The 576716-nt window shown below is 45.4% G+C and overlaps 2 protein-coding genes across 6 annotated transcripts; one reads left to right on the top strand and one right to left on the bottom strand.

The window, feature by feature from the left end:
* Positions 1-52291: 52291 nt before the first annotated feature.
* On the top strand, positions 52292-163813 carry LMNTD2 (lamin tail domain containing 2). 3 transcript variants are annotated; one of them, XM_069223067.1, is made up of 11 exons: positions 52292-52451; positions 71036-71129; positions 72685-72819; positions 84649-84761; positions 93218-93404; positions 99371-99490; positions 113716-113894; positions 114893-115044; positions 126986-127074; positions 148335-148392; positions 162996-163813. In XM_069223067.1, the coding sequence occupies exons 1-11, from the start codon at positions 52315-52317 to the stop codon at positions 163013-163015; spliced, it is 1284 nt and encodes a 427-aa protein (XP_069079168.1). In that variant the 5' UTR covers positions 52292-52314; the 3' UTR covers positions 163016-163813. The 3 variants fall into 3 exon arrangements, with proteins under 3 accessions (XP_069079168.1, XP_069079167.1, XP_069079169.1); XM_069223066.1 differs by lacking the exon at positions 148335-148392; XM_069223068.1 differs by lacking the exons at positions 113716-113894; positions 114893-115044.
* Positions 163814-259878: 96065 nt separating this feature from the next.
* On the bottom strand, positions 259879-560854 carry HRAS (HRas proto-oncogene, GTPase). 3 transcript variants are annotated; one of them, XM_069223063.1, is made up of 6 exons: positions 560719-560854; positions 373092-373228; positions 309768-309946; positions 308690-308849; positions 307263-307387; positions 259879-265793 (listed from the first exon to the last, which is right to left on the bottom strand). In XM_069223063.1, exons 2-5 carry the CDS (start codon positions 373200-373202, stop codon positions 307268-307270), a joined length of 570 nt encoding a protein of 189 aa, XP_069079164.1. In that variant the 5' UTR covers positions 373203-373228; positions 560719-560854; the 3' UTR covers positions 259879-265793; positions 307263-307267. The 3 variants fall into 3 exon arrangements, with proteins under 3 accessions (XP_069079164.1, XP_069079165.1, XP_069079166.1); XM_069223064.1 differs by lacking the exon at positions 560719-560854 and adding an exon at positions 471602-471641; XM_069223065.1 differs by lacking the exons at positions 373092-373228; positions 560719-560854 and adding an exon at positions 319452-319581.
* Positions 560855-576716: the final 15862 nt, after the last annotated feature.

The raw sequence follows: 576716 nt of genomic DNA, 5'->3' as shown, positions 1-576716 counted from the left end.
TCACAATTTCCCCTCTTCCCCTCTGCAGTGCCCAACCCCCGGGAAAGCTTGTTACTTGCAGTGGATATGGTCAGTGAACCGCGTTTCTCTCTGTATTATTTCACAGAAGACTGACAAGCTCACAATGTTGAAACGACTTTATTTGCCCTACTTTCATTAACAAAAGGTCATGTTGTATAAAGGACGTTTCCACATTTACCTATCTATGAGTGTTCTTACGTGCAACATGGAGTCCTAAGGATTAGAATGGGTTTGGATTGCAACTAGGAGGTTTTTAAGATCAAGTTGAGACTTTATAAAAGATTCAGTAATAAATGTTGTGACCACGTCCGTAGGCTCAGTTGTTAAAAATATTGGAAAAACGTGAAAGCCATTGTGCAAACACAGACCCAGTTTACTGCTGCTAGCAGGTCTCCCTCTCCCTATAGTAATGGAAATCCTCCTCACAACGCGAAGGAAGATTATGGTTATGCAGTTCAATGTCCATCTAATTCTTTCAAACACAATTTTAAAAAAAGGCTTGTAAATCCAAACATCTAGACTCAGCAGGATCCCTTGTTAAACTATTTCCAAAGAAGCTGGCCTAAGAAATTGAGGTGGTTCCCCCCTCATATGATGTAGGCTGTAAGCCTAACAAGAAGACCTCTGGTGATGAGACAAACATGTCTTTGAGTCCTCAGGGTTATAGAGATGATAATTTAGACATACCTATTTATTCTCTAGACTCAGATTCTGATGGAGATGATGGAAGTGATCTAAACTGACGCGGTTCCAAAAAACATAGAATTAAACATTTATGTGAATTTATAAATGAAAAATCCAACTCCATCCATATTTTAGATTTATCTGGAGAGACACTTCTTGATCTCAATTTATTGCACCGTTCAAATTCCTCTGAGTGGTCAACAGTACCTCATGTGGCCAAAGACATCAGGATAGACGTTAGATTTCTACTAGAGCAGCTGATCAGGAATGAATTAAAGTCAGAATGCCCTCAACCAGTTGTCCCTGACTAGGTATTATTAACTTCTGTTATAGAACCTAAACTGTTAGCCTTCATATATCTAAGTATGGAAAAGGCAGAGCGGAAGAGACTGAACATGCTTAGTCTTCATGCAACAGTAAGTTATTGGATTCCATTTTTGAGATGAGCAAAATGGCTAAGAATTGCAAAGGTATCATTGATCTCAGTTATCTTTGTAACTAGAATCAAAGAGTAATCTGTTATATCGACATGCCAACTATCTTGAAAGATGCAAAGGTGTATTACTTAAAATAGACCCCAGATATCAGAATGAGCTTCAACAGGGCCAGGTCCTTCTGCCTGGGGTCTGCTCTTTCAGGACCGATTTATCAAAGAAATCTCTAAATATGTAAATGGCTTTAGAACCATCAACAAGGCTCAGTTATCCTTACGTAAAGTATTCAGACAACAGTTTTTTGCAGGACCGGCAAAGAGGGGGCTGCTTCTAGCAATTCGAAACTAGGTCTTAATTCTATATTTCCAGAGGAGTTTTCAATTCACCTTTCAACAGACTGATCATCTATCCCCAAAGCCAGAGCAGCTGTCTCCAGTAGACATAATTCAACCAAACTATTACTATATGGGGTGCACAGCTTTTTTCATACACAATTGGTGTCATATTTTGTCAGACTTTTGGTTTCTTCAAACTGTCTGAAGTTATCAAATAGAATTTTTCAGTCAGCATGTTAAATGATATTCCCAAAGCCTTTCCACCTCTCTCGGCTGGATGTAAAACTGAATGAATGGAGGAATTAGTAAACAAGGGAGCGATAGAAACAACTTAAATATATTCTGGAGGCTTTCTAAGCAACACCATCCAAATGAAGAAGAAAAACAACAACATTATTTCCTGGAAGTGCACAGAAGCCGGAGCAGCTGCAAATCACGCAGTACACAGGTTTGCTGCCTGGCATGGGGAGGCAAGGACTTACCTCCACCAAATTTGGACAGAAGGGCCAATGGACTGTGGGAGACACTTGGACCCAGCTCCTGTGTTCCAGGGATCACGCTCGTCAGGATGAGAGGGGACCCAGAGGACCGGTGATGCAGAAGTTTGGTGCCTGAGTTGGCTGGGGAAGATTCCGTCGACCCACAGGAGATTTCTTCTTGGCTTCCAGTGCAGGGTGAAGGCAGACAGCCCTCAGAGCATGCACCACCAGTAAACAGTTGAGAAAGCCGGCAGGATGAGGCGCTACAATGTTGCTGGTAGTCGACTTGCTACTTTGTTTCGGTTTTGCAGGCGTCCTGGAGCAGTCAGCGGTCGATCCTTGGCAGAAGTCGAAGAGGGAAGTGCAGAGGAACTCTGGTGAGCTCTTGCACTCGTTATCTGAGGAATAGCCCAGCGGAGAGACCCTAAATAGCCAGAAAAGGAGGTTTGGCTACTAAGAAAGGAGGTTTGGCTACCAAGAGAGGTAAGCACCTATCAGGAGGGGTCTCTGACATCACCTGCTGGCACTGGCCACTCAGAGCAGTCCAGTGTGCCCCCAACACCTCTGAATCCAAGATGGCAGAGGTCTGGGACACACTGGAGGAGCTCTGGGCACCTCCCCTGGGAGGTACTGGTCAGGGGAGTGGTCACTCCCCTTTCCTTTGTCCAGTTTCGCGCCAGAGCAGGGCTGGGGGATCCCTGAACTGGTGTAGACTGGCTTATGCTGAGATGGGCACCATCTGTGCCCAGCAAAGCATTTCCAGAGGCTGGGGGAGGCTACTCCTCCCCAGCCCTTCACACCTATTTCAAAAGGGAAAGGGTGTAACACCCTCTCTCAGAGGAAATCCTTTGTTATGCCTTCCTGGGCCTTGGCTGCCCAGACCCTAGGGGGGCAGAAACCTATCTGAGGGGTTGGCAGCAGCAGCTGCAGTGGAAACCCCGGAAAGGCAGTTTGGCAGTACTCGGGTTCTGTGCTAGAGACCCGGGGGACCAGAATGGTATTGGGGTGACAATTTCATGATCTTAGACATGTTACATGGCCATGTTCAGAGTTACCATTGTGACGCTACACATAGGTAGTCACCTATGTGCAGTGCACGAGTGTAATGGTGTCCCCGCACTCACAAAGTCCGGGGAATTTGCCATGAACAATGTGGGAGCACCTTGGCTAGTGCCAGGGTTACCACGCACTAAGTAACTTGGTGCCTAACCTTCACCAAGTTACTTATCTGCAGTGAAAAATGGCTGTGAAATAACATGGACGTTATTTCACTCAGGCTAAAGTGGCAGTCCTGTGTAAGAATTGTTAGAGCTCCCTATGGGTGGCAAAAGAAATGCTGCAGCCCATAGGGATCTCCTGGAACCCCAATACCCTGGGTACCTAAGTACCATATACAAGGGAATTATATGGGTGTACCAGTGTGCCAATGAGAATTGGTAAAATTAGTCACTAGCCTGCAGTGACAATTTTAGAAAGCAGAGAGAGCATAAACACTGAGGTTCTGGTTAGCAGAGCCTCAGTGACACAGTTAGGCACCACACAGGGAACAAATACAGGGCATACATTATGAGCACTGGGGTCCTGCCTAGCAGGATCCCAGTGACACATGGGCAAAAACTAACATACATACAGTGAAAATGGGGGTAACATGCCAGGCAAGATGGTACTTTCCTACACAACCCCACCCCCAAACGAAGGACAATAAGGCTAACCTTGCCCAGATGAGTCTTCATTGTCTAAGTGGAAATATCTGGAGAGTCCATCTGCATTGGAGTGGGTACTCCCAGGTCTATGTTCCACTGTATAGTCCATTCCCTATAGAGATATGGACCACCTCAACAATGTAGGGTTTTCACCTTTCATTTGTTTAAGCCAAAGTAGAGGTTTGTTGTCTGTCTGAACAATAAAGTGAGTACCAAACAGGTATGGTCTCAACTTTTTCAGTGCCCAGACCACAGCAAAGGCCTCCCTCTCTATGGCAGACCAACGCTTTTCTCTAGGGGTCAACCTTCTGCTGATAAAAGCAACCAGTTGATCCTGGCCCTCAGAATTCAGTTGTGATAGTACTGCCCCTACCCCTAATTCAGATGCATCAGTTTGAACAATGAATTTCTTGGAGTAACAAGGGCTTTTTAGGACATGTGCAGAGCACATGGCCTGTTTGTGCTCCTCAAAAGCTTTCTGACAGCTGGCTGTCCATAATACCTTCTTAGGCATATTCCTGCTAATGAGATCATTAAGAGGGGCTGCCATGGAGCCATAATTCTTTATGAATCTCCTATAGCACCCTGTGAGGCCTAAAAACGCTCTCACCTGGGTCTGAGTTGTAGGGGGAACCCAATCTATGATAGTTTGGATTTTCCCCTGTAGTGGTGCAATCTGTTCTCCACCAACCAGGTGGCCCAGATAAACCACTTTTCCCTGCCCTATCTGGCACTTTGAGGCCTTGATAGTGAGGCCTGCCTTTTGCAGGGCCTCCAAAACTTTCCATAGGTGGACCAGGTGATCATCCCAGGTTGAGCTAAAGACAGCAATATCATCTAGATATGCTGCACTGAAAGCTTCCAACCCTTGCAGGACTGTGTTCACCAACCTCTGAAAAGTGGCAGGTGCATTTTTTCAAACCAAAGGGCATTACTGTGAATTGGTAGTGCCCTCCAATGGTAGAAAATGCAGTCTTGGGTTTAGCATCTTCTGATAATCTAATCTGCCAATACCCTGCAGTCAGATCAAAAGTGCTCAGATACTTGGCAGAAGCCAGTGTATCAATGAGCTCATCAGGCCTGGGTATAGGGTGAGCATCAGTTTTGCTTACCTGATTGAGCCCTCTATAATCTACACAAAACCTCATCCCTCTCTTTCCATCTTTGGTGTGAGGTTTTGGTACAAGCACAACTGGGCTAGCCCAGGGGCTTTCAGAAGGTTCAATCACCCCTAAATCCAACATTTTCTGCACCTCTTCTTTGATGCAGTCTCTGACATGGTCAGGCTGCGTATACATTTTACTTTTGACAGGCAGGCTGTCTCCAGTGTCAATTGTGTGTTCACACCAGGAAGTTGTACCTGGTACAAGTTAAAAGAGGTCTGAAAACTGACTTTAGAGATTGATGCAGTTGTCTTTCTGTTCTGCAGTAAGACAGTCTGCTAAGACTACTCCCTCCACTAAACCATAAGTTTCAGTGGTGAAGAGATCAGGGAGAGGGTCACTCTCGTCTTCCTGTCCCTCATCTGTTGCCATGAGCAGGGTGAGATCAGCCCTGTCATAGTAGGGTTTCAGGCGGTTGACATGAATCACCCTAAGGGGACTCCTGGCAGTGCCTAGGTCTACCAAATAGGTAACCTCACCCTTCTTTTCAATAATTAGATGTGGTCCACTCCATTTGTCCTGGAGTGCTCTTGGGGCCACAGGCTCCAATACCCACACCTTCTGGTGGTACTGAGTCAGGACAGCCTTCTGGTCATGCCATTGCTCCTGGCTGGCCTGAAGGTTTTTATTGGCCTTTTTCATATACTCGGCCATTCTGGATCTTAGGCCAAGTACATAGTCTACTATGTCCTGGTTAGGAGCTTTTAAAGGTTGTTCCCAACTCTCCTTCACAAGAGCAAGTGGACCTCTTACAGGGTGCCCAAAGAGGAGTTAAAAGGGGCTGAAGCCCACTCCTTTTTGGGGTACCTCCCCCCTAAGCAAAAAGGAGGCAAGGTAACAGGACGTCCCATCTCCTTCTGAATGTTTCAGGGAGTCCCATTATCATACCTTTGAGAGTTTTATTAAACCTCTCAACCAGGCCATTTGTTTGTGGATGGTAAGGGGTGGTGAACTTGTAGGTTACACCACACTCCTTCCACATTGCTTATAGGTATGCAGACATGAAGTTGCTACCTCTGTCTGACACCACTTCCTTAGGAAAACCCACCCTGGAAAAGATTCACAGGAGGGCCTTTGCCACTGCAGGAGCTGTAGTGGTCCTTAAGGGGATGGCTTCAGGATATCTTGTGGCATGGTCAACTACCACCAAGATAAATCTATTGCCTGAAACTGTTGGAGGGTCAAGGGGGCCAACTATGTCAACCCCTACCCTTTCAAAGGGCACCCCAACCACTGGAAGTGGAATTAGAGGGGCCTTTGGAGTGCCACCAGTCTTGCCACTGGCTTGGCAGGTCACACAAGATTTACAAAAGTCTTTTGTGTCCTCTGACATATGAGGCCAGTGAAACAAGGGGACAAGTCTTTCCCAAGTTTTCGTCTGGCCAAAATTCCCAGCCGAAGGAATGTCATGAGCCAGGGTGAGAAGAAACTCTCTGTACTGCAAGGGAATGACCAATCTCCTGGCAGCTCCAGGTTTAGGGTCCCTTGACTCTGTGTACAAGAGGTTGTCTTCCCAGTACACCCTATGGCTATCACTGACATCCCCATTCTGCTGTTTGACAGCTTGCTGTCTTAAACCCTCTAATGTGGGACAGGTTTGCTGTGCCACACTCAGCTCTTCCCTGGCAGGCCCCCGTGCACCCAAAAGCTCAGCAGTGTCTGTTGCCAGCTCCTCTGTTGTATGTTCTGCACAGGGAGAGGATTCCTCTTCCTCAAAAGGGGAATCATCTGTAGAGGGAGGGATAATGGGCAGGGATTTATCCTTTATACCCCTAGTTTTTGGGAGCACTTGGTCCATTGTTCCAAGGTCCAAGTTTCCCTGTCTTTTTTGCTTCTTGGCCTGAGCCCTTGTCAAAGCAAAAATATGCACAGGAATGCCCAGCATTGCTGCATGAGCCTCCAACTCCACTTCTGCCCAAGCTGATGTATCCAAATTGTTCCCTAGTAGGCAATCTACAGGTAATTCAGTGGCTACCAAAACTTTCTTTGGACCAGTAACCCCCCCAGTTGAGATTCACAACAGCCATGGGGTGGCTAAGAGTGTTGTTATGAGCATCAGTCACTTGGTACTGCTGACCAAGTAGGTGTTGATCAGGGTGGACCAGTTTTTTATCACCATAGTTACACTGGCTCCTGTGTCCCTGTAGGCCTCAACCTCAACACCATTGATTAGGGGTAGTTGCTTGTACTTACCCATATTAAGGGGACAAGCAACCAAGGTGGCAAAGTCAATGCCACCACCAGAGACTAAAATAGCCTCTGTGGTCTCCCTAGCAAGACCAACCCCAACTACATTGCCAATAGTGAGCCCAACTACACCCTTGGATTGGCTATTTGTAGTAGATTTCCCACCACCACTGCTATTACTAGGGGCACTAGAGGTTGCGGTAGGGGTTGTGGTGGTGGGAGGTTTGGTGTTTTTCTTTGGACAAGTGGAATCACTTGCCCAATGGCCTTTGACTTTACACAAATAACACCACGGCTTTTTCTGATTGTTTGAAGAGGATTTGGACCCACCACCCCCAGAGGATTTTTGTGGGCCTGATGAAGACTCAGCATGTTTACTTTTGTCCCCACCCTTCTCAGAAGACTTACCATCCTTCTTCTTGCCATCCTTGTCACCCCCTGTATGAACTTTTCTGTTCACCCTTGTTCTGACCCATTTGTCTGCCTTCTTTCTCAATTCTTGGGGAGAGGTCAGATCAGAGTCCACTAGGTATTGGTGCAACAAGTCAGACACACAATTGTTAAGAATATTCTCTCTCAGAATAAGATTATACAGGCTTTCATAGTCAGAAACGTTACTGCCATGCAACCAACCTTCCAAGGCCTTCACTGAACAGTCCACAAAATCTGTCCAGTCTTGAGAGGACTCTTTTCTGGTGTCTCTGAACTTAATCCTGTATTGTTCAGTGGTTGAGCCAAATCCATCCAAGAGTGCGTCTTTCAAAACTTTGTAATTATTGGCATCACTTTCTCTGACAGTAAGGAGCCTATTCCTACCCTTTCCAGTGAAAGATAGCCACAAGATAGCAGCCCACTGCCTTTGAGGGACCAACTGTACCATACAGGCCCTCTCAAGTGCAGCAAACCACTTGTTAATGTCATCCCCCTCCTTGTAAGAGGGGACTATCTTATGCAGATTCCTGGAATCTTGCTGTCTAACAGGATTGCTATCAGAAATATTGCTGCTGCCACCATGGGGAACTAACCTCAATCTCTGTCTTTCCCTCTCTATGTCTAGGGATTCCCTGTCTAAGGCCAGCTGCTGCTGTTTAAGCTTCAGTCTGGTCTCTTCCAACCTCAGCTTTCTGAGTTCCCTTTCCATTAAGTTATCCTCAGGGTGGGAGGGTTGGGAATGTTTGGACACAGAGGAAATGTGGGTATTTTCAGAGAGAGACCTGTCCCTAACTGGCTGGACCCTAGTAACCTGGCCTCTAGGAGTGAAAGATGTCCTACTAATGTGTGACCCTCTAACACTACCAGTGTCATTAGGTGGCCTGCTGGGGAGCAGGACTTTGTAATAACCCTCCTCAGCACCTTCAGGGAACTCCTCTGAGTCTGACTGGGAAGCCTCCCCTTTTTATACCCTTTCCTGAGATGGGCCAGACTGGTTCTGGTCATCCTGTAAGAGCCGGTTAAAGAGAAACTCTTTTGTTGGATTCTTACCTATGCTTAAACCTTTATCCAGGCAGAGACCCCTCAAACTCTTGTAGTTTAAACTTTCATAAGTTGCCTGATCAACCTTGGAAGTAGCCTTTACTGTAGACATAATAGAAAAAGGTTTAAGACAGAGAGAGAAAAAGTTTCAGGACTTTTAAAAGTACAGAGAAAAAACGTTTCCAAACTTTTAGAAAACTTTCAAAACTAGAGTAGAAAAGTAAACTGTTTTGGTTAAGTGTACATATACTGAACTATTTGGTATATGATTTTCTTATGAAAAGCAGCAAATGACAAAGTGGTAAAGCAGTTACAAGTACTTATCCCACCGCTGTACCACCAATGTAGGAGGCTGGCCTGGCTTATAGTGGGTACCTTGTGGTACTTACACCCTGTGCCAGGTGGTCCAGTTATCCCTTATTAGTAGAATATAGGTGTTTCTAGCAGCTTAGGCTGATATAAGGTAGCTATGGCAAAGCAGCTTAGGTTGAATAGGAGACATGCAAAGCTCCTACTATACCACTTATATCATATAGCACTATATCACAAGAAAACACAATACTCAGAGTTACTAAAAATAAAGGTACTTTATTTTAGTGACAATATGCCAAAAGTATCTCAGAGGATACCCTCACTTTGGAGGTAAGTAATATACACAAATTATACGTACACAAACCCAAAACAGGTAAGTAACACTAAGAAAAGTAGTGCAAACAATGTAGAATCACAATAGGATGCAATAGGTAAACACAGGTCTAGGGGCAACACAAACCATATACTCCAAAAGTGGAATGTGAATCACAAATGGACCCCAGACCTATGGGAGATTGTAGAGGGTCGCTGGGACTGTAAGAAAACAGTAAGGGTGTCCAAAATACCCCACCCCAAGACCCTGAAAAGTAGGAGTAAAGTTACCCTTCTACCCCAGAAAGACAAAAGAGTCGTGATAGGGGATTCTGCAAGAACCACAAGCACCAGCAAAACACTGAAGATGGAGTTCTGGACCTGAGGACCTGTAAAGGAAGGGGACCAAGTCCAACAGTCGCGATAGTGTCCAGGGTGGGCAGGAGCCCAGGAAACCCCGGATGAAGGTGCAAAAGGGCTGCCTCTGGGTGGAAGAAGCTGAACATTCTGTAACAACGAAAAGGGCTAGGAACTTCTCCTTTGGATGGAAGATGTCCCACGGCGTGCTGGATGTTGCAAAAGTATTTCCAGGCAGAAATACCACACACAAGCCTTGCTAGCTGCAAGGGTTGCGGTGGAGGTTTTTGGATGCTGCTGGGGACCAAGAAGGACCAGGATGTCGTCCTTTGGAGGAGGAGACAGAGGGGGCGCTCAGCAACTCAGAGAGTCCCCACAGAAGCAGGCAGCACCCACAGAAGTACCGGAACAGGCACTTAGAAGATCTGTGAACTCAGAGTCACAAAAGGAGGGTCCCACAACGTCGGAGTCCAACTCAGCGGGTTGAGCACTGCAGGACGAAGTGCTGGGGACCCTGGCTAGGCTGTGCACAAAGGAATCCTTGGAGAAGTGCACAGCTGCAAATCACGCAGTACAAAGGTTTGCTGCCTGGCGTGGGGAGGAAAGGACTTACCTCCACCAAATGTGGACAGAAGGGCCACTGGAATGTGGGAGACACTTGGACCCAGCTCCTGTTCCAGGGACCACGCTCGTCAGGATGAGAGGGGACCCAGAGAACCGGTGATGCAGAAGTTTGGTGCCTGCGTTGGCAGGTGGAAGATTCCGTCAACCCACGGGAGAGTTCTTCTTGGCTTCCAGTGCAGGGTGAAGGCAGACAGCCCTCAGAGCATGCACCACCAGGAAACAGTCGAGAAAGCCCCCAACACCTCTGAATCCAAGATGGCAGGGATCTAGGACACACTGGAGGAGCTCTGGGCACCTCCCCTGGGAGGTTCTGGTCAGGGGAGTGGTCACTCCCCTTTCCTTTGTCCAGTTTCACACCAGAGCAGGGCTGGGGGATCCCTGAACCTGTGTAGACTGGTTTATGCAGAGATGGGCACCATCTGTGCCCATCAAAGCATTTCCAGAGGCTGGGAGAGGCTACTCCTCCACAGCCCTTCAAACCTATTTCCAAAGGGAGAGGGTTCTGCCTTCCTGGTCCTGGGCTGCCCAGACCCCAGTGGGGCAGAAACCTGTCTGAGAGGTTGGCAGCAGCAGCAGCTGCAGTGGAAACCCCGCAAAGGCAGTTTGGCAGTAGCCGGGTTCTGTGCTAGAGACCCGGGAGATCATGGAATTGTCACCCCAATACCAGAATGGTATTGGGGTGACAATTCCATGATCTTAGACATGTTACATGGCCATGTTCGGAGTTACCATTGTGACGCTACACATAGGTAGTGACCTATGTGCAGTGCACACATGTAATGGTGTCCCTGCACTCACAAAGTTCGGGGAATTTGCCATGAACAATGTGGGAGCACCTTGGCTCGTGCCAGTGTGCCCACACACTAAGTAACTTGGCACCTAACCTTCACCAAGTGAGGGTTAGACATATAGGTGACTTATAAGTTACTTATGTGCAGTGAAAAATGGCTGTGAAATAACGTGGACGTTATTTCACTCAGGCTGCAGTGGCAGGCCTGTGTAAGAATTGTCAGAGCTTCCTATGGATGGCACAAGAAATGCTGCAGCCCATAGGGATCTCCTGGAACCCCAATACCCTGGGTACCTAAGTACCATATACAAGGGAATTATTTGGGTGCACCAGTGTGTCAATGAGAATTGGTAACATTAGTCACTAGCCTGCAGTGACTATTTTAGAAAGCAGCGAGAGCATAAACACTGAGGTTCTGGTTAGCAGAGCCTCAGTGATACAGTTAGGCACCACACAGGGAACACATGCAGGGCATACATTATGAGCACTGGGGTCCCGCCTGACAGGATCCCAGTGACACATGGGCAAAAACAAACATACATACAGGGAAAATGGAGGTAACATGCCAGGCAAGATGGTACTTTCCTACAACTACACCGAAATGTTGTGCAGTTCACACAGCAGGATGAAGTGTATCAATTTTCCACACTTCCCTTTAGTCTGTCTTAAGTGTGTTGATGTTTCAACAAGTTATTGAAATCTGTTAGGTCACAATTCCCTATTTTATTTGATTGACATATTTATAATGGCTAATGACTGATATGCAGTTCTATCTCACCATGAAATCACTATTACTCTTTTGGAGAGTTTGGGATTTGCAATAAACAAGGGAACATCAATCATATTACCTATCCAACCCATACTGTTTCTTGGATTCATAGTAAATTCTTCTACCAGTACTCTACATTTACCACAATCCAGGAGTTCAACAATAAAAAAGAATTGACACAGTTCAAAATCTTATGTCGTATTTCTCTTTACCATCTAGCGAGAATGGTAGATCTTTTGTCATTGTTCATTTAAGCTGTGTTTCAGTCACCCTTCACTACTGAGCTCTCCAGCAATTAAAAATAAAACAGTTCAGAAGTAGCTACAACAGCTCAGGCCCTGGAATGGAAAAACAATTTGAAATGTTGCCCCACATCTTCTATTAGAAATTGATACAAGTTTCTCTGGGTTAGGGGCTCAATGTGGCCAGTTCTCAACAGGCAGCACATGGGCCACAAAGAAGTCTCCTGTGATACAGATCTATCTGTAGTTTGTCCTCTGCACAATTACAAATGTTTTCATTAAACTTCACACCCTAGTTTGTTCCTCAACTCTAGCTAAATGAGCAAAATGAGTTATGTCCCAAGCTAGAATTGATTTTTCTTGTTTTGGAGCTCATGCCTCTAGGAGTGCCAGAGCTTCTAAAGCCTTTTATTTAGGAGGAAAAACTGGAAGACATTTAAAGCAGCAGACTAGTCTTTCTCTTGTAAATTTAAACCTTTTTTTTAATTGCAAACTGATCTCTCATGAATCATTTCCTGTTGTAAGTACACTTTAAACTTGTATAATAGGAGCCTTTATTTTTGGCATAAACTGTGGATTTTCCAAGTGTTGATGAAAGAAAGTCAAAATGTTATTAAAGACACTAAAGTGAGTATTATCCAACTGGGTAAATTATATAGAAAGGAAAAGCAAACTATGTGGGGTAGTGTGACACTTTGGGGGTCATTCTGAGTCTGGCGGGCGGCGGAGGCCGCCCGCCAGACTTCCCCCCTCCAAAATACCGCTCCGCGGTCGAAAGACCGCTGAGGGCATTTTGGCTTTTGCACTGGGCTGGCGGGCGACCGCCAAAAGGCCGCCCGCCAGCCCAGTGCAAAAGAGCCTTCCCACGAGGACGCCGGCTCAGAATTGAGCCGGCGGAGTGGGAAGGTGCGACGGGTGCAGTGGCACCTGTCGCGTATTTCAGTGTCTGCAATGGAGACACTGAAATACAATGTGGGGCCCTCTTACGGGGGCCCCACGACAACCCATACCGCCATCCTGTTCCTGGCGGGAGAACCGCCAGGAACAGGATGGCGGTATGGGCTGTCAGAATCCCCCATGGCGGCGCAGCAAGCTGCGCCGCCATGGGGGATTCCCAGGGCAGCGGAAAACCGGCGGGAGACCGCCGGTTTTCCACTTCTGACCGCGGCAAAACCGCTGCGGTCAGAATGCCCTGCGGGGCACCGCCAGCCTGTTGGCGGTGCTCCCGCCGACCCTGGCCCCGGCGGTAAGGAACCGCTGGGGTCAGAATCAGGCCCTTTATGTGGTAGTATTACTTCATTATTTTAAATTTTTACACTTGTTAACACTGCCTGGGAACTGATTGCACCTTATTAGTACCAGTCTAACACCCAAACATAGTAGTAAGCAAGAGAAAGGTGACCAGTCAGCCTTTGCAAAGAGCCTTCCACTGCACAACAACATATGTTGCTGTGTTTTTATTAACTTTAAAACCGTTTGAGCTAGTGAGCTAAAAACAATTTATTTGTTAAAATCTGCAGTTTATACAGCATATGATGGATTATGTGACAAATGCGACAAATCTACAATTATGAGAAAAACAGTGCATCCGCTCAGTTGTATAATTCCAGTGTTTCTGATATAGAACATATTTATTATTTATCATTTTTCACCTACCTTATTTTAACCTTAATATTGAGGAAAATTCAGTTTTCTTTCTTCTTTTTCTAAACACTTGGTCTATCGGCCATAAACATCATTGTGCTGCTTCGGAAAATAAAGACTGGATAGCGTCTTTCCTGTTTTCAGCCATTTTCTTTAACTTCGTATTTTTTTGATATATAAACAAATTAACTGGCTACTGTATCACGAAGAAGTAAGGACTAACAGAGGAATATAATTTTTAAGGAGCTCTTTTAGATTTTACTGTCGTTTGTTATTCAAAGCCTGCTGGGGTTGTAGTTTTTTATTATGCTACTGAGTTTTGAAAATTCTGCATTATAATCAATTTGGTCATGTTTTGCGGAGTCTTTTATAGATTAATTCGGTTTACATTTTCATTTTCTCACTCCATATGGTTATTCCAAGAGTGGCGTCTAGTTTCAAGTTGTTTTCACATATGAAATTCACTTGTAATCTAGTGCTAAAGTTTGAACTCATATCCGTTTCATTTACATTTGTCACTTTGAAAGCAGTCCTCTAGATCTTTCTGTAGTAGATATTTCTGAATTGAATTCTCCATTTTACAAAAGGTATTGGAGTTTGGTTCTTGCTGATATATTCTTGTTTACCATAGATATTTTCTCAGGATCTCAGATTTATTGTATATTATCCTTGTATAGGTACAAGTTAGGAGCATATTACTTTTATGTGTTCGATCTACTGTTTTTTTTGGTTTCCGTGCCATAGGCTATTCTTGTGAGTTTGTTTGTCCCCAACAATTAATTAGGGTGGCCTTGTCTGTATAGGGTAACATCAACTATATATGGGCTCTGAGTTGAATCCTATTTAGATACCCTCAACTTCTCAGAAGGTATAATTTATGGAGATTTTAGTTATTTAAGCCAGCTTGTTTATGGTGGACGTAATTACTGTGTCATGATGTTGGACTTTGCCTTTTGGGGCGTCATAGCCCTCTGTCACAGCTGCCACTGCTTTTCTTGGCACTCACCAAAGCAGTCGTGACCAAAGACGGGTCTGTTGCATAGGACGCAGTCTAGTCTTTTCAACCGCTTCTTGTGCACTGGATGGCCGTGCCTATCCAGGAAGACCACACACTTCGCAGTTTTGGCATTTGGGCACAGCAGGGATAAAAGCTGCACCTAGAGGCCAGCACTCTGCCTGCTATACACCAATACTTACCAGTTTTACTTACCTTGATGATGGCTGCCTGCCGAATCCCGTCTTTTTGACCAGCTGTCCAGCTATCAGCCTGACCTGCACCTTGGGTGCTTGATTGAAGTCCATAACCTACCTATCTCCTGCATCTTGAAGAGCCCTGGGGCTCATTCATTTCTTCATGGTGCATTACCACTTCTTAGAAGGAACCTGGAAACCTGCAAAAGAATGTAACAGCACTTTACCAACAGAAGACTGTTGCTAAAAAGTAGTAAAGTGCATGCACAAAAGTAATAAGGAGAAGAACTTACTCTAATGCAGTGGTTCCCAACCTTTTGACTTCTGTGCACCCTCATTTAATCAATACTGGAGCCCTGGGACCCCCACTGAATCATTATTGGAATCCGGGGACCCCCACTGAGTCATTAGTGATAGCTGGAACCTAATATTGTTACATTTTCTAAGCAGTCGCGGACCCCCTGAGGAGGCTTCGCAGACTCCCAGGGGTCCCCGGCCCACAGGTTGGGAACCACTGTTCTAATGGATGTCTCTTCTTGAAAATCTCCACTTCTGGATTTGTTCTGACGTTGCTAAAAATAAGAAAAGGCTCTATTTGAGCAACAGAAAACTCTTTTTTGTTGTTTTGCAAATACTATGGTCCTAAAGTTTAGTGCGGGACATTTGGAATTCTAATACAATTTCCAGCATGGATACTACTTCGAAGTAATGGGGGCATGAGTTGATAATTCCCTAGACGTTTCTAGAATTGTACTGGTCCTCCCTGTGTGGTTAAATAGTTGTGGGAGGGTTTCAATAGGGAATCCACGTATGTTATTACATTCTATTAGAATCATTTAGAAATGGTATTATTTGTGTTTTTCAAGGGATCATAACACACATGTACTGTTTGCCATAAAGACCAAAAAATCTAACATTTAAGAGGGAAGTTTCTTAGTAAACTGCATCCAAGGGAGGTGAACAGAATTATTTTTTAGACTTTGTAGCAAGTACATGTACTAATTTCATTTACTTTTGTTAGTCACGTACAGACATTTCATAAGGACCTAAAAAAACAGTAAGAAATACCTAAGAACAGAAGAAGCAGACTAGGACAGGACGTTATTACTCAATTTCCCCTTTCTTATGAGTAATGGCACCATTCAGGCCTTCTATCAGGCCTCGGTTGGAGTCAGTGGTTGGGTTGCATAGGGAACTAGCTTCTGGGATCACATCTCGGTCCTACAGGATTGCACAGCCTGCAGAGGAAACGTAAGAGCAGGTTAGGGCCAAGTGTAACACCCTTATATGTGAAATCCTGGTCATGCACTGTGGCTGTGTGCTTGCTTCTCTACTTCAGCATGAGTAATGATCTCCAGAAGGTATCAGGGTAGCAATGCTTCCTCCTCTGTTATTCATCTAATCAGAGGGCCCGGCATTTGTTTTGAAAAGTAAACTTATGATCTGACACTGTCTTCTGCACCAGTGAATACCTTCTATATAGTTTTTGTTGCTTTCTCTAACAGATTCACATCCTGTGGTCCCTGAAGTCTCATCAGAGAGTTCCTTCATTACCTTTTTGGTAGTCTCATGTGCATTCTTTCTAATAGGTCCCTGCCATACCTGATTCTTGGCTTTTCTGTTATTAGGGTCGAGCCTGCGTCGCATGCGCTTGCGCATGCGTTTTCGCTAAGTGAGACGCTTTAGTAATTAAAAAGGGCTCGGAGCCCTGTCCAAGTTACGTCAGTGTTTGTCATTGGCTTGTGGGCTTGCCTATTAGAATCTGCTTGATTTCATTAGTGGAAGGCATGCATACATCAAGCCTTTTCCGGTGGATAGCCCTCCTCGAGCGCATCGACCAAGTACAGAAAACATGCGAGGCTCGCTGTTTTCTGTCCGGCTCGTGGACTACTTTTTCTCTATTTTCCCAGCGCGATCTCGCTTGGCAGAAGTCGAGCGCTTTACATAATATGGACCCTGATACACAGTTAATTGCACTTTTTCCGGTTAGTACATAAATGCACTTTTGCCGATAGGTTTCATTACCATTGAAAAGTCGGGTTAGGAGTTTACAACGCTATCAGCTCTAACACGAGCAAACGCGAGACCCATTGCATTGCAAATGCTGGTTTGGGTTGGAGTGTCTAAGATGTTGAGTCTGGATACATCCTTTCCATGCTGTGTGCAGACATTTTATATTACATTAGTGGTCAAATGATTTTGTTGTTTAGTTTGTCCTGTACTTTCTTTTCAGGAGTGTGCTCTGAACTTTGGATCCCAATGGCATGTGCTTTTCTATAAGCTTTGCCAGTTACTTAGGACACTTGTGTCCCCACTGTCTGTTTTTAGGGACACTCTGTATTCAGAGTTGAGTTCCTGTTATTTTCTCACTTTTTGGTCAGACTCTATGCTTTGTTTTTGGTCTAGAGAGGTAATTGAAGTAGTAGTCCTCTTTTTGTTTTATTGTTCTTTTTCCTATCTGCAGGGTCCTTTACACCAAAATGTGTGTAGAGGAGTTCTGTTACATACTTGTATTCTTTATCAATCAGAGTCAAGGTCTTCCTCATCACAGTCCTTTATTCCCTTTGCCCCTGAAAACTGTACTAGTCCCGACCACTGCGGCTGCATTGGGGTCCATTGGTACTCACTAGAAAGAGGAAGGGGTGCAATTACCTTTCATAGAGGAACAGGAAGGAGAGGAAACACATATTGGTGTGTGCTATGGAGAGACAGGCATTTTAAGGCTAAGTTAAGGGCATCCTGCCTTGTGGACAAGACAAAACTAATTTCGTTAGGTCTGTGACAAGCAAGGCATGGGCTCAGTGTAGTGAATATTACTGGTAAGTAATTGTGACTTAAATACTGGGATTCCACCAACATTTTACCATATGGAAAGAAACATGGAGCCCAGGGTCCAATATTGAGACCAGAGACATTTGGCCTTATTTAGAGTTTGGTGGAAGGAACACTCCATCACGAATATGGCATAAGTAACAGCTTATGTTTTACATGTGAATGATTGCAAAATGGCACTTGCAATATGGCAGACAGGCTACACTCCACATTTTGACAGATTATCCCATCTGCCAAACTAAATACGGCCCTTAGTCCTGATGATAGAGAATTGCATGCATGGAGACAGAGGGACATATGCAAAGGGAAGGGAAAACATGAACAGTAGGAGAGGGAGACATGTACACTGGAACATAGCAGTCTATACGTTGGGTCCAGAATTTCCATAAACTCAAGGGATATTTTCACTTTTACAGTTATTTTGTAGCACAGTTTCAGTACAACCCTTTTTAATCTGAATCTATTTAGTTTGCTTCACCATTGTCTCAACAAACAGCAAATAAAATAAAATATAAGAAACCAAAGCTTTCTGAAAACGAGCTAATTATTCAAAGCAAAACATGCAGAGGTGAGAATTTATTTGTATGCAACAAAATGAGATATGAACTTTCAGAACAGAGGTCCATTCCAATAAATGAAGACCATGTAACTCATTGGGCTGTTTCACAAAGGCAAGTTTACATGAGTAAATCTATTGACGTGAAGAACTACCTTTACCCCTAGGTGTAAATCTCAAATTATTTGGTACTCACCAGTTCCAAGTGGAGATTTACCTCTAGGTGTATAATTAATAATAACTTTACCCTCAAATGAGGGGGTGGAGTCTCTCTTTTAAACAATCTTATAAATGTAATATTACTATTAGTAACTTTCCAGCTTGTGGAGGTCTCAACACCTAGATGGGGGTCTCCATCTAAGAAACACAGGGTACATGATTAAAGTTTATTATTTTAAAGAAATTAAATTACATTATTTTCATATAAAATATAAATGCACACTGTACCAGACACACAAAACACAGCAATCACACTGACATGGATTTAGATGCAACTTGCAAACCCTCACAGCCTTAAAAAAACAAACAACCCACATATCCCACAGATACCAGAGAACATATATGTAGAGAACACTAAGCTGCACAAGAGCACACATTCAACTCATTTGATGAAACCACTGTAGTCAATCTGAAATGTCTCACGGAATCCTGCTCTAATGACCACCCACCCTAAGCACCTAGCAGAGTTCATGCATCTTCTGTACACCCTTCCCGTTCCAGATGCTCAGTGTAATAAATGCCTCCCACAGCCCGACCTTCCAGCCCTGGAGTGGGGGGGCGGCGAGGGGAGGAGGGGGGTGGACGCAGGTGCAAGTACTGAATGGACACCGAGGAAGTGGGTAGACACATTGCGCTTCAGGACAGCTGTGAGGACAGATAAGCCTGTCCGTCTGCAGATTGTTCTCCAAATGTTAGAAACTGCCCGTTTATTGATCTCATGCAGCAGCTTCAATCCAGTTCAAGGCTGAACATCACTTGGGCAATGTCCAGCCAAACCACCCCCCAGTTCACACTGCACCAGTGGTGATGTTCTGGGGCCAGCAGAGGGACCGAGAAGCATTAGAGTCTGCGTAGTCAATACCCGGGCCCTCCCTGTCTAGGGCACCTACCGCCCGTCACAGTCACCCTAGAGACACAGTGAGTCAAGGACACCCATCCAGGGCACCTAGGCCGAAACGCATCCACATTCTGTCGAGGGGGCCTGTTTTATTTATGTTATTTTTATATGCAGATTTTTGTAAAACACTACGCTACAAGGCCTGGATTTAATTAAAAACTAGACAGCGCAGATAGGTGAAGCTCGCCAAGGGTACTTAAGGTGTAACTGGTACCATACGCTGGTCAGTCTTAGAGGCAGTAGCACCAGTAATAGTGTACAATGATGGCGGTAATCACAATGCCAGTAACTATGATAGGCAGAGTTGGGTTGAGTCATTCGCCACATTCAGTAATGGTGGTGGTATTAGTGCCTTATTAGTGGCAGTACTCTAAGACAGCTGGCTGAGTAATTGGCTGAAATGGTGGTAGCAGAGTATGTCCAGTTAGAAAGGTAAGGTAAATTAGGCTCATCTCCAAAATAACACCACTTTTATAATGTTTCAGGGTATAGTATCTACACATATTTCTTGATATGATATGATATAACAGGGTTGGACTAGTAATGCTGCAAACATGTAAACCAATCAATATTTTAGTAAACTTGATATTTCTAGCAACACCTACTTCCTAATGCATTTCCCTGGTTAGGGTTTGCATAATTATGATGAATTTACATTTTGTGTAACAGAGCAATACAATGATTTGTTCAGATAAAGAATACCATACACAGGACATCGGCAGGCAACATTGGACGGGTACAAAAGAAAGGATCACCCTGAGCATAGCTTCATTGACAGAACATAAATACTACATTGTATGCCTGTAGTCACCACAGTTGAGGCTTCATTTGGCATGATTTTTATGGAATGAAAAAACACACAAGGAGGAGAGAGAGAGAGAGAGAGAGAGAGAGAGAGAGAGAGAGAGAGAGAGAGAGAGAGAGAGAGAGAGAGAGAGAGAGAGAGAGAGAGAGAGAGAGAGAGAGAGAGAGAGAGTTTTGCACGCATGAATAGCTGTCAATGCAAGCTGACTGCAGTCTAGGCATGCTAATGGAAACACGTTTAAATTAGACATTATTTACTAACGTGCAAAAACGTGCCTACAGTAACATACTGGCAACGTGTGTGAGCTCTATAGCTATACATTTAACTGTTTGCACACATTCAGATTAATTGGTAAAATTGAAAATGCGATGCAGCAGGCTACTGGACTGCTCTTCAGAGGGTTTCTGGAAAGGATAGGCGGGAGGTCGCAGAGGTGTGCCCCTGCCTTTTATTTCTTTTTCAGACTTTGTGTGCTGTGCATACAGTGCTATAAGCAAGGAGAGATAAAGGGGACATGAAGAGGTGACCAGAAGGAGGGGGTGAGCGGTAAAACATTCATGGAGCTATGGCTCACATTCCATGGAATTCTAGACATTAAATATTACATTCACTAATGCTCTCTCCAAGTCTGCTTAGATCCAAATAGTCTATTCATTCTATTTTCATCATAGACCCCCCAGCTTTATTTTTAGTAAGTAAACGCAGATGTTCTCCTGTGTCTCAGCTCCTTCGAGTCTGAGCACTAATTCTTACTCGTTCTTTACTCACGGACTCCACATGCGCTTTCAGCTTGTTTTCTGTCTGCTGTAAGTCTCCGACTGCCCCCGTAGGCCACTTCGTTTTTTTGTCTCCCCTGTTGGTCCTCTTGGCCAAGTACTCCTCTGACTCTGTGGGCCTCCCGCCCCTGTTAGGCTATAATGCTCAGCTGCTGCAGGTTACTGGCCCCTCAACATCAGACCTTGATGCCAGTGAGAGAAATGTCACTAGCTCGCCTTACTTACCTTCCAGAGGCGCCACCAGACTCTGCTTGGCACGTGATGGAGTCTGCACCACCACAAGGGTTTGACTTCCTAACATTTCCTGCCGTCCCCAAAGGCCTTTCAGTGTAACCAGCCTATTAATCTCTCACAACTGGGTCTGCTTCATCTTTTCTGGTGTCTCAGTTGCATCATCTTGTCTGCCTGTCATACTGATGGACACAGAGGCTTAGGAGGGTCACTTTACAGAGATGATTTAATCTGTGATAAATCAAAAAAATGTGTTGTATGCATGTTTTGCTTGTTTATGGTAAATAAAAACATATTTTTCTTTTTAGGGATGTATTGAAAGAGGTGGCAGCTTATTTCAAGTGCTGTGCATTTGTGTAGTATTCAGATTCCAGTCTTGACCAAGCAAGGGTCACCGTTCATTTAAAAGGATTTTGTTGTAGTCAAGACTTACTCTTATGTAGTTCTGACTGGAATATGGGGGCTATGGAGAATTCTGTCTGTCAGTGCTCAATGGAAGATGTTGCCTGCTATGTATGTGGGGTGCAAGATGGGCAGTGATCCTCTCACTTCTTTATTATAGCTAGATGACCCCAAGCTTACTTATTTTTTTACTTTATGTTTGCTGGTATTAGGACTATGCACCTTACCATTGATCACCAGTGCTAAAGTGCTTATGCTCTCTCCCATGAACATGGTAATATTGATTTATCCCCAATTGGCATACTTAATTTACTTATAAATTCTTAGTAAAGTGCACTATATGTGCCTAGGTATTGTAAATGAAATGCTAATTATGGGCCTGCAGCACTGTTTTTGCCACCCACTTAAGTAACCTTTCAACCATGTCTCAGGCCTGCCATTGCAGAGCCTGTGTGCAGTTTTACACTGCCATGTCGACCTGGCAAAATAACCCTTTTGCCAGGCCCAACCCTTCCCTTTTTAAAGATCTAAGTCACCCCTAAGGAAGGCACTGGACAATCCAGAAGGCAGGGTGCAATGTATTTAAAAGGCTGGACATGTACTTTTAAGTTTTGCATGTCCTGGTAGCGAAAAACTCCAAAAGTCGTTTTCCAATACAACAGGGCACATCTCTCATAGGAGTACATTGGGATTACCTTATTACATCTTATAACTGTAATTCACAATTTTGAAGAGATAAACTTTTTGAGTTTGGTGTCTCTGGAATCACAATTTAAAACCACAACTTATGGTGAAGTCAGATTTAAACTTTTAGAAAGTTGTAATTTTCTTACTTTAGCCATTTGGTGCCTGCTGCTTATCTCTGATCACCTCTGGGGTAGGTGACAGATGACCTTTGTGTATTCTCCCAGGACAGCCACACACAATGGGAGTTTAGGAGTGATTTGATAAGCCATCATGGCAGGATGGCAGGGAGGTGCTGGACCCAGCTTCACGTACACCTAAATAGGCTGTGCCCTGTCCCTACACAAAGGGCTGCATACCTCCCCATAGTGAGTCTGGAGCCAGAGCAGGAAGGGCAGGACCTCTGTGCACTTCAACTGCCTGTCTTTTAAGTATCCCCCCACTTCAAAGGCTCAATTGGTTATGTGTATTGGACCGCTGACCCCTCAACTTCCGTACACTTCTGGACCTGTGGATACTCTGCCAGGAAGAAGGACTGCTGTGCTGCTGAAGGACTGCCACTCTGCTGGACTGCGCTCTGTTGGATTTCTGCTTTGCTGTGCTGACCTTCTGCCTGCTACCCTTTACCTGAGTAAGAAGGACTGGACCTGCCTAGGTGATTCCAAAGGCTAGTTGGCTGGCCTCCTGATCTGAAGTGTCAGGGGCATAAAAGACTTCCTACCACCCTGCTTCTGCACCTGGATTCTGCCATCTGTGAGCCTACTCTGCCAAGTGGAGCCACTGCAGTCTTGGATGCTTGGAGGTGGGCCTAAGGTGCTTTCTCAGTGGAACCAACGCACCCTTTGCTGGTCGATGCATACCCAAGCAGAACTGATGCATCTCCTCGGCTGAGCGGCACATCTTCGAGCAGAACTGACGCAGCTTCGCTGTTGCATGTAATAGATCCGTCACAAAAGACTTGCCTTGCCGCAGCTTCCGTTATCTTTCGATGCATCGCCTTTTGAACTGCCACTGTGCGAGGCTTTTCCCGGTGCAAGCTCCTTGCATCTCCCATCAACGGCAGTCTCAATGTCTCAGCCATAACTCTTCATTGCACCTTCCCTGCTCATCAGAAGTGATGCATTGACTCAATGGCACAACGCATCCTCAACACCGGCTTTTGCATTGCAAGCCTTGTTGACAGGATCCGCAACATTGACGCAACATGACCATCGCAGCCTCACCGTATCTCCAAGCCTACGCATCGCCTCGGCTACTTGACACATCTTCAACACAGATCTACGCAACACTCTGCAACCAGGATTAAGTTACTTTGGTTCATTGGGCTAACTGGGTCCCTGTAACCATCCCATGCTCCATCACAGTCAGGCTGAACTTTTGACTTTGTCCCTGTCCTGACTGACCAGATATCTCCAATAGGGCTTCTTGCTTCTTGGCGCTATTCTTATTTAAAACTTCAATATCTCCAGTTCCACGTATTGGATTTTTGTCATTGTGATCTTGTTCTAGGTATTAAACTCAGATGTATTTTCCTAACCTGGTGTGTAATCATTGTGTGTGGTGTTTTTCATGTTTTACAGTTTGAAGTGTTGCACAAATATTTTACACATTGTCTCTAAGTTAAGCCTGATTGCTCTGTGCCAAGCTGCCAGAGGGTGAGCATAGATTAATTTAGGGTTTGCTGTGCCTTATCCGGACTAGGACTGTGGTTGCTACTTGACCAAGACTTACACCCCGGTCCACCAACAACACAATTTCTAACTAATCTTAGGACAGCCACTTGATGCAATGAATCATCTTCGACAGAATAATTGCTATGGCAAAAGCTTTTTGGCAGCAGTTGAAAAGTAGAGTGAAATGCAGGTAATTCTGTGAGTTGGAGGAACAACATGAACCCGATTCGTTGAATTCACATCAACAGATAACAGGCTACTTTCTCCACAGAGAATAGGCCCAACTGCCAAATGACACTGGATGTCCACATGACTGCCTCTGCCCACACACATAAGGAGCATTAAGTTTTCTTCAACATTTTTTTACATTATGCAAAGCAGATTATTTTGGATAATGTTTGCATTACAAGAGTTAAACTGTTTTGTTTTACCTTGCACTAATGTGCCGCTGAGAGTGTCACATGTACGCATTCAAATGGCACACATAAGAACACAGAGACCATGGAAATATCACACATAAACACACTGATACTTGGCAGCTATGAAAAAGTTAACCACAACCATTAGATTATATTGACTTATATTAAGTTTTATTAGGTGTTAATTCAACTTTCAAATTACTTCAATACAACTGTTTTGACTTTAGTGTATTCCCCAAAGACACCCCCATATGTAGTCAAGTGTTGGTGGGAGGATTAGTCAGGAGTCTCCTGTGTGAGTTTTGTAAAGCCTACAACCACCATCTGTGTCCATAAAGTCCCCTTTTACTTAATGTCAGCCCTCTGGACATATATAGGCTATCCATGGTGCTGAAAATCCACAGGATTCTATTGGCCCATTGTTGGGAATGTGAGATTCTCCATCTGGGTGGAGGCAGGCTGAACTAGATAGTGAACCATAAACCAGAATCAGAGCAAGTATGGAACTACGAGAGGCCATACCTTTGTAAGGGTTAATGTTAGAGTCAGCAGCTTTTCAGTCTGTATTTTAATTTGTACTGTTGGACTGTGTTAAAGGCTTCATGAAGAGTTTTTTTTCTTGTTAAGTACCAACTATGACTGGACATCTATCATTATTGTGGTTGTGATTCATGAATTAAAGTGTGTCTGATTTCAACATTCAGGCCCAACTTTCCATTGCACACTTAGAATCTTAGTGTTAGGTGTTAGACCCTGTTCAAGGAGCCACAGGGCAGACATAAGCTGTTGACCCCAACTGTGGTGATTGAGGTTGTTAGCCATTAGTGTCCTTGGGTCTATCCTAGTATGGCTCTGCAAACTGAGGCAAGTACAACCCTTTCCTCACTTGTCTCTAAGTGTAGCGAAGATGAGCATTAACAGGCTTCTAAAGGAGTTAATGTAGGGTGCTAAAGCTCCTAACTCAACAGTCAACCAGCAGACACAATAATTTAATGCACAGCTCAGAGCTTAACTTTTATGGAACAAAGTATTTATATATCAGAGCTTGATTCTACAGAATCTGATGGACATGACATACAGGGTTGTACTAAGCTGCATTCTAACAGTGAGGCACTAAACTTCCCACCACTTCCTTGATAGTCTCAGTCACTCCCGTTAAGGTTAAGATACTGTTATTACCATCCACAACCATCTCTGGGCTCAGGCATCATTAAGTTCAGGTGGAGAGAGGACGTGGCTATTATGGCGGCCACATTGGACGCACCCTAGAGAGCTCAGTGGCTGGCCCAAATAAAATCCTGCTACTATCCTCCCCATCCAGCCGCTTTTGTTATGTGTGACCACTGGGCTTATTCCCGCCCTGGAGGACTACTGACTCTACGTTTGGCGAATAAGGGCCACCATAAAGTGATCGACCGGAGGGCCTGTGGAGGAGATCCGCGGCAAGGCCTTTCAGGATGCAGCTCTGGAGCCATGCAGGGTCCACACTAGGCGACCACCACAGACAGGGCAGAGAGGAGTTTCCGTCTGTCACTGCTGCCTGTGTGCCTCCCCCCACCCCAGGGGACTGCTCGCTGCCTGCATGGGTGAAGGAGCAGCTGTTTGCTGCAGTCTGGACCCTGAGAGGCTTTATATTGCCGCGTTAGACCCAGCAGATGACCAGTGGAGAAAATGGGGGTGTGCTGGGGCTATGCCGACAGACTCCACTGAAGGGGCCCTCCCAGAAAATCTTGTTCTCCCTTTCCTACCTACAGTGACCCGTGCCCTAGTAGGCGCAGCTGGGAGGCACTCCATTCACCAGATGCTCTTGGCCAGACTCACCGTATCCTGCCTTGACCTTGTTGCCACAAGTCACAGGAGCACCGACACGCCATCTCGGCGCCCTCAGACGGACACTGACTGCAGAAGGGCATGCGCAGTGATATCGCTTCACTGAAGCAGCTCTGCAGCGCCCACAAACCTGAAACCCTAATGACCTGCAAGCCAATGGGAAAAAAGAGGCTGCGCTCATCGCTGGTGCGCATTGCTAAAGACTTTGGGGTGAATTTATACTACTAGTGGCTGCTATATCAGGGCCTCCTGCCCTGGCACCTTGAGGCCTAAACCTCAAGTGTTCCGATGCCTGGCCTGAGGTGCCCCCATCTAACCTGGGCCCAAGTGGGGAAAAGTGAATTTTGATTTCCCATACCTGGGGGCCCCAAGAGCCTATAGTGCAGCACATTGTAAACACAGACAGTGTAAGGGACATTAATTGCAGCGGCTTCTCCAAATGTGGCAATGCTCGTGGAATGGCCCCGTTCCTAACCATGACTCACCACCATTAATTTACACATATCCCTTGAATTTTGCTAACTGGAGCGGTAGCACTGAACTTTAAACATGCGGACTACTTGCTCGCGACAGTGGGGACACGCAACACATTGTGACTCAGTCAATATATTGCACCCAGGTTGTGCAACCAGCTCACAGCACGCGAGCTCACCTCACCCTTGTTACCTTGACCTACTCACCAGCACCTTGCTTGTGGTCCTTGGTACTAAGAAGTGTTCTACGAACCTTGTGCATCACGCTCCCTGCCCGGGGATTCAGGAGTCCTGGCGTGAAAGGGGAAACTACCAGCTTTGACCGCACCTGATGACACTTAAGACATTCATATTGGCGAGTTCACAAGGTGCACCATAACCTGCTCTCACCTCACAGACCTGTGAACCTGTATCTCAGGCAATCCTGGTGGCTGACTGCCATTGCCACCCTTTCCGCATTACCTCTGGGGCCATTTTGTAAGGTCATAATAATTGGGAGACTAAAGGTCACCAAACTACTGCCTCACAGTAATGGTGAATTGATGGCATCCTCTGCTCCCATGGACCGGACCCTGGGCACTTTGAACCACCTTGAGGCTACCCTCTGAACCCACTCGACCCAGTTTGACAAAGTGTTGCAGGCTGTTTTAGACACTGAAACCTCTCTGGAGGCTCAGATTGACATTGTCTCATTGGATTTGAATTTACTGAGGTTTGACCACCGCAAGCTGGCCCGACTTGGTGGATGAAACAGCGTCCACCCTGACGATGATGAGACCCACAGTACAGGAGCAGCAAGCTCAGCTGAAGACCATGGGAGAAGAGGGGGCCAACCTACACCGCAGAGCAGAAGATGCAGAGGGGAATTCTAGGTGCAACAACATCCCCCTACTGGGATTCCACGAATGGTCGAAGGACCCAGCGTAGAGCTGTTTCTCAAAAACTGGCTGAAGATGACGGTACTTGCAGATAAGGTGATGACATTCTTTTTCATAGAAAGGGCGTATTGGCTACCGGGCAGACCACCCCCAGGGTGCCCCACCGCATCCCATCATAGCTCGACTTCTTAATTACTGGGACCTTGACTTGCTGCTATCGCAGTTAAATGCTAACAGCCCTTGGCAATAGAAAAATGCAGTGATCATGGCGTACCCTGACTTTATGATGGAAGTGCATCGACTCCGTAGCTCCTACTCAAAGGTTAAACAATGCCTCTGCGAAACAACTTTTAAATATGCACTTCTTTTCCATGCGAAACTCAGAGTGATTCATGGCAAGAAAACCCACATCTTCCCTTCTCCCAAAGATGTGTGGACCAGGCTGCATGTAAAAGGAATGGTACAGGGCCTACCTGTGGAGTTGAAGGTTGGGAAATGACTGGTCCCTATACCTCAGCGATGAAAGTGGAGATCCATCAGCACAAAACCATCCTGGGATCAGGTAGTGGCAGAGCAGGCTCTGCCAGAGACCTCGCAACACAGCACAGACTCCTTTGCTATTCTACGCTCTGAGCACACGTCGGAGTCTGGATCAGACTCAAGTGGCTCTGTGTCATCAACAGTTCGCATCTACCAGGGCCCAAAGGTCACCCCACGGTCTGCATATGACTTGTAGCACAAGTATAACAGGTACCTGCCAGAGCAAACTTGTGCACCCTGAGTGCTGCTGTGCCTGGGCACTCCGAAGGTAAAATGCAAAACCTGAGAAGGCTGGAAGCTGATTCCTCCGTATCAGGCCTAACCCATTAAGAAGGCAGACACTTCCACGCTCCACAGAGAGGCTCCAAAGTGGACATGTTTTGCTCATTTCCCACCTTCTTCACCTTCTGGTTTCTGTTAAGGGGCGTTAAGCCAGGGACTCAAATTTTATCTGACCTGGGGAAGAGGAACACAATTGTTGTGTTATGTTTGTTGTTTTTGGTTTGTTTATATGAAACCATTGTCCACATATAGGCCCTCATTATAACATTGGCGGTAATGACCGCCTACCGCCGTGGCAACAGCCACCAAAACACCGTTGCCGCAGCTACCTACAGTCTGCCATATTATGAATTCTGGCCAGAAGGCTGGCGGAATTCCGACTGCGGTCATGGCGGCGGACGGCAGTAAGGCGGCGCAGCTACCAGCAGCAGCGCCACACCAGTAGACGGCCGCAGACTGTATCATGACACATGATACAGCCTGGCGGTGTTCTGCTGGTGGATGCTGCTGCTTGCAGCAGCGCCATGTCCCAGCTCCTGTTGGAGGACCCCCTGCAAGCAGGTAAGTCGGTTGCTCCAACAGGGGAGGGGGGTGGGGGGTGTTGTGTGTGTATGTGTGGGGGTGTATGATTGTGTGTCCGTGCTTGCGGGTGTGTGGAATGCGTGTGTGCATGAATGGGTGTGAGTGTACGTGTATATTGTGTGGTGTGAATGCATGTGTGCTAGAATGTATGTCAGTGTGTGTTGATGTGAGTGTGTGAGTGTGTGTATGCGTGTGTTTGTTGGTGCGTGAATGTGCGTTTATGTCGGGGGTTTGGAAGGGGCAGGGTGAGGTAGGAGTCAGGGGAGGGGGCAGGGGAGACCCCTATCAGTGTCAGGGAAGGACTTCCCTGGCACTGATAGTGCCTACCACCACGAAAACCATGGCGGTAGGCGGGGTCATTATCCCGTGGGTGGGACAGTGACAGTGGGTGGGACAGTGACAGTGACGGCCGGAGTGGTACATTGGCAGTTGGGCTTGAGCCAAACCGCCAATGTCATATTTTGGGGAAAGGTACCGCCGGCCTGTTGGCAGTACCTTTCTCCAAAATACCGTCGTCCGCCAGGGTCATAATGACCCCCATAATCTCATGAGGGGTGTGCATGGAGGAAGGGAGTAATGCATTACCTCTTTGCAAGCTATTGCAAGCGTGGGCTACGAATTATGCTCAGCACACGACCTGGCACACACACTACAGGAACGCACAATGGGGACACGCACTGACAATCTTACCTCACAGTATAATGTGGTAACGTGAAATGTGCGCGGAATGGCGACCTCAGCTAAATGTTAGAAAATGCATGCATACCTAAAGCGCAGGTGCAATTACATTGCTATGCTGCAGGAAATGCATCTCACAGCCACCAAACTTGAGAAGGTCCGTGCTGAATGGAGAGGGCAGTCGGTGTTCGCAAGTGGAGTGCAAATATGGATCACACCTGGGGTCCCAAACATAGTGGAACGTCAGAGCGTGTATGCGGGGGGTAGACACGTGGCATTGGAGGGCCACGTAGATGGGGTGCATCTGACACTTCTGAGGATTTACACACTAAATTCCAGTCAAACAGCCTTCTTTGATGCTGGTACTCTTGCGCTTTTTCGTAATCCAGCAGCACTGGGCCTCTGGGGTGGGGACTTAAACTGTGTGCTGGACGTAATCTGGGACCACTCCACTCCCCCTCTCGTTGCTTGGATTACTGAGCACTTCTAAACTTGGCTAGCGCAGAGACGCCTACACAATATGTGGCAACTGGGTCATCCGTTAACCATGAATATTTATTCTATTCTCCGAATTCTAACTTCCATGCCAGACTCGATCTGAGTCTCTGCATAAGACCAACTGGGTCCACTAGTTACCTGGTAGAATAACTGGTCTTCAATCTTTTGGTGCATTGCCTACTGCAAGTGGTCTTGCAGTGGGGCAGACTCTGCACGCCTGTTCCTATCTGGCATCTGCAAACTGAAGCATTGTTAACCCCCCCTCAACAAAGGCCTCTCAACATGCATCGCTCACAACTCTGACCTTAACAAGGGATTCAACCCTCTCACGGCCACAGATTGGGACGCACACAAATTCTGGATTCATACTTGGATGTAGTACTTCCCTCAATATATGCTGGCTTCTACGGATTAGACATGATACTCCCCCAGAGGCATATGATAGGGTTGAGGTGTGTCTCGACATTGAGAAAGCCTTCGATACCATGAATTAGGAATTTTTACTAACAATGCTGCAACATATGGGATTTGGGTCAGGGTTTATGGGATGAATTCGTACATTGTACTCGAACTTGACGGCTAGAGTATGAATGGGTCAATTGATATCAGACAGCTTCCCAATTCCGAGAGGCACTAGGAAAGGGTGCCCGCTGTCACCATTGCTCTTTGCAATTGCCATGAAGCCACTTGTCTGCCACCTGTGACTGCGGGCACAGGACTGGGGAATTCAGGAGCTAAACATCCATCACATAATATCCCTCTACATGAATGATGCACTAGTTGACATGAGCGACTTAGGAGCTTCTCTGCCAGGTTTGATGCGCTTACTGGACGACTTCAGGACTGTCTTGGGCCTCAGAGTAAACTGGTGCAAATCTTGCTTGTTCCCTCTCACTCCATCTCCTGAACCCCACAGAGACGCTTATCCGGAACACCGACTCAAATGGTGTTATGACACGTTTAAATATCTGGGTGCCCAGATATAACACAGCAATAGGCCACTCAAAGAAGGCACTGTGGATCAAGTAGTACGATCGTCATATGGACCCTCCCTTTCTGGTGCTTCCTACCCCTGTCCCCAGGGAGACCAGAGCCAAGATGCCAGTGTTTTCTAGATTGTTGTATTTTTTTTGCTGCACTGCCTATAGTGCTCGCTACATGCTTTTTCAAAGAAATAAATGGCCTTCTTTTGGCTTTGATATGGGGAGCGGGACACTGATGTGTGGCTCTAGCCATAGCCCAATGCCCCTACTTAAGGAGGGGATGCTATGGCCCTTGCGCTGGCTGGATGTGATTTTGGGTGCCAAGTGGGTGGCTGGGCACTCCAGGCTTGGAGAGCTTAGTGTCTACACCTTGCTAACAGACAAAACTTGTCTTCCTCAATTGAACTTGATGATGACAGCGTGGACGTGCTGGCATCAGTTTGTGCACTGACGAAATCCCATCATGCCCTACTCACTGTTAATCACCTTGGATCAACTGCCAGGCATGTGAGTGTTGCCTGACCAACATGCCCTGACACCATGGAAAACTGCAGGGATTGACAACTTGGGGATCTCTTCCATGAGGGTTCCCTAATGTCCTTCATGACCATAATAGATACATAAAACATGGCAGCAGGGCACTTCCTAACTTACCATGCTATCAGTATATGGTGAGAATTACACAGGGAGCTGGAGAGGTGGAACCGCCTCAGTCGATCATCCTATACACACTCCTCACATGGCAGAATACGCTGTGCCATCTTCATACTATTGCCCTCATTATGACCCTGGTGGTCCAAGGACTGCCAAGGCCGCTGTGGCGGTCTTACTGCCGTGGGACCAGTGCTGCAGACCGCCATATTACAACTGCGGCGGTTTGGCTAAACCGCTGTATCCCCGCCCGTCCCGTTGTTTTACCGTGACCCGCCGGGCTGGAGGTTTCCACCTGCAGCCTGGCGGGAGTTGGATAACCACTGAGGTTATTCCAACTCGGGACAATGCCGGCATTTTCCTGGCAGTCTTATTGCCACAAAATGCTGGCGGTAAGGTATACTGACGACAGGAACTTGCGTTCCTGGCGCCTGGATACCCCCAAACACCTCCGCACACATGCATGCATGCACCCACATATACACAATCACACAGAGACACACCCCCACTCACACACGCACTCACAACATTCACCTCCATAGACACACATACAAACCCATACACATCACACACGTATGCACATACCCTCACCATCCCCCACCCCCTCCCTTCAACTACATACATACATGCACCTGCATGCACTCACTCACACCCCTTTACCCCTTACATATTCACGCATGCACAAACCCGCACCCCCTCCACATGCATACACATGCATCATCACATTTACACAGACACACATGCATGCACGCACAATCACTCCTCCTCCCTCCCCCCACATTCATGACACGCATATATACACCCATTCACATCCCCCCATCCCCCTCCCCTTGTGGATGGCACTTGCCTCATCCGACGAGGTGCTCCTCTGTTAGGGGACGTGACCCGGCACTCCCACCTCTGGCACTGCCACACCACCAGAAGACCACCACACAGAATTACTGGTTGTAATTCTGTGGGCGGTCTTTTTCTGGCGTGCGTGCCAGCAGTGGAACCGCCTAAGCGCTGCCGACCGCTGTGATGAATGCCCCCGGATATCCGACCTCCAGCAGTGTGGATTTCCGGTGGCAGTCTTCTGGCAAAAGACCGCCGCAGTCATAATGAGGGCCTATATGTGGCATTGATGACTATGTGGGGACGGCACTGACTCGGTGAAATGAAGTCCTTCCTCAACCATTGATAGATAAGGCCTGAACACAAGCTTTTCAACGGAGTCCCAGATTCCGATTTACACAATTTCCCCCAACGTATCATGCACATACTGTATACCCTACATCCACACCCGAATGTCCAAGATGCAAGCTTATAGAAGCCAGATGTACACAAATGCAGTTGACGTAGGTGGAAATCATGACTACCACAGCAGATTTAGCAGGTCACGCACTGACTCCCACCCCAGAATCCTGCCACCTCGGCCTCCATCCCAAAGCCAAAGGAGATAAACATCTATATTGGTTTATAGGTCTGGCATTTGTTCTTTTCAACTGGCAGATTGCAATGCAGTGGAAAGCACCCATGGCCTCAAAGACTGATAAATGGCTGGCTACAGTACTGCAATAGGCAAGTGCAGAATTGAGCATGGTGTGCTTCCTGCGTACTCAAGGAATGTCAAGAGTGGGGGTGAAAATTGGGACACCTACATTGTAAATATTGAAGCCAAGAATGACATGTGCCCCCCTTGAAGGGAACACCCTGTGATTACACAACTAACACTGTAACAGGGTGACATGATTGTCCCATAGGCTTCCCACGCTGTTGCAGTTCAATGGGCGAGGGACCCTAGATGTAAACATCGGACCTTGCAACTCATGATCATTGATGCCTGGCTTTATACTCACAGTTTGTTTATGTACTCCGGGCCCACCATATTATCCAATGGCGACTCCCTCACTCCCTCTCCCCCCACAGGCACCATTATAATGGAGATATCATGGGAACTGCACCTATTATATTACTGTATGCACTTTGAAAGTAGTTATTGAAATGACTGTGTACAGTACACCTACAGATATGTGATGTATGTTATTTAACTGGCTTCACTTGATGTTGTTGTGATAAAATAAAGACAGATTTAAAAACAAAAGTTCAAATGGGGATACCTCAAAGAGTTCCTACTGCCTGTATGAGCAACTCTGCTCAATGTTTTTTTGGTTCATATTGCAAACTGTCCCAAATGTGTATGTTGGGATCACTGATGCACCTCTGTGTCTTGTCCCAGGTACAGGTCATGAACTCAGGTTTACCTGCTCATTACTTGTTGTAGTCCAGGTTGTGCAGTAGACGTCTGATGCACTACTGCCATCGTGACTTGACTCTTCTTTTGAAGGCAAGCTGTGGTGGGGGCTCACTCAGAAGAAGGTGTGCAGGACAGTCTCAGGGAGGCAGCTCTGCAGCAGCACCCGACTCTAGCAGCAGCGTCCCTCCTGGTCGGCTGCACTGAGTCTTTCAGCAGTTTTGCTGGCTCCAGTGTGAGGAAGAATTCCAACAGAAGCACTGAGCTGTGGGCATTATTAGCCCCTGTCACTTTAATCAATGTACCTAGCTTGTTTTCTAATTCTACCATTATTAAAAGTTGTGAGCTCAGGGGAGTAGTTAACTCCTTGCATTTGGAATAATGTACTGAGCTTGTTTTTGGCTTGTATTACCATTCACAATTGGGTAATGTAGGCCTGTAATTGAGTTCAGATAGAGGTGCATCCTTCTTACCCAGACAAAGACCCCATGTCTAATTAAACAGAGGGTTGAAACATTCTGAACTTTGGTCTGGTCTAAAAATGAACTTTATAAAAACACGCATGGTGAGCTAATAGACCTCTTCCCGGGCTAATGTGATACTGTACCAGCCAATTTTCTCTACAGTTTTCGAGTTAGTTCACACTTTGATTTTCCTTACTGCCACAACACACATGCAGTGTGCTTTTTTTCCACTGGCAGTACCTTATTTTCTTACTCAACGGTTCTTGGCCATATAAATATTTAATATAAACGACTTTGTCTTACTTATTACTGTGAATGTTGATGTTGTTGTGATTAGTTCTTGTGGGAGAGCATTCATGAACCCTAAATGGCAGAACCAATATGAAAGAAACCATAAGAAATGTTGTTTTATGTTGCTGAGTATTAAACTTTGGGTTCATTGGTTTAAGGGTTACCCCTTGATTTTTGTTGTCAGACATTCAGCAGTGTCAGATGCGTTCTCCAGGCCAAGTTCCTCACTGTGATGTTTTAGGGCAGTTGCAGCCTCCAGCCTCATCAAGGTTTGCTGTATCACTGACCCCACAGTTTTCCTCTCCTTGTTAGCAGCACCAGTCTTTCAAGCCTGTGGCGGTCAGCCAGTTTTCTCAGGTCTACACACTGTGGAACAATCTTGATACAGCTACTTTGTCTGAATAGACCAGGGTAACTCCTTCAGTTGTGGATTGTTCTCTTGGGTTGTGAGCATTCTCTGTTTATCCTAAGAATGGAAACACACTTGGCAACCCTTCCTGGACAGTCTCTCCGCCTGTAGGGCCAGGCACACTCCTTTCTTCTCTCAGCAGGCAGGCTTTTAGGATCTTTAGACCGACCCTAAGGTCCTCCAGCAGAAAGTGATTTTAGATTATATCCCTCCTCTCTAGGAGACTGGCTGTCAGGCAGGCAGCAGCCCTGAATGCACAGCAGCTGTTTAACCCCACGGGTGCCCGGTAGGAGCTGGTCTCGTCCTGCACCACGGTCGCCATGTGCCGAGGACGAGACCAGCTCGTCCTGCACACGGCTCATGGAGGGAGCGCTAGCTGAGCTTCCAGCGCGACCTGGAGGAGAAATGCAAAGCATTTCTTTTACGAATGGGAGGTGGGGCAGGCAGAGGCATAAAAGGAAAGGAAAGGGATTTCCTTTCCTTTCATGTCTCTGTAAGCATTTCTGCAGCCCGACCGTGAAGCGATCAGGCTGCAAAAATGCCCACTAGACACGAGGGAGTTTATGTTTTTTTATATTTATGAATAAGGGGAGCGGCTCCTTGGGCAACGGTCGCTTCCTAGGGGGGCAATTTTTTTATGCCATTTTCTGCCCCCACCTGGGTGCAGATCAGCCTACTGTTATTGAGTCAATCTGCCCTCGGGGGCAGAAACCATTAGACACCAGGGATTGTTTAATTTTTTTTTGTTTTTTTTTCCAGGAGGGGAGCAACCCCTTAGACAAGGGTCGCGCCCCTGGGGGCAAATTATTTTTAGGCCATTTCTGCCCCCCCCCCCCCCTTGGGGACAGATCAGCCTATTTTTTTAGGCCAATCTGCCCCCAAGGGGGGCAGACACCATTAGGCACCAGGGATTTTTTTTTTTTTACAGATGGGGAGCGACCCCTTAGGCACGGATTGCTCATCAAGGGGGGCAATTTTATTTTAGGCCATTTCTGCCCCCCTTGGGGGCAGATCTGCCTATTTTTCTTAGGCCAATCTGCCCCCAAGGGGGGGCAGAAACCACTAAACACCAGGGATTTTTTTCTGCACCAATTTCACACAAGGGGAGCGACCCCTTAGTCAAGGGATGCTCCCCTGGGGGGGCAAATTTATTTTAGGCCATTTCTGCCCCCCTTGGAGCCAGATCAGCCTATTTTAATTAATCCGATCTGACCACTAGGCACCAGGGATTATTTATTTTTTTTAAAGGGGCGCTCCCCTAGGGGGGGAATTTATTTTAGGTCATTTCTGCCCCACTTGGGGGCAGATCGGCCTACTTCTATTAGGCCGATCTGCCCACGGGTGGCAGAAACCACTTTAGGCACCAGGAATTGATGTGTGTGTTGTTTGGGGAGACAGTCCGTTGAGCAAGGGTTGCTCCCCATGGGGGCACATTACTGTTGGCCATTTCTCCCCACCCTGGGGGCAGATCGGCCTATTTTTGGAAGGCCCTTCTGCACCCAAGGGGGGGCAGAAAGCTCAGCAGAGACTGGGGAAGAATTACTTTTTTTTTTTAAAGAGGGTGGGTGTATGGCGATAACTCCACCCCAAATAAATGGGGACAAAGGGCCACTTGTACGAAAGCTTTTTCCCATAGACACAGAATGGGTAAAATCCTTTGGTACATCTGGCCCAAAGTTATTCTGCCCACTGGTGGGCAGATGGGGAAATTACCCCCGATTCACTCCCCGGGTGGCAGAAAACCTACAAGATGCCAGAGAATTTGAAAAAATTAAAACAATACTGGGGTGGTGGCTACCAACCAGTATGGGCATGGTTATGCCCCCATCCCAACTGAAGGGGGTAACAGTCTTTCAGCTCTCCCCCCGCACACTGAAATATCTTATCCTACAGCAAGCAAGAGGACATTTGATTATTTTGGGTTTTGGTTTTACATTTGGGCCATGAGAGCTTGTCTAACTCTCAAAATCATCCCATTTGGAATGGTGAGGGCTACACGTTTTGGAATTTGGGACACTGCCATGTAGAAAAATCTACGAGACCTAGACACATCTGAAAACTAAACATCTGGGAGGGTACGGGGTGGTGTGCTTCACATGCACGCCGCACCATTTTCTTTCCCACAATGCCGTGCAAACCTCCAACTTCGCTGGAAATCACACATTTTTCCCAACGTTTTTTGATGGAACCTTCCAGAATCTGCAGGAATCAACATCCTAGCATTGTCGCATCTATACCAATAAAGATTCTGCCCCACGTGTCTACCAAAAAACGTTTTTTTTTCAAACTGCCCTTTTGGGGAAAAGGCCTGGCAGAGAAGGGGTTAAGTACTCTGCGGAGTACTCCCATCCTTGATCATGAAGAACTTGGAACTGGATTCTGGTTTTATATACATCTTCTGGACAGGGCATGTGGATCCTGTCTCAGAGTTTCAGAACCAGTTTGGATTGGGTATCTTTTAAATGCCATTTTTTGACTTCTCTCGAGATGTAGTGTTTTTACAAAGTGATGGCTCTCACAGAAGGTATTAGTGGGGCTAGTCCCAAGCAGATTAGCTAAAACATGGGCACAAAGAAGCGTGCAGTCTCTGTACCTGACTGTCATCACCCTTCCTGAGGCAGTAATCAGAGACAGACAAAAGGGCATGTCTCCCTAGAAACATTCACCTGAAACAACAGAAATGATAGTCCTAACCTTCACGCCTTCTATCTATCAAATGGCCGTGCTCAGGAATAACTAGTCAGCTGTCATTTGCTTTTGAGGCCCTCATGAAATTTCTAAAGGGAGCCCTGTCTTTATCGTCTTAATTTCAATGTCTGAAACTCCAGCCGTCAGCCATAGGAATGCACACAGCACACTTCCACTGTCCAAGTAAGGCTGTCTTCATCTCCTATCTTGTGCCATGTTAAACCAGGGGCTTCAAAAATGGATCCTACTAGCGCCTGTACCCAGACTCATAACACAAAGTCCTTCTACCATACATATGCTATGTATGCACCACACACACATGCACACAATCATTCAACATGCACACAGGCTATCAGCACCAGGTTGTGGGTTTCACATCACAGCAAACGTAACACTAGTGGTGTCAGTAGACCACATTCACACTAACACCAAAAAAAAGCTGATTATACTATAGATTCAAAAACATGATACACTGTCACCACGACTTAATGTGATACACCCATGGCATGGAGAATAGTTCACACTATGCTATGAGGGCATGCTTGGTTCATCCCTCCAACTGGCAAGACATGTCCTGGATCTCACTTTGTCCGAGACAGGCCTCTGTGCACATGCAGTGAGGATACTAATTTCAGTGGCAGTCTGGAACTTGGAGCAGCAGTACACTCAAATTTACCAAGCAGGTGAAATTCCCGTCCCAGCAGCACGTAACACATATATTCTCACCATTGATTCTACTAGGTATTTTCTAATTATTCAAAGAACTGGGGAAAGCACTGATTGCCGGAGGAGACAGTGCTTAATTTGTAAGATAATACATGCTGGGCCCAAAGTTTTACCCAGAAGCTACTGAATGTCAGCAAATACCAAGGCTGCATAGTCTTGATTCAATCTTAAGCCTCTTTTATTGATAACCAGACACTTCCTGTCTCTATATCTCTCTCTTGTGGTTCTTGCTTTCTCCCTTTATCAAAATGTTCTCTTCTTCCCCTTGTGTGTTTTGCCCTCTCTTGCTCAGGGTCAAAGTCCGATGATGAAATATAAGTGCCAGTCCTGAAAAATTAGTGCCGATGAGTTCCTCCGACAAACACCAGCTCAAGTTAGGCAATGGGCGGACATAATGAATTTGAAGAAAGTGGCAGCAAAATGGAAAGGGGCTTGCCTAAATTACTCCTTGTTATAACTCAAACATGTATATACAAATATATACACACACCCCACATCCTCAAAAACACAAGCAGCTACACAAGATTTGACCCAAAAAAGTCTGCTGTTGGATCACAGCCACCATCCCACCCACCGTCACTTCCTTCCCAGGCCCTTAAATTGAAACACTAAGGTCCACTCTACTGCAATAGAACATTCCCTGTTGGTATAATCAGTGCTTTGCACACTCTGCTGGGCAAACACAAACAGCAGTAAGCAAAGCATATAGTGTGTCCCCGAACATAACAAGACCTTTGTGTTTGACTGCAGAGTCGAGAAGAATGACCTAATTCCAAAGGGCTGCTGCACCGCATGATATCATGGGACAGTCACTTATAAAAGCTGCCTTGCCCAATCCCTTCTCCACATTTTGCCAAATTCGTATAATTGTATAAGATTTTTCTATAAGTTAAAGTTGCCGCTTCATTTACTGAACACATACCAATTAAATAGTAGTAATATTTCAAGTATCATACACGACACTGAAGATGCATTCTTTCCCAGTGTTTATGCTCCTCTGGATCAAGCTACAAGCAGAACATATTGGTATGCACATTTTTAAGTAGCTGCTGCTCATAGAACTTGTACTTGCAGATTGATAAGTGGTGATGAGTAGTTGCCAATAGACTAGACCATGGACGTTATTTAGGTGTTACCAGAGGTCGCAGTTGCGATCCTTGGCTTCCCCCTTGAGACTCGAAGCTGGCAAAAGCAATGCCTGAAACAAAGGGGCAGCTCCTACTAATGAATGTAGTTCCGTGGTTTTCTGTCAGTTCTATTACACACAAAGTGAATAATATTATTCACTGTTGGTTTAATTAAAAATGGAGTAAAAGTTTCCTGGATATACGGTGTGTCTTTATGTGAGAATGTGTGAATGTGTGTATGTGTAAGCATTAGTGTGTGAGTGAGTCAAAGTAAAGGACAAAAGGCGTGTGATGTCATTTCCGCTACCCCTGACATTTTGGTGAATTGACTCCCATGGACAAGAAGCGAAATAATTGCGTCGAATGCTTCAGTTCTACTTAGAACGGGTATTGTTTCCATCTTTGTTAGCATTGTAATAAACGTATTTAGAATACGCAAAACGCATTTATATCTAAGCGTGTTCCCATTTCATTCTTGGTACATTCGTACATTAGTAAATGTGTGTTGTTGTAAATCCAGTACGCATTTCTACCAGTTCTGTGAGCTACAGCGCGGCTCCCTCTTTTAAAGCCGCGGACACCTGTGGGATAAATTAACGCCAGAGACTTCACAGAGGAGCGTCTGCTGAGGCGGCCAGCTGCACAGCGCCCGACTGCAGGGAGGCCAATAACATGAAACCCGTACCTTTTCTGCACTGGTCATGAAAACAACATGGCGCTTAAAATCAATATGGCGCTCTAAACTGCGCTTAAGCCGGGAGCCGTCCTTCTCAAGCTGTAGGATATGGCCTGCGTGTAAGGGAAGCATCAGTTCCTGAGTCCTGGGGCTGACTGGAACCCCAGCTCTTCTACCGCTGGTTCAGACCGGTAGCAGGGTAGTGAAGCCCGGTAGTTGTGGCTGATATCTTTCTGGGAAGAGATGGTCCGACTTTCCTGAAGTAGTGCACCCTTCATGGGCACCTTCAAGAAAGAAAAGACAAGATCCAGTCAGACCTCAGCAGTCATTATAGCTGTTGGATAATGGAATGTGTGGTCATGTTGTTGCCTAGTGATGTGGGGAAGAAGCTAGAATGTTGAGGCGGCCTAGTGTCAGTTGAGACTAGAGAACCGCCAGGGTTGGTTGTAATATTGAAGCTTAAATAAGCTTATACGTTGGCAACATAGAAAACGACGTTGGAGCATCTTTTCAGTGGCGACGAGGATGGGATACCATGTGTGAACGGTGGACCAACCCTGGCGGTGTGATGAGGTCGTTAAAGTGATGTGAAGTCGTTGGTGAGGACTCTGGGGGTTATTACAACTTTGGAGGAGGTGTTAATCCGTCCCAAAAGTGACGGTAAAGTGACGGATATACCACCAGCCGTATTACGAGTCCATTATATCCTATGGAACTCGTAATACGGCTGGTGGTATATCCGTCACATTTGGGACAGATTAACACCTCCTCCAAAGTTGTAATAACCCTCTCTGTGTATTTACCCAAGCTGCGTTTTTGTTCGCCTTGTGCCAACTCGTGCTACGACTTTTGAAGGAATGTAAACGAAGCGACGCAACGCTGTGGTGTCGCAGGAGTGTTTGGATACATTTACAGAGGCGTGTAAATCAAGCGTAAAAGCACTGAGGCACCGAAGAGGAGAGCGAGTACATTTGGGCATGAAAAACCGTACCCGGTGTACATATCGGCATGTGTGCAGGAGAAAAATACGGTTAAGTAAAAGTTTATACCTTATTTTTCCTTCTACGTCAACCAACGACCGTTTGGTCGCGCGGACGTGCTGTGTGCCTGCGCGTGGAGGGCGTCGGTAGAGTACGGCACGCGGATATCCGGCTTTGTGTGTCTCCCGAGCAACGCGGATACGGAACTGGGAACTGGGAGCGAGTTGCGCAAGGATCCATGCGTCAGCATGCACAGACGCACGCACGAACGTTACCAGAGGAAGTGAATTGGTAAATGCGGTCTGAGGAATAGATTAACGCTACGCGCCGGTGGCTTCGGAGTGGAAAATAAAAATAAAAAAGAACAAGTGAGTGACTTTGGACAATATCCATACTGAACAAAGTATTTTGGCTTATAGTCTCTTGTGTAAACATCTACAGGACAATGGTATTAAGGGAACTGGCGAAAAATTGAAGAAAAAAAAGGGGTAGAGGAAAAAAAAAGGGGGAATACAAGTATTCTATAACTTTCCTGTGACGGAAACAAGAAACATGCAATCGATAATACCGCCTCCAGTATTTTTGTGTATGCCAGGTGAACCGACTTTGCCTTGGGAGGATTGGCGTGAGGCATTTGAGACTTACCTGGAAGCGTTAGGTGGGGCTATTTTCACGGCAAAAAGAAAATTGGCTTTGCTCAAACACAATTTGGGTGTTGAAGAGAGGAAAGTATTAAAAACACTACCCGGTATCGAGGAATTAGAAGTTAATAGGGATGGGTCGGACGAAGAAGATGATAACAACGATACATATATGAGAACTATGACAGCTCTGGAAGAACACTATTTTAGAAAATTTAGTATTGTTGTGGAACAACATAAAGTTTTTTCTAGAGTTCAATCACCAAGCGAATCTGTAGATCAGTATGTGTGTGCATTAAGATCGTTAGCCAATATGTGTAAATTTAAAGATTTACATGAAGAAATAATACGCGATCAATTGATATGCCATACCAAAGACAAGAAAATACAAGAAAAATTGTTATCACTCAGGGACCCATCGCTAGATGAAGCTTTGTCAACAGCAAGGCGCATTGAAGCAACATCCAAATATATCAAGGAATTAGGGAGAAATAATAGTGTGGATGAAAATGATATGCCTATCCGGGAAGTGGATAAGATTAAGGGTGAAGGTGATAAGTTGAGGGTTGAAAAAAAATGTTATAGGTGTGGTAGTGTGAAACATTTAGCATTCTCGATGAATTGCCCGGCTAAGAACAGTAAATGTTTCAAATGTAATAGAATAGGCCATTTTTCTAAAGTTTGTACCCAGAAGAAAGTGGGAAACAAGAAAAATGTGAACTATTTAGGTGATGAAAGTTCCTTGGGAGTTGATGAGTGTTGTGAACAAGTAGAGGTACTAATGCTGCAAGATTCGGAAAAATTATCTGACTCGTCTGAATTTTGTGATGTGTGGATGATAGGGAACGACTATTATAAACCACCAAAATGTGTGGTGGAATTAAATGGAAGACCAGTGAGGATGTGGGCGGATTCATGTTCCCCGCATACTTTGGTTGATAAAAAGACATGGGCGAATTTGGGTGAGGTGCAATTACTTAAACCCAAAGTAAATCTGATAGGTTATGGAGGAAATAGAATACCTGTATTAGGTTGTTTCAGAGGAGAAATTGAGTTAAAAAAAAAAAAAATCTCCAGTGATATTTATGTGGTGGAGAGTGGAAGATGTTTATTAGGTTGGGGTGAACAGAGAACTTTAGGAATTATACTGAACCCTAACATGGAAGAACAAGTGTTGGTTGTGGAGGGTGAGGACAAGAAATCAGTTAGGTGGGAATTGGAATTTCCGAAGGTATTTAACAAGAAACTGGGGTGCTTGAAAGGATTCCAGCATAAAATCATTTTGAAGGAAGGAGCTGTACCTAAGGTACACAAGGTGAGGGGCGTTCCAGTTGTGCTGAAAGAAGCCTTAAAAAGTGAGCTGAGAAGATTGTTGGAGATGGGGGTGATAGAGGAAGTAGAATCCTCGGAATGGCTAAGTCCAGTAGTTTTGGCACGTAAACCTAATGGAAAAATTCCCATGTGTGTGGATTTGAGGGATTTAAATGAGAACATCTGGATAGATAGGCACCCGATACCAAATATAAACGAGCTGTTGACAAGTATTCAAGGTGGTGAGATTTTTTCTACCATTGATTTGTCAAATGCATATCACCAGGTTATGTTGCACCCTGAGTCAAAACATCTAACATCTTTTATAACTCCGGAGGGGGCGTTTAGGTATTTACGCATGCCTTTTGGTTTGGCATCTGCTTCGGCAGTGTTCCAAAGAGTCATGCAAGGTTTGTTGGGTGAGGTCAGAAATGTAAAATTCTTCCAGGATGATGTGTTAATATGGGCAAAAGATGTAAAGGAACATGATATGTTAATGAGGAAGGTATGTTCCATATTAGAGAAAGCTGGACTGACTGTGGAAATGAAAAAGTGTAAATTTGAATGCAAAACTGTTGAATATTTGGGCCATACAGTATCAGGGGAAGGTATAAAGCCGAAAAGGAACTTACTGGAAGCGATTGAAAAAGCACCTATTCCTTCGAATAAAGACCAACTAAGATCGTTTTTGGGTCTAGCAGAATATTACGCAAAATTTGTGAAGAATTTTGCTGATGTGGCCCAACCGTTGCACTCTATAATGAAAAAGAATCAAAAATTCAAATGGTCTAAGGAGTGCCAGCGAGTGTATGTTACCTTGAAACAGTACATTATTGACGCGGTGGAACTAAAACCTTTTGCAGCAGAAGATTATACCATTGTGTCTACCGATGCAAGTATGCATGGCCTTGGAGCAGTGCTAATGCAGTCACGCAAAGGAAAGGAACGAGTGATAGCGTTTGCTTCTAGAACATTGGAGGGAGCAGAAGCAACATATTCCGCCATCGAGAAAGAGGCTCTTGCTTGTTGGTGGGGTGTCAAGTACTTTAAAAACTATGTCTGGGGACGGAAGTTTGAACTGCGAACAGACCATAAACCATTAATCGATATGTTTACAACAAAGGGTGCAAATCGAGCATCTTCTAGATTAGCAAAGTGGATGTATAGTTTACAGGAGTATGATTTTGTCATAAGATATGTACCAGGAGTAAAGAACGTGAATGCAGATTGCCTATCAAGACTGCCAATTGAGAATCAAGTAGATGAGGAGGAAGAAGAGTGGATGGTTGCAAGTGTCCAGGATGTGGGGACCGATGCTATTAGTGAGGAACTTTGGCGGGAGTCTGTAGATGGAGATGAGGAATTACAATTGCTGAAGAAATATGTGGGAGTGCATTGGTCCAAATTGGGGGAGCGTGTGAGTCATGTGACAAATTTTAAGAATGTATGGTCGGAATTGTCCAATCAAGATGGTTTGTTGAGACGTGGTGGCAGGTTGGTTGTTCCTTATAAATTGAGAGGGAGGTTATTGGAAGTGTTACATGAGGGTCATGGAGGTATGTCGGGAATGAAGAGGAAGGTGAGAGAAGATTTTTGGTGGCCGGGGATGGACCGTGATGTGGAAAGGTTTGTAAGGGACTGTGTGGAGTGTGCATGTAGCGATAAATCCCATGTGGGGGTGAAGAGACCGGTTATTCCATTCCCGTTTCCAGATAAACCTTGGCAGAAGGTAGGGATGGATATATGTGGTCCTTTTTTATTGGACACTTTTGACAAAGGTTTTGTCGTAGTAATGATAGATTATCATTCCAAATGGCCTGAGGTGAGTGTAATGAGAGATGTCAGATCAAGTGCTATGATTGAATTTATGGAGGAGAGAAGGTTATCCTGAGGCGGTAGTAACGGACAATGGTCCACAATTTACATCTGAGGAGTTTGGCGATTATATGAAAAGATGTGGGGTAAGACACATTAGAACTGCTGTAGCCCATCCTAGGGAAAATGGACTAGTAGAGAGGTTCAACAGAGTGATAAGTGAAAATATACAATTGTCAGTGCAGAATGGTCTGAACTGGAAAAAAGAGATAAAGAATCTTTTGTGGAATTATCGCACTACTCCACATTCTCTCACGCTGGAGACCCCATTTGTATTGTTGAAGGGTAGAAAGCCGTGTACCAAGGCTGTACCTGGATGGATGGGCAAAGCAGGAAGAGAGAAGGTGAATGAGGAGGAAGTGTTGAAACGAATAAGGGAAGGTCAAGAAGCGTATGACGGAAGAAATAAAGAGAGTTGGAAGAAGTTGGGAAGTTTAAAGATTGGGGATTGGGTGATAACTAGGGTGTTGAATAAAAAAAAGGTGTATCTAAGTGGTCAATGCCTAGTCAAGTGGTGAATGTAAAAGAATATAGTGTGGAGCTGGAGGATGGCAAGAGATGGAATGTGAGCGACATAACGAAGTGTAATGAAGCAGAGCTGCGAAAGTGGAAGAGTATGAGGGGTGATGGCAAGTGGAGTGAGGTGGACAAAGAGGTATGTAGGGGAAGGAGATTGGTGAAGAGACCTGTGTATGTAAAAGACTATGTGACGTAGGGATGTTTTTTTTTTATACATTAGATAAGGTGGTATTAATTTTGTTATAAATGGGTTTTGCAGGTTGTTATTTAGTGCAAAAGTATGCTATTTATGAATAAGGTTAGAATATATTTATTTATACGTGTTCTAGCTATAAACATTTTTTTTTTTAGTAAAGGGGGAGATGTGTTGGATAATGGAATGTGTTGTCATGTTGTAGCCTAGTGATGTGGGAAAGAAGCTAGAATGTTGAGGCGGCCTAGTGTCAGTTGAGACTAGAGAACTGCCAGGGTTGGTTGTAATATTGAAGCTTAAATAAACTTAGACGTTGGCAACATAGAAAACGACGTTGGAGCATCTTTTCAATAGCCAATCCTAGCAGTCAATATAGTGAATCCTATTCTCTTCACAGATAACTTACCTGAGGCAACTGATGATAATCCCGGACCTTTCTTCCACTTAATGAATCACAAAATTGACACGTAGGCATATTATAAGAACTAAACCAAACCAGAGTCAATGACTGCATCAATTCTAGACTTAATTAAGAAGCAGTATAGGGTCGGCGTCAAGATGAAGGTCTTTGAGCAACAGAACAGACCAATGTGACGTTTACAACAAGAAAAACAGAGTCCTCAATGAAACATATTTGAACAGACTTTTTCCGGAAATAAAAAAGTCCCTGGACATTGGGGTCTTGTGGGGGCAGCCCCCCGGGGGGGGAGGTCTGCCCCATGGGTACATTTGGGGAATGATGCAGACCGGCCATTAAGGTGAGTTTTTTTTCCGTACATTGGCCTATGTTGGGCTGTTATGATACATATACAGCCATTTTAGATTGCCAGACACCATTTTATAAGTGGTAACACAGTGGCTCGCATTTAGACAGAGAGGCTTTCTGGTAGTGTTTTGCGCTTGTCAGCAGCAGGAGGCAATTGACTTGAGGTTCGGGCAACCCGTATGAAGTCGAAGCGGTGGGTGGTGGTGGTGAGATAGGTGTCACACCCTTCCCCATGAATTGGACCTAAAATGTCCAAAGCAACGTCTTCCCAAGGTTGCATATGACAAACTCTTATCTTCATGAGTTGTACCTTGGGTTTAACAGCTTTTTCACTCATTACTCACTGCATACATTCCTTGACAGTCCTTTCCACTTTATTATCTATACCCGGCCACCAGTATGTCAATCTTAACCTCTCTTTAGTTTTTAACATTCCCCGATGACCAGCAAGAGCAAAGGAAATCAATGCCTCCCTCAAAGCTGAAGGAGGACCCAGCCTTGGTATGATCCATCATGATATGATGTTTATATTTGAATTGATGAGACGTTGAGATAATGCAAGGATTAAAATGAAATATAAAAAAGGACTCACGTCTCATGTAGCAATGTCCTCCGCACTCCCAATATCCACTTATTCAATATATCTCTTTCAACAATGTCTTGTGAAATAAGGTAGTTATCAAGTCCTAAACTTATATTTCTGATTCGTCTTTTGACACACACACAGCTTTTCCACATTTTTGAAGCGTAAATCCAGCGCTCTTCCCGTCGCTGTACATGCAGGCCAAAGAAAAATGAAAACACATAGGAAAAAGATGTCACTCCAAAAATCTGTCTCGTTAGCGTTTGGGCCTTCAGCTTCTACTCACTCCTGTCCTGTTGCGCCATGGCATCCCATCCTCGTCGCCAGTGTAACACGGTGGTCATCCGATAAATCCAGACACCAGGGAAGATAGCAGGAGCAGGTTTACTCAGAAAAGAATGTCCATCCACTCCACTCAGCGGACTCTACTCTTCCCTCCTCTCCATCCCACGTGACTTCATCACATTCCATGTGGAACACAATAGTGATAGCTGCACTGATACACAGGATAACATAGAATACGACACACTGACTATTGACAACAGGGATGTGTTCTACTAAGAAACCGCCTCACAGTCAGCAAGAGTGCAGGGTATTGTTTTGCTCTAGTTCAGGTCTTACATTTAGGGGCTAAGGTCCTTGTATTCGTCTAAGGGGCCAGACCGCCTCATTCTGGACTGGGAATGAAGCCTTTGTATTTGTGTTAAGCTCTGTGGAATAGACGGTTTCTCTTTGGGACAAGTGTGACAGCAAATCTTTAAAAATTAGTTCATGTTTTCGATGCTGTGAAGTCGCAGGAGTGAATGACAGGGTTTTGGAAATGTTAGTAACGGCTGTCTGCGGGAGTCGTACAGTCAGGTTTGAGAACTGAAATCATGAGGGGTTGGGAGAGTTCCCTCTGGTCATTTCCAGTTCAGCACCCTGGAGGAACACAGACTCCGTGAACAAACCCGGAGACACGCCAGGAGCGCTGTCAGCCCCCGTCAGCATGACTTTTATTTCCCTCGTCTGAGTCTCCTCCTTGTCTTTACAGGTCTGAAGTGCCCGGGCCTCTGTTACCATGGACACATCAAACAAAAAGAGCGGACTCTCAGTCGCAGTGTGTGGCCTGCACCTCTGAGCAGCTGCGGGGTCAGGCTGCAGCCTCTGAAGCGTGGACGAGGAGTGAGGGGTGTCACTACCCGCACCCAGAGCCCACGGCCCTCTCACGAGACCTCACAGGAAGCCCAAAAACACCCAAGAAAGACTTTCAAACTGATATGGGCTTGAGACAGGGAGCCCTGGAGGAAGATGGAGTCTCCCTCCCGCCAGAACCCAGGTAAGGAATCGGAGGCAAAAATGTCAGTGGGAGTAGGGAAGTCAGTTGGATGAACGCCTATATGACTATATGGTCATTTTGGGTGAGTCAGTCTCAAAGTGCCAGAAAGCTATGCAGTCTGCGATGTGGCACTATGCAAAGAAAGAAACAACTTGATTTTTTTCATATGTATCGCTTTCTGTCACATTCATGCAGTGTCTACCACTGTAATAGCGCTTACTTCTCCAGTGTCGTGGTACTCTACTAAATAGAAACACGAAAGAAGAAGTTATCAGAACAACAAAGATTTGAATATGCGACGTTCAAGTTGTAAATAACATTTATCACATACTGTACAAACACATTCTCTTTATTTGCCCCAAGTTTGAATCTCTTAATTTTCCTTGATTTTGTTTTATTTATGGTAAAGGGATATGCCATGTTCTGAAGTGTCTAAAATAATATCAATATACATATTAATATTTTTGAGGAAGAGGTACATAGATTTACCATACTTTACTCCACATCTGAACATCTTCAAGATGCATACGTAGGTGTGGAATAAAAATAGTAACTAAACACTTAACAATCTATACCTCCATTTTTTATATTGTGGTAAATGATATTTTTGTAGAATTACATTTAAAACTCAATATTCGGGTAGTACACTGACATGGTGGTAGGTATGATACAATCATCCAAATTTTTATTAAACTGATAGCTTGATGCTAAAACCACAAGGTCTCTTGACCTCTCACCCACAATCCTTCCTGATAAATTGCATGAGAGTGACTACATCTTGTGTTGTGCAAAAAATATGAAAATGCATGCGGTCAGTGGGTTAATGATTTTTCTGATGGATTTCAGACATTAAATTCACAAAGGTCAGTTTTCTGTGTCAGTGACTTTAATCTTCCATTCACTTTGGAAAATTATTGCAACACCTTCCTTTTATACATTGTACTCTAGGGTGTAGACTACTATACTGGCGAATCCATTTGCACAGCACCTCCTGATTCTGTGAACTCTACACACTATTTTGACAAATATATTGGGCTAAAAAAATATCATAGTAAAAACATCGACCACTGGAACATTGTGACAGTAAGTATGTCTATAAATGTACACACTTACTATACTTCATTCTAAATACAAGTATCTTGACAATATATATCTTCAAGGTATGTAGATGTGTAACTACAAATATAAAATCTTCATTTGCCTGTTAATAATTACCTTGACAATATTGTGGTAGCCAATATATTGGCTATTTTTTTAAATTATAATATTTTTGTCCACAATATTCTGGCATACAACGAGCACAACATCTATGTGTTCCCAACTATGCACCCTCGTTTGACAGTATCTGCAGTCGTGCTCAGCGAAGGTGCCACTAGAGCTGGGATGTCTCTGGGCTGGGAAGATAGAAGAAGGTGTTACTGATATTTTCTGATTAGAAGTATATAATGTTGTATTATAAAAAGCCCTGGTTTCGGGCTCTTTGTCATACTTCATGGAGCCTCTAGGGACGCTGCCTTTGTTTTCTGTTCATTTGCTGCACACACTGGTCGTAGACTGTTTTTCAGACTTTGCTCATGCTGCATCTATTTTAAATGCTAAGAGCCTTCGTGGCATGATTTTTTAGCCGTATAACTCATTCATTGAGTCTAACTGTATTTTGCCTTGTGTATTGCACCTTAATATTTTTAATAGACCTTCCTGGTATTCTAATTTACTGATTGTGATTAAGTCAGTTCTGATTTACTGACTGGTATAGAAACACAGTTTTGAAATATATCTTTTGGGACCCCTTTCCTCATCTATTATTGAGGATTACACTGTACCGATCCTGCATTTGGGCGCTTCTTCACTATGATGCAGATTACTTGAGAGGTAGCACCTACAGCGCCTTCCGATTGCTTCCACCTCTCACATCTGTATCATTTACAATGCTGAGATCAGTGATAAGAGTAAACAGGACAGTAAATTTATTCGGAAACACTTGCAGACTCCACCCATATTTCCCGACTGCACAACTTCTTGCAATTCCAGCATAAAATGCAATATTTAATCACTTTAGGTGAGGAAAAAACTGAGGGAAGAAGGAAATGCAGAAGAAAGAAATGAGGGTGAGGAGTGAAGCTGGCAAGCGAGGGTTGGACAATGAATTAGAGATGTTTGGATGACATAAGGAGATTATACAGTTTTGTGGAAAAGTGGTTGTGGCATAATGTTTATACCAACCTTTGGCTACTTCAAAGTGCAGAGAGGAAGCAGTATTTGCCCTGCATTAACCAATCAAAATGTGTGTTTATTTCCTAACTGAATGGAAATTATGTTAATGTCTTGGGAGGAGTGAGGGACCAAGTCGTCTTGCCCTCACTTGAAGTTCGCCCAGGCTTCAATCTGTGTGCTGTATTACCGAGGGAAAGACAGGGGATCTCGCTAGTCTGCTCTCCTCTGTGCACCCACTAGCCATGAATGGTCTATGTGCTTTCAATAATGTTGTTACTATTGAAAATGTTGTTCCTCGAAAAAGGAGGTTTGAAGGCCAGGGCCAGGCACTAAATAACATTGCGGTCTTTGTCTTCTGCAGCTCATTCAGCAAGTCGAGGTTCAGTTTCCCCTGCTGATAAAAGATTTACACTACCTTCTACGCAAATTCTACATAACCACATCATCCACCATTCCCCATATTTCAGGCAGTAGTACCTTGCAACAGAAGCAAGGGGCGCCAGCTGACTGCCCTCAAAGCAATCCAGAGATGCACAGAGAGGCAGTCTCTCCTTTCAGGTCCATTAAGTGACAAGCGTGTGAGGGCTATTTGTAGCCCTAGGAGAAAGTATCTGAGCTCATCGTTCTAAAAGAGCGGCTAGTCTCCATAGGTTTCAAAGGGACTGCGTCACATCGCTACATCTTTTACTTGGAGAACTGATTTCAATCTTTCACTCTCTTCCACATTTTCTTCTACAGATTCTCAGTAACTGTGGTCTCCACAAGTATCCTTTCTAGATTCCACCCTAATTAATATTTACATCTGTTTTCTCTTTCTACCTTCTCACCTAACTAACAGTTGCACATATCCACCGCTCCCAAGAACATCTTCCCTTAACAAATCCGCTTCAATTAATGCATCCCTATTCAAAACATAGAGCAAATAAATAAGATCTCAAGACCACAAACTAAACACAGCTAATCCTACAAGGAAAATGAAGCAAGAAAAGGAAGTAACCTACAACCTATTTACCTCTAACTTTGCGTTCTAGGGTAGCATGCTACTCGCCGCAAAGTGCCTGAACGACTTGCCACAGGTAGCGCTAAATTCATTCAGTTTACAATTATAATTACAATGACATGCGTCCTCTTGCCGCGCTGATTGGATAGCTCCTCTGTAATTCTCTTAAGCTGATGACACCGTCTGAGTGTTCAGCGGGACCGGAGCTCCATCAGCGCGGCCTCGGCTCCAGTGAATGCCTATTGTCCATCAAGCAGTGGGTGAGTCACCGCGTATTGAGATTGAACTCTGGAGAAACCGCGGTGTTGATAGTCGGATTTCTTTTCCCCTTGAGGGCGCACCCAGGGAATACAGTATACAAAGCTCCTAAGTTATTACGAATTCTGAGTATTTGCTTCTGGTTTAAAGGGTTAGTTACCACCTCAGGTTGAAGAAAGCAGCATGTATCACATGCCAGTGCCATATCTCATTGGAACGGCCTCTTTCCACAATAAGTGTCTAATGTTAAGCAGTACCAGTAATGTCGAACCAGTTAAGGGTGTTCATTTTGAGCTCTATGGGGAGCCGTTTTGTTTTCCGAAAGAGCGGCGCTGTCCTGAAAAGAACAGGCCCTAGAAGGCAAGGGCGCATGCGCAGATGAGCTGGCTTTCTGCTGAAGAACCTGGAGTGTGCGCCCTCGGCACCCTTGGCATGAGACGCCTCACTGAGTCTGTAAAGTACGTTTACATCATACTGCGCGGGCTGTCACAGGCTTGCAAGCCGAGGAGCTGCACTGTGCACAGAAGAGGCGGGATAATAACCACACTCTATTGGTACGCCTTGACAGAGTAAGTGAGCCTTGCAAATTGCGCAGTACAGAACCCAGCGAGCTGGCTTTGTGAACTCAGCATTGTTTATTAATAATTCTTTAGACGAACAAGTGCTTGCTCCTAGATTTTATAGAGCTCTTTGTGCCCCATATGTTATTCCTTCATCTCTGCAAGTTTTCCTTCTTTATCCTGCGTTGTAATCACCCTTAGGCTTGTAATGCGTCCTATTCAGATAGCTAACTGTTTATCAAACATGGACTGAAACGGTATTTCATGCTGACTCAGTCTCTGCAGAGAGCAGTAAAGTCAGGTAATCCGTAAATCCCAGACACCTGATGATAACTCTGCCAGGATCCAGCCCAGCTGTGTTGTCTCCTCTGACTGCACCTGCAGCGCTTACCTCCATTACTCCAGCAGAATGCCGTAATCCACTCCCCGCTTCGTGCACACCGATATCAACGCAGGCGCCTGCGCCAGGTCTCAGATTCTGCTAATGCAAAGGTTTTGTGAGAATCAGACTGAAATGTTGGGCATTAGCGTCAGGGATTGTGATATGGGGTGATAAGTGGATTCCCTGGGGATGGCGAGGGTCTGCCTGTGCTATCATAAACTGGATTCTGTTAAGGTCTTAAAAGCAGTGGAGTTATCTTGTTTTCAAAGTGATAGAGGGTTGATGAACAGTGCGTCGTGGAAGCGAGGTATTAGACGCAAGGCCCTGGAAAGAACTAGGGGGCACACGCACGTACCATTTTTCCTGTCGCAAACGGCCTGATTTGAGGAACCGGAACGTTTGCGACAGGAAAAAAACATTTTGGTTTGTACAGAGCCTATTTTACGATTTGGTAATCTATTTACTGAATCGCAAAATAGGTTTGCGAGTCGCAATTAGGAAGGGGCGTTCCCTTCCTAATTGCGAGTCGCAGTGCGATGTAGCATTGTTTTGTGACCGTGAATGCGGTCACAAAACAATAACAGTTAGCACCTGTTTCAAACTGGTGCTAACCCACTCGCAAATGGGAAGGGGTCCCCACAGGACCCCTTTCACTTTGTGAATGACAGCAAAAATATTTTTTCAGAGCAGGCAGTGTTCCCACGTACCACTGCCTGCTCTGAAAAAATGAAAAGAAAACTTTTCATTTTTGTTTTTGAAATGCATCTTGTTTTCCCTTAAGGAAAACGGGCTGCATTTAAAAAAAAACTGCTTTATTTAAAAGCAGTCACAGTCATGGTGGTCTGCTGTCTCCAGCAGGCCACCATCCCTGTGAGGGCGGCCATTCCCAATTGGGAATCCCAAACAGTGTAAAATACACTGTTGTACATCCAGTTTTGCGACTCGCATTTTGCGAGTCGCAAAATCGGATCTTTGTACATGTGGCCCTAGATGTTCAGAGACCAGCCACAGCACAGGTGGGCAATGATGGGCCTTAGGGAGAATTACAGGTGGCTTTGGTAGAAAATACTGTTCAAGGTTTACATCATTGGATACTATTGAGAATCAGGCAAAGAGGGTTCTCATTTGTCATGTTGTAACCCAGAATATTTTAACAACCACAATTTTATATCAGTCTCCTACAGCATCTTGCTGATTTTGTAAATTTAAAGAGGTTTTATTTCCCTGATGTTGTATATGGCTGTTTGTTGGGATGAAAACATCATCTGCATGGTAAACAAATGTGTACCCTGTCCTAAGTGTCCAACTCTACTGTTGTCTGACTCCTTAATGCTGATTTCTTTGTCATGTGCAAACCCAGATCATGCACCATAACACAGGCCTGTCTCATCAACTGCAGTCTTCTTGGACAGAGAGGGGCACCCAAAATGCTATCCTCATAGTGGTGGAACGCTACTGCCTTCACCAGAGTTAAGCAGTACAAGTGCAGTGACGGAGACCTGCATCTTTCACTCAAGTCAAACGTATTGCTCACTCCAATTTAAATACTTTACATAACAGAACTACCCAGTGACACCTACCCCTGCTCAAGCTGCTAAAGGAGGAGGTTCATGACACTCCTAGTGTTTTTTTTAGAGATTTTAAATGCCAAGACCAGCCCCAGCCCCAATTAATGTCTATGTTGGTAGTTCCATCTAACAATCGGTGTCTTTATCTCTTTTCCTGCCCAAGTGGTATAAAATGGATCAGCCCCACTCATGTTTGCTAGTCCACATCAGCTGCAGTCAAGAGAATAGTACCAAGGGGATCTAGGGGTGGTGACCATGTGGATCAAAAGAACACAAAGGGATGGAGGGAGAGGGGATAAAGAGAAGGATGAATGATGGATGTATAGAAGGATGTGAGGAGGGAAGTATGGATAGACTGAAGGAAGAGAGCTAGGTAGAATGAAAGATGGATAGGAGGAGAGATGGATGATGGGTAGCTGGAGATGAGGTTGGAAGAATTGATGGAAAGAAGGGACTTATGGGAAGAGAAAAGTATGGATGGATGAGCGAGTGGATGGATGCACAGATGAGTTGAGATACGGAGATAAGGATGGCTGGATGAGAGAAGGAGAGAAGGACAGACAAATGGATAAATGGAGAACAGGATGGAGAGAAAATGGGTGGATATATTGTACAATCAATAGGGGCTGTGCTCAAAGGTTCGCACTTCCTTAACTTCCAAGCTTAGTCATATGTAATGCTCAAATGTCACGAGAGTGCCAAGCGGTACCACACCCAACCACTTCAGGTGCATAAATATTGGTTGAAAGACAACCCAATTTCATAACAAAGATTTACCACGGCATACCCAAAAAGTCCATAAGGTAAGTCCTTTGTATAGTTGTAAAGAAGCGTATGGCACAGCAATGTAGTTCATCAAGAAGACACTACTTGCTTGTTCTTTATGGCCCGTAATCTTCCCGAACATCCTTCCCCACACTAGAAACAGATTTCTCTTTTTCTCTGTCCTAGCGTAGAAGATTCATGAATATTCCCCAATCTCCAATTGGAAAGGAAGCCTAAAATAGTGCTAAGTAAAGGGGGGCAGCCCTTAGATCGCTTCCACCAGTGTGAAAAACTGCCCTCATCCACTTATTGTGGCATGCTTCATCATTGGGCTGCTGCTAACACACTCCTACGTAAACACACGTTGGACTGGAGCAGTAAGGGTGTGGAACAAAAAATGTTACGTAACAACACAAAACACAAACAGGGACCAGAACAAACAACAGAACATAAAACTGTCTCAGGAACGGACCCTTCCTTAATTTTATTATGGGACCACCTGGACAGGATTAAAATTGGACCCCTGGTGGTGCTCTCAGGATACCATTACCTGTTCACCCCAGTACCTGTTCATTAGTCAACACGTTTCAGCAGTTTCCTGCTGCCCCTTAGGGTCAATCGGCCTTCATCAGGACCTCCACGGAACCCCGTTATTACTCTCCCCTACCTGTCATAGATCAGGGCTTATATCACTCTGTGTATCCGGGAACATTTCTCCCTGGTCGTATACACACTTGGGGTTATGAAGTTTCCATTAAATCACTTTGCATCCCGGCGCCAGGTGGGAGCACCACCCTGTAGTCACACATTCATCAAAGGACCAGTGCCTCCTAGTACGCCGCTGCCCGGCTCCGTGTATATAGTGCGTAAAATACAGCAACACAGAGGTGAGCTGAAAAGACCAACATATAGAATTATCATCAAGGCAAAGTCTCCCCTTAAACAAACCTCCAAAGTTCAACACAGCCAACTGTGTGATGGAAACATCTTGAAGGATTGCACTGTCAGACTTCAGCAACACAGGCAAGTGATCTGCTAAGAATGAAGATGGTTCAGAGTCCTTACCTCTGGCCTACTGTAGAGGCTGAATCAGAAAGGACAGATGCTGGGTATGGTAAGATGAAGAAGGGAAGTAAGAGCTGTAAGAACAAAGAAGAAGTTGTGCTTTGCTACAAGGTCGTCGATGATGACAATACTTAAGGAGCACGCGCTCATTATAAATGGGGTCCTGGCTTATGAAGAGGAGCTGTGGCAGAACAGTAAATAGCAAGTGATGGGCCATGTTTTTAGTGACTTAGAAAACGAAACATGATTTTCTAGAGGGTGCACATGGCAAGACAAGGTGCTCCAGCGTTTGGTTGCTGAAAGCGAGAATGTGCGGTTTTCGATTCAAGAAATTGAAGTACAAATAGAAACTGTGCTGAGACTGATTTCAAGGCTTATGAAGGAATGTAAGGATGAAATAGAGCTTGGAGAAACCAAGGACCCTTTAAATGAATAGCTTGGTGGACAACACAGAGGCTCTTGAAAATAGGCATTTTCTTGTTTGGGAGCCAGTGACAGGAAAACAAATGAGATGCAATATGAGAATGGTGTAACAGGCATAAATAACACAAACTACTTTGTGTACTTTCTTCAACCTGAAGTGTAGGCAAGCAGAAAGGATATTGCCTCGCTTGATGAGAAGCGAGATTTAAAAAATGAATGATCTTGTATAAGGTGCGAATATGAGCTCATACATTTCTAATTCAGCAATCTGACTGTGCCAGGAACAAGAAAACGGGCAGAATGGGAACAGTATGGCGCACCTTGAACAGGCCACCCGCAAACGATGTCACAATACATTAAAAGCCCAAGCAGACATAATCAAACAAAGGAACATTCAGCGATGCCGATGGCTGGTTATTGATAGCGATGCGTGATTACGGAAAAAGAACTGGTGTTTTTCTGTTTACACTGGTGGTCCTTTTTTAAGACGCAACACTTCGCCTCTGCGAGGGAGCAGGCGCCTCCTGACTCCCTCTCTATGCGCTGAAGATGTAGGGACCTAGGCTGTGGTCCCAGGCTCTTCCATCAAACTTGCACACAATGAAGCATCGATGGATTAGAATCTATTATATTTAGTGCTCAGTTTGTGAGTGTGTGCCGGATCCGGAAGCTCTGCTCAGAAGCCCGCGGCCAGTGCAGTTATACATCGGCTCTCAGACTACCAAGGCTACCGGGTACTACACCCACCTCACTGCGCTCCAGGTTCCTTCGTTCTCCCTTTGCGAAGGGTTTCAGTCTTTCCTTCCTTCATCTTTCATCATGTTTTCTGATTCATGCTCTTGGTAATTATCTGGTGCGGATAAATAGCTACCAGGCTCTAAAAATAAATGCTGGTGGCCCCCACTGGCTCAAATTAACCACTAGTTATATACATAAACAGCTATTATTTCAGTGGAACTCTTATCCAAAGCGCTTTACACATAATATTTTCTATATAGCAGCAATCAAATTTGGTACTAATTTTACCGAGCACAGAAGCATGAAAGGCTGAGCAGACCGTCTAGGATTTGAATCTATGAGCTTGCTGGGCTCCCTCTGTAAGGAACATTTTATGGCGCACAGCCAGGCTGTGTGACTTCCGGGTGCTGTTTTCCAAATAAGGTGACGGGGGGTGGGTGAGGAAATGCACATTTTTGATTCTTGGAAGCAGGAACATTTGTGCAATCACAGTCACTGCAGGCGCCACGTAGCTACGCAGATACCGAAAGGCGTCACGACGCAGCCTGAAATAGCATTTCAGCTGCTTGGTTATCACATAATTATATGTGTTTTTGAAGGGGAGGAAGGCCGTGCAGAATGAGGGGAATGAACAGCAGACAAGCTACTGCAAAGCTCATTTTGTCTCGGGTTTTAGATAAAATAGGTGCAAGACCCACGTATTGTATGTGCTGCTGTGGCGGGTCCCGTGTCGCTATGGACGGTGCACATAATTTCACCAGTGCATGTTTTGCAACGTAGCAGACGAAGGGATCCTAGTTTTATGCACAAAATGCAAAACCTGCACAAGAAACAAAAGAAAGCATTAGGAATACCTTTTTGCAGGCAAGGTCTAGCGAGATAGGATGCTTGAGAGCACGTGGGGGGACCTTTACAGTTCCACTTATTTGTAGTCTGACTCCATCAAGTTGTTCTGATTACTTACCGGTAATCTTCATTACTCCAAGTCCTTGTCTTTCTCATCCCAGTCATTACGTATGTGAGGCCAGCCTCCCTCGGTTTATTCCCTAAGTTAATAGTTGGAAAGAAGTTCAGCTCACACTGTTTTCCCAAAAGTAACCAGGGGCGCCTCCTCCGCATTGGCAGAGGAGCGTCCAAACCCTCCTCCCCCCACCGCCAGCAGCCAGAGCTGAAAAAGATAATAAACAATGTTTATTATCGTTTTATTTTTAGAGGGGTGGGGCCATGAGGGTGACGAGCACTGAGGGAAGTGCACAGAGCACTCCCCTCAGTGCGCATGTATGTTTGGCCGGCTAGCCAAACACACATTCGCACAAGGGCTCTCCAACCTGGCACTGTGTTGCTGAGTTGGAGAGAGCCGTCCCAGGCTCCCAGTCTGCGTTGGAGCACCCGGCCAGGGCTCTCCAGCCAATCATAACGCTGCTTTGAGCAGCGTCATGATTGGCCGGAGGGCAGGCTGGGTGCCTGGAGAGCGGCAGTGCGGCAGCAAGGTTCAGGTAAGTTTAAAATATATATATATATATTTTTGTTTTATTTCCCCCTCCCCTCCACTTTTCCCAGTCGCGACTGAAAGGAACCCGTATTTCCTGTCTATTTTCTTAGCCCTGCCTCTTCCTTATCAACCCGACGACTCATCCAACTACACCTGAAAACCAAGTCAGTGGAAAATGAACAAGAGGTGAAGGGTGGTGAGCGGGAGGGAGAAAAATTAAATGGACGAGAAAGAGTAGGACTTTGAGTAACAATTTATTATATCAAGGAATAAGTGGCAGCTCTGCAGCTCTCAGCCGAGAGAACACCACATGCCATCCCTAAGACGTCACAATATCCCTGATGGACCTACCTTTGGTGCCCCCCAGAAAGAGATAGACCTATGTATTCATAAGCTAAGGAACTGGCAATGACTTGGAGTGGTAGAGGAGATTTTGTTTCCTTTTCTGGCACCTCCAAAAGAACAGAACAGAAAAGGGACTCGAAGCAACAAAAGTCTTTAGTTCTCTCTAGATCACTGCTTACAAACCTTTTAGAACCACACCTCACGTTTTAGTACGACAAACTTGCGCAATCCACTTAGCTTTAATTGGCATAAAGCATTGTGTGGTAGTGCATAGTCATATACAGAGAGCATCTTTTCTATTCAAATGTTCACTAAATTTGCACAGCTATACACTTTTACTGATAAAACTATATTGCTCACAAATGATGATAATGTGTGGGAATTGGGTTTCAGTGAATATGTATTATTTGTGCATTACCAAGTAAAGTGATTTAATTTGCTCCGACTCTAATAAAATGCTTGTTTCCATCACAATCCAGTGCTTCATTTTTTCTTTCCTAACAGCTGAATGTGTATAGTTATTTATAAGTATTTACATTTTGTTCTGTTACAAAAAATTACTTCCCACAGCTTTTCCTTTCACATTTTATGTATCCCAGCAATATTGTTAATTCACTTTACTTTTCTTTCTCTGACTGTAAAATGAAAGGAGTTTGTAAATACTGGTCTCCACATAAGCCGCAGAAGGCATAGACTGACATTTGACTTCTGCCTTTGAAGCACCGCAACTGTGACAAGATTAACACCAAATTTAAATGCATCTGTATTTGTTGCTTGGACTTTTGCGACCTACCCACAATTGTCTCTGTGACCAGTTTGTGAAACACTGATCTAGATAAATGAGGAATGCTTGACATATGTACGGTTTCTGAAAGTAATGCAACAAAATTAGAAAAAAAAACCTTTCTGTACCACCAGCTGTGGCCCATCCTTTAGGGCGGAGGGGCCAACCCTCCACCACCACTACCACCCCCCCCCCACCTTTTGCCACTCATGAAGGGTGTCCATGCGTGTGTGAATGAATGAGTGTGTGTGAGTGTGCTTCCCGCCCGCCCCCCTCCCTCCTAAAATTACCGTCCGCCACTGTCTACCACATTTAGCTTCTTAAAGTAAGATCATGACAAGGCTGTGATGGTCACACATGTGTATATGCAACCTTTGAGACATTATGGCATCTATGTTTTGTGCCTGTACCCCAATACTGAGTTGCCATTCCAAACAGTGCTTAATTTGAGCCGGTAGTTGGAGGTGGCGGGCACCAGCCCTCATTGCTGGAGATCTAGATTTATTTTTCATGGTCAGACTTTGACTCAGAGCAAGAGAGAGAGAGAGAAAGGCATACAAGGGAGAAACCTAGAGGAGGGAAAAGACAGAAACAGTGAAAAGGGGAGTAATCAGTGATGAAAAATAACATGTAAGAGTGAGACAAAGAGACCAGAAGTGTAGGGTGGTGCAAGAAAGAGTCATGAGGCGGAAGTAAGACTAGGCATCCTTGGTATATGGCAGCCAAGGTGGAAGGCTCCAAAGGAAAACTTTGGGCTCATGCACCTATTTTATTTATGTATTTATTTATTTATTTAGTTTACAACTAAGCTCTCAGTACATACATACATGAGTGATTACAGATGTGTTCCAAAGGTCAGAAACTGGAATCAATGTTGCCAAGTAGAAGCTTGCATTTAAGGGTACGTAGACGTATTTAAAGAGTGTGACCCTGAGTGAAATGCAGCGTAACACTGAACAATGAGGCAAGGAGGATTGCCTTCAATAGCTTTCTGCTCCCTTGTGCAAGGGAAATAGTGGGAAAACAGGTTATAAACTCCCCATGAATTCAAATCCCCTACCTGGAACCATGCCCTCTGTTGCTACGTGCGGAGCTGAGCCGCTCACAAGCTGTCCAACTTGTAAATACTGGAGATTATAGCAGATCCTTCAATACAAACTCCCCAATTAGCGGCACAAAAAGCAGTTTGGAGGATAAATAATACACCTGAAATACATGGGTGGCTTCTCCGCTAAGGCAGAGGAGCATCGCCCCACTGTATTGTGGGGAAAGGAAAACTAAAATGATAATAATGCAATGTTATTATCCTTTTATTTTTCCTGAGAGTAAGGGGCTGGACTGGAGGGAGGGGGCCTGAGGACGGCTGTAGGAGGGGTTTTGTAGCACAAAACCCAGCCGGCTAAACAGACATGCGCACTTTTCATGTTCTGTACCTGGCTGTATAGCACAGCCGAGTGGAGAACATGCACAGGCTCCCACTTCCAGTCTGAGCGGCGAAGCAGGCCACTCAGACCAATTACGACGCTGCTGTCATGCTGGTGACAGAAGCGTCGTGATTGGCTGGGAGCTTGTGTGCAGCCGGGACGAGGACGGAGGGGAGAGAAACACGTCTCCCCCAAAGGTAAGAGTTTTAAAAACTTTTTAATATTTTTTTCAACCAACACGCTCCATCCTGCTCGCCATCCCCGGTGAGTGGCAGCCGCCACTGCTGATAGACCAGATATTGTGGCTAGCCAACAAAGAAAAGCTGGCTTCATACTTGCATGCCTGGTCAGGCGTAAGTAACAACACCAAACTGGGATCACATCCGATCACCAACATCTGCATCTCATTACAGGATACAGAAACTTATTTGAGGAGGACTGCCGACCCTTGACTCTATACCAGCATCGAACCTTGACTCTATACCAGCACCACAACGTGAAAGTGTAAACACCATATGTAGGCTTTCTCAATCCTACAGTGAACTAATTGTGCACATCATCTCTATCTGCCCCGCCTTGTTACAAGAAAGGAAAGTCCTCTTGAAACGTCGGTTCCAGGCTCTGGGCATGCAGAGCCGCCATCATCGCCTGGCTCCCCGCAGAACATTCTGCCTTGTGAAGTCCATGCAGGCCCTTGAGAAGGCATTCAACAACACAGTCCGTCGTGATTGACACACTCACCAGGCACTCACCGAGTTAACACCTCTTTGCTGAGGCCTGTGCCTGGGTAAGCACGCCTCTAACTGGCTGCGATCAGTTTCATGCACGGATCCACCATCTGCAATAGCTCAAGTTGTGTTAACCGATGCAATGAGATGTGCCCGGGATCTGCAGTGTAGTAGCCTAGAAGGCGCTTCAGTTAATTCATGCACTTTGGGGGGTTCAATATCCTTTTAGTGAGTGATCTGCAATGTAGCAGTTGAGATAGCACTTTATTCACTTCCTGCACTTTGGGGCTTTAACACCTTTGGGGGACCTTCTGCCCCTTTGTAGCGAGGCACGCACCCGAACACGTATGTATCTTGTATTTTTCAGTGTGCTTGAGATTAGTGACTATTTTTAAACACTCGTATAAGATGTATACAACGATCTTCGAGGAAGAGGTAGATGTTTTGGTATGTATATTTTTGTCAGTCCCTACGTGTAGCTCTCAAGGGACATGCACTTTGATATACATTTGTAAACAGCGCCATGGCTCCTTTTAATGTTTTTGTCTTGTGGAATTAGTGAATTTTGTAATGGTTTTTATTACTCACACAAATAAAGAATAACAAAAAAAATACACCTGAAATAACTCCCAAAAGACGGTGGGTTCCCTGCCCTGCTGACACCATGCTCTGGTCTAAGACATGTGTCTTGGTATCTGTACATGTGGGAATTGATATCCTAACACAACACCAGCATAAAGTAGTAAAAGCTGCACATGTGTTGGGCCCAGCTCTTGAATCAAAAACAATTCACGAATCCTTTAACTCATCCAAGCTGGTACCATGTGAAAATGAGGCCAGTGAACTCCACAATTACTCTTCGCTTTGGAGTGGCATCAGGACACCCCACTATAGAGTTTAGTTTACACCATCTTTGAAAGCAACACAGTGGGCCATTTCCACTGACCTGCAATGGGGAAAGTATACGTTTTTGCTACCCGGGGAAAGTGTTGATTTGTACGATAAAGGGAGACTATCGTCTACAATAACAGACTCCTTTCCAAGAATGGAAACATTGGCTATTCCTTGCTAATACTTTATTAGTACTATCTAAAGCAGGTGTCTCCAACGAGTAGCTCATGAGCTACCAGTAGCTCTTGAGCTACCTGTGAGTAGCTCACCTGTGCTCAGTCCACTCTACAAATACAGAAGCTTTTGGCTGGTGGAATTATTATTTGTATACCAAAATTAAAAAGCATGTATTTTGAGATGAAACTGTGTTTATTTTCAAAATTAAAAAGCTGATGTTTGGAGAAAAATAGTTACATTTTCAAAATGAATTTACATCTATCACTTTTGTGGAGAGTTTTATTACACAAATTATTACATTGGTACCAGAAGAATAGCAGCTGTGGCTGATATGTATTACCAATGTTACTGCATTCCAATTTGATATTGCTTTATTAGTGCATTAGTTAGGTTGAGTGTGCAAACGCTCAGACATATTGTAATCTTTCTGTGGGCTTTTTACCATGCCCACCACACGCCTATCACTCGTTCGTGGGTTTGCCTTTGAAAATCCTTTGTTATCATTGGTAAATGCTTTACATTTGTCTCTCGGTGGGGCAGTTTTGTTACCGCCTTGAACATTGACCCTGTTAGATGGATAATTGCACATTTGCCAAAACATTCGACTGCAAGCAAACTTCTTTTTTACTTTTGTGTCTGTCCTTCGCGCTCACGGCGGCCCTGGCACTTTGAATTGGCTTGCTTATGTCAACTGTTTTACTTTTTATTTTCAATTTATGTGGCAAGAAAAATCCACTTAGGAATTTACAAAGCTAATAGCTCTAACTCGGGCAAACGCGAGACCCATTGCATCTCAAATGCTTGTTCTCTTCTGCTAGAATCCCTGCCATTATGCAGTGATTTGATCACTGCCAACCATCTTGATGGGGTGATCACTATCACGTAACTAATGTTAGTAGCTTGCAATGATTTTCATTGAACATAAGTAGCTCTTATTACAGAAAAGGTTGGAGACACCTGGTCTAAAGAAAGAGCCTTCTTTTCATCCCATCCTAGATAAATCAGTGATCCCAGTGCTTTGCACTACCAGGAGTGCATCTTTACACATTTCAGTGGTGGGTGCTGCCTGAATGTTCAAGTTGGCTTAAACTGTAGGATACAGGCCAATCCAGAACTGGCAGGCATTGCATTCATGCATATCCACATCTATACTCGCACTTTTTTCTAACGCCCATACGTAGCTGCACCTGCACACCTCCAGCATCATGTTTTGAGCAATCTATGCCATACATGCAAAGCACCAAAGCAATCCCTGTATAGGCCACATGCGACCTACACACTTCCTAACCATCCAAATGCTACTACCTCTGATTCCTTACTATTCAGATTCAAGCATAAGAGCAGCAACAAAACACAGTAAGTGCAAAACTTTGGTCCTCATGCACAAAACACTGCCAGTGTAGGCAACATGCCAAACTCACACCCTTCAATCCATAGCACTCCCGCTGCTAAAAGAATTCCCATCAAGTATGGTGATGTAAAGTGAACCTGTGGGACATGAGAACACCTCTATTCCTCATGAGTGGTAGGATGGCATCTTGAATTGTCTGTGGGAGGTTTTAGATTCCGCCTGGGCTCAAAGAAGATATCACACACGGTCACTAACATATTGTGCAGTATCAGTCTTCAAAACAACTACATTGTTTCATCTGTCATGCAACAAAAATGCTAAGACTGCTCCATGACACATGAAAACTATGTGAGTTTTAAAAATAAATCACACCAAGGTGGGAAGACAGGACTCTATTTACAAACTAACCATAACACATGAATTATATAATGAAAAGAACACATTACAACACAACCAAAATGGCAACTCTCCTTCTGTGTAGGAATTTCCTAGGACTGGTCCAGGAAGCAGACAGAGTTCAGAGTAGACTGAGATCTCTATCTTAGTATACCAGCTGTCAGTCCGGTATGTTGCGGCTGTTGTCTCTCGCCCAGGCCCTGAAATTAATTCCTAAGTCAGCAGCAGCAACTACCAGCTAACCCCACCTTTGCCTCAGATTTGAATTCTACCTTTCTTCCCCTGTCTGGTGGTCACCAGTACTCGCTCCCTCGATTCCGTATGGTTTCCTCTCTTATCATCATAACACAGATCTGCAATCCACTCTCTGGACTCCTCTGGAGAAGTAGACATTTAACATAATAAAGTTCGTACGTCCCATGTTGAGTCAGAGGTTTCTTGTCATGCTCCAAACTTTTCTAGTAGACTGCCATTCGCACTGTGATGGGCTCTTTCTTTGTTAATTATAAACCTCACCAGTTGGCAAAAAGACCTTGTCAGCTTACAGTGGTCTTGGAGCCCGCCCATTGCTTAACATTAAATTGGCTTTATTTCAACTCTAATTTGCTTATTCGTCAGCTTGTGTAGGCATTTTTTCCTCTTTTTGTGTTTGTCCCTCTCCTGGAGAATGGATGCATTACTGGTGTCCATCCATTGCTCACTTTTAAAGCACTACCTTTTTCTTTATCTCTAAGCACTCCACAAGAGTGCATGTTTTCCAGCTGTCTCCTTGTGTACTGCTCTTCCCCCTCCTCTGTTCTCTATGTTCCTCTCTCTCACCTCTGTGCTTCTTCCACACCTCTCATTGTTGTGCTCGTTTTTAACTTTTTCTCTCCCCACATTGCTTTTTCACCCGTGTGCTTCACCCCTCTACCACACTCCATTGCACTCCACGTTCCTCTCTCTCTCCTGTGTAGCTTCCCCCGGCACGCAGTATTTTATCCATCAGTAGCACCCTCTGAATTGTTCCCGAGCATGCCGGGCAGGATTTGGACAAAAAATAGGCATGTGCACCAAAGTAAAAGTGGCCCCCCATTAGCCTATTAGATCTCTATAAAAGTGGCCCACATGTGTAAATGGGCAGTTTTAGACTTGTATAAAAACATAATGCAGATGTTTTGCACGGTTTGCATGCATTTGTGCTTGCTGCAGGCAATATGTGTGTACGCTTTTGCACTAGTTTTTTATATTTTTTAGATGTTTTACTGTGCAGATAACAACCCTCCTGCACTTTAAAGAGGGGGAGGGATGTCCTTGCAGGCGAGTCCAGCAAGTGACTGTACCCGCCTGCAAAGGGATGTCTGAGGAGTTCCACAAGCCCCCTTTCTCCCCACCAGAAATCTGCCACCAGGGGCGCACTGACAGACGTAAAACTGTAAACCACTCACTCACTCTGAGCTGATCAATAAATGTCAAATTAAACACAATGCACCCAATATGGCATTCTGAATCCCACCTATATAGCCTTTGGGCCTGCAGTTTACTCCTGTGCAAACTAGCAGGATTACTGAACCTCTCGGAATGAGGGCTGAAATGTTTAAACAACAGGCATTTTGTAATACTTGGAGTTAAATAGTGAAGGAAGCAGGCGTTCAGTATCCGCATTTTATAAGCTACCCTGAAATTAGTCAACTAATGTGACTAACACACCCGCAGGATAGCATTCCTCAATTCAGATGTGGAAATTTGAAGAAGTTGGAACTAGAGAGAAAGACACATTCTCGTTTGATAATCCACATGACACTTATATTATAAAAACTGTTGAACTACTGTTTACCAAATGCATCCGTCTTTCAAAGTTTGCTCCATTCCGCCCTTCTTCCCAAAACGGTGGGGCTGGGGACACCATTTTTTAATTTAAACAAATTATGAAAGACAACTATTGATGCCACTTTCACTGTATAGGTATTTACAAAGAACATGCTGAGGCGGAAATGAAAAAGTGTTTTTTAATTGAGTCTCCAAACATCAGACATGTTATGGGCATGTTGTGAAGAATCCAGTTACCGTCTGGTTACAATGAACATAGTGGCATGTGATTTGATGTGTTCTCTCAGCTGATGGAACAGTGGGCCTTTTACAGTCAGTTAAGCAGAAATTAGGTGGCTGACACAGGCAATGAGATCAATACAAATGATCTTGTCCAGCATAGCAAGGATTACCTGCGGTAAAGGATGCTTTAATCAGAGTGTACCCACCCTGGCAGTATTCAAACATTAACGAATGAACGTTGAGGGCTGTTCAATTAGGGAATATAGCAATAAAGAAGTCCGGCCAGTCGCTCATAATTGGGACATTTGGTTTTGAGCAGGCTAGTTGCTTGCACTTGGAAAATTGGTTCATGAACCTTTCAACACCTTTCAACATTTTATGACTTTACAGGTCCAAACGACACACATACAGACACACACATACCCACTCACCCCAAAGTCTGGATAGTGCAGTGAATTAGAGGAGGACTCTGACTTGCACTATATATAGGGTGCTGCCTGCTACCTTCTTCCACTTGAGGTGGACCCACGAAAAGACCAACTCACCATGAGAGGAAATGGTACAACATTTGGATGGGTTGCTGGGATGGGGATTGAGCGCAATACTGAAACAAGCATTTGCAATGCAATGGGTCTCGCATGTCTCCGAGTTAGAGCTATTAGCAGTTGTAAACTCCCAAACCTGACTTTTCTTGCCTCATTAAATGGGAACAAAATGAGCGCGATCACGCTGCCAAACCAGTGAGATCGCACTGCAAAAAAAGAGAAAAAGTAGTCCACAAACCGGATGGAAAACAGCGAGCCTCGTATGTTTTCAGTACTTGGTCGCTGCGCTCGAGGAGGGCTAACCTCCGGAAAAGGCATGACGTATGCATGCCTTCCACTAATGAAAGCAAGCAGATTTTAAAAGGCAAGCCGACAAACCAATGAAAGACACTGAAGAGACATGGGCGGGGCTCCAAGCCCTTTTCTAACTACTACAGCGTCTCGCAAGCGATACGCATGCGCAAGCACATGTTACGCAGGCTCGACCCTAAAAAGGACATTGTCTAAGAATAATATTGACATTTAGACCCTGGGTCCAGTTCAGCAAGACATAGAATGGCTATGAGATGGAAGGCTGCTGTCTCTTGCTGAAGATGATTGACTCAGGTACTTGAGGGAGTTGCATAAGAAAGAACTGAACCCTGAAGACTAGGAGTGCAAGTGGTCATGAAGGACCCTTTTCCACGAATTGTGATGACTATCATAACTCTCTACAGAAAGATTTCAATCTGATACTGGCATGAGCCCACAACCTGCATGAAAGAGGAGGCATGCTGGAAATTGACAAATGGATTTGATCAGTGTGCAGTAGTTAGTGGGGTAAAATAAAGGCACCATTGACTGTGCCCTCAATCAGCACAATATTTAGCATAATAACGCAGTAGTTCCCTTGATTCAGGGATTGTGTAATCTGACGTACTACCATAAAGAATTGGTTTTATATACATATATATATATATAGTTTAAAAATAAATATGTTCAAAAATAAACAATGGATTTTGTCTGTGAAAAACTGGACTTTGGTACAATAAGTTGATACAAGGTTCATTTGTTCACTGAATTTTTAAAGTTGGTTTCTGTATTTTTCAAGCCAGATAAAAAACTATCATGCAGCTGCCATTTGCAAAGGTCATAGTGCCTGGCTTGCACTCGATCATACACAGTGGCGGCTCCTCCACTATGGTGGAGGAGCATCGCCCCGCCATCAGCAACCGCTGCAAATCCTTCAACAACGAGGTTTATTATCCTTTTGTGGTTAAAGGGATGGGGCATTGTGGATGGCGGGGACGAGGGGAGTGCACTGTACACTCCCCTCAGTGTGCATGTGTGTTTTGCCAGCCGTCTCGGGCCGGCCAAACACACATGCGCACTGTGCTCTCTCCAGCCCTGCACTGTGTTGCGGGCTGGAGAGAGCAGGCACAGGCTCCCAGTCTGTCTGGGAGCGCCCTGGCTCGGCGCTCCCAGCCAATCCTAATGCTGCTCTGAGCAGCGTCAGGATTGGCCGCAGGGCAGGCTGGAAGCCTGTGCCTACAGAGGAGACTAAAGATTGGCGGCACGGAGGTCCTTTTTTAATTTAATTTTTTAATATTGCCCTGACACGCCACCCCTTGTAGCCCCTGCGAGCCGTGACTGATCATACATTTTAATAAAGTTAATATTTTACAATACTAGAGACACTTTTTACATTGTCTGAAAGCAGTGCATACTTCAACATGTGAAGTGGGGGCCTTGTAATGGGAGTAAATTAATATTGCTGCATTTTGTAAGCGACAGGTGACCAAAGACTTCTCCTTAGGGGATCCAAATATTTCACACGTTCTGGCGGACACTGATGCCAAAGCATATGAAATTATTTTCTAACATTATAAATGGTCAGCAGAAGCTGACCAGGTGGACCATGTACATACGTTTATTGAGATCACATAAGCATGTTCAGATCTGCAACAGACAGGAAAAGTAGACCTATATCTCTAGGTTTTTCCAGGTTCTTTTAGCGGATGCAGACCTCGTCTATGGATGTAATTCCTGATCTGCAGATGAAGTTAGTGGTCACCCAGGACTATAGAGGATGTGAGATTCACTGTGGTCCACATAGTAGTATACTGGGCCACAAAGGAGGTCCTGTGGCTGAGTCAGTGCACTGGGATTCATGTAGCTACAATCCGGTCCGAAAAGCCAGACCAGTGTCCAGGTACATGGACTGGAGCCTGCCTAGGGAAACCATTTTCAGGTAAATGGAATGAGGTTCACTGGCATTGACCTCAATCTATGTAGGAACATCCCAGTCTTTGATAGTGGACCAAAGTCTGATTTTGTGTATCTGTGTTCATATAGGCAGGCCACAGACTCGAGCATATATAAGAAAACTGTGGTCCATATTGATGTATCCTTATTTACTTAAAGGGAATCATTCTCACATCGGTGGACTGGGAAGTTACCTGGGAGCAAATTTGAGTAAAATGATTTGGGTAAGATTAGGCCTTTGTATTTAGAACCAGGTGAGCTTACATTTGCACAGGCCTGCTGAAAGCCAGTGGTGGAAGGTAATTTTTGGAGGGAGGGGGCGGGGGAAGCACGCTCACACTCATTCGTTCACACACACACACGCACATCCATTCACAACACTCATCAACATTCAAACATACACACACGGACCAAACTTTCATTTAAAAAATACACACACACTTACCTTCAGCTCGGGGGTCCCGGGATGTTTGGGACTGCTGCCACCTTAGGTCAGCCAATGAGGGAAGGCAGCAGTCCCAACTTCGTCACAGAGTGGGATGGGGTCAGTGAGACTTCTGACCCCACCCCACTCTGTGACGAGGTGTTACTGATTGACACTCGCCCTGGGCGCTTCAGGGCTTAAACCTGAAGCGCCCAGGTTGGAGTCAATGGGTGACGCTTCCCCTCGTTACCAAGGAGGAAGGCCTCGAGGTACCTTTGCTGAGCCAAGAAGGTAACGCCCACAGGAGCAGTGATCTCTTCCGCCCAGCAAAGTCAGCTCAGGCAGCCAGGAGTCTGCGCAAATCACACTTGTCTGCTCCTGGCTGCCTGACCTGAACATGAAGAGTGTCTGTCAGGCTGACCTTTTCTCAGCCTGATCGGCACTCTTCATGAGGGGCAAAAGGTGGGGGAGGGTGGCCCCCTGGCCCCCCCCGCCCTAAAGGACTGGCCACGGATGATGAATTCCATGTAGAAGAGGACCGGGATCTGTGGAAGTGGGCCTGGTCAGTGTTTGTTTGCAGAGACAGAACCTGCTCCTCATTGGCTTGCACAATTCCCAGGAAGGCATAACTGAAAGTGAGCTGTCACTCAAAAAGTATGTGATTAGTATATGATTACAACCCACATGTCTAGTTCAAGCACTGTGCAACATTAATAAAACAAAAACACTGAAAATCCCGAAAAGAACCGAATCCATTGCTCAGGGTATTGTGCACGAAATCCCAAATTGCAGCCTCAGTTAATTTTTTTCTCTTTTTTAGGTGTGAAACAGAAGTAGCACAGCAAAGTCTTCTCCAAAAGCAGATGGATCGCCTGGGTCTTCAACAACAAACGCTACAGGCTCTCCACGCCAAGGTAGTCAAAGCTAGCACGTCAATGCCTCCGAACGGCTGCAAGGCCTTTTCCCATTTCTGACAATCAAGAGTAGACTGATATTAAGGGGTAGCTAAAGAGACGTAGATTTTTCTTAAAATCAGGGATAAGCCAATATGCCAAGTTGTATCAGCAACATGTGGACGTTCTCTGAGTGCTAAAAATCGAAGGTAAGCCAAAAGTCAAAGGTTTTGGAGTAGCTTATAGATATTCTCGGTTATTTAAATTTGATGATAAGCCAACATACAAGGCATGACCGAAAGACATTGTTGTATGTCTGAAAATGAGGTGAAAGCAAACACATGTTGCTCTGAGAATAGCTTAGAAAACGTCTCAGATCTGAAAATCACAGAGAAGCAAGTGTGTCCTGCTCTGCAAGCAGCATATGGAAAATCTCACATCTCTGAAAATGGAGCATAAGCAAACACCCAAAGCTCAGAAAATGACTGAAAGAAGCCCTCTGACCTCTGAAAATTAGGAGTAAGAAAGATACAATAGCTGTGCAGCGGTAGGTAGAGATTGGCAGATCTCTGAAAATTAAAGATAAGTAGTCTTTCCAAGTTTTAGGAGTGACTTACATAGATTTTTAGATTTTCAGATTTCCAAAAATCGATGCTGTGCCAGCATACTTACCTCTGGAAATAGCTCATTAAAGTTCTAAGAAGAGAAGGAAGATATACAGAAGAGAAAGATAGTTAGGGCTTTATTTAGAGTTTGGTAGAGCAGCTTGGTGCCAAAAAGTGGCAACTGGTAGAGTGTCATTGACATCATCCATGCATTCTTCATTTGGCAGACAAGGTATCTACCAGTTTTTGCTGATGTCTTACATCCACTAATATCCAAATCAGGCTTTGGTATGTTTTAGCAGTTAAGTGTGTCACTAAACAGTAAGGGAATAATTTATATTTTTAGGTGGGAAGCCCGCTGGGTCAGTGGACTTCCTCGTCTATCTACCTCCAGCAACAGACCACACACTCTCTCTAGAGATCTCTGCCAGCCTGGCAAGGTTCTCTGACAGAAAATAATGTGCCAGTTTGGCTGATGCGCCTTCGTCCTGGCTGAGCAGGCTGCCATGTTGATATGACGAAATCAGAATTCAGTTTTGCTTTTCAGATACAAACCTCTAAAGTATGACTTAATTTTGAAAAAAAAATCATAATTGCCATGGTGCATAGAGAGTTTTGTGTCTGTTTGTAGGTTGCATTGTTAGTTTTCCCTGCCTAGGTCAGCAATGGCTCAGACAAAGAAAGTATGCCGCTGGTGGTCCTACCCACATAATGGGACACACCAATACATGGTGGCCAATGATGCACAGTTTGCGTCTTGGATCGACATCTGATCCACCAGCAGTCCATCAGCAGTTTCCCCATCTCTGAAGTGGGGGGGATCTGTGTTTGGAGATTTATGTTGATTCTCTCATGGCACCAAACATTAGATGACCCCCAGAATACCTTTGATTGTGCCACTAGGGTGTTCACCAGTGTTTTGTGCCCTTCCCATAGACACTACTTCTTACAAAGCTTTATTCTTTCCAAAGGAGTTGCACATGCTGAAGGAAAGAGTGGCTAGATCAGAGAGGCTGCTCCTTCTACTCAGCGAAGAAGTTGAACGCTTGGATAGTCCCGGCTGCGAAGATGTGGCACAGAGCTCCGTGGATATGAAGAAACTAGAGGTAAGGGGGCTCCAGTGCAATGTGTAGGGTGAAGACAGAAAACAGCACTGGCAGAGTGGGATAGATTAGAAAACAGATGTACCAAATGCAAGATCAGGTGCATTAATGAGGTTTTCAGGTCTTCTTTTTGACTTTGACAGAGAACTGAGGAAGAGGGAAGTAAAGTGATGGACCCAGGATAACACAATTTAGGCAGATGGGGAGGGCATGATTGAAACTTAACCCTCAACTGTGTGCAGACGTCATACCTGCTGGGCCCCGTTACTGGGCGCTCTTTAACTGTGTTGTTTTGTCAACCACTTGTGTATAATCTGAAGTCACACAATTTATCGCGATACTGCACTGCATGTCAATGTGCAAGATGCCTTTCTATGTTACTAATATGTTGCATTAAAAGTTGAATGTCTTTTTTATTTGTGAAAATCTTCAATAAAAAGATCCCTAGCAAAAAAAAACTTGAGTCTCATACTAGACCCATCTCCTCACACCTCCAGCGCGGATTAAACCTTGTGGAGGACCCTAGGCAGTCGAAATTTCGGGGGCCCCCTCACAAATTATTTCCTAATACCTTTCTAGTTTTACCAACCCACAATTTTAATAAACTAATTCTATTACACAAAACTAAACCTTACACGTACCTAGTTTGCACTGATTTGTTTTTTTACAAACTGACAGCTGACAGAAGATGAACTTTGAAGAGATAAATTTATGTGAATCTGATGTGTATGGTTTATGTACTTTAAATTGTTAATGGGTACATTACATTAATACAGTATTATCTCTATAGAGTCTTTAATGTAACGTTTTCGTTTCTTTGAGTTGCTTATTTATTTTCTATCTTTTGGAAACAATTTAAGAAAGCTTGATTGTAATTTTCTCTAAAGATCCAATCAATATTGTTTTGATCCGTTGTCAAAAGGCCCCTAAAAGTAGAGGGACCCATTTAGAGAAGAATATGAAGGTGGGGGGTAGGGGCGGGGGGCACACAAGAGAGCGATAAACATATGAAAGTGACAGAAACACAGGGAGCGCGGCAGAAGAACATGAGGGCCAGAACAACATGATTGCAGAAGTCGGGGGAAGAAGTGCATGAGGGCAAAAATACAGGCTGCGAGTAGGTGGGCAATTGGGAGGAGTACACGAGGAGAGAAGGACTAAGCTAGAAAATGCAAGCCCTCTTATAGAGTAGTTAAACAAAAAGGAACAAATTACCCTAAACGTCATCAGTGGAAGTATAGAAGCCAGCCAATGAGGGAAGTTACGGAGGCTGTGCTCCTAAGAAGGGACCGACACAAGATGGAGAACTGGCTAGCAAATGAGATTAACAATAAAGCCAACCAGTGGTAAACAATGGGTGGGCTGAAAGCTCCAGTTAGTGTTCAGCCTCACAATGGGTCTTTCGTTTGATCTAAAAAATAACATAAAGCTAGCTAAGACCTGCACTCCATGACAGAAGTCCTGGGACACGTGCACCAGGCCACTTAAACTCGCCTACACCAAAATAGAGTTTTAGAGTGTGACCTTTATTGCTAATTTTAAAGTGAAAACCACGCACGTGCACAGTCAACGAGTAAAAGAGGCCGAAGTTCGGGGTCTTACCACACTTGGACCAGTTCACACACACTGTGGGGGTGGGAGCCGGTGTTAGTTCTTTGACTCACATTCACCTAGTGGTATGGCTCGTAAGGTGTTGGTGAAGAAAGAAAGATGCGGTCACAAACCGTGTAACGAGTAGTGCAAAGTTGTTCCCTCCTGCAGCAAACCCCTTCTGGATGAACTCCGCTCCACAGGCGGAGCCGGCTTCAGCCTGGCACCTGTGAGAGTTTGTTTACAAAACACCCAAGGGTGGAGGAGGGAAGCGTTCCCAAAACAAATCTGTAAGGAAACACCACGTCGCCCCAGGAAAGAACAAGTCCCCTTCTGCTAAATTTCAAAGCTATTCTGCATCTTGGCAGTCGAAAGGAGAGCGTCATTGAACAAGCAGCCCCTGTGAAAATGGTATTTATTTACACGTGCTCACTCTCCGTGGCCTAGCTGCGGAGAGCACGGAGTCAGGGGCAGGCTGCAACCTGCTCTGACAGACGGTGCCTGGCGTTCGCCGCGTGCACTACGCACAGCACGCGCCAGTCTGGCAGCCACTGCTTGTGGGCTGCCCACCACAACAGGAGCCCTGTCTCCAAGCAGCGCCACACGGCAGGCGAATTTTAAGGCGACAGTACCGCTATCATACAGGAACAGAGCTTGTTACTTTTCTGTTAATTTTCTTCTCGTGTCTTGGAGTTTGGGGCTTTTCTTTTAAGGTTATGGACTTTTTAAGTAGGTTGATTGGAGCGAGTGAGCTTTTTCTTGCCTAGAAAAGCGGAGTGGCTTCTTGACACTTTTGGTTTAGTTTTCGTGAATGGCATACGTTATCCGGGGCCTCTGTGGCAGGGCGAGCTGCACACGTTTTATATCCATGTACGCAGAGCTCCTCACAGGACCGCTGCTGTGCACCTTACCCCTCACATTTTCTGCCCGTGTGCCCTCTGCTTCCTACACTTTCTTTGTGCCACAAGCTAGCTACACATATTTTCTTTCTACACACCCCAAGCCTGCCTGCCCGCATGTTTCAAGCTCCTCGCCCAGTAAATGTGTGCCCACGTCTCACACCCTAGCTCCCAAAACTCCCCGCAGTCTGTCCATCCGCTCCAGTCTCCGTCCATGTGCCTACAGTTCCTTTCGCTGTGTGCCCATGTGCCTTGAGTTCCTCGCCAACGGTGTAGTGAAGCACCCACACAGTGGCTGCGCTGCAATAAAGAAGACACCATGGCAAAGCTGTGGGGGACAGCTAAGGAAGAGGGCAAAAGAGCCAAACGTGACAGACAGAATGAGAAGTGAAGACAGTGCCAAGAAAAACATAAATGAAAGGCAAGTGGGGTGAGCAAGCTTGAAATAAGGAAAAACAAAAATGCAAAGAAGGAAATGAAAGGAGGCAGGATGGTAAGCAGGCATAAAGACCCTAATGTCAGTGAGGTAACTGCACTTTTGACTGCCAGTTTAGTTGTAAGATATAGCAATAATAAGTGTTTATTGGAGTGCCAAGTTCTTTTGTTCCCGGTTCCACTGCACTCAATGCACCATTGAAATGATGACCCTAGTGCCTGCAATTTAACCACTTGTGACAGCCTGCTTAGTACTAAAATATTGCAATATTTGGTGTTTAGCGGCGCTCTGACAACTTTTGGCCCTGGTGCCACTGCACCTGCAACACCATTCAAACCATGACCCTAATGCATGCAAGGTAACTGCACTTGTGACTGCCTGTTTAGTACTAAAATATTGCAATATTTGGTGCTTAGAGGAGTTATGACAACTTTTGGCTCCTGTGCCACTGCAGCTGCTGCACCATTCAACTCATGACCCTATTGCCCTCAAGGCAACTGCAGTTGTGACTGCCTGTTTAGTAGTAAAATATAGCAATATTTAGTGTTTGGAGAGGTTCTGAGATCCTTTGGCTTCAGTGTCACTGCACCTGCTACACCACTAAAATCATGACCCTCATGCCTGCAAGGTAACTGCACTTCTGAGTGCCTGTTTAGTAGGAAAATATAGCAATATTTGGTGTTTAGAGGAGTTATGACAACTTTTGGGCCCGATGCCACTGCACCTGCTGCAGCATTCAAATCATGGCCCTACTGCCTGCATGATAACTGCAGGAGTTATGACAATTTTTGGTTCCGGTGTCACCGCACCTGCTGCACCATTCAACTCATGACCCTATTGCCTGCAAGTTAACTGCCTGTGTGACTGCTGGTTAGCAGTAAAATATAGCAGTATTTGGTGTTTAGAAGGCTTCCTAGAGCTTTTGGCCCCAGTGCCACAACACCTGCTACTCCATTCATACCATGACCCTAGTGCCTGAAAGATAACTGCACTTGTCACTGCCAGTTTAGTTGTAAGATATAGCAAAAATAAGTGTTTAGTGGGCTGCCTAAAGCCTTTGTTCCCGGTTCCATTGCACTTATGCACCATTGAAATGATGACCCTAGTGCCTGCTATATAACCACTTTTGACAGCCTGTTTAGTAGTAAACATCAGCAATAATATGTGTTTAGAGGGGTTCTGACACTCTGTGGCCCCAGTGCCACTGCACCTGCTGCACCATTCAAATCATGACCCTAATGCCTGAAATGTAACATAACACTGGACCTCCTGTTTCGTAGTGAAATATAGCAAGATCTGGTGTTTAGAGGAGCTCTGACAACGTTTGGCCCTGGTGCCACTGCCCTTGCTGCATCATTCAAATCATTACCCTAGTGCTCGCAACATAACTGCACTTGTGACTGCCTTTTAATAAGTCAGAGATAGAATAACAATTGGAAATAAAACGTCGTCCAATTATACAAATGACTTACTTAAAAAAGACTGAGTGGTAATTTAAAAAAGGAGCACACAAATGTTAGTATTCACATCTGTAATTCATCAGAAATGTAATTATTAAATAATGAAAAACACAACATAATGGGCCCACTTGCTGCTTGCTTTACATCTGCACTCAGTCCTCCATTGCAAGATGGCTACCATTTTGATAGGGAAAAAAGAAGGAAAAAACAATGGGAGGAAGAAATGAAACATGAAAAAAAGAATAATAGTGAGATAAGAACAAAAAGAAGGGGAGATGAAAGAAAAAAGGACAGAAGGAAAAAAAGATGGGAAGAAGAAAACAAGGTTGCTTACCCTTCTTTTGGCAAGCAGGTAAAGCACCTCTTCTGAAAGCTCGTGGGTGGCAACAATAAACATGTCACTGAAATGCAGTAGGATATCTGCCTTTGTCAGGCTGCTGTGTCTTCTTGCAGTGACAGCTCTTCAGCAGCGGGCAGTTTGTCTGCTCGTCTTTGCTCTGGCACTGCCCCCTTTCACTGCCAGAGACTGCGTTTGTTTCTGCTTTGTCCTAGGACTGTGGCTTGTCTTTGCTAGACCCTTATCAGATGTCACTATATTTATCCTTGCGCTAGTTTTGTGCTCTCCATGCTGCCGAAGGTTCATAGTTGTGTCATTGTCGTGGTGCTTTGCCCTTCCGATTCCACATCACTAGCAGATCTTTGCCTGCGTCTGCCCTTCTAGCTCAGTGCATTTCCGTTTCATTGGTTTATGGTCTTCATCAGGTCACATGCCCCTGCCCCCCCCGTCTTGGTCCTGTCAGTAACTGGCAGGGTTTCATCAGATGACAGTGACTGGAACTGTCCTAACGCTGTGCCCCGTTGTTTGGCATCGTTCAAAAGGGGAATGCATGTGTTTGCTGTCCTGTGTGATTGGCAGTTTTCACCATTGCCAGTATCTGTATCTGGCAGTGCCCAAGGGCTATGCCATGACAGTAGCAGGTGTTTACCGGGGGCAGAGTCTGATTGCACCTTTCTTCAGGGGGTTGTGGGGTGTTATTTGCAGGCATTCAGCTGGAGACAACGCCTGTACCTGCCACTCTTCTGGTGTTGTCTTGTGTCACTGTCAGGTGTTCACCAGGGGACAGAGCCTGAATTTACCGTTGTTCTGGTGCGGTGCCACATTATTGACAGGTGTTCACCAGGGGACAGTCTGCAACTACCATTGTTCTGGTGCTGTGCCATCGTATTGACAGGTGTTCACCGGGGGACAGAGCCTGAATCTGCCACCATCAGGGGGCTGTGCCATATTACTGACAGGTGTTCTCGGGGGGCAGTCGGAATCTGCCACTGTCCCGGTCCTTGGCTATGCCACAGGTAGGTGTTTACCTGGGGTAGAGCCTGAATCTACCATTGCTCTGGTGCTGTGCCACATTATTGGCAGGTGTTCACCCGGGTCAGCCTGGATCTGCCACTGTCCTAGTGCTGGGCATGCCGCGGGTAGGCGTTTATATGGGGTGGAGCCTGGAACTGCCATTGTGCTGGTGCTGTGCTCCGTTGTTGGCAGGCAATCAAAGGGGGCTCTGTTTCTATTGGCTAATGGTCTGCTGCTGCCCCGTGCCACTGGCAGGGGTTCACAGGTATGCCGTGCCTGGATCTGCCACTGCCCTGGTGCTGGGCCCTGTCATTGGCACGCGTTGCCCAGGGTGCAGTCTGCTTGCACCTTTGTAATGATGCTGGGCCGTGTTATTGGAAGGCATTCAACGGGGGGCACGATCTGTATAGGCTACTGCCCCGGTAGTGTGTCATGTTATTGTCAGGTGTGCACCAGGGGCCACTGTCCCGGTACCGTGCCGTGTCATTGTCAGGTGTGGTCCAGGGGCCACTGTCCCGGTACCGTGCCCCGGTACCGTGCTGTGTCATTGTCAGGTGTGGTCCAGGGGCCACTGTCCCGGTACCGTGCCGTGTCATTGTCAGGTGTGGTCCAGGGGCCACTGTCCCGGTACCGTGCCGTGTTATTGTCAGGTGTGGTCCAGGGGCCACTGTTCCGGTACCGTGCCGTGTCATTGTCAGGTGTGGTCCAGGGGCCACCGTCCCGGTACCGTGCCGTGTTATTGTCAGGTGTGGTCCAGGGGCCACCGTCCCGGTACCGTGCCGTGTCATTGTCAGGTGTGGTCCAGGGGCCCCTGCCCCGGTACCGTGCCGTGTCATTGTCAGGTGTGGTCCAGGGGCCACTGTCCCGGTACCGTGCCGTGTCATTGTCAGGTGTGGTCCAGGGGTCACTGTCCCGGTACCGTGCCCTGTACCTGCCGTGTCATTGTCAGGTGTGGTCCAGGGGCCACTGTCCAGGGGCCACTGTCCCGGTACCGTGCCGTGTCATTGTCAGGTGTGGTCCAGGGGCCACTGTCCCGGTACCGTGCCGTGTTATTGTCAGGTGTGGTCCAGGGGCCACTGTCCCGGTACCGTGCCGTGTCATTGTCAGGTGTGGTCCAGGGGCCACCGTCCCGGTACCGTGCCGTGTCATTGTCAGGTGTGGTCCAGGGGCCACCGTCCCGGTACCGTGCCGTGTCATTGTCAGGTGTGGTCCAGGGGCCACTGTCCCGGTACCGTGCCCCGGTACCGTGCCGTGTCATTGTCAGGTGTGGTCCAGGGGCCACTGTCCCGGTACCGTGCCGTGTCATTGTCAGGTGTGGTCCAGGGGCCACTGTCCCGGTACCGTGCCCCGGTACCGTGCCGTGTCATTGTCAGGTGTGGTCCAGGGGCCACCGTCCCGGTACCGTGCCGTGTCATTGTCAGGTGTTCGCCAGAGGGCAGAGTCTGAATCTGCCAGTGTCCTGTGCTGGGCTATGTTACTGGCGGTGTTCACAAAAGGGCAACATCTGAGTGTGTCACTGCCCTGGTGCTGTGCCAGTATACTGCCAGCTGTTCCTAAGCGGACAGAGTCCGTATCTGCCACTGTCCTGGAGCCGTGCTCAGTGGCACTGTAAAACATGGGTAAAGTGGGCAATTGCCCAGGACCCCACCCTTTCAAGGGGGCTCTTGGAAAAGTGAAGCGGCGCGTTAAAAAAACATTTGCACAAAACACGGATGCCTTGACTTTTGCCAAGTAGCTCCTATTGCATTACAGCTGCGCTGCCAACTGCTCCGCTTTTGACTGAAAGCACAAGGTCGAAGGTGGGGCAGGGGGTGTTGCGCAGCCCAACTTGTTGGTTTCGCGCACACACGCCGCGAGCTGACCACTGCCGGCACTGTGAGAAGCCTCAGGAGGCGGAAGCCACGCTCGACATTCACTGATGCACATTCCCTCTCGGACACATCTATCATTATTTCTACTCGATGCTGGGTGGGATGAGTAGCTGCAGAAAAAGGGTGAGAGTGAGGCATCTCTGCTGACGACATGGAGGGCGCAGAAGAGAGATGGAGGGGAGAACAAAATATGCAAGAAATGTGTTCATGGGCTCTCTGTGTCATAGCGATGCACTAGTTGGGTAATGATATTCATCGGTCATCTATATGTTCTCTATTGCAATGTATAATGGTTGCTTTAGAATCAGAGCATGGTTGGGCGATGACCTGTGGGCCCTTTGCTTGTATCTTGATCAGCTGCTTTGTACAATAAATCCCCATCTTTCACGGGAAGGCTGAGAGGCAACGTGAGGAAGAGATAAGAGAGAGAATGATAGAGCGACAACAGAGAAGGTGACTTAGAGACAAGAGAAAGTAAAGAGGAGAGAGGAGGTAGGGGAGAGTGCTCATTATACTTTGAGAGAGGGATACACGTGCTGAGACATTCCAGTAAGTGACAGGAAAGAAATGAAAGTCTGTCGCGCTGACTGCAGAGACATTACAGTATGAAGGGACACATAAACCCGGAGGTAACGAAGACACAGCATGAATACATAGACAGTCACGAGGCGCGCCAAATAGACAGCCCGCCTTCCTTAACACTTGTGAGGCAGCCAAGTGTTCTTAGGACTCCAAAGAGATATTTGGATTTCATACAAGGTCTGTCACTTTACCTAAGAGATTGCATACAATCCATGTGACAGTCTGTGAACCCCCAAGGTAAGAGGCAGTGCACTGACCCAAGCGTCGCATCTCACACAGTACGCAGGGTACCGTGTGTTCGACGAGAAGACAGCCTTGAGGCTTCCAGAGAGACAGGAGCATATTGTAGACAGGGTCATCGGAACAGGCCCCACGCACACTTAGCATACCCACAGGAGCCAGCCAGATATCTAAAAGAGACAGGCAGCCAGCTAGAAGAGAGTGGTGAAACAGCCCAAAGAGACACCGAAACCCCAGAAAGAGACAGTCAACACAGATCGAAGAGACTATTACGTAATCTAAGGAGTGCCAGGCGTCCGAGTGTGGCTAATATACACCAGAGCAGGAGGGCCTTATATCACTCACAGAACCCTCGGATAGAGCAGTGAGACGTCAGATATAGTCTAAGGAGACGGGCCATGTGCATAGCAGGTGTAAGAGCAATGGGGAAGTAGTTCCCGTCCCCTACCCCATGCCCTCAGCACACTCCCCCTTTCCTGGGCTCCACTCCCACCTGTGCCCTCTGGCTCTGTCCTGTGGTCCCTGATCCATACCCTGTGCCCCCCTTGTCCCTCCCCTATGGTCCCACTGCCACCACCCTCAGCCCCCCACTGTCCCTTCAGTATGTTCCGCTGCCCCATCTCTGTGTTCCATTCGGACCCTTTCCTGACGCCCCCTCCCCTATGATGGGAGCGGTCTCTGGGTTCACCTCTATTCCCAGCGGATGGGCTCCCTTGTCACAGCAACTCATAGGATGTGCAGCGGGTATCACTTACCAAACTCAGCAGCAAAGTCAACAACCACTCAGAAGGTAACGCCCCAGAAAACACCCTCCCCAGCTGCCCAGCAAGGAGCAGCCTCATCCAGCATACTCACATACTGTCCGAAGCATACTCACATACTGTCCGAAGGGGGGCGCCCCTTCCCAGCATACTCACATACTGTCCGAAGCATACTCACATACTGTCCGAAGGGGGGCGCCCCTTCCCAGCATACTCACATACTGTCCGAAGCATACTCACATACTGTCCGAAGGGGAGCCCCCCTTCCCAGCAGCCTCACATACTGTCCGAAGCATACTCACATACTGTCCGAAGGGGGGCGCCCCTTCCCAGCAGCCTCACATACTGTCCGAAGCATACTCACATACTGTCCGAAGGGGAGCCCCCCTTCCCAGCAGCCTCACATACTGTCCGAAGCATACTCACATACTGTCCGAAGGGGGGCGCCCCTTCCCAGCAGCCTCAGCAGCTGCCCAGCAAACTGCATCCCTGGTGACACCTTTCCAGCCGCACACTAAGTAACAGCCCAGACAGGCTCCTCGCTTGCTGCCTAGCAGGGTGTGTGAGGTACAGGCAGTGCCACAAAATGAACGGGATCTTGAGAAGAGCAGCTGGTAGACAGTTCTTTATTGTTGTGAGAAGAGCAGGTAGCGAACCCATGACCAGAGAGCAGCCAGTCGGCTCCCAGAACCCAGGGCGAGTGACCCACGGAGCTCCAAGAACCAGACCAATGTTCTAAAGGACAGAGTGACGTAACAGGTGCACGAGCATCAGCAACGTAATACAACAGTGTGCATTTTCATAAATGTAAACTACTCCGTATTACAGTGAGCCTCTAGTAATCTCATCACCAGTTGCCCAGCAGGTCCTAGCAGCAGTGGCCCCTTTAGTACCAGTGATCTAGCTAGCAGGAAACACCCCTTGCCCTGCTTCCTCGTCAGCTTTCCGTCACAACCACCCCTGCTAACACGATCACCAGCTGGCCAGACTCAACATAGTGCGTCCTCCATGCCAGCCCGGGGTGGTGCTGGCCGCAGGTGTTGGGTCCCCCGCACCCACCTGTCACAGCCTGGTCGGACGACGTTTGGCTCACATAATACACGATTTCTCCACTGGTTGCCAGACCAGGGCCTTTCACCCCTTAAGTCGTGAAAGCTGAAGGGAGCCCCTTTTTCTCTGATCAGTTCTCCATTGCCGGAAGCGTCAGCTACAGTGTCGGCCTGCATGGATCACTGCACCAAACGCCTGCGGCCTCTACTTCATAGTAAGGAAACAACCACTTGCACAGTGTGCACCATATTTTCTGTGAACACAGAGTAGTGCTGTTGATTTAAAAAAATGCAAATAATCATATCATTGCATTTAATATATTTCTAAAGTATTTAAAAAGATGAAGGTTTTACTACGGCTGGTCATTAAATCGGGCTACGCCTAGACCCTTTTCCCTCTACAGCGTATTTGATTGTTAAAGTCTTAAATTGTCCATTCTGTTGTAAGCAAAGTTTTGATTCTAAATTTGTGAATTAGTGGCCGTCATTTCATGTTTTTTCACCCATATCACTCTTCTAGGTCCTTGGAAAACCTCCTGGGTATAGCCAGGGCCACTGGAATTATGCGGCAGGACATGGTCAAATTATGCAGAAGGATTGAGTAAATTATGCAGCAAAAATGCAAATTATGCTGCACAATAGTTGTAATTGTATGATTTCATTATTTTGTCATTTTTAATCTTGTTAACACTATGTGCATTGGTTGCACCTCATTAGTACCAGGTTAACACCCAAATATAGCAATAAGCAACAGAAGTGTGACCAGTCCAGCTTTGCAAAGGGCCTTCCACTGTGCAACATGTTTTCTTCCATTTTTATTAACTTGTGACCTGTTTGAGCTAGAATTTGTTTTTGGGTTAAAATCTGCAGATTATGCAGCAGATGATGGATTATGTGGTAAATACGTCACATCTATAATTATGCAGAAATCACTACTGGCGCACAATCACATAATTCCAGTGGTCCTGAGTGTGGCATAGGGCTTGTTGAGGGACTAGTTACCATGGGATTGGAAAAAGCGGTGTGATGGGCTGAAGGGAAGTAGCCAATACTAAAAGGGCTATAGGCAGGAAAGTGGGTAGGGCACTTGCCCTAACAGGGAAATGGGTAGATTATTAGGCACCCAGAGTGGACGGAGAGCTAGAAAATGAGTTGTGTGAATGTTAAGAAGACCCAAAGAGACTGGGATGTCACTGGAGATGGTTCCCGAGCACAACCAGATGATGTCAGAGACACTCCAACATTTCTTTGCCAGTGCTGTGTATTAAACACGTATAATAACTGCACAATGTAATGTAGGTATTTGCATATCTTTTCTCTTCATTATTTTACCGTGTCTGAAAGTTGAATGTATAATTCAGTTTTGATTAGCATCATGAGAGTCTGAATGAGCTGAAAACAGCTAATAAATTGAAAGGTATTTCAAAAAGGAAGGCACAAAATAAAGGAGGGCCCGAAGTATGTCTTGCCGAAGCCGCCATTAATCCTTAAAATGGGACTGGCCGTGCTCTGCTACCTTAAGAATAACTGGCACTTATTCTTGTTCCATAGGAGCACGTAAATACTCACACAAAGGTTTCTGTCTTGCGCTAGGTTTTGGAACGTGATCAGCGTGTAGCTGGCCCTGCACCCCTCGGAGAGCCCCCCGCGTTCCACGAGGAAGGACACACACTGAGGAAAACGCCGGCCCGAGTTTCAGAGTACAGGTAGACGACAGTGGTCCTCGCCAAGGCCCTTACCATTTGATTTACGCGCTATTCTCCAAGGTGGTGAATGCTACAGCACGTCAATTCGTGGGAAACCAACATTTGGAAAAATCTACCCATTGATCTGCTCTCAAGGGGGTGGGGCGAGTATCACACTCGAAGACATATTTTTGCTTTGGAGGAGCTCTTAAAATCACTGTTAGCCTGTTTTAAATGCCCCGAATTGTCAACTTGTGGACACTGAAGCCAAGAGGCATAAAATGCTTTGCCGGCGTTTACACAATTTGATCAAGTGTTGAGGATGGCTTTAGAGCTCCAGCTACTACTTAGATCTCAATTATGAGTGACCCAGGAGTTGGGAGATAATTTTCACATCGGATAAAATCCACGAGGTTATCAATTTTATCTGGTCTAATACTCACCTTCAGTTATACCACGAGGTTCTAAATTTTATCTGCTCTAAAAATCACCTGCAATTATGAGTATCGCCTGATTAAATGAGGAATCATACCACGATTTTGGTTATTTTCTACACCAAAATCTGCATGTCTCTCTGTTTAGCCAGTGTTTTCGTCTATCAAATATTGGCAGGTTTGACATGCCAAAATTTAATCCAGGAGGGCAGACTTATTGCACCCAGGTTTAGTAACCTGGGCACCACTTGTAATTGTGATCCCTTGCATGCACATCGGTCCCCTGGCTAAAAAAGGGCATCTTCTTCATGAAGATGAACTTATAGTAGGGCTGGCAGTACAGTGAGTCAACAAGGTCCTCCTACCTACAGTGCCATGAGAAATAGGGTGAAAAACTACCCCAGTGTGTCATATGGCCCTACTACTCTCCAAATCTAGATGATGGGCCAGCCACATGTTTTTGACAATTTGCCTACGCACAAAATGTTGCACCAGCCCAGATGTTTGAAACACACGAGTCAACATCCCCGCCCTTCACTTGTAAGAGAAGAATCTCACTCCCCGTTCCTCCATGAGGACCCAGGGTCCCCAATCCCAAGGACAGTGTATTTTAAATAAGGAGAGAAGGGCATGCCCCCTTCCTTGTGCTGTAAATCAGCCCAGAGGACTCCATACTCAGGGACCAGATCCAAGTAGTGTCCTGGGGACCTCACCCCCCCAGGACACTGCTGTATTATGTCCAGAAGAGTGTGGGCATGCTCTTCCCGCATTCTCTCAGGCAGAAAACACACTGATGCTCCCACCGGGGCAGGAGCAGTGAAATGAGCTGCTCCCAGTGGGGCAGGAACAAAGGGGAGTGGTGCTGGCACCTGTCAGGACCACAATAAGTGCCGGCTCAGCCACGGGGGACTTGGGGCTCCACAGTGGCCCACAACAACACCTGCATTGTGGGTGTCCTGGGCAGGCATCAGGACTCCCATTTACAAAAACAAGTTGCTGGATCCTTTCAGCACCACAAGGGTATGGTTGCTGGTGGGGAAACATCAGGGGCCGCGGGTGCCTTAGGACTTCTGCCGCAGCGCTCAAAATGGAAACAGGGATGGGGAGGTTGACCTGGGTGGGCACAAGGGCATCCACAAAAGTTTAAAAAGTTTGAAAAGTTCAAACAGTTTGAAAAAAAATAAAAGGAATAATAAAAGAGTAGCAGAAGCTACTGAGTGGAGTGCAGAGCCCCTTTGTGGTCGGTTCCGTGGCTTCATTTTGTAGGTTGAAAATTGTTAAAAAACACTCAAAGACATTGATTTTTTAAATAAAACTTTATGAAAAATGTTTTTAAGACAACCACTTTTATGAAACATTTCACTGTGTGAATGAATGAAAGATACATTTGATTATAATTATTGGTGATTCTTTGTCAAAAACAATAGGTGTGCTTTATTCCTGTTGATATACTGACTCCTTCATAAAGCCAATAGCCCCACTTTTTATATTTTGGTGTTCTGACCCTTTGACAAAGTCAGTAGTCGGTCTACCTTACTTAAGACAGCGCCATTAAAAATTTAACATCACATAAGTCAGCCATGCACACACGTGGGGGTGTAGGTGCGAGGTCCTGCAGCCAACCCCACGCTGAGGACGGCCTAGGGAAATGCACGGCATGGGGTTGGCTGCCTTCGGGGGTTGGTCGCAGGGTGTTACCACACTGCACTAGGCCAAAGGCATTTAAAAAAATCTCGAAAGTTCATTGAAAAAAAAAACAAAGGTCCAAGTGATGATATAGTTAGGTGTTGCAATGACAGAAAAACGAAATCCCCAGTTATAGTTTACTGAGCTAACTATAACTTGCATCCCTGCCATGCACTGCTTATGACCTCACATACCACATTGCTTTTGACATGGCATCATTAATGGCATCACAACTGCCAATCCCAATGCACTCCTAATTCACATTTTATATATTTTTGTTTTTTGGCCTCCCGACCACCCTTAGGCAGACAACCCCCGTGCTGTATAAGGTCTTCAGCCCTGCAAAGCAGGGGGTTGGCTGCAGGTCCTTGCCTCAGGCCAGGCCCTGCACCCAAACCCAGCAAGTGAGCAATCTTCTATGGAAGCCAGTCCACCAGTGGACACCTATCACACACTTTACACGTTTATTTATTTAATTTTTGTTGAGGTATCACAGGCATCCAACTCCAGCTGTGCACAGCTTTTGGCAATGCATAGCAGAGTGTTGGCTGCAAGTCTTAGCCAGAGGCCAGGCCCTGCCCCAACCCCCAGTAGTCAGCCAGTCCCTCCACGGACTCCCACACCATATTTTACATATGTTTTTTGCAGTATACTTGTACTCCTGCAATGCTGCCACTCAAGCTCCACCCCTATGGTACTGCAGAATCGTGCAAGCTTCACCCAATGAAGGTTGCACAGTCCCGCAGGTGAAACTTGAGCAGCAGTGCCGCAAGAGTATCCGGTTCCTCATGGGAGGGCCGTGCTGTGTCCTACAAGAGTATCATGGTACCTGCTGCACAGTGTATTTTTATTTTTATTCCAAGGGGGAGGTCCCACTGGAACCACCATCCTCATCCCAACAAGTGCAAGGGGGTTACGCGATCCGTAGCCTTCCCCATAATGCCTCTTGTTTTTACTTCAGTCCTGTAATGGCACTGACTATGTGTGTGTCTTCAAGTTGCGGCCAGACAAACAGATCTCTTGCCTGCGGTACCACGGGCTGTGGTACTGAAAAGGCCAACAGACAAAAAAAGGTCCCTCGACCAATCAGAGACTCCCGTGTTTTTTCGATACTGTCATATTATCAGCTGCATAATTTTCAGATTTCACCAAAAAATGTATTTCTAGAATTCTTTGGCAATTGAAAACAGGCTATCAAAATACTGTTTAAAACACATAATGAAATCTTTGCTGTTTGACCTAGATCTACCTTAATGTCATGTATCTCTTCCCACTGTCACTGCCTCTTCACCTTAAGTACTCCCTTGCTTGTCACCTCGTCTCTTTTTATTCCCTCTCCCAGACCCCTTCTTCACAAGTTGTTCTTTCTCCTCTACTCACCCATGTACAAATATACTTTCCCTTAAGTATGCTCCTCTCCTCTTCACTTCCCTGGCATCCAGAGACTTTTCTAACGTCAGCTCTCAGTGACTAAACCAGTCCTTCTCTACCCAATCTCTTCTAAACACATCTGGATCTCCTCAACCCTTTCTCCCCCTGATCTCTCCTTTTCAATTCACCTCTCTAGCATCTTGGCCTCTTTCAGTAACTACTCACATGTGTATTGCTTGCTGTAACGCTTCTCTTCTTTTTCCACGTTCCATGTAATGTTGCAGCACTTAGACGTCACCTGATGGTGTGTTCAGTGCACTGATACTCTCGGGTTTGTGTGCGCTTTCTAAGAATGCATGGATAAGCACATACATGTGTAGAGTGCTATTGAGTTGTACGGTTACCGTGGCTGCGCAACTCTTCCGACAAGAGCTACTCCCCTCTGAAGCAACTGGTGATGGTTTCTGGGTCAGTGGTGGGCACCCGAGATCTCCTGGGTTTGCACTCATAGTGGGCAACTGTTGCAGGCGTGGCAATCTTTGTCTGACCTCTTCTGAAATATGACACAAGCCTCCCCCTTCCGGAGGAGCTTCTGATGGTTGCGAGCCAGTGGTCTGCACATGCATATCAATAGATGACTATAAATATGCTATGGATCTAAAATATTCCTCCCCAGAAAGACTTCTCCTTTGCGACCTGTTTCGAAGTACGAAAGATGCCTGTTTTTAGGGATATTCAGGGCTGGCCAACGAATACTATGAAAAACGGAAGAAGCTGACTGTTTTAGAGGCCTACGTCCCGCCAGTGTGTGACTCTTCTGTTGCGAGTTCATAGAAACAACTCCCTTCCTTGAGTTGCTGGAGATGGTTGTGTGAGCTGGTGGGCTGTACCTGGCTGCTGTGGGTCATTTGAACATAGGAAATAAAGTAGCAAGTCATACATCTCCACACATGCTGTTTCCATCAGAGGGATATTCGGGACTAGCTGTGCTTAAACAAATCAGTGAATACCATGAAAATACGAGTAAAAAGTCTGTGCTGCACTACAGCTACCATGATGCACTTTTGAAAGATTGCTTCAGGTTTGCCAATTGGTGTGGACTTACCTCTTGCTTTATTTAATCAACTGTAAAGTGCAAGATTCAGTACGTACATATAACAAGTTATTATAAAGTGTGATGCATTCTATTATTGATCTGACACACGATTGAAAACAATGACATAGAATAAAATACACTAAATGTTAATTGGTACCTGCAACAACCAATACATACTGTCTCCGTATATGCATCCGGGATGTAGCTAAAGAGTGTTGTTATACTGCATCCATTTGGACCAAATCCACTGGTGTTTACCCGGCCAACCTCTAGCTTTATACACTGCCTCCTCTGCCAGGGCACATCTATTCATGAACCATGCCATTCACCAAAAGATTGGGTGTAGGACTCTGCCATCTCCTTGCAGTGTCAGGGTTGGCAGTTAAATAGCCCGTTCCACAAGTAGGCATCCATCCATCCATAATCAACATCAAAAAGGCTTTAGGGTGCAGAGAAAAGCTGTGAACAACACTAACTCCAGATAGGTGAATATTCTGGTCCAAATGGCAATAACTGGGCATCCCCAGATGGAGCCTAAGAACGCGCCCTTTGTGTTAATGCATCTCTAGCATGCGACTGATGGTGCTCTATCCATCTGCCACAGCCTGGAAGGATGATATTGTGGCTTGGTGCTGGTATTAAAATTGTATTAGTCTGAGTCTGGCTGAAATAGCCACCACCTTGGGGGCCCTCCTCTCCTCAAGCCGCTCATTGTCATCCAAGATACCAAGGTCACCATTCCACTTTTACCCAAGATCCAGGAAAGGATGTGAGGCATTTATAATATGGGATCAGTAGACTTCCGATATTCCCTGCGTTTCTAATTGCTCCATTGTTGGTTTAGCCTCCAAAGAGTGGGACTCAGGTCCTGTGTTCAGTTCAGCCACATAGCTGTCTTAAGGCATGCCTGAGCTACAGGTACCTGAAGAACTGGCTCCCTTGAATATCGAAATCAACTATTGATCTCTCAAAGATTTGATGGCAGTCTAAGGCATGCCTGAGCTGAAGATACCTGAAGAACTGGATCCTGTGAAGATCGAAATCAGCTATCAAGTGCTCAGAGAATTTCATGTGATCTTTGGTCCAGACGTCTCCAATTTTGGAGACACCAATGAGATCCCAGGAATGGGAACTCTACAGAGTGCACAAACGTTTAAGCAGTGTGCCGTGCCATAGTGGAATCTCTGTGGTTATCTTACCATACCAACCTTTGTGTTTAATTGCCATTTCTGGGACTCAAGTGGGATTTTTACTAAGTGCTGGTACTTCATGGGAAACCGTGGCACCATATCTCAGGGAGTACAAATCATGAGACTGTAGGAAGAGTAACTCTATTTGTATTGCACTGTCTCCCCGGAATAAGTTGAGAAGCCCAGTAATAGAATTGAAGTTTTGGGGTCCCTAAACCACTATCTAGCATGGCTAGTGTGCATTTGGCAAAGGACAGACGTGGGGTTCCACCTACCCGCAAAAACCTTGTCATTTAATTATGCAGTCTGAAAAAAATGCTGTGGTAATGAATATTGGTAATTCTGGACAATATAGAGGAAACTGTGCAGGGCAATGATTTTAAAAAGGGCGGCCTGCTCCATTATGTTAATTGGGAGCTTGGCCCAGTTGCTGAGGTCCCATGGGATCCCACTTTGCGAAGGAGCTACATTGAGGTTCCAACACAAACTAGGTTCAGCTGTAATCTTCATGCTGCAATATTTTTGGTGATTGGGAGCTATGGTTAGCTTCTCAGCATATGGGTTATGTCAAAAGCTGCCGACCAGCGGCATATTTGTTGATTTTCTCCAGTATACCCCCAGGGCTGTGGTGTCTCTGTACACTTGTAAAATATAAAAACTTCTCAGAACGGAGACCTCGGGCACTGCAGTAGAATATCATCTGCATATAGAGAGTCCTTATCCTCAAGACCCTCAGGCCACTGAAATCCCCAGAGACCGCATTACGCCTTATCCGTTCCGCAAGATATTCAACAACAAGTGCAAAAATGAGAGGAGAGAGTGAACACCTTTGGGGTGTATCGCAGCATTTCCAACAAGGGGTTCAAAAGAGCTCCATTTACATGGGCCTGGGCCCACGGGAGGAGTAAGGGACCATTACGTACCAGAAACGGAATCTTAGGAACAGCTGTCCATCTGCATACATATAAACTGATTGATCGTTGTACGCCCACTTTCCAGAGGAGCGCTATGTTACTACATTTTTAGGAAAGAGGACGTTTTTTGGGAGGGTTGTGGTGGGTGGAATGGACAAGAGACTATGGAGACAACATAGAAAATAATTCTAGGTAGCCTCCTATTTAAAGATGTCAAGCAAGAGAGGAGTGAAGACTAAGGCTCTATGAGCTATTTTGGATGTTGATGTATTACACCTAGAGAGAGACAAGGACAGTTATAACCACCATACTACCTCCCAGAATCAAAAGCTATATACACAAAAGGTATGGGGGGATCTAGTGAACAGCCCCGCAGGGCCTGTTCAACTTGTTATGGGATCACTCTTTTCTGTGATTTAGTCAAAAATAAAGTATGATTGTGGTAACTGTGTGTTGGGGACCTATTTGAAGGGTTCCTCCTTACAAAATAGGTGGTCTGACACACATTATAGTGTCATGCTTCATCATTTCGCCACCTATCCCCAACCAGGTAGGATAATACCACCTGGGTGGACTCAACCTTATGGTTAAATGAACCCCAAGGGAGTGCCAAAATGATATTTCTCTGGATAATATAGGGATCCAGTTATTCAAATATAATAACCATCAGATCACCAGTGTAGCTCACACCTTTTAATAATGGGGTCTGTTGGTAAAATAAAAACAAAGTCGGGACACTATTGAGTATAATGACTCATAATGTCGCTCTAATCCTACAGGCCAACATGTTTCTGCCTACACATCTAGCCTTTATTGGTCTGTGGCGTTCATCAGGGCCTGGGATCCTTCCTAAATATTGTGATCACAAGCAGCTGGGGAAGGGCCCTAATAGTTGCAACAATAGATCGCTCCTTTTGACAAATGTGTGACTATAAGGGGCATCACCCTCAGACCAGGGGCCAGCTGCCCTCAATGTTTAGGGCCTCCCAGTTTTGAGTGAAATACTCAGGTAGGCCTGAGTGTTTTATATATGAGCCTCTCACCGCTTATTTGGGAGAGGCATCCTCTTCACACTATATTTAGGAGGGATCCCAGGCCCTGATGAATGCGCTAGACCAGTAAAGGCTAGACGTGTGGGCAGAAACATGTTGACAATGTAGGATTAGAGCGACATTATGAGTCATTATTCTCAATAGTGTCCCAACTTTGTTTTTATTTTACCAACAGAAACCATTATTAAAAGGTGTGAGCTACACTGGTGATCTACTAGGTAATTTTATTTGTATAATTGGATCCCTATATTATCCAGAGAAATATCATTTTGGCATTCCCTTAGGATTCGTTTAACCACAAGGTTGAGTCCACCCAGGTGGTATTATCCTACTTGGGTGGAAATATGTGGCCAAATGATGAAGCATGACACTATAATGTGTGCGAGACCACCTATTCTGTAAGGAGAAACCCCTCAAATAGGTCCTCAAAAAACGGTTATCACAATCATACTTTATTTTTGACTAGATGATGGAAAAGAGTGATCCCATAACAAGTTGAACAGGCCTCTGTTCACTAGATCTCCCCCATACCTTTTGTGTATATGTCTATTTTGGATGCTGATACCTATCTAGAACTAACAAAATAGCATGTGACCTCAAAACTGTTATCAATGTACTTTGGACTTTTCCATTAAATCGCACACTATAGCTAAATTACTTTGAATACTCTTGCTGCTATTCTATTTTTATGTACTTTCTTCAACTTGTCTCCCTCTTTTCTCACTCTATTACAGACCCACTGGGTTCCTTAAGATTTCAGAAGTGAATCCTTCAGGGAGATATATTCGGATCTTCAACTCCTCACATGTGGAGAAGGCTGACCTGAGTGGCTGTGTCATTCAGCAGTGGATTGGAGGACACCCAGTGGCTCTCTTTCGCTTTCCACTCAATACAGGGTTACCGCCTCAGCAGTGTGTCACGGTAGGAAAAAAGGATCAAATGCATTTATTAATAATCTATTTGCAGTGAAGTTGAAGACTACACCACCTTCTTAACAGCGGAGATGCCCCATCAAGCCCTGCCAAATGTCACACATTAAGGGTTAGACCAACACATTTTAAGGATTTATCATGCAAGTCAGTTGTGCTCAAAGCAGCAGCATCTGACAGAGCGGGCTTAAAACTGGAATATCCCAAGTCTCTAGTACAAAAGTGGATGCTGTGTCCTGCCCCTTACGCTGTCTTGCACTCATCCCTGAGTAGCCTGTCAGATGTGATCTGAGGCCCATATTTATGCTTTTTTAGCGTCACATTTGCGTAGTTTTTTTTCGCAAAATCACACAAACTTACAAAATACAATTGTATTTTGAAAGTTTGCGCTGCTTTTGCGTCAAAAAATGACGCAGATGCGGCACTAAAAAAGTATAAATGTGGGCCTGAGTGTCTATAAAAGGCCAGGGCCCCACCCCATCAGTGCCAATATTGTAGAAAATGGACTGTTGACGCTGAATTGATTGAATCAGCTGCAGTCAAAGTTTTGGGGCATGTGGCCCTGTGCAACCAGCCACTGTCTCTGAGAGCTCTTAAGGGAAGTGCTGGTGAGGGGGAAAAACACCAGCACCTGTGCCTGCAGAAAGCAAAGAAGAGCAGAGGCAGAGGGGAGCTGGAGAAGGCAATGGGACAGTAAAAGGTGAACCAGGCATGACAGAGAATGGGTGAGGAGTACAGAGGGAAAAAGAAGTGAAGAGAAAGGAGAGTGAGTGCTTACATCACCTGGCTCTGGACCTTGAGTGGAGAGTTAGCTCTTTAGTAGGTCATATAGTGGTATTATACCCAAATCCAGTAGTGGCTTGGGGCCTTATGCACATGGCATCTTTCTGGTCCACAACGGCCTGAATTACAGAATCAGGCTATTTGCAAGCGCAAAAAAGATTTTTTAAATCTACAAAAGCCCAAATTGGGATTCGGTAACATGTTACTGAATCGCAATTTTTGCGATAAATTCAATAATTGGAAGGGGCGTGTTTAGGGCATCTCTTCTAAAAATTAATTGCACTGGTATGTACTCATGTTTTGCAAGCAAGTTCTGTTCACAAACATTAATATTTTACTGACTCCTCCAAGGAAGTGGTAACCCATTCGCAAATTGGAGGGAGTTACCAAGGCATTCCTTCCTCTTTCAGAATAAAAAAATAAAAAAAATAACAGCAGGCAGTAGTCCCACAGACCACTCCATACTCTTAAAAAATAAAACTTCAAAGTTTACGTTTTTTTCTTTTTAAACATATCCCATTTCCCTTTAAGGAAAACACACTGCATTAAAAAAAATAGTTTGCTTTATTAAAAAGCTATCACAGACATGGTGGTGTGTTGACCTCAGCAGGCCACCATTCTTGTGATGGCTGCAATTCCTAATGAGTGGCAAACTGTGTCCTACCTCATTAATGTTCATAAGGGATGTCGGTTTGCAAACCCATTAGGAATCGCTGTTTTATTTATACTTATTTTGTACATTAGAAAATGCGATTTCCCAATTGTGATTTGGAAAGAAATCACAATCCCTACATTTTGTACATGGGTGGGAAGGAGTGGAGGAGGAATGAGATAGAGAAAGCGAATATGAGTGAGCCAGGCAATTGAAGATTTATTTAGATTTTACTGCACACCCATTTTTGGATACACAAGCACTACAGCCAACGTGCAGTGTGCCACCTGGTGCCTCTTAGTAAAATAAGAGCCGCAGGACATAGTGTAATTCCTGGACAATTAATGGTAAAATGTATATTGATACTTCAAATTAAGGGTTGACACTTTCAAGAGAGGTATGGTGGCAGATCTTAAAACCATTCTCTGAAAAGAGCTTTTCATTTGTCTTAGTTTCACTGTACAAAAGCCCGGTCAATCGCTGTCTTATAACTTATTTTGCTCCAATATGAACGCTGCAAGACAGATCCAGTGATTGTTTCAAATTGATTTTTAATGATGATTTATTGGTCAGTTAATCCCTGAATAAGGTGTGTCCCACTTGAGTTTAGGTGCATTATTTATGTTGAGGTTTTGTCCTAAAATCTCAGGAGTGTAATATTCGTGGTCATTAATTACTAGTGCGCAAATGCTGTATGTACTGATCGCTGAAAAGGGTTAGGATACATGTACTGTTAGCAGCCGGCCAGGCATGTGAGTACTGGGAGGGACCAATGAGGCATGTACTGCGAGCGGCGAGGCCAGGCATGTGTTTACTGGGAGGGACCAATGAGGCATGTACTGTTAGTGGCCAGCCAGGCATGTGTTTACTGGTAGGGACCAATGATGCATGTACGGTGAGCGACCGCCCAGGTATGTGTGTACTGAGAGGGACCACTGAAGCATCTATGGCAAGTGACCACTGATGCAGGTCATTGGTGGGACCAGTGATGAAGTAGGGTCTGGAAGGATGCTTATCATTCCCTGGGGCACATACTACCGTTGATCACTGAAACCCATCATGCACTGCCTGCATGCTGTGACTCGCTGGCAGCTCAGATGAGAATTGGGCTGCACATCTGAGTCCCAAAGTGGCCCAGACCATAACAGTGGTGCACAGAGTTTAATCTGCATCATCTCTTTTGCATTTACTACAAAAGCTGGCAATTTTACTTTAGGTAATTGTCAGCAGACAGAGCACAAATTGCTCACTCTGGGAAGGCCCGACCACGGTCGGGCTTTACGCTGTTCTGAATAAAGACACTATTAGGGACGGCCTGCGCACAGCACAGGAATTCCACATTAAGGCCCATATTTATACTTTTTTAGCGCCGCATTTGCGCCACTTTTTGATGCAAAAGCAGCGAAAACTTACAAAATACCATTGGGACTGATTTATACTTTTTTAGCGCCGAATTTGCGTCATTTTTTGACGTAAAAGCGGCACAAACTTACAAAATTCAATTATAGTTTGTACGTTTGCACCGCTTTTGTGTCGAAAAATGAAGCAAATGCGGCGCTAAAAATGTATAAATATGGGCCTTAATGGGTAGAGAAGAGACTGCAGAGCAGCGCCCTCAAGAGCCTGAATCAAACCTCACATAGCAAAGCTCACGGAGGAAGTGAGGGATCCAGAAGCATCTGGCCTGCCCTTTTGTCTCTTCTCAACTAGGTGGCGTTGTAAATAAAGAAAGCATTTCAGGGTGAACAAGTCCCTTTCTTCCCCAAGAGTCCAGTGTAGTAAAAAGTACAACATTGTATTAAGACGGCCAGCCATCCTTCCTCTTGGCTGGTGATCCTGGTGCTCAGTCGGTGGTACACCAGAGAGTTTCTGTGCAATAGTTACACAAACTTTAGAAGTACGAGGCAATGTGCACTGTGCCGGGACATGCCACAGGCCCAGCCTCCTAGGCTGCTACCACTTCCCAAGGACTGCTTGGTTGGTTTTCTCTCCATCTACTCCGATAATACGCCCACACCAGAAAGCGTGGATAGGGCTCTCTAGAGGAAGGAATGTTGGCCAGTTCTCCTGCCGCAGCTGAGATTGCTCCCCTTGCAAGCTGTGGCCACCTCAGAAAAACATCTAGTAAAAATACTGCCAACAAGTTGGCGCTCTCAGGAAATGTCATCTTAGTGAGACCCATTAAACCTCCTTTCCTGAGCAGATTGATGTTAAAGCTCCGCTAACCAGGGCAATGTTAAGGAACCAAACACACGAGGCTGATCCATCAGCAACTAACACAGGGCCACAAGCTGGTGGAGCAGGCTTCTGCGTAATGAGGCGTGTGTGACGAAACTTCATGCAACAGCGGGCAGCAAAGGCGCACGAGGGATGGGTCCTGGCGGTCCTCATCCGCCCTTGCCTGATTTTCATTGGTAAATGAACTCTGAAAGCTTATGGCTCTAGCCAGTCAATGATAATTGCGGAGACCCTCAGAGGCAGGTCATACACCATATGGAGGCAGGGTATAAAGGGAGGCAGGAATGTGACGACTCGATTGGCCATGACTCCTGGCCCTCTATCAAATCCTGTTCCTGCGGTGCACAGTATACACTGGAATCTACTTACCACAGAGACTGAAGAAGCCCTTTATGTAGCTATTTATGCCCGTGATAAATGGGTTAAACACTAGCGTTTGTATAGAATTTACAGTGGAGGAATTTGATTCGTTTCTTTTACATGCATAATGTTAATTTCGTCTAATTTGTTTCTGTAGTGAGTTAACAACAAAGTGACAATGGACAGGGGCAGATAATCAGCAGCCCAGAGGAAGGGGCCATTCTGTCAACACAGTCAGATGAAGGCAGTTACTGGGTCACTGGAGAGATGGTCCTCATTAGGAGGCTGAGTCGTCTCTGTAAATGTACCTGTTGTTCTCTAGATATCACAGTACACACATCCTAGTGAGGGAGGGGATTAGTGTTACTGTCTCCTAGCAACGGGAGGTAGGTAGGGATGAGATGAGAGCCTGACTGGTGCACACAGGGCGTGTATGAGTGGCCAGGTGGATGGTTGGGTGCACCTGGGCTGGGACGTCCTGGTGTGAGAGGGGGCTGAAGCGGAGTATCTGAGGGACAGGTTGGATATTGAACAGAGTGCGATGGGCAAGCTTAGGAAGGGGCCTTCTCTGGCCACAGCAGAACCTCAGGGTCGCCGAAGAGCAAACACAGATCCACCTAAAGTCCCAGCCCAGCTTTGCCCTTGGGCAGCCCGGGCCTTTACCACTCAGATGAATGACGTGTGCGGGTTCCGGGTGGCAAGATAGCACAGAAAAGGCCCGAGGGGGACATTAAATGGGTAAGTATGTGGCAAGGCAGTAATATGGTCATCAACCCTGTTGAGAGTCTGGGCACAGAACAGCATCCTGCCCTGTCCAGGCTGCAGTACGGCTGGCAGGAAGCCTAGGCAGGGGCCTGCACAGCTGATATGGCCGTCTGTTATTTAGTTGCTGCCATCAATATAGATCCGCAGGTCATATATCGTCCTGTTGATGATGCTGCCATCATCCCTCTGTAATGGGAAGAGCCTGCTAGGACCAGAGGCAGGTTATCACCAGTATGCTGGAGTGAGACTAGCTGGCTTCGAGACCCAGAGGTTAGGGCCAAGGCTCCTGTCTGTGACATGCTGCTTGCGGGGCCACTGGGACCCGGTGTGAGTGCAGTCTCTGAATGAGTACCTGTCTGTGCATTATACAGAAGGATTCTGAATCTGGGTGATTCCCATCCCTCCAACCTCATGCCTCCATTCCCCCAGGTAGGTGCAGCACCCGTCCCTTTCAAGGACATCATTGAAGGGACGGACCCCTGCATTGCTGTGTCTAGAGAAGGTTGCAGCCAGTGCTGAATTTGTAATAAAAAAAAATAAAAAAAAGAATCAAGTGCCAGGGCTCAAGGTAATTCTCACTGGTCCCTGCAGCTGCAGGTACTCATACGCCACTTCAAACTGTAGGTTTTAAGTTCCAGTTTAATCATGTTTTAAAATATATTAAATAGTTCAAATTCTCCTCTAATGAACTCTTAAAAAAATACACACATTACCAACGAATTATGGATGCTTATAAAAATGAGCAGGTGTTTACAAATGAGTGCAGGGGCTCAGCACCAGCAAACACTTGCACAAGTTAAGCACTGGTTGTAGCAGTTCCTGGACTCGCCATATCATGCTGGAGGCACTGGCCGTGCGTGCTTTTGTGTGAATGGGATAGCCCACATATCACCGTACCGTACGTCGCGCATGCGCAGGAGAGCCGCTGCTGCTGGTCCGTACAGGTTGTGCCTCCGTGTGGCCCCGCTGGGACAGGGAGCAGTGCGGTTATACCCTCTAATATGAGTGAGTCATGCAGTGACATTTTAGCCGGAATGTCTTAAACCAGGAGACGGTGTTCTACCCAGGCAGGTAGATAAACAGGAGTTAGGAAGCCAGCTCTGCCTGCCCCTGGCACCGGTGACGGCTGTATTTACATCCGTGTTTACTTTGGATTTCAGATCTGGGCCTCGGCCGCCGACATCCCCTGTGAGTCACCCAGCGAGCTGCACTGGAGGGAGCAGCTGCACTTCAAGACCGGCCCAGACTGCACCACCTTGCTGACCAGGCCTGGCGGACAGGTGAGTGTCCAGAGGGGGCAAGTCTCCAAACCTATGCGGAGATAGCCTGAATGATAAACCCGTGGGCGTGGCCAGAGTTATTGATATGTCAGGCATGCAGTGCATACTATTGGCTCTGAGCCAGCCGTACTGGATGAGTCAGCGGTGTGACTTCACCATCGCTCACTTCACTCTAACTTGTGTCTGACTTTAGTCCGCCCTTATCCACGCTTGGCATCTGAGAGGCACAGGTGGGCAGTCAGAGATTTCACGGGGAGAGAAGATTCATGGGTTCAGGTTCACTGTAAGAGCAAATGAGCAAGCCGGGCTAGCAAAATAAAGTCACAATAAACCCTTAAAACATTTTTGGGGAAACCACAAAAAAAACAAAAGTTGTGCTGAATAGTTTTACAAAGATGCAACGCTGCTTAAAGTGAACAGAATGCTATAAATATGCATACTGGGATTTTCAATCCCCCACGCAACGTTAAAGACAAAACTACAAGTCCCAGAATGCAAAGCTCGGTTTGTTAAAAGCCAGATGCACATATGGCATGGTTACACTTGGTTGCTTTTACTCAATAAGCATTAGCCTTTCTTTTCAGACCTGAATATGCCATTGAAAATATTCAAATTAAATGAAGTTGTAAAGGCTGCAGCTATGGTTTGAGTGAGCAAACAAAAAGTTAATTGCTTGTTGGTCACTTTGCCTAATGCTCTAGGCACCAAAAGTCCCATTCCTTTCTTAGCTATTTCCTGCGGTGAGAGGGCGGGAAGAATCCAGTTTGCCTCCACTCTGGATACACTAGCATCTTTGCACTACAGCGCTTTGGGCTCTCTGCTGAGTTCAGCAACGAGTGGGCCCCTGTCTCACTCCCTTTGGTCACTGTTCATCAGGGGGCATTACATCTGTCAAGGCCATAAATAAACGCGTTTAGCGCCAGGAGGCAACTTTGCTTGATGCAAAAACAGCTTGGGTTGATTACGTCACCACCCCAGCAAGGATCTGTACCAGATCATAAATATGAATCTGGCAATGCAGTTTATTTATCTTAGGAAATTTAGCAAGGCACTCAGGGGCCTCACATGTACATAACAAGCATTAGCAAAGCCAAATGAGTCTCACCTTTGAGACCTGTTGGCTCTGTCAATGCTTTTTATTCTTGCTGTTAGCACGAACAAAAGTCCTGATGCAGTTCAGCATAAATAAAAGGGGGAAAAAAGGCGGCCACGTCATTTTGTAGATGCCTTCATGCTTTATGACGTATGCGTGTGACGTGGGTCCCTTGTTTTCATTATTTACCCATCCGAGATGGACTGGTAATTACAAAAATATGAAAATTGAGTACCGCAAAAACACTGTTATGTCTAAAACAGAAGAGCCTGCAGCAATCTGCAGCCTGGCCGCCTAAAAACAAATAAAAAGCTAAAATAAAAAATAGGTCCTCAGAGCATTTGTGGTGGGAGAGAAGTAACAGAGTATTTCGTAGTAGTGGTAGGGAGAAAGAAGGGAAAAAAACACAAGCCAGAGGGAACCACAAGGAGGGCAGGAAAGACACATAAGTGGGAGAGAACAACACAGCAGTGAATCGAGAAGCACACAGGGGAGAGCAACACAGACCGCGGAGGTGAGAAGCACACAGGTTAAAGACAGCAACCCAGCGCGGGCGGAGAGAAACAGACCAGAGAGAGCAACATGTGGTGTGGGGGAGGGAGCGAAGCACAATAGATATACAGCTGGAAAATGCATGCAGTCTCGTGGAGTGCTTAAAGAAGAAGAAAAAAATAGTTCTCTGAAAGTAAACAGTGGAAGGACACAAGTAAAGATACTATGCGCCCAAAGAAAGTCAAACAGAGGACAGAGAAGGCAAGCCCTCAAATTAGAAGCAAGTACATTAAATTTCCAATAAAGCCAACCAATGGTAGGGAAAGGACGAGCTTTAAGCCCTCTGTACGTTTTTGGTAAGCTGACAATAGGTCTTCTGTAACCATAAGCTTGCACTGTCTGGAAAGCTCAACCTAAAAAAGAAACACACTTGTATACCACACAAAGTGCTATCGATATTTAGAGCGTGATTACATGACTATTCTTGTAGTGCATTTCGATCTGTATGTACCTTTTTTCTAACCCGACACTGGAAGAAACTGTTAAAGGTAGCAACCAAATATTTGAATGCTATTGTTTGCTTTGTCCAACGCAAGGAACCTTATAGCAGCACGCTACCAGCCACCTAATTGTGAAATTAACTTAGGTGTTAAAGTTTTCTGGGTCACAACATACTCTATCTGAAACACCTCACACTGATTTGTTGCACTTGCCCTCTGAACGGTATTCATTTAACTTCATGCACTCGCCTACTTAGGGACGCTTAACACTGCAAGAGGCAAAGCTGTTGGTGCAGACTGTCCTCCTGATAATGCATTACTGATAAAGGGCATTATTTCAAGAGGTACAGTAAGTAATGGGATTTGTCTTTCCTTAAGGACTAGTTCCTGGAAACGGCACCCATCGCTAGTAGTGTGAATCAGAACTCAGAGGCGTAAGTTGGAGCAATTATCGACCTAATACTTCTGCTTCCAGGAAGCCCAATGGGCTTTAGGCCCATCCCGGCTGAGCTGAAGTTGTCAAAAAGACAATCACAGCACTGACACCCTGCTGTCCTAGCCAGGTAAATGGAGATGCTCCTGCGAAGATCCAGAGGACGAAGAGCATGTTCCTTATCACAAAAAGGCTTAGAGAAGAAAGAAGGAACAGTCATCTTTTCCTGTAATTCCTATCTAGAGGTTGACCTTCCAAATGAAACAGAGACCCAGCAGGAATAATACTTTGTCAGAAACACCCTAACATCTAAATTCACCTAACCTTTTAACAGAGATAACAACATGAAGAAGAGAAGCTAGCGGGAAATACTTCTTGAAGAAACCACCCCAGTGGTTATAATGAAGGATGTCGTAGAGCCCAGGAACCAGTGGGAGATTCCAAGGGAGAACCAGAGGTCTGGAGAATGGCTCCTTACTAACCAACACACAGAACCATAAGGCATAAGGCCCCCGATTGTTGAAACAGCCCGAATGTTGTTGAAATGACTTATGAAACGTAAGAGTAGAAACAGCTGTATCTTTGGAAAGGCATCTCGGGGACAGTATAAAACCAATGCTTCTTCACAATGTCAGACCATAACTCTCGGGACCTACACCAATGCCTAAAAGTACAATGCTGGGCATAAGCTTTTTGGGTTGAATCTTTAAGGTTGAAATTCCGGAACACTGCACTTGAAAACCCCATATGTTGAAGACCTAACCTCTCAACAGCCACGCTGTCAAAACGGAGCTTCTAGAGAGTGGCAAGCAGATGACGAGGAGCCCTCAGCAGAGGTGAAAATATCAGGAGATTCTGTTGCACTCCACCAACAGTTGCCAAAGTTGCTGAAACCAAAAAATCCTTGGGTGAAAAGGAGAGATCACCAACTCCAAAGTCTTTGAGAGATCTGCTCCAGAAGTGTCAAGATCAGGTGGAGTGGCAAACATGCCTGTGAGCCGCTATACTATTACTAAGGAAAGAGAGCAACGTAGGGTCTTTCCCCTCAAATTAAGAAATTGTGATTTGCCAGTACTGATGCATGCAGATTACCTTATCCTCCTGGCCCTCACCCCTTCACTCTTCAGCAGAAACATATTCAGTTATCTAATTATGCCAGGGAAACCAACTAATAATTAAAATCACCAAAAATTTGATAATTCACTTTTTTAATGGTCAGGCGAAGGCCAAGTTGAGGTGGCGTCTACACAAGTTACAACTGGAGATTGTTAATTAATACAAATATTTGGGGTAGACATACTCCAGTAATTTATCTTGGGCAGCCTAATTCCAGAAACAAATTGGAGCATTAACATCCTTCGGAAAAGGCATGCTCACTGCATTCCTCTGTGAGACATAGAAGCACCCATGCACTATGAAAGATCAATGAAGCAAACGTTTTCCTGATGGCTTTATTTGGAATTGAACGCATATCCTGAGTGTTAGCTGCTGCTTAACACATTAGAGGGGAAATTATGGAAGAGATTTCTATCCATACAACAGGTTATGTCTAGGGAAGGCATTCACCCTTAAATAAGCATGCTTGGGATTACCAATAAAGGGTGCACACACACCCTTGGCTCCTTCTTTCAGATGTCCATGGGCCAGGGTGTATATTTACATAATTTGATAATCAAAGAGCAGTAAGGAAAAAAAGACAAACATTTTCAACTTAACCTCCAATCTTTCTACAACTCGGTTGAATCTAAACCTCTCTTGACCGGAGTTATTGTGTTGTAAGGCATCAGGTTGCCTGAGAAATGTTTGAAAGTAGGCACCATGGAGCAGAGTTCCTAGTGTTATCTGGCACACTGTATGGAGCTTGTTAGAAATAGGGTTTCTGGTTGGCTAGGGTATGCACCTCACTCAGGGAGAACCCACCACTCTAGTCAGGATGAGTCAGTTACACACCAAAGATAACCTGTGCTCACCCCCCTGGTAGCTTGGCACGGAGCAGTCAGGCTTATCTCCAGAGGTCGTGTGTAAAGCGTTTGCACACACCCTCCCACCATTGACACAATAAATACACCACAAAAATGACTCCACACAGGTATATATAAAAATATATAGTATATTGTACTTTTTACATGGACCCACGTGGCACAATCATAAATACTGCACAACTTAGGCAAACACTGAGGTAGTACTCATTATACTGACCAAGCAAGAACCAAAACAACACACATTATGGCATCTGGACATAAAATACGACAGGCAAATGGGTGAACCATCATTTATCATACGTACTGTGCATACCCTGCTGACAGTATTCGTAATTCTGGTCAGTCTAAGGCATAAGAACGATAGACCCCAATACCAGGGCATGATATGCAACATATAATAATGAATGAAACCCCTAATCACCAGCTGTGTTTAGCACACATATGCAGCTGGGATCGCCTAAGTTCTCCTACGGGCAACCACCGCAACCACTTACTATAGGAGGTCACATGGAGCCCTGGGGTCTTCATGCTCCTATACGGTACAAAATGCAGCCAAATGTCGGGGAGGTGAGTCCTCCTATGGGGTTCCCTGGGGGTACAATAAAAGAAAGCAGGCCACTCGCTAGTGAGCTTGAGACAGCCGTACAACTCCCTCAGAGCTTCTGGCAAGCTGAAACAGGGCCCGCTCACGGTTTCACCGCTGTGAGGTGGGAGGAGCACCAACCCTCGTTGGGGCTAGTGGAGAGACCTCGCTGGGTCCCCAGCATAGGGAGTTCTACAGCAAGGGAGAAGGGTCACCGCCTGTGTCTTCCTTGTCAGAACGGTGGCCCCAAAGACAGTACCTGTCCTTCTGTGGCCTCAGTCCCTGGGGCGTGGAAACAGCCTTTGATCCTCAGGTGCAGGGTCTTGGGTGACATAGCCTCAGTATGTCCTGGTTGGAAGGCCACGCGGGGCAGCATTGAATCTCTGAGGGGGGTTCTGACGTACACTTGAGAGGCACCGCACTCACTGTTTTGTCAACACTCCTAGAGGCACGGAGGTGTCTTCTGGTTCTGGGGCCTCTCTCAGGTTCCAGATGGGCTGGGCTTCCCCCTTGGTGCAGCAGCACCAGCAAGGGGAGAATTGTCGAGCTGCGATCGGTCCCCAACATACGTCTCACTTCTGGCCCAGTGCAGCGCCTGACCACCAGTCACTGCCACCAGCAGCAGTAACCATGCTCTATTACGAAGCGCTCTCCTCGAGTTGAACCAGCAACCCAGGCACCATAAGCAGTGCTCCCCAGGTTCTAGGTTAAGTAACAAAAATGAAAACGCTCCTCAAACACTAAAAGGAGGATACAGCAGAAGATGCAAAAGAGCTGGAAAGGGGTAGGCAGGCCAGCACAATAAAGCAAGTGGCTATTTGTCGGTTCCTCCTGGCAACCCAACAGTGTTGAATAAACCCCAAGGTCAGGGAGCAGCTGGCAGCAGGGCAACATGTAGAATGGGCAGTCCAGCAGTCCTTCTGATAGAGGTTCAGTCCCAGTTCCAAAAGTGCTGTGAAATCATGGGGCAAGAACCCGTCTACTTATACTCAAAAATGCCTTTGTTCAGGGGGTAAGTTTAAAGGACCCTTTCAAGTGAAGCAGAACACCCTTTCAACCTAGCACTGTCTCCAGACATCAGTAGGGAGTAATCAGTCCATTGTGTGAGGGCAGGACACAGCCTATTGACATGTAAGATGTGAACAACCTTCCCTCTGCCCAGCCCAGGATGACTATCAGTATGCAGATGCCTCTTCTGTCACACCCAGTCCTTCCTGTAGTATGCCTGTCTGGAATGTATGTACCAAGTGGAGCTGTCACTCTGCCCCAAACGTGGATTGGAGTCAGGCTGCAAAGCACTGGAGTTATAAGCACAGACAAATGCCCACCTTCTAAAAGTGGCATTTCTAAAATAGTAATGATAATCCACCAACACCAGTAAGCATGATTTTTCACTACCATTCCAAACATACCAAACCTGCCCACACTACCCCTCACAGATAAGAAATTACCACTTAGACATACATAAGGCAATTCCCAACGCAAACCTATGAAAGGATGAACACTCCCAGTAGTGAAAAACAAAATAGACTGTTTGTCACTACTAGGACATGTAACACATAAAAATATATGTCCTACCTTTTACATACATGGCACCCTGCCCATAGGACTGTCTAGGGCCTACTTTAGGGGTGACTCTTGTGTAGTAAAAAGTGAGCTCAGGACTTGGAACGTAATTTGACTTGCCAAATCACTGTGGCAGTGAACCGCACACCCAGGAAACTGCAGTGCCAGGCCTGTGACAAGTTTGAAAGGCTACTACTGGGGGTGGCGCAATCTGCACTGCAGACCCACAAGTATTTCTTTTATAGGCCCTGGGTATGTGGTATACCACTTTACAAGGGACTTACAAGTAAATTAAATAAGACAAACAAGCCACTTATACCAAGTTTTAGGGGAGAGAGCACATGCACTTTAGCGCTGTTTAGCAGTGGTAATGTGCCCAGAGTCTTGAAGCCAACAAAAAGAGGGTCAGAAAATTAGGAGGAGAAAGGCAAAAAGTTTGGGGATAATCCTGCAGAAAGGACCATTCCCAACAGAGATGAATTGGCTACAGCCTATTTATCAGACTTCTGTAATGGACTCTTCCACATTTTATCTGAAAGACTATTCATAGGCAAAACTTGGGCATTTCTAATTGCATCTAAATTTAAGAAGTTTCCATTAGCCTGAGGACAGAGAGATGTTGAGGGGGCAGGAAGCTAATAAAATACTATGTCCACTTTGTAAACAAGGTATAATGGATCTCCATCATGTCCTATTTGCTCAACATTGTACTCATCAAAACTATAAAAGACCATTGCTTTTAGAGGAATGCATAAGAACAGCACATGTAGTGATGTTTTTTCAACAGTAAATCTTGGATACCAGTTATTCAGATTCCCTCATATGTTTTAGCAGTCCAACTGATTGGTTCTAATTATGGTATGATGATAAAGATTTGTGTAATATTCTAAGTACTGTAATAAAATATATCTAAGAATGCTGAATCAAACACACACATTCCCTTGTTTTGGACTGTCCTATGTAGAGCTACCGGCTGTATTTTTAAATGTTTACTTGTTTAAAATATGTATAACAATTTACTACCAAGCTAATTGTGGAAACGTATACAGAAGCATTCTGGACAAGGACAGGACAGATAACCCACTGCACAAGCCTTTGCTTCCAGACAATAGGAGCAGTAATGAAGAATGAAGGCATTGTGCTGGGAAGCAAAGGCAGGACAACCGAACCTCGTGCATAACCCAGAGATGATCTTAGGAGACAAACAGAAATTCAAAGATGAGGAGAAAGTGATGTCTGAGGCCATCTGCTTATTTGTCTAGACCTCTGATGTACACAGCCAAAACAGCAGTGACAAAGACCATCCAGCTACTGACCAAGGAAATAAGATAAACAAAACCCCTTGATCTGGTGCTGCTCTTTTGAGTGTTGTATGCCTTAGTGGTCATGTTGCTAGCTAGACAAGAACGGGGGAGCTCAAGAGATGGGGCTGAACTGTGTACAGAGATTGAAACACCACTTGCAGTTTCCTTCAGTAGGAACATTAATGAGCATCCCACTAAGAACATTGTCCCTCTCTAGATTAAGGTGGGACTGTCGAACCAGACTGCAGCAGTCATATTACCTTGATGTCTGAATCACCAAAAAGTAGGGCCACTGAACAGTTGGCGATCCGTGTTAGATTAAGTATGAACTTGTGTACTTTGTCAAAAGAAAGAAACACTCAGCCCAGAACAACCCAGAACCTGGCTGCAGTGGACTTCAAGCACTGCACAGGTCTGAAAGGGGACTTCTTCCAGTTTTGCAGGAATTCATGGTCCTGAAGCAAGCTGCACACACGAGCCACATCTTGTTTCATAAATTCCTTCAAAAGTGCATGAGACAACCAGTCGTCTAGGTGTGGGTAGGACATTCTCCATTTGACATACAGAATCTTCATCAAAAGGGTCTACACCTTCCTAAAAACCATGCAGGTTGATTTGACACCAAAAGGCAAGGACCAGAAAGTGATACTAGCAAGAATGGAACGCAAAATGAAGGAATATTTGGACTTCCTAGTGCTTTGGAATTTGAATAAGCAGATCTTTGAGTTAAAGCAAAGCCAAGATATCACCAGACAACACCATTGGCAGGACCAACCTTTGAGTATTCATCTTAAAATGAATCATGAATATTAAGCATATCAAACATACCAAGCCTTACCACCACTCTTCCTATGATACAGGAACCCACATCCTTTTGTCAAACAGCTTCTGGATTTGGAAACAATTTGCATCCTCCCTTTGGAAGGCCCAGAAGAAATAGAGTCATCAGAACGTATGTGTCAGTGGGCGGCAAGAAGAACTTGATCTTTTAACCTCTGTTAATATCCAGTACCCAGTGGATGACATAATTAAGCAAAGTGTCCTACAAATGAGTAAGCCACCCAGCATCTGAAAGGAGCTGAAGAACCTGACCCTTAGCACTGTCAAGACCTAGCAACCTTGGGAGTGAAAAAGCAGAAGTCTTAAAGAAACCCGAAGGAGGTGCTGGGAACCTGGAGTCCTACTGAGATGCTCAAAATGTAATGAAAATTGAGACAATTGTTTTTTGGCTTCTCTGCCACTGGTTGATGTTTGTGATCCTTGAAAGCTTAGAAGACCAACTCTTCCACCTGAGCACCAAACAGGAGGTGTTTAGAAAAAGGCAATTTGAATAAGGACGATATCAATTTCTCTTCTTCCTTCCGATTTGTCCTTAACAGCTGTTGATGACCAGCAATCATGACCTCAGAAGCCAGTGCAGATGCTTTGAGGCTATCAAAGGACACACCTGAGAGAAATTTCACCTGCATCTCGAAAGCAGCCAGAATGCCAGCAAATGCTTCACCCTTTTGAATGACCAAAGATAGTTTTAAAACCCTGTCACAAGAGATTGTGAGGTATAACTGGCACAGATCGCTGCATGCTCGGCAAAGTACAAGCCCACAGAGGTGTTCTTCAAAAATTCATCCATCTGGTACTCCACAGGCTCCAAAGCAGTGGCATCTCCTCTCAAAACTGACATTTTGCCAGCTAGATTAGTTACCAGTGAATACACCTTTACAGCCTGCAGCATTTACCAATTTGCAACCTATTAATAGTAAAGGTTTGAAACAAAGTGCAGGATCATCCCCTTATGCAGATCTTTCCAATCTCTCCTGATAAGAGTCTAAGTCAGCTTATGATCCTTATGGACCTGCCAAAATAGACCTCCACCGGTACTCTGAGCAGACGCCACCTCACAAATTCTCCCTAGATAACTCTAGATCTCACCAATGTGTTCTCTATGAAAGTATTTACTAGTGAAGCCTTTCAGAGTAGATTCTCCCTGACCACAGGAGGAGGATGAAGGAGAATAATCACAGTGTCTCTTATGGTTTTTATTTCAACTCTGAGAATAAGAGACAAGTTCTTTAAGGGTCTCCTTTATGGAGGCCTTGAGATCCGCCTCACACAAACTCCCTCCCGGGACAGCAAAGGCAGCCCGTTCACCTGCAGGAACCAGAAGAGATGGAACTAAGGGAGCGCCAGGAATAGCTTTAGAATTAGCTCTCGCCTTGAGGAAGCCCTATACTTTCTCGTGTGTATGCTTGTCTGCAGTCACAGAACAACAGTAAACCAAAACATAAGATTTCTGAAATACAGGTATTTAAATAAGAAAAAGCATCCTCACAGAGTACACCCCAAAATACCAGGCCAAATAAATGTGCCCAGTTAGTTAATACCCTGAAAACAAAGCATCAAGGTGAGAAAGTAAAAAGGAGAGCTTTTGTACTCTGGAAAGGCAAGCCCCGGGAACAGGATCAGAAAAGATAATAAAAAGACATCTAAAAACACAGGCAAGATAAAGACACTCTCCATGGAACCAGAGGAAAGAGGCCCCGCCCCCCTTGGTCCCAGTAAAGTAGAACAAAGCAGGATCTGCCTTCTCTAATGAAGAAGACCCTCAAGAACGCAACCTCTTTCGTGCCAGCCCACAGCAGACTAAGCTTGTCGGTCTGGTCCATTGAACGGGAAGAGTGTAGCCAAGGGTTACTGCTTTACCCCGCAGCCCCCCAGGAGCTGCTTGTCCAACTTACCACGGTGGAGAGGTCCATATTCAGCCATTCTCCCTCTGTACTCTTGCCCAATACTTAGCTCCGGTGTGGAGGTGGTGCGAACAAGGCCGGCTTTAGCATTGGTGGGACCAGGTGCAACAATCTTTTTTTGCCCCCCGACCCCCATAACCTTCTCCCCGGACTCCCTCACTACTATCTGGTAAAAGAGACCGTCACCTCTCCAGATCCGTCTCTCCCACATGCATTGCAGTTGTATTAAAGCACTGGCAAAGGCTGGATTTACTAATCCACCCAGCAAACCACATAAAATACAGATCTGTTCTTTGCAGGCACATTAACCCTCTGTACTATGTTATCGAGAGTTAAAACTGCCACTAGACAAAACTTCGATCTTTCTCTCGCTAGCACAAACATTAATCACAGACGTTATCCTGACATTTAGCTCCCTGAAAGCTGGAGGCGCAAGGAACTCTGTAGCAGGTGCTTTTAAATAATAAGTTATTGCTCATCACAGCGCCTCCCGGGGATCAGTGCCCCCCTTCCGGGTCAGTGCCCCCATTCCAGGTCAGCGCCCAGTGCGGCCGCACCGGTCGCACTGCCCTAAAGCCGGCCCTGTGTGCGCAGACCTGGCGCTAATGAAGCAGAAACACTGGAATGGATTCGGGAGTAGATCTCTTTCATGGCCTCTTCCGAGACTCAAGGGAAGGTGTGTTTAGGTCACGTTTCTGTTGAAAAAAAATCTTAAGAGGGTCTGTATTTGAGGAACATAAACTCATATTGTAAGAAAGAGTGAGAACGGGGCCACAAGAGGTCATGTGGAATTCCCATCTTTTGTCCCTTAAGTCATTCTCTGCCCTATTTAAAATCGCATTTCTCTTTTAAAACTCATCTCTCATTTGAGCATATCACGCTTGGATTTTGACTTTTGCCCTAGCGCCTAGAACCTATTCGGTGTTTCACAGTTATCAAATAAACATTTAGGTTAACAAATTACAGTGTGGGAGTCCTGATGGACTTTCTCATCGATGCATATCCCTTATCATCCAAGTAAGGTGCAAACTCCTCAATGAAATACTTATTAATTTCTCTTCAGATTTTCTAGCCATGGACTATGGATGAAAGGTTTAGAGTGTGCTCCATATATCTGAATTAGAGAGTGGCTTTCACCACACCCTAAATACATGGGAATAATTAAAACACTTGCAAACCTAACAATTAGAGTTTGGAAATCATGGGAACGCTATACTTTCAGGTACATTTCACAACAAGCTAAATACCTATATGTATTAGATTACAAACACTTGCATATGTAATAAATATAGTAAGGATGGTATGATTTTGGGTGTGGCTTGGCAGCACAGCTTTCTGGGAGATTGCTTTGGCTCCACCCACATGAATATTTTCTCTCGCCTCATGCTATTGGTTATTTGACGTATCATTCTTCCTCCTATGGAGTGCTTGTGTTGCAGTGCATGACACACAAAAGCACAAGGGCGCACCACTGAGCTGCTTAAAACAAAACGGGTATTGACAAAGCCAATAGATCTAGCTTTAATGTGGTAACCCACTGAGACACGAAGATGCAGACTGCATACATTACTACATTAAAGCCATAATTGTGGCTTTGCCATTGCTCGTTTCAATATAGATTGCACACGGTGTGGTTTTTCTTCATTTTATTTATGCTTTATATGTCCGATGCCAAACTCTCTAACCATGACACTAGCATTTCCTGGCCTTCGGTGTAGGCCTCTGCCAGGAAAGGATCCTTTGTGTAACCTGCAGGCTTTAAGAGAGGAAGATATCGAGACAGACACTGTGTTCACGGAGCTACGAATTCAGCTTTCGAAAACGTCACAAGAGCAAAGTTACTGAATATTGTGCAAGAATGCAGTTGAACATTACTATATCTAGATTTCTTCCGTGAGTCAAGTTCACACCTGAGTCATCCACGAAATTTCAAACAGCAAAATAATTGCTGCCGATCACTGCGAGCGCAGAGAAGCCCTCTGTGGAACGCTACGCATCCTACCCTGAGAGGGTCATCAGACGATCTATGTTAAACAACTGTTCAGGGCTAGTGGGTGCGACAAAAGGAGGCTCGATAGCAGGGTGGCCTCAATGGGCTGTAACTGCTTTTGTTCTGTGATCTATTTGTGCCTCGTTCATGTACACCAGGGCCGGCTCTAGGGCGGTGCGACCGGTGCCACCGCACCCGATGCTGACTTCGGGTGGGGGAGCCGTGTTTGCAAGTATATTTTGAAAGCACCCGCTTAAGAGTTCCTTGCCTCCAGCAATTTTAAGGCACCAATGAAAATGTCACGATAACTCTGTTGATTAATGTTCCTCTGCCTGGGGAGAGGTCGGAGTTTTGCCGGGCACTGTTAATGAGTGGTAGCGAGGCAGTCCGTGGCGGAGGTGGTAATTGGGGTGGGGGAGGGTCGCCACCAGCACTAAGGCCGGCCCTGATGTACATTAAAGCGCGTTGAAATTACTCAAAGGCAATGTTGAGCGTTTTAGGACACACTTATTTAATCTGATATTGCATTAAAGCGGAGGAAATTTTTAGCGTAAGAAAGTTCAAATAAATCCTCTTTTTGTTAAAAAACAAAAAACGGGTGACTCCTGCCTAACTCGCGCGTGCTGGCATTGTGTGCTTAAAGAAGTAAGTTGGAAATGGAGGAATGCGTTTAGCTCTGTCTTTATTCTTAGACTATAAATTATGTGGCTACCTTTGAAAATCATTATTTTGCGTATCATAAAATATCTATTGGCACAAAACTTAACGAGCCAAACGCCCACATTTTTCTGGGGTTACACATCTTTAATATCTGTTTGTAAATAGGTTACCTTGCAGAGACACACCCCTGCACAAATAAAACAATAAACGCTTCCTCGTGCTTCCTATTAAAACGCTGTTTCTTTATAAACATGTGCAGGAATACTGTCTTTGTCAGGGCCTATTTTACTTGTTACATTTGTAGCGACTGGGTCACTCATTCCGTAGCCACCGAGGTGACCTGCTAGATTTAAGGTACACCTAATAAGAGGAAGAACGCCCTTTTTATTTGCTTGTACTTTGCTGCCATCTGGTGTCTTGATTAGGAAAGTGTGAGAACTGCTTCGAATTTTAGCTTTCTTTAACCTGATCTTCTAAATCCAGTTTCTTTTCCATCTTTTTTCTAACAGGGGATGCTTTACTCTTCACTTCTACGTACTCTGTGTAATCTGTTATCATATATGTTTTTAATGCAAACATTTTTGACACTGACCTGAACAATCTTTCACTTGCTAATATTGTGTTCCATAAAAGCCTGCACTTTGGTGGATGGTTTTTAGGAAAAACAGTCTGTACTTCTTAATCTTTGATTAGCTTACATTTGGAATAATGTTTGCATACAGAGTAGACAGTTTGAGATGCTGATAGGAATCCCCTCAGAGACATCAGAGGTCTTTGCAAAGAAGGTTTGGTGGGAAACATGCTTTTACTTGCCTTCATCTACATTGTGGCACCGCTGGCCTGCAGCCCCCTCAGTGTTGTCTTCTTTCTTCCTTCAGCCCATTGACTGGTACCGAGCATCTCACAGAGCCTCTCCTATATCGCATCATAAGGAGAACGTTTCAGAGCACCCCCCAACCCAGCATCAGGAGCCAACACATGCTGGAGAGCCCGTCACCCTCAGTCCGCCAACAGGAGTGGCCACAACAAAAGAACTGTCAGAGTCACCACCACTGAGGTACAAGTACCTTCGAAACACAGAGGCGAGAGGAGATCAAGTGCAAGTGTTTTTTTTTTTTTCTGAGGCAGCATTTAATTATGTCTCCTTACTATCAGAAGTGTTGTCCAACCTTAAACAAGAAAATCTCAGGGAAACAACATGAACTTAGACAGAGTTCAACTACCACTACTAACTTCCTTTCACTGTCCCATTGGTCTGAAGTTTCCCATCAATGGTCCACCTCAACTCCCCCTGAAGATCCTAATATTTCTCACCTACAAACACTTGTTCACATGGTGTAATGGCAATATCCCTCTGTGAACAATATGTATATGTCACATCCCTAGCCATCCTGAAGAAGTCTGTTTCCAGTCCCTGATGTAAATAATGTCAGCCATTCTGGATGAGAGTTATTATATTTTGCCAGGCCCCCTATTTTTGTCACTTCTGAATCTCTGCATAGTTTCCACTGGTCCCTCTGGGAAAGGAGTGTGCAGCGATGGGACCAAGGAGGTTGGCAGGGTAGAGTCCCTGAACCTACAGAGTGAAGCCTGTCAGTTGTGTCTCCAGACACGGCCTCCCTCCCTTATGCCACCTGGCTCCTAACCTCCTATCATGTTTGATGCCCCTACGTAACTATGAGTCGGGTAAGAACGAACAGAGCTGAGACCCTGGATAGTGCTGGTGCACAGGTGCACTTGGAAATGGTCTTGGTCTTTAACAATTAGGCTGCAACATTCACCACTGCAATGATGTGAAATCTCAACAGCGGAAAACTTTCTTCTTTGAGGGAGCTTAAATTAGCCTGTTTCTAATTGTTGCCAATATTTTGTGTTGACAAGACTGTTTTTTGATGATGTTTGGAAGATACAATGAAGTAAGCACTAGAATTCAGATATTTAAGTTCTGCAGTCAGAACCTTTACCACTATATATTACGCCACCAATAGACAGGGATGTTTCCACGGATTGACATTTTACGCATACCCTTTGTCCTTCCCACCCTCTTCGGAACAGGACATGCCCTTCTTCTGCACCACCAACCCTCAGGAGAAGAGCATGGAATGGTCCAGCCAGCGAGAAGATAAATCCCAGGATCCACTCCAGGAGCACAGCCAGAGGGTGCAGCTGGGACTGCTTCCCGGCCGAAAACCTCGGCACTGCTACAGGTACCCATTTATGCTTCAAGTTTTCCGACTATGCGCAATCACTTGTTGGCACCATTGAAAGCTTAAGTCCTTCCCTACTCAATGCAACTCTAAAATAGACAGCCCACTCAGAAAATGCAGATCCTTTATGAATGCATAAGATTTCTAAACACACAAATATAAGTAAAAGGTTGGTAGTTTATGTTGTAGTGGGCAGCAATACAGAGGAAAGAGTGTCCATCATATGACCCTCCTCCTTGCACATTAGATAGGACACCGGAGGATTCCTGATCTTCAGACGGAAAGGAAAGATTCAGATGGGAATCATTTCAATACATTCCAGTTAATAATGTTGTCAGAGGCAGTCACACCCACACAACAACACAGAGTGCTGGAGAAGGAGTCGATGAGGTAAAGACTAAAGATCAAAGAAGCCAGGTTTTATTCAATGACGAAGCAGTACCAGCACTTATGGAGATGGCATCCAGGCTGACGTATCTCTAGCAGAGGGCTCGCACACGTAACGTGTAGTGTTCAAGTATGCGTGTTCTTCCGCGTGCCTGGTGCAGCGTGCTTCAGCGCCTACGTAGAACCTCCATCTGAGCCCCAAGTGGCACAACGATTAATAAGTAAGGCTCCCAGTTTTCCGTTTTTACAGATTTTTATAGATAAATGCCGACAAAAAACAATGTGTTTCCTGTCTGTATTTATTGTTAAATGCATAAAAATACAGAAAATTGTGCTTCTGGTGAGTGACTTTTCATGCTGCCTTTCATAAATTCCAGGACAACACCTGAGCAAATAAACAGCATTTAAAAAACAGGTTAACATTTACTAAAATATATGCAAATAAAAATATTTTTTAACATATATTTGTAGTGAAATGCTAAAATATACCTGAAGATGTAACAATTTGCCATATTTGTCAGCTTAATTTGTGAAAACATGACAGGCATCAAAGTAGTAGTGCATGCTTATCAGTTAAAATCATCTGAAAATATACCATTTTACGACCCCATTCATCCACAAAACACAAACTAAATATGGATAAATACCAATAATATGGCCCAAAAATAAATACTGATAAATACAGACAGGAATGTTAAAAAAATAAATACCTTAAAACCGGGAACATCCATAAAATGGCAACTGGGCAGAAGAGGTAAGAGTTAGTGGAGTGAAGGAGGAGCCTAGTGAACAGGATTCACGGAGTCATGGACTGCCAAGGAAGGTGGGAGCTGCCGTTGTGTGCACCCACATTGTGCAGATCCATCTCCACCTTAGTGACGAACACACAGCATCCACACACAATGTGGTAAATGTCTCTCCCTTCCATGAGGACTATCCTAATACTCCCACTAGCAAAATCCAGCCACCAGCTCACTAAAAGCTGTCTTTTGCCACTGATAATGGGAGCTACCACAGGTACTGTAAAGCAAAGCCCAGAAAAGCCAGATTTTGCTAGGTGGTAAAATAGGAATCTCTGCAGCTATCACATGGGAGAAAGAGGACAGTTAGAGCTGGTGCAAGAGGAGAGGAGACTGGAACAGGGGAGAAAAGCGTAGAAGAAGGACAGCATTGTAACAGCAAAGAGCATACCATCTAGGCAAGTCCTGGATCCCCCCCCCCCTGCTGTACTTGCAGCTACCTTTTGGGATACACCTGCATCTGCTGCCCTTGAGCATGGTGCAGCAGTGCCCAACAGGCTGCCCATGCTTGCATCATCCTTCTAGGGAGACCCACGCCAAGGTATGCTCTCAAGGTCCATTTACCTCCCAGGCACGGAGGTGACAAAGAAAATGGGAGACATTTTGAGGGATATGCTGGGTGGATGGAGGGGGCACATGACAGACACCTGGTAAAAATCCTGAACTCAGTTTAGGAAAATATGTTAAAGTTGAACGTGTGAGACCACAATCTGGTGCGAGTCATAGAATCCTATGCACAGATGGAACGTGAATGAAGATAGGGTTAGAAGCTTGTTGTGACCAATAATTTTAGCCAACAAATTGCACCTGCATGAGGCAAAAATACCTTGAGGCCCACTCCAACCACCATGAGATTGGGTGTCTCAGTAGTGGGATCTCATACATACGCACAAGGTGAACAAGCGAGACAAGACGGCTAAGGTGCTCTCATATGTATCTGAATTCATTGTCAAAAAAAAACAAACAGCTATTAGAGGTTCCTTTAGGGAGTTATGGGCTCATACAGCCCTAACCAAGGCAACAATAAAAATCAGCCTTCAAGTAGAGAATAAGCACCCAGCAAAGACATCCTCCTATGAGACAAGGGTTGGCACACACAAAACATTTTGGCTCTCACTGGGGAAAATCTAGTAGTGCATCGGATAACCAGGAACATTGTCCAGTCAAATTATAATGCTGCATGCATTGTCAGTTTTCCAGGCCAGCGGCATTGAAAAGGAGTCAGGCACATCAACTCGCCTTTATGAGTTGCATGCACCCCATGATCTGTACCAACTCAAGACAATGAAAGAGACTTATTGCGCTCTCTCAGCCTTAACAACTCTGATCAGTAATTACTTGCCCCAGCCAGAAAGTACTGAATTTGAAACCTGATTTGAAAAGATAAATTAGCTAAAGCCAGCACCAGGACTGATAAACAGAAGATTAGGTGTTTACTAGCAGCTATGTGCTAAGTAAATCTGGAGGAAAAGAAGCATCAAAGACATCAACCCTATCAGCTGAACCGAAAGTGGGGAACAGACAGAGTCAGCTGGGGTGGAACAGAAGCTTGCATGGCTGAAAGCACTGAGAACCATTTATATTTCAGTGCCCAAGATTTCCATAAAAATATTCAAGGCACTTCAACTGCTACAAACTCCAGGATTTCTGACAAATGGAACATCACACAGGTTACCTGGCATAATATTCTTCAGGTTTAACCTACAGCCAGTCCCACACCACATCTCAAATAACAAACATGAAACTGATGCGATTGTATGTTTTGTTTACTGTGACTGAAGGAACATTCTGCATTGAGGAAACAGGAACCATGAAACAAGCATATGCAAAATGCAACCTAACAAGTTTATAGTTATGATGCAAGCGTTGAAGCACCAGTGGGAGACTGGCTGTCTATATAATGTACATAAATGACGTGCACTGTGCAGAGTCTACAAAATCCCACCTTGGTTTACAGGAGTAAAAACTAGACCACCCGATGCTCTAATTTTTATGGTAGCAGTTAGGCCAATCTTAGAGAAGTACAAAGCATTTACTGTGTTCACAGTATCAATAAAATGGACACACACTCAAAGAAATAACTCAAGACCAACTTACAAAACAAAATACTTCAGATTTTTATAAATTTTTTAAGACCAAGATCATTCAAATCGGGTAAGTACTTTTTACGTTATGGTTTTTTAAAGTTTAGAAAATGTCTTGTTTTTGTGCGTAATTATCCACCATAGGAACCAATTGGAGAAAACTTTAAAAATACATGTAAAATCAGGCAATGCTTTTACCAGTGGCTCTTTTTGTTTTTTGGTCGAGGGTGTCAAGAGTTCCTGTGGACCAGCTGGGGAATTTCAGGCGATTCCTGATTTTGGCAGGAGTCGTGCTGGAAAGTCCTTGGAGCTGGTGCAGGACCACTGGGGGGACCACTTGGAAAAGCAATGCACAAGCAAATTGCAAGGTGAGTTTGTTGGGTCCCCCTGGAGTGTAGAGTTCGCAATGGGTGGGGCACCCTTGCAGCACTGCTGGTTCTCCAGTGCAGGGCCCAGGGAGGCCAGGTGCAGAGAAGATAGTTGAGCCAAGAGCTGTGCGTAAAGGTGCCCTTGGAAGCAGAAGGCAGGTCACTTTGAGGGTGGATTGCAGGTCAGAAGAGCCACTTTGGGGGGTGGTTCTTATGTGTCCTGAAATCCCTCAACTGGGACTTGCTCCTGGCCCTTTGGGAGTCTGGAGTGCACTTTTCTTCTGGGTGCCCGATGTTGCAGGTCCAGTAACTTTGGCCATTGCATGGTTCAGCCACTCGAGCTGACAGTGTCACCAAACTTAGCACACTTCCAGGATTTGTCCTCCGGGTCCATTGGGTAAAATTTGGTCTGGCTGCTGTGTCCGGTTCCTGAGTCAGCAGCCGGTCAGTGAAGTGGACTTCACTGGTCTTTGCTCCTTTGTTGCAGGGAGTAATGCCTTCACTCTGGAGGGAGACCTTTGGCAATTTTCAGAAGAGTGGACGTTCTCTGGGGTTTTGTAGAGTCCGTCTATGTCCCTGCAACCCCTCAGCAGCGATTATCGAGTCCTGGGAGCAGCAGGCAGGGCTTGGCACCTTTTTCTTGGTGCATCAGGAATACAGTTGTCAAGCCTTAGGTCTTCATTGTTGCAGGCCTTTTTGTGTCCTTGGAATCTGATCTGCAGGTGTAGGGGTGCCCAATAAATACTGCATTAGTGGGCTTTTAGGGGAGTACCTAGTAGCGACCAATGGGTCATCTACCTTAGGGTTGCTACAACCACTATGTGACCACTTCCTGTGGGCAGAGGTCACTCCCCTATCCCTGATAGGCTATTTTCCTGCCGTGCAAGATGGAGGAAAATGAAATGGAGAAGTCATCTTCCATGCAACACCTTAGGAGGGGGGGGCGCAAGTTAGGGATGGCCACTCCTCTTGTCCTTTGTGCATTTTCCTGCCATTGCTTCCACCCAAAGTGGGGGTTTCCAATAAGGGCAGCCATCTGCTGGGGTTCGACTTTCAAGGTTGGTAAGCCCTTTGGCAGGGTTGTCCACATTTCTGGGGTAAGAGATGTAACACCTCTGCCCAGGAAGGGCTTTGTTCTCTGGAACCCGAGAGCACAAGCTCTCACCCCAGGGTTCCAGAATCTTGTCTGGCGGTGGCAGGCTGGTTGTACCGGCCAGCAACAATGCCAGGGTTAGTTAGCTTTTGCAGGGGATCACCTCTAAGGTGGCCCCTGGGTACATTTTGCAATAAATCCAATACTGGTACCAGTTTGGATTTATTTTCCTGAGTTGTTTGATACCAAATAACCCAGGGTTCAGTGTGGCCACCATGTAGCTGCAAAACCCGTACTGACCAGTGTCCAGCACATGCAATTAAAATGGCTGCCCTGTTCACTTACTATGTCCCAGGTTTGACAAGAACACAGTTAGGGCATATTGCTCATGCATCCATGCCCACACATGCAGTATAGTGCACCCTGTCTTAGGGCTGAAAGACCTGCTAGAGAGGTGACTTACCCATATTGCATGCAGTGTGTAGTGGACAGGTCATACGCTGTGTGCCATATAAGGTTTGCATTCTAGGATTACACCAGGACACTCAGCCTGCAATGGCAGAGCTGTATGCACTTGGATGCATGGTCATTGAGGGTGGCACAATCTATGCTGCTGCCCTCAGGGTCCTACCCTTAGTACCCCATGCCCAAGATCTTGGAGTTTGCGTCATTTTTTAGCGTGGACACCTACCTTGCGTTAATGATATGCAAGGTAGGCGTTCCCGTCTAAAAAATGACTCCAAGGCATGTGCGCCTTATTTAAACTCCCGTGCAAAAATGACGCACGGGAGTGGGCGGGTCAAAAAAAATGACGTCCAGCCGCTTTTGCGTCATTTTTTAACGCCTGGTCAGGGCAGGCTTTAAGGGACCTGTGGGCTCGGAAGGAGCCCAGAGGTGTCCTCCCATGCCCCCAGGGACACCCCCTGCCACCCTTGCCCACCCCAGGAGGACGCCCAAGGATGGAGGGACCCATCCCAGGGAACTTAAGGTAAGTTCAGGTAAGTATTTTTTTTATTTATTTTTTTGTGGCATAAGGGGGCCTGATTTGTGCCCCCCTACATGCCACTATGCCCAATGGCCATGCCCAGGGGACATAAGTCCCCTGGGCATGGCCATTGGGCAAGGGGGCATGACTCCTGTCTGTGCTAAGACAGGAGTCATTTCAATGGGGGTTGGGATTTAAAAAAATGGCGCAAATCGGGTTGAGGCCAATATTTTGCCTCAGACCTGACTTGCCCCATTTTTTGACGCCCAAGATCCATTTTCCCCTACGCCGGCGCAGCCTGGTGTGGGTCATTTTTTTTGACGCACACCAGTCAGCTGCGCCGGCTAACGTCATTCCATAAATAAGGCGCCCGCATGGCGCTTTGGAATGGCGTTAGCCGGCGTTAACATTTTTGACGCACAACTGCGTTGGCGCAGTTGTGCGTCAAAAAGTATAAATATGGCCCGTAGTTCTAAAGGGAGCTTTGGCACTGTCTCCTATGGCAAGTGGTGTGGTACCAGAATATCAGTGTCAGATATTATTCGACATAAATATTGGGTCCTATATATAAATTACAAAAATATTACCCAATTTGATTCAATAATAGAAAATCTACACCGATGTGACAATATTTTTGTCAACAATATTTATGACAAGATATTTATGCCAGATGATATTTCTGTAAACAACATTCTGGTATACAACCCCTCAATTACAACTATAAATGCCTGTACACATTCCCAGGGGGTCCGCAGGCCTGGGCTTCTGGACAGAAATACTTGCATGCTTTTATATTTAAGACTTCATTTGTGCAGCAGTTTTTAAAGCACTGCAAAGTTCCCTGTAAAACCGGCAGCTTTAGGACAAAAATAAAAACGTCAAGATAACTCTGGTGGTTGATGTTCCTGCTGGAGAGAGATAGTTTTGTCTAGTGGCAGTTTTGGCTCATTTAAGGTATCGCAGGTGGTTATTGTGCCTGCTGCAAAGAACATGTATCATGCAAGAAAAGTATTTTATGTGCATAGCACAGTGGGTTACTACTTTTGTCACAGAGAATCTTGTGTTACTGTGCAGTTTATAAGTTACAATGGTAATTTTATGAACTGTTATCAGAGTTGCATCCAAACTGCGGGGCACAAATTAGAAAGTTTGTTTTTTCTCAGTCTTTCATTAACATTATGCTGCTAAACATGGTTTGCTTGTGTAGAAATACATTCTTATTATTAAAAACAATGCTAACCAATGTGATATATTCTGAATCTAGAGTTTGTGCTTCTCCAGGCCAAGCACTCTTAGAAAATGCCTACCAGTGTTGATCACATATGAATCCTACACCTTTTAGTCCCCTGTAAAGTGCTCCGACACCCTACACTGGTATGCGAGGTGCTATAAAACAAATCAATTACATTTGACAGAGAGGCTGTGGAGATATGAGGGCCTTACGATTTTATTTCCTTTCCTCACCAAATATTTATGTGAAAAAGCTTTCTCAGATATTATGTACCTAAAAAATAAAAACAGAAATTGCTTGGGAAATGTAGAATCTAACCTGAATAGTCAGGTTTCCTAAATACAACCAAACATTGAAAAGTTACTGGCCAAGATGCGGCGCCAACCTTCCCATTAAAATTCTATCGATTTTTGCATATTTTGTAAATATAAAATAATTATATCTTTAGTAATTCAGGTATTTGTTTGGTGTGTACTTTTTTGTGTATTTTGTGTGAATTACTGTTTTAATGTTTGAAATTTAAATTGTACAAATTGCTTGGGGGTCCCCGGCATCCAGTATTGATTCAGTGGGGGAACCACTGCTTTAGATGGCTAAAGATATCGTTCACAATCAGGGTGCTCCCTATTTCACACGCTAGGAACAATCTGCATCATGCGGCTACAAATATAGACTGAGGAAACATTAAGAAATTACCACATGTCCGTTTTATTTTTTTACTGAAGAACTATTAAGGATGACTACAGCATAATATTGTATTTAAGAAGAGGCAGCACATGTCAGAGAAGAAAAGGGACAAGCAAGGGCCCATTCTTTGCAATAGATGCATCATCCCACCACACTGCAAGAAATTGTGTCCTGTCAATAGCTATGAGCCAAGTGCCAATTTCCAATTACTGCCCACCTCCAGGAACACAGTCATGTGTTTGTTGCTGTTGGACAAACCTCTTCCAATAATCTCATTTATATCGCAGGATTCTCAAGCAAATATAAATCCAGAAACAAATATATTTTGATGGTAGAAAATGTTGTAATAATATTGCAGGAAGCATGGTCAAGCAAGCTCTAGGAGCTAGAGTCTTACATGCCTTTCATAAGATTACCCACCTCTAGTATAATATGCAGAGGAGTAAAGGGAACTCAAGTCCTAGAGGGATGTGCTAAATTTATGAGGAGTCCAGTCAGCACAGCTTCAAAGATGCTGACATTTTAACTGTCACAATCACTATAGTACAGAAGTTTGAAATCCCAACAGTTAACCCTTACCAAAGGCCAAGGGAATTACCGCTGCTCAAAGCATCTGTGGAAATCATGCACGTAACCCCTGACAACCGGAGATGATGACATTTACGAATCTTGCTTTTGGAAGCAGCTGACTCTAACGCCAAATTAGGTAAACAGGGCACAGCATTGAAGCACTTGAAAAACGAAATGCATGCAGCACAACAAGTGCCCCCATGGTTTCCCACCAAAGAACGAGAGGCCCTCTTCAACACCATTGAGATACATTGCCTAGTTGCAGCAGTGATTGCATCAGAGGACTATGCTAGAAACATCATTACTTTCAGCTCGAATGCAGGAAACATGATGGTTGTACTTTCTCCTTCTCACTCAGAATGGCAAGATCGCAGAGAAGAGAGAGCACGCACAATGTCTTACAGAGCACGCTAAATGCTTCTGCTGGAAAGGTCCGGGGAGATGGATGTTCAGATGAACTAATCAATATGGCGATCAGGACCAAAACTACATTCATTTGGTCCAAAAGTAGATACGAGAAAAGAAAGAACAACTTCTGCTATCGTTGGGAACTCACCTGTACCTGGAAAAAAATTGAAAAGTAAATGCATGAAACAGAAAAATGTCATCAACATGAAAAAATAATCCATTCAAGCACAGAAATGATAGGATAGCGCCAAAGAGAACATTTTCTTGGTATTCTTTAATTTCTCCCAAGTTTTGGATTTAGCCAACATAGTTACACTTTGAACCTAGAATGAAATGACAGGGTGATGTTGGTAGAGATAATTAAGCCCATCTTAGCAACATATGTCTCCCCAGCTGAGGCTTCGCCTGATTCGGGACATTTCCAGGAGATTGCGGTCCAATGGAGGGTTAAAGCGAGGTTGATTTTAGTCCCACCTTGAGCAGTCTATTTCCAATTACATCAGTGACACAGTCAAAGCAGTAATGGTGACTTCTCCAACATTGACATCTCTTGTTCATATAGAGTGATAGGCGAATCAGTCTGAAGCACGTAAACCAGCACAGCACCAGAGAAACAAATGGATGTCGGTAAAGTGCAAGGTTAATAATGTGGAATTGAACTGAAGAAAATCAAAAATTAGAAAATTAGGAAGAGCTCCCAAACGAAACTCAGTATAAATGGAGTCAAATGCCCACAAAATGTGTCCATAAGGCAAGGGTGGTGGAGCATAATGTAGAGTCTCAGCAGGATACAAAGGGATTTACCTCATTAGAAGTTTGTGAAAGTAGCAGTACATACCTGGTCATATTTATTCAGACCCATTGGTTTCCTAACTGCACATTTCCGAAGAAGCAAATGGAGAGGATGTGAGTTACGGCCACAGCTGCTAATTTGTGAACCAGGTTTGAGTTTTGGCGTGGAGTCAACATTCAGCGATTCTGGGCAAATCACTTAATCTCCCTGTGCCTAAAAATGAATGAAACCTTGTGTAATGTTACTGGTGTTTATGTACTTCGGGTCGGGTTTCCGCTATATACAACTGGAAAAAAATGTGGCATGGAGAAGATGGAGTTCAGAGGTCCAACTATAAAGCATTACAATAGTTTAAATGTGACAACACTAACACAGAAATTGCCCTAGCATGGACAACTTTGGGCATAAAGGAAAGGATCAACCTGCATGAAAGGAAATAACGGTGCCAAAGGCATCACATGACAAGTTTCACAAACCTAAGGTATAACCGTCTACATAACAGTCTTAATACGGCAGGTCAACTCTTTAATCTGTTACACAAATTTATGCTGTTCTGGATGTCCCATACTTTACCTTTGATATTGTTTGTATTGTTTGTTGTTATACTGTATGTTTATGGCTTAGTTGACTAATAAATGAATATCACCAGTTATAATACTTTCATTAAAAAAAAAACTCGGTATGTGGCTCTGTAGCTTACGAAAGCTGGGGCTGGTCCAAAAAGCATTATTCCGTTGAACCCTGCAAAAGGACCACCTACCAGAGAATTCAGGCAAATACCCTAAACTTACACTTGGCACTTAGAAACCCAGGGAAGAATAAATAGAACTGTTTTGTCACTAAAGTAGTTTTACTGCAAGAGCATTACCACAAGCACCTAATCTCACCTACACTCACTTCCAACAGCAATTCAAATATTACCTTGGAAGGCATGTTGTGCACTTTCAAATATCTTGGCCCTGGTATCGTCGTCTTAAATATATTATTCCCCGTTTGTCTATTCACCAATATCAGAATTAGTCACAGGCTTTTCAGTTTAATAAAATGGCCAGAGCATGACTCTATATGACATACATCTCTGAATGCATGGTTTTTAAATTACCTAAAATAATGGCATACAATGGTTTGGTGATTCTGCAACTGGGAGGCTACCTGATGCTATGCTATACATCCTAGAGTCTATACATTTCAGCCAAAGGGGGTTCTGTTTCCAACATATACTTTATTCAGTGCATCATGGCACCAGTGGCAGGCCCAGAGTTACTCCGATGCTGAAACAGTGCGTACATCCAAGGTACATCCTTTCACATACTCCACACATTACTTCATAGACGAACACAGTTACTGGGTCCATTGTTGAATATTAACCTGGTTTCTGATAAAACTCTTTCATATCATTTGAATGAGCGTGGCAGACTTTGAGTGGAATTAGACTCCTCTGATAAACTCTTCCCTTACTCACGGATTTCAAAATGACATAATGAGTCTTTGTAAGGTTAGATTCAAGAGCAGAAAGATAAACCTTTTCAAACAAAAACAGTTTCCGGGTGAGAGTCTGATGCATGGATTTCTTCTCGGCGAGGGTTATCATCTACTTCCTAATGTTTTAGCACCCTTTTGGTAGAGCAGCCCTTAATCTTTGTTACTCATGCTGAACTTCACAAAGCACCATGTAGTGATCTATTGTCACCTATTGCAAGTTCTCCTGTTTGGAGAGACAATGGGTAAAGCTGGTCTTACAAATCTAGGCAGGCAATGTGTCCTTGCCTGGCACGCTCCGATGAAGGGCTCCTCGAAGGGCTGGTCGCTGCTTGTGTTTCATCCATCCTATCTCTGTATCAGAGAAGATCCTGGTCATTAACGTCAGGTCACCGGATTGGTTAGCACACAGTATTGACATCATCTGATTGAGGAGACATGCTTCCTTCTTTGTACTAAGAGCACACTAGGAAGTCATCATGAGGAGGAGCTCTCATGTGCTTCATGATGTCAGAAAGCACCCTGCATGATGGTTCTGTCTCCAGAGTACACGATTGATCCAATAAAGTGTTTTGAAATATTCTGCTTGGCACTAAGCAGCATTTCCATAAGCATTAATTATTTTCTAAAGCATCTATCAACAAACAACCGTTTTGTATAGGACGTATTTGTTTTTTTTTCAGGCTTGGCATTAGCCCCTTAGTCGAAAATGGTTCTGGTGAGTACACGGTGTGTTTACACACAGACTTCTTTCTAGATATAGGGTCTGATTACAACTTTGGAGGACGGTGTTAATCCGTCCCAAATGTGACGGATATCCTGCCCACCGTATTACGAGTTCCATAGGATATAATGGACTCGTAATACGGTAGGTGGTATATCCGTCACATTTGGGACGGATTAACACCGTCCTCCAAAGTTGTAATCAGGCCCATAGTCTTTTGCTGCATATAGTTGAAAGTTTGGGCCAAATGGGTAAAAGGTGCAAGAAATAGATGTAGAGGAAGAGGTCCGTGAAAGCACTGATAACAATGAACTTTTAACGTCTCTTTTCAGCGGTACCTTCTACGGCATATTCTCTTTCCTTCATCGATGGCCTTTCAGCTTCGAGTTCGGTCCTCCCCACTTCATTCGATCAGACCATGGTAAGGACGCAGCACGCACACTTGCAGACGGTAGGCTATGTACGCCATGATACAGCACACACCTTTTCTACCTGGTGCCGAAGAGCTTGTGATTCTGCCCAAAATAAGCGCGATGATAACCGGATGGTTGAGGTACCTCACACCAGCTAGTCCCAATCCTCTCTCCTACACACAGGAATAGCCATAGTGAAAGACAACTGATTAAGTCATTCAAAACTATGATGTCTGGGGATCTCAAAGTTATTTTAGCAGCTTGTGAAGTTGCTTTGTTGGGCTGCTTTCCATACAACGTAGTAGCAAGTGCAGATCAGGAGACTCTGGGTTTGGCATTGAAGCGCTGTCATAGGTCGACTGACTAATGTAATGTTTTCTTGTGGTCAGTTATTGTGACGTTTGAGTATGTGAAATGCTCAAAATATAACTAGTTAAGGTACACCTAAGCACGCTTGTAAATGTGAAAGATGATAACATTGATATTTATAACGTGTTCCTTCGTAAGGTATTCTGAAGTCAGAAACAATGCAATTAACTTCTTAGCAATACCTGGTTTTGTACTTTTTCTGCAAGCATTTCTCAAACCTAGTCTGTGCTTCATTCAGTGAGCTGCCTTCAAGCTTTGAAGTGGAATCGGATGTGAATAGTAAGTGCAGCCTGTAGATCTATTGCAACAGCAAAGGTCTGAGTAAAATGTTGTATATTTTATTTTTCATGAATATGAAATGCACTTTGAGTTCTGTGTTTAATTTACTGACTGCATGTACCAGTGGTGGCTGGTGACATTTCAAAGTGGTAGGCCGCAAAAGTTAGGTACGACTTTTATGTAGAGGACAAAGCAAGCAATCATAAAGGACAAACATTGGGTCTGTGGAATTCTCCTCCCGAGAAAAAAAAAAAAAAAAAAAAGATTAGCAAGTGGTGCATTTTAAAGCAAATTAATTTTGTCAGAAAGCAAGTCATAGTCTTGAAATATTAAACACATTAAAAACTGTCCCATAACTTATTGCAATAATATGCATTAATATGTTCAACAGTTACGCTAATGTGCAAATTGTACAGCACAACAATGTCAGGCCCATTAACATGTGTGCTTGCCGATTGTCTTACATTGCATGCAAGTCTTTAAGCGGTTTGAAAAAAATAGGGGCTCTCTAAAAGGGAGGCTGTAAAATACATTTCTGTGATTCCCATAGTTTGCCACCCGACCAGTATTTTGGCTTCTCTCTGAGATATTAATGCATCCAGATATATCACACAATAACTGACTTACACCTAAAACCTGCCAATACTATTGGCTTTGTCAGTGGTTGTTAGCTGTTTAAGATAAATGAGTAAAAACAATGATTTGTTATAAATAAACAACATTTGGATTCTCAGATTGTGGGACTGTGATTTAAATATTGTTGAGGACTGTGGGAAGAGTAGATATAATAGTGTTTTAGACTCTTTTTTTTATTTTTTTTATTGGCAATGTGCATTTCAAGAAGTCAATTTTAATAGTGATTGCTTTGCTGTTTTCTTCCTAAAGAGATAGGCGCTTTGATAATTTTATAAGCATATACGAACTTCTGCACCAGATTACCAAATCCTCGTGGTCCAGTTACACAAATGTTAAATTATAAATTAGAATATTTGTAAAACAAATGTGCCACTCAATGAGGTATTATTTGATCCTCTGTCTTGTTTGCATAGGCCTTTTCATTGGAAGCACATTGTGCAAAGCAATTTCATGTAAAATGAGATGGCATGCCAGGCTGGGAAGAACTTTCTGACCCATGCTCCAAAGGTACACAGCAGGGTTTGGCTTTCAACCACCAAGCATGAGGACGGTATTTAAATCGCTAAAACGTTTGGATGGAAAAGGACTCGTGCAAGCCTCTCACAGCACTTAGAAGCGGTCAAATTAAAGGCCAGCACAAAATACTCATGAATCCAAAAGATAAACCTTGAAAAGTGAAAAAGAAAGCTGTATCGTTATTTTAACCACCAATGAAAAACAGATAATAACTCCCTCTCACCAAAATACAAACAGCCACAGTGTGATTTATAGTGAAAAACGATAAGCATACTTACACACATTGCAAGCTGACTGCTCGTCTGTGCCCGAGCTTGAGGCTTCCTGTGTGCCAAAAAGCCCATGCTGACGTGCTCTTATGATATTTACTATGTTAAATACCATAAGAGCTACACCAGGATTGGGTGGGCAAGGCAACACAGCGCCCCACTGAAGAGACAAAGTGCAATGTTAACTGGCCCAGCCCCTGCCTTCTAGGCATAGTGGCTTTTAACTGAAAAGCCTCATGTGCGCATGTCATGCTAGCCTAGTCAAGAGACTCGGCCAATCTGTCATGCGCACTTCCAAGTACACAGAGAGCCTGCAGCTCTCCATGGGAACAGTCACGTCCCCTCCCTTCCCAAGGGTACAGGACGAGGAAGTGCAGCCCAGCCTGCCTCAAAAGTCACCAAACTGTATGCAGTGATTTTAATATGCACCAACACAACCAAACAAACATCAGAATTCACATTGGAATGGATAAAATCAGTGGGTCAACGCCCTTCCGCTCCTTACGAGGAGCCGCTGCTGGCACGTACCCTCTTGTTTTCCACTTTTCTCCTAGTTTAGGAACTTGAGCTAGTCACAAAATAGAAAACAGCTTAAAGAAAAAAAAAATGGTAACAAAAAAGTTTAACATTTTATTAATGGATTGCATTTTTGGGTGTGAATTCATGGAGAAGAATGTAAAGGTTAATAGCACAGAACGATATGGTCAGAAACCTGGTTTGTACAATTCTTAAGTGAAGGAAGAGAAGAGACAGGGCAGAGGCATGTAAACACCCAAAGAGTGTAAGTGCTATTAAAGGGGAAAGGACAGCTACAGCTAAGAGAGTTACATGCTCCAAATCTATAAATACCATAGAGGAGCGAGAGGGACATATGGTGGATACATTTATGTACTTCGAGGGTATAAGTACTGTATGATGGTGAAAGGGCAGACAGAGTAGAGGTATTTAGGTACTTTACGGAGTGAATGGGCAGGCTTGGTAGAGACATTTAATCACCTTAAAGTATAAATCTGATTTGGTTGCCATCTTAAGCCAGGCACCCTTGTGCGCAAAGGCCTGCTCACCTCGTGCTCCACGCCTTCCATAGACTTCAAACAGTGTGAGCTATTTTTGGTGGATTTTGGTGTTGCTGACTACTGTTCCATTTCGATCATTTGTTTCTAGGTGCTTTGGATGAACGCCTGATAATTAGTAGCCCCACCGTACCATTTAGTTAAGTGAAAGCATGGAAATCCTCCCTGGAAAAACAAGCGTGGTTTATATGATGACAAAGTGAACTGGCAAACAACTGTATTTCCAACTTCCATAAAGTTCATATTCATTTGAAAAAGTTACCAAGCTGGAGACTACAGACATGTATTTCATAGAGAGATGGCGGTATTCAGTCTACATTTGCAGAGTGGTAATAGAGCACTACACGGTACACCTTCACACACGACCCAGTTCTAAGCTCAATGTCCAAAATACCAAAAGAGGAAGCAGCCCCTTTGACTGTCTTGAAATATCAAGATGTAAGAGGCTGATATGTGCCCACTGGCCAACAGCCTTCTTGAATGAAAGGGTGGAAACTTTGGACTGTGAGGAGGAGGACCAGGACTCAGAGAAATGAATATTCTCCAGTATTGGGGTACCTTTCATAGATTCACATGCTTAAATCATTCCCCGTCATTGAAGTGGAAGTCCCACGGTACATAGAAAGCAGTAAGAAAGAAATTGTCTTTTTTCTCTTTTTTTTTTTTTTTTTTTAGTCAATGGCAAAAATACACCCACTTTCCTAGCTTATTAGCTTCATTGGGAAAGGCCCAAAGTTCAGCCAATTAGGCGAGACCACCCCTTTAGAACACTCAGCACAGAGGCTCAGTCTCTCAGATTTTCTACCGCACGTCGTGTGTAAGGGAGTCTCCCTGAGCTCTGCTCAGTTTATTTTCTCTTCAGGAGATATATTCAGCTTTCACTCTTAGCCTGGCTGTAGTTCTTTCTTCATCATGTCTACAGCTAGGAAATGTTTATTTAGACCTTGTGGTACCTGTGGGAAATTAAGACTTAATTGTGAAGACCCTCACAAGGACTGTATCTACTGTCTCCATCCTGAACATAAAGTCAAGGATTGCAAGATCTGCAGAATATTTCCTAGTAAGACTCTCAGAGACAGAGAAGCCAGGCTCCTGCTTTGGCTACAAAAGCGGAAGTCCAGAGACACTTTGTCTGAGGAGGAGGACAGTGATGCTTCAGTGGCCTCAAAGAAAAGGAAGAGGTCTGTGGAGAGTTCCTCCCCCAAAACCAGTAAGTCAGCCAAAAAGCTGCATGTGTTCAAGGACAGAGCTGAGGAACATCCATCAACTTCCAGGGAACATAGGGGTAAGGTTCGTTCTGAGCCATCTACTCCAGCTACCACATCAAAGAAGTTCAAGAAATCCTCAAGTTCCCTACCACGTCGACTTCCAAGATTTCCACACCGTCGACGGCACCGTCGACGACCGCATCGTCGATGACAGGCTTTGCTTCATTGACGACTACAGCAACTGCCACATTTACAGCTCTGTCGTCGGCAATGATTATGACTTCTTCCGCATTGTCAACGTCTACAATAATGTCGGTGAGTTTAAAATACGGTCCCTCATCTGCTCAGATCATCAAAATCTTTAAGAGCCCGTCGACAAGGAAGAAGATGAGGTCTCTATCGTCGACGCACACCACGTCGACATCAACAAGTAAGATGCGAAGCTCTTTGTCAATGATTCCACTGATGGCCGCAGTGACGACGGCGCGAACATATGCCATCGATGGCATCGCCGATGACACCAGCTCCGTCAACGACAGCTCCGTCGACGATGGCTCCGTCAACGACATCACCATTGACAGCAGCTTTGTCGACGCCCGCACCGTTGACGACAACACCATCGACGACCGCACCGTCGACAACAGCCCTGTCGACGGCTCAATTTTCTGAGTCTTCAACCAAACAATATGGAGGATCTCCTTTCTTGCCTCAAAGGATTCTGCCAATAAGGAGTAAATCTACTCACCTGTTGCCTTCTCACACATCACCTAGTAAGGTGTCGCCAGCACCCCCACAACATCTGTTTGCTGATGATGAGGAAGGGGACGATATATATTCAGATGACGGCCTTTTCCTGGTGGCGCGTAGTCCTTCAGAACTGCGCATTAAATGTCAGGAGGAAGATGATGAAGAGGAGAATGATCAACTCTATTTACAACAACAGGCACAGAGTCACACAGAACCTCAGGAGTTGCAACAGGAACAAACTATCCAGATGCCTGTCTCCTTGATTGCCAACCTTCAGCAGATGATGCAAGATTATTACACTAGATTTCCTCGACCTAGCTCCACTACTTCGGTCCAACCTCCACCCACACCGCTGACCACTCCCATTCAGCCATCGGATTTCAGGGGATCTATCCCAGTCCCATCATCTGCCCAGGATATTGATCCACCTTCGTCAGATCACGAACAGGAGGAAGGTGAGATACAGGACTCTGACGCGCTAATTCAGGAATGGGATGACTATCAGATTCAGATGCCATCCCCTACTACACCACCGCCGGTCGACTCTCTACCGCAAGACATTGGTGGTTTCCACAGTGTAATGGAGGGAGCAGCAAAAAAGATTTAAACTGCCCATAACATCCAAGCAATCAGACTGTTTCCTCTATGATTTCAAGGAAGACACTAGAAAGTCAGTAAGAGCAATACCTATTGTCGACTTTATTTGGGAAGAAGGGCTTAAGGTCATGCAGAGCCCGTCTTCAATACCAGCGGTGCTACCAAGGGTCGAAAAGAAGTACAAGCCACCAGATAATTCACCAGCTTGCTTGGGTAGTCACCCTAAGCCAGACTCCGTGATGTCCCACGCAGCTCAGCGAAGGTCCAGGAATCCGTCTTCTCCTTTAACTGCGCCCCCGGATAGGGAAGGGCAACGGTTAGATTCAATTGGCAAGAAATTCTCGACTATGGCGCCACCATGGTCAGAGCAGCGAATTCCCCGGCAATCCTGGGAAGATACGACCGTCAAATGTGGTCAGACATATCACCGTTTATAGACCTGCTGCCTGAGCACAGTAGAGCGGAGGCGTGTAAGATATTACAGGAGGGTGAGAAGATCTCGGCTGAGATGATAGATTGTGCCATCGATGTCTCGTCTACGGGGTTCCGCCAGTTAGCTGGGGCGGCTGTACTCAGACGTCAGGGGTGGCTGAAGGCCACATCGTTTCGCCCAGAGGTGCAGTTAAAGATCTTAGACATGCCCTATGATGGTGAACTGTTATTCAGTAAGCATACTGATGATGCTTTGCAATCCATTAAAACAGACACCGAAACAGCCAGATCCCTGGGTACAGTTCAGAAGACAGCCCTTTCGAGGAGCGAGAGGAAGAGGGCTCTATTCTTACAGAGGTGGCTCACACCAGTACCGCCAATATTCATCCTACCAAGGCCAATTTCGCTCCACCATTGGTCAACAGCAGCCGCATACTTATCGGCAACCACCATCTACACACTTCCAGCAAACCTCAAGAGGAAAATCTGCTTACAAGGCCAAAGAAACAGCAAGAAAACACTGACCTTCATCAGTTGCCTGCACCTAACCCCTATTCCAACTCTCTGATAGGGGGCAGAATTTCCGATTTCCTTCACCAGTGGTCCCAGATTACATCCGACAGATGGGTCCTCGATATTGTCAGCAAGGGACACACACTAGAATTAAAACAGCCTCCCCCTCACGTACCACCCAGGGGACCCCCACCTACCCATCTAAAGGAACTCCTAGTGCAGATTGCCATCTTGATGGACAAGGAAGAAATAGAGATCATACCAAGGAATCAGAGGGGAGCAGGTTTCTACTCTTGCTTCTTCCTGATACGGAAAAAGATAGGAGACTGAATACCTATTTTAGACCTTCGTTCTCTGAACAAATTCCTCAAGAAGCAATCATTTTGCATGATCTCCCTTCAAGATGACCTACGCTTACTCAACCAAGGAGATTTCATGGCGTCCTTGTACCTCCAGGACGCGTATTTCCACGTCCCCATTCATCCCAGTCGCAGGAAATTCTTACGGTTCAAGGTTGCAGGCACCCTTTATCAGTTCAGAGTGTTACCTTTTGGCCTCAGATTGGCCCCAAGAGTTTTCACCAAAGTCCTGGCACCAGTTGCAGTCTACCTCAGGCAGCGAGTGATTCAGGTGTTCCCGTACTTAGACGACTGGCTAATAAAAGCGAGAACGGCTCTAAAAGCGGCCAGGGATACAAGAACATGCTTATCTTTCTTCAAGACATTATGCTTAACAGTAAATTATCCAAAGTCTCACCTAGACCCTTCACAGAGCATCACCTTTCTAGGAGCCGTCTTGGACACGGAGCAAGCGAGAGCTTTTCCTTCGCGTGACACACAGAAAAGACATCAAGCTCTAGTGACCCGTCTCAGCAGAAGAAAGTCCGCTTCTGTTCGGACTTACAAGTCTTTTCTGGGGATGCTTTCTTCATGCATTCCATTGATAGCAAACTGTCGTCTCCACATGAGGACACTTCAGCAAAAATTGGATATTCAATGGAGGCAAATAGAAGGATCTTTCGATGATGTAGTTCAAATAACTCCACCAGCGAGGCAAGCTCTAAAGTGGTGGAAGGACACCCCTCTCATCCCCGAGGGTCTTTCCTTCCTGAAAGACAAACCAGTGCACATTATAACAACGGATGCGTCCTTGAAGGGATGGGGCACACATTTGCAAGACCTATCAGTAAGAGGAAGATGGTCTACACAGGAATCAGCTCTCCACATAAACAGATTAGAATTAAAAGCAGTTTCCTTGGCGCTCAAAGCCTTCCTCACCAAGATCAAAGGTTCCTCGGTGTTGATCAAGACCGACAACACCACAGTCATGCATTACCTCAACAAGCGGGGGGGGGTACAAGATCACAGGCGCTGTCTCTGCAGACACAGGAACTATGGCATTGGGTGCTTCGGCATCAGATATCAATCAGAGCGGAACATCTTCCGGGCATTTCCAATACTTGGGCGGATGCCTTAAGCAGAAACCGACCCTCCTGTCACGAATGGGTAGCTCAATCAGATAATTCTCGACTGTCTCTTTCGTCGTTGGGGCAAACCCAGTCTGGATCTGTTTGCGACAACAGAGAACAAAAAATGCCAACACTTCGCAAGCTGGCAACCGCAGAGAGGGTCAAAGGGGAATGCGTTTTTGATAAAATGGTTAGGGATTTATGCCTACGCTTTTCCCCCGCTCCTGCTCATTCCGAGACTTCTGCAGAAGATGAAGAGGGAACCATGTCGGCTTCTATTGATCGCTCCCAAATAGCCGCGCCAGTTTTGGTTCACAGAGCTTCTACTACTCTCGGAACAGCTTCACATGCGGCTGAGACCAACACCAGACTTGCTAACGATGAATCAGGGGCAGGTCCGTCATCCCAACCCGACTTTTCTTCGATTATCGGCCTAGCTCCTGAATTCAATGAGTTTGACAGCTTAGATATCCCTGCAGACTGTCGAGAAGTGCTTGCCTGTGCCAGAGCCCAGTCTACAAATAAGACGTACAAACTAAAGTGGAAAAGGTTCTGCATATGGTGCAAAACTTCTAATGTTCATCCTCTGAAGTCTTCTCCAGAACAGATCCTTCCATACCTGTTACACTTAGCGAACTCAGGTCTCTCTCATTCGTCTAGCAAGGTGCACCTAGCTGCCATATCTCATTTCCACCGGACGGCAGTACTACCATCTTTATGGTCATCCAGAATAACAAAACAATTTCTAAAAGGCTTGTTCAGGATGTTTCCTCTGATTCAACGTCCTCCACCTTCCTGGCATTTGAATATTGTGCTGTCCCAATTGATGAAGCATCCATTTGAGCCTATTCACAAAGCAGACCTGAAATACATCTCTTGGAAAACGGCTCTCCTTCTGGCCCTAACTTCCGCGAAGAGGGTTAGCAACATCCAAGCATTCACAATCTCACCATCCTTCCTGCAATTTAAATCAGATATGGTAATTCTGAGAACTAACCCAAAATTCATTCCCAAGGTACCTTCGAACTTTCATTTGAATGAACCATTGATTTTGAAGACATTTTTTCCGGATCCTCGAACTCCAGCAGAGTGAACATTACATTCCCTAGACATTAAACGATGTCTGAAATTCTACATACATAAGGACTAGCAGCTTTCGTAAAGCTGAACAGCTGTTTATTAGCTATGGCCAAGTCACTAGCGGCAATGCTGTTTCCAAACAAACCATAGCACGCAGGATCTCTCCTGCCATACAATTCTGCCACCAGCTAGCGGGAAGACCGCTATCATCCAATGTCAAGGCACATTCCACTAGAGCAGTGTCTACGTCAGCAGCTCTATTTGTAGGAGTGCCACTGAACCAGATATGCAGAGCGGCGACGTGGACGCGTGCCCACACCTTTACTCAACACTACTGCCTGGATGCTACTGACAGGATGGATGCCGCGGTAGGACAAGCAGTGTTACGCAATTTATTTGCATAAGGTGAGCCAATAATCTTCTTTACCCACCATCCTTGAATGTTAATTCCACACTGATATTTATCTTATATATATAGATAAAGTAGATGTACGTGTATGTCTTTAGATATTGTTAAGGATATCTAGCTACCTATATAACTTAATATATAAAGAAATGTAAAGAAAGATGTTTTCTGATAATTGCAGAACTCAAACATCTTCTTGTACTGCTGACTATTCTGATTCAAGCATGTGAAACTATGCAAGATACCCCAATACTGGAGAAGAAAATAAGTTACTTACATGTAACTGTGGTTCTCCAGTATTGGTATCTTTCATAGATTCACATGCGACCCACCCTCCTCCCCATGGGGGCTCACCTCTGTTTGACTCTTGAAGTCACTAGTGTGGGAAAAATCTGAGAGACTGAGCCTCTGTGCTGAGAGTTCTAAAGGGGTGGTCTCGCCTGTTTGGCTGAACTTTCGCCTTTCCTAATGAGGCTAATAAGCTAGGAAAGTGGATGTAATTTTGCCATTGATTACAAAAAAAAGAAGCGAAAAAAGACAATTTCTTTTTTACTGCTTTCTATGTACTGTGGGACTCCCACTTCGACGACGGGGAATGATTCAAGCATGTGAATCTATGAAAGATACCAATACTGGAGAACCACAGTTACAGGTAAGTAACTTTTTTTCTTAGATGTTAGAAACCAGGTCAAGACCTCCTTGTCCTGCTTTCTTGTCCTACTCTGTGCTTTGAGACAGTACCACAGCAGACAATACAGTGCGACCCATGGGGCCATAAAAATATAAATAAAGTACACAGCAACACAGAGTGAACTTTATTCTAATATTGACAACTTAGGAAACAGCACTCTCAGGTGGCAGAACACTTGATCCAAAATCGGAAGGAAAAATCCCCACCTGAATATAACCTGTAATAAATCATGAACGTATGAGGTACTGATCAGCTGAAGTATAAGAAAGAGATAAGACAAGGCGAAGCCACTGACAAACAGTTGAAGTAGATCCTTGCCGAAACACAAAGGTTACAAACAAGGAATACGCCATTTTAAAGAAGCTTTATAGAGCAGGGAAATAGAGTTCTATGAAGACTTACCTCTTCCGCCAAGGAAGAAAATGGATAAAAAGCAGATAAAAGAAGATCTTGAGAGCTGTCATCCCTCAGATGAAATTGTAGGTAAAAATGATGGTCTGGGGTGAACAACTTCTTTAGCAAGCAAATTTTTTTTTTCTCTAATGGAGAATTACTGTGTCCCCCAATAAACCTCCATGAACATATCACCTCCAAAAGCAAAACATAGCAGAAACATAGCTCGAAAGCAGGATCTTGGAAATTCAGTAAAACTAAAAGAAGGTTCCAAGGGGCCACTGAACAGTGAACTACTCACCACTGTGTTAAACGGTTCCTACGAGGTTAGTACGACTGTATTATATCAACAAGTACTTAAGAATATAGAGACTTAGGGGGTCATTCCGACCCTGGCGGTAAAATCCGCCAGGGCCGTGAACGACGGAAAGCACCGCCAACAGGCTGGCGGTGCTTTCCTGCCCATTCTGACCGCGGCGGTAAAGCCACGGTCAGATTTCCCCTGTCTGGGCTGAATCTCCATGGCGGCGATGCAAGCAGCGCCGCCATGGAGATTCCGACCCCCTTCCCGCCATCCTGTTCCTGGCGGTTTTTACCGCCAGGAACAGGATGGCGGGAACGGGTGTTGTGGGGCCCCTGGGGGCCCCTGCACTGCCATGCCACTGGCATGGGCAGTGCAGGGGCCCCTTAACAGGGCCCCAGCATGATTTTCACTGTCTGCTTAGCAGACAGTGAAAATCGCGACGGGTGCAACTGCACCCGTCGCACCCCTGCAACACCGCCGGCTCCATTCGGAGCCGGCTTCTATGTTGCAGGGACTTTCCCGCTGGGCTGGCGGGCGCTCCTTTGGCGGGCGCCCGCCGGCCCAGCAGGAAAGCCAGAATGGCCTCCGCGGTCTTTTGACCGCGGAGCGGCCAAATGGCGGTGACCGCATGGCGGGCGGCTACTGCTGCCCGCCGCGGTCAGAATGACCGCCTTAGTCTTCTTATATCGTCAGTAATGTTGGTTTGTTTTGTTAGGCTAGCTCAAAGTATCACATCTAAACCCCTAACCTGACCAGGGTAATAGATGTTATTGCTAACCTCGGGCATGATAACTCTGATTCTCAAGGAATTTGTGGAAACAGCTCTAACTCTTTTGTTTGTTACTCTTGCATATCCAAGATATAAACAAGAAAGATATGGAAATGCATTTTAAAAAACATTTATTGAAATGACTGTATTCTTGCAAAGAAAACATGAGCTGCGATAATCAAGCCAATAAGACAGATAGTTGTAATAAGCATTATTAGAATGGCGAACAATATAAACAATTGAACCATGTTAATGTTACTAATGTAACCTTACTCCTATCTGTTATTAATACTATAATAAAGAGAGCATAGCAGGAGTACCCTCTGCCAGATTTATTGGGATAGTTTAACCTCCATACCTTAGTCTTATGTGTTAGGAAGCTGGTCTTTGTGTGCGGGCTACTTCCCTTCGCAGGATGAATGTCGGAGCCAGCTAGGCTGCATCTCAGTCACAGTTCAGAGCGGTTCCATGATAATCTCAGCATGAAGTGCTCCTCTTACCAAACTCAGCATGGATGATGTTTATATAATAAAACACTGTCCTTATTGCAGTGCGGCAGAGGTGCAGAACAGCTTCTTTGGTTTATCTAAAATAAACGGGTTGTCTCCAGCAAGAACCGAAAAAGAAAACCAGGGCATTGCATTCTTATTGTACGACCCTGGAACTAAGGCCCTGATTTATACTTTTTGGTGCAAAACTGCACCAACTCAGTTTTGCACTAGAAAGTTTAGCACCGGCTTGCACCATTTCTGTGCACCAGCTGAGCACCATATTTATGGAATGGTGCAAGCCGGTGCAAAAGGTAGGCTAGCGGCACAAAAAATGACTTTAGTTGGGTTGGGTTGGGCTGGCAATATGGGAGAAGGGTTTTTTGCACCAAAACATGACGTTAGGCAGGTTAGAGTAAAAAAAAATGACTCTAACCTGCCTAGAGTCATTTTCTGATGCAAAACCATCCATACCAAATGACTCCTGTCTTTGAAAAGACAGGAGTCATGCCCACCACCCCAATGGCCAGCACAAGGGACCAGGGTCCCCTGGGCATGGCCAATGCACCCAGTGCCATGTAGGGGGGCCCATTTCAGGGCCCCCAATGGCACTTTAAAAAAGAAAATACTTATGCGTACTTACCTAGGATGGGGTCCCCCATCCTCCGCTGTCCCTCTGGTGTGGGTGGGGGTGTCCCTGGGGCCTGGGAAGGGCACCTGTGGGCTTATTGCATGGTGTTCCACCATGGAAATAGGCCCACAGGTCCCCTAACACCTGCCCTGACCCAGGCTTTAAAAAATGGGGCAACGCAAGCCTTGCACCATTTTTTGACCCCTCCTCCCGCCTGTGCACCATTTATGCACTGGAGTCTAAATATGGCTTTAAGGCCATAGAGGCATTTTTTGCATGGGAACGCCTACCTTGCATCTTATTAAGGCAAGATAGGTTTCCAATTCCAGTAAATGACTTTAACTCCATAAATTTGGCACAAGACGGGTCTAGCACCAAAGTATATATATGGAGTTAGTTTTGCACCGAATTAGAGTTTAAAAAAATGACGCTAATTCGGTGCAAACAGAGTATAAATATGGCCCTAAATGTGCAGACTACAGAGCAACAGTGCCTACCAAGAATAAATGCGTATGTAGCACATCCTCGTTTTGGAGAAAAATATGTAAAAAGACACAGTTAAAAAAGATGTCAATCTAAAAGAGTAATCTAAAATGGAGACTAAGTACATGCCCTACAACAATTGAATATAAAAGAAAGATTGAAGAAAGAAAGATGCCAATCCTGAAACCACCTCTACTTCAGACCCCCTCAATTCTTGACTGGCTGGTATTTGACTGTGTTAAACCTAGGAGAAACCTGTTCCTTAAAAACGTCAATAATCTGTGGTGGCACAAGAATAAGTTCTTATTTCTTTAAGCAAACACCAGCTCTCAAAATGATACCAATGACGGACAAACTTAATAGCAACCTCCACTGAACAACCCTGAGCTTTAAGATGTAGCCTTTCAAGTGCAGTCTGCCAGCTGGAGACAATTGTGGGAGGATCCTGGAAGGGAAAGAATTCTGAGCAGTGAAGAAACAGGTGGAAAACTCTAGTGGGGCTGATAAGACAGCTGTGGAAACAGAGGATAGCAATGCCACTGAGACCAACATGGGACAATCAGCAGCACCTCTACATAATCATTTGGATCTTTTGGAGAACCTTGGGGATCAGAGTGAAGGTAGGGAGTGCATACAGATGACAGGGACTAGGTGAGAGCGAAAGAGAGCATTGCCCCCATATATATTCAGACTGGAAGCCAGACTGCAAAGGTTTGAAAGTAGAGTATTGTCTGCCAAGAAAAATAGCTCTAACCACGGTTGACTGAAGAGATCACGTATCTTCTCAAACAAACTGAAACTGAGCTAAAGAGTTACAGAGGAAGGAGAACATGGGTCAGCCCATTGCCCTTCCAGGAGGAAAGACTGCAGAGAGAGAGGAGATGTGTCTCTGGCCACAAACAAATATTCTAAGCCAGAAGAGACAAACCCAGAAGAATTGCCACTCCCTGATGGTTAGTATAAGACTGCACCACCTGATTTATCATCCTGATTCATATGACATATTCTCAAGAAGGGGAGACAAATGTAAGTGTGCTCCTGAGCAACAGCTAGTTTAATCCAATCCAATGGTTCTCTTCTAAACTCCAATAAAAGGACTTGAAAGAACTCCTAATATTGCTAGCCACTCCCCTTGCTAGCATATGTTGTGATCATCAGAGAAGGAGAAAGGGTCCTTATGGCCTGAAATGCAGTCAGACTTGTGACTAACTTTTGTTTCCTGGCTACCAGAAGAAATGCTTGACCCAAGCCTGTGTGAAACAAAGTCCTTCTAAATTGCAAATAATGAGAAGGAGTGGACTGGAACTTATTTATATTGAGACGGAAACCATCATCATGCACACCTGTTGCATCTCTTGTCATCCATTAGAAAAAGGAGAAGCAGCAATTAGCCAGTAAGCCAAGAAAGGACATGCTTGGATTTCCTGGGAATGAACCGTACACACCAGAGGTGCTAAGATCTTTGTGAAAATCTGTGGCACTGACACCAGGCCAAATAGGCGCACTTTGAAAGGCACTACGAAGCCCATCTATTACTGCAAACACAAGTAACAAATGCACTGAAAACTTGTCCGCTTTCTAATGGACAAATAATACGGAACTTCTAACTACCTAAATGTTTAATATAACCTAAAGAGGGATATGCGAGAAAAGGAAATCCGCATGGTTAAGCTAATTTTGTCTATCTGAGCATCCATTCTCCACATCAGCTCTTCAAAGTCAGCATTGTATACTTCATGCCAGCAGCAGTGCAGGACGACGTGGGAGATGGCAAGCAACAAAGCAGCAGGGCGCCACAGCGTTAGTGAAAAAATAATAATTCGAAAAAAAAACCTCTATCAAGCAGCCAGCGCTAATGCTGCAGCACAGTTGATTGCAGATGTGCATTTTAATTAAATGGCCTTCAGCATGCCAAGCTCCTATGGATATTTGGAGTGTACTGACAATTAAGAGTGCAAACCTACATTACCTGTCGATATGAAATTTGACAGCAAGCAACTTTTTACACTACTTACTTTTACCTTGCAGGAAATTAAGTGCAGTCAATTAAATTCCCTTTGTGTGCCCTAGCGTACCATGGGAGGAAATACCGAATCTTGCTCAGACTCTGTCGTTACCACCAGGAGGTAAAAGGTGTGTGATAGAAAAACAACCTTTTCTTTCCCAGTGCCCACAAGATTGTCACATGAATCTTCTCACTTTGAAGTCAGAGAAAGAAAAGTAAACACCAACCTTCCTCGGAAGACAGAGCCTGACATTTGAACTGTCTTTGAATGCACACCAAATGTGACAAGATAACAACAGGATTTAAAGGCCTGTTTACAGAAATTCAGTACTGGGGGAAGAATACAGTAAACATGCTTTGAGCTAAGAAAGGGACGAACTCAAACTGGACAGCCTAAAACAAATAAAGCCAGCACATAGAAAGCAAGCAAATGTAAGTCACAAACCACTTTCTGAATGTCCCTAAAATCTTGTTAGCAAACCAGACAGGTGCAGCTATGTGCTGGGCTTCACCCTAAAAAGGACACCAATAATTAGGACCCCCAAATGTCAGACAGGTTCTCTTTCAGCCAGTTACTGATGAAACAAAATATCTGATATATACTTCTACCTGCTGATTCTTCATCCGTAGATTCATTGCCTGTAGAGTAATCCCATGTGCCAGACAGGATCTGGAAACTTCAAAACTCTTCAAGTTGCTGGTAGAAGGCGCTGACTTCGTATCAGAAACAAATGTGATATCGGCAGACGTCATCAAAGCCATATATTCCCCACCCAGATGTAACACCGTCAGTTCCTATTTTTTCCAGTCAAGACAGTCTGGGAAAAGCCCATCTCAGCACCAGCAGTCAACAGATTAGTGGCAAGGCACTACCACCCTGCACCAGAGAATCCATCCTTCCTCTCTGCACACCTATCACCAGAGCAGTTAATCATTCAAGCTACCTGCCCTTCAGGACAAGTAGGGGGTACCTTCCCTTCTATCCCTTCAGACAGGAAATCTAAATAGTTGAAAGCATGGGGAAAGAAGATGTTTTCAACAAGCAGTATGGTACTAAAATCACTTAATACTACCTGTCGTCTAGCACGATATTCACATATGATATGGGACAGGGTTCACCTGGTCCCTCCATATGTTCCGGAGCACACGAGGTCACATTTTCAAAAGGTCATCAGAGATGGCCAGACACATCATGACACATCATCAGTTCTGCATTGGACACTGCTATTTCCCTGGTGCACAATATGGGGACTTCCTTCTCTCTGCAGGGCCACACCTAGCATCGGACCTCAGGTTTTACTTCCAATGTACAAGCCTAGTTTATCGACCTGCCCTTCGATGGAGCATGCCTTTTTGAGGACAAAGCTGGCTCATCGTTAGAGCAGTTTAAGGCTAGCACATCCACAGCCCAGTCTTTGGGACTCCCAACAGCCAGATCCTCTCTGGGACTACTGTCAGTTTTGATGCTTCCGTGGATTTTCCAGAAGGTTCTTCTTTTGCCAGTGTTGGTTCTTCCAGCCCCAACCTCAATAACCCCCAAATCCCTTGGTCAACCAATACAAGGGTATTGCCAGAGGTAAGGACCATGGATCCCACCAACAAACCTTCTCCTCCTCTTCCTCCCACCCATCTCCAGGGAGATCTAGTTTGCTCCTCCACTTCCACACCGAGCATGTGTGTGTGTGGGACAGGGGTTGTCTTCCTTTCAATGAGTCTGGAAGGCCATTACTTCAGACCAGTGGGTTCTTCATATAATAGAAAGGGGGTATACCCAACCCTTTTGTCTGGCTTCAACCCTTCTCCCCCCCCCTATTTTTCCTTTCTGCCAGACCATCTTACCTTTCTGCACGAGGAAGCTTCTCCTGAAAGGAGCAATGGAATTAATGCCAGAGCAGGAGAATGGGCAAGTATGTAACTGCACATATGTTCGTATTCTAAAGAAGGCAGTGGTCTGTGTCCAATCCTAGACCTTAGGGACTTGAATTTTTTCATGAGGAAAGAGAAGTTCAAGATGCTAGCTTAGATCTTGTTTGGATTGGAAGCGGAAGACTGGATGATGTCTCGACATGCAGGACACCTATTTCAATGTTCTTGACATACTTGCACTTTGTGATGGGCTCTATGCATTTCCAGTTTGCAGTACTCCAGTTTGGGTTGACATCTGCACCTCAAGTCTTCACCAAGGTTATGTTGGTAGTTGCGGCCCATCTCAGGAATTCAGGAATTCCCACTGCACCCTGACAACTAGGTGATCAAAGCCAGATCATCAGAGATGGTGACCCATCATTATCAATTGACATTCTTGTTACTGTTCGACCTGGGCCTTTCAATTAACAGGCCCAACTCTCACTTGAAGCCCTCCTAGAGCCTCTTGTTCATAGGGTCAGTTATGGACACTATGCTTCTCATCCTTCTCAAAGAATTCACAACATCCAAGAGATGGTTCTATCTTCCCTGAAAGGCGCACAAGTGCCAGTTCAGAAGGTCTTGCACCTGTTAGGTCTGTTAACTCTCTACATTCTTCTGGCCATGCATGCCTCACCAGGCAGTGGTACCAACATGAAAGAGACCTGTCGGACTCCATTGTAGTTTCCCCGAGTACTGCTGCAAATGTGGGTTGGTCGGGGAACAAGGTAAACCCACATCGTGGAAAGGCCTTCAAGTCCCCTCTGCCAGTGGCTACTATTAGGACAGATTTCTCACTCTAGTGAGGGGGGCTCATCTGGAGGATCTGGGGATCAGAGGGCTTTGGTCTCTAGAAGAGTAGGTACTTCACATCAACTGCTGGAACTACAGACAGTTTGACTGGCACTCAATGCCTTCATCCCCTCCATCCGAGGTCGGTTCGTCTAGATTTTGATGGACGATACGACAGCAATGTGGTAACTGAACAAACAAGGTGGAGTGAGATCTCAACTCTTTTGCCTCTTTGAAGCTGTAGTCTTGGGCACATCGTCAAGGTGTCTGGTTAGCAGCCAATCACCTAGGAAGCTCTCTAAATGTAAGAGACGAAAGTCTATGTTGGCATTATCTTGCCATTCATGAGTGGAGTCTCCTGCCAGAGGTAGTTCAGGACATCTGCACTCCTAAGGTGTTCTCTTGTTCATTTCCTTTTAAGGTGCCGAGTGCCAACAGTTCTGTAGCCTCCACTATCCATTGAGGGGAGCCATGGGAGATACGTTTCTGTTACAACTGAACTTTCATCAGCACTACGCATTTTCTTCCACATCCTAGGTTCCTCGATATCTGAAAGAAAACTAGGCCTTAGTGATTCTGATTGCCGTTGGTTAGCCAAGTAGGGTATGGTATGCAGACCTTTGGTCCTTTACCCTGCTTAAGCTGCCATTCAGACCAGAACTTCTCTCCCAGTCAGAGATGAATATTCCTGTACCTCTATCTCTAATGCCTTTACGTTGATGCCTGGAGATTGAGCAGAGACATTTAAGCTTCTTTCAGCTGCGTCCAGAGGTGGTAAACATCATTCTGTCAGCTCACTGCCCTTCCATGAATCCATGAAATCAATTTACTCTGGGAGATGGAACAGTTTTGTTTGTGGTACACAGGCAATAGTGTGGACTATTTAAAGGCCTGTTTGTCCCAGATTCTGCAATTCGTACTCTCCCCATCCCAATGGGGTTCTCCAGTAGGTTATTATAAATGTGTATCTGTTGTGTTGTTGACCATCCTCTGTCTCCCAGATCAGCCTTCCATTTTTTTAATCCCCTTTCTGATGCAATGTCTGAAGGGGATGACTAATCTGTATCTGCCAAACACTTTTGTTAGGCCCCAGTAGTGGAACCTTAACCTTGTTTTGAAATTGTTTGATGGGGTTTCCGTTATACTCCTACACAGTTGTGTTTTTGGTGGCAAGCACCTAGGTGAGATGGGTTAGTGAGTTGCAGGTCCTGAACTCCCACCTGCTGTTCACATCTTTTTCAGTGCTTAATTTGTAAATAAAAGCGTACCGGTGCCCAAAGCTCTCCTCTTAAACATGTGGCTGCTGCAATTAAATGTGCGAACACAGAATACTGAGGCAGCGTAATCCTGATGTCATCTCGGGCCTCAATCCATTTAAAGCCATTCCCTGTACCTTCAGCTCACTCTTTCAGATTTTCTGCTTTCTCCCTTTGTGATGCTTTTTCGTTTTTCTCTTTCTCCATCTTTCCCATATGTGTCTTTTGCTTGCAGTAAATGCTTGAAGCAGAAAAATAAGTGCTGGTGCTCTGCACCAGAATCAACAAGCACAAATTAAGCACTGATCTTTTTTCCCCTCACAAAATAGTGTTGCAAACTAGGTCTAACTTTTTTTCCTAAGGTGGTGACTTCCTTTCATTGAGGCCAGTCCACCACCTTCTATCACCCACCCCATCTTACAAAGGAGGAAGAGCAGCGTCATCATCAGGATACTAGGGGAGTGATCAGCTTCTACCACATGAGCGATATACGGATGGATGACCCGCTGTTTATCGGGTACCAATGGATCAACTTTTGCATTAAAACCTGTTATGCTCTGGCCAAGAAAGGACCTTCAGAAGGAATCAGGGTTCTTGCCACGAGAACCAAATCAACTTCTTCCCTTGCCAGTGAGTTCCGATCAGCATTACTGTGTGGATTCCAAAGTATGTAGTGATGACAAACTTTGCCAGATGTTGCAAGACTTCCTCATTTGACCATCCATCAACCCTCCTCCAAAGAAGGGTAATGTTTAGGAATGTATTCTACAGGTGAGAATTATCCATCAAAAGGGAAAGTTAGGTGCCTGCAGAAATGATGTTTCTGGTGGCTACTCATCTACCTGCAAACTCCTCACTGATCCAGTCTGCCTCCTTTTTTGATGGATATCTTTTAGGGATAGATTAATAAGATTCCAATTACCAGGTTGAACCTGTATTACTCATTGTCGATGCCAATCCAGCCGATCACCTTGAAGGCTAGGAAAAAATGGATGGAGACTGACGCTATTACACAGGGGCAGGCACTATTGTGTTTCAGTGACATCTCCCAACATCACGTCTGGCCCAGTCTGATGCCTGGGATTAGCCTACAGGTAAGAAATCTGCAGGTGGAGTGTCACTGGAAAGATCATTACCAAAGGTAATATTTTCATTGTGTTCACCTGAAAGACTTTAGAGATGCTGCCATGCTAGAATCAGGAAGAGGCAAAGGATCCAGACCTCAGAAGGAAATAGCAAAAATATCAACTTCTTGTGGAATGTTCAAGGGGGGTGGGTTGTTGTAAATTCTGAATGCTAAAGCAGGTTCTTGCTGCTACATGAAGCATGAAATTAGCTTACCAACTGGCCAGGTAAAGCACTGCTCATAATAGCTGTAAAGGCAGCAGCAGGAGCTCAGTATAAGAAATAAGTAACTAGGCTTGATGTACATTTTGTTTTGCGACTCGCAATTTGCGATCCGTTTGGGAATTGCAAACTGTGAGTCGCAAAACAAAATGTACAACAGTGTTAAGTACACTGTGATTGCCAATAGGGTCACAAGTGACCTATTTCATCAATATTCATAAGGTAGGTAGCAATTTTCGACCCCATTGGGAATCGCCACACTCACAAGGATGGTGGCCTGCTGGGGACAGCAGACCACCCTGTCTGTGACTGCTATTTAAATAAAGCAGTTTTTTTTTAATACAGCTCGTTTTCCTTCAAGAAAAACTGGATGCATTTCAAAAAGAAAAGAGAAAAGTTTTCTTTTATTTTTTTCAGAGTAGGTAGTGGTCTGTAGGACCACTGCCTGCTCTGAAAATCTTTTTTCACTACGATTCATATAGCGTCTGTGTGACACTTCAAATGTTTTAGCATACTTATGTGTGGTATGTCATTCCAAAATCTATGACAATTTCAGTGATGCTGCCTTGCGAGTAAACTCAAGCAGTGAAATACTTCCTCCTTTTGCGCAGCTTACACGCTCTGGTGAAACATCCTTCAAACAGCTGCTGTACCCCACACCTGCTTATGGTAGGTCACTAACCTATTTCTCCTCTCCTACGACCTGCACTAACCTATAAGTCTCTTTCTCCTCACAAGAAACCCTGAACATATGTTCCTTCGCGTAGTGGTTTACAGAGTTTTCTGTGCATACAACACTAAACATCCAATGGCTAAAGTGTTCGTGAAAAAAAAAAAAAATACATTAGCAATGCTCTGTTCGGTCCTCTGCTGCCACCACTGTGCCACATGGAAGTACTGCAGCATCGTGATAACAGCAAGTCTCGTTTAGCTATTTTCATTTTATTTTGTGTCAATCGCACCTCTTCAAACATTTTTGTGAATATGAGCACCTGAATCAACAACGTAATATCGGCGAGAGGGTTCCTGTAAACTAAAGGGAGATAATCACAACAGAACAATATATTTTTTTGTATCAAGAAGACCGATATCGGTGTTAACCAGTGCCCATCTCCACTACAGAAACAAAACAAAAAACAAGCATTGGCAAAGCTAACAGCTCAACCTGTTCACTGCCAATGCCCACCTATTGGCTTTGCCAGTGCTTTTTGCCAGTGCTCACACCAGCGTGGACAAAATAGAGAAAAACATTTTTTTTAAAACATGATTACTGTTTTCAATGCGTGACCATATTTTCAGAACGAAAAACCGGGACAATCACAGACATACATATTCTCCTCGGCTCTGTGTTTTCATTAAGATAATGGGAGCCTGACCCGCCCACCTCCACTGAAGAGAAAAGGTATTGAGTTTTCACCCAAATCAAAATTGCAGCGGAAACGGGCAAGGGATACGAGAGGGGGTGTTGGTATTCCCTCGTGTTGATTCAAGGTGCACGAACATGGAGTATTGTTGCAAGACGACTACATGCGTGGCAGAGACACTATAAAATGTATTTGAACAGAATGATGAAACTATATGACTGCGATGTTTACATTTATAAATAATGAACAGCAAATTGTATATTGCACTGCAGTGTAATGATGAGATACTTTTGATGGTTTCAATGTGGGGTTGACAATGTCTATAAAACACGTGGTCACTTTAAAAAATGGAGCGATCATTTACCTGTGAACAAGGCTCATTATGCGAGTCGGAACGTGTCAGGAAGAAAAAGAAATCTGCAGCCAATTATTGTTTGTTTGAATAAAGCATCTGGAAGCACTTTGCATGGTGTACGTCTTTGAAAGGAAGTGTGAGGTTATATATATATATATATATATATATATATATATATATATATATATATATATATATATATATATATATATATATATATATATGTGTCTCCAAGGACTCCTGCCCCAGTACACAACCTTCACCTCCGGGCGAATCCAGAAAAACGGCACAATCCGGTACACAAACTTGCTATTAAAATGGTTTTCTTTATTCCATAATTATAAAGTGCGAGGTGCCACATAAAGAGACCTGACCTACGCGTTTCGGCAAAAGCCTTTGACTGGGACATCCCATGGTGCAGTGCAAAACAGCAATTTAAAGGAACATACTAGATTTTTTTCAGTTTTTTACCTTTTCTAGTTTACCCACACCATTAAATAACAGTGCACACACACAGAACGTATAACAGCAAATATTCACTTCTTTGCTTCATGCAGTTTTTCTCTCTTGGTCAATCTCTTCCCTATACAGGAGAAAGGGAAGTTTATTTTTCTTTTGATCTCAATAATCGTGTAGTCCCTCCAGTTCACATTCCTATAATACAGTGTACTTGATCATATCATCTTCCTCAGGGCTGTCTTAATTTCCATGTCTTAGCAATTAAAATCCATGATATATATCTGATGGTTAGATTTAAGTCACTTCCCTTTACCCTTTCATTCTTTGAAAAATGCTTTTTTGCCCAGAGGGGGACCCACTGGGACACCAGCACCAGAGCTAAGGGGTCAAGGTGTCCATAACCTCGCCCCTTTTCTTATTTGTTACTTTTTTTTCAGGGACTTGGCTGAAGCTGATTCCCAACATGGCTGCAAACACTTCCATGTTGAAGGGTTGTCAGTCAATCAGATCTCAGCACGAGATCGGGAGGGTTCGCATAGCCATCACATCCCTATATATACAAATATGTTTTTTCTTTAATATTTCGAAAACTACTGAATGGATTTACACCAATTAACAAAAAGGGTGCTTCCTGGAACAACCTTTCTGCCAAATTTAGTTTAATTCCATCAAGTGGTTCGGGCGCTATTACTGTTCAAAATCCCTATGTAAAAACGCATTTGAAAAAAGCGTTTTGGAATCCCCCTTTTTTCTTGGCCCCCGCTTTACGGGTCACTGCTAAACTTTCCAGACAGACGCTGAATTGAGTGTCATATTTGTTTAGAAAATTTTGTGAAGATTCATCAAACGGCAACAAAGTTATTAGCAAAACAAAAAACACTTTTTCCTTAGAACTAGGTCCTAAATATAATTATCTAGTGGCGACTTCCATTAGGTAACACAGGCAAGGCAAAACTAGTGAACTTCTGTTCCTGGTTTCTGTGAGAGGGTCGGTTGAAATGTGAGCATACACAACTCTGATTTTTGTTAAAAACCGGGACATGTTTTTGCTTTAGATTAAAGTGTTGTGACACTAGGACAGACATGGACGCCATTTAGTGGTTGCTGGGGGTCGCAACTGCAACCCCTGGTTTGCCCCATGCGAACTGGTTTGCCACTGGAACTGCCTTTGCGACACCTGGCCTCAGAGGTGGCAAAATCAGTGCCAGGAACACAGTGGCAGCTCATCATTATAGATGTTGGTTATGGTTCCACTTGCTTTGTTTTCTCTCAGTTTTTTTTTATTCCACAAATAGTGAATAATGCTTCATTATTAAATATTCATGTAATAAGAAATGGAGTACAATTAGCTGGAATATGATTTCCTCAGGCAGTTGAGGTAAGCAAAAGAAAATCTTTTAGATGTGTTTTGTGTGTGTGTTTACAAGAGTTTGTGTGTTGTATTTGTATATGTAAGCATGTGTGTTTGAGGTAAGGAACAAACATAAGAAGAGGAAGGAGAGCTAGCGAATAAGCAAACAAGCAAATGAGATGGGCAAAAAGGCAATCAAATGGTAAGGAATGAGCTATCCCCACTAGGCCTTCCACAGCAGACTTCTAAAAACTCTCTGCAGGTGACACTTAAAACAGGCCTTAGCCTCAATGGTAGAGATAGTTCTGAGGCTAATGTGCACACTCCTGTGACCTGCGACCTATCCACCCCCAGGAAGCGGCTTACTCCATCTTTCGACCTTCTGAGTGCAGCAGTATGAGCATCATTGTCAGGGGCATCAGTGGCCCAGTTTACATTTGTTGTCATGGAGCTCCAGGCACTTAGGCCTGATTAGGGAGAGCGTAAGTGTATGACCTCTTGTATACTTTAGTATAATCCTACTGTGGCCTTAAATCCATTTCATTTGTTTTTTTCAGTGTCATTTAAAAATCCCTGCTTACTAGTGGTCAGTCATGCCTCTTTGTCCCTTCTTTTTCTCTTTGGGAGCAGGGACTAGCTACTGTATTATTAATCTTTGTTATGTTTATCAGTTCTTTGGGGGACTTTTTTTCCCTTGGTTTCCTGCTCGTGTTTGGAGAAGTTTCTCTTTTCATTTGCAGAGCATTCTTGCTCTCACCTTAGCTTCGCTGTTAAGCTGTTTCTACAAACAAGCTGTAAATCAGGCTGTACCAAATGCCCTCATCGCTGCTCCCACTTCTGTTTCTGTTAACAGGCTATAGTTTTTATCTCCTCACATTTGCTGTGCATTCAAAGCTGTTCTCCGCTCCCCCCAGATTGCCTGTTTACTTTTATTTCTGTAACTTCAAAGTGAGAGAACCATAATTAGTAGATCAATAATGGCTGCGCTCTCGCCCCTGGCTGCTACCACTGCTGTATGCCGGCTGCCCCGCCCTTTACCTCCCACCTCCACGGCTGTGATTCGTACACTCAGTTCCATGTGCCCCTGCTACCTCACCACTTCATGACCCGCTTCTTGAAAATGTATTTAATTATAACGTGTCAGCCTGAGTCTAAGTTCACTGCTCTACTCAGGAGCTGGTTCGGCGGCGGGCATATCTCAGTCCGTTCAGTTTGTACTAAAACCATGTATTACACTCTCTTTTAATTTCCTACTGTTCACCCTCAATGCCACCTCAGCAATTTCCGGCCGAGTCTCGGTCAGAATGTGGTAAACAAGTGCTGCAGAGACATCAATCACACAAGAATGAAGCAGGAGAGGACTGGCCTAAACCGGTGAGAGCAGATCCAGGGCTGCAGACAGCACTGCCTCATATGCAAAGCATGTGCCTGGACACACAGCCTAGCCTACTTGCCACCATGCACCGGCCCTATACCACTACTTCCAGAAAAGCCGTACAGTCTGAAACCTACCTGATGGCGGAGCAGCTATTGAATGGTGCCCATTCTAGGACCAGGCATAAACAATGCCACTAATGAGCCTATGCCGTTAAAGAATTAGCACCTTATGGTTGGGGGGTATGCATAAAACCGTTAAGGCATATCACTCCTTGTGATTGTATATGTTTACTGTTTAATGGCAAATGTGACTCCACAGTTCACTTAGAATCAAAACATCCTCGGGATCATTCCAGAAGCCGCCTAAACAGACAGAACCTGGACAATGGTGATTCTATTAATAGCAGCTATGCACTCATTCCTCTGATGGTTTAAGAAAACCTGTCCACTTCGGGCTCGGCAACACCTTCAGCCATTGAGAACATTTCAACATCACCTTGGCAAAGCACCTAACAAATGTGCTCCACCAATCCACAGGAAGAAAGGGACAGAGAGCGAGTGGTGAGAGCAAGGCGAACGTAGTGTGAGAAGTAGTGATGTTGAAATAAAACCCTGCGTTGCTGTGGCCTGACCCTTTAGTGCCTACTTGAAGAGGGGATTCAATGTATAAGCGTTTTAGGCATGTAATTACACGAGGCACACAATTCCACAATAAATAATTCCAAAACAAACAACATAATTCCACTCCACACTCATTGCCTACACTCAAAACCAAAACACATAAATAAAAGACATTGGGGGTCATTAAGACCCCGGAGGTAAAAACCACCTACCGTCGTGGCAACGGCCGCCAAAGACCGTCGCTGCAGCTACCAGCTGTCTGCCGGATTATGACCACAGCTGGATTTCCACCAGAAGGATGGCGGAAATAATCACAATTCTTGCGAAATCAACTGGCTTTTCTCTTCACGTGACTAATGTTTACGCTTCAATAGTGCGAAGAACCGGTTGTGTTAGACTTTGGGGACTAAAAATTGAAAAGATAGAACAAGCAATAATAATAATAGGGATAGCAATTAAAATAATAATAATGTATAGATTTATAGATGAGTAGCTATAAATTACGGGGCTTTTTTTCCCCCTCAGGGCTTCTGAGTGACGTTATAGACAAAGAGAGAAAAGCTCGAGGTGTCTTTGGCACTCAGACCCCAAGCTGGAAAACATCCCTGTATACCCAGCTATGATTTTGTGTTATATGTACTTCTGATACCCTTCACTATCATGAACTGCTTTCTGTGTGCCCCTTTTTTAATAGCCGAGGATATGTGCGTTTGAAAATCATTTTTCCTTAAATGATGGAATACCTTATTTTATATAACATTCATAAATAAACAGCTTCTTTGGTGCCTTCTACTCTGTTACGTACTTTATATGTTGCAGTTTTGCAAAGTAAGAAATTGGTACCCCTTCTATTTGTGTCTTTTCCGAGTAAAATGCACTTCGCTAATTAAATGATTTCCTCTTGTTTTACATCTTTCCTGAGAAGTGTGTCCTATTTTCATGTTGCAATAATCTGTGTATGTTTGAGGCACAACTATAGATCTGCTGCTTCCCATCTGTCACTCTCCAGGAAGTGCTGCGAGGCTAAATGATGTGCGCTTTACAGAGGAATCCGATTACGTGAAGACATTTCAACTGTGCTTAGAAACTGGACTATTGTGTCTTCCATTTTCAGTGCTGAAGAGCTTACGGAGGGCAGGGCTTGTTTGCAAGCCAGTTATCAAAAAATAATGCCAAAAAGTCACTTATAATTATGAAATTTACATTAAAAACCGGAAAACTCTCTTGTTCATCCTGCAATCAGTCAGGCAGCTAGCTTCCAATCACAGTGTAAAAGCAATAGTGAAAAGTAAATCTTGTTTAAAAATTGTAACGGTACAGTAAGTAATCTCTTGTGAGCCCCCAATATACTTCAAATAGCCCATGAGCCTGGGAAGTAGGGATGGCTATTACCCATCTACTAGGCAGGCCTGCAGTATTGTTCTGAGCACCGAACATACTCTTGATTTCCTTGTAAAAAGCCCATGTAAGTGGAGAGTTTGACTAATGCATGTAGGTGATATCAGATGCACAGTAAACGGTCTGCGCATGGAACCGGAAATTCATTTATTAGCATTTCTTCCGAAAGTCTTTCTTGTTGCTAAAATCTAAAAATCTTGACATCTAGGTAATAATATGTTTTGACATTAGGTGCACAAGCCGACTTTTACAACAAAAGACTGCTGGAAAAACTATAAACGAGGCCCTGGAATTATACGACAGGAGAGGGCCAAATTATGCAGCAGGTCTCATGGAGTGCAAATAAACAAGCATTTGCAATGCAACGGGTCTCGCGTTTTCTCGCGTTAGAGGTATTAGCGTTGTAAACTCCTAATCTGACTTTTCTTGCCACATAAACTAATAATGAAAAGTAAAACAGTTTCACATATGCGAGCTGATGGTCGCCCTGAGTGTAAGGAGACACAGAAAAGGAAACAGAAGTTCGCTCACAGTAAAACTTATCTGCAAAAGTTCAATTATCCATGTTACCAGCAAAAGTTCAGTTATCCATTGTAGGAAAGTACCATCTTGCCTGGCATGTTACCCCCATATTTCACTGTATATATGTTGTTTTAGTCTGTGTCACTGGGACCCTGCCAGGCAGGGCCCCAGTGCTCATAAGTATGTGCCCTGTATGTGTTCCCTGTGTGATACCTAACTGTCTCACTGAGGCTCTGCTAACCAGAACCTCAGTGGTTATGCTCTCTCTGCTTTCCAAATTTGTCACTAACAGGCTAGTGACTAAATTTACCAATTCACATTGGCATACTGGTACACCCATATAATTCCCTAGTATATGGTACTGAGGTACCCAGGGTATTGGGGTTCCAGGAGAGCCCTATGGGCTGCAGCATTTCTTTTGCCACCCATAGGGAGCTCTGACAATTCTTACACAGGCCTGCCAGTGCAGCCTGCGTGAAATAATGTCCACGTTATTTCACAGCCATTTACGACTGCACTTAAGTAACTTATAAGTCACCTATATGTCTAACCTTCACCTGGTGAAGGTTGGGTGCAAAGTTACTTAGTGTGTGGGCACCCTGGCACTAGCCAAGGTGCCCCCACATCATTCAGGGCAAATTCCCCGGACTTTGTGAGTGCGGGGACACCATTACACACATGCACTATACATAGGTCACTACCTATGTATAGCGTCACAATGGTAACTCTGAACATGGCCATGTAACATGTCTAAGATCATGGAATTGTCACCCCAATACCATTCTGGCATTGGGGGGACAATTCCATGATCCCCCGGGTCTTTAGCGCAGTACACGGGTACTGCCAAACTGCCTTTCCGGGGTCTCCACTACAGCTGCTGCTGCTGCCAACCCCTCAGACAGGTTTCTGCCCTCCTGGGGTCCAGGCAGCCCTGGCCCAGGAAGGCAGAACAAAGGACTTCCGCTGAGAGAGGGTGTAACACCCTCTCCCTTTGGAAATAGGTGTGAGGGCTGGGGAGGAGTAGCCTCCCCCAGCCTCTGGAAATGCTTTGATGGGCACAGATGGTGCCCATCTCTGCATAAGACAGTCTACACCAGTTCAGGGATCCCCCAGCCCTGCTCTGGCGCGAAACTGGACAAAGGAAAGGGGAGTGACCACTCCCCTGACCTGCACCTCCCAGGGGAGGTGCCCAGAGCTCCTCCAGTGTGTCCCAGACCTCTGCCATCTTGGAAACAGAGGTGTTGGGGGCACACTGGACTGCTCTGAGTGGCCAGTGCCAGCAGATGACGTCAGAGGTTCCTTCTGATAGGCTCTTACCTCTCTTGGTAGCCAATCCTCCTTCCTAGGTAGCCAAACCTCCTTTTCTGGCTATTTAGGGCCTCTGCTTTGGGGATTTCACCAGATAACGAATGCAAGAGCTCATCAGAGTTCCTCTGCATCTCCCTCTTCACCTTCTACCAAAGGATCGACCGCTGACTGCTCAGGACGCCTGCGAAACCGCAACAAAGTAGCAAGACGACTACTAGCAACCTTGTATCGCCTCATCCTGCCGGCTTTCACGACTGTTTCCAGGTGGTGCATGCTCTGGGGGTAGCCTCCCTCCTCCCTGTACCAGGAGCTCTGAAGAAATCTCCTGTGGGTCGACGGAATCTTCCCCCTGCTAACGCAGGCACCAAAAGACTGCATCACTGGTCCTCTGGGTCACCTCTCATCCTGACGAGCGTGGTCCCTGGAACTCAGCAACTCTGTCCAAGTGACTCCCACAGTCCAGTGACTCTTCAGTCCAAGTTTGGTGGAGGTAAGTCCTTGCCTCCCCTGCATTGCTGGGTACCGCGTGATTTGCAGCTGCTCCGGCTCCTGTGCACTCTTCCAGGATTTCCTTCGTGCACAGCCAAGCCTGGGTCCCCAACACTCCTTCCTGCAGTGCACAACCTTCTGAGTTGTCCTCCGGCGTCATGGGACTCCCTTTTGTGACTTCGCGTGGACTCCAGTTCACTCTTCTTCCAAGTTCCTGTTCAGGTACTTCTGCGGGTGCTGCCTGCTTCTGTGAGGGCTCCCTGAGTTGCTGGGCGCCCCCTCTGTCTCCTCCTCCAAGTGGCGACATCCTGGTCCCTCCTGGGCCACAGCAGCACCCTAAAACCTCTACCGCAACCCTTGCAGCTAGCAAGGCCTGTTTGCGGTCTTTCTACATGGGAACACCTCTGCAAGCTTCATCGCGACGTGGGACAGCCGTCTTCCAAAGGAGAAGTCCCTAGCTCTCTTCCTTCTTGCAGAACTCCAAGCTTCTTCCATCCAGTGGCAGCTTCCTTGCACCCTCAGCTGGCATTTCCTGGGCTCCTGCCCACTCTCAACACTGTCGCGACTATTGGACTTGGTCCCCTTGTCTTACAGGTACTCAGGTCCGGAAATCCACTGTTGTTGCATTGCTGGTGTTTGTTCTTCCTGCAGAATCCCCCTATCACGACTTCTGTGCTCTCTGGGGGCAGTAGGTGCACTTTACACCTACTTTTCAGGATCTTGGGGTGGGCTATTTTTCTAACCCTCAATGTTTTCTTACAGTCCCAGCGACCCTCTACGAGCTCACATAGGTTTGGGGTCCATTCGTGGTTCGCATTCCACTTTTGGAGTATATGGTTTGTGTTGCCCCTATACCTATGTGCTCCTATTGCAATCTACTGTAATTCTACACTGCTTGCATTACTTTTCTTGCTATTACTTGCCTAATTTTGGTTTGTGTACATATATCTTGTGTATATAACTTATCCTCATACTGAGGGTACTCACTGATATACTTCTGGCATATTGTCATCAAAATAAAGTACCTTTATTTTTAGTAATTCTGTGTATTGTGTTTTCTTATGATATTGTGCATATGACACCAGTGGTATAGTAGGAGCTTTACATGTCTCCTAGTTCAGCCTAAGCTGCTTTGCCATAGCTACCTTCTATCAGTCTAAGCTGCTAGAAACACCTCTTCTACACTAATAAGAGATAACTGGACCTGGCACAAGGTGTAAGTACCTCTGGTACCCACTACAAGCCAGGCCAGCCTCCTACATCCATGTAACAAGCAAAAGTGCAATTATCCATGTAACCAGCAAAAGTGCAATTATCCATGTAACAGGGTCGATGTCATTCAAAGTGCTCGACTTCTCCCTAGCGAGATCGCGCTGCACAGGAAATGAAAAGATAAAGTAGTCCAGAAACCAGCTGAAAACATGGAGCCTCGTATGTTTTCAGTAGTTTACCGGTGCGCTGGAGGAGGGCGAAACACCGGAAAAGGTATGACATATGCATGCCTTTCACAAATGAATCAATCGATTTTTAAAAGGCAAGCACACAAACTAATGAAAGTAACGGGTATGACATGGGCGTGGTTAGAAGCCCACAGAGAGATTACAACATGGTCCAGAGCGCTTGCGCGCGCGCTCGACCCTAAAATAGAGTTCTCTGGACATGAGCAGTAGAAGGGATAAGTGAGGCAATCAAAAGCATGATAAAGCAGCTATGCTACAGGGGATGGACAATCAGAAGAAGAAGAAGAAGAAAAAGGAAAGCCAGCAAATAAGAAGCTAGCATACGTGAATGACAGGAAAGGTAATCAATGGTAAGCAACCTGCCATGTGAAAGGATTTAATTTCCAGGTCACTATGAAGTACGGCTCAAGAGCATGGCTATCAGTTTCTTATTAAAAAATTCAAAGTAGAAGTGTCTGAGTGGGTCCCCTTGCGAACGAGAGACAAGGGTCCTGTAAACTGAAGGGCCCAAATGTATTTGTTATGGCCCTGCTCCTTAGCAATGCACAGCTATGGTGAACATCGACTCTAGAGCTGACGTCTGTCTCGTGATTGCAGGTGCGGCACAGGTTATATGGCTGTTTTGTAGATCACTTGAAGGGAAAGATGCCTTCAAAAGGCCGCTGGTTCTGCCATGGTTCTGAAAATTACACAATATGTAATCAAATTGGCCAGAGAGGCATTAGGGTCTGCTTTACATAGAGTAAGGTCTGTGATAGGTAACATCTAGATAGACCTGGAAGGCTCCTGCAAATCTTAGAATCTATGTGATTGAGGGGCCACTCAGCTACACAAGGTTAGCGTGTCATATGGCTCTTCAGCAGGAACAGTCCACATCTCGCTAAATTGGAAAACCGATTCATATTAACACGAACAGTCTCTAATGTCACTAGTTTACCTTTACTGTATGCCATAGGAACAACACATTAGAGTCACCAGATTAACCACTAGATGCCAAGATAAACAAAAGGCTTATGAGCCAAAACAGCACAAACAGAAGTCAAATCACAATCTGGTTGAGGGTTATCTAACCTGATACAAGAAGCTGTGTCTATCAAAGTGTTGTTTAGTACTTTATTGTAGAAGGAGATTGTTTCTCAGTCGGAATTCCCATAAAAGCAAATAATTGCCACCAAACTGGAATAGAAAATCGAATCAGTGCCAGGCCATGCAATACAAGATCTGTCAGAAGCAGGCTAAACGTTAGATCAGTACCCAGAGGCCACTGCAGACTAAATAGGCTCTAACCTAAGAAGCATAGATGGCCTCTGGTCATGGCTTTGGGTGCTCTGTGCTGAGGCGCACTGGCTGATAGGAGGGTCTGATAGTTGAGCCCAAGGACATTTAATAATGTTTCACACTTAACATTGAAGCTAACCCTTGAATGAGGCTTAAGGCGAGACCCCCCCACACTGACAACACAAAGACACTAGAATACAATACTTACTATCACAATACATGTAACACCTCTAATGGCCCCTTTATATTTTGACATGGATTCATGACCCTTGACAGGTCTTCTTGTGTACACATAGAGAGAATTATCAAGACACTGATAGTAGCATGACATTGTATGACTAAGCACTTTGAGGTCTGTGTATTGTTGGTTGACCTCTTACAATCTGGTCTGCAGACTTCAAGTTCTTTCATCGCTATTAGACCTTATGAGATTCCATTACCCAATATTTTTGTTCTTGGCCATGGCTTACCTACTCACCTGTGTTCTGGACCTAATGTTGGAACTATATATTGGCCAACAGAACACAGACATGTTCACTGTTACCTGCGAAAAGCATGAAAATCTCTTATTTCCTGGACATATATCTACCCATCAGGGTACTAGTTACCTCTGTGTTTAAAGTCCTGTCCATCCATTGAGCCAACATAGACCTAATTCAGATGCCCTTATTGCCTTGAAAAAGCCCTTGACCTGCCCACCCTCACAGGGCAAAACACGTGGTCGCTGAGTCCTTGTTTCTACACACAAGTAGATTTCTCTATGTAAGCAAGCATGAACACGGAATACGAGTTATAAAACGTCAGTGTTTAATAACTTTTGCTTACATTTTGGAATTTCGAGATTTTGTTTGATGACGTTTGCCTATTATTTTTTTAATGTGGCAAATGCACTGTTTAATTATACAGCAAACTTACTTGTAAGGGGTTTTACCTAGATGAGTGCATATTTCAGCCACTAAATGAACTTTTTTGTAAATAAAAGACTGGGTATTTTAGAACATAAGGATATAGCCAATAGCTCTTTCCCCTTCTTTGACAATACGAACAAAGCTGTGTCGCCTGACAGAAGATACTAGTAAAAAACCTCAATACTTTTCACAGCCACTGGAACATCTCGGAATGACCTTGCACTATCCCAAAGGCACACTGGCCCTTTCGGAAGGAAGCCATTTTAGTTATACTCTAGGTAAGATGAGATGACCACGGTAGTGTAAGTTCCATGCCCGCTTTCGGTTGCATCTGAGTATCCCTGTCGTTCAGTTAATTTCTATACTAAACTTTGAATTCTGATAAACCACAGTCCTGGAGACAATTGAGTCTCACCCAGGCAGAGGGATATTCCCCCCTTGAAACAAAAAGGCATGTTTCAAACTATCACGATTATTGTTCACTACATATGGTGATAATCTCCAGATCCTTGTGGTGCAATACAGGGAGTGCAGAATTATTAGGCAAATGAGTATTTTGACCACATCATCCTCTTTATGCATGTTGTCTTACTCCAAGCTGTATAGGCTCGAAAGCCTACTACCAATTAAGCATATTAGGTGATGTGCATCTCTGTAATGAGAAGGGGTGTGGTCTAATGACATCAACACCCTATATCAGGTGTGCATAATTATTAGGCAACTTCCTTTCCTTTGGCAAAATGGGTCAAAAGAAGGACTTGACAGGCTCAGAAAAGTCAAAAATAGTGAGATATCTTGCAGAGGGATGCAGCACTCTTAAAATTGCAAAGCTTCTGAAGCGTGATCATCGAACAATCAAGCGTTTCATTCAAAATAGTCAACAGGGTCGCAAGAAGCGTGTGGAAAAACCAAGGCGCAAAATAACTGCCCATGAACTGAGAAAAGTCAAGCGTGCAGCTGCCACGATGCCACTTGCCACCAGTTTGGCCATATTTCAGAGCTGCAACATCACTGGAGTGCCCAAAAGCACAAGGTGTGCAATACTCAGAGACATGGCCAAGGTAAGAAAGGCTGAAAGACGACCACCACTGAACAAGACACACAAGCTGAAACGTCAAGACTGGGCCAAGAAATATCTCAAGACTGATTTTTCTAAGGTTTTATGGACTGATGAAATGAGAGTGAGTCTTGATGGGCCAGATGGATGGGCCCGTGGCTGGATTGGTAAAGGGCAGAGAGCTCCAGTCCGACTCAGACGCTAGCAAGGTGGAGGTGGAGTACTGGTTTGGGCTGGTATCATCAAAGATGAGCTTGTGGGGCCTTTTCGGGTTGAGGATGGAGTCAAGTTCAACTCCCAGTCCTACTGCCAGTTCCTGGAAGACACCTTCTTCAAGCAGTGGTACAGGAAGAAGCCTGCATCCTTCAAGAAAAACATGATTTTCATGCAGGGCAATGCTCCATCACACGCGTCCAAGTACTCCACAGCGTGGCTGGCAAGAAAGGGTATAAAAGAAGGAAATCTAATGACATGGCCTCCTTGTTCACCTGATCTGAACCCCATTGAGAACCTGTGGTCCATCATCAAATGTGAGATTTACAAGGAGGGAAAACAGTACACCTCTCTGAACAGTGTCTGGGAGGCTGTGGTTGCTGCTGCACGCAATGTTGATGGTGAACAGATCAAAACACTGACAGAATCCATGGATGGCAGGCTTTTGAGTGTCCTTGCAAAGAAAGGTGGCTATATTGGTCACTGATTTGTTTTTGTTTTGTTTTTGAATGTCAGAAATGTATATTTGTGAATGTTGAGATGTTATATTGGTTTCACTGGTAATAATATATAATTGAAATGGGTATATATTTGTTTTTTGTTAAGTTGCCTAATAATTATGCACAGTAATAGTCACCTGCACACACAGATATCCCCCTAACATAGCTAAAACTAAAAACAAACTAAAAACTACTTCCAAAAATATTCAGCTTTGATATTAATGAGTTTTTTGGGTTCATTGAGAACATGGTTGTTGTTCAATAATAAAATTAATCCTCAAAAATACAACTTGCCTAATAATTCTGCACTCCCTGTAGTAACGCTGTACAACTTATAAAATTCTTCTAAATTCAGGACAAGCTCTAGGGTGCAAATCACACTAATATTCAAGTTAATTCTCTTTGGATGCAAACGTGGGTATTTATGGACATACAGTAACTAATGACTTCTTTACCCAAGTGTAAGGCTAGAATTGCAAATTAAGAGGGCATGCTAATTGTGCTTGCTTAAACCTTCGTAATGTGATCATGCCATCTGCTGAGTCTCTCTTAAAACTGATAATAACTCTTCGACGTTCAAACAATTCCTCAAATTTAATTATTTTTTTCCAGGCCTTCCAGACAAGACTTAACACTAGGAGTCCTGTGGTAGCCCTCCTGACCCAGAAGAGTGCCCGGTCCAAATACGGGTTCAAATATTTGAGTTACCCACCTTTCACTGTGGACGTCCATGTGATTCGCAGGTAGGAGGCTGCAATTCTACGAACCTTGGCAGATCTTGACCACCTGAAGGATCTATTGGGACAAGGTGGAAGATAGACAGGGGTGAGGAACAACCAACTTGCATCTGCAGACATGGATGGCAACTCAATCTAAGACAGCAACAAACCAGTTTGCTGTATTAATGGTGCAGGCAATTCATATGGCAATCACATGAGAAGGAGTTGGTAACGCACATCTATTAATGAAGCCCTGACATTTGATGAAGCAGTAAATGTTACCACAATGAAGTGTGGATATAGCATACTCGTGTACAACCTGCAAAGAAGTCTCATGCTAAGATACAGGATACCAGAAATATCATGCCATCTCATGAGTGATAGCAGCCAAAACAATGTCACAGCACAGGCATACTTTCTATTCTAATTGGAGATGTGATGCAAATCAATTAATTAAACACTACCAGGAGGTAGCATGTGGGAAAGGTCCACTTTTTAAGCATACTACATAGAATCCAATGAGAAAAGGAAAACCATGAACATCGAAATGTGGTTCTGTGCCAAAGTTTACATAATAGACGTCATATGTTTCACATGCTTCTCTTTCCTGATGTAACATCTTCTGTGATCCTGCCCCCTCGTACCTTTGTTCCACAAAAGCAGCAAGAGGTGCCAAGAAAATCTCCAATAAATACATTAAATATGTCGCTACATTTGCAGTGTCTCTGTTTAATTTTTAGAATAAACCTATCTTCACCCAGTCATCTGAAAGGCCTACTTTCACCAGGTGGTGCCCGCTTTCATGACCCACAGTATTTTGTAAGGTATGACCTCACCAACTGATGTTGATGAACTGCTTTCCAAATGGAATGGAAGTGCCTGTTCATCAATGGAAGGGTAATGCCTACTCTTCCAAGCATGCTGGCTTTGAAGTGTTTGCTGTCACCATATGATGTGAAGCATTTCTTTTCAGCAAGTGATATAGGGTGCGATGAACAAAGTGTTTCAATGGTTGCATGCCCTCACATTCAATTAATCTGAGGGTTTGCGACTGTTAAAACACTTTTTATAATGAATCAAACCCAATAAATGATTCGTAAAAGGTTTTCTGAATCGTTAAACACTAAGTAAATCTTAAGGAAGGGTTCTTATAAAGGGGTGTTTTAAGAACATTCATTCCAAATAACAATTCCTTAAGGTATGTATTTATGTTCTGCAACCAAAACCAGGCCACAAAGTATTGATATTTTACCACCAATTCAAAATTGATGGTAAACTATTCTCACAAGGGAAGGGGTCCCCAGGGAACTCCTTCCCCTTTGAAATGGGCTGCATTTAAAATAAAAATGCTTTATATGAAAGCAGTCACAGGCATACTGGTCTGCTGACCCCAGCAAGCCACGAGGCCTGGGGCTCTACACAGTGATAGTGGGTCACTATTTGTGATGTGCCTCATGAATATTAATGAGGTAGGTAGATTGCAATCCACTACAACTCAGAATTTTGTGAACCAATTTATTAGCAGAGGTCAAAATGGGCAAAACCGTAAAGGTACTACATGCCCATACTTTAATTTGTCAAAAATAGTTCCCCTACTTTATGTTAAAAGACAACTGTCCTGGGACAGTTAATTCCGACATTTGAGATGCCTCACTTGAAGTGGAAGGGAGAGAGTCCCCAATGCTGTGAAGCTGACTGACAGACTACTAAACAAGAAACAAGCCTTCTTGCCAGGGTGCCTGTGGCCTGACAGAAATGTAAATGTGTGCAATTGATTAATCAGCCAATGTAAAGCTTAATTCGAAGCAAGCATTGGCCTAAATTGATGGAGACACTTGAAAGTACAGGATGATAAAGATTTATTGTTTTTGAAAAGTATTGTAAGATGACTAGCTGAATTATAGTATGCTATAGTATGTGTGCTTTTAAATGACAGGTTTAAATTTTTTTTTGCACTAAGTAAAGTCTGCATATTACTGAGAGCTGTATGTTAGAAGCACTTTTTTAACCTTAAACCTATATCACTTTGTGGCATTCTGTCTTGCACTGTGTCTAATGCAAGTTTAAAATAATGACCTACATAGTCACAGTGCTTTATGCCACAGACGGGGACCTCCTAGCACTAACAATACACAAGTCATTATTCACCCACTGCACCAACCAGAACTAAATTCTGTGGCTCTCTGTAGTGATTGCATTAACCAACAGAGGTTTTATCATGTAAATTAGTGCCTCTCTTACTGATTAGATTAACCTGTATTTATTTTTCATTTAAGGTGTGTGTTAGTTTATATACACTTACCTAAAGGTGAAAGACCAACAAAATAGTTACAGAATATTTTATTCTTTCAAGCCACACCTTTGATCCCGCCCCATGCTCACTGACTCCACCCCCTTTGCACTTGGGATCACAGTTCCCATACTTTCTTTAATGCACTTTGACAACTGCTAATTAGTACTTAGGTCAGTTTGCAAAATTCCTTTCCATTCGCAAAAGTTGGTATGCAATTGCCCACCACTTTTTTTAAAAAGAGAAAAAATGCTGCTAGGTTATCACTAGGAAGTAGGTTTCCCCCACATCCTGGACAGATGGTTCCTTTTCTGGTTGTTAGGACATTGTTTTTGGAAGGTGAGAAGTCCTTCCTACCTCTCCTTTCTTTCCCCTCCCTTTTTATTTAGGATATTGATGAGGTAGGTCAGATTGTGAACCACTCCAACTTTGCGAACCAACTTATTAGTGCATAGGTCAGTTAACAAAATTTGTTTCCATTAACAAAAGTCAGTGAGCAGTTTGTGATCACTTTTTGTGACTTAAAAGTTTGTACATGAGGCGGTAGACTATTTTTCATGAATGGCATGTATTTTGTTTACTTTATTTGGGTGTGGATTTTGTAAAGCACCCCTACTGTGGCCCCAGAACACTCTGGACTATAGGTTCATATAAGAGAGCGTAGCGAGCTGCACTGCATTACAATTGAAAGAACCAGAAGGGGATAACTAAGCATACGTCTAGAAGCGATGGAACTTGCTGATGGACACCCACTGCAAAACATGTTTCAAACTTCTTGGTCAAGTGGTGTGGAGTGTCTTGATTTTTGCAAAGTGAAGCAGAGTAACTGCCTTCAATTAACAATGTGTTTCTTTTTAGGTTTTAGGAGTAGAAATTCTTCATGCTAGTGTGTCCTTCCTTCATTATTGCATCTCTTTTTAAGATTATTTTGCAAATAGCATTTCCCCAAATTTTCTAGTGCTTAGTCATTTGATTATTCTGGGTGACTTGGATAGAGTCCCTATTGGCATCACTGGTGGTTAACCCAGCCTGGGGACAGTACACGTTGAGCGTGCGTAAGATGACCAGTTTCCATATCACTGGATAATGGGATGGAGGAGTTAGTGCTGTTGGGGAGGGGGGGGTCCACGAAGAAATTAGACCAGTGGCAAGCTGCCAGCTGCAGAGCTCAAGGTCCCCTTTTTAACTTAATAAAAAGTCCCAGAAAGGAATGGATATTACACAAAATGTTGTACACAAGCTTCTCACTAATACTCCTGGTCCCCATAGCCCTTCTCCCTACAGCTCTGCAAAAGAAATGCAAAGGCTCAAGCCTATTACACCATTTCTCTATTATAGAAGTGCAGTGCTTCATTAGGGATTTATCTGGACCACCACCACTGTGAAAAGGCAAACTCGTCTCTACACTCAGGGAAGTGCCTGAAATGAATACCAGGTCAAGTGAATCCTTATCCTAGGTCTATCCTCTGAAGTGCTCAAGAGCAAAATATTTCCCATAAGAGACAACTCCCATTCATGCTATGACTAAGCCCACACCCCTGTATCACATCCTAATACTACCCTATTAGGGTCGTTTTAGCACTGGACCTAATCGCCACACAATGTAGAAGACCAATGATACACAGATAGGCAGGAAGTAGTTCCTGTTGCACATGGATCCAGTTTAATTACGGCTGTAGGGTTATTAGGGCCATTTTTTCCTGCGGGACACTGTACTTCACGCTGCCAACTTCATAATTAAGCTGAGCACATTGTATACGCTCACAGTTAAAAATCTTGTGACCAGTGCCCTGTTTCATGGTAAAAAGTGACAGCCAGTGGTACCGCGCTGAAGAAGATGGACCGCACCAATGAAAATATTCCACATGGAGCCTGGATGCGCTGGACATACTCCGGAGGCTGGTTGTGGCAAAAGTGCAGCATCCAGGAGAAGTGAGAGCCTAGGGAAACAAGCGAGAGAAAGAAAGTCTGGGTGTTTCTTCTGCACACTCCACCCTCCACCCCCTAACAAAATTGCAGAATATTGGACCAGCCTGGGTCCTTTGGTGTGGTAATCGTTGGAAGGGGGCTGAGCGGATCATGTGTCACCAGGGAACGGGTTTCTCGTTGTGGGGCAAGTCTAGATACAACAAGGAAAAGGAACGACACGCAAGAAATACGAAAGGAGCTGCAGTAGGGACACGCTGAACAGGTTCGAAGCAGTGTCACTATAGATGGTTGGATTTCATGGCCACCTAGACCTTTCAGAGTGAATCGTGTTACTGCGTTGCCATTCCTGTCAGTAACAGGAACATATTGGATATGAATGAACTCAAATGCACGAGTTTCTTGTCATGTGTATCTATGTGGAATATAAGTGATCGAAAGAGAAACGCCTTGTAACAAGATCAGATGAAGGGTCAGCAGGACTCCCTTCCCCCCTGGACCTCTTCCAGGGTGGAAAGCTGTATAGATCCAGTACAAAGAGTTAGAATCAATACCTTCGAACCTGAGGATCTTCTCAAGTCGTTGGTTTCTCTGCCTGGTACTGGAGAAGATCCACGCCCACTTGACCTCGTTTCTCTACCTCCTACTGGTGCCCTCTGATGGAGGGCTCTATTCACAATACATAACTCTCAACGCTTGCCTATTTGTCTAGGATACAGTATAGATGACCCCTCGGGGTGCAGCAGTGCCTGCAGAAAATGTGCATGGGATGCAGCTGTTCAAGCCACTCATCTTCTGTCTCAAAGCCCTCGGCAAGCCCAGTACACAGTTTTATTGTATTCTCTACGGTGTAAGAAGCAATCTAAAAAATCATCATAACAAAATGGAAATAATGTATTTACGTACAATGGGTAGGTATGAATGGCTGTCACGTCACGAATATGCAAACGATATATTCCCTTTTCAGTTCACTGGCAATATTTTCACTGCGATTGAATTTCAGGTAACTAGTACTTTTGTTTAACAATTATCTAATGAGCGCATGCTAATTATCTGTGTTTTTAATAAAATGCATGTATTTTGCAATTCGTATTCACATTCCTCGGAAAAAAAAACTGATACAAAACTTTCTAGATGTCACAGTTGGTATTTTTGGCATTTTATATTCATTTTTAAAGGGTACTATCATTCTTATGTCTGTTTCAACTGAAAAATTCATAGTCCCTCCTATTCGCTTGACCGAAACTGGCCTGGCTACTGTGAATAGTGGTTGGAAGAACAAGATTGCGGGCTAAAAAATGGGAAGGTGCTTCACAATTGGTTCTCTTGCACAGTAGAACATTGCCTCTGTGAACATTCGCCCTAATCAAGCACTTCAAAGGACACTCTTCCATACATACTTTACCTCTGTGGCTGTAGCCTCCTCCACTGATGGCCTTCTATGAGGTCAACTGTAAGCTGCTTGACCTGATCCAAAAACGAGCCCATGGAGTCGCCCACAGCCCCCTTTTTCGAACGGATGCACAAGTGCACCCCCAATAATCACTGCAAATGACCATTTGAAATAAGGAGGCAGAATAAGCAGTTCTGTTTGGTCCAATTGAAGTATCACAAGCAGCACAAGATGATCATCCACTATTCATACTGACAGAGATGAGCCACAGAACTATAGAGATGAGCCACAGAACTATAGAGATGAGCCACAGAACTACTAGTGCGTAAGGGGTCACTCATTAGAACACAATAGGTAACACGTACATATTATTACAGGTGGATATTGTTGTTGACAAAAATTTATGAGAGCTGGAATTGACAAGGTCTTGCAATCTATACTTACTACATGGAAGACATACACATTTGGCTGTCAGTAGAATATGAGAAACTGGAAGATGACTATGAAGGAAATATTAGGGATACCTAAGAGATTAGTAGCATGATGCTGATGGTTGATAATCTCCCAAAATACAGCTATAACAATATTGGATGTAATGAACAATGTTTAAGATCCACTCTCTAGCCCATACATTTGATATTACACGAGAGATAGTGGTGCTAATGTTCAAGGGTAATATCATGACAGCTATACATACTAATAAAAGAAATGTTTGTATAATTCTACTTCTTAGAGACTGTATGATTACGCCCAAACAAGGGCGAGATTACACCAAGTTGCGAAATGATGCACTAGAAAAAATAAAACCAGAGCTTAAATTGTTACAATTTCAAACAAGGTTGTGGGAATATTTTCAATAGCCCCAGGGCAGACAGGGGTAAGGGAGCTCAGACTGTAACAGTCAAAGACTTCTACCACTGGTACCAGGGCACGTGTTATGTATACGCCACACTTTCCCTGTTTGCACCATCGAGCACCTTTCAAAAGGTTTGCCGGGTGCACACAGGGACAGTGCACCAAGTTAGAAGGAATGCGCTGCCCACAGAGTAGCCGCAAACTCGTGCTTTCAAGTGAAATATGGAGCGGCTGTACAAAGCAGATCCCTGTTTCACAGTACAGGCAGTAATCTGCCAGCACTTTAAAGAGCACAGAGAGATCCCCTTGCCGGCGCGTGCAGTGAGCGACTGCTCTCAAGCTCTAATACTGGCCCTCTACTGCTTCATCATTGCCAGTGGAAAAGACAGGTTCTCCTCCTACCCCTCGTCATCCCAATCATTTAGAAAGGAGTTGTTGCGTGTAGTAAGCTGTCTCTTTAGATAGTGGACCAAAACAAGGTACACTGTGTAAAGAGTCCAAGCAAACCCCAGAGGAACTATAGAGGCACAAATGGCACTCCAAATGCTCTCTTTTGTGGGAGTCTGGGTGAGCAGTTAGGAATATAAGAGGATAGCGCTAAGCACGTATTGCACACACAAAGACAGTAAGTGAGACACATTCAATAAAGAAAATCCAACACCAATTTATAAACATAACACATACGTTTATATACATTTTTATACCAGGATCATCGGAATCGGGTGAGTACTTTTCAAGTTATGATTTACTTTTCTGTTTTTTCAAGTTGACAGTGCAATTTTTGGAGCTGTAACGTTATCCTATGGGGGAAAACATATATTGCATACGGGTACTTAGCAGCGACTTCCAGGACCCATCTTCTGGAGGTAAGTTAAGTATAGGACAAAGTCCCCGGCAGCACCAACAGGTCACTTCAGGAGGCACCGGGGTGTCCCGGTGCCGAGGTGCTTTTCAGCATCTGGTGCCCTAACGTTTTCCTATGGATAAAGAAACATATACTGCATTCTGGCACTTAGCAACAACTTACAGGACTGTTCTTCTGGAGTTAAGGCAAGTATGGGGCAAGGTCCAAAGCAGCACTAACATGTCACTTTGGGAGGCACTGAGGTATCTAGGTGCAGAGATGTTTTTCAGCGTTGAGTGCCCTAAAGTTATCCTATAGTAAGGAAACAGACACTGCATACGGATACTTAGCAACAACTTACAGGACTGTTCTTCTGGACTTTAGGTGAATATGGGCAAGTTCTATGGGAGGCTGTGGGGCATCTGTGTGTAGAGGTGAGTTACAGCGCCAGGTGTCCCATTCACTTCACAGAGATCGGTCTGTGCAGAAAGAGGCTGTGAGCAGGGACTACCGGGCCAGTCCGGGGCAACCCTCAGGGAGTGCTCAACCACTGAGATCCTCGGGCAAGTGGGGACCCCATTGACCACCTTTTCCTGGGGTTGTGGGGCTCAGGTGCAGTGTTGTCTTTTGGTGTTGGGTTTCAAGGCAGGGTATACTCGCAGTTGGTGGGGGCCTGCAGAAAGAGGCTGTAAGCTGCATCGGGAAGTCCACTGCTGGCAAACCCAAGATGGGTTTTGGCTCTGGAGGGCTGGGGACCACACTGGCACCATTGGCGCACTTCAGCTCAGGCTAAGGGGCACGGGTGCAGTGGTGCTGTCCGATGCCGGGTTTTGTCAGTCTGAAGTCCTCAGGAGTCTCTTTGGTGCCTGCAGGGTGGAAGGAAGCAGCTCCTCTACTCCACGGGAGATCCTGGTTACTTCTTGAAGTGCTGGCAGTTCTCCCAGGCTTTTGGAGGCAAAAAAGCTGCAGGAAAGAGTCACCTTTCGCACAAATGTTAAGTAAAGCAGCCAGGCCGGCAGGGTTGGGGCCAAGTCAGTTACTGCGATCCAGATCTTGCTTTTCACAGCTCTTCGGGTCCTTCTTCTGTAGTGCAGCAAATCTGAGGTCCTGGTATCAGGGGGTCCCCTAAATACTCAATTTAGGGGCATTAAGGGAATTGAAGGGTAATAGCCAATGGGCTACATACCCCTGGGGTCACTACGCCCCCTTCCTTTGGGGAGTGGATATCACCCTGTCCCAGAATTCCTAATTCCACCACACACAAAATGGTGGAATTCCTAAGGCTGTGTTAATTTCAAGCTGGTCACCCTAGAGGTATATCCAGCCTGCAAATGCAACACTCCTCCTACTTAGCTAATTTTCCCACCTCTCCAGGTGCCAAATGGGCCCTGCAGTAGGGGGTCGGCACCTCCCTTCTGAGGTAAGCCAGATCTGCATACTAAGGGCAGTGGGCTTCTTTGAAGCTCCTCAGCCTTGGGATGCAGATTTTCAGGTCATCCTTTTGGCAGAGATGTGTTAACATCCCTGCCAGAGCGAACTTTATTCATGACTGCTCAAGAGCAAAGGCTCTTGGGGGAAGGGGGTCAGAAACTCCTCTGTTGGTGGCAGACTGATGGAAACCAGTCAGTCAGCGCGCCAGCAGTTGGTAGGTAGGTTTGCAGGGGGTACCTCTAAGGTGCCCTCTGATTCCAGTGATGGATTTATTAATACATGAACCCAGTGAGGGTTTAGTAATTCAAGATGTTTGATACCAACTTCCTTTTTTTCAGTAAAGCCATCATGTAGCTGGGGAACTTGCATTGACCAGTGTCCAGTACATGTATTTAAAATGGCTTCCCTGTTCGCTTACTATGTCTAAGAATTGACAAAGGCATAGTAGGGGCATATTTGCTCATTCAGATATGCCCTCATCTGTAATCTAATGCACCCTGCCTTAGGGCTGTAAGGCCTGCTGTAGGGGTGACTTACAAGTATTACATGCAGTGTTAGGTGACCTGCCACACAAGTGTGTGCCATGTTGTGTTTTCACTTGTTGGAGCACCTTGTCAAGCAGCTTTCAGTGGCAGTCTGTAGGAGTTTGGTGCTGGGTCCCCTACAGTGGCACAAGCTGTGCTGCAGCTCCTGGGTGATCCTTTTTAGTACCATTGCCCTAGGTACCAGAGACACCATTTACTAGGGACTTACAGGGATGCTAAAGGGCCTGTCCACTTGATGTTTTGAGAAAGGAACACTGGCACTGGGGACCTGCTTAGCAGAAACCCAGTGCACTTCAGTCAAAGTTGCATCAAAACCAGGTGAAAAATGGGGGGCTTCTGCAACCAGAACCCCGTTTCCTACACTGTGATACTTTCCAGAGGGCGCAGCTGAGATAAAGGGATGGCCCAAACCCTTTCTAATGCATTTGTTCCTGGTATACTGTTCCTATAAATAAAGGAGGACTGTGCATTAACTCAACATAAACATCAGGAACTCACTCTGCATATACCATCAGGAATTGTGACACAGTTCTTAGCTAGCTCACAGTGCCCCACCTGAACCCTTAAACACCAGGGTGACAGATGGGTTTCACAACCTCAAACGTGACTGCTCAGATTCCCAAGGAAAATGTGGAAACAGATCTACCATTCATTGTCACTCAGAGTACCTAAGATTAGACACAAGAAAGAAAATAAAAATGTTGTTTAGAACATTTATTGCAATAGTCTTATTCTTGCATAAAAACATGAGCTGTGATTATTATGCAAACAAGACAGAGCATGATAACCAGCAAGATGGTGAAAAAGGTAAACAGTTCAAACATGGTTCTGTGATGGTATTGGTAAACTCCTATCTGTAGCTAACTATACTGCTGAGAGGACTATTGAAGCACTCTGTGCTAGGTCTACTGGGAAAACCATACCCCCATACCTGGGTAAGATGTACCAGGATACCAGGAAGCCCTTATGGAGTGCGGCTATTGGTGTGGTGAAAGGTAGAGGTCGGATTCAGAATCGGCATCATAGTCGGCCCAGCTACATCTCAAGCATTGTGTGCATGCAAAATTGCAGGATAAGCCCAGAGGAAGTGCTTCTCCAGTGCATATGGTGCAGAGCCCGTTTTTATAATCCATGCACTTTCCATGTCGCACTGCGTCAGAGATGCAAGCTCAGTGCTGTGATGTGTCTATAACTGCGGAGCTGTCTCTGAAGACAATCAAAATGTTCATGCATTGTGTTCTGTGTGCTCAGCCTTTGACAGAGTGTACAGATTAGATGGCTTACTAGGAAGGAACATGTCCAATGATTTCTCACTATATAATCACATAAACTAGAAGCCATCAAAAAAGAAATGCTAAGTTGAAAACGTAAAAGCGTGCATTTAAAAAGAGTCTCCTAGCAGCCCTGATATGCCTTCGCTACACCTCCCTCTTGTCCGTGAGAGACTTGCCTAAGCTGAAATAGGAATCTAAAGCTATACTTTAACCTATTAGAAACATTATACATGTCAAATAAAAATGCACTTCGATAATAAAATCAAATGAAAGCCATAAGTCTAAAACAATATGCCAATAAAAAGTCAAGTAAGCCAATAAAAAAATGCCATTAAAAAAACAAAAGGGCCAAATCATAATCTAGGAGGTTTCCAACACATTTCCAAAGTCCAAAGTCATTGTAATCCAAGACAGAACCCAGAAATGCAGATGACAGATCCACCGAGGCAGGAGTAGCAATTTCCAAAGAACAGGAAGTGGCAGAATCCAGCCAAATCAGCCAGTGCTGAAGGCAAGACAGCCAACTGTGTAGCCGCATTGATAGAGCCAAATTCCAGGAATCAAGGAGCCGAAGCATCCATATCAACCGGAAAAGAAGGCTCATAATGTATTTCCAGCAGAAAAGGCATCTGTGAGAGCCACTGAAACATCACCACAAAGAGATGTGCAGCAGTAAATAGGTTTATTCAGAAGCATCCTTGCCACAGCTCAATCGCTCAGATTTTGATCAGCAATTGCTGTTTCTCCCTAATAATGTACATTCTAGAACATCATCTCAGGGTGGTTCTAAGCAGATCTCAGAGATCAGGGGTGGAAGGACGATACCACAATTGAATAGAAGATACCACACAGCTACCCTTCTTTTCAAATTGAATATAAACAAGAAACTTTATGTCTTTGTTAAGTCAGAATGTTACAATTACAGATTCAGAATTTGTACAATAAAAATGAACAGATGTGTACACATTAATTAGAAAATTCAATGATGTCAAACAAACAATTAAGAAGATTATATGGTTATTCTGTTTTTCCAAACTAATATACATGGGATTAGAAATACAAGTAATAGCGACAACTATCAGCATTAAACAAATCTATAAATAGAGACTATTATAACTTTCTCTACAGAATACAAAATTATAAAGGTTTCTGGGATAATAATTTGACCAAGAATGGATATTATAGAAGTCACGTTTGACTGTAATCATTCAAATACGTCAGAGGTCTCCTAATGCGGGTACTTGTCCTGCTTAATGTATTGTTAAGATATGTTTTATTTAGTCTTTCATTTGACCATCTTATGTTACCTTTATGTTGGTGACTACTACCTTCCCAACCATCATTGTCCATATTTTCATAAGTAACTGATAGAGACTAGCCCAGGGTAAAGTGGAAGGAATTTTCTAATAGATGGTGTGGAGGGGAGAGAGGTAAAGTGTTTTGGGGAATTTATGCCAATTATTTACTGAATTTTATCGGACACTTGTCTGTCTACTTTTAATATTTTAGTGGTCTGGGCCCGTGTTCAGTGGCCAGCCAGTTCCAATTTATATTTTTACACCCACGGGGCCTCCCCGGTCCTCCATTTTTTCCCCTAACTGGTGGCACGTTTTTTAGACCGCCATTTTGTGAGGGGGTGGGTCCAGTTGTTCAGCATCGGGATTTTCATATTGCCGGATGCTGCGGTCGTTCAGCGGACGCGCCGTCAGCGCGCCTACGGCAGCCCATCTGCGCCAGCCCGGGCCCATGGGCCACCCCCCTAATTCTCCAAGGAATATGGTCGCTTCTTATACCTTGGAGAAGTTGAAGGATCTCAGAACAGGCTTGACTGACACCTGCCAGGTATGTCCAGACTTAGGGGACATTTTATGGGCCTGTCCTTCATGTAAATGGACCCCACAGGACTTAGGATCTTTGGGTACTATGCACTCCAAACCTCATTTGGACTTTCAGCTGGTAAATTGTCATTCTTTACCGGCACATAAGCTTGATATAAATCTCCTATTAAGCGATGCAGCCCGCCGTCCTTTTTCTCACTGAGACGTGGTTACACGATGGGTCGGGTCCTGACGTAGCCCTAGCCCTTCCCACAGGGTATGCTATAACAAGGTTAGACAGAGCTACTTCAAGAGGAGGTGGAATTGCGGTGATTTACAAACAGGAACTTCCGTTTAGCTCATGTCCGCTTCAGTGGCCGGGATGTGAGGGTATGTGTTGTTCTTTAACTCTGAATCCCACCTTTACATTTACGGGAGTATTGCTTTATCGGCCGCCTGGGCCTCATGATGATTTTCTCAATACTTTTCCAGACCATGTAGCTGATTTAATTTGCAATAAACCCAACCTAACAGTGTTAGGCAATTTTAATATTCAAATAGACAATTTAGACCATCTAGCATCCAAACGCCTGTTGACCGATCTGCAAGCTCTTGGATTAAAACAGTTAGTCAAAGGGTCTACGCATGAGAGGGGCCATACTATTGATTTCGTTTTTAGTAATTTAACCTCACTCAGTACCATGTCCCCTTTCCCGTTGGCATGGTCTGATCACTTCTTAATCCCATTAAAACTAGAGATTTCCCAGGAGACAGGCCCTCCGCCGGCTACGGTCTGGCATGTTAGGAGGTGGCATTGCCTCAACCCAGATGAGCGGATTAAGCTTTTAGATAACCGAAAGGAGTCTTTTCTGAAAGGCAACCACATAGGCACGGCACCTTTTAATGACTGGATCACTGACTGTCTCAACACCCTACTTCCCCATAAGATTCTGTCAGGGCACTTGAGAAGAGCCAAAGCCCAGTGGTTTACTCCGCACTTGGCAACTCTGAAGAGGAAGTGTAGATGTGTAGAGAGGAAATGGAGGAATTCCCTAAAATCTGTAGCTAGGGAAGAGTATAGACATTCGATTAGGCACTATCATGCGGAAATAAGGCGAGCCCAGTCCTTATACTAAGCTGACAGGATAGAACAGGCAGCGGGGTCCCCCAAGGAGATTTTTTGGGTGCTGAAGGAAGTACTCCATTCTCCCACAACCCCAGACCCCACGGAAGCTTCGGAAGAGCATAGCAATAATTTGGCTAGGTTCTTCCTACAGAAGATTGACTCTGTTTATCTAAATCTCCCTGAGGCTGAGAATGGTTTTCAAGACCAGGCCATACCTGGCACCATGAATATATTATCTTGCTTCTCCCTTATTTCACAGGAACTTACTTTATCTCTCCTCTGCAAGCTTAAATCAGGATCCCCTTTGGACTCCGCTTCACCACACGTACTAGCCCTGGGTGCCCCTGTTACGGTACCTGTCATAATGGAACTCTTAAACTCTTCCTTGCAAAGTGGCTGTGTTCCTGAACAATGGAAGCACGCAGTAGTCAAGCCCCTGTTGAAATACCCAAATTAGATGCCAGAGAGTTTAAGAACCACAGGCCCATATCCTTACTCCCGGTCATGGCTAAAATTCTGGACAAATATGTCAATTCCCAAATCTCTACATTCTTGGAAGAGAACAACATTCTTCACCCCACTCAGATGGGCTTTTGACCTTCTCACAGTACGGAATCGGCTATGATAGCAGTCACAGAAGAGGCCAGAAAACGTATGGATCAGGGCCAGGTGACAGCAATTATAATGCTGGATTTAAGTGCCGCCTTTGACACTGTGGATCATGGCCTCTTAATCCAAAGAATGGGGACAGCAGGAATTAAGGGGCATATTTATACTCCGTTTGCGCCGGAATTGCGTCGTTTTTTTTTACGCAATTCCGACGCAAAACTAACTCCATATTTATACTTTGGCGTTAGATGCGTCTAGCGCCAAAGTCCATGGAGTTTGCGTCATTTTTTAGCGTGGACACCTACTTTGCGTTAATTATATGCAAGGTAGGCGTTCCCGTCTAAAAAATCGACTCCGAGGCATGTGCGTCGGATTTATACTCCCGGGCGGGTCCAAAAAAATGACGTACGGCCGCTTTTGCACCGTTTTTTAGCGCCTGCAAAAGGCAGGCGTTAAGGGACCTGTGGGCTCTGAAGGAGCCCAGAGGTGCCCTCCCATGCCCCCAGAGACCCCCCCTGTCACCCTTGCCCACCCCAGGAGGACACCCAAGGCTGGAGGGACCCATCCCAGGGACATTAAGGTAAGTTCAGGTAAGTTTAAAAAAAAAAAAAAAAATTTGTGGCATAGGGGGGCCTGATTTGTGCCCCCCTACATGCCACTATGCCCAATGACCATGCCCAGGGGACAGAAGTCCCCTGGGCATGGCCATTGGGCAAGGGGGCATGACTCCTGTCTTTGCTAAGACAGGAGTCATTTCTATGGGGGTTGGGAGTGAAAAAAAAATGGCGCAAATCGGGTTGAGGCGAAAAAATTGCCTCAACCTGACTTGCCCCATTTCTTGACGCCCAAGCACCATATCCCCCTACGCCGGCGCTGCCTGGTGTACGTCGTTTTCTTTAACGCACACCAGACGGCGCCGGCGGCTAACGCCGGCTAACGTCATTCAATAAATACGGCACCCGCATGGCGCTTCAGAATGGCGTTAGCCGGCGCTAATTTTTTTGACGCAAAACTGCGTTAGCGCAGTTTTGCGTCAAAAAGTATAAATATGGGCCTAAAGGTTTAGCACTTAGATGGATGACCTCATTTCTTCAAAACAGAACCTTCCAGTTTCTGGATCGTTCCTTTCTCTCAGAACAGTATAAGCTGCAATGTGGGGTCCCACAGGGCTCATCATTGAGCCCAACTCTCTTTAATATATATATGGCCCCGTTGGCATACCTAGTGGAGCCTTTTGGTTTATCCCTGGTTTCGTATGCTGATGATACGCAGCTGGTGGTATCCTTTTCTACGACGGAGGGGTCAGATAGCTCGGTACTGCTGTTATGTTTACAGCCAGTCTTGAGCTGGATTACTAATAGTAGGCTCCAGCTGAATGGAGAAAAGACAGAAATAATGATTCTGGGAAACCAATCCAATCTTGTTAATAAATTTCTGCCTGTGCTCCCCTTGGAGTCTCTGCCACCACCGATGGACTATATTAAGAGCCTAGGAATTTGGTTAGATACTAACCTGAATCTAGGATACCAGGCCAGGAGGGTCTTGGCAACCTGTTTTGGTTTACTAAGACTCCTAAGAAAGGTATTTGGTCTACTTCCACCTTTGGCAAGAAGGCTGATGGTACAAGCACTAATTTTGGCCAGACTCGACTACGGCAATAGTCTTTTCTTAGGTTCACCCAAATACGTTGTCAATAAACTACAGACAGTACAGAACGCGGCCGCTCGCCTTCTGCTTAATATTCCTAGGTACACATCTGCCAAGCGGGCGCTGGTTACTCTGCATTGGCTCCTGGTAGAACAGCAAATGAAGTTTAAATCCCTATGTATCATTCACCGAGCCTTACATAACAGGAGCCCACACTAGTTGAAAACGCTGGCATCTTTCTATGAGCCGCCTAGAGCCCTTAGATTGGCTTCCAACGCCTTAGTAGCTCTCCCTAGAGTTAAGAAAGCGAGATGGGGTGGCAACATGTTGAGGTATCAGGGAGCTAAACTTTGGAGTTCTCTTCCACACTACATTCGGTCTATCAGTCAGGAGTGCAAATTTCGGAAAGCTATTAAAACCTGGCTTTTCTAATATCTCATTACTCGGCTCTGGCTTGTTTGTCTCTGGGTGGTATGTCCTTGTCAGCGCTACAAGGCCTCCGGGTAGTTGTCGCTCTATAAAACATAACATTAAAATTGTTACTAACGTCAGGTTGCTTGACTATTCTACTTATATTCCAAATGTTCCCATCCTGGGTCTTTACAGCATTCTTGAATAAATGTATTACTGTCATGGGTTTGGTGAATTTAGACCACATTTCACATTCAGTGGGGGTCTTAACTTTCATATAGTCACCTATTTACACTGCTCTCTGTGTTGTGTGATGATCAATGTCATATTTTACTTTGGTTGCCTCTAGTAGCCTCAGTTCTTTCTGTCTTGAGGACTGTCTGGTGCTAACATCGACCAACGCTTTCTGCCAATTCATCCAACCAGGGACTAGTTTGGTGTTTGGTTTCCTTCCTTTCAGTAACTCAGATAGAGTGCGTTCAGTTGTTTGAAGAGATGCAATATGAAACACTAGCATTCTTACGATTATGTCTTCCTTCAAATTTATACCATTAGCTTTGGCTAACTGAAATCCTTCCTTTTATGTTCATTACACCTTTCTATCACCCCATTGATATCTGGGTAGTGTAGGGCACCTAGGCGGTGCTTGATATCATTACTTTTTTAAGTACTTTTGCTTCTCCTTGGAACAAAATTGCATCCTATTATCAGATAACATGGAGGTTAGTAACCCTTCTCTTCTAAAAATTGTATTATAGTTTTTGAGCTAATATCAGAGGTACATTTCTTTTCTGGCAATCTAGAGTAGAGGTCAATTAAAACTATTATGAAAGGGGAATTTAACTCACCACTTAAAGGTCCTATGATGTCTATAGCTAGATCTGTCCATGGTCCTTCGGGACGTTTGCAAGAGTACAGGGGAGGCTTTCTGGTGACTAAGACCTTGTCACTGTTGCATTGTGAGGAACATTCTCTTAGAATTCGTTCTACTTGTAAATCCATCCCCGGCCACCAAAAATCTTATCTTATTGTCTCTTTCGTTTCACAGATACCAAAATGTCTTTCATGTGCAATTGTTATTAATTTATCTCTTAGAGTCACAGGTCGAACCAATTTGTGTCCACGAAACAAACAGCCATCTCCTACAGCCAATTCATGCTTAATCATTCAGTAAGGTCTAATGCAGTGGTTCTAATCGTTTGATTTCTGTGGACCCCCACTTTATCATTACTGGAACCCAGGGACCCCCACTGAACCAGTGTTGGAATCCAGGGACCCCAGCCTAAACATTGTTGATGATTTGAAACGCAAAACAACACACAAAAAATACAGAAACAAGCATTCATCAAACACATACACAAATGATAACAAATTTTATTTAATTTGCAAACAAATATAAAAAAATAATTTTAATAGGAAGGTTGAAGCTTCTCTAAATTCAATTGAAGACCCACATCGTCCATACTATATTCTGTTTGATGCACCAGCACTGCTCCCACGAAACAATCTGAGGATACAAATTACATTTTTAGCTTCCAATTTCAACCTCCTTGGCATTTACAGTATGTTTTAAACTTTTCATTGTACATTAAGCCATTCTATTTTTTTTAAAACAAGTTTTAATTGGTTATTTACAAACCAACAATTGAATATCGACAAGATGGGAGCCACATATCATAGTTCAACTGGACTATTTACCAATCAAAAATCCCAATATCCTGTCCCTGTGTACCCTTCCTCCCCTCCTTCTGATTTGGTGTGCCAGCCCCATTTGATTATAGCGTCATCAGATAAATAGAGTCCCTGCAGTTGCAAGATCCCTCTGGGAGCCATCTGTAATGAATGTGCGAGGGAGGGGTAGGTCAGTTCTCCAGGTGGAGATCACATGTACCTAAAGGATGATTTTCAGATATTGTTGAAACGAGAGGGCACTCTGCTGGGGAAGGTCATTGGTGTTGTCCCTTGGGAGGGCAGATCGGGGTTCCTTAAACTATTCACCACTGTTCCCCATGCCTGGGCAGGTTCCATCTTGCTAATCCCTCTCTGTGCTTCCTGCAACAATAGTGTTCCCTCACAGTCCACCCACTTCTACAACTCCTTGCGCCACACCAAGAGACTCAGACCCTCTGAGTACTTCCAATGGTGGGTGAGTTAACGTTTGGCCAGTAGGCAATAACCTGTTTTTTGCCAATTTACCTTCAGCCCAGACTGTATACCAAAGTTTTCCAGTAGGGCTCTAGCCCCCATAATGTGGTCCTCAGTGTTGTGGAGAAATAGGAACAGATTGTCAGCATATAGTGCTATCTTCTGCGTGCTCGCTCCCACTTGAATGCGGCTTTAGTGGATCCCCATGCAGGCTAAGCTCGCAAGGGGTTCCATTGGTATTGCAAATAGTAGGGGCAAGAAAGGGCAGCCCTGTCATGTACCCCGTACAAAGGTGTAACTATCAGAGATGGTGTGTCCTGTACGTACCCAGGCGGTGGGGTTAGTGTAGAGTAGGCGGGTCCAAATCACAAAGCCTAAACCCAGCCCCATGTGGTTCATGATGCAGTGTAAGAAGTTCCACTTCTTACTGAATGATTAATGTCATTCACTGGTTTCCTGGGTTTTGGAAGGGGGACAACCAACGCTTCCCTGGTTGTCAGAGGTAGGCCTCCAGTGACCCTAGTAGCGGCGGCTCCTCAGCTATGGTGGAGGTGCGTCACCCCGCGCCAGCAGCAGCAGCAGCAAACCTTTTACAAATAAAACTATAATGAACTATGTTTATTATGCTTTTATCGTAAAAGGGGCGGGGCCACGGACAATGACAGGCATGGAGGGAGAGTGCACAGCACTCCCCCTCAGTGCGCATGTATGTTTGGTCAGCCATCTTGGGCTGGCCAAACACACATGCTCACTGTGCTCTCTCCAACCTGGCACTGTGTTGCCGCGTTGGAGAAAGCAGGCAGAGGCTCCCACTCTGCCTCGGAGCGCCCTGGCTGGGCGCTCCCTCCAATCCAAACACTGCGTTTGTGCTGCCAGCAGCATGAAAGCAGAGTTAGGACTGGCTGCAGGGAAGGGTGGAAGCCTTCGCCTGGTGAGAACAACGGAGCGGCGTGGCGCGGCAAGTCGAGTGGAGGAAGGTAAGCTTTTTAAAATTATATTTTATTTTTATTTTTTGTCACCTCACCCCCACGCTGCCCTGTTATTTTGCCCCCCGCGAGCCGCGACTGGACCCTAGTGGCTCTGTATAGCTTCATCAGTTTGGGAGCAAGCTCTATGGAATAAGTAATGTAAAACTCTGCCAGCAGACCATCAGATCCTGGCGTTTTACCTCTCACAAGGCACTTGATCGCCCCGAGGATCTCTGGGAGGGTGATGTCAGCTCCCAGCCCATCTGCCTCTTCGCCCTAAGGCGCGGAAGGGCATTCAAGCCAAGGAAAATATTTAGTCCCATGTCATCGAGTAGCGTTTGACTTATGTATAGGTCTCAGTAGTACGACATGAAGCAGTCATTAATGTTGGTTTGCAAGTGTAGGGAGTCTCCTGCAGGGGAGGCTAGTTCCACTATAGTTGTTCCTCTTCTAGCCAGGTTGGCTGTCCATGCCAATAAGTGACCAGTGCGGTCACATTCAGTGTGGTATCTCTCTAAGTAGGGTCTGCAGTCAAAGGAGCGGATCAGCTCGGTATGTGTTGCCACTTGTTCCTTGGAGTCTATCAGTTGTTGCTGCAATTCTGGTTGCCCTTGGCGACACATTTCTGCATCCTTGAGTAGTTTCTCAGCAGCAGCGATTTCCTGAAGTAATGTGGACTGGACTGCCTATCGATTCAGCTATACAGTAACCACAGAGTACAGTCTTGAATGCATCCCTCTACACCTGGGGGGTGAAGGCTGTGCCAGTGTTGTCAATGAGGTAAGTGCCTGTCTTCCCTGCAATGACCTTGCTCAACAGCGGGTACTCCAATGATTCAGGGTTGGGTATCTTAGAGGGCAGCCTATAGCAGTCCAGGTGGATTAAGACTGGGTTATGATTTATGATGGTGCGGGAGAGGTATTCCACCTCCTGAATGTGGGTGTGTATTTCATGCAAGCAGAGAAAAGTGCCAAGGTGCACATGCAATTCGTAAAGTGGGGAGAAAAAGGAATAGTCACAAGTACGGGGGTTGTTACAACGTCAGGCATCCAGGAGACTCCACTTCTCCTGCAGCTTCCAAATGCGTGGGCTGCACAATGGACTAGGCAATCGCGCAGTGGAGGATGGGAGCAGTCAAGCTCAGGGTCCGCTATGCAGTTAAAATCTCCACTTACTATGGTATTTTGAGTTAAGAAGGGCGTTAATTGTGCTGAGAGTCATGCTAGGAATGCACTTTGATCTACATTGGTGCCATAGATACTTATGATATGAATGTCCCTCCCATTCAGCCTTCCCCCTACTGCTACATATCTGCCCTGTGGATCAACTATAGATTTAACAAGCTGGAATGGGAGCACAGCTCTGAAACAGATTAGGACCCCCTCTAGCAAAAGCAGAGTAAGTAGTATAGTAGGCCTATCTCCTCCATCTGCACTGAAGCGCTGGATCTTTAGCTGTTAAATGTGTTTCCTGCAGTAGAGCTATGTGGACTGCCCCCTCCCCCATCTCTTTAAACAGGAGAATACCTGGTAGCGCTTAGACATTGTGAGCATTCCCTGTACATTCCAGGATATTATCTTGTAGGCTGCTGTGTGCACCATGGCCATGTGATAGTTGGCCCTCTGCGAGTATTCTCCCTTAATATGGACCATGCTGTCTCAGGGGTTCATGTGCATTTGCAAGGAGAATTGAAACACTAACAGTTTCGGACTCAGAGGGATTCCCACTATGCAAGTAAAACAATCTAAGAAAACAAATCCCAACCCCCACACCAAAGGACAGGAAGTAGAAACCCTCCCATCCAAACTTTACATCAACACTCAACACACATGGAAGTTCCCGGGGAGAGTAGTACAGCCATACACAAGGCCGGTCACCTAGGCATCCTTCCGACCAATGAATATAGATCAAATAACCTATTATGGATAAGCACCGTGGTAGTGCATATAGTATCCCCCTCACGAGGCTTCAAGCTGGAGTGCAATTTTTAAATGAGTTAATCCGCTGTTTTGGGGGTAATAATTGGTAAGATGATACTGGAGAGTTCGGAGTTGGAGGAGTAGTGCTCTCAGTGCGATCAACCCCTGTCAGTCTCCTGGGGCAGCAAGGGCGGTCCAGAGCCAGAGCCACTTAGGGACACCAGCGCTGTCACCACCCTGTTGCTCCCACTGTGCCTCCTTCTCCGTGGGGGGTCATTGAGCTGCCCAAGTTTCTTCATCAGCATGAGTATGGACTGCGCACTCTGTGTCACCCGGGGAAACCCACTCAGCCCAGCCCAAGGCCATTGATTGAACCATACCCATGCTTGTGGTGAGTGGAAGAACTGAGTTCGCTCAGGAGTAACCACTCTCAGACAAGTGGGGAATTGCTTTCAGTAGGAGATCCTAAGTTCACGCAGCTTTTTCTTTGCTTCCACAAAGGCGCTGCACTTCTCTAGAGAAATCCAAGAAAATCATCACTCTGCTTTTCTCAACAGTGAGGGTACCTCTCCGTCCAGCTTGCCGCAGAATGTGGTCTTGGAGATACAGTAAGCGTGACACCACTGGCCTCATAGGGGCCCCCGGAGGGAGGGGCTTTGTTGGTACCCTATGTGCGCAAGGGCATAAAATTCGGAGAGGCCCTCCAGAGCCACCTCAGTTCGAAGCCATTTCTCTAGATATGCCTCCATGTCCCTCCCTTCAATCTCCTCAGGTAGTCCCACAATCCTGATATTATTGCGGCGCAATCTATTTTCTGTGTCATTTGCCCTGCTTTCTAGTGTTTTCAAGCAGGATTCCATAGTTGCATGTTGACTATAGTCATTGTGGGGACATGTCCATAAGGTCCCTCTCCACAATGGTGACCCATTCAGTGAGACATCTATGGTCATCCCACAAGAGACCAAAATCAGTGTCAAGGGCTGATTTTGGTTTCTATGACCTCCCGAGAGGCTGTGATGGCTTGTAATATAACCTGTAGTGTGTGAGTTAAGGTGGAGCTCCGAGGGTCAGGGTAGATGGTGTCACTAGCCTGGTCTTGTCTCATTCATGGCCTTGGGGCTTCCTCCACACCCGGGTCTCGCTTGCAAGTGCTCTTGCCCATCATGGCAACATGTGCCGTACAGCAGATACACAAAAGGGACAGGTGGCAGATCACTATGAGGAGTGGGTGAGGTTCCGTTTACAACTTTAGAGAGGTCAGTCACAGAGGGTAGACCCAATCTCCCAGAGTTGTTGGTAGCTGAGTAACTTACTTGATTGTTGGAAGGCCCAAGTCATTGGCAGGAAACCAGGTCGTGGAAGTGCCTAAGGTCTACAAGTGATGGGATGGGTGCAGTGCTGCAAGCAATCTGCAATGTCATCTAGACTACTCCCGCAAACAACCTGCAATGCCTACTAGTTGCAGTACCCCAATCCTCGAGCAAGGCGAAGGCAAATATCTGTTTTAGCCAGCACAGAACAGGAGTGCAGAGTAGTTATGGGAATGCAGAAGTGCCATCAGAGTTAGGCACAGAGCAGTATCAGGAGAGCCCTCACATCTATCTACCAATACAGAGGGGCTGTTGCAGCGATGTAAACCTAACTCTACACAAATTACAGGGAATGGCGCTCCCCGTAGGCCCTCAGTTAGTCAGATCGTGTCACACCTGGGCCTCTCCTGGTGCACTGAGGGTGGGCAGCTTTTCCCCTGACTTTAGCTGCTTATCTGCTGTGACAATTCCTGTCATCTCTTAAAGGGAAGGATTGCCCTCTTCCGCATTGACATCAATGCCTAACTCCATGGGCAACCTGTGTAGAAGTCACAGATCCACCAGCGGTGGAAACCCTACCACTAATCGCGTCCCATTGGCCCACCGCTGCCCAGTTTCTCCTCAGCCTCACAGTAATCTTGGGGGGAGCACAGGATGTAGCAATTCCCCTCCAGCCAGCTTGTCACCTTCCACCAGGAGTGTTACCAGCCGGGCACCAACCTGTCAGCAGCAATCATTATGGGGGTCGCAGGGGCAGCAGCAGTGGGCACCCGACTACCAGCCGCAGACCATGGGCCCACCGCTGATAAATACAGCCCCAGCTTGGCTGCCTCTAGAAACAGGAGACTTGCCTCCCTTCGCCTCCTTCTCACCTTCAACTGTCTCTCCATCAGGGCTCCAGCAGCCTCACGTGTTGTAACGGCGGGCTCCGCACCGCTGTTGTCCAGGTCTCCTCCATCATGCCAGCAAGTGTGAGTGGCCAAGCAGAGTGGGTTCCTGCCTATTCCGCGCCTGTAGGCCCCCCCACTGCTCAAGGGGCTCCTCTCCTGTGGGACCAGTGGGGCAGAGGAGAGGAGATTCGCTTCACAGGATGAGGTCTCCCTCTGCCATGGGTTCACTTCTCTCCTGCACAGCCCTGTCACCAGGCCGCACCATAGGTCTAGCGTCCCCGGCGAAGGCCATATTAGTTCCCACTGTAGTGGGGGAAGCAGGGATGCGGTGAGGATGCCTTTGCCCACACCACTCTCCCTATGGCCAGGGGTCCAGAGGGGCTCACTAACAGCCGTTTCATCAGCAAGCTGAGGTGCGGTCGCCATCTTGATTCCCTCATAGCTGTAGACCTGTATAATTTTAATGTGCAGTGCTCCCCTACTTCTGTGTCCCCAGTCTCATTGGTGCCCTCAGCGTGCTCCAGGGGATCAGGGAGACCGAGATGTGCCATTGGTGACTTTAGCCATGTTCAGGATGGGGTCGGATGGGCCCTGGCGCACCAGAGCTCTCTGGATTCCCCCCCTACTCCATGCACTGCTAGCCACTCCCATCCTTAAGCCATTTTATTTATGTACACTTCATTAATCTGTTAATTTTCTTTTATTTTCTAAGCAGTCACAGACCTGCTGAGGAGGCTTTGTTGACCCCCAGTGGTCCCCGTACCACAGGTTGGCAACCACTTGTTATCTCAGTCATCTCCTCCCTGTTTAAAGCATAACCTTTACTTTATTTAGCACTTTATCATTATCCATTTCACTTTTCTATGTTTTCTCTGTCACAATCCCACCTGTTATTACACACACATTCTCACTGGGCATCTCCTCATCCTCTTCTATCCCTTCCTTCTTTTCTTGTGTTAGTGTGTCTACTAATGCAGAGAAACAGTCCAGTGCTCCGTTTTTTAAACTAGGTAAGTATTCAACATGAATGTGAGCTTTTGTGGGTTAATGACCCACCTTCCGATACAGCTAGATATGTAGTCTAGTCCTTTTTTTCACAAATACTTCTTTATGAGGTTTGTGATCGGTGCGTAATTTAAACATTTTTCCCCTAGAGATTTTTTTTTTTTAACTTTGGTACCGCCTGATAAACTGCCAATACCTCTTTCTCAATAGTGGGATTCTGCTCCTCCTAATGATCTTGAAGCAAAAGCTATACTCTTTCTTCCACTATTGTCTTCCTGAGTTAGTGAAGCTCTCAGTCCCCTAGAGCTGGCATCAGTGGTGACAACTACTTTTTTCCAGGTACGTATGATCCTAATTCAGGAGCATTTATTAGTCTTTTTTTATATCTTGAAATTCACCTTCGCATGCTGTACTCTATTCAAAAGACACTTTGTGGTTCATCAAATTCCTCATTTTGAATGTTCTGCTGGCTAGATTTTTGATGAACTCACTATAAATTCTATCATGCTAGAAAAACTCCTAATTCATCTGATCTTTGAGGTGGCACCATTTTCTTTGGGTTCTAATCCTAAGGCACTTACTCCATGTCCCAAGTTTGTAATTTCTTCACATCCAAATTTAAATTGTTTGATTTTTACAGTAAGACCATACTTTTGGAATTTCTCCAAAACCATTCTCACTTGCTGGGATTTGTTTTCTCCACATATTAATACATTATCTTGATAACAGAATACACCTGGAATGGATTGTAACATGGATGATACAGCCCCTTGAAATAAGGATGCTGCAGATACCAGCCCAAAGGGCATTCATTTTAATCTATATGCCCCTACAGATGTGGTAGGATCTTGCAAATCATGATGTAAGTGGACTTGATTGTAGGCTGAGGTTAGATCGAAAGTGGTGAAGAATTTTGCTCCTGACAACTTTGTTAGCATTTCTGTGAGGTTAGGTAAGCAGAATCTATCAACCATCAAATCAAATCAAATCAAATCATTAACATTTATAAAGCGCGCTACTCACCCGTGCGGGTCTCAAGGCGCTAGGGGGGAAAGGGGGGGTTATCGCTGCTCGAACAGCCAAGTCTTTAGGAGTCTCCGGAAAGCGGAGTGGTCCTGGGTGGTCCTGAGGCTGGTGGGGAGGGAGTTCCAGGTCTTGGCCGCCAGGAAGGAGAAAGATCTCCCACCCGCCGTGGAGCGGCGGGTGCGAGGGACGGCAGCAAGTGCGAGGCCAGCGGAGCGGAGGGGGCGGGTGGGGACGTAGAAGCTGAGGCGTCTGTTGAGGTATTCCGGTCCCTTGTTGTGGAGGGCTTAGTGTGCGTGGGTGAGGAGACAGAAGGTGATCCTTTTGCTGACTGGGAGCCAATGCAGGTGTCTCAGGTGTGCGGAGATGTGGCTGTTGCGGGGTACGTCGAGGATGAGGCGGGCCGAGGCGTTTTGGATGCGTTGCAGGCGGTTTTGGAGTTTGGCTGTGGTCCCGGCGTAGAGGGTGTTGCCGTAGTCCAGGCGGCTCGTGACGAGGGTGTGGGTCACGGTTTTTCTGGTGTCGGCGGGGATCCAGCGGAAGATCTTACGGAGCATGCGGAGAGTGAGGAAGCAGGCGGAGGACACGGCGTTGACTTGCTTGGTCATGGTGAGAAGAGGGTCCAAGATGAAGCCGAGGTTGCGGGCGTGGTCTGCGGGGGTCGGTGCGGTGCCGAGGGCCGTGGGCCACCAGGAGTCGTCCCAGGCGGACGGGGTGTTGCCGAGGATGAGGACTTCCGTTTTTTCAGAGTTCAGCTTTAGGCGGCTCAGCCTCATCCAATCTGCGACGTGCTTCATACCCTCTTGTAGGTTGGTCTTGGCGCTGGCGGGGTCCTTGGTGAGGGAGAGTACAAGTTGGGTGTCGTCGGCGTAGGAGGTGATGATGATGTCGTGCTTGCGTACGATGTCGGCGAGGGGGCTCATGTAGACATTGAAGAGTGTCGGGCTGAGCGATGAGCCTTGAGGTACGCCGCAGATGATCTTGGTGGGTTCTGAGCGAAACGGAGGGAGGTAAACTCTTTGGGAGCGGTTAGCGAGGAAGGAGGCGATCCAGTCCAGGGCCTGGCCTTGGATCCCGGTGGAGCGTAGGCGGGTGATTAGGGTGCGGTGACAGACGGTGTCAAAGGCAGCCGAGAGGTCGAGGAGAATGAGGGCGACTGTTTCACCGTTGTCCATCAGGGTTCTGATGTCGTCTGTGACTGAGATGAGGGCGGTTTCCGTGCTGTGGTTGGTTCGGAATCCGGTTTGTGAAGGGTCGAGCAGGTTGTTGTCTTCCAGGAAGGTGGTCAGCTGTTTGTTGACGGTCTTTTCTATTACCTTGGCTGGGAAAGGTAGAAGAGAGATGGGGCGGAAGTTTTTCAGGTCGCTTGGGTCAGCAGTAGGTTTCTTTAGTAGGGCGTTGACTTCAGCGTGCTTCAGCATTCGGGGAAGGTAGCAGAAGAAAAAGAAGAGTTGATGACGGTCTGGAGGTGCGGGGCGATGATGTCGTCGGCTTTGTTAAAGATGAAGTGCGGGCAGGGGTCCGAAGGGGCGCCGGAGTGGATAGAGTTCATGATGGATTTGGTTTCTTCCGTGTTGATGTGGGTCCAGTTGTTGAGGGTGATGTCCGGGGAAGCGGGTTCAGTGGTGTATGGTTGGGTCTGGTGTCCGAAGCTGTCGTGGAGGTCGCTGATCTTGCGATGGAAGAAAGTGGCGAGGGATTCGCACAAATCCTGTGAGGGCGTGACGGCGTTGGCGCTGGCGCTGGGGTTGGAGAACTCTTTGACGATGCTGAAGAGTTCTCTGCTGTTGTGGCTGTTTTTGTCTAGTCTGTCGGTGAAAAAGTTCCTTTTGGCAGTGCGGATCAGGTGGTGGTGTTCTCGTGTAGCGTTCTTGAGGGCGGTCATGTTGACAGCGGTGTGGTCCTTGCGCCAGGCCTTCTCAAGGGCACGACAAGTTTTCTTTGATTCTTTGAGGGTGTCGGAGAACCAGAGAGGTTTTTTGGTGTTGGTCTGTCGATGCGTGCGTTTGAGGGGAGCAAGGTTGTCAGCGCAGTTGGAGATCCAGTTTGTGAGGTTGAGAGCTGCGTCGTTGGGGTCGGTGGTGAGGGTGGGTTGGTTGGCGGCGAGAGCGGAGAAGAGTTGCTCTTCAGGGATCTTGTTCCACTGTCGATGAGGGATGGGTTGAGTGCGGAGGTGGGAGGTCTCGCGTCGGAATGTGAAGTGGACGCAGCTGTGGTCGGTCCAGTGTAGGGCAGAGGTGTGGCTGAAGAAGACGTGTTTGCTGGCGGAGAAGATAGGGTCGAGCGTGTGTCCGGCGATGTGGGTGGCGGTGTTCACCAGTTGTTTGAGGCCGAGGTTGGCGAGGTTGTCGAGCAGGGTGGTGGTGTTGGGGTCGTTGTTTTGTTCCAGATGGAAGTTGAGGTCGCCTAGGAGGATGTAGTCCGGTGAGGCGAGGGCGTGCGGGGAGATGAAGTCGGCGATGGCGTCGCTGAAAGAGGCGCGAGGTCCGGGAGGACGGTAGACGAGGGATCCTCTGAGGGTGGTCCTTGGGTCGGTGCGAATCTGAAAATGCAGGTGTTCAGCGGCGAGGGGGGGGTCTTCGGTGGAGGTGGTGACGCTGATGGAGTCTTTGAAGATGATGGCGACACCTCCTCCTACTTGGTTGGTGCGGTCTTTTCTGGAGATCTTGTAGCCTTCGGGGATGGCGGGTAGCGATGTCTGGAGCAGAGGAGGCGTTCATCCATGTCTCCGTGATGAAGGCGACGTCCGGGGCTGTGGAGTCCAGGAGGTCCCAAAGTTCAACGAAGTGCTTGTGGACGGAACGAGCGTTGATCAGGATGCACTTGAGGTGGTTGATGGCGCGTGGGCTTGTGGTCGTGGTAGTTGCGTGGTGGAAAATGCGTTTGCAGGAGTTGCAGGCGAAGGGTCCATGGGTGCGTTTGGGGTGAGCTAGGAAGCAGGTTTTGGAGCGCCCTGGGTTGAGGGCGTGGAGGGTGGTGGGGTCGTAGCGGATCAGCGGGGTTTGGGGGAGCTGGGGACCAGGGGTCGTGGCGCTGGGCGCGGGCCAGGCGCGGACGGGCGCCATAAGAGGTAGGAGGGGGGGGGGGAGGGGTCAGCTGGGGGCGAATGGGAGCTGGGGGGCGGGGGCGTGCAGGAGGTCGCGCGGGAAAGCGCGAGGGAGGGGGGGGGGACAGGTAGAGTGAGAGGAGCTGGGGGAGGGGGTTTAGGGTGGAGGAGGGTGAGTGTTAGGAGGTTTGGAGATTAGGGAGAGAGATAGGAGTAGGGTTGTGAAGATAGGGGAGGGGGGGTTGTAGAGATGGGTGAGGGAGAGAGGTAGAGTGAGAGGATAGGGAGATAGGTAGTAGAGGGGGTGGCGGGAGGGGGGGAGAGATAGAGAAATAGATAGAGAAAATAGATAGAGAAGTCGATAGATAGGGAAATAGATAGATAGACAGATAGGTAGGTAGGAGGAGGTGGAGAGTGGGGGAGTTAGATAGTGAGATAGGGAGCTAGAGAGATAGGAAGATAGGAGGAGTGAGGGAGGTAGATAGCGAACGGGTTAGCTAGGGGTGAGAGAGGGGGAGGCGAGTGAGGGAGGGGGATGAGGAAGGAGCAGGAGGGCAGGCTCGGGGGACGAAGACGGAGGAGGTAGAAGAGCCGAAGACAGGAGAACAGAAGACAGAAGAGCAGAAGACAGAAGAACAGAAGACCGGAAGAGCAGAAGACAGAAGAACAGAAGATCGGAAGAGGAGAAGAACAGAGAAGAACAGAGAAGAACACAGAAGAACACAGAAGAACCGAGAAGAAGAACACAGAAGCACCGAGAAGAACAGAGAAGAGGAACACAGAAGACCGGAAGAACACAGAAGAACAGAAGGGAAGAACAGAAGAACAGAAGAGAAGAACAGAAGAACACAGAAGAAGATTGCAGAGGGGGAGCGAGGAGGAAGAGACAGAGAGGAGGAAAAGAAGCAGGAGCAGGAGAGAAGGTGAGTGGCGCGGGGCAGGGCGAGGGGCTGGGAGGAGGGGGGTACTTACAGTTAGGTGGGTCTCAGGAACACAGGAACTCGGGAACTTGGAGGAGCTGCAGCGGCAGGGGGAGCGACCTACCCTTGGGTGAAGGGTCGCTACCACTGTCGCGCAGCGGGCGCCATAAGAGGTAGGAGGGGGGGGAGGGGTCAGCTGGGGGCGAATGGGAGCTGGGGGGCGGGGGCGTGCAGGAGGTCGCGGCGGGAAAGCGCGAGGGAGGGGGGGGACAGGTAGAGTGAGAGGAGCTGGGGGAGGGGGTTTAGGGTGGAGGAGGGTGAGTGTTAGGAGGTTTGGAGATTAGGGAGAGAGATAGGAGTAGGGTTGTGAAGACAGGGGAGGGGGGGTTGTAGAGATGGGTGAGGGAGAGAGGTAGAGTGAGGGGATAGGGAGATAGGTAGTAGAGGGGGTGGCGGGAGGGGGGAGAGATAGAGAAATAGATAGAGAAAATAGATAGAGAAGTCGATAGATAGGGAAATAGATAGATAGACAGATAGGTAGGTAGGAGGAGGTGGAGAGTGGGGGAGTTAGATAGTGAGATAGGGAGCTAGAGAGATAGGAAGATAGGAGGAGTGAGGGAGAACCATCACATCTTTATTGAGGGCTGTCAAGTCAACACATAGCCATATCTTATTATCAGGTTTGCTGGCCATTACATTGGGTGCTAGCCACTCTGTAACTTTCACCGGTTTTATGATATCAAGTTTAGACAATTTTTCTCTTTCTTCTTTTACTACATCAGTCATACACTACAGGTAATTTTCAGGCCTTTGAAACTACTGGAACAGCTCCCTCTTTCATTTTTATTTTATGCACATATTTTTAAACACCCTAGCCTCTCATTAAATACTTCTGGAAACTCTTTCTCAAAACATGTGGGACTCTATATGCTCTGTACCTGAATTTGAGAGTTATCATTAGGGTCCATGTATACTCTTAGATCTTTCTGTATAGGCCACCCCACGATGTTGTCCCTCCTTTTAGATACATACATTTTTGAGAAAGCAATCTTATCTTTGTACACAATAGTTCCTTCAAAATACCCTCTCATTTTTATGGGTTGACCATCATAACCTCCAGGTCTTATGTCCATTTTTTTGCATTTTCTTAGTCTGTAGAAAAATGTATTATATACTTTTTAGAAAGATAATGGCAAGTCTGGAGCATGAGTCAAACAGTGTTTCAACAGTTGTGTAATTAAAGTTTATCATATCCTTAAGGTTACCGATATCTGAATCACTCACTTGTAAGACACTTTCATCACATACTTCCTTAACACTAGGACTGCTATTCTTTCTTATGGGTCTGTAGCTCCTACAACACACCAAATAATGCCCTCTCTTTCCACATTTATTACATACTTCTTTTAGTGCAGGGCATTCTTTCCAACTAGCCATGTGACTTTGTTGGCCACAGCAATAACACTGACCTTTGAAGGAAAATTAATTTCCTTTGTAAATTCCTTTCTTTTAATCCTTGATCACATTCCGTACTTCGTTATGTTCACTTATGTTACTAGTTTCTTTTTTTTTTTCTTTTACAAACATCAGCATATGCTTGACCTATTTGGCAACTATTAATACCTCGTTCAATGGTGGATCATCTTTCAACCTTAATTCCTCCCTTACTCTATGTTGCAGTTACATACAAACTGGTATCTAATGCATTCATCAGTGGCAGCTCCAACGTTACATGTTGCAGCTAATTTTTTCAATGGTGAGACAAAATCTTCAACTGTTTCACCATCTTTTTGTGATCTCACACCAAAACTGTATCTTTCTAAAATTGTGCTTATGAGTGGTAGAAAATGAATATCTAGTTATTTAATGCAAATCGCAAGTGCATTTAGGCCTCTTGACTCCTCTGCACTCAATTAAGGTAAGAGCTCTAAGATTTCATGCCCTTCTGCCCCCAAACAATGCTGCGAGAGTGCTACTTTCCTTTTCATAGTTGAGTCACATACAGCTACATAATTGTGAAACTGGTTCCACATCTAAGGGGGTTCACCAGAACTGGACATAGAAAATGGTGGTGGATTTATATTTTGCATTTTTCTAGCTCGTATTTAAGTGTAGGAGTTAAAAAGTGTTCTATCAGTATGTTTATATTTTTATCACCCTTTATGATGCATATAAACATGAAATAACAATATGCACACCAGAAACTCAGTATGTCTTTGAGAGTGATAAACATTATTGAAGAGTGTATGGAATTATACAGCTCTTGTGTACGAGAGAAAGCTTAGTGGAGTTCAAAGATATAGTGTGTGGATCACTGGAACATCCCACAAATTGTATATGTTCTAGTAAAAACAACTAATAAAGCACATAAATTTACTAGCAGTTGCAAGGATTGACAGGAAATGAGTGAATCACTGTTAAGCTATTTTTGTAAAGAAAAACCCTCTCTTGAACTGATATTCTTAGAGGTAGAGTGTGGATCACGGATGAAGATCCACCAAATATGTTTAGTTCATGAATAGCAGCTTAGAAGCTATCCTGTCAGTATATTCCTATTATTGTCTGTAGGTGGCACCGTGTTGCTAACTTGTAAACCTTTTCTTCAAATCATAGCGTTGAAACCTCTTTGCTTCTGTGAAGCGTCTGACATATTTCTTTCAGGTATGAGTATGTTCTATCCTTAAAAAACTGTATAAACAAATCCTTCCTTTGTTATGAAGCAAAAGTTGAGTAGGTTCTGTTTTATAACTAGAGAGTTTTGTTCTTGACGAGAATGGAGCTTTTACACTGGTGCTTCAAAAATGACTCCAGCGTTAAGTATGTGAGTGAGGCTGACACAGTGGGTGGTCGGGTTTCTCTGTCGATACTAGTGCCAGGAGAATTTCACTCTATTCATGGAAGGTGCAGCTTGAATAGATGATTTTTCTGGCAGCACCGGTGAACGACAGAGAGGCTTCTCTAAAGCAGTATACACTTGTATACATTTTAAACTCTGTGTCCCATGTATTCATGTGAGACTCATGCTGAGAGATGAAGCAAGCGCTCAGACCGGAAGAGGCAATTTCTAAATACCAAGGCCAGTATTTTAAATGTTAAATGAAAGCAGGGGTTCTTAATTATAATTTTCCACTCATTGCCAAGCCCCGTTTCAGTTTTTACCACATAGCAAGGTTCCTTATATACTAACTCTTCATTAATCACTGTAGGGATAATTAAGAGCTTTTGTCCGTGAAATTAACTTTCTTAATTCTGCAGCAAACGCTGTTTCATTGCACCCAGTATTTTTTCTGTTATATTGAAGAAATGTGTCAAAATAGATCTTCCTACTCACGCCGAATCAGCAAATTGAATCCTTCAATGTTCCAGGGTGTTGAGGTGTTCATAGTCAATACCCTAAATACCTAATACACTAGCTGTTTAAGGATTGCTTTAAGTCACGGTTCTTCCTCTCTACTATCGAAGTTGCCTCAGGATGATAAGGAGAAGACTAATGCACAACACCACCCAGGTTTCCCATGTTATCTCTGTAAGCTTTAGAGGCAAACGCAGGACCTTGGTCCAAGTAGAATGCCGCTACTGCATATGTCCCCCACAAAGACTTGCTGTAATAACAGTTCAAGCGGGTATATACACTGGAGGGGTTTATTGGAAAATAAGAGGAGTGTCCGTGGTGGGCATGCAGTGGTTGAACTTTTAATTTGCTGGCAAATGTCACAGCTAAGGACATACTGTTTTATACAGGCCATGCCACCAGTAGCGCTTCTGAGGTAAAGAAACTGTTGCTGCTACACCAGCACGTGCCGGCACCAAACCCTGATTACCTCCTCAACCCTATTTCCCATCCCAATACTTACACAAATGAGGTGTTCCACCTCTGCTCAGACGCACGTGTTCTAGCCGTACCCAATCAAAAGATCTTTTTGCAAGCCACACCCTCCCTCCCCACATCCCCCCTCCAATCACCCTTTCCCATATTTGAGTATAGAAGGGCCATGGAGCCCAGAAGACATCCTGTTTTGTTTCCTCTGCTACACATGCTGCATAGCTCTCTAGTCATAAGTTAAGCCCTGGGAGGCTGGGCCTCCTGGGGTTGGCTGTTTTACTGTTTGTTTGCTTTTTTACCCCTTGCTGTGCTGAGCACTGTACCTGGGTTTGTGGTTCTCACCAGTAGCGGGTTGGTTGGGCCTTCCTGGGGTGTACTGTAGACGCATCTTGCCTCGTGGGCAGATGTCACAGATCCTCCCTGTCGGGGACTTTGGGGCTGTAGCAGTTTCTTTTTTCCACCACGTGCAGCAGGCATGCTGTCAGGTTCCTTCCTGCACTGGCATTGCCTCGGCTGGCTGGCTCTCACCTGCAGTTGACAGCTGGTGCCCGGTGATGACTGAGCGACTGCACTATCCTTTGCCTCACACCCAGGCACGGGCTTTTCTCACGGCAGGCCCCTTGTGCAGGAGTCTCCCGCGGTCCTGCTGCTTCTGCCAGTGCGAGCTTCCTGCTTCTTTCTATGTTCGCCCATTGTTCATGTGGGCAGCAGTTGATGTTTGGCTTCCTCACGTGGCTTTTCCATTATTCCAGTGGTCTTTTTAGTTCTGTGCAAATAGGCTGGGATTTGGTCATTTATTTGTGTTTGCTGCGTATTCATATATATATATACATATATATATGGAAAGTGTCACTTACCTAGTGTACATCTGTTTGTGGCCTGTAGTGCTGCAGATTCACATGGTGTGCATAGTCTGCCAACTAGTGTAGGGCTCGGAGTGTTACAAGATGTTTTTCTTCGAAGAAGTCTTTTTTCGAGTTGCTGATCGAGTGACTCCTCCTCTTGGTGATAGTGCGCATGCGCATCGACTCCTTTGTTAGATTGTTTTCCCGCAGAAGGGTGAAGTAAGGAGTGAAAGATTGTGTATGTACAACTATAGATATATAAGAAGTAAATAAGATGTCCATGAAAATATATATATACGAGTGAGTACTAAAACGACTACAGGCTCCCAGGGAGGAGGGAGGGCGCATGTGAATTTGCAGCACTACATGCCAAGAACAGATGTACACTAGGTAAGTGACATTTTCTGTTCGATGGCATGTGTAGCTGCAGATACACATGCTGTGCATGGACTAAAAAGCATTTCTCCTCCCAAATAAGCGGTGGTTAGCCTGGAGGAGTTGAAGTGATTTGAAATAGTGTTTTTAGCACTGCTTGTCCAACATTGGCTTGTTGTCTAGACAAGACATCCACACAATAATGCTTTGTGAATGTATGTGGTGTGGACCATGTGGCAGCTTTGCATATATCTGCCATTGGTATATTTCCTAAGAATGCCATGGAGGCACCCTTTTTTTCAAGTGGAATGTGCTTTTGGAGTTATTAATAGTTGCCTTTTTGCTATAAGGTAGTTTTGGATATGGCCCTTTTTGTAGGGTTATCCTCAAACTTTTTGCCTTCTTCCTCCTATTTTTTTTAGGTCTGTTTTTGCTGGTTTATTGTCTCTGCGCACTTTACCACTGCTAATCAGTGCTAAAGTGCAAGTGCTCCCTATAGAAATTGTACTGTTGATTGGTTTATCCATGATTGGCATATTTGATTTACTAGTAAAGTGCACTAGAGGTGCCCAGGGCCTGTAAATCAAATGCTACTAGTGGGCCTGCAGCACTGGTTATGCCACCCACATTAGTAGCCCTATAAACATGGCTCAGACCTGCCACTGCAGTGTCTGTGTGTGCAGTTTTAAACTGCCAATTCGACTTGGCAAGTGTACCCACTTGCCAGTCCTCAACCTTCCCTTTTACTACATGTAAGGCACCCCTAAGTTAGGCCCTAGGTAGCCCCATGGGCAGGGTGCAGTGTATGTTTAAGGTAGGACATATACTAGTGTGTTTTATATGTCCTAAAGTGAAATACTGCCAAATTTGTTTTTCACTGTGAAAGGCCTATCTCTCTCATGGGTTAACATGGGGGCTGCCTTTAAATATCCTTAAAGCGCAGATTCCCTTTGAGAGTAGATAAAAATGTGGAGTTTAGGGTCTTGTGACCTCAAGGGCTCGACGACTCCTGCACTGACTCCGGTACAGACACCGCGACATGAGTGACACCGCTCTCCGTTACTTACCGCGAGGATCACGACGCCCTTCAAATCCAAGATACTGTTTGCGGGTCTTCCCGACACTGCAGCTGGCCCGCAATGCCGCGGCCGGCCTGAACTGTTGGTTTTGTTGATCACAATGCTGTGATAGCCCCAGGTGAAGCTATTGACTTCAGAGGGAACTGTAGTTTTGAGTAAATCTTGCAGAATTCATATTTTTTCTTACTGTATGTTGGATTTTTATCGTATTTGGTCTTGTTTTATATAGATAAATATTGGCTATTTTTCTAAAACTGGTGTGGTGTCCTTTTGTGGTGTTTTCACTTATTACTATGTGTTATGTGCAAATGCTTTACACATTGCTTCTGAGATAAGCCTGACTGCTCGTGCCAAGCTACCAAGGGGGTGAGCAGGGGTTATCTGGCCGGGTATCTCCCTTATCCTGACTAGAGTGAGGGTCCCTACTTAGACAGGGTGCACACTGACTGCCAACTAGAGACCCCATTTCTAACATTGGTTGTCAGCAGTGAGGATAGGACTTGCATTTGCTCTTGACCTACAGTGATTGGTGTACACTACTACCATATTGCAGACCATTCCGTGCCACATACAGTTTTTTTGTTTCAATTTTTTTCTCTTTTACCTATTTTTGATCTTGAGTTCAAGTGAACCCCAATGACATCATGTCTCAATCAAGAGCATCTTCAGTTGCATCCCAGGATTTGGTTTTTGAGGAGGATAGGTTGGAAACCTATTGCATGAAGGAACTGAAGGCAGTTTCTAAAAACCTAAGTTCAGATCAGAGGCCTCACCAAAAAGGAGGAGCTACAGAAGGCGCTGAGGGACTGGGTAGCAGCCAGAGCTGCCAGTGGGCAGTCTGAGGATCCAAATGGAGAGTCTGCTGACACAAATTCTAGGGAAGATGTACTGAGGGTGCAGGAGCTGCCAGGGGAGAGGTCCCCCCTGTGCCAAGCAGCAGTGGTGGATCAAAAGCACTGACTCCAGAGGAGCTGGTGGACAGGAGAGGAGCCAGGAGGCACCAGATTGAGTTGGAGAGATTAGAAATTGAGGCTCAGAGGGAGCAGCGAGCCATGGAGGAAAGAAAGATGCTTTTGGACCATGAGCTTAAAGTAAAAGAGCTGGATGTGAGGAGCAGGTCCAGCCAGGATGGTGGCAGCAATTCCTCAGTGCAGTCAGACAGAATTGTGCACATTCCTAAAAAGGTAGGGAGAGAGTACAAGAAGGGAGATGACATACAGAGGTGGTTTCAGGGATATGAGGCGTCCATCCACATGAATGGGGTCCCTGAGAAGAATTGGGGAGCAGGATTGTGGAAACACTTCACAGAGGAGAGAGGGACACTTTGCTAGCTTTGGGTAAGGGGTATAACCTCACCTATGCTGACATGAAGGAGGCCCTTCTCACTCAGTATGTTCTCACTCCTGACAATTACAGGGATCAGTTTAGGCAGAGTAAGAAAACTGAGTTCCAGACCTGGTCAGAGTGTGTAGATTCATTTTGCAGAGCACTGGATGGTTGGGTGAAGGGCAGTAATGTGACAGATTTTCAGCGGCTGTACCACTTAATTGCGTGGGAGCACTTGTCTAGTCTGTGTTTTGCAGAGCTGCGCCAGCACTTGACTGATAGTAAGCTGACTGTCCCCAGGAAGCTTGCTATGGAGACGGACCGCTGGGTGAGTACAAGGGTCCACAAGAAGGTTTATGGGGGAGACCCCACCAAAGGTAGGCAGGGTTCCCAGAAGAAGGAGAGGGAAGTCAAGGGAGACGCAGGCAGGTCCCAGGATAAGGAGGGAGAAAAAGAGTTCCCGGCCCCTTCTGACAGGAATGTTCTGGTAGGTGGCGGCCCAGGGCATTGCATTTTCAACCCCAGTGCTTTGAGTGTTCCCAGTTAGGACACATGAAAGGGCACTCTGTCTGTCCTAAGACAACACACATTGGTGTCCCCTCTACCGAGGTGGCTAATGTGGCCTTAAGGGGGAGGTAGCCCCCAGGAGCAGGTCATAGACCGTGCCATGATATCCCTTAGTTGGAAGGTTGACTCAGAGGGTGAGTTGGTGATCCCTATAGGTGGGAGTCGTCACTTCCACCGGGTAACAGTGAATGGGGTCCCAGTCACTGCTCTGAGGGACAGTGGGGCTAGCCATACAATGATGGTGGAAAGGCTTGTCTCCCCAGAACAGTACACCGGCCAGGTGTATAGGGTGACACCAGTCCATGGGCAGGACTTCCGTCCTATGGCCCTCGTATCCCTAGAGTGGGGTGTGGAGGTGACCCAGAGGTCATAGTCAGTCCCCAGATGCCCATAGACTGCCTTCTGGGGAATGAGTTGCCTCAGGTGTCAGGGGAACTGGGAGGGGTGGCCCCCAGAGGCACCCTCACAGTTCAGTTGTCTGGGGGTACCACTCCAAGGCGTAAGGTACCGGATCCCAGCCCCCAGGACAGGAGGAGGGAGAGCCCACCCCTGTAAGGCACACTCACAGTTCAGTTGTCTGGGGGTACCACTCCAAGGCGTAAGGTACCGGATCCCAGCCCGCAGGACAGGAGGAGGGAGAGCCCACCCCTGTCCCCTGCTCAGCCTGAGGGTTTAGACCCAAGGGTGAGTGACCAGTCTCAGGACACCACTTCTGAACTGGTGGGAAGGGAAGTGGAAAAAGGGTGCAAGTCACCTGGGGTTACTGCCCCCACTTTTTAAAACCACAGAGGCTAGAGACCCTAGCATGGCCTGGGTCCTGGCTCTTGACACTGACAGTGGCCTCTGTTGGTTGTTATCCTTGTAGTCAGAGTTTTCCCTGGGAGGGGGACTGAAGTCAGACCCCAGAGGTGGAATGGGCGACATCACACTGTTGGCCCTGGTGGTACTGTCTGCCTACTGGGATGCATCTGTGAACAAGGTAAGGTTAGGTGCTGCACAGATGGAGTTCTCAGATCAGGAGAAGAGGTCCCCCAGGGTTAGTTCAGTGGTCCCTGAGAGTGTTGACCGAGGGATCAACCTGGGTTCAGAGAGGTGTAGAACTGGCAGAGCTCCTGCAGTAGTGGGCCATTGTCCAGATTCTATCGCCCTGAGCAGGGAAGTCCAGCAAGATATTGATTGGCCTACCCTGGCTTTAGGCTGGGAGGTGGTTGTGTTGGAAATGGCCCTTTTTGCAGGGTTATCCTCAAACGTATTGCCTTCTTCCTCCTATTTTTTTTAGGTCTGTTTTTGCTGGTTTATTGTCTCTGCACACTTTACCACTGCTAATCAGTGCTAAAGTGCAAGTGCTCCCTATAGAAATTGTACTGTTGATTGGTTTATCCATGATTGGCATATTTGATTTACTAGTAAAGTGCACTAGAGGTGCCCAGGGTCTGTAAATCAAATGCTACTAGTGGGCATGCAGCACTGGTTATGCCACCCACATTAGTAGCCCTATAAACATGGCTCAGACCTGCCACTGCAGTGTCTGTGTGTGCAGTTTTAAACTGCCAATTCGACTTGGCAAGTGTACCCACTTGCCAGTCCTCAACCTTCCCTTTTACTACATGTAAGGCACTCCTAGGTTAGGCCCTAAGTAGCCCCATGGGCAGGGTGCAGTGTATGTTTAAGGTAGGACATAAACTAGTGTGTGTTTTATGTCCTAACAGTGAAATACCGCCAAATTCAGTTTTCACTGTGCAAGGCCTATCTCTCTCATAGGTTAACATGGGGCTGCCTTTAAATATCCTTAAAGCGCAGATTCCCTTTGAGAGTAGATAACAATGTGGAGTTGAGGGTCTCTGAACTCACAATTTAAAGATACATCTTTTAGTGAAGTTAGTTTTTAAATTGTCTGTTTGAAAATACCACTTTTATAAAGTAGGCATTGTCTTGCTTATACCATTCTGTGACTCTGCCTGTTTGTGGATTGTCTGTCTGGGTCAGTTTGACAGTTAGGCTGTTTTGCACCTCTTTAGACAGTGACACAAAAGGGGGCGGGGTGAAGCCTGCATATCGTGATGAGCCATTTGAGCTAGAGAGGAGGGAGGAGTGGTCGTTCACACGAACAATATAAAAGGAAACACTCACAATAGGCACACAACACACATAAGCAGACATGGAGAGAGAGTTGCAAATAATGCCAGTACTGCTCCTTGCCATATACCTTCACAACCGTGACCGCTGATGGTAAGTACCGCAACCTAGTACACATGGGAAGAAAGGGCACAGTTACACACCCACCAAGCAACCCACTCCAAACCCCTCCCGCCATCCCACACCATACACACCAAATTAAGATGTACTTACCTCACACAAGGCAACAAAGACCTGCACCAAAGTACACACATGTGCACACCACACCCCTACAGTGAAACGATGAACAACGTCACCATATTGTGCCAACAACACCACTGGGCACTCAAACTTTAATAACAGATAAACAAAAGTAATGTCCAAATAATGCCTTTGGCCAGTCCATACTGAAAACCCTGAAGGGCCTAAATAGGCCGGACTTGACTCCCACATGTGCACAGGGTACTCCACTGTAAAGGGACATCAATGGGGCAGCCAGGCACCTCAGGGAACAGAGGCAGGTGGCGGGGTGGGGACTTACATCTGGAAGGGGGGTGCTTGGGCTTATATTTGGAAGGTGGAGGGGGGTTTGGGCTTACCCTTGGAAGGTGGGGGAGTGGGCTTCGACCGGGGGTGGCAGAGGGACCTGGGGCAACACGGGGCTTCTTCCTCCCTGGGGAAGGGGCACGGGAATGGGAAGGGTGGACTTGGGCATGGAAGGAGTGGACTGGGCAAGGAGATGGGCACCTTTAGGGATGAGACGGGGTGGCCCAGTAGGTTCAAACAGGTCAACACAGGAGAGGAAAAGTTTCTTAGGGGCAATTGGGGTGGATTTGGAGGAAGGTGTGGGAGTGGAGGTAGAGGGAGTGCTTGTACCAGGTATATGTGTGCTGGACGTGGATGCAGGTGCCTGTACAGTATGCTGATGTGTGGTGGATGTGTGTTGAGTGGGTGTCTGTGAACGTTTGAGTGTCTTGGGAGGGGGGGTGGAAACAGTGGGACAAGACATGCTGCCAGTGTACATGGATCTTGTCTGGGTGTCTGCAGGTCTGGTGAGTGTGCTGCATGTGTTAGTCAATGTAGTTGTGGTGAGTGCAGGTGTGGTTTCTGGCTGGATGACTGGATGTGGATGTTGAGGCCTGGGTGTGGATGTGGTCCTGGTGGTATTTGGAGGGGTAGGGTGGTACATGCATTACAGGTGTGATGGATATGAAGTAATTGTAGTTGACTTACCAGAGTCCAGTCCTCCAGTGAGTCCAGTGAGGCCCTCCGGGGATAGCCAGTACCTTCTCATCCCAGTCGGTATAGTCGGGGGTGTAGGTGGGGGTCCTCCACCAGTCTTCTGTACCGCAATGTTGTGCCTGGATGCCATAGACCTCACCTTCCCACGCAGGTCGTTCCATCTCTTGCAAATGTTGTCCCTTGTGCGTGGATAGTTTCCCACTGCGTTGACCTTGTTGACAACCGTCTGCCATAACGCCATCTTCCTGGCAATGGTTGTCTGCTGCACCTGTGCCCCGAAAAGTTGTGGCCCGACCTTCAGTATTTCATCCACCATGGTTCTTAGCTCCCTATCTGTGAAGCATGGGTGCTTTGGGGGTGCCATGGTGTGTGTTATGGGTGTATTGGTGAGGGTGCTTTTGTGTATTTGTGTGTGTGACTTAAGTTATGTTGTGTTCAGTGCATGCGTGTAGTGTTGCCAGTCTCATTCGTGCTATTGGCGATGAAAGGATTGTTGGGGTGTGTATGTGAGTGTTTTATAGTGTTGTGGATGTATATCAGGTGTGTGGGTTTAAAATTTGCCAATGTGTGCATTTCTTGCTGTTGGGTCCCATTGCTGGCAATGGCAGTCCATACCGCCAATGGTCGTTCGACATCCACTATTCGCCACAGTGATTTGTGTATCATTATTTGGTGGGCGGGGGATTTTTCTGCTTGGCAGTGGCGGGGTGAGGTGTACAGCCTTTCCGCCATCATGGGCCCTGGCGGTGGCTGGAGGTTGCAGGATTTTTGGAGGTTTTTGATTTTGGCATCACAATACAGCGGTGTGCTGTTCACCACCACTGGCGGTCTTCTGTTCACCATCGCCACGGCAGTCGGCGGTGATTGCCACCATGTTCATAATGAGGGCCTAGATCCTTTCACTGACCCTGTGCCTGAGACTATTGTTGGAGAGACACTGTTACAGTGGTCTCGTGTCTAGTCTTGGATTTGGTACTATTGCTATACATGATGCCATCATTTCCAATAGTTTCATGACAAATCTTACTGTGTAAGTTTGGTTGACCTGCATTTGTGCTATGAGGTATTGAAAAGCTTGTATCCGTTGTGGATTTGGGTATGCTAATGCTGTTTGGGTATTGAGAATGCACCTAGATAAGGTTCAATTTGCGCTGTTTGAAGATGAGATTTTTGGTAATTGATTGTGAACTCTAGTGTGTGCTAATGTGTATTGTGTGTTGTTGGCATTGTAGAATGGTGCTGGATTTTATTACCCAATCGTCTAGATAAGGGAAGACATGTATGTGGTGTCTTCTGAGGTGTGCTACTACAGCTAGACATTTTGTGAACACTCTTGGTGCTGTTGTTATTCGAAAGGGTAGTACTTTGATTTGGTAGTGGCTGCCTGATATGACAAATCTTAGGTACTTGCGGTGAGCTGGATGTATGAGAATGTGGAAGTATGCGTCTTTTAGCTCTAACGCGGTCATGTAATCTTGTTTTTGTAACAGGGGAATGACATCCTGTACAGGGACCATGTGAAAATATTTTGGTAGGATATATAGATTTAGACGTCTGAGATCTAAAATGGGTCTGAGAGTACCATCCTTTTTTGATATAACGAAGTATAACGAATATACTCCAGTCCCTTGCTGTGAGATGGGAACCATTTCTATTGCTCCCTTGAGTAACAGAGATTGTACCTCTTTTTGTAGTAGAACAGTGTGTTCTGGAGAGAGTCTGTGAGAACGAGGGGTAATGTTTGGTAGAGTAGAGTTGAGTTCTAGGCAATAACCATTGCGGATAATTGAAAGTACCCACTGATCTGTGGTGATGTTCTGCCAGTGAGAATGGAATTGTTGCAGTCTTCCTCCCACCGGAGACATATGGGACTGTGGGATGTTTGGGAAGTCATTGTTTAGTGGGAGTGAAAGCACCCTTTGAGGCTGTAAATTTTTCTCTGGCTCTGAGATTGTGTCCTCTGTAAGAGCCTCTAAATGAACCTCTTGAATAGTACTGCTGTGGTTGTTTTGGTTGGGAGGTGGAAGCTTCTGCAGTTTGGGATTTAAAACCTCCCCTAAACTGTGGTTTCCGAAAGGAACCCCAAAAAGGTGTGGTATAAAGGGCTCCAATGGCTTTTGCAGTATCAGAGTCTTTTCTGAGTTTCTCATTGGTAGTGTCTACCTCAGGTCCGAAGAGATGCTGTTTATCGAATGGCATATTAAGCACTGCCTGTTGTATTTCAGGTTTAAAGCCTGAGGACCTCAACCATGCTTGTCGTCTGATTGTGTTGCTAGTATTAATTCCTCTAGCTACAGTGTCAGCTGCATCTAGAGCAGACCTAATCTGATTATTTGTAATAGCCTGACCCTATTCTACTGTTGCCATCCTTTTTCCTGCAGCATCAAATTTTCTACTTTCTTTGTCAGGGGGTGGGGTATCCCCTGAAGATTGGCTATTAGCATGCTTCCTGGTGGCACTGACCACAATAGAATCTGGTGGTAGTTGTTGTGTAATATAGATTGGGTCTGTTGGTGCAAGCTTGTATTTTTTGTCAATTCTTGGAGTTAGAACCCTAGCTTTAACAGGTTCTTCCAATATGTCCTCTGCGTGTCTAAGCATACCAGGAAGCATTGGTAAGCACTGGTATTGTTCACGGGTTGAGGATAGTGTATTAAAAAGAAAATCCTCTTCTAAATGTTCTGCATGCATTTGGACTCAATGGTACGCAGCTGCCCTAGATATAACTTGTTATAAACAGTGCTATCCTCTGGTGGGGATGATTTAGTAGGGTAGAGATCTGGATCATTAGATGGAATAGGATCCGAAGCACACATGTCCCATGGGTCTACCGTGTCTCCCTGTCAATAAGTATGGGAGTGTGATGGTGACGGTAGTGGTGGTGGAGTGACAGGTTGTGGTGAGAAAGAAAGCTGCAGTGAATGTCGTGGAGAAAACTGAAGAGGTTTTCGGCTTTTCCTTCTGCTTGAAAAGTTTTGCCGGTGGTGGGGCAGTATCAAGAGTCTCTTGAAATGCTAGCTTTCTTTTAGTCTGTGGAGGTGGAGAAGTAATAATTTTCCCAGTCTCTTTGTGGATTTGTATTCTTCTCTGCTTGCTGTCCACTCTAGATTTGCTCACCTCAAAAGTCTGTTTATCTAGCAAAGTTTTTAAGCATTGGATCAGCACAGTGCTATCCACGCCGAGCTAGATAGTGACAAAGTCTTTTGCCATTTATACAGCAAAGTCTTTAAGCATAGGTTTGACTTATACTGGGTGCTCCCTTTTGTCTGGACGAAGCTAAACCTCTCTGATGAGCTCTAATGAGAGCGAAACCCGTGTCAGGGGTTGCTTTTACTCATTCCAGGTTGGCTTGGACGGTATTTTAGCAGTCCAAAGCTGTAATACTGTGCCTGGAGTGGTAAATGGCTTTTGTCATTTTACAGCTTGGCAAGGTTGACACTGTCAAACCTATGCTTAAAGACTTTGCTGTATAAATGGCAAAAGACTTTGTCACTATCTAGCTCGGCGTGGATAGCACTGTGCTAATCCAATGCTTAAAAACTTTGCTAGATAAACAGACTTTTGAGGTGAGCAAATCTAGAGTGTTGCAGAGTGCTCCTTACTAGAGCTGCTCTCCACCTAAACTTGGGAACTACCCAGAGTTCTCTATTCTTTTTTTGCATATATATATATATATATATATATATATATATATATATATATATAAAATTGTTTATTTAATACTTGAGCTTTGTTCAGCCATTATTTTGAATTAGTAAAGGGTCCTGTTTCCCTTTATTTGAGTGACCGGCTGCTTCTGAGTTGGCAGTTCATCATGGATCACAGGAAGCTTACAGCTAAGTGCCATCATTGCTAAAGTGCCTCTCAGGATGGGAGTAAAAGCCACCAGTCTACAGATTCTTTACTGGCTTTTCCCAGGGTATCGGGATTTCAAAGGAACAATTCCAGGTGTTGCTCTCTTCCTTCTTTCAGGCATTTGTGCAGTCCAAAGACTTGGGTGGCTCTTGCTATTCTCCCTCTTTACCTACTTCCTCTGTTTCTTCACCTTCTTATACCTCTTCCTCGCCTTCTCCTGAGTATGATGAGGACATTGTATCACCGGTGGCGGATGCTGTGCCCAGGTCCAAGTTCTTTCAAAGGTCTGACCTATTATCATTGTTCAGGTATCTTGGGGAGAACCTCATTATCCCTATGAAGGATGATGTTCCTGGTCCTAACTCAGGCCTTTTTCAGCAGTTGCATTCCCGTCCTACGACTTGTTTGGCTGTCAACAGAGAAGTGTTGGATCTTCTCCATCGTGAATGGCGGGATCTTGAGAAGGCTGACCTCCCTAAGTTTTTGTTGTGATTTTATCCTCTGGCCAAGGGCGATCTAGAGCTCCCTTCCTCCCTGAAAATGTATCCCCTGCTGTCTCTCCTGGCTGGCCATCCTTCTATTATGTCAGAGGAGGTCCCCCTGTCTGATATTGTTGATCATAGAGTGGAGGCCTCTTTGAGGAAGTGTTTTTCCGGATTGAACCTTGCCCTTTGGGCTGCTATTTATGGTGTTTATGCCTCTCAGTCCGTGGTTAAGGATTTCCATTCTTTGACAGAGGCTATCCATAAGAGGGTTGAATGCTCATCCCTTTTTTCCATGGAGATGCAGGCTAAATTCCTGGCAGATGTTTCCTGTGATTTGTTGATGAGAAACATACCGGCACTCCTGTCAGAAGGGCTAATGTCATAAGAGGTGTAGAGTGTATCAACTTCAAGGAAGACAGCAGCCTGGGTGCCCATGATGCTGAAGATGAAGTTGCAGCTCCATGACGTCCATTGACACAAGGAAGAATTGTGCTCCAAGGTGGATCAGAGAGATTTCAAAAGACATCTATGGTTAAAAGTGCTCTTCTGTCTGGCAAACTCAATATCCCTCCCTCGGCAGAGCCATACATCTCAAACCTTTGAGGAGTGGATAGTCACTGGAACCACTTTGGGATTTTCATTGTTAATTTTAGTTCTCATATGCATGTCCTAATTAAAAAATACAAACATCACGTTCATGGTTGTTTCATTTCAGGTTCATGGCTGTTTCAATTCAAGTCTTAGCAGAAAATGACTTACAAATGTCACAGTCGTCGATCTCTTGGTCAAGTTACAATACAGGGGCCTTGTGAACCCCCTGCTTTAGCAGCTTCAGCAGGGTGGGGTTCTTTGTGGGCCTCTTCTGTTTGCAACTCAGAAAGCAGAAGCTCATAATTAATGCTATAAAAGAATACCAACATTAAAAAGAGAGCAAGCGGAATCAAGGAATAACAAAACATGAGCAGAGTAAAGAGAAGGAAGAAATATTGAATGAAAGGAAGGGTAAAAGAAAGGTAGCCTTGGAGATTGGGTGGATGGGTGATTGGGCAAAAGGGTGAGTGGATGTATAAGTGGACGACAAGTGAAAGGTTGGCAGAGTAATGGTAAACCAGAGCGTATGGAAGGACGGACGGATGGATGGATGAATGGGCCAGGTGATGGAATGGGAAAAGACTGAATAATGGGTGAAATAATGAATGGATGACATACTATAAAAGTGAAATATTGGATATCGGTGGGTGGAAAGGTGAAAGGGTGAATGGCCAGATGTCTGAATGGAAGAGACAAGGGAGCTCTTCTGGAGACGTTACGGCTCACTTTCTTTGCTTGCTGGATGCCATCAGAGCTTTGATTCAAAGTGGTGGGCATTTTAATTTTCTGGCAACTCCCTTGATATAATATCATGGTCAATTAGTACACACAATGCTTTTGAGCACCTTTGTCAGAAATGTTGCTATGCCTGCATTGGGGGCAACTTTTAAACAGCCATAAGCACTAATAGTGGCCACCGCACGCCACGGCGCTGGAATAGTGAAAAGCTTTGGGAACTGAAACATCTATCGCGCTAAGCATCAGGAGGCAGACTACAGATCCCAGACTGTCCTTGGCCCCAGGAGGCGGCCATTTTCAAGCCCAGCTGCTTGTACTTGGCACACCAACGAGTGATATAAAGTGCCAGGGAATCCACTGCACCGTGGGATGCGCTAAGCATCAGGAGGGGGACTACATGTCCCAGACTGCCCTTGGCCCCAAGAGGCGGCCATTTTCAAGCCCAATTGCTCGCACTTGCCACACTGAGGGCCGTATTTATACTCCGTTTGCGCCGAATTTGCGTCGTTTTTTTCGACGCAAATTCGACGCTAAACTAACGCCAACTAACGCCATATTTATACTATGGCGTTAGAGGCGTATAGCGCCAAAGTTCCCGGAATGTGCGTCATTTTTTAGCGTGAACCCCTTCCTTGCGTTAATGATATGCAAGGGAGGCGTTCCCGTCTAAAAAATGACTCCCAGGCCTTTACGTGGTATTTATACTCCCGGGCAAAAGAGACGCCCGGGAGTGGGCGTGGCTAAAAACGGCGCATTTGCGCCGCTTTTTAACGCCTGGGTCAGGCATGGCGTTAAGGGACAAGTGGGCTCAAAATGAGCCCAGAGTGCCCTCCCCTGCCCCCAGGGACCCCCCCTGCCACCCTTGCCCACCCCAGGAGGACACCCAAGGACGGAGGGACCCATCCCATGGACATGAAGGTAAGTTCAGGTAAGTATTTTTTTTTTTTTTTTTTTTGTGGCATAGGGGGGCCTGATTTGTGCCCCCCTACATGCCACTATGCCCAATGACCATGCCCAGGGGACAGAAGTCCCCTGGGCATGGCCATTGGGCAAGGGGGCATGACTCCTATCTTTACAATGATAGGAGTCATGTTGATGGGGGATGGGCGTCGAAAATAAATGGCGCAAGTCGGGTTACGATGATTTTTTCGACGTAACCTGACTTGCCCCATTTTAAGACGCCCATGCGCCATTTTCCCCCTACGCCGGCGCTGCCTGGTGTACGTGGTTTTTCTCGCGCACACCAGGCAGCGCCGGTCTGCTTGCGCCGGCTAACGCCATTCAATAAATACGGCGCCCGCATGGCGCTTCAGAATGGCGTTAGCCGGCGCAAAACTTTTTGACGCTAAACTGCGTTAGCGCAGTTTAGCGTCAAAAAGTATAAATATGGGCCCGAGTGCTATAAAGCGCCAGGGAATCAACTGCAGCGCGGGATGTGCTAAGCATCAGGAGGGGGAACTACATATTCCAGACTGCTTTTGGCCCCAGGAGGCGGACATTTTCAAGCCCAGCTTGCCACACCAATGAGCGCTATAAAGTGCCAGGGAATCCACAGCAGCACAGAACGTGCGCGGGCGAAGCATGGGCCCAGGGCTGACCCCTCCACGCCCAAAGGAGGCTGGGCTGGGCCACCCCATTAACATTTACTATCAAGTAGACTTTGTTGGCTCCTCTCTACTGTTGTGGCCTATTTTGGGTAATTCGATTGACTCATTTGACCATTAAGGACCTATCTATATATTAGACATAGCACTATTGATGGGCAAAAGGAAAGCGACTGAGGCCGGGGCTGTGATGGTACACAAGAAAAAACACAAAAGGCAGAAGCATGCAGCAAATAATTGTTTAATGGAAAGGATTGATAATCGTTTGGTTGAACTTGAGGAAATTTTAACTTCTTCCCCGGATAATGTCTCTAAAGGCACCCAGAGCGAGCGCTCCACAGCTAGGCTGGGAGCATTTAACAACAAAATCCCAAATATATTTTTTTAATGTGGGATACAGGTTTAAGCTCCTACAGGGCAGGGGGAAGAGAGAAATGCTCTTACCTACATTCCCTTAGTATTGACGAATGAGTTATCACCTGCTGAAAGTGATTCTCTTCAATATAGCAATCGTTTCAGCCCTCTAATCGATACTTCAGACCTACACAACAATCCTGACTCAAGTACTACGGTGGGTGTGACAGTAGATACAAAAGTAAACCCAGATTTGTCTAAAGCTCAGTACATCTCATGCATACAAGATCTAAAGAGCGAGGTGTCTGAGCTCAAATCTATGGTTAATTCTTTAATTTCAATGGTGAAACAGTTAATGCTTTTAGATGCGATGACCATTATGGATCGTACTCATAGCTCCACAATCAATCCCTTAGGCCCCTCACTGATGTTGCCCAAATTGCCCTTGACATCTTGTAGTAAGAATCATATTTGTGCTTCCTGCCCTGCCGCCGGTTTGGTCCTTTGTGCTGGCCATCTTCCAGTAGGTGTTAGGACTGGGAACTCTTGTCAGGGTTCCTTACATAATTTTTAGGCTTGTGCAAGGAACCAAGACTCTGTCAACCTTCTAAACCTATGGATGATAATGTCCTGAATTGTACTGCACAGCCTGTTGCTGACTGGTTCAAATCTAACAACACTGTCCTAATAGTTAATGTGCCTAAATTACATCCATCGGCCCAAAGGGAAGGGGGAGAATCTGTCAGAAACAAGGCAATTCATTGGATCCGTCATGTGAGAGACTGTTACACTGTGATACGTGAGGATAGAAGGCCTGATCCTGATACATGCTATGATATGATTGAGTTGACACTTAGGGACAGGAGTATGGTGGTTAACTTGGTGGCCCTAGACGCTAGGACAACTGCCCCTGGGTACTCTTGTATTCAGTTTAAACACCCCAGGCTCCCCTCGTATCATAGGGCCCGGTTTACCCACCATTCGATGGGTAGCTCATCTGCTCTAAACTAGAACGATTGACTTGGAGTGCCATCTGAAACCCTTGCTGATTTACCATTCCGGGCTCCCTCCTCACACAACAAAACTAGCCCTGGTATGGTTGTTTCTTCTACCGCTAATTCTAAAAGTACTTATTCTCCTCTTTTGGTTAGACTTCACCAGTCGACTCAGGACCAGCTGGTCAATTGTGACAATATTTCACCCTCTTCCCCCCACCAATCTCATCTGACAACTCAGGATCAGGTAGCCAATTGTACGAACATTACATCTATGGTCAGCGCAGCTCCTCAAAGTGTTGTGGTGCAATAGGTTTCCCAGAATGTGGCATGTTTAAGATCTGTTCTCCCCCTTCCAGCTTTTACTTATTTTATTGAGGAACACGACCTATGTCTCCTTCAGGAAACATGGTCCATCAATCCACTCTTTCGGTCTGGTTATTTTAATTTTTACATTCCAGCTATCTCCAGTAGTAGAGGAAGACCTTCTGGTGGCTTAACTATATGGGCCAGAACATCATTAAACTGCTGTATTTCTCAGCTATCCATTGATTCCCCTGACATATTAAGCATCCAGCTATCACTTGAGGTAAATGCAGATGTGATTATCCTTAACATCTATGCAAGAGGGGATGGGGGAGGGGGGAAGACGGGTCGGGCTTCTGAAACCCTTTGTGTTTTGGAGACATTACTGCAGAAATGTCACCAGCATTATAAAATCATTGTGGCAGGTGATTTCAATGTCACGTTTGAATCTCTTGACTGGGATGATCTTAGGTTTACTAATGAGGACTGGGTATGGTCTGTCCCTGCCTTGGACATTTCACCCATTAAAAGGTGGTTCCAAGTTGCCGTCCAGGCAAAAACCTGGACTATTGAATTTGGGCTCAGAACACTCAATGGCAGGACAAAATCTGATGCACAGGGCTGTCATACTAACAATAATGTCAACCATACAAGCAGAATTGATTATTGCTTAGTTGAGATAAGACTTTGGCCTTTAGTTATTGACATGACGGTTACTGAGAGAACAGAGCGATCATAATCCACTCTCAGTCCACATGGTTGCCCTGTGTAACCAAATGTTCATGATCAACACCCCAGCTATATCATCTTTGGGAATTAGTTTGGCCAATGATAAACGCCACTTACAGTGGAACATGGTATTGGCCCGACCAGATATCATTAGTGCTGCCAATGGTATTTTGAAGACCTCATTTATGCATTTAGAGGTTGGCTCCATAACGTCCAGTGAGCAAACAAGTTTATCTCATGCTTTATGCTTCCAGGGTATTGCAGCCCATTTTACAGCAGGGATTGACTCTGGTGGTGGAAGGCCCAAGGGTTTAATAAGGAATGTCGAACATCAAACAAACTTTTAATCCAAGCTATTAAATCTAAGGATGTAGTTGCTATTCGTTCAGCTAGGAAGTCTTATAAATTAGCGGTCTGTAAAGCTAAACATGGGCAAGATAATAAGTGGTGGGCTGCACTCAATGATGCTTCGTGTGAGAAGTACAGGGAGTGCAGAATTATTAGGCAAGTTGTATTTTTGAGGATTAACTTTATTATTGAACAACAACCATGTTCTCAATGAACCCAAAAAACTCATTAATATCAAAGCTGAATATTTTTGGAAGTAGTTTTTAGTTTGTTTTTAGTTTTAGCTATGTTAGGGGGATATCTGTGTGTGCAGGTGACTATTACTGTGCATAATTATTAGGCAACTTAACAAAAAAAAATATATACCCATTTCAATTATTTATTATTACCAGTGAAACCAATATAACATCTCAACATTCACAAATATACATTTCTGACATTCAAAAACAAAACAAAAACAAATCAGTGACCAATATAGCCACCTTTCTTTGCAAGGACACTCAAAAGCCTGCCATCCATGGATTCTGTCAGTGTTTTGATCTGTTCACCATCAACATTGCGTGCAGCAGCAACCACAGCCTCCCAGACACTGTTCAGAGAGGTGTACTGTTTTCCCTCCTTGTAAATCTCACATTTGATGATGGACCACAGGTTCTCAATGGGCTTCAGATCAGGTGAACAAGGAGGCCATGTCATTAGATTTCCTTCTTTTATACCCTTTCTTGCCAGCCACGCTGTGGAGTACTTGGACGCGTGTGATGGAGCATTGTCCTGCATGACAATCATGTTTTTCTTGAAGGATGCAGACTTCTTCCTGTACCACTGCTTGAAGAAGGTGTCTTCCAGGAACTGGCAGTAGGACTGGGAGTTGAGCTTGACTCCATCCTCAACCCGAAAAGGCCCCACAAGCTCATCTTTGATGATACCAGCCCAAACCAGTACTCCACCTCCACCTTGCTGGCGTCTGAGTCGGACTGGAGCTCTCTGCCCTTTACCAATCCAGCCACGGGCCCATCCATCTGGCCCATCAAGACTCACTCTCATTTCATCAGTCCATAAACCTTAGAAAAATCAGTCTTGAGATATTTCTTGGCCCAGTCTTGACGTTTCAGCTTGTGTGTCTTGTTCAGTGGTGGTCGTCTTTCAGCCTTTCTTACCTTGGCCATGTCTCTGAGTATTGCACACCTTGTGCTTTTGGGCACTCCAGTGATGTTGCAGCTCTGACATATGGCCAAACTGGTGGCAATTGGCATCGTGGCAGCTGCACGCTTGACTTTTCTCAGTTCATGGGCAGTTATTTTGCACCTTGGTTTTTCCACACGCTTCTTGCGACCCTGTTGACTATTTTGAATGAAACGCTTGATTGTTCGATGATCACGCTTCAGAAGCTTTGCAATTTTAAGAGTGCTGCATCCCTCTGCAAGATATCTCACTATTTTTGACTTTTCTGAGCCTGTCAAGTCCTTCTTTTGACCCATTTTGCCAAAGGAAAGGAAGTTACCTAATAATTATGCACACCTGATATAGGGTGTTGATGTCATTAGACCACACCCCTTCTCATTACAGAGATGCACATCACCTAATATGCTTAATTGGTAGTAGGCTTCCGAGCCTATACAGCTTGGAGTAAGACAACATGCATAAAGAGGATGATGTGGTCAAAATACTCATTCGCCTAATAATTCTGCACTCCCTGTATTGTATCAAATGTTGGTCTTTGGCAGGGCGTGGCCCTGTGAGCAGTGCATTGAACATTACAATGAACATTGCTCCAGTGGAGTGGGTAGACCACTTTAGTCGAATGTACTCTGCTGATCATCTTAGTATGGTATGCGAACATAAGGATTTTTGTACCATTATCGGCCTAACTCCTAGCCCTCCACTGATGCAATTGTTTATTCTTTCAGATGTAGTGCACTCATTAGTTACTTTAAAGCGTGGGAGGGCGTCTGGTCCGGAAGGAGTTTGGCAGACCTGTTTCTAACTGATATTGAAGTATTGTTTGAGATACATTACTATCATATCAAATGCAATAGTAGCAGGGGCACCAATCCCTGAGTCATGGAAGGGTGCCATTGTAGTCCCAATTTTCAAAAAGGGCAATAGAGCCCTACCTTGTAATTGTAGGCCAATTTGCCGATTGGACTGTGTCCAGAAAGTCTTCTGCCACTGTCTTTTGTGGAAGATTCAAGAATGGTTGTCTGAGTGTGATATACTTAGTTCACTACAGGCTGGTTTTCTCAAGAAAAGTTCCACTATTGAACAAGCCTTCAGGTTTCTGCTGTTATATTGGAAGACAGTTTTTATTGCTAAGGGGAATGTGTATGTTGCCTTTGTTGATTTGAATTCTGTGTTCGACCTAGTGTCTCGCAACAAGCTCTGGGAAGTTCTTTCAGGGATGGCATTCCCTGCACACATTCTTGCACTAATAACACGGCTTCATGAGGGCAACTATGCACATGTTAGGTGGGGCGACATGGGGCAGCTCACTGACAAAATTCCAGTGTCAAGGGAGTACGGCAAGGGTGTGTCCTTGTCCAACGTTGTTTTCTTTATATATTAATGATAGTGTTTCCTTTTTACTCAGGGTGGAGGCAGACGCACCATCATTAGGCGCACATAAAATTACGGCCTTGCTATTTAAGGACAATACCCTTTTGATATCCAAGACCCCAAGCGGCTTACGGACACTCCTTAGGTGTTTTGAGGAATTCTGTTCTGCACGGGGTCTGGAAAGGAAAACTTCCAAAACTAAATTGATGATGTTCAAGCCTCATAAATACTTTAAAGGGAAGTTTATGCTTGGAGATACTCTACTTGAGAAGGTGAACACATTTAGCTCTCTTGGTTTAATGTTAACAGAGAATATGTCCTGGAAGCCACACATTGCGAAGCAGGTGTTGCAAACTAAAGCAAACCACAGGGGTTTTAATCAAGGATTTTAACCTTTCATACACTAAGACGATACGCCCACCACTCCAGATTTATGAAGCTAAGGCTGTGAGCTCTGCTCTTTATGGTGCTGAATTATGGGGCCATGCCAAAGCTCAAGAACTATCAACTCTTGAAAATAATTTCTTAAGAAAGCTCATTTCTCTCCTGTCAAGCACCCCGTTGTTCCCTCTCTTTAAGGACTTGGGCATTAAGAGCACGGGCTATAAGGCTGCCTTCGTCATCTTTTGTATTGGCAGCAGCTTTGGACTACTCCAGAGCTTGCCTCCTATACTGCCGCCCTGTAGGTTATTTTAGAAACTGATTGAGCTCTTAGCATTCCTTGGCTCAGATACATCAAGGAGTCATTTTATATGCTTGGGCTCAATGAGCTTCGGGATTCTCCAACTACCTCCTCCTTCCAGTCGAAACTCAACCTTAAAAAACAGTACTGGAGGGTGGTAGACTCTGAGGAACTGGGGGTAGCACTCCACTCCACATTGTCAAGTGACTTTGTTGATTTGAAAGACATATGCAAATACGAGGCTTACTTGAATGTAATACTGGTCCCCAGAGACAGGAAATTGTACTTCCAGTTTTGTGTAGGAACCTTGCCATTAAGATTATTTACCAGCCGTTGGTCACCGGACGGGACAACCACTTGTCCAGCTTGTAATGCCCCTATCGAAAATCTCCCTCATGTTTTATTTGTTTGTCCTGCCTACGCAACTCCTTGCAGGAAATGGCTCGCTCCTGCCTGCAGATTGCTGGGAGTTTGCAGTTCTTTGTTGCTCTTCGAATTCTCAGATCAGACACTCGCTCGGCATTGGTTATCACTATCTCCAAGTTTCTTGGGGCAAGTTGGGTTCTTAAAGCTAAAATTTTATCTGCAGCTGTATGATGGGTTTCAGCAATTATGTATTGAAAATCCTCAGGAAGAGCACTCAGGTTTTATTCTTTTATAAATGTACTATAACTATTGCATTTGTATATTTTTATATATTTATTTATGTGCTTTTATGGCCCTTGTGGTCGAAATAAAGACTTTTTGAATAGAAACATCTATCTTGCCTCCATTTTACCAGGAATGTAACTGTTAGAAATGGGGTCTCTGGTTGGCAATCAGTTTGCATTCTGTCCAAACAGGGACCCTCATTCTAGTCAGGGCAATCGAGATACACGCTCAGATAACCCTTGCTCATCCCTTGGTATCTTGACACATGCAGTCAGGCTTCTCTCAAAGGAAATGTGTAAAGTATTTGTACCAACACACACAGTAACACAGTGAAAACACTACACAATGGACACCACACCAGTTTAGGACAACAGGGAATATTTATCTAAATGAAACTTACCAAAATGACGAAAATCCAACATACACAAGTCAAGATATGAATTTTGAAAGTAAAAAGAGTCTTACTCCATAGAAAACAATTGAAACGTTGTTTTTACACACAGTAAAGCCGCACTTGTGAGCTTGCGTCATAAAAGGCAGCGATGCGCTGAGTCCTTCGTCGTTTCTTCTCCGGTCAGGTCGGTGATACATTGTTTTTCTCCCTCGCAAGAGAGTGATGAGTCACTTTCCAGACGGGGCTCCTCGGATCCGCACAGTTGGGTTGACTTTGAAGCCCAGGGACAATGCGTGGAAAATCCTGTTGCACAGTGTTCGAAAACTGTGCTGCGTGGGGTTTGTGTCATTTTCAGCAGCCGCAAGCGGTTGTTGCATCGTTTCTCCAGCCATGATGCAGGTGATGCATTGAAATCAGCCACACGGTGGGTGGTGCGCTGAAATTTGCCCCTCACGACTCTCTGTGCGTGGATTTCCGTCCTGGTTCTACCAGCTTCACCTTTCGAGGGCCCAGGGACTGGATAGGGCACCACTTGGCAGGGCAGGAGTCTCAGCAGAGAGTCCCAGTGCTGGCAGAGGAAGTCTTTTGGATCCACTACTTATACCCCTTTCTGCCTTTGAAGTAGGCAAACTTCAAAAGAAAGTCTCTGTTGTTCACAAGATCCTGCCGTGCCCAGGCCTGGCCACAGACACACACCAAAGGGTTGGAGACTGCACTGTGTGAGGGCAGGCACAGCCCAATCAGGTGTAATTGATCACACCCCCCTCCACTCTAGCCCAGGTGGTCCAACAGGGTATGCAGGCTGTACCCCAGCTCCCTTTGTGTCACTGTCTAGAGGGAATTTACAAACAGCCCAACTGTCAGTCTGACCCAGACAGGGAATACACAAGCAGGCAGAGTCACAGAATGGTTTAAGCAAGAAAATGCTCACTTTCTAAAAGTCTCATTGTCAAACAGAATTTTAAAAAGAACCTTACCAAAAGATATATTTTTAAATTGTGAGTTCAGGGACTCCAGACTCCAAACTCGAAATCTCTATCTGCTCTAAAATGGAAACTGCACTTAAAAGATGTTTTCATATTACAACCAACGCAGACACTATACAGTTGAAAAAAGTCAAAAATTCATAAGTATTTCCAACAGCTCTGTTTGGTGTTGCCAAATATTTTATTTAAAAATTCCAGTTTCCTCAGCTCGCTGTAACATGGATTCCCGACTGTACTCGGTCGGAGCACCGAAGACACTGTTCTCGCCGGACTTCTGGTAATGTTCCTTAACTAGACTTCAAGTAGGCTATTATACCTCTGTGTAGCTGTGGCTGGAACCGTATACTTGTTTATGATTATCTGTACATGATACTCTTATGTTTCTTTGTGAGGACGCCATGATTTCTTATGAGTCTTACAATGAACCATGACTCATCCTGTTTTTCCGGGTGCACTGTGAGAATGTTCACCACTCGTACTGTCTGTGTTGATATGATTAATATGGGATTTTTGACGGTCCAGTTCACCGTCCATTCTGACGTATGCGCATATTTTATCACGGGGCATGTCTCTTCTCCCTCCCTTCTTCGAATTATATGGGTATAGTAACGAGCACATGTCTCGCCTTTACTACAACTATGTTTTTGACATAAGACGATGGATTTACAGAACTTTCCATATGCTTTTAAGTACTGGGCTGGGCTCTGCATATAACCGCTTATTGTCTATTTATCTGGGTTTCCTCTTCTGTTAACTCATTTTGTTTTTCCTTACCCGCAGATATGGGCGTATTATGGCCTGTGCATTACTGAATACTCATTAAACCTTGGAGTTGGTTAGCAAACCTGTTGGAACAGAATACTCTATGTACTTCGGTGTTTGAACACAAGTCGTTATTACTTACATATGTGACACACTGTGGATACGGACGTGACTTTATGATGCCTCGAACAATGTTGAATTTTTGGGTTAGTCTACATACCTTAGCAATTATTGTGACTCTTATTGTTCACTCTGGGGATGGAGTGCACTAAGGCCGGTGGATAAATGGATCTGTCTGACTTTTTCTTGTCCCTGGTTTTTGGAGGACACATGAGGGTTTTTTTTCTTTTATCCTGACACTCAACTATTAGCTTTTCATATCATAGGCAATATTTTCCTAGTAGTACACATCTGCACATTTGTTGCATGCACACATTGCTCCATTTATTTACACACGTATCCCCTTTTTTGGGGTGATGGTATGCACTCAATATCCCTCACTGGGTACTTATTCTATTTATTATTTTCTTAGCTGGTACACAAAAATCTTTCTAAAAATCTTTCTACAATATGCTCTTGCACTTTTGTCGATTTTTATACCTTAAAGCCTTGATAAAGTCACTTGTGTGACGAAACATATTGGCTGTCAAGTACAAATTAACTCTATTGAAGAACTGTACAGAAAGCATGAAGGAAATTGGGATTTCAAAATAAATTATTTGTCAATGCCAAACAGAGCATATTGAAGAATACATACCTCTACCGGTGGGTGGGCAGGGTAGTCAACCATTCAGCAACACCGGCGGACTTCCCTAACAATTTACACTCAATTTGCCGTATATACTGTGGGACAACTATGGGAGGTGCATGTTTGCCATTGCCGCCCTTTATTACAAGAAAATTGCACTTAAAAGATATTTAAAGGCAGTCCCCATGTTAACATATGAGAGAGACAGGCCTTGCAACAGTGATAAACAAATTTGGCAGTATTTCACTGTTAGGACATGTAAAACACATCAGTACATGTCCCACCTTTAACTTGCACTGCACCCTGCCCATGGGTCTACCTAGGGCCTACCTTATGGGTGACATACATGTATAAAAATGGAAGGTCGAATTGGCAGGTTAAAACTGCACACACAGACACTGCAATGGCAGGTCTGCGGCATGGTTACAGGGCTACTCATGTGGGTGGCACAATCAGTGCTGCAGGCCCACTAGTAGCATTTGATTTTCAGGCCCTGGTCACCTCTAGTGCTCTTTACTAGGGACTTACTAGTAAATCCAATATGCCAATCAGTGATAAACCAATCACCAATAAAGTTTAGCACTGGTTAGCAGTGGTAAAGTGCCCAAAGTCCTACAGCCAACAAAAACTCGTCGGAAAAAAATAAGAGGAAGGAGGCAAAAAGTTTGGGGATGACCCTGCAAAAAAGGCCCAGGTCCCACAGTAACTAATTATCATCCTCCATACATCCCAGGGTGGTATCCGAGTACTGGATAGTACTTGGGCCAATCACAAGTCTAGTTTGAAAAAGGACACCAATCAAACACTACCAATTTAAAGACCACTACAGCAGCTAAATTAACAAGCTCTACTGTCAAAGGCCCCAATCCATATAGGACAGCAGTTAGACCCACCACAAGAGTAGAGTATGAAAGGGGCACTAATCCGGCCCTGCTGAATTCAAGCCAACTGGAGCAACAAAGTCAATTGCTCAAATATCCAAGGCACCAGTCCGTAGTGGATGATACTAAAAGCTATCACAGAACTAGTTTGAAGGACGGGCACAGATCACACGCTACAGTTTAAGCTCACTGGAGCAGCGAGGTCAAGTGTTCCTTTTTGCTCAGGTATCCACGGCACCAATCCATATTTGATAGAGCATAAACCAATCACAGAACTGGTTTGGAGGAGGGGCACCAATCAAGTGTGCTGGATCTAGCCCTTTTTACAGGGTCATCCCCACATTTTTTGCCTTCCTCCTATTTTTCCGAACTCTTTTTTTGTTGACTCTGGGCCCTTTATCACTGCTGATCAGTGCTAAAAGGGCATGCGCTCTCCCTTCTAAATTTGATATGATTGGCTTATACCTGATTGACACATTTAATTTACCTGTAAGTCCCTTGTACAGTTGTATCCCTTGTATCCAGGCCCTGTAAATTAAATTCTGCTAGTGGGTCTGCAGCACAGCTTGTGCCACCCACAAAAGTAGCCTTTCAAACCTGTCTCACGCCTGCCACCACAGGGCCTGTGTGCATAGTTTACTTCCACAGGGACCTGGCAGCTAAATTTAGTTGCCAGGCCTGGAACTCCCCTTTTACTACATATAAGTCACCCCTAATGCTGGCCCTGGCTATCCCTATTGGCAGGTTGCAGTGTATGTAAAAGATTGGACATATGACTAAGTACTACATGTCCTCATAGTGACAAACAGCCTATATAGTTTCTCACTACTGTGAGCCCTGCTCCTCTTATAGGATTGCATTGGAAAGGCCCTAACATATGTCTAAGTGGTATTGTGTGATCTATTTGGGGTGGCATAGGCATGTTTGGTATAGTTGAAATGGTAGTGAGAAATGCTGCTTTCTGGTGTAGGTGGGGTTTTTATTACCAATATAGAAATGCCACTTTTAGAAAGTGGGAATTTCCCTGTGCTTATGACTCTGGTGTTGTGCAGCTTGATTCCAATCCATGTCTGGGGCACAGTGACAGCTGGGATTTGTGCATACTTTTCAGACAGTCTGTACGCAGGGAGGGTGGAGGTATAACAAGAGTACATCAGCATACTGAATGGTGTTCCTGGGATGGGAGAGGTAGAGGCGGGGCACACCTGCATTTGTAAAGGCTGTGCCCTGGCCTCACACCAAGGGCTCATTTACCCCCTACTGATGTCTGAAGCCAGTGCTGGAGGAGAAAGGGGACATTCCGTGTACCGGTTAGTGCTGCTTGGAACCTCTTCTCCCCCTTTTGTGGAAGCTTCACAAAATGAGTATAAGTACTGGGGCATGTCCCCCACATTTGAACAGTGTGTGGACCTGGACCCAGATGCTGCTGGAGGGGCGGTTGTGCTAAGAGGAACAACCTTGAGGACTGACCTGCTGTGGGGCTGACCTGTGGCCTGTTAGGCTACAAGGAAGACTTGCGCTCTGTCCTAGGACCCTGATGTGCCGGCCTGCCTCTATTACCCCCTGCATCTGTTGTTGCCCCAGTTGTTCTCCCGGGGCTTGGTGGTGTGCTCCCTTCCCTCCCTGCATCTCCCCTCTCTTAAGATTGGAAGGGTGCGTTATGATTTACTTCCTCAGCGCGAGGGAAGCACTGTATGTGCTATTTAGGAGCCCGGGGGAATCGCTCCATTCTGTTACTTCAGCGCAGGAAGCATACTTTATTTCCTTTAATTTTCAACAGAGGAAGCATGCTCCCCTCACTGTCCCTCCAGCTCGTGAAGAGAGCTTTTGATTTATGACTGGCTTGGGCAAGGAAGCACCCAGGTTACCTTGTGTGTAGCGGTTTCCCTTACCCCTTTCCCGACGTGGAGCAATTCCAGGGGGCAACTGGTTTAGCATGGATGAGCACGATCCGTGTCGTGCCTCAGGGGCACAAGCAGGAACTTCTTTGTGAAGAAAATCACCGCTGCAGCTCGGGTGGGTCCTGCGGAGCTGCAGCACTGTGGGAGAACACAGATGCCTGCCAACCTGCCAGGAGAGAGGGCATTTCTGTTGCTTGGGCAGGACGGGTGAGCTGCGCGCGCTCCCGAGCTGGGAGACTCACTCGGCTGAGGCGCAGTGCCCTGAGGTGAGATGTAGCCGGCCGGAGCTGCTCTGCTCTCCCCTCGTACGTCACCTGAGCAGATGCCTAGGATATCCTTTCCCACCCCCTGAGGCTGCCGTCCCATGAGGAAGGGGTGGGGATCTTAACTTTGGGAAGATCGGCTCCCGAGGCGGGGTTGGTTACTTTGGCAGTACTCTATGGCAGGACAGGAGGAGAACCTCGGCGGAGGTCCTCTGCCTGCCCAGCCGCCTTTACTTACCAAATTACCTCGGATAGGAGCACCGGAGCTCCTGGCCTGTTTTATCCCCAACGATATCAAGGACGCACAGGGGCGTTCGCATAGAGGGCCTGGCTGGAGATCACCATATAGGCTAACACGTCTGTTCTCGTTTGCCCTCAGTGATTCCCCTGCCTTTCCAGGACTGGAGGCCTGAGTATAGGATGTGGTACCCGTGTCGGAATAGCCAATATAATTCAGGATCTCCCTGGGATACCCTTGGCAGGGGAATATTTATGGTGGACATATCCCTCATTATGTGCAGTAATGACAGTTTCTTGACATTTCTGATATCGTTATTCTGACGTGCATTTTTGGTGCCTGACGTACCTAATGGGAATGTTTCATTTTATGTGAATTTATGATGATGTCTTAGCATCTCTGGTAATATGTTTATTCTGCCATGTGCATTTTTGGTGATAATGACAACCTGACTACTGCTGGTGTTGCAGAATACCAGTAACCTATATGTTTACCTGACTACTGCTTTTTACTGATACACGTTGTGTTTGGTCTAATGCTGTTTAATGCAATACAGTTTATTTTTATATAACTTTTTGTAGCATTTCCTTAGTGGTGTATTTATTGTGTCACATGTGCTGTGTGTGTTGTGAAAACGCTTTACACATTGCCTCTGGGATAACCCTGCCTACTTGTGCCAAGCTACCAAGGGGCTGAGAAGGGGTTATCTTGGGTGTGTAGCTCTCTCGCCCTGACTAGAGTGATGGGTTCTGCCTGCCTGAGGTGCATACCCTAGCCAACCATGAATCACATTTCTAACAAAGCGCTACCGATTTCAAGCCCACTGAAGCAGTGAGGTCAAGTGTTCCTTTTTGCTCAAGTATCCAATGCCCCAATCCAGTAATCTAGCGCTGCTGAATTCAAGCCAAGGGGAGCAACAAGGTCAATTGCTCAAGTATCCAAGGCACCAGCCCTTATTGGATAATTTGAACCAATCACAGAACTGATTTATAGTAGAAGCTCCAATCAAGCACTACAGATTTCAAGACCACTGGAGCAGCAAAGTCAAGTGCTCCTACCTGAGTCATCACAGTAAACTCTGGCCAATCACAATCTTAGACTTAAAAGCACCCCTCATATGTCAGCGCTTACAAGTCAAGTACAGAAATGAGGCTGAAAGTTCCTACGTGGTCCACTGTGCCAACATAAAGAGTGACTTGGCCCTGTCACGTCTCAAGTGTCAATGGCACCTGTCGCGCAATATTGCTGCTAAGTTCGATTAAGGAAACAAGAGTAAATGTTACTAAGTAATCCATCATACCCAATTAGAGTGAAGTCAACAACCTGTCTCTGTTAGAACAACCTATGTGGATCCATGTAATAAACCCCATAACAGAAAATGAAAACATCTAAACAAAGACAAGCTAGTGCATAAAGAATAATCAGCACATAAAAACCCTTACAGCAACAAGCCAAAAAATTTTCAGAAGTCAATCACCGTACCTTGATGACCCTGGCCAATCACAAGCTAAGTTAGTTTTCTAGAACTCAAAAAAACAGTTCAGGCATATCGAACATTTATTCCTTTTAATCGGATAAGTGCAACCAAGGAAACACGAATTCACTATCTACAACCTATTAAATCAAAAATAAGTCCTAATTATCAGAACATTAATTAAATAACTAGACCTGATTTCCAAGCAACAAATAAGTCAAAAAGAATAACAATTACTTGCAAATATTCATATGTAATTATACACAAAAAATAACTATAATTAGAGAAATGCACCAAAGATAGTACCAGTACATCATCTGCCAAAAAATGACAAAACGAATCAGCAATGAGTACTAGGTTCAGCAATACCAAACCTCACCCAAATAAAGCTTAATACTCTAACACCAGCATGCACATCCAGTAATAACTGGCAGAGGATTGAAAAACATGTTAAAAAAGAATGCAGCTCATTCTCTGAATTAAATTCTTTAGACACCATTTGTAATCTATTAATCCATCTTGCTTCTTCCTGATGAAGACTGTGTTCCATGTCTCCCCCTTGGATCTTTTTCTATCCTCTGTATGCCAAGTAACCTAATATCTGACATTATTATTTGATGTGTTGAGCCAGGGGAAATCATACATCACTATTCTGAACTGCCCTTCGGTGTTCCTGTATCCTCAATTTAAGTGGCCTTTTTTGTACTTCAAATATAGTATAAGCAGTTACAAACAATAGCATAGACTACAAGCATACTTTTAAAATGTATATACTGTTGTACAACATATGTCCTCTGTGTGTTAAACCTGAACTCCTTAAGTTTATTTACACCATATATACTGAAATTACATCCTCCCATGTATAAAATCCCTTAGGTGGAGCTGGTAACCAACTAGCTTCAGGACCCTCAGTAGATTCAAGATAATTTCCCATTATTTTCTCCCTTATGGTTCTACTCCTCCTGTATGTAATAGCGGGTTTGTCCAGGATTGTATTAATCAGTCCCGGCACCCCCCCTCAACAGAGACCCTTATCTTCTGTAACAGCCTATATATCCTTTTATGATCTTGACTGTAGGTTGTCACTAAAGCTTACCTATTATCACATTTTCTGTTTTTGGATTTCTGAATGGGAGTCGTAGATCTATCTATTTTGCGTACCCTCATTTCTGACTTACTAAGCATATTTTCATTATACCTGTGTATTCTCAAGCGATGCTTAAGATCACCAATACACGTATCACACTCTTGTTTCTAGCTGCAATTTCTATGCACTCTAATCATTTCCCCATATGGCAGTCCACTAATCACTGAAGATGGATGTGCACTATCAGCCTTCAGATAGAATTAGGGGCTATCTCCTTCTGGTAAATCTACTCTGTATTGTTAAAGTCTCTTCTAAGTTGATGCTACATTTGTCTATGCTCATACTGACTGCAAAAGAAAGGAATTAAAATGGATGCAGTCAGGTTTTCGTCTCTCTGCAAATCGTTATTTTCAGCCCAACTGCTTTCTCATGTATTCTAGTATGGTAGAGTCTGATCTGAGAAAGACCATCCCATGGGTGGACACACTGAGCGTATTGAGGTGTGTATCAGAGGGTCATATTTTCCAACCGGCTCAGAAAGCATCAGTTTGTACAAAAAAAGAGTGGTCTTGTGAGGTAAACGTCTTTGCCCTCTTCATCACCATTGTGAAAGACACTCCTTCCTCTGTAGACACGGTGATTGGCGAGAGCAAGCCAGTATCTGGAGAGGTGTCCAGTCCACGGGTATTTCCTAGCTCCTCATTCCAGTACAAAGATGTTGCGGTCTCTAACTGGTAATTCTAAAGGGTCCAGTGACCCAGCTCACTCTTCCCCTGTGCCTGGCTGCTCCACAAAACACTCAGCCAATGACCTAGGACCAATGGACCCTGCCAGCACCGGAACTGGCATCGATTAACGCCGTTCTGACTCAGAGTCATCAGGGATGAGAATGGGGCAGGTGCCACCGGGCGCATCGGCGTTTTGATCGGTGCCAAAGAATGTTGCATTGGCATGACTGGTGCCGATCCAGATCAGAGCCAAGGCCGGAGGCGTTGGCATGGAACCTGATGGGGCTCCTCCGACCCTGTGGGGCTCAAAGGCGCTCCCGGAGGGGTGAGCTTGCTCAAAGACGAGGCGCATCGCCTTGGAAAATTCAATAATTTGAGCAGGGGTCGTGCTGGCTCCCAGATAAAGGGGGAAGACCTGAAGTCGGGCCTGGCAATGGCACTGCAGAACCGCGCCTGGAATGCTGATGTTCCTCACTCGTCGCGTCAGCCAACAGACGAGGTGAAGTCTAAGTCCAATTAGACTTCTTCTTGTGTTTCTTCCCCAAGTGTCCCAAGGACCTTGAGTGGGATGAAAAGGACCTGGGGCTCCTGGGGCTGGGGAAATTCAAAGGTAAGGAATCTGAAGTTAGAAGTCTCTATCTGATGAACAAGTTACTTAACTTTGGTAATGCATTATCTGGTAGAGACAATATCTAGCTGCAGATTCCTTACCTTTGAATTTCTCCAGGTGTCATACTAGATCCGGAAACTGTGAACAGTATCCCTCTTTGCCGTCAGGTGGTGTTTGTTCGGTTCCAAGTGGCATCGTTGGTGCCAGGAGTGACGTTGCGGTCACATATAGAGGTGCCACCCAGGCACGCAACATCATTTACTTTTCACAACTTTCCACGCCAGAAGGGCAGAGCCATGAAATGAACTGAAGAGTGTGTGTCCAAACTAGGGCCCTGAAAAGGGAACAACCCCAGCCTGAAAAATCCGTCCACTGAGCGGAGAGGCATGGATGGGTGTAGATACCCAAGCCATACCATCCTGGCGGTGTGCTTCAGACAAATTTAACTTGGCTAAAAAGTCCTGCAGGACCAAATGAGCAAAATTCCCGTCTCTGCAGACCTGGCTGTCCAGGCAGTAGTGTTTGGCAAACGTGTGCCGGGACGCCCACGTTACTGCCTGGCAGATGTCCAGGACTGGGACTCCACAAGCTAGCGCAGTGAGTGCAGCTCTCCTCTGGTGGAATGTGCCCTTAAGCAGGAGTCAGGGCATAGCAGATCTTGATACATAGAAAGACCCAGTGCGAAATGTTTCAACTGCCCAACTTTTTTCTGCTCCAACATATCCCACAAATAGTTGGTCATCCACCCGGAACTCTTTTGTGCGGTCAAGGTTGACCAACAAGGCTCTTTTTGGGTCCAAGCGGTGGAGTAGCTTCTCTTCTTTAAAGGGATTTGGAGGAGCGTAAAAGGTGGGCAGAGTGACAGAGTGCCCAAGATGGAATGGGGTCACCACAATCGGAAGGAAAGAGGTCAGGGTGCGAAGTACCACTTTGTCAAGGAACACAACGAGATAGGGAGGCTTGGATGATAAAGCCTTCAGCACACTCAACCTCCGGGAAAATGTTATCACCACTAAGAAGGCCGTTTTGATGGTAAGCAACTGAAGCAGACAATTGTGTAGTGGCTCGAAAGGAGTACACATGAGATATGTGAGAACAAGGTTCAGCTCCCACTCGGGCATGATGAAGGGCAAAGCAGGAAACATATACAAGCCCTTTCCAAAACCTATTTTCAATAGGGGCTTAAATAAAAGAAGGTTTGTCAGGCAACCGCAGGAAGGCGGACAGATCAGAGAGATAACCCTTAATAGTGCCCAGAGCGGAGCTCTGATGGGCAAGGGTAAGAATGAAGAGAAGAATATCTGAAAGAGAGACTGAAAGAGGGTCAATACCAAAGGGAGGCATATACTTTTTTGATGGAGGGATGGCTGGCCGCCAAGATAACTTTACAGACTTGGGAGGAAAGCCATCAACTGTTGCTGCTCATTCTCCTCACAAGGAGACAGAGAGCTTACAGGTTCCGGTGGAGGACCCTCTCCCCTGCTGCTCTGACAGAAGATCCTCCTAAAGGAGCAGCTTGATCGGAGGATCAATGCTTATTTTTAGAAGCTCAGGAAAAGACATACAAACTCTGGGTGTCCAAGTCAGAGCCACAAGGATAACTTAGGCCATGTCATTCCTGATCTTCTTGAGAACTCTGGGCAGCAGTAGTATGGGTGGAAAGACATACAGGAGGCTTGAATGCCACTCAAGATGAAAAGCATCTCTGAGCAATAGCCATCGAAGAAACTGCAACACGCAAAACTGCTGACACTGTGCCGTCTCTTCAGAGGCGAATAGATCTAACCAGGGCTCTCCCCCACAGCTGAAAGAGTCCTTGCCTCACCCCCAAATGGAGACGCCATTCGTGATCCGCTAGGCATCGATGACTGAGTTTGTCCACCCTGGCGTTCAGAGAACCTGCCAGGTGTTGAACCACCAGGGTTATGCCCTGCTGTTCCTAACATGTCTAGAGATGCAGTGCCGCTTGACAAAGGGTCCATGACCCCACCTCAGCCTGCTTGTTGCAGTACCACTGGGCAGGGGTGTTGTCCGTGAACACCTACACTGTTAGCCAGATTGCATGGAGCTCCAGTAAGTTGATGTGGAGACCAGATTTTGGACCAAAATCCTCTGATCTCCACCTCTCACAGATTGGGGAGATGATATTGGATTCTCCTTCCAACTGGGCACCCATGTTGTCTTGCAGAACAGGTTAGGAGGGCTTAGAGGCTGCAGCTACCAGGTGATTGGTGGCAGACGACTTGTGGCTACCAGACCCACGGGGTCGGAATGCACTGCGTCGATGTTCTCGCACAGCTTGGGGAGTCCGTGCAGGAAAGTACCTGCATAGGGCTGGCACAGTGGTGCACCCCTTCCTTAGCCAGGAACAGGGCAAAAGGCAGTCTTAGGGTGGGGTGCCGAATCTGCCTTCTCTGATGAGACAACTCCCATCAAAGGGCATGGTCATGAGGTTGGCCTGGACATCCCCGAAAAGCCAGATGTTCTCAGCCAGGCATGACACCGTAAGGCCATCGTTGAGGAAACCGCTCTGCCCAGTGAGTCAGTCATGTCCAAACCACACCAAATAGTGAACTTTGTTGCATCTCTCCCATCCTCCACTGCTTGGGAGAGGATGTCCCGGGCATCCTCTGGGACCTGTGGCAGCAATAGCGCAACCGTATCCCACAAGGAATGGGAATAGCAGTCCAACAGGCATGCAGTGTTCACTGACAGCAATAATATGCTGGCAGGAGAAAATTACTTGCCTAAGCTATTCAGCCTCTTGGATTCCCTGTCTGAGGGAGCGACAGGGAACACGCCATGGGAAGTTGAGGCCTGGACTACCAAGTTTTCAGGGATGGGGTGTTGGGTGAAGAAACTAGGACCACCCAGGGCAGAACAATGACGGTGGGCTATTGCCCTGTTCACAGGAGCCCTTGTTCGGTTTGGACTAAGTTCCCAGCAGTACATCAGTCAGGGCTTCATTAAAGGGCAATAGGAGTTCAGACAAGGAAGCCCCAGGCTGAAGCACTTTGGTCAAGAGGTTAGTCTTCACCCCCACCGAGGGAAGTTCAAGGTCAAGGACCTCTGCTGCAGTCTTCACCACCATTGCGTGAGATGCTCCCTCCACCAGAGTCAAGGTGGGTGGAGCGAGCAAGTCACTATCCTGAGGGGTGTCCAGTTCACTGGCATCTCCTTGCTCCTCATGCCAGTCCAATGATGTTGAGGGTCTCTAACTGGTATTCTTAAGGGTCCAGTTACCCCTCCCACTCTTCCCCCATATGACTGGTTGATCCACAAAATACTGAGGCAACATCCTAGGACCAATGGTCCCTGAGGGGGCACAACTGGCGTTGATCGATGAGGTTCTGACTCCAAGTCGTCAGGGAAAAGAATGGGGCTGGTGTTCCCCCCCCCCCCCCCCCCAGTGGGCATTGGGATCAGTGCTCGAGAAGGTTGCGTTTGTATGACCAGGGCCGATCCGAATCAAAGTTTGGGTCCGTGAGACTATCAGAGCCGAGGCTAGAGATATTGGCATGGAATCTGATGGGCCCTTCTCCGACCCCACAAAGCATGAAAGCGCTAGAGAGGGGTCAGCCCGCTCGAAGATGAGGCTCATGGTCTTGTAAAATTCTTAAAATTTAGCTGGGGTCCCTCTGGCTCCTGGATACGTGAGGAGGCGCAGAGTTGGACCTGGCAAAGGCTCCACAAATCTATGCCTGGACTGCCGGTGTTCCTCACTTGTTGCATCGGACGACGGTCTGTTTGGACTTCTTCTTCTTGTGCCTCTTCACTGAGTGTCCTGAGGACCTTGAGTGGGATGAAGAGGACTTGGGGCTCCTGGACCGGTCCTGTGACCTTCTCCTCAATCGGGACTGAGACATCCTAGATGTTGGTCTTGCTGGTGGAGACCGCCGGGCTGCAAACAGCTTTAGGGACCGCTCCGTCAAAGCATTCGGCGCCATACCAATACAGCACAACTTCAAGTCAGTGTCGCGCTTGAGACACCACAAACAGACCAGATTGGGGTCCGTAGCCGACATGGCACAGTGAAATGCGCAACATGGTTTAAACCCTGTCTGTCTTCAAGACATCCTCAACACAATCCAAAAATGGTTAACAGAAGTTGAAAAAAAACTGTCAAAAGGGGACAGAGGGGTTGCTCTTCTCCGGATATGTGCTAAATTGTGTGGAAAGAAAATAATCTGCACCTGGGTGGTGCCTTTATAGGTGACTTCGACGTCACTTCCAGCACCAATGAGACATGGAACCAAACAAAGCTACTTGACGGCGCCTAGGGGTTCTTTTTACACAAAAGTTTCCGGATACAGTCTGATGCCTGTGGAAATTCAAAGGTAAGGAATCTGCAGCTACAAGTCTCTACCAGATAAACATAATCTCTGCAGTGCAATTTGGGGAGGTAGCATGTGGAAGGGTTCCTAACTATTTATTATAAATCTGGGGAAGACCAGAGTAATCTGCCTCACAATAGCCAGGATGTGATAATTTAAAACCATTGATGATCATTACCTTGTGGGTGAAGCAAGGAATCGTGGACTAAGGTGCAAAGACCACATTAGAGAAAATCTATTTGAGAGTCTGAATTTACTGGAGATCAGTGTCCATCTTCACCTCCAGACTCTTGATCATTGAAACAGTGGTGTGTTGGTAACCAATTTCACAGGCCACAAATGTTGCTGTTCAAATAAACAACACACAATAATGAATTATCAGCAAAAAGTCAGATTTAGAATATTCAACAGGGGCACCCAGGCCTGCCGTAGTTTAAGGATCAATGACTTAAACAGAAAACCAGAGGTGAAAGATTACCTTCATGAGTCAAAGACAATCATTACAACTATTAAAGAATACCCTCACAAAAGGACTAGACCCAACACAGAGCCTCATCACCAAATCCCACCTGGTGTAAGCAGTGAAGTAGCAACTGATGCTGTAAGGGTTAGAAGGTTAGTTACAGCTTTAGAAGGACAATCTCAGCAATACTGCCACTATCAGCCGTTTGCCTCAGTCTCCTGACAGCAGCCAACAACACTGACAGTCCCTGCATTCCAGGGAGGAAATCAGCTTTTCCATGGTGAAGTTAGTTCTAACTTTTGATGAATTCTGATGACAACTTTTTCAAAGAGGGAAGAATCAGTTGAGAGATTTAGCATAATTGGCTAGTACCAGGAAATTGAGGGAAGGCTTTGTATGAAAGAGTGCAACTATTGCTTCTTTTAGATGACGTAGGACTGTACCTTCATATAAAAATACTTTTACCATGTGCCAGAGGTCAAATTCAATTAGGGGAAAGGGATATACGCACCATGGTTGGGCATGAACCATGATGGGAAGCAAGAGTGGCAACTGCCAATTATTTCCATTTCTGAGACGGTAACTTCAGTTACAAATACTTGCAGAGTAGCAAATCTGTTTCAGACTAGTTAGTGGCAATGATGCTTAATAACCAATTATAGTCTCTTGAAGTGTGTAAAATTCCCAATTGAAGAAAGGAAGCTTGGGAGTCACATATATTTGTCAAGGGAATAATTCCACTACAATTCCTTCACTTTATTCAGGAATTTAAATAGCCCCTTGTTGATGTTGGTTGACGAGAATACCCAATCAGAACAGTAGACAGATTTGGTTAATTTTATCCTGATTTTACGTTTGTGACCTTGAAACTACTGAGCTGTGGACAAATAATTGAGGCATACTACATATGGACAACACTTATCTTCAGGATAAAAAAGAAATTCCTAGTTTGGTCCTACTCTAGCTGCACAATGTGCAACTTGCTACTTAGGACACCTATAAAAATAGGTGCAAAACAGTTCAAGAACACTTTCAGCAAAGCACCAACCTCTATACAAGTCCCTCTAGGTTTTCATATTAAATCCAAATTCAAGACATATGATTGCAAAAATAAAGAAATATTAAAACATACTTTCAGAGATTGAGACAACAGTTCGACACCTACCTTCAACAGGGGCTCTGTAAGAGAGACTAAAATTATACTGTGTTTTAGGAGTGACTGTGCGGTGACACAAACCCGCTGGGTGGATATCCCCATAGCCAACCCAATATTTTAGATTACAAGGAAAGTTGCATCAAAACGGTGCCACAATATTTGTGGGGCATCTATCTTACAATTACAAAATCATTTACTTTTTTGTACAAGGTTAAAAATAATTGTATTTTTTAATGAATGAATTAAAAACAATTATCTTTTGTTTATTGCACAGCATACAACCTTGTAAAGCTATCTGCATTGTGCAATATCAAAAAAGTTTAATTTTGTTCCAGTTGTGTTAAATTCAATACTAATACATTTTACAAAGATTGTCAATTCAACCACTTCTTCTGGGCTGTGTGACATGAGTAAAAATACAAAACAGAAAGAAAGCAAGAAATGAAATTAGAAATACAGTACTTCAATCATGTATGGTTCATTGTGTATACTATATGAAAAATAATGTCATTATTATTGATCCATTTTTGCCACATTTGTATAAATATTTAATTGGTAAAAACAATTCAAATATATTTGCAAACATATTTTGAAATGTTTGATGACAATACTTTGCTTGTATCAAATGTGGACCACACTTCTATTTATCAAGTTCCTAAACAGAGCAACAATGGAATGATGTCACATAGATTACAAAATGTGAAGATTTGAATGGTTGACATCAAGCCTACACTACATCTATCTGGTAATGTATCTCTCCTACATCAGGTACTCAAGCAAAAATCTTTCTTCCATTTTCAAACATGTATAACATGCATTATTTGAAACCGACTACCAACTAACTTTTAAAATGAGATACATCTTTAAATAATCCACTTGCATACTAATGAGTTTTATCACACTCAATTTTACATTTGAAGTGTATTCATTTTTTAGTCTAATGGGGTTCGGAAACTGTCCTATAATTTAATTCATCAATACATTAGGCTACATTATTAGACTATTTACTCTAAAGCTATGCTTAAGTCAAATACATTATAGTGAAAGTCTTGTTCTCAAAGATGAACGCTATTTGGATTAAACAGAGTTTACCTAATTATAATTCTGAGAAATGATATGCAGATTTTCATAACTTCTTCCTCATTTACTTGAAATATAAGACACAAATCACTAACTTTGTGGCCTCTAACACAAAATTGAGTTGAAATATAACTTTACGCTTACCCTTCAACCTTTATTTCCAAGCATCTCCAATTTGTCAGTTTAACTACCCGCCTAGTTAACAGATTTAAAGTGTTTTTAAATACCTGATCAATATATCCCCATCATAAGGTGTTTATTTTTTTAAAGAGAGCAAAAAGAAGATACAAAAGAAAAATAATAGGGCACAAATAGCAATGAATAAATAATCCACCTTAAACAATTAACTTAACTGTCTTTAAAATTATAATGAACCAAAATGTGACTTTAAGCTCATTCTTCAAACTATTTTCAAGCATCTCTAGTATCTTGTTAGTTTTACTACTATTCAGGCTAGCAAATTTAAGTTTCTTTAAAGCATTTTAAAAGAGCCAATCAATACTTACCCAAGATAAGGTGATATCTGTATAGTTGTGTAAAAAAAAAAAAAAAAAAAAAAAAAAAAGAGAAAAACTAACTCTTGATACTGATAACAAATACAATTAATTAATCCTTCTCAAAAGATAGCCAGTGAAAAATCACTATCATTAATTCCCTCAGTGAGACATGGCCAAAGTACACCATCCAAACCCACATTTTCACCAGGCAATGTTTGGTTTCCTTTACACAAACATCATGACAGAAGCAAAAAGAGGCTAAGGGTCTAAACAACTATGTTTAATACCCAGAAATTATAGTGGCTTTTAACAATGAGCAGTTATTCACATTTTCCAAAGTTTAAAAAACGTTAGCACACTCTGCATGTTATCAAACTCTCATATCCGCGGCTCAAATTAACTCATAATAATACTAAAAACTGTACTCATTATTTCCCGATACTAATCCATCACTAATTCTTGTTGGGTTCCAGAGTAGCGTGCTACTCATCGAAAAGCGTTTCGACGCCTCGTCAGGAGTAGTAAGCGCTATATAAATACGATTACAATACAATACAATATAGTAGTTTAAAATGTAATAGACACACTATCACGTAGATTTTAAATGTGTCTCTTTTACTCTACACGGTAAGCGATATTCATTCTTTCCCAGTGAACCACTTAACACTTCAATGGGCCAAAATGTACAAAAAATAAACTTCTCAAATTCTTGCTTATTTTTTTAAAACAAAAATAGTCACAGTTTCACAAAATACAACTAACAGTCACATCTATGGAGCTATTCCTTGCTCAGCACACCTCCAATTACTCAATAATTTGTTTGGCTTTAATGTAGTGATAGGAGTTTGCCAAGCAATGGGCAGCTATAAAATGGTACTCCAAAAAGCACCAAATCTTATATTAGAATACCCACTCTTAAACAACACAGTCCTCCCAATAGACGCATTAAAAAAATTAGAGTTAATTTATTGAAACATCTAATAGAAGTTTTGAATCCCTGATGCCCTCATATGTGAAGCTGCTCTTCGCTCATTATGTCACTGTGCAATTGATATTTCTTTTAGACTCAATGTGATCATAAAGTTGGGCAACAAACTAACAGCTGCAGTCCTTCTCTAAAACGCCCAGATTTTATAATGGAATGCCTAATCACTAGCACATAGTTAAACATTTTAAATTATTACACTCAGAGTTAAAGCAGTAGAGCTATTTGTATCCACTATTAGATCAAAGTCTTGAACCTATCATCTCTTCACATATACAAATACTCTTAACCCAAGTCGATGGATAGAATTCAACCTTTATATAAATGTGAAAATGTACTTTCAAATTCAAACAAAAATTTGTAGCTAATAATCTCTCTATCCACCAGACGTCTTGCTGTCTCAATAGTCTTTCTTTATCCCCTTCTGTCCTATTACCATGTACATGTCCAATGCCCTGTAATTCAATTTTATTTAATTGATTTATTGCCTATACCTTATTAAACATGAACTGCCACAAGGTATCTCTTATTATAATTCGTGATGGCTCTTAGATCTTCCTGCCATCACGTTTTTAACATTCATTTAGAGGATCCAAAATAATATTTCAGAATTAAATATTCAATGATGTATACGCAGCAAGTTGTTTTACAATCCATAAACAGGCCTATGTGATATTCATGTTTAGAAGCCATACTCTTAGCCCATGAGGTACATATTTACAACAAGCACAGAAGTACATTCCAAGCAATATTTGGATCGTGATGCAGCTAAATTGGTGTGCTAATCCTTCTCCAGGAATTTTATCGTATCACTGGGCCTCAAATAACTCTGTTGTGTTTTTCTTTTCTAAATTTTGAAGTTGTTCTTATTAAATTACAATATTTTTTATCAGCTTTTAGTATCTAGAAGTCCTTTTATCATGATCTTTGAAATGCACCCGCTTTCAATACTATACTCAGTACTCATCCAAATCACACCTTTATCTTTTGGTTCACAGTTCTTCGATTTAACTGTTAGTATGGTGTATCTCAATATTCCCTTAGTCTTATCAACTAACCTAACTAATATCCTTTTAGATGACCTCTTTTTTCAAGCCATTAAAAGTTCTATTTTTCTTCTTACATATATTTTTTGTTAACAGTATGTTGTTTTTCTGAGTGATAGGGTGTACTGAATTATGTTTTATAAGGTTTACACAGGACAACATTGCCCTCAATATAGATCTCGAATGGCCGGATTTAGACTTTTGGTGGACAGGGACTCTGTCGTAAATGTGATGGAGTACCCAGCACACCAAACCCTCAGTCTGTCCACCTCATTTAGAGAAAGGCAGACCTTAGGTAATTAATTGGTAGAGCCTCTATTGGCTTACTCGATAGAATACTTCAGTTGGCCTGATGGAGTAGGGACTGTCTGCAAAAGGACATTCCACAAGTTGCCATATCCGAGGTGAATGATGTAGAGTTTTTTCCCTGCTCTTCACCAGCTGGAAAAACCTGGTGGCAAGGGTCAGGACAAAATCAAAAATGACCCCCCACGCCAGTGCTTAATTTGTGATTGTTGTTTCCGGTGCTGAGCACCGGCACTTATTTTTAAGGGCCGGAGCTTATTCTTCTGGCCCCAGCATTTGCTGCGAGCAGAAGACTCATATGGAAAGACGGAGGAAGAGAAACGAAAAAGCATCACAATGGAACAAAGCAGAAAGCTGCAAGAGTGAGTTGAAGGGGCAGGGAGTGGATTTAAATGAGTTAAAGAGGCCCGAGATGGCTTCAGGATCACGCTGCCTCAGTATTCCATTGTCACATATTTAATTGAAGCAGCCACTTGCTTGCGAAGAGGACTTTGAGCACCGGCACGTTTTTATTTACAAATTAAGCACTGCCCCATGCCATGTGACAAAAAACTCCTAGAATGTGGGGGTCACTGGTCTTTTGCTTTTCAGAAACATACCTCAACTTTTGACAAGTGGAAACGTTTTGAAAAGTTTGATGAATGGCCTACATTGAAAGGAACCCCATTAACAGCTGGTGGAAAGTTGGAGGTCATGTCCTTCACCGTATTGACAGAGTAAAATCCATATGCCAAACTCTAAATCAGCCTCAAATGTCTAGAAAGTGAACTTTTTTGTACTGTACTGAATGAGAAGTTCTATATTACAAATTTATGATATTCAAGTAAATCATCAATGGGGCTTTTCCATATCATGAGCATTTTGTCAATACATTTGATCCAAACTACAAACTATTTATAACCATCTGATAGGGTTTTTGTTCAAGGCATGCTCCGCCTCATACCAACCCATAAAATGTTTGCCATAAGAGAAAGCTAACCTGGTTCCTATACCAGTTCCTCTTTTTTTAATTGTGCAGTTTATGTTGGTAGAAAAAAGCTGCTTAATCTGAACTCAGTAAATTCAAGAATCATTTCCATATGATTAAGTTAACTAGCAGATTTTCCAGAAAAATATTTTCTTAAAGCTGTAACTTGTTTTAGAAATGACTGGATTTAAACATTTTGCATCAAGGGTTACAAGATAAAAATATTTTCCCAAATGATGCCATAGAGTCTATTCAGTACATCCTTATCTTTCAGATAGGATACCTGACATACTAATGGAAAAAAATATAAAGAAAATGTATTTTGACAATCAGCCAATTATCCAATGTCCAAAATGCTAGGTCTAAAGTGTGGATGTTTGCCTCCTTTATAAATCTTCTATAGACAGCTTTGGATGCTTAGCACCTAAATATTTGTAATCTACAAAAGCGAAAACGTAAGTGATATACTATTTTCCACCATTGCATGTTCAATTACCTTTGCAGTTTTAATGAAACCCACTGTAATCACTTGATGATCCATTTCAACATTTAACTGAATCAATTCCTGGAGTGTAAATGGAAAAATCCATTATGACAACTCTCCATTCAAATCTGCCCTTGTGATCATGATGGACAAATCATCCTCTAGTATGCAATGTCTCATTCTTTATTTGTAAAGTTTAAATTATTATTGCACCATTGTAATCATTCTAGACATGTAGTTACTAGTGAATTAAATATATCATGGTATTCTTTTCATTTTAATCACCTAATAAGTCTGTATTGATCCACTTTCGTATCAAGCAAATTGAAATGCATGCTCCTTGCAGATGATAAACCATTATTAGAATGTTTAGCTCCAACTCTGTGAGAGTTCTACTAGATAAGAACAATGCCTATTTCTTCTGACCCATTTTAAAAAAATTTTTTTTTACACCTTATGTGCCTTCTCCTTTTGTTTGTTCTCTTTTCTCCTCATCTCTTGTTGTAGGCCGATTCCCTTGGTTCTTTTGCTCCCTTTTTTGAGTGAAATTGTTTTTTTCTACAGATCTTGTCCTTCTCAACTTCTCTATAAAACGATGAGCTGATTGTGCAATGCATGTTTTTCTCAAAACTCATCTGGACCCTAGATGCACTGCTTGAGGTGGCTGATTCTAATGTGCTAACACTAACAGATTTTTATGTGGTTGGGTTCATAATTTTGCCAGTTCCAAAGGACTCATTTTCTGCACTTGTAGAGATTCTTCTAGGCTAATAGTCCCACACACATTTAACTCTCTAATTTCTTTGCATTACCTCTTGAGATTTACTTCACCGAACATACAAAATCGCACAACTTTTCCTCAGTAGCATCTATCAAATTTTCTTCTTTTTTTCATCTTATATATTTTTTAACTTACTTCTTATTCTCAAGTTACGAACCAATTTCTTTGTCAGTTTCCAATGTCACATTATTGTGTTTTTATTATAGTCCAGGTAATCTTAACAAACTTTTTGGACTCACCGCTGTGCATTTACTTACACACATATATGTTTATTTTTATTCACTTCCATGTCTTGTCCTATGATTTTATTCTGTTCCTACTATGTATTTAAGTGTCATCTGTGTGTTTATTATTGTTATATTACGTTACAGCCCTGAAGAAGCCCTAAGTTAAAGGGCGAAACGCGTTGGCTGTTATCATTATGCATATTATGTTTTACCAAGATCAATATGGAAGAAATTAATGGAAATGGAAGAAAATAAAAAGAAGATTTGATGTATTTACACTACAAGAGAATTGGACTTTCTTTACATGTGATCTGATAATTGTTAACAAAGTGGTGCACCGCCATTATAGTTTTCATTATTTTCTGCACTTGTAGAGATTCTTCTAGGCTAATAGTCCCGCACACATTTAACTCTCTAATTTCTTTGCATTTCCTCTTGAGATTTACTTCACCGAACATCCAAAATCGCACAACTTTTCCTCAGTAGCATCTATCAAATTTTGAAGCCTACTTCTTAATATTTTCAATCTCTTTTTGCAAATCTAACATCTTACTTTCCACTTGTTCAATTAACTTCGCCGATAATTCTCCTGATTTTGATCTAATTGACTCTCCCACTTCAGAGCTTGATTCCCATTGAAGTATACAATTGAAGTAACTGCAGGAAAAATATTTACTTGAAGACCACAAGGAATACGTTTGACCTCAAGAGTCATAACCCATAATATGGATTCTTCAATTGACAGTCTCTCTAACTGTAAAAAAAATTCCCTGCTTGTGTGCATGCTTGCAGGACTAAAGGCCATCTACCATTCTCCGCTCCACGCTTTGAATGGCTCCCTGGATGTCGCCCCTCTCGCTCTCTCATGTGATTGTCCACGCTGTGCTTTTGCGTGGTTAATATATCCTCAGTTTGTCTGCCTAGGTCCCTTCCTGGCAGTCAGCACTGTGCAGGCACACAGGGGTGCTGCTACTTTCCTACTGTCCCTCCACCCACGTGTATACGCAATGTGCTTTCAACATGCGCCATCTGTATACTGCAACTACAGTCTCCCCGTTAAGCGCTGCGACTACAATACGCACTGCTCACACCCCAATATCTACCCTGTGCCAGTGAAAAAAGCGCTGCACTTACCATGCAGAAAGGTATTTACTTGACAGGATTGTGGGTGGTTTCTGGACAGGGGGCATTCTTCTTTTATGTATAACCTTCAGTTTGTTTTTCCTTTAGTAGATTGAGAACTTGTGGTCGTATGTTCTCGCAACGAGACTCCTTCAGGACTAGGGAGTCAGGTTGGATTGGGTGTGCCAATATTAGGTGGCCAATTACTTGAACATGTGCCAGTTCTTCACGCTCTAGCTTCAGAGCAGCCATCTGAACTCCCTTCGGAAGCCCAATTGGAGATCGGGTCCTTCTTCCAGGTTTTCAGCAAGCATGCAGTCGCATGGACTTGTGGTGTACATCTGCATAGAGGAAGTATTAAGAAAATCCTCATCTCAGCAGAATCCCAGTAAGTTGTGCAAAATCTACTGCATGCAGATCATTACTGCTTATTTACACTGCTCAGTCCTCCTGGCTATTACTCTTATCTCTAAGACTCAAATGACCTTGGTAGATCAGTGTCTCAAAGGTTATGGTATAATCAGGGAGAGCAATCCCTAAAATGAACTAACAAGAGAAAGGAACTGAACAGTGTATAGGCTTAGACATAACACTGTTGGAGAAAGTTTGAAATACTGATATTGTGTGAGTATATATTAAACTCTCCTGGAGTAGCTACAAGAAAGTTTGGAAACTAAGACGGAAATAGTGGATATACTGCTTACCTTTTCAAGTCTCCTTCCACAAATACCTCTCTCCCCGTCAAACCACTTCAAACTTCTGTAAATCCTTGAATCAGAGTCGGTGCTGTGTGACGGTGGTCTTTGTAAAAGTACCACTCCTGAGGAACATAACTCTTGACAATAACAGAATGAAAAAAAACCTCTTTAGACCCCTTAACTTATCTAATGTGATACTTGAACTTTCTCTTACATTCTCTGACCCTCAGATTTAACAGACTACTTGTTAGTGCTTCTCTCTTTTTCATGTAACATGCCATAACTTGGAATCGTGGCCAAACATAATGACCTACAACACATTGTTGTTGCCGGCTCCACAGCCCAACTTACGTTCTGCATAATCCTGGCTAAAAGTCGCCTCCAAAAAACATTCTGAATGCTGCCTGATAATCCAGGTTGATCAGGCGCTGAATGCATGCCCCTGGGGCGCCCATCAACTCATATGGAGGGGGATCAGGCACAGCACAGTGTTGTTTGGAGGTGGAGATCCAGTCTCGTCCTTGGTTGTGGGATTTCACTAATCCCTCACTGCAGCCACTAAATTTGGGGGGCCCTTCTTGGCCTTCATAATGCTCTCATAGCATCAACTTGAGGTCCTGTGTTATGTTAAAATTGATCTTTACATGGGCATCTCACAGGTGTAGGAAGCTGGCCAGGTGTGGGGTGAGCACCTGTGGTGTTATTACCGTATACCAGGTCCAGGTATCCCCTATTAGTGAAGCGTAGGCAGTGTTCTCTAGGGGTAGCCAGGGTTCTCTAGGGGTAGCCAGGGCTCTCTAGGGGTAGCTGTGGATGATCAGTTGATACTTATCTAGGAGACATGCAAAGATTATGCAATACCACTACAGTCACACAGCACTTACACACATGAAAGAACCACACGGTGTTACCAAAAAAACATACTTTATTATAGTAACGTAAGTTCTAAAATACTGTATAGGCAATTGCCCAACTGGAGGTAAGTACACCCAATATTATGTACACATTAGAAATCAGTAAATAGCATAGAAAGCGATAAGCACTGGTAAAAGCAACAGCAAATAGTGAGGGCCCTAAGGCAGGACCAAACCATATAGTAAGAAAGTGGAATGTCAAAGGCATTCCCCCACCCCAGGATGTAGAATCATGAGAAGGGATCTGGAGGAACTAGGAACCCCAAAAGGTAAGTACCAGGGTGCCCCTCAGCGACCAGGAGAGGAGAGGTAAGTACCTAGTTATCCCCAAACCCCAACAGTAGGACTTTGGAAAAGGATTGTGCAAGACCCAACGAAGACTGGAAGAACCCAAAGGTGGATCCTGACAGAAGAGGACCTGCAAAGGAAGGGGACCAAGTCTAGTTTGAGATGAAGTGTCAGGCTGTGGCAGGAGCCACTATCCACCCTTCTGTGGATGCAGGACCAGGTCGACGATGACGAAGAAAGTGAGCAGTGCTGCACCGGAGATGAAGAGTAGTCCCAGGGGTGAACGAAGTGATGCCCCACATTGGCGGTCGTAATGCAGTGGGTTATTGGTGCTGGAAAACCACCAAAAAGACTTGGCAAATGCAAGAGATGCAGGAGAAGGTTTGTGAGGCTGAAGAGGACCAGCAAAGTCCAGGGGACTCGACCCAGGGAGGGGAGTCTGGGGTGGCCCTCTGCAACTGGAAGAGTCACAAGAAGGGGAGGCAGTCCCCACAGGCAACCCACTGGCAGCAGGCACAGTTGTCGCAGTGAGGCCCACTCAGCACACCTGAAGAAGTGTCCCACGCCGCTGGAGCGGCAGGCAGGAGACTGTGTGTTGCAGGAAAAAGTGCTGGTGGCCGGGGCTACACAGAGCCTGAAGAGCACTTGGAGGAGGAGCAAGGGACAGGGGTCCCTGGACTGGTGCAAACTAAACGTGCCCTTCAAAGCATACGGGTGGCTTGGGAAGGCTATCCCTCCCAAGCCATGTCACACCTATTTCCATGGGGATAGGGTATTGCCTCCCTCTCCCACAGGAAATCCTTTGTTCTGCCTTCCCCTGCTTCAGATGGTCAAGTAGCAGGAGAGCAGAAACCTGTCTGGAGTGTGGCAGCAGCACGGGCTGCTTGCAAAACCCTAGAAGGCTGGTAGGAGCAATAATGGGGGGGGGGAGGGGTCCTCCAAGGTGCCCCCAGAGTGCATGGAATCATACAACCCATACTGGCAACAGTATTGGGGTATGAGTCTGACATGTTTGATACCAAACATGCACAGGTTCGTGGTTACCATTATGTAGCTGGACACTATGGCCCGTACATGGGTAAAATGGCTTACCCGCACTTACGAAGTCCAGTGCAATGGGGCTGGAGTTCATAAGGGCACCCTCTGCTCATGCAGGGGTCCTCTCAAACACAGGTATCTGCACCCTGCCCCCTGGGCTAGGAGGGCCTACCATAGGGGTGACTTGTAGTGACCTGTGGTGAAAGGGTGCATGCACCTTTTCATGCAGGCTGCAATGGCAGGCCTGCAGACACATTTTGCATGAGCTCCCATGGGTGGCGCAATACATGCTGCAGCCCGTGGGGAACTCCTGGTGCCCCAATGCCCTGGGTACCTAAGCACCATATACTAGGGACTTATATGGGGGCTTCAGTATGCCAATTGTGGGGTGTGCAATGTCTCAGACAACCAAATTTAGAGGGAGAGAGCACAGTTACAGGGGTCCTGGTTAGCAGGAGCCCAGTGAACACAATCAAAACACACTGACAGCAGGCAAACAGTGGGGGTAACCGTGCCAAAAAGAGGGTACTTTCCTACAATGGGCACTACAATCTCAGGCTTAGTGCCCCATGCGGAATTCATAAGGTGGAGGGAGAAAAGAGTATCTGATGCTGAGAGGAGAGGGGAGACAGTCACTGGGGCCTGAAGCTCAGGGTCTGTGATAGGCTGCCAGAGGGTGAGGAATAGATCCTATAGCTAAAGCCGCTGGGTTGTCAATCTTGACAGGGCATCCCCCCCCACTCCTGCTCCTAGGGGTTCTAGTAAGGCTTAGCCCAAGCCAGAGGACGGTATCTATAACTGCTTCACTGAAGGGCAAGAGGGGCTCAGTAGGTGTTTGATCCGGCTTGAGTACTTTTGTCAATGCATTGGTTTTTACCTCTAAGGTGGGGAGCTGGAGATCAAGAACTTAAGTGGACCTACACATGATCATTGTGAAGAAGCACTCTCCTCAGTGGCGGGACCAAGGGGTGAGAAAGAGCCTGAACCAGGGGAAGGATCAAGTCCACTGACTTCTTGAAGGTCACCATACCAATTTTCTTCATGGTATGGGTACCCGATTTCAGCACCCGCATCATAAACATTGTCCAAATCCATACCAAATAAGGAATGCAAAATGTGTCCATCCTAGTGAAGTAGGCAAATCAAGAGGGAAAGTGGCATTTCAACAGAAGCAGAGAAGGGCTTCGGATGGGTGAAAACAGTGCTGATCCTGATTCGGAGAGCACAATGAGCACATCATCCACAGGCATTGAGGCTCTGGGAACTGGCATGGACCACGGCACTGGAGACGTAGTCAGTGCAGGCGCAAGTGGAGGCAGAGTGGTGGATTTGGAGGGTCTGACACCAAGGGCAAACCTACTAGTGGAATCCCAGATTGGGGGGGGGGGGTGGGTGGGGGGGAGGGTGGCTCTCAGCTCCTTGGGGCCTAAAGCATAAGATGGAATTGGTAGGGATTCGAAGAGTCAGAACATGGCCTTGCTGATCTGTTCAATCTGCCTCAGTAACATCGATGACCCTAAAAACTTGGGCTGTGTCAGGACAAGTTGTGAGTTGGGCACCGAGGACGACCGACTTCCTGAGTGAGAATGATAGGCATAGCAACACTCCTGCACAGTCTCAGGAGAATATGAGCAGCCGAAAGGGGGCCGAGTCCCATTCAGATTTTTTATGTTTCTTCTTTGACTTACCTCAAGACCAGGTGTGCAACAACCATGAACCTTAGGAACGCCTCCAGCAACTTCTAGACCAGGATGAGACCGATTCTGACTGGTCTCGTTGCGGAGTCTTCTGGGGCCTGGCGATGTATACTTTTGCCTGTATGGCCTTGGTTTTATCAAACCCAATCACTGCAGGATTTAGATGGTCTTAATCTGACCCCAGCAAATCTCATGAGGATCAGTCAACAGTCCTTTCAGGGTTTTAAACTTTTTGTCTTGGGAGATGACATTTTGCATTCACAGTGCAAATTGTTTTGGAAAATAAGTCTCAAAGAGATGAGAGGTAGCTTGGATCCACATCTGTTGGCACGGAAAGAAAGGAATTGACGTCAGCAAGCTTTAGTCTCAGGTATATGGGCTCCACATATCATTCTTAGAGTAGAATGACATCAGTGTGGAGCTTCATGGTGCCACCTACTGGTGCACACAGGCGCTGCTCAAAAGTTCCCAGACCCAGTATGATGCCTGGGGAACTTTCAAAGAGGTTAGAATCTGCAGTTATAAGTCTCTGTCAAAAGAAAAAGAAATTGTGATTTTTCATGTCACTAGTACAATGTTTCCCAAAGTGTGCGCTGTGGCTCATTGGTGCGCCATCAGAGCTCACCAGGGGCGCCTCACACTTCTAGGGAACACTGAAATGCTTTAATTAAAATACTATCAATAAAGGACAAGAAAAAACAGTGCATTCACCCCCCCCCCCCAGGGGTGGGTGACCACAAGTGTGAAAAACTGCCCTCACCCACTTATTGTGGCATGCTTGATCATTGGGCTGCTGCTAACACACTCCTACGTAAACCCACGTTGGAGTGGAGCAGTAAGGGTGGGAACAAAACATTTTATGCAACAACACAAAACACAAACGGGGACCAGAACAAACAACAGAACATAAAACTGTCTCAGGAACGGCCCCTTCCTTAATTTTATTATGGGACCACCTGGACAGGATTAAAATTGGGCCCCTGGTGGTTATCTCAGGATACCATTACCTGTTCACCCCAGTACCTGTTCATTAGTCAACATGTTTTGGCCGTTTCCTGCTGCCCCTTAGGGTCAGGTGGCATTCATCAGGACATCCATGGGTCCCCGTTATTACTCTCCTGTCATAGATCAGGGCTTATATCACTCTGTGTATCCGGGAACATTTCTATCTGGTCGTATACACACTTGGGGTTATCTGTAATATAAAGGGTAGAAAACCAGAAAATCACACAGGCAAATATTCTTATTGCGATGGAAAACCTTTCTCTTCCAGTATCTCCCTACTCACCACAAACAATTTTTTGTTATCTATTTGTCCACACATCTATTCAGATGCGTGCATTTAATCCCCATCTTTCAAAATAGATCCTTTCCACCTTGAGATATCCCTGTAGTTTACACCATCATCCAGGTTCAAATCAACACCAAGTAGTGAGCTTATCATCTTATAAAAAACAAACTCACACTCAGAGTTTCCATTAAATCACTTTGCAACCTGGCGCCAAGAGGGAGCAGCACCCTGTAGTCACACACTGAATAAAGTAATGGGAGATCATATTTATATCCAAACACAACCACTGGGTAAATAAATCCCGGGTTTCTTTAAATTCACAAACGTATTTTGTGCCCGCTGACCCTCGTGGGTCCTCATTCATTCTTTTCTACTAATATCTGGGTTTATGGTATTCACGAAAAATACTCAAGACTACAATATTATGCACAGTCAACCATCCTTCCGTCTGTGGGCATAACAGCCCTTTGTCACCCCCTACTCCTTACTTCATCAAGGGATCAGTGCCTTCTAGTACGCCGTCGCCCTGCTCCATCTATGGAACCGAGCCGGTTACTGGGGTCCTCCGATATTCCTCCTCTGACGACAGCACGTCATCGCGTTGTTCGTCTCTGCCCTCTTTCAGGAGTGGCCCACCTCTCTGTCTATTTATGGCCCACATCGGCAGCCATGTTGGAGGTATTGTTGTCATACGCACACTATAATAAAGAAATAATATGGGAACGATCCACCTCTAGCACCATTTTCGATGTACAAAAATAAAGATACAAATAAGAATAAATAAAATAAAAAATTCTGAAATTAAAATAATTTATCAATGCTCTATTGCCACTTACTCTCCTCCTAAGTGTCTATACCTCATCAGTAAGAGCCCTTCTCCCCGCTAAATAGATGATATAATAATTCAGATTTAGGGGGAAAAAAGAGAAAGGCGGATGGGAGGGCAAAGAGCAACATAAAAGGGGAGAGGAGAAAAAAAGAAAGAAAAAAAGATAGGGGGGGGGGAGGAGGAGGAAACAGGGGGATGGGCCTGCTCAGGCCGGGGCCCAGGGCCAATGGAGGGCCGAATGAGACTGGGCTGTCAATCTCTAGATGGGAAATAAACTTGCTATATCGTCGAACATTATAGTGACCAGCGGTAATCTACATCACTATGCTGTCCATCTGTCAATTTACTCTAGCGGACCCCTTAATGACAATTTGGCTGATGCCAAGGGAGATCATCATTCAAACCCTGTATATGACTACGGATTTGACAAATCCATTGTTGTTCATGGTTGAATAAAACTTCACTTATATCTGTGACATGGGTTGTCAGAGCTGGTTTATCTAATACCGTCCAAGTTAAATCATCTATTTGATGACCCACTTCAACAAAGTGTGTCGTCATTTTTGTTGGTTTTTTAACATCTGATGTTACTCCTATGTTCCATGATTCGAACGTTCACTTTCAGAGTTGTCATTCCTCTATAGAGAAGATTACACGGGCACCAAATCAAGTGTATCACATTTTCAGAGTTACAATTCATGTGCGTCATCTGTACCCAAGGTGAGGCCAGACCTATGTCAATTACTTTAGTGTTCCTTGTTAAGTGACAAACACTACATGAGCCACACAGTGTGACCACTTACTGGTGGTAAGTCCCATATCGTGGGTTCTCTTTTAAGGATTGGATTTTTGGGTCTAGTGAGGACTAATAAATTACATAAATTCACACTTTTTTTTTTTTTTTTTTTTTTTAAAAGAGAACATCGGTTTTTCTACCTCTAGGCAATCACTATTTAGAATCCTCCAATTCTTATTAATGATTCGTTTGATCTGGTTAGAGGCTGTATTGAAGGTCGTGACACAGATAGGTCGATTCCCTAGTGGTCTAATCCTCTCTTCCAGGTGAGTCTCCCCATCAGTGTCTCACTCTTTTTTGGGCCCTTTGAATTATTCTCAACGGGTAATCTAGTTCCATCAATTTTCGTTTCAGGGCCCCGGATTCCTCTTTGAAGTCTCTCAACTCTGAACAGTTCCTCCTAATACGGAGAAACTGTCAATACGGCAAATTTTCCCTTAAGGATTTCGGATGGAAACTTTTAAAAGATAATACGCCATTTATATCTGTCGGATTATGATAAACTTTAGTAATCAACGTCCCCCTTTCTGGTTTAATTTCTAAATCCAGGAAAGGTAATAATTCTCTTGTAATGGTGGCTGTGAACAAAAGAAGTGGATTTTGCTCATTCAGCCACTTAATGAATTGATCCAGGGACTTTCTGTCCCCTCTCCAAATTAGGAGTATATTGTCTATAAACCGACGCCACATTCTTATCGAACTCCTCCAAGGTTGTTCCTCATTAAAAATAAATCTATGCACAAAGTTTGCCACATATAGACAGGCTACGCTAGGAGCAAAGGTGCTGCCCATTGAGGTACCGTGGACTTGGAGGTAGACTGTCCCATCGTATTCTAAAACATTTTTCATTAGGGCCAGATGTGCGAAATCAAGAATAAAAGCTCTGGGTGTACTGTAATGCCAGTCCTGTTGATAGAGAATATCTTCTATAACCCTCAAAGTCTCCGCCTGGGGAATATTAGTATGTAAAGACTCAAAGTCAAGACACACCAAGAAGTCTTTATCCCGTCAAAATCCATCTTGTTGATCAAATTTAACACATCTCTTGTATCTTTAACATAGGATTGACTCTTCAGGACCAATGGTTCCAAAACAAAATCCCAAAATTGCAATAAAGATTCCAAAAGAGACCCAATCCCTGAAACTATAGGGCAGCCTGGAGGTAGTCTGGTGGATTTATGGACTTTCGGGAGAATATAAAAGTAAGGGGTGACTGATTTCTTATTACATAAAAATAACCCTACCTTATCCGTAATCCACCCATTAGTAACTGCCTCCTCCACTAGAATTCGAATCTCCCTCTGGATTTCCTTAGTGCGGTCAACTATCAGAATCCTATAGTTCCGGGCATCCGATAGGAGCCGAAAACATTCCTGATAGTATGTCTCCGTATTCTATATCACGATTGCCGCTCCTTTATCTGCAAGTTTTATAATGATGTCTAAGTTCTGGTTGAGTTCCCGTATGGCCTCCTTCTCAGGTCTAGAAAAATTAATAAATGCATGTTCTTTATTATCCCCAAGGGCCTACACATCATGGATCACTGCTCGTTCAAAGACCGCTACTTCGTCTGGTAATTGAGCCAATGTAGGTGTGAAAGTCGATTTTGGTCGTAAATTAGTATCTCCCTGAGGTTGAGTACCAACTTCATTCTTATCAATGTTGTTTGTTCTGGTCCCCGTTTGTGTTTTGGGCTGTGGAGTAAAAAATTTTGTTCCCCACCATTACTTCTCCACTCCAATGTGGGTTTACGAAGGAGTGTGTTAGCAGAAGCCCAATGATGAAGCAAGCCACAATAAGTTGGTGAGGAGAGTTTTTCACACTGGTGGTCAACCACCCCTGTGAGGGTGGATGCACTGTTTTTTCTTGTCCCTTAGTGATGGTGATTGATATATTGGGAGGTTGGACAAGAAAGTTTTTCCTCTCACCCTTCTATAGGTGTTTTGTTCATTTAAATACTACCATACGGCCCCATTCTACTAATACATCACATTGAGAATGGAGCTGTACAGTAGTATGAAAAAGAACGAATCACAGTGGAAATAAATTGAACTTGTTAGGGTTTTGCAATGTTATGACGTAAGTTCTAAAACCCAACAAGTTTGATTTGTTTCCACTGTGAGTCTCCTTTTCTTACTACCATACAGCCATCAAAGCTGCATGGTAGTATGAAAGAGAGACTTGCAGTGGAAACAAATCAAACTTGACGGATTTTACAATAGACATCGTAACATTGCAAAAACCTAACAAGTTTGATTTATCTGCACTGAGATTCATTCTGTTTCATACTATTGTACAGCTCCATTCTAAAGACAAGTTACGTTTAGAACGGAGCCGAACAGTGGTATGAAAAAAATAGAATCACAGTCGAAATAAATCAAACTTGTTAAGGTTTTGCAATTTTACATAGTGTATTGTAAAACCCATCAAGTTTGATTTGTTTCCACTCAGTGTTTAATAATTTATAAATAAAAACGTACCTGAAAGCTCTCCTCTGAAACATGCGGCTGCTGCAATTAAATATGCATGCACAGAACATTGAGGCAGCGGTAATCCTAAAGCCATCTTGGGCCTTTTCAATCCATTTACAACCTCTCCCTGCCCCTTCATTTCACTCTTGCAGCTTTCTCCCAATGTGGAGCTTTTCCATCCTTCTCTTCCTTCATCTTTCCTGTAGGTGCCTTTGCTCGCAGTAATTGCCTGATGCAGAAAACTAAGGCCCATATTTATGAAAAGTTTGCGTTGCATTTGCGTCTTTTTTTATGCAAAAGCGGCGCAAATGTACAAAATATAATTATATTTTGTACGTTTGCGCCATGTTGTTTGGAACAGAGCCGTATGGTAGTATGAAAAAGAAAGAATCACAGTGCAAAAATCAAACTTGTCATGGTTTTGTAATGTGCATTTGCAGCCCTGAGTAACCTATGTGGGAATGCCACGTGTGGGTGTTATGGAAGCCAGAGCTGTCAGCATCTGGAATGGTTTGGACCAGCGCGTGACGTCTTGCCTAATAAATAAAGAGCGTGTCCGTTTAGGCAGGGTCAGGCACAATCAGGACAGTGATGGAGTGTTACTTCTGTCCATGTTCTGCTGCTACTCAGGAAAAGAGGGAAATCATGAAATTACAAAAATGTCAACATTTAAGAGGAAAGTGGGAGATTAAAAAAAAGAGAATCAGGAGAAGGTATTTCTCCCCTTAAGGGCTGAATTAACTTGCCAGGAACAAAGAGAAAGCGCTATGGCAGGCAGAAAGAGCGTGACAAAAATGTTGTGCACTGGCCTGCAGCAGCAGATTACTGGCAGTGCGTACTCCAAGTCACTAAAGACAAGTCCCTATCGCAAAAGCCCTTTATCGGCTATATCCCAATTATTTTTTATGGATAAAAAAATGGAAGTGCCAAAGAGTCCTGGCTCGCATCCCCCCCATCCGTCAAAAAAAGTGACATAACAGGGAGTCGCGGCCAATGGCCAATAGGTCAAGGGAGCCACATGTCAAAAGTTTGGGAACCACTGCAGTAGTACAACAAATGCAATAGCAGTACACCATATATAGCCAGCAAAGCTCTCTGAGCCCATCCATCCACCCCCCCCCACTATATCTTTCAACACAGCAATGCCAGTGTCTCAACCCACCAGTGTACCAAAAGAAAGTGAGCACCCTCAATAGGAGAGCTCACAGATCATCTCAGCAGCAGGGTTGTGCACTCCGAAGCAGAGGCCTACTGCTTTGTGATGCCACGGAAGGATCATGGTCAAGTTGCACGTTTAAAGTCGAGTCTGTTTAAAGTGTCCGCAAATATGACATCAGAGGTTGCCAAATGTCCAGAGGTCTGGAAGATGGTAGCAGAAGTTTGGCATATAAGGTTAGTTGTTCACTGCAGTACATTCAACCCAATCCTTAAATTTGGGTGCACACCTCCTGTCCCAGCAGCATACCACTCTTTTCTTAGCCAGTAGTAATGCCAATACCACATACCGCCTATATGAGGTAGACAATTGCCTGACATGTCTGAGCAATGGTATCTGCAAGGTCAACTGTGGGGCCTCTCTTACCATAACAGATAGTGCAGCTTGAATATCAAGCCAATAGAACTGTATTGCCCTACAGGACCATGCCAAATACAAAAAATGCCCAGTATCAGACGAAATATTTAAACAAATGAGGCAAAAAAGGATCAATAATATTAGCATGTTTTTATCTTGTACGTACAAGGGAAATAAGTGATTGGAGTATTTATGTCTAATTTAATTTTTTGATTTGATTCTGCTTTGAGTTTTTACTGATGTCACACTGATTTTGGACAATGCAAATAGTTTTGCAAAATTGTATGCAATACATATACGTTGATTGTAATTGATGAATTTAGAAAAATAAAAATATTTTTACTTTGTTAAAAAATAATTCTATTTTGTGACTAATTCCACACATACTGTAGCATCCTTATAATGTAACTTTGCGTGTACTGTGAACTTTTCAATACTGATGAAAAAGGGTTAACTTTCCAAGTATTTTCATGTAATGGTTTTAAAGGTGCGTGTCACACAATTCATTGTTTTGCTCTCTCGATGCGAGGGGGGGAGCAAAAAGATATGAATTAATTTATGTCCAATTTTAAGTCTGGACAGACAGGGGTTTCCCCGAGCCTTTTAGAGGAGAGCTGAAGGCTGGTCTTTTCTAACAAAGTTCTTTATAATACATGTATAAATACATAAGGTACGCAAATGACAGTGGCTCTTCCACTACAGTTTCTAGATTTGAAATTAAGTTTTCGTCTCAACCTAACATAATTTTGATGCTTTTTTTGGCCGGCGCTTAATACTTTTTTTAATTATATTTTGGTTAATTTCGGCCATCTTTTGCATTCAGTTCATTATCATTCTAATTATACATCTAGTGAATAATGTAATGTGAATGATGTAATTTGATCACTGTACACCTCATTGTTTTCTGCCGAGATTTAGTCCTAAAAAAGATAGCAAATAAAACGAATAATAAATGCAAAGTAATTAGGAAGGATATGCATATGTGTGTAATGCAAGCCTGTTTCATTTTAGCTAATCCCTTTTCATCTTGAATGTGGTCGGTATACCAAATGAGCTCCTTTGCATCTGATTAAGTTATCCTTGGCTTTGCAAGGGGAGGGAGGGGCCTCAGGGGTCGTGGTGGCCCGTGCCCCATGTTTAAGGGTACTGGCCCACCCTCTCAGGTGACAGCCGCTGCCAGCAAAAAGAGACACCGCCCTTTATGCCTGAGAACAGTGACATTGTTCCTGTGTACATTTCATATTTGACCTGGTCTTGCATTCTTTACGAGTGTTTTCTTTTTCGAGGATGTTGTGTTTCTGCAATTTTTCATGCATCGTATTTTTAATTTACACTGGTAATGTGAAAAGGGTTTGTGGGAAACTGGCCCTTGTTGCAGTTACACTCCCCCCCCCCAACACTTTTCGTCTGATATGGATGCTGACTTGACTGAGTGTGCTGGGATCCTGCTAACCAGGCCACAGTACCAGTGTTATTTCCCTAAAACTGTACCATTGTTTCCACAATTGGCACACCTCTGGCACACAGATAAGTCCCTTGTAAAAAGGTACCAGTGGTACCAAGGGCCCTGTGGCCAGGGAGGGTCCCTAAGAGCTGCAGACGGTGTTGTGCCACCCTAAGGGACCCCTCACCAAACACATGCACACTTCAATTGCAGATTGTGTGTTGGTGGGGAGTAAAAGGCAAAGCTGACATGGCATAGGTAAGTTACCCCTCTAGCAGGCCTTACAACCCTACGTCAGGGTGCACTATAACACAAATGAGGGCATAGCTACATGAGCAGTATACCTCTACAATGTCTAAGTCCGTTCTTAGACATTGTAAGTGCAGTGTGGCCATATTAAATACATGGGGTGGGAGTTTGTCATTACGAACTCCATAGCTCCATGATGGCTTCACTGAAGGCTGGAAAGTTTGTGTGTCAAACTTCTCAGCACAATCAACCCGCACTGATGCCAGTGTTGGATTTATTCTAAAAAGCACACACAGGGCATCTTAGAGATGCCCCCTGTATTTTACCTAGTCCTCTAGTATAGGACTGACCGGTCTGTGCCAGCCTGCCACTGGCAGACAAGTTTTTGACCGCATGGGGTGAGGGCCTTTGTGCTCTGAGGCCAGGTGCTTCACACCTCCCCTCTACAGGAACTGTAACAACTGGTAGTGAGCCTCAAAGGCTCAGGCCTCCTGTTGCAGTGCCCCGGGGCACTCCAACTAGTGGAGATGCCCGCCCCCCGGATAAAGTTCCACTTTTTACTGGCAAGTCCAGCAGGAAAATTAGGGAAAGTAGGGAGGAGTGACCACCTCAGCTGGGACCACCCCTAAGGTGTCCAGAGCTGAGGTGACTCCCTCCTTGCCAAATCTTCCATCTTAGTTTTGGTGGACAGGGACCAATAGGGTGAGGTTTGTGTCCCCCTCCCCAAAGGGAGTGGGACACAGGAAGGGTGTAGCCACCCTCAGGGACGGTAGCCCTTGGCTACTGCCCTTTGAGCCCTGTATTATCCCTAAATCCAGGATTATAGGACTCCCCTAAACCTAGTTCCCCAGATTCCAGGCGACCTCACAAGAAAGGACTGCTAAGCTGAAACCCCAGCAGAGAAGAAGAAAGACTAAAACTGACTTGGACCTAGCCCTACCGGCCTGCCTCCTGCTTCAAAGATCCCTTCAAAGAAAGCGCGCATCCTGCGGGTCCAGCGACCTCTGCCAAGCTTCCAGAGAACTCCCTGCATCACAGAGGACCAAGACCTCCCATAAACAGCGGCCATGCCAAGACAAAACTACATCTAAGGACTCCAGAGCCTCCCCGGATCCGTGAGTCCTGACCACTCTGCACCCAACGCCCACGGCCAGTGTCCAGGTGGTCCAACTGACTAGAGAGGATCCCCAGGTGATTCCGAGCAAGTGCCCACCCTGGGTTGACCTCTCCTGTCCTCCAGGATGACGCCTGCAGTATGAATCCAGAGGACCACCCTGACCGCGACAGCACCGGACGAAGATACCCGTCGCCAAAAGGTACACTGCATCTACAGCCCCCTGGCCTTGGGGAACCCGACCTCCAGTGCAGCAATGTTCAGCAGACAGCCCTCCTCCTTGTCCAGCCTGTGGTTTTCCTGAACCGACTCCCTGAACCCAGCCTGCAGCATCTAAGTGATCCCTGTGGTCCCCTCAAAGGAAAGCATTAGGCGCAAGACGCTGTGTTTACACCTGGCTGCCCCTGCGTGGTGATGGTATGTGTTCCGTGCTTACCTGTGCCCCCCCACCTCACTCCTCTGGCACTACCCTAAACCACTCAGGTGTGCCCTCCGAAGATGCAGGTACTAACATGCAAGCAGACCTGAATCCGAGCACCCCCAGTGTCCATAGGAGACCATGTTAAATTTGCCTCAGCTTTGACCTCTGTACCCGGCCGGCCCTGTGTTGCTGGTGGTGGGTGTTTGGTGTTAACTTGAACCCCAAACTGTGGACTTCCTAACCCCTGGAGACTGGAACTGTATGTAGTGTACTTATCTTTAACTTTTCTTCCCCCCAGGAACTGTTTCTGAAAACTGCAGTGTCAACTTTTAAAACATATTATTGGCATTTATTCAAAAACTGCATGACTTGCGAATTCGAATCAAAGTAATATTGATACGTATGTGAAATACATATTTATTGATGTACTTGCCTGCAACTTGAATCTTGTGGTTCTAGAAATAAATTAACTAAAGATATTTTTGATATATAAAAACAATTAGTCTAGAGTTAAGTCATTGAGTGTGTGCTTCTTCTATTGTCTGTGCGTGTACAACAAATGCTTTGCACTACCCTCTGTTAAGCCTAACTGCTCAACCACACTAACACAAAAGGGAGCATTAGTATTATCTACTTTAGCCTCTGGGGAACCCATGGACTCATTTTGATATAGTATATACAGAGCCAGCTTCCTACAGGATTGCTCCTCTGTAGCTATGTGAGTTCAGGTCCGGGAAGGGCCAAGACTGACAGCCGTAGAGTTTAGGCTTAGTGCAAATTTCTCACAGTGCCTGTCACTGGGTCACAAAGGGATTTAAGAAACATGCTCAACCAATCCCTAACCTCTCTGCAGTGCACACAAAGTAATGGTCAGGTGTGCCAATTGCAACTGCGATTATAAGCAAAAATGTGTGAAGGAGATAAAGAGCTGGCAAAATAGTGGCATTGTGAAAGTTAAAGAGAATGCAGTCCGTACAGTGAGTAGGTGCACTGTGCACGTGGGGATATTAGTGATACGAAGGAGATAAAAGGAAGTACATGCAAGAGAGTGAAAACACGGTGCTGAAGAGTTAAGAAATTAGACATGCATATTGAGCATCTGAACGATATGGGGAGAAAAACATAAATATCTAACAAAGTGGATGCTTATGAGAGTGGTGCTAAGAGAACTGGGGTGACAGACTCTCTGAAGGCCTTGGCCCTCATTACGAGTTCGGCGGTCTAAGGACCGCCATGTTGGAGGTGGCGGTCGTACCGCTGACGGCCGGCGGAGACTGCCAAATTATGACCATGGCAGTCTTCCCAACAGAAGACAATCAAACTACCGCCAGTGCGAACATGGCTGCCGCGGACGGCGGTAGGCACCTTCAGACTGGCGGGGAGCATGTTTCCACCAGACACATTACGAGGCTGCAGACCACTAGGCTTTCCGCCATGGTCGCACTGCCACCAAAACCCTGGCAGAAACCAACTCTATAGTAGGAAACACTCACTTTCAGAGATACATACGTGCCCAGAGCTGCCATGGAGTCTGTACTCGAAGACCTACCACTGCACCTGCCCACTGTCGACTCCGGAATCAGCACTATCACATTGCCATACAACGAAACATTTGTCACACCAAACATTATCTTCAGTGCAGGTGCGTGCATGGAATGCTTGTGGGTTGGTGTTGCGTTTGTAGGATGCAGTGTAGGGTGCTTGGTGGGGTGGGGGTGTTTGGTTTTGAGTGGTGTTTGTGTGTAGTTGTGATGTGTGTACAGTGTTGTTCGTGCAGCTGTGTGTGAAGTGTAAATGTGCCTATGGTGTACGAGTGCGAAGTAATGAGACTGTGGCTTCTCGGTGTATGTGGTGGTCGTTTCAGTCGTAAAGGATTGTGGGTTGTGTGTGGGTGTATTATATAGTGCAGTGAGTAGGTGTGCCTGGTGTGTGTATGCGTTGTCAGCTGTGGGGTATTCCAACTGTACAATGTGGTGCTCTGCTCTGACAGGAATGAGTTCTGAGCACAGCAGTTCAGATTGCCAATGGTTTTCTGCCATGGAAGAACCGTTGTGGTGAATTGCGGGTCGTAATCTGGTGGGTGGAAGGTTGTTGGCGTGGCGGTGCTGGAACCACCTCTTTCCCACCCTCCTGAGATCTAGCGTGTCGGATTTGTGGCTGTTTTCTGGTGGTCGGATGACTGACAACATGGCGGTCTTGCCAAAAGACTGCCAAAGTCATAATGAGGCCCCTTGTCTCTTCAACAGACAATACTAATGTTTATTCAGTCTGCTTAAAAAGTTTCAATTATTATAAATATATATTTATTTTACACATGCACAATCTTCATGGTCACCCTTCGTAGGTGGCTCCCTAGTTTCATCTGTGGCCCCTTGTTTGCCCAACCGCCTCCTCTTCAAAATCACATCCAAAGAAACCATTGCATTTCTTTTGCAGTGATTCTCGGGTGAGAACCATTACACCAGACCTAATGATGTCCTGAAGAAGACAGGTGAGATATCAGACTCTGTTAAAAGGGCGGAACACCCGCTGTGCTGTATGTAAATGAAAGTCTGACAGAAGAAATAAAATATGCTCCTGTTCACACAGGCAACTCACCTAGAGCCTGATTTTGAAGGATTTCAAACATAATAAATACAAAGCAGAAGATGTTGGTAAGGAAATACAACATAAAGGAATGCCCACTTTTTTTTTTGTTTGCTTTACCTATGCCAAGCCACGTCTGATCAGCATGCCCTAAATGCAGTGCCATTTCACCGTTCTATAAGATCTCTTATCAAACTCGTACTTGGCAAGAGCCTTACGATTCTGCCTGCATTTCCTGGGCTATTACGGAGGGTGCTCTGGGGCGCAACAGGCATGTGTGCCCACTTTGTGCACACCCGGGGCACTTTGGTATTACAGAATGCCACTTATGAAATACAGACAATGCTGCTGCACATGTAGCATCAGCGCTATCATTACAGGACGTTTCCTCATGCGTTTTTTTTGGGGGGGGGGGGGGGGGGGGTTATAGCCCCACGTAAAGGAGGGAATCCCTTCGACTGCCTGCACAGAATTATGGATGCAAACATGCCTTTAGGAGGCACTCTAAAAGCCTGCAACAAAAAAGTGGTGCACTTTCAGCCCTCTGGAGGGGAGCAAGGGAGTCCCAGGGACCCCTCAGACATCCCCTTGCAGGAGGGTGCAGCCACTCACTGTACCCGCCTGCAAGGGGATCTCTCTCCCATCTTGAAAGTGCGGGCGGATGCAACCTGCACTGTGAAACATGGAGACTTTGAAGCAGCTGCTCCGTACTTTACTTGAATGTGCTGCCCCAAGGGCACTGCAACTTTGCGGCTGCCCTGAAGGCAGCGCATTCACCATATTAAGGCACACTTTCATCGTTTGTGCTGGCCACCTGTTTAAGGTGCGCCATGAAGGAAACAATGAAAGTGCGTCCTTATAGTAATACAGGTCCTGGTGGGCTATGTGTAAAAGTGGCCTTGTAGAAAGAGCGACCCTCCAGCTCCAAACTGACAACCAGGACCTGCTCACAAAAATCCGACTGGGTTAGGAAGGCTCTTCAAAGATTACAACACAGTTCCTGCAACTATTCTCTGAAAAGACCTTTGTCTTACGGCAAGCATCATTAAACAAGGGTAGTTAATGCACCTGCAGAACTACTGCTTTCATTCCACAGACAGCGTCCTGTGGATTACAGAGGAAAACTACATGACTTGTAGCACTGAACAACCCACACTTGGAAGCACAGTACAAACATGAAAAACACAAAATCCATTGAAAAGTTTATTTCTTTCACAAACACAGTAATGTTAAACATGGACTTCCCTACATGGGTCACAAATGGGGGTGGTTGCTGCACAATTGTTTTTAGCTGTCCCCATCATATGGAATCCAGTCTCTTGATTCTGCTTTCTAAGGCACCACATCACCCAGATACTACCTTGCCAGACCTTCTTCATCTAACAGTGCTGTAGCTCAATTGTATCAGGTGCGGATTCTTCTCAAAGCGCTCTGTCATTCTTCTAGGTAGTTGTTTATTTCACAGTTCAACCCATATTGTGTCAGTGCAGAATGTAGTTAATCACCAATAATAAGGGTTATGGAAAGTCCTTTTTTGATGTCTGGTTGGGTTGTAAATCCAGTTGTGGCATCATTCGCTAGATGACCTCTCTAACATATGAAATCAGAGAACAACATAAGAGGACACTTAGTGGCTTCTTTTCGCTAAGTACAGGGACACGCAAGTTACATTTTAAGTATCAGAAGAGGCACTTATGGCCCCCATTAACAACAGTTACTTAAAATGAGAATTTAGACGTTGGGTGCTTTTTGGAGTTCCAATGCCACCACCATACGTTGCCCTACCAACTTGTACCTTCTAACTGTGCTTCACAGTTAGACACCATCTTAAGTCCAACATGAACTTTAATAAACCTATATATTACCCGATTATTGTATAGTTATACTGTATCTATATACGAAGAGGTGTGTGTGTTGGAGTGTGTATAATATATTTTTATCTATATATTTTGCTACAACATAAACTGAATGTACAGTTTGGCATGCATACAGTCAGAGTTTGAAAGCGACTGCATAAAAGAGATTACTCATGTGCCTCGAGGACGCATCACAAATACACATCGTACAAGCTGTATACATTGTCATTGAAATACAATTTACATGGAATGAAAAAGGAAGTTGTAACTTCATAGGCACATTAGTTAATCTCTGGAATTAAAAAAAAAAAAAACACTATTCTGGTGCGAGTTCAGCACAACTATAAACCTAAGCACACTGCATCTTTCAGAACTTCCAGATCACAAGTTCCTCATGGAGGGGGGTTAGGTTTGAAGGCTGTTTTCATATACTTGGTCTCAATCTTGTGTCATGCACCATGTGGAGAGATTATCTCCATCCCCGTATTATGGAGAAGCTGACAGGAGGCATCAAAGTCAACCTCTCATTCGCTCTTGTGTACTCTTGATCATAGGGATCACTGCTCGTCAGGGACCTTCACAATGAGTCTGTATTGAATTAAGCAATTCAATACCGACCATATTCACTTCAAGAGGGGCAGAGCAACACCGGCCCTCAGACTGTGCACTTGACGGATGAGATTGTCTAATCTGGAGATCGGGAGTTACACGGTTCCCTTCCGTCTTTCCACTAACAAGCAGCAGCGTATGCAGGACTCTCACATCTAGGAAATATGGGGGGTTTCTTTCATTGCTTAGTTCCTTGGGCTTCGTTTTCTCTCTAACACCTATTTCTTGCTTTCGCTCTTCTGAATTGAAGTGGAAAACATCCAGTCTAGCGGTAAGTACTGCGGGAAGCCCAGGTTTTCACTGTGCTGTATAGGGTGACCAATGCAGACAGACTGGAGCACAGTGTCCATGTGTCTTTTCTGAACGGTAGAGATAGACGAGCCCATAACACACAAAGCTGCTGTTTTTGCCATTACGCTCTTGACAACCGTGATCTCATAAAAACAGTTAGGAGGCTGCTGCCTTCATAAAAGCGAGCAAAAATTTGAGAGTTTCAGGTTATTGGCCCCATAAAGCACAGATACCAGTAAATTAAGGTAGCAGCCATTGTATATCCGTTCATGCTCCCAGAGGAGCTAATTTAGGAGTTGCGTACAATTCTATCGGATTTAAATACCGAAATATATGGGCTACCAATCAGCATGGACAAACTGTAAATGGAACACTTGGCAGCACATTTTTCTTTCATTAAAATGCTGTGGGAAGGAAGGCTGATGCAGGGCAGAACTCTTATCTAGTGTGCCACAGTGCCTCTCTTCGGCACTGTGCAGTTGTTCTGCAGCGTGATGAACTCAGAGAAGATAGTTTCACAAACCTAATGCTGTTAATTCAGTCTGTTCTCTGCACTCTTTGTGGAGTCCTGTAACAAAGTTTGTGCTCTTTCTTACACAGGTCGTGAACAGAAGACAGAGCGCTTATCCACAAAACTACTGGCACATGTACGCTTACCTTTCAGGTGCAATTGGCTTGACTGACAAAAGTAAGTTCATTTCACCAAAGGTGAACTGCCACTTGTGAACTCATAATTTCACATTATACAAATGAAGGGGATTTAACTTTGACAGTGGTTATGCCCTCATTAGTTTCTGCATACTCTCACATGTGAGTTTGTGGGCGTTCACAATTTTTCTCAATCCACTTTGGAAACCGTCAATGACTTACTCATGTCAGCGGCCGGGTTTCAGATCCATTTGGATCGTGGGAAACAGCAGGGAACACCACAAAATGTGTCGTGAAATGAAGGTGTTTTTCCATAGGGAGGAAACAAAAAACAGGTTAAAAAAGTGTAATCGCACTAATGAAAAAACATTTCTACTTGTGCAGTACATTTCAGCGTCTGGAAAGAGTCTCATGAATGTAAATGCAAAGTCAGAAATTGGCTCTAGGATAGCACATGACTTGACAGTTGCAGCTTTTCAGTACTCTAGGAAACTGATGGGAAATTCAGACATTTCAAAAATCTACACTCTAACACTCCAATGTTTTTGGGACTCTGGCCCAGAGCATTTTAGGATGCTATTCGACATAGATTGTGGCTTAACCATTAATCCCTGCTTCCGGTTAGCCAACCTCTCAACCCCTTTGGGTGTGCAAATCTGCTTACTCAGTGCATGTTTTTATAGATTTTTGGGTTCTTGTGATACTTTGTGAGTGGATATCATTAACATTTCACAGAAAAATAGAATAGGAGAAGCCTATAACCTGTGGTCACTTCCGAGAAGAATGGAATTTAAAAAAAAACACACCATCAGTTTTGTGTCGGTCCTATCATGCAACGCAAAGCTGCCATCTTCTTGGGAACAGCCCCCTTGCCTTGCTATGGAGACTTCCTATCACCACGGTGGAATGAAATACAATGTAACGAGAGCTGATGCAAGGAGCATGAACCACATTGTACAGAGCCTTGAAAGACAATAGGAAACATGGGGCAGGGTAGAGCAATGTTATCCTTTCCATCAGATAATCAAATTGACAACTACTCGGGTCCATGCTAATAGAAAGAAATGGAAGGGAATGCACTCTGTGCTGCTTGTAACTCCTACTTACCCCAGTAAAGTATATTCAACCAGAAACAAGGAGATACAGTCTAGCTAACCTTCATGGATTCTGACACATGGACTCGCTGGAATTCTGTTTGCCGGGATTTATTAAAGGCACGGGTTTGCATCTACATTCTCTGCTCAGAATACTGACAGCCATCTTTGACACAGATGATCTATAAATCATGCGCTACAAGTTGTGCAAATAAGGGAGTTGAGATGGCTGCTTGCAGTGTTTTGAGTATCAGGCATTGCAAAGCCCAATAACTGAACTAACTTGCAAATCAGTGCCTGACCTCTTCTAACAGGTTTGGCAAGATCAAATTTCAAGAGGGTTGAAGATCTATCTTCAGCTGAACTGACTGCAAGTGGTCAACAGTCAAAAAGAGGCCCCCCCATTTCAGTGGTCTGTGCATATAATGTACAGGGGGAGGCCGGACTAGGGTACCAGGTGTTCTTCAATTTGGAACATTCACTCTTTACTGCTGTCCCATCACCTTCAATGATGTGATGTGATGTGATGTGGGAGGTCCTCTACATTACTTAATTTGAGTGTGCCTTTTTTAATTGGCCAACGCCATCCAACTTCCCTAAATAATTTGCATGACAGACAGTGTAATATTTCAGTCAACAGATTATGAGATCTAATGCTGCCAACAGAAGCATCGCCTTCTGTTTACTAAATAATGTGAGTTACAATTTATTACTAAACTGCATTATTTCAATCAGCCAATATTATTTGTGGTCTAAACGGTCTAAAACGTGCCACTGGAGTATGCTTTATCCATGTTCCTTTTTCCTTCTTCCTTTACGGACCATCAAATTCCAAAGAAATATCTACATCTGGTTCCTAAAGTGAACCTTGTCCAATTCCATCACTAACAGCTGGCATCAGAAACACTGCTCCGCTGCAGAAATCAGACATCACATTCCTCAACTGGACTGTTCACGGCACAAGTCTTGAGGAAGGCCTCCTTATGACAGATCTATACTGCTTTGTCCGGAGACCTAAACAGATCATCTGGCAGTGCACCAGTCTCAATTGGAAATGGAGTGAAACGTGGATACACAGAGTGACGTCCACCATGTTGGGCTTGATGGGATGCACTGAAGTTACCCTGACTAGTGTTTGGAATGGGGCTGTGCAGAGCTAAGCGTGAACGCTCTCAAGCTCAATAGTGTGTTCTTGTCAATGGAATTAAACACCTATTTTGGCCAAATAAATCACGATTTACATTGTAAACCCCATGGGTAACCTGTGAACTGGAAGTCCCTTTAAAGCCTAACTAGAAAGATGAGCCAAGTGTGCAGTGGTGACCCCCCATAACCAGGAACCCAATTGCTAACAGTGCAAATGGTAGCCAAGGCAAGACAATCTACCCATGCCCATAGAGAACTGCATAAAGGTTAGATATAAACATTATGAAATCTGAAAACAACCACTATAAAAAAATGTTTAACATCCAGAATTCTGTACATTCATTGAAATACGGACCTAGAAGACACACTGTGTTATAAATACTGCATTGTCCAGAGCATAAACAATCACCAGCGCTTTAAGAAAAGTCCCCGCTTTTCTGAGTCTCCATTGCTGTGGTGGCACTGGCAGAGAATAAATAAACAAAGGGGCGAATTACTGCTTACCAAGAAGCAGAAAGTAGCACTCAGTGTAAAACGTCAGCACCACCCTCAGGAAATGCATTATCCTGCTACTGGAGAGAGCGGTGCAGTACTGAACACTGGTAAATGAACCTCGCTAGTCCCTGGCACTCTTGCACTGAGGAACGATGAACCAGCACATCAAAAACTTTGTTGAAACAGAGGAGGCTGCTTGGGTGTCGGGAGGTGAGGGAGCCCAAGACAAATCTGTCATGGTCACGGAATATGCACCATAAACTACGTCAACACATTTCCTGGTTTGTGGATATTTGGAAAGGGAATGAGGGTTTATGAACTGGCAATTAACATCTTATGAATATTTCTTTTAGCTCTGGTGTACTGTTTTATCGTTTGAAGAACCAAAAGAAATAAAAAGAGAGTCTCCTCATTCTGGTATCCCAAACCACCCAACTCTTCTCCATAAAACTGCAGCCCTGTCGAAACCAGATTGACCCTCATGTTGGATTCCAGTAACAACCCACCACACAGAACTCCCTTGTCCAAGTGGTCTTTGCTTGTAGTCTGCTACTGACAATAACATTTAAAAGAAACATATAAAGGTCAATAAAAGCAGTGCTGAAATTCCAAAGAACAGTTGAGGCCAGACAAACGGAATCAGTGTCAGAAGCATAAAATAATAATTCACGGTGGGTCTGAAGCTGGGACTTCAGCAACAGGAAAGGATGAGAAGTCTTTATTAACTGAAGCACCTTTCAGTGGGGGAATTTGTTACGAATAAAACCTCATGACATCCAAGGCAAAAGAGCCAGGGGTTTGAAATGGCGCTGACCATTCTTGTGTGCGTTTCTTCAAGATTATTATTTTGTTTGCTTCCGGGTGTTTCTTTTTTTTTCCTTTCCTTGTCCTTCATCTCCTTTGTTTGTCGCTGTGCACCATCTGGAGAGATTACCTCCTCTCTACATAAAACCAGGGCCATGTCAACTGAAATAGATAGGTAGAAGACAAAATTACTAACGTCCCATCTATTTATTAAGACCACATCACGTTTATGCTCAAATAAATGCACAGGCTGCTTATCAAAGCAAGAGTAAAATTTCAATTACTTACCCTAACACACAAATCAGTCCACGGAATGGCCACCAGAATACCCGATAGCCCAAGCAAGTTGAGGATTGGATGTCATGCATGTGATCATAGGTTCACACTCCTGTACGCATTAATGAGGTCCTTTAGAGATTGGAGGTAGTGACGCATCTGACATACAGCTGCTGAAGCCCTGCTTACCAAACTGGAGGATCCCCTGCCCCAGTCAGAAGTTGGGGGTCCGCAGGATTTCCAACAATGGAACCACAACTGGCCTTGCTTTCAGAAAACCTTAACCTTAAGGCCCATCGACCGCAGGGCTGTCAAGTCACAGTGAAGGTCGAGCTGCCCTTCTTAGGGTGGGACAACATCAATAGATTTTCCTGCCTGGGTTCGCTGAGGCATCGAAATCCCAGCCATGGAAATCAATATCTGGTCCTCATGTGCAGGATGAAATGGCATTTCAGAGCCATTAATAATTTAACACTAACTCCTGCTCTGAGAGTCTGTTTGAGCTAAACAAACAAAAATGAAGAGCAGGGACAAAAGAATATGGGGCCTAGTTGGCATTTCATTCAGCCTACAGTGGAACTGCTTAGAGATCAACGCCCTTCAGGCAGGAATCAGTAAACAGAGCCGGGGACCCCCTCCAGGTGAGTGGAGGACACTCCCTCCGGAAACCTCACAGCCCGGCAGGATGCCTTCTCTACTCAATGAGGCCCAATGGCAGAAGGCAGTTCTTTTAGAATTCAGGCTCAGATATTGTGGAATTATCTGCTTGATAAATTTAGACTTAACAAGCTGCTATTTGGAAGAGAAATTAAAAACACTCTTTCACTCTCTAGAACTGCTGCCTCCCGCCTGCTTCCAGCCCCTATGAGTAGATTTGATCACACAAACATTTTCAAGCTTTGTGATTTTTTTTAATCAGTGCAAAACCAATGTTTGTATATATGTATATATATATATATATATATATATATATATATATATATATATATACCAAATTTACCTACATAGCTTTGAGAATCTGGTCGGTGACATTTTAACACCGAGCGTGCAAACTTCATCTAGTTGAAAAAATGTAAATGTTTCCCCACTGATATAGTACTAAATATGTACTCACAATTAATGCACCCACCGGAAATGAGGCACAGTGAGATGAAGTGATTTGCCCTGGAATTACACAATGTGGTCAAGTGCAGAAGATCATACAGTCAGCTTTCTCATTGATCCTTATACAGAAACCCAGACACTGGACCACAAGAAAAATATGGGTTTATTCACAGTAACATTTGTCAAATACAGTAAATTTACCAGAGCATTTCACGAAATGCTTCTTCTCAACATAAATGAAGAAAAACAGCAAATGGTACATTTAGAAAAATGATAAATGCTGAACACTGCTATAACCAGAATGCTAGTCTAATGAGTGTACTGTCATATTTACATTCCTACCTTGATCATAAAAATATCCTAAACATCTCCATTCATTAACGGAGCCCCCTCAATGCAGAACCTGTGAATCTTTGGCACAAAGAGAGCTGGTATATTGTGAGTTTGGTATAATCTGAAAAATAGCAAAATCAGAAAAATGACAAAATCTGAAATGTGGCATAGTCACAGCTTTGCTAGAATCTAAATCCTGATTTACCATGAGCCCGGACATAATCAGAAGTTATCATCAGAACTCTGATTTAATGAGAACGCTGTCATAATGAGTCAACTCAATGCGCGGCAAAAAATAGGACAAGTGGACATTTTTCGACGTACACTTCTGAACCATTTGACTATTGGACATGTAGATATTTTATAAAATAGACATCCATGTGACTCGTTTTGTAGATGCGGAGGACCTCTGCATGACTGGGAAGCTAAAAGGGTCATGGGTGCTGCCCAAATCAGAAACAAACGAGTCTACTTGGAGCTGGGACTTCTTTACCAACTAGAGACACATTATAAGTAAATAAGAGTGAGGAATCATGACAAAAAGATTCACAGGTGCTGAGATTCAGAGTCTGCTAAGCTGTGCTGCTTCCACTTTTCAGACTCCCAACAAATGATGAGCAATGAAGAATATGATGTGGTCTAGCATCTAGTCAAAGATCCATGGCCAGCCTACACAACTGGAATTAGATGGTGCTTCTCCCTTTGCTCAAGAAGAGCAGAACAGTGGGGCAGTGAAGCAGATCCGTACAACCTTCTGCTACAGGAGCAGCACGTAAGGCCACCTAATAGTTATCTGCAGCACATGAAATTCTTGGATTGAGGGCCTTGGTACAGACTTTCAGCCAGCCTCCAATCAATCGGTGGCATTTAAAGACTAGCTGCTTGGTTTCTTGAAAGGAATAATTTTCTGTACTCTGGATCTAAAAACCGCAAACCTAGACAAGACGACTAGATGAAACAGTCCCTGAATAGATCTTAAAATCATTATTGAAGAGCTGAACACTATCATTCATAGTTTCGTCAACAGAAAAAGAGGTGTGCAGCTGGCAAGGCCGGCACAAGGATTTCTAAGCAGTTCCACTGGCAGGCCGAGGCTAATCTATCTACTCTGCAGTGGTGGATATTATGCTTTACGGCTTGGACCCTCTCAATGGGAGGGAAGACTTTCTGCTCGCCCAGTTCTGAGAACAACTCAGATGTCGGGGAACATCTATGTGGCCTGCAGGCAGCACTGGGTCTGGTTCCGCACAAACAGCATGGAGTTTAGTGTATTTAAAATAAAGTGGAGGCTCCTCAAATCCTACCATGGAGATAAGCACTGATCAGAAAAATGTCCAGGTATAGGTTGATGTATACGCTCTGGCAGCAAAACTATGTAGCATTCAGAGTCAACGGTCAAACTGCCATGATCTGCCCAAAGAACAGGACCTCGCCTGCTGGTGCAGACTGAAGAACCTTCTGCCCTCCTTTTACTATGGAAATACACTTACCTACAGTGGTGGATGTCCATTTGTTGTAAAGAAATCCAGGGTGCAATTAAGTTTAACAGTTTTTTCTATTTCTATAATATATATATAGATATATATATATATATATGGTAAATGTCACTTACCCAGTGTACATCTGTTCATGGCATGTTCCGCTGCAGATTCACATGCTGTGCATTATCCTGCCATCTAGTGTTGGGCTTGGAGTGTTACAAGTTGTTTTTCTTCGAAGAAGTCTTTTCGAGTCACAGGACCGAGTGACTCCTCCTTTTTGGCTCCATTGCGCATGGGCATCAACTCCATCTTGGATTGTTTTCCCGCAGAGGGTAAGGTAGGAGTGATAGAGTGTAAAGAAAAATGTCCATGCAATGGAATAGAGATGTATATACATATGTAAAAATGTTAAATGTAACTTAAACGCCTACAGGCTCCCGGGGAGGAGGGAGGGCGCATGTGAATCTGCAGCGGAACATGCCACGAACAGATGTACACTGGGTAAGTGACATTTTCCGTTCGATGGGATGTGTAACTGCAGATACACATGCTATGCAAGGACTACAAAGCAGTATTCCTCCCCTAAGCGGTGGTCAGCCTGTAGGAGTTGAAGTTGTTTGAAATAATGTTCTTAGTACAGCCTGTCCTACTGTGGCCTACTGTGTTGCTAACACATCTAGACAGTAATGCTTGGTAAATGTATGAGGTGTCGACCAAGTGGCTGCTTTACAAATTTCTGTCATTGGTATGTTTTCTAGAAATGCCATTGTTGCTCATTTTTTCCTAGTGGAATGTGCCTTTGGCGTAATTAGCAGTTGTCTCTTAGCCTTTAGGTAACAAGTTTGGATACACTTCACTATCCACCTGGCTATGCCTTGTTTTGATATAGGATTACCAGTATGGATTTTTTGGAATGCGACAAACAATTGTTTAGTTTTTCGAAATGATTTTGTTCTGTCTATGTAATACATTAAAGCTCTCTTAATATCTAATGTATGTAGTGCTCTTTCTGCCACTGAGTCTGGCTGTGGGAAGAAGACTGGAAGTTCCACTGTTTGGTTTAAATGAAACAGTGAGATGGCTTTAGGTAGAAATTTAGGGTTTGTGCGAAGTATAACCTTATGTTTGTGTAATTGTATAAAGGGTTGTTCAATAGTGAATGCTTGTATTTCAGTAACTCTTCGTAATGAAGTGATTGCCACTAGAAATGCTCCTTTCCAAGTTAGGAATTGAATCTGACAGGAGTGCATGGGTTCAAAGGGTGGACCCATGATTCGTGTAAGTACAATGTTAAGATTCCATGAGGGTACTGGTGGTGTTCTTGGAGGTATGATTCGTTTTAGAGCCTCCATGAAAGCTTTGATGACTGGCACTCTAAATAGAGATTTGGTTTGTTTATTTTGCAAATAAGCAGAAATTGCTGTGAGATGTATTTTGATGGATGAAAAAGCTAAATTTGCTTTTTGTAGGTGGAGTAAATAACTTACGATGTCTTGTATGGTCGCGTCTAAGGGTGTTATGTAGAAAATAAATCTTTTCCATTTGTTAGCATAACACTGCCTGGTGGTAGGTTTTCTTGCCTGTTTAATGAGTTCCATACATTCTGGTGGATGATTTAGATACCCAAACTCTAAGATTTCAGGAGCCAGATTGAGCATCGCTGGATTGGGGTGTCTGATCTGCGGTTTGTTTTGTGTCAGCAGGTCTGGTCTGTTTGGGAGTTTGACGTGTGGTACTACTGACAGGTCTAGCAGTGTGGTGTACCATGGTTGGCATGCCCATGTTGGTGCTATAAGTATGAGTTTGAGTTTGTTTTGACACAGTTTGTTGACCAAAAATGGAATGAGCGGGAGAGGGGGAAAAGCGTAAACAAATATCCCTGACCAGTTGATCCATAGAACATTGCCCTTGGATAGAGGGTGTGGGTACCTGGATGTGAAGTTTAGGCATTTTGCGTAGTGGTTGGTGGTGAACAGATCTATGCCTGGTGTCCCCCACTGACAAATGTATTTGTGAAGTACTTGGGGGTGAATTTCCCACTCGTGAGTTTGTTGGTGATCTCGACTGAGGTCATCTGCTAACTGATTGTGAATCCCTGGAATGTATTGAGCTACCAGGTAAATGTTGTTGTGAATTGCCCAATGCCAAATTTTTTGTGCTAGAAGGCAAAGTTGTGATGAGTGGTTCCTCCATGTTTAAGTAATACATTGTTGTCATATTGTCTGTTCTGACAAGAATGTGTTTGTGAGCAAGAAGAGGTTGAAAGGCTCTTAGTGCTAGGGACACTGCTAGCAGTTCTAAGTGATTTATGTGAAACTGTTTGTTTGTTGTCCCATTGTCCCTGAATATTGTCATTGTTGAGTTGTTCTCCCCATCCAATCATTGATGCATCTGTTGTCAGAATGGCGTGAGGCACAGGGTCTTGAAATGGCCGCCCTTTGTTTAAATTTGTGGGATTCTACCACTGAAGCGAAATGTCTGTTTGGCGGTCCATCAACACTAGATCTTGGAGATGACCATGTGCCTGCGACCATTGTTTTGCGAGGCACTGTTGTAAGGGCCGCATGTGTAACCTTGCATTTGGGACAATGGCGATGCATGATGCCATTATACCTAGCAGTTTCATGACAAAACGGACAGTGTAGTGTTGGTTTGGCTGAATTTTTGGTAATATGGTGTGGAACGATTGCACTCTTTGTGGGCTTGGACTTGCAAGCTCCTTTTGAGTGTTTAGTGTAGCCCCTAAGTACTGCTGAATTTGTGATGGTTGCAGGTGTGATTTTTGGTACTTTATTGAGAACCCTAGTGTGTGTAGGGTGTTTATTACATAACGTGTGTGATGTTGACACTGTTTATGAATGTTGGCTTTTATTAGCCAATCGTCGAGATATGGGAATACATGCATATGTCGTCTCCTTATGTATACTGCGACTATGGCAAGGCATTTTGTAAAGACTCTGGGGCCTGTTGTTATCCCGAAAGGTAATACTTTCAATTGGTAATGTTTTCCTTGCATAAACAAACCTGAGGTATTTTCTGTGAGCTGGATGGATGGGAATGTGAAAATACGCATCTTTTAGATCCAGTGTTGTCATAAATTCTTCCTGTTGTAGCAGTGGGATTACATCTTGTAGCGTTACCATGTGAAAGTGTTCTGATCGGATGTATAGGTTGAGAGTCCTGAGATCTAATATTGGTCTTAATGTTTTGTCCTTCTTGGGAATAAGGAAGTACAGGGAGTAAACCCCTGTTCCTTTTTGATGATGCGGCACAAGTTCTATGGCTTGTCTGAGTAATATGCCTGTACTTTTGTTTGCAACATTGCAAGATGTTGTGATGCAAGTTTGTGCGCTTTTGGGGGAATGTCTGGAGGAAATTGTGTGAACTGTATGCAGTAACCCTGTTGGATAATGGCTAGTACCCATGTGTCTGTTGTGATGTTTAACCATGGGTCATGGAATATTTTCAGTCTTCCTCCCACAGGGGAAGTGTGTTGAGGGAAGGTGATGGTAAAGTCACTGTTTGTTATTAGGGGCTTGTTTTGAGGATTGGTATTTTCCTCTAGATTTGGGGAATTGTCCTCTGTAGGATCCCCGAAATCCCCCTCTTTGGTATTGTGTCTGGTAAGAGGGCTTGGCTTGTGAGGTAGATGGCTCGGAAGGCTGTGGCCTGAAGCCTCCCCTATATTGAGGCTTCCGAAATGAGAACTGTATTGGGATGAATTAAGCGCCCCCATTGCTTTGGCAGTGTCGGCGTCTTTTTTAATCTTGTCTTTTGCTGTGTCCACCTGTGTGCCGAGTAATTGTTGCTGATTAAAAGGCATGTTGAGGACGTCCTGTTGGATTTCAGGTTTAAAACCTGATGACCTGACCCATGCATGTCACCTAATGGTGACAGCCGTATTTATAGTCCTTGCGGCTGTATCTGCTGAGTCCAGCGACGATCTTATTTGATTGTTCGTAATTGCCTGTCCCTCCTCTACTACCTGCTGGGCTCTATTCTGTTGGTCCTTGGGGAGATGCTGAATAATGTCCTTCATCTTATCCCAATGAGCCCTATCGTATCTAGCTAGAAGGGCCTGTGAATTAGCATGCGCCACTGATTAGCGGCCTGTGACGCCACCCTTTTCCCTGCAGCATCACGTTTTCCTTTCTTTATCTGGAGAGGGTGCATCTCCAGAGGACTGTGCGTTAGCCCCTTTCCTCGCTGCGCTGACCACTACTGAATCTGGGGGCAGCTGTTGTGTGATAAAAATGGGATCGGAGGGTGGTGGCTTGTACTTTTTCTCTACTCTTGGGGTTATAGCCCTTCCTTTAACCGGTTCTTGGAATATTTGCTGCGCATGTTTGAGCATAACGGGGAGCATGGGTAGGCTTTGGTATGTGGCATGAGTTGAGGACAATGTATTGAACAAGAAGTCGTCCTCTAGAGGTTGTGTGTGCATGGTCACGTAGTGAAAAGCTGCTGCCCTAGCTAGAACCTGTGTATATGAGGTGCTATCCTCAGGTGGCGATGGCTTAGATGGGTAGCACTCTGGACTATTGTCTGAGACTGGGTCGTCATAGAGATCCCATGGATCTGTGTCCTGTTGTGACTGCATAGTGTGTGATGGAGACTGTGCAGTGGGTGTAGCAGGCAGGGAGACAGTCAGTTGAGGGGAGTGAGGAGGAGACTGGTGAGGAGAAAACTTGGGAGGCGGCGATTTCTCTTGGCACTTTAGCCGTTGGCTGATCAGTGTTCAAACGTCCGTGGAAGGCCATTTTTTTTGTTGTTTTGAGAGGAGGTGCTGTGAGGATCTTGCCAGTGTCCTTGTGGATCTGTATACAGGCCTGTTTTTCATCGAAATCCTCCTTTTGTTGTAGTTCCTCCTCAAATCTATGGCTTTCTTTTAATTGTTTTGAAAGTCCTTGCTCCTCTGTATAGGAATGTTTTTTCGGTTCTGAAGCCGTTTTTTTTGGCACCGAAGGGCCTGGAGTAGTTGTTGGCCTCGGTTCCGAAAGTTACTTTCAGGGTCTCGACTCGATGGGTTGGTGTCGTATGATTTCGGAGCCTGTGCCTCGGTTCGAGTCCAAAGGCTTCGTTACGGGTGTGGCCTTTTTCGGTGCCGAAGATGTTACTTGGTCACCGGTCGCTTTTTTACGGGAAGAGCCATGGCCTTCCGGAAGTGGCGTCCCCAAGGCCTTGTGTTTGGGCTTGGTTTGGGTCGGGGCAAGCGTACTCACATGCTGGCCCACTGTTCGTGGTTGGGCGACGTCGGACTCTTGTTCGGAATCGGATCCCCGAACGGAGACGGCGGTGTGAATCATCTCCTCCTCCTCTTCAGCGTCGAGGCGTTCAGTGCTTCTGGACGCCATCTCTAATCTTCGCGCTCCTCGGTCTCTTAAAGTCTTTTTCGAACTGAAGGATTTACAGGCTTCACAAGTATCCTCTTGATGATCCGGAGATAAACACAGGATACAAACCAGATGTTGATCTGTGTACGGATACTTGGCGTGGCACTGAGGGCAGAACCTAAACGGGGTCCGGTCCATGAGGCTTCGACGATACTTTTGGTCGGGCCGACCAGGCCCAAGTTGGGCGCGGGTGCCCCGAAGGGCAATTAAAGATGTGTATCCGCCGGTACCGAGGTGTCAATGCTGGATGAGACGCAAAAAAAAAAACAATACCGACAATTTTAGATGGTTTATAATATTTTCTGACTCGAACAACCGGAGTGAAGAGGAACACGTCCGACCCCGATGGCAGAAAGAAAACAATCTAAGATGGAGTCGATGCCCATGCGCAATGGAGCCGAAAAGGAGGAGTCACTCGGTCCCATGACTCGAAAAGACTTCTTCGAAGAAAAACAACTTGTAATACTCCGAGCCCAACACTAGATGGCAGGACCTGTGCACAGCATGTGTATCTGCAGCTACACATGCCATCAAACATATATATATATACATATATATATGGGCAATACACCACCATGTTCAGAAATAGGATGATACCTTTTACTGTCAGATTGTTTCAAATGTTTACCAAATCCAGAGGAAGATTACTTATGTTACAAAACATCACACATCATTTGCACCTCTTCATCTTTGCCACCAACGACAGCAGAGTTAGCTCATAACTTCAGCTGGGTACACTGAGGTGCCACCACTGTTTTGGTGGTGACGGAAAAATGGGGTACATAGGAAATTAGCAATTTGCATTATTAACCAGCAGCTAAAAAAGATCTAAGAATCCGGGTAACCCGAACTTCACTGAAGAAGGGAAAGACTCCACTGGGAAGAAGTATATTCATCACTATTACTGGAGAGACAGTTGACCAGTACGAATATCCTTTTGTCAAGTAGCGCTGCTAGTAAGCCTGGGGTATTTCCAGACTTATCGCTGGCATATAACTGTGCCCCAACAAGGTAGGGAAAATATATATTAATAACGACATAGGAAGATTAGCTTATGTAGATTCCACGAGGAATTGGATCTTCCTTCAAAAGAGTGGTAATGATACATTTGTCAAGTATGGTAGTACAGCCATCAGGCAGGATAACCACTAAGGTTTTGGTACATATCCCTCTGGTGAAGTTTTCCTTGGCATCGCTACTGCTCTCCCGAGGTACAGATGCGACACAACCAGGAGGAGGCGGATCATTCACCTGACTTAGAGTGACTGATGAGATACCGAGCTATCTACTGAAATACTGATATTTTATACGAAGACAGGATAGATGAGCTACTGATGTACTTCCAATGAAACCATGAGTTCTGATGAAACGTGTTACCATGGGTATTCTTGCCCTTGCTAGCATCGTCGAAGCATTAGCATCAAAGCAGAGAAATGTAACTACCTGTAGGACATCCATAGACTACATGTGATGTGCCATTAACCAGATGGGACCCACACTGGAGCCTGAAAACATAATTTTCTTTCACATTAAATGTGCCAGGTTTGTTATAGTTGATTCATAGCTACAACCACTCTCTTGTTATGGCATCTGGGCATAACTGGCATAAGAGCTACGGACTTATACTCCCAACGATAACGTGATTCCATCAATTAAATTATGGGAAACTGGGAAGGAATTAACTAAGCTTTTAAATAAATTAGATCTCAGCCCCTCTGACACAGTCTCTATTACAATGTACGAAAGAGGTTATATTGGATTGCCACCATCGGTTTCATTTTCAGCTTTGGATTGCATTTTTCATCTATGCTTCAGCTCATATATCAGCTACAAAGGAAGAGCCAGGAGCAGGTTTTCTAGAAACGCTGCCCAACACCTTAAAAGTAGGCAAAGTTCTCTCCAACAACTGGCACCAGGACTGGACAGCACCGACACGATTTCGATCTTGGCAAAAGAGTCTGCAGCAAAACATTAACTTGTTTGTAGTTCTGAGACAGTTGTCCCGTTACACAGTTTTCCTCTATTAGTCGTAAAACCAAATTAAAAACATTAAATTTAAATTAAAACATTCATGAACTTCAGTGATGGTCACAAGTACGCATAGTTAATTTGTGAAGGGTGTAGGCAAAAATATCTCTGATATTCCTTTCATTGGAATAACTGTGCATTTGTCATGTGATATGCAGAAAAACTATCCACCTCCATTAATCGTTTTGTGCATAAATCATGGGGCCTTGCCGATTCTTACTTGAGGCTGCATGAGGGAAGCAGAGGATCTGCAGGGTACTGAAATGAGGAGAATTACCTCCCCTCCAGCAACTGTCTGCAAATGACACTGGCGGAAGCACCTGTACAAGATTGAATGATAAAGCCTCAAGCCAATAGCGGAAAAAGGCTGGTCGAAGAAAGCAAATGGCTGAAAGGAGCAGACTCAAAGCCCACTAGGTATAATGTAAGCAATATGTCTGTCTGACAGCTGTGTTGTCAAAACCCAGACCTAATAAATGGAGCAAGGTGGGAAAAGCTTGAGTTGTTGGAAAGTTGGAGACGGAAGGGAACATTGCAGAATACAAAAATGAAAACAAAAAACACAATATAGTGTGTAAGGACCAAATTGGTGGAACAAATAGAAGATTCTTCTCACCCTCTTGTCTTGGACCCATCCTACTATGGCTCTGCAAAATGGCTTTCGCACTGGGCTCTCAGGGTAGCAAGGGTGAACAGTCAAAGGTTTCTCAGGGAGGTAGTGTGGGGGGAAAAGTCTTGGAACTCAATCACCCAACAGCCGCAATATATCATTGCCCAGACTAGGGCTTGTTTTTCAGAAAAAGAGAAGTACTTCAATTTCACAGCAAAATTAAATACTATGCACATTAATGTGGTAAATACAGGGTGGAGTACTCCAGACTATGGGTAATTGCTAGATGTCCCACCATCTCTGTGTCCCCTTCCCTAATCCAGTAGTGCCACCCTAAGTCTGAACTACCTCAAGCGGTTAGACAGTAATAGCACATGTGCATTTTCACTAAGATATCACCATGAGGCCAATATGAGTGATCTTAAGCTAAAAAGAGTTAATATTGTTATTATTTTGCCTCTAAGGTGGTCATTCCGACCGTGGCGGTCGGCGGTGAAGCGGCGGTAAGACCGCCAACAGGCTGGCGGTCTTTTTTCATGGCATGGCCAGCTGCCGCTTCACCGTTCAGACCGCCACGGCGGTAACGACCGCCGGGCTGGAGACCTGGGTCTCCAGTCCGGCGGTCGTCACATACCGCCGGCGGTATTCCAACCCGCCTGACCCCGGCTTACCGCCATGGATTTCATGCGGTTTGGGACCGCCATGAAATCCATGGCGGTAAGCACTATCAGTGCCAGGGAATCCCTTCCCTGGCACTGATAGGGGTCTCCCCGACTCCCTCCCCTACCCCCCCACCACCCCTGCCACCCCCAAAAGGTTGCAGGACCCCCCTCCCCAACCCGATCCCCAACATATACACACACATACACACACCCCCGCATTCATGCACATACACCCCCCCCCGCATTCATGCACGCACTCATGCACATACACACCCCCCGCATTCATGCACGCACTCATGCACATACACACCCCCCCCCCCGCATTCATGCACGCACTCACACGCCCCCTCAACATACGCACACCCCCATGCACGCACACAACTCACAACACCCGCCCACCCCACTTCCCTAACGGACGATCACCTTACCTGTTCCGGTGATCCTCCGGGAGGGAACGGGACCCATGGGGGCAGCTCCGCCGACACCGCCATGCCAAAAGAACACCGCCACAGCGAATCACAGGTCGTGATTCGCTGGGCGGTGTTCTGTTGGCGTGGCAGTGGAGCTACCTCCACTTCCCCGCCTGCCGCCAGTATGGCTGTTGGCGGCTCTTCGTCCGGAAACGGGCCGGCACTGGCGGTCTTCCGTACAGCGGTCCCTCGGCGGTCTATTGAAAAGACCGCCGAGGTCGGAATGACCACCAAAGTCTCAGTCATTCGGGCCATGTTACCTGTATGCACAGGACAAGGTTGTAGTAGTTCTGATTAGTGCAGTTCTCTGTTTTGCCCAAATTACGTGCTAGAAAATGGGATGGTACCACAAATGACAACCTCACTCTTCTTGGGTGCAGGGGGCAGTAAGATGGTTGCCAGCTGCTGTGCCATGGTAAATTTGTGGTGAATGCACAGTGACAGCACTAGTTACTGCCTCTGGGACAATGATGTAGGTTCCCTACTTTGGCAATGATGGCAAATCTGTTTATCATGTTGTATGGCAAGCAGCAACAGCAGTTGTCCCTCATGATCACCTGCTGTTACGAAGGAGAGCAGATAACGTTCTTGAATTTAAAGTTCTTTTCCTGCCTTTTGCCTCCTGAACAGCACCAGGAAACTAGGTGATTGCACACATTTTAGCCTACGCTTCAGAAAATAGTTTTCTCCTTCTGGGTGTTCTCAAACACATGGAAAATGGCCAGGCTTCACTTACTGAACAATCTCTCCAGTTGCAGAGCCAGCACACACTTTCCTTCTCTAAACAACAGTGGTAGGCAAGCCCTTAGCCAAGTGATTTCCCCTTACCTTTAGAAGGCTGGCTGCCAAGAAGACACCAGCCCTGGTGTCAGGACAGCTCTGCAGAGCACTCCCTTCTTTGGTCAGTAAAGCTGTTTGGCACCAGAACAAAGTGGCATTGTTTGGGTCCCACTTTTATACTCATTTTCCAGACATAGGGTGTTGATCCACTGTCTAAGGTTCTGGAAGCAGTTTGGAGTGGTTTCCTTTCAAATATAATTTCTGGGCTATAGTGCGGATACAATTGTGTTCCCGCTCACAGCAGGCAGTGATGATGCCAACACCAAGCAGGAATATCCAAAACACAGGCACAATGAAGTGTCAAGACTTCACACTGGGCTTTTAACAGTCTTCCTGAAAAAGAAATCAGGGAAAGACAAAAGGGCAGGTCCTGGCTTAGAAACGCCCTCAACTTCAACAGAATCTGCTGACTTGTCCCTCTCTCCTACAATCCTCCAAATGGCAGTGCTTAAGAAAATCTAATCAGTAATAACATGCCTAACAGGTCCTCTAAGAATTTAAGGGCAGCCCTGTCTCCTAGCCTTCCTCACCTAAGTGTCTGGATTGCCACCCTCTGGCTTCAGTATAGCAGTCAATACACTTCCACTTACTGGACAAGCTGTATTCATCTTCCATTGTCTGCCCTGCCATGTTAAACCAGAGGCAATTCAAAAGTTCTTCCAGTGATCCAAGCAAACATACTCACAATGCACACAGTCTCACTGTTATGTATGACTCTCCGATCCACCAAGTACACAAACACGCACCTGGAATTTCAGCGCAAGGGTCTGGGTGCTAGTGTTGCAAGTGACCAGTATGTCACATTCTTTACAATAGAATTAAGGTCTGCGCTGTACTACTAATACACAAAAATCAGTACATTGCCACAACCGCTTTATGCCAACAAACCAGGGCAAAGATTCCTAGGTCATCGAAGTGGCAATGCTTTGTGCATCCCTTCATGTCACGGAATAGGTTCTAGAACTTAGATTTACCATGGGCAGTCCTCAGCGTACACTAGATGAGCGCTAGCTATGCCAATAAAAAAAGTCAGGATACCAGTTTAACATGCAGTCGGACCACTCAGAGCAGCAGCACACGTTTGTCTACTATGTTGGGGACACTGAAGTCCCAAAAGCTTTCTACATCCATTCTCTATTTTTCACTGCTTACTCACACATCCCTTGTTACTGTATTCTATCCTCAAGAGTTGTCACGGCCTCCTGTTTGGTCAAAGGGATAGGTTGCAGTGTGAAAGCGGCCTGACTGCACAGGAGGCCGCAATGGTGGGCTTACAATACAAAAAAAAAAAAAAGACATGACCTAGGCCCAGAGAAAGGAAGTTATTGGTGGATGTGAAAAAGAGACTTTGGCAGGAGGGAGTTTTGTAAGAGCTGAGAAGGAGATGATGGAATTTTGGGATGTCACGTTGAAGATGTTGGAGGCAGTCTTTATTTGTGATACAAGCACAGTTAGAGCAAATGGAAACCTGGGTTGAAGACTGAGGGACCCAATTAATCAAGCACTTTTTCTCGCCTTTGAACATACTGGTTTTGCCAATGATTTTAGTGATGGTGTACACCGTGGGTACTCACAAACATTTTCCTAGGGGCCAAAAAGTATGTTCTATGGTGCGGCCAAGAGCAGCATTTATGCTAGCAGGGTGGGGTTAAGGGGACAGGTGGCTGTAATGTGCATGTAGGTGGTGTGGACCGAGTTGCTAAGTTTTTTGAGGGTTTCTTTCCATACCACCCTCTAAAATATGCCCCTAGTTTTCAGAAGACACACAGGCTTGAAAATACTCAACTATGCAGTACTCGAGTCACTGTCCCTCAGCCACACCATGGGGTAAGCATTCTCTGCTTGTTATAGCTACCTTTTGCAAGTCAAGCGTGTACAGGAAGTAACTTGGTTATTGAATTGGAATGAAATAGAATCTAAGGGATCACAATCTCCTTATTGCTTTAGTCTTGTATCTGTAAACATTAGGAGTGCATAGAAACAGGCTCAGTTAAGGTTGAAAGTGACATAAAAGCCCCCTTCTTTGTTCAGACTTGCACAATAAGTGTTGCTGGTGAAAGAAGCATACTGAGTGGTCCTCCTTAGATCTGCTTGTAATGTTTGTGCACACACTTCCTTTATTGCTTTTGACTATATCACTGTGTAGTTTTGGATTCTTGTGAAAAGTCATCTGAATGTGTCCCTGCACTGTTTTCAACAATGCCTATGAAAATCTGTTATGTTTTGTTCAGGTATGAATTACAAATAAAACAGTAATCTCAATATACGTTTCACTGATGAAGACTAGTCTTTTTCAGTACTTGGGTCGAAAACACTCCACACTGAAGTAAAAGCAGAGACATTCGCTCCAGAAACAGGATAGCTGTAAGGAAGCGTACCAACAAGGGCTCATGTGTGAATGATATTTCGCCATAAGCATGTGCCAGTGGTGCTGAAACAATTTTAAGGGTGCAGGTGCTGCCATTAATGTCACATCAATGAAGGCGCAGAGACTGTGAAAAATCTGTATGTCACACAAAAAACAAGTGCAACTAATGTATCCAGCAGGAGAGTGGTAAGGTTGTATTATGTAGCTGGTGGTACGTTTTGGACCATACAATTGCAAATATATTAAAAATGCATGGTGTGATAGCACACTACCATTTACAGACAAAAGCATTTTCCTCTGAAATGACCACTACATTTGAACATACAGTTTTATTGATTAGACTATACAGTGCACAAATGATAATATGTGGACTGATTGTTCTGATCAAATTCAAATCTGATTTAGAGTTTGGCAATGGGCTACAAGACAGATAAACTGCCCGCCATATTACAAGTGCCACTGAATATAATGCACTTCTAATTCGGCAGACAGATATCAGTCATGTTTTACAGAGTACCTGTCCATCGAACTCTAAATCAAGCACTTTGTTTCTACCACACTTTAGAATTATAAAAAAAATGTTATATTTTTGCTTTCCTAAATGCTAATCTATTCTGAAATATTTGCACGGTTCATTTACAGGCACTTAGAAATTTTTGTGTGCTAGATAAAATGCCATCCTACAATCTTTAAGTTCACAGTCCCAGTAGCTGTCACATATTTCCGCTCACTATAAAAGGAATAAATTGCAGTTTGTCATAAGGTAGAGCCTGACATTTGACCTCAGCAAATGTGACATGATAAAACCAAAAGTCAAAGCCCTCTTTATTGCTCATTCAACGTCTGAACTCCAGCATTAATTATTTTATTTTTTTGGGTGGAGGGTAGAGGTCAGCATCCTCGCACGTTCCCACCCGACCCCACCCCCAACCCTCCTTTACTTCTGCCACCTATGGCATGGGCATTACATTGAGGAAGAGGACCATTTAAGTTATGCTATTGGCAAACAGCACTGACCAAAATAAACAATCTCTTAGCCAGGGCATTGTTGCTCACAGACATGGTGACTGATAAACTAGTAGTGCCAGAGATGAGCAGAATTAGTCATGCAGAAAGATAGGAAGCACAAAACTGTTTCAGAGAAATACAGCACATTTATTGCTTCATGGCCGAGCACACAAGATGAGGTGAGTTTGGGGCGATGAATACTTCAGCAACTGCTAATAAGCAGTAGTACAACAAAATAATGAATCAATGAATACCAAAGAGCAACGGAAGACAGTACTGCCACAAAGAATATACAGACACGTAGAGAAAACTAGGGGCTGTAAAAGAGAGAAACCAAGCGATGGCGAGGGACAAAGAATAGTAAATGTGTCATGACCTCTGTTAATTTTCTTTGCTGCTTCATTTGCTTTTGTGCCTGTGTTTTCGTACCTTTCGATACCCGTTTTCCTTACATATTAACCCCATAGGTGCGGGGGTCGAGCACACCCTCTCCCTAGTGTGGGTCATGACCAGTGGCCGAACCACCCTCCTCTTAACCCCCCTTTCTGGGTGCGCTGACGTCACAGAGGGGTGGGTGAGGGGGGTCGAGGGGAGACATGGAAGGTCTTCCGTTTCTCCAAAGGATATTTTAAGAAAATGTTTAAATACCCTTGGGAGACATGGAAGACCTTCTGTGTCTCACCCTGACCCCCCCACCCTCCACCCTGTGACGTCAGAGCACCCGGAAGGGGAGGTTAAGAAGTGGGTGGGGCGCGTTAGATTGACAATAGTAGACAAATCTTTTCCACTTGTTTGCGTAGCACTGTCTAGTAGTGGGTTTTTGTGATTGTTGAATTACTTCCATACATTCAGATGGAAGTTTTAAGTATCCAAAGTCTATGACTTTAGGAGCCAAATCGCGAGATTTAGAGCATTAGGGTTTGGATGCCTGATTTGACCTTTCTTTTGTGTTAACAAATCTGGTCTGTTTGGGAGTTTGGAGTGAGGTACTACAGATAGGTCTAGTAGTGTTGTGTACCAAGGCTGACGTGCCCATGTTGGTGCTATGAGTATCATGTTGAGTGACGTTTGACGCAACTTGTTGACCAGAAATGGAAGGAGTGGGAGGGGGGAAAAGCGTAAGCAAATATCCCTGACCAATTGATCCATAGAGCATTGCCCCTGGATAGGGGATGTAGGTGTGTGGATGCAAAGTTTTGGCATTTTGTGTTTTTGCTTGATGTGAATAGATCTATGTCTGGTGTTCCCCACCTTTGAAAGTACTTTTGAAGTACTTGGGGGCAAATCTCCCATTCGTGTGTTTGTTGGTGATTTCTGCTGAGGACATCTGCTAACTGATTGTCTATCCCTGGAACGTACTGTGCTATTAGGTGAATTTGATTGTGAATTGTCCATTTCCAAATTGTTTGGTCTAGAAGGGACAGTTGAGATTAATGTGTCCCTCCCCGTTTGTTGAGATAATACATGGTTATCATGTTGTCTGTTTTTATAAGAACATTCTTCTGTTTGAAAAGAGGTTGAAATGCTTTTAGGGCAAGGAATAGAGCTAATAACTAAGTGGTTTGTGTGTAGCTGTTTCTGTTTGACATCCCATTGCCCTTGAATGGTGTGATTGTTTAGGTGAGCTCCCCAACCAATCATTGATGCATCTGTTGTGATCATGGTCTGAGGCCCAGGGTCTTGAAACGACTGCCCCTTCATGAAATTGCTGCGAATCCACCACTGAAGGGACATATGTGTTTGGCGATCCATCAACACTAGATCTTGAAGTTGACCGTGTGCCTGTGACCATTGTTGTGCAAGGCACTGTTGTAAGGGCCTCATGTTTAATCTTGCATGTGGGACTGTTGCTATGCAAGATGCCATCATTCCTAAGATCTTCATGATAAATCTTACAGTGTATTGTTGATTTGGCTGTATAAGTGGAATTAGATTTTGGAAAGCTTGTATCCTTTGTACATTTGGATACGCTAGAACTAGTTGAGTATTTAGGATAGCACCTAAGTACGATTGTACTTGTGCTGGTTGAATGTGTGACTTTTGGTAGTTTATAGAAAATCCTAGTGTGTGCAGAGTTTCTATCATGTAACGTGTATGTTTTTGGCATTGTGTACGATTGTTTGATTTTATTAGCCAATCGTCTAGATATGGAAAGACATGGATGTGTTGTCTTCTTAAGTATGCTGCTACTACTGCTAGACACTTTGTGAACACCCTTGGAGCTATTGTTATGCCGAAAGGGAACACTTTGAACTGGTAGTGTTTTCCTTGTATGACAAACCTGAAGTATTTTCTGTGAGCTAAGTGGATGGGTATGTGGAAATACAGGGAGTGCAGAATTATTAGGCAAGTTGTATTTTTGAGGATTAATTTTATTATTGAACAACAACCATGTTCTCAATGAACCCAAAAAACTCATTAATATCAAAGCTGAATATTTTTGGAAGTAGTTTTTAGTTTGTTTTTAGTTTTAGCTATGTTAGGGGGATATCTGTGTGTGCAGGTGACTATTACTGTGCATAATTATTAGGCAACTTAACAAAAAAAAATATATACCCATTTCAATTATTTATTATTACCAGTGAAACCAATATAACATCTCAACATTCACAAATATACATTTCTGACATTCAAAAACAAAACAAAAACAAATCAGTGACCAATATAGCCACCTTTCTTTGCAAGGACACTCAAAAGCCTGCCATCCATGGATTCTGTCAGTGTTTTGATCTGTTCACCATCAACATTGCGTGCAGCAGCAACCACAGCCTCCCAGACACTGTTCAGAGAGGTGTACTGTTTTCCCTCCTTGTAAATCTCACATTTGATGATGGACCACAGGTTCTCAATGGGGTTCAGATCAGGTGAACAAGGAGGCCATGTCATTAGATTTCCTTCTTTTGTACCCTTTCTTGCCAGCCACGCTGTGGAGTACTTGGACGCGTGTGATGGAGCATTGTCCTGCATGAAAATCATGTTTTTCTTGAAGGATGCAGACTTCTTTCTGTACCACTGCTTGAAGAAGGTGTCTTCCAGGAACTGGCAGTAGGACTGGGAGTTGAGCTTGACTCCATCCTCAACCCGAAAAGGCCCCACAAGCTCATCTTTGATGATACCAGCCCAAACCAGTACTCCACCTCCACCTTGCTGGCGTCTGAGTCGGACTGGAGCTCTCTGCCCTTTACCAATCCAGCCACGGGCCCATCCATCTGGCCCATCAAGACTCACTCTCATTTCATCAGTCCATAAAACCTTAGAAAAATCAGTCTTGAGATATTTCTTGGCCCAGTCTTGACGTTTCAGCTTGTGTGTCTTGTTCAGTGGTGGTCGTCTTTCAGCCTTTCTTACCTTGGCCATGTCTCTGAGTATTGCACACCTTGTGCTTTTGGGCACTCCAGTGATGTTGCAGCTCTGAAATATGGCCAAACTGGTGGCAAGTGGCATCGTGGCAGCTGCACGCTTGACTTTTCTCAGTTCATGGGCAGTTATTTTGCGCCTTGGTTTTTCCACACGCTTCTTGCGACCCTGTTGACTATTTTGAATGAAACGCTTGATTGTTCGATGATCACGCTTCAGAAGCTTTGCAATTTTAAGAGTGCTGCATCCCTCTGCATGATATCTCACTATTTTGTGACTTTTCTGAGCCTGTCAAGTCCTTCTTTTGACCCATTTTGCCAAAGGAAAGGAAGTTGCCTAATAATTATGCACACCTGATATAGGGTGTTGATGTCATTAGACCACACCCCTTCTCATTACAGAGATGCACATCACCTAATATGCTTAATTGGTAGTAGGCTTTCGAGCCTATACAGCTTGGAGTAAGACAACATGCATAAAGAGGATGATGTGGTCAAAATACTCATTTGCCTAATAATTCTGCACTCCCTGTATGCATCTTTGAGGTCTAGAGCCATCATAAAATCTTGTTTTTGTAGCAGTGGAATAACATCTTGCAGAGTTACCATTTGAAAATGTTCTGATAAGATGTACAAATTGAGGGGCCTGAGGTCTAATACTGGCCTGACGGTGCCATCTTTTTTGGGAATTAGGAAGTATAGTGAGTATACCCCTGTTCCCTGTTGGGACTGTGGAAAGGATTCTATTGCTTGTTTGAGTAGTAGAGATTGAACATCTTGTTGTAACAGAACTGTAGGTCATGGGGATAACTTGTGATATCTTGGTGTAATATTTGGAGGGGTGTTTATCAATTCTAGGCAATAGCCATTGCGGATAATTGATAATACTCAGTTGTCTGTGGTGATATTTTGCCAATGATAGTGGAACTGTTGTAGTCTTCCCCCCACAGGAGATGTATGGAGTGGAAGGGAGGGAAGGAAGTCACTGCTTTTGTTGTGTTGTTTAGAGGTTTGGAATTTACCTCTATTTCTAGAGTATTGACATCTGTATGTTCCTCTAAGCCCACCTCGCTGGTACTGGGTTTGATATGGTTGTTTTGTTTGTGAGGTAGAAGCCTCGGAGGATTGTGCTCTAAAACCTCCTTGAAAATGAGGCTTTCGAAATTACCCCCTATATGGTGTAGTATATGGAGCACCCATTGCCTTCGCTGTATCCGAGTCTTTTCGTAATTTCTCTATTGTAATGTCCACTTCTGTGCCAAAGAGGTGCTTTTTATCAAAAGGCATGTTTAACACAGCCTGTTGGATTTCTGGTTTAAAACCAGAGGAGCGTAGCCATGCATGTCTTCTGATTGTAATAGCTGTGTTAACTCTCCTTGCAGCTGTATCAGCAGCATCAAGGGCAGATCTTATTTGATTGTTACTGATAGCTTGCCCTTCCTCTACTACTTGTTGTGCCTGCTTTTGGTGTTCTTTTAGGAGATGCTGTATGATATCCTGCATCTCATCCCAATGAGCTCTACCATAGCGGGCTAGTAGTGCGTGAGAATTAGCTATTCTCCATTGATTTGCTGCTTGGGACGCAACTCTTTTCCCTGCAGCATCAAATTTCCTGCTCTCTTTATCAGGAAGGGTGCATCTCCTGAAGACTGGCTATTTGCCCTCTTTTGTGCTGCACTAACCACCACTGAATCTGGAGGCACCTGATGAGTAATAAAATCTGGGTCAGAGGGTGCAGGCTTATATTTATTTTCTAATCTAGGTGTTGTAGTGTAGCCATTTTAAGTATAGCTCCATGCACGTTAGTTTAACATACTAGGCTGCTGTGCACTTTGCCCTAGATATATTTTATTCAGCTTTGCGTTGTTATTTTACAATAACCAGTTTTTACAGCCTTGTTTTCATTTCTTAATCACACTGTTTAGCTTATCTCAGCACTGGGTTCTCAAAGAATGCATTCTCGATCGCCCTGTGCTTCAGTCAAGGCTACAGTCTGGTACATTGCCGGTAAACGTGGTAGAAGTTTAGTCTCCAGCATTCGTAGAAGATACACATCCTTACGTAGGGACATTTTCTTAGAACATCTGCGTGTTAGTTATAAAAACACTTTCTAGTCCTAGTACATGTAAAGAGGGAGATTCCAGCCAGGGAACCACAACTGTATGCTGAATGCCCCGTTGCAGATGCTGACGCAGATTACAGGCCTTTGCTCAGGTATGAGGGTTGATGTCTTCCCGGGGGTACTTGAAAGGCAGGCTTAAAGCTTAACACGCTGTGCTTGAAAATATAAGTTAGAGAGAGAATAATCTAGCGGCACTATGATAGCCTTATTCTTGTGTTTCACTCTCATTGTTACTATTTTAATATTACTGTGTTGTGTAGGTCTGGTTATTGCAGCTCACGCTTTACTATCCAAAATGCAGTTGTTTTATTAAACCAATCTTTAAAACTTACACTGCCTTTATTGTCATTTATATATGAGACCGCACTGTGTATGAGAGGACCGGTTGTGACCTGAGTGACCACGACTTCCCTGAGAAGTACCGAAATGTCATGCGCTCGGCTGCCCAATCATCTCTACCATTCGGGAGAGATGAGGCACTGCTAGTTAGCCGGAGCAAAGCCCGGATTTGGAGCGACAAGTGTCATCCACTGTGGGTCAGACTCAGTCCCCCCACACCGTGGACGATCTTGCTGCTCAAAATCCAGTGGTCTCATTAAGATAATGAGAGCCTACGCGACAGTGTGATGATTCTGGATTTCACAGGCTCATTAAAAATTTGATCTGCGTGTTTTACCATGCCTGGTAACATTGGGAGGCATTGGTACCTAGAATGTGTTGAAGATAATGTATTAAACAAAAAATCTTCTTCCAGTGGTTCAGTGTGCATTGTTACACCATGATTACCTGCAGCCCTGGCTATGACCTGGTTGTATACTGGGGTATCCTCAGGGGGAGATGGTTTGGATAGGTAGGTTTCTGTGTTGTTATCTTGGATGGGATCCTGATCATAAATGTCCCATGGATCTACTATGTCTTCTTGCGGAAAAAAAAGTGTGTTGGAGAAGGCATTGGTGGAGGGCTGGTGTGAGGAGAGACAGATAGCTGTGGAGAATGAGGAGGGGAAGACTGAGGAGGTACTGGCTTCTCTTTTTGCCTTTGCACTTTAGCTGGTGGATGTGCAGTGTCTAGTTCTTCTTGGAATGCGGGCTTTCTCTTTGTTTTTAGAGGAGGTGTTGTAATAATTCTCCCTGTCTCTTTATGGATGTGTATTCTAGATTGTCTTTCATCCATAATTTGTAGAATTGGCTCAATGTCCGACTCTTCCTCAGAGGTTTTATGGCTTTCTCGTAATTTCTTGCAAAGTCCTTGCTCCTCTGTATATGATGTCTTTTTCGGTTCCGAAGTTTGTTGTTTTTTCGGTACTGAAAATGTTGTGGAAAGTCTCGGCTCCGAAGCTGCCTTTTTAAGTTTTGACTCCGAAACTTGGTGTTTCCTGCTGGAGTCTGAAATGGAGCCCTTTATAGTTTTACTCGACTCCGAAGTAGTCGAGGAGTGGCCTTTTTCGACACTGAACCCAGAGATCGGTCGCCGACAGTCTTTTTTCGAGCTGAACCATGGCCTTTCGGCAGTGGTGTACCCAAGGCCTTAGGATGTTTCTTGTGTGGGGGTGCAGGGGCAGACGTACTCACATGCTGGCCAGCTGTGATGGGTCTGTCGTCTTCGGATTCCTGTTCGGAGTCTGTGTCTCGGATAGAGACTGCTGTCTGCGCCTGCTCTTCGGTGACGTCAAGATGTTCACTGCTCTTTGACGCCATTTCATGCCTTCGATCTCTAAGAGTCTTTTTTGATCGAAACAATCAACAGGCCTCACAGTTTTTATCCTGATGGTCTGGAGAAAGGCACAAGTTGCAAACCAAATGCTGGTCTGTATATGGGTACTTGGCGTGGCACCGAGGGCAGAATCGGAATGGAGCCCTATCCATCAGGCTCTCCACGTGGTCGGCCTGAATAGGCCCCCCCGAAGGGCGAACAAAGTGATTTTCCGACAGTACTACCGGTTCAATGCTAGATGGAGAACGCGATCGAGACAATACCGAAAAAAAGGAAGGTTTTCTAAAGTTTTTCCGATTTGAAATCTCGGAGCGAGAGGAAACACGCCCGAACCCAACGCCGGAAAGAAAAACAATCTAAAAATGGAGTCGATGCCCATGCGTAATGGAACCGAGAGGAGGAGTCACTCGATCCCGTGACTCTGAAAAGACTTCTTCGAAGAAAAACAACTTGTAACACTCCTAGCCCAACACTAGATGTCGGAATGGATATGCATAGCATGTGTATCTGCAGCTACACATGCCATCGAATAAATATATATATATATATATGTATATATGTATATATGTATATATATATATATATATATATATATATATATATATATATATATATATATATATATATATATACATACATATACAAATGTCACTTACCCAGTGTACATCTGTTCGTGGCATGTAGTGCTGCAGATTCACATGCTATGCATTATTCCGCCATCTAGTGTTGGGCTCAGAGTGTTACAAGTTGTTTTTCTTCGAAGAAGTCTTTTCGGAGTCACGGGATCGAATGACTCCTCCTCTAGGTCATACTGCGCATGGTCATCGACTCCGTTGTAAGATTGTTTTCCCGCAAAGGTTTGTAGGAAGGAGTGATAGAGTGTAGTAATATAAATGTTGTATATAAATAGTAAGTAAAAATAGATATCCATGCAAATGTATATAAATATGTACAAAATATATCAACTGCAACGACTACAGGCTTCCGGGGAGGAGGGAAGGTGCATGTGAATCTGCAGTACTAGATGCCACAAACAGATGTACACTGGGCAAGTTACATTTTCCGTTCGACGGAAAGTGTAGCTGCATATACACATGCTATGCATAGACTACAAAGCAGTTACTCGCCCCCAAGCAATGCGGTGGCCAGCCTGTAGGAGTTGTTTGAAATAATGTTTTTAAGACAGCTTGACCAACATTGGCCTGTTGCCTTGAAAATACATCTACACAGTAATGCTTTGTAAATGTATGTGGTGTAGACAATGTAGCAGCTTTACATATGTCTGCCATTGGTATGTTTCCTAAAAAATGCCATAGATGCACCTTTTTGCCTAGTGGAATGTGATTTAGGTGTCATGTTTGTATACATCTAACAATCCATCTTGCTAATTCTTGTTTAGAAATAGGATTCCATTTATGTGGTTGTTGAAAAACAACGAAAAACAGTTTTGTTTTTTTCTGAATTCTTTTGTTCTATCCACATAGTACATAAGAGCTCTTTTAAGGTCAAGTCTGTGAAGGGCTCTTTCTGCAACTGAATCTGGCTGTGGGAAGAAGACTGGCAATTCCACTGTTTGGTTTATTTGAAAAGGTGATACCACCTTTGGGAGAAATTTTGGAATGGTTCTAAGTACAACTTTATGTTTATGTACTTGGGAAAAAGGTTCTTCAAGAGTGAATGCTTGTATTTCACTAACTCTATGTAATGAAGTAATAGCTACTAGGAAAGCAACTTTCCAGGTTAAGAATTGAATCTCAAAAGAATGCACGTGTTCAAAAGGTGGGCCCATTAATCTCTTGAGTACAATATTGAGATGCCAAGCAGGAACAGGTTGTGTTTTGGGTAGAATAATATGCTTTAGTCCTTCCATGAAGGCTCTAATAACAGGCACTCTACAGAGTGAGGTATGTTGTACAGTCTGTAAATATGCTGATATGGCAGTAAGATTAATTTTAATAGATGAGAAAGCTAAATTTGATTTCTGTAAATGAAGTAGGTAGCATACAATATCTTGTATTGATGCTGTAAGTGGGTCAGTATTTTTAGATTGACAGTAATAAACAAATCTTTTCCATTTGTTGGCATAGCATTGCCTAATTGTAGGCTTACGTGCTTGTTTGAGAACATCCATGCATTCTAATGGAAGTTATAAGTATCCAAAGTCTATGACTTCAGGAGCCAAATCGCTCAGTTGAGAGCACTGGGATTTGGATGCCTGATTTGTCCTTTGTTTTGTGTTAACAAATCAGGTCTGTTTGGAAGTTTGTAGTGAGGTACTTCTGACCGGTCTAGGAATGTTGTGTACCAATGTTGTCATGCCCACGTTGGGGCTATGAGTATCATGGTGAGAGAAGTCTGATGCAGTTTGTTGACCAGAAATGGAAGTAGTGGGAGAGGGGGAAAAGCGTAAGCAAATATCCCTGATCAGTTGATCCACAAAGCACTGCCCTTGGACAGAGGGTGTGGGTGTCTGGATGCAAAGTTTTGGCACTTTACGTTTTTGCTTGTTGCAAATAGGTCTATTTCTGGTGTCCCCCACTTTTGAAAGTACTGATGAAGTACTTAAGATTGAATTTCCCATTTGTGTATTTGATGGTGTGTTCTGCTTAGGAGATCCGCTGGTTGATTGTGTATTCCTGGTATGTATTCTTCTAGTAGATGAATTTGATTGTGAATTGCCCATTTCCATATTGTTTGGGCTAGAAGGGACAGTTGAGATGAATGTGTCCCACCTTCTTTCTTTAGGTAATATATGGTCGTCATATTGTCTGTTTTTATCAAGGCAGTCTTGTGTTTGAGATGCGGCTGAAACGCTTTTAGGGCAAGGAACACAGCCAATAATTCTAAATGGTTTATGTGATAATTTAGCTGTTTTGAATCCCATTCCCCTTGAACGGTAAGGATGTTGAGATGAGCTCCCCAACCTGTCATTGATGCATCCGTTGTTATTGTGGTCTGAGGTACAGGGTCTTGAAAGGCCCACCCCTTCATTAAATTGTTGAGATTCCACCATTGAAGGGACTTGTGTGTTTGGTGGTCTAACAACACTAGATCTTGCAATTGACCCTGTGCTTGAGACCATTGCTGTGAGAGGCACTGTTGTAGTGTCCTCATGTTTAGTCTTGCATGCTGTACTATTGCTATGCAAGATGCCATCATTCCTAACAGTTTCATGCTAAATTGTACAGTGTATTGTTGATTTGCTGCATTTATGGTATAAGATTTTGAAAAGCTTGTACCCTCTGTGTATTTGGATAAGCTAAGGAGTTTTGCGTATTGAGAATAGCACCTAGTTAAGGCTGCACTTGTGCTGGTTGAAGACGGGATTTTTGGTAGTTGAGAGTGAGCCAGAGTGTATGTAGGGTCTCTTGTGTATTGAGTGTGTTTTTGACATTGCATAAAATTGCTTGATTTTATTAGACAATCGTCTAGATATGGAAAGACATGTATGTGTTGTCTTCTTAGGTAGGCTGCAACTACCGCTAGACATTTTGTGAATACGAATAGTTTGTGAATACAATTGGGGCTGTTATGCTGAATGGCAGAACTTTGTATTCATAATGGTTTCCTGCTATCACAAACCTTAGGTATTTTCTGTGAGCTGGATGGGTGGGTATATGGAAATACGCATGTTTGAGGTCTAATGCAGTCATGTAATCTTGTTTTTGTAATAGTGGAATGACGTCCTGCAGAGTTATCATGTGAAAGTGTTTTTACAGGATAAATAGATTTAGTGATCTGAGATCTAGGATGGGCCTGAGAGTGCCATCCTTTTTAGGAATGAGGAAGTATATAGTGAGTATACTCCTGTTCCTTGTTGAGAATGTGGGACCAATTCTATTGCCTGTTTTAGTAGTAGTGATTGTACTTCTTGTTGTGACAGAACATTGTGTTCTGGGGACAGTTTGTGATAACGTGAAGGAACGTTTGAGAGAGGGGGTGGGGGTTTAGAAATCAATTCCAGGCAATAGCCATTGAGGATAATTGACAATACCCATTGATCTGTGGTGATATTTTGTCATTGGGAGTGGAATTGCTTGCAGTCTGCCCCCCACAGGAGATGGGCGGGGTTGAGGGATGGTAAGTAAGTCACTGTTTAAATAGGGTAGTGACTTGTTTTGAAGTCTCGAACTTGCTCCTAGTTCTAAAGTTTTGGCCTCTATAAGACCCTCTAAATCCCCCTCTCTGGTACTGCTGTTGCTGTTGCCCTTGTTTTGCCTGGGAGGTAGAAGCCTCTGTGGATTGTGGCTTGAATCCTCCTCTGAATTGTCTGCAAAATGAGCCTCTATAGGGTGTTGTGTATAAGGCTCCCATTGCTTAAGTAGTGTCTGAGTCTTTTCTCAGTTTTTCTATGGCTGTGTCAACTTCAGGGCCAAACATGTGCTTTTTATTAAAAGGAATATTCCGCACTGCCTGCTGTATTTCTGGTTTAAAACCAGAGGAACGTAGCCATGTGTGTCTGCGTATATTGATGGTAGTATTCACACTTCTAGCTGCTGTATCTGCAGCATCAGGGGCAGATCGTATTTGAGTATTGCTTATGGCCTGACCCTCTTCCACAATCTGTTGTGCCCTTTTTTGGTGTTCCTTTGGGAGGTGTTGTAGGAGTTTCTGCATCTCATCCCAGTTTACTCTATCGTACTTTGCTAGCAAGGCTTGTGAGTTTGCAATTTGCCATTGGTTGGCAGCCTGTGTCACTACACTCTGGCCAGCAGCATCGTATTTTCTACTCTCCTTGTTGGGGGAAGGAGCATCCCATTACGGCTGGCTAGTAGCCCTCTTTCTAACCGCACTTACTACCACTGAGTCTGGAGGAACTTGGTGGGTAATATAATCAGGGTCTGTAGGAGCAGGTTTATATATTTTTTTAATCAATGCGTGTTGTTATTACCCTAGCTTTGACTGGCTCACTGAATATTTGATCTGCATGTTTAATCATGCCAGGTAGCATTGGAAGGCATTGATATTTTGTGTGTGGAGGATAGTGTGTTAAAGAGAAAAACCTCTTCTAGGGGCTGAGTGTGCATAAGTGCCCCATGATACGCTGCTGCCCTGGAAATAACCTGTGTGTATGCAGTAGTGTCCTCTGGTGGAGAAGGTTTGAAGGGTATAAGTCTGGGTCATTGTCAGGGATAGGATCTGGATCGTAGAGATCCCAAGGCTCAACAGTGTCATGTTGTGAATATTGTGAATGAGTTGGTGAAGGTAAGGTGGTGGGCAAGTGGGTGGTGGCAAAAAAGAAAGTTGTGGTGAGTGAGGGGGAGAAGTATGGGTAGGTAAAGGCTTCTCCTGTTTATACATTTTTGCTGGTGTTTGAGCAGGGTCTAATTGTTCTTGAAAGGCCAACTTTCTCTTGGTTTGCAGAGGAGGTGCAGTAATTGTTCTGCCAGTCCCTTTATGGATGTGAATCCTTGATTGTCTTTCATCCATAATCTCAAGGATAGGTTGGATCTCAGTGTCCTCAGAAACATGATCAGAAGGTCTATAATTCATCCAATGATTTTGAGCTCTGTTTAAGATGGCTCGAAAGTCCTTGCTGTTCTGAATAGTAAGATTTATTTCGGCTCCGAAGATAGTTGTTTTTTCGGGGCCGACAATTCAGCCGGTTGTTTCGGCTCCGAAGCAGGGCGTCGAGGCTTTCACTCCGAGGAGTGAGGACGCTTGCTCGAGTCTGAAGTAGAACTCTTGATGGATTTACTCGACTCCGATACCGACGGAGGAGTGGTCTTTTTCGATGCCGAACCTGAAAATCGGTCGACTAGAGTCTTTTTTCGGGTTGACACATGGCTTTCTGGCAGTGATGTACCCAAGGCCTTTGAGGATTTTTTTTTGTAAGCGGGCGTAGGGGCAGATGTACTCATGTGCTGACCAGCAGTGATAGGCCTATCTTCTTCTGATTCTTCTTTGGAGTTGGTGTCCCTGATGGAAACCGCCATCTGCGCCTGTTCCTCTTCCATGGTGTCGAGATGTTTGGTACTCTTCAACACCATTTCTAATCTTCTGGCTCTCTGATCACGCAGGGTCTTCTTGGATCGAAACTATCAACAGGCCACGCAATCTTCTTCTTTGTGATTGGGAGAAAGACACAGATTACATACGAGGTGTTGGTCTGTGTAGGGAAATTTCACGTGGCATCGGGGACAAAATCAAAATGGGAGTCTGATTCATCAGGCTTTGACACGGTAGGCCCGAACAGGCCCACGCATCAAGAAGGGTGAAATGTAGTTTCCGATGGTACTATAGGTTCGAGGCTAGGTGGAAATGCGATCAAAACAATACCAACGAATAAGGGAGTTTTCTAAAGTTTCCGATTCGAAATCTCAAAGCGAGAGGAAACACGTCCAAGCCCAACAGCGGAAAGAAAACAATCTAACAACGGAGTCGATGCCCATGCGCAGTATGATCGAGAGGAGGAGTCACTCGATCCCATGACTCTGAAAAGACTTCTTAGAAGAAAAACAACTTGTAACACTCCGAGCCCAACACTAGATGGTGGAATAATGCATGGCATGTGTATCTGCAGCTACACATGCCATTGAACACACACACACACACATATATATGGAAAATGTCACTTACCCAGTGTACATCTGTTCGTGGCATGAGACGCTGCAGATTCACATGCTGTGCATATCCCGCCATCTAGTGTTGGGCTCGGAGTGTTACAAGTTGTTTTTCTTCGAAGAAGTCTTTTCGAGTCACGAGATCGAGGGACTCCTCCCCTTTCGGCTCCATTGTGCATGGGCGTCGACTCCATCTTAGATTGTTTTCCCCGCAGAGGGTGAGGTAGGAGTTGTGTATATAGTAATAGTGCCCATGCAATGGAGTAAGTATGTATGTACATAATGTGATTAAAAGTGTTATATTTACAAGTTTACAAATGTACAAGTTTATTTTTATCAACTTAGAACGGCTACAGGCTCCTGGGGAGGTGGGAGGGCGCATGTGAATCTGCAGCTTCTCATGCCACGAACAGATGTACACTGGGTAAGTGACATTGTCCGTTCAATGGCATGTGTAGCTGCAGATACACATGCTGTGCATATACTAGTAAGCAGTTATCTCCCCAAAAGCAGTGGTTTAGCCTGTAGGAGTTGAAGTTGTTTGAAATAATGTTCATAATACTGCCTGTCCTACTGTGGCTTGTTGTGTTGTTAACACATCCACACAGTAATGTTTAGTGAATGTATGAGGCGTAGACCATGTGGCTGCCTTACAGATTTCTGTCATTGGTATATTTCCTAGAAAGGCCATGGTGGCACCTTTCTTTCTAGTGGAGTGTGCCTTTGGTGTAATAGGCAGTTGTCTCTTTGCTTTAACATAACAGGTTTGAATACATTTAACTATCCATCTGGCAATGCCTTGTTTGGATACTGGATTTCCTGCATGAGGTTTTTGGAAAGCTACAAACAATTGTTTTGTTTTGCAAATTTGTTTGGTTCTATCAATGTAATACATTAGTGCTCTTTTTATGTCTAATGTATGTAATGCTCTTTCAGCTACAGAGTCTGGTTCTGGAAAGAACACTGGGAGTTCCACCGTTTGATTTAAGTGGAACGGTGATATAACTTTTGGAAATAATTTGGGATTTGTGCGTAGAACCACTTTATGTTTGTGTATTTGTATAAAGGGTTCCTATATGGTAAAGGCTTGTATTTCACTTACTCTTCTGAGAGATGTGTTAGCTATTAGGAAGGCTACTTTCCAGGTTAAGTATTGAATCTCACAAGAGCGCTTGGGTTCAAATGGTGGACCCATGAGTCGTGTTAATACAATATTGAGGTTCCACGAAGGAACTGGTGGTGTTCTTGGTGGAATGATCCCTTTTAGACCCTCCATAAATGCTTTTATGACTGGGATTCTAAATAGTGAAGTTGAATGTGTAATTTGCAGATAGGCAGAAATTGCTGTGAGATGTATTTTAATGGATGAAAAAGCTATCTTAGACTTTTGTAAGTGTAGTAAGTAGCTTACAATGTTTTTCGCGGACGCGTGTAATGGTTGAATTTGATTACTATGACAGTAATAAACAAATCGTTTCCATTTATTTGCGTAGCAATGTCTTGTAGTAGGTTTTCTAGCCTGTTTGATGACCTCCATACATTCTTGTGTAAGGTCTAGATGTCCGAATTCTAAGACTTCAGGAGCCAGATTGCTAGATTGAGCGATGCTGGATTCGGATGTCTGATCTGTTGTTTGTGTTGAGTTAACAGATCTGGTCTGTTTGGTAGTTTGATATGAGGCACTACTGACAGGTCTAGTAGTGTTGTGTACCAAGGTTGTCGTGCCCAAGTTGGTGCTATTAGTATTAGTTTGAGTTTGTTTTGACTCAATTTGTTTACTAGATACGGAAGGAGTGGGAGAGGGGGAAAAGCGTAAGCAAATATCCCTGACCAACTCATCCATAACGCATTGCCCTTGGAGTGAGGCTGTGGGTACCTGGATGCGAAGTTTTGGCATTTTGCGTTTTCTTTTGTTGCGAATAGGTCTATTTGCGGTGTTCCCCAGTTTTGGAAGCAGGTTTGTAGTATCTGGGGATGAATTTCCCATTCGTGGATCTGTTGGTGATCTCGACTGAGATTGTCGGCTAACTGGTTTTGAATTCCTGGTATGTATTGCGCTATTAGGCGAATGTGATTGTGAATCGCCCAATGCCAAATCTTCTGTGCTAAGAGACACGACTGTGTTGAGTGTGTGCCTCCCTGTTTGTTCAGGTAATACATTGTTGTCATGTTGTCTGTTTTGACAAGAATGTGTTTGTGGGCTATTAGTGGTTGAAATGCTTTTAATGCTAGAAACACTGCTAGTAGTTCTAGTTGATTTATATGAAGTTGTTTTTGCTGAGTGTCCCATTGTCCCTGGATGCTGTGTTGGTTGAGGTGTGCTACCCACCCTACCATGGAAGCATCTGTTGTGATCACATATTGAGGCACTGGGTCTTGGAAGGGCCGCCCTTGGTTTAAATTTATAGGATTCCACCATTGAAGCGAGGTGTGTGTTTGGCGGTCTATCAACACTAGATCCTGAAGTTGACCCTGTGCTTGTGTCCATTGTGTCGCTAGGCACTGTTGTAAGGTCCGCATGTGTAATCTTGCGTTTGGGACAATGGCTATGCATGAAGACATCATGCCTAGAAGTTTCATCACTAATTTTACTTGATATTGTTGGTTTGGGTGCATGTTTTGTATTACATTTTGGAATGCTTGTACCCTTTGTGGACTTGGAGTGGCAATCCCTTTTTTGGTGTTGATTGTTGCTCCTACGTATTGTTGTATTTGACACAGTTGTAAGTGTGATTTTAGGTGGTTTATTGAGAACCCTAATTTGTGAAGGGTTTCTATGCCGTATTTTGTGTGTTGAAGACACGGTTTCTGAGTGTTGGTTTTTATTAACCAATCGTCTAGATACGGGAATACGTGTATGTGCTGTCTTCTGATATGTGCCGCTGCTACTGCAAGGCATTTTGTAAATACCCTTGGTGCTGTTGTTATCCCGAATGGTAACACTTTGAATTGGTAATGTACTCCTTGGATTACAAACATCAAGTATTTCCTGCGTGAAGGATGTATGGGTATATGGAAGTACACATCCTTTAGATCTAATGTTGACATGTAGTTTTGTTGTTTGAGCAAGGGGATCACGTCTTGAAGTGTTACCATGTGAAAGTGATCTGATTTGATGTAAAGATTTAGTGTTCTGAGATCTAAGATGGGTCTCAGAGTTTTGTCCTTTTTGGGTATTAGAAAATACAGGGAATAAACACCTGTTCCTTTCTGATGGTTGGGTATGAGTTCTATTGCCTCTTTTTGTAACAACGCTTGGACTTCTAGTTGTAATAGACCTAAGTGCTGTTTGGACATGTTGTGTGTTCTTGGAGGCACATTTGGTGGTAATTGTAGGAATTCTATGCAATAACCATGTTGGATAATGGCTAGGACCCACAAGTCTGTAGTTATTTCTTCCCAATTTTTGTAATAATCTGTGAGTCTCCCCCCCCCACTGGTGTTATGTGTTGGGGATTTGTGACATTGAAGTCACTGTTTAGTTTGTGGGACCTTTGGGCTTTGGAATTTCCCTCTGGTTTTAGGGAACTGTCCACCTCTATATTGTCCCCGAAAGCCTCCTCTTTGATACTGGCCCTGGTATGTGGGTCTGGCTTGTGAGGTTGAGGGTTCTGTGCTTTGTGCTCAAAACCCCCCTCTAAAGTGTGGCTTTCTAAAGGTGCCTCTGCTTTGTGGGGAGTAGAGCGCGCCCATGGCTTTGGCCGTGTCAGTGTCCTTCTTTAGCTTCTCTATAGCTGTATCCACCTCCGGCCCAAACAACTGTTGTCCATTAAAAGGCATATTAAGCACAGCCTGTTGGATCTCTGGCTTAAATCCGGAGGTGCGGAGCCATGCATGTCTCCGAATTGTGACCGCTGTATTCACAGTCCTGGCGGCTGTGTCCGTTGCGTCCATTGCCGATCCTATCTGGTTGTTGGAGATACTTTGGCCCTCCTCCACCACTTGCTGTGCACGTTTTTGAAACTCCTTGGGAAGATGTTCAATAAAATGCTGCATTTCATCCCAATGAGCCCTGTCATATCTTGCCAATAAAGCCTGTGAATTGGCAATGCGCCATTGATTGGCTGCCTGTGCTGCAACTCTTTTCCCCGCTGCATCAAACTTTCGACTTTCTTTGTCGGGTGGTGGTGCATCCCCAGAAGTCTGTGAGTTTGCCCTTTTGCGTGCTGCGCCTACTACCACTGAGTCAGGTGTTAGTTGTTGCGTGATGTACACAGGGTCCGTAGGGGGAGGCTTGTACTTTTTTTCCACCCTAGGTGTAATGGCTCTGCATTTGATGGGGTCTTGAAACACTTGTTTTGCGTGTTTTAACATCCCTGGTAACATCGGCAGACTCTGGTACTGGCTGTGTGTTGACGACAAAGTATTAAATAAAAAGTCATCCTCAATAGGTTCAGCATGCAGTGCTACATTGTGAAAAGTAGCTGCTCTGGACACCACCTGCATGTAAGCAGTACTGTCTTCAGGTGGTGACGGTCTTGCCGGGTAGCAGTCTGGGCTATTGTCAGATACTGGTGCATCATATAGATCCCATGCATCTGGGTCATCCTGGGTCATCCCTGTGTGCGTTGGAGATTGCATCATAGGGGGTGTTGCAATTGGTGATGATTGCGGTGAGTGCTGTGGCGATGGTTGTGGCGAAAAACGTGGTGGAGTTTTTTCTTTCGCCACCTTTGCTTTTGGCTGTTTCTCTGTGTCTTGGAAAGCAAGTTTCCTTTTCATTTTAATAGGGGGAAGAGTTCTTATTTTCCCTGTTTCTGTTTGAATATGGAGCCTTCTTTGTGTATAGTCTGGCTCCCCCATCTCTAATTCTTGTCCAAATTTATGGCCTTGTAGTTGTGCTGAAAGGCCTTGTTCTTCGGAATAAGAACTTTGTTTCAGCTCCGATGCTGGGTGTTTCGGCACCGAAACGTTTTCCACAGTCTCTTTCGGCTCCGAAGCCACCTTTTTCGGTTTCGGGGTGCCAATCTCTCGGTGCCGACTTTGCTCGGAGACGGTATCTCGGTGACGAGTTTGGTCGGAGCCCGTATCTCGGTGCAGAGTATACTCTGTGCCGGTATCTCGACCGGAGTCGGATGTCTTCGACACGTGTGTGCCCTTTTTCGGTGCAGATGGTTGGTCACCGAGTTTACGGGTTAAGCCATGGCCTGCCGGCGGTGGCGTCCCCTGGGCCTTCATGATTTTGGCGTGAGTTTTGGCCAGGGCAGGTTTACTCACGGTTTTTGCCGGCTGCTGACTTTCGGCCTCGTCCGAGTCCGAATCGGCAATGGAGAAAGTCTCCTCTTCTTTGACGTCGTGGTGTCCTGACGGCGTCAATGCCATTTGAAGCCTTCGAGCTCTCCGGTCCCGTAGTGTCTTCTTCGAGCGAAATGCCCGACAGGCCTCGCAAGTATCCTCTTTGTGTTTGGGGGACAAACACAAATTACAGACCAAATGCTGATCTGTGTAAGGATACTTATTGTGGCATTCGGGGCAGAAGCGGAATGGGGTCCGTTCCATGAGCCTTGAAGACGCACGCGGTCGGGCCGACCAGGCCCCGCCGGGGGATAGCAGCCCCGAAGGGCTACCGGAGCTCTTCTTTTATTCGGTGTCGATTTGCTATAACTAACCAGATACCGAACGCAAACAATACCGTTGAATTTTCCGAGATTTAACTAACTTTCGGAACCGAAACACGGAGCGAAGAGGAACACGTCCGAACCCGATGGCGGAAAGAAAACAATCTAAGATGGAGTCGACGCCCATGCGCAATGGAGCCGAAAGGGGAGGAGTCCCTCGATCTCGTGACCCGAAAAGACTTCTTCGAAGAAAAACAACTTGTAACACTCCGAGCCCAACACTAGATGGCGGGATATGCACAGCATGTGTATCTGCAGCTACACATGCCATCGAACACATATATATATATATATATACGAGAGAGAGAGAGAGAGAGAGTGAGAGAGAGTGAGAGAGAGAGAGAGAGAGAATTGTTTTGTCAATGCATGTGTGGTTTCCCTGGAGGCTGCGGTCGGCCCCCAGGGAAACCACACCCACACAAAGTGATCACTTTACATATACATATATAGGATATATATTTATATATATTCGCCACCAGTTGTCTCGCAGCTCGCATCTTCAAAGCGATGCACATACTCCAACCGACGCGGTTTAACTGTAGCTTTTAGGCAGCAACAAAAAAAAGTCAAGCTAACTCTTGTGATTATGTTTCTGCTAGAAAAGGATCTGACTTTTGTTTAGTGGCAGTTTTGATGTCATAAAGTAGCGCAGAAGGTTTATATGCCTACTGAAAAGATCAAATGTGTATTTTATGTGAATAGCTGAGTGGATTACTAAAGCCAGCCATTAACTCCGCTATATTACTAATGAAATGTATGTGCGATGGTGGGCTATGGAGAGATGAAGGGCACTTTTGCTGGGTGGTAGTGAGGGAATCTGAGGAGGAGATCATGGGAGTGGGAGCACAATAATGATGGTCTGACTGGGCGCCAGAGGTGCTAAAAACTGATGATTGGTATGCAACAAGGTGAAGTAATAGTGTGCCTTTTTTGTTTTTTTGAGTGTCTTGAAAGAACGTGCTAATTGAGGGAAGAAGCAAAGGTAAGGTGACCTTTACTGTTGCACGCATCAGACACCCACCAGCAATTTTGTAACTGTCTACACAGGCTAGTGTTTTGGAGCGACAGTTTAGCCAGTAGCAGAGATGGCGTCTGGTTGGATGACTTCTGCTCAAGCCCTAACTTGGGTTATTAAAGACAGCTGACGTAGGATCAGAGACTGAGGCAGCAGATACTGAGCCAGCATCTGAGGGACAGGACAATGGCGCAGACTCTGGGAGTGATTTTTCAGTCGAAGGAGTCCCATCCGAAAACAAATCTTCCAGTAATTCTGAGGGAGGTGATGAGGACAGGCCTGCTGTCCCTTCGCAAGCACAGTCTGTGCGGTGGGACACTAGCGTGTTAGCACAACCCAGAGAATAGGTGCATGCAGCAGCAAGCACTGAGAGAGTGCTCTCTTGGGAGCTCCCCAATTTAGTTCAGCCCCACATTCCACCGCCCAAATAGTATTGTGGAGACATCAAAATTATCTATCACAAAACAACCTGGTTTTGTAAGGCAGGCAACTGCGTTTTTGGTACTGGGCTCAGTGGCCATATAGGGAAACCTACCAAACCCAGACATTTCTGGAAACTAGACACCTGGGGGAGTCCACAGAGGTGTGGCTTGTGTAGGTTCCCCCAAAGTTTTCTTATCCAGAATACCCTGCAAAGGTGAAATGTTGAATAAAAACTATTTTTTCTTCCATTTCTGTCACACAAACTACAGGAATGTGCCGGGATCCACACAAATTCCTACCACCAAGTGTTTCCCCACCTGTCCTGATAAAAGCGCTACCCCACTTGAGTGCCTGTATCTTGTGTTTGCGTCAGGAATGGATCACCCCTGGGTCAACAGTTGCTCTCATGCAAGGACTAACATTGACCGTTATGTGATCCATTCCTGACAGAGGCACTAGGCCTACCCACACAAGTGGGGTACCATTTTTATTGGGAGAATTAGGGGAAATCTGGGTGGAAAAACGTTTGTGGCTCCCCTCAAATTACAGAACTTTCCATCGCCGAAATGTGCAGCAAATGTGTTTTTTAGCCAAACTTGAGGTCTGCAAAGGATTCTGAGTGACAGAACCTGGTGAGAGCCCCACAAGTCACCCCCATCCTGGATTCCCCTTGGTGTCTACTTTCCATAAATGTATAGGATTGGTAGGTTTCTCCAGGTGCCTGCTGAGCTAGAGGCCAAAATCCACAGCTATGCACTTTGAAAAAAACAGGTAAGGTATCTTTGGGAAAATGTGATGTGTCCATGTTGTGTTTTGGGGCATTTCCTGCCACAGGCAATAGGCCTACCACACAAGTGAGGTACCATTTTTATCGAGAGACTTAAGGGAATGTTGGATGGAAGGAAGTTTGGGCCTCCCTCAGATTCCAGAATGATGCAGCACCAAAATGTGAGGAAATTGTGTTTTTAAAGCCCAATTTTGAGGTTTGCAAAGGATTCTGGGTGACAGACAGTGCAAGCCCCACAAGTCACCCCATTATGGATTCCTCTAGGTGTCTACTTTCTATAAATGTATAGGTTTGATACATTTCCCTAGATGCCGGCTGAGCTAGAGACCAAAATCCACATTAGGCACTTTGCAAAAACCACCTCCGTTTCCATTAGAAAAATGTGATGTATCCACGTTTCGTTTTGGGGCATTTCCTGTTGCGGGCTCTAGGCCTACCCACACAAGTGAGGTTCCATTTTGTATCTGAAAACTTGGGGGAATGCTGGGTGGAAAGAAGTTTGTGGCTCCCCTCAGATTCCAGAACTTTGCAGCACTGAAATGTGAGGAAAGAGCGTTTTATTAGCCCAGTTTTGAGGTTTGGAAAGGATTCTGGGTGACAGAACCCAGTAAGAGCCCCACAAGTCACCCTATCCTGGATTCCCCTAGGTGTCTACTTTCCATAAATGTGTAGGTTTGGTATGTTTCCCTACGTGCCGGCTGAGCTACAGCCCAAAATCCAACGCTAGGCACTTTGCCAAAAATGTGATGTGTCCAAGTTGCGTTTTGGGGCGTTCCCTGTCACAGGCACTAGGCCTATCCACACAAGTGAGGTACCATTTTTATCGGGAGACTTGGGGGAACACAGAACAGAAGAACAAGTGTTATTGCCAATTGTTTTTCTCCACGTTGTTGCCTTCCAAATGTAAGGCAGTGTGTAAGAAAGAAGTCATTTTGAGGATGGGGACCCCCAAATTAAGACATGTGTAAATAACCACTGTTTCTAAACTCCTTATCTTGTGCCTATTTTGGAAATACAAAGGTTTCCTTGATACCTATTTGTCACTCTTTATATTTTACCAAATGAATTGCTGTATACAATGAAAACCCATTGCAAGGTGCAGCTCATTTATTGGCTCTGGGTACCTAGGGTTCTTGATGAACCTACAGGCCCTATATATATTTATATATATTTGCAAGTAGAAGAGTCCAGGAGACGTAATGGTATATTGCTCTCAAACATCTGCCATAGCTGGAAAAATTTACAGAAGAAAACGTGGACAGAAATGGCTGTTTTTTTTTCAACTCAATTTCAAAATTTCTTTATTTCAGCTATTATTTTCTGTAGAAAAACCTTGAAGGATCTACACAAACGACCCCTTGCTGAATTCAGAATTTTGTCTACTTTTCTGAAATGTTTAGCTGTCTGGGGATCCAGCATTGGTTTCACACTCATTTCTGTCAGTAACTGGAAGGGGGGTGAAAGCACAAAAAATTGTAAAAAACAGGGTATGTCCAAGTAAAGTGCCAAAACTGTGTTGAAAAATGTGTTTTTCTTATTCAAGTCTGCCTGTTCCTGAAAGCTGGGAAGATGGTGATTTTAGCACCGCAAACCCTTTGTTGATGCCATTTGCAGGGAAAAAAACAGATGCTTTCTTCTGCAGCACTTTTTTCCCCATTTAAAAAAAAAAAAAAAACAACAACAAAAAACACATTTTAGCTGCATTTTTGGCATGGATAGCCTATGTGCACAAAACGTTATGGGGGCCTAAGCGCAAACTAGCCCAAGCGCGAACTAGCCCAAATTGCCAAAAAAAAGGGCTCAGCAAGGGGGCGGGGTGGCACATAAGGCGTTAAACCCTCGTACATTGGCCCTTAGCCCGTGTTCTTGCGCGGTCTTCCGTGTTCGTCATCGTGCTTGATCTCGCGCTCATTTTGTTGTATTGTTCTCATGTGGCGAGACTCGGCATGCCTGGCCTTTCCTACGGTGCTGCAGGAGCCGTCTGTTGTTGGGCCCCAAGTAAAGTGCGTAACTTACCTCATCTCCAAGTCTCTCATTCCCACAAAATAGAAGAGAACGCAAGAGAGAAACGCGGAGTGACCGAGATTAGTAACTGGTAGAGCTGGAGTGCGAGAAATTCGTTGTAACCGGTGCAGATAGAGACAGGTGGAGAGAAAATAATTACTGGTAGGGGCAGACACATAGGGGGTCATTCTGACCCTGGCGGCCGGTGGCCGCCAGGGCCACCGACCACGGGAGCACCGCCAACAGGCTGGCGGTGCTCCCACGAGCATTCTGACCGCGGCGGTTCAGCCGCGGTCAGAAGCGGCAAGTCGGCGGGCTCCCGCCGACTTACCGCTGCTCGGGGGAATCCTTCATGGCGGCGGAGCGCGCTCCGCCGCCATGAGGATTCTGACAGCCCCTACCGCCATCCTGTTCATGGCGGGAAACCCGCCATGAACAGGATGGCGGTAGGGGGTGCCGCGGGGCCCCTGGGGGCCCCTGCCGTGCCCATGCCAATGGCATGGGCACGGCAGGGGCCCCCGTAAGAGGGCCCCGCAAAGTATTTCAGTGTCTGCCTTGCAGACACTGAAATACGCGACGGGTGCAACTGCACCCGTCGCACCCCTGCAACTCCGCCGGCTCAATTCTGAGCCGGCGTCCTCGTTGCAGAGGCATTTCCTCTGGGCCGGCGGGCGCTCTTTTGGAGAGCGCCCGCCGGCCCAGAGGAAATGTCTGAATGGCCGCCGCGGTCTTTTGACCGCGGTGCGGTCATTTGGCGGCGGTACTATGGCGGACGGCCTCCGCCGTCCGCCATAGTCAGAATCACCCCCATATTCACATGCACACTGAAATAAAGTGGCCTGAAATGTACACACAGACAAAGGAAGGGGGACAACAAAGGCACAATGAAACAATGCGGCAAGCTTAAGTCAGGAACGTACTTATGGCGAAGGAAATGGATTTGTAGTCAATCACATCATTATGGTTCTTTTTTAAATGTCAGATCTAATGATTCAGTGCTTGCATGAATAATCATACGGTAGAAACTCACAGTGGACTGAATCTAAAACAGCATCTGCTGTATAACTGACTGAAAAGCAATGTTAAAAGAATATAATAAATTAGGGAAACCAGATAATTCAGTTCCATCTCATTAGGGGGAGGGAGGGCGCTGATGTGCTGCAGGATTAAAGCTTTGGCATTCACTCCAACACGTGAAAAAGCCACTGAATCAAATAAATAGCTCCTCACATCATCTAGAACCGATTTTCCGGTAGCTCAGTAGGGACCATTCCCCTGGGTAGGTAATATGGACTTAGTCTTCTGATAATCAATCGTATTCAAAATTCGGCCGCTGACACTTATTCTTGAAGCTTCAAGAAATCTATGTCAACGTGCAACGTGGAGGGCGTTTGTCTCTAATTCAATATGACCCTTCCAATATATCAACGACCCCCCCCCCACCTCTACTGACTTACCTTGGTCATGATATCACACACTTGCAGCTCAGACACCCTTGGCCACTCTCATCTGGAGGATTCAACTTGCGAAGCTTGTGCTGACGGATCTCCCGTACTAATGTATAAAAGGCATCTTCAACCCCCTAAAAATGGCATTAACCAAAAATACAAGATTGTAAGTTTTTAGGGTGGGCGCTTGTATAACGATGACCAGACTCACATTAAACACACATGCTAGCTACCCTGTAAGTATTGGCACTCTCTAACCTGAAAACCTGGAGCACGGTGAAGTTAAACCCAAGCAATCCCGGGGTCTTACTAAAATGCCCGCTTTAACTCAGAAACATATGAATGAATGTTGCCATTGAACACTGAAGAAGCCAGGAAACTTACATAACACACAAACAGTACCAATGGAACATCCCTCGAAGGACAACATCTATTTCTATTGTGACCTTCAGCAGATGCCAGAATCTTCTATCAACTTAAATTTGGGTAAACAGGCCCCGCTATTCCCTCATGGTACCTGAAGGTGATAGCTGACCCTACCCCATAAACCTAGAGAAAGCCATCATGCTACATACTCTGTAAGAAGGACATGCCCAGGAGCAGAAGTGATCTCAACTCCACCTAGGTGCTATATTAGAATAACCAGTACATGCTTCTCCAACTCAGCACTGTATGACAGCAGGTTACCATCAGCTGCTCCAGGGACGGCTTAGCAATGAAGGCAGAAACCCATTAATCAACACTTAAGAAGTTATAAAAATGGAAATTTCACATTGATTTGCTGAGTGTTTTGTTATTTCCTGGTTCTATTGCTCTTTTACATTTTGAAGCCTGCCTTTCCCGCCTGGTGTTCTGTGACTACATGGAAAGATTCTCTGCTTTTCATGAATGATAAATTCTATTGTTCCAGAGGTGATGGATTCATTTTGGGAATAATACCAAACATCTCTACCGACTTGATCTCCCAGGCGATACCCAATGGAGACAGGTATTTTATTTTACATCTAACTTTACACTAGAACTACATGATAATCAAAGTAAAGAATAAACTACACACGAATCTTGAGGGAGTGCTAAGCTGCTGTAATAAATAATCTCCATATTTTGACCGCAGCACTGAGCTCACTGCCCTTCTAGCAGTCCTCTTGATTACTTATACTGGGAGATTTAATTTCACTGAAATCAATTAATTAAAATAAACAATGCCTACTGCGAGTTTGAGTCTTAACTCACACATTTGTTTGCAACTCATCTAACGTTACAGATGACCACGTATTGTAAAAGGAAAGCCTATGAGGGGATATATGGTGTCCTTGGTAATTTGGCTACACTATACATAATTATCAATTCTACCACCATGTCCAGAAGTTATTTTTTGTTTTATGCTCCCAAACCACATATCAGAAGAATGCACACCACGGAATAAATGTTCCTACCTGTCTTGTTTTTGCCGACGTCTCGATATAAGGAATGCCATAACTCCTGGCCAGGTCATGCGCTTGTCGTGTCTCCACTGTCCGTGCCGGGAGGTCACATTTGTTTCCTACTAGGACCATTGGTACATCATCAGAGTCCTTCACCCGTTTGATTTGTTCTCTGCAGCCCAGGGGAGACAGGCAACAAAGAGTGGTTGGCATCACGCAACTGCATTTGGAACAAGCACTAGCAAAGCCAATAGGTCTCGTCTACAAGAGAGCAGTCGGTTTTCTCAGTCTTTTTTAGTCATATGTACTACAGCATGTTCTCAAACAACAACAGGCTCAACGATGAAATGAGGGAAGGCAGGTGGGAGCAAGCAATAGCACAGACAACAAAGGAAGGAGAGAGGGCAGGTGGGGGCCAGCAACACAGACCAGGGGGGAAGGGACACAATGGGAAGAAAAATATACGAGGGAGCCAGTTGAAAAAGATGCACTCTGGTAGAGGGCTCAAACACACAGTAAAAAGAAGCACATGGAAAAAGACCAGTGGAAGGAAAGAATAACCATGTCTCGTACTTTCAAAACCCGAAAACACGGACCCATTCCTGGAAGTCTCTGCGCAGCACCTAGTGTCCCTTTAGATAAAGCAACATGACTCTAGACAGGCTTGTGATGCCCATCATGTGCCCCTTTTAACAGAGTCCTTTCCATTTAAACAGTGTCACATTTCCCAAAGCCTCCAGTCTAGCACTTGAAGGGTCCCTTTACAGCAGAGGTCTCCAACCATGTTCTCTTTGGCAGAAAGTATGTCAAGGTTTCAGAACTATTTCCAATCAATTACGCGCTTTAAAGAAACTTTTATTTAACACCTTTACACCGGAGTCTGCTGTCCTGAAAACCTGGTCTGACTGTGACCTTGAGTACCACAAGTGAATAAATGCCCGTGCTCTAAAAAGTGCCACCTACCTTTAGAGCGCAGCGTGGATTCCCGCACATCACATGCCCTTACCCAGAGCACCACAGCCTGCTGCGCAGCACACATGGGGCCCCCTAAACCAGCGCCAGTTCCCACACTACTTTCCGTGTAACGTACCTGTACTGGTGAATGTCTTCAAAGGACTTGGTGTTGTTAATGGCAAAAACACAGAGGAAGCCCTCGCCTGTCCTCATGTATTGGTCTCTCATCGCACTGTACTCCTCTTGACCCGCCGTGTCTAAGATGTCTAACAAACATGTTTCTCCATCAATGACCACCTGCTTTCGGTAGGAGTCCTGCCATTGGGAGGACGGAGAGAGAGGTTCAGGGTCAGAACAAGGGGAAAGGACATTAGAACTGCCCCAAAACGCCCAGTAAAAGAATACAAAACGAAACAAATTCCTGCCTTAATTTGTACAGAAAGTAAAGATCAAGCAACAACCATAGGTTCAAATACGAGGAAGAAGTACCCCTCCACGTCAGAGCAGATTCCTTGCTCAGTACCTCTTTTGAGCCACTACAGGTGAGAACTAAAATGGTACATGTTTGACCACTTCCTACGGAGCATCAAATCAAGCTGTTTATTCAACCATGTCATTCTATAGAAAAAAGAGAATGGAGTACACAGATAATAATGTCATGCTATGAGTAGTGTTCAGGTTGTTATGACTCATTGAATGTATAAGAGAAACATGGTGTACAATCCCCATGAAAGTGGTATCAATGCAATACGTATTAATTAAGAAGTTACAGAAGAAGATAATAGTTGTGAGATTAGATAAATCATAAACATTGATTTTAATGTGTAAATAGATAATATTTTACAATGATTTCCCCAAAAAAGTAATAAACAATATAACTACAGTTCCATAACAAAAAGCCTATTCATAAATAAAATGGATGCACTAAACAAATAAATGTGTTGCATCAACCAACGGGTGGTTCATCCCCTGAAAATGAACATATATATAGTCCCATAAATTGATGAAAAGGATGAAGTTATTCACTCGGAAGATTAAGAAGCGGAAGGATATTCTCTTCATCCAATTGAAGGAAGGATAGTTCAGTTCATCCAAGTTCAGCCGACACGTGTTTCGTCCTCTAAGGGACTTTATCAAGGCTTACGGTTTCTATGAATTTTTCAATGCCTTTATAGTTAGAGGTAGATAATGTAGGTCCAAAATGTTTCAATGGTCACGAACTGTCTGTGATGGGAAACTCCTACATAGTAGGTGAGTTAATATAAGTTCACCAAGGTCCCGGCATCCAAAATTAGGGTGCCTTATTCAACCATGTCATCCTCGTGTGACATCAGGGAGTAAAACAAGGCTTTTGTTTAACACTGCATCTTTATTAGAAGGATCAAAAATGAGATACTGGCCCCCTAGTATGCTGAAGGCAGCAAAATGATTGTTAACAAATCTGACAGCATCACTTCCCGAGAAAGAGCTATTGGAACACAGCAAAGGCAAAAAGGAAGAAAAGCCAACTCACCTGTCACAGTAACTTCTATCCTTACTTCTATCCTCGACCATTCACAACTACCTTCATTAGCACCAAACCGCGGTTGATAGGAATGAGTTGATAATTCCAAGAAGGTGAGGTCCTTGATGCACACGCAAATAGGTTGGTATTTTAACTGTCCCAAAGACGTGTGGATGGCTGCGTGGGTCATAGCGAATGATGCCCATAGGATTAACCCTCTCGTTACTGTAACACGTGATTAAAGTATTCTTACCCTAACAACCACCCACCATGAATTCTAATGCGTAGCAAAACAACGTGGATGGGAGCATCAGGAAAAAGGACTTCTCAACTCTGGTTAAGACATCTGAGATCAGGTTCACTTTACCTCTGCTGAGGGGAGAGAGAAGTTTGTTGAAAGAGTTCGCCCAGCCACTGGATCCTGTCCCACAGAGCTAGTCTGCTTTGTTGAGAACATGTACATTTCTACAAGGATCAAAAGCAACTAATGTTGAAAAGTGCTCTAGAAGATATTGGCAAACTAGTCTTGTTGTCCACTACTGGGAGACAAGTCAGCATTATGCCCAAGACAGAAACATTTAATTCAAACTGAATTAAATAAATAGTGACCTTAATATAGTTAAATTACACCAGAACAACACATCATCTAAAAGGTGATGTGCAGAAAAAACCCATCAACAGAATTCTGTTAGGTGCGCTGGACACCTTCAAATGACAGCAGAGACCCGAAAGACCCAGACAGAGCAAGCAGGTAACCACCATGGTGTGTGCCTACAAGTGCACCTGAAATAGCACCAGTGACTGTGCACCTACTATGAGGCCTAAAGAGTGCTACTGTTGTACTCTTAAATGTACCCCTACATGCCTTTGCAAATTTAATATTCATAAATCATTAGTACAGTTAAAAAGGACTGTGCCATCTTTGCACTTTTACTGAATGGGAGATGGACGTTTTGGGGCTGATTCACAAAGTAATGTGAGACTACGTAAAGAGTACGCCTGTAGTGTTACTTCCCCTGCTCGAAAATGCTTCCATGAATCAGCCTCTTTATAATGTTCTGAACACCCTGCTAGAGTACACCTGCTTTTACGTTATTAGCAGCAGCAGCAGGCCTGAATTTCATCATTTTATCTGTGTTCCTACAAACCAGAAAATTCCAATTGTAGTGCTGCTGAATTCTCTTTCTATTTTAACTCAAATAAATATTTTCACAATCATGCTCCTCTTTATGCCAGCGAGATGGAAAACAATTCCTTTAATCTGGGCGTACGTCCACAAACCAGGTGGCAGAAAACAAACTATATTAAGTGAGTGTTTACAAACTTTAGCAATCAGCATGAGGGCATGTTGCAGAATTTGGAGTGTGGATGCTGTTAGAATGTGATGATGCATGGAATGTTGGTATCTGTGTCCTGGTTCACACCTGGGAAATGATTACAGTTCAAGGACTAATGAGGTCCTAACAGGGCCTGCAGGATGTTAGGCTTAAGGGCCTAACATGGAATACAGAACTAACCTCCTACTGGAATGGCCTAAGACCCTGCCCTCCAACTACAACAGAGGAACTCTTTAATTGCGATCATTTCTGCAAGTGTTGTTAGCTAAGAAGGCAAAATGTATTGGATTCTTAAACCATTCAGAAGCCACACTAGCCCCTCTTGTTACCAATCATCCAAACGGGTCATCTTCAACCCGAGACGCAGAAACCGTTGTTGTGTGAAAAATGCTAGTAGTAGCATCATCCGTGAACTCCTGCTTAGACTACTGCAACGCCCTGTATAGAGAAGATCCCAGGTCCCACCTGGGATGGTTTATAAAAAAAAAAACGAGTTCAGCCACAACGCCAACCCCTGCTCTAAGGAAAATAAAGTTTGCCTCCAAAACACGCTTAGTGAAGCATTGGCGACCTATGAATGACTGCATCAGCTTTAAATCTGTCAGTCTCTCCTACAAATGTCTTAATGATCTGGACACCATCATACCTAACTTCCCCAACTACACTTTTACCTTAAATGTCATATAGTCTGTGCAGTAAAGACAACATTTTGCAATCAGTGCCCAAACACAATTTTAAATCCCGCAGTGCCTGGTCCTTCTCCCTGCATACCCCCAGTCCGTAACTCCTATCTAATGGATATTAGGTTTCTTCTCCATTGACCATTCAGGAAAATGCTGACGAAAAGTCTGTATGGCTAGGTATACGATTGAAGACCAGTACCAATAGATCCAGAAAGTTAATGAGCACTATAAAAATATTATTGGTCTGTCAGTCATCAAGCAAGTCAGACCCAAGCAAACAGGTCTCGCAGGACATCCTGGCCTGGTTCCACAACTCTTGGAAGGGCACCTCAAAGACAAAGCATGTGGGTAGCTACAGTAGACATCCAACATATTTCTTTGTGAGGCATGTGCCTACAACATGCCGAAGAATTGACCTTAGCTCTGGGGGAGTGTTCTCAGACATCAGATTGAGGTTCTGTCTGTCACTTGTGGAAAACAGGAAGGGGTGAAGCAGGATGTAATAAAGGCGTTTGCTACTTGTTGGCCGGCATCAATGCTTTGAAGATCACAAAGAAGTGGTTTGATTGTAGCCTGTATTTTCTCTACTTGTGCCTGGATTTACATACCATCCGTTCCACAGGAATATAGTTTGTTAGCATGTATGTGAAAAAAGAACAAAAATCCAAATACCCTATTAGCAATGCTCATATTTTAGTTTACCAACTTAATGTCAGATATAACACAGGATTGCAAAGTCTGTGCAGCTTTAAAAGGCACGCATGTGAGTGCAAAAACCTAAAAGGTAATATACAAAAGTGATCTGCGCATTCTTGCGAAAAGCAAGGAAGGGGGTGGTAAAGGAACTAAGGGTCATTCTCCCTTTCTGGTGACACATTAATCGACCGCAAGGGCATCCTGGTGCTGAAGGCCAAGCTGCTCTGGTACCTCAGTTGAAAAGCCAGGTCTTGAGTCCCGGTCTGAACTCCTGAAGCAAGGGTGAAGTACAGAGATGGAAGGGAGGAGAAGGCGCGCCCTCTACTGTTGCTTCGGCGGACGCAGGGGTGTGAGAGAGGGAGGCGGATTGCAGGAGTCTGGAAGGTTGGTGAAAGCTCAGGCGGTGGTTGATGTATTCTGGTCTTTGATTTTGCAGGGCTTTGTAGGCGTGAGTTAGAATCTTGAATTGGCAACTTTTGTGGATGGGAAGCCAGTGGAGTTTCTTCAGGTGGGGGGTGACGTGGGTCTGTCTGGGGAGATCGAGGATAAGCCTGGCAGCTGAGTTCTGAATTGTCTGCAGTCTGTTCACGTGGTGTGATGATTCCTGCGTAAAGTGCGTAGCCAAAGTGGCTGGTGGCGAGGGCTTGAGTGACGGTACGTCTTGTGGGGACCGGGAGCCATTTGAAGATCTCTAGGAGCATGCACAGAGGTAGGAAGCAGGCATAGGAGACTGTGCTTATCTGTTTCTTCATGTTTTGTGACTGCTACTGCAGTCTCAAACCATTGATTAAAAAAAAAAAAAAAAAACTTTTTGCAGCTGCGGGCACTGGCGAAAGCAAACAGGAGCTCATAGGACCACTGTTCTTCTAATGTTCTGCACTATGCCACTTTAACAATAAAAAACGGTTTTTTTCTCTTTAGGGAGGTTTGCAAGATGCCTTTATCGAAATGCTGGCATATATTTTACTCAAAAATGGGGCAAGGCCGAAAGAAACAGGACAACGTTAAAGAGCACAGTCAAGACCATAATTTGGTAACTGGAGAGGAGCTAGGGGTGATGGCATAGGAGGGAGTTTCGGGGCAAAAGAGGCATTATGTCCCAGGCCCCTAGTTCTATGGGGTCCTGCTGTCCTTCATTAAAACTTATTTATAGATTTTTAATTGTAAGCAATCTTGCTGTCTTTATTAATTATGAGACAGCATAGTATCCATATTTATGTCAGTTACGTATAACTAGTGAGTTTCGGTGGCTTTTTGTTTTTTAAAACGGGTTGTGCCTGAATTTACATGGGAACCTGGGGCACACCCTTTGTTAAAGTTCAATCATGACTCAGTAGGGCTTTGTTTTACCATGCCATAGCGACCTCTAACATCTTCCCCCACCATCTTCTCTCTAGGTCTCCTCAACATTCCATTCCTTCCCTTTTTACTTGTGTTATGTTATCCACAAATTCTTCTGCCCATAGAACTGCCCTTGATTGATGTCTAGCAGAGTTTCTTCCTTCACTGGGGTGCCCGCCCTCAGCTGCCTATACCTTAGACCGTGATCCTGGATGTGTACCACCCTCGCTGAGATTAACACCTTTCCGGAGTGCCTCTCCTTCCTTCCTCAATCCCTATGGGCTGCAGTCAGGCCTGAGGCACTTTTGTGTGCGCTGCAGCTTTTTCACTTCTCTGGTCATCTTGCCCATGCTACCCTGCTAGGGATAGCCACCCACTATTGGGAATGTATGTCAGTACTACCTCTGCCCGTCTTCCTTGCAGTGGAAGCCTCTGCCTAATGCCTGTCTCTGCACTTTGCTGCACGTCTTAGGGGCCTCTGACACTTGCCCACCTTTTTTGTCTCTGCTATGGTGCTTTCCTGTCTCTGCTCAGAGGGCCCCCCTCACAAGGGGAGCACCCCCATCCCAAAGACCAGCTCACCTATTAACCTGCTCTTTCTGGCTACCGAGAGTCTGCTTCCCTTTGCGTCAGAGATAACCCATATTCCTGTCATCCCATGTGGGCTACTGCTGCAGTCTGTATTAAGCTCTACTGCACTGGTCTTCACTCCTTTTTGCCCTTCCTTTGCCCTTCTGATTTTAGGAAAAATTTATCCCATGTGCTCCAGCGAGTGATGATGCGATAAAACGGCTGCCATTCACAGCTTGAGTGCAGAGTATCCTCGAGATCGTACGATCCAGATACTATTGTAAGCGGATGGTCACATTCACCTATATGTACAAAAGCCCCTTTACAACTACGTCCACTCAAAATTAAGTGGTTTGAGGGCCTATCCCCTTCTTTGTTGTCCTGATGAAGACCTGGCTCCTAAGTAACATACACGGGTTGAAACTCTGACACGGAAATAAACTATGAGCTCGATACCTATGGACTGCTAAAGTGCCAAATAGGGAGATGACAGTTTGCCCCATCGATTGTATACTTAAAAGTTTATAAATCCCTATTTTTGTAACATATACTGTCCATTTTTAGGTTGAGCGTGCAAGCGCTTTGACCTTTTGTATGTATTGTGTGCTTTTAAACTCGCTCATCACTTTCATTTGTTCCTGCATGTGCCTTTAAAAAATCCTATGATGTTACTGGTAAATGCTTTACGTTTGTCCCGCCTTGAGGCTATTTTTGTCACACCTTGCAGACTGCCGTTGCATGGATTATTGCACGAATGCCAATATACCTCAGCGTAGGCAAACTTTTTTTTTTTTTGGTCTCTCCCCTTCGTGCTGCATGGCAGCCATGTTGCTCACAGCGCAAACAGCACAACAGTGTGAACTTGATCGGCAGTATTACAGCGCTGATCACATTGTTCAGAGTTACCTAATCAGTAATTTCTTGTGGCTCTCCCTTAAAACACTTGAAACTGGTAAATGCTTTACGTAAAACAGAAATCCTCAAAGCGAAAGCGGCTCTCCCTGCAAAGTAGGAGAGCCGATACTATAATATTCACTGCACTTGGGAAACTCATCCCAAAATGCTTTGCAGGCCATTATTTTTAAAAATGTTTGTGCTCATATCTCAGTCTGTGGTAGTCCTAGGACAATGGGACCAACACTAAAACGTCCACCATGATGCACTCTTTCTGCCTAGATTGTCTCTGGGTCTCCACACTATGTTAGTGGGGACCCCAGAATAATAACCCCTCCCACCAGTCAGTGTCATTTTAAGCTGTCTCATGTCTGGCACTTTTGTTTTACAGATAGGAGTAGTTAATGTTTTAAGGGACTTGTCTGTAATGCTGTTGCAGTATGTCTGCCAGCCCTAAAAATGTGTAATGCATTAAGCCCTATAGGGGCTAAATATATCATTACTGTGTATTACTTTCTGACATTTTCTTTTTGTGTGGTTATACACTCTAGGGGCTAACTATATAGTTACATACCATGTTTCTTACAAATGCTATTTTCATTAGGGTGTCCTCTAGAGGCTGTTCTAAGCATTACAGTCATATCAACATACTAAAATATCTGTGGCACGGAAACTTGCCCCAAAATGCTTTGTAGGGCATTACTTTTACAAAACATTTCTGCTCATAACTCAACCTGTGGTGGTCCTAGGACAATGTGACCACGTTCAAAACATTGACCACAAGGTGCTATTTCTGTCTACATCACCTATATGTCCCCACACTATGTTAGCGGGGACTGCAAAATAATAACCCCCACCATTCATTATCGTTTTAAGCTCTCTCATGGCTGGAACGTTTGTTTTACAGCTAAGAGAAGTTATGTTTTATGGACCTGCTAACCTTGAAAATGTGTAATACACTATGAACTCTAGAGGCTACATAGATGGTTACACTATATCACTTTCTCCCATTCTTTTTTCATGTGGTTTCATGGCTCTCTAAGGGCTGACTGTATGGTTACACGACCATGTTGCTTACAAATGCTATTTTTATTGTGGCGTCATCTAGGGGCTGTTCTGAGCATTGCAATCAACAAACTATAACATTTGCGGCACAAAAATTTGCTCCATAATGCTTTGCAGGGCATTACTTTTACAAACATTTTTGCTCATAACACAGCCTGTGGTGGGTCCTAGGACAATGAGACCACCTTCTAAACGCTCTGCCTGCATCATCTATGGGTCCCCACACTAGGTTAGTGGGGACCCCAAAATAATAACCACTCCCACCATTCAGATTCTTTTAAGCTTTCTCATGGCAAGAACATTTGTTTTACAGTTGGGAGAAGTTTTGTTTTAAAGACCTTGTTTGTAATATCATTGAAGTATGTTTGCTAGCCCTAAAAATGCCCTCTAGGGTGCTAAGTATATGGTTACACTGCATTACTTTCTCCTGATTTTTTCATGGAGTTATGCTCTCTAGGGGCTAACAATATGGTTACATAACCATGTTTCTTATAAATGATATTTTGTTAAGGTGCCCCTTAGGGGCTGTTTTGAGCATTACAGTCAATTCCAAAAGTGTTTTTTTCTGATAAAGGTTTATATGGTAATTGCATATGTTTTAACAATCTCTCCATTTTACAATTATGACCATGATTCAGGCCACCTTAACATCCTTATTACACAATGACTGTTTGAACACTCATGATATGTTTGGGTGACCCTTCCAGTTTATTTCTCCTCGTTGGCTGTCTTGGGTCTTTTTTGGGGGAATTGTGTTAGCCAGGAACTCTGATGGTAGGGTGTTGAAAGTGGCATTTTTTTGAAAGTAGCATGGCTGATTTAAATTAGGACGCTGAATGCCAACATTTTCATTTTTTGCTGCAGATAGAGGAAGAAGGTAAATGGAAGTGCATTAGGTATATGCAGGGCCACTGGAACTATAAGGTAAGAAAAGAAAAAATTATGAGGCAGGGTTGACCAATTTATGTGGCAAGAAAAGTCCAGTTATGAATGTACAATGCCAATAGCTCTGAATCTAGCAAATGTGAGACCTATTGCATTGCAAATGCTGGTTTTTGTTCGTTGTGATCTCACTTTCATGAGCACTGCGCCATTTTTCAGCACGAGGAACACCCTTATGAGATGCATTTTTTACCTTACATTCTTTAAATACAGTTAGGTTTGTATTAAGTGGTGCACTGTTCTTAGTTAATAGATAAAATGCAAGGGGATTCATTGAACCCCTTACTAATAAGAAAAAGTTGGTTTTAAAACACACTAGCGACAGATTCACCTTATGTGTACAGTTTCCATTGCATCAGCATTAACATCCAGCGGGCTCACAGCTAATTGATTTGTTTGCATACTACTACTAACTGATCCGCAGGTTAAGAGTAGAAATAATGCTATATTTTAGGCACAATCTATGTACGTTTGTCAGGAATTATAAAGTCTCAAGAGGATAGTGTCCCTGCTGCTAGGATCTGTCCGCGGGGGGATCGAACTGTGACAATGAAAACGTACCTTCTCCTCCTCCTCCTAAGGCAGGTAAAGTGAGTACCAGAAATTTACTCAGTGTAACTGCGTTTACAATGTACAGTGTTTCAGAGCTATAAGGCGATGCAGAGGACACAACAGTTTATTAGAACCAGGACCTAATTTATAGGCAGTGTATAAAACGAGGATAAAACAAGACAATACAACTGCGTGGCAGCTCGGGGTCTAAATAATATTAATAGACAGACGCTTACCGTCCAGCAGCCAGGCCGCATCACATCTCCTACACCCGCGATTCTAACACCATCACCTTACAGCCCCGAGGGGCTCCCCCCCCCAACGTGACGCAAAGGTGCGAGGGAAGACTGCGCGTGCCTCTTATTCATTCGTTGCAAGAGAACGTGTGTGAGGGGGGAGAGTGAGTGTGTGTGTGTGTGTGTGTGAGAGAGAGAGAGAGACAGAGAGAGATAGCGCGCGCACACACCCACGGGAAGTTGGCATCAAAAGCAACACATTGCCTCCGGGTTCCAAGTCCCGCATACAGAGCACATCTGAGAAGAAACCCCCTGCGCGTGGGAAGCATGCACGTTGAAACGTGTCTATCAGGCCAAGGGCTGCAAGGAACCCGGTCGCCGTGCGCTGCTCTTGTGAGGAATGTCAGCAGAGCAGTTGTGTCAAAATAAAAGGTTGCTCACGCAGGAGAACCCCCACACCCCATCCCCCCCTTTCTTCTCAGCATCAAATGTCATCAGGAGCTATCACAGTGGTAGCTCCATCTTCCTTGGGGAGGACGGGGGAGGCCCGGCTCAGTGAGCAGGTCGTTAATAACTGGATCGGAGGGTTCAGAACCGGTACAGGCGTGGAGATACTCCAGCAGCGCTCAGGCACCAAGGCCACAGCCGTCGCAAACTGCATCCAACAAGGCAAGTCTTCGACCGTTCGCCAAACGCGGGGCAAGCCCAGTAGACCTCGCCCCTCCCGCCAAGGAATATCACGAGGGCCCTGATGGCGAGAGCTTCCAAGAGACACAAGAAGGTGTTGATTTTACAAGAAAAGTGAGCTAGCACCATCCTCAGTACTTCTCATACGCCATCCACCATTCCTTCATCACCCCAGGCGACTGGGATTTGATTTTCTCGTAATCTGCATCCCACGTCTTGCAACTATAAAGCAACGAAAACTATCCTTAAAAATAACAGATATTTTAATCTAATGAGCACCCGGATAACCGATACCTCAAGTACATCGAAACCTCAGTCCTGGCTACTCAATTTCACTTTGCCTTGTGCCCGAAGACAATGCTCCTGTGTCGGAGTTTTCTTTTCGGCGAAAATGTGGGGGTGAATAGCTGTGGCACAATTACAGGTATCGAGGAAAAGTTTCACATCGGATCCCACTGGGCCCGAGATTCTCCTACTGTTGGCGTTCTTTTTCAACGGTGTCCTTATTTAAAGATCATGGTTCATAGTCGGGGTCTGCTGTAAATATAGTCCGGCACGCTTCATGTGACTGCCTACACTTTTATTTTAGTCCTTCCACTTACTAAAGGGGATTCTTCTTACTTCTAAGGTTTGCATATTCTGGTATGGCACGTCAAATTCCGCCCCAATGTCTCTCCCCAGTGATTCTAGGCTGAATCTTTAGTTGCAAAACCCATTTTTTCCCACGACTGTGCACTCCCTGAGGCTTGACTGCCGCTGTTTGGCAGGGCTCTACCACATTCGATTGATAGCGGCATAGGCAACTCATGGGTGTAAGTACCTGTCTTCCCTTCAGGAACACGGGCAGCTTTGGCTCTCTGGTGAGTCACAGAGTAACACATTACAACTTCTATTCTCCTTCAACATTGGCCAGCATCTCCCTCCTACCACAGCTTGCATGCTCTTGCAGACCTTGGCCAGATGGTGTCAGATAGTTCGGAGGGGTTATATCATTGATGTCCACCTTATTCCTTCAGTAATGGATTTTTCAGTGTAAAGAGGACCTGGCCAGCAAAAAACTCCGAAGGGGAGCATGTAGGCCTTGCTAAAGCAGAAGCCACTTGTCTAGGTACCTCAATACAATCAAAGGCAATGCGTCTTTCCCATCATTTCCTCGTCTCTGGTGGCAGGCAGAGGGGGCTATACTGGGGCAGCCACGCTTCCTCCCAGGTGCTCACTCATCTGTAAGTATGTGATACCTCAGGACCCAGGGCTTTTGGGTGGTATCTGTTCTCTAAGCCAGGGGTGGGCTTCAACATCTCTTGTACCATCTTCACAGGAGCTGCGCTCCGTTCTCTAAGGGGCATGTGTGAGCACTGTGACAATTTTATGGCCCTTGGGCTTCCTTCTGTATTTCTTGGGCACATGCTGAATTACGAACTATCCCCTTCCTCATTTCCTCGACTGGGCACAAGTTCCATTTGTTCTGACTCTTACAGACTGGGCTTGTCAGTCTGTGCAGCTAGAAGGGCTCCCGAACAGGATTGCCCAGAGGGGTGTCCCACATGGAAAAGAATGGGGGTCCACTTGAACTGCATTTCCATTGTGGGCTGTCCAGGGCTCACATTTGCGTCACAAGGGGTCACATGGGCGGTGTCTTCAGTAAACAGCTCCCCTACTGTTTTTCATTTATAGATTATTCGTCCCAGCTCATGCATGGGCGCTTCTGCTGGGACCTAGATGCAGCAGTCACATTTGTGGGTAAATACGAAGTAATTGTTTTCACTTCACACAGGCTTGAATTACGGTCACAAACTTGTCTCTTTCTGTCAGTTCCCTTTCTCATTCTTTGAGGTCAATCGGCTCTGGTGCATTTGGAATAACACAAGTCTCTCGTACTTTTTGATGTGGGTCTAATACCTACAGTTTGACAGCCTATTGTCATTTTATGTGGTGTGGACAAGGGAGAATAGGCAGACATTTTGTGTGCCCACTAGCTTTAGCTAAGCGTCTTCTCTATTGCCAAGCATCCTTTCTGGCTGACATCCCATTGACATAACCAGATCCATGGGCTTTCATGGTTGGCGCTGATCATTTCCTGTATGCGTCAAAGGCTTTGTCCTTCTGATATGGCATGGATTCCAAGTAATGAGTAGGAGGAGGTAATGCCTGGATTACTACTAGTAATCCTCGTTGCTATTAGTTTTACTCTTCCTCCTAACAGTCATTATGACCCTCACCAACACTGTGCTATGTTCAGCCTTCGCTGCTGGGCATGGCAAGCAGATGGATACTGGCAACAAAATCCCCTTTTTTCCAACCTTTATCAAATGGCTCGAAATAGTTTTCAAATTTCACGCAAGTTACTTAGAACCATATGTAAACATCTGTTGCATGCGATCCAGCTTAAAAGTGCCACAGAGGACTACTTGCAGGTATTTAAAAGAACATAACAGCTGTCTGAGGAAGTGTCTGACTTTAAAGGGAAAAGCTTGTCAATCTGTCTCGAGCTAGATGTGTGACTCTGGCTCAGCCCGAGATCCTTTTGGACCCTCGAGCCAAACACGAGCCGCGCTTTAAGAGTAGCCAGTTCAAAGCACCCTGGATCTACTCCTTTCCATGGCTATGCTCCGCAGGTGCTGTTGCTACTTCCAGTTGTCCCCTGAGCCCCTCTTCCTGACTTCTCCGGGACATAGCGGGAGAGAGCAAAAATAAACTGGAAAGGAAGAGACAGAGTGGGGAGAGAAAGAGAGACTGGGCAGAGGAAGATAGTTAGGAGGAGACAAAGCAAACAGGTGAGGGACATGGGAGGGAGGAAGGAAGGATGGGAATTTGGCACGTGGAGCGGCAAGAAATGGGAGGAGAAAGCAGGGGGAGGAAGGCCATGGAAGAGTGGCGGCACTGTGACAGGTTAATGTGAAAGACAGGTAGGGCTGGGGTAGAGTCAGTAGTGTGATGTACCTGACGGACTGCCGTCTCTACCTGTCGATTAGGGGCGCCAGCCTGTCAAATGAAGTACATATCTAATTAGGGGCCAGTCTGCCTCTGTCTCCGCCTTTATGCCCCCTCTCCTAGGCCCCGGACCCTACTTCAGACCCCTCTTAACATGTAGCAGTATGGACACGTTTTGTTAGACCGTCTTGTGTTTTAGCGCTTACAGCCTCTGAGTCGGCTTTTCCTACAAATGTTCTGGCTTTCCCACAACTGCGGCCGAGTTGGAAAGTTTATAAACATGCACTTCTGGCATTCACTCCACAAAGATACTTAAGTGTCTGTACTTAACTTTGATTACGAGAGAAGCTGTCGCACTTTATTCTTTCTGTCTTCTCTGTGGTTCTGGGCAGCACGACAGGGACGAATAAGCCGGTGTGCACGAGGGGGCGGCCCCTTACAAATACCCGGCTTCCCCCAACGCTCGCTCAACCGTGAGTGTGTGGACCCAACTTCTTGCTGTCGGTTTCCCAACTTCCTCCTGCGCGATGGCGACCTGAACCAAAAACAAGCTCTCCAGCGCTCCTGGAAAACCCATCTTCCCTCCGCAGACAGGTCAACCAGGAAAATAAGGGAAAAGGAAGAGAGGCGTGGGCTGAGGGGAGCTGGGAATCTCTTTAAATCGGCTCTTGTTTTTCATCGGGCACGTTCTGTTTTTTAAATTATCTATTTATACACAGACCGCCGTCTTGCAGGTGCTCGGCGCTGAGCTCCTCAAAATAACCACTTTACCTGCAGCCGAACAGTGGTTTCTACTGTGTGCCGCCCCCTGCCAAGGAACAGGCGGGGTGCAGGGTGACGAGATGTCACCCGAGGGCAAACACGGGATGTGAGGGGTAAGCGAGGCGATGAGGACTCGAGTGTACCGGCGGGATATTCCTCAAGTGACCCCGTCATCCCCACCCTTTGCGGGCAGCCTGTGTCACACAAGAAGCATGCAGACGCTCTTGTGTTGAGTGATCAGGGTTGTTTACGTTGTACAATGGAATCTGGAACTTCAACAGAAAAGATTCTTCAAAACGCAGCTGTTTTACCCCCAGTGATGCTAATTAGGCCTAGGCGGAGTTCTCGGATTTCCACGAGCGGAGAAGCTGCATTGCTCGTGCTGATTTTTTTTAGCGCTGGGAGTTTGTCCCCGCGCTATAAAATCAACGTGCAATGCACAACACACAGCACAAGCGGCAGCTTCCTCAACACGAGCGGCAGCTTCCTCAACGCGAGCGGCAGGTTTCTCAACGCGAGCGGCAGGTTTCTCAATCCGAGCGGTAGAGGCTTGCCGTGACCGCCCACCTTGACCAATCTCAACGGAAGGTGGGCTAGTGTGTGATTTTTAACACTCGCCAACCTAATGTTGGCAAGCTGGGACAGAGGAAAACTCCACTCTGCAGAGTTTTTCAGAACTCTGCGCTCTATATGGAGCGCGGAGTGGGAAAAACTCGGTGAACATCAGCAGAGCCGAATTCATCACCCACCCCTAATGCTAATAAGGAATGTTAACACCAACAGTGAAGCAGCCCTAACCAAGCAACACGGTCCGTCCAAAAGACCTGCCACCCTTGCAATAACGTTCTCCACGTGAGGGGGTGGCACCTGGTAGTGAAGTGCAGGGCCTTGAGAGGAACAGGGCTCTTTGACAAGTCACTTCCTGAAGAGCCATGGAGGTCACCGGGGCCACCAAGAAGGGGTGGGGTTTTCAGTCTGGCACTACAGGAACAGCCACTCCTACCCTTAACAACACTACAAAAAGGCTTGTGAAGCAGCGTACCCTATTGAGGGATTTGCAAAACCTGTGCACAGCCTCCACGCACGAGGTGGAAACCTACTCTTTGGCAGGTTTCCAGCTCACCGCAGGTTCACTGTGTAGTACTAGCTCTTCATCAGGTGACAGTGTGAAGAGTGCTAAGGTCGTGTGACTCACAGTGACATCCTAAATTGGAAAGTTTGGTCCAGCCATTGCTAGTTGGATTTAATGGTCATTCCAGCAAGAAACAAGGTCACCATGTCCTCACTATCTATATTTTAAAAAGCTTAAGCTGGAATTTTGAAACATTTTCAAAAAGTAAATTAAAACAGAACATTAAAATCAGTTTCATATCTACACCAATCTGTTAAGTCAATTGATGCCATCCTAGGCAGCTGTATTTTTTGTTCCTACTTTAGTGTTGGTGCTCATGCATGCTTTTTTGTAAGTGCAAACACAAAGAGACAAAAGTGGCTAAGATGACGAAACATCCCACCCTCCTGACGTACAGAAAAAAACTAAAGTCACAGCTGAACAGGCTGCTCTGGTAAGTAGGTGATGTGCTGAATGCTAAGCGGTTGCATTCAAAGCAAGATGGGCTGCCATGATCAATCAATTGCGCTGTGACATCATTCTAGATGATTCTAGCTTCCAGTCACTCACTCAACAACCTGCTCTTAGGTGTCTATATCCCTCTGCATTCTGATCTGGAGTCACCCCTTCAACAGGAGAAACTGCTGCTCTATCTACACTAGTGGCGCACTTGCATTTATCATACGCAAAATACAAGTATCAAAAATGCTGCTGCACGGATTCTTTCTCCACAGTCAACCAAGAGAACATATAACTCCAGCCCTGCAATCGCTCCACTGGCTACTTATAGTTAGCTGGGCAATGTTGAAGCCACCTTCATTGTCCACAGAGCCACCCAAGGAAAATAACGGACCTATCAACAAGTTAAATTCAAGCAATACAAACAAAACACAACACTGCTCTCTAGACTTGCACCACTTATCATCATACCACCTTGTCATAAGAAATCTGTAAGGTACACTGCTTTCTCAGTACAAGCCAGCAAGCTCTGGAACTCACTACTAGGCATAATTATAAGTATTTAGCAGAATATACACTTCCAAAGACAGTTTAAATCATGACTATTTCCAAGATAGGTCAACCACCACATATTCTGGCAACAAGGCCCAAAAAGACAGTCATACTCTCAAGCACAATCTTCAGGCTACAACCAACAGATCAGAAACAACCGATCAAGCAATCAGCTTTCGATATGCAGGTAATCTAAGAAGGGGTGACCTCTGGCTCGCCAGGGCATTATGTAGTTATGCAATTTCACTTATAACACGAATGGCCCACAATAATACTAAGAACAGAATACTCGGTGGTCTGCAGACAATTGTAACTTACACCTCTTGCATTCACATAAGATATCTGCTACAAGGGTGGTCCATCACCAGTACTGTGCAGCCAAAAAACAGATATCACCAAATGACAGGCATGGAATAACTGAAGAGATCTGTCACAGACTGCTGAAAAAATTGGAGGCCTTTAATCTAGTCCACCACTGCAGGTCCCAAATATCTATACACTCAAACCACTTCTGCACATCTCACAATGACACTCGGAAGTGGAATGAAATTGCCAATCCCAGCAGATCTCTCCACTTCTCTCTACCTTCAACCGTCCCAGCTCAGGATCACAACTATACAAAACATCTCAGATTGGACAACCCAGCAGAGTAACCAATTAAGCAGACTATAATTATGACAAATACCATAAAGGGACCTGCAGAACTTCTCAAAGCTGACACTATGCTCAGAACCATAAAACTGGGCGTCTGTTTCTTAAACTTCATCATCCACTGCATTGCTACACGCTGTGCACCATAAAATGATAAATGCACCTCAGTGCATCAGAAACACTTCCCACATAGGATTACAAAACACACACAAAACCCTTTTAACCACACACCCTACTTTGTAGTTTAAACTTTCATAAGTTGCCTGAACAACTTTGGAAGTAGCCTCTACTGTAGACATGATAGAAAAAAGGTTTAAGACAGAGAGATAAAAAGTTTTAGAACTTTTAAAAGTACAGAGAAATTTTTTTTGAAACTTTAAAAAGTTTTCAGAACTTTTCAGAAACTTAGTAGTAAGTTTTAGAATAGAAAAGTAAACTGTTTTGGTTAAATGTACATATACTGAACAATTTGGTATAATATTTTCTTATGAAAAGCACCAAATGACAAAGTGGTAAAGCAGTTACAAGTACTTATCCCACCACTAATGTAGGAGGCTGGCCTGACTTATAGTGGGTACCTTGTGGTACTTGCACCCTGTGCCAGGTCCAGTTATCCCTTATTAGTAGAATAGAGGTGTTTCTAGCAGCTTAGGCTGAACTAGGAGACATGCAAAGCTCCTACCATACCACTTATATCACTTAGCACAATATCTTAAGAAAACACCATACTCAGAGTTACTATATTTTTATGACAATATGCCAAAAGTATCTCAGAGAATACCCTCACTTAGGAGGTAAGTAATATACACAAGTTATATGTACAGAAACCCAAAACAGGTAAGTAACAGTAAGAAAAGTAGTGCAAACAATGTAGAATCACAATAGGATGCAAGAGGTAGACATAGGTCTAGGGGCAACACAAACCATATACTCCAAAAGTGGAATGTGAATCACGAATGGACCCCAGACCTATGGGAGCTTGTAGAGGGTCGCTGGCACTGTGAGAAAACAGTAAGGGTGTCCAAAATACCCCACCCCAAGACCCTGAAAAGTAGGAGTAAAGTTACCCTACTACCCCAGAAAGACAGAATAGTCGTGATCGGGGATTCTGCAAGAACCACAAGCATCAGCAAAACACTGAAGACGGATTCCTCGACCTGAGGACCTGTCAAGGAAGGGGACCAAGTCCAAGAGTCACGCAAGTGTCGAGGGGGGGCAGGAGCCCACTAAACCCCGGATGAAGGGGCAAAAGGGCTGCCTCTGGGTGGAAGAAGCCAAAGATTCTGCAACAACGAAAAGAGCTAGGGACTTCTCCTTTGGATGGAAGATGTCCCACAGCGTGCTGGAGGTTGCAGAAGTGTTTCCAAGCAGAAATACTGCAAACAAGCCTTGCTAGCTGCAAGAGTCACGGTTGAGGATTTTGGGAGCTGCTGGGGTCCAGGAAGGACCAGGATGTCGCCCCTTAGAGGAGGAGACAGAGGGGGCGCTCAGCAACTCAGAGAGCCCCGGCAGAAGCAGGCAGCACCCGCAGAAGTACCGGAACAGGCACTTAGAAGATCTGTGAACTCCGAGTCACAAAAGGAGGGTCCCATGATGTCGGAGTCCAACTTAGCGAGTTGTGCAATGCAGGACGGAGTGCTGGGGACCCAGGCTAGGCTGTGCACAAAGGAATCCTTGGAGAAGTGCACAGAAGCCGGAGCAGCTGCAAATCACGCAGTTCACAGGTTTGCTGTCTGGCGTGGGGAGGCAAGGACTTACCTCCACCAAATTTGGACAGAAGGGCCACTGGACTGCGGGAGACACTTGGACCCAGCTCCCGAGTTCCAGGGACCATGCTCGTCAGGATGAGAGGGGACCCAGAGGACCAGTGATGCAGAAGTTTGGTGCCTGCGTTGGCAGGGGGAAGATTCCATCAACCCACTGGAGATTTCTTCTTGGCTTCCAATGCAGGGTGAGGGCAGACAGCCCTCAGAGCATGCACCACCAGGAAACAGTTGAGAAAGCAGGCAGGATGAGGTGCTACAATGTTGCTGGTAGTCGTCTTGCTACTTTGTTGCGGTTTTGCAGGCGTCCTGGAGCAGTCAGCAGTCGATCCTTGGCAGAAGTCAAAGAGGGAAGTGCAGAGGAACTCTGGTGAGCTCTTGCATTCGTTATCTGAGGAATAGCCCAGAGGAGAGACCCTACATAGCCAGAAAAGGAGTTTTGGCTACTAAGAAAGGAGGCTTGGCTACTGAAAGAGTAAGCACCTATCAGGAGGGGTCTCTGACGTCACCCGCTGGCACTGGCCACTCAGAGCGTTCCATTGTGCCCCAACACCTCTGAATCCAAGATGGCAGAGGTCTGGGACACACTGGAGGAGCTCTGGGCACCTCCCCTGGGAGGTACTTGTCAGGGGAGTGGTCACTCCCCTTTCCTTTGTCCAGTTTCGCGCCAGATCAGGGCTAGGGGATCCCTGAACCGGTGTAGACTGGCTTATGCAGAGATGGGCACCATCTGTGCCCATCAAAGCATTTCCAGAGGCTGGGGGAGGCTACTCCTCCCCAGCCCTTCACACCTATTTCCAAAGGGAGAGGGTGTAACCCCCCTCTCTCAGAGGAAGTCCTTTGTTCTGCCTTCCTGGGTCTGGGCTGCCCAGACCCCAGGGGGGCAGAAACCTGTCTGAGGGGTTGGTTGCAGCAGCTGCGGCGGAAACCCCGGAAAGGCAGTTTGGCAGTACCCGGGTTCTGTGCTAGAGACCCGGGTACTGCCAAACTGGAATATGCACGGTTATATGTACACAAAAGGAACATACTTACCAAAGGGTAAGGTACTTTTTATTCTGATTGATTCCTTTGCATTTTCCAACAGTTTTCTTATCTTATAAATGAGTGGCAAAGCAATACCTCCCTGTGAGATGGCAGTGAGTAATGCTGATAAATCAAGGAAGTGAGGCCACACAGCTTAGGCAATGTACCCATCACTCTATGCCTGACACATGAGTCAGCAGTGGGTAACAATGACCACGTAGCTGCCCATCAGGTTGCGCAAATGGGACTCATATGAAAGGGCTGTGAAGACAGCGATAGCCCTTGTGGAATGGGCATAACTGTTCTCCCGGCGATGCTTCTTAGCTAAGGCCTAGCAGATATTGATGCAGAGGATGGACCAATGCATTATGGTGTATTTAGTAATAGCCTTGCCCATATTCATCTCCAGCAACGCTCAGAAAGAGCTGACCATCCATTCTGCCCTGTTGTGAACGGTCGATGTAATATAACACCACAAATCTGGGTTGCAGTCTATGCAGTCACTCCTGCTTAGCTGAATACGAAGGAATAAAGATGGACTGGCTTATAGCAGTGGTTCCCAAACTTTTTCGACCCCTGGCTCCCTTGACCTATTGGCCATTGGCTGCGGCTCCCCTTTATTACACTTTTTTTGGTGGGTGAGGGGATGTAACCCCCTCCTTAGGAGTGTTTCAATTTTTTCCCCTCAAAATAATTCGGATGAAGCCCATGAAGGTATTGTAATTATAGATGTAATCCTATTCTATCCACTGCAAAACCCCATGCTGTGTCAACGACTGATTGGAGGGACAAGGGGTTCTCAGAGAAGTGAACTGTTACTGCATTGTGATGTAGTGTTCTTTATACAGCTGTATCTATAGCTCATTCCTGAGCAGAGTTTGTGAGGCCCTGATAGATACAGGAGTGCTGTTTCACATCCTGGGTGCATTGATGGAGAAGGCCTGTGTCTGCGCTCTAGTCTAACCAATGCCATCATTTACTTTTGGTCTTCTGCTTCTGATTCGTGAGAGTTGTTTATGGATTTTTTCATTAAATGAAACACATAGTCTGGGAATAGATTATGTTTCAAAACATTTAGCCTGGCACCTCCTAAACTTTTCATTTGTTTCTACTAACCATACATGGAATGTATACTTTACTCTAGTTCTCTAATCATACTCCTTCAGTTTAGTTCAGTTCTAGGCTTATGCTTTTGCTCAAGGAAAAATAACATTTGATACAAAGCACAAATTAAATACCACAGAAGATCTATTAATTTGGAAGAAAAGTAAATGTCTGTTATGAAGCACGTGCTATAAAATATTTTCTGAAACACAGAGATCTCATCTTAGGTATAGAACACTATTATATAATTTCCGTTCATATTCTATCATAAAATTAGTACATTTCAAACTTTTTTATTTTTCACATAAAATGACATTTCAACCAATCCTCCCAAAATTAAAATTATATTTGTTCAGCAAAATATTTAATCTGAAAAGAACAAGACATCCAGGGGCCTGAAAAACATAATGCTGCAGGATGTGCGTGTCATTTCATTCCAAAAACACACAATTGTCGAAATTTGGCTACACCAGTAAGACAGAGGGAGACATTCTGTCAACCTTTCCAGTCTCTCTTTGTGTTCTGGGAAGCTTGTTTGAACATAGTAGCTGCAAAAGTGAACTAAATCTGCTTTATGGACAGCCGGGATTGTGCGGTCTTTTAACATCGATTACTGGGCATTACTGCAAAGGAGCCTCAAGCATGACAGCGCCTCAGCTAACAATCTCTTTTCACCTTTTCTTGAGAAGCCTGTGAAGGAGGCAGTTCTGCTTCAGATGAAAGTCTTTCTGTTGTGCATTCAGGGCGGAAATTAACAGTAGGGCCCCCATGTTCAGTGCGCAATGATGTCAGAGCCCGATTCTGAGTTTTTCACAATGGAATGTGGTTCCTAAACTGTGTGCTTGGTGCACGGCGCCCCTTGCGAGATATGAAGGCGCACTGGGGTGCCGCGGCACACAGATTGGGAACCCCTGGCCTATAGAAATGCATTATCCACCTTTGGTAAAATGGTTGTGTTTGTGCAAAGGATCAAATTATTTAGGTACAAAACTGTGAATTGCCACCAACAAAATTATCTTCATGGAAATAATATGAACTAGGCAATTGTGCATCAGCCTGAATGAACATGCCAGCAAGAAAGTAACACAAGAATCAAATCCTACTGAGAGTCAATAAACGGAGTGCGAGGTAAGAAGTAAAGCATACCTTTTAGGAAACTCACATCTAGTGGTGATCTAAACAGAAACGGTTGCTCAGGAAGGCAAATGAAGGCACTGCTCAATCTCCACAGCATTCTAGGGCGACAGACCGGACCATACTCCTGTGAAAGCACATCCGCTCTAGATGGAAGAGGTGGCTGAATGCTGAGTGCCACGAGATGAGCATATTACATCCTTGGTGACTAGTCTGATCAGGATTAGCTGTGCTCAACACACGTACCCCATGTACAGAACTTTTTTACACAAGTGGTATTGGGGGGAAATGTGTGACGTAGGCACTGAGAAAAGATGAAACTGAGAAAATCTCTCCAGAAACCAATCACAAGGAAGAACATGGCAATGAAAAAAAAGGACACTTCATGTTCAGGACTGTAGCAAAGTGATCCACAAATGGAAGAGCCAGTCAGGAGATTACCTTCGTCATTTCGGGATGCAACTCCCACTCATAGTCCTCTATTATTAATAACAGAGAACATATGCCCTCACGTTTAGGGAGCCTGCAAGATGAGCTGCTACCAGGAGGATTACCTGTCAATGTGACAACTGCCACAGGACAAACTGCCTAACATTATGTCCAGAAGCAAAAACCTACCCTCCCTGTTGATTCAAAAGTTCCGTGTTGTGGAACAGAAACTGAATGGTGCATTCCCAGATGGAAGGAGAAATGCCTTAATTGCAAGATGGACTGCCCAAAGCTCAAGCACACATATGTGCAGGCACTGCTCCCATGGAGGCTAAAGCTGCGCCAGTAAGTAGGCCAGGTGGACAACCCAGCCGAACAAGGAGGCGTTCGTGATCATGATAAGTGAAGCCTGCAGATGGCTGAAAGGACATGTTGCTGAACCTGCAGCCATTTTGTATTCTTTCGTTAAAACTAGATGTTTTGGACCACCTCGCTTCTGAGGTACACTGCCTGGCAAAACAAAGCTAGAATTCTAAATCCAGCTAGCTCTGTGACAGAAGGCCCCTTTTTAAAAATCCTTTTCAAGGGCTTCTTACATTCTTTTAGTATGAAAGTCATGCACCTTATTGGAATTTGCCCTTATGCAGAGTCACCTCAAATTATTTTTGCCTTTTTGATGGCTGTAGGGCTCTGTGCCCTTTACTACTGCTAACCAGTGGTAAACCACTTGTGCTCCTCCTTTCAACATGGTCAAATTAGTATACTCCTGACTGGAATATTTAATGTACCTAGCAGTCCCTAGTATATGGTACCAAGGTGTACCCAGGGCCTTTAAGTTCAATGCCACAAACAGACTTCAGCACCCAATGTGCCAGCCACTACAGTAGCACTGTAAACATGACTGCAGGCCTGCCACTACTGGCCTGGCCATGCAGGTTTTAACTACAAATTCGACCTGTCAAACTTGCCCCTCTTGACAGGACTAAACCTTCATTTTTAATATTTAGTCACCACTAAGTACGCCTTATTACCCAAATGGCAAGGTGCATGGTATTTAAAAGTATGGTGTGTAAAGCTTAATGTTAAACTTGTTGTGACAGCGAAAAAGCCCTAAAAACTATTTTCACTGTAGCAGGGATGGCATTTCATAGAAAAAAGCATTAGGATACCATATTAAGTTTAATAAAGGTTATCTCCACCTAGGCCACAGGTACAAATTTATTTTTTCGAATTTTTGAAATATTTATTACAGGCCCAATTCACTAGTGAAGTTGGATTTGTAATAAATATTTTGGAAGAAGTCTTTTGACAAGTTACCTTTGCTCTGCTTAAAGTCCCTGGAAGCTAAATCTGCATTTTGTTCTCCAAATTCTGTGAGCCATTATTTCAATAGGCGTGAATGAGGTGTGAACTTGCTCCCAGGATGGGGACACCAGGCCTTGGGTGTGGGGAGGTGTTGTAGTGCCCTTGGCAAGGCGCCCTGTGATTGGGGCCCATGGACTTCATTTATTTCAAGCCGTCTACCCTGACTCAAGCAGATGTAGCCAACACCCAGGTGTGCATCCTTCTTTTATCATCTCAGCCAGATTGGCCTTTATCACAGTGGGCCTCTTATTGACATCACAGTGTCAGATCCTGCTGGAGTGTCATGAACCACTTGACAGGTCTGCTGCGTTTTTACAAATAACATTTGGGGCGCACTTCAAAGGAGGAAAACAAATGCCAAAACAATTTGTGCGTGCCCACGGTTTGGTTGCTGAAAGCTCAGCTTTGGTCTACTAAACTTCTCTCCCTCAGTTTGTCTGGGGTACAGGGAGTGCCTAAAACCCTATTTTAGTGTTAGATATGGAGGACACTAGCATTACCATACTACACGAACACCCAGTCCTCGGAGTCCAAGTTTAGTATTGCTGAACACTTCAGCCATCTTGAAACTGCCCAAAGTGGGTACAGTTAGCTCTGGGAACGTTTACCTCCTTAGTTAGTGTGTCTGCAGAGGTAATTATCACTGACTAGCTCGTGCCAGGCCTAAATATGGTATCTCCAGGCACCCACTTCAGAACACTCTTACCGGTGGAAGATCAGAAGAGGACTGAACCTGCTGTCTGAGACCTGACAAGAACCTAGAATTCTGGAGCGACTTTCATTCTTGTACCTAGGATAAAGAAGTGGACTCTAAGTATATTAAGGCTGACCTCCTGTTAAAGCTGCAGGGAGACAAGCTACGAGAAGCATTTTCCTGCAACTGCTCAGCGGACCAGTGGCAACTGGACCTATAATAAACCTTCCTGTTGGCCTTTGCTTGCCAACCTGGGAGTCTCTTAAGTGTAAGAAGGCAAGATCTCTGGCCACGAAAAACCTGGTTAGTGTATCCAACCCACGCTCCATCTCAGTCTGCATCAAATTGACCTAATTCTAGTTCTACCATGACCATTGACTTTCATTAGCACTTGTGGTTCTTGCCACTATTTGTACTTAAAATATAAAAAATGCATGACTGGCTCCCCTTATAAGTTTTTTGTCATTCCGGTGATTTTTATCCAATTTTACTCAAGTTTTCTAATTAATTGTGGGATTTGTATTGTTTTGAATTTCAACAAATACGGTCTTAGTACTGCACAAATATTTTACACATTGCTTCCAAATTAGGCCTTTCTGATCTGTGCCATAGCTATCAGGGGATTGAAGCCCAAAAAGGATTAGGAATACTAGTTGAGGTAGGTATTTACCCCCCTCAACTAACAACCCGATTTCTTACACACCTGCTAACACCACTACCTAAAGTTTTGATTTCTGTCACTTGTATTCTCCTTCGAAGGCCTATGTGAAAAAACTTATAAATAGTGGGGAAATCTGGTAGGGATCTAGCATTAGATGCTCAAATGCTTGGGAAGAAAAAGCTCTGACATTCGTTGCTTCAGTATCACTATTTTGCTTGTTTCTGCATAAAAAAATGGGTTTTAGACTTTAGGTAGGCTTGTGGTCACTTTAATTCCACAGAACACAAGTCTAAAGGCTGCAAGGGCCCATCCACTAGTGTAGATCCGGTTAGACAGAAAGGGTGCTTTGCACCTTAGCTGTGAAACTCTCCTGATTTGGGAGCCAATTTAACGTCAGGAACAACAGATGGTTCCCCATCCACTGTCTGGGTAGTTGGGTAGTGGCACTAACGTGATGCATGAGGCCAAGCAGACAAGATCTGCAGAACTGAAGTCAGACTGAGTCAGGAATCTCAGAATCATCTATCGAATATCTGCAACCCTCTGAGGATGGGAACAAAATCCCTTCTTGCAGGTCTTGTTCAGTATCCACCCTATGAAGGTCAGCCTCTGCCTAAGAGAGAGGTGGGACTTTTGGCTGTTGACAGCAAAGCCCAGGTCATGGAGCGCATTGCGCATCCACGGAAAGTGTTCCTTGAACAGCGTTGATGACTCCAATTTCACTACCCAGTCATACAGGTATAGAAATACGTGGGCTCCGGACCATTGTAGTGAAACCAACACAACTGCCAGCACTTTTGTAAAGACGTGTCTAGTGGGTGTCAGCCCGAATAGTAGATTCAAGTAATCAAGTAACATCTGTGAGTGGGAAAAACTGGAAAATACAAAAAAGTGTCTTGGAGATGCAGGGAAGGGGTGCAACCAGTCTCCAGCACTCACGGCTATAAAGAATTGCCTAAAGTACATCATCTTGGACTTGTTCTTCCAAATGAAATGTTCAGAAGGGAATAGAATCCGAGGTCCCTTTCTTCCTGAGGCACAATATTGATGGTCCCTTTGTTCAGAAGGGCGAGGACTTCCACCTCCCAAATTAAGACATGTAGTTGGTGGCACATCCTAGTGAAAGAAGAGTGGTTTAGAGAGAGGTATGGGTAAGGCATGGTCAAACAGTTCTTGCAGACTAGCTGGCTTGCCAAGTGATCCGTCATGATCATCTACCAAACGGTAGAAAAATAGGAAACCTTTGGCACCACAGAAGATGATGTTATAATGTAGGCAGGTGGAGTGGAGGATGTAGAAGTGACAGAGGTTGGTAGAGGCTGGATCTGCTGCTGGTGATAGGTGATGGTAATCCCAGCAAGCAGCAGGGTTATCTAAGAAGGTTGAGGCTGATGTCTTTGCTGAGACTATACTGCTTTGTAACAGCCCCAATACTATCTATATTTTGGTGCAATTGTGTTGCTGGGGAAGGTAGGCCTAGCATGTTAAAATTCTTGTGTTGTTGTTGAAGTATGCAAGGGACAAGTCCGCCTTGTCACCAAACACCTGCTCACTATAGAAAAGTATGTACAGGCACGTTGCTTGAACATCTCAAAAGAAGCCAGTGGGATGTATTGTAGCATGCCAGCAAGGAGAGATAACTGTGCACATGGACCAAGCAATAATGTCCAAAGAATCTAGGCTGCTCTTCAAGATCAGCTTGGATGCATTCAACCTGTCATTGCCCAGATCCGTAAATTATTTTTTTCAAGTGTACTGGCAAGCCAATCACTCGGGAAAATGTGTACATCGGGATTACTCTTTCAGAGTGCTTTCAGTTTTGGAGGCCACATCTCCAAAGGGCTAAGTCCATTTCTGAATGTCCCACATCTGAAAAAATAAAATATTTAAGCTGAGAGGAATGTTTGTGCTATGGCAGCTACTAGTCTGTATAGTGTCTCAGAGACTTGACTTCATCTCCTTACTATGTTGTTTTTGAAGAAAACCAATTTTGTGACTAAAATAGATATTACAGTTGTTTGCACATTTTCTGAATGTCCAGGCCGTGGACATGCAGAACGTGGAACCATCATAGTCCCTCAGAATAGATGCAACTCTACAAAATTTGAAGAAACATATGGGTCAGTAGTTGTTATGTGCCAACAATAATGTGGTCGTTTTAACATTTTAAAATTGAAAACTGTCTACTGGATAGAGTCTAAAACTGGTTTGCAACCACAAACACGTTTGACAAAGAACTCTCAAAATATCGTTTATGCAAGGCATTGGTGTGATAACCTTTGAGATGTAAGGTTCCCAGAGCATTAATATTCAACTGGAGCAATAGTAACTCTGCCATCACAGCAGCTAGCTTCAGGCCCGGGAGGCGTGTGAGAGGGAAAGAGGCTGATCATCTATGGCCCCTTTGCTTTAGAGTCTCTTGCTAGCTCCCAAGCCAAAGCCCAGAAACATCCTGAAGATGCACTGCCGGAACCCTGAACCAATCCATCACAAAGAAGAAACCACGCAGAGCATGAGTCGCAGGATTAAAAAAAAAAAACCTGTTTGTTTCCTAGGATTTATGGTGGCGCAGGATCTTCCCCACCTGCCCAGCTTAGGGGGGGGGACACTCTTTCACTTCATGATTTGTGGTGCGGTGTCATAGGCTGTTCGCCTCAGTAGCCAAGATTTGATACCGGAGAGATATGACCAGGCGTGGCCCTTTCTTAGTGGTAGCCCCACCCCCAACTTTCAACAAACATGAAGAGTGTCTGTCGGACTAGGCAATGGTCAACCTGACCGACTCTCTCAACAGTCGGAACACCTGGCTGCCTCAGCCAAAACTTCCTGGGCTGAAGATTTCACAGCTCTGTACGCATGACCGACTCAGTCTGGTAGCCCAGTAAGTTGTGCTCTTTAAATCTGGATGCGTGTGTGTGTATGAATTAATGTACGTGTATTTGTCCGAGCATGCTGTGAATGGGTGTGTGCTTGAGAACGGTGGGTGCATGTCTGGGTGTGAGTGAATATGCATGTAGATATGTGAGTATATGTGTGCATGGCTCGCTTGTCCATCTCCCTCTGTCTGTTCAAATTACTGGCTGCCACTGGCTGTTGTGTTTCCGAGCAGGGCAGAGGCTCAGTAACGCAACTCGAAATAATGACAGGACACTCTTATGATGCGTTGGAAAAAAATGCCCTCGAACCTCGGAGATCCTTTTTATTACCTCCACGCCTTGCGTCAGGCGTGCACCATGTTGCACTTTTAGGGAGGGGGTTCATCCCCACAACACTCCCACTTGGAACATTCTATGTCAAACATGAATTCCTACTCTACACCCCCCAATAAAAAAACCAAAAACATAAATAACACCACCCTAATAAAACAATAAACAAACAACCCACATATGACTACCATTATTTTTCAGCGGGGTGTTACATTACATCAATAGAAAGACTTTCAGCTTGCTGGATGGCAACGGCTGAGGTCTAAGGTGGTACCTCTCCGTGCCCGCCCGGGGAGGGACTTTCATCAGTGTCTCTTCATTACTGTTCGGTCGCTGGGTTGGGGACGGACTATCTCCTTTCTGTCCTACAGTCGTACCTCAGGGACAGACCACAGTGCCTTCTGGGCAGTCATTTCGGAGGGTTGGGACCCCAGACTCCAGGAAATCAGGACAATCATCCCCTTCCTCCGGGCTCTCACAATCAGGGAATGGTGTGGAGGTGCCTCCTACCACACCACTGTCTTTTGATAGCTAGTGTTTGAAAAATGAGATGTTCCTAGTCACTTGCTCTTTCACAGCAGTGACCATAGTGCCCTGAATCCTCACGACAGTCCATGGCACCAGCTCAAAAGGGAGTCTGAGCTTCCCTCAGGGATGTCTATTTTTTTTATCATCAACACTTGGTCACCTACTTGAATGGGCGAATCTCTCACCCGCCTCCTTCTTGATATTTATCATTGACACATCCACGCTGACGCAATCTCTCACTTGCCTGCTCCTGCAAATGTGTCGGAACGTCCCTCTGCAGGATGGTGTCCTCCACTTCTCTGTTCATACACAAGGTACTTGGGGCTATCTTGGTGGTGGTGTGAGGTGTAAGTCTGTCCTCTCTCAAGAATGCATACAGGGCACTCTATGTTGTGTGTCTTTGCCACCGCAATCCTCAAGACTTTGTTCAAGGCTCTCATGAAGCGTTCGGCCTCACCACTGGCTTGAGGCCAACAGTGTCTAATCTTTTGATGGGCAATCCCCTGTGCGGCAAGATACTCCTCAAACTCTTGATTGGAAAACAGGGGGGCCATTGTCCGTTCTGAGTTCTTAAATGATGCCATGCGTGGCCATTATTTTCTTGAAACGCGGCATGACTTGTCCAGCCATGGTCGTGTCTAGTATTTCCACCTCGGGATATTTGGAAAAGTCATCTATGACTACCAGCATGTGCCTGCCATCCGGTAGGGCACCCAGGTCAGCAGTGGCCCGACACCGTGGCCTAGAAGGGATCGGCTCTGACTATAGGTGCTGGGTGTTCCGGTGGGCCTACTACCTGACAAAGGTGACAGTGCCACACCACTTGCTGATCCAACCCTGGGAACCATACTTTGCAGTGTAGTTGGGCCTTCGTCTTGACCACACCTTGGTGAGCTGCATGCGCCAAACTCACTACGCATGACTGCAGGGATTGGGGGAACCACCAGTCGCAGGCCCCGAAGCAAACACCCTTCTGACAACACAGACAGCTCTTGCCTGACATGATGTAGAGTGGTCAGAGCGTGTCTCCGTTGTGACAGATTGTGTACCATCTCATGCTACCTCCTTGTGCAGACCACCATTATCGCTAGTTGGATTCATTCATCTCCCTGAGTGGCCTCCGTGAACTCCTACATTGACACCAGTAATGGTCGTGATCGATCAATCATCAACCGTACATAATCCTCCACAGCATCCGCTTCAACTTCCTCCTGGGCTGATGCTTACCCATCATGTCTCGAAAGGTAATCTGCCGGATTCTGGGATCCCGGTTGATACACCACTTCGAACTGATAGTCTTGTAATTGCAGGACCCACTTCTCAATCTGAGAAGGTGAAGTAGAAGTAGATCTGTTCAATAGTGGCACTAGGGGTTTACGGTCTGTTACCACTGTGAAGGGCTGGCCATATAGGTAGAGGTGAAAATGACGACAACCTCAGTGGACCACTAAGGCCTATTTTTCAATGTGGGAGTATGTTGTTTCATCGCAGTCAGAGCTCTACTGGCGTAGGCCACCTGTGCGCCCAGTCCCCTTGTTCACTGCGTTGAGACAGAATGGCCCGAGTCCCTCCGGACTTGTATCCATCGCTAGCTCAGACTCCTTGGCGGGATCGAAGTATCTCGAAGTGGTCTGGTCGGATAGAGCATTCTTGGTGGCACGGAAGGCATTCTCCTATACAGGTCCCCACTCCCAGGTAGCGTTAGTTTTTGTCAGTTCTTAGAGGGGTGCCCTTAGGGACGCTAGATTGAGAATGAATTGGCCAAAGTATGTGACCATGCCATTGACCGATGTGGGGGCAGGCGCGGTCTGGATGTCATGTACCTTCTCCGGGTCTGGCATTACTCCTTTGTCAGAAAAGCGATATTCAAAGAAGGCAATGTGACGCTGTAAGAACGCACACTTTTCTCGGTGCAACGTTAGGCCATGCTCTAGGAGTCGCTTGAATGTGGCTTGAAGTCTTTCCAGGTGTCCCTCGATGGTTGGGGCATGTACCAATATGTCATCACTTACGTTGATGACACCTTCCAATCCAGCTAGTACCCCTCTTTCGTGTCCTGAAATACCTTGGCGGCACTGGAGATTTCGAAACTGAGGCGAGTATACCTCCGGAGCCCTACATGGGTGGAGAAGGTGGTGAAGGCTCTGGATTCAGGGTCGAGCATGCGTTGGCGGTAGCCTGACCGGAGGTCCATTTTTGAGAACCACCTCAAGCCACTCACTTCCACCACTATGTCATCAATAGTTGGGGTTAGGTGACGCTCAGGACGAATAGCCGCATAGGGCAACCTCATATCGATGCAGATCCGCACCTCCCCAGGTTGTTTGGGTTTCCACGTGACCATGATCGGCGAGACACAGGGAGTGGGTCCTTCTACTCTCTCAATTATGCCAGCGGCTTCTAGTTTTCTCAATTCCTCTTCTACCCTGGGTCGCAGAAGGAACGCGACTCAGCGATGTTTTAAGCCCATTGGCTATACGGATTGGTCGATATGAAGGTGGACCTGTCTATTAGCCCATCAACACTCTCTTGGTGTACACTGAACGCGAAGGACACCAGACCCAGCTTCTCGGCCGGCCGGCAACTCAGTAACATGCCAGCACCAGTTTTTGTGACAGACATTGGTGCTAACAGTCTGACCCTCATGCGTAATGCCCGTCGTGAACACTCCTGCCAACGGAAGTGGAGTAGAGACCCAAACGCAAACACTCTTGTGGTGGTGGTGGTGCGAAGCATCAGTTTCAGTTGTAGTGTTTTCATGACTTGGAGGGCCATAATGTTGATGGAGACCCCCGTATCTATGAGAGCAACAACCAGCTTGCCTCCCACCTGTATATTGCATCTAGGGATGCGTTTCTGGAGGCTGAATTACGTGTAAAGTACCCTCTGACTCATCATCGTCCATGTCTCCTTCACCAACATCGGATGTGTGGATCTGTGCAGCCTGCCCGGTCTTGGGTGGTTTCGACTTCTTAGAGGAGGTGGACCTGTAGACCTTGACAAAGTGGTTTGGTTTATTGCAGTTTGTGCACCGTTTCCCCTGGGCCGGGCATTGTCCTTGGTGAGGCTAGGATCCTCCACACGTGTAGCATGTCCGGTTAACTGTGTTCATAGTCTGTTTTGACTTCCGCCTATCCGCTTGTGCAGAAAGTAACCGCATTCACTGGTTCAGTCTTTACCGGTTTTTGCAGGGCTGTCTCCATATGAGCAGCGCGCACCTTCAATAGGTCCTCAGATCCCCCCAGTGTGAGCATGTGTGCCATAGACATGCCCGGTCCTTGTAGAATGTTCTCCCTCAGCATCACCTAGTGACACCCTTGGATGAACTGCGTTCAAATCTCGTCTCCACATCCGGCAGGGTGCAGGGGCTTGCTAGTTCCGGGAGTCTTGCGTAAAATTTGTCCACCGATTCCTCAGGGAGTTGTCGAGCCTGATGCAGGAGGAATGTCTTGTAGTCAGGGTTGGCTAATGGTTCAAAATAAGTAGTCAGGGTCCTCTTTAAGGACTGGTATGTGAAAGGCGGTCCTTCCTCAGTGACGGACTTGCTGATTTTATGGATGGTCGCCACTCCCAGATGTAAGAGCATGGGACGGCGGCGATCATTGTCCAAGGCGACGGCCGCAAAGTATGTCTCCAATCTGTCGACCCATTCCTTCCAACTAGCCGCCTGGGCAGACGGTGGTCCGTCAACCAAGAAAGGTTCCAGCGCCGGTACGGCAGACGTTGCGCTGCGTCAGCAAAGTTAGTGCCCTTACCCTAGAACTTGTTCAATGATGTGCACTCACCAGGCGCCGTACAGAGATCACCATCCTGTAATTGTAGTGCACGTGTGCTGTTGAGGTTGGCCTCCCTCCAGGTACCTTGCCAGTGAAATTGACTGAGGGGTGCTCCTAGGCGATGAATATGCCATTCGCCTGATGAATATGTCACACGCCGTCCTCCAACATTGTCACCACGCACTGTGTACTGTTTTTTGTTTTTTGATCTTTCAGGCTGCCCAGGACCTGTAGTGAGTCATGCCCCTCCCAGGCTGCCTTTGGGCTTTGATTGACCAGACAAGATAGATGTACTTAAAAAAAAAAAAAAAAAAAAAAAACTAGCATTGCTAGTAGACCTGAGAATTAAAATTGGTTCTTCAGTCACTGGCCAGTTTAGGCACTCAAAACTCATCACACTTGTACTCCGTAGCTCATTTATGCATTCATGCAACCAATAATCTACTCCCTGACTCATTTTTGCATTCATCAAAAAAAACACAAAATCAGCAAGCATAGGCAAAATAAGAGTAAAACCAAGAAAAAGAAATACCTGCAACCGTGGTGCTGGAATGTGTGCAACGTGAAATAAGTAAAAAACTTAACAGAGCTGCTGCTGCTGACTAAATTGGAATTATAATGTGTTTAAATGTATACAGTGAAACAACAATCCACGTTTAATGGTCTATAGGCTTTAACAAGTTTTTCACAATAATTACAGCAGACGTACGGTCTCTAGGCGTCAGTTTTCCCACTTGTCAAAAAGCACAGTACAAGCGCTCTATTAAAGCAGAACTACACCCTCTGCACATCAAATGCTTGTAGAGAAGATGATCAATATATGGGCAGAGCTCACGGCCCCCTCAGGACTGCTTCTTGGAGCTCTTTTTCTGGTGATCACGTTAAGTAAGCAACAACTGTACTGTCAAGCCAGACCTAAAAAGAACAAATTTAGACTCCCTGACGTGCAATGCATATATTGAAAATGTTGTACAAATACATACATACAGTGGCAGCTCCAAATAACGTGGTACTGAATTACAAAATAATTGATATACCAGGTGGTACAAAGTATGCTGCTTTTATTTCAAGACTGAGATGAAAAAAAGGCAAAGAATGGACGATTACCTGACAGTACATCATCGGAAATGCAACTCATGCCAAGAGCCCCTTGCAACGTTTCTAGAAAGAACAGACTGCTTACACAAGCATACCCAACTAGGGAAAACTGAAACCCAGCTGCTACACAGGCAAACCAGAGTATCGCAAACAGAAACCCACATGCTGCACAAGACTACTGCACACCAAAAAACAAATGCTACACTGACACGCCAGACTAGCTCCCACTTAATCCCAACTGCTACACAGATACCAGAGTAATGCAAACCAAATCCATACTGCTACACTAGACAACTCCACACCCGAATCCAGCTTCTATAAACCATGCAAGAATTCACCGAATCCCAGCTGCTACAGGTACCAGAGTAATGCAAACCAAAACCAAGCTGCTACACAAGACTACTGCACACTCAAACCCAAACCAGCTACTATACAACCATGCAAGACTTCACCTAATCTAATCCCAGCTGCTACACAGACACTAGAGTAATGCAAACCAAAATCCAGCTGCTACACAGCCATGAAAAACTAATTTAGTCCTGACTGCTACACAGTTACCAGAGTAATGCAAACCAAAGACCACCTCTTTTACTGCTACACATCACTATCAGGTGAGTGTTAGTTGTGTGCAAAGTTGTTATGCTTGCACAATTTTGTGAATAGCCTACCCATAATTTGCATTTTCCTGCTTTAAATATGCTTTTTGCAAGTGTTAGCTGGCCTCAGTAACTCACACGCGTTTTGTATGCATATGTACACCTTGGGAAACATCCTGAACAACGTGTTGGGAACAATGCGGACGTTTCCCACGCAAGCTTAACCATGCTTGCCGGAACAATGACTGAGTTTTTGTCTGCCTTAACCATGCATGTGCTGAACTATGCATATGCGTGGTTAAGGCAGAGAAAAAGGCAGAGTGGATCGGAAGAGGAAGTGGTCAGGTAAGTGGGATGGATTGAGGCACGAATGGGGCTAGTTTTTAAGGGTGCGGGCGGGTAAAGGGCTTGGGATGGAGGGGATAGGCACATTTTTTTTTTTTTTTTTTTTTTTAGAGGTGGGTGTTTGGGATTTTTTTTAAGGGTAGGGGTTAGGATGGGTGTCATGCAGGGTTGGGGTAGTTTTTGGGGGTGGGGTGGATAAAGGGCTTGGGGTGGGGGATTGGGCTATTTTTTTGGGGGCAGCTGTGGGGAGTGTATTTTTTTTTTTTAAGGGAGGATCGGTAGAGGGCGTGGTCAGCTAAGTGGGGCTAGGCAGGGTTGGCGTTAGTATTGAGGGGTGGGGTGGATTAAGGTGTTGGGGTGGGGATTGGGCTATTTTATTTTTAGGGGCGGGGTGGGGGGTCAGGTAGTTTTGTTTTTAGGGCAGGGGGGTCGGTTGCTTATAGGGGGGGTGGGGGAATGTTTTAGGGCTCAGGGTGGGTGGGGGTGTCGGGAGTTCAGTTTTTAGGGGTGGGGCATCTGGGTAGTTTTGTTTTTAGGGGCAGGTGGGGTGCTGGGGTAGGTTTGTTTTTAGGGAGGAAAGGGTAGTTTTGTTTTTGGGGGGTGGGGTGTCTGGGTTTTTTAAGTATTAGGGGTGGGGTACTTTTGAAAGGTAGGGCGGGTGGGTGGCATGATAGATCCACGCATGCCGTTCCCACACATGCCTTTACTAGGCATGATTTTACAATGAAAAATCACTGTTAAGGCATGCATGGTAAGGGCATGCGTGGAAACAATGCAGTCGTTGTTCTGACCGCGTTAAGGCATGTGTTGTTCCTTCATACACCTTGCTCAGCCTTTTCTCGTGGGTCCGCTGAAACATCACTGTTCTGATAATTCACAAGCATTTTATACTCTAACATCTGCTTTGTTTAGCTTTTTCTCAAGTCTGACTCAACGCAAGTTATGCTTGCGTACAAAATATTTGAGAAAGTCCAGACTCAAACGAAAGCCCACTAGTAGGAAACGTCACGTATTGTTTTTAATTTCTGGGAGGAAAACCCAAAGTGCAAGACATACACTTTGCAATTTAGTACAACCTTAATGGAACCGGAAACCCGACGGTTATACACCAATACCAAGCTAGCTTACATGGGAACTAAGGTGCAACACACATTCATAACAGGATAGTGTGAACAAGCACTGATCCTTCCACACACATCAGACTATAAAGCACATCAAAAGCAAGTTTCTACTCACCTGTACCCAGACGTTACAGATTAGAAGCTACAAAGTAGCCATACTCGATGAAAGCTGCCTACAAGTACAAGGGGAGTAGGTTATGGTCTGCAGTGCCCCTGCACAAGCGGCTTTCGTTGAAGGACATGGTACATTGTGCATCAGGTCACATTATCTCCATATCAGCGGTTAAGGACACAGCCCATCACACTGTGAAGCACGTGGCCATCAAGTGCCAGACTAGCATACAGGGGGAGGGCGGGGCACAGAATGGATCATGGAGAGACTAACAAAAAAAGCACTGACGGTTCCACAGAAACACCCTTTTGCAGCATTTAGATTCCCTGCACAGGGCTTAAGGACAGGCATGTAAAATGGAGAAAAAGTTCACAATACATCATGACCTAAAGCACAGAAAACTAGACCGGATTGGAGTACGTGACAAAGTCAGGGGAGGCTCCCTCGCTATGGCGAAGAAGCATAGTCCCACTGGCTGAGCCAGAAGCAGAAAAATAAAATGATAGTTCACTATTGTTTTATTTTTCTGCTGCTGACTCAGCCTGCAATGCAGGGAGGGGAGGTGTGTGAGTGGGAGGGGAGGAATGGAGCGCACTTAAGTGCGCATGTGTGTTTGGCTGGCAGTCTCGGACCAGGGCTGTGTGTGAGCGGCAGTCCGAGCCACTCAGACCAATCCTGGCGCTGCTTTCATGCTAAGTTTAGCATGAAAGCAGCGCCAGGATTGCTGGGGAGCCTGTGCTGGTGTTCCAACAGTGAATGCTGGGACACCCCAAGAGGAGCGACGAGCGAGGTGGCAGGGACAGAGGCAAGGTAAGCAAGTGTGTTTTATATTTTTTATTTTCATCTTGTCTCCAGCCCCCATTTTGACATGTATGCATCGCACCTGGACACCAATGTATTAGGGCGCTTTACAAGGAAATCTTCTAATAAACATGATTACACTGAGACAGCAGGAGGTAAATAACAGTTAAACTTATAAAATGAACACTGGAGACAAGCTAATGAAGGAAGTCGACAGTACATTGCAGAACATTTAAATAAGTAATGTTGGCAAAGATGACCCTAGAGATGTCTCCAAAAGTTAGAGATTGGCTTTTGATTTGAAATGACTCAGTTAGGGGCGTTGACCCAGATTCTTATCCTTAATCTCTTTTCAAGTCCATCACCTTCATCCCATCACTTGGTTTATTGAGGATGAAAAAGAGGCCACACTCCTCGAGCAAAAATGTCTGAACATGTGGACTCCGTCTGACTGTTTCTTTATGGCGCTTTTGGGGATAGTTTTGCTGGTTGTGGGTTTCAGGCTTCCTTTCTTTCTTTGGAGGTCAAAGCATACCAGATAGCAAAACTGTCGGGTTTGCCAATAACATTTTGGAGACATTCTGAAAGCTTCTCTGGGAATGCATTTAGCCCATTACTTCCAATTGGCTTTGTGGTCAGTTACTCACATTAGCCTGCTGTCTTTTTGCTGGTACTATTTGCTTTAGGCCATCCAGCTTAAGTTTGTCCCTTCCCTTACCTAAACCAGTTTACTGTATTCTTCCACCAGTACTGTTTTTCTGTAAAAATAGGCCTTTAAATCTTGTTCTTATTTGGTCACATTTTTTGCATTCAAAGACAGAGGTCAAATGTAAGATTCTGTGTTCCAGGGAGCTTGGTACTTACTTTTCTTTCTCAGTCTTCAAAGTGAGAGGATTTCTGTGGCAATCATGCTGGTCACTCACTGTATGCCAATGCACTAAACACCACTTTACTCACAACCAATGCACTCTGTGCTACTGAAATCTTCTCCAACTACTCTGTGGCACTGCATGCTACGCCACTATAATCTACAGCACTCAAGCCCACTGCACTCTACACCCTTGCACGCCACTCCACACCATTGTACTTATTTCACTCCACTCTCCACTCCATTCTACTGTGCACCACTCCACTCTATGCTGCATCACTGCACTCTACGGCAGTCTACTCTGCACCACTGAACTCTACGCCAGTATACTTAACTCAGCAACACTTTACATCACTGCACTCTATGCCACTGAATTCTACTCTGCACCACCATACCCTACGCCACTCTACTCTGCACCACTCTATGCCACTGCACTGCATGTCAGTGCACTCCACGACAGTCTGCTTTTCAACACTGCAGTCTCTGCCATTGAGCTCTACAGTACTGTATTCTACGCCACTCTACTATGCACCACTGCACTCTATGGCAAGGGACCAAACTCTACTTTATTCTAAACCAATGCACTCTACACCACTGCACTCTAGGCCAACTACTCTGTGCCACTGCACACTACAACACTGTAAGCCATTCTACACCATTGTGCTCTGTCACTGCACTGTACAACACTCTACTCTACGCTGATGTACTCTACACCACTGCTCTCCGCATCACTCTACTCTGCACCACTGCTCCCTACACTACAAGACTGCACTATCCACATCTGAACTGAACACCACGCTACCCCACTGTACTGTATGCAACTGCACGCTATGCCACTCTACACCGTTGTGCTCTATGTCACTGCACTCTGCGCCACTGTATTCTACTCCACACAACCACAGTCTGACATTTTTCTCTGCACCACTCAACACCACTGCACTCTGCTTTGCAACACTGAACTCTACTGCACTCCACACCACTCAAAGCTATTCTGCACCACTGCACTCTACGCCAATGTGCTCTACAACTCTGCAATCTAGCCTGCATCACTCCACTCTGCACCACTCGACATCACTGCACTCTATGCCACTTTACTCAAAACCAATGCACACTATGCCAATCTACTCTGCACTACTGTACTTTATGCCACTCTACTCAAATACTCCACTCTACGATACTCCACTCTATGATGCTGTACTCAAACTCTACTCCACAACACTCTACGCCACTACTCCGCTCTACACAACTCCCTCTATGCCACTCCATGCAACTTCATTCCACTCTATTCTATGACCCACTACTCCACAATATTCCACTCAGTTCTATGCCAGTCCACTCGACTCTCCAGCACTCTACTATACTCCATGACACCCCACTCTAACATAATCTACTCCCCTCTTTGCCACTCTACAACACTTTACTCCACTCTATGCAACACCCTTTACACTACTCCATGACCCTCTATGCCCCTCCACTCTACACCCCTCTACTCTACTCCATGTCCTACTCTACGACAATCTCTATCCACAACACTCCGCCTTACTCAACTCTACACCACTCAGTAACACTCCACTCAACTCAACGACACTCCACGCCACTCTCCTTTACACCACTAACTTTTAGCCATGCTGAACAGGAGCCATGCAAGTGTACAACATGGCTAAAACACTTTGGCAAAGCCAACAGCTCTCGCAAAGGTGAGACCTACTGGCTTCGCCAATGCTTGTTTATCTTTCCTCACAGTCCCAACTTTTTCTCAGGGCCAGATCAGAAGCTTCTGGGCCTATTTTCAGTTGACCCCTCTGAAGAATACTGCTCCCCATAATCTCACTGTGCCACACCTTCCCGCCCGGTATCTTCTTTCAAATGGATTAACAAGCAGAGAAGAATAAAATGCTGTAAACCTTCAAATTTTCTCTCACCAAGATTTGCCTACGTCAATGCAACTCGCTAGGATTATGTCAGTACATGTATGTATTTGGATTTGTTCAGTACATGATTACCCAAGCACCGGGTTTCCTGACACTAGTATACAAGACAACGGTTATTAATAGCAACGAAGCAGATACAACCAGAAGAGATAAGTTTTCAACTATTTGCGAAATTTGACTAGAACTTTCTCCACCCTAAGTTTGAGAGTGAGGGAGTCCCATGCTTTTGCAGTGATCACTGAAAAAGCACCTACTCCTATGGGTTCTGCCTTCTATGGGATAATGTGAACACTGAAGCCTCATTATTCCGAAAATGGTGACAGTATAGTGATCAAATGATCGTGGTGTGTGAATACTAAGAGAAAGTAGTGGCTGGTGCACATGTTTTGGGTGTCTAAAACGTGAGTTTCAGTAGCAAGTTGTTTCATGTATTACTTAATACTGTTTGATCAAAAATTCTGCAGTCCAGAACTGTAGACTCGATGGGGTTATAGTGTCAATGGTAAATTTGGGAGGTCGTGAGTCCGAGACAACTGGTCAATTATTTAAGGAAGGAAGATCAGAATACATTCTGCAAACACTATCAAGATCAGTAGGAATCAGTAGGCACCTGTGGGTAAGGTTAAGTACAGCATGGCTAAAACACAGTTTAGGGACAACTGGAAGAGACAGGACATGCCCCTTCCACATGTTTTGCTTTCTGATAACATTACAATAATAACTTATACTTCTTAATTAGCAAAACTATTATTGCGATACGAATTTCTCGCACTATTGTGTTACCTTTCTTGGTACAGTATCTGCAATTGATGTTCATGGTAACTTAAAGGAAAGCACATTCTATACTGTCCCTAAGAGTTACTCAGAATTAGTAATACCTTTGGTAAACAAGCTTACCTCTTCAAAGTTAAAGTACCTACAAAGATAATTCCAAAGGAACCCACTCTTTTCCTTTTCACTTGTTGATGGCCCAGGTTCCCTTGGTTTATCAGCAGCATTGCATAAGCGTGCAATGCATTTCAACAAATACTATTATACTACACCCTCACAAAAATATACACCTTCCCAAAACATAATGTGCCATCCTCATATGCGGTGTTCAGACATGCAGCCATCAGACAGTTTTTGGCACTCGAGGTAGAGGACCCATGCCCTGCATGACCCAATTCACACTTTCGAATCGTTAAGTGCAGAAATTCCTAATGACCTGGGAACAAGATACTCTTACCATTCGATTCCAATGGCATTTCTCAAGGAGCAGCAAGACCCAAGTATGCTAGGGCATCCACCAGCTAAACTGGACATGGACAAAAAGAGTTAACCGGTTTCTGGAAGGTATGCTGATTTATACAGTTCTATGAGTAAACTGCACAGACATACTGTATAGTAAAATATATTCTTAGTCCACACCACTAACGCTTATGTGTGGGAACCACTTGTCATATTGCTTGGTCTGTCACACTATTAGCTGTGTTTCACATACATCAGGGTTTCCTCCAAACAATGCCTTTTGTGTCACAGACAAAACGTTGTTGTTAAATTATATTTTGTTAATCTTTTAATTGACTAAAGTGTACAATATGTAGGAAAACGCATTAGATAATGTATTTGCTAATAAAAAATACATTAGTCCAGTGAATAAAGATTAAACCCCGCCCCCCCCAAAAAAAGGCATCATCGTTTGAACTATCCAGCTCAGCATCTTGAAACTGTGTGCCTCCCACCCCCTACTGCCTTTGTAACCCTCCCCCACTGCCCCTTGTCCACTCAGGAGAATATACCCAGTGCGGAGAGAATAAGAGCAAGGAGCTCCCTCCAGTGGCTGAACAGTGGTCCCTACTGGCCTTCAAACAGGAGGAGAGCACCCTCAAGACTGCTAACGAGTTTAATCTGAACGAGAGTACTCCCCAGCCATTGCTATAACTGCTCTATCGTAGACAGATGTATTTGTTTCCCAAGCTAACACAATAGCTAGCTTTACCCCCTCCTAAGATTGTAATGCTAATTAGCACTTCGTTCTGGCCTTGTGTGTGGTATTCACTAGCTAGAGCCCTGGGGGGGGGCTTAAGTGATCCTAGGGGAACGTCAGGCTCTGGCAGAAAGAAGCTTTAAGCTAATAAAAGGGCTTTCTTTTAAGGTGAAAAAATGAGCAGAAGTAAACGTCTGTTATGGGCAATCACTAGCATGTTTTGTCATTTATAGTCAAGTTGGGAGTATGTGGCAAAAGGGAAAGGACTCCAAATACTCTTTAAACCCCCCACTTCTAATAATCACACTGTAGATTCTTTTACATGTTAGTAAGGCCTGACTCACCAGAATAATATGTTTGGCATCATGTATTTAATTGCATTTTTAAAACAGTAACGGAACCTAACTGCAATGTTTAAATAAGAGTAGACGTATTTATACGTTGCCAATTTATTAGAATAATTGTGAAAAGGTAGGGTGCAATGATTTTTTTTCTTCACTGGGGGAAGGGTGTGGCATTCAAAAGTTTGAAGACCACTGTATTAGTGTCTTTGGGTCACATGGAAGTGGGAAGCCCAGAATGCTCCGAAGAGTGCTCACTATGTCCTTCCACAACAGTATAAGCGTGGCATGGGACACTCCCATCATTTATGAATAGTGCTTCCGGTCATTCCACAACCCCTCCAGCAAACACTTGATCAATCAATCAATCAGTGCTTGTAAAGCGCAGCTACTCACCTGTTAGGGTCTCAAGGTACTGGGGGGGGGGGAAGGGGGAGGGAGTAAGGGTAGCGTATACCAGTGAGGTGGTTTAGAAAAGCCATGTCCTCAGTTCCTTCGTGAAGCTGAGGAGGGAGGTGGTTTGTCTGATGTGGATAGGTAGGGTGTTCCAGGCGGTGGCTGCGAGGTAGGAGAAGGAGCATCTGTCCTGTTTCCTTGTTCTCCTGATGCGGGGTGCTTCTGAGAGAGAGCTGGGCTGAGCGTAGGGCCCTGTGGGGTGCGTGGAAGTTGAGTCGCTCGTTCAGATAGGCTGGTCCGGAGTTGTGGAGGGCTTTGTGTGCGTGGGTGAAGATCCTGAGAGTGATTCTTTTCTCTATGGGGAGCCAGTGCAGTGTAGGTAGGTGTTGCGAGATGTGGAAGTGTCGGAGTAGGTCGAGGATCAGTCTGGCGGCAGCATTTGATGTGCCTGGGTACACCCTATATATCTTTATGGGGTATAATACTAGTCTTTATTCTTCACGCGGATGAATCTCTACTGTATGTCCAGTCAAAGGTGTTCCCACTCAATTTAATTTGGGTGTTGGAAGTGATTATCCCACTAGCCCCAATACATATTTTTTCTGTTTGGGTTACTTCCTTTAGTACTTTATAGATGTTGGAAACTACCCCTTTTGAAATGAGGAGTTGCCTATCATCCTCTCAGACAGGGTTTTATCTCTCAGGGTAGCATCTTTTACCTTAGGTTGCATGGCCCAATGCCTAAGCTGTGCGTAATGCACCCTCTCCATTTCATTTAGGAAGAATGTCGTTTTGCATTAATTAAGATGTTTTACTTGCCCCTGAAAAGGATTGGTTAGCGTCCGGCATCCACTCCTCTTCCAAGATCTAAATAGGTCCATACATAACGCAGGTGAAAAGTTAGGGGGTAATTAATTGGGGTGTATGGTGAGGGGAAGGTGGTAAGTTTAAAGGCCTCTGCAACAGTATCCCAAATGGAGAGAGACGTACATACTGGAGTGTAAAAATGTGCGTTTTTAGGGCCATCCTATTTGGGAAGCCATAATATATCCCATATAGTTCTTCCAACTATTGTGTTGTCCATAAATGCCCAAAGCTTATCCATTTCAGATTTAGACCATTTCATAATGACCCTATGCTGTGAGGGTCAGTAGTATATTTTAAAATCTGGCCTTGTCCTACCCCATTTTGTATAGCTTGTTGTAATAGCTTTAGTGTCACCAGAGGTCTGGCTCCCTTCCAGTTAAACATGTCATCCAACTAGCCTAGTTGTTCAAAAAATGTGTTTTCTGCTTTTATAGAGAAGGCCTGCAATAATACCCTTGGGAAAGTATTCTTTTCAATCATATCTATGTGACCAACAGCAAAAGCATAAGATTCTGCCATTTATTGAGATCCTTTCAAACAAAGTAGTAGGCAGGGATAGTTTGGTGCTTATATCGAGTGACACGTGACACTATCCTATCCATATCCCTAAGTATTATATATTTTTTTCAGAGTTCATTTGAAAGGGAATTCATTCCCTGAAGGCTATGCCGTTTGAGCAGGGAGAGTGAGATTCAGCACCTCTGATTTATCCATATTTATTTTCAGCCCATATATCTTCTCTTACCTACCTACCTTCCCAAACACTGCAGGTAATGACATTTCCTAGAGTAAGGAGAATGTCGTCAGCCTAAAGTGACATTTTATATTCATCTTCCCCGAAAAATAAATGCTGTTTGTTTCCGTCCCTCCTTATCTGTTGTGCTAGGGGTTCTATGCCGACGGCAAAGAGGAGGATGGTACATTGGACATCTGTACCTCTTTCCAGATGTACAAGCTCTGAAAATAACCAGTTAAGGGCAATCTTGCCAGTGGAGAGCAGTGTTACATCAAGTTATAAATTGTCTATTAAATCCCATCTTTTCCATGATCAGCTACCGAAAGAACGAATTAACACTTTCGTAGACCTATTCGGTGCCAAGGGACAACAGAATTGTAGGTATTGGTTTTTTCTGAACCTTCTCAACCAGGTGAACCATCCCCCGAATGATGTCATATGCTTGACTAGAGGCTGCAAAGCCAGACTAGTCCGTGATGATCAGGCAGGGAAACCTGTCTCATTCTTTAGAGTACAAATTTAGGTCTGGGTTTATGAGGGTTAAAGGCCTGTAAGGGGCACACAGCAGTGGGTTCTTGCCCCGTTGTGAAGGACTGAGATTGTTACATCCCCACGTCTCTCGAGATACACCTTTGTTGTGCTATATGACTGAATAATTTCTCTAGTTTGGGGCCGCAAGAGCATGGAATGTTTTATAGAAAGATTTGTAAGCCCATCCGGACTGGGAGCCTCAGTTCGCTCCAGACTTTTTATTGCCAGCTTTACTTCCTCCGGGGAAACTGCAGAGTCTAGGGCTTGTCGCTCGTCTGTTAGGCGGGATAGCATGAGCTCTTCTAAGAATTGCTTGTAACTGCTTGGCACAAGTTCATCTTTAGGATAGACTACAGTTTAGTATAGTGCAAGCAGAATGCCTCAACTCTGTCTCCCCAGTTTGAGAGATATGCCCGGTCTCCCTCCTCTGCTATGTACGCGCCCAGTTTGAGATACATCATGGAACATTCGACTTCATGGGCCTATAAAGCTCTGAGTTGGCCTTCTGAGTTAGTGAACTGCCTCAAGTTCACTATTGCGGGGTCTTACATACTCTCTCCTGACTGGTATATCAACCTCTAGGTTTGCAGCCTTCTGTCTCTCGATTTTGTGGAAGCAGTGCTGAATTTTTGCTTGTTGTTTCCGGTGCTGAGCACCGGCACTTATTTTTTAGGGCCAGGGCTTATTCTTCTGCCTCAAGCATTTGCTGCGAGCTAAAGATACATATGGGAAAGACGAATGAAGGGAAAAACGTAAAAGCGTCACAAAAGGAGAAAGTAGAAAGCTGCAAGAGTGGGCTGAAGGGGCAGGGAGTGGCTTTATATGGATCGAAGAGGCCCGAGATGGCTTCAGGATTATGCCGCCTCAGTATTCCATGTTCACACATTTAATTGCAGCAGCTGCATGTTTAAGAGGAGGGATTTGGGCACCGGCACCTTTTTAATTTACAAATTAAGCACTGTGTGGAAGGAAGCCATCAGGGAAACGTATTTCCCCCGCAGGACGACTTTCAACGCATCTCAGATACCCACATAAATAGAACAGTTTTGTTACTATTGAAACATTCCCATATCTGCTCTACTAAAGACTCTCTTAAAAGGTGGTCCTAAGTAGCCTGGGATGCGGCCTCGAGGATGTGGTGTGCCTGTGCATCAGACCCAGATCTAGTCTGTGTGATCTGAAAGTCCTGTTGTACCGATCATCACTCATCATTTTCTAAACAAGCCAGTTACCATCACATATTCTTCAACTCCCACTCTCTCAAATAAGGCTCACGTTTCTTTGAAAATGCACCTACAAAGGTCCCACTCTCGCTGTCATATCTCTTGAGGGGGTCCCACACTAAGTTAAAATCTCAAATGAGAACGATATCTCCATTGGCTCGTTTCCCCAGTGTTATGAAGAAGTTAATCAGAAACTTTATATCCTATGTGTGTGCCCTGTTTGGAGCATACACTTAGGCTATGCCTCTTATACTGCCCCACAGAGCAACATATCTGCTTCCCTTATCTACTCTAGAGTCGTGTGTAGTTAAGGGGAGCCTGTCTTCAATGAAAATGGAGATCCTATTATGCTTATGTGCCGTGGATATTGTAATTATTATGCTTCATTTTATTCTGACCCTGCTTTGTGATGTGCGTTTCTTGGAGGCACATAATATCTGATTGATATATTTTTTTAAAGATCTCTATATATCCCATCCTTTAACTGGCAAACTGAGGCCATTCACATTATATGTGAGAACCTTCATCACTGTCCATTCCTACAGTTAAGATTGCGGTCTTTTGCTGGTATGTGGGCCTGCCTGCTCCGAACTGGAGTAGTGATTGTCCCCAGAGTCAGTGACCCAGCTTGTGTCTTGTTCGAGGTCTGTGAGTGTGCCTTGTCGAACTGAGCAAACTTAATTAAACCACCCCTCCTACAACAGTCTCAAACATTATACAACTTCGCTATGAAGCGGGGCTGTACAAGACCCTGAACGCCATGGCAGACAATAACTGTCTCAGTAAGAGAGTTAAGTCCCTTCCTGGTTGTACTATGCTGGGTCAATCTTCGACCGACTGAATTAGTCTGACCTGCTGACCTGTGCGTCTACTGTACTGGGTAACGGCTATGCTTTCAACCAAATGAGAGGTGCCTGGTTCCGTTACCTGCATGCTCCCCGAATCCCATCTGTCTTCAACAAGCATGTGGTACTGTTATCCTGCTATGTGCCTTGGACCTACCCTGGGTCAATGTGATAGTCCTACTTCCCGATCCCCAAATAGATCATGGTAGGTCACACAGTCTTAACTGATGGTTCTCCCATCAAGGACCTCGGAAAAGGAAGTTGAGGGGTGGTGGGGTGTCAGAATCTTGGTATACCTTGTTTCCATGGCCCTCTGTCCTGACAGATTGCTTTGTGATCTTCGCTGTTGCCACTGACCACCTTTACCGCCTTTCGTGGCAGAGAGGTCTGTTCGTCTATCTGTGATCCCCTTTCTCAGCTTCCTCCTCCCTCATGTCCATCCTGATTGCTTTTGCCGCCTCTTTACAGTCTAGCACATTGAGTTGACTCGGAATAGTTAAAAAAAAAAAACGTACAAAATGGAACTGTCTGCTTAAAGTTTCTCTGTGACTGTTTTGGCCTGGCTCTTCTCTGTAGGGCAGATTGCAACTGATCTTGAAAGAGGGAGCAGGGGTGTTCCTTGAAGAGCATCTTGATTTTCCTAGCTGCTCAAAATACTTCCTATATCTCGAGGTAGTAATGGCGCTTTGCCAACGCACTGCATGGACGAGCATTTCGTCTGGCGTTATCTAGGCTCACGTGGTGGGCACTATCCAATTGCACTTTTGAATGACCCAGATCTGGCAACGATGTTAAGCAGTCCTTCAAGAATGAGAACATGATGTGGCCCTCTACTCGTTCCTCATGATTTCCATTTCTAATGTTTTCCTTCCTTTCCCTGTTTCCTACATCTTAAATCTTCAGCATGGCCCTCCAGGTTTCCCACCTTCTGTATGGCTACCCAGTAGACTGCCTTCAGTACGTCAGCCAGACCTTCAACCTCCAGAATTCTGGACCCCACAACATCAGTGTGCTTGCAAAGTTCAATATTGGCACCAAGTGATATTTTTTTTTAGGTCAGAACAGGTTCGCTCAATATCCTTACCCATGTCCTCTCTCTGGTCTTTAAAAAGGGTTTACAACGAGCTCTGGAGGTCGTGCTTAATAATGGATATCTTGGCATGAGAGCTTTTTGGACTCCGAGCAGCTCAATAGTTCCCATCCAGGGTGTGTAGATCCTGATGACTTTGTCAACTAATGGAACCTCAGAAGGGGGGTTGGGAGCACACTGCCCTGACACCTCACCATAGTTCGCCCCTAAAAGGCTCCCTTGAGCCAGCAAGCTGATGAGCTTTGGAGATGGACCTGTGTGCCTGTGAGGGGTACTGTGACCCGAGAGGAATTTGGCAGCATTTTCAGCAACCCCAGATTTATTTTCTTTGCTCACTACTACTTCTGCTCTCTACTCATGAAGGACTAATCCAAGAAACACGTGTATAGAGATATACAGCAATGTATGCTTCAACTTTTGTGGAAAAAACACAGCTAATTTTGAAGTAAGTGCTAATTGTGAACTGCATTTACCAAGATGCAAAGGGGCGATCTGTGCTGGGATGCGAGGAAGTGTGCTCCCAATCCCCCTTCCGAACTAATGGAACCTCATTCACCTACCCTTTATGGCCAGAATCACCAAAAAAGAAGGCTATGTATAACTCTACGACAGTGGTAACTATCTGCTGCATGACTACCAATCCAGGTTCGGATCAAGCTGTAGTGCAGGGACAGTGACCTTACAAATCAGAGACAAAACCCTCCTGCCACAGATAAAGATTACCCTTGACACCTGATGTAATTGGACCTCTCAGCAGGTTAGAACCAGATTCAATGGCGACAACTTTCACTGATTTGCCTCCTTCCTACTAAACAGACAATGTCTGTTCACATGGGCACCTCCCGAGTCTAAGAAGATCCCCATTACCTGCAGAGAGCAGCAAGGATTCATCATGTCACCCCTCATCTTCAGTCTTTGCACGGAGCCCCTTGAGATTTTACCCACAGAATAAAGTATTGATATGCTGATGACATGGGACTCTTCTTTAGAGCCCTCTTCGCTCCGGACATTCATTGCCTCAAACAATTTGGGCTGTCGCACACCTACCGGAAGCTTAACCTCCCAAAAACTGAATTCCTACTATTAAAAAATCAAGTAGGGGGGCGTGTCCTAGATGGCGAAGCGTTAAGACGGGTCCGCCAGCGCTCTGCCGCCTCGATCCACAAGAGCGCCTTGCGGCCCACCTGGGGGAAGCCTGGAGGCTCCCCCGAGTCGCGGAGCACCCCCGGGGCATCCCTGCCGCTCGGCGACTGCCCTGGTCGGGGCTGTGCCGCGCATGCGGGAGAGAGGAGTTCGGGCCGGAGTTGGGGCGGGGCCGAGGAGTGATGTGAGAGGCGGCCTGGGCCGCGGGACGGGCTCTCCCCCGGCGGCCCTTCGGAGCTCGGCACCGAGAGATCAGGGGGGGGTGGGGGCTAACTCTGGGCCCCTGAATGGCTGGATTGCGCCGTGGGCCTTGGCCCCAAGACGCCTGAGCGCCCTGGAGGAGAGGGGCGCTCCAACATGTACCTCTGGATTGGGGGCTGCAGGCCGGTCTTCTTCACTTGGGCGTACCTGAGTGGGGCCTAGTAGAGTGCGAGGCCCCGATAGAGGTTGGGGGCCCTGCTCCCTGGCTCCATACTACTGCACGCTATCATTTAACTTTTAAACAAGTGCAGGCCCGCACCCACGGTGGAAGAGGCAACAGGGGCGGATTTCCGTGAGCGGTGTCTCGTAGCTGCTGGACCCAGGCACTGTCCCTGACAGTGAAGGCAGTTGTTGAGTGGCATCGGACGGAGACTCTGGAGGCCCTGCGGGACTGAGCAGGCGAGTCTTGACCAGGTCTGTGCGCTATGGCAACGGCAAAATCCAAACGTGAGCGCTCAGTGAGGGACATGCTTGCGGGGATGTGCCTGACTTCTGGGACTATGGCGGAGGACGTGCCTGGGACGAGGGCCCCGGAGGGTCGGGCGGAGACAGACTCCGAGGAGAGCTCTCCCGTCACGAAGGGCTTTTTGACCTCCTTGTTTGACTCGCTTCGGGTAGATATCCAAGAGCTGCGTAGGGACATCTCACAGGAGGTGAAGGAGCTGCGCGGAGAGGTTTCCTCCTTGGGTGAACGTGTATCGCAGCTAGAAGATAGTGAGATCCCTCGTGGTGAAGAGGTGGCGGGACTGCAACAAGAGGTAGTCCACTTCCGAGAGCAGCAGGACCTCCTCCAGATGGCGGTCGAGGATTTGGAAAACCGCTCAAGGCGACAAAACATTCGTATTAGAGGGGCCCCGGTTGGTGCGGAAAAGGAGGACATTGGAGAGAATCCGCTTTGAACAGTGTGGCCGTCGGAACTTCAGCCTAGAGAGGACACTCGTGGTGCCCGGGTTTGCTTTTGGCCGCGTTGCTAACAACATGCTGACCGTCGAAGAGGGTCGGGGCGGCGGGGGCGATGGACCTGGCTACCTGATATGGTTGGATATATTGCCCTGTGGAGACTTCACCTCGCGAAGATCGACGACCGAGGACTTTTGTGTTCTATGCACCTGGTGTGCTTATTAGTTGTTTGCTGTTGGGTTTCCCTGCGAGACTGGCTTTTTGTAGAGGCACCCATGGGCCTGGGCGTTATAGGTGGTCTAGATCATTATGCGGGGGGAGGTCCTCTGGTGTGTTCCTGTTCTTTTGCTTGCACCCCTCAGCATAGGTTATGTCCATTAAATGTATAAGCTTAAATGTTAGGGGGCTCAATAACCCCACCAAGAGGCTAGCCATCCTGTCTGCCTTAGAGAGATCCGGGAGTCATATATGTCTCCTGCAGGAGACGCACCTTGTCTTCAAAGATACCTACCGTATGCGCTCTAAGTGGTTCCCCAGGCAGTTCTGGTCTCCGCTACCATCAAAGCATGCAGGGGTGGCGATACTTCTCACGCTCATTCCCTGGGGAAGTGATATCACAATGGCATGAGGTTCCAGGGAGGCTTTTAGCCATGAGGCTTAGATTGTTTTTTTTTTCTTTCACGATCGCTTCCCTATATGCGCCTAACTCCCAACATGAAACCTTCTTACGACAGGCTTTGACTCCGCTGTTCCAATCCCCTGATGGAGCCGTACTGCTGGGGGGCGATTTCAATTTGGTGATGGACGGGGACCTGGACCGTTCAGGCCATCGGTACGGGCAGACGGGGTCTTTGTCGGATGCTGGTCGGCAGTGGCTGAGTGAGTGTGGCCTGGTGGATGTATGGAGGAGTGCGCACCCCTCGTTGAGGCACTATTCCTTTTACTCATCAGCAACTAAAACGTATGCTAGGTTGGACCTTTTTCTGGCAACTCAGGAGCTTCTCCCCCGGGTTAGAGACTCAGCGATTGAGCCGCGGGCTCTGTCGGACCATGCCCCAGTTTCAGTTGAGATTCATATGGACATGGAGCGGGTAGGCGCACCGGGTGGCGATTTAGGGACTCGATGCTTCAGAACGGTGCAACATTAGAGGCGATCCGAAGGGCAATAACAGATTATCTTAGCTTTAATGATGATGGGACAATAAGCATTGCAACGTTGTGGGGGGTACTGAAGGCTGTGTTGAGGGGCGAGGTGATGTCGCTTTCTTCTAGGGACAATAAGGCAAGGAGACGACTCAGGGAGAATCTAGAGCAGCGAGTGAGGGTGTTGGAGCGTTCACATAAGCGTACTGACACTCCTAGAGTATGGCGAGAGCTTGAGAAACTGAGGAAGCAGCTGAGGAGGCTTGACTGGGACAAGGCAGAGTACGCGGTAGTCCGCCTTAAACAAAAGTATTATTTGGGAAGTAACAAGTGCGGGAGGCTACCGGCACATAGGTTGAGAGCGCAGCATGCAGCGTCTATGATAAAAATGGTCCGCTCCCCCTCAGGAGCAGAAGCGCATACGAGCGACCAAATAGCGGAGGCTTTTGCGGAATTTTATCGAGGCCTATACGGGGCTGAGGAGCCCGGCACCTCAACTCCAGAATCCTTCTTAGAGGGTATAGCAATTACTCTCATGACTGTTAAAGAGGCAACTTCGTTAGACCAACCTATAAGGAAAGAGGAGGTTATATCTGCAATCGCACGGCTGCAGACCGGGAAGTCACCCGGCCCGATGGGTTTTCTGTGCTTTTTTATAAATCCTTCTGTGTGGAACTTGTCCCGTTCTAGTGCGACTAACTCCTTTTGTCAAACGGGCACCCTCACGCCTAGCATGTTAGATGCTACTATCGTGGTTATCCCAAAACTGGGGCAGGACCCTGAGGAATGCGCCTCGTACCGGCCGATCTCCCTCCTGAATATTGATGCCAAACTATTCACTGGCATCTTGGCACACCGTCTCAACTATTATATGCCGGGGCTTGTGGATCCTGACCAGGCGGGATTTATACCGCACAGGCAGTGTAGCGATAACACCAAGAGACTGCTCCATCTATTGGATAAAACTGAACGCTCTCGTAGGGAAGCGCTCTTCCTATATATCAATGCTGAAAAGGCATTTGATAGGGTTTACTGGCCGTACCTGTTCAGGGTGCTTGAGTGCTTCAGATTGGGTCCGGGCTTCATGGCATGGATTCGCTGCATTTATCAGGCGCCGCGGGCGGCGGTGCGAGTTAATGGAACGCTCTCTTTACCCTTTGCGGTCCAAAGGTGGACCAGGCAGGGGTGTCCGCTTTCGCCCCTCCCGTTCGCGCTTTATATGGAGCCTATGGCGCAGAAGCTCCGGGATAACCCTCAGATCATGGGTGTGAAGTTTGGGGGGGATGAGCATCTAATATCGTTATATGCGGATGACATCATCCTTACCTTGGCAGAGCCTATGACCTCATTGCCGGCACTAATGGGTGTCTTAGAGGAATTTGGACGGGTCTAGGGGTTCCGAATGAACATGCTAAAATCGCAGGCTATAGGCAAGTTTATCAGTGCTGAGCATGAAAGGGACCTGAAGGCCCGATTCCATTTTATATGGTCCTCCGTGGGGCTTCCGTACCTGGGGATCGAGCTGGGCTCCACAGTCGTCCGCACGGCATCGCTGAACTACGCGAAACTAACCTGGGAGGTCCAGCGCGACTTAGAGACATGGGGGAGGCTCAAATTGTCCTGGCTGGGCAGGGTGTCGACAGTGAAGATGACCATCCTACCACGTATATTGTATTTGTTTCAGGCGCTTCCGCTGGAGTCCCATTCGCAAACGATAGCGACCCTCCAAACGGCGGTTCTAAGATTTATATGGGAGAGGAAGGCGGCGCGGTTACCGCGACAGGTGCTGTATCGTCCTAAGCGGGAGGGTGGGCTGGCGGTCCCTTGCCTCCTTCGCTACTTCCAAGCTACACAACTGCGTTTCCTTCTGGAATGGAGCCGTCCGGCTTCTGAGAAGCATTGGCGCTTCATGGATCAGGCAGTGGCTGGCTCTCACATATGGAAGGAACCCTGGCTTAGGCGTTGTCACAGAACGTGGGGGTTGTATATAACCCCAGTCACAGAGGTTTTGATGAGGGTATGGGGTCGGGTGGCCGGCAGAGTGGGCTTGACGACCTTTCCGTCCCCAATGACTCCCTTGGGTGCGAATCCTGATTTTGGTCCGGGCCTACAGTCTGAAGCATTGCGTGAGGGGGGCTGTAAAAGGGTGGGATATTTATTCGACAAGCAGGGGGTTATCCCCTTTGACCAGCTGAGGGAGACATATGGCCTAACCGAGGCTGATAGGATGATGTACTATCAAATTCGACATTGGGCCCTGCTTCCAGCCAATAGGACCTTAAATGACAGGCCGTTAACACCGTTTGAAAAATGGATTCTCATGAAAAAGGACGATAAGCGAGTGGTTTCTGAACTCTATGCCCTCTTGCGAGGGGAGGCCCGCCTGCCCAAGACTAAGGGTCAATTGAGATGGGAGAAGGAGCTAGAGAGAGAGTTATCGGATGACGAGTGGGAGAGTGTTTTTATAGGGCGCACCACACAGCTTATAATGCAGCAGGTACAGAGACAGCCTATAAAGTGGCCACCTCCTGGTATTACACCCCAACAAGGACCCATGCTTGGGATCACGATAAATCTAGTCTTTGCTGGAGGGGGGGGGTCGCTTGTGCATATATTATGGCACTGTCCCAAACTACACCGGTACTGGAAGAACATAATAGACACTGTTGACATGGCTTTTGACACTCAGATCCCTAGATTCCCTGCTTACATCTTGCTGGGCCTTCCCAACCCTCTCACTTTTCCCCTGAGGTCATTGAAGGGACGGCAGATGGCTTTAGCTTTAAATGCTGCAATACAACTGTTGTTATCCGTGTGGGGGACTGAACAGATCCCGACAACGGTTTAATGGCTACACAAGCTCTGGTTTATCCTCGCTATTGAAAAGCTCACCCTGACTTCTCAGCAGCGGAGCGGGGATTTTAAAGAACTTTGGCAACCATACTTACGTATTCTATCCGCAGAGTTTTCAGAACTGACATGCCCAACCTATTTGAGGGTTCTGAATTTGACTTGAGTGGAGGGGTGCAAACTTTTAAGGAGATGTACATATAGGACCAGGACTACATTGTAAAGGAGCCTGGGATTGTTTGATTCTTGCACTACCAGCAGCCGTGGGGAAACATAGTTGTATCTTGTACTTAATATTTTTTGTTTTTCTTTCCTACTGTTTCGCATGGAGTAAGCGAACTATGAGCCTCTCGGCAAACTGAGATGTGGTGCATATGCAATGTTTTATAATTGAAAATCAATAAACCGATTTGATCCATAAAACATCAAGTAGTCTAAACACGGGTAAAAGACATGATCTGAAAATAAGAAAACAAGAAAGCTGCCAGTGACTTTGCTAACTGCTGGAACTATGGGAAGATTGATGCCCGCTAAACTCCCACCTTCCATGCAGATGATGATAGGTGGTTGAGGATCAAACACCTGCACTCCAGGAATGGATGTACTCACCAAAAACTCGCTGTGACAAAGTGTTTCTACAGTGTACCATCTTGTGAAAAACACTTTCCAAATGAGGCAGATAGTCGCAGTAGTGACGCTGCATAAAACCAGCATAACTCATAGTTCTGTTCTCTGAACTCCAAATAATGATGTGTTTTTCCCTACATAGCTCGCTCTCCCTGAAACCACCTCCTATCCTAACAGTACATCTGTAGCTCCTGTTATTGTGTGGGTTGCATTCTGTAAAAGAGTTTCTGAAGCAGTGCACCCCACTTATCAACAAAACACAAACAAGTTCTCTGAACGGAAACGGCAAGGCCAACGCTCCTTGCACCGCCCTCTGAAATCAGCGAGTCATCACCTCACACCACAAGATAGCATAATGCTACTCAAGCCGTCCCAAGGGCCACACTGCATGCACCATGTCATGACACTGCGACACCAAGCATCACCGGGAAGGGGCCACTGATCCGAGACATGGGTGAGCTAGTACCATATACATCATTTAGAGCCGTACAAGGAGACAATAGGAAACGTGCAGCAGGGTGTTCTCTTAAGGCAAGATGATGTCATGAGGTTGGATCAAATATCCTCACAGTGAAGCATATTTGAAGGAGTCCATTAACGCACATAGAGTGGCGTCTTCTCCACAGTCTAACCACCCTGTAGCACGCTGGTGCCAATGGACACATACAAACTAATCATTCGTTTCAGCGCAGACAGGCGACCTCTGGCACCAGTTCCAAGAAAGACAAATAAAGTTGAAAAAACACAACAACAACAAATAAACCAGTTCCACTGAAAAGCTTTTACTGAAAGCTCCTAAATTCAGATTTCAAATAATAACTTGCCCAGTGAGTCCTGCCCAATCAGTGCCCACCTGCGGAATCCATTTATAGGGATTTTCTGATGACCAGTTTTGAGAAACTGGTTTTTTTTGTTGTATACTCATTTTTACGTGTAAAAATGCTATTCACATGCAAGGGCGGCCTCCACCAGTGCATTTTGATTAATGGCTGGCCATCCACGAGAAGAGAGGAGAGGAGAAGATTGGCAAACTCGTCTGCCCCATTTTGCAGCTGCAGTGCAGCGAACATACACACATTGGACACGCAAGGATGGGACCATTTACATAGTCCAAATCTCGCGTGGACAGAGTGGGAGGGGAATGAATTTGTGTCTTTGTGTGAGACTTCCAGGTCCCAGACTCCTCTTACTGATACTCCACAGGGTCAGACAATGGGAAGAGGGGGAATCCTGGAGGAACATAGCTCTGTGCGAGTCACAGCCTTTTACCTGCCTCCATTGTAGGTACCCCGCCTACCTTCTGGGGATGCTTTACAGCTTGTTAGGTCTACTAGTGACCCATGCGGCTTGCGACTCCAGCCTCTCATCACTAGAGCTGGGACCTCCACACCACGATGAGCACTGCCACCATGAGATAAATAGTTTAAAGAGGGGATGGGGGTGGAGAGAGAGAGAGCCTAGGATGAATCAAGTTATGTATATGTGTGCTCAGTGAGTAAGTAGGTATTTGTTTAAGCACATGATTGTGTCCCTTAGGCCTCGTAGAAGGGGAAAAGGGTCATCATTGGCATATCTGTGGTCATTCTTAGTGATAGCCTAGCTAACCACAATTGGGGGCTCATCAGCAAGGTGTTAAGGGCATTATTGACTACATAATGGCGTTCCCTGACAGAACGCCGGTCCATAAGTTGCATACTCTGGGAACTTGTGGCAACATTCTTGCTGTTCAATGTAAGATGGAGGTAAAAAATCCTTGCTTCACGATGGATATCTTGTGTATTTGATGATAAAACTTTGCTTGATATGCAGAGATTGTAGGTACGTGACAGTAGAGTATGGATCTACTTGACTAAAATAACAAGCTAATGTTTGGGATCAAAATGAAAACCTGTTATTTCTGGCTTCTGGAAAAATACTGTTTCTTTATTAACACAAGCTACTGTTCAGATAACTGGAGCTCTTTAAAGCGCTTGCACTTTGGCAAAATCTTTTGTTACAAAAAAAGCTTATAGCACGCCCACAGCTTTCCCAATACTTACCACTGGTAGGCTTCCCAGGTCACTCATTTTCTTGCTTCTAATTGGTCAGCAGCAGACTCTCACGTCATCTGGCTGCACTTCCTCTTTTCGTTTCTCAGCTTCATGGAATTTGGACGAAGCACCCTATCCGGTTGGCGATGAGTGGCTGACAACCAGTGTCCCACTAACGTCACGCTTCTGAGGTCCTTTTTTTTTCACTCCATGCCCGCACTCCATACGAGCAGATATGTTCCGTCTTTACTCTGCTCCTGTGTCTCTCGGGCCGCTGCAGTAGGTCTGCTTTGCTACAAACTGCAATAATGTCATTCTGGCGCCCAGGGAATCCTTGCAAAGGCCGTGGTATTTAGTAGGTTACTGTACACAGAACACCTTCACGAACGTGCTACAGACTCATGGGTGCCTGAAAGGCTCTGGTGCATGCAGACTCTAAAATGTGCCTGCTAGCCTTGTAAGCATGTTTGTGTTAAGATACTTTCATAAGCAGTTTAATAATACTGCCCTCCTTTCTTTTCATGTTTTATGTAACACCTCGCGATTGTGAAGAACGTCTCCACCACCCATTTGTATAAGTGTTTTGCTATATTAGCCCCCGCTGTTATTTCCCACACTCCCTTGTTGCCAAACCCTCTCCGCTAGTCGTTCTTTTATTTTAGCATTTAACTCAAACTCACTCCAAAAAGCTAGTTCCTTTCATGCTCGCCGCTAATCCCTCCCCTCCCACACGCAGCCGGGCTGGACCAGGACTTGGTAAATGGTTGCCGCAGCCCAAAGCCAGGAGAAAAGAGGCAGGAAGCTGGTCTGCTTATCACTCGCCACCAGCCCTCCCTCTTTAAAAACCTAAATATAATATTTTCAGGGAGAGATCAAGTGATTTGCCCAGAATCACAGGATGTTGAGCGGGTGGCAGGACTCACCCCAGTTCAAAGTTGGCGGCTCTAGCGTTAGGCCACATCTATCTTGATTTAAGTTTGTCACCCTCCCTTTAGTTTCACCCAACCCCCATGCCCTCCTCCCACTCTCTTTCCTCCCCTCCTCCCCCATGAAGCTTGATTCCCCCATCACTGTATTTTTTCACATGTTTCACGGCAGCTCGGCAGTCTATGTAACATGGCTTAAAGTAAAATTTAAAACCGACAAGATGCAGTCAATGTTGGGCACTTAATAGTGTTTTTTTTTTTTACTGTAAGCCAGCCACCCGCACTGCTGCGCAACATGTAAAAAAACATATTGACAAAGCTAATAGATTTTGCATAGGCGAAACCTATTGGCTTTGCCAGTGCCTGTTTAATTTCCTGGTGAAATGTCTATTTTCAAAAACAATAAAGCGGATTTTTCAGACAAACTTTCTGAAACATAACTGAAGCTAAAATGTGAACAATAATAATTCATGCTGAGTTTGGGACGTTTTTGCCGATTTTTGGTACCACATGGTACTTCCTTTTAAGGCTGCTATTTCTGTACTTATTTTGAAGAATCTCATCATCTTTTCTAATTACACATTTTTTAAATTATCACAACTGCTCTGAGGCCTGAGCATTTAAAGTTGGAGTAACATTTCTGCTGTGAATTCTTGTGATCTGTAATTGATCAGTAGCAATACTGTATGCACCAAAAGATTTATCTATGGTTGCTTTGTAAGATATGTGACTGTGATATCTGTATATATTTTCTAAGAACGCGCAGAAAGGATCTGAAATGTTTTAGAAAATGACAGACCATGTATCATAACTAGATGTTCTTAACTGCAACTAACACTTACGGCTCTTAAGGCACATTGGGGGTTATTACAACTTTGGAGGAGGTGTTAATCCGTCCCAAAAGTGACGGATATACCACCAGCCGTATTACGAGTGCCATAGGATATAATGGACTCGTAATATGGCTGGTGGTATATCCGTCACTTTACCGTCACTTTTGGAACGGATTAACACCTCCTCCAAAGTTGTAATAACCCCCATTATGTTGAAAAATCCACAGTTTTGCCACCATTGTTCACAGTTTTCCTTGGGGAAGAGATGCTCAACACGGTTGGGGAGGCTAAGACTGAGTTGTCAAGCACACTACTTGTGTACTTGTAATTTTGTTTGGGAAAACGGTACTGTAAAACTGATCATTTGCCTGTTTATTTCAGACTTTCAAACAATCAATGCTTGTAAAGCGCGGCTACTCACCCGTAAGGATTGGGGTGGGATGGGGAGGAACCTCAACCGAAGCCACCAGGGTTCCTGGCAATGGGCGCGGTCCGGGCGCAGACGGGCTTGCCTTCGGCGTGACAGCAGCGTGCGGCCACCATTAAGAGGAGGGGAGTGAGGGGAGCAGTCAGCTGGGCAGCAGGAGGGTGGGAAAGGTGCTTCAAGGGGAAGGTGGGCAGAGAAAGAGGGGAGAAAGGAAAAAAGCACTAGGGGGAAAATGAGGGGTGATAGAAGAAAAAGACAAAAAATGCAAAAGTGAAAGAGTGACAGAGAGAAGGAAAAAAAGGCAAAAAATAGAAGAGAAAGTCCGAAGGCAGCAGCAGCCAGAGGAGCTGTGGAGGGCAGCACACACCAACCATGAGGTCAGTGCAGCTGCCCTCTCAGCGCTGCGGCCGCCATTAAGAAGGGAAGGGGGGATTGGGGGGGGGGGGGGGAGTAGTCAGCTGGGATGCGGGAGGGCGGAAAAGGTGCTTCGCGGGGGAGATGGGGCAGAGGAAGAGGTGAAAGGAAAAAGCATTAGGGAGAAATGAGGGGTGATAGAAGAAAAAGGCAGAAAATGCAAAAGTGAAAGAGCGACAGAGGGAAGAAAAGAAAAGGCAAATGATAGAATTTGTCTCTCTTTGATCCAGAGAGACAAATGCAAGTGGTGGAAAGAAGGAGGAGGAAAAAGACTGAAAAACTGCGACAAAGAAAGGAAAGTTAAAAAAAAAAAAAAAAAACTCCAAAACTGAGATAAATATGCAGGGGGTGCCTGGTGGATGGTTATATCGGTGTGAGGTGGAATATAGACTATGCAGCCTTGGTATTTGGCACCCCTACTTTCGGATCCACAGGCCCTGGGCTTCTGAGCCAAACCCTGGGCCCAGCACTTTTGTCTTCGCATATTAAGCACTTTTCCTCATCACTCATTACCCAACTATTATGAACGTTGCAGCAGAACAGCAATAGGTTGAGTGTGTGACTCACCTTTCAACGTGTCTTACTTTTTAGCAACAAAAACAACAATTAGAATACCAGTGTGCTAGTGAACTGGTGGAGGCGGTGTATGGTCATAGGAAGAAACCCCTAGACCAAAAGTACCAGAATGTGGCTAGATGAGTATCCGCTCTATTCCCAGTTATTGGCAACAGATTCCAAACGGTTTACAGAAGGGGCGTGGCATGGCCCATATAAATATCTCACAGAACTCATAAATGGGAATATGTGTTTGGAAAGCTCTGGTAGAGTCAGCATGAATTCCTTCTGGCATGGATTCTGCCAGCACTTACCAGTATGTGTGCCAATATTTTAGAACCTGCATCAGGAATCAGTCACAAAGGCCCTGTGTATCTTACTTTAAGGGTGTCACTCATTACATTATCTCTGCTTGATCTGGAGCATGCATACAAACCGCTCTGAAGAATTCCAGAAGAAAAAGCACAGATGTTCCATTATGGTCCTTAGAATCTTCCCACCTCTCAGATTATGGAAACTCTAGATCTTCAGAGTAGAGTGCTAATTACCAGAGTGGCTAACCTCATCTCACTTTACTGCACTGTACAATCAGCAGTGCAAGAAAAAGTTTATAAAGTGTGCTTGTCTTGTGTAATAAACTGCTTATATCGACTGGAGGCCAGATTAAGATTGTGGTAGAGGGGTATGCCCATGTGGGCTACTGGTCCACCATATCTCAAGCGGCTTAATGTTCCTGCACGTTTGTCAGCTGTAAAATCTGGTTGGTAAAAATCACAGGAGGGCTGGCCAGATGCTGGTTAACATATATGAAGCATGACCCCCATCAGACCCATCCTAAGGCATGGGGGAGAGCATCGAACACTCCCCCTGCCAGGTCACAGCATGCCCTGTCGAACACCCTCCCCACACCTGCTCCATGTCCTATACCAGCTTCTCACGCCTACGTACCATTACTCAGAGCACATGTTAAAAAGAAGCATTAATCCTCACTAGATTGGAAATTCCACGTGTAAATTGACCAGGAAAAAACAGGTACACGTGGTTATTCCCCATTGCGTGGAGATTAATTCATAATTGCATGGTACTAGTGCTAGCTGGACGTGTGACTGCACCAACCAACAGTCGCTCCCCGAGTGGTTTCAAGACATGCAACATCTGCAGAAATCAAAGCTTTTTTTTTTTTAGGGGGTTGGGACTGTGTATAGATCATCTGTGCATATGTCACACTGCTGTATGGTTTAACTGGAATATTTGTTCATTAAGTTCGTGATTCTTCTTCAGTGGTCCCACTGTCCAACAGACTACACAGAACATTGCTAATATTGTAGTGCCAGCTCATACATCAATTATCTATCAGAGCTTCACCTCTGGGCCAGTGTCAGCTACATTGAAATTAGGAGTGGTCACTCGATTTGAACAGAAATCTCTTTCAAAGAAAAAACCTTCCAGCAGTTTGCCAATCTCTAAGCTCTCTTTAATTACTAAGCTCATGGTAGAAATTTTGCATGAACCACTGCTGAAACTCCTGGAGACACATAGCGTCATGGATACCAACCAGCTGCGATTCAGGGTGGTGCGTGGGGTGGCCCAACTAGAGATCAGTGACTGGCTCCTATGAGTCTGAGATGAGGGTTTGACAGGAGTGTTTCCCATGCTCGACTGAGCTGCAACAGATACCATTGATAATCCCTTGACAGTAGAGCATCTCAACAGAGTACCTGGTGTTAGAGCGGGTGAGACATAGATGGCCTAATTACTGTTAAACAGAAACAGGTGGTTCACCAAGGACATCTTTCGCCAGATGCCAGACATGCAGTCCCTCAGGAATCAGCATTTTCCCCACCTATGTTCAGCCTTGCCTGGGTTACACTGGTAAATGAGATCAATTTCGAGATGTACACAGACTATACCCATTTACAGGTGAGGAATGGAAAGAAGAGTTCTGCTGCAGGCTGCCACCAGGTGAACATCCAATGTTGGATGAGATGGAAGCAACCAAACCGTTTGGGGGGGCTGGGCGGGCGGGGGGGGGGGGGGGTAGGTTATGTTCATGTGGAAAACCACTGTGTCTTAGGAATTTCCTTCACCAGCCTTCCTAGATCTGGTACTTTTTCCATTACCTTTTTGAAACATCTTTGAGTCTAGATAAATCAGGATTTTTCCATGGGAAAAATTATTAAGCATATTGTTGGAGCCAACAATTACCATCCACAGTCAACTAGAAGAACAAGTTTCTTACTTTTTATAACACTCTTTCTGATGGACAGTCCATGTAACCACAGATTCCTTACCTTTTAGAATACTCCCCATGAGCCAGACTGATTCCGGAGACTTTTCATCGCAGTGCTCCCATGCACTGCTAGGTGGCATCGTGCAGCTCTGCACGGACTTCATTCTTCCCTGGAAGTGACGAAGTGGAGCTGCATGGAAGTGCCACCCAGCATGCCAACATCAGTTTCTTTCTTTTTGCACCTTTAAACGTGGTTCCGGAGCAGAGCTCCCACTTGTGTCAGTCTTCTGATAACTACCAGAAAACAAAATCCAGTGTGCAAGGGAACAACGTCCCCACCTTCAACTATATGTTTTAAACCATGCTGTGACTGCAAAAAGCAGATGTCAGTCATGGATCCGCATAAGGTGTGTCTTCAGTGTTTGGGCTTGTGGCACAACTTTAGATCATGGGATGAGTGTGCCCTCATGCACCCAAAAGTGATATGGGCCTGTTAAGACAAACTGTACATTACCAAACACAAGACAAAGCCACTTGCCTCAAGTTAAGCCCCGCTCTTGACAAGTCAAAGGCATGGTCTTGCTTCTGCTCAAGGCTGCCCCCTTGAGAAGTCTTCTTTGTGGCTGAAGTTCTGCTGTAAGTCGAAGTCCAAGTGCAAACAAAGTGAAGTGGGCCTCAACCCCATCCTGCCACTCTCTATCAAAAGAGAAGTTGTGAGGACATCAAGGTTCCACCTGATCTCGCTCCTGATCCTTGACTGGGGAGCAGATCCTGCAGTTGATCCTGATGTGTCCCAAGTTACCTAAGCCATGGACAATGACACAGCAGGTTGGAGCATATAAGGATGCCATGCTGCATATCTATGGCACTGTTATACCTCCTTCTGGTGCAATTTTAGGGCGCTAAGATCAAAAGTGGATCACTGGCGCCTTGGGAATACTCTAAAGGTGAGGAATCTCAAAATGGAAGTATTCGTCAAACATCTTGCACTTTTTGGATACCCAATACCAGATAGATGTGAGCATGGGTATCTTTTTGTTAAGGACCTGTTATTGCAATTCCTTGCATGTATGTTGCCCTCCAGTTGTATGAAGTGCCTGCAAATTAGGAACACATGCCACACCTTGCCAGAGATGGTACAACTTTGATGACTGCTTGGTGGTGGAAGTGTAAAATACAAGAGCTTTACCATGGCCCATACCCGAGACCTTGTACATAAGAACCTTTAAGGTTCTCAAGTGCATGTTGAACTAGACTTTAAAATGCAACGCCAGCTCAGATACCTAAGAACATAATACCGAACTCCTTAATGCAGCTTAAATTATATAGGTAACACAAGGGGTCTTGTAAACTAACATAACAAAACACTGCATCGTTTTACTCAATGAAGAAGGAGTAGATGCACTGTGTATCTATCTCCCACTTCTACACCTCGAACAACTTGCCTAAGCACACTATTCACAACTGAAATGCACTTTTTTGAACTTGTGAAAACCTCAGAGGTGTTCTTAAAAACAAAGCAAGTGAAAGAGAAAAAGAGGGCCAGTCTGTCGGAGAGAGAAAGTGAGAGGTGCTCTACACGTCTTACATCTTACCTCTATTGTGGGGTCATATTCATCTACAAAGTGGTTTTGGATCAGTTGAATAGTCAGAGCGCTCTTCCCAACACCACCTGCTCCCACCACCACCAGCTTGTACTCCGTCATCTTCTAAGGCTGCTTTCGGGATCACTCTGCAGGAAGAGACACCTCAGTCAGAAAAGCATGCAGGTGCAGCAGCATCACCAGAGTATGGCAAAGTTTAATAAGAGGTAGGAGCAGACCGAATGCTCCAAATGAGGCAACCAAACCTTCTAATCACCCCAGTCCTATAGTAGACGCATTCCCCAGCACAGTTCCCAAACCACACACACTTGCACCACTGTTCCTCAGCACTAGTTACACTCCGAACGTCTGCAGCAAGCCATCTAAGAGCCCAGATAATTTAGTATATTATGTATGGTATGTCACAATATCATTCAGCAGTGAAGCATACTTGTATGGCAGCAACAACGTAAAGTATTATGGATGGTCATGGTCAATGGATGAAATACTAGATGGCCCTCTTGCATTACATTTCCGCTGCATTAGAGTGGATTCCCAAATAACACAAACTGCAAGAAGGCTGTACTGGTTAGTTCACATATGAGGAATCAAGACTTGTAAAGAATGCTTGTGCATAGGAAGCATGTGATTTTCAACTGGAAACAAGATTAGTTTAGAGAAGGCATGTGGGCTGGTTCAAGCGGCTGCTCCACTTGTAAAAGGAACATCAACTTGCCTCTGAAAAACAACCTGACCTCGGGCGAGTGCACACAAAGCCCATTGGGGACACCTCCAAGAAGGTTTGCCACTACTCGGATGTCATTAAAACTTCATGCTACAACACACTGAATTATATAATACACTAGCCAGCAGAAAATGGAGGTCTTTAAAATTTCCTGGATGATACACACTATCCAACAGAAAAGGTCTTGAAAGTTTGCTGACAGGCAGAACTTTCATTATAGTCACAAAGAGCAGATAAATACAACTGAAGTTATACGTTTGTCAAGTGGGACAATTTACACTACCATTTACCCACACTGTGCAATGTTTCTGCGTGGCCTGAGCTGAATTCAGAAAAGCCCCAACCATCCCATTAAAGTGAATATGTTTTTTGTTTTTCTTTAAAACCAAAAATGGCTTTATTTTAGCTGTCCCCTCCTGCAAAAAAAAAAAAAGGGGGAACATTTTCGTCTTCTTTTATTTATTTTTGAATTAAATAAAATATTTCAGCCCTTGAAAATTTGATGGATGGTTCTTTCTGAATTTTTGGGTTTTGTTTTGAAGTTCAAATCATCAAAATTGCTTTCGATGGTCCACATCTCCCAGTAACGACTCAGCGGGAGTCCCCAGATCCCAGTAATGATTAAACACGGGTCCAGATAATCAAATGTTTAAGAAGCACTTCCCTAGAGATTTCGCACAAAAAAGTAGGAGTAACTTGCAGACCAGAGTTACAGCACTTTTCTCGGACTAGGTTACTCTGTGTTAACATCAGCATTTTGCAAGAGGTACCTACTCCTCGTGTATGGAGCAGTACTATCACGTCACTTAAACTACCTGGAGAAATAATAGAAATAACAGCAGTAATACAGATGCACCAAATTTCCACACATATCTAAATTAGGGTCCAAATACTTGCACATAAGGAACGATTAGTTAGATCAATGCAAACTATAATATAATAAGTAGGCATTTGCTCTTACAAGTGTCTTACAACATAAATTACTGTTAATTGTGGAAATGAGCAGCCTACATATCTGCTTCTGAGGCTTCTTCTCTTGTCTGACCATTTCTCACACCTGTAATTTACCCATCAAGATTACTGTTCCTGTGTGCTTGGCAGGCGTGAAAGTCATTTAGCAAAAGTCCCTTGGACGTTGGTTTACCTCTCATACAGTCTTTTCAACTCTAAGGTTTCAGAAAATAATAATTACTTATTTTTCTAGGCCTTCGTAGAATTCAAATATGTTTGTCCTGTGGATTCCGGGGTCAGAACATAGGACCTTCCTGTATGGCATCTCTAAGTGGCATGGAAGTGCGGTACTCTCTTCAGGGACTTATTTAGTTGAATATTCCTGTACTGAGAAATGGTCCCTGGGCTAGCCAGAGGTGGTACATGGAGCGGTAAGAGGAAGGGGTTTCGAATCCAAAAGTCTATTATAAAAGCAATTACAAAATGGTAGGCGAGTTATGCTGCGGTGACCCTTCAAACAGCGAAACTAATAAGCGCATACTGAGAGTGAACCCCGGGAACAATCGCCAAAGTGAATTACCTACAAAATATGTGGAACAAGGCTCCCGCCAAAGGTAGCGCTTAGACTATGGGCCATAGGATGCAGCTGTTTTTGGAGTCATTGAAGAGTGCCCAGCATGAATGGGCGATTTTCATTCTTTTCAGTTTCTCTATATTTCCGCACTTCCTTTACATAGACCGTTCGGTTGCCACACAAGCTGCGTAAGAATGACCTAGAGGCAAATATGCCTCAGGTAGCGCAATTCATAATCAAAGGCATGTCAGATAAAACGTGACACACAAATATATATCATATAGACTTTTTCGCCTGTTACAGGTAGTGCGCTGTTGCAAATTATTTATATTTCACTTTTGCCACCTCTGTACTAATATTTACGTTCCCAAAAATACTTGTCTCTCAAACAGTCTAATACAAATCTTTGGTAGAACTGGCAATGCGCAGAGTGTAGGCCAATTTGTAAATGTATAGCAACCCTTAACTTTTAAACGAGGGACCATTCCCATCAAATTGCTCTTTTCGATTGAATGCTTTGGGCTGCTTTTGCGCACTGTAAGTAATTTCTACTGCGCGACTTCCCAGGAAGGAGAAAAACAACCCTGACATGACAGGCAGACAAACAGGACGGTATTGCTGTCAGAAACCCTGTATGCAGGGCGCTTGAAAAAGTGAGCCAACAGGGAGCCACGATGATCGTGCCAACAAATCTAGCTGTGATAAAACTGAACAGCTGAGGTTCCAGCACAAAGGATGGTCAGGAGACATAAGTATCGTGCCTGTGGTTTTCATTACGGTCAATTTAGTGGGTGCCTGTATTACCCTTTTACAGCCAGAGAGAAACACAAAAGGTTTTCCCTTTCACCTTAGATATTCAGGTGAGGCCGCGTCAGTAGGTGTTGTATGAAGATGGCCGCCTGGTTCCGGAACCATCTCGACCACTTCCGTTACACTTGCGATTGCCTGTGACAAAGCCCCTGATCTAAAACTGCAGATGAAAAGCATTCGATCCAGAGGGTGCCACGTATCACTTGAGTCCCCCCCCACCACTTGAAAATGACAACTGTGGTCATTTGTTCATGAGATCCTTCAGTATGGTATCCACAAAAAACTTCTGTTAGAGATAGCCCTTTTACAGCACAACCAGACTCTCGTTTACATTCTGATTTGGAGATCTTAGAGCAATATCTAGCCTCCCTTTTCAGTTTGAATAAGTTTTCACCAGGTTGAGGAAAATGTTACTTATCCTGCAGGTATCTATTCATAGTGTGTATTTTATTTTGTCGAACGATAGGTTGAGATGCAGCTGGACTCTGGGTTTGAACCCAGCTATGCAAAGCTAGTCGTGTTTTCTAAGGAGCACGCCAGTATTAATGTCAGTACAGACTGAATCCGCAACATCATGCATTCTACATATGTTGGCCTTTGAGCAGGTCTTGCGTTCGGACACAATCTCCTCCCCCCTCTTTCTGTACTCATTGGAAAGGTATCTGACGAGCATCTGCTTCTCCTTTAATTGAAACCTGTTGTAAATGACATCCAGCCACCTGCGACCTTGTGGTAAGAGGAGCCCAGCAGAATTGGCTATACACTAATGTGGAGCTGCCCCCACTGTCTCTCTTTTGATCACAGCATCTAGTCTTTTTCTTACCTTATCGGGCAAGGAGTCAAAGGGGACCTGGCCTCTGATGTAGACTGAGTCACGGGGTGAGGGCTTCTACTTTTTTCCTACACTATGTCTCTTTACTGGCTTCTTAAAATTGTCTGGGGCAGATTTTAGCATACCTTTGATCATTGGTAAAAACTGGAGCGTGCGTTCAGACTTGGAAAGAGTCAACTAGGAAGTCCTCTTCATCTTGTACCACTTGTGTGTCCACTTTGTGATGTCCAGCCTCCCTCTGGACGACCTCATGGTAAACCGTGGTGTCATCTGGCAGGGATGCCTTAACTGGATAGTGCGGCATTTCAGGATCTCCCACGGAGCAAATATTTTAGTCTTTCAAGTGCTCTGGCTCTGTGTCTAAGAGCTGGTCACATGAGTTAGTGGGCTCATATGCACAGGTATGTGTGGACCTCTCAGGTGACTCAAACGGCGATACAGGAGATGGAGTGTGTGAGCATGAGGTGAAGGTCAGGGAGTTGGAAGAGGCGACAGTGGAGGAAAGTGTGGGAGAGGGCTTGTGCCCCTGTCCTGTGCTGCTTCTGTGCCAAATCAGAAGAGGTCTCTGCGGAGAGCCTTCTCTTCTAAGCGTGTGTCTCCGTGGGGTTAGGCAGAGATAGTTTAGCTGAGATCTTTCTGGTCACATGGTGAATAAAGAGATACTTCCGCCTGGCATCAGGTTCCTACAACTGTATTGGTGACTCCAACTCCTCATATCCAGCTGCTGACAAAGCTTTCAGCGCCGATGGGATCTTCAACTGCTGGCTTCAGTGGTGTCTTTGTTGACTTCAGGTTCGAGAAAGGGTGCCCAATGCCCTTCAGCAGGGTAGAGCGCAACAGATGGCAAGGCTTGATGCCCCTTCGGAAGGGGCTTGTTGGTCTCCAAAGCTGCCTTTCTGTGCCAATCGAAGCCTGAAGGCACAGGAGGAAAGGTTTATTTTTTCATGTTTGGGACTTGATGCCGGACTCCTGCTGGAGCAGTGCTCTATCTTGGAGTGTAACTTCTTGTGCAACTCGCTTGACTCTTGGAAGCAGGTGTGGTATTTACAGCCTTGGGCGTCTTTTTGGTTTGACAGCCAATAATCTTTAGCATCAGTTCGATATCCTTTTCTTCCTCGTGCTCTGAGTCTCCTGAGGATACAGCCTCTAGGCTGGGTGTTGGCTGAACATCCAGGACTACTGACAGACCTGCACCATTGGTGCCGAAGAGAACCTCTTCTCCAAAGACATCCAAAATGTTGTAGGAGGTCTGTTGGTGCATTTTGTGGTGTGCCAGTGCCTCTAGCGGTACTTCAATGTCTGGAGCGGAAGGTAAGGCAGGACTCACAGGTGGCATTGTCTGTGACGGGTAAAAAAAGCAGAGGTTGCAGATGTCACGATGATCTGACCACAGATATTTAGAGTTGCACCTCTGGCAAAGGTGGAAGGGTGTCTGTTCTATATCTTCCTTTTAGTCTGCATTCTCCAGAGTGGATTGTTAAGGAAGGACTCATGATCCCCAAAAGGCTCAGTTAGGTCCCTGGTGTCCCAGACATCAAACAATAGTGAGCAACCCTCCGAAGGTGTTGAGGGAAGTAGAATGATGTAGTCGCTGAAGTGCAGACTGCTCATCTGATTCATCAGTGTCAAAATTGAACCCTGTACTGGGAGTCCTAGTCTAGGAATTTGTCTATATTTGATAGCGGAAAAAAAAACAATCAGGTAAATGCCCATGAGCCTTATGGATCAAGGGATGAGTCATAGTGCATCTCATGATGTTTGAAAAATACATAGCTTGCAAATGTCAGGATCCAACACTAACTAGCAGGGGACTGCAGAGCACTAGATAGCAGGAGTAAGCAGAGCATGTCCAGCTACAGCAACACATGATAAAACAATTTTTTTCTGTGGGTGTGAACTCCACTTCAATTTTGGGTGATGAGCTTTTGGAACATTTTCCTTGGCAATTCTTCTATAAAATATGTGCCTATCCGAGTTCAAACTGTACTAATTTTCCCTTGGTACCCAAGGCCACCAAGATACACAAAGGATAGTGCTTTCATCATAGCATCCTTAACAAATTGAAGCCTTTTGTCCAGCATTTTATTTCCACTGATGGTGATTATAATCTAAGCCTTCTGTTTGGGGTCCCAAAACCTTATCAAGCTACATGGCAAGCGCCGAATGCTACACATCAATGAAACCATGAACAGAAGCATAACACTAGGCAAAAAAATCAAGCACTGAATCAACCCCCCTACACTGGGAACACCCATTTGCCATACCACAGGAAAGTGAAATACCATCAGTCTCTTCTACAGTGAAAAAATATAGATAATCTGACAATTAACATTAATGACACCAAGCCTGCTTCATTCCTTACAAGCTCCCCTTCCAGTAGAACCCTGCAATGGTTAGGCTTCAAAGCACAGATCTCACTGACATACTCAACTCCCTCAAAGCCACCTCTGGCTTTGAAGATGATGTCTTGCCATTAAAGCTCTCTCCGGGGCACTCTCCTACACCTAATTAAAATGGTCAATGCCTCCCCACTCAAGGCATCTTCACAGAAGCTCTCAGGACAGGCCAGAGCCTTCAACTAATGAAGAAACCTACACTAGACACTTATTACCTCTTCAACTGCTGGCCTATCACTCACCCAATATTAATCGGCAAGTCCATTAAAAAAGGCAGTCTTTGTTTAACTCCAAGATCACATCAGTGCTAATCATCTCCTGCATGGCTACCAATCTGGCTTTGATCATACCAAAGCATGGTAACCACTACCTTACATATCGTAAATGATGCCCTCTTGACCACAGATGAAGATGATTCCTGCCTTCAGATACTACTCCTCTCTGCTGCCTTTGGAAGAGTCGACCAACCCAAACTCAAATGCACCTTGGAGTGTCAAATTGGATTCACCAGCAATGTCCTTCATTGGTTCTCCTACTACTCTTCCAACCAACACCAGTTTGTTCACATGAGCACCTCCAGGTCACAAAAGATCCCTGTCATTGAACTCAAACTTTGATCGGATGCAAAGTCATTTGGATTCAGCCTGGACACCAACACTACAAAAAAAACAGAAGAAAGTCTTGAATCAGCTTTCTCTTCTAAAGGAAGTCTAACCATTTCTTCCAGAAAGAGACTTAAGAACTGCTGTTCACGTTCTCGTACTCTCACATCTAGATGGTGATAATGCCCTACTCTTTGGCCTCCCAGACTCTACACTGGCACCCAAAAGGGGCAACCTACGTGCTGCAGAATGTCTCATCCAGGGCTTGAAGAAATATTGCATCACTCCATCCCTCCTGGAACGCCACTGAATCTGCTTGCCAACCTGCACCATATTCAAAACCAGCTGCATCATTTACAAAACTATCATGACCAGCATCTCCACATTTTGCAGGACAGCTCTCGTGGTTCTCAACACCCCCGCAGACAAGACATTAACAAACCGCACACTAAGAAGTGTAAAAAAGAAAAACTAGAGTGAAGGCCTTTTCCATCTATGCATCTAAGATCTGGTACTTCATCCTTGTATCCATGAGGATGACTGCCCCAAAGATGATTCAATTTAGGAAAGAACTCTACATCACAATACATTAACCATCCACAACCCAACTTCATCTCCTATTACTCATTGATTTTATGCTTGTATTTCACCATGTACTGCACTCAGCTGCCTTTTAGCTAAGTTTGCGCTATAGGAATAATATACACATGTAACACAACACTGTCATTCGACAATAAGGACCCAAATAGAAAATATATGACACCGGGAGGTGGGTGGGTTGAAATTTAAATATTCAGGAGAACATGCGTCTGCAGAAACATTTTCAAATTTCTGTGGGGCAAAAGGCAAAATCTGAGGAAAAACTCAAAACGGAGACAAACACCAGTCAAAAATGTATGGTAATGCTTCTAAATTTGACAGTAAAAACAATTAAGCAACATTTGTTTAATGGCCCTTGCTCCATTTATTCATTTTAGTACACCAAGTCCCTCACATATCTCTTCGCAGCTCTCCCTTTCGATGAATGCCAAAGCATGATTGCGCTGTTCGGGACACAAGCACACGATGTGCCTAGAAAAGAGCATCTACTCAGTGACCAAGAGAATCAGACCACCTGGTTTCTTAGAAATGACTCATTATGCAACTGCGGCTGCTTAACTAAGCCAATAATTCAGCAGATGTACCAGCATCCGTCCGTTGCAGTACTGCTGCTGACAACACAGCAGTGGGTACGTTTCTTGGCCCCAGTCATTCCTCCTTTTCTGCACAATTACTAGTTTCCCGAAAATTCAGCCTGATATAGAAAATAGGTGGAGACGTTCTAAAATGTATGACATCCACACGAAATCTTCAAACGGACAAAAATCTGAGCGGAACTATGAAACCTGAATTTTTCCTGGAAAAAATTTGGGCTATGGATCTGGTAGTGCAATAATACCCAAGATACTTGGGCACTAGTAGTGACAGTCAGTTACTTGCCAGAGAACTTCACAGAAGCCATTAACTGTCCTCGGATCTGTCGAAAAGACAGACCAGGGAGGAAAACCCCTCCTCTCTTTTAGAAAAAAAACTGACAACTGACAACTTTTCATCCTCCTCGATCTCACGGAGTGTCTGTTTACTGGGCAGGGGTCTTTTTACATGCCTTCATGCTGTTTGTTTCTAGTCCCTTAAAACTGCTAATGTAACCTGATTTATTTGTGTTTATGTGCATGGCTCAGTTGCCTTCCAAAGAGGCCCCATTAGATAAATATTTAAAATACATAGAACCAACAAGGTCGAGCAGGCACGTACAATATCTCTCTAATGGACCTGTAAGGATTCCCGCACAGTAACTCATTTCAGCAGCTACGAGCCACCTCGGCCTCTCGTACTCCTTCTGTGGAGGGCCACATCACTCCTGTGAACATCAGCACACAGACTGCCCCATTACCACGCCGCTTGTCATCAAAGCACGCGCACACAGGCGTGGGTGCGCGCGTGCAAGGCCTTCGTTAAGAACTGAGCAGGCCCGCAGACTTCCATTGAAAGAGGGGGCTGGTGATGAGATGTAATCTATAAGAGCTTTCCGCGGGGGGACGGGGGCCGCTCCACAACGAGCGTCGAACGAGGGACATTAGGAGAGGAAATGACAGTCTGGATCAAGGCCAGCTGCCTTGTCTGTGCCTGCTGCTCTCATCAGGGAGCCCCGAGGGGTTATCAGGTGCCTTAATGCACGCTGCAGACAGGCCCCGGCACTCTGCAACCGCGAGCGCATCCCAGGAGCAGCCTGCAGTGCAGCGAACCCAGAGGGGCTGGGGCTTTCTGTCTTGGCACATTCTATTACACGAGATGAACCTTCCTTTCTCATCCGGGTCAGCACTCGTCTACAGGAGAGGGTGGGAATGTTGTCATGGAAGCAGCAATCGTGGGGTATACCTGTCCCGAGATTTGGTGTGGTGTGGTGCGTGTGTGTTTTTAACTTTACATTATTCCCTTTACCACGGCTGCGAGTCAGTAGATTTGACGAAGGCGGGAGATGCTATTTTACATTAATGCTAATGCTGGCTCAAATGGCATGAGAAAAGTAAGATTTTTAGTGGAGGCTCAACACCACAGTAATTAAATCAATAACCAAGATTGAGAGGTCTCACAGCTCGCCACCCCAGCGTTTGCGCCTTACATTACACCCCTTCAAGAAGGCGCCGGCAAAGTACACCATAATTTTGGAAAGGCATGTTCCGTCGATATGTTCGGACCTTGGTGTCTATGGAAACATTGAAAACAGAGAACCACCCCTTGGAATTGTATTGCACCCCACCCACCCCTATTAACAATAACAATTGAATAACTGAACATGAAGCACTAACCTGCACAGTCCATGAGCAGCACAAAAAGCAATCCTGGACTAGATTACCGGCTCCCTCCACGTGACACATTGCTCTACTTCAGTGGTTCCCAACCTTTTGACTTCTGTGGCCCCCACTTTATCATTACTGGAACCCGGGGATCCCCACTGAATCATTTTTAGAATCCAGGGACCCCCTCCACTGACTGCTGGGACCTATTCTGTTAATATTGTTTAATTTTCTAAGCAGTCACGGACCCCCCCGGCCCCCCCCCCCCCAGGAGGTTTAGCAGACCCTCGGGGGTCCCCGGACCACAGGTTGGGAACAACTGCTCTAGTTCAATGTGAATGTAGCATTTTTCTTACTCATCCAATTTCAAAGAACACTGAAGTAACTCAGTACAGCACTAGTGCAACCTCACCTATGTGATTAATGTAAAATAATCCTGCTTTACATTTATTACGAATAAAGGATATATAAATAGGAGGCATGACAAACAAACATTCTGAGTAACTCATGGCATTATTGCCAGAGCATGGGAGTATTCCTGAATGTTCCATTATTAAAAAAAAAAATACTTTTAACAAATGCCACTCAAGTTATATGATCGCATAGACTTAACTGAAACAACGAGAAATGTTGAAAAATAAGTGTTATAACTTTAAAGTCGTTCTCATATTTTTTCCTGACATTTGTTTCCTGTTTTACATCTTTTGATTGTTCGGCTCATGTTTTGGCTTTTAGAGCCACCCCTGACCCTTAGTTCGGCTTTTCACAGCTGTTCATGCCCCTCACCAGATATTTTGTGTCTTCTACACCCTTGCCTGCTGTCTTTGCAGACTGTGCACAATTTATTTAAAGGTAGGAGATGAAGACCGACTTCCAGAGCTGCCAATTTTGGAACTAGGGAACAAAGTTTGAGTCCCAGCGTCGGCTCAACATCCTGTGATTCTGGGCAAATCACTTAATCTACCCATGCCAAAACAAATCTGATTGTGTAATGAAATCTGGTGTTCAGGTAAAGTGCTGTAATGCCCCTGGACCAAATTCGCACTATATAAAAACTACACACAAAAAAAGAGGAGGAGGATGGGGTCTCGCTGCCTCGGCTGTCCGAGCACAGTGTGCACCCAAGATAAAGTGACTAGTAGGACTACTGAATAATATCTTGATTCTAAAGAGGTGATACGTTCAGATAATCACTCCAACATCATACATCAGTATGTTAATTTACAGACATATGATGCTGGAGTTTGTTCTTATTTCCATGCAAGGCCCCTCATACTTGTAATATAAAGTGCTCTCTTCAAGATTAAGCCCATTCAGAGACATAGGCCCTCATTACTAGTATGGAGGTCGCATTACTGCTAGACTCGCGGTGGCAGTCCCACCGCCAACAGGCTGGCGGTGGGGCCGCCACATTATGACCATGGCGGAGCTGCCACAGTCGGACCACCGAACACCGCCAGGCTGCCGCAAGCTGGCAGCCTGTCATTCCTGGTGGTTTTCATCCTTCAGGGCAACGCTGCTTGCAGCACCGCCATGGGGATTACGAGTCCCCATACCACCAGCCTTTCCATGGCGGTTTACACCGCCATAGAAAGTTGGAGGAATGGGGGTGTCGGAGGGCCCCTGCACTGCCCATGCACCTGGCATGGGTGGTGCAGGGGCCACCACGCACAGCCCTGTTGCACATTCCACTGGCTGAATTACGGGCAGTGGCATGTGCAACAGGTGCTGCTGCACCCGCTGCACCGCCACATTGGCACCCGCTCCATTAGGAGCCGGTGTCAATGTTAAGGCCCCGTTCACTGTAGGGCCAGCAGCCCTGCGGTGAACTCCTAATAGGGCCGGCAGGGTTCAGGCCGCACAGGTGGCCTGAAGGCGGGAAGAGTTTGGCAGGCGGCCTCTGCCACCTGTCAAACTCGTAATGAGGGCCATAGTTATTCTAGATGTAGGAATATGATGAAGCATACCACAAAATAAGCGTGACAGTCTCTTAGTAGGGGCACCTAGATTATTCTATCAGGTTCTTTTTGATTTCTTATGGTCGGCAATAACTTTGTGGAGTATGCTTGTATTAGGACACGAAGGTGAGAGTGTGTGATACAGTATACTTGATTACATGCAAACAAGTGAGTGTGAATAGTGATGCTGCAAAGGTGACATCTTGGTATAAGGGTTCACATAACTAAGAACAGTTTTTCATGCAAAAGGTTAGAAGTATATTTGGTTGATCAGATCTTCTTCCTTACTTTCTCAAAATACTGGAACTCAAAAGTGAAACCGTGTCCATCATTATGACCTTCTGCCTGGTCCCGCTCTCAGTACTTCCCCAGCACTACCCATCTCTTACTACTCTGCCCGTCTCAATACTCTCCTCTAGCCTAATCCCAGTCTGAATAGTATTCTCCTCCTTTGGTCCTCTGAATCCAGCCTCTTGCACTAATTCCACTTTCAATAGCATAAAAGGTAACATTTTTATAAAAGAACAGTCCAGTGACGCACAAGGGAACAACGACAAGATACAAACACATTTAAAAACGAGCACTGGCACAATAAGTGAGGAAAGTTGATTTTTTGACAGGACAGGTAGATTTCTGAAGTATCCTGTCCATTGGACAGGTACATTATTATTTTTTTTTTAAATTCCACACCCCTGACTGCCCCTTAATATTGTCCAATCCTCAACTTGTCCTTTCACTTCTGCCTCATCTCAGTGTTGTTCTCTGCTCCAAGCAATCTTCATCTCTCTTGCAGTACTAAGGAAGCTCAAAGGACTCTAAGGGCTGTGGTGCTCAGTGAAGGAGAGCGAGAGAGAGAGAAACACACACATTTCTGACAAGAGGCCAGTGTCCATTATGCAAGGTATGCTGGTGTCAGGCGCAGTGACTGTAATGAAGTCAGCATTTTGATACAAGCCCACGTACCCAATCCCAACATGGCTGATTCATTGTAAAAACTGATTCAAATATTTCTGTAATCTCCAGATCCGTTGTGAAGGGCTATGCTGTTGTTTTAATTTAAGCCATGTAGAATGATAAACTCCTACAGTCATACACTTCCAAGGTCCCATAGCAGAAGAGCAGTGGCATGACAGACACTATTATTTTTTCTAGCCCCTCATGAAAAGACGTCTCTTTGCAAGGCAGTGCTATGTATTGTCTTAATTGCGACCTGTCTCTACAACTATTTGAAACCTTTGGCTTATAATGTAAGACTTATCCACTCTATATAGTCTTTCTACCATGTTTACATTATAAAGCATACTACCCAGTATAAGTCTGTATTGTTCTGTGCCAAACATTGCACTGTTTTGTGTTTACATGCAACCCTTGCTCCCGTGGTAAAATATTGCAGAAATGTTTACAATATTAAGAGTGGTGCCATGCCTCCACTCATCCTCTTATTTCTGCTGTGTACACAGTATAAAATCAGTATCTGTAACACAAAATAGCCCCAATATTAGACTCACAAATACGATTGAATAACAAGGGCAGAAAAAAATACCTATCTAATGCGGGGTCTCCCACTCTCCACTGGGCTTAAAAATAAACTGAAGGGCTTTTTAAACTAAAATTGCATATGTGCCATGGTTAATTGCTCTATCACTTGAGCCCACTGGTGCCTGCACCCACCATCAACAACAGTGCTTGCTGGTATTAACACTACACTTCCATAAAGAGTAACCACCATCTACTGGCACCTGACTCCATCCGCAACCAATGGCACGAGCTCTGCATTGGCACCTGCAAACATCACCTGCACTGTCCCAGCAACAACACGGTCACTCTCTGCAACTGAAGAGGAGATGATGACATCTAGAGACTGCGAGACACAGCTAGACGACGCGGTCACCTGGGCGTAGATTCACAGCCACTGGACAGGGAAAACTGGACAGCTGGGCACAGGGACATGAACACTACAGGAATACGGCGCAACTGTGGAAGCAGGGAGACATGAACAGAGGTGCAGGGGTACATGAAAGAAGGGCAGGGAGAAACAGACACGGAGAGAGTGACACTTTAATGAAAAAGATATACTCTCGGACAGACAGGTAAAAAACTGGGTTCCTGGGAATGGGTTTTATTTATTATTTGGTGCAAGCTAGCAGGTAGTAGCTTTGTTTTATGCAGCTCTACAAAAATATCTCTAGGCACTTTCAGGTTGGACAGAACGGCCCAGGAATCTTTTTTATAATGCTTAATACTAAAGTTCAGCTTATTTCGAAGTGCTACCACTTTGGGTAGAATAGGGTCCGAGGCCTCGGTTAGAAGGTGAAAGTCATTTCTAGTCAACAGGAACCAAAGAGTAAGAATATTAGAAGTATAATTTAGAACATTACAGTTTAAGGGCTCCATCTTCCGGCTGATCTTCTTTTCAATCTTGTTATTCAGGACACTGCAGACTAATAATCATAGCTGTTGTATATATCGTTATGCAGACAACAGATCTTCTGTATGTATGATCCACAGAGAATGTTTAAGCCATGTTCGACACCTACTGGTGGACTACCTGTTTTTTTTTTTTTTTTTTTTTAAATCAAGACAGAGGGCTTACAAAATGGGCAACAAAGTAATGATTCGGCTGTTATTCCAACATGAGAGCTTAAAATCTGGAAGCCGTTTTCAAGTGCATTTTTAGGTTGAAACCTACCACACAGCACAGCTGTGTGGTTTGCTAACAATATGTTGAGGACATTCTGAAAGCTTTCACCTATTGCTTAGTACTGGCTTTGTGTTTTGTAACTCCCATTTGCTGGCTTTCTATTTTCGTCATTCCCATGCAGTATATCCCATTTATTGTATTCTTTCGCAAATGCTCGCTTTCTGTAAGAAGGCCTTTAGATCTTGTTCTTATCTTGTCACATTTGATGTGCAATCAAAGACAGAGGTCAAATGTCAGGCTCTGCCTTTCAAGGAAGCTTCATATTTGCTTTTCTTTCTCCGACTTTAATATGAGAGGATTTATGTGATAATCCTGCAGTGTACCCATGTGAGAGGTGGGAGAGGCTGTAGGATTTTTTTTTTTAAATTCTTAAGTGTGGAGGAAACAAGCATTTTAATACAATCAAAACAAACCAATACACTTGGTGAAGCCATTTCCACACATTATCTTTTGTGAGCTGTATAATTTTATCAGTAAAACTGTGTCTGTGCAAATGTAATGGTAATTTCAATTGAAAATGTGTTGTTGTCACTCTATGCCCCTCCAACTCTACGTCCATCCTCTCTATGACACTCTACTCCACAGCATTCCACACCAATACGCCATTCTACTCCACACCACTTCACAACACTCCACTCCATTCGATGACACTTTACTTGATTCCACTCCATTCCACTCCATTCCACTCTACCACTTTACTGCACACCACTCTGCGCTATAAAACTCCACTGTGTGCCACTCCACAACAATTAGGCCCCTCCACTCTACACCACCGACACTCTACGATACGCCATTCTACGACACCCTAATCCAGTGGTTCCCAAACTTTTTCGACCCGCGGCTCCCTTCACCTATATTTGCCATTGCCCACGGCTCCCCATTATGTTACTTTTTTTCTTTTCTTCGGGTGGGCGATGTAAGCCCAGCCTCGGGAGTACTTTAATTATATCAACAAGCATAACATGGATGTTTTGTATGTTTCCTCCTCCCTGCTAGACCACATCTCCTCCAATTCAACCTCTCATTAAACGTCTAAAAAATGTAGCCACATCTCCCCCCTGTGTCACACTTGCTGTCCTCCATGCACGTATTTTCTTCTCTGTTTAGAACGTCATTACATTGCCTTGACCACACACACATCTCACACCTCACCTTTGGTGCACACATTCTGCCTTCAATCTGGACACTTTCTCCTCTAAAACTACTTAACAGTACTTGATCATTCACCAGTGCTTAATTTGTGCTTGTTGTTTCCGGTGCTAAGCAAGAAAGAGAAAAACGAAATAGTGTCACAATGGGAGAAAACAGAAAGCTGCAAGAGTGAGCTGAAGGGGCAGGGAGTGGCTTTAAAATCATTGAAGAGGCCCGAGATGGCTTCAGTATTACACTGCCTCAGTACTCAATTTTCGCACATTTAATTGCAGCAGCCACATGTTTAAAAGGAGGACTTTGGGCACCAGCACGTTTTTATTTACAAATTAAGCACTGCCGTTCACACTCCCACTCTGCAGTTTCTTGAGAATTTAGGAGGCACTGCTGCCTTAAATTATTTCAAAGGCTTCAGCTTTTGATAGCTGTGCTTTCCAAGTTCCACTTGGTCTGTACCTCCCATAGCCGTTTTTCTGGCATCCCAACGAAAATTGCCTTCCCCTGGCAGTAAGACTCAGTAAGTAATCTGATTTGGGCATGCAAGTGAGGGAGGACTGTGGTCCTATAATTTATTTTTAACAATTTACTAGCATTTAGTAAACACAAATGGGGAAAAAAGGAAAGGTGTGCTTAATAATAAGAAAAGGGTGGAAGGTTAATCTTTCACAAAGCAGAAATGCTGCAATTTTCCCCTGGACTTGTCATCAACAAGGAACTAATAATTCTAATAATGTCTTCTAACCTAAATAAACAAACTCAACTTCTGTGTGTGTTTTGAATCAAGCTGTTAGCAGTTTTCTCCTGTCCGGAAACTACACAGGGGCCTGGTGCTCGCCCCTGGGAAATATCCATCTGTTTTAAAAACAGAACATTAGTTGAATTTCCGACCGGCTGGCAATGACGAATATTTAAGAACTAATCACATTTGGTGAAACCATGCTGCAGAGGGCAAGACCTTGACAGGTGGGGCTTATGTAACTCCCCCACATAAAATGCTAAAGAGTTACTCGGCATAAATCTTTAAAAAAATGTTCATTTCATGTTTCCAAAATGTGCGTGGCGCCCCTGGCAACTTTTAACGGCGCACCAGGGTGCCGCGGCGCACAGTTTGGGAACCACTGCCCTAATCTATTCCACTCTACAAGACTCTTTTCCACTCTTTGTCGCTTCACTCTAGACCACTCTACTCCACATTACGGCCCTCCATGACACTCTACTCCATTCTAGGACAGTCAACTCTATGCCACTCCACAACCCTATTAAAGCACTTTCCTCCACTATCCTCCAGAGCACTCTACTCCACTCTATGCCACTCCACAACATTATACAATACTCCAAGACCCTCCATGCCATCCCACTTTACTCCACTATGATATGCCACTCTACAACACTCTAATCCATTTTACGCTCCTCCACTCCACTCCACTCCACTCCACTCCACTCCACTCCACTCCACTCCACTCCACGACGCTCCGAGACACTGCACTCTATGCCACAAACTTTTAGCCATGCTGGACACCAGCTACAGTGGTGTACAACAAGGCTAAAACACATTGACAAAGCTCTAGCATAGGCGAGACCCATTGGCTTGGCCAATGTTTGTTTTGTTGGACGCTGACATAGGTTAGTGAAATCCTGCAACTTTCACATATACTGACTTCAGTGGCGTGATTCAAGCACTTCTGTACACATAAAAAACATTGTTGCTAATTCTTCACTGAACCTGTGCTCGGGTTATTGCAAAACTCTGCGCCTTCCTGTAAACCTTGTGAAACTTTTGCAATGTCAGAGGAAGAAACTGCCTGTGTGATTTGGAGGAGGAAACCTTGAGTGACAATTTCACCAAAGTGAGCCTGCTCCAGTGAAGGTTTATGCCTAAGGCATAACCATCTCTTAGAATCTGTTGCAGCTTATGTAGGAAAGTACCATCTTGCCTGGCATGTTACCCCCATTTTTCACTGTATATATGTTGTTTTAGTTGTATGTGTCACTGGGACCCTGTTCACCAGGGCCCCAGTGCTCATAAGTGTGCCTGAATGTGTTACCTGTGTAGTGACTAACTGTCTCACTGAGGCTCTGCTAATCAGAACCTCAGTGGTTATGCTCTCTCATTTCGTTTAAATTGTCACTGACAGGCTAGTGACCAATTTTACCAATTTACATTGGCTTACTGGAACACCCTTATAATTCCCTAGTATATGGTACTGAGGTACCCAGGGTATTGGGGTTCCAGGAGATCCCTATGGGCTGCAGCATTTCTTTTGCCACCCATAGGGAGCTCTGACAATTCTTACACAGGCCTGCCACTGCAGCCTGAGTGAAATAACGCACACGTTATTTCACAGCCATTTTACACTGCACTTAAGTAACTTATAAGTCACCTATATGTCTAACCTTTACCTGGTAAAGGTTAGGTGCTAAGTTACTTAGTGTGAGGGCACCCTGGCACTAGCCAAGGTGCCCCCACATTGTTCAGAGCCAATTTCCTGAACTTTGTGAGTGCGGGGACACCATTACACGCGTGCACTACATATAGGTCACTACCTATATGTAGCTTCACAATGGTAACTCCGAATATGGCCATGTAACATGTCTATGATCATGGAATTGCCCCCTCTATACCATCCTGGCATAGTTGGCACAATCCCATGATCCCAGTGGTCTGTAGCACAGACCCTGGTACTGCCAAACTGCCCTTCCTGGGGTTTCACTGCAGCTGCTGCTGCTGCCAGCCCCTCAGACAGGCAGCTGCCCTCCTGGGGTCAAGCCAGGCTTGTCCCAGGATGGCAGAACAAAGGACTTCCTCTGAGAGAGGGTGTTACACCCTCTCCCTTTGGAAAATGGTGTGAAGGCAGGGGAGGAGTAGCCTCCCCCAGCCTCTGGAAATGCTTTCTTGGGCACAGATGTGCCCAATTCTGCATAAGCCAGTCTACACCGGTTCAGGGGACCCCTTAGCCCTGCTCTGGCGCGAAACTGGACAAAGGAAAGGGGAGTGACCACTCCCCTGACCTGCACCTCCCCTGGGAGGTGTCCAGAGCTCCTCCAGTGTGCTCCAGACCTCTGCCATCTTGGAAACAGAGGTGCTGCTGGCACACTGGACTGCTCTGAGTGGCCAGTGCCACCAGGTGACGTCAGAGACTCCTTGTGATAGGCTCCTTCAGGTGTTGCTAGCCTATCCTCTCTCCTAAGTAGCCAAACCCTCTTTTCTGGCTATTTAGCGTCTCTGTCTCTTGGGATTCCTTAGATAACGAATGCAAGAGCTCATCCGAGTTCCTCTGCATCTCTCTCTTCACCTTGTGCCAAGGAATCGACTGCTGACCGCGCTGGAAGCCTGCAAACCTGCAACATAGTAGCAAAGACGACTACTGCAACTCTGTAACGCTGATCCTGCCGCCTTCTCGACTGTTTTCCTGGTGGTGCATGCTGTGGGGGTAGTCTGCCTCCTCTCCGCACTAGAAGCTCCGAAGAAATCTCCCGTGTGTCGACGGAATCTTCCCCCTGCAAACGCAGGCACCAAAAAGCTGCATTACCGGTCCCTTGGGTCTCCTCTCAGCACGACGAGCGAGATCCCTCGAATCCAGCAACTCTGTCCAAGTGACTCCCACAGTCCAGTGACTCTTCAGTCCAAGTTTGGTGGAGGTAAGTCCTTGCCTCACCTCGCTAGACTGCATTGCTGGGAACCGCGACTTTTGCAGCCACTCCGGCCCCTGTGCACTTCCGGCGGAAATCCTTCGTGCACAGCCCAGCCTGGGTCCACGGCACTCTAACCTGCATTGCATGACTTTCTAAGTTGGTCTCCGGTGACGTGGGACTCCTTTGTGTAAATTCGGGTGAGCACCGTTTCACGCATCCTCGTAGTGCCTGTTTCTGGCACTTCTCCGGGTGCTACCTGCTGCTAAGAGGGCTCCTTGTCTTGCTCGACGTCCCCTCTACCTCCTGGTCCAATTTGCGACCTCCTGGTCCCTCCTGGGCCGCAGCAGCGTCCAAAAACGCTAACCGCATGATTTGCAGCTAGCAAGGCTTGTTGGCGTTCTTTCGGCGGGAAAATACTTCTGCACGACTCTACAAGGCGAGAGGGATCCGTCCTCCAAAGGGGAAGTCTCTGGCCCTTTGCGTTCCTGCAGAAACCGCAGCTTCTTCAGTCCAGTCGAAGCTTCTTTGCACCCGCAGCTGGCATTTCCTGGGCATCTGCCCATCTCCGACTTGCTTGTGACTTTTGAACTTGGTCCCCTTGTTCCACAGATACCCCAGATTGGAAATCCAGCGTTGTTGCATTGTTGGTTTGTGTCTTTCCTGCATTATTCCTCTAACACGACTTCTTTGTCTTTAGGGGAACTTTAGTGCACTTTGCACTCACTTTTCAGGGTCTTGGGGAGGGCTAATTTTCTAACTCTCACTATTTTCTAATAGTCCCAGCGACCCTCTACAAGGTCACATAGGTTTGGGGTCCATTCGTGGTTCACATTCCACTTTTGGAGTATATGGTTTGTGTTGCCCCTATCCCTATGTGTCCCCATTGCATCCTATTGTAACTATACATTGTTTGCACTGTTTTCTAAGACTATACTGCATATTTCTGGTATTGTGTATATATATCTTGTGTATATTTCCTATCCTCTCACTGAGGGTACACTCTGAGATACTTTGGCATATTGTCATAAAAATAAAGTACCTTTATTTTTAGTATAACTGTGTATTGTGTTTTCTTATGATATTGTGCATATGACACTAAGTGGTACTGTAGTAGCTTCACACGTCTCCTAGTTCAGCCTAAGCTGCTCTGCTAAGCTACCATTATCTATCAGCATAAGCTGCTAGACACCCTATACACTAATAAGGGATAACTGGGCCTGGTGCAAGGTGCAAGTACCCCTTGGTACTCACTACAAGCCAGTCCAGCCTCCTACAGCTTATATGAAGGAAAGAGAATAGCTTATTATGAAGCTACAAGAGACCTCCAAACAAAAGATCAATTTCGGGCATCAATGCCTAGATTCTGTTTTAGCTTCAGGGTGAAGTTGGACTTGTGGCCATGGTCCACAACTGTGTGCTTTTGTTGCCAATTATGTGAGATCGTGGCCGTATTGCTGTGTATTTTTAAGGCAGCATTTGGAAACATTTTGTTTGGAGCACTTATGTTTGATTCCAGTTATTTTTCAGAGCATTAAAAGTATAACTAGTTTAAAGTTATGCATTTTAGACAGTCGTATTTGTTCAAGGGATTTGTAGGATTCACTCACACGCCACAGACATTGTTTACTGAAAATGGACCGGAGTGCCACCTGGTACAACAATTCAATACAACACCCTACAATATCACTACTCCCTCTGCCTCTTGCTCCCTTTCACCAGTGGCCACTTCAACCCTTATTTACCCTCGAGCTCAAACGCAAAAGATCGCTCCTAAATTCCATGTTCCAATACTCCGTCTTAATATCTTATGCGCAGACACACACACACACACACACACACACACACAACACATCATTAAGTAGAGACGGACCTTTGGAATGTTAAATGCAATACCACAATGACGTACCAAGGCAGCTACCTTTAGACACTGGTTGCTCTTTTATCCTCTTTTGCCAAGGGAATGTCTACCACCCTTCAACCCAGGTTTCTCAAACAAGTATTGCCATATTTGCTTCTAATCCTCAAACAGTGGTTTCCACAAAGCACCAGTGCCTGAGCCATATGGAGGAAAAGCTACCCTACTGTCCTCTAGAACCTTGCTGGCAAAACCAACACACACCTAGCTCTATTTCTGGAGCAAACAGTTGTTATGAAATGCCACTTTCAATGTATTGCTTGTGATCTGTTTGCTTATCAGGCAATTTAAGTGCAATGTGTTTTGGGTACTGTGGCTTACCCAAGGGCTGAACTAGTAGGCAATGTCTCAATATACTCTCCAAATACATTCTGCTATCACTTAATAACTTACCTAGATATCTAATCTCAAATGGGCTACTATCATTTGTTGTTATTTACTAATGAACAGGCAAGCCACGGGCACATGTGGCAATACTTTAACCCCTAAATGGTTGCTTCATAGTAAAGAACTGATTGCTTACTCTTTAGTAATTTCCTAGACCCGCTGTGTGAGGCTGGCATTTTTTTTTTTTTACATAAAGTCCTGTAGAACTGGATAAACCCATATAGTCATACACATTCAAGGCCTGATTTGGCCGTTTTTAGGTCTTGCATGTACGTTTTCAAAGACCTATTATGTACATTGTGCAACACCTTCAACCAGACAGGACTTTTAGTCCAAGAGGACTTTGCATGTTGCTATTTAGAACCCATGCTCAGGATTTGGTTTAGAGATGGGCTGTAATGGGAAATCTGTCAAAAACTTAAGGCAAGGCTCTGCATTCACACACCTCTTATTGGCTAAGGAAGGCTGCTTGGTAGAAGGTACAGTTCTATCAGCTCTCCAAATAGGATTCCATCATCAGGCAGTGTTGAAGCAGCAAGAGAAGGTGTTGAACCAACTTCAAAATGAAGGCATACGGGTCCAGCACCATTTCTGGCATCATCATTTCCATCCAAATTTGTCATGTAATGCATGGCTTCCTTGCCTAGAAGCACCCAACTTCCAGAGCATCATCAAACTTCAAATGCAGGTACTGGAAGCCTACAATACAATTCTGATTTAAAACCCAGATTTCCAACAGTAACAGCAATGGAGATATGTGTACCCAGATTATTTCCTCCTAATGCAATTACACATTAACAAGTATGAAAGAGATGGCAAGTACAAGTTCAAGAGTTACAAAATGGTATGTTGGGCTTTTAAATTGCAGATCTCTTCCATGCCACAAATACAAATTACGTACATTAATAGAAGAGGAACAGTTTGGTATGCTGTTTTGTACAGAGATCTGGCTCAAAGAAAGCTCCATAACTGGTATCATTCAGCCCAACTTCCCCACCCCCCAGGATATTACATTTGTAGGCAACATCGCCTACATAGAAAGGCTGGAGGTATTGCTATTAGTTTAAAAGATGTCTATAGATGTGTTCTGAGCCCTGGTAATGTACCAGAGTGCAAAAGTGTTTGTTTTACCATCAGCCTCTCGGCCACTTTCTCTTTTTTGGGAATTCTAATCTAATCTACAGACCTCCTGGGAAATGTACAAGATTTGTGGAACCCTTACCTGAGTTAGTCGCTGGCCACATAACAGAAAGATTGAATTTTACTTGCTAGGAGACTTTAACTTGCACTTGGAGAAAATCATTAATCCCCTGATCACAAATATTCTTCAGAAAGGGAGGCAAAGATGGCAAACTGTGCTTTGAAACTAAATGGAGACAAAACTGAACTGTTGGTTTTTAGGAAACAACCCAACCCCAGTAACCTTGCTAGTATGGCCAAACTGTCTTGGAACACCACCCACTCCCACCTCGCCTATAAAAAGTCTGGGAATGTGGTTGGATAGCTCTCTGGCGATGGATGCCCCATGTTAACAAACTTACCAGGTCCTGTTTCTCTCTGCTGAGCACCTTAAGAAAAATGTTAGATGTGATACCCTTTTCATGCAGAAGAGTGGTAGTCCAGGCATTCATCTCTTCGTGCCTGGATTAGGGCAATTCTCTATATGTGGGCTCCCCTAAAGCAGTCCAAAAAATGCTACAGGTGTTGCAGAATGCTATGGCTCGGACCATTTATAAAATACCTGAAGGGTCCTCAGTTAAGAAAGCTTTGATCTCCTTACTTTGGCTTCCAGTGGAACACAGAATCAAATTTAAACTGTTATGTATGACCCAAAGGGCATAAATTGTGAAAGCTACCCATATGATTGGAGCCCTTATGACAGTATATAATCTAAGTAGCACCTTAAGATCCTTCAACAGGGGCCTTTTATCAGTCCCTAGTATTCAGAAGGCCAAATTGAGAGGAAGATCCTTCTCTTACCTTTCTCCCATACTGTGGAATACACCACCAACCACCTTGAGAACAGAGCTGGATAAACTGAAATTTAGGAAAAGTCTCAAGCCCAGCTAGCTGAACTAACAGCAGACTAGTAGATGCTCGCTCTGATTCAAAGTGATGGAAGCCTTATGGTGGCCATGCACTCTATAAGACAAAGTAAGATTTAACAAGTAGGAGGGACTGAATAGGTACGTTGCACTTAGAATGAATACACCCTCCTATATCGGTCACGCAGTTGCTGAAAAGAGCCACTGTGTCGCTAATATCTAGAGCCTCAGTATTTGAGCACTGTCAGTGTATGCATAAAAGATAAAGTTATACAATTTAATCAAAAACTGTTAAGGGGATCACATGTAACCCTCACTAGGAGTTTTGATTTCCTTGGTCAGTAGTTCTTAACTTGTGATCCAGGGACCCTTAGGACCTGTAAAGCCTCTTCAAGGGGTCCACGGCTGCTTAAAAGTGAAATAAAATTAAATGAATAATAAACTGTATATAACTAAAGAAGCAAAGTGTAAAATAAAAAAAAATTAAAACATTCCGTAAATGTGCAGGAATTTGAAATTGGAGGCTAACAATTAAGTTATAATCCTTAGATCAGTGGTCTCCAAACTTTTTAATTCTGCCCCTCCCCCCCATTGAGAAAAAAAAAATCATTGGGCCCCCCTCAGAATTTTTCACAATTATTTTATAAAAATGGCAATGTTTAAATATGTCTAGACCTATTTAAACATTGCAGTTAAGTACTGTTACCTTTTTAAAAATGCAATAACATGCCTCTGCTTAAAACAAAGCCCTGTTGTCTGTATAATACTTATTTTGGCAAGAGCCTGGCGCCCCCCCCTGGGATCACTTGAGGCCCCCATAGGTGGACCCGCTCCCCAGTTTGAAGACCTCTGCCTTAGATTGATTTGCAGGAGCAGAGCAAATGCATCAAACAAAATTTAGTATGGACAATGCGTGGCCTCAATTGTATTTAGGAAAGCTACAACATTCCCATTAAAATTTAAATTGTGATTTTTTTTTTCATATTTATTTGTGAATTAAATAAATAGTTCAGCATTTTTTGTATTTGTTTGATGAATGCCGGTTTCTGTATTTATTGTGTGTTTGTCGGTTCAAATAATTGAAAATTCTTAGATGGGTTCCCTGCCTTCCACCCAGGATTCCAGTAATAATTAAGTGGGGTCCACGGAAGTTAAAAGGTTATGAACCACTGCCCTAGATGACAATGCCAAGGTATTGCCTTGGGTTACACGCATGAGCACTCGCAGCTGTACAAATATGCCCACCAAACAAGCAAGTCATTTATACATTGAACATTTAAAGAAATAAGTATAAAAGTCTTTCAAAGCGAAAACATTTTAAAACAGGGTGCACGTTGCCTTGGTTAGCGCATTTAGAATGGTTACTTTTAATGCTGCCTAAGCAAATAAAACGCACTGCGCTTATGTTTCTTTTATTAACGTTAATGGTCTTACATATCCTTTAAGAAACTGACACCTTGGCAATGCAGCAATCAGGTTGGTATGGACGGGATTGCCTGAACGAAATAATGTAGCCTCCCCTTATCTCTGGACGCACCAGGCAAACGTCTTGAGTGTGCCCAAAGCGATGGCCAGTGACTGCGAATCACTCAATTCAAGCACTTCACCTGGAAACTTTGTGCTTTCCTCAGCCATTGAAGGTGCTAGGTTATATGGCTGACCTTGTCCCACAAATGTATTAAGAGAGGCACTGCTTGTTGATGATGCCAGTGGCATACTGCAGAAAGTCGAAAGGGGCCAAGGAAACAGCTTAGTGTCCGACATGAGAGACCACTTACTGGTGCACCATTTAATCTCACTAGGCACTGGCCCGATGTTAGAGATCCCTTGCCCACCATGTGGAAGGTCACCTAAAGTCCTTTAGAGAGTCAGGGCAACCACACTGTAACCCCCAGTACAGCCAGCAAGTCGCCAGTGCCTTGGACCGGGCAGAACCCAGTCGCTATGAGAGGAAGATAGAACCCACTCGTCACAGTCAGATTACGCGCCAGTGCATCATCAATTCACCTCCACGAAGGATTCAAGTTGTTTTTCTGGTATGGAATCTCCGAACGCACACTTCTGTTTTGCCTTTGCCAAGCCCAAGAGTTAGGGTGGCTTGTCCTTTCCAGAAGCGGAGCTTCAACTGGGGCACCTGCGACGTTTATATTTTGCGTCTTTATGGAGATACCCTCGTGCTCCTGCGCATCAAGAACGCACCACCTGAATCGGCGGTAAACGTAGTGGGGGCCCTTTGGAAAGCTGTCCATCATCCTGACAAGGTGGGAATACCTTTGCTACTACGAGGTAGTTCCCAGGCAGGTCGCTCCCCTCACCGCCACGCAGCCCCAAGTGTGACCGCTCTCGCTGCCGTGCCCTGACTGCCTGTGCCTGCCTCCTGTGACCGAGCGCCAGTGTCCTCCGATCCTGTGCCCCGAGTGCCTGTGTCCCTGGTATTGTTATTGTCATTGATTTTGTTGCCCTGATTGCTCTCCCTTACTTGTTGCCTTGCCTTGACTGTGCTCCCTTATTTCTCTGCTTCCCTCGTCTTGCCGCGTCTCCCCCTCGCCACCCGTTTTTTTCCCGCCGCCGCGTCCCGGTAGCTCCGCCCCCTTGCACCCCATTGGCCGCCCCGCTCCCACCTCCCAGCTGCTCCTCCCTCCCTCCTCCCCTCATATGGAGGCCGCGCAGCGGGCGCGCCAAAGGCAAGCCTGTCTGCGCCCGTCCACGCCTGGACCGCGCCCAGCGCCAGAACCCCTGGACCCCGCCGCTACCAGCCTCCCCGCCGGACCTACGACGCCGCCACCCTCCTCGCACTCAACACCAGCCGGATCCCCAGGTGCTGCCGTGCCGACCCAAGACGCACCCACGGACCCCTCGCCTGCCAATCATGCAAGTTCTCCTGCATCCGGACCCGCACCGCGCCCGCCAAGCCAAGCACCAGCAGCAACCACCTGAAGTGCATCCTGCTCAACACCCGCTCCATCCACAGACACGCCGTGGAACTCTGGAACCTGCTCGACACCACATCTCCAGACGTCGCCTTCCTCACAGAAACCTGGATGAACGCCTCCTCAGCGCCCGACATCGCCATCCCGGACGGATACAAGATCACCCGGAGGGACCGCGTCAACCAGACAGGAGGAGGCATCGCCATCGTCCACAAGAACACCATCCGCATCACGACCAACTCCGACGACACCCTCACAGCTGCCGAACATCTCCACTTCCAGATTCACACCGACCCCAAGCCCACACTCAGAGGCACCCTCATCTACAGACCCCCAGGACCCCGCACACAATTCAGCGAAGACATCGCAGACTTCATCAGCCCACATGCCCTCCCCTCCGCTGACTACATCCTCCTAGGGGACCTCAACTTCCACCTGGAGAACAACAACGACAACACCACCACCACCCTGCTGGACAACCTCGCCAACCTCGGACTCAAGCAACTGGTGAACACCCCCACCCACTACGCCGGACACACGCTTGACCCAGTCTTCTCCTCCAGCAAGTACATCTTCTTCAGCCACTCCACCGGACTCCACTGGACCGACCACAGCTGCGTCCACTTCAGCTTCAGAAAAACCACGACTCACCACCACCCACAACAGGCTCCCCGCAGGAGCTGGAACAAGATCACCACCGACCAGCTCTCCACATCACTGAGCCAGAACCCTCCCGCCAGCTCAGCGGACCCCAACCAAGCAGCCAACAACCTCACACAGTGGATCACCAACTGCGCTGACAACCTCGCACCTCTGAAAACCCATCCCATCAGGCCCAACAGCAAGAAAGCCTCCTGGTTCAACAACGACCTCAAGAACTCCAAGAAGAACTGCCGCACCCTCGAAAAAGCCTGGCGAAAAAAACAGACTACAGACAACATGACCGCCCTCAAGTACGCCTCCCGTAAATACCACCAGCTGATCCACACCACCAAGAAGACAGCATTCAAAGAACGACTAGACAACAACGCACACAACAGCAAGGAACTCTTAAGCATCGTCAAAGAGCTCTCCAACCCCAGCGCCGGAAACAACGACATCACCCCCTCACAAAACCCCTGCGACTCACTCGCCTCGTTCTTTCACCGCAAGATCGCCGACATACACAACAGCTTCGGCGCACAGACCACGCACCAAACCACCAAACCGACGCCCCCCAACACCACCCTCCGCGCCTGGACCCCGGTCAGCACCGAAGACACCATCCATACGATGAACACCATCCATTCCGGATCACCAACCGACCCATGCCCCCACCACGTCTTCAACAAGGCCGACTCCGTCATCGCACCCCATCTCCGGGACATCATCAATTGCTCCTTCAACACCGCCACCTACCCGGAGAGCTGGAAGCATGCCGAACTCAGCGCCCTCCTGAAGAAACCATCAGCAGATCCCACCGACCTCAAGAACTACCGCCCCATCTCGCTCCTCCCGTTTCCTGCCAAAGTCATCGAGAAGACCGTCAACAGACAGCTAGCCGCCTTCCTCGAGACTAATGGATCCCTCGACCACTCACAGTCCGGCTTCCGAGCCAACCACAGCACCGAGACCGCCCTCATCGCAGCCAATGACGACATCCGAGCCCTGCTCGACAACGGGGAAACAGCGGCCCTCATCCTCCTGGACCTCTCCGCAGCGTTCAAAACTGTCTGCCACCGCACCCTAGTGCAGCGCCTCAGCAACATCGGAATCCAAGAGAAGGCACTAGAGTGGATCATCTCGTTCCTCGCCGGAAGAACCCAGAGAGTCCGCCTCCCCCCGTTCAGATCCGAGGCCACCGAAGTCAAATGCGGCGTACCACAAGGATCATCACTCAGCCCCACCCCTCTTCAACGTCTACATGAGCCCCCTCGCAGCCGTCGCACGCCATCACAACCTCAACATCATCTCCTACACCGACGACACCCAGCTGATCCTCTCCCTCACCAACGACCCAGCCACCGCCAGAACCAACCTGCACGAAGGGATGAAAGACGTAGCCGAGTGGATGATGAACAGCCGCCTGAAACTGAACTCAGACAGGACGGAAGTCCTCATCCTTGGATCATCACCCTCTGCCTGGGACGACTCCTGGTGGCCCCTTGCCCTGGGCAGCGCACCCAAACCAACGGACCACGCACGCAACCTGGGCTTCATCCTGGACTCCTCCCTCTCGATGACCAGACAAGTCAACGCCGTCTCATCATCATGCTTCAACATCCTACGCATGCTCCGAAAGATCTTCCGATGGATCCCCACCGAAACCAGGAAGACGGTCACCCAGGCACTCGTCAGCAGCAGACTGGACTACGGTAACACCCTCTACACCGGAACCACGGCCAAACTACAGAAAAGACTCCAACGCATCCAGAACGCCTCCGCACGCCTCATCCTTGACATCCCCCGACACAGCCACATCTCCGGACACCTGAGAGACTTGCACTGGCTCCCCGTCAGCAAGAGAATCACGTTCCGCCTCCTCACCCACGCACACAAGGCCCTCCACGACCTGGGCCCCAGGTACCTCAACAACCGCCTGACCTTCTACACTCCCACCCGCCAGCTACGATCGACCAGCCACGCCCTCGCCCCCGTGCCACGCATTAGAAAAGCCACCATGGGAGGAAGATCCTTCTCCTACCTGGCAGCCAAGACTTGGAACTCCCTCCCCATCCACCTCCGTCTGACCCAAGACCACCTCTCCTTCAAGAAGCAACTCAAGACCTGGCTGTTCGAGCAGTAGCGGTCCCCCCTCCCCCAGCGCCTTGAGACCCTCCGGGTGAGTAGCGCGCTATACAAATTGATTGATTGATTGCCAGATCCAAGGTTGCGCCGCTTTCTCAGACGTTAACTGTTTCTTTGGTGACACATTACTCCATTCACTTGGCTAGTTTGGAGAGTAGTAAAATGAGAGAGAACAAAGGATCCACCAAGGTGTAGGACATGACAGTCACAAGTTTATAACACTCAATTTTCAAGAACTATGGAAGAAGATGCAACTGTATGACAGGTTAGGAAAGTCAAAGCAAGGAAAGTGTGGAGGAAAAAAACATAGGTTCAGCTTTATGAATAAAATGCTTGTGTTATTCAGCCAATAGATGGGCCTCAGCACAGCTAAAAGTGGTATGCAGTCAAAATCAGTAGGTCAAATTTGTGGTTTTAAGTGTGTATACCCATCGACTAGGAGGTGAATTCACAACTGATTATTTTTCTGTCATTTTTAAAGAAGGGTGGTGTCCAATACTTAAAAGGATCTCATTCCAGATTTTCAGAGTAATTCAAGAAAAGGATTACGCAAGAGGGAGGATTCCACTCAGTGACAGGTGATTGCAGACCTGAGTGAGAGTATTAGTTGGTGTTTGCATCCATTTGATTTTCAGATGATGAGGGATGTTTCGTTTCACAGTTCTGAAAATAATGAGGGCAGATCGGGAAGTAGAATGGGTTTGTATTGGGTTCAGTTTAAGAGCTGGCACGATGTGTGTAGAAAATACATATTTTCTGTGTGGTCACACCACATTTTTCACCTTTTGCTGGACCCAGTACTTCTGCTGGCATTCGACTTTTGTGCAGTTTAACCCTGCTAACCAGTAGCAGGGTGCTTGCGCTACCCCATTTAACGTGGTTGAACTGATATATTTAACTTGCATACAAGTCTCTATTATATGGTACAAAATATACCCAGGACCTGCAAGTTAATTGTCACTAGAGGACTGCAGCACCTACTGTGGCATCTACTACAGTGGTAGGCAAAACATGGGTTCAGGCCTACCACTGGAGCCAGACTGTAGCAATAAGAAAACTGCGATTTGACGTGTCAAAATAAATCCGGCTGACAGATCAAAACCTCCCTTCTTCTATGTAGGCTTTGCCTCCCACATGGCAGGAAGGGGGTATTTAAAGTTAGGACATGTAGAAATGTAATGTTAACATGTCCTTACAGTGACTAGCACCCAAAAGCTATTTTTACTGTGGCAGTCCTAGCTGTCCAATGCAGAAAACCAGTGTGCAGATTAAAAATCCTAATACCGTATCTCAGGAATGGGATTAGCTAAACAAATAATTTAATGGCTATTTTTTAATGTTATTAAAAATTCTATTCGATGGTGAAGTTATATTTTCCTTGTCTGAGAGAAAATGCAGATCAGTCTTGAAGAACTTCAAACATATCCCACTCACTGATTAGCATTTGAATAGGTGTGAAAAGGTGGGGAATGCTTCTCAAGAGCAAACAATAGGCTTAAGTGAAAAGGCAGATATTAACTCCTCTGAACCTCAAAGAATATGCAGGATGGGGCTCTGGGCTCCAGACATCCACTTCATAACACTTCTAAATCCAAAGAAGAAAAGAAAAGAAGAGAACTGGACCTGCTGTCTGTGACCTGAGAGACGTCCTTAAGGACAGGGCCTGCCCTTTCTTGTACCTAGGACAAAGAAGTGGACTCCAAGGGTCGTAAGGCTGACTGCCTATTAAAATTACAGGGACAAAACAAGCTACAAGAGACCTTTTTCTGAAATGGCCTCTGCCTGAAAACCTGCGGGTCTGTAAGTGCCTCCTCCGAGATCCTGTGGGTCACTGAAAGTGTACTCCTCTAGTGAATTGGAACTTAAAGAGCTGAAGTCAGAAGATAACACATTTCAATAGGACAAAGCTAGTGGGTGTATATTACCCCCACTGTCAGAGTCAAATTGTGACTAAGTCCTGGCCTACCGTGATCACGATTATTGGTGCTTTGTGCTTCTTGGTTCTTTTTATACTTAAAACTTTAAACAGGTCTACCTCTGGTTCCCCTTATTGGAGTTTAGTTTTGTTGGTGTAATGTTGTTTATTACATTGTAATTCCGAGGTTGGTTTGGGATTTTAGTGTGTTGCATTTTGACTGCATTACTTTTTTGGTACTGCACAAATAATGTACACATTGCCCTAAGTTAAGCATGTCTACTCTGTTCCATAGATACCAGGGGTGGAGCTTAAGTTAAGTTAGCGACATTAACGGTAAATCCTGACTAGGGCTGTGATTATTACTTGGGGTGGGAAGTCCCCACACCAAATAATAATTCAATTTCTTACAATATGGTCAAACTTCCTTATCTGTAATCAATCTTGAAGCTGCATGGAGGAGCCTGGAGGTCAGTGAAGGACATCCCATATTAAAGTATTAATAGTTGGGGATGTAGAAAACTATCAAGCATTCCAGGAGAATGTCTTCCATAGAGAATGAATTACTTCCTCGTATCCTTCATGCTATCAAAAAAACATTTTTTCTGCCCTGAAAACATGAGGCCTGGGAAAAGAGGAAAGGCGTTTATTTTCCTTGTCTATATGATAGGCAATGTCACAGTGTTATATGATTTATCTGAAAAAAATAATATGTTCACATACTATATTGGTGCATACCGTAGCCTTATGTGGCAGAATATCTTAATGCTACTTCACTTGCGGTGTATCAGACACAGGTCACATATTATGATGGCCACTGTTCAAGCTCCTTGTGCTGCAAGCGTCACATTAACAGCCTAGAGTGCTGAGCGGGTGACTGTTTCAGTCCTGCATTACATTGGGGTGACTGTTAGAACTTACATGTGGAGAGTCATTACTACCGCTTTTTTTGCCAAGAGCACCCCTGTTACAAGCTAATGTGCTGACCTGGTCACTGACTCAGCCTCACATGCAGCAAGAGTTGCTGACGCTGCCTAATGTTCTACATGGGTGGCTGTCACTACCTTGTGCTGAAAGTGTGGCTGTTATGGTGTGACATAATCTATGGGATAAAGTACCGCCTGAAATACATTATAAGGATATTGCAAGTCATTGAGAAGCGCTTTTATAATGGTCATGAAACTCAGAGGTGACTTGAAATATCCTTTTATCATACGGCAGAGGGTATGTTATTCCTTCTAATACCTGGTCACATTACCACTCTCCCCACAAACTCCTTAAATCTTTGATATCTTGCTCTTTCAAAAAGATATCAAAATCAGTTTAATGCAATATTAAAACACGTTGTGGCTCCGAAAATGTGGAAACAGCACAGATATTCCATCTTTCCTGCAATGACTTACAGTGTGCAGAAAGTAAACATGTTGTCCTAAGTCTCTTCTTTCTGCTGATCACGGTTCAATTAAAAAATACCATAAGAGTGAAAAAACAGTTTTCATTTTCATTGTTTAAACTGCAGCTGCAACGATAATCCCTGGCCTGCCTATCATCTTGTTTGGTGGCTCTGGCTTTATGATGTCAAAACCTAACTGTAATAAGCTGTTAGAGTTGAGCAACTACACTATTTTCTTATTACAGGTGACTAGACGTGTCAAAACTCGACTGTAATAAGGAAACCAGAGGTGAGCTTGTATACACGGATTGAAAGCACCCACGCATTATAAGAGGATAGCTCGCATGGCCTGCCTGGAGAATCACTGGTATATTGTTGTGTCGGAAGCAGCTACATTATTTTCTTATTACAGGTGACTAGAGACGTGTCAAAACTCGACTGTAATAAGGAAACCAGAGCTGAGCTTGTATACACGGATTGAAAGCACCCACGCATTATAAGAGGATAGCTCGCATGGCCTGCCTGGAGAATCACTGGTATATTGTTATGTGCCGTAAGCAGCTACATCATTTTCTTATTACAGGTGACTAGAGACGTCAAAACTCGACTGTAATAAGGAAACCGGAGGTGGGCCCTTATACACGGATTGCAGCCTCCCATGCATTATAAGAGGATAGCTGGCATGGCCTGCCTGGAGAGTCACTGGGGTATTGTTATGTGCCGGAACTGTAGCTCTAAATGACTGAAGAGCTAAACCGGTGGCAGGTACTACTTCACATGGTCAGAGCGTTGTTCCTACTGTTTCACATGAACAACCACTGCTGTACATTCAGAGGGTAGCTGTTACTGCCTCATGGACATAATTAGAGCGTTGGTGTTACTACCTCACGTGTAGAGAGGGTTGCTATTACTGCCCCCACACGAAGAAAATGCTGTCACTGCCTCACATGAGGGCGTTGCTGTTAATGTCTCGCATGCAGGGGGCGCTGTTACCGACTAACAATGCAGAGGGTGGTTGTTACTGCCTCGCATGACGAGAACGTGGCTGTTAATGTCTCACATGCAAGGGGCGCTGTTACTGCCTCAGATGATGAAAGCATTGCTGTTAGTGCATTATATGCAGAGGGGCGGTTACCGATTAACATGTATAGGGGTGGTTGTTACTGCCTCGCATGACGAGAGCGTTGCTGTGAATGTCTCACATGCAGGGGTTGTTGTTACCGATTAACATGCAGAGGGTGGTTGTTACTGCCTCGCATGACGAGAACCTTGCTGTTAATGTCTCACATGCAAGGGGCGCTGTTACTGCCTCAGATGATGAAAGCATTGCTGTTAATGCATCATGTGCAGAGGGGCTGTTACCGATTAACATGTAGAGGGGTGGTTGTTACTGTCTCGCATGACGAGAACGTTGCTGTTACCGCCTCACATGCAGAGGGCAGGTATTGCTGTCTCCAGTGGTATCAGGGTCGCCGCTACCGCCTCACAGACACATGCGAGATCTCGGTTAACGTCGGGCCTGCTCACCGGGCCGCTGCTGAAGCGTGACACGCTGACAGTCCATGTGAGGCTTGTGTTCAGAAAGGCCTCCCCTGCTGAGTGCGACCGCTGTGTCCTCCCCTTATATTAGGGTCTTTGTTACACCAGTGTTAACAGCCTCACTGTAGGAGCCACGTGTGCTGCGACCTTCACATCACACCGAGAAACACACGATCACACAGAAATAGCTGCAGTGCAGGCCTGAACACAAGCACATGCGGGCACGTATTGTGCCCGCCCCCACCCCATCAGATACCGGCCTCAATAGACCTCGCTCTCTTCACTCACCAAAACGGCCTGTTGTGCTGCCACCGCCCCCATTTTCACCGCAAGGGTGCCTGATCCTCTAAGGAAGCTGCTAGCAAAACAGGAAGGGAGGGGAAGGGAGGATGTACTTCTAAAACCCGTCTCCCACTCTACTTTTTCAGGCGTGCTGCGAACTGGCTGTGCACCAGCAGGCCTCTTGTTCACAGAGCAGCACCGAGGGACCCCACTCCACAAGGAGTTGTGGTCAGTTCCAGAGAGGTCCATGCCATGAACCCCCACCACCCCTTTATTCACCCGCTTGGTGTTTATCAATTTAATTTTATGCAATCGCAATCCGGCCCTCGAACCCAGGCATCTGCCAGTTTGATAATAAAAAGGTACTTCTTGGCAGACACTGTACAGACAGGCTAAGGCAAAAGAACAAGGCCCTTCTGGGATGCAAGCAGGTTATGGTTTGAATAAATAATATTATTGCTACACATTTTCACAATACTAATAATACATGTGTTTAGGGCACAGTGAGAACCGAATGATGTCTTTTCCATGACAGGTGGTATTTTCCCAGTCCCTGTTTGATAAGAGTCTAGCAAGATTTCTGAAAGCACACTGCTGTCCCGGACTCTGCGTGGGCTGGATGGTACTTCTAACAGGGAAAGTCTCGCAACGAGACTCCTCCATCCTTTCTACTGCACCAGTACCGCCCCAAGCAAGGGAGGAAAGCAGTAACTCCTTCCCATCTAAGGGGCGAAACACTGGTGGATTTTGCCGGGCATCCCACAATTAAACCAAGCGTCGAACTCTTAGGTAGAGATTAGAAGCCATCTGTACCACTAGTAGCTGTTACACCAACTCTCTTCTATTTACTCTCCTGACAGATATCCTTTGTCAGCTTTTGAAAGTAGAGGTCTCTGCAATTCGATCGACCCTTCTGCCAAAACGACTACATAGTGGAGAAAAAAACCTTCTTTTACATTATTTCAGAGAAGTCACAAGTGAGAATAGATCCCCAATGATCCGGAGCTAAAGTCCCGATTTATATGCAAGACTGCAGGTTCACCCATGTCATACAGGCACATGACCATTAACAGTGACCACATAATATTCTTCACCATTACTCTATTCACAAGCCAAACCTGTTTAGCGAGGGAAAGCATCCTTACTGAAAACCAAGGTGGATTTAGAGAGGGTCACTTAGTGCCCGACTAAGTCTTCAACTTCCAACACATTATCCAAAACTATCACACAAGAACAAAAAAAAACAACAACAAAAAAAAAACTTTCACCTTTGTTTTTACGCTTCAATCAATCAATTATTGTATTTGTAAAGTATAGCTATTCATCCATTAGGGCCTCAAGGCAAAGGGGCATGGGGAGGGGAGAGAAGTAAGTGAAGGTCAGAGGGGATCAGGTGAAGAACCACGATTTGAGGTCCTGTCTGAATTGTGATAGAGTGGGAGATCTTCTGAGGTGGATAGGGAGGGAGTTCCAGGGCTTGGCGGTGTGGTGGGAAAAATACCTTTCTCCAGCTGTGGCCTTCTTTGACACGTGGGATGGTGGCGAGAGCGAGGTCGGCTGAGTGGAGTTGCCTGGTGGGTGGGTAGAAGTGTAGTCCAAGGGGCTGCTGTCGAGGGCCTGCCTGACTGTTCTTTTGGATTCGGTTGGGATCCATTTGAAGATTTTCCGGAGCACGCGCATGGTGTTGAAACAGGCAAAGGACACTGCGCTGACTTGACGGTTCATCGAGAGTGCAGAGTCCAGGATGAATCAGAGGCTGTGGGAGTGGTCAGTGGGGACCGGAGCACTTCTGAGGGCAGTGGGCCACCAGGAGATGTCCCAGGCTGAGAAGTTGTTGCAGATGACGAGGACTTCTGTTTTTTCGGTATTTAGCTTGAGGCAACTCTCCTTCATCCAGGCTGCGACTGCCCTCATTCCGTTGTGGAAGTTGGCTTTGGCTGTGAACGGGTTGTTGGTGAAGGAAAGGATTAGTTGAGTGTTGTTGGTGTATGAGACGATGTTGAGTGTGTGGTGTCTGGCGATGGTGGCTAGGGGGAACATGTAGAGGTTGAAGAGAGTGAGGCTCAGAGAGGAGCCTTGTAGGACGCCGCAGATGATCTTGGTGGCCTCTGAGTAGAAGAGAGAGGGGGACTTTTTGGGTTCTGTCGGAGAGGAAGGAAGTGATCCATTCTAGTGCCCTGTCTCGGATGCCAGCGTCTTGGAGACGAGTCCGTAGAGTGCGGTGGGAGATGGTGTTGAAGGCGGCGGACAGGTCGAGGAGGATGAAAGCCACGGTCTCACCCCTGTCTAGGAAGATGGGAATGTCGTCTGTGGCAGCGAGGAGGGCGGTCTTGGTGCTGTGGTTGCTCCGGAAGCCAGACAGAGGGGTCAAGGAGGTTGTAGAGTTTGATGTGTTTGGAGAGTTGTCTGTTGACAGCCTTTTCAATGACCTTGGCTGGGAAGGGGAGTAGAGATGGGCCAGACGTTCTTGAGGTTGTCTGGGTCTGTGGTTGGTTTCTTCAATAAGGGCTTTATTTTTGGTGTGTTTCCAGATTTCTGGGAAGGTGGCGGTTTCGAAGGAGCGGTTGATGATGTGCCGGAGCGTGGGTGCAATGGTGCTACTAGCTTTGTTGAAGGTGTGGTGGGGGCAGGGATCGGAGGGAGAGCCAGAGTGGATGGAGTTCATGATGTTGAGGGTTTCCTCGGAGATGATGGCCCAGCAGAGTAGGTGGTGGGGGTTTGGAGGAGCTTCAGTCGAGGCTAGGACAGTGTTGGGCGTGGGATGGTGCTGGGTCGGAAAACCGTTGTAGATGTCTGCTATCTTGCGGTGGAAGTAGGTGAAGAGGTTGTTGCAGAGTTCTTGTGAGTGAAGGATGTCCATGGAGTTCACTCTGGGGTTGGTCAGTTCGCTGATGATCGTGAAGAGTTCTTTGCTGTTGTGTGAGTTGTTGATGCGTTTCTGGAGGGTGTTTCTCTTAGTGGTCCTGATGAGTTGGTGGTCTGTGTTTAAGACGTTTTTGAAGACTTTGTGGTTGGTAGCGGTCTTGTCTGTGCGCCATTTCCTTTTGAGGCGTCTGCAGTTTTGTTTGGACTCCTTGAGGGCTGGGGGGGAACAGTTGGCTCTCACTGATGAGCGTCTGTTGGAGGGTTTATTGATGGGGGCCAAGGTGTTGGCACAGTCTGAGATCTAGTTGATAAGGTCCTGGGCAGCTGTGTTAGTGTCATGGTTGTTTGGGGGGGTGGGGGTGGGGAGTGAATTGTTGAGGCTGGTAAGTAGCTGGTCCTTGGTGATCTTGTTCCAGCTCCTGCGGGGTGGTAGGTGAGCAAGGTGTCAGTTTGGGATTTCCTGAAGGTAAAGTGGTTACAGTGGTGGTCGGTCCAATGGAGTTCGGTGATGTGGCTAATGGAGATGTGGTTGATGGCAGTGAAGATGGGGTTGAGTGTGTGTCTGGCGGAGAGGGTGGGCGAGGTGATGAGTTGCTTGAGTCCGAGGTTAGCAAGGTTTTCAAGCAGCATCGTGGAGTTGTTGTCATTAGCTGTCTCCAGGTGGCAGTTGAGGTTTAAAAGACTTGTGGCCTCATATGGAGTTTGGTGGATCGGGAGGCATGCCATAAACCAGTGATCACCTCGCCCTTCCAAACCAAGTTTCTCCCATACCTTTTAGAGATGGGGGAACCAGTGGGTTCGGCGGATGGTAACACCTGACTCGGAAGCCCACATTCCATAGGAGTGACCGCCAGGTCCTAATGGAAACCACCTTGCACAGTTTAGGTCATGGCCAAATAATACGTTTGCAATAATAAGTCACAAATAACTAACAAAACTGTCATAATATAAGCAATACAGTATAGACAGGGCCACTGGAATTATGCGAGTGAGCGGCATGAAAGGATTTTCAGCATTTGCCACATAATTCACCATCTGCTGCATTATCTGCAGATTTTAACAAAAAAAATGTCTAGCTCAAATGGTTCAAAAGTTACTAAAAATGCAGCGCTATGTGCTGCTGTGCATGGAGGGGCTTTTGAAAAAGTTAACTGGTCAATTTTCTGTTGCTTATTGCTGTATTTGGATATTAATCAGGTACTGAGGAGGAACCAATGAACAGACAGTGTTAACAAATATAACAAAGCATTTGCAATGCAATGGGTCTCACATTACATCGATGGTCTCACATTACATCGAGTTAGAGCTATTAGCGTTGTAAACTCCTTACCGGACTTTTCTTGCCACAATAAAGGACTTTTCTTGCCACATTAAATGAAGAAAAAAACGAGCGCGATCGAGCTGCGAAATAAAGAGAAAAGGTAGTCCAGAAACCATACAGTAAACATGGAACCTTGTATGTTTCCAGTAGTTTACCGGTGCTCTCGAGGAGGGCTAAACACCAGAAAAGGCATGATGTATGCATGCCTTTCACAAATTAAAACAAGCAGATTTTAAGAGGATTTTAAAAGGCAAGCCCACAAACCAATGAAAGTGACTGACGTAACATGGGCATGGTTAAAATCCCCCTGAAGAGAGATTAGAAGAGGGACGGAGCGCTTTGAGCTTGCCACTAAAAATGACAAATAACAATGTAATGCTATTACAAAACTACTGAACCCTGCTGCATAATTTGGCTCTCCCTGCTGTATAAATCCAGTGGCCTCAAATATAGAATAAAAATCTGCAACCAATGGTTACTGTGTATTGTACAGTGCGTGTGGGCTGCAAGATCCTCAGCCCCCGGCTTTGAACAAAAAGATAAAAGATGTGTTAGTCACGGGATAAATGAGTTTCATAGAAATAGTAAAATCCAGTTATAAACGCGTCATCAGTCCAGCATCCTTGAGCCAATAACTTATTCACCTTCACCTTCAAAAGTAGCCAGTTTTAAAAAATAAAAAACATGGTGGAAAAGGGCAAGAAAACTTAGAATGGCATCGACATGCAGGGCGAAAACTACTTGCTGGTCGGTGGTGGGCTGTGTTTTTTTTTATTTTTTTTTAGAGAAAACAAACTCTTGCTTTGGGAGTCTGTTTGCTCTATACTAAAAAGTATGTCAAGTAGACACTTGGAGTTGCACGACAAATATTCGGTGATGCAAAGGGATCTGCCACAGGCTCCCCTCTATGTGAGCCAGGCATGTGGGGCGGGGCCCTAAATAGGGTAGGGAATTCTCTGGCTCTCTTGTGGGATGGTGGATCACCTGCCAGGGTGTTTATGACACTTTTTGTCTCTGGGCTAGGAGTTAGGTTCCAATGCTGCTGTTGGAATCAGAGCCCGAGCAAGCCAAAAAAGGTGACCTCTCCAAAGATATACCGTCCAAGAGTCCTGAAACAAGGGGTATTCTTACAAACACTTCTACACAAAGGATGGCATGCCGACGACTAGACTCCTTTAGGTCAACTTCATTTAGCCGTGGGCAACCGAAACGATAACAACCTGGAACAGAACATAGCAAAACATAAGACTACTCAGAGGTGCCCTGGTGAAGATCTTCTATCGATGAGGCAGTCTGGTGAGCTGCCTCATAGCTGAGCCATAGTGTCTTTAATTGCATTCTTTTTACCACGGAAAGCCTTGGCGCCAGTGTGACGCAGTCCGTGTGGTGGTAGGCTGCTCCTCTGCCCGTCGCTTAGGTGGACGAAGCCACTTCCTGACCTTTCCTCATAAATAGGGGGCACATAGTTCAGAGGAGAAGGGTATGTCCGCTCACGCTCCTCATGCTGTGCCAGGGCCAGCTACTGCCACGTGGCGGGGTGGGACCCTTACTTCGCCTCGCCTGCATGCTGTTGGCTCTGAACTCCGCACACATTTCACCCACAGACCGTTGGGTGGAACCAACTCTCGCCACAACTCGCCTGCATGGATTACACTGGTTCTGAACTCACCGCAAAATAAAAGCCCAGATTCATGCTGGAAGGGTCAGCATAAATCAAAATCTGCAACAAAAATATCGGAGCCAGAATACCTACTACCGAAATAGCCTTAAAGTATGTACAGACAAGTAGAGATTTACTATTCTTAACATCTACGTTCCTTGAGGATGTACATATTGTAAAGGTATATGTACGTGAGGGTAACGTATATATGCTTACTTTCCCGTTATTCTAGGCTGCGGTATTTTTGCAACAAGATATTTCAAACTCAGTGTTCTGGTACTAAGCTTCCTAGAATTTATGGTGGGAATGAATATAACTTCACCTCGCCTCCTCGCTGTTAAGTCTCAACTCCCCACACTAAGTGCCGAGAGCTAAGGGTGGGAACGACTCTGGCTTCGCCCCGCCTGCATGCCTTTGGATGCTGATGAATTCTTCACACAGTGATAGGAATACCCATCCAAGTGTACGACAAAGACTACTGTGTTATGGTTCAATTTGACTATCCCTTGTCAAGGAACACAAAAATGTGTGGACCTCAAAGAATGTTTCCACGAGAGGGAAAAAGGCCCCAAGGTTTAGCACAGGGCTGGCCCCTGCTTCCTTTTCCTGTCCTGCAGTGTTAAATGTTACGTGGTGATTTACTCTTTTCGTAAAACGGGGCCCAATCCAACACCTGGTCTGATGACTCAGTGAGCTAAGGCACTCTTCTAAAGAACTGTGTGTGACCCATTGTAAGCGCTTTGGAAGCCAGCAGGTCCACTTAGACTTTCATCCTTACGAAGTAACAAACACTTCTTGTATAGCAGCATCCCCTAGCTTGTAGGTGTGCCTCTCAAATACACTCAGTTGTGTTATGTTAAAGTGATCTGCTCAAAAGACTATGCATGGCCAAGTACCACACCCCTTTGCGCTCTATGACTAATAAACAACTTGCTGACTTGTAAATAACAATTCGCTTTTTGCCCTAAAAAATATGAAATCCTAAGATTCGGATTAGACTACTCTACCGATCACTGATTTCAAATCAAGCCACTGGTAAAACGCACGAATTGCGGGTCATGGTATGGTGGGCTTCATTAAAAACATTCAATTCAACACTTAAAAACGTCCTCCCTCATATATACTCTAAAAAAAATATCACCTAATCTTATTCCCTCGTATGCACCCTAAGAAACTGATAAGGCAGCTGATCACCCTTCATCAGCCAGGCTAGACTGATTTGCATATGGCTAGGTCCAAACTGCGGTGGCTTGGTGAGCAAAAAAAATATGGATTAAACCCAGATCTTTGTGACTGGTGGCGAATGTTGCATTGTTCAGAATTCCTATCATCATCTGTTCTTTTTGCATTTTTTCGCCCCAAGTGGGATCGATATGCCCAGATGTGGGTTCCGTGCTGACTCCACCACTTGATTCAACCTACCCTCGCTGAGGAAGGGTGATACCCTGAAACCGGTCCTAGGATGCTTGTTTGCGGCCCAGGGAGAACCTGGCTTGGCAGTTCAGACTTGACCCACGAGGAACAACGTCAAGACTGAGTAAGTGGACCTTAAGGTGCCCTCAACCAAAGTTGCCTTGTCACCCTGCCATGCCTCGTTGCAGGCTAATGAAAATCCAGCTTAAGTACCAAGAACCTTACTTGAAATAAATTCCTTACTTGAAACATCTTCATGATAAGGTTAGCCATCATTCAGGTCCTAGATGTTTCTCAAATGTACCATTCACCTTCCATATGGTTTGGAATATTGATCTGACACTTTTCTTATGTACTCTAGAGGAAGAAGTATTGCACATTTTAGATGTTCACAGGGAACTGCCTAGCTACCAGGCCTGCACTGTAGATTTTAGGAAAGCCACTCTAGGTTTTACTGCTCAGTCTCTACATGTGCAGCTACAGCATCTGGGGATTAGGGTGAAGGGCCTGGCCATCCTAGTGGAGAGCAGGTGGGTCCTGTGTGGGGAAAGAAAGTAGTGACCAACAGTATCAACAGACCAGTAGGAGATCCTCCAAGCCCAATCTGGGGCAATCTGGATTACCTTTGCTATATTCTCCCAAACTTTCAGCAGGATTTTCAACAGATGTGGCATATTTGGAAACACGTACAGCAGGCCCCAAGACCAAATTAACATGAAGGTATTCCCCAATCAGCCACTCAGAAGCAACTGCATGACAAACTGAGTACACTTCATTTTCTGGGTTGTGGTTAAGAAATTCATGGATTGTCACCTCAATATGGGGAAAATTACCTCAGCTACTTTGGGATGTAGTTCCAACTCATGAACCGCTACCAAGCAGTGACTCAGAGCGTCAACTCTCATGTTGAGGGAAACTGCCAGCAGGACCACTACCAGGAAAACTGCTGCTCCCAGTGACCACTGATATGTTATGCAGATTTGTAGAGCACATTATCAGTCGGGAGAGTACTCCAGTGCTGACCAGATAAGAGTCTAGCCAAATCTAGGTCCTAGTGGGACTACTTGAGAAGGCAGACCTTCACCTTCTTTTGGAATTCAAGAAGTGAGGAGCCTCTTATGTGCACCAGGAGGTATTTCCACACTTTAACAGCAGTATAAGAAAAGGCTTGACCACTTTATCTGGATTTCTGTATGAATGTAATGTGTGCACTTCGGGGTCTGGAGAAGTTTGGAAGGTTTGTGAAAGCAGATGCAATTGTTGAAGTATGCTGCTCCAGTGTAATGTAGTGCCTTGAAAGTGTGGGTGAGGAGTTTGAATTGTGCTCAACAGTGGATAGGGAACAAGCGGTGCTCCTTTAAGTGTGGAGTGGGATTTTGGGAGTGATTCTGGGTGCCAAGTTCTGAATGGTCTGCAGCCTTCTAGTGAGTTTCTCGTTGATTATGGCATAAAGGGTGTTCCCATAGTTAAGCTTGCTTGGGACGAGTGTGTGCATGATGGTTTTCGGAGTGCTGATAGGGACCAATTTGAAAATATCCCACAGCATCTTCAGGGTATGGAAGCATGACACACTGACGACACTGACTTAGATGGTCATGTCAAGTTTGTTGTCAATGACTATCCAAAGGTTCTTGGCATGGGTAGATAGTCTGGGTCCTAGCTCTGTTGGCCACCAGGTGGAGTCCCGCGGTGAAGTGCTTCTCCCGGACGATCATGATTTTGGTCTGGTCTGTGTTCAGCTTCAGAGAGTTGATCTTCATCCAGGGTGAAATTTCAATCGTGCAGGCACTGAACTTGATCTGGGTACTAGACGTCTTGTTTGTGAGCGGGAGAATGAGTTGTGTGTTGTGGGTGAAAGAGAAGATGCTGATGCTGTGAGAGGGGATGATGTTGGCTGGTGGGATCTCTAAGAAGTGAAGTGGATCACCTACTAGCAGAGTTGATGACCCTACACCATCTGGACTGTTAATGAAATAGATAGTGGTGGTTTTGTCAATCAGTTTCTGAATGGCATTCCCCAATGTTGTAAGGAGAAACGCCTTCATGGCAAGATGGACCACCTGCAGTTCCAGCACATTTGTGTGCAGACACTGCTCCACAATTAACTAAATACCAAGCTCAGTCATGTTGCCCAAATGGGCGCTTAACCAAGCAATGATCACAATAGCCTGCACTTTTGAAAGGTGAAATGGACAATCCACCTTAATATTGTAGATATTCATCCACCAGTGCAGGTCTGGCCCAATTAGAAACTCTGTAACTGAGCAGAGAGGCTCCCTTGGTTTTGGAGCGGCTACTGTCACATGCACCACTGGAGAACCCTCATCCGCCATGTGGAGTGTGGAATCAACAGGATGCGCAAGTCCATGAGGCCAAGAAAGTGCAAGACCTGTAAGATGGAGATAGTGTCGAGTCAAAAACTTCAAAATCATCTCCAGAATATCGATGACCCTCTAAGGAAGAGGAACAGCCTTCATGCAGGTTCTGCCTAGTAATGCATCTATAAAAGGGACAACATCTTTTTAGCAATAAACCTGGCCTTTGACTGCTGCTGGTAAAACCCAAATTGGGAAGCAAAGTCATTGTGGGCTGAAGATTTCCCTTGACCAGCACCACTATCTCCACCTTCACTATTTGACTGCCCCAGTCTGAAAGTAAATGGACTCTTTCCTATTTTGGTGAAGCTGCTACAACAGCCAGAACTTTCATGAAGACATGATGCATAGGCACCACCCTGATCAGCAATACTTGAACTGATAGTGCTGGGATACCACAATAAACTCCAGGTAATGCCTGTAAGCAGGGAGAATTAAAAGGTTACTTGAGGTTGCGCTAGACTGGGGTAAATCCAAAGTGCAGGCTGACAGCAATGGAAGGCTGGCTGGCTGCTGGACCCACACAGAGACTGCTGAAAAGTACCTTGGATGGAGGGTCGCATTGAAGTTGAGGAGGCGGTGGAGAGGCGATGTGCAAGTGCCAATCCACTCAGTCAGAGGGAGGCGTTGTCGAACCGTGCAGTCGTCAAAGCAATGTCAAACCCTTTGCAATGAAGGCGATGCGTCATTATTGAGCCATGTAGCCGGCGATGCGAATGGCCAAGGCTGGAGGTGATTGACGATCCAGTCATCGATACTGAAACCTCTTTCTCGGCAGCAGCAGCGATGTATCGAATAAGCATGTGGCAGTTCCGATTGGCGCAATGACATCGATTCAGCACTTTTGGGCAGGAAAGCAGCTGCAGAGCTCCCTTGCAAGGCCCAGGACTGGATTGGCACTTCTTGGCAGAAGAGGACTCACAGTTGGCAGAGTCCAACAACTGAGCAGGATTGTAGGGAGTCTTTGATAGCTCTGAGACATCAGAACAGGAGAAAAGCCAACAAGCTCTTGGAGTCACTTAAGTTCTTTGGAGGATGTAGAGAGTTAAGTCCAGTCCTTCTCACTCCCAGGCAAGAGTCAGAAGGCCAGCACAGCCAAGCAGTTCAGCAGAGTGGCAGTCCCTTCTCGTAGCACAGCAGACCTTTTTCCTAGCAGAATGTCCTCAGATCCAGAAGTATACTGATTTGGTAGGGTTTGGGGTCCAACACTTATACCCAGTTGTGCCTTTGAAGTGGGGGAGACTTGAAAGAGAGGTCTATGAAGTGCACAAGGTCCCTGTCCTTCCTTCCCTGGCACCAGACACTCTAGAGGGGATTTTGCACCTCTGTGTGGGGACAGGCATAGCCCTATTCAGTTGCAAGTGTCAGCTCCTCCCTCCCATCTACCTCAGGAAGGGTCACCAGCCTAGTAATGGGCCATCAGAATGTGAATGTCACACCCCCAGCTCCCTTTGCGTGACACTATCTAGAAGGAATGCACAAAACCAAGCTGTCACCCACCCCAGATGTGTATTCAGAGACAGGCAGAGGCACAGAATGGTTAGGATAAGAAAATGCCAACTATCTAAAAGAGACATTTTCAGACTTACAATTTAAAATCCACCTTCACCATAAATTGTAATTTTAAGTTGTCCAGAGACACCAAATGCCAGCTTTCTATCTTTTTCCAATTAGAAATTATATTTTAAAACGGTATCAAAGTAATCTCGATGTTAACCTTTGGAAGACATAGGCCTTGCAGTAGTGAAAATAGAATGTAAGAGTTTTGCACTACCTAGACATGTGAACTTAAAAGTACAAGCCCAGCTTGTTAAATACACTGTGCTCTGCCCATGGGTCAAACTAGGTCCTACCTTAGGGGTGACATATGTACTAAAAAGTAAGGTTTGGGCCTGGCAAGTGGCGGCACTTGCCGAGTCGAAATGGCAGTTTAAAAACTGCACTCACAAACTCTGCAGTGGCAGGCCCAAGATGTGTTTAAAGTGCTACTGTAATAGGTGGCACAATCAGCGCTGCAGTCTCACTAGTCACATTTCATTTACAGGTCCTGGGCACATATAGTGCACTTCACTAGGGACTTACAAGTAAATTAAATATGTCAATTGTGGATAAGCCAATGTTACGATTGTTAGAGTACAAAGCACCTGTACTTTAGCAATGGTCAGAAGTGGTAAAGTGCCAAGAGTACTAAAGCCAACAAAGATTAATTCAGCAACAAGTGGAGGGAAAAGGCAGAAAATCTTGGGATTACCTTGCAGAAAAAAGGCCAGGTCTAACAGTATCATTTAATGATTCTTTTTAAGAAAAGATCTCTCCCACCCACCCCTAAAGAGATTGTCAGAGGCAGTAACTAACACCAAAATCCTTCTTACAAAGGTAATTTGGGACATTTTATGTAACAAAACACTTATCTGTAGACTTTAATACAGAAAAATAACAATCCACCATTAAATGCCTACTGACTTCAATATATGCTTTACACAATCGTTATGAAAGGCCTACTACCTTTATCACAACTTTTCATTAGAAACAATGAGGCCTATAACCTTTATCATTGGCTTTTCACCATAACCAACTCAGACCTACTATGTTGGTAAGAAGCCTTCCCACAAGGCAACCATCAGGTGTATTATAGTAAAATTACAAAAATGTACAAAATACAGCTGTCAAAACAATATAAAACCGCTACTAATAGAGCCTAATATGCATTAGCATAGTCCAAATCATCTATCCCCATTGTTTGTTCGGGTGGGTCAATAACACGAAAACCCTTGCCTACTATGGTAATCTGCAACAATACAGGTAACAAAATACCTGCCTACAGGCTTAAGCACAGTATATAATGCACCCTTAAAGGTTAAAGGCCTATTGCCTTTAACACAAGCTTTTCACAATATGTAGGTCATGTCGACTGGCTTTCTTAGAACGTTTCATAATAAACAGATCAAACCTATGAAACATGGCATGACTTTTCCCAATGAAGTGATGAAGCTTATTGCGTTTACCATTGGCTTTACACCTTGCCCAATACTGGCCTATTCAAGTACACGTAACCTGCTAACTGGCATGCATACAGTTATGAAATTCCAAATACGGAGAAAAATACAGCTTGCAAAACAATAAACAACCACTCTTAACAGGGTCTAAAGAATATCATCACAATCATCACAGTGAAAGCAAACGGTTAGCGGCTTACTTGCTTAAACAAATGAGTTCCAAAAATATAAGGTAAACCAACTGCCTTTGCCACAACGTCTCACAATAAGCAACCAGACCTATGGAATTGGACATAACATTTCTCAATATAGCTGTTAGACCTGACAGCCTTACAGTGGTCGCCCATCAATATTTTGCCTGTCTCCATCCATTTTTTGGATCCTGATTTTGTTGAATTCAGGACTCTGCGCACTTTACCACTGCTGGCCAGTGCTGAAGTGCATGTGCACTCTCCCCTAAACAAGGTAACATTGGTTCCTACCCAATTGGCATATTTAATTTACTTGTAAGTCCCCAGTAAAATGCACTAGAGGTGCCTAGGGCCTGTAAATCAAATGCTACTATTGGGCCTGCAGCACTGGCTGTGCCACCCACATAAGTAGCCCCTTAACCATGTCTCAGGCCAGCCATTGCAAGGCCTGTGTGTGTGCAGTTTTACTGTCACTTTACTTGGCATTTAAAACTACTTGCCAAGCCTTAATCTCCCCTTTTCCTACATATGTCACCCCTAAGGTAGGCCTTAGGTAACCCATAGGGCAGGGTGCTATGTAAGTAAAAGGCAGGACATCGACTTACGTGTTTCACATGTCCTGGTAGGGGAAAACTCACAAATTTGTTTACCCTACCGTGAGGCCTTCCCTTCTCATAGGCCAGCATTAGGACTGCCCTTATACACTTTTGAGTGGAAGATTTTGATCTGAAAGGAGTAGCCCTGTCATGATTAGTATGGCCAGAATGGTAATAGAAAATCCTGCTTATCTGAGAAGTTGGATTTAATATTGCTATTTTAGAAATGCCACTTTATGAAAGTGCGCATTTCTCTGCACTTACTGCCATCTATGCCTTACAGCTAGTCTCCAATCTACGTCTGGTCTGTGCTACTTGACAGCTCCCCTTATGTATTCCACCCAGAGAGCCATAAACACAGGACACTGAGTCACATCTGCATTCATCTGCATACTGAATGGGTCTCCCTGGGCAGGAAGGGTGGAGAGGCTCTCTCTTAAACTTCAAAAGCCAGTGGCCTGCCCTCACATAAAGGACTGATAACCCCCACAGGGATCCTGACAGACAGGACTGGGCTGAAAGGGGAACTTGTGCACTTCAAAACCACTCTTTGAAGTTTCCACCACTTCAAAGCCATTTTAGGTATATATACTGGATCTCTGACCCCACCAAATCAGACACTTCTGGATATACACCTGGACTCTGTCAGAGGGACTGCCCGGCAGCCCAAAGGACTCATCTGGACTGATTTGCTGAGAGAAAATGCTGCTCTGCTTGCTGCCCTGCTGCCTGCTAGCCTCTGACTCTGCTGGATGAACTCTGCCTTACCCACAAGTGCTCTCCAATGGCTTGGATGTACCACTCCTGCTCTGAAGCCTCAGGGCCAACAAAGACTTCATCTACTAGCTTCTAGCTAGTTCATCAATTTCAGCGACTCCAGCACTGACGCCGGTTTCTAACGCTGCACTGATGTTTGCTCCGTAGTCCCTGCTGAACACAACGATCACAGCCTGCAAGGCAAGTCCGAAGTCGCTGACGCCCCCCGACTGCGAGGTCGACACATCACGTCTTGACCGACTGGATTAATCGAACAGGCAAATTCACAAGGAACAGGTGCCTCGTCACAGATGCCACTTCAGCTCCTCTGCAACCGGATGGCACCAACACCTTGTCTCCCCTGCCTTGCAGTATGGAACAGACGCCTCACCTCCCCGCACTCCGTGCGACATCTTGGTTTCTTCTTTTCAAAGGTACTGTGCCTGGGGGTCCATGTGACTCCGCGGCTGGCGCCAGTGGCATCGGCCTATTGGGAACGACTCCATCACAGACATCGGGATAGCCCCAGTTGAAGCTATTGCGTTTCTGGGCACTTCATTGGGATTTAATCTTTAAAAATTCATAACTTTCCCTGTGTACATTGGATTTTTTATATTTTGACCATAAATTATTCAGATAAAGATTATCCACTTTTCTAAACTGGTGTGATGTACTTTTGTGGTGTTTTCACTGTGTTACTGTATGAGTTATTGCACAAACACTTTACATGTTGCCTTCCAAGTTAAGCCTGACTGTTATGTACCAAACTACCAGAGGGTGGCCCAAGGGTAATTTGGATTGTGTTGTGACTTACCCTAACTAGGATTGTGGTCCCTACTTGGACAAGGGTGTATACCTCTGCCAACTAGAGACCCAATTTCCAACAGTACCAATCAGGGCCACAGCTTGTCACCATATTCAACTCCAGCATAAAGTACTGACAGTGGTGGCCTGCCCTTTAGGGCGGAGGGGCCACGCCCCTCCACCTTTTGCCCCTCATGAAGAGTGTCTGCCAGGCTGAACAAAGGTCAGCCTTACAGACACTCTCCATGTTCAGCTCAGGCAGCCAGGAGCAGACATGCGCGATTTGCGCACACTCCTGGCAACCTGAGCTGAACTTTGCTGGGCTGAGGAGGTCACAACTCCTATGGGCGTGACCTCTTCGGCCCAGCAAAGGTGCCTCGAGGCCCTCCCCTGGGTGACGAGGAAAGCGTCACCAATTGACACTCTCCCTGGGCGCTTCAGGTTTAAGCCCTGAAGTGCCCAGGGCGAGAGTCAATCAGTGATACTTCGTCACAGAGTGGGGTGGGGTCAGCAGTCTCACTGACCCCCATCCCACTCTGTGACGAGGCTGGGACTGCTGCCTTCCTATGTCAGCCAATGAGGAAAGGCAGCAGTCCCAACCCTTCTGGGACCTGGAGGCTGAAGGTAAGTGTGTGTGTGTGTGTGTATGTGTGTGATGTTTTAAAATGAATGTTTGGTGCGCATGTGCATGTTTTAGTGTTATGAGTGTTAATGGATGTGTGTGCATGTCTGTGTGTAAAAGAATGAGTGTGTGTGATATTTTAAAATTAATGTTTGGTGCGTGCATGTTTGAATGGTATAAGTGTTGTTAATGGATGTGCGTGCCTGTGTGTGTGTGAAAGAACGAGTGTGTGTGTATCCCACCCGTCCCCCTCCCTCCTAAAGCTGCCGGCAGCCAATGAGTATTGAGCGTATGCTTTTCCACACAGCAGCTGCACACTCTTAAAATTGGGTGTACAAAATTGCAGTTAGCTAATCAAAATACTGTCTTTCTTAAGAGGGTCAGTTATTCTTGCAGAGCAAACCTTCTTTATTTATGGTTTGTCGCATGGGGCAAACAACTCCCAAACTCTTGCTACCACTGTAATCTGTGAGATTCCATGTAACACAATACCTATATATAGGCTTTAGAATAGAATAACAACAATCCATACTTGAATGCTTATTAACTAACATAAGCTTGTCACAATAAATACATTGGAGCTAGTGCCTTTGTCACAACATGTCAGGCATATAGCCATGATCATTGACTTGCCACCATAATCCACTCAATCCTGCTGTGTGAATATAACTTTGCCACAATCCTTAAAGTACAATAGCAGCAGTGTCTTAAGAGGAAGCACTCTAGCTTGGCCCAATCAAATCCTGTACTCAGGGGAACCAACACGTGGGTTATGTCCAAGCCGCAGTACTCCAAAAGCTCTTTTTTGCTTATCACAAAGGGTAAAAAAAAGTATTGCACTGTCAAGCTAGACCTAAAAACCCATGTACATTAGTGTAGCCCTGGGCATCCCATACTGCTCCCAAACACAAAACTGCACTCTGAAGCAAAAGTTAATGATGGGGGGGGTGGGATTCTGGGATGGCAATGCATTCCTCACGACTGCCCTCCTTCGATCTGCACTGCTGGCAAAGCAAAACAACTACCATAAACTAGCTAGTTATCCCGAACACTTTACCAGCATTGCCACGTGTGTGCCCCCAAAAGTTCAAGCTCAGGCAGTCATACTGCTGTTGGCCAAGGTTGCAGGATAAATTAACAAAATAATCACAGCTGTGGCGGAGAAGCACTTTTTTCCTGGTGGAGAACACAGATGCTGCTCTATCAAAACACGTACTCCTGGCTACCAACATGTAGGTTGAGCCAAAGTCACTGTATATAGTACACATGAAAGGTCTGGTTTTAGATTGCTCACATTATGTCAAACGATAGCAGCGTTGTTAAGCCAGACCTAAACAAATAACTATTGGCAACATTTTCTCAGTAAATCGGATCCCAGCCTCCAGCGTTTTCATCCAAATACAGGTGACGTCAGGAGAAGCATCACTTACATCAGCAGCTGCAGTTCGAGCTTCAGTTCAGGACACTCTGGACCTTGCTGTGCAATGACAGTCTCTGAAGCGGACGCCGGTCTGACATGTAACTACAAACTGCGTAACCATATGCCGCCATGGTGGTCCAGGACAAAAAGGTCACCATGGCTGGCACGCAGTCACAGTGTCATCGATGGATGGATGGATCAGCGCCCATTCGGTTAAGATGGAGGGAGAAACAGCGTTTATCTAAAAATAAATGAAAGCCTCCATTAGGACAACAGAGCTCTGAGCGGTTTATTGATTGGTGATCGAGAGTGCGGCTCCCAGCAGAACGAACCATCCTAATGGTACCAAGGGGTGGGGGTGGGGTGGTCTAACCTCAAAACTGCAGTCATGGCTGAGATAATGTTTCATTCCGATTAGCAAATAGTAAAGGCAATTGGATTCGGCAATAGGCCTCTTGAAAACTTATCCAACCCGATATTTCAAGGCAGCAGAATGCGATGCCCTCTTACTATTGTCCAAAAAATGGTGCAGGGACTTCACAGCATTAGGCATTTTAGCCACAACACAAGTATTTCAGGCCGCTTTCCGCACACTTCAACGATGGCACCTCTTAACCTAAGTGGCTTCTTTCTCGCGAAAAAAACCTGAGCCAAGAGACAAATGTGGCTTACATGAGAAAGGTGTGGTGGGGGAATTTATAAACACTGAAGGTGCAGTTCGTGACTTGGCATGCGTGTCAGGGGCAGGACACAACGTACCTTATGCTGCTTGCTCTTTTTCCTCTGTATTTTGTTGTCCTGTATTCCTGAGCTGCCCATAAGATCATTAAATAGGTGCGGACAAAGCAAATAGCCCTGGCTTTTTGTTAGGAGAAGTCTTTGCTGACAGTGGTGTATTTTGCCCTCGGCTGACCTGGAAAGACTATCCGAAAATGAAGGAATATCTCGGCAACACTATGGAAGCTGGGAGGTCTATCCCTCTGCTGACAGACTACATTGAGAGTTAAACTGAATCCTCACATATGAGTGTTACAGTAAGGAGATATGTGCTGTAAGTAGTAAAGATGGAAGGCATGTAGAGCAAACTTGCACAGTAGACTCTCGTGATTTCTTTGTATCTTTAACAAAGCCTGTGTTCGTGTGTCTTTTCACAAAAAAACAGTAATTCAGCAACATGGTATCATGACAGCAAAGTGAAATAAATGCGAAAGGAAGATTAAGGAATAACACTCTTTAGAACAGAAGAAGGTGTCTAAACCGCACTTCCTAAACAAACAAAAAACATAAAAGCAATTAAAATGTAATTGTGACAGTAAATACATTAGATAATATACACTGGTTCTCAATTCCAAGCAGGGTGCAGCATCTTCAGTCTAACGAAGGGACTAATGCCCCTCCCAAACCCCCCCCCCCCCCCCCCCCCCCCCCCCCCCCCCCAATCCATCATCAAATCTACTGTGAACACAAAGTAGTTTTGGCGATATTGAGGAGGAATGTGAACACCCACAGTGAACCAGAGCTAAACAAGCTTGGGGGAAGGGAGTTCATCCTCAGTCGGTAATGCTGCTGGCAAGTTCAGTAATGGATTTCATTGACAGTCTTATTGTAGGTTCACCCACAACGGAATCAAACATACCACTGCTACTCCTAGTTCTCGGGAGTACTGCTATGTTACGTTAGATAGACTTAACGCGCGCACAAATCACCCATGAGTGTATCCAGGTGCTTGAGCAGGTGAGTGGGCGTATGATCCCCACAGAACTATTTGAAGAGGCAGGACGGACTTCAGCTTTTAGTGGAACTCGAGAAGTGAGGAAGAGGAGACCCTAACGTGCGGGGGAGGTCATTCTATGTTTTAGGTGCATTGTAAGAGAAGGAACGAGCTCCTGCTTTGTTTTTGTGAATGAGGTGGCTGTTTGCGAGCAAGAGTGAGAAAGGGTGTCGATGTCTGGTTGGCTTGTAAACACGTATGTGGTTGTTAAGGTATTTTAGTCTGATGTTATGTGGGGCTTTGTAAGTGAGACAAGTAGTCTGAATAGGCTGCATTTGTGAATGGGGAGCCAGTGGACTTCCTTGTGGTGTGGTGCAGTGTTGGTGCAGCATGGGAGGTCTAGTAGGAGTCTTACAGTGGCGTTCTGGATAGTCTGGAGTGTTTGTATGAGTTGCTTGGAGATTGCAGTGTAGAGTGCGCCGTCATAGTCAAGCCTGCTTGGGATGAGAGCTTGGGTGACTGTCCGTCTAGTGTGCTGTCAGATCTTACATAGCATTAGAAGGGTGTGGAGCGGGGGGCACTCACTACATTCACTTGTGCCATCATGGAGTTTGTCATCTAGGATGAATCCCAGGTTTCTAGCATGGTCAGTGGGTGTTTGTGTTGGTCTTAGCTCTGAAGGCCACCAGCTGGAGTCTGTCTTGTTACCAAAGATAAGAACTTCCATCTTATCGGAATTGAGCTTCAGGAAGTTTGTTTTCATCCACTTTGCTACCATGGTTATGCAGTTGGTGAAGTTGATTCTGGAGTTGGTAGTCTTGTCCGTCAGGGAGAGGATGAGTTGGGTGTCATCATCATATGAGACGACAGAGATGCCTTGAGATGGAATGATATTGGCTAGCAGAAACATGTAGATGTTGAACAAGGTGGAGGCTGAGGGAAGACCCTGGGGGACTCCGCAGATCAGTTTCTTGGTTTCTGATGTGAATGGTGGCATACTAACTCTGAGTGCTTTCCGTGATGAAGGAGCAGATCCAGTGGTGTGCAGGTCCTAGGATGCTTATCTTGTGGAGTCTTCCGATCAGTGTGTAGTGGAGAATGTGTCAAAGGCTGCGGTTAGGTCGAGTAGGATGAAGGCTGCTGTTTCTCTGTGGTCCAGGATGGTCCTAATGTTGTTGGTGGCTGACATGAGTGACAACTTGGTGCTGTGGTTCTTTTAGAAGCCACATTGATTGTTGCTCAATAGGTGGTGGGTCTCGAGGGCCCAGAGCTGCATTGTGAGTTGTTTATTGATGGCCTTCTCCATCACTTGGTGGGGTGCAGAGATATAGGACAGAGTTTACATAGTTGGTTTGGGTTGGCTGGTGTTTTTTGGGGTGAATGTGGACTTATGCATGTTTCCAGTGTTCCAGTCAACTGGAAATTTGGCGGATGCAATGAAGGTGTTGATGATGAAAGAGAATTCAGTGCTGATTGGGGAAGTTCCCAAGTTGTAGATGTGAAGGGGGTATGGGTCCGTGGGGAGGGCTGAGTGGATGGTTCACATGATTGTTATGTCGTCTCTGGTAGCTTGGCAATGAGGTCAGCAGGGTCCGGCTGGTGCGGGAAATTACCTTAGATATTGGTGATTTTGGTGTGGAAGAATCTGATAGGTCATTGCAGAGCTCTTGTGAGGGGGATGTTGTTGACAGTTGGAGAAGGTGTAGTGAAGTCCTTTATGATTGAGAAGATCTCTTTGCTGCTGTTGGAGCTTCCTTCGATACGATCAGTTACTGCACTGTCTTGGTGTCTTGTAGTTGCTGGTGGTAGCACCTGAGAGCAGCCTTGTAGGTGGATCTGTCGGCGATTTAGTGGCTGGTTCTCCATTTCCTTTCTAGTGATTTGTAGTATTGTTTTGATTGTTGGAGGTCCTCTGTGTACCAGATGGCTTGCTTGTTTGATGATCTTTGTCTGCAGGTGTGAGGGAGTCTCGCAGTTCCTGATCCAGTTGTTGAAGTTTGTGATATCCTTATTAAGGTCATTCTTGGGGTTGGGTTGATCCATAGTGAGGGTGCTGAGCCAGTCTGTTTTGAAAATTTTGCCCCAGCTGTGGCTGGTAAGAATGGTGCTTGAAGTGGCTTAGTGACCAGTCCATGTGAGTGGGGTCGTGGTTATGTATTTGATGAGCAGATGAAGGCTACTACTGTGTTATGTGGTGCAGTTTGGCAGCAGAGTGGCAAGAGGCATCACAAGTAAATCGACCAAAAGAAGGCTGCGGCGTATCGATGGAGGGAGTGATCAGACCAGGGTTTCTGGTACTGGGAGCAGCGGCTGTCATTAAGTAGGCCCTAGCTGGGGGTACAAGTGTGGATGGGGCTTCTAGGAGTGGGCAGAAGGGTCAGGAAGGCAACACAGGAGGAGCAGGTAAGGAGTGGTGGGAGGCAGGAGGTGGGAAAATGCATGACAGGGGGCAGAAAACGGGGGAGAGAGGGAATGAGAAAACAGGAAGAGAAAACTGCACAAATATAGAAAGAGGAAGAAAGTGAAAACTGCACAAAATAGAAAGGAGCGTAAAAGAGAAAAGTCGCAAAGAGAAAGCTGCACAAAATGGAAAAAGGCACAAAGAAAGAGAGGCATCAAAGAGAGACGTGCACGCAAGTGGTAGAACAGGGCAGAAAACAGGCAAAAGAGTGAGGATATCAGAGAGAGCGTGTGAGATAGGTGGCTGGGTAAGGAGGAAGGAGGAGAGAGAGCGCGCAGAGAAGGCGATGCACAAGCTTCGAGAAGGTCAGGTCAAAAATGCCCTAGACTGATCACAGGGTGGACGGGGGGGGGGGAGGTGGAGGGAGGGGGCTGCTGATCCTCAACAAGGTGTAATTGTTGAACACATGGACCTCAAAAGACTTCTGAACCACAAAAGGCTTCACGGGGCGAACCGACCAGCCCATCCCACACTTGGTACTCGAGAATAAAGGTAGTATGAACTGATCTGCCCCAGCTCCCTGTCTACCGGGTATAAAAAAAAAAAAAAAAAGTCCATTGCAAACACGACCAAAAAAGAATATAAATCCCAGGGAAAAAAAGACCAAAACAGGCGTAACCCAAGCAACTACACCACCAGGGTACATAAAGATGCCCATTTAACATAGGTAAGAATCGGGCTTTACGTGTGATAAGTACCACACTATTTTTAAGACCGATATGGTAACGGCCCGAGCTGCCAACTTTAGAACTAGGAAACAGATTCCAGTGTCTGATTTGGCTATTCATCTTGTGATCCTGGCCAAACTGCTTTATCACCCTGCGCCTACAAGAAATTAAAGTGTCCTTGTGTACTGTAACTGGGCTCTTGTCAAGCACTCAAATACCTTCGGATCGCACAACATAAAACAAGACAGGGGACAGCTCTGCTCTGTGTGTGAAAATATAGTTCATATTTTTAATGTATATCTCCCTCATGACATTTGTTTGTTAATACCTGTGGGTGTTCAGAGGGTGAGAAGCTGGAGAAAGAACAAGATGGCCGACATGTCTACACACATTTCAATGCGCATTGACTTGCGTTCAGTTAATCTTTTAGCATACAAACACTAACAAGTAACCAAATCACAAAAAACAGGAAGGTGTATTTCGGCCAGGGTCCACCTGGTGGCAAAAGCAGCAGAACAGAAGAGCAGGAAGTGACCTGCTAGCCAATAAAAAGCAAGTAAGCGCAAGCAACGTTGGAATGAATAAATGGGAAGTTCAGGTAATTAAGGGGTGAAGTGGGGGCGGGGTCTAAGTCCCTTGAAAGATTTTTTTATTTTTTTGTAACACAAGACTTTGCAGGCAAAACCCAAAAAGAAACCACAACATTCACCACAGCTCTGGATTCTGGGAAACTCTTTACCAGGAGTCTCCTTGAACATATGCATCCTTGCACCCTAAGTGAAGGACTGTCGTATCATCCTGACTCAACAATCGGGGCTCAGAGCCAATTTGCCTGTGCTTGGTAATATTGCAGCTGTACATATTGTTGGCAAAGTACTGTAGGTCTCTGCTCCAGCCACCTTACACACGTTTTACTCATTTTTCAAAGGTTTTCACAAGGTAGACGACCTAAATTGTGGCGTACACTGGCTTTTCTAGAAATTCCATCTGCACTGCTAAAACCTGTGACTGCACAAAAATTGAAAATTAAGTTGAATGAGTTAAACAGGGTAACCAACAGCCCCCCTTTTTTTTCTTTGCATGCTCATGATTTTCTCACAGTGTTTGACTATATGTGCAAACACCCTTTACCTGGAGGATTATTATTGATAATGAGATGTGTGTTGAAAACGTGTCTGTAAATATGATCTTTAATCCGGAAGCGCTTGATAATGTTTGCTTTAAGCGACAAAGTGCAAAAGCCCTGACTCACTGTGCTGGAATGCTCTCTTCTTATATCTCTTTACAGCATAAGCATTGGATCAACCTCTGGTGTGTAAAAAAAATCCTCCAACCCGGTTGTAAGCAGCTGAGTAAATTGTAATCATTTATCATTCTTCAACTGAGCTGAGGGTAAACTGCTCCACAGATTTGCTCATCAAGGAACTTGGCGCAGCTCTGATTCTGTACATGTATGAGAACAGTGTGGACAATGTTTAGTAGAGCCAGACAAAGCGAACTGGTCTGTGTGCCTAGATCGAATATCCAAGGTTTGTACAAGACTATGTATTATGTGCAGCAATTACCTGCTTAGTGCAGGCATGCACAGATACGGAGTACAGCACGGAAAAACACAAACACTGTTCTTTTCCAAGAGCGGAGAGTTATAGGTCACAATTTGTATAAATGTATTAAGTGTATCCCGTGTTTAGTGCAGCAAGACAGAGTACTGGACAGACTGCATTACCTATATCATGTGCATGGTGTAGCCAGTCACTTCCAATGTCCTCATCTGTAACTTCTGCATCACTGACCCAAAGTCAAGCCTGCGTGGTATACTGTGCTCACAGAGGCCTAACACAAAACTACTGTTAGAGCTTGACCGTTTGCATCATGTGCCCAGTGCAACTTGACCAACTGCGCTATTTGCTTGGAGAAAGAATGCGTGCGCGTGCGAGAACGATAAAGATAGCGTAAAAGAGAAGGAAACAGAGAGGGGCAAATATAAAGCCAGAGAAAGGAGGAGTTGATGTAAATGCCGCCTGTCTGATGTCTCAAAATGTTTTGCTGGACTCCAAGAGACTTGTACGGGTACCGGCAGCGCGCCATCACGGCAGTCGCCGCTTCTTTGTGTAATTCGGGATGTGCCTCGACTCGTCCACACCAAAGAAGCCAGTACTTCGTTCTCTGTCTTCTATTTCGCTCGACAGCTTAACTCTCAAAGGCGGTGTTGACTGACAGCACAAAATACCAGGAGCCGCATTTTCTAATAATTATGAGGAGCTAATGCAACTAACTCTTAGAACAATATTTTAGTATACTCTAACTAAACCTTCAGTCAAAAACATATATAATCCCTGGCAACATTTTCCCCTTCTAATAGGATTTGTGAACTGGAGCGCCCGATGCCGACAAGCCCTGGCTGGACCAACACAATGAACACTGCATATTAGGCAAGCTAGCTGGATGCTTGTAATTGTCAAGTCAAGGGACGAGATAGAAGCAGGAGACAAAAACGGCCACAACATTCTTGCCTTGTTATCTCCATCCCCGAATATCCCACGCGTGTGATATCATATCGTACACCAAAGATCTAGTTCAACACATCACTTAAGAGAAGAGCTTTGAATAAGGTCCCCATACTTCAAAATGCACCCACTGTCAAACTCCGCCCGAAGGTCTTAACCAGGTGTCTCACAGGGGAGCTAGATGAAATAAGAGACCGTCCATCAACCAGGACCACTAAGGCCTGGTGTCATCACCCAAATCCCAGGCTTCCAACTTATCCCCATGGTGGCCTGATAAACTCACGGCTTCTCTATGCACACTTTGTCTCAGTTGCAGGGATAACACCAGTCTGCTTAACTGTGGTACAGCGCTGGCACAATTTAACTGAAAAAGCCGAAACGGGTTTCTCAGATAGACTTCTCACCTAGAAAGCTTATCACTTGGTGAGGCACTCTGGAGAAACTCTGGTCTCAAAGCATAAGAACCACAGAATACTCCAGCCTGGAAGTAGGAGGCCAGGCAGCCTGTCTGGACCCTCTGGATTCTGTTTAGGGTCACACAGGCGGCTGCAGGCCACAAAACACCCAAGAGGCACTGCTTTATAGCTGACAATAAAAATAGCTTGGCTTAGGGTCTCTAAATTCTTCTAAACCAAATATAGCAAAGGTGAACATGGTGTTAACTTCATCAATCAGAAGACACTATCAACGTCTCCTGGGCAACTCTAAAGATCTTCTTCACAGTACTGTTTGCTATGAATCCGGCACTGCTTTTCCAAATACTACATACATTTGGCAAGGGGGTACAACTGTCTGGTGATTACACACTTCTATACAACACAGTAACATCAGAGCCAGTCACTTAAGTACCTATTGTAGGAGGCTGGCCTGGCTTATAGTGGGTACCTTGTGGTACTTACACCTTGTGCCAGGTCCAGTTATCTCTTATTAGTAGATTAGAGCTGTTCTAGCAGCTTAGGCTGATCGATGTAGCTATAGCAGAGCAGCGTAGGCTGAACTAGGACACTTGCAAAGCTCCTACTATACCACTTATATCACTGAGCACTATATCATAAGAAAACACAATACTCAAAGTTACTAAAAATAAAGGTACTTTATTTTAGTGACAATATGCCAAAAGTATCTCAGAGGATATACTCCCTTAGGAGGTAAGTAATATACACAAAATATACACACACAAACCAAAATCAGGTAAGTAACAGTTAGAAAAATACTGCAAACACTGTAGAACACAATAGAATGCAATAGGGAGAAATAGGCCTAGGGGCAACACAAACCATATACTCCAAAAGTGGAATGCGAACCACGAATGGACCCCAGGCCAAGTGTAGTGTGTAGAGGGTCACTGGGAGTGTAAGAAAACACTAAGGGTGTCCAGGATACCCCACCTCAAGACCCTGAAAAGTAGGAGTAAAGTTACCCTGCTACCCCAGAAAGACAGTAAAGTTGAGTTAGGGGATTCTGCAAGGACAACAACTGACTGCAAAGCATTTACGACGGATTCCTGGACCTGAGGACCTGTAAAGGAAGGGGACCAAGTCCAAGAGTCACGCAAGTGTCCAGGAGGGGCAGGAGCCCACTAAACCCCGGATGAAGGTGCAAAAGGGCTGCCTCTGGGTGGAAGAAGCCAAAGATTCTGCAACAAAGGAAGGTGCCAGGAACTTCTCCTTTGGTCAGAAGATGTCCCACGGCGTGCTGGAGGACGCAGAGTTGTTTCCACACAGAAAGACCGCAAAGAAGCCTTCCTAGCTGCAAGAGTCGCGGTTGAAGGTTTTGGGTGCTGCCAGGGCCCAGGAAGGTCCAGGAGGTTGCCCCTTGGAGGAGGAGACAGAGGGGGTGCTCAGCAACAGAAGGAGGCAGCACCCGCAGAACCACCTGAACAGGCACTTAGAAGATCTGAGGACGACGGTTGACTCAGAACAACAAAAGAGGGTCCCATGACATCCGGGTCCAACTCAGCGAGTTGGGCAATGCAGGAGGGAGTGCTGGGGACCTGGGCTAGGCTGTGCACAAAGGAAGTCTTGCAAAAGTGCACAGAAGCCCTAGCAGCTGCAGTTCACACAGTACACAGGATTACTGTCTGGCGTGGGGAGGCAAGGACTTACCTCCACCAAATTTGGACAGAAGGGCCACTGGACTGTCAGGGACACTTGGACCAAGCTCCTGTGTTCCAGGGACCACGCTTGTCAGGATGAGAGGGGGCCCAGAGGACTGGTGATGCAGAAGTTTGGTGCCTGCGTTGCCAGGGGGAAGATTCCGTTGACCCACAGGAGATTTCTTTTTGGCTTCCAGTGCAGGGTGAAGGCAGACAGCGCTCAGAGCATGCATCACCAGGAAACAGTCGAGAAAGCCGTCAGGATGAGGCGCTACAATGTTGCTGGTAGTCTTCTTGCTACTTTGTTGCGGTTTTTCAGGTGTCCTGGAGCAGTCAGCGGTCGATCTCTGGCAGAAGTCGAAGAGGGAAGTGCAGAGGAACTCAGGTGAGCTCTTGCATTCGTTATCTGCTGAGATACTCACAGGAGAGACCCTAACTAGCCCTCAGAGGAGTATTGGCTACAGAAAAAAGTTAGCACCTATCAGGAGGGGTCTCTGACGTCACCAGCTGGCACTGGCAACTCAGAGCTGTACATTGTGCCCTCACACCTCTGCATCCAAGATGGCAGAGGTCTGGGACACACTGGAAGAGCTCTGGGCACCTCCCCTGGGAGGTGCTGGTCAGGGGAGTGGTCACTCCCCTTTTCTTTGTGCAGTTTCGTGCCAGAGCAGGGCTGGGGTGATCCCTGAACTAGTGTAGACTGGCTTATGCAAGGAGGGCACCATCTGTGCCCATCAAAGCATTTCCAGAGGCCAGGAGAGGCTACTCCTCTCGGGCCCTTCACACCTATTTCCAAAGGGAGAGGAGGTATGTTTTTTAAAATGTTAATTTATGTTTAAATTATGCAACCCCGTCCACCCTTACCCCCACCTCCCTCAACTCTGCGCGTCACTCCGCCCCAGGAATCCCCGCCAGCCGCGACTACTTCCAACTTGATGTGCCGAAGCCCCCTTGTGCAGGGGCAACAAAACTTCACCAGCAGGACAGTTGAGCACTGCATAATCTGTGAAGGGTGTAGTAGTATTATTATTTTAGTTTTTTTAAGAACGTGGGGTACTGGTGGAAAACCAGAGTCAATCAATTTGGGGTGTCAGGTTAAAAAGTTATAACCCCTGTGAACTAAAGGAGAAGCAACTATTGGGGGCTACCTCTCTGATCCTGCAGCCGGCCAGTGGAGTAATTAACTTGGCCAAGCAAAGTGATTGAAAGGCCATCTAATGAGGAGCAAAGTCAGAGAAAAATGAATAATCTTGAAGTGCCACAAGAAGTGCAAATATATGGAAATGACTGGAAAACGTTTCTGGGTATTTACCATAGGCCTGGCGGTTACACTCGTCTCATGTCCATCTCTAGGCATAATTATGGCAAAACTATACCTTGGTGCAGACTGCGCACATTGGGTATAATACAGCAAGCACACTACATACCTCACTGGAGCACTCCAGATGCACACTGTTACTATTAATGCCCACTCATGGTATAAGGTCTACACAGGTCGGCAACAGCCCATGAAGGGTCCACTCTGTGATGCTACCTGTGTGCAGGTACCGCACTAATCCATAGTCCATAATGTAGATAGTTCAAAAAGCAAAATAATCCCGGGGGGTGGACGGGTAAGGAGCAGAACCCATTTCTCACAATGAGTATAGGAAAATATGCATCTTGTAACTCTAGGGGCCCCACTTAGTTTTAGGTCAAAAGCAGAAAGAACCAGGGGCAGAGTACGTGTCTTGAATTTGGCCTTCTGCAGAAAAGCATCCAGGGTACAAATGTCCAGTACTGGCCTGAGTCCTTTTTAGGTACTAAGAAGTATCATGAACAGCACGCATCTCCTCCTCTCTGTGGCACCCAGTTGATGACAACCGTAGCCAGCGTGGTAAGAAGACCTAAAAAAGCTGCCAGATAATAAGCATAAAAAAGGGACTTACGCCCCAGAAGGCACGGCACACAGAAAGTGCAAAGAGCAATCAAGGTGACACACAGCAAGCATTCCAAATGTTGCAGGCGGCGCACGCTTTACTGTAAGGCTTTAACTGTTTCGCCCTAGGGGATTTAAAAATAAAACCACATATGCAGCTGCGATCTTAACACGTTAATGGGCTTCTGAAAGACTGCCATGCAAATAAAATTCCAGGTGGCGATCAACACAGGTCCTGCAGCAAATATGCTGCAATGCAGAGGCAGCAGCTTTGCCGAGTAACCACGTCACACTGTGGGCGGGCGGGAGAAGTGCCACAGAAATCACTGCACTTGCAGTAAAACAAACTAAAGAAATGGTAATGGCTACTGCAAAGGAGGGAAACCAATGTCTCCAGTCAGGGATGAGTGTGGAAAAGAAAGTATGATGGATGGGACTCCGCCCTTGCACCAAAACACCCCGACCGCTCACTGTGAAGTCCTCTTGCGTGAAGGCCTGACAGGCTGCACAGATTTTGTTTGAAGCAATCCTAGAGCCACTGAATCTGCGGACAATGCCTTCCATTCGTATGGAAATACTACGCATTTTGTCATCGCCTTACAAAAAGTAATCTGAAATGATGTGTTGCTATACGTGTAGTCCTTTTTTCCACTGTCTGAGACAATATAACGTGTATTTTGCAAGTCATGAAGCGCCTATTCAATAGCCAATTGTAAATTGGCCTGAATCCTGATGTAGAATTTACCTGCCAATTTATGTTTATTTTATATTATATTTCCTACGTATGTTGACCAAAAAAACAAGCCTCAGTAAATGTATTAGGGTTCGCCTATGTGATTAATAATCAGTTTTTTGTTGTAAGCTGTAGCTTGATGAGTAGTTGTGCAATATAAGTTACTGAAACTTCACTAAAGTGTTATGACTTCAAATTACAACAGCCTAGTGGAAATAACAAGCATACAATTTATGAGTCTAACAGGAGAAAGGCACATGGTTAAAGGCTTCGTAAGTCATGCATAGATGATAGTTAGAACCGGGACAGTGTATGCAAGAGAGTGGTGAGAGGTGGAAAGGAGAGACTAAGAGCAACATGAGTTAGAGAAGTGAGAGGTAAAGGGGAGCGAGATAGGGGGTGCAGAGAGCAAGGGAAGGTGCAGGAGAGAGTGGAATTGCTGAGGGAAGTGGAACTACAGAGCATAGTAGAGGTTCAAGTGGGAGGTTTAGATATACATAAGCAACATAATTAGGAGGACCCCAATGTGTATTGCATATGCCAAAACAATACTGTAATCCACTTGTTGCTTCCTCTTAGCAGCCTCTTCATTGAAGCACCTCTGCCACGTCAGTTACTGCAGATTTTCAGCAGCGCCTTATTTTGATCCATCATTTATCATGCATCCTGTTCGTTGTCTTTGAAGAAGGCCCTGTCATTTGCTCGTAGGAGGGGGTCCAGAATGAGTTCTTAAAGGCCTTCCCCTTTTTGCTGCAATTAAAGTGGAGTTGTGATAAGTCTGCCTCAGCAGAGGGAAGAAGAAGGAACTCTTGAATGAAAATGGGGGGACCAGACTGTGCATTATGGGCTCACAATACAGGAGTTTATTGATGAAACCTGCTTGGCGTTGCTATAGTGAAGCCTTGAGTTTGTTGACGTGTGACCCTGACAGAAGTGCAATTCTGGAGGCGGGGCTCAGGCCTGAAGTCAAGGCTTGGAGAATGATGTGTTCCAAGCCCCATAAGCCCCCGCATCAATCAAGTCTGCTCCCTTTTGATAAACTATGTGGGGATCAGATTAGATGTGAACTCTATGTAGAGCGCATGTCCCAGTGCTTTAATCCAGTGAAGATAACAGGAAAATAGAGAAATAAAAACAAGTCAAACAAATGAGACACCGAACGGAATACGAGGCATGGCTTCAGGTGTTGCTATGGTGAAGCCTCAAGTTTGTTGATACGCAACCCTGACAGACGTGGTAGAGAAGCAATTGGACTCTGGGGACGGGGATCAGGGTTGAAAGTGAGGCAATGCGTTCCAAGCCTTGTGGAAGAAATGCAAGTTACGGCATGAAGAGAGCAGCCTCACAAAGAGGTTCAGTGATGAAAAAGAGTACTTGAACAGTGAACAGTGAACTGCACTAACACCCCTGTTGTTGATCACTTGAAGTAAACCTAATGCCTAAACTGATATTTCCCAATGTTTACAAAAATGATGCCGGTACAAATAACATTGGGGCACCGAAGTTAACAAAAACATTACAATGCTGACATAGGTTATGAGCGCACACAACCCCTTGCCGGCCACATACTTAATGGTTACGTCCGTGGCTGTGCCTCTCAGGCAGAAAGTCTACTCGATGACATGGAATTAAAAAATAAAATAAATAAATACAAATAGTAGGGTGGTGGCTACCAACCAGTATGGGTATGGCTATGCCTCCACCACAAATGAAGGGGGTAACAGTCTTTCAGCTCCCCCCGCAAACTAAAATATCTTATCCCACGGCAAGCAAGAAGACATTTGATTATTTTGGGTTTTGGTTTTACATTTGGGCCATGAGAGCTTGGTAACTCTCAAAATCGTCCCACCTGGAATGGTGAGGGCTGCACTTTTTTGACTTTTAGATCCAGACACATCTGAAAACTAAACATCTGATTGATTCCAGGGTGGTATGCTACACACGCACCAGCACCATTTTCTTACCCACAATGCCCTACAAACCTCCAACTTTGCTGGAAATCACACATTTTCCCCACATTTTTGTGATGGAACCTTCCGGAATCTGCAGGAATCCACAAAATTCCTACCACCCAACATTGTCTCATCTATACCAATAAAAATTCTGCTGCACTTGTCAGCCTAAAAATTTATTTTTTCAAACTGCCCTTTTGGACCCCCTTTGGTTCCCCCTCAATTGACATGTTTTTGGCTCTTCCCAGTCACAGGCATTTGGCCCACCTACACAAGTAAGGTACCATTTTTACCCGGAGACTGAGGGGAACTTTGGGTGGTAGGAAATTTGTCCCGGTGCAGTGACCCCACACAAAAATGTGGGGAAAAAAAGTGATTGTTTAGCTAAATTTGAAGTTTGCTGAGGTTTCTGGGTAAGAAAGCATTGGGGGATCCACGCAAGTCACACCTCCCTGGACTACCTCGGGTGTCTAGTTTTCAGAAATGTCTGGGTTTGGTAAGTTTCCCTAGATGGCTGCTGAGCCCAGGAACAAAAACGCAGGTGCCCCCTCCCCCTTAAAAAACAGATAGTTTTGTATTTGATAATTTTGATGTGTCCAGATAGTGTTTTGGGGCATTTCCTTTCACGAGCGCTAGGCCTAACCACACAAGTGAGGTACCACTTTTATCGGGAGACTTGGGGGAACACAGAATAGCAAAACAAGTGTTATTGCCCCTTGTCATTCTCTACTTTTTTTCCCCTTCCAAATGTATAACAGTGTGTAAAAAAGGAGTCTCTTTGAAAAATGCCCTGTAATTCACATGCTAGTATAGGCACCCTGGAATTCAGAGATGTGCAATAACCACTGCTTCTCATCACGTTATCTTATGCCCATTGTGGAAATACAAAGGTTTGCATGATACCTATTTTTCACTTTTTATATTTCAGCAAATTAATTGCTGTATAACCGGTATAGAGTGAAAATTCATTGCAAGGTGCAGCTCATGTATTGGCTCTGGGTACCTAGGGTTCTTGATGAACCTACAAGCCCTATATATCCCCGCAACTAGAAGAGTCCAGCAGACGTAACAGTATATTGCCTTCAAAAATCTGACATCGCAGGAAAAAGTTACAGAGTAAAACGTGGAGAAAAAATGCTGCTTTTATTTCACCTCATTTTCAATATCTTTTTATTTCAGCTGTTATTTTCTGTAGGAAACACTTGTAGGATCTACACAAATTACCTCTAGCTGAATTCAGAGTTTTGTCCACTTTTCAGAAATGTTTAGCTTTCTGGGATCAAGCATTGGTTTCACACCCATTTCTGTCACTAAGTGGAAGGAGGCTGAAAGCACATTTTTTTTTTTTAGTAAAAATGGGGTATGTCCCAGTAAAATGCCTAAATTGTGTTGAAAAGTGGGGTTTTCTGATTCAAGTCTGCCTGTTCCTGAAAGCTGTGAAGATGGTGACTTAGCACTGCAAACCCTTTGTTGATGCCACTTTCAGGGAGAAAAAAAACACAAGCCTTCTTCTGCAGCCCTTTTTTCCCCATAAAAAAAAAAAAAAAAAATCGCTGTATTTTGGCTAATTTCTTGGTCTCCTTCAGGGGGACCCCTAAAGTCTGGGTACCTCTAAAACCCCTAGGATGTTGGGGAAAAAAAGGACGCAAATTTGGCATGGGTAGCTTATGTGAACAAAAAGTTATGAGAGCCTAAGGGCGAACTGCCCCAAATAGCCAAAAAATGGCTTGGCACCTGAGGGGGGAAAGGCCTGGCAGCGAAGGGGTTAAAGAAAGAGGGATCAACCCCAGTATGTCAGTGCCACATCAGAAGAATAAAACAAACCATCTGCAGGTACGACCATGTTGTTGATAGTGTCTCCAATGCAAACTCTAGGTAGAAAGAGTGCAGCCGACGATGCGTAGTCCCACCACCAGCCACGTGAAACATGACCCTGTGCGCATGAAGCCTTTAAATACCCAAACACGTATAACCTATAAACTCTAAAATAAATGCCCACGATCCAGGAACCACCCAGTGCACCTGTCCGGAGTAAAAACAAACAAGACTCCACCTTGAACACTGAATTGCACTGATATACCCGTTTATCAATCGAAGTAAACATAATGCCTCAAATGATTTTCCCCCAACGTTTACAAAAATTATACAAGCGTAGACAACACTGTTGCATCGAAGTTAACTAAAACATTAGAAAGTCGACATAAGTTATGAGCACACATTAAAGAAAGAGAGCTTGTGAAAATTAGAGCAGTGTAGTCTCCCTGACGTTTCAATGTTCTGACCTAGTTTATCTTTGGAAAGGAGTCAGAAACACGATATGTTTTTTTTAGTGCAACTGCTGCTTGACTCCAAGATTGCGGCTGTCTAGCAAGGGCAGAGATAAGCTTGGTATCTGAGCTACTTGTAGCGAGTGGAGGGAGGCAAAATGAGGGACAGAGATGGACTGTAGAGAGGCATAAACAAGCACAGGGTAAGCTCTGTGTAGGCCGAGCTAAGTTCAGTATTTGAACTACTGGTGGAGAGAGGGAGGAGCAACATGAGGGACTGAGACCACCTGGCCGCATCGCAGCTCCCATCACTGCTCAACAACGGACTGCCAGCTCCTTAAAATGGGCCTTCTGTAAAGTAAGGAAATCAGTGAGCACGCCCAACCTATCTCCAATCTTGAGAGTAATAGAATGCAAATTCCTCCCAACAGTGGCTCGGATCTTCAGACAAAATGGCCAACTGATTAGACAGAACACATTCATCATGCTATTGAAGAGTCTTCAGGCTACGGAAGGGCACCTCCCCCATGCTCAAACCCGGTAAGAGTTCAGTCTCACTTCGCAACAGTGGTTGTTAAAAGCTAGGTTTTTTCCAATGCAGTTTGAAAGCCAAGAATGCGAGGGAGGGAACCCTTAAAAGCTCAATTTGGAAATTAACGGACAAACCAAAAACACAATGGAATACGTTTTATCCGGCTCTGGAGGACCTAGAGGCTTATACAAACTGGTCAACTGGGCATTTGGCACTCTAAAATACTGACGACGCAAGTAAGACAAATCTCCACAGAGCAAGACATGCTTGCAGTGAAAAAACTGGGCCATGGCAGACTGATCTCATTGCTATATGAACCAGGGTTCCGGCCACCCTCTTTCTCCTCATCAACCCAAGGATAAAACGGCAACTAATAGGCTGGAGGTTTGGCTTAATCCCCCTGAAGGGCCATTGGTATAGGCGGAGGAACACAGAGGAAGTGGACAACTGATGCCACCCCTCACCAATAATTAAGTGTCTCCGACCCATGTCCTATGTATTTGCAAGGAACTGACTCTTTTAAAAAAAAGTTTTGGACCAAGCCCCTTTAGTGCACCCTTAACATCTGGACCTGTCAAGAAGCCTTAGAAACTTGCCTGAGGTGGGAATCAGCACAGGTGGCAGCCCACTTTGTACAGTTCATGGAAACAATGACAGCACTGGTGTCCTCCCGGTAACCATCAAGAGACAAGATGCGCTGACAGAACTCCTTCAAGATGTGTCTATTAAACAATTACTTCATCCATGGGATATTAGTTTCAAAACTCGAAATTAATATTATGTTGGTCTTTCTTGAATGTTTTTATTATGCTTTTATTTTTATTTTTTTAATAACAGTTTTTTTTTTTTTTATAGTAATTGAAGTTTTTAAATTTCTAATGATTTTAAATAATCGTTCACAAACAAAAGAAATCTGAAAGAGAAAAAACACTGTAGCGAGCCATAAACAAGCACAGGGCAAGCTCTGTGCAGACGAAGGTTTTTTAAAAAAAAAAGCAGATGAAACAGAACCTCGGCCTCGGGACACTTATAAGAGAAACACCCAGAGGAACAACACGAAACAATATGCTACAGCCAATGGGGAAAAGTAAGTGGCAAGCACAGTAACCAAAGAAAAGCAAGGACAGGATGGAAGCTCCTTTTAAGATTTATATTTTATAGATTTCACAAGCACAGTGCAAGACCTGAGCAGGTGAAACCTAAACATAGCACAACTCCACAATCCAAGACTGGTGCTCAAATTGTTAGGCATTGACAAAAACAAATTAAGGTGCACACTTGTGGGAGGTAAGGAGACTGTTGCAAATGTGTGGCTATATTTTCTTTCTTTCTTTTTGTGTCATGGGTTCCGACTCCCCAACATTATCTGTAGGCAGAAAACTCAGGACCACTGTGGTCACAGTCTAGCTCAAGCTTCAATGGACACCCAAACAGCAGATGCACAACTACTGCGCATATGCCCTGGCTTCCATGAGCTACATTGGGTCGTGTCAGGGGCATCCTGGTGTCAGAATGAACCTGTTCCCAAATATGTGATTTCAATGTGCTGTTCACGTCAATCCTTATAGTTGCATTTGGTACCTTGCAAATCTACTCCCAAATATATGCAATTCATGAGTGGTGGAACACGGCGACTGCAGTGCTATAGGAGACATTACAATTAGGTACGTAAGGAAGGATGTCAATGCTGCACCAATTTCCTTGGCACCATCTGCAAGTAGAAGGTCACTTCAGGAGCTTCAGAAAGATTATTTGACCTTTTCTAATAATGCCTTTCAAATTTCAAAGGCCATGGGACTCAGAGGTGGGAATTAGAAGAGACGTGTCCTTCCTCAATAGAAACTGAAACCACCCTCTGCCCTGTTCCCACTCCGTTTATGACAAAACCACGTAGTCGCTATTTAACCATGCAAAAGCGGGATCAACGTAATCTTTTTTCACTGAACTAACCAATGTTTCAAAAAAACAACTGTGTGTTTTGTGATATACCATTAAAGTCCATAATCAGCACCTTGACCCCAGACGAATGGTACATTAACTATCATTACAACTTCACTGGACCAGGTGAGTTGGTCATGGTTTTCTGGAATGAACTTGAATATGGTGGACGTAAGTTATTTACTGCTATGTCATATTCGCTGAAACAGCAGTCAACAGCAGATTTATTTTCAGAGAACTAAACTGCTGAGAAAGCTCTTACATTTCTTAAAGAACAGTGGATGGCCTTATATCGAACAAAAATCATAACTATTTTTCAAATGAACAAAGAATCTTATCTTGTTTTGCACTGGTGTTGTCACTAGGGAGAGAGCTGTACTTCACGGAAAAAAAAGACCGGTGCACCCAGGCAGTTACGTGAGAGGGGCAGCGAGCTTCCAACTGGGATGGACGCCAGTTGGCGGTCAGCTGGATCAGTGTTGTTGGCTTAGTGGTTTTTCACCCCCTGATTTCCCCACCCTCCTCCCAAATACCCCCAAAACACAAGCCCTCGAACCTCAAAGTTCCCACCCCTCATCAACAGGCCCCAGTACCTGACCGCACCCAACAAGCATAGACAAAAATGAAGGAAGCCCCGGAGGCCGCGGACTAAAACGCCACATGGAAAGTGAGAGAGGTTGACGCGGCAAGAGCAGCGGGAGAAAGCGGCCTTGTGGGGGGCAGTTGGTAACAAGGGGAAGTGGAAGTAGAAAGCAATCGGCTGCAGGCAACTCATGCTGCGCAGACGCCTGCCGGTGTTAGGCTGGTGTGGCTTGCACATGTGTCGTTGTCTACCCTGACCTTGTCCCGCTCGTCACCCATTGCCATTCCCACCTGCGGATAAAGCTAAGGACAAAGGATAAAGCAATCAAACAAATCATTGGAAACTGGAGCTTGGGGCCGGACACATAGAGGAAGCGTCAAGCTGAGACTAAATCATCACAGGCTCATAAGCTCTTGAACAGGAACTCCACTTCGCATCAAGGAAAAAAAGGGGTGATTAAGTAACCCAGCTGGCACCCGAGCAGTGGGTGAAAGCGGAGTAAAGGGACGAGATCAGGGACCAGATTCCTTAAGCCACCCAGAGCTACACAGAGCGACTTTGCTGCTAACCTGCGCAAGAGCAGAGAAGGGAAGTCTCCCCAATACCCCATTTAGCCCTGATCACAAACCAATGATAAAATACACACCAGAACCATCTGGCCCCCTAACCTCAAGTGAACTTTGGCATGAAAAATGCATAAACATAAAATGCTACACACCACAAGGTGTTACAAGATAATAAGGCAAGGCCTCGAAGCTGTGAACCCCCAACCATGTACAAGACCCTAGTAGAGGGCAAAACATGAACAACCATGAAATAAACCCCACCTCGGTTCGGGTGAGAAATCTGGAGGACCAGCAATCTGCCAGGTGCAAGACCAAGAAAACACAAAATACATAAACCAACAGTGTCCTGCGCCGAGCTATAACAAGTCACACCAGGATCCGCTTTGTTAGGACTTGGTGGCTATCACACAAAGTCTTCATTTCCAGGAGAGCTACAACCATTTTTAAGAGGAAGGCTCAGGAACAGCCACAGCCAAAGCTACAGATAGGGAAAAACTCTGCAATTAAGAATGGAGAAAGGGCCTCTATGTTCTCGACAAACAAACAGAACCCAGAGACTCCAAGACCTATTAATTCAGTCGAGCATACAAGGGGAAAAGCAGCAGGAAAGCTGCTGGGGTTCGGGGGAGAAATCACTGCATACTTCCACGCAAAGGAGAAGGGTATCCCTTCCAATGGAGATCCCCGCTCCCAGTTTATCCAGAACTAGATCAAGCCAAAGGATCCAGCAATAGAAGCCTAAGCTCAAAGCTTGGGGACATAAGCTCGATAAAAGAGCCATCATCCACTGTCTTGATCAACTACCATTGCAAAGCAGAGGACCCGGGGCGAACGACAAGCAGCATGAGGACGATCTCCTCCTCAATCTCTACACACCAAAAAGCAGTGAGCGAACCGATGTGCAGTTCCACCAAGAGAAGGGCCAAGACTCAGAGGTGGTTAGGTCACCCAAGCAACATAAGCCTAATGGAAGAATTAGGCTGGAATGTCTCACCCCCAAATTTTAAAACCCGTGAGGATGTTGCACTAGACATAGATGTGCCTGCCAATTCAGACCTCTCGTGTCCCCACAAAGGACATCAACTCAATTCCCTCTGGATATGTCTTATAATCAGTACAAATTATTAATGTCCATCAACTCATCACTGATGGCACCCACAAATGCCCTGACGTGGCAATTCCATAAAATCGAAGTCCAGATGGAAACTTTACAGATAATTGCACACACCATGGCAGAAATGGCCAATAAGATCGAAAAAAATAATCAAGACTGAAAAAAAGGTGACATTAGAAGGATATATCTGTCCAGACATTGTGGCAAAATGGGCAACATTGCCAACCATCCTTGCCACATCAGTTGCCGAGCTCAAGGATTTAAATAGCACTTGTCTAGGCATGCAAACTTGTGGAGAGGTGGATGCAGAAACAAGTAAACCTAGCACCCATGTTTCAATGTCAACAACCAACAAAAAACTCACCAGACGGAGCCTGAGAAAGAAGTGGAGTCCTGTAATCTACATTGCATTAAAACTGAAAGTAGTCCCCTTCAAAGTAAGTAATCCAATATTTCTTATGAAAGGAATGCGAGAGGCGGGCTCTCAGAAGCAGGACGACACGCATCCCACTGCTACTGACAAAGAAACTTATGCCCAGGTCATCCAGCAGCACAACACATCAGACATAGACTACCAAAATAGTGTCATGGAATGTGGCCGGTATCACAAAGATCCTGCACAGTAAGGTTGCTCTCTCTTTCCCGAGCGATACAGACATAATTTTCCTCCAATAGGCACGGACCAGATGTACAGAGGCCTTTTACATTTCTGAACGGACCGAATCACAATTTCGGCCCATTAAGAAATGCAAAATAGCCTTTTCCTATGTGCAAGGCCTTTAAGGGATTGCAAAATGTGACTTCTACAATGTAGAAATCACATTTTGCGATTCCCTAAATACGAAATCGCAAATAGTGATTTCCTATTTGCGAAATCTTAGGACATGTACAAAGCATTCACTAAATGCAAAATGAGCGTTTAGGAGTTGGAATTACCATTGACTTCAAGTCGATTGTAACTATGTGCAATTTAAAAAAAAAGCACCTGAATTATTATTATTATTATTTTTTTAAGTGCAATAAAGCGCACGCATGCCCCTACAGCATGTGTGCGCTTTATATGTTCTCCGCTTTTTTCGGGGTGCAGCAAGTGGGGGTGTGTGCCTTAGGCTGAACATCAGCCTTGCTTTAGCATGTCCTAATTTGTGATTTCCTATTAGGAAGCTGCAAATTAGAAAATGTTAAACCATTCATATCTATGGGCCTTTAGGAACGAATAGTTTGGTATTACTAAATAGCGATTTCCTAATAGCGATTCCTAAACTGTAGGAATCGCTATTAGGGAATATCTATTTTTGTACATACCATTGTGCATTTCCTAAACAGAGATTTCAAAGGATAGCTATTTAGGAAATTCAAAATAAATATTTCGTACCTCTGGGCCATGGCCACTCACACCCCTACTCTGTTAGCAAAATATGCAGAATATCTGCAGCCAGCAAAAAAAACAAAAAAAATAACCTCTTCTGGAGGCCATCATGAGAAGTATCAATATACATCAAGCTCTCCATTTTGGAAATTAATTCCATCTCGGAAATGATACAAGCACGAATAATTAAGGGCTACAAGGGCCAAAGGGGCGCACAGTCCACGCCAATCATTAACATCTACTTTAATCCACAAAGCAGAAACATGCTGGATACAACAGACAAGCTCATCAATCAGCTGGAGAAACGAATTAGCAGCCATATGGCCTCAGATATTATCATATTGGGGCATTTTAATATACACAACCTGGGGAAGGTCTGTGTAAGGAATGAGGGTCCCAGTTAAACAACTTGAAGATTCAATGCATTTCTACAAACATATAAACTGGAGTCGGCTCAGATGACAGCAAAAAAGACAAACCTGTTCAACAGTTAATCTCACACTTTCAATAAACAAACTATTACTGACTACATATTCCTGAGTCGTGGCCCGAGTGGGGTTGTCTCGAAATACCAAGCTCATTATCAGGGAGAGAGCGACCTTATCAGGAGGGAACCGTGAACGAATACCTACACTAGGTAACTCGAAAGATGAGGAACAGTACACCGTTTTTCACAGGATAAAATGGACCTCATTATCCGCAACCAAGATAGAGAAATGGAAAAGTCAATGGGAGGGATGGCCAATCCCGCTACAAAACGCAGACGTCATCAGTGGCTAGCCACTTTTGGTCTCGGAACTGTGTGCCCTCCTGTAACGAAATAGTCAGCACAGACCCCTACAAAGCAACTAGCTACACCGTGGGATTTGTTCCATAGAGTAAAAAGGAGGTCTATGAAAATAAGGGCTACAGCATGGGCGAATAACTTGAGAACAACCACCTTGAGGCTGAAGCTAGCAAGGGAAGTAAGGAAGCATAAGCAGTTGATAAGGGAAAATAAAGGAAAAATGAATAAGGCAGAGAGGTTAAAACTCTTCAACTCAATTGTAAGGAACAAGCGCCAACAATTCTGGCAATATGTTTCCAGTTTATACAATGGGAAGAGCAACAGAGGCCTCTAAACGGAGTCCCCCAGACAACTCACGTCAATAACAACTGCCACCCTCCCCACAACATTGAAAGGGCACGGGATAAGGGCCACCTCAAATGAAGATGGAGCCCTATGAGATGGATAAGCAGGCAGTAATTAAGGTCCTGAAGCACATACAAAAAGGACGGGCCCCTTTCCCAAATGGCCTGCCCGGATCGCTCTTCTTCGAGAGGAGCTGAAGTTCTGGGCATCAGTCCTCATGCCATTATATGCACAGTGTATATTATAAGATGATGTCACCAATTCCTGAAGGGGCTCTTTACTTCAGCAGATCTTCAAGGAGGAAGATAATACCGACCCCAAAATCTACAGGTTACTTGCCCCATTATACATCTTGGGGAAAGCCTATGCCACCACTATACTACAAGACCTAGTTAATTGGGTATCTGATGAGGGTTTGCTCCTTTTCTATCAAACTGGATTCCAAGAGGGAGGTTCAACAGTTGACAACATTGTGGCCCTCTCTTATAAAGCCCACCAAGCCATCATACAAAATATGCTGCCCGTCTCCACCTATTTTATCAACTGGTCTGCGGCTTTTAATGGTGTAGTCCGCGACATACTCTGGCAAGAGCTTGCGAAGTGGCACATGCCCCACCAAGCTACTAAAAGCAAATACGTCAATCTACACTAGGATATGGGTCTGGTTAATGTAGCAACAACAACAAAAGATCACAACAAATAGAGGGCACCAACAGGGGTGAGTGCTCGCCCCTATCTTGTTTACGCACAAGCGAAATGGCCCTGCCCTTCTAGACGCAAACCTAGCCACTCTGAAGATTGGTGAAAAGAAAATTTCCCTCATACAATATGCAGATCATCTTGTCCTACTAGATCACACCAGAGCTGCCCTACAAAAGGCGCTGAACGCACTGAATATATACTGTGCAAAAAGCAAACTAACTTCCAATGCGAGTAAAGCCAAAGTTGTGATCTTTGGGCAGTACCCCCCAAAAAAAGGTCATGAAATGGTGCCTGGGGTCACAAAGGGCAACTGCGTGCAAACAACACACTTGAATGACAGACGACCACTGCCATGAGGATGATTGCTACAGCAAAACTCATGCCCTCTATCAACTATGCACAGCAAGCATTTCTGGGCATGCTGGCGGTCGAACTAGACAAGCTTCAAAGTACGTGTTTTAAGCGTGTTTTCCAACTGCCCACCGACGCATGGAATACAATTAGACTAGAATTCGACCTGGTGTGCCAAAAACTTGAGTACGTGGCCATCCTGGTACAGCATTTCTAACTGCAACAGTTGCCCCCGAGAACACAATGAAGAAGGTCCTAAACATAATCTTTACAACCAATAAATTGAGGCACAGGCACCTACAGAAAGCGGTGGAGAAGCTTCAGCTAGCTGTAGAAAACTGGTCCCACAGCCCCAACAGCTGCTACCCAGCCGTTAAAACCGCTATAATAAAGCGACTTTGCCTCTCCTTAGGAGAAGCTCACATTAGGACTCTACGGGAGTGGGGCACCTATGCCACACTAATACCATCTTATACAACCCAACCAAATTGCCAGCGTCAAAACAAGCGCTGGTAAAACGAGGTCTAAAACTAATATTTTGGGCAAGACTGGTGCCTCACAAAATAAGAGATCTGAACGGCGGTTGGAAGTCACTCAGAAACATTGAACGCTGTAGGCTGTGCGATTACAGAAAGGAATCATTGGGCCATCTACTAAGCTGCTGCACAGTATTATACAGTGCCCGTTGAAAATTCCTGAGGCCAATTTTTATACAATCCGGCATACGAATTGTCACACAGACTCAAAGCCTTTTATTTGCTCAGAAACCAGTGACAGACATGGCTAAGCAAATGTATGCATCTGGCAGAGACACTTAAAGAACAAATTGCTGGGCACCTTCCACAAATCATCGGATCGTGCCCTGCATTTCTGCAGTAAACAGTCCAGTTCATAGTAGTACAGGGTATACATTTTACCTTTTCTATTAACTATTTTACTTCAGCTCAATTGTTAAATGAACAAAAATTAAGTCATGTGAGGATAAATTCATTGATTAATTGTTCTACTGGTTGAGATTTTAGCTCGCTTTGCTATTTTTTTTCTTCCCCAGAGTACAGAATGTAAGAAAAACAGAATCAAGTAAGGAACACTTCCTGATTGTTTTTTGTTTTGTTTTATCTCACTGCAGTTTTAACTTGATAATTTGTCATTTTGTAATGGTTTTAAGTAACCATACAATAAACGTATTCATTATCTTATTTTGGTAGATTCAAACTATTCATAATGGGTGTAGAGCAAAGATTCTTTGAAAGGGGTGCATGTAATAGGTTTAGAAGGTGCATCCTAGGAACAGCCCTAGGACTGTCTGCTTCAACTTGAAGATACAATCCCCGCAGCGCTTTAAGTGGTATGAAAAAGGTGAAACAGTCTCTAAAAGGGGTGTGGCCAAAGAAGGGTAACCAGAATCCTTTGAAGGGGCGCAGCCTATATAATTAAGGGTGTGGCTTATAACATGTAAACTAAAATCTGATGTTTCAACCTAACACCTGACAAGTACTTAAGTGCCTCACTGGGAGTCTTCTAATATTGCATCCAGGTATACCACACAACAATCAGCACATATACATAAAACAGACCAAACCTATTTGCTTTTGTAATGCTTTTTAGCTGTATTAGATAAATGAATAACAACGACTTTGTTGTCAATTATTATAATTGAAAAATGTTTAAATTCTGAAACTATGAGACTGAATTACACATTACTAAATTCTGTGGACGGGACAGCTGCCTTTGGAGTGCCTCAAGTACTCCAGTTTTCCATTTCTCAACATTTTCTTCTGCAGTCTCTCACTCGGCTAGACAATTAAGCCCTTTTCCTTTCCACGTCTTCATAAATCCTCCATCTGCACATCTCGTACTCTCCCACAATTAGAAGTGACACATAGTGCCCACTACTCTATTCACTTTGCAGAAAGTGCCAAGGTATGGACGTGCATGTAGTCCGCACACTGTTATGACTCCCTGACCGGCACTGTGAGAACTTAGGACCGCTTTCAGTCTCAACTTCACAGATCTCAATTGTGCACTATCATAAACACCCACACACAACCTAAACTCACTCTATACACCTGGAGGCAACTGTGTTCAAAGTAAGGGCTACTGAAGTGTCATATGTTGCTTTAAAAAAACAAATCCTACAGAAACACAACTTAGAAAATAAAATACTCTTTGGGAACGCAAGATGAAGTTAAAACATGTGAAATGTTAATAGGGATTGCATCACTGAAAATGAAACTCTTGAAGTTGTTTTTGACAGTCACTGTTGAGCAGTGTTTTGCCAGGTAAGGATATGAATATAGATCCCAATAGGGAACCATTTCAAAGTTGTTTTATTAGGTTGCAGCCTACCAGACAGTGCAGCTGTGTGGTTTGCTAAATCCATCTTGGGGAATTTCAGAATGTTAACCTAGGAATGCATTCTGTTCATTGATTAACACTGGCTTTGTGGTTTGTAACTCACACTTTCTGGCTTTCTGTTTGCTGGCTTTATTTGCTTCAGGCTCCAGGTTCAGTTCATCCCTCCGGTTACATAAACTGTGTTTTCTCTATTCTTCCGCAACAAGCTTTCTGCTAACAGGCCTTTAAATCTTGTTCTTATCTCGTCACATTTGCTGTGCATCCTAAGACCGGTGTCATATGTCAGGCACTGTCTTCCAAGGGCGCTTGTTTACTTTTCTTTCTCTGACTTCAAAATAAGAGGATTTATGTTACAACCTTGCTGGATAATACTGAGGGTAGGAAAGTGTTTTTTCTAGCATGCAACAACATTTAAATGAACTGTATAAGTATTTCAGAAAATATCAGAATTATGGACGCACAAATTAAGAAATATTTTTGTTATTTCTGAAGTGTGTTTGAAACAAATACTTTACTATGATCAAAACAAACCATTAAATTAGGTGATGCAATTTACAGCCATTTTTGTCTGTGCACTGAATAGTTTTATTTGTAAAACTGTATGACTGTGCAAATGTAATGCTCATTTCAATTCCAAACATATTGTCTATAATTGCAGAGTGCTACCACACCATGAAAACTCCACTCTATGCCCCTCCACTCCCCTCCATTGCACTCTACTCTACTCCAGATCACTGCACTCTGCAACACTTCATGCTACGCATCTCTACTCTACCTGTACCACTCTAATCTATGCCAATGCACTCTTCGCCTCTGAACTCTACACCACATCAATCTATTCTGCACAACTGCTCTCTACGCCACTGTGCAACACTGCACTCTATGCCAATACACTCTACGCCAATATACTGAACACCACTCTAATCTACTCTGCACCACTGCACTATTTACCACTGCACTCTATGCAACTGCACTCTACCCTGCAACCACTCCGAAACAATTTACTCTATGCCACTGTACTCTTCACCACTCGGCTCCACTCTGATCCACTGCACTCTACGCCACTCTACTCTTAACCACTGCACTTTATGCCACTGCTCTTTACGATACTCTAATCCACCCTACACCACTGCACTGTGGTGCTCTACTCTGCAACAGTGCACTCTCCGCCACTGAACACTAAGCCACTCTACAATGCACTACTCCACTCTGTGCCACTGCATTCTATGGTACTATAATCCATACGACTCTCTGCCACTGCAGTCTATGCCACTCAACTCTACTCTGCCCTCTATCCCAAAGCACTCTATGCAACTCAACTCTATTCTCTCCCACTGCCGCCTCCATCACGCAACTCTACACCACTCCACGCCACTGTACCCTACGCCACTGCATTCTACGCTGCTGAATTCAATGCCACTGAACTCTACGCCACTAGTTTCTACAACACTCAACGCCAATTCACTTTACACCAGTCCACTCTACGCTACTCCAGTGTATACCACTATGTGCGACTCCACACTATACCACTCCAATAAACAACACTCTGTCACTACACTCTTCTCTTCGCCACTCCATTCTACAACACCCCACATCACTCTCCTCTATGCCATTAACTTTTAGCAGTCATGCTGGTGAACAACATGACAAGGCCAATAGCTCTTGCAAAGGCAAGATCTATTGGTTTTGCCAATGCTTGTTATTTACTCCCAGGTTTGAGACTTGACACCACCCGTCCCACGTAAAACCATTAATCCAGCTTCCAACCCCGTAAGTTATTAGTGAAAATTAATAAAACGCACCCCAATTCTAGGGATGGAGGAGAACATTACAAAAATGAAACCATTATAAATCCACAACATTCCTAGAGGCAGACAAATCAAAACAAAAGAAATGTAAAAAAAAAAAAAATACACTTGACAGAAATATAAAATGAAATGTCAATAAACACTTCACGAATCAGCAAAGGTTGATGCAGTATCCCCTAGGGAGAAAAGGTCAAACGCTGCTTCGCTGCTTCCCTGCTTATATGTTTAGAGGCACATTGGCAGCGTCATTAAGAGGGAGTGTCAGGCTGCACATCATTATGCCACGAACCTGAGCCGAACCCTTGCAGACTCTGCGGTCCCAGGTTTACACGGTGAGCTGGGCGCACACACCCAGGATGGGTCGACGCTTGGATGAAGACCAGCCCAGTGGCTTGGCAGGCTGAGGGTTCGGCGTATAAGCAAAGCTGAACATCTGGAGCGCGCCCCAGCTGCGGATGTGCAACTGGTGGCCATTCAAGGGCGCGAGCACATCAGGAAGTGGAGAGGGGTCCCGTGAGCTTAGCGGGAGGGGTACGCAGGAAGGAAGGAATTCCTGCATCTGTACGCACCGGTTACACCCAGCAGCACGAGGTCAGACAGAGCCATTAAGAACAGATATGTATAGATTAACAATGCATAGGCAGCCGTATACAAATACACCAAACAAAAAAATTAACACAACAGAGCACGCAAATAATAACACATGTAAATATATCTTTAGATGCCTATACAAAAGTCTAGAAAGTAAGCACATGCGCATAACCCCAATGCACACATGTAATGTACTAACTTTGCAAGTGTAGGTGTACTAAAACAGACACGCAGCCCTCAAAGACAAAATTACGCAAAACAAATACGCAGAAACCTATACACATCTAAATACAGAACAGCTCAGGTGAAACCAAGACAAGCACAAATACAGATACAACCACACACTGAGATTTGCAAACGTACACCCCGAGACACGTACTTCTAATCCAGATAGCAAGTTAACGGTGACCCCCACCTAATGGTGCATCAAAGCGCTTTACATATTAAAACGTATAGTATAACGTGACACACAAGAGGGGAAAAAAAAAATCATAAAATAGCAGTGGTAGTACACATAAATTTCCTGATAGCAATGGGCAGCACTAACCAGTGGTGCAGCCATGCACTGCGTGTGTCAGACTGTGCAAAGCTGCAACCCTGCTCCTGCAACAGCACCGCCACTGCTCTCAGCAGGCGCCATCTACTCGACACCCAGGCAGGCCCAGGATATCTATCCGAGGATACTCGGTGTATGGTCATCTGGAGCCTCTAAAGTGCTCGTTAACAAGGTCATGATAAAAGGTACTCGAATCCAAGTACTCCCAATTATCTTGACATTTAGGCTTGCCTAAAGCCAAATCCTTCAGTCTCCAGCGTCAGGCATGACTTGACTTATTGGTCCAACCCATTAAAAACCACTGATTACTAGCACCCGATTCCTCTGGACGACTGAAAAACCTACGCCTGAAAGTCTGGAGCTACATGAACTGCTGAAGAGACCTACACATTATTGAACTTCCGGAACCCTATTGCTCATCAATTATATGACGTCCTGCGTCATTACCCTTTTCTGACTACCTGTCTAAGGACTATGACCATAGCTTGAGTCTGTCCTCACTCAAATTGCCCAAATTGTGCCCTGCCACCTAGATCTCCTTCAACAATTTGGTACTAAAAGATGTGAAATAATACGGGAAGAGCCTAGAGCCACTTCGCTCTTGATTACTTCCTTATTTCCATATTTACCTGTCCAAGGTATCTGTGCAGCAAACACTGATAAATACAAGTTAGTGTATATCTGGAGTACACGTATTACTCTGGAAAATGCAGAATTCTTCATCAGGGCACAGTGTGACAAATGGTAAAGAGCATTAGAAGCTCTGACCTCAGGATGCACAAAGGGGGATCGCCAAGGAGAAATCTGATCCAGTGGGCGAGTCAGTGACCCCATCTATCAGCTAGCTTGCTTTTCTGGACACTTGGGAACGTTAAAAAAAAAAAAACAGGTAGTGGGATCAATGTTTACCTACCATAAATTGACAAAGATTAAGAACCATTTTCAGGTCATTGCAGCAGATTTATCTATTTTCCTGTGCAGATTTTATGTTTTATTTTTCCTGCAGAAATTTAATCTATCACACATTTCACCAAGGATTTGACAAGTTCATCACACATTACCTTCTGCATAAAAGGGCTATCCGATGAATGATGTCATGAAATTTCATAAAACCCAAGCATCCGTCATCAGAAAACTAAACATTCTGTAATGGTCATGGCAATGATTGTCAGTGATGCAGAACTGGGTAAAGGTAAGGGTTATTTTCTATTCACTGGATGGTCCTTCAAAATTGCATCTAAACACCCTTATACTTTAAACACGTATTCATTCTTCTACAGCTCATCATAAGCATTTCCTGCAATCAAATACCGTACGACCACCTTGAAAGCATGTTTTTGCTTAGGTTATTTACCTCCAAAATACATCACAGCTGTTAAGTGACCCAATAAACACAACAGATTGCAAAGAAGCTGGAGATTTCAGAAGCTCCCCAAGCCAGTTCAAAATTCACAATTACATAGTACACACAAGAGACCCATTACTTTAAATAAAGAACACTTAGGCCCTCATTATGACATTGGCGGTCTTTTAGCAAGACAGCCATCGGCACGGATGCCAAAAGACCAGCAGTGTTGCGTTCCAAAGACCGCGCATAATGACTCACCAATGGATTTCCCCCCATTGACAGGCGGAAATCTGACATCGTCGGCCTGACCGACAGCAGGTGAGAGACGGTTCAACCAGCAGAACTGCCACGCCGCAAAGACTTAGCCTGCCGTATTACGAGACTTATTACGGCACGACGGTCCCTGCACAGCGGTGCGGTGCTGGAACCACTGATACCATCCCCTCCCGTACGACCACCTCACCCAGACAGGTAGGTGGACCGACCAAAAAAAGTCAAGGGTGGGGGGGCTTTACATGTGTGTGGTGTGTGTATGTGTATGTGTATCAGAATGGGTGTGCATGAATGTATGTGTGTATTTATGTACGCCTGCATGGAGGGCGTGGGGGTGTATGTATGATGCGTGCATGGAGGGTGTGGGGGTGTATGTATGCGTGGAGGGTGTGGGGGTGTACGTATAATGCGTGTATGGATGGTGGGGGTGTGAATGTATGCAAGGGGGTTTGAGGGTGTGAATGTATGCAGACAGGTGGGGGTGCATGTCTGTGTATGCAAGGGGCTTGTGTGGGTGCGGTAGGGTGGGGTGTCTGTCAAGAAGTGCGTGAGTGAGTGGGGGTGCATGTCTGCAGGTGTGTGGATGTGGGTGTGCCAATAACAGGAATGGGGATTCCTGTCGCCGGGTGCATTTCCGTCAGTGTTTCTGTTGCGGTGTAACTGCCACGAAAAGCATGGCAGTTTGCCAAGTAGTAATGCAGCCGCCGGTCTTACAGCTGCTTCCAGAGTCCGAGCACCCTGGTGGTACTGCGGCGTTGTGGCGGTTTGGCTTTGTAGTGAATCCTAGTTCGTTTTAATGGGATAACAGGAGTTAGCTTAGCCTCGTGCCCCCGTCACCTAGTGACTTTTAACCTACTTAGCTTGCTCTGTCTTAGCCCATTTAATTATTTATTTCTTCTAAAATGGCTGCCTTGTTTATAGTTAGGCCACTTGTTATGAGTTACATTATCAGTGTCAAGGCGTCAAGATCAAGCACCAAAGACAAACAAACAGTAGGTGTTCATACTTAGGGATTTTCCCTCTCTATACTTTCGAGGGATTGTTGATATTAATTGCCGGCCCAAGCATGCCTGTTATCTATTGTTTAGGAATACACCTTCGTCCTTATAGACCTTGTAGATCTGTATAAATACATCACACTTTAGACAGATAATCAGAGGGATTCCGACCAGAGGGCATCGCCACCATCGCTGATACCGATGCTGCAGTCGTCTTGACGCTGACCCAGTTTTCGTGTCCCCGCGGAGTCTGAGATAGAGACCTCATTCCAAGGTAACAAGGGTTGGGGGCTCCTCTCATGGACACGGTATTGGCAGATTAGGTTTAACAAACCCAGCTCTCCTTTAGGTAGGAGGTTAGGCCTTCTTTATTAGGGTATTAGGGCATATTACATCTAATATATCTTTTATATGTATTGCAAAATGGTGGGGGTCTTCATAACAATGACTCTCGTCTTCACAATACTGTTACTTGCTATATTCATTATCCTAATCATTGCAGTCCATGCAACTTATCGCAAATTGCAGTTATGTTAAATAAAAAGCTATTATAACTTTACTGCATCTGTGTCATTGCCTGTGTTTGTATGAGTCAGAATATATCTGTGAGAAAAGGGTAATCTCGGTTTAACCACAACATTCCCTGAGATATCTTATTTTCGAATCCATGCGTAAATGGCTGCCATAAATCACCTTTTACTATTGTGTTTCTGGTGTGGTGCTGCTAGTGAGCCGGTAAGGTTGGGACAACAGTTGGGACTTGTTGTAGGAAAGACGCAGTCGCCTACAAACAAAAGTACTGTCATCCTTAAACCAGCAGTCTTGCTCAGAGCAAGAGTCCAAACTACGACAGCTTTAGCCAAACCGCCAATGTCATAATACGGCGATCTTTACCACCATGTCTGCCACGCTCGTAATGACGGCCCTAGTGTTTTGTCTGTACTGCAGTGTAGTACACCAGAAATGACTCCACTCTAATAGTCCAATGTACAATGCTGGGTTCAAGGTGGAAGAAATAAATATCTTTTTTTTTTCCAATAGCCCTTAGTATTGGTAATCCGTTTATTTGTCTGTGTTATAAATATATATGAATGCAAGTGAACTAAGAGATGGGAGCTAAAATGATGATTCACACTATGATTACAGACTTTAGTCAAGTGGGGCCCCTGGACAATGTACCAGGCTTCCTGATCCCACAGGCAACATAGAGCTACTAAATACCTTTTCTACAATAGCACTGGCTTTCATCTAATTCATGGTTCTTATATCAGGAGCCCATTAGAAGACTCCTTCAATTATTTAACCAGCAGTCACCACAGACTCATGAAAACAGAGAGCTGCAGCTGGAAAGGTCTGGACGGCTGGATGAAAAAAAAATGACCAGCATCAGCAAAAGGCCATGTGCGTCATGTGTTGCTGGGTTACACCTAGGTTGACTGGGGACAATAAAACCTAAACTGGGCGATCAAAACAAGTATCATAATGTTTCTTCATTTCACGTGGAAAGCTGCCCAGGCGGGCAGCATAGGTTTATTAAAAAAAAAAAAAATCAAACACAAAAATAAAAAACTCTAAGGGCAGTCCCATTCTCTCCCATACCCAGTATCCACATTGTCTTTTCAGCTTCCAAAGACAGAAGTGTTCAACTGCTGTCTGCAATTTACGGGAAATCCTGCAGTGGCTAGTGCTATCTGTTAAACCTCCCCGCACTCTAAAATAAAGCTATTTTCAAACGTTTTGATGGCTCACAGCTTTATCCAGATTTGTTCCAAAAACCTCAATTCTGCATTACTAAAACCATGCACTATTTTGCGCGTCGTCCACCAGTCAGAATACAGTGATATGATCTCATTTTGACATGAATGTAATCGACGACTCCTTTTCTCTACCTTGAAATGACATTTCAAATGGATTCCTTCTGATTCCCTCATCTTATCTCCCCCTGCCTTAAACTATGCTATCAAAATGTATCTCAAAGAGTCATTCGTCACTCTACAGCTCCACTACGTGTCGACTAAATGAATTATAAGAAATCTTCTCCTTAGCTCTCTTATTTCACATCCCCAACCAACACACTGCGGCTACCACCCATTCCTAGTGGTAAATCGACAGCCTACTCAAACTCCCTCCTACCAAACGAAAAGCTAAAGCATTTGGAAAAAGCAGACCTCTTTGAAGTTAATCTCGGCTCAAACTGACACCTCCAAGCTACAGAAAGCCATCTGCCCTCAAACCCTCCTTCTCAGGATAGGAATGGATTTGGAAAACACTTCCAGTTTATGAGACTCTCTCCTTATAAATGTTCAAGTTAGACTTAAAAACCCTTCTCACCCAAGGTTTAATCAGACTCCTCTCTCACCCTAGTCTCCAGTTCCTTCCCCTTCTCTCACACTCACTACGCACTATTGCAGCCAGACCTAGCTATCACCCACAAAGGATCACATTATATCAGGATTCGTACGTCTACTTTTACACCATTATCCACTTTAAAAATCAGCTCGAAATTGTTGATCAAACGCTTGGACGCGGTTTCAGTAGTAGTAGCTACTATGTCACCCTGTTGATGTTTTTGCTATGCAGCACTCTGCTCTCTGTTTTTCTGAAACAAATCAAAATACATTAAATGTAAAAATAATATAACAAGATTTTCCCAAAAGTTTACGGTTTGCTTTAAAAACTCTCTGCTTTCCTGACTCACAAATGCATCCTTTTCATTCACTAGCCTTCTTTCGTAGTATCTTACAAAAACCTCATAAAATGCCTGGCATCCCTTCTCTGCTGAAGAAAATTCTCTAAATCTTTTGCTTTCTTAAAATAATTATCTGATTTTCAGCTTCCCAGTATCAGGAAAGCACTGAATGGTCTCAATGTCGTTCTGCCCATACCTCCAAAAGTGTATAAAATGTTCGTTCTAATGCAGGATGGTCCACCACTATGTCATGCAAGAAGCCTACGTTTCTGAAGAGGGCACAGAAGGAAATAGAGACTTTTTACTAGGCCGGGGTTCCAAGAATTTAAATTACACGGACCAGGGGCAGCAGAGTTTTAAGCAGATAATGGAAATTACATAGATGCACAGTCGCCCCTGCTGTTCACGACAGCTGTATAACCTGTGGGAATCAGAATAGGAGAGCACAATCTTGTCAAACACATGAGATGGGCAGAGACAGCTCCAAGACGGCTGCCTCCTAGAGTCAGTTCTGGCCACCTCTCTATCTGGGCAGAATTTAGATTTAATGGCAGTGGCACAGAGGAGCTATCAGCAGAAGTGGGGCGGGTTCAGGACCTGCGGAAAGCACCAATCGCCCAAAAGAGCTCTTCAAGATCTTCAAAGTTCTCCTGTTCAGCAGACACCGAAAACACAATCCAACCCACTCAAACCCTCTGCGACTCACTAGCCAACTACTTCCATGACAAAATTACAGCTATCTACAGAAACTTTCACCACCAGCACTGAACACCTACTGACTCCACCTGGTGACTCTCCCAGCCACCTGGTCACCATCCATCCAGGAAACAGAAGCCCTCACGAGTTCGACCCACTACGGCTTACTCAACAACCCATGCCTACATTACATCTTCAACCTGGGCCAGAAGGAACTCAACAGCACCTTCGCTCCCATACTCAACACCTACATCAGGACTTTCAGCATCCCCAAAGCATGGAAGCAAGCAGAGGTCAAGCTGCTCCTGAAGACACATTCCATCTACCCCAATTAACTCAAAAATTACCGTCCCATTTCACTGCTCGATTTCCCAGGTAAGGTCCTGGAAAAAGCCATCAACAAATAGCTCTTCGAACACCAGGAAAGAAAATCTTCTGGACTCCTCCCAATGAGGCTTCCGCTTCAACTACAGGACCAAGACCTTCCTTATCGCCGCAACTGATGACATCAGGTCCCTCCTCAATCACAGAGAGAAGGCGGCCTTAATCCTCTGTGACCTCTCTGCCACGTTCGACACCATCTCCCACTACACCCTTACCTCCAGACTCCACCACATTGGGATCCGAAGCAATATCCTCAAATGGATCGTTGCCTTCCTCACAGGCCACACCCAGAGAGTCCGCCTACCACCATTCAACTCTGACCCCAAGAGTACCATATGTTGCATCCCCCAGGCATCCTCACTTAGCCCCATCCTTTTCAACACCCATGTGATGCAGTTGGCCAAGATTGTTCTCACGGACTCAACATCATCTCATACGCTGACAACACCCAACTCATACTCTCCCTCTCCGAAGACCACGCCACCCCCGAGACAACTTCTACAACTCTATGACACGTCGCCGAGTGAATGAAATCCAACTGGTTGATACTGAACACGGACAAGACAGAGGTGATCATCGTCGGAAGCAACTTCTCCCTTTGGGATGACTCCTGGTGGCCCTCCTTGTTCATACAGTCTCCATCCCCGATTGACCACGCCTGCAATCTCTGCATCATCATCAACAGCAAACTCACCCTCAAACAACAGATAAACGCAATGGCCTTCTCGAGCTTCCACAACCTCCACATGCTATAAAAGATCTTCAGATGGATCCCCATCGAAACCAGAAAGACGGTCACCCAAGCCTTCATCACCAGCAGACTAGATTACGGAAACAACCTTTATGTACGACTCCCTGCCCAGCTCCTCCACTGCCTCCAGGCCATCCAGATTGCAGCGGCGAGACTTGTCCTTGACCCCCCCAGGCAGACCCACATTAACCCCCACCTCAGAGTCTCCATTGGCTGCCTGTGCACAAGAGGTGGAAATTCAAGGTTCTCACTATCGCATACAAAGCCCTCCACAACATTGGACCCAATCTCATCAACCACAGACTCTCTTTCCACTGGCCCACCAGGGAACTCCATTCAACAACCCTCACTCAAGTTCCTATAATTTGATGCAGCAGCAGTGGAGGGCACTCCTTCTCCTTCCTCGCTGCCAAGATCTGGAACAACCCCCAACCTGAGTAATATGCACACCCTCCTCTTGACTTCAGGAGGGAGCTAAAGACATGGCTCTTTGAGGTGCAGCTATTAATTCGCAGTGACAACCTACAGTGCCTGGATTCCCCCCCCCCCCCCCCCAACCATTGTGATAAGCCGTGATTTACAAATCTGATTGATGGCAGTGGCATGGGGCGGAAAACACCACGTCTAGGCCACAAAGAGGTTGTCCGCTCAGGTCCTGAGCCTGGGCTTGGTGAGGTAAATCAGGTAAGAAGCTCTCCATCTGGGTTATCTTCGTGTGTAGTAGGATGGTGTTGACTAGAGGAGATCTAGAGTAAGGAAGGCACATGGTAGTTCAAGACCGACTGTTCCTATGAGGAGCAGGGACAGTAACGATTTGCATATGATGGGCCTTTGTTTAGAGTGGAATGGTGGGTGAAAGACAATGGAAAGCGTCCAGTAGCAACCGCCAGTGACTAAGAATAATTCAAGCATTTCATCCATCAAGTTGTTGTTGTGGCAAAGCTTATAAGCACTTCTACATAGCAGAGACCTGCAACTATGTTTGTTTGGTCTTCCAAATTCTGACCAATCAAAGATTTTGAAGATTTACGAAAACTGTGGCCAATTTGCAGGACTCCAGCCACCAGAACACCACAGCCTGGGTTTTAAGTAGAGAAAGCTAAAACCATCACTGAGTCTTCCCTGCCTGCCTCAAGTGTTAATTGTGGTTCTGTATCAAATCTTTTTAAGAAGACCACAGTGCGATTGTCCACAAAGCTAGATGCAATAGGCAGAGGGCAAAAGATAATACATTTGTCAGGGTACACTGAAAGGAAGGTGGTTAATCTCAGGGTACAGTTTTGAGCATGGCATTACCTGATGTTCATAAAGGAGTGTAGAACCAAGTTAAGGACAACACATTTTCATGTTTATTTTGTCCATTTTTATTTTTTTCATGAAAGTAGAAGGCACAAGCAACTGCTGCACAAACCCTTCAGCTGCTGGTTTTCAATACAGAGAAAGAGGATTTTCTGCCACTGAATGTGAGATTTTAACACATATACATACACACATATATACTTCAATATACGTGTCCTTAAAAGATCTGCAACTAGTTGCCGTTTATGAGAGTAAATTACACATACACTAGGGTACTGTCAATTTGTGACCTGTACATTTGTATAGTTTATTCTACTTAATAGCTTTGTTAAAAATTAGAGGGCAGGTGGTTTCAAGGCTGTAAGTCTTAACCTATCATGGCAGCATATTTCTAACTTCCACTACTCTGCCGCAAACGAAGCAGACCTAAAAATCTACAATTAAACATTAGGCCACAATCATTTGGAGACACCAAGAGGCAGATATCCTTGATTCTGCATTTGCTGAAAACATATCAAGCTTTGGGGTTTAAAGAGGAGACTGGAATGGTGATGCGGCAGAGGCAATGTCTCTGACTGAGCAACCTAGAGATGCACAAGCGTTTCTGTGGAGGCGAAGGGCCCCTTTATTTGACTAAAGTGAATACTAGAAGAATATTACAGATCTCGGTATAAGCTGTGATGACCACATTTCATCAAATACAAATACATTAACATAACCAACATTAAATCACCAGGGTTCAGGAAGGGCAGCTCTTGAGAAAGGGAATGTGGATTGACGTCTGTTAGACCGGACAGCCTTAGGGTGGTTATTCTCAAGTTTTTGCCTGCCTCCCTCCACTTTTTGACCCTGTTTTTGCTGGTGTTAGGACTCTGCGCACGTTACCAATGCTAACCAGTGCTAAAGTGCATATGCTCTCTCCCTTAAAACATGGTGACATTGACTCATACCCAATTGGCTTGTTTAATTTACTTCTAAGTGCCTAGTAAAGTGCACTACATGTGCCCAGGGCCTGTAGATTAAATGCTACTAGCAGGCCTGCAGCATTGTTTGTGCCACCCACATAAGTAGCCCCCTAACCATGTCTCAGGCCTGCCATTGCAAGGCCTGTATGTGCCGTTTCACTGCCGATTCGACTTGGCATTTAAAAGTACTTGCCAAGCCTTAAACTCCCCCTTTTCTACATATAAGTCACCTCTAAGGTAGGCCCTAGGTAACCCATTGGGCAGGGTTCCATGTAGATAAAAGGCAGGACATATATCTGTGTAGTTTATATGTCCTGGTAGTGTAAAACTCCTAAATGTGTTTTTCACTGGTGAGGCCTGCTCCTTTCATAGGCTGATATTAGGGCTACCCTCATATACTGTTTGAGTGGTAGATTCTGATCTGAAAGGAATAACAGGGTCATATTTAGTCTGGCCAGAATGGTAATACAAAATCCTGCTGACTGGTGAAGTTGGATCTAATATTACTATTTTAGAAAGTGAACATTGCTCAGCACATAAACCCTTCTGTACCTTACAATCCACATCTGGCTCGGTTAGCTGACAGCTCCCTTGTGCATTTCACTCGGACAACCCCAAAACACAGGATGCTCAGTCACATCTGCACACATCTGCATACTGAATGGGTCTTCCTGGGCTGGGAGGGTGGAGGGCCTGACACTTACATGTCAAAGGACAGTGGCCTGTCCTCACACAATGGACTGCCAAACCCCCGGCTGGGACCCTGGCAGACAGGATGGAACTGAAAGGGGACCTTGTGCGCTTCTAAGCCACTCTTTGAAGTCTTCCCCCACTTCAAAGGCACATTTGGGTATTCAAACCGGGTCTCTGACCCTACCAACTGAGACACTTCTGGACAAGATACCTACTGGGGAAGAAACTCTGAACCAGAACCTGCAACCTGCCAAGAGAAGCTGCCAGGCTGCCCAAAGGACTCACCTGACTGCTTTGCTGTAAAGGACTGCTGCCTTGTTATGGCCTTGTTGCATTGCTGCCCTCAGGCTCTGCTGAGAAGTGCTCTCCAAGGGCTTGGATTGAGCTTGCCTCCTGTTTTCTGAAGTCTCAGGGCCAAAAAGACTTCATCTATGCAAAGAAATCCTTGTGCGGCGGAAATCGACACACAGCCTCCCAGAATCGACGCACAGCCTGCATCACTGTGAGAAAGTCACTGCACGCCAAACCTGAATGACGCAGCACCAGCGTTACGACCGGAACTTCGACACACGGCCCACTGGATCGAAGCACAGCTGAGCCAGAACAACACAGCCTGACTTCCTGCGTGAGGAATCGACGCAGCGCCTGCCGTGTGACAGAAATGTCCCCGCTGCGCCCACCGGAACGACACAGCTCCTGTTACTTCATCCTGCAAGCCCAGGATTTCTCTGCATCGTCCCGGGGGTGTCCGAATACCCCGCAACCCGAGGAGGATCCAAGCCTGCGCGCCAGAAATTGATGTACAGCCCTTGTTGTGTGGAAAAGCATTGACGCACCGTCTGTGTGTGCCAGGAGAAACCGATGCACACCTCCCCGTTTTCCACACATTTCCTCCTCTGCGGTCCTGTGCGCATAATTTAGACGCAAACCAGGTACTCTGTGCTTGCAAGAGACACATTGGTTTTTAAGAACTAAAGAATATTTGTCATTACAGAAGTGATATCTCAACTTGTACTTTTCAAATCTTGATTGTTTTGACCTTATTCTACTCACATAAATATTCTATGTTTTTGTGGTGCTCATACTGTGTTATTGCATGATTTATTGCACAAATAATTTACATTGCCTTCTAAATTAAGCCTGACTGCTCAGTGTAAAGCTACCGGAGGGTGGACACAGGATAATTTGGATTGTGTGTGACTTACCCTGACTAGAGAGGGGGTCCTTGCTTGGACACGGGGTAACCTGACTGCCAACCAAAGACCCCATTTCTAACAACTTCTAACGTCTCAAAGGTACTAGAAGAAAAACTGATTGAAGAGTGAAATACGTTGACAGCCAGACAATTGAAGAATACAAATACATTTGAGGAACGTGTCTGTCTAAAGCCATTTTGTGCCTTTAAATTATGTTACTAGATAGGAGTTTCTACCTGGCAAAAATCTGAGCAAAAAGAGATAAAATTGCATTTTTAAATGCATATCGGAATGAGTTTCAACTTGAACAATGGCAGTCCATTTTGAAAACATAATGAATTCTTTGATTGTTACGGTTCTACAGAGATGGTTACAAAATAGCAAGTCTGTAAAAAGGAGGTGCTTGTGTGTGTGCTTGATGTTTTATGAACCCATAGTCCAAATTAGTGTTTGGGTTAGACTAAGGCCATCATACGAAGCTACTAACACAAAATATCAGTGTTGCACCAGTGACTACTTCAGAGAAGAGCCCGTTATTTGCTACCACATGCAGAATTGCAAGCAGTGACCACCTCAGTGCAATGCATCAGGCAAGCACACCGGCAATATCGTTGAAAAAAACATCAGTTTTAATTTTGAATGACTCTATGCGCCATAGCAAACATACACAAAATGCTGCCTGGCTCCCAGGAAAGAACGTCAATAATACAATTCCCCAGCGCAGCATGTATTACCTTTTACTATTAGCTTTAAACATTTTTTCTCCTAACGTGACATTATCAGTTCTGAAAAAACAAATTTTACTTGTAAATACATCCTTATGACTTTTAAAAACATGCCTAATTCAATCAAATAAAAGCTTTTCGTTTGCTAGGTTGGGTGGCACATCAGGGAGCTCCTCCCGAGCTAAGCGTGGGAGAACCTTGGGATAAACGGGCCTTCTAGTTAGCATCTCTAATCTGATAATTGCACAGTTAGCTCTTTCCTACATGTAAAGTTTGAGTTGGATACAAATATGCGCCACAGCCCTCCACCAGGGAGAAGCCTGATCTGAGCTCGTCAGACACTTTCTACGTCAGATGTTATCCCCATGCACACAAACTGGCCTGTGAACCTTGCTGGCACCTTGAGCAGCGCGTCCTTCTGGGCGCTGCTTTCTTCTCACTCAGAGCGCTTTGCTGAAGCCCCCGATTGGATGGTCCTGCCTGCTACAATAGCGCTGAGGGAGGGCGGTGACAGGCAGCTGTATACGTCACTTGTATTCCTTGTGCTAACCTGCTGGGTTACTAAAGCACCAACGCGCCGGTCTCTGCCACGTGAACCGCCATCGCCGAAGGAGACCCACTTATTTCCCTGGCTAGGGATTTAGGGTGTATAAAACTAGGACGGCTCATGAATGCATATGTTCATCCCAAACAAGCAGTCTTCATTAAATATGTCACGGGCTCACCAGGAGACTCATGTGGGGAGCGGATCAAGAACATCCCTTGCAAAGGAGTAAAAGTGGTTTTACAGCATGCGCGAGGCCTTGAACTGGTCGCACCTCTCGTGGTAGGTAATACGATATGCCAAAGTGATTCATAAAGGAAGAGTAAGAGATCGGATTTCAGGAAAAGGCCAGAAGCCCAGGGGTGAGGTCACTGCCAGAACCCGACACCCTCGCTTCCCATAACTTCATCGGCAGTCCCTTGCGCACTGATGCGGCGACGCAGCGGCTGAAGAGCTCTGAAGCCGGACCGTGCAGCGCCGATGTGTATGCACCAGTGGTCTGACTCTTCTTCCGGCTTCTTCTCAAGCCTCCCAAGAGAATAGGATGAGGGGATGAAATCTGCAATTAACGTCCTTCAATTGTACTCCAGGTGGCACTACAGCGAGTCTGTATGCCAGAGCGCCAGGACAACACTTGTTAAATATGCATTGAGCGATAACGCCTATAGTAATATAGGCCTTCCTTTCTAATTAACTTTGCAATCACTTTTTACCACTAATTAGCTACTCTACCATAACACCGAGGTTGGTAGTTATTAACATAACAACTACATTATACTGATGCTCACAAGCGCAGAACTTTGGCACCAGCGATTGTCACCAGGTCCTATTAAAAAATATATATATTACTAGACCTGCAGGTCGAGTAACTTGAATAATCTACTCGACCTAATTGTAATGCACTTGATCTGTTAACGGGTCTCACATTGTGTGATCCTGGGCAAATAGCTAACAGAGTCACCATTTTCTTCAGTCTCACATATGATTGCACCTTCAAATTTGTGAGTTCAGCATTTCTGAAGTAGAAAAAAAAACTCTATTGTTTGAGGAAGTAGACTGAACATTGCTGCATGTATCACAAGAATCTAGTCCAAATATAGGGGACACATGATCTATGACTTGCTTTTAGTTTACTAATTGCATTGGCATCAGGGCAGGAGTGTTTCTCAGTTAGTTTAAACACTCACTTTTTATACATATACTACTAAACCATGATGTAGTAGCATACGGTCATCTACACATAGTAAAATTCCAAGAAATGTCCTAAAGCCTTTCCACTAACTTGCAGCTTTGCTGATAAAACTATATAGTGTAATAACAATTTGTGAAAATTGGGTTTCAGAAAACATATCCTTTGCACATCAACACAAAGTATTCTGATTTGTTTTCACCCCATTAAAATATTTTATCACACAGAAATAAAAAAAAGGGCTTTCATAACTACTGAAATTTATTTTGAAATGTTTGTACAGTTGACTAAGTCATTTAAATGTCAAAGAGTCTCACTGACACAACTCAATTTCCACGTTTAGACAAAGTGTCTGAGGACTGGGGGTTTTAGGTCTTGGCCATCCCTCTGCAACAGCAGATCTATTCTGTGCAGGTTGGGAATGCGGAGAACAAACTGTTCAGAGTACCAACAATTCCCAGCTTAATCTAGGACAACAGGTAATCTGCTGTTTTATATCTTCTCACATGTTTTGCAGAACGTTTGAGTGCGAACGACTATAGATATGAGTGAACGCATAGAGATCCTCCAACTAGCTGAACATAAAGGCATTCCCCCAGGGAACCATTTGGAGGAAAGTGCAAGTAACAGAAAAGATGGCACCTGTTCAGGGCCCAGGCAAAGTGGTCGACATAGAGAGATTGCAATCTGCAGATCATGTCTGTCACTTAGCGGAAAGGTCCAATTTATAGTCCTTAAGTTCCTCTCAATCAGTGGCCTGCCAGATGGGGACCACTGAGAAAATGCCCAACTACAGAGTCTACCACCATAAATGCAAGGCCTCCCAACACATGGTCTAAAAACCTACATGGCCCTGTATGCTGATTTAATGGAGGTGGTGGTGTTGTAAAAAAGGATCTGAACAATATTCCCGGAAATGGGAGAACAGCCTTCAGGACAAGGCAGACTTCCCTCAACTCTAGCACAATGACAAGTAGCAGCTGTTGCTCTAAAACTGACGAAAGGCTCTAACCTTCCCCAGATGAGTGCGCTAGCCAAATTAGGAGACATCAGTGACAATGGTAGCCTGCTACTGAGAGAACTGACAGGAGCCTATATGAGCAGAGAGACTCCACTGATGCTGAAGTCATGGTCTTCTTAACCTCCCTCACATGCAGCACTAACTGCATGCAAAAGGCCATCAACACAAGAGGCAGAAATCAGAACAGGGATCAGAATCGGATTCAGAAACATAAGAATAAAATTCAAAAATCTGAAACCCTCTGAGAAGGAAAAGCTCTACTATAGGTTGAGCCAAACACTATGAAGCATATCCTCTTGACTGGAACTAGATGAGACTTCAGAAAGTTGGTGCACAAGCCCAGGCCATGAACAGGAGTCATGGTGACTGCAGGTGGTCCTTGGTCTGTGCAGGGGATCTTGTCTTCAGAGTCCGTTTTCAAAGTGAGAGAGTACATGGACTCCAGGCCTCCTCAAAGATGTGGATATCACGACAGCACTTTGGTGAAGACTCACAGAACAGCTGTAAGACCAAAAGACAGTACCACAAAACGCTAGTGTGGATACCAAACTGTGAAGCCTGTGAGAAGGAAGGACTATAGGTTGAAATAGGTTCCTTAAGGGTCCAGGACCATCATCCAATACTGTACATTAAGGGCCAGTAGGAACAAGTTCAAGAACATTATGAATCTGTCCTGAGAAATGAAGTTTGTTGCCTTACCGGCAACTGGTGCACGATGGAGGCAAAACCAAAGCAGTTTTGAATCTGTAGATTTAATGGAAGATGGTGGCAACTGATCGATTATGTTCACTTCGTTTAGATCCACCTCTACCATGAAAGGACTGGCATAAATGCTGTGGTACCTGGAAAGGCTGTCCTACCTTCCATGGTCTGTCTGTGCATTGTATCCATGTTTCCCCATGTTTCTGTCTGCATCTTTGTATCCCCAATGTCCACTGCTTCCCAGTAGCTATCTCCACCAAATGGTAGTGCCATCTAAGTATCCTTTGCTCAATTCTGTCCATGTCTCCTGCACCATAAACTCCAAGTGCCCCAGTCTTCTAAATGTCAATTGACTGTCTTCTCAGGCCCCTCTCCCAGTGTTTACCTAGTGTTTGTGAACGGCCTCTGTACAAAAGTCATCTAGTGCCTCCATATTTATGCCCCTATAAAATAAAGGACAACACACAGCTCTCCACACCAACAGTGTAACATTTATGAAAATTAAGGACGGTTCAGGGAACCTAAATTTGTATAGTTAAATTGTCTCTCCAGTTTGTGCGTTGGGTATATCAGTTTGGTCAAAGAACTCCACGTCACCTCTGGGCTTGGAGTATCTGGCTCTGTGCATACATCCATACCAGTGTTCTACTCAGTCTCTCTCTCTTTTCCTGCATAAATATACCAGTTAGCTCACTTTATTCTGTTATCAATTTTACATAAACAGATACAGCTGCATAGTTTTTAAACTCTAAGACAGTAGTTCCCATCCTTTTGAGTTCTGTGGACCCCTACATTATCATTTCTGGAACCCAGGGACCCCGATTGAATCATTATTGGAATCCGGGAACCCCCCCCACTGAGTTATTACTGAAAGCTTGGGACCTAATCTGACAATAATATTTAATTTTCTGTGTAGTAGGGGAACCCTAGGGGTCCTCGGACCACAGGTTGGGAACCACTCTCTAAGATATACACAATATCATACAGAAAATCAGAAAAGACAGTGCATAAGTGAATGTTAGTTTTCAGTGGAGTTTCATGTACCTATCAAAACATCTCTACATTATTGTGTTTCCCGTATCTCTTTGTTCAGTGTCTCCAAATGTGAATCTCCCCAGTATCTGTATTCCTGCAATGTCTTTCCATAGCTGCGTTTCACAATGCCTGTGTCTACACATTAGCTTTGCTTGTCGAACACTTGGGCTTCCACAGAGTCTGCTTCTACAGTGCTGCACCTACCCATTCTCCAGTCAACGTTTTGGTGACTGTTTATGTCTCCCTGCTGTTGTGGTTTCCCCACCTCACATCTCTCCAGTACCCCTAAATTGTGAGTCTCCAGTCTTGAAAACAGTATTCCTTGGTAGCAATGTCTTTATTTTTTAACCCTACATGCAGTTGCCAGTATTAGCTAAATCAGGTGACATGGGTGCAGCTGACAGTGGGGGTAGGGGAGTTGTAGGTACCACTAACAGCAGTGTAGATTTCACTAGGCGCTGATTCCAATAGATGCAAGTTCCACCCAACCATGGTGTAGTGCAGGTTGCAGCAGGTCTGATATCTCTACCTGGGATCTAGGATCCGATAGCTGTACCTGTATATATGAAGCTGTTCTGAGCATTTGATGGCTTTAGCTTAGCTTGCATGAGCTCCTGCTGAAATACGAACTGGAACCAGAAATGGCAGTACCCAAGCGTGAGACTATTGCATAAAATATGTAGTGCGGCATATGGGTCTCACCTGGAATTTGATGGCTGTACTTCTGTAATTAGGCTGCACCTGAAATTGAATAGCTTTTGTTAGATACACACGGTCTGCACATGACAAGTGATAGCTATTCCTAGCAAGGGAGTCTAATCTACACCAAGACGCTGTATATCCGCACAAGATGGCAGAACTTGGGCGCTCGATGTCAGTATTTCGGCATACAAGGCTGTTCCTTGAATTGTGAGGCCGTATCTTGATCTGTGTTGGCTGCAGGTGGGCCCAGGAGGCTACTCCTAGTACAAGTAGTAAGTCACATGGCATGACAGAAACAAGACACCTGGTTGGAAAAATAGATTACATTTTTATTTATCTTTAGAGACCTTGTTCAATAAAATTCACCGGAGGGTTCCGGAGATACAGATTTTTAAAGGAATAAACAATTTTAGCATCAACTGTAGCCATTGGTAAAAAAAAAAAAAAAAAAAACACTTTGGAAACTTTTGAAAAGTTAGTTTGGCAACTCTGAACTGAGTTGGGTAACCAAGTCGGTCTGGAAAGAGGTCCAGGGGGCCAGAGAGGATACTTTGGACAGTTACCTAGCCAGCGGAGCATTTTTAGAACAAGATCCAAACTTTATAGGCTGGCCTCCATAGACATAATAGAGTGGTCCTGATGCTGAGGGGTGCAGGCTTAAAGATGCTCAAGGATGCTCTGGATGCTGGGCGATACATCCGCCAGGGTGAAGTCCTGGCGAGTCCTCAGTCCACAGAGGTGAGTGGGGTGTCTCAGGGTCATGGACCGCAGACTCCCATGAAGTCCTCTTTGTAGGGTTCCAAGGGCTACAGATGCAGGCCTTGCGCTTTTGCAACACAGTGGTCACAGCGCAAATCTTTGGTTAAGGATGGTGTTCTTCTAAGGTGTCGAATCCGGTCACAGCCAACAATCACGAGTCCAGCAGACACGGATGCACCTTTTGGCTATCTCCGAATTGTCCTTGGCGGTGCCCAGCATTGGGTAGTGGCAAGACTTCTGCAGTGGCTATCATGTATGAGACTTGGGCTACTGCAGCTTTGATGTCCCCAATACTGCCTAGGGGGGCAGCCAAATGATCCTTGGAGTCTCTGCTTCTAACTGGGACCAGTGTTTCCCCAAGCTAGGCATGCAGAACAGAGTCCAAACTCTAGTAGCCTAAAGTGGAACAGGTGCAGTCACTCCTGCGTTACAGCCTCACTTTATGTGCTTCCAATGGGTGCAGACTGGTCTTCTCTTCCCCTTTCCACATCCAGCAAGTACTGAGGGTCAACTTGCCAGGGGTGCCATATTTACGCCAAGAAAGTGTCCTGAGGGAACCATGGGCTCACTCACCAGTGGGATACTGGTTCCCCTCCTCCCTACTGACAAAGTTCCTGTGATGTGTGATTGAGGAGTGGGGATTGGATGGGGAGGCAGCCAACTGATCCTTGGAGTCTCCGTTTCGAACAGGACCAGCGTTTCCCCACGCTAAGCATGCAGAACAGAGTCCAAACTCTACTAGCCTAAAGTGTAGCAGGTGCAGTCACTCCTGCATTGCAGCCTCACTTGGTGCGCTTTCAGCGGGTGCAGACTGGTCTTCTTCTCTTCCTCTTTCCAGATCCAGCAAGTACTGAGGGTCAACTTGCCAGGGGTACCATATTTACACCAAGAAAGTGTCCTGAGGAAACCATGCGCTCACTAGCCAATGGGCTACTGGATCCCCTCTTCCCTACTGACAAAGTTCCTGTGAGTGTGATATCTGGCTATCCCAGAATGCCATATTCTTGCCCCCTTAAAGATGGCATGACCCTTCCTCGGTCGTGAGGAGCAAGGTAGGTGGCCCACTCTAGAGATGCGGCTACCTGGGGACAACACGCCCACGGTAGAACCGGTTTTGGGGTGAGTTTCCCGCCTCTGGCTTTGGGTCCATACTGTCTGCAAAGACAAAAGGCATCCTCCACAGGACTGCTGGGCCACATGGGCCATCAAAGGCAGCTTCCTCTTTGAAGCACACCTCTGGGCTAATCCCCTGAGCGGCTATTTTGGCAGAGGAGGTGACACCTTGCTACTGCGGCATTGCCTTAGTCTTTGAGCCGGGAGTCATTTACACATCTCCCCAGGTGGTCAGAAAGCTGGTTTTGTGTGTGTGCCTTTGTGAGGCCGCTGGACGAGCACAGCCCAGACTGGCCATTTTTCTAAAAGTGGCCGACTATTAATAGCGACATTAATTTTGACCCGAGCATCAGATTTCATTTTATTTTACGATTAATTTAATACCTCACATGACCCAGTTTGGTAGTCCCAGTCAAAAGTTAGCAATGTGGGGATCCCATCCACTAACCCTCTGTTAGCCAATGGGGCTACCAACTTTACCCACGGCAAAACAACAATTTGAAAGTGTTGCTGTCAAGGCATATCAAACTATATATGTCTTACTTAACAAAATATAGTTCCCTGCCATAGGGCTCTGCAGGCCTTCCTTAGGGGAGTCTTACAACAAAAAGTTAAGGGATAGAGTGTCTTTGCCATTTAATGGCAAAGTTAAACCGACCGTGAGAACATTGTCCTTTCAGTCTTTAGTGGCAGGCTGGGAGCCATTCTGTGTCTTGTCACGCAAAGGGTGGCACAAACAGTGCTGCAGCCTCGAGTGGACACTCTGCTGTACATGCCCTGCGTACCATATACTAGGGATATATAGGTAAGTCAGGCCTTGCCAACTAGGTGTATCCAATTCAACATATAGTTTCTGGTTACCAGGCCTCAGTACACTTTCAGTTGAAAAACCAGCAGCATCAGTCCAGAAATGTGCGGGTGAACATGAAAAGAAGAGGCATTTCCTTACAAAGTCAAAGCCAGAACTGTTAGGTTTGTCAAAGCATATTTTTTTGCCCTAAAAAGGGCCATGAAGAGAAAAACCTCCAGGTCAGGTGTCCTCTGAATCAGCCCTCAGAGTAAGCATTGTCAGGAACATGTAGCTTTAATGACCCGCTGTGAGTGAGGTGCACACATCTAGACAATATACCTACGACATGCGTATAACATACCAACACTTGACGAGTGTAGGAAGTTGGCTCTGTATGTGCTATTTCAAAGTAAGGAATAGCATGCACAGAGTCCAAGGGTTCCCCTTAGAGGTAAAATAGTGGTAAAAAGAGATAATACTAATGCTCTATTTTGTGGTAGTGTGGTCGAGCAGTAGGCTTATCCAAGGAGTAGTGTTAAGCATTTGTTGTACATACACATAGACAATAAATGAGGTACACACACTCAGAGACAAATCCAGCCAATAGGTTTTTATATAGAAAAATATCTTTTCTTAGTTTATTTTAAGAACCACAGGTTCAAATTCTACATGTAATATCTCATTCGAAAGGTATTGCAGGTAAGTACTTTAGGAACTTCAAATCATCAAAATTGCATGTATACTTTTCAAGTTATTCACAAATAGCTGTTTTAAAAGTGGACACAGTGCAATTTTCACAGTTCCTAGGGGAGGTAAGTATTTGTTAGGTTAACCAGGTAAGTAAGACACTTACAGGGCTTAGTTCTTGGTCCAAGGTAGCCCACCGTTGGGGGTTCAGAGCAACCCCAAAGTCACCACACCAGCAGCTCAGGGCCGGTCAGGTGCAGAGTTCAAAGTGGTGCCCAAAACACATAGGCTAGAATGGAGAGAAGGGGGTGCCCCGGTTCCGGTCTGCTTGCAGGTAAGTACCCGCGTCTTCGGAGGGCAGACCAGGGGGGTTTTGTAGGGCACCGGGGGGGACACAAGCCCACACAGAAATTTCACCCTCAGCAGCGCGGGGGCGGCCGGGTGCAGTGTAGAAACAAGCGTCGGGTTTGTAATGGAAGTCAATGGGAGATCTAGGGATCTCTTCAGCGCTGCAGGCAGGCAAGGGGGGGGTTCCTCGGGGAAACCTCCACTTGATCAAGGGAGAGGGACTCCTGGGGGTCACTCCTCCAGTGAAAGTCCGGTCCTTCAGGTCCTGGGGGCTGCGGGTGCAGGGTCTCTCCCAGGTGTCGGGACTTAGGATTCAAAGAGTCGCGGTCAGGGGAAGCCTCGGGGTTCCCTCTGCAGGCGGCGCTGTGGGGGCTCAGGGGGGACAGGTTTTTGTACTCACAGTCTTAGAGTAGTCCTGGGGTCCCTCCTGAGGTGTTGGATCGCCACAAGCCGAGTCGGGGTCGCCGGGTGCAGTGTTGCAAGTCTCACGCTTCTTGCGGGGAGCTTGCAGGGTTCTTTAAAGCTGCTGGAAACAAAGTTGCAGCTTTTCTTGGAGCAGGTCCGCTGTCCTCGGGAGTTTCTTGTCTTTTCGAAGCAGGGGCAGTCCTCAGAGGAGGTCGCTGGTCCCTTTGGAAGGCGTCGCTGGAGCAGGATCTTTGGAATGCAGGAGACAGGCCGGTGAGTTTCTGGAGCCAAGGCAGTTGTCGTCTTCTGGTCTTCCTCTGCAGGGGTTTTCAGCTAGGCAGTCCTTCTTCTTGTAGTTGCAGGAATCTAGTCTTCTAGGGTTCAGGGTAGCCCTTAAATACTAAATTTAAGGGCGTGTTTAGGTCTGGGGGGTTAGTAGCCAATGGCTACTAGCCCTGAGGGTGGGTACACCCTCTTTGTGCCTCCTCCCAAGGGGAGGGGGTCACAATCCTAACCCTATTGGGGGAATCCTCCATCTGCAAGATGGAGGATTTCTAAAAGTCAGAGTCACCTCAGCTCAGGACACCTTAGGGGCTGTCCTGACTGGCCAGTGACTCCTCCTTGTTGCTTTCTTTGTTCCCTCCAGCCTTGCCGCCAAAAGTGGGGGCCGTGGCCGGAGGGGGCGGGCAACTCCACTAAGCTGGAGTGCCCTGCTGGGCTGTGACAAAGGGGTGAGCCTTTGAGGCTCACCGCCAGGTGTCACAGCTCCTGCCTGGGGGAGGTGTTAGCATCTCCACCCAGTGCAGGCTTTGTTACTGGCCTCAGAGTGACAAAGGCACTCTCCCCATGGGGCCAGCAACATGTCTCTGGTGTGGCAGGCTGCTGGAACTAGTCAGCCTACACAGACAGTCGGTTAAGTTTCAGGGGGCACCTCTAAGGTGCCCTCTGTGGTGTATTTTACAATAAAATGTACACTGGCATCAGTGTGCATTTATTGTGCTGAGAAGTTTGATACCAAACTTCCCAGTTTTCAGTGTAGCCATTATGGTGCTGTGGAGTTCGTGTTTGACAGACTCCCAGACCATATACTCTTATGGCTACCCTGCACTTACAATGTCTAAGGTTTTGTTTAGACACTGTAGGGGTACCATGCTCATGCACTGGTACCCTCACCTATGGTATAGTGCACCCTGCCTTAGGGCTGTAAGGCCTGCTAGAGGGGTGTCTTACCTATACTGCATAGGCAGTGAGAGGCTGGCATGGCACCCTGAGGGGAGTGCCATGTCGACTTACTCGTTTTGTCCTCACTAGCACACACAAGCTGGCAAGCAGTGTGTCTGTGCTGAGTGAGAGGTCTCCATGGTGGCATAAGACATGCTGCAGCCCTTAGAGACCTTCCTTGGCATCAGGGCCCTTGGTACTAGAAGTACCAGTTACAAGGGACTTATCTGGATGCCAGGGTCTGCCAATTGTGGATACAAAAGTACAGGTTAGGGAAAGAACACTGGTGCTGGGGCCTGGTTAGCAGGCCTCAGCACACTTTCAATTGTAAACATAGCATCAGCAAAGGCAAAAAGTCAGGGGGCAACCATGCCAAGGAGGCATTTCCTTACACAACCCCCCCCCAAACGAAAGAGGATGAGACTAACCTTTCCCAAGAGAGTCTTCATTTTCTAAGTGGAAGAACCTGGAAAGGCCATCTGCATTGGCATGGGCAGTCCCAGGTCTGTGTTCCACTATAAAGTCCATTCCCTGTAGGGAGATGGACCACCTCAACAGTTTAGGATTTTCACCTTTCATTTGCATCAGCCATTTGAGAGGTCTGTGGTCAGTTTGAACTAGGAAGTGAGTCCCAAAGAGGTATGGTCTCAGCTTCTTCAGGGACCAAACCACAGCAAAGGCCTCCCTCTCAATGGCACTCCAACGCTGCTCCCTGGGGAGTAACCTCCTGCTAATGAAAGCAACAGGCTGGTCAAGGCCATCATCATTTGTTTGGGACAAAACTGCCCCTATCCCATGTTCAGAGGCATCAGTCTGCACAATGAACTGCTTAGAATAATCTGGAGCTTTTAGAACTGGTGCTGAGCACATTGCTTGTTTCAGGGTGTCAAAGGCCTGTTGGCATTCCACAGTCCAGTTCACTTTCTTGGGCATTTTCTTGGAGGTGAGTTCAGTGAGGGCTGTCACAATGGATCCATATCCCTTCACAAACCTCCTGTAATACCCAGTCAAGCCAAGGAATGCCCTGACTTGAGTCTGGGTTTTTGGAGCTACCCAGTCCAGAATAGTCTGGATCTTGGGTTGGAGTGGCTGAACCTGGCCTCCACCTACAAGGTGGCCCAAGTAAACCACAGTTCCCTGCCCTATCTGGCATTTGGATGCCTTGATAGAGAGGCCTGCAGATTGCAGAGCCTTCAAAACCTTCTTCAGGTGGAGCTAAAGACAGCAATATCATCAAGATAAGCTGTGCTAAAGGACTCCAAGCCAGCAAGGACTTGATTCACCAACCTTTGGAAGGTGGCAGGGGCATTCTTTAAACCAAAGGGCATAACAGTAAACTGATAATGCCCATCAGGTGTGGAGAATGCTGTTTTCTCTTTTGCTCCAGGTGCCATTTTTATTTGCCAGTACCCTGCTGTCAAGTCAAAGGTACTTAAGAATTTGGCAGCACCTAATTTATCTATGAGCTCATCAGCTCTTGGAATTGGATGAGCATCTGTCTTGGTGACAGAATTGAGCCCTCTGTAGTCCACACAAAACCTCATCTCTTTCTTTCCATCTTTGGTGTGAGGTTTGGGGACTAAGACCACTGGGCTAGCCCAGGGGCTGTCAGAGCGCTCAATTACTCCCAATTCCAGCATCTTGTGGACTTCCACCTTGATGCTTTCCTTAACATGGTCAGATTGTCTAAAGATTTTGTTTTTGACAGGCATGCTGTCTCCTGTGTCCACATCATGGGTACACAGGTGTGTCTGACCAGGGGTTAAGGAGAAGAGTTCAGGAAACTGTTGTAGGACTCTCCTACAATCAGCTTGCTGTTGGCCAGAGAGGGTGTCTGAGTAGATCACTCCATCTACTGTGCCATCTTTTGGGTCTGATGACAGAAGATCAGGGAGAGGTTCACTCTCTGCCTCCTGATCCTCATCTGTTACCATCAACAGATTCACATCAGCCCTGTCATGGAAGAGCTTAAGGCGGTTCACATGGATCACCCTCTTGGGGCTCCTGCTTGTGCCCAGGTCCACCAAGTAGGTGACCTGACTCTTCCTTTCTAGTACTGGGTAAGGGCCACTCCATTTGTCCTGGAGTGCCCTGGGAGCCACAGGCTCCAGAACCCAGACTTTCTGCCCTGGTTGGAACTCAACCAGTGCAGCCTTTTGGTCATACCAAAACTTCTGGAGCTGTTGGCTGGCCTCAAGGTTTTTGGTTGCCTTTTCCATGTACTCTGCCATTCTAGAGCGAAGGCCAAGTACATAGTCCACTATGTCTTGTTTAGGCTCATGGAGAGGTCTCTCCCAGCCTTCTTTAACAAGAGCAAGTGGTCCTCTTACAGGATGACCAAACAGAAGTTCAAAGGGTGAGAATCCTACTCCCTTCTGTGGCACCTCTCTGTAAGCGAAAAGCAGACATGGCAAGAGGACATCCCATCTCCTTTTGAGTTTTTCTGGGAGCCCCATGATCATGCCCTTTAATGTCTTGTTGAATCTCTCAACTAAGCCATTAGTTTGTGGATGGTATGGTGTAGTGAATTTATAAGTCACCCCACACTCATTCCACATGTGCTTTAGGTATGCTGACATGAAGTTGGTACCTCTGTCAGACACCACCTCCTTAGGGAAACCCACTCTGGTAAAGATACCAATGAGGGCCTTGGCTACTGCAGGGGCAGTAGTCGACCTAAGGGGAATAGCTTCAGGATACCTGGTAGCATGATCCACTACTACCAGGATATACATATTTCCTGAGGCTGTGGGAGGTTCTAGTGGACCAACTATGTCCACACCCACTCTTTCAAAGGGAACCCCCACCACTGGAAGTGGAATGAGGGGGGCCTTTGGGTGCCCACCTGTCTTACCACTGGCTTGACAGGTGGGGCAGGAGAGGCAAAACTCCTTAACCATGTTGGACATATTGGGCCAGTAGAAGTGGTTGACTAACCTCTCCCACGTCTTGGTTTGTCCCAAATGTCCAGCAAGGGGAATGTCATGGGCCAATGTTAGGATGAACTTCCTGAACAGCTGAGGCACTACCACTCTCCTAGTGGCACCAGGTTTGGGGTCTCTGGCCTCAGTGTACAGGAGTCCATCTTCCCAATAGACCCTATGTGTTCCATTTTTCTTGCCTTTGGACTCTTCAGCAGCTTGCTGCCTAAGGCCTTCAAGAGAGGGACAGGTTTCTTGTCCCTTACACAGCTCCTCCCTTGAGGGTCCCCCTGGGCCTAAGAGCTCAACCTGGTAAGGTTCAAGCTCCAACGGCTCAGTTCCCTCAGAGGGCAGAACTTCTTCCTGAGAAGAGAGGTTCCCTTTCTTTTGCTGTGTTGCAGTTGGTTTCCCAACTGACTTCCCTGTTCTCTTGGTAGGCTGGGCCCTTCTTCCAGACTCCAGCTCTACTTGTTCACCCTGTGCCTTGCACTGTGCTCTTGTTTTCACACACACCAGTTCAGGGATACCCAGCATTGCTGCATGGGTTTTTAGTTCTACCTCAGCCCATGCTGAGGACTCCAGGTCATTTCCAAGCAGACAGTCCACTGGGATATTTGAGGAGACCACCACCTGTTTCAGGCCATTGACCCCTCCCCATTCTAAAGTAACCATTGCCATGGGATGTACTTTTCTCTGATTGTCAGCGTTGGTGACTGTGTAAGTTTTTCCAGTCAGGTATTGGCCAGGGGAAACCAGTTTCTCTGTCACCATGGTGACACTGGCACCTGTATCCCTCAGGCCCTCTATTCTAGTCCCATTAATTAAGAGTTGCTGTCTGTATTTTTGCATGTTAGGCGGCCAGACAGCTAGTGTGGCTAAATCCACCCCACCCTCAGAAACTAGAGTAGCTTCAGTGTGGACCCTGATTTGCTCTGGGCACACTGTTGATCCCACTTGGAGACTAGCCATACCAGTGTTACCTGGATGGGAGTTTGGAGTGGAACCTTTCTTGGGACAGGCCTTGTCTCCAGTTTGGTGTCCATGCTGTTTACAGCTATGACACCAGGCCTTTTTGGGATCAAAGTTTTTACCCTTGTACCCATTGTTTTGTGAAGAGGCTCTGGGCCCACCCTCCTGTGCAGGTTTTTGGGGGCCTGTAGAAGACTCTTTACTATTTTTAGTTTTGGTTGTCTCATCACCCTTCCCCTGGGGAGTCTTTGTGACCCCTTTCTTTTGGTCACCCCCTGTTGAAGTCTTGGACACCCTTGTCTTGACCCAATGGTCCGCCTTCTTTCCCAATTCTTGGGGAGAAATTGGTCCTAGGTCTACCAGATGCTGATGCAGTTTATCATTGAAACAATTACTCAATAGGTGTTCTTTCACAAATAAATTGTACAGCCCATCATAATTACTTACACCACTGCCTTGAATCCAACCATCTAGTGTTTTCACTGAGTAGTCTACAAAGTCAACCCAGGTCTGGCTCGAGGATTTTTGAGCCCCCCTGAATCTAATCCTATACTCCTCAGTGGAGAATCCAAAGCCCTCAATCAGGGTACCCTTCATGAGGTCATAAGATTCTGCATCTTGTCCAGAGAGTGTGAGGAGTCTATCCCTACACTTTCCTGTGAACATTTCCCAAAGGAGAGCACCCCAGTGAGATCTGTTCACTTTTCTGGTTACACAAGCCCTCTCAAAAGCTGTGAACCATTTGGTGATGTCATCACCATCTTCATATTTAGTTACAATCCCTTTAGGGATTTTCAACATGTCAGGAGAATCTCTGACCCTATTTATGTTGCTGCCACCATTGATGGGTCCTAGGTCCATCTCTTGTCTTTCCCTCTCTATGGCTAGGATCTGTCTTTCCAAAGCCAATCTTTTGGCCATCCTGGCTAACTGGATGTCCTCTTCACTGGGGCTATCCTCAGTGATTTCAGAGGTGTTGGTCTCTCCTGTGAGGGAACCAGCATCTCTGACTATTATTTTTGGAGTCAGGGTTTGAGGGACCCTGTTCTCCCTAGATAGGATTGGTAGGGGGGGATTTTCCTCCAAGTCACTATCCTCTTCCTCTGAGTTGCCACCCTCAGAGGGGTTGGCCTTTTCAAACTCTGCCAAAAGCTCCTGGAGCTGTATTTTGGTAGGTTTGGGGCCCATTGTTATTTTCTTTATTTTACAGAGTGACCTTAGCTCCCTCATCTTAAGATGGAGGTAAGGTGTGGTGTCGAGTTCCACCACAGTCACATCTGTGCTAGACATTTTGCTTCTAAAAGTTGGAATACTTTTTAAGAATCTACAACTGGTTCTAGAATCTAATTCAAACTTTTACAAACTTTTAAACTCTAAAAGAAATGCTAAACAGGATCTAACACAAGGCCCTAGCAGGTCTTTTAAGAATTTAGAAAACTTTTCAAATTGCAAAAATCAATTTCTAATGACAATTTTGGAATTTGTCGTGTGATCAGGTATTGGCTGAGTAGTCCAGCAAATGCAAAGTCTTGTACCCCACCGCTGATCCACCAATGTAGGAAGTTGGCTCTGTATGTGCTATTTCAAAGTAAGGAATAGCATGCACAGAGTCCAAGGGTTCCCCTTAGAGGTAAAATAGTGGTAAAAAGAGATAATACTAATGCTCTATTTTGTGGTAGTGTGGTCGAGCAGTAGGCTTATCCAAGGAGTAGTGTTAAGCATTTGTTGTACATACACATAGACAATAAATGAGGTACACACACTCAGAGACAAATCCAGCCAATAGGTTTTTATATAGAAAAATATCTTTTCTTAGTTTATTTTAAGAACCACAGGTTCAAATTCTACATGTAATATCTCATTCGAAAGGTATTGCAGGTAAGTACTTTAGGAACTTCAAATCATCAAAATTGCATGTATACTTTTCAAGTTATTCACAAATAGCTGTTTTAAAAGTGGACACAGTGCAATTTTCACAGTTCCTAGGGGAGGTAAGTATTTGTTAGGTTAACCAGGTAAGTAACACACTTACAGGGCTTAGTTCTTGGTCCAAGGTAGCCCACCGTTGGGGGTTCAGAGCAACCCCAAAGTCACCACACCAGCAGCTCAGGGCCGGTCAGGTGCAGAGTTCAAAGTGGTGCCCAAAACACATAGGCTAGAATGGAGAGAAGGGGGTGCCCCGGTTCCGGTCTGCTTGCAGGTAAGTACCCGCGTCTTCGGAGGGCAGACCAGGGGGGTTTTGTAGGGCACCGGGGGGGACACAAGCCCACACAGAAATTTCACCCTCAGCAGCGCGGGGGCGGCCGGGTGCAGTGTAGAAACAAGCGTCGGGTTTGTAATGGAAGTCAATGGGAGATCTAGGGATCTCTTCAGCGCTGCAGGCAGGCAAGGGGGGGGTTCCTCGGGGAAACCTCCACTTGATCAAGGGAGAGGGACTCCTGGGGGTCACTCCTCCAGTGAAAGTCCGGTCCTTCAGGTCCTGGTGGCTGCGGGTGCAGGGTCTCTCCCAGGTGTCGGGACTTAGGATTCAAAGAGTCGCGGTCAGGGGAAGCCTCGGGGTTCCCTCTGCAGGCGGCGCTGTGGGGGCTCAGGGGGGACAGGTTTTTGTACTCACAGTCTTAGAGTAGTCCTGGGGTCCCTCCTGAGGTGTTGGATCGCCACCAGCCGAGTCGGGGTCGCCGGGTGCAGTGTTGCAAGTCTCACGCTTCTTGCGGGGAGCTTGCAGGGTTCTTTAAAGCTGCTGGAAACAAAGTTGCAGCTTTTCTTGGAGCAGGTCCACTGTCCTCGGGAGTTTCTTGTCTTTTCGAAGCAGGGGCAGTCCTCAGAGGAGGTCGAGGTCGCTGGTCCCTTTGGAAGGCGTCGCTGGAGCAGGATCTTTGGAATGCAGGAGACAGGCCGGTGAGTTTCTGGAGCCAAGGCAGTTGTCGTCTTCTGGTCTTCCTCTGCAGGGGTTTTCAGCTAGGCAGTCCTTCTTCTTGTAGTTGCAGGAATCTAGTCTTCTAGGGTTCAGGGTAGCCCTTAAATACTAAATTTAAGGGCGTGTTTAGGTCTGGGGGGTTAGTAGCCAATGGCTACTAGCCCTGAGGGTGGGTACACCCTCTTTGTGCCTCCTCCCAAGGGGAGGGGGTCACAATCCTAACCCTATTGGGGGAATCCTCCATCTGCAAGATGGAGGATTTCTAAAAGTCAGAGTCACCTCAGCTCAGGACACCTTAGGGGCTGTCCTGACTGGCCAGTGACTCCTCCTTGTTGCTTTCTTTGTTCCCTCCAGCCTTGCCGCCAAAAGTGGGGGCCGTGGCCGGAGGGGGCGGGCAACTCCACTAAGCTGGAGTGCCCTGCTGGGCTGTGACAAAGGGGTGAGCCTTTGAGGCTCACCGCCAGGTGTCACAGCTCCTGCCTGGGGGAGGTGTTAGCATCTCCACCCAGTGCAGGCTTTGTTACTGGCCTCAGAGTGACAAAGGCACTCTCCCCATGGGGCCAGCAACATGTCTCTGGTGTGGCAGGCTGCTGGAACTAGTCAGCCTACACAGACAGTCGGTTAAGTTTCAGGGGGCACCTCTAAGGTGCCCTCTGTGGTGTATTTTACAATAAAATGTACACTGGCATCAGTGTGCATTTATTGTGCTGAGAAGTTTGATACCAAACTTCCCAGTTTTCAGTGTAGCCATTATGGTGCTGTGGAGTTCGTGTTTGACAGACTCCCAGACCATATACTCTTATGGCTACCCTGCACTTACAATGTCTAAGGTTTTGTTTAGACACTGTAGGGGTACCATGCTCATGCACTGGTACCCTCACCTATGGTATAGTGCACCCTGCCTTAGGGCTGTAAGGCCTGCTAGAGGGGTGTCTTACCTATACTGCATAGGCAGTGAGAGGCTGGCATGGCACCCTGAGGGGAGTGCCATGTCGACTTACTCGTTTTGTCCTCACTAGCACACACAAGCTGGCAAGCAGTGTGTCTGTGCTGAGTGAGAGGTCTCCATGGTGGCATAAGACATGCTGCAGCCCTTAGAGACCTTCCTTGGCATCAGGGCCCTTGGTACTAGAAGTACCAGTTACAAGGGACTTATCTGGATGCCAGGGTCTGCCAATTGTGGATACAAAAGTACAGGTTAGGGAAAGAACACTGGTGCTGGGGCCTGGTTAGCAGGCCTCAGCACACTTTCAATTGTAAACATAGCATCAGCAAAGGCAAAAAGTCAGGGGGCAACCATGCCAAGGAGGCATTTCCTTACACAACCCCCCCCCAAACGAAAGAGGATGAGACTAACCTTTCCCAAGAGAGTCTTCATTTTCTAAGTGGAAGAACCTGGAAAGGCCATCTGCATTGGCATGGGCAGTCCCAGGTCTGTGTTCCACTATAAAGTCCATTCCCTGTAGGGAGATGGACCACCTCAACAGTTTAGGATTTTCACCTTTCATTTGCATCAGCCATTTGAGAGGTCTGTGGTCAGTTTGAACTAGGAAGTGAGTCCCAAAGAGGTATGGTCTCAGCTTCTTCAGGGACCAAACCACAGCAAAGGCCTCCCTCTCAATGGCACTCCAACGCTGCTCCCTGGGGAGTAACCTCCTGCTAATGAAAGCAACAGGCTGGTCAAGGCCATCATCATTTGTTTGGGACAAAACTGCCCCTATCCCATGTTCAGAGGCATCAGTCTGCACAATGAACTGCTTAGAATAATCTGGAGCTTTTAGAACTGGTGCTGAGCACATTGCTTGTTTCAGGGTGTCAAAGGCCTGTTGGCATTCCACAGTCCAGTTCACTTTCTTGGGCATTTTCTTGGAGGTGAGTTCAGTGAGGGCTGTCACAATGGATCCATATCCCTTCACAAACCTCCTGTAATACCCAGTCAAGCCAAGGAATGCCCTGACTTGAGTCTGGGTTTTTGGAGCTACCCAGTCCAGAATAGTCTGGATCTTGGGTTGGAGTGGCTGAACCTGGCCTCCACCTACAAGGTGGCCCAAGTAAACCACAGTTCCCTGCCCTATCTGGCATTTGGATGCCTTGATAGAGAGGCCTGCAGATTGCAGAGCCTTCAAAACCTTCTTCAGGTGGAGCTAAAGACAGCAATATCATCAAGATAAGCTGTGCTAAAGGACTCCAAGCCAGCAAGGACTTGATTCACCAACCTTTGGAAGGTGGCAGGGGCATTCTTTAAACCAAAGGGCATAACAGTAAACTGATAATGCCCATCAGGTGTGGAGAATGCTGTTTTCTCTTTTGCTCCAGGTGCCATTTTTATTTGCCAGTACCCTGCTGTCAAGTCAAAGGTACTTAAGAATTTGGCAGCACCTAATTTATCTATGAGCTCATCAGCTCTTGGAATTGGATGAGCATCTGTCTTGGTGACAGAATTGAGCCCTCTGTAGTCCACACAAAACCTCATCTCTTTCTTTCCATCTTTGGTGTGAGGTTTGGGGACTAAGACCACTGGGCTAGCCCAGGGGCTGTCAGAGCGCTCAATTACTCCCAATTCCAGCATCTTGTGGACTTCCACCTTGATGCTTTCCTTAACATGGTCAGATTGTCTAAAGATTTTGTTTTTGACAGGCATGCTGTCTCCTGTGTCCACATCATGGGTACACAGGTGTGTCTGACCAGGGGTTAAGGAGAAGAGTTCAGGAAACTGTTGTAGGACTCTCCTACAATCAGCTTGCTGTTGGCCAGAGAGGGTGTCTGAGTAGATCACTCCATCTACTGTGCCATCTTTTGGGTCTGATGACAGAAGATCAGGGAGAGGTTCACTCTCTGCCTCCTGATCCTCATCTGTTACCATCAACAGATTCACATCAGCCCTGTCATGGAAGAGCTTAAGGCGGTTCACATGGATCACCCTCTTGGGGCTCCTGCTTGTGCCCAGGTCCACCAAGTAGGTGACCTGACTCTTCCTTTCTAGTACTGGGTAAGGGCCACTCCATTTGTCCTGGAGTGCCCTGGGAGCCACAGGCTCCAGAACCCAGACTTTCTGCCCTGGTTGGAACTCAACCAGTGCAGCCTTTTGGTCATACCAAAACTTCTGGAGCTGTTGGCTGGCCTCAAGGTTTTTGGTTGCCTTTTCCATGTACTCTGCCATTCTAGAGCGAAGGCCAAGTACATAGTCCACTATGTCTTGTTTAGGCTCATGGAGAGGTCTCTCCCAGCCTTCTTTAACAAGAGCAAGTGGTCCTCTTACAGGATGACCAAACAGAAGTTCAAAGGGTGAGAATCCTACTCCCTTCTGTGGCACCTCTCTGTAAGCGAAAAGCAGACATGGCAAGAGGACATCCCACCTCCTTTTGAGTTTTTCTGGGAGCCCCATGATCATGCCCTTTAATGTCTTGTTGAATCTCTCAACTAAGCCATTAGTTTGTGGATGGTATGGTGTAGTGAATTTATAAGTCACCCCACACTCATTCCACATGTGCTTTAGGTATGCTGACATGAAGTTGGTACCTCTGTCAGACACCACCTCCTTAGGGAAACCCACTCTGGTAAAGATACCAATGAGGGCCTTGGCTACTGCAGGGGCAGTAGTCGACCTAAGGGGAATAGCTTCAGGATACCTGGTAGCATGATCCACTACTACCAGGATATACATATTTCCTGAGGCTGTGGGAGGTTCTAGTGGACCAACTATGTTCACACCCACTCTTTCAAAGGGAACCCCCACCACTGGAAGTGGAATGAGGGGGGCCTTTGGGTGCCCACCTGTCTTACCACTGGCTTGACAGGTGGGGCAGGAGAGGCAAAACTCCTTAACCATGTTGGACATATTGGGCCAGTAGAAGTGGTTGACTAACCTCTCCCACGTCTTGGTTTGTCCCAAATGTCCAGCAAGGGGAATGTCATGGGCCAATGTTAGGATGAACTTCCTGAACAGCTGAGGCACTACCACTCTCCTAGTGGCACCAGGTTTGGGGTCTCTGGCCTCAGTGTACAGGAGTCCATCTTCCCAATAGACCCTATGTGTTCCATTTTTCTTGCCTTTGGACTCTTCAGCAGCTTGCTGCCTAAGGCCTTCAAGAGAGGGACAGGTATCTTGTCCCTTACACAGCTCCTCCCTTGAGGGTCCCCCTGGGCCTAAGAGCTCAACCTGGTAAGGTTCAAGCTCCAACGGCTCAGTTCCCTCAGAGGGCAGAACTTCTTCCTGAGAAGAGAGGTTCCCTTTCTTTTGCTGTGTTGCAGTTGGTTTCCCAACTGACTTCCCTGTTCTCTTGGTAGGCTGGGCCCTTCTTCCAGACTCCAGCTCTACTTGTTCACCCTGTGCCTTGCACTGTGCTCTTGTTTTCACACACACCAGTTCAGGGATACCCAGCATTGCTGCATGGGTTTTTAGTTCTACCTCAGCCCATGCTGAGGACTCCAGGTCATTTCCAAGCAGACAGTCCACTGGGATATTTGAGGAGACCACCACCTGTTTCAGGCCATTGACCCCTCCCCATTCTAAAGTAACCATTGCCATGGGATGTACTTTTCTCTGATTGTCAGCGTTGGTGACTGTGTAAGTTTTTCCAGTCAGGTATTGGCCAGGGGAAACCAGTTTCTCTGTCACCATGGTGACACTGGCACCTGTATCCCTCAGGCCCTCTATTCTAGTCCCATTAATTAAGAGTTGCTGTCTGTATTTTTGCATGTTAGGCGGCCAGACAGCTAGTGTGGCTAAATCCACCCCACCCTCAGAAACTAGAGTAGCTTCAGTGTGGACCCTGATTTGCTCTGGGCACACTGTTGATCCCACTTGGAGACTAGCCATACCAGTGTTACCTGGATGGGAGTTTGGAGTGGAACCTTTCTTGGGACAGGCCTTGTCTCCAGTTTGGTGTCCATGCTGTTTACAGCTATGACACCAGGCCTTTTTGGGATCAAAGTTTTTACCCTTGTACCCATTGTTTTGTGAAGAGGCTCTGGGCCCACCCTCCTGTGCAGGTTTTTGGGGGCCTGTAGAAGACTCTTTACTATTTTTAGTTTTGGTTGTCTCATCACCCTTCCCCTGGGGAGTCTTTGTGACCCCTTTCTTTTGGTCACCCCCTGTTGAAGTCTTGGACACCCTTGTCTTGACCCAATGGTCCGCCTTCTTTCCCAATTCTTGGGGAGAAATTGGTCCTAGGTCTACCAGATGCTGATGCAGTTTATCATTGAAACAATTACTCAATAGGTGTTCTTTCACAAATAAATTGTACAGCCCATCATAATTACTTACACCACTGCCTTGAATCCAACCATCTAGTGTTTTCACTGAGTAGTCTACAAAGTCAACCCAGGTCTGGCTCGAGGATTTTTGAGCCCCCCTGAATCTAATCCTATACTCCTCAGTGGAGAATCCAAAGCCCTCAATCAGGGTACCCTTCATGAGGTCATAAGATTCTGCATCTTGTCCAGAGAGTGTGAGGAGTCTATCCCTACACTTTCCTGTGAACATTTCCCAAAGGAGAGCACCCCAGTGAGATCTGTTCACTTTTCTGGTTACACAAGCCCTCTCAAAAGCTGTGAACCATTTGGTGATGTCATCACCATCTTCATATTTAGTTACAATCCCTTTAGGGATTTTCAACATGTCAGGAGAATCTCTGACCCTATTTATGTTGCTGCCACCATTGATGGGTCCTAGGCCCATCTCTTGTCTTTCCCTCTCTATGGCTAGGATCTGTCTTTCCAAAGCCAATCTTTTGGCCATCCTGGCTAACTGGATGTCCTCTTCACTGGGGCTATCCTCAGTGATTTCAGAGGTGTTGGTCTCTCCTGTGAGGGAACCAGCATCTCTGACTATTATTTTTGGAGTCAGGGTTTGAGGGACCCTGTTCTCCCTAGATAGGATTGGTAGGGGGGGATTTTCCTCCAAGTCACTATCCTCTTCCTCTGAGTTGCCACCCTCAGAGGGGTTGGCCTTTTCAAACTCTGCCAAAAGCTCCTGGAGCTGTATTTTGGTAGGTTTGGGGCCCATTGTTATTTTCTTTATTTTACAGAGTGACCTTAGCTCCCTCATCTTAAGATGGAGGTAAGGTGTGGTGTCGAGTTCCACCACAGTCACATCTGTGCTAGACATTTTGCTTCTAAAAGTTGGAATACTTTTTAAGAATCTACAACTGGTTCTAGAATCTAATTCAAACTTTTACAAACTTTTAAACTCTAAAAGAAATGCTAAACAGGATCTAACACAAGGCCCTAGCAGGTCTTTTAAGAATTTAGAAAACTTTTCAAATTGCAAAAATCAATTTCTAATGACAATTTTGGAATTTGTCGTGTGATCAGGTATTGGCTGAGTAGTCCAGCAAATGCAAAGTCTTGTACCCCACCGCTGATCCACCAATGTAGGAAGTTGGCTCTGTATGTGCTATTTCAAAGTAAGGAATAGCATGCACAGAGTCCAAGGGTTCCCCTTAGAGGTAAAATAGTGGTAAAAAGAGATAATACTAATGCTCTATTTTGTGGTAGTGTGGTCGAGCAGTAGGCTTATCCAAGGAGTAGTGTTAAGCATTTGTTGTACATACACATAGACAATAAATGAGGTACACACACTCAGAGACAAATCCAGCCAATAGGTTTTTATATAGAAAAATATATTTTCTTAGTTTATTTTAAGAACCACAGGTTCAAATTCTACATGTAATATCTCATTCGAAAGGTATTGCAGGTAAGTACTTTAGGAACTTCAAATCATCAAAATTGCATGTATACTTTTCAAGTTATTCACAAATAGCTGTTTTAAAAGTGGACACAGTGCAATTTTCACAGTTCCTAGGGGAGGTAAGTATTTGTTAGGTTAACCAGGTAAGTAACACACTTACAGGGCTTAGTTCTTGGTCCAAGGTAGCCCACCGTTGGGGGTTCAGAGCAACCCCAAAGTCACCACACCAGCAGCTCAGGGCCGGTCAGGTGCAGAGTTCAAAGTGGTGCCCAAAACACATAGGCTAGAATGGAGAGAAGGGGGTGCCCCGGTTCCGGTCTGCTTGCAGGTAAGTACCCGCGTCTTCGGAGGGCAGACCAGGGGGGTTTTGTAGGGCACCGGGGGGGACACAAGCCCACACAGAAATTTTACCCTCAGCAGCGCGGGGGCGGCCGGGTGCAGTGTAGAAACAAGCGTCGGGTTTGTAATGGAAGTCAATGGGAGATCTAGGGATCTCTTCAGCGCTGCAGGCAGGCAAGGGGGGGGTTCCTCGGGGAAACCTCCACTTGATCAAGGGAGAGGGACTCCTGGGGGTCACTCCTCCAGTGAAAGTCCGGTCCTTCAGGTCCTGGGGGCTGCGGGTGCAGGGTCTCTCCCAGGTGTCGGGACTTAGGATTCAAAGAGTCGCGGTCAGGGGAAGCCTCGGGGTTCCCTCTGCAGGCGGCGCTGTGGGGGCTCAGGGGGGACAGGTTTTTGTACTCACAGTCTTAGAGTAGTCCTGGGGTCCCTCCTGAGGTGTTGGATCGCCACCAGCCGAGTCGGGGTCGCCGGGTGCAGTGTTGCAAGTCTCACGCTTCTTGCGGGGAGCTTGCAGGGTTCTTTAAAGCTGCTGGAAACAAAGTTGCAGCTTTTCTTGGAGCAGGTCCACTGTCCTCGGGAGTTTCTTGTCTTTTCGAAGCAGGGGCAGTCCTCAGAGGAGGTCGAGGTCGCTGGTCCCTTTGGAAGGCGTCGCTGGAGCAGGATCTTTGGAATGCAGGAGACAGGCCGGTGAGTTTCTGGAGCCAAGGCAGTTGTCGTCTTCTGGTCTTCCTCTGCAGGGGTTTTCAGCTAGGCAGTCCTTCTTCTTGTAGTTGCAGGAATCTAGTCTTCTAGGGTTCAGGGTAGCCCTTAAATACTAAATTTAAGGGCGTGTTTAGGTCTGGGGGGTTAGTAGCCAATGGCTACTAGCCCTGAGGGTGGGTACACCCTCTTTGTGCCTCCTCCCAAAGGGAGGGGGTCACAATCCTAACCCTATTGGGGGAATCCTCCATCTGCAAGATGGAGGATTTCTAAAAGTCAAAGTCACCTCAGCTCAGGACACCTTAGGGGCTGTCCTGACTGGCCAGTGACTCCTCCTTGTTGCTTTCTTTGTTCCCTCCAGCCTTGCCGCCAAAAGTGGGGGCCGTGGCCGGAGGGGGCGGGCAACTCCACTAAGCTGGAGTGCCCTGCTGGGCTGTGACAAAGGGGTGAGCCTTTGAGGCTCACCGCCAGGTGTCACAGCTCCTGCCTGGGGGAGGTGTTAGCATCTCCACCCAGTGCAGGCTTTGTTACTGGCCTCAGAGTGACAAAGGCACTCTCCCCATGGGGCCAGCAACATGTCTCTGGTGTGGCAGGCTGCTGGAACTAGTCAGCCTACACAGACAGTCGGTTAAGTTTCAGGGGGCACCTCTAAGGTGCCCTCTGTGGTGTATTTTACAATAAAATGTACACTGGCATCAGTGTGCATTTATTGTGCTGAGAAGTTTGATACCAAACTTCCCAGTTTTCAGTGTAGCCATTATGGTGCTGTGGAGTTCGTGTTTGACAGACTCCCAGACCATATACTCTTATGGCTACCCTGCACTTACAATGTCTAAGGTTTTGTTTAGACACTGTAGGGGTACCATGCTCATGCACTGGTACCCTCACCTATGGTATAGTGCACCCTGCCTTAGGGCTGTAAGGCCTGCTAGAGGGGTGTCTTACCTATACTGCATAGGCAGTGAGAGGCTGGCATGGCACCCTGAGGGGAGTGCCATGTCGACTTACTCGTTTTGTCCTCACTAGCACACACAAGCTGGCAAGCAGTGTGTCTGTGCTGAGTGAGAGGTCTCCAGGGTGGCATAAGACATGCTGCAGCCCTTAGAGACCTTCCTTGGCATCAGGGCCCTTGGTACTAGAAGTACCAGTTACAAGGGACTTATCTGGATGCCAGGGTCTGCCAATTGTGGATACAAAAGTACAGGTTAGGGAAAGAACACTGGTGCTGGGGCCTGGTTAGCAGGCCTCAGCACACTTTCAATTGTAAACATAGCATCAGCAAAGGCAAAAAGTCAGGGGGCAACCATGCCAAGGAGGCATTTCCTTACAACGAGCAACAGAATGTTTGATGGAAAAGCTTCCAATAGTACTTCTAAACCACGTGGAATACAACAGGCATCATTTCCTTTAAGTTTGACTTGTATGTCCCCTCAAGAATGCAACTACTCTTTTTGAAATTGTTGCAACCATTCCCAAATGAATCAGTATGGTCCAAACTGTCAGGCTACATTCTCGGCACACAAGGAAAGGCAACCACAAAGACATTTGTCCCAGGTGCCCGCTCAACAATTTTCATTACATTTTAGGTAACTCCCAAGCACAATCAATGCATCTTGTCAGCAGCACATGGCTCATTGTGCCTACTGCCTCAAGCTACCAGCAAATGACGTGGACCATTGAAGCAATGTATAAAGGGAGGGGAAGGGGGCAGCTCTGCAAACAGAGTGAGGGCACCATCGCAAAAAGCACAGGAATTATTCACTATGGCAAGGTCGCCAACCTCACGTGCCATAGCTCGCAAAATGAGTGGCAGAGACAGGGATTTAAAACCATGCTCCCTAGAAAGGCAATCTTAGGACAGTGCCATTTCCTGTTGAGCCATTACAGTACAGTTCATATGCTAGACAAAGAAAATTCTATATCGCTTAAAGACAACCTTTACATATCCTGTCTGCAACTTATCTGCCTACCGGTCAAACAAGGACCAGATACTAGGCCAGCTTCCAACATCTTACCGATCGATCAAGAAAGGAAAACGTCTGTGCCAATACCACACACTAACAAAGACCAATTAAAACCACTTGAAAGCAGCCAAGTAGAAGCTTGCTGATTTGCTTTATCTACCACAACAGAGTTTAAAGATCACTTTGCTCCTCTGATCATGTAATTAGCTACCCATATCAATGTCACAGTTTACGGTGCATCATATACTACTTATAGAAATAACATTTATTTCTTCCCAGAGGCTGCCATTCAGTCCCAAAGGGTGGCTGAGGGGAGAAGGTAACAGACGAGTTCTCAACGTGGACCTTTTCGGGCGAGTGGTGCGACTGGCTACACGTAGGTCAGGGATTCAAACATCTGGGGTACCAGAAAAGTTTTTGTCCCTGCACATACTTCCAATTTTTTATTTTTTTTGATAAATATAAAAAGGAGGGGGTATGCGATATTCTGCACACCAGGCTGTTTTTTCTGTGGGGCCGAACTGAACAATGGGGTGCTTATTTGTACTTTTGTTTTTGGTCGCTGGTGATGGGACAGGCTTACGAATCTGAAGTCTTGCTGCAGGATGGTGAAAAGTTGGAGTGTGAGTTTTGGCCCTGAGCCGACGAGCTAGCTCTGGGTGGGAGCCAGGAAGAGTCAAGTCAAAATACTCAACAAGTGGAGTGGAGGGACATGGAGTGGAAGGGAACGGAAGAACGAGTTACTTACCTTCGGTAACGACTTTTCTGGTGGATACATTAGCTACCTGTGGATTCCTCACCTCATGAATACTCCCATGGCGCCAGCATTCGACGGAAATCTTCTTACTAGTCTCTGCACGTCGACGAGGACGTCACTGTCTCGCACGCGACGCCGTCTGACGTCATACAGGCAATAAGAGGTCCTCGACGACGTGCAGACGTCAGTACCAATCATTTTTTACGTGCATGAGAACAACCAGGCAATGCAATGAAAGAGCAAGGCAACATCCATTATATTGTAAAAATACACCACATTGTATGAATAACTGTAAATCTTTTTATGTACATATATATATATATATATATATATAAAACTCTCTCTTTTCAAAATATATACACACACCAAGTATATACATAAAGATATATACACATATACATATATCTATTGCACCCTCAAAGACCAAGAGGAGCGCACTCAAGGATTACTTGGCAAGACCATAAAGGCAACGGGGAGGCGGGTGGGACCGTGAGGAATCCACAGGTAGCTAATGTATCCACCAGAAAAGTCGTTACCGAAGGTAAGTAACTCGTTCTTCTGATGGATACAACTACCTGTGGATTCCTCACCTCATGAATAGAGTCCCAAAGCAGTACCACGCCCGGCGGTGGGTGCCTAAATGGTCAAACCAAGAAATCCTGCAGCACTGACCGTGCAAAATGACCGTCCCTTCTAACCTCAGAATCTAAACAGTAATGTTTTGCAAAAGTGTGAAGGGACGACCAAGTTGCGGCCTTGCAGATGTCGACCACAGGAACACCTCTGGCTAAGGCCGAAGTGGCCGACTTAGCTCTGGTGGAATGAGCTCTAATGCCCTCAGGAGGATCCTTCTTTGCCAAAGAGTAACATATTTTAATGCAAAGAACAACCCACCTGGATAGTGTTCTCTTGTGGACTGCCTTTCCTCTCCTCTTGCCCACGTATCCAATAAACAGCTGATCCTCCAGCCTGAAATCCCTTGTTCTATCGATAAAGAAGCTCAACGCTCTCTTTGGGTCCAGACGGTGCAGTCTTTCTTCCTCTTTGGAAGGATGAGGCGGAGGATAGAACGTGGACAAAGTAATTGCCTGAGCCAAATGGAAGGGTGAAACAACCTTCGGGAGGAAAGCAGCCTTGGTCCTCAACACCACCTTATCCCCATAAAAAGTTGTATAAGGGGGTTTTACTGATAAGGCCTGCAACTCACTCACTCTCCTTGCTGATGTTATAGCTATCAGGAAGACTGTTTTTAAAACCAAATACCTCAAGGGGCAAGAATGCATAGGTTCAAAAGGGGACCCCATAAGGAAAGTCAGGACTAAGGACAAATCCCATTGCGGCATAACGAATGGCTTTGGAGGATATTGATTTAGAAGACCTTTCAAGAATCTGATAACAATAGGGGATTTAAATAAAGATGGTTGGTCTGGAAGACATATGAAGGCTGACAAGGCCGATAAATAACCTTTAATGGTAGCCACTGCACAACCTTTCTGCGCCAGAGATAGAGCAAAAGACAAAACGTCCGATAGATGAGCATGTAAAGGATCAATCTGCCTCTCTCCACACCACGCAACAAATTTAGACCACCTATTAGCGTAGATAGATTTAGTGGAGTGTCGCCTGGCCGCTAATATAACATCCACTACCTCAGGCGGGAGAGAGAAGGAACTCAGGTTGCCCCGTTCAATCTCCAGGCATGTAGGTGCAGACTCTGGAGGTTGGGGTGTAGAACCTGCCCCTGCGACTGTGAGAGGAGGTCTGCCCTGAAAGGGAGACGGAGCGGCGGGCACGTTGAGAGTTGGAGAAGGTCGGAGTACCACACCCTCCTTGGCCAATCCGGAGCTATTAAGATTACTAGAGCCCGGTCTTGGCGAATCTTCCTCAATACTCGAGGAATCAAGGGTATGGGAGGAAACGCGTAAAGCAACTGGCCGCACCAGGTCATTTGAAACGCGTCCCCCAACGCTTCCTGCATCGGATACTGAAGGCTGCAGAACAACGGACAATGCGCGTTCTCTCGAGTGGCGAACAGATCTACCCGAGGAAACCCCCACTTCTGGAAGATTAAACGGACTTGATCTGGATGGAGACGCCACTCGTGGTCTGCCGAGAAGTGGCGACTGAGACTGTCCGCACGCACGTTCAAAACTCCGGCCAGATGGTTTGCTATCAAGCAAATCCGATGGTCCTTTGCCCAGGACCATAGTCGAAGAGCTTCTCTGCAGAGAAGGTACGACCCCACTCCTCCCTGCTTGTTTATGTACCACATCGTGGTAGTATTGTCCGTTAGGACCTGTACCGACTGACCACGAAGGGAAGGGAGGAAGGCCTTGAGAGCCAGACGTACAGCCCGTAACTCTAACAGATTGATGTGAAAAATCTGTTCCTCTGGAGACCAAAGACCTTTGATCTCCAGATCCCCCAGATGAGCTCCCCACCCTAGAGTGGAAGCATCCGTTATGACTGTGGCCACTGGTGGCGACTGCTGGAACGGCTTTCCTTGTGAAAGATTGTTGCTTGCAATCCACCACTTCAAATCCACAGCAGCATCTCTGGAGATCTTGACAGTACCCTCTAGATCCCCTCTGTGTTGAGACCACTGCCTTCGGAGGCACCACTGAAGAGCCCTCATGTGCCAGCGAGCATGCGTGACCAACAGAATGCAGGAGGCAAAAAGACCGAGCAGACGAAGGACCTTGAGGACTGGAACCACCGCTCCATTTCGAAACATTGGAACCAAATCCTGAATATCTTGAATCCGCTGAGGCGGAGGAAAGGCCCGACCCAATGTTGTATCCAGTACTGCCCCTATGAACAGGAGGCGCTGAGAGGGCTCTAGGTGAGATTTGGGCTCGTTCACCGAAAAGCCCAGGTCGAACAACAACTGGGTTGTTGACTGCAGATGACGCAACACAAGCTCCGGGGACTTGGCTTTGATCAACCAATCGTCCAAGTAAGGGAATACTGCTATCCCCTTCCTTCTGAGCTCTGCCGCAACCACCGACATCACCTTCGTGAAGACTCGAGGTGCTGAAGTAAGACCAAACGGAAGGACCGCAAACTGGTAGTGTTGCGATCCCACCACAAACCGGAGATACTTCCTGTGTGACTTGAGTATCGGGATATGAAAGTAAGCATCCTGCAAGTCGACAGACACCATCCAGTCTTCCATGTTCAACGCCAAAAGCACCTGTGCTAGGGTCAGCATCTTGAACTTTTCCTGCTTGAGGAACCAATTCAAGATCCTCAGGTCCAGAATTGGTCTCAAACGACCATCCTTCTTGGGAATCAGGAAATACCTTGAGTAAACTCCTTGACCCCTTTCCTGCTCCGGGACCAACTCCACCGCGCCCTTTAAAAGGAGGACTTCTACCTCCTGTTATAGCAACAGGAGGTGTTCTTGTGAACAATACGAAGGGCGGGGCGGGATGAGGGGCGGAAACTCCCGAAAGGGAAGGGTGTAGCCTTTTCCCACAACACTGAGAACCCAAGTGTCCGACGTAACAGTCTCCCATTTGGTGAGAAAATGCTGTAATCTTCCCCCTACAGGAGAGGAGTGAGTGGGAAATGGTGGAAGCCTAAGGCTGCTTCCCCTGCTGCACCCCGCCAGAGGATGAGGAAGAGGCAGAGTGCTGCTGAGAAGCTCCCCTGGTGCGGACCCTACCCCTCCCCCTAAAAGATCTATAGGGATGGGAAGAGGCAGGTTGCTGATATCTTCCCCGAAAGGAAGAGGAGGAAGAGCCACGCCCAAATCCACGAAACCTCCTGAAGAATCTGGATGAGGCCGTGGAAGAAGGAGCTTGGAGTCCCAACGACTTAGCCGTGGCCCTGCTCTCCTTAAACCGTTCCAAGGCCGAATCAGCCTTAGCCCCAAACAGTTTGTCCCCATCAAACGGGAGATCCAACAATGTGGACTGTACATCTGCCGAAAAGCCCGAGTTACGGAGCCAGGCCTGTCTCCTTTCCACCACAGTTGTGCCCATTGCTCTGGCTACCGAGTCGGTGGTATCCAGTCCCGTCTGGATAATTTGGGTCGCAGCAGCCTGGGCATCAGAGACAAGATCCAAAAGACCCTGGGGAAGCTCTGTAAACGAAGAGGAGATGTCATCCATCAGAGCATGAATATACCTCCCCAGGATACAGGTTGCATTGGTGGCTTTTAATGCCAGACTGCAGGACGAAAAAATCTTCTTCGACTGCGCCTCCAGCTTTTTTGAATCTCTGTCCCCAGGCACCGTCGGAAAGGAACCAGGCGCTGACTTGGACGAACAGGAGGCCTGCACAACCAAGCTCTCCGGCGTAGGGTGCCTAGATAGGAAACCAGGATCAGTTGGAGCCGTCCGATACCTCCTGGCCACGGCTCTGTGAACTGCTGGGGAAGATGCCGGCTTCTTCCACACCTCTAAAACCGGATCCAGCAGAGCGTCATTAAAAGGTAATAGAGGCTCCGCCGCGGCTGAGGCCGGATGCAACACCTCTGTCAAAAGGTTTTGTTTCGCCTCCACCACCGGCAAAGGCAGGTCCAAAAAACTAGCTGCCTTCCGTACCACTGTATGAAAGGAAGCAGCTTCCTCGGTATATTCCCCCGGGGACGAAAGGTCCCACTCAGGGGAAGTGTCCAGCCCACTGGCCGACTCCAGTCCACGCAGCCCATCACCCGAGTCCTCTAGCTCTCCTTCCTCTAGGGCTCGTTGGTACTCCTGCTCTTCTAGTACCCGGAGAGCACGCCTCCTTGAATGCAGTCGTTGCTCAATCCGCGGAGTCGACAATACCTCCGCCGAAGTCGGAGATCGGCGCCGATCTTCCGAAGCCACCGGCGCCACAGGTAACTTCGGCGACGACTGAAGAGCAGTTGAAACGGATGGACCCACCGGAGTCACAGGCCGAAATCTCGACGTCGACGGGATGGAAATCCCTGGGGCCAATCCCTCCGAAGCCACCGGAGCGGCCACCGGCGCCGACACTGGCACCGAGCCCACGTTCCCAAACGGGAGAAAGGGCATAAAGGGTGCCGGCCGAAGAGGCGCAGGATCACCCAAAGAAAAGGCCAAAGGCCCAGCCGGAGCACCCCCTGGAGCCATCTGTTGGAAGATGGCATACATCGCATTCAAGAATGCGGAACTATCGGCTCCAGGGGTGGGAAAAGCCGGATACTGGGGTGCCTGACTCGGAGGCGACCCCGACGCCGGCCTCGGCGTCTGCGCCGGAGAAAACACTTGAGGCTCCAATACCTCAATCACCGACGCCTGTCCAGGCGAAGTTGGAGACGCCGGAGAGGGCAACGGCGTCGAAGGATGCGGCGTCACCGTGGGGCTGACCTCCCATGTCCTTCGTCGCCGATCCGGAGACCTTGAACGAGCCTCCCTTGAATGACGCCGAGATTCTCTACGGCGCCGGGAGTCTCGATGACGCCGATGTCTTGGAGAAGACTTTTTCTTGTGATGCTTCTCCGTTGACTTGGCCATAAACAGCTTCGCCTCGCGTTCTTTAAGGGCCTTCGGATTCATGTGCTGACATGAATCACAAGTCGAGACGTCGTGGTCGGAGCTCAAACACCAAAGGCAATCGGAATGAGGATCCGTCACCGACATCTTGCCTCCACACTCACGACAAGGCTTAAATCCAGACTTTCTCTGCGACATTATTTCCACAGAGAAAGAGTACGCAGCAAGATATACACTGTAACCGCAAGAGTAACAGTTGCTCCCTCGAAGATAACCGTTTCGAATGCACGGAAAAAAGGGAACTGACGTCTGCACGTCGTCGAGGACCTCTTATTGCCTGTATGACGTCAGACGGCGTCGCGTGCGAGACAGTGACGTCCTCGTCGACGTGCAGAGACTAGTAAGAAGATTTCCGTCGAATGCTGGCGCCATGGGAGTATTCATGAGGTGAGGAATCCACAGGTAGTTGTATCCATCAGAATGGAGTGTTACAGAGTGGAGTGGCACGTCGTAAAGTGGTATCTAGTAGAGTGGAGTGACATGGAGTGGTGCGTCGTAGAGTGGTGTGGCGTGTCAGGGGGTTGGCGTGCTGTAGAGTGGCATGTCCGAGTGGAGCAGAGTATTGTAGGGTGGAGTGGCGTAGTGTGCAGTATGCATAGTATGGCAGCTCACTGCCATTACATACAATAAATTTTGAGAAGAAATTACCAGTACAATTGCACAGACATAGTTTTACAAAAAAAACTATACAGTTCACAAACTATAATGTGTGGCAATGTCATCACCTAGCGTATTGATTTGTTTTGATTGTATTAAAATATTTGTTGAAATCACACATCAGAATTACAAAAAATATGCTTAATCTTTGCTTTTCTAATTTTTATATATTCATAGACAGCTCTGAAGTCTGAAATCATCTCACTTTGAAGTCTGAGAAAGAAAATTAAAAGCAAGTTTCCTCAAAAGACAGAGCTTGACATTTGACCTCTGTCTTTGAATACACAGCAAATGTGACAAGATAAGAACAAGATTTATAAGCACTTGTGGAAGCATACAGTAAATACCCTATGTTCCACAGTAAAGACAAACTCAAGCTGGAAAACCTAAAACAAAGCCAGCAAATAGAAGCAAGCAGAGTTGAGTAACAAAACACAATGTCAATGGTAAGTAAAGCGCGGAATACAGCCCCAGGGAAGCGTTCAGAATGTCCCAAATACATCTTTAACAAACCGGACAGCTGTGCTGTCTGGTAGGCTGCGACCTAAAAAAGTAATGGTTTGTGGACAGCAGTAATATTCAGGGGGCAAGGAAACGCGGAAGATAAAGGAAAGGTGATGTTAGGGCAAATAGATTGACAAATATTGGGGTGAAGGGGTCTGTGACATATTTAAGGAAGGTAGCAATCAGTCACATGTGGGAAATTTAGGGGCGGGTTGGGCAATAGATGTACATACACAGGGCTTGATTCACAAAGGCAAACTTACACATTTGTGCAAGTTTTACTCTTTTGCAGTATTCACAAAACTGCGGTATAATAGTAAGTTTACATCTGCAGAGAGACTGCAGTTGGGGCGGAAAACTCCACTCCGATGAACCCAATGAAGAGTTGGTCATTCAACTGATGCTGTTTGTTGTGATCAATATAGCGAGACAGAGAAATCTCAGAGTCCAAATGATGGAGTCTCTCCTCCTGCTTGGGAGGCAGAGGGTAGAAAGTGGGCTGAGTGATGCTCTAGCCAATATGAAAGTGAATGACCACCTTTGGGTGGAAAGAGGCATGCATCTGAAGGATCAGCTTGTCCGGAGAGAAGGTCACGTGAGAAGGGTGAACCGGCAGAGCCTGAAGCTCACTGACCCTCCTGGACAATGTATTGGCCACCAGGAAAGTAGTTTTGATGGTCAAGAGCCACAAAGAGCAGCTAGGGCTCAAAGGCAGAACACATGAGGCGACTTTGTCCGCCCTGGCATTCAGAGAGTCTCCTAGGTGCTGCACGAACAGAAAAATGTCCTGGCTTTCCAAGTCCAGAGGTGCAGAGTCTCTTGGTACAGGGTCCACAACCTCACTCTGCCCTGTGTGCTGCAATACCACACAACTGTGTGGTTCTTCATGAACACCTTAACCAGCCTTACTTTGATGGACGCAAGGAAGACTTTCAATGCCAAGCAAACATCTGTCAACTCCAACAAAGTGAGAGCTGAGACTCTGCCAGAGACCAGAGTTGTCTGAGCTCCACCTGCCCCAGGTGGCTGTCCCAATCTAGGACTGACTCATCTGCCACCACTGCGAACGCTGGCTGCAGAAAGGAGAGGGGTCTGCAGCTGACCCGATTGCAGCTCATCAGCCATCACTCCAGATCTTTTGCAGTTCCCTCTGGTATCTAGATCAGGCCAGATTCCCCGGATGCTGCGGCCACATGTGCTATTGGCCATGCTTTACCAGCAGGATGCATGCAACCCAGAAGTTTCAGAGTCAGTCTCACTGAGACAAAACATGAGAATCATAGCCTGAATATCCCCGATTCAGCGCTCCAGAAGACCGACACAGAACTGCACTGTGTTCAGAATAGCTCAGATGAAAGGGAGTGTCCAAGAAGGGACCAGGTATGAATTCGGCATGTTGGTAGTGAACCTCAGTGAATACAGAAGGTTTGCCTTAGTCTGGAAGAGGGCGACGAATGCCTGGGGTAAGCCTGCCTTCAACAGCTAGTCGTCAAGGTAGGGGAAGAGTGGAAACCCCGACCTCCACAGATGTGCTGAAACCACCACCATTACTATCATTAAAACTTCAGGGGCACTGGTGAAGTCAAAAGAGCACAGGGAAATGGAAATGCTCGTGGGCCATTGCAAACTGTAGGGCGTGCCTATGGGCCAGCAAGTGGAAGTGCATTTTCTGCAGGTCCGGCGTTTCTACTCAATGTTAGGATCCAGGGAAGACAGAATGTAGGAGGCTGACCTGGCTTGTAGTGGGTACCAAGGGGTACTTACACTCTGTACCAGGTCCAGTTATCCCTTATTAGTGTAGAAGAGGTGTTTCTAGCAGCTTAGGCTGATAGAAGGTAGCTATAGCAGAGCAGTTTAGGCTGAACTAGGAGACATGTAAAGCTCCTACTATACCACTGGTGTCATATGCACAATATCATAAGAAAACACAATACACAGATATACTAAAAATAAAGGTACTTTATTTTTATGACAATATGCCAAAAGTATGTCAGTGAGTACCCTCAGTATGAGGATGCCAAATATACACAAGATATATGTACACAATACCAAAAATATGCAGTAATAGCAAAAGGAAGTAATGCAAGCAGTGTAAAGTTACAATAGTTTGCAACAGGAGCACATAGGTATAGGGCAACACAAACCATATACTCCAAAAGTGGAATGCGAACCACGAATGGACCCCAAACCTATGTGAGCTTGTAGAGGGTCGCTGGGACTGTAAGAAAACAGTGAGGGTTAGAAAAATAGCCCACCCCAAGACCCTGTAAGGTAGGTGTAAAGTGCACCTACAACCCCCAGAGAGCACAGAAGTCGTGATAGGGGGATTCTGCAAGGAAAACCAACACCAGCAAAGCAACAACAGTGGATTTCCAGACCTGAGTACCTGTGAAACAAGGGGACCAAGTCCAAGAGTCGCGACAGTGTCGAGAGTGGGCAGATGCCCAGGAAATGCCAGCTGAGGGTTTAAAGGAGCGGCCACTGGATGGAAGAAGCTTGGTGTTTTGCAAGAACGAAGAGGACTAGGAACTTCCCCTTTGGAGGACGGATGTCCCACGTCGGGAAGAAGCTTGCAGAGGTGTTCCCACGCAGAAAGACCGCAAACAAGCCTTGCTAGCTGCAAGGGTCGCGGTTAGGGTTTATGGATGCTGCTGTGGCCCAGGAGGGACCAGGATGTCGCCACTTGGATAAGGAGACAGAGGGGGCGCCCAGCAAGTCAGGGAGCCCTCACAGAAGCAGGAAGCACCCGCAGAAGTACCGGAACAGGCACTTAGAAGAGGAGTGAACCGGAGTCCACCTGAAGTCACAAAAGGGAGTCCCACGACACCGGAGGACAACTCAGAAGGTTGCGCACTGCAGGTTAGAGTGTCGGGGACCCAGGCTTGGCTGTGCACAAAGGAAATCCTGGAAGAGTGCACAGGAGCCGGAGCAGCTGCAAATCACGCGGTACCCAGCAATGCAGTCTAGCGTGGGGAGGCAAGGACTTACCTCCACCAAACTTGGACTGAAGAGTCATTGGACTGTGGGAGTCACTTGGACAGAGTTGCTGAGTTCCAGGGACCACGCTCGTCGTGCTGAGAGGGGACCCAGAGGACCGGTGATGCAGTCTTTTGTTGCCTGCGGTTGCAGGGGGAAGATTCCGTCGACCCACTGGAGATTTCTTCACAGCTCCTGGTGCAAGAAGGAGGCAGGCTACCCCCAGAGCATGCACCACCAGGAAACAGGTGAGCAAGCCAGCAGGATGAAGCGACACAAGGTTGCAGTAGTCATCTTTGCTACTTTGTTGCGGTTTTGCAGGCGTCCTGAGCAGTCAGCGGTCGATCCTTTGGCAGAAGGTGAAGAGGGAGATGCAGAGGAACTCTGGTGAGCTCTTGCATTCGGTATCTGAAGAATTCCCCAAAGCAGAGACCCTAAATAGCCAGAAAAGGAGGTTTGGCTACCTAGGAAGGAGGATAGGCTAGTAAGAAAGGTAAGAGCCTATCAGAAGGAGTCTCTGACGTCACCTGATGGCACTGGCCACTCAGAGCAGTCCAGTGTGCCAGCAACACCTCTGTTTCCAAGATGGCAGAGGTCTCGGGCACACTGGAGGAGCTCTGGGCACCTCCCCTGGGAGGTGCAGGTCAGGGGAGTGGTCACTCCCCTTTCCTTTGTCCAGTTTCGCGCCAGAGCAGGGCTGGGGATCCCTAAACCGGTGTAGACTGGCTTATGCAGAGATGGGCAGCATCTGTGCCGATCAAAGCATTTCCAGAGGCTGGGGGAGGCTACTCCTCCCCAGCCTTCACACCTATTTCCAAAGGGAGAGGGTGTTACACCCTCTCTCAGAGGAAATTCTTTGTTCTGCCTTTCTGGGCTAGGGCTGCCTGGACCCCAGGAGGGCAGAAATCCGTCTGAGGGGTTGGCAGCAGCTGCAGTGGAGACCCCGGAAAGGCAGTTTGGCAGTACCCGGGTTCTGTGCTAGAGACCCGGGGGATCATGGAATTGTCTCCCCAATGCCAGAACGGCATTGGGGTGACAAATGCCAGAATGGCATTGGGGTGACAATTCCATGATCTTAGACATGTTACATGGCCATGTTCGGAGTTACCATTGTGACGCTATACATAGGTAGTGACCTATGTATAGTGTACGCGTGAAATGGTGTCCCCGCACTCACAAAGTCCGGGAAATTTGCCCTGAACAATGTGGGGGCACCTTGGCTAGTGCCAGGGTGCCCACACACTAAGTAACTTTGCACCCAACCTTCACCAGGTGAAGGTTAGACATATAGGTGACTTATAAGTTACTTAAGTGCAGTGGTAAATGGCTGTGAAATAACGTGGACGTTATTTCACTCAGGCTGCACTGGCAGGCCTGTGTAAGAATTGTCAGATCTCCCTATGGGTGGCAAAAGAAATGCTGCAGCCCATAGGGATCTCCTGGAACCTCAATACCCTGGGTACCCCAGTACCATATACTAGGGAATTATATGGGTGTACCAGTATGCCAATGTGAACTGGTGAAATTGGTCACTAGCCTGTTAGTGACAATTTGGAAAGCAGAGAGAGCATAACCACTGAGGTTCTGGTTAGCAGAGCCTCAGTGAGACAGTTAGTCATCACACAGGGAACACATACAGGGCACACTTATGAGCACTGGGGCCCTGGCTGGCAGGGTCCCAGTTTCACATACACTAAAACAACATATATACAGTGAAATATGGGGGTAACATGCCAGGCAAGATGGTACTTTCCTACACAGAACCTGAGTCAACATGAGCATTGTGAAAGCCTCTTTCCTCAGAATAAAGATGAGGGCACAGAAGCAGTATACGGCAAAGACCTCTGTTTGATAAGGCAATCCAAATGGATTAGGCAGTGATACAGCTCTAGCAAAAGCACTCGAGTGCCGCACTAGCCTTGTCGCCAGATAGGCAGGAGCCACTGAAGGGCATGTCAATCAGTGATGACTAGACAGTAACTAGGAGGGGCAGTACAAAGCCACCATAGAAATCATGGCTCTACACAGGGAGTGTGTAGATTTCCAGTCCACACTGGGTGGCAAACTTTGCTGCATCCGTGCTGTCTATGAAAGCATGGTTGAGAATGACGTGGCCCTCCTGAGGCAGCATGAGAAGCAGCTGGGGAACCTAGTCCCACAATGCATGGTAATATCAGCCAAAGAGACTCACCAACTGCAATGCAGGGCTGGTGGAAGAAAATATGAGCTTCTCAAGGGTATCCAAGCTCTTGGATTCCTTACGTCGTAGGGGATGCGTTTGCATTGACCATCGGTGCTGAGGGCTGCACCACCAGGCTCCCAGGGGACCTTGGAGAGGAAGGCTGGGTCTCCTGGGGCGGGACAGTGTCGATGGGCAAACATTTGATGGATGTGCAGGAGCCCCTGTGCAGGGTTTCGTCCAGGTCCCCAGGAACACCCTGGTGTGGCCTTCATTAAAGGGGAGCATGGACTCAGGTTGAAACACCTTCATCAAGACATTAGACTTGCTCTACAGAAGCAGCTAGAGAGCAAGGACCTCTGTTGCCCTGTGCATCACGGTGGCAAAAGGTGCACCTTCCTCCAAACTCTGGGGAGGTATCCACCATCCAGCTGCTCATACCAGTTTTCCTCTTCAGTGTCCTCATCAAGGAGACCATACACCTCATCCTCGTCTCCCTCTTTAGGGAGGTAGGACCTGTCAATGGGTTAAAGTCTAGGTGAGGGCATGGCCTGGATGGAGCCGATATCTAAGTTGAGCGGCACCGGGGTGGTCTTTGGGGTTATGACAGGATTATCATCAAGCAGCGCTAGTGACGCCACTGAGTGGGATGGAGCTGCAGTGGATTGAGGCACCTGTGGTGACGTCAGTCCAGACCCCGTAGCGGATCGTGAAGGCCTGACTGGCGTCCAGGGCAAATTAGTTGACGGTAACCTAGCAGGTACACCTCTCGGCTACATGGGGCCAAGGAAGTCAGTAGCCCAAAAGTGGCATGCATGGCATCATAAAATTCCTTAAGTTGGGCAGGTGTTGCTCCAGCACTGGGAAACTCAGGCCCTGACGCTGGCTCTGCAGGGAGAGTACAGGAGTGGGGCCTAGAAGCACAAGGTCAGTGGGAGAAGCCAAAGAACGCTTCAACTTCTTCAACCTACCAAATTCTGAAGAGGAGTGAGGAATCTGCATTTAAAGTATCTATCAGAAATAAAGGTATGTACAAAACCCTGTGTCAATAGATTCATAGAGAAGCAAGGTAAGAGCATCCAAACCGCCAGAAATGCCAACAGAAGAATCAAATTACAGTAAATATATACATGTAAAACTCAACAAAAATCACATAACCACAACTAATGTATGTCTTATAAGTAAAGAGTGAAATTACAAATTTAAAGGTAAGTAATAACACAAAAAAACGGCCAAGCCAGTCCAACACAGTGTGCAAACAAATAAGGTTATACAAGATTGTAATAAAGAAGACGCCCCAACAATTGCAGTAAAAGAATACACTATGGTGCGAAACCTGAATTAATTTATCAAACAAGTGAGAATCGATCACAAATAAGACAGGGAAACAAGGGGTCAGATCCACCAGTGTATTGAGCTCAATGGCAGAGAAAGGTAAGGCCGCCGCCCCACATTAAAACCTCCACGACTTAAAAATGTAGAAAGCAGTGGTGTGTGTATATATGGTACATGGCTACCAAATTGGAGGTACACTAGAAGGTTGTGCAGGGCTGAAAATGATGCAATATACTGGTTACCTCAAAACATTGTGGACAGCCATTTGGTAAGGATACCTCATTTTGTAATACATCTTTGTGGCCCCTGTCCCTTGGTTCCCTCCATTGCCTGGTTCTGAAAGTTAGGAACTAGTGGTTATCTTCGACACTAACTTTATTTTCAGAGACCAGATAAACAAACTTACCTCATCTTTGTAGGAAAGTAGCCTCTTTCTAGCCTTGTTACCCTACTTTTGGCCTGTTTGTGAGTATATGTCAGGGTGTTTTCACTGTCTCACTGGGATCCTGCTAGCCAGGGCCCAGTGCTCATAGTGAAAACCCTATGTTGTCAGTGTGTTTGTTATGTGTCACTGGGATCCTGCTAGCCAGAACCCCAGTGCTCATAAGTTTGTGGCCTATATGTGTGTTCCTTGTGTGATGCCTAACTGTCTCACTGAGGCTCTGCTAACCAGAACCTCAGTGCTCTCTCTGCTTTACAAATTTGTCACTAACAGGCTAGTGACTAAATTTACCAATTCACATTGGCATACTGGTACACCCATATAATTCCCTAGTATATGGTACTGAGGTACCCAGGGTATTGGGGTTCCAGGAGATCTCTATGGGCTGCAGCATTTCTTTTGCCACCCATAGGGAGCTCTGACATTTCTTACACAGGCCTGTCACTGCAGCCTGCTTGAAATAACGTCCACGTTATTTCACAGCCAATTACCACTGCACTTAAGTAACTTATAAGTCACCTATATGTCTAACCTTCACTTGGTGAAGGTTGGGTGCAAATTTACTTAGTGTGGGGGCACCCTGGCACTAGCCAAGGTGCTCCCACATCGTTCAGGGCCAATTCCCCGGACTTTGTGAGTGCGGGGACACCATTACACGCGTGCACTACACATAGGTCACTACCTATGTGTAGCGTCACAATGGTAACTCCGAACATGGCCATGTAACATGTCTAAGATCATGGAATTGTCCCCCCAATACCATTTTGGTATTGGGGGGACAATTCCATGATCCCCCGGGTCTCTAGCACAGTACCCGGGTACTGCCAAACTGCCTTTCCGGGGTCTCCACTGCAGCTGCTGCTAACCCCGCAGACAGGTTTCTGCCCTCCTGGGGTCCAGGCAGCCCTGGCCCAGGAAGGCAGAACAAAGGATTTCCTCTGAGAGAGGGTGTTACACCCTCTCCCTTTGGAAAAAAGGTGTGAAGGCTGAGGAGGAGTAGCCTCCCCCAGCCTCTGGAAATGCTTTGATGGGCACAGATGGTGCCCATCTCTGCATAAGCCAGTCTACACCGGTTCAGGGATCCCCCAGCCCTGCTCTGGCGCGAAACTGGACAAAGGAAAGGGGAGTGACCACTCCCCAGACCTGCACCACCCAGGGGAGGTGCCCAGAGCTCCTCCAGTGTGTCCCAGACCTCTGCCATCTTGGAAACAGAGGTGTTGGGGGCACACTGGACTGCTTTGAGTGGCCAGTGCCATCAGGTGACGTCAGAGGCTCCTTCTGATAGGCTCTTACCTCTCTTGGTAGCCAATTCTCCTAACCTGGTAGCCAAACCTCCTTTTCTGGCTATTTAGGGTCTCTGCTTTGGGGAATTCTTTAGATAACGAATGCAAGAGCTCACCAGAGTTCCTCTGCATCTCCCTCTTCACCTTCTGCCAAAGGATCGACCGCTAACTGCTCAGGACGCCTGCAAAACCGCAACAAAGTAGCAAGACGACTACTAGCAACCTTGTATCGCCTCATCCTGCCGGCTTTCTCGACTGTTTCCAGGTGGTGCATGCTCTGGGGGTAGCCTGCCTCCTCCCTGCACCAGGAGCTCTGAAGAAATCTTCTGTGGATCGACGGAATCTTCCCCCTGCTAACACAGGCACCAAAAGACTGAATCACTAGTCCTCTGGGTCCCCTCTCATCCTGACGAGCGTGGTCCCTGGAACTCAGCAACTCTGTCCAAGTGACTCCCACAGTCCAGTGACTCTTCAGTCCAAGTTTGGTGGAGGTAAGACCTTGCCTCCCAGCGCTAGACTGCATTGCTGGGTACCGCGTGATTTGCAGCTGCTCCGGCTCCTGTGCACTCTTCCAGGATTTCCTTCGTGCACAGCCAAGCCTGGGTCCCCGACACTCTATCCTGCAGTGCACAACCTTCTGAGTTGTCCTCCGGCGTCGTGGGACTCCCTTTTGTGACTTTGCATGGACTCCGGTTCACTTTACTTCCAAGTGCCTGTTCAGGTACTTCTGCGGATGCTTCCTGCTTCTGTGAGGGCTCCCTGGGTTGCTGGGCGCCCACTCTGTCTCCTCTTCCAAGTGGAGACATCCTGGTCCCTCCTGGGCCACAGCAGCACCCAAAAACCCCTACTGCGACCCTTGCAGCTAGCAAGGCTTGTTTGCGGTCTTTCTGCGTGGGAACACCTCTGCAAGCTTCATCTCGACGTGGGACATCCGTCTTCCAAAGGAGAAGTCCCTAACTCTCTACTTTCTTGCAGAACTCCAAGCTTCTTCCATCCGGTGGCAGCTTCCTTGCACCCTCAGCTGGCATTTCCTGGGCTTCTGCCCTCTCTCGACACTGTTGCGACTCTTGGACTTGGTCCCCTTGTCTTACAGGTACTCAGGTCCGGAAATCCACTCTTGTTGCATTGCTGGTGTTTGTTCTTCCTGCAGAATCCCCCTATCACGACTTCTGTGCTCTCTGGGGGTAGTAGGGGCACTTTACACCTACCTTTCAGGGTCTTGGGGTGGGCTATTTTTCTAACCCTCACTGTTTTCTTACAGTCCCAGCAACCCTCTACAAGCTCACATAGGTTTGGGGTCCATTTGTGGTTCGCATTCCACTTTTGGAGTATATGGTTTGTGTTGCCCCTATACCTATGTGCTCCTATTGCAATCTATTGTAACTTTACACTGTTTGTATTACTTTTCTTGCTATTACTTACCTAAGCTTTGTTTGTGTACATATTTCTTGTGTATATAACTTATCCTCATACTGAGGGTACTCACTGAGATACTTTTGGCATATTGTCATAAAAATAAAGTACCTTTATTTTTAGTAACTCTGTGTATTGTGTTTTCTTATGATATTGTGCATATGACACCAGTGGTATAGTAGGAGCTTTACATGTCTCCTATTTCAGCCTAAGCTGCTTTGCCATAGCTACCTTCTATCAGTCTAAGCTGCTAGAAACACCTCTTCTACACTAATAAGGGATAACTGGACCTGGCACAAGGTGTAAGTACCTCTGGTACCCACTACAAGCCAGGCCAGCCTCCTACAATCTTGTTTCTTTATTTTAAAATGTAGAGAAAATTCTCCCTTTTGACTTTCAAAAGTCAGCAGTCACTGCAATGTTACTGTCCAGGCTAAACTATTGTAATGCCCTTTATCAAGGTGTTCCTCTATGCTCCTAATATAAACTTCAGTTTTTACAGAATGCAGCAGCCCAGCTCCTAAAGAAAGTACCCAAATTTCAAATCAGTGTCCCAAGCTTTAGTGGAGCACCACTGTTCTATTGCGCATGGCGTCTACAATATAATGCAGCACCATTTTTTTAATTCACTGATCTGAGATGGATTCATAAATAAAATAACATTTAAAAATGGGCAAGCAGCAGTTTGCTGCCTGGTTCTCCATAATAGAAATACATACATAGATAAATATTTTAAAGGATAGGCCACTGTTAAGCGTGGGGGCAGCAACGGAGCGCAGGAGGGAACAAGCAACATTCAAGGGAGAAGCACACAAACAAAGCATAGCAGAGGGAGAAGCACAGGAACACAGCAGGGAGCCGGGCTGAAGCACAAGTGGGAGAGAGCAACACAGAGCACAGCAGACATAGCGGAAGAGAAACACAGGAGGGAACAGAAGAAAAACCCATGCATAGGGAGCATGGCCTGACGCAGCATGGAGTAGGACATACTTTGTGTATGCTCCGGCCCCCCGGGGCCTCTTCACTCACTATCATCTGCATCTGGGTCCCATATACCCCTGCCTGAGCAGATAGACTCTAGGGTGCTCGTAGATCCAGCGTGGAGCCTCGGCTACTACTGTTGGTCCTGTGGGAGCCCCCGCTGGTGCCCTGGCTTGGCCAGCATTCGAGGGACAGTGCCGCCACCATCTTGCTGAGATCCCCTTAGCATCAGCCTGCCAGTGATGTGGACGGCTGGGCTCAAACTTTCCCCGGCGCTCAGCGACCTGTGTGGCTGAGGGGGAGCGATATCGGGGCCTCCCTTATCGGTGGGGCCCTCGGGAGGAGCGGGGTTCGGCGATGCACACCTGGAGGCCCTGCGAGCTGAAATGATCTGAAGAGCGGACCCAAGGACGGCCCCGAATGCAGAGAGTGTAGTGTCCCTGCACCGCAACGCATCTGGGACCTGAGATCCTCGCACAACAGAGGAGAACTGAGCAGCAGGTGCCCCTCTTTGGTATGGCGTGGGCCCCACCATCGCCTTCCTCCTTGCCGGGCCTTCACCATGAGGTCCTACGCTGTAGAGTACAAGTGCACCGAAATTCCCCCTAAGAGTCATGACACAGCAGGACCGACACTTAAGTGGCCCTCACCTGCAAGGCTGCCTCATACTTCAACAGCACTTTCCCGGAATGGCACTTTTTTCAGGGCGGGTCCGACCTGGGGGATGAAGCTCTACTCCCTTTTTGGAGTCACCCGAACCTCGGGAGACCATTGTCCTAGCCTCACTGAAGATCCACTCCCCTAGCTTGCCCTGGTTACACAGGACCCTTTCTCGGGGAACGCCCACCCCCACCAGCATGAGAGACTAGAAGCAGACCATCAGAGCGGCATCGGGCATGGATTCCTCCTCAGGGTGGAGTGGCATCTGCTCATCACCTTGCACCTGCTACCTGCCCCACCACAGCGAAATCCTACGTGGTGGGCTGTGGACCAATGCCGTGATGGGCTTGAACAAAAACCTTAATGTAAGCTCACTTCAGAGCCACTCCAAACTTTGTGTTCGGCGAATGGTATCCCTCTACGACGCAACCTCCTCCTCTGCGGGTGCGGTTGAGGACAGGAGGGGTCCCCAGTGGGGGTTCCTCATCTGGGGTAAAGCTGCCCTGCCCATTTAGTGCCATTTGGACCTGCTTGGGGCACCCCTGGAGCCCTTCTGTTGCGACTTTCTACTCAGTGGGGGCCACCAAATTAAACGGTGATGTACCTTGATTGCTCCCACAAGCACCTGGGGGCTTGGGTTGCGCTCGAGGGGGAATGCCTTGACCTGGTCCTCTCACCCGAACCTTGCACTTGCATTCACCTGGAACGCTCAGCGGTATATTGGGGGGGGGGTCCTTGCCTGGATTGTGAAAAGTGGGGTCGATACACTTAACTGCACCCTATGACACCATAGGAAACATCCGAGGACTGGTGAGATCGGCCACCCTGCCTGGAGCGTGGCTACTGCAACTCCTCGCCACAATCAAGACCTCTGCTCTTTGCTCCAGGTTCTTTTCCACTGCCCGACGCTGCAGCTCATTCTTTAATCTTCTACCCGGGGGCTCTGCAAGTGGGTCCTCTGGCAATGCCCCATGGCAAATCCACCAAGGCGACGCCAGGAGCTACAGCGAAAGATACCTCACTCACCTCCCTCAGCAACAGGCCATGGATTCCTCACTGGAGACGGGGGCTTTGACGCCGGACTTCAGGCTTACATGAACAACTTCCTCAGCAACCTGCACGCAGAGATCATCCCTTATAACTGAATTCAAATCCTGTATCCATGAAATCAAAACAGGATGTCGACAGCCTAGGCGAGAGAATCAATGACATGGAACAGGTCATGGACTCACAGATAGAACACCTGGAGGTCTATCTCATCAAATAGTGACATTGGAAGATCAACAAATGGACCTCCACTTAAAACACGAAGACTTGAAAAATCACAATTGGACGAAAAATATTTGCATCATGGGCATTCCTAAGGGAATGGAAAGCCCAGATATTATGTCCTTTGTAGCAGAGTTGTTACATGCCATGCAAGGGTACCTTGAATCCTCACCCCCCTATGCTGGATAAATCACACAGAGTAGCAGGATTTTCAGGTCTCCCTGATCTCCCTCCTGAGATCCTAACCCAGTTCACTTTTGTGTTGAGAAAGAAGATATCCTTCAGGCCTCCAGGATGAAAATTGATCTGATATACAAGGGACACACGGTCAACTGTACCAGGACCTGACCCCCCTCTACTCTGTGACATCGCAGAGACTTTCGCACGATCACGGAGACTCCGTGAACTCCACAACCGTTACCAATGGGGCCAACCTTTCGTCCTCATCTCTGAATGGGAGGGCAGGTGCCAAACACTGCAGTCCCTGCATGGAGCTCAACACCTGCTGAATTTACAAACAGATTCAGAGGGAATTAAACTGTCGCCGTCTGCCACTCCCGACAGGCAGACCTCCCCCCGACCCTCCTGTTCCATTGCCTCCTCTCATCCTGCCTCTAAACAGAATAGAGATTGTCAATCCTGGGAAGTCAAGCAAGACATCCAGCAGCATCTGAAAAATCTGAAGACCTCTCCAGGGCCTTCAACACACAGTGCAGACTCTTCCTGAAGCCATAGGCCCGCAATAAACTCTCACAACAGCAATGACCTGTTTTCCCCATGGCTTTCACACAATACATCATCAAATTGACTGAGACTCTTTGGGATAACCGACCACGCTTTCAGACTAATGCATGGTGACCGCTCCCTTTATTATCAGATACTGGCAAGGGATGCTCCCCATCTTGGGCTGCCCAACACCACTTGAGGGTGATGAAGTGAGCACCATTGCGCAGACTGTAGACCCTGAATGATATAGGCCCGGGGGTCCCACAAGCCCGACCTTTGTAGCATTTGACTTCAATAAATTCTGGTGGCATGCCCCCCGAATCCAGAAACCTGAGGAGTGACTTTCCCTGGTCAGCCAGCACTGACGTGCACTGTTTCCCACTCTGCACTGGACCACTTGTTTAGGCCCTGTTGGCCTGATGTTTTGTTGTTCCCTGTTGTGCACACTTACTTGCATAAGCATTCAACTACCCTGGAGTTACCCCTCCGTGTTTCACATACTAGCTAGTCCCAGTGCACTACCCCACCACCCCAGGGCTCTAGGGATGACACAAACTTCTTTAAGACAACCACCACTGCCATTGCTCCCCTCCCCGCCTTCACTTATTTGAGGTTCTCCCTTTGCGAAGGGTATCACACCCCAATCCCTAATGCTCCCCCTTGACCACTGCTACTGGGATTAAATTCCTCTCACTCAATGTTCAAGGGGCATAACTTTCCAAATGAAAGAAAACAGATATGGTGATATCTCCTCCAACATTGGGATGCACATGTTATCTTCTTACAGGAGACACACCTTCTTCCACAGGGCACCCCACGCATGGCACATCCCAAATATCCCCTCCGCTACTGGGCTTCCGCAACCACAAAAACAGCTTGGGTTGCGATCTTTTGTAAATCCTCCTGCAATACAAAGCTCCTCCGGGTGGTACTCACTGCACATCACAGTAAACGCCCCCTTACACTTCTCAATGTTTATGCCCCTAAACATAAAGAAGATGCTTTCCTTCGGTCCTTGCTCAGGGAGAAATTATCCCAGGAAGATGGGGACTTAACCCTCGGAGGGGACTTTAACCCTTGCCTGGAACCCTTTCCCCCTTTTAGATCGCAGTACATCCACCATGTAGAGTACAGGCGCCTTGTCGGCGGCCCTGAAGCACGAAAGCAGAGACCTGGGCTTGGTAGATGCCTGGAGGAAACGCAATCCGAATACCAGGGATTACTCATTCTTTTCCCATGCACACCAATTACACTCACACATTATTTCTTTCTCACACACTCTTTATTAAGAGATCTTAAGAGATCTTGACTCTTCCCTCATTTCCGACATTTCAGTTTCAGATCACGCACAAGTAGAATTGACTTAGATTAGATAGGCGGATAGCCTGCACTTGTCCAGCACTGGCACCTCCACCCAACAATATTAAGATACCCGGTGGATGTTGAGGAAATCCGCACCTCTATAACTAACTACTTTGACTCGAATGAACACCCCGACATCTCAACACATACCCTTTGGGATGGGTTCAAAGCCACCGTCAGGGTGGTAATCACATCTATCCCCACTGCACGGCTGAGGGAGGCCAGACTGGCAGAGAATGGCCTAACCACAGAAATCAAAGACCTGGGACGTCAGGAGCATGCCAGCCCCTCCAACTAATTAAACTACAGCTCCCCTACAAGGACAAAAATGCTCCCTTCATACTAATAAGGTGGAGCATACTCTCATTACGCTGAAACAAAGTATCTATGAGGGAGGCAACAAGGTAGGGGGTCCTACCTGGCACGTAAACTAAGGAAACAACATGCATGTGCCCACATTTCAGGCCTGCAGACAGCACCGAGGCACTGGGCTATAGCTAAAAGACGGGCCTTCAAGAAACACTATAAAGCCTAGTCCACTAGCAAGGATGCCCCTCCGGAGGACTCACTTGAAACGCCCCATGTAGCCCTCCTAGAGGCTCCCCCCCATCACCCTGGAGGCGGCTCCAGAAATCACTGAAAGGTTTCCCCATCTGTAAATCCCTGGATCAGATGGCCTACCAATGGCTTTTTACCGTGAGTTTTTTCCTCAACTGCAGGAGCCTTTACTGTCCCTTTTTACTCATGCTTCGGTCTCACCCCTACTATGTCTGAGGCTGAAATCTCTCCAATTCTGAAACCGGGTAAGCGAATAGCGCTCGCGCTCATGGCAGCAGTGGCGTTTTGAATTGACTTTCTTCTGTCAACTGTTTCACTTTTCATTTTCAATTTATGTGGCAAGAAAAGTCCAGTTAGGAACTTACAACGCTAATAGCTCTAACTCGAGCAAACGTGAGACCCATTGCATTGCAAATGCTTGCTGCTTTAGCGGCGGTACTCCTGAAGGATACCATCTGGCAGACGGAGGCTATAGTGGGGATACCCTTTGGTGGGCGCACTCAAAAGATCACACTGATTGCTGACAACCTTTCCTTGACCCTCACACAGCCACAGAGATCGATCACTACCAGCGTTAGTCGATGTACTCCAAGCCTTTAAGAGAGCCTCTGGCTTCACGATCAATCTAACTAAATCGCAGGCCCTAAAGTTAACTACACCCCAGATGGAACGACCATCAGTCCAATCACTTACTCCTTTCCAGTGGGCCCCAGGGTCTATTCAATATCTTGGCTTATGCCTTACACCCACACCTGGTTGAGCATCAATTGGTTGATCTGCCGGAAAACTGCCTTGGAGGATCTACGCTGCTGGAAATCAGTTCAGGTGTCCTGGCTGGGATGCCTTAATGCGGTCAAGACGTTTCTGTTGCCAAAAAATTCTATACTGTTTCCAATGCCTTCCCACGCCTGATTCACAAGACGAGATTTTGCGGCTCCAAAAAGACATCCACTCTTTCAAATGGGGGGGGCAGGGGTTAGGGGGCAACCTTGGTTTGGGATTGGGGTGCCTCAAACTTCTTGAATATTACTGGTCGGCACACCTTTGCTTTGTCTCCGAGTGGATGGTATGTGAAAGTGACAAACATTGCCTGCACATGGATTGGCTGCTGTAGGCTATCGCGTTCTCTGGGACTTAGCATGGCTCCCCAGGCACGCAAGACCTCACTATTCCAACAAAAACTGACCTGGAAATATGGGACAAAATTGTGCAACACATGGCCTTCCCTCTCCTAATACATCGGTAACACGCAATTCTGACTTCCCCCTGGCATTGCAACCTAACTCATACAGATGCTGAAACAAGGGTGACTGCTGGACTCTCAAAGATCTTTTTGAGGGCGATACCTTCAAGACTTTTGAGAAATGCCGCCGGGAGTTCAAACTCCCTATAACTGCTAAAGTCCAATATGACCAACTCTGTCACTGGGCTATGGTTCCATTTAATAGGCTGGGAGCCACTCGCAAACGGAAAGCCTTTAAGGTACTCATTTGAACCTTCAATAGATCACATGAACTAATTTTGCACACATATCAGGTTCTCCAGCACTTAAACACCACACAACCCCACCCTTACCAATCCCAATGGCACACAGACCTAGGAGATGATCTGCCTATAAAACACTGGAAGCACCTTCAGGTGCGATATCCCCAAAATCTTCAAGAGCACTACCCAAAGAAAAATAGCCTATAAAGTCATGACACGCTGGTACCTTCCTCTGACTCAACTGCATGAGATCTTTCCCTCAACCTTTCCCATTTGCTGGGGTTACTCTTCAGCCCCGGAGAATTCCTCCATATCTGGTGGTTTGGCCCCAGCATTACCACCTTCTCGAAGGAAATACTTAGCCATATTAAGGGAACACTAGGTTACCCAATTCCAGATTCATTCACTATTGCTCTACTTGGCATCCAACCCCTTGCCCTACAGGCGATGACACATGCGCAATGACACTTAGTTGTCCAAATGTTGGGAGCGGCCAAACAGCTTAATGTGTTACATTGGAAACACCCTGTGGTCCGCAAACATCCTCATGGCTTATACGTCTTTTGCAGGTCCTTTCCATGGAACTATTGTCACACATATTCACCCACACTAAGAGGAAATTAAGCCGCATTTGGCACCCGCTAATATGCAACCTCTCTAAGATAGTAGTAGTAGTAATCTTTGTTGTTTAGTTAATAAAAACCTTAATCAGCTCATTGTATACAATATATAAAATTCTATAAAATCCTTTCAAACAAACATCTATAATCATATTTATACAACTTGAGATGTCTGTGGTGCGGTTGGTGTTACATGCTGACTGAATGTGTGCAGCCCGAGGACCTGCTGTTATACCTCTTTAAGATAGAATATACATGCTTCACACCACCCAGACTCAAAGCCTTACACCTCTTTGATTGATACCTTCCCTCTCACCGGAGACCACCGCTTTCTCTCTCTCTTCCCCCTCCCCAACCCCAGTCCTCATGTTGCCCTCTCCAGTGATAGTGGGCGTTAGTAGAAAATTGCCTTTTGCTCACTACATTCGGATCTTTATACTGTACACTTTATTTGTTTTCTTGATCTCTTACCCCTGCCCACAGTCCTGTTTAGTGGGGGGAAGGATATCTTTATCATAATCACTCTGGTGTGCCCCAGCTACCTTTAGGGTTTTCTGCCCCCTCCCCACACCCCCGGTTCCCTATACATGACTTACCTGTTGCACTCTGAAACTGGGGACAGTTGTTTATTAAACGTATTGGATTAATGTGGCCTTGCTGCGTTAAAGGCATTCCGGCTCTGTTGTCATATCCTAACTGAAAAACTTTAATAAAGAGATATTTAAAAAAATAAAAAAAACATGCAATCTCATTAAGTGCTTTACTAAAAAGAAAAATGCTGTTCCTAAAAAGTAAACTGCGAAAGGACACCAGTAAAAAGGATATGCTCCAGAGAAGGAACAGACACAAAAAAGGTAGGCAAGTTCACACTAGGCAACAAATAAAAAGCAAGCTAATGTGAATGTCAATAAAGCCAGTCAATGATAAGCAATGTGCGGACTCTAGGGCCAGTTCAGGCTGGACTATTCCCATGAGGAACAGGGTCAAGACTGATTTGCATATGGCTGGTTCCAAACTGGGGTGGCATGGTGAGCAAAAGAACGATGGATTAAACCCAGATCTGTGACTGGGGGTGAGTGTTTGCATTGTCAGCACTCCGTCCATCATCCTTTTGTGTTGCTAAAGTTGCCCCAAGTGGGAAGGGTATGCCCAGACGTGGGTCCCTTGCTCACTGTGACACAGGAATCAAGCTAGCCTGGCTGAAGAAGGGTGATACCCTGAAACCGGTCCCAGTATGCTTGTTTCTGGTCCAGGGAGGACATGGCCTGGCAGTTCGGGCCGGACTGTTCCCATGAGGAACAGAGTCAAGACTGATTTGCTTATGGCTGGGTCCAAACTGGGGTGGCATGGTGAGCAAAAGAATGATGGATTAAACCCAGATCTGTGACTGGGGGTGAGTGTTTGCATTGTCAGCACTCCGTCCATCATCCTTTTGTGTTGCCACTGTAAGTTCACAACAGGTCTTTCACAACAAGATAGCTTGAACTATCTGGTATGCACGACCTAAAAAGGAAGGCGAGTCTTACAGTCAACATGAAACAAAGGTAGCTAACAATCTGAACACAGGGAAAACACACATAAGCCAAACAAAGACCAATAGAAGTAGGATGAATGGAAATTAGAGCCATAGAAAAGCACTCCACTGATAAATTCAGCCCCTTGTTTTTGTTCATCCAAATCTGCTTGTTTTCTTGCATGAACAACATAATGTTTTCTTAATGAACAGTTCTTTACATCAGTGAACCATTACAGTTTACCAGCTTCACTCCAAAGGGACATGCTGGACAAGACATCTGGTTCTTGATTGGTGTTGAAGAGTTTGAGGATTTTGTGGGCGATTTTACCAACATATGGAACATAACACATGCTGAACACAGTACATCACATTCTTAGTAACACAATTAAAGAATGGTCCAACATACAATTAAGAGTGAACAAGTACAGGTAGTGTTACAGGTTATACAATTTCCACAACAGAATTTCTTTGGAGTTGACATAAGGCTCAGAGGATCACTATAGGCACAAAGAAGTCTTTCTGGTAGAGACTCTATTTAACCACCATTTCCTCCCCCTTTTGATCATTCCCTAGGCATCAGGCAACATTTCCAGCAGTACCTCTATATGCTGGTAGATGGCACTGTGCTGCACAGCGCTGACATCATTATGCGGCTGAAATGACAAGTAGAGCCACTTCCATGTGCTGACGTCAGTAGCTTTCAAAGCAATCTGTGCCCCCAGATGCAGAGCCCAAAAGCAAATTGATTGTAAGCAGTGTGCAGATTCCTAGACTTGGGAATGTATTAATGGATAGAGTCCAATTCACAAAATGGGAACGATGGGACAGTCGGTGAGGAATCTCTGGTCAGATAGCATCTCTACCACAAAGAGCTCTAGTGTAGTTAAGTAATTTGCTCTTTTGATATCGACTTCTAACTGCAGACTCCTCACTTTCTGAACAGATACCAAACCAGTATCTATTTGGAGAGATGGGTCTGGGAATAAACTCAAACGAAAAGGTCCTTTATGACTGAGCAGTAAAAAAATGCCCCTCTCAGCAAACCTGGCTGTCAGACAGTAGTGTTTTGTGAACGTATGGAGTGACGCCCATTTAAGTGCCTGGCAGATGTCCAGGACAGAAACTCCATGTGCCAACACAGTGATAGCAACTTTGGCCCAGGTGCAATGAACTTGCAAGGTTTCGGAAGGCCGCCTCTTGGCCAATTTGTAGAAGATTTTAATGCAAAGCATGATCCAGCAAGAGATATGTGCTTCTGTACGGCCTTGCCTTTTTTGTACTCCAGCAAACCCCACAAAGAGCTGATCGTCCATCTAGTGTTCTCCAGTACAATCAATGTAAAAGCTCAGTGCTCTTTTGGGGTCGAAGTGATGCGGTCTCTCCTCCTTCAAGGGATGAGGCAGAGCATAGAACGCCAAGAGTGTGACGGTTTGCCCAACGTGGAAAAGAATCGCAACTTTAAGCAAGAAGATGCTTGCGTCCACAGTAGAAGGCGTTTCAAAAATTTCGAGCAACCAACGATTTAAGTAATAAAGTTTGATCCGGCACCCCAAAAAAGATAAGAGTTGAAAGATACCCTTTAGCTACTCCTAGAGCAAAGCTTAGCCACGCAATAGACTAAACAAAGCGTCAGAGAAATTTGCCTGCAGAGGCTTTATCTGCCGTGTGTCGCACCAAACAACAAATCTGTCTCACAAACCAGCATTATACGGATTTCTTTCAAGGGATGACTCAGTGCCCTGATGACATCAACTTACTCCTGGGGAACATCAAAGGTGCTCAGCTGTCGCCACTCAATTGGCAGACATGAAGGTGGAGATTGTGAAGGCCTAGATGCAGAAGCTTTCCCGGTTGCTGCAACAGGAGGCTGTCCCGGAGGGGCACAATGATCGAAGGACAGATGCTCATGCCCAGGAGCTCTGGATACCATACTCCTCCTGCCTAAATGGGACCACCGGAATGACGTGGGTCCAGTCAGTCCTGATCTTCATAACACGAGACAGAAGAGATATCAGCAGGAAGACATAAAGGAGTCCAGAGTTCCACCATAGGTGGAACGCATCTCCTAGCAAGAGATGCCTTGTAAACTCCAACATGCAGAACTGCTGACATTGCGCACTCTTGACAGTGGGAAATAGATATAGCCAGTAAACTCCCCACTCACAGAAGAGGCCTTGCACCACCGCTGGGTGCAATTGCCATTCATGATCTGCTAGGAGTCGATGGCTGAGTTTGTCCATCCTGGTATTCAAGGATCTCCACTAGCAAAAATGTCTCGATGGTCCAGCCGTTCCAAAGTCACAGGGCCTCCAGGCATAGGTTCTGTGACCCCATCCAGCTTGTTGCACTATCATATGGCAGTGGTGTTATCCGTAAGCACCTGTACCAGCCTCCTAATAACGTATGGAAGGAAGGTTTTCAAAGCCACCCAGATGTCCCTCAGCTCCAGAAGGTTGGTGTGGAGCCAGGACTCTGCCAGGAAACCAGAGGCCTCTGATCATCACCTTTCCTAGGTGACTGCCCCAACCCACGAGTAATGCACTGATCACTACTGTCACATCTGGGCTGGATAATGATAGGAGTCTGAGCTGAACCAATCGGACTCCAAAAGCTACCTCTGCACATGTTTTGCAGTCTGCTATGAAATGTGGACATGGTTTGAAAGGTTCCCTTGATGTTGGGCCCAAAGAGACTTCAGATTCAACTGCAAACCTTCATGTGCCTCCTAGTGTGCTTGTCCAGCAGGAGGCCATCCGTCCCTGAAGCTTCAGAGTCCACCTCACTCAAATCCAGACAGAATGGTTCCAATGAAGGGGGCGTCTGAGAGGGAATCAGGTGTAACTTTTGCACACTGATAGTGAACTCCAAACAAAACATGAGGATTGCTGTAGTTTTGCGGTGGTTGACTACTGCCTGGAGCACGCCTGCTTTCAACAGCCAGTCGAGGTAGGGGGAAGACTGCAATCCACAGCGTCAGAAGGTGTGTTGACAAAACTGCCATCACTTTACTGAACACCCCGGGGGGAGGGACTGATGAGACCAAAAGGGGAGCACCACAGATTGAAAATGCTCCTGTCCCACCATGAAACGCAGGTAGTGCTGAATGGCCTGCAGTAAGTAGATATAGAATTAGACATCCTGCAGATCCAAGGTCATCATCCAATCTCCAGGGTTGAAGGCAGACAAGACCTGAGCCAGTGTGACATTCTGAATTTGTCCTTCCTTGGCAGCAGACAGAAAGGGCCAGGAATAACAGCCACAACCCATCTCTGGTGCAGGCACCCTCTTGATAGATTGTTTGGCGAAAAGGACTTGCGCCTCCTGATGTAAGACAGGCAGATGGTCCTTTGTCAGTTGATTCAGTGGAAATTGCAGTGGAGTGGCTATGAAGGGTAGAATGTATCCCTTATATAAAAACATCAGGCCCCATCTGTCTGGTGTTATGGCTTGCTACCTCGGCAATAACAATGGTTGGACCCTGCATCAAACTGGGTGGCTGTGCTTCACTAAGGGGGTTTGGCAGGTTGGGCCGCTGGTCACAGTAGGCTGACTGGCAAGTTGACCCTGACCACAAGGTCGGTGGCTGCCACAGCCTGGACTATATAACTGCTGAGACTTAAATGGCTGCAGGTATGGGGTTCCTCTACCAAAACCGCTAAAGGAATGGGAGGGCAGATACAACTGGCTAGGCAGTGTAGACCCAGGGAGCATGGTGTGGCCCCCTCTATTTGAAACACCCTGTCCCCAAAAAGAGGAGTCCTGTCAAAGGGCATATTCATAAGGGATGACTGGACATTACCTCAAAAACCCACTGACTACCGCCAGGAAAGCAACGAATGGCAACACTGATACCAATGACACGACTGATGGAACTAATGGTATCTAGGCTTCAACAAATTGTCAACTTGGCCACCTCACAAATGTCTTGCATAGCTTTGGTCAGGACAGGTCAAAGGTGTTGAGTCACCAAACCCCGAACATCGGGGGAATAGCAGCTCAGAAGGCAACTGGCATTGACAGACTTGAGGGCAATACCGGTGAAAGAAAATACCCTCTTCCCAAGGTCTCCATTTGTTTGGACTCCATATTGTAAGGTGCGGGTGGTTGGGTGAGGGAGGAGGGACGGTGATATTTAAGTTTGACATAGTAGTTAACTGCACCACTAAACGCTCAGGAAAGGGGTGCTGAGATAAAAATACAGGGTCGCCCTGGGCAGGTCGGTGGCGTCTCACAATCTGGGGACTGACTGGGTGGCCAGAGCAAGTTTTGGCCCACGCCTCTAGTTGAGTATCAGTGAGTGTCTTGTTAAAAAGGTAGTAGGGGCTCATATGTATGCCCCTGCTGAAAAGCTTTGGTCAAGACATGGGTTTTGACCGCTATGGTGGGGAGCTGGAGGTCAACAACTTCAGCCACCCTCTGCATGGCCATCACTAGGGAAGCACTCTCTTCTGAGACGGGACCTTGGGTGGTGAGAAGGCCAGAATCATGAGAGGTCTCAAGGGCACTGGCCTCTTGCAGGTCATCAAACCAATTCCGTTTATGGTAGGCTTTGCAAAATTCATCTCCTGTGTCATAATCATCATTAGAATGTGTGCCAAACAAGGAATGCAATGTGTGAGATCTTCCTTGTGAAGGTGAGATGCCTAGTGCATCTTGCTGTTCAATGGAAAGTGAGTGCGGTCTCAGTCGAGATCATAGCAACACAGAATCTGAGGCAGAGAGCACTATGGGCACCTCGTCCTCCAGCAGCAATGAAGTCAGCATTAATGATCCAAGAACCTGCATGAATTGTAGAGCCAGAGTTGGTAGAGGAGCCAGGGAAGGACCGATGTGGTGTGTCAGAGGGTCCAAATGGTGCTGAGGGCGAACCCACAGACGGTATCCCAGAAAGAAGGCTTCTCAGCTTCTTGTAGCCCACAGGTGTGCTAGAGGGAGTCAGAAGGCATTGAAGAGTCAGAGCATGACCTTGTGGAACTCCTGGGCCTTCCTCTGTATCACAGATGGCCTCAGAAACTTGTGTTGTGCAACAATAAGTTGTGGGATTGGCTCCGAAGTCAACCAGCATTGGGAGCGAGATCAAGAGAATGGTGACTCCCATGCCTTCTCAGGAGTATAACAGTGGCAGGAACGGCTATTCTCTGCTTGAATTTTTATGTTTTTTCTTCACCTCACTCGAAGATTTGAAGAGCGACGACAATCAACCTTGGTAGTAAATTCTTCTGGAAATGCTCCCGTGCATTGGGAGCGAGATCGAGAGAATGGTGACTCCCATGCCTTCCCAGGAGTATAACAGTGGCAGGAACGGCTATTCTCTGCTTGAATTTTTATGTTTTTTCTTCACCTCACTCGAAGATTTGAAGAGCGACGACAATCAACCTTGGTAGTAAATTCTTTTGGAAAGGAAACAGGATGAGACAGATTTTTGGACTTCGATTAATGTCGACAACAAGTATTCCAGTGCTTGGCAATGTACAGTTTCGCCTTGCAATCCTGTAGGGCCTTCAGGTTTTTTGAAGGGCATTCACTGTAGGCCTTAGAGTTGTAGCTTGACCCCATTCACACTGCAATTTTTGAGGTAACAGATCAAAGCGACAAGAGATAGTACCGGATTCGCATATCGGGGGGCACCCAATGAAAGTAACATCAGCATGCGGGAGTGACGCTTACAGAGGCTCCACATGTCCTTTCTGAAGCAAAGCGGCATCCGTGCAGAGCTGCACGGTACAACCTAACACTGCACAGAGGTACTACTGGAAAAGTTTAGAGATCCAGTATGATGCCTGGGAAATATTCAAAAGGTGAGGAATCTGCAGCTATATCAGAATGCACTTCTAAGAGGGATTGGCAGTCTTTAAGCCAGGCGCACTATAATGACCACATGAGTAGCCTGTAAGGGTCCTCCTACCTGAAGTTTGATCGCTAGAGTTCTGCCTTGGCTAAAATAATCAGATTTTAATACAGTTGCCGCTCAAGTGTGGAAACTGTCCAATGGGAGAATGTATTTTAGGTTATGCTTAAGGAGAGTATTACATGTTATACATTTCTGCTTGACTGCACAAGTTAAGAAAAATTATAGACTTTTTTTTTAAAATAAAAGTCTAACCTGAAATCAAGATTGCTTTTTCTTTTAGACCCTCTCCAAATCAGCACCTTATCAATATTGCTAAATCCATTTGAAAAAGTATGTGTTTGAATAGACTGTTGTCATGAAGTTGATGCTGACATGAATGTCTTCTCCCAGTCATGCCCAGACATTATTCCCACCTCCCTCATTGACTTCACTGAAGACAAGCATAATATTTCTGCAATTAATACTGGGGTATTACTTACACAATCAGCATTTCTACAAACACCAGTGTGCAGGAAAGATTTCAGTCAAAAGAGAGTTGTTACAGGAATTAGGCAGCAAATCTAGAGGATTAATTAGCAGATGAAAGTCAGGCGTTCAAACCTAGTGGATTTCGAGCTGGGCTTTTGGTTTCATATCTGCCTAGCTGCTAAAGTGTCATGACAGGGCAGCCGCAGATGAATTCTTAAAAACAGGACTCACTTGAAACATTCTGTAATTGTAAATTTCAAGCAACCTGATGTGGTGACAGCCATAAAAAGGCTATTAGACGTTATTACATAAAGTAGTTCTTTCTCAAAGGACTGGCATAAGTTGAAGACTGCCACTAAGCTTATTAGGGGGAAATTAAAGATTTCAAAAGGACTGCAAAAAGAAGAAAGATATAAGTGGATCCATGAGTACAGAAATACAGAAAAGGATTAGAGCAGTAAGAGAATCAGGCGGACTAGGTGGGATGATAGCATAGTTGGTTTTCATTCCACAATATAATCCATAACCTTACACTTCATCTCAAATCAAACCTACGATCTAAATGCAAGCGCCCCACTCTTGTGATACACACCACCATCAGTATCATTACAGCATGTAATTTCCTGTTCACCAGATCAGAAGCATGGTCATCTAACCAGGTGTCAGGAGCATAATGAAAATACAATTTGAACATGTTTAAATCTATGCAAATAGAAAAGAATGGTGTAAAAATAATGTAGAAGCATCCCTATATACATAATGGATTCGCTTAGACCTCTCAGGTGCAGTCACTACTGTGCATTGTAAAATCCTCCTCCACCAACTGCAAACCGTTACCAACATATCCATCAAAGCTCTTCTAACTATCAATGTTTCCTGCCCAGCCACACCTCCTCCCATGATAAAGTTTTACAAAAAAACATACCTAAAGAAAGCATACATTGGCGAAGTCATAAGGCTGGCAACTGTCAGACCTCTAGACAAAGCCAATGCCTATTAATTGTAAGCATATGTGTTGAGTATGTACCTATAGATGTCATAATTTAGTTCAAATTCTCTCCGCCATTATCTGAATCCTACTAAGCTATTTATTCTTTTCTCTGACCAAGATGCTTGCTAAACTGCTCTCCTCTCGTTCACAGAATGGTTCCCCTCCTTCACATTACTATTTTAGCACTGCCCCAAGACGTCCCTGCTGACCTCTCTGACACCTATGCCAGCTGTGCAAACAACCCTCTCCAAGCCAAGTTGTCAAGTTTAGCTTGGTCTCACACTTTAAGTTCAGCCAGTAAGCAATCTAGCCCCCTTTTGCCTACAGACCACCTGTCATCTGTTCACTTGTTTCTGCCCACACTGCGTTATGTATAGTTTTACTCTGTGGTCTTGAAGTTCGTGTATATGCAGCATTTCTATTTTGTATATGCTTGCCCACGTTTGGACTGTGTCCCCTTTCGGGGTATTGCTCAGGCAGCACTTAACATATATACCTGCCTAACTTAAATGTCTCAGGGCAATACTTAGCTTGTATGTAAGACGTAACACTGGGATGTGCGTCTGCCTTCTACCTTGGCCTTCCAATAAACCTTGGTACCTCAACAAACATTTCATCTGTTCCCGGCGACTTGCCTGGTGTTCGTGTTTTCTTTGCATCACTCTGAGGAGGGTTGGAAAAGCAGTTTCCCAAACAAATGGCATCAGAAGTGGGATGCGTGAGACACCACCACTGGTAAGCTAATTAAATACTTAGCTTTTGTGGTTTTTCAACGCTCACAAAATAGCTGATAGCAAAACTGGAGATTGAGGTGTATATCCAAACATAGCTGGCAATTAAACAGGGGACTGAGGAGTAACTAAGTTATCCGTATCATTACGTTAAATGATAGTGGCAAATTCTTATGGGAATAGTAAGATCACACAGGAGAGCCTGAGCCAGAGAGAAGAGAAACATTTTATTTTTTCATTTTAAGGGAACCCCAGAGAGAAAATAATTAAATAAAAACCCTCCCAGAGTGTAGCTTGGGAAACAACACAGGGAAATGAGTTTGAAATGTGCACAAATAAATAGTCTGTCATTGATCAATGGCTGTATTTGAATTATGTGTTGATTAAGTGTAAATGTGCCACTATGTTTCATTGCAATGTTTCTTTGAATTATATGTAAAATAGAACAGAGAAGAAAAAGTGTTCATGTGGTGTTTTTAAGTTGTCAACTGCTCTTGATTTTCTCTCTCTCTCTCTATCCACCACTGCATAACACATTTTTTGTCATGTGATTCACAATATATAAATCGATCGCTTGCAGCAGTGGCTTTCAGTTGCTAAAAAGAAAGCTCTCCTTTAAAAAAAATGAAAGGCCAGGAAAATGTCTCCACAGAGTCCAGAGACTGTTCTGCAGTAGCAGTGGTGAACAGAAAGTGCGAATAACCTAATAAAAAGGAGATAGAACTAGCAAAGGATCGGCCCACAACATATAGCCAATGTTTATTAGAATTAAGTAACTATGTGCAAACAGAGCAACTTTTTTTTTATAACTATGTAACCACTGTGGTTTGAAGACAGCTGAAGTAGACAGAGTTAAAACAATAACAAATTCTACTACTTAGTAGGGCTGCTGCTCTGCTGTGAATTAGGACTCACCACCAAGTGTATATTGACATAAATAAATTGAAGAAGAGGTTTATCCCCTCATGGCCTTTATTTAAAATTAGGGGAAGGAGAAAGCAATGAGCAAAGAACTGGTAGTACTTTAACTGATGAAGAGATACTGTTGTTAGAAGAAGAAAGGAAAAAGACAGAGATTGGGTGTGAATAGTGAATTCAATTCCTGGAGCACAGGTAGAGATAACAATGAGAGCAGTCCTCTTACATTGGAACAAAGCATCCATTCTGCACGGCCAGTTCTTCCTCCTCAAACAACTTCAATGTACCCATCACTTTTAGGCACCTATATACACTGTGAAAGAAATAACACACACAAGCAGGTTCTGGGTCCAAAATAAGGCTTTCCGACTGTGCCTTATTTCCATCTATCCCTTGAAGGTGATTTAACTAGGGTATCTGACAAGCCGAGTCAAAGAGAAGACGGTGCCACAACACCAGTCCTGAATAGTCACCTATCCTTTGTGGGATGGGTGGGGGGGGGAGATACAGCTTGCTTTTGAAACCCCTGCCCCAACTTCCACTTTTGGTCTAAGTGGGGGATTTAGGGCTGAGTGCATAAGAGAAAAACAACGAGGAGGAATGCGAGCAGTTAGCTCACCTAAGTCGGGAGGCAGATAAGTTCCAGGAAGAGGTGAACACAGAAAGGGAGAAAATACAAAGCTCCATTAATAATTTTCAGGATAAGATAGATAGCAGAGAACGGCTGATTCTTACACAGTCACGCACACGGGTGGCTAAAGGGAAAAGATGAGAACTCATATACTGATGAAGCATTATTAAACCCTAAACTGACTGCACCAAAAACAGTGTTAGGAGGGACAGCAATGTAAAAGTCATGGACCCCCTTGGAAGCAGCTCAGATGGCTAAGGACGCCCCAGACTCATTCACAGCCAGTGTGAAATAAAATGAATGGCTCCATAAAATATACATTGTTTATACCCCCCCTCCTCAGAGATGTAGAAATGTTACTAAAACTAGGAGATGGTACCAGATGGTCTTTGATAAAGTGTCCGTTCCAAATTCCACAGGAAAAGATTGGACATACTGACTAATAATATGGATGTCAGAGCAAATAGACTGATGAATTTGTTAGAGTCTGTCAGGGACACAATAAATGGCTTAGCAGTGAAACATAGTGATTTTTCTCAAGTAACAGCCACGTTGCAGAGGTCAGACGAAGCAGTGGCTGAGTACATCCTATAGTTCAATGAAGCATGGGATAATAGTGCAGGGGTACCACGCACAACAGAGGCATATAAAGTATTGGCTAATCAGACATTTATGAATGGATTATTAGCATCTGTGGCACATAGTTGTAAACTGCACCACCCTGACTAGTCTACTAAAGGATATCAAGAACTATGCACGCTTCTGGCAACTATGGAAAGGGATGGTATTTTCAAAGTAAAGAAGGACTCAGCTAAAACTAACAAAGGGATGTTGTTGTAGCAAGTACAAAGAGAGGAGGGGCATAGACAGGATGAAGGACAAGGATTCCAGAAAAGAGACAGGAGTAGTAATCAGTGCTATGTTTGCAGGAGGTATGGGCACTGGGGCAGAAATTGTAAAAGTTATAGAGGTAGAAGAGATAGAAATGACAGGTATGAGAGAAAAGATAGAAACAGGTATGACAGGGATGAGGTCCAGCCATTAGAACCACCCATGCCTAGAGACATAAAGCAAACTCAGCACTCCCTGAGGAACCCTTTTCAGGAACAACATGAATCAGGATGGGACCACGCAGAGAGAGGACTGACCTAAGCAGCAGAAAACGGACAAGGCCAGTGCTTTATGATGAAGGTATCTAACACACCTGAGGAGAATCCCATATTCCTAATTAAGGTAGAAGGTAAGGAAATTGATTAGTGGGGCTACCATCTCAACAGTAAGAAACAAGTTGGGTCCCAGTAGTGGCGAAACAGTAACTACTGTAGCGGTAAATGAAATGCTGATACATGAAGAATTATCAGAACCCCTACCAGTTTCTGAGGAGGATTTTACAATGACCCATCAGTTTCTCCTGTCACCAGATGCACCCATCAATTTGCTGGGAAGAGACCTCCTCTGTAAATTGAATGCAATATTATATTTTTTTCACAAAATGGGATTTACTAACAAGTACCTGAGGATATGTTAGAATTGGCTAATAAAACACTTACTGCTTGCAAATTAAGTTAGGATTCTAGGTTATGTCCAAACCCTGTCTTGTCTCTCTCCCTCCCCCCCCAACACGCTACCAATGGACTCCGTTACGAGGAGATTTCTACAATGACATGTTTCAAGAACTGTTTAAATACAGCCCTGACATTGAGAGTGACCTGGTGACTAAGTTAGTGCAGTTTGCATTAGTACCTGGGCCCAGACACTGTACTGCAGCATTTTTTACAGGCCCAGTGCCTGTACACCTACATGGCAGACAAATATTTGTACTGGACAATGGCATTGCACGAAGACACATTGTATGTAGGAAAAGAAGGGTGTGACATGAGCATTGAGCTAGGACCACAAGTAGAGAGTTTATTTCAAGTACCAGCTTCAGAACCACACGTGTCTATAGCTGACGCACCAAGATTCTGCCCTAAAGATTTGGCCCCCGTGGTCAAACTTCTCCACGACTTAAAAGGATTTTACATTTTCTTTGGGAGTTGTGTCTGTGTTGGTAGATGTAGCAGGATGGTGCTGGATGTTGTGTATGCTCAGAAACGACAGGGCTACAGTTTTTGACAAGCGTGAAGGGAACATGGCTTTACAGCGGACTTAAAAAAAAAAAAAAAAACCACAAGGTCCTAGAACAAGTGAACTCAGAGGTTTGGGCAAAACACAAAAATGATTCAGAATTGTTAAAAACATGTCCTTCCCATAAAGGGACGCTCATTAAAAAGACCAATAGCCCCTGTAATAGTCCAATAATTCCATTGCTCAAAAGCAACACTGGGCAATATAGATTCATACAGGATTGATGTCAGATAAACAACACTGTGGTTCCTTTAGCACCTGCTGTGCCTGACACCAATACTATATTATCTTCTAAACCTGCAGAAACAGAGTACTTTTCAGTTAAAGACCTCACAAGTGCGTTTTTCAGTATTAGAGTCCATCCACAGAGTGAGTACCTCTTTGCCTTCACAATAAAAGAGACACAGTACACTTTCACAGGATTCGTCCAAGGCTTCATAGAGAGTCCCACGGTCTAAGCACAGGCAGTAAAGAGAGACCTGGACAGCCTACACCTGGAAGGCAGCAGTGTCATCTTGTAGTAAGCTGATTATCTCCTCATTGCATCTCCATCACTTGAGGCTTGTGAAAAAGACTCTGTAGCTCTGCTGAACCACCTCCAGGAGAGAGGACACAACCCCTCATTGTCAAAATGTCAGTGCTGCCAAAAAGAGGTGACTTACCTGGGTTATGTGGTATCCAAAAGGTACACGCTGCATATCTTCTGACAGAATAAAAATTATTCAAAGCATGCAGTCCCCGTCCACCAAAAAAGGGGATGATGAACTACTGCCACCAGTGGATCGCCGAGTACAGATCCTATGTTGTAATCTTGAGGAAATGCACACTACAAAGTGCACCCAAAAACATTGTATGGACTAATGAACTTGCAGAATGATTCAAGAAACTGAAGGGGACATTGTGTGCAGCACCAGCATTGGGGCTGCCTGTTTACAAACTGCGTGTCAGAGTAAAGTGGCATTGTAAATGGTGTGCTGACACAGCAGCATGGCTCTGGAAAAAGACCTGTGGCATATTACTATGTGACTTTGCCTTCAGCAGTGACTGGGCATCCAGCTTGTTTGAGAGCAGTGGCCGCAGCCGCTGGGATGGTAGACAGGGCAGCTCCCACTGTGATGGACTACCCTTGTAATGTTTATTTGCCACATTTGGTATGGCTGTTGCTGTCATCAGCAGCAACAATACAGCATTTTTTGGCGGTCAGGCACACAGGTTATGAGGTCACGTTGTTGTCTGACACTAATATCACCATTAAAAAAAGCCCACCTGTTAATTTGGCAACATTATTCCCTTTAATAGGTGATTATGATGAGATCTCCTGACCATGATAGAGTTAAGGTTGTAGAAATATTCACATCCCAGACCAGATTTACAACAGACACCATTAGAAAAGGCAGACTATGTATGAGTGGTACACTGATGATTCCTCCAGCAGACTAACAGACACGGATTACAGAGCAGGGTATGCAATAACAGTAGACACCATAATTGAAAGTGCAGCTCTGCCCCAGGCAAATCTGCCAAGCAAGCTGAGCTGTATGCTGTAACAAGAGTATGCATTCTAGCCGAGGGGAAAACTGTTCACATTTATACTGACTCTCGCTATGCCTTTGGAGTTGTCCACGATTTTGGCCAGCTGTGGCAGTATCGTGGTTTTGTAACAGCAGCAGGGCGTCCCATTCAAAATGGCCTTTTAGTAAAGAACTTGTTAAAAGCAATACTGCTTACTACCCAACAGCAGAACAGTCATAAAATGTGAGGCCCATACAGGAGCTAATACCAAGATACCCAGAGGAAACGCAATGGATGACACAGCAGCAAGAGAGCATGTTACAGCCAGTACAGATGGTGCCCCTAACGGCAAAAAGCATTCCATAAATTCAGCATATTCAGAGACAATGGTTGCTAGCTGATGTAAAGGAAGTACAATGGTCTGCAACACCAGGTGAGGAGTGTGGACTGATGCTGGATGTGAGCAAAATGATGAGGGATTGTGGGTCCACCGGGATGGGAGACCTGTGGCTCCTTGCAGTATGTTCCTTCCCCTTACAAGGCTTGCTCATGGACCCATTCACACTGCACGGGGATGAATGACCTAATTAGATAGGAATGGTTTGCACCAGGGATAAGTCTTCATTGCACAATTCTGCTCCTAATGCCTTGTCTGTGCCCAACATACTAAAGGCAGGTCACGTGCTTCACATGATCACTTACCAGTACCACAGGGTCCTATTACTAACGTCCAAATAGATTTTGCCTATATACCTCCAGTAAATGGATTCAAATATTTGCTGGTGAGTGTGGATCAATTTTCAAAATGGGTGAAGGCATTTCTCACAAAGACGATTGATGTAGCAACTGTTATACGAGGCTTGACAAAAGATATCATACCCCTATTTGGGGTCCCCAGGGCATAAATAGTGACAGAGGGGGTGAATTTGTGGCTGCAGTTGTGCAAAAGATGTGTGAATGTTTGGGAATAGAATGGAAACTGTAGGCCCCTTACCACCCCCAAAGTTCAGGGCAGGTGGAGAGGATGAACTCCACAATGAAAAATAGATTAGCAAAGACAACTGATGTAACAGGTCTGAAATGGCCTGATGCACTGCCTTTAGTGCTGCATGCCTTAAGGGCAAAGCCATCTAGAACAACCTTTTTCATCCCCCCCATGAAGTACTGATGGGGTGGCATATGTGTGTGGGGTTGAGGTTGCTTCTCCCAGCATCTCAGGCAGTACTGCTGTGGACTGATGAAAACATTTCTGACTATGCTATAAAGTTGTCAGCAGTCTTGAGGCATCACCATCTCCAGGTGAAGGAAGCTTTGTCCCATCCATCCTCAGAGCCAACACACCCTTTTGAATCTGGAAACATGGTCATGATGAGAAAAAGAAAAGATGTTTCTCTTAGTTCTAGGTGGACTGGACCACACCTCGTGCTCCTAGTGATGCGGACAGCGGTGAAGGTGCAGGGATATCCTGAGTGGATTCACAGCACTAGGTGCAGATCCACACCAACAACCACCGAGACAGAGGTTCCTGCAATGCATGAGCATTTGCAACCCGTGGAGCAGCGCAACATACCAGAAGAGGGGAAGACAGACTAGACCATTCCTAAGAGCCACTCTGAGGTCCCCTCATCAAGTGTCAGGTGACACTAACTGATGCAGTTGAGTGAAGCACACGACATAGTCTCGAAGAAAGGTGATGGTCACAGGGCAGGTCCATAAAACGGCCCCCAAACAAAACAAATGCTCTCCAGTAGGAGAAGCAGAAGACAGCACGCGGCATACCGTTGCCTTACTGACAATTAGAGAAAGTGGCTTAGAAATGACTAACAGGAAGACTTCATATCTATATCTTTTGAAGAAAAAAAATACGCATTGCATAGATCGCATAGCACAAATAATGTTTTAATACCTCAATTTCGCATGCGCTACCGGTATTTAGACAACCAGCTGACCATCCATTCATTGCAGTACATGAGAAAGTAGCCCAAGTCTTAGGTCTTGAAAATTGCTGGGTGTGTCGAGAATTTTCCAGACACCCCAGTGACACCACTGGCTCACACGGGGCACCTGTGCCTATCCAGATTTAGGCACAAGGAAGGGGATGCCTTATACCAAATGTAACTTGGGACTCTACAGAAGGAAGGATTGGGAGGTACCCATGTTGTACCATACTGTGAAAAATTCAAGCTGAATACCCAGTTTCTCCTATGGTGGGAAACAATGCAAAGGACAGTGTTTTTCCTGTATGTATAAAGCAGGAAGTGTACTAACATATAAGAATTTGATGATATCACTGGTAATTGACATATAAGGGACAGACAGTTAATAAGTAGGATCTGGACAACTAAGATACAAGGAAAAACTGTTAACTACACTTTACATTACTGGAACATCACTATGCGTGGAGAGACATTGTTGATAACACCTGATGGTCTTCTATACAATCCATTAATTAAGAAAATGATTATGCTATTGCACCAAATGTGATTTCTAAAATATCCTTTATGGTCAGCTCCCTGCTCTTACATGGGACCGTGGGCACATGTTACTCTAATAAATTCTGCACGGATTGATTATAAATGGTGTGATCAATTTCAGAACTCTTTCCCTGAGGGGGTAGGCCTTCCTCTCAGCAAATATCATACACTGGACATACAGTTACAGGGCGGTATGTATTTCATTTGTGGAACTAAGGCTTACAAGATGTTTCCCCATCACTGTGAAGGCATGTGTGCTATTTCTCTTCTAACACCAAACATTTCAGTTGTGCTGCATATTACAGCACATGAGCCATTAAATTTGGGGAGTTTCGCTCGTAGGTATAAAATAGATATACATACACCTATCCTGGAGGCTAGACAAAGTCTATTTTTTGAGCTAATGCATATATTAATCCCTAGATATGGTGTATAGGATTTGGAATTGGCCCTTGTTAACATGTCTGCTGAGCTCGCAATAGCATTCAATGGCACAAGAGATGCACTTCAAGAGTTGCAGGCAGAAATAAATGCAGTGGCTGTTATGAATGTCCAACACAGAATTGCCCTTGACCTCCTGACACTACAAGGAGGACTGTGTATTTTACTGAATTTCTCTTGCTGTTATTATTATTTTTAATGGAAGAGGAAACATAGCAAGGGATGAGGCCAACATTAAGAAAGCAGTTAGAATATTTCATGGAGCAGAGAAAATGACACATTCGGATGATTGGTCCTGGCTGTGATCCTAGTTAGCAACAGTAAGGTTGAAGAGTTTAGTTCTAGCACCATTTGGGATCTTTATAACAGTAGTGGTACGGTGTGCTGTCTTCAGTGTTGTTGCCCCATGCTCCAGAAATTCTGTAGTAGGAGCATCCATTCAAAACCAATACACTCTATGCCAACTACTCAGCACCACTTCACTGTACACCACTATACTCTACTCTGCAACCCTCTAGGCCACTGCACCACTCTACTCTGCACCAATCCACTCTCCGCCACTGAACTCAACATCACTTTACTCTGCACCACTCAACTGTATGCCACTCTACATCAGTGCACTCATTAGCACTACACTCTAATCTATTCTGCACTACTGCACTCCATGCCATTGCACTCTACACCACCTCTACATTCAACCATACACTGCTTGTGACCTCAGTTATCACATCACTCATGGCACTGGTGTCATCATCCAAGCTGTTGCTCCTCAGATAGCTCTATAAACCGTTTCATCACTTAGAAAGAAAAAAGTAGGTAGTAAAGGGCCCAAATAAATATACAGCACAGATAGAGTTTATGTACATGTGCGAAATAGAAACAGTGTAGTATTGGAAAAAAGTCTTATTCAGTATGGTAAAAATTAAACGGGGCACACTTTTGCTACCAGTGAAGCTCTGAGCACAAGTAGTACTTAATTTAAACAAGGTAGAGACTAAACACAACTAGTGAGAGTTGTAGACTTAGCTTTCTAATACGTTGGTGGTTAACGCAAAAGCATGTTTCCTAAACAAGTGCAAAAAATTAAAGCTTCTCCTTACAATCATTGTTCACCAATGGTTTTCTGCACACATAACGTTACAGAGTTCCCGTGTAGTGCCATCAACAAATTCTATACAAGTTGGAGATTCATACAATGCAGATATTTACTTCCACAAGTTCAGAAAGAAATTCTGAGACAGTATACATTGTGTTAAAACGTATAGTGTATGGGAGATACATACAGACGGTTCAAATCGCAGTATGATTTCAAGTGTTCTTAAAATGGTATACGTCAGTCTGCTCAGGTCAGGAATATGTGTATGCTACTTTTACAAACCACAGACAGTTGTCCATAGGGACTGCCTATGCATTCCTTATCATTGGCTAATGTATGGATGTGAAGATGCTCATTTAAAATTCTGTTATATGAGTTATTTAGCTGGAACATCTCCTTAAGTTAAATAATAACCAAACACTGTTTTGGATGGCATTCAAGGTTTAATAAGGTGCTGATCTCAATAATGTCTATGAGGCATTACGTTTGTATGCACTTAAAGACCAGTAAAAAAAAAAAAAAAAAAAAAATTTAAAACAGATATCTAAATAATGTGGGTGATTTCAAAGATATGCTTCATATTATACTAGCTGCGAAATGTTACACCTATTGTTATCATAGAGAATATGGAAAATTGGCTCCATGTGCACCTTACTGAATACCCTCCAGTATGAAACGGTTACAGCCAGTTTTCATATCCAATGGATGTTGTCACCAGTCACGTTAACCTTTGATTTTTTCAGTGAATTTCTAGTGGCGTTTTTTTTTTTTAAATTTATTTTTTTAACATAAGCTAGAATCTTATTACCTTGCCCAACTGCCTAACCTTTATTTTTTTCAGTGAATTTATGAGGATTTTTCGACCTAGGGGAAAATATTAGTACCATACCTAACTATAAGGTGACTTTAAGCTTCCCTATACATGACTTACCTGTTGCACTCTGAAACTGGGGACAGTTGTTTATTAAACGTATTGGATTAATGTGGCCTTGCTGCGTTAAAGGCATTCCGGCTCTGTTGTCATATCCTAACTGAAAAACTTTAATAAAGAGATATTTAAAAAAATAAAAAAAACATGCAATCTCATTAAGTGCTTTACTAAAAAGAAAAATGCTGTTCCTAAAAAGTAAACTGCGAAAGGACACCAGTAAAAAGGATATGCTCCAGAGAAGGAACAGACACAAAAAAGGTAGGCAAGTTCACACTAGGCAACAAATAAAAAGCAAGCTAATGTGAATGTCAATAAAGCCAGTCAATGATAAGCAATGTGCGGACTCTAGGGCCAGTTCAGGCTGGACTATTCCCATGAGGAACAGGGTCAAGACTGATTTGCATATGGCTGGTTCCAAACTGGGGTGGCATGGTGAGCAAAAGAACGATGGATTAAACCCAGATCTGTGACTGGGGGTGAGTGTTTGCATTGTCAGCACTCCGTCCATCATCCTTTTGTGTTGCTAAAGTTGCCCCAAGTGGGAAGGGTATGCCCAGACGTGGGTCCCTTGCTCACTGTGACACAGGAATCAAGCTAGCCTGGCTGAAGAAGGGTGATACCCTGAAACCGGTCCCAGTATGCTTGTTTCTGGTCCAGGGAGGACATGGCCTGGCAGTTCGGGCCGGACTGTTCCCATGAGGAACAGAGTCAAGACTGATTTGCTTATGGCTGGGTCCAAACTGGGGTGGCATGGTGAGCAAAAGAATGATGGATTAAACCCAGATCTGTGACTGGGGGTGAGTGTTTGCATTGTCAGCACTCCGTCCATCATCCTTTTGTGTTGCCACTGTAAGTTCACAACAGGTCTTTCACAACAAGATAGCTTGAACTATCTGGTATGCACGACCTAAAAAGGAAGGCGAGTCTTACAGTCAACATGAAACAAAGGTAGCTAACAATCTGAACACAGGGAAAACACACATAAGCCAAACAAAGACCAATAGAAGTAGGATGAATGGAAATTAGAGCCATAGAAAAGCACTCCACTGATAAATTCAGCCCCTTGTTTTTGTTCATCCAAATCTGCTTGTTTTCTTGCATGAACAACATAATGTTTTCTTAATGAACAGTTCTTTACATCAGTGAACCATTACAGTTTACCAGCTTCACTCCAAAGGGACATGCTGGACAAGACATCTGGTTCTTGATTGGTGTTGAAGAGTTTGATGATTTTGTGGGCGATTTTACCAACATATGGAACATAACACATGCTGAACACAGTACATCACATTCTTAGTAACACAATTAAAGAATGGTCCAACATACAATTAAGAGTGAACAAGTACAGGTAGTGTTACAGGTTATACAATTTCCACAACAGAATTTCTTTGGAGTTGACATAAGGCTCAGAGGATCACTATAGGCACAAAGAAGTCTTTCTGGTAGAGACTCTATTTAACCACCATTTCCTCCCCCTTTTGATCATTCCCTAGGCATCAGGCAACATTTCCAGCAGTACCTCTATATGCTGGTAGATGGCACTGTGCTGCACAGCGCTGACATCATTATGCGGCTGAAATGACAAGTAGAGCCACTTCCATGTGCTGACGTCAGTAGCTTTCAAAGCAATCTGTGCCCCCAGATGCAGAGCCCAAAAGCAAATTGATTGTAAGCAGTGTGCAGATTCCTAGACTTGGGAATGTATTAATGGATAGAGTCCAATTCACAAAATGGGAACGATGGGACAGTCGGTGAGGAATCTCTGGTCAGATAGCATCTCTACCACAAAGAGCTCTAGTGTAGTTAAGTAATTTGCTCTTTTGATATCGACTTCTAACTGCAGACTCCTCACTTTCTGAACAGATACCAAACCAGTATCTATTTGGAGAGATGGGTCTGGGAATAAACTCAAACGAAAAGGTCCTTTATGACTGAGCAGTAAAAAAATGCCCCTCTCAGCAAACCTGGCTGTCAGACAGTAGTGTTTTGTGAACGTATGGAGTGACGCCCATTTAAGTGCCTGGCAGATGTCCAGGACAGAAACTCCATGTGCCAACACAGTGATAGCAACTTTGGCCCAGGTGCAATGAACTTGCAAGGTTTCGGAAGGCCGCCTCTTGGCCAATTTGTAGAAGATTTTAATGCAAAGCATGATCCAGCAGGAGATATGTGCTTCTGTACGGCCTTGCCTTTTTTGTACTCCAGCAAACCCCACAAAGAGCTGATCGTCCATCTAGTGTTCTCCAGTACAATCAATGTAAAAGCTCAGTGCTCTTTTGGGGTCGAAGTGATGCGGTCTCTCCTCCTTCAAGGGATGAGGCAGAGCATAGAACGCCAAGAGTGTGACGGTTTGCCCAACGTGGAAAAGAATCGCAACTTTAAGCAAGAAGATGCTTGCGTCCACAGTAGAAGGCGTTTCAAAAATTTCGAGCAACCAACGATTTAAGTAATAAAGTTTGATCCGGCACCCCAAAAAAGATAAGAGTTGAAAGATACCCTTTAGCTACTCCTAGAGCAAAGCTTAGCCACGCAATAGACTAAACAAAGCGTCAGAGAAATTTGCCTGCAGAGGCTTTATCTGCCGTGTGTCGCACCAAACAACAAATCTGTCTCACAAACCAGCATTATACGGATTTCTTTCAAGGGATGACTCAGTGCCCTGATGACATCAACTTACTCCTGGGGAACATCAAAGGTGCTCAGCTGTCGCCACTCAATTGGCAGACATGAAGGTGGAGATTGTGAAGGCCTAGATGCAGAAGCTTTCCCGGTTGCTGCAACAGGAGGCTGTCCCGGAGGGGCACAATGATCGAAGGACAGATGCTCATGCCCAGGAGCTCTGGATACCATACTCCTCCTGCCTAAATGGGACCACCGGAATGACGTGGGTCCAGTCAGTCCTGATCTTCATAACACGAGACAGAAGAGATATCAGCAGGAAGACATAAAGGAGTCCAGAGTTCCACCATAGGTGGAACGCATCTCCTAGCAAGAGATGCCTTGTAAACTCCAACATGCAGAACTGCTGACATTGCGCACTCTTGACAGTGGGAAATAGATATAGCCAGTAAACTCCCCACTCACAGAAGAGGCCTTGCACCACCGCTGGGTGCAATTGCCATTCATGATCTGCTAGGAGTCGATGGCTGAGTTTGTCCATCCTGGTATTCAAGGATCTCCACTAGCAAAAATGTCTCGATGGTCCAGCCGTTCCAAAGTCACAGGGCCTCCAGGCATAGGTTCTGTGACCCCATCCAGCTTGTTGCACTATCATATGGCAGTGGTGTTATCCGTAAGCACCTGTACCAGCCTCCTAATAACGTATGGAAGGAAGGTTTTCAAAGCCACCCAGATGTCCCTCAGCTCCAGAAGGTTGGTGTGGAGCCAGGACTCTGCCAGGAAACCAGAGGCCTCTGATCATCACCTTTCCTAGGTGACTGCCCCAACCCACGAGTAATGCACTGATCACTACTGTCACATCTGGGCTGGATAATGATAGGAGTCTGAGCTGAACCAATCGGACTCCAAAAGCTACCTCTGCACATGTTTTGCAGTCTGCTATGAAATGTGGACATGGTTTGAAAGGTTCCCTTGATGTTGGGCCCAAAGAGACTTCAGATTCAACTGCAAACCTTCATGTGCCTCCTAGTGTGCTTGTCCAGCAGGAGGCCATCCGTCCCTGAAGCTTCAGAGTCCACCTCACTCAAATCCAGACAGAATGGTTCCAATGAAGGGGGCGTCTGAGAGGGAATCAGGTGTAACTTTTGCACACTGATAGTGAACTCCAAACAAAACATGAGGATTGCTGTAGTTTTGCGGTGGTTGACTACTGCCTGGAGCACGCCTGCTTTCAACAGCCAGTCGAGGTAGGGGGAAGACTGCAATCCACAGCGTCAGAAGGTGTGTTGACAAAACTGCCATCACTTTACTGAACACCCCGGGGGGAGGGACTGATGAGACCAAAAGGGGAGCACCACAGATTGAAAATGCTCCTGTCCCACCATGAAACGCAGGTAGTGCTGAATGGCCTGCAGTAAGTAGATATAGAATTAGACATCCTGCAGATCCAAGGTCATCATCCAATCTCCAGGGTTGAAGGCAGACAAGACCTGAGCCAGTGTGACATTCTGAATTTGTCCTTCCTTGGCAGCAGACAGAAAGGGCCAGGAATAACAGCCACAACCCATCTCTGGTGCAGGCACCCTCTTGATAGATTGTTTGGCGAAAAGGACTTGCGCCTCCTGATGTAAGACAGGCAGATGGTCCTTTGTCAGTTGATTCAGTGGAAATTGCAGTGGAGTGGCTATGAAGGGTAGAATGTATCCCTTATATAAAAACATCAGGCCCCATCTGTCTGGTGTTATGGCTTGCTACCTCGGCAATAACAATGGTTGGACCCTGCATCAAACTGGGTGGCTGTGCTTCACTAAGGGGGTTTGGCAGGTTGGGCCGCTGGTCACAGTAGGCTGACTGGCAAGTTGACCCTGACCACAAGGTCGGTGGCTGCCACAGCCTGGACTATATAACTGCTGAGACTTAAATGGCTGCAGGTATGGGGTTCCTCTACCAAAACCGCTAAAGGAATGGGAGGGCAGATACAACTGGCTAGGCAGTGTAGACCCAGGGAGCATGGTGTGGCCCCCTCTATTTGAAACACCCTGTCCCCAAAAAGAGGAGTCCTGTCAAAGGGCATATTCATAAGGGATGACTGGACATTACCTCAAAAACCCACTGACTACCGCCAGGAAAGCAACGAATGGCAACACTGATACCAATGACACGACTGATGGAACTAATGGTATCTAGGCTTCAACAAATTGTCAACTTGGCCACCTCACAAATGTCTTGCATAGCTTTGGTCAGGACAGGTCAAAGGTGTTGAGTCACCAAACCCCGAACATCGGGGGAATAGCAGCTCAAAAGGCAACTGGCATTGACAGACTTGAGGGCAATACCGGTGAAAGAAAATACCCTCTTCCCAAGGTCTCCATTTGTTTGGACTCCATATTGTAAGGTGCGGGTGGTTGGGTGAGGGAGGAGGGACGGTGATATTTAAGTTTGACATAGTAGTTAACTGCACCACTAAACGCTCAGGAAAGGGGTGCTGAGATAAAAATACAGGGTCGCCCTGGGCAGGTCGGTGGCGTCTCACAATCTGGGGACTGACTGGGTGGCCAGAGCAAGTTTTGGCCCACGCCTCTAGTTGAGTATCAGTGAGTGTCTTGTTAAAAAGGTAGTAGGGGCTCATATGTATGCCCCTGCTGAAAAGCTTTGGTCAAGACATGGGTTTTGACCGCTATGGTGGGGAGCTGGAGGTCAACAACTTCAGCCACCCTCTGCATGGCCATCACTAGGGAAGCACTCTCTTCTGAGACGGGACCTTGGGTGGTGAGAAGGCCAGAATCATGAGAGGTCTCAAGGGCACTGGCCTCTTGCAGGTCATCAAACCAATTCCGTTTATGGTAGGCTTTGCAAAATTCATCTCCTGTGTCATAATCATCAGTAGAATGTGTGCCAAACAAGGAATGCAATGTGTGAGATCTTCCTTGTGAAGGTGAGATGCCTAGTGCATCTTGCTGTTCAATGGAAAGTGAGTGCGGTCTCAGTCGAGATCATAGCAACACAGAATCTGAGGCAGAGAGCACTATGGGCACCTCGTCCTCCAGCAGCAATGAAGTCAGCATTAATGATCCAAGAACCTGCATGAATTGTAGAGCCAGAGTTGGTAGAGGAGCCAGGGAAGGACCGATGTGGTGTGTCAGAGGGTCCAAATGGTGCTGAGGGCGAACCCACAGACGGTATCCCAGAAAGAAGGCTTCTCAGCTTCTTGTAGCCCACAGGTGTGCTAGAGGGAGTCAGAAGGCATTGAAGAGTCAGAGCATGACCTTGTGGAACTCCTGGGCCTTCCTCTGTATCACAGATGGCCTCAGAAACTTGTGTTGTGCAACAATAAGTTGTGGGATTGGCTCCGAAGTCAACCAGCATTGGGAGCGAGATCAAGAGAATGGTGACTCCCATGCCTTCTCAGGAGTATAACAGTGGCAGGAACGGCTATTCTCTGCTTGAATTTTTATGTTTTTTCTTCACCTCACTCGAAGATTTGAAGAGCGACGACAATCAACCTTGGTAGTAAATTCTTCTGGAAATGCTCCCGTGCATTGGGAGCGAGATCGAGAGAATGGTGACTCCCATGCCTTCCCAGGAGTATAACAGTGGCAGGAACGGCTATTCTCTGCTTGAATTTTTATGTTTTTTCTTCACCTCACTCGAAGATTTGAAGAGCGACGACAATCAACCTTGGTAGTAAATTCTTTTGGAAAGGAAACAGGATGAGACAGATTTTTGGACTTCGATTAATGTCGACAACAAGTATTCCAGTGCTTGGCAATGTACAGTTTCGCCTTGCAATCCTGTAGGGCCTTCAGGTTTTTTGAAGGGCATTCACTGTAGGCCTTAGAGTTGTAGCTTGACCCCATTCACACTGCAATTTTTGAGGTAACAGATCAAAGCGACAAGAGATAGTACCGGATTCGCATATCGGGGGGCACCCAATGAAAGTAACATCAGCATGCGGGAGTGACGCTTACAGAGGCTCCACATGTCCTTTCTGAAGCAAAGCGGCATCCGTGCAGAGCTGCACGGTACAACCTAACACTGCACAGAGGTACTACTGGAAAAGTTTAGAGATCCAGTATGATGCCTGGGAAATATTCAAAAGGTGAGGAATCTGCAGCTATATCAGAATGCACTTCTAAGAGGGATTGGCAGTCTTTAAGCCAGGCGCACTATAATGACCACATGAGTAGCCTGTAAGGGTCCTCCTACCTGAAGTTTGATCGCTAGAGTTCTGCCTTGGCTAAAATAATCAGATTTTAATACAGTTGCCGCTCAAGTGTGGAAACTGTCCAATGGGAGAATGTATTTTAGGTTATGCTTAAGGAGAGTATTACATGTTATACATTTCTGCTTGACTGCACAAGTTAAGAAAAATTATAGACTTTTTTTTTAAAATAAAAGTCTAACCTGAAATCAAGATTGCTTTTTCTTTTAGACCCTCTCCAAATCAGCACCTTATCAATATTGCTAAATCCATTTGAAAAAGTATGTGTTTGAATAGACTGTTGTCATGAAGTTGATGCTGACATGAATGTCTTCTCCCAGTCATGCCCAGACATTATTCCCACCTCCCTCATTGACTTCACTGAAGACAAGCATAATATTTCTGCAATTAATACTGGGGTATTACTTACACAATCAGCATTTCTACAAACACCAGTGTGCAGGAAAGATTTCAGTCAAAAGAGAGTTGTTACAGGAATTAGGCAGCAAATCTAGAGGATTAATTAGCAGATGAAAGTCAGGCGTTCAAACCTAGTGGATTTCGAGCTGGGCTTTTGGTTTCATATCTGCCTAGCTGCTAAAGTGTCATGACAGGGCAGCCGCAGATGAATTCTTAAAAACAGGACTCACTTGAAACATTCTGTAATTGTAAATTTCAAGCAACCTGATGTGGTGACAGCCATAAAAAGGCTATTAGACGTTATTACATAAAGTAGTTCTTTCTCAAAGGACTGGCATAAGTTGAAGACTGCCACTAAGCTTATTAGGGGGAAATTAAAGATTTCAAAAGGACTGCAAAAAGAAGAAAGATATAAGTGGATCCATGAGTACAGAAATACAGAAAAGGATTAGAGCAGTAAGAGAATCAGGCGGACTAGGTGGGATGATAGCATAGTTGGTTTTCATTCCACAATATAATCCATAACCTTACACTTCATCTCAAATCAAACCTACGATCTAAATGCAAGCGCCCCACTCTTGTGATACACACCACCATCAGTATCATTACAGCATGTAATTTCCTGTTCACCAGATCAGAAGCATGGTCATCTAACCAGGTGTCAGGAGCATAATGAAAATACAATTTGAACATGTTTAAATCTATGCAAATAGAAAAGAATGGTGTAAAAATAATGTAGAAGCATCCCTATATACATAATGGATTCGCTTAGACCTCTCAGGTGCAGTCACTACTGTGCATTGTAAAATCCTCCTCCACCAACTGCAAACCGTTACCAACATATCCATCAAAGCTCTTCTAACTATCAATGTTTCCTGCCCAGCCACACCTCCTCCCATGATAAAGTTTTACAAAAAAACATACCTAAAGAAAGCATACATTGGCGAAGTCATAAGGCTGGCAACTGTCAGACCTCTAGACAAAGCCAATGCCTATTAATTGTAAGCATATGTGTTGAGTATGTACCTATAGATGTCATAATTTAGTTCAAATTCTCTCCGCCATTATCTGAATCCTACTAAGCTATTTATTCTTTTCTCTGACCAAGATGCTTGCTAAACTGCTCTCCTCTCGTTCACAGAATGGTTCCCCTCCTTCACATTACTATTTTAGCACTGCCCCAAGACGTCCCTGCTGACCTCTCTGACACCTATGCCAGCTGTGCAAACAACCCTCTCCAAGCCAAGTTGTCAAGTTTAGCTTGGTCTCACACTTTAAGTTCAGCCAGTAAGCAATCTAGCCCCCTTTTGCCTACAGACCACCTGTCATCTGTTCACTTGTTTCTGCCCACACTGCGTTATGTATAGTTTTACTCTGTGGTCTTGAAGTTCGTGTATATGCAGCATTTCTATTTTGTATATGCTTGCCCACGTTTGGACTGTGTCCCCTTTCGGGGTATTGCTCAGGCAGCACTTAACATATATACCTGCCTAACTTAAATGTCTCAGGGCAATACTTAGCTTGTATGTAAGACGTAACACTGGGATGTGCATCTGCCTTCTACCTTGGCCTTCCAATAAACCTTGGTACCTCAACAAACATTTCATCTGTTCCCGGCGACTTGCCTGGTGTTCGTGTTTTCTTTGCATCACTCTGAGGAGGGTTGGAAAAGCAGTTTCCCAAACAAATGGCATCAGAAGTGGGATGCGTGAGACACCACCACTGGTAAGCTAATTAAATACTTAGCTTTTGTGGTTTTTCAACGCTCACAAAATAGCTGATAGCAAAACTGGAGATTGAGGTGTATATCCAAACATAGCTGGCAATTAAACAGGGGACTGAGGAGTAACTAAGTTATCCGTATCATTACGTTAAATGATAGTGGCAAATTCTTATGGGAATAGTAAGATCACACAGGAGAGCCTGAGCCAGAGAGAAGAGAAACATTTTATTTTTTCATTTTAAGGGAACCCCAGAGAGAAAATAATTAAATAAAAACCCTCCCAGAGTGTAGCTTGGGAAACAACACAGGGAAATGAGTTTGAAATGTGCACAAATAAATAGTCTGTCATTGATCAATGGCTGTATTTGAATTATGTGTTGATTAAGTGTAAATGTGCCACTATGTTTCATTGCAATGTTTCTTTGAATTATATGTAAAATAGAACAGAGAAGAAAAAGTGTTCATGTGGTGTTTTTAAGTTGTCAACTGCTCTTGATTTTCTCTCTCTCTCTCTATCCACCACTGCATAACACATTTTTTGTCATGTGATTCACAATATATAAATCGATCGCTTGCAGCAGTGGCTTTCAGTTGCTAAAAAGAAAGCTCTCCTTTAAAAAAAATGAAAGGCCAGGAAAATGTCTCCACAGAGTCCAGAGACTGTTCTGCAGTAGCAGTGGTGAACAGAAAGTGCGAATAACCTAATAAAAAGGAGATAGAACTAGCAAAGGATCGGCCCACAACATATAGCCAATGTTTATTAGAATTAAGTAACTATGTGCAAACAGAGCAACTTTTTTTTTATAACTATGTAACCACTGTGGTTTGAAGACAGCTGAAGTAGACAGAGTTAAAACAATAACAAATTCTACTACTTAGTAGGGCTGCTGCTCTGCTGTGAATTAGGACTCACCACCAAGTGTATATTGACATAAATAAATTGAAGAAGAGGTTTATCCCCTCATGGCCTTTATTTAAAATTAGGGGAAGGAGAAAGCAATGAGCAAAGAACTGGTAGTACTTTAACTGATGAAGAGATACTGTTGTTAGAAGAAGAAAGGAAAAAGACAGAGATTGGGTGTGAATAGTGAATTCAATTCCTGGAGCACAGGTAGAGATAACAATGAGAGCAGTCCTCTTACATTGGAACAAAGCATCCATTCTGCACGGCCAGTTCTTCCTCCTCAAACAACTTCAATGTACCCATCACTTTTAGGCACCTATATACACTGTGAAAGAAATAACACACACAAGCAGGTTCTGGGTCCAAAATAAGGCTTTCCGACTGTGCCTTATTTCCATCTATCCCTTGAAGGTGATTTAACTAGGGTATCTGACAAGCCGAGTCAAAGAGAAGACGGTGCCACAACACCAGTCCTGAATAGTCACCTATCCTTTGTGGGATGGGTGGGGGGGGGAGATACAGCTTGCTTTTGAAACCCCTGCCCCAACTTCCACTTTTGGTCTAAGTGGGGGATTTAGGGCTGAGTGCATAAGAGAAAAACAACGAGGAGGAATGCGAGCAGTTAGCTCACCTAAGTCGGGAGGCAGATAAGTTCCAGGAAGAGGTGAACACAGAAAGGGAGAAAATACAAAGCTCCATTAATAATTTTCAGGATAAGATAGATAGCAGAGAACGGCTGATTCTTACACAGTCACGCACACGGGTGGCTAAAGGGAAAAGATGAGAACTCATATACTGATGAAGCATTATTAAACCCTAAACTGACTGCACCAAAAACAGTGTTAGGAGGGACAGCAATGTAAAAGTCATGGACCCCCTTGGAAGCAGCTCAGATGGCTAAGGACGCCCCAGACTCATTCACAGCCAGTGTGAAATAAAATGAATGGCTCCATAAAATATACATTGTTTATACCCCCCCTCCTCAGAGATGTAGAAATGTTACTAAAACTAGGAGATGGTACCAGATGGTCTTTGATAAAGTGTCCGTTCCAAATTCCACAGGAAAAGATTGGACATACTGACTAATAATATGGATGTCAGAGCAAATAGACTGATGAATTTGTTAGAGTCTGTCAGGGACACAATAAATGGCTTAGCAGTGAAACATAGTGATTTTTCTCAAGTAACAGCCACGTTGCAGAGGTCAGACGAAGCAGTGGCTGAGTACATCCTATAGTTCAATGAAGCATGGGATAATAGTGCAGGGGTACCACGCACAACAGAGGCATATAAAGTATTGGCTAATCAGACATTTATGAATGGATTATTAGCATCTGTGGCACATAGTTGTAAACTGCACCACCCTGACTAGTCTACTAAAGGATATCAAGAACTATGCACGCTTCTGGCAACTATGGAAAGGGATGGTATTTTCAAAGTAAAGAAGGACTCAGCTAAAACTAACAAAGGGATGTTGTTGTAGCAAGTACAAAGAGAGGAGGGGCATAGACAGGATGAAGGACAAGGATTCCAGAAAAGAGACAGGAGTAGTAATCAGTGCTATGTTTGCAGGAGGTATGGGCACTGGGGCAGAAATTGTAAAAGTTATAGAGGTAGAAGAGATAGAAATGACAGGTATGAGAGAAAAGATAGAAACAGGTATGACAGGGATGAGGTCCAGCCATTAGAACCACCCATGCCTAGAGACATAAAGCAAACTCAGCACTCCCTGAGGAACCCTTTTCAGGAACAACATGAATCAGGATGGGACCACGCAGAGAGAGGACTGACCTAAGCAGCAGAAAACGGACAAGGCCAGTGCTTTATGATGAAGGTATCTAACACACCTGAGGAGAATCCCATATTCCTAATTAAGGTAGAAGGTAAGGAAATTGATTAGTGGGGCTACCATCTCAACAGTAAGAAACAAGTTGGGTCCCAGTAGTGGCGAAACAGTAACTACTGTAGCGGTAAATGAAATGCTGATACATGAAGAATTATCAGAACCCCTACCAGTTTCTGAGGAGGATTTTACAATGACCCATCAGTTTCTCCTGTCACCAGATGCACCCATCAATTTGCTGGGAAGAGACCTCCTCTGTAAATTGAATGCAATATTATATTTTTTTCACAAAATGGGATTTACTAACAAGTACCTGAGGATATGTTAGAATTGGCTAATAAAACACTTACTGCTTGCAAATTAAGTTAGGATTCTAGGTTATGTCCAAACCCTGTCTTGTCTCTCTCCCTCCCCCCCCAACACGCTACCAATGGACTCCGTTACGAGGAGATTTCTACAATGACATGTTTCAAGAACTGTTTAAATACAGCCCTGACATTGAGAGTGACCTGGTGACTAAGTTAGTGCAGTTTGCATTAGTACCTGGGCCCAGACACTGTACTGCAGCATTTTTTACAGGCCCAGTGCCTGTACACCTACATGGCAGACAAATATTTGTACTGGACAATGGCATTGCACGAAGACACATTGTATGTAGGAAAAGAAGGGTGTGACATGAGCATTGAGCTAGGACCACAAGTAGAGAGTTTATTTCAAGTACCAGCTTCAGAACCACACGTGTCTATAGCTGACGCACCAAGATTCTGCCCTAAAGATTTGGCCCCCGTGGTCAAACTTCTCCACGACTTAAAAGGATTTTACATTTTCTTTGGGAGTTGTGTCTGTGTTGGTAGATGTAGCAGGATGGTGCTGGATGTTGTGTATGCTCAGAAACGACAGGGCTACAGTTTTTGACAAGCGTGAAGGGAACATGGCTTTACAGCGGACTTAAAAAAAAAAAAAAAAACCACAAGGTCCTAGAACAAGTGAACTCAGAGGTTTGGGCAAAACACAAAAATGATTCAGAATTGTTAAAAACATGTCCTTCCCATAAAGGGACGCTCATTAAAAAGACCAATAGCCCCTGTAATAGTCCAATAATTCCATTGCTCAAAAGCAACACTGGGCAATATAGATTCATACAGGATTGATGTCAGATAAACAACACTGTGGTTCCTTTAGCACCTGCTGTGCCTGACACCAATACTATATTATCTTCTAAACCTGCAGAAACAGAGTACTTTTCAGTTAAAGACCTCACAAGTGCGTTTTTCAGTATTAGAGTCCATCCACAGAGTGAGTACCTCTTTGCCTTCACAATAAAAGAGACACAGTACACTTTCACAGGATTCGTCCAAGGCTTCATAGAGAGTCCCACGGTCTAAGCACAGGCAGTAAAGAGAGACCTGGACAGCCTACACCTGGAAGGCAGCAGTGTCATCTTGTAGTAAGCTGATTATCTCCTCATTGCATCTCCATCACTTGAGGCTTGTGAAAAAGACTCTGTAGCTCTGCTGAACCACCTCCAGGAGAGAGGACACAACCCCTCATTGTCAAAATGTCAGTGCTGCCAAAAAGAGGTGACTTACCTGGGTTATGTGGTATCCAAAAGGTACACGCTGCATATCTTCTGACAGAATAAAAATTATTCAAAGCATGCAGTCCCCGTCCACCAAAAAAGGGGATGATGAACTACTGCCACCAGTGGATCGCCGAGTACAGATCCTATGTTGTAATCTTGAGGAAATGCACACTACAAAGTGCACCCAAAAACATTGTATGGACTAATGAACTTGCAGAATGATTCAAGAAACTGAAGGGGACATTGTGTGCAGCACCAGCATTGGGGCTGCCTGTTTACAAACTGCGTGTCAGAGTAAAGTGGCATTGTAAATGGTGTGCTGACACAGCAGCATGGCTCTGGAAAAAGACCTGTGGCATATTACTATGTGACTTTGCCTTCAGCAGTGACTGGGCATCCAGCTTGTTTGAGAGCAGTGGCCGCAGCCGCTGGGATGGTAGACAGGGCAGCTCCCACTGTGATGGACTACCCTTGTAATGTTTATTTGCCACATTTGGTATGGCTGTTGCTGTCATCAGCAGCAACAATACAGCATTTTTTGGCGGTCAGGCACACAGGTTATGAGGTCACGTTGTTGTCTGACACTAATATCACCATTAAAAAAAGCCCACCTGTTAATTTGGCAACATTATTCCCTTTAATAGGTGATTATGATGAGATCTCCTGACCATGATAGAGTTAAGGTTGTAGAAATATTCACATCCCAGACCAGATTTACAACAGACACCATTAGAAAAGGCAGACTATGTATGAGTGGTACACTGATGATTCCTCCAGCAGACTAACAGACACGGATTACAGAGCAGGGTATGCAATAACAGTAGACACCATAATTGAAAGTGCAGCTCTGCCCCAGGCAAATCTGCCAAGCAAGCTGAGCTGTATGCTGTAACAAGAGTATGCATTCTAGCCGAGGGGAAAACTGTTCACATTTATACTGACTCTCGCTATGCCTTTGGAGTTGTCCACGATTTTGGCCAGCTGTGGCAGTATCGTGGTTTTGTAACAGCAGCAGGGCGTCCCATTCAAAATGGCCTTTTAGTAAAGAACTTGTTAAAAGCAATACTGCTTACTACCCAACAGCAGAACAGTCATAAAATGTGAGGCCCATACAGGAGCTAATACCAAGATACCCAGAGGAAACGCAATGGATGACACAGCAGCAAGAGAGCATGTTACAGCCAGTACAGATGGTGCCCCTAACGGCAAAAAGCATTCCATAAATTCAGCATATTCAGAGACAATGGTTGCTAGCTGATGTAAAGGAAGTACAATGGTCTGCAACACCAGGTGAGGAGTGTGGACTGATGCTGGATGTGAGCAAAATGATGAGGGATTGTGGGTCCACCGGGATGGGAGACCTGTGGCTCCTTGCAGTATGTTCCTTCCCCTTACAAGGCTTGCTCATGGACCCATTCACACTGCACGGGGATGAATGACCTAATTAGATAGGAATGGTTTGCACCAGGGATAAGTCTTCATTGCACAATTCTGCTCCTAATGCCTTGTCTGTGCCCAACATACTAAAGGCAGGTCACGTGCTTCACATGATCACTTACCAGTACCACAGGGTCCTATTACTAACGTCCAAATAGATTTTGCCTATATACCTCCAGTAAATGGATTCAAATATTTGCTGGTGAGTGTGGATCAATTTTCAAAATGGGTGAAGGCATTTCTCACAAAGACGATTGATGTAGCAACTGTTATACGAGGCTTGACAAAAGATATCATACCCCTATTTGGGGTCCCCAGGGCATAAATAGTGACAGAGGGGGTGAATTTGTGGCTGCAGTTGTGCAAAAGATGTGTGAATGTTTGGGAATAGAATGGAAACTGTAGGCCCCTTACCACCCCCAAAGTTCAGGGCAGGTGGAGAGGATGAACTCCACAATGAAAAATAGATTAGCAAAGACAACTGATGTAACAGGTCTGAAATGGCCTGATGCACTGCCTTTAGTGCTGCATGCCTTAAGGGCAAAGCCATCTAGAACAACCTTTTTCATCCCCCCCATGAAGTACTGATGGGGTGGCATATGTGTGTGGGGTTGAGGTTGCTTCTCCCAGCATCTCAGGCAGTACTGCTGTGGACTGATGAAAACATTTCTGACTATGCTATAAAGTTGTCAGCAGTCTTGAGGCATCACCATCTCCAGGTGAAGGAAGCTTTGTCCCATCCATCCTCAGAGCCAACACACCCTTTTGAATCTGGAAACATGGTCATGATGAGAAAAAGAAAAGATGTTTCTCTTAGTTCTAGGTGGACTGGACCACACCTCGTGCTCCTAGTGATGCGGACAGCGGTGAAGGTGCAGGGATATCCTGAGTGGATTCACAGCACTAGGTGCAGATCCACACCAACAACCACCGAGACAGAGGTTCCTGCAATGCATGAGCATTTGCAACCCGTGGAGCAGCGCAACATACCAGAAGAGGGGAAGACAGACTAGACCATTCCTAAGAGCCACTCTGAGGTCCCCTCATCAAGTGTCAGGTGACACTAACTGATGCAGTTGAGTGAAGCACACGACATAGTCTCGAAGAAAGGTGATGGTCACAGGGCAGGTCCATAAAACGGCCCCCAAACAAAACAAATGCTCTCCAGTAGGAGAAGCAGAAGACAGCACGCGGCATACCGTTGCCTTACTGACAATTAGAGAAAGTGGCTTAGAAATGACTAACAGGAAGACTTCATATCTATATCTTTTGAAGAAAAAAAATACGCATTGCATAGATCGCATAGCACAAATAATGTTTTAATACCTCAATTTCGCATGCGCTACCGGTATTTAGACAACCAGCTGACCATCCATTCATTGCAGTACATGAGAAAGTAGCCCAAGTCTTAGGTCTTGAAAATTGCTGGGTGTGTCGAGAATTTTCCAGACACCCCAGTGACACCACTGGCTCACACGGGGCACCTGTGCCTATCCAGATTTAGGCACAAGGAAGGGGATGCCTTATACCAAATGTAACTTGGGACTCTACAGAAGGAAGGATTGGGAGGTACCCATGTTGTACCATACTGTGAAAAATTCAAGCTGAATACCCAGTTTCTCCTATGGTGGGAAACATTGCAAAGGACAGTGTTTTTCCTGTATGTATAAAGCAGGAAGTGTACTAACATATAAGAATTTGATGATATCACTGGTAATTGACATATAAGGGACAGACAGTTAATAAGTAGGATCTGGACAACTAAGATACAAGGAAAAACTGTTAACTACACTTTACATTACTGGAACATCACTATGCGTGGAGAGACATTGTTGATAACACCTGATGGTCTTCTATACAATCCATTAATTAAGAAAATGATTATGCTATTGCACCAAATGTGATTTCTAAAATATCCTTTATGGTCAGCTCCCTGCTCTTACATGGGACCGTGGGCACATGTTACTCTAATAAATTCTGCACGGATTGATTATAAATGGTGTGATCAATTTCAGAACTCTTTCCCTGAGGGGGTAGGCCTTCCTCTCAGCAAATATCATACACTGGACATACAGTTACAGGGCGGTATGTATTTCATTTGTGGAACTAAGGCTTACAAGATGTTTCCCCATCACTGTGAAGGCATGTGTGCTATTTCTCTTCTAACACCAAACATTTCAGTTGTGCTGCATATTACAGCACATGAGCCATTAAATTTGGGGAGTTTCGCTCGTAGGTATAAAATAGATATACATACACCTATCCTGGAGGCTAGACAAAGTCTATTTTTTGAGCTAATGCATATATTAATCCCTAGATATGGTGTATAGGATTTGGAATTGGCCCTTGTTAACATGTCTGCTGAGCTCGCAATAGCATTCAATGGCACAAGAGATGCACTTCAAGAGTTGCAGGCAGAAATAAATGCAGTGGCTGTTATGAATGTCCAACACAGAATTGCCCTTGACCTCCTGACACTACAAGGAGGACTGTGTATTTTACTGAATTTCTCTTGCTGTTATTATTATTTTTAATGGAAGAGGAAACATAGCAAGGGATGAGGCCAACATTAAGAAAGCAGTTAGAATATTTCATGGAGCAGAGAAAATGACACATTCGGATGATTGGTCCTGGCTGTGATCCTAGTTAGCAACAGTAAGGTTGAAGAGTTTAGTTCTAGCACCATTTGGGATCTTTATAACAGTAGTGGTACGGTGTGCTGTCTTCAGTGTTGTTGCCCCATGCTCCAGAAATGCTGTAGTAGGAGCATCCATTCAAAACCAATACACTCTATGCCAACTACTCAGCACCACTTCACTGTACACCACTATACTCTACTCTGCAACCCTCTAGGCCACTGCACCACTCTACTCTGCACCAATCCACTCTCCGCCACTGAACTCAACATCACTTTACTCTGCACCACTCAACTGTATGCCACTCTACATCAGTGCACTCATTAGCACTACACTCTAATCTATTCTGCACTACTGCACTCCATGCCATTGCACTCTACACCACCTCTACATTCAACCATACACTGCTTGTGACCTCAGTTATCACATCACTCATGGCACTGGTGTCATCATCCAAGCTGTTGCTCCTCAGATAGCTCTATAAACCGTTTCATCACTTAGAAAGAAAAAAGTAGGTAGTAAAGGGCCCAAATAAATATACAGCACAGATAGAGTTTATGTACATGTGCGAAATAGAAACAGTGTAGTATTGGAAAAAAGTCTTATTCAGTATGGTAAAAATTAAACGGGGCACACTTTTGCTACCAGTGAAGCTCTGAGCACAAGTAGTACTTAATTTAAACAAGGTAGAGACTAAACACAACTAGTGAGAGTTGTAGACTTAGCTTTCTAATACGTTGGTGGTTAACGCAAAAGCATGTTTCCTAAACAAGTGCAAAAAATTAAAGCTTCTCCTTACAATCATTGTTCACCAATGGTTTTCTGCACACATAACGTTACAGAGTTCCCGTGTAGTGCCATCAACAAATTCTATACAAGTTGGAGATTCATACAATGCAGATATTTACTTCCACAAGTTCAGAAAGAAATTCTGAGACAGTATACATTGTGTTAAAACGTATAGTGTATGGGAGATACATACAGACGGTTCAAATCGCAGTATGATTTCAAGTGTTCTTAAAATGGTATACGTCAGTCTGCTCAGGTCAGGAATATGTGTATGCTACTTTTACAAACCACAGACAGTTGTCCATAGGGACTGCCTATGCATTCCTTATCATTGGCTAATGTATGGATGTGAAGATGCTCATTTAAAATTCTGTTATATGAGTTATTTAGCTGGAACATCTCCTTAAGTTAAATAATAACCAAACACTGTTTTGGATGGCATTCAAGGTTTAATAAGGTGCTGATCTCAATAATGTCTATGAGGCATTACGTTTGTATGCACTTAAAGACCAGTAAAAAAAAAAAAAAAAAAAAAAATTTAAAACAGATATCTAAATAATGTGGGTGATTTCAAAGATATGCTTCATATTATACTAGCTGCGAAATGTTACACCTATTGTTATCATAGAGAATATGGAAAATTGGCTCCATGTGCACCTTACTGAATACCCTCCAGTATGAAACGGTTACAGCCAGTTTTCATATCCAATGGATGTTGTCACCAGTCACGTTAACCTTTGATTTTTTCAGTGAATTTCTAGTGGCGTTTTTTTTTTTTTAATTTATTTTTTTAACATAAGCTAGAATCTTATTACCTTGCCCAACTGCCTAACCTTTATTTTTTTCAGTGAATTTATGAGGATTTTTCGACCTAGGGGAAAATATTAGTACCATACCTAACTATAAGGTGACTTTAAGCTTTGGTTTTTTTCCAGAGAATATCTAAGTTTTTTCTAACGTATAGTAAGATGTTATTATGGTGACTAAATATAACAATACTTAGCTTTTGTTTTTGTCAGTTAAAGTTATTGTTTTATTTAAAAAAAATGTTTTATCAAATTTGTCCAGCTCCTCACGGGCATCCTAACCCTCCCCCACCCCCGCAGATTCTCCACCCGAGATGTTTCCCATTTACCTATTATTATTTTTTAATTTGTATGCTGTACTCCCACTGTACTGCCACACAAGCTTCACCTACATGGTACCGTGGAACCATGCAAGCGACTCTTTTTGAATCTTGCACAGTCCCGCAGTACCATAGAGTGCCACTTCACCTGCAGTACAAAAAAAGGTGCCCGGGGTTAAGAGTATCATATCCATGCCCCATATATGTTTTTTTTTTTAATTCATCTTTAACACACAGGGAATGAGTCCACTTATCCTGTAATGGTGCACGCAAAATTCCTGTTCAAAGTGGGACCGACATGATCAGTGGGGGTTAAGCTCCCTTGGAGAATCAGATTGTCTATTTTTTAAATTTTCAGCACTGGAGTCCCGCAGGACCAACTGCCCAGATCTACCTATTTTTTTTATTTTTATTTTTTTTAAACATTTCAAGCCCACCCGACCACCTCTTAAAACACAAATTTCTCAAAAACTGAAAAAAATGATTTACATCAAATTACGAGAAGCGCACTTTCTGAACAAAGTTCTAACTTCCTGACAAAGTTGATGTAATTCCATTAAGCAGTTTATTTCTGTATCGCTTCCCAAAATTTCATACGCGAATTTACATGGGAAAACAACTTTTTGGTAGCCCTCACCCCCTCTTCTAAAGCCTTACTTTAGGATAACCACAAAACTTTTCAGGAAGGAGCTGATATAAGACTTTTTTTATGTTCGAAAATTCGTCAAATGGCATAAAAGTTATTAGCAATACAAAAAAAACTATCTGCCTATGGAACCTCTGACCAAACTATAACTACACGGTGGCCGCTGTGTAACGTAAACTGGGAAAAAAATGTGAATGACAGAACAATAGACCAATGGATTTAGAGGGCTGGCTGAAAGCCCCTATAGGTTAAGTATTTTATAAATGTAATTTTAGTAAAATTAAATGGTCTTTGCCAAAGCCAGATCTACCACAACACTTGGACACAAACACACATAGGTGTGCACCACATGCAATAATAATTTACAGCTCAATAACAGGTAAACATAGAATAAAAGAATGTGAACTGCTAAAGCACAAACAGTGGGCCAGAGGTACGGGCTGACTTGAAGCTATGCCTTCCAAAAGCAGAGGCAATGCCGTACGTTTCTTATTTGCATTGAAGCGCGTATGTTTTTTTCAGCACGTGAACGATGGTAGGGTTCTCTGCATAGTGGTGAAGTCTTGCAGTTGATTATCTCTGATCCCAAAGACTCTACAAGCAAGTCTCTAAGACTCTGGATTCCCCTCAATTAAGGATATCCTGTAGGGTGTGGGGCAGGAGGGAAGGAGACAAACACACAAGGGAGGTGGCTGACACAACAACCAGCTGCTGAAACAGACACGTGGGGGAGGGGGTATGCCAGGCCACAGTGCAAAGGAAAGTACCCCCCTTCCCCACTGCTGGTTGCTTAGGTTTCACTCTTCCTTCTGCTGACTCTGGCACTTAATCCACATCAGTGCATAGGCCATCTGCAGCGCAACTAACTAGATCACTGCACGTTTATTTGCAGGCCTGTCCGACAATATAGAGCATTGTTCAAGCCCCAGTGCATCGCAGAATTTCCTAGGCTACGCCACAGAAATATAGAGAAAGGATTGGAGTGAGGTAGAAGTGATTTCACAAACTGGGCCAACGCACAAGCACTGCATGTGAACGCACAAGCACTGCATGTGAATGCACACTTTGATACACATCACCTAAGATTTCTCAACCATTCATTAACGTTGGCCCCATGTCCTTCAGTAGCCCATGTCCATGTCTGTTGTAACACAAAGCCCACATTACTAAGCTGTTTGTGGTTGATTGAGCTGATTCCACTATGGGACCCTATCACAACCATCTACATGTCTCACTGAGGTTCTGGTTCATGGCAGTATAAATACACACCAAAACATTAAGTATGGATGAACCATTCATGCACTTGTGATTTCAGTGCATGGATCTGTTGTAGATTAAATGCGCAGGGTTGCGCCATGCCAATGATGCCACCCAAAAACACGCAAGTGATTACTAACCTGGAAGATGAACATCGCCTATCACTGCACAAATATACCTGGTCCGCCCAAACCACCACCCATATCCAGTGAGGTGTATAGCATAATCATTGAGAGATGTGGTCCAGTGGCTTGATTGCCAATTTAACATCCTCGAACACTTGCTTCTTACTGCCTGCTTCCGCACCTGACCACATGGTGTGATCCTAGGATAATTATTCATGCACCTCTGTTCAAAGCGGTCCTTCATGCTAGCATAATACGACATGTAAATAATAAGGCATATACTTTAAATAGCAGAATGCTGCGTTCATTTTAAACATACTTTAGGAGTATCGTCATCCAGACAAGCGTGTGGGGAGAAACATACCCAGTCTAGAAAGTTAGCTGCAACTTAAAATGTGAGCTACACCAATAAGGGTAAAATGTTTGCAACATAGCACCTTGTTGCTTTTAGTTATGCAAGCTGTAACTGGCTTGGTTTAGTTAAAAAAAAAAAAAAAAAAAAAAAAAAGCTCCGTAAGAGAAACTACGTATACTTCTACGAGTTGGTCGCATAACCCTCCAGTACTACAAACTTAGATCCCGAGGGCAGAGATTGCCAATAGAGCAATGAACTCCCTTCTCGTAAAATTCACTAATCTATATTGTCAGGTGGTACACCATGTTCACTGGCCATCCCTTCTGTATCATACACCTAACACTACCTTTGAGGACAATATACAATATTATACATAACAAGCCTCTCTTGCTCCACGCACAAACACACTTTTGACAAAATATCGTGAGAACACTGCACATCTACCTTCAGAAAGAAATTAAGCCATGGGGGCAACGTGAACACCAAGAGTACAACAAATCCTTTCTGCACAAAGCTCTTAAAGGCAGGTTAACCACAACATACTGCACTACCTTCTGTGGTATTATATACCCAGTATGCGGAACATCAGCACCTGCACCATAGGCTGAATACCCGTGGGCAGAGCCGCCTTCTTGCACGATGCACAACATATCCGGAGGACAGAGAAAGTACCACGGCCCCTGTAGATAGAACATATGCCAAGAATCCCTCACAGCACCGAGACCCGAAGGATAACACGAACCTAAAACAACGGTGGACGTCCCTGTATTGCCATGTCCATCGGCCAAATACCGCATACACCACGTAAAATCGGAGTATACAGCAAAACACCCGACTGCACCATTCATTGAAATTGTGGCAAATACATACAAGAACATAGCAAATCGCGTATGTGCCGTTTACCGACACCCGAATGACACTGTATACATTGAAAATAAAGCACATCCATCCCTTCATGCACCATGCCCTTATGCGGATTCTCAGCAATAACGCACAGCTTTAGATGGAGGCTCTGCTTGTGCAGAGGCGTATGCCAAGAAACAGCCCACACCTCTCCAGTCCCATGGACGGGGACAGAGTCAGACAAGATAATAATGCACCCACAACCCACCCGTGACCTAGCTATGGGAAAAAACACCCATATGATGCAGTATATCCCTCCTGCAACCACAGGCTGAAAGCCTGTGAGCTGGATTGTTGCTCATGCGGAGTGCTGGGGATGTGACTTACCCCGAGCTCCTCTGGGCGTAGCTCTCGCGGCCAGGTACGGGGGCTCAGGCTACCAAGCCCTGCCGCAGCCCCTGAGTGGCCTCGTGCCCACAAGGTCCGTACCGCATTGGCACCAGCCCCGGCCACTGAACAATGTGCAGCGACGGCACACGCCCAGCCGGAGCCCACGCTAGGCACACCCACCACCCGCCTTCCAAGCGAGAAAGAATGAGCAGGACCTCCCCTCACACCTCATTGGCGGGACCTAGTTGTGTTTTCTTTCTGTTTTTTTTTTTTTAACGACGTCAATTGGGACGCGTCTTCTAACGGCTTTTAGGTGCTGGAGCTGGGCGCCTGCGCACTTCTCAGACGCGTGAGCGTCTTAGAGGGGTATGTGGGGCGCTGGCTCTCTGCGAGAAGGGTTTGGTGCTCTTTTTTTCTGATGTTCTACCCAGACCCTTATCCTATGCGAACGTGTTTTAGTTAGTCTTAATGAAGCGTGGAAGCGAAGGAGAAAAATGCATTCATTGGCTTCTGTGCACGGTTTGGCACGTTCGCTTTATGAGTGCGGTGATGTTAGACAAAATATAAAATTGCCAGGGTTTCACAGGTAGACTAAATTATGTGGCAAGATAAGGCAAATTTTGTGGTGTAATGTGACATATTTTGTGATAGTGTTCATTATTTTGTCATTTTTAGGGTCGAGCCTGCGATAGCGTGAAGTTGTTATAGTTAGAAAAGGGCTTAGAGCCTGCCCCTTGCTTATTTGTTAGATTGCATGGCACTCTTTACAGCCTCGTAGTTGGTCACGGTTGCCATATCACCAGTTCGGTTCCTGTCCGTGGAGCAGGGACCAAATACTGATTGTTGCAACTTAATCAGTGCCCGTCCGCTGCTCCCGATGTGACTGATGTACTATTTTGTTCTTTTTAACTTCTCACGCCCTGCAAACAGAAGGTGCATGACTGGCAAAACCGTGCTCAGCAGGACAAACAAAATTGCAAAGTTTTATTTTCTACAGTTAACTTTTTTTTTTTTGCCAAGTTTTCTTTTCTCAGTTTGCACTTATGTTTTGTTTTTGCTCATGGGCGCTATTATCAAAAGATGACTATTATCTTTTTCTTAATATTGCAAAGCAACATTGTTTTTTTCTTATGTCTAATTTTCAAAATTATGCTTTAACACATAATTGTGCAGTACACTTCAGTCCAATCCAATCAGCCCCACTCCAATCCAAAACACTCACCCCAATCCACTATAATTAGTCACACTCTAATCTGACCCACTCCAATCTAAAACTATCTGCCCCACTCCAACCCAAAACAATCTGCTCCACTCTGATCCGCCCCACTACAATCCAAAACAATCTGCCCCTCTCCATCTGCTCCAATCCATAACAATTTGCCCCATTGAATCCAAAACAATTTGCCCCACTCCCGCCCAATCCGCCACACTCCAATCCAATCTACCTCATTCCATCCCAATCCACCGCACTCTAATCCTCGCAACCCACCCCACTCTAATCTTCCCCACTTCAATCCAAACCAATCTGCCCCACTTCAGTATAGCAATCCAAAACAATCTGACCCACCCCAAGCCACAATATGCTCCACCCCAATCCAAAACAATCTTCCCCAGTCCAACCTGCCCCACTCCTGTCCAAAACAATCTGCCCTACTCCAGTCCAACACAATCTGCTCCTCTACAATCGAAAACAATCTGCCCCACTCCAATCCAAAACTGCCTCACTCCAGTCTGCCGCACTACACTCCAAAAAATCAGCCTCATTACAATCCTAAATAATCTGCCCCACTCCAGTCTGTCCCAGTATAGTTCAAAACTATCTGCCCTACTCCAAAATCATCTGTCCCACTCCAGTCCCAATCTACCCCACTACAATCCAAACCAATCTACCCCACTACAATCCAAAACAATGTGCCCTACTTCAACCCAAAACAATCTGCCCCACTACAACCCAAAACAGTCTGCCCCACTCCAATATGTTCCAGTACAATCCAAAACAATCTGCCCCACTCCAATCCAAACATTATCAGCCCCACTCCAATCCAAAACAATCTGCCCCAATCCAAAACAATTGACCCCACTCCAATGGAAAACAATTGGCCCACTCCAATACAAAAAACGGACCCCAATCCAATCCAAAACAATCTGCTGCATTCTAATCCAAAACAATCTGCCCTACTCCAATGCACAATATTCTACCACACTTCAGTCTGCCCCACTCCAATAAAAACAATCTGCCCCACTCAATCCAAAACCACACACCCCACTCAAATCTGCCCTACTCCTAACCAAACCAATTTGCCCCACTCCAATCTAAAACAATCTGCCCCACTCTAGTCAATAAAATCTGCCCCACTCCAATCCAAAACAATCTGACACACTTCAATCCAAAACAATCTTGACACACCCCAATCCAAAACAATCTGCCCCACTCCAATCCAGAACAGTCTGCTCCACTGCAAACCGGTCCATTCCAATCTGCCCCACTCCAATAAAAAACAATCTGCTCCACTCTAATAAAAACATTCTGCCCCACTCGAGTCCAAAAGAATCTGCCTGACCGACCACACCCCAATTTATTCCAGTCTACCCAATCCAGTCCAATATCTCACTCCAACCCACCCTACTACAGTCCAACCCACCCCACTTCAGTCCAACCCATCCCACTCCAATACACCACATTCCAATACAACCCACCTCAATCCATCTAACCCAATTCACCCCACTCCAATCCACCCGCCTCACTCAAATCCATCCCAGTCCAATCCACCTTATTCCACCCCACTACAAACAAGTGCACCCCACATCACCTTAATCCACCCCACTCAAATCTACTCAACACCAATCCACTGCATTCCACACCAATCCAGTCCACCCCAATGACTCTGTTCCGCCTCACTCCATTCCTGTCCTCTCCACTCCTGTCCAATTCACTCCACTCAATCCAGCTCACCTCACTCAATCCAACTCACCCCACTCCAAATCACACACTTCAATGCATTCCACCCCACTCCAATCCCCCACCACACCTCAATCCAATCCAGTCCACTCAAATCCACCTCACCCCACTCTACTCCAATCCCCCCCACACCACTCCAATCACCCAGACCACTCTACTCCAATCTACCCTACCCCAATCCAGTGCAAACCACCACAGTTCAGTCCACCTCACTCCAGTCCATCACCCTCAAATTCAGTTCACCTTAACCCAGCCCACTCCAGTCCGATACAGCCCACCTTAATCCACCCCACTCCTGTCCAGTCCACTCCAAACCACCTTAATTCAACCCACACCAATCCAATCCACCCCACACCAATCAAATTCACCCAATCCACCCTACTCCAATTCTCCCCAATCCAGCCCTTTCCTTTCAACCCCAATCCACCACAGTCCACACTACTCACTTCCGTCCACTCCAATCCAATCCACCCCACTACAAAAATCAATTCCTTTCCAATCAACCCCACTCCAATCCACCCCAATCCAACCCACCCTAATCTAGTCCACCGCACTCAATCCAGCCCTGCCCACTCCATTCCGCTGCATTCAGTTCCATCCCAATCCCCCCCACTCCACTCCAGTCCTATGCACCTCATTTCAGTCCAATTTATCCAACTCCAATACACCCCACCTAAGTGCAATCCACCGTGCCCCAATCCACAACACCTCATTCTAGTCCATTCCACTCCACCACTATTCAGTCCAGGAAGCCCCGCTCCAATGCGCACCACCCCAATCCACCCCACTCTATCCAAATCAAGTCGACCCCACCCTAGTTCAGTCCACCCCACTGAAAACCACCCCACCCCATTCCAGTCCACTCCAATCCATCCTACTCTAGTCTAATCCACCCACTCCATTTCACCCCACTCAAATCTGCCCCAATCCAATCCACCTCACACTAGTCCTATCACTTCACTCTATTCCACCCACCTCAATCCAGCCTAACCACCCCACTCCAATCCATCCCACTGTGCTCAAATTCAATCCACCCCACTCTACTTCAATCCACACCACTACCCCAATCCACTCCAACTCACTCCATCCTATTCCACCCCACAACACTCTCTGCCACTGAACCATAGAACTCTACTCTCCTTCCCTCAACTCTGACACTCTACAAAACTTCACTCCCCCACTCCACTCTCTACAACACCACACCACTAACTTTTAGCAGCCACACTGATGTACAACATGGCAAAAACACATTGCCAAACAGGGCTCGAAAAATCAGAACAATGTTACTAGACTTGCAGGTCGAGTAACTTAAATAATCTACTCAACCTAACTGTAATGTACTTGATCCATAAATGGGTCTCAAATTGAGTGATCCTAGGCAAATAGTTTACATAGTTGCCTTTTTCTCAATTCTTACATATGATTGAGCTCAGCATTTCTGCAGTACAAAAAAACCTCTTTTGTTTGATTAAGTAGACTAATGTTTGCTGCAAGTATCACAAGAATCTAGCCCACATATAGGGGACACACGACCCATGACTTCTTTTAGTTTACTAACAGCATTGCCATCAGGGCAGGAGTGTTTCTCAGTTTGTTTAAACACTATTACTAAACTATGATGTAGCATATTGTCATCTACATACAGTATATTGACAAGAAATGTCAAAATACCTTTCCACTAACTTGCAGCTTTACTATATAGTGTACTAACATAGTATACTAACTATATAGTGTATTAACAATCAGTGAATATTGGGTTTCAGAAAACATATAATTTGCACATCAACACACAAAGTATTCTGATTTACTTTCATCTTATTAAAATATTTTTTTAATCACATAGAAATACAAAAAATGGGCTTTCACAGCTACTGAAATGTTTGCCAAGTTGACTTAGTCATTTAAATGTTGTATGTTAGGAAAAACCTAACACGCTATATCCTTTTATTTTACACTCTAAACAACATGTCACATAGTTCACCTTACAAAGGCCTGGAACTCTGCAGTCAGAAGGAAAATTAATTGTAAGACAAACTGACTTTTGACCTCTGTCTGTGAACACAGAGCAAATGTGACATAAGAACAAGATCTAAGGGGCGGAGCCAACCAAGATGGCCGACTAGTTGAGTCACTGTAGGCTCCTGTCTCAACAAGGGGCTATTTTACATCATCCTGATGCCCAACCGGCCCTGAACCTCCTAAGAGAACCCTCCCCACCCAAGGCTCCGTTCCCCGAACACGGCATGTAGCAGCGCAAAATCAATGAAGCAGGCGACCGAGGAACAGAGGGCCTGCTGGGCATAGCGCGGAGGGTATGCCTCTTTCGCGCTTGATCGCCTGAGCTGCATGGAGGTGTTGGGCCCCGGAGACTGGAGGTGGGGTGCTCCGGGCGCGACTGATCCTGGCCTGCTCAAGCGGTGAGGGCGTGAGAGGTCGTGGACCTGCTGCCAGTGTGACGTGAGGAGCCAGGTGATTGGAGGCCCCAGTTCCGGCCCGGCCGCTGCCCATTGATCCTGCAGAGAGGTGCAGCCCATCGGTGAGGAGGCAGGAATGCGAACGGGAGGTGAGAGGTCTGTCCCAGCCCCTGGATAGGGAGAAATTGAAGCGGTGCGGTACGGTACAGGGGTGGCCGGGTTTTGGCCCCAGGCCCCGAGATCCTGTAGGGATTGCCAGATGGCGTGGCTTTGATCCCACCAGGAGCCCCGATGCTGTGAGTCTGAGATTACCAGCAGCAGCCCTTTCTGTACTCTGGGGTTCCCAGTTAAAATCAAGTGAGGGTCAGCTGCCCGGTCTGCTCGGTCCCAGCGATGGGAAGTGTGTGTGCGGGACTGGATTTGACTGCGGCTTCGGCTGCACTGCACAAGGGAGGCCATGATGGTGAAAGATAAGCACCAGAAACTACCACAGTCTAACAAAATCATCAACTACACACAGACATTGCCGGCCACGGGGACGGGCATGGGACCTTCTGGAGACGGTGGGGGGGGGGGGGCAGAGAGGGAGTTGGTCTGGCTGATTTCATGACGACAATACAGGAATCCAAATCTGAAGTGGTACATAAAATCGACATGGTGCCCATTTGAGGTCAGTCTGCTTTGTGCGGACCTACGCAAGGTGTCGGCAGGCCTAGCGCAGACGGAAAAGAACGTGGAGATGCTACAACAGGAGTTTTGCACTGAACAGTGTTAGATTTACAGAGATTGACGGCACGTCTAGATGACAGACTGGAAGATGCAGAGGGCCGATCCCGCTGAAACAATGTCCACCTTGTGGGGTTTCCTGAGAGAGCGGAGGGTCCCTCCACCAAACTATTCTTGGAAGAGTGGTTGACAACATTGCTCAATCCCCAGAAACTGTCAAATTTCTTCACCATTGAAAGGGCACACAGAGCGCCGGCCCCTCCTCCCAGACCTGGAGCCCTGCCTAGACCTATTATTGCTCGTCTTTTCAACTTTGGTAATAGGGATGCAATTCTCCAATGGAAGAGAGCCCATGGTCTGCCAGTGTTTCAGGGGAAACCGATATCTATCTTCCCAGACTACACCCAACGAGTGCAAGATCAACATAAATCTTTTACTGCGGTTTAACAACGCATGCACACCAGAAATCCGAAATACAGCCTGCTGTTTTCTGCCAAGCTATGTGTCCAACATGGGGAGATGGTACACTTTTTCTATAGCTCCTCGGAGGCGAGCGAATAGCTTGACTCGCTACCGCAGCCTCTGGACCAGGAGCGGCGGCGATAAGCCAGAGACTCAACCACACGGCAGTGACCCCGTCCTGGCTGCTGGCTGCCTCCCGCGAGGGTGACGGCAGACGACTGGTCCGCGGACATGATCAAAGTATGCCCCAACGGTACTTTGCGGGAGACTGGGGATCGGAGTCGACCAGACGATTCATCCCAGCAGGACTCCGGTAGCCCTGGATTATCATATGGATTATCATATGACAACGGCGATGGTGTCTGACTGTGAGGGTTGTTGGTATTCGAAATACTGCTGCTTAATAGGAACTACATATATAGTGGGTCCACAACCAAAATACTGCTTCATGCCTTTATGTTCTCTGGAGGTGGCCATTTGAGGGGGGCACATTCAATGAGACTGCTGTAAATGACACTTTTGCATATGTTTGTCTTTTCTCCTTATTAGCATTGGCCCAGAGTGGGCGGGAGCCTACACTTTCAAGTGGGAGGATACGGAGTGGGAGCTGAGACGTGTGCACGTCACACCCCTGCGAGGCCCCTCCCCCCCAGCTTAGCAACTAAGACTGGTCCTATTGTTGATGTATAGTTGTATTTTTGATTCTAGGTGACTACGGGTAATTGGGTAAAGGGTCGGTTCCTATGGGTTCGCTACTTGCCACAGGGTAGGTGGGTGCACTTAGTAGGGCTGCCCAGAGGGGGGGACTTGGGGAGTTGTAGTTGGGAATAAACAGGTTCCTCCACATCTGGCTTTCATTTACACTACCCGCAGGGCAACAGGAGGGAAAGGGACGTCAAACAGAAGATATATATATATATATATATACATATATATATATACATATATATATATATACACTTTTTCCATATGAGATGGACCTCCGCACTAAATTCATAACAGGGAATGTTAGGGGAATTGCTCATTTGGAGAAATGCAGGCAGATTTGTGCCTTTTTGAAACATTATAGGTCTTCCACAGCTTTTTTGCAGGAGACACTTGTCTGGGAAGACTGTATCCGGTCCCTAAATAAAATATGAAGAGGACAACTATACTCTACGTCCTAGGGTAGTATTGACCTGGATAGCCCCAGGTGTTCCCTTTGCACACAAAAGCATGTTATATATTCCAAAGGTCGTTTTTTAATTGTTTATGGTCTGCTCAATGGCCATAAAATTTGTACGCCCCTAACTTGGACTGTCCCACCTTTAATACGTCTGCTGCTTTTCTCAAAGCTGAGATAATCTTAGCGGGAGATTTTAATAGTGCCCTTAATGGGAATCTAGACCGATCGCTGCCCCGGCTTCACACTAAACCACATAAGACTACTGACTTCTTCTCCCTGCTAAACTATTTGGGGCTCTGCGATGTTTGGAAAGTTCGCAACCCCACCACATTTCAGTTCTCTTGTTATACTCCTGCTGCAGGCACTCACAGTCGCCTGGACTACTTCTTCAATTCGAAGAGTCTCACTCCTGTGGTAGTCAATATAGTATATCTTCCAAGATTCTTGTCCGACCCTTCTCCGGTCCTCCTGGACCTGGAGCACCATGGCAGATGCTCACCTATACCGATGTGGCGCATGCGCTCGGATGCCTTGGCAGACCCTCCCTTTGAAAGAATATACGCACAATCCCTGTCCTGGTATTTTTGGGAAAATTGAGGCGCCTCGGGTAGTAGAGCCCCTGAATGGGACGCAATGAAATCAGTCCTTCGGGGTGTCTGTATTAAGACATCTCATGGGGTTCGACAACAATTAAAGAAGGATATACGCACGCTTGAAAATAACCTTGGGGGAATAGAGCAGGAACTCCCGACACAACATGACCGTCTAGGAGACTGGACTGAAACCCAAAAGCAATTGCTAGATGCATGGGTACGGATGGAAAAATATTTATATATGGCCCACCGCCAACGTTTCCATGCTGAGGGCAACAAGACCAGAGCGATGTTGACCCGTTTGGTAAGACAGGAAACCTTGCACACTCCTATCCTCTCCATTACTGACGCCAGAGGTCAGACAGTCTATTCCCAAGAAGCTATTAAAGATGTATTCCATTTACACCGTAGTACTTGCTACGCCCCTCCACCCTCGATAAACATAAGAGATACTGATGCATATCTAACACGGGTGACTCTCCCAGTCCTGTCATCGGAAGCCCGCAAGACCCTTGACCACCCTCTTACCAAGGAGGAGTTGGCTTCAGTAATCCGATTACTTTAAACCTCGAAGACTCCTGGCAATTACAGATTCCCAGCAGAGTTCTACCGTAAATATGGCAATATTCTGTAGAGAGACTCCTTGAAGTTTTTGAGGAATCCCTGACACTCGGTCGGCTTCCTCCCACAATGCATGAGGCGCATATAATCATGGTTCCAAAGCCAAATAAAGACCCCTCTGTGCCATCAGCATACCGACCAATCTCACTACTGAGTATCAATGTTAAAGTGTTGAGTGGTGTTTTGGCCCGCCACCTTTTACCCTATGTCTCCTCCCTGGTACACTCGGACCAATCGGGGTTCATCCCCAAGCGCAGCACCTTACATAATTTACGCCGGCTGTCCTATGTATATCATTCCACACAGTCTTCCCCAGAGGAAATGGCATTGGCCTTTCTGGATATTGCACAGTCATTTGATTCTCTACATTGGCAATATTTGTGGCAGGTGTTGCGTAAGCTTGGTTTCGGAGCGGCCTGTATACGTTGGATACAGCTCCTACATACGGCCCCATGTGCTAGGGTGAAGATGGGGATGACTGTCTCGTTGATCTTTACTCTTGGTAGGGGAACTAGGCAGGGATGCTCTTTTTCCCCATTGCTTTTTGCGCATGCCATGGAGCCATTAGCAGCACACCTTCGCCAGACACTGACTCCATGGGGCATCCTGACTGGTGGGACCGTTCACGTAGGCTCCCTATATCCTGATGATACCTTGGTATATCTGCGAGATACATCAGTTTTGGTACCATACCTTATGGTATGACTGCAGGAGTTTGAGAATGTCTTGTCCCTCCAATTTTCACCCCTCCAAGTCAAAATTGTTCCCCATGGGGTCACGCTGGCCACTCAACGCCCTCTCACGACTAGCGATACCATGGGATATCGCAGACATCAGATATTTGGGGATCCGATTGACACCCACGGCACAAGCCTTTCATGAATTCAATATAGGTAGAGTCATAATGGGTCTCCAATCTCCAGTGAAATTCTAGCGGAATCTTCCTCTGTCACTTATGGGGAGAATCGCTATAGTAAAAATGATAATACTCTCTCGCTGCCTTTTTACCCTGCAAGGGTCTTTTTACATGAACCCCAGAGCATACTTTCGGAAAACCAACACTATCATGGTTGATCTACTATGGGCCGATAAACGTAAAAAAGTCAGAATTTCCACCTTACAACACAGGTAGGAGAAAGGAGGATTGGAAGTCCTGAACATTGAATTATACTACATGGTGGCTCACTTGCAACATGCAGTATATTGGTTTTCACTGGATGCCTCTTGGGAGAAACGGTTGCTGGAGAGCTCCTGTGAAACAGAGGAGTTACCATCCCTTTTAATGAGGGGAACCAGACTACCCCTGGATGTCCCTTATGTGATCCGACACGTAGGCCACTTTTGGGAAAACACAGATATCAGGGTAATCCGCCGAGCACCCTATGCCCCTGACATGCCTCTGTGGTCCCTACAACCAATTCCCAAAATTACAGAATCTATGTCGGTCCAACATTGGAGGGAGGGAGGCTTTACCACACTAGAGGATCTTTACCTGGGAGGCCGTTTTATTTCCATGACGGACATCTTTTGACATCTTTCACCTAGGACCAGGGCAATTCCTACAGTACTGTAAAATCTCTGTGACAGACAGGGAGATATGAACGACATTCCCAGAGTCCCCCTAACCTCTTCTACACTCTCCAAACTCCCCAGGGGACCAGCTGGACAATGCCAGGTGTCCCAAACATACCGAGCACCACAAGATGATTTGCCTGGCGCCCCGTTACGGGTCCAGACCCGGTGGGGGGAGGTGCTCCCGGACCTTTTGACGGAGGTGGATCGGGTAAATATTTTCTCTGGAGTGAGACTGGCCAGCTCTAATGCCAGATCCAAATTAACACAGTATAATTTTTTACACCAAACTCACCTCACTCAATTGAGACCACATGCAATCTACAATACATGCCCAGACACCTGCCCCGTTGTGACACCCCAAGGGATACCTTTGTACACATGATATGGGACTGCGAGAAGCTGCTTCCCTATTGGGAGCAAATCTTAGAAGACACTAACAGGGCCTCTGGCTGGCACATTCTGCTGACCATCAAACAAGTCATATTAGGTCTTATAGCTAATCCGGCCAAGAAGATACTCAGTAGAAAATTTGTACTCCTCTGTCTTACCCTAGCAAAGCACTGCTTGGTCATCTGCTGGCTCTCCCAGGAGCCCCTTAAAAATACAATGTGGCTTAGAGATGTTTGTGAATAGTGAGGGGCAGAGGAACTCAATTTGAAACGTGTGCGCACAGATGAAAAACTAGACGAAGACCTTCGGGCATGGAACGCCATGCTGTCTGATAGAAGTCGAAAAGAGGACTGCACAGCTACTACCCTACCTGCTATGGACTCTGATTTACACTAAAACATTTTAATCAAAAACTGTTGTTTATTCTTTTCCATATGTGCCCTTAATCTATTTACAGGTCAACATCAGATTAACTATACCACATATGTAAAAGGGGGAAAAAAGGGGACGGGATGCACTGTTTGATGTTATATATAATTCTCCGTGTCACTCTGCACATTTCGCGTGATGGCTGCTACTTATCATAATGTAGGATATGTGAGAATTTATGCTGTTGATCCAGTTGTGTATGGGTCATGGGGATGTTTTGTGGTTTTGCTTCTTAAACTTAAAAATCAATAAAAACTTTTTAAAAAAACAAGATTTAAAGACATCTTTTACTGCCCCTCCACCTTTCAACTGAACAGAACACCTGATCTTTGTCAACTCGCCAGAAGGGGCAAGTAAGTACTAAAAATAGCTCAACCTGATCAAATATGACTCGCCATAGCGAGTGGTCGAGTAGATTTTTCGAGCCCTGCCAAAGCCAATAGCTCTTGTATAGGTGAGACCTATTGGCTTTGCCGATGCTTATTATTCATGTTAAAACTGTCTGAGCAAAGCTTTCAGTTCATTAGTGGTATAGTGGTTTTAATGAAAATGCATAATTGTAATAACACAGTGTTGTTGGCACATAATGATGCTCTGTGCTGAAGGTTTGTTCATTTTAACAATGTAGGCCTCAGTTTCAAAATGGTTCTTGCTGCCTTTCGCTGTCATGTTCCTGCACATAGTCATCTTTCTATCCCTTTTATACTGTACATTCAAACTATGAAAGATATTTTATAGTCAAAGTTTTGAACCCATTTCATTCTCTCATGTACAACATGATGCTTTGTTTTCAAGCTTCGCATTCATGCTGTGTTGGCAAAGCAAATGCTTTTCCAAGGTCTAATTGATTGACACGACTATGTGATTCTCATGAAAACTTGTAACCTTTGTTCGTAGCAATTTGTTCTAATTACTCAGGTGTCATAGGAGCACCAGGGACTGGAACAAAATGATATGCGTCTGTGGGACAGTTCTAACAAAAGTGATTTTAAACAGTTTTTTTCTTTAACTCGATTGGATGGGATTTCTGGGCCTTTGTACATTCACACCAATTGTATGATTCATAATGTATTTACACTATGTAATTAGCTTTACCATAGGATGTTGATCCCACTCTTCCTGATCTTTAGAAGGCCACACTCTGTCGGTCTGATCTCTGATCTATGACTGAGCTGAATTAATACTGTTCTGCTATTTCACATATTACATCTTATTCTGAGTTTCATGCCTTTACATGGCAAATGACTGACTGATCAACTCTTTGCCATTTATTGCTTTCTGTAATGCCTTTAATTTTTCAGTAAGCCTTTATGATTTTGATTATAATTCTTGTCAGCCTTTATTGTGAAGCCTAATGCCCTTTACATTTAGCTCTCAAATATTATATGATATTGAATTTACATCTTGACCAAATCCAGTTGTGGAGCAATAAAATCCTCAGGGAATTAACACTGCTCCTGGTTTGTTGGGACAGAAATGTCCTCCTTGTTGTAATCGACATGTACACCTTTCTTGAATGCCCCAAATGTGCTGAAGTCTGGATCCCTTATGCCTATTTTTGTTGTCACATGCAAACACGAATCACATGTGCAGCATGACATATGCCTGTCTCACAGATGGTGGTCTTTTTGGACTGGGAGGGGTGTCCAAAGCGGTACCATAATAGTAGTGAAAGGGTACTGCCTTTACCATGAGGTAAGCAGCATGAGCGCAGTGGTGGGGGACTTTTTACCCGTGTCACTGGAGCTCGGCCTACAGGTTCATTTGGGTAAAGTTAAGCTGCTGTGTGCTTAACTCATCCTTGGCCTGCATCAGTTTAGTGTGTAGTGCTTTGCCGTGCAGGTTTGTTTGATACATTACTTAACCAGAGCAACTTAAATGCTGCAAGCTAGCAGTAGAACTTGAACCCCCTCCCTAAATTTGAGGACTCTGCTGTTTGCAGGGCAAATGCTAGTTTAAATTCAACACACATAATTCATCAGATGTTTTTAACACTGTTAATATGTGCATCTTAAAGACTGTTGAATCTCAATATTCTAGCAGAAGCACTAGTTTACTCAAGAACACTGAAGATTGCAGGCTAATGAACTGTCTAACAACAACATACACAAATCTACAACTGTTCTTTTGTTCCTTTCTTTCCTTCTTTTACCTTGCTAATTTGCACATGCGAAGACCGCCGCCTCTTACAATGCCTGAAAAACAAAACTGTTCATTAGTATGAGCTAGGTTGCATATGATTTTATTCACAATATTTTCTTTACAGTGTAATGATTTTGATTTATCTCACAGTAAAATATTTTTACATTTACACATTAAAGCGTTAATGCAAAATACAAAGCAGTGAGGAGAATTAACGATACTTCGAGGACAGGTGGTCAAAGACAAAAGAGGGCAAGGTGAAAAAGATAGTGTTGGGGCTGAAGGCGGTGTGCGTGAGTGTGTCTGAGGTTAGAATTACTGGTGAGTTCCCCTTGACAGAAATACATGGAGGAGCGTATGTGCATGTTCCTTGAAATCGATCTGATCTTTCATTTACCAGGAATTTACCCAATCTGCAGGGAGAGCCTGGAAAATGGCATGAAGAAGTAGGAAGGAATGTGACTGTCTCAAAGGAGCTTTGGGAAGATTTGAATATAGTGTATGAGGTTGTCATCTCAAAAGATTTGTCGATGTAGTGCTAGGGTGTTGTGAATTGGCCCACACAGGCCCCCACTAGAACACCACAAAATGGTCCATTCCTGATGTTATGACAGCATATAGGAATGTCAGCGAGCATTTGAAACAAAGTTTCACAGAAAGAGGTGCTTATGAGGGCAACCCAGGAGCCAGAGGAATCTGTGCATGCTTATGAGAGGTTAATGTAGCTATACGGACAGAACAGTGGAGTAGAAGACCCAGTCCTGGAAGGCCTTAGTGGGGTGTTTCAGAGTTTGTGCTTTGGTTTCACCCAGAGCTCCCTGCTTGCTGAAACAATGTCACCCAAGTTAATCCTTGAGGCTTACCCAGTCAGTAAAGGGCATTTTGGGAAGAAAAAATAATAATTTTATAAATATATATATATCACCTCGTCCAAGGCACAGAAGCGATTAATCTGTTTAAAACAAACAATTGAAACCAATTGTGACGCTGCACTCCAGGAAAGTTGATATGCTTTTTAATTCAGTCGAGCAAGACCGGGAGGTCGAAACGCGTCAGTGGTGATGGTTGGTGGTGTACACAACTGAATCAAAAAGCATATAAACTTTCCTGGAGTGCAGCGTTACAATTGCTTTCAATTGTTTGTTTTAAACAGATTAACCGCTTCTGTGCCTTGGACGAGGTGATCTCGTCCAAGGCACCGGTTCCCGGGTGCCTTGGACGCGATCACCTCGTCCTGCACCCGGGAACCGGGGGGAGCGCTAGCGCTCTCCCCATAGGCCCCCACCCACACACCCCGGTCGTGGATGGAAGGGGAAGCCCTTCCCCTTCCACCCCCGACCCCCCCCCCCCATCGGCAATCCGATGACCTCGGCGCGCTCACAGCGCGCCAACGTCATCAAATATTGCCGAGGGACGCGCTGGAAGCCATTTGCTTCCAGCGTGTCGAGGGAACAGGACCTACAGGTGAGTCCTTCCCTCTTTGGGGGTGGGTTGGGGGAAAACAGACACGGGGGGAAAGGAAAGGGTTTTTCCTTTCCCCCTGTCCCTGTTTTCAGTGGATTCCTGCTCCACGATCGCGAGCAGGAATCCCCACCAGGCACCAGGGATTTCCTTTTTGTGTTAGTTTTGGGGGGGCGACCCCTTGGGACCTTGGGAAAGGGTCGCTCCCATTGGGGGGCATTATTTTCCTTTTTCGGCCCCCTCTGGGGGCAGATCGGCCGATTTTTCGGCCGATCTGCCCCGGGCGGGGGGCGAAATCCACTAGACACCAGGAAAATTATGTTGGGCATGCATTTTAGGGAGCAACCCCTTGGTCAAGGGTCGCTCCCATTGGGGGCTAATTTTCTTTCTTATTTCGCCCCCCCGGCAGATCGGCCACTAGACACCAGGGAAATTATTTTCTTTGTTTTAGGGCAGCGACCCCTTAGGCAAGGGTCACTGCCCCGGGGGCAATAATCTTTTTATATGTTTCGGCCCCCCCTGGAGCTAGATAGGCCATGTTTTTGGCCGATCTGGCCCACGGGGAGGGGGGGCTCAAAACCCACTAGGCGCCAGGGATTGTGAAGTGTGTGTGTGTTTTGTGTGTTTGGGGGCACCCCTTGGGCCAGGGTCGAAATTTCGTATTGGCCATCTCTGCCCCCCTGAGGGGCAGATGGGCCTATTTTTGTAGGCCCATCTGCCCCCAAGGAGGGCAGAAACCACCAATATGGCAGGGATTTTTTTTTGGGTTCCCTTTTTTTTGTTTAGTGCTGGGGGTGCCCCTCGTTTGCCCCCTTTGGCCAGGGTCCCCCCTAAAGTGGGCACAGAGCTGTTGGCCATTTCTGCCCTCCTTGGGAGCAGATCGGCCAATTTTTTTACGCCCATCTGCCCCCAAGGGGGGCAGAATCCACTTAGGTACCAGGGATCCTGTGTGTGTTTTGTGTGGGGGGCGGCGGCACCTTTGGCAAGGGTCACCCCCCAAAGGGGGCACATTTGTGATGGCCATTTCTGCCCACCTTGGAGGCAGATCAGCCTTTTTT

Source organism: Pleurodeles waltl, chromosome 3_1, assembly GCF_031143425.1.
Source record: "Pleurodeles waltl isolate 20211129_DDA chromosome 3_1, aPleWal1.hap1.20221129, whole genome shotgun sequence".
NCBI classification, from domain to species: Eukaryota; Metazoa; Chordata; class Amphibia; order Caudata; family Salamandridae; genus Pleurodeles; species Pleurodeles waltl.
This window is presented reverse-complemented; position numbering and strand designations above follow the sequence as displayed.

Excerpts from the sequence above, each read along its gene's own strand:
- LMNTD2 (XM_069223066.1), top strand. The coding sequence starts at position 52,315 with ATGAGACGCCTCACTGAGTCTGTAAAGTACGTTTACATCATACTGCGC. Across the intron at positions 84,762-93,217 it reads GCCCGAGTTTCAGAGTACAG|ACCCACTGGGTTCCTTAAGA; the intron begins GTAGACGACAGT and ends ACTCTATTACAG. Across the intron at positions 115,045-126,985 it reads AAACCTCGGCACTGCTACAG|CGGTACCTTCTACGGCATAT; the intron begins GTACCCATTTAT and ends GTCTCTTTTCAG.
- HRAS (XM_069223063.1), bottom strand. The coding sequence starts at position 373,202 with ATGACGGAGTACAAGCTGGTGGTGGTGGGAGCAGGTGGTGTTGGGAAG. Across the intron at positions 309,947-373,091 it reads AATATGACCCCACAATAGAG|GACTCCTACCGAAAGCAGGT; the intron begins GTAAGATGTAAG and ends TCCCAATGGCAG. Across the intron at positions 307,388-308,689 it reads CGTCGGCAAAAACAAGACAG|GGGGTTGAAGATGCCTTTTA; the intron begins GTAGGAACATTT and ends TGCCATTTTTAG.